This window comes from Bos taurus, chromosome 4 (assembly GCF_002263795.3).
Source record: "Bos taurus isolate L1 Dominette 01449 registration number 42190680 breed Hereford chromosome 4, ARS-UCD2.0, whole genome shotgun sequence".
Taxonomy (NCBI): domain Eukaryota; kingdom Metazoa; phylum Chordata; class Mammalia; order Artiodactyla; family Bovidae; genus Bos; species Bos taurus.
In genome coordinates, this window is record NC_037331.1 from 66,534,448 (window position 1) to 67,026,451 (window position 492,004).

Consider the following 492,004-nt stretch of genomic DNA (forward strand, 5'->3'; position numbering starts at 1 on the left):
CTGAGGGCACAGAAACGAGAAGCAGGGGAAGCAGGGGACATGGTTTCCCAGTTTCAGAGAGTCAGATCAGGTTGGGAAGAGAGCAGAGGTGTCTTTGTAACTTGCCCCAGTACAGAAGCAGCTGATTTCATCCCTGTGTAAGCCGCTCTCCCGTTTACCATGGGCACTAATAATAACCAGCCCTTGCATCTGTTCTACACATCACCCCACCCTCTCCAGCTCACTGTCCCAGGCACAGTTTCCCTTCTTCCTCCTCCTTCCTGGCCGTGGGCACGGGCTCGGGTGGGATGTACCCTGAACAGGTGGCCTGCAGGATAAACAGGAAAGTCCATGACCCAACTCCACGGCTCAAAGCAAGTCCTGGCTCTGGATGAAGATGAAGACTCTGCCAATGTCAAGATGACCTTATCTTTACTCCTTTGACATAGGGGTACCTAAAAGTTATGGGCTTCCGTGGTGGCTCAGATGGTAAATAATCTGCCTGCCATGCAGAAGACCCAGGTTCGATCCCTGGGTTTGGAAGATCCCTTGGAGAAGGGAATGGCTACCCACTCCAGTATTCTTGCCTGGAGAATCCCATGGACAGAGGAGCCTGGCGGGCTACAGTCCATTGGGGTTGCAAAGAGTCAGACACGACTGACACTAACACTTTCAACAAAGGTTACAGCAATATTTTTCAGAAATGTATGTCCCATTTTAAAATGGAATATAGAAATAAGAGGCCTCAAAAGGCAGCGGTATTATTATTTTTTTTTACACTATGACAGTGAATACAGAGACAGAGATACTCTGCTTCTGCCTTCTGAGGTTGAGTTCAAGCTTGAGGGAGTCCCTGTATACAGATTTAGTCCTGTTCAGACTGAAGGAAGAATAGGTCTAAACCCCATCTCTCAATAGCTTTAGAAAGATCTCAAGGCTTAAGTCATGGTAAATGAACCCCTCTGTCAGGATTCGGGGCAAATATGACTTTTAGTTGAATACCCTACATCACCATTTATGTGTGTGTGACCTATTGGATCTGACTATACTTGAGATTTCTTTGTCAAACTCCTTAATTGGAATGTACATTCTTAAATATCAGCCCCACGAAGGGGCACTGACTCTAGATGAGCATCCACATTTTAAGCTTTGCTGGAACCCCTGCAATTCTTTTTATTCCTGGGAGCTCCCTGCACTTCCTGAATGGTGCTATTGAAGTAGAATTAATTACCAGGAAGGTATAAAGGAATCCTTCTCTTCATCTAAGTGCAAATGCAGACAAAGATTAAATGTCCACAACCTACCAGTTTAATAGTCCAGTCTGGATGGTCAAAAAGTCTGGGGTGGTGGTGGTGGGATTGGATTGGATTCTTGACAGTGGGTCACAAAGACTAAATAAAGATGTGGTCACAACAGTTGTTGAACTGATGGGAGCTGCTGTCTTCTCCTGGTGTGTGGCTCTAGAAAACACCATTACCTCTTCAAGTTTCTCTAGGAAGCAGACCAAGCACAGTTTCTTTTGCTGAACAGGACACATAGTATATCTTTATCACTCTGTTGTAAGGCTATCTGGGCTCCCTAGAAATAGGATCTATATTCTTAGTATGATATGAATAGCTCACTGGGATTCAAGTGGTCTGTTAAATTTATATCATGGTCATAGTTCCACCAAGAAAGTTGCTTTCACTGTGCTGCATGCTGACCAGACAAAGGCGCCCACGAACTGCTGGGCTCTGAATCGGAAGAGAATCCAAGACTCCCCCTCCTGGGTGTCTCTCTTGAGGCATACTTGGGCAGCAGCTGGAAGAGAGATTCCACAACTGTCAGGGATGCATTGCTAACCTCACAGCTGTAAGATGCAAAAATAGAGACTTAACACCTGGCTTGCCTTTTTGTACACAGCACATCACACACAGACAGGGAGGCAGATGGAAGTGTGCTCTCTGCCTCATGAAGCCCTGGAAGCTATATAGGTGGCAGTGAAACAGTCTCTGCACTTAAGCCCTTTATCCCCTTCAGACCCAAGAAGTTCATGTGTCTGTGACGGATCTCACAGATAACAGGAATGTTTGGCAATAAGATTCTGGGAGCATTTTATGGTCTTTAAACACTTGCACATTGAGCCTTCCCACTGCTGAAAGCTTCACCCCTGTTTCTGAGCTTTGGTAGGGACAGAGGGTCTCACTAAAGGAAAAAAAATACAATTTCCTGACCTGACATCCCACCTCATTCTCTCCAAGCCAAACACCCATGAGGCGGTAAAATGCCAAGGAAATTCTATTATGATATAGATAGTGAGAGCGTTAGCCACTCAGTTGTATCCAACTCTTTGTGACCCCATGGACTGTAGCCTGCCAGACTCTTTTGTCCACAGAATTCTCCAGTGAGAATACTGGAGTGGGTAGCCACTTCCTTCTCTACTGAATCTTCCCGACCCAGGAATCAAACTCAGGTCTCCTATGTTGCAGGCAGATTCTTTAGCATCTGAGCTACAGGGAAGCCCCTATGATATAGATATCGTCTATCCGTTGAAGGTCAAATCTGGTTCTCAAGTTCTCGTCCAAATTTATGAGCAAGTGGTTTTTCATCCAATAGGTATTTTGAAAGTCCCACCTGTGGCTTGACTTCCTGGTTTAGTAAGTCTCAAATGCAAGATTCATCTCCTGACAAGAAAGTCTTTCTCACCAATAGTATAACTTGCCTCCAAGGTGGACAAGTTCCATGGAGTACATTATGCGGTCACGTTGTTAGTCACTCAGTTGTGTCCGACTCTTTGTGACCCCATGGACTGTAGCCCGCCAGGCTCCTCTGTCTATGGAATTCTCCAGGCAAGAATACTGGAGTGGGTTGCCATTCCCTTCTCCAGAGGATCTTCCCAACCCAGGGATTGAACCCAGGTCTCATGCATTGCATTGGAGTAGTGCATTGGCTAATTTAGAAAACGGGTAGAATTCCAAGTGGTGCCCCTAACCATAGAATTCTCTGTCTTGAGATTGACTGAAATCAACTTCCACATGGGCTCATGAATTTTTCTTAGATGACTTGCTATATAATCAACCCGTTAGGTCATTCAGGACTGAAATATTAAGGGGTCCGAACATAAGGGATGTCTCTGATAACAAGTTCAACAACTCAGCTCTGAGCTTCATCTGTGTACATGTCCTTAAGAAGAGACCACATCCTAAATAAAATACTTGGATAAAAAATTTACCAAACCCAAGTGCTTCTCATATACATGGTGGCCTGTTAAATCCATGCTCAAACCCTAAATGTCACAAAACTACTGTGAAGAATGGTATTAGTATTAATGAAAGTCACTCAGTCATGTCTGACTCTTTGCGACGCCATGGACTGTAGCCTGCCAGGCTCTTCTGTCCATGGAATTCTCCAGACAAGAATACTGGAGTGGGTTGCCATTCTCCTCTCCAGGGGATCTTTCTGACCCAGGGATCAAAGCCAGGTCTCCTGCATTGCAGGGTGATACTTTACCATCTGAGCTTGGTATATGCTGAAAAATTTACTTGACACATGGAAAAACCATGATGTTCCCAGGGCCTCAAATCCAGCTATATGAGTGACATTTTCTAGTATGTGACACAAGTAGTGGTTAAGGCCTTAATGGACAATATGCTTTTAACCTGGGAGAGGAGACCAGGAAGCTCCTATTATGAGAATATGTCCCTGGTGGTCAGGATTCAATATAAACTCCAACATAGGAGATTGAGATGAATGTGGCATAATAGATTGCACATCTGGATCAGCCCACAAGTGGTGGATAAACTTCATAGGACCTGGGTATAGGGAGCCATGCAGGGGTGAAGAAGCTACTGGACATGTTTGAACCCTGGAGTCTCTATGGACTGTAGCCCACCAGGCTCCTCTGTCCATGGAGTTCTCCAGGCAGGAATACTGGAGTGGGTAGCCATTCCCTTCTCCAAGGGATATTCCCAACCCAGAGATTGAACCCAGGTCCCCTGCATTTCAGGCAGATTCTTTACTGTCTGAGCCACCAGCGAAGCCCAGAATCTCTATACCTAATCACTTTCCTCCCTCTTCATGCCTGCCTGGACCCCTGTAGGGGACTGGGCAGGTGGGGTTATATAGTTTGGAAAGTGCTTCATGGATGTAAATTTTACGCTCCTGTGAGATCATCTCCGTACTATTGCCACAGGGCAGGCCAGTCTCACACTTTTTTTGTTGCTGAGTTTGTTGTGCTTCTATCACTTTCTTCCTCTGGGATGTGGACGTACCTCTGACGTAAAGCCTGAGTAGCAAGTGCTCTCTTCTCTGTGGTGACCCTCCCTGATCCAAGAAGGTAGCCTGGTTGCAGAATGACCTTTCCATGCAATTCTTATTGGGGGGAAGGTTTAGATGGTCTGGATCAACCCAGAATAGGGTTACAAATGAACATGTCTGAGCAGGAAGATGGTGGAACCAGAGGTGTGAATTGTTTTACTCCCATCCCATAGGTAAAGAATGGAGAGAAGCCTTCTGTGGGCGTCACGGACAATGGCCTTTGTGTATGCCATCCTTGGCTTGAACTGGACATGAGAGATTTTATCAATATTCTACTGTCTCAAATGTTGGCATAGGAGCAGATTCCATGTAGCAGTAATACAGCTGCTTATCTGGGCCCTACGCAGCTGTGCTCTTGCCCCCTGGGCAGATGATGTCAGTGCTAAACTGATCAAGAGGGTCACCTGAACCAGACTCAGGTTAGCACTGCGTGACCCCAAGACTGGTTTCACTTTCTCTCTGAGGTGGGCAGGCCCTTGGGAGTTACATATGACCCTTCACAATGACGCAAGCCTTGATGGCAGCAGCCACATCCTCAGCCTCTGGTTCCAATGTCAAGAATTCCCTGGGAAGAACATGGACAAAGTGTTAACCATTTTACCCAGATTTTCTTCCCAAGTGCATGAGGAAGCATCTTATAGTAACCATAGGGAGATACTGCCAATAAGACAGCCATTCTTTGTTCTGGATTATCTGTTTTAGAAGCCTGTCAGGTAAATATATAGTCCTAAATTCAGGGAAGAAAATTTATAGCAAATCTTAGAGCTAGAAGAGATTCAATTCTTTACCCCAGTCTTCTGATAAATTTTTACTATAACCAGCCAAACAATAAAAACATTCCCTAGATTATACACACTACTATATGTAAGACAGATAATGAACAAGAACCTACTGAATATCACAGGGTCCTATATTCAATATTCTGTGAAAACCTATATGAGAAAAGAATTTGAGAAAGAATGAATGTATGTATATGTATGACTGAATCATTCACTGTACACCTGAAACTAACACAACGTTGTAAATAAACTTTCACATCAGATCAGATCAGTCGCTCAGTCGTGTCCGACTCTTTTCGACCCCGTGAATCGCAGCACGCCAGGCCTCCCTGTCCAACACCAACTCCCAGAGTTCACTCAGACTCATGTCCATCGAGTCAGTGATGCCATCCAGCCATCTCATCCTCTGTCGTCCGCTTCTCCTCTTGCCCCCAATCCCTCCCAGCATCAGAGTCTTTCCCAATGAGTCAACTCTTCGCATGAGGTGGCCAAAGTACTGGAGTTTCAGCTTTAGCATCATTCCTTCCAAAGAACAACCAGGGCTGATCTCCTTCAGAATGGACTGGTTGGATCTCCTTGCAGTCCAAGGGACTCTCAAGAGTCTTCTCCAACATCACAGTTCAAAAGCATCAATTCTTCAGCACTCAGTCTTCTTCACAGTCCAACTCTCACATCCATACATGACCACAGGAAAAACCATAGCCTTGACTAGATGGACCTTTGTTGGCAAAGTAATGTCTCTGCTTTTCAATATGCTATCTAGGTTGGTCATAAATTTCCTTCCAAGGAGTAAGCATCTTTTAATTTCATGGCTGCAATCACCATCTGCAGTGATTTTGGAGCCCCCCAAAATAAAGTCTGCCACTGTTTCCACTGTTTCCCCATCTATTTCCCATGAAATGATGGGACCGGATGCCATGATCTTCGTTTTCTGAATGTTGAGCTTTAAGCCAACTTTTCCCACTCTCCACTTTCACTTTCATCAAGAGGCTTTTGAGTTCCTCTTCACTTTCTGCTATAAGGGTGGTGTCATCTGCATATCTGAGGTTTTTGATATTTCTCCCGGCAATCTTGATTCCAGCTTGTGTTTCTTCCAGTCCAGCATTTCTCATGATGTACTCTGCATATAAGTTAAATAAACAGGGTGATAACATACAGCCTTGACGTACTCCTTTTCCTATTTGGAACCAGTCTGTTGTCCCATGTCCAGTTCTAACTGTTGCTTCCTGACCTGCATACAAATTTCTCAAGAGGCAGATCAGGTGGTCTGGTATCCCCATCTCTTTCAGAATTTTCCACAGTTGATTGTGATCTACACAATCAAAGGCTTTGGCATAGTCAATAAAGCAGAAATAGATGTTTTTCTGGAACTCTCTTGCTTTTTCAATGATACTACAGACGTTGGCAATTCGATCTCTGGTTCCTCTGCCTTTTCTAAAACCAGCTTGAACATCAGGAAGTTCACGGTTCACATATTGCTGAAGCCTGGCTTGGAGAATTTTGAGCACTACTTTACTAGCATGTGAGATGAGTGCAACTGTGCGGTAGTTTGAGCATTCTTTGGCATTGCTTTTCTTTGGGATTGGAATGAAAACTGACCTTTTCCAGTCCTGTGGCCACTGCTGAGTTTTCCAAATTTGCTGGCATATTGAGTGCAGCACTTTCACAGCGTCATCTTTTAGGATTTGAAAGAGCTCAGCTGGAATTCCATCACCTCCACTAGCTTTGTTCGTAGTGATGCTTTCTAAGGCCCACTTGACTTCACATTCCAGGATGTCTGGCTCTAGGTCAGTGATCACACCATCGTGATTATCTGGGTCATGAAGATCTTTTTTGTACAGTTCTTCTGTGTATTCTTGCCACCTCTTCTTAATATCTTCTGCTTCTGTTAGGTCCATACCATTTCTGTCCTTTATCGAGCCCATCTTTGCATGAAATGTTCCTTTGGTATCTCTGATTTTCTTGAAGAGATCTCTAGTCTTTCCCATTCTGTTGTTTTCCTCTATTTCTTTGCATTGATCGCTGAAGAAGGCTTTCTTATCGCTTCTTGCTATTCTTTGGAACTCTGCATTCAGATGCTTATATCTTTCCTTTTCTCCTTTGCTTTTCACTTCTCTTCTTTTCACAGCTATTTGTAAGGCCTCCCCAGACAGCCATTTTGCTTTTTTGCATTTCTTTTCCATGAGGATGGTCTTGATCCCTGTCTCCTGTACAATGTCACGAACCTCCATCCATAGTTCATCAGGCGCTCTATCTATCAGATCTAGTCCCTTAAATCTATTTCTCACTTCCACTGTATAATCATAAGGGATTTGCTTTAGGTCATACCTGAATGGTCTAGTGGTTTTCCCTACTTTCTTCAGTTTCAGTCTGAATTTGGCAATAAGGAGTTCATGATCTGAGCCACAGTCAGCTCCTGGTCTTGTTTTTGCTGACTGTATAGAGCTTCTCCATCTTTGGCTGCAAAGAATATAATCAATCTGATTTCGGTGTTGACCATCTGGTGATGTCCATGTGTAGAGTCTTCTGTTGTGTTGTTGGAAGAGCGTGTTTGTTATGACCAGTGCATTTTCTTGGCAAAACTCTATTAGTCTTTGCCCTGCTTCATTCCGTATTCCAAGCCAAATTTGCCTGTTACTCCAAGTGTTTCTTGACTTCCTACTTTTGCATTCCAGTCCCCTATAATGAAAAGGACATCTTTTTTGGGTGTTAGTTCTAAAAGGTCTTGTAGGTCTTTATAGAACCATTCACCTTCAGCTTCTTCAGTGTTACTGGTTGGGGCATAGACTTGGATTACTGTGATATTGAATGGTTTGCCTTGGAAACGAACAGAGATCATTCTGTCATTTTTGAGATTGCATCCAAGTACTGCATTTCGGACTCTTTTGTTGACCATGATGGCTACTCCATTTCTTCTGAGGGATTCTTGCCTGCAGTAGTAGATATAACGGTCATCTGAGTTAAATTCACCCATCCAGTCCATTTTAGTCCGCTGATTCCTAGAATGTCGATGTTCACTCTTGCCATCTCCTGTTTGACCACTTCCAATTTGCCTTGATTCATGGACCTAACATTCCAGGTTCCTATGCAATATTGCTCTTTACAGCATCGGACCTTGCTTCTATCACCAGTCACATCCACAACTGGGTATTGTTTTTGCTTTGGCTCCATCCCTTCATTCTTTCTGGAGTTATTTCTCTACTGATCTCCAGTAGCATATTGGGCACCCACTGACCTGGGGAGTTTCTCTTTCAGTATCCTATCATTTTGTCTTTTCGTACTGTTCATGGGGTTCTCAAGGCAAGAATACTGAAGTGGTTTGCCATTCCCTTCTCCAGTGGACCACATTCTGTCAGATCTCTGTGACCCGTGCGCTAAGCACAGGCAGCTGCAACCCGTGCGCTAAGCGTGTCTGAGAGGAGCTACCCCACATCCGAGGTCAGGGGCAGAAGCCGGGAGGACCCCATGCCCGAAGGGCAGCGGCCAAGAGGAGTTACCCCACGTCCGAGGTCAGGGGCAGCAGCGGAGAGTGCCCGACTGCGACGGCGCAGGAACCTCCGAGAGAAGCTACCCTGCGTCCGAGGTCATGGGGGGCGGCCGAGAAGAGATACCCAGCGTCTGAGGTCAGGGGCAGCGAGGAGAGGAGTTACCCCGTGTCCGAGGTCAGGGGCAGTGGCGGGAGGAGATACCCCATGCCCCTAAGCCCGAGGCCAGGGGCGGCGGGTGGGAGAAGCTACCCAATGCCCAAGGCCAGGGGCGGTGGCAGGGAGGACCAACCCCACGTCCAAGGAACTGTGGCTGCACGGGTGCAGGAGGGCCTAGAGGAGCTATCCCACATTGAAGGTCCGGAAGGGCGGTGGTGAGGAGATACCCCTCGTCCAAGGTAAGGAGCAATGGCTGCGCTTTGCTGGAGCAGCTGTGAAGAGATACCCCACGCCCAAGGTAAGAGAAACCCAAGTAAGACGGTAGGTGTTGCAAGAGGGCATCAGAGGGCAGACACACAGAAACCATACTTACAGAAAATTAGTCAATCTAATCACACTAGGACCACAGCCTTGTCTAACTCAATGAAACTAAGCCATGCCCGTGGGGCAACCCAAGATGGGCGGGTCATGGTGGAGAAATAACTCTGGTAAAATTTTTTAAACTGATACATTTCTTACAAAACCCCTAGAGGAATCTGATTTTTTTCCTAGTTTTTCTATATAAATTTTAATTTTAACATTGCATTATTATAATTTGCATAACTATGCCCTGCTCCCCAAGACCCTGAAAATATTCACATCATTGATTTCTCTAACTATGCAACTCCACAATTTGAAAGATTCTTGTTCTAAAAACTTCCATGGACCAACTATTCCAGGGTGAAAGAATTTTATGACAGGCCCATTTAGTTCACTGTGACTCAATTGAACATCATGTAGGATTATGTTCTGTTTTTTTATACTTTTTTGAGAACTAGCTTAACTTCTGTCCCTTAATCAGGAGTAGCTCTATATGAAGCTCTTTTCAATGTTGGTTGTTCTTGAGCTGTCAGAAAAATAGACATTTTGTGGTCTAAAAATAAATATAATAAGTTCCCTTATTTTAAAATGGCAGAACAGATTTTATACAACTGTTCCACCAAATTTACTGCATGACACTGGGTTTGGAAAGTTTCAATACCCAGAATAATACCATGGAAACTTTTGGGCTTGAAAACAAGAGCTGGAATGGAAAGTACTTTTTCCTTCCCTGTGTGAAGAGAGATAACATTAGCTCTGTGTGTTGGCAAAAAGGCATGCAAACGTACAGTTTCTGGATTCCATAGAGGACCCCAAACAAACAAACAAGCAAACAAAATTCCTTAAGAACACAAAAACAATTAGTTTACCAAGTTTTTCTGGCCATTCTCTAAGTGTATTAAGAAGGGTTCTGTCTACTAAGCAGGCAGACTCTCTCAATTACCATCACTATTCAAATCATTAGACACTCTTTCTTTTTTACAATATTTATTTATTATTTTTATTTTTGGCTGTGCTGAGTCACTGTTGCTGTGTATATACTTCCTGTTGTTGCGAGAGCAGGGACTACTCTCCGGTTGCAGCGCTTCTCACTGTGGTGGCTTCTCTTGTGGAACACAGGCTCTCGGGCACTTGGGCTTCAGCAGTTGTAGTGCATGGGCTTAGTTGCATCATGACATGTGGGATCTTCCCAGACCAGGGACTGAACCTGTGTCCCCTGCATTGGCAGGTGGTCTCAACCACTGGACCGCCAGAGAAGTCCTAGACCACTTTTTCTTGAAGAGTGCCCCAGGACTTACTAGTTGTAAAGGGCAAGTATTATTATTATTATTTAACATTTACTTACTTATTTATTTGGCTGCTCTGGGTCTTAGTGGAGGCATGTGGGCTCTTCGATCTTTGTTGCGGCATGTGAGATCATTAGCTGTGGCATGCAAGATCGAGCTCCCTCATCAGGGATCGAACCCCAGCTCCCTGCATTGGGAGCTCAAAGTGTTAATCATTGGACCACCAGAGAAGTCCCAGATAGGTATTATTTGAAATAAGGGTTTCATCATCAAGAAACACTGATTCAAACACTGATTCTTCATGGGTATATTTATTTCATGAGCTCAGAATGTGCTGATTGATACGCGGTGTGGATTAAGAGTGAATAGAGAATGAAGTTTGGGAATGCATTTTTCCAGTAACATGGTGAGCCAGACACCCTAAAGAATCTTTTCTTCATAAAACACATGGAAGTTCTAGATAAAATGTGTAATTTAAAATGCACAGCTAGGCATTATTAGGGAAATCCCTATGGGCAAAAAGAAAAAGGAGGAAACCAGACCACTAAGCAAATGCTGAAGCCACATCTGAACTGGGAACATTTTCCAAAACCGGAACCCAACAATGGGAGGCTTAATAGTTGCACGAGTTGGGACGGAGACACCTGCAGCGAGCTTGGATTTGCAAATGTCTACACTTCTAGATAAGAGGGGAAACTAGAAAAAACCCATTAAAGAAAAGGGAGATGACAGGAGTATTTCTGTCTTAAGTCATGTTCTTTATGTGAAGAGCCACATTGTATTTCATACTAGCCTGCTACCTTCATCATCTGAGAAACCACCAAGTAAGAAGCGAACTTCCTGTGGTCTCAGACTATGATGCTCTAATGTGCCTGGAACCAGAAATCAAAATCCTTTCTGCAGGAACTCATTTTCCACTCAAGCCTTTGAACACAAGTTTAAAATTTAAAATTCAAAACAACTGCCATTGCTGAGTGACGTTGTATAATGTTGTGCCTCAGTTTCTTCAGTAAAAGCAAAATGGGTATTAATAGCACTTCTTTCAGGTTGATGTGAAGATTCAGTGAGGTCATATATGCAAATATCCTAGAACAATGATTAGCTTGCAATTAGCATTCAGTAGTTTTTTAAGCTATGTTCATACCATGTTTTTGGCCCTAAGGCTACAATGATGAAGAACACAGTGCCTGAAACTACCAGAAGTTCATAGTCTAGTATGGAGATGGACAAATTAATCATTAATTAACTGGACATGGAACAACAGACTGGTTCCAAATAGGAAAAGGAGTATGTTAAGGCTATATATTGTCACCCTGCTTATTTAACTTCTATGCAGAGTACATCATGAGAAACGCTGGGCTGGAGGAAGCACAAGCTGGAATCAAGATTGCTGGGAGAAATATCAATAACCTCAGATATGCAGAGGACACCACCCTTATGGCAGAAAGTGAAGAGGAACTAAAGAGCCTCTTGATGAAAGTGAAAGAAGAGAGTGAAAAAGTTGGCTTAAAGCTCAACATTCAGAAAACGAAGATCTTGGCATCCGGTCCCACCACTTCATGGGAAATAGATGGGGAAACAGTGTCAGACTTTATTTTTCTGGGCTCCAAAATCACTGCAGATGGTGACTGCAGCCATGAAATTAAAAGACGCTTACTCCTTGGAAGGAAAGCTGTGTCCAACCTAGACAGCATATTAAAAAGCAGAGATATTACTTTGCCAACAAAGGTCTGTCTAGTAAAGGCTATGGTTTTTCCAGTGGTCATGTATGGATGTGAGAGTTGGACTATAAAGAAAGCTGAGCGCCAAAGAATTGATGCTTGTGAACTATGGTGTTGGAGAAGACTCTTGAGAGTGCCTTGGACTGCAAGGAGATCCAACCAGTCCATCCTAAAGGAGATCAGTCCTGGGTGTTCATTGGAGGGACTGATGTTGAAGCTGAAACTCCAATACTTTGGCCACCTCATGCAGAGAGCTGACTCATTTGAAAAAACCCTGATGCTGGGAAAGATTGAGGGCAGGAGGACAAGGGGACGACAGAAGATGAGATGGCTGGATGGCATCACCGACACAATGGACATGGGTTTTGGTGGACTCCAGGAGTTGGTGATGGACAGGGAGGCCTGGCGTGCTGCAGTTCATGGGGTCGCAGAGAGTCGGACACGACTGAGCGACTGAACTGAACTAATGTGCATAGTGGGCAAGAGTGTGACAGGGTGGAATGGGAGCCTGCAGCAGATGCATCTAACCCGTCCTAGGTGTGCGTGTGGTGGCTTCAATCAGCAGAGGTTTCCTAGAGACATTTCTGTCTGGGCTAAGTCTTTGTTGTTCAATCACTCAGTCATTTCTGACTCTTTGCGACCCCATGGACTAAAGCATGCCAGGCCTCCCTGCCCTTCACTATCTCCTGGAGTTTGCTCATACTCATGTCCATTGAGTTGATGATTCCATCCTCTATTGCCCTCTTCTCCTCCTGCCCTCAATCTTTCCCAGAATCAGGGTCTTTTCCAGTGAGTCAGCTCTTTGCATCAGGTAGCCAAAATATTGGAGCTTCAGCTTCAGCATCCATCCTGCCAATGAATATTCAGTGTTGATTTCTTTTAAGGTTGACTGGTTTGATCTCCTTCATGTTCAAGGGACTCTCAAGAGTCTTCTCCAACACCACAATTTGAAAACATCAGTTCTTAGGTGCTCAGCCTTTCTTTATGGTCCAACTCTCACATGACTACTGGAAAAACTATAGCTTTGGCTATGTGAACCGTTGTTGGCCAAGTGATGTCTCTGCTTTTTAAATATGTTGTCTAGGTTTGTCATAACTTTTATTCCAAGGAGCAAATGTCTTGATTTCATGGCTGCAGTCACTGTTGCAGTGATTTTGGAGCCCATGAAAATAAAGTCTGTCACTGTTTCCATCGTTTCCCCATCTATATACCATGAAGTGATGGGACTGAATGCCATCATCTTAGTTTTTTGAATGTTGAGTTTTAAAGCAGTTTTTTCACTTTCCTTTTTCACCTTCATCAAGAAGTTCTTTAGTTCCTCTTCACTTTCTGCTATTAGGGTGGTGTCAGCTAAGTCTTGGCACCCCACTCTAGTACTCTTGCCTGGAGAATCCCATGGACGGAGAGCCTGGTGGGGTGCAGTCCATGGGGTCGCTGGGAGTCGGACACGACTGAGCAACTTTCACTTTTCACTTTCATGCATTGGAGAAGGCAATGGCAACCCACTCCAGTGTTCTTGCCTGGAGAATCCCAGGGACGGAGAGCCTGGTGGGCTGCCGTCTACAGGGTCGCACAGAGTTGGACACGACTGAAGTGACTTAGCAGCAGCTAAGTCTTACAGAAGAGTAAGTCAGCAAGGGAATATACAGTGATCCAGGCAGGAAGGGGCTAGGAACAGGAACTGAGAGAGGTCATTTCACATCTGTAGAGTTGACAGATTCAGCAACCAAGAATACAGAATGCCCCATTTAATTTGAATTTCAGATAAACAAAAAAGAACTTTTTGGAATAGATATATACCATGTAGTATTTTTAGTATCAGTAGGTCCCAAATATTGTGCAACAGTAACAATCATTCATTGTTTATATAAATTTCATATTTAACTGGGCATTGCATATTTTTTCTGTCAATTTTATCTATCCACATTTAGGGAAATAAAAGGTTTTTCAGTGTCACTGGAGATATGGGGAAGGAAAGAGGATGAGCTGAGTGAAGCCAGGAGGCATGTAGGAGTCAGATCATGAAAGACCTCCTGCCAGGTCACGGCATCTGATTATATCCTGAAATTAATGTTGAGCCATTGGAGAACTTTAACCACAAGGATATGGAACCACACACAGCCTGGTTAAATATGTCATCAGGCATAGTTTCTGCATAAAAAATTACCCCAAACCTCATGTCTTAAAACAATAAACTGTAGTATCTCACAGTTCCTGTGGTTCAGGAATTCAGAAGTGACTTAGTTGGGTGGTTCTGGCTCAGGGTTTCTTTTGAGGCTGTAGTCAAGAGGATCACCAGGGTTGCAGTCATCTACACTTGATCTTAGCCAAAAGGCCGAGAAGGGATAAGGTCGCAGTCATCTGAAGGCTGTATTGGAGCTGGAGGACTTGCTTCCCAAGTGGCTCCCTCTCATGGTTGAAAAGGCACTGCTGGCTGTTGGCAGGCCAGCTCTGTTCTTTGAAACATGGACCCTCCCTAGGACTGCTTGAGCCTTGTCACAACGTGGCAGCTGGCTCAGTGATCCAAGACAGATCATGGTTAGAAGCCACGTGTCTTTTATGACCTTAACTTTGCAAGTCACAAGATGCCATTCCCACAGTATTCTAACTGTTACACAGACCAGCCCTGCCTGATGCAAGGGTATATATACAAGTAGGCAGGGATCACTGCTGGGAAGCTTAGTTAGTGATGACTTTGGGAGGGGGAGGAGAATGACAGAAAGGCGTGGAGAAGTAAAGACACCGGAGAGGAGGAGAGACAGAGAAAAGAGAAGGGGAAGGAGTGTTGGAGGAGTCTGCAGCCTGACCACAGCAGAGAGTGTGACCAAAGCCTGTACAAGAGGAGGTATATCTTCTACCTCCTCTTCTGGACATACTCCAAAAATGACTTGGGGGCCTGTCTGGAGGACAGGAGAAAACACATAAACTGGAGAATAGAAGGCAATACCCAGAGCCTTCTTTGAGCTTTTTGAGCTCAAGACTGCAAGTTTCTGTGACGACACAGGAAGTTGACATGCTTAAGGAGAAAAAAGTGTGATTATTCACAGGAACGTGATCACATGAGGTTTCAGGTTTCAGTGTTAATGGATAGGAGAGAAACCATAAAAGTAATAAATGTATATATATTTGTGTATATTTACAAGTTTATGTAAATATATATAATTTGAACATATAAATTGATATATGTACATATATATTTATATGAATTAAATATATAACATGGCTGTATATAAATTTAAATATATAAAATATATTTATACATACTATTTATATTTATTTATACACACTGCTGCTGCTGCTGCTGCTGCTGCTAAGTCATGTCAGTCGTGTCCGACTCTGTGCGACCCCATAGACGGCAGCCCACGAGGCTCCTCCGTCCCTGGGATTCTCCAGGCAAGAACACTGGAGTGGGTTGCCATTTCCTTCTCCAATGCACGAAAGTGAAAGTGAAAGTCGTGTCCGACTCTTAGCGACCCCATGGCCTGCAGCCTAGCAGGCTCCTCTGTCCATGGGATTCTCCCGGCATAAGTACTGGAGTGGGTTGCCATTGCCTTCTCCGTTATGCACACTAGTATAAATAAATATATAAAATAGATGTATATATTTAGGAGAAGTCATAAGCTTGTTAACATACCCAACAGTATTTTAACAACTGTTTTCCTTTGAGAAGTTCTGGTAGAAACGAATCTGTGAGAAGAGCGCCCTCTGCTGTCACTTTCGCAAAATACATTTTCTGTTTATTAATAGCCTTGAGGCTGAGCTGGTAAGAATCCGCCTGCAATGTGTAAGACCTGGGTTCGACCCCTGGGTTGGGAAGATCCTCTGGAGAAGAGAAAGACTACCCACTCCAGTATTCTGGCCTGGAGAATTCCATGGACTATCAGTCCATGGGGTCGCAAAGAGTCAAACATGACTGAGTGACTTTCACTTTCTTTCATGGGAAAACACTTTCTTTCATGGGAAAAAAAAAACCATGTTAAAAGGCTCTTAGGCTTATCTGGCTGCCATCTATAACAAAAAATAAAATTATATTAAAAATAGCTTTACGTTTAAATAAGTGACGCCTCTGCCTCTTCAAATACGCTGAAGGTTTTTTTCTGTAGAAAGCCATGTTGGTACATCTTTCAATCTGATTTTATTCTTTCAGCGGTAACTGTGATGCAGATGAAACTGAGGAAACAGGAACATTGTATAACTGCACGGTATATAATTAGGAGCATTTCTTCCAAACTCTTAACGAAATAAAGTAAATCCTTCTCCTGGTGCACAAATCCATAGGGAAGAGGTCACAGTTTCCCCATCAGGAATAGCTCATCGTGTGGGCAGGAGGAGATGGCTGCATTCATTCCCCAGCTCGTAGGAAAGGTAAAGGCTCTGACTTTACCCCCAGCTCTGCTTATTCCTAGAGATGGTAGTAAGGGGTGGGGGAGGGCAGACCAATGAATGCTCTTTAACAGTTCCACGGTAGCAATGACCCAAGGAAATACAGAGTGTGTTTGTTTGGCATTCTGTACTAAACCATGTACTGAAATGGACTGGTCTCAGATCCTGACTGCCCAACCAAACTTGCCCCATCTGGGCAAACTAAATAAAGACGTGGGTGGTACCACTGTCCCAGATGTTAGCCTAGAAACGTCCATCTTTTCCATGAATTCATTTTTGCTTTCATTTCCATAGCCTGCAGGTTCTCTGGCTCTTTGTTATGGCTTCTGGACTTACCTTTGGGTTCTCACGATTCTCTATCACTGTTGGCTCACTGTACAACTCAGGACTTTGTAGGTTTGTGGCCCTTTGTTACAGCAGCCCTGAGAAAGGAGTACACCTTGGTTCAGACATTCCCAGCTTTGGAAGTACTCCCTTTCTGGGGCATGCGATGTGTTTGCTCTCCTGAGCTGCCTGCTCCAACTGAGGTTCTCAGCAGTCCAACTAACATAGACTCCTGCAACTGGGACCCTCACCCCGTATGTGGACAGGACTCAAAGAGTCTCTTTCCTACATGGCTGTCCTGGCACCAAGATGCCCTCATCCATCCTTTACTCCCTCCTGTTGACAGAGGGGGGTTTCTCAAGGCCTTAGCACTCTTCAGCTCCCACAGAGCACTTAATCAGCCATAGTCCACCCATTAGATCTTCTTAGTGGAACTCAAACCCCACCCATTCAGTCCCCCATCCTCAACATTAGAAACCACGCACTAGGCTTTCCACTGGAACCCCTTTCCTTGGCCCTGAGTAGAAAGTAACAAGGATTCTCCCCTCCCATGGAAATCTCACCCAAAGAAATCTTATGAATTATCTTCTCATCACTCTGACCTCTTTTTATATCCTTCACCTGCCTGAAGGGATCAAAAGCCTAGGAATTGGTGCTGACCATTTCCTTTGTACATTTCCATATGAGATTTCTTCACAATCACTCTAGTTGCTGAATTATCTACCCATACAATTTTGTTAATTGTTTTATGCTTGCTCTCCTTTCTGTCTGCAAATAGCATCATACCACATACACAAAAACTAATAATTTTTTTTTTAACCCTACAGTGTGTCCTGGAGATCCTTAAACAACAGGGCATACCAGTTTATCTTGTACTTCTGTAACTGCCATTGAATTGGTGATGCTATCTAATCATCTCATCCTCTGCCTCCCCCTTCTCCTTTTGCCTTTAATCTTTCCCAGCATCTGTCTTTTCCAGTGAGTCAGCTCTTCACATCAGGTGGCCAAAGTACTGGAGCTTCAACTTCAGCATCAGTCCTTCCAGTGAATATTCAGGGTTGATTTCCTTTAGGTTTGATCTCCTTGCTGTCCAAGGGACTCTCAAGAGTCTTCTCCAGTTCCACATTTAAAGAACATCAATTCTTTGACATTCAGCCTTCTTTATGGTCCAACTGCCATATCCGTACATGACACTGACTGCTTCAAAATTGGGAAAGTAGAACGACAAAGCTATATCTGCTTATTTAACTTATATGCAGAGCACAGGCATGCTCAGTCACTCAGTCCTGTGCGACTCTTTGTGATCCCATGGATTGTAGCCCACCATGCTCCTCTGTCCATGAGACTCTCCAGGCAAGACTACTGGAGCTGGTTGACATTTCCTCCTTGCTTTGATTATACGGACCTTTGTGGGCAAAGTGATGTCTCTGCTTTTTAATATATTGTCTAGGTTTGTCATAGCTTTCCTTCCAAGGAGCAAGTGTCTTTTAAGTTTATGGCTGCACTCACTGTCCACAGTGATTTTGGAGCCCAAGAAAATAAAATCTGTTACTGCTTCCACTTTTTCCTCATTTATTTGCCATGAAGTGATGGGACTGGATGCCCTGATCTTAGTTTTTTGAATGTTGAGTTTTAAGCCAGTTTTTTCACTCTCCTCTTTCACCCTCATCAAGAGGCTCTTTAGTTCCTCTTCACTTTTCTTTCATTAGAGTGGTATCATCTGCATATTTGAGGTTGTTGATATTTCTCCTGGCAATCTTGATTCCAGCTTGTGATTCATCCAGCTCAGCCTTTCACATGATGTACTCTGCCTACAGGGCTTCCCAGATGGCTCAGTGGGAAAGAATCTGCCTGCAATGCAGGAGACATAGGAGACTCTGGTTCGATCCCTGGGTCAGGAGTATTCCCTGGAGGAGGAAATGTCAACCAGCTCCAGTAGTCTTGCCTGGAGGGTCCCATGGACAGAGGAGCATGGTGGGCTACAACCCATGGGATCACAAAGAGTCGCACAGGACTGAGTGACTGAGCATACCTGCATTCTGCATATAAGTTAAATAAGCAGATGTAGCTTTGTCGTTCTACTTTCCCAATTTTGAAGCAGTCAGTGCTCCATGTTCTATCCTATAATTTTCACACAAGATGAGTAGGAATCATAACACAAAGAAATCACATCATAACAGAGACAGAAATATATGGTGAGTAAAAAGAGCCCCCATGCTTCAAATCTAACCTGCACCCTGGTCTTGGCTCTGCACCTTATCAGCTCAGTGACTTTAATTAAATCCCTTACCTTTTCTGGAATCAAGTTTCTTAGACTTTAAAATAAAAGGTGCCAGATGGCTTTCAAGGCCATTTTAACTCAAAGAGTTTTTAGTCCTGTGAAATCATTACCTGAAGCTAAGCATGAAATGGTTAACTGTTAAACATCATAGCTCACTAAGCATTAAAAACCTTGCAAATGACATGTTTACTTCCCCTCCTCCTTGTTCTGCTTGTCAGTCTTGTGTGTTAAGGTTTCTCTGTTCTGTCTGGTTTCTTTTGCTTTGTCTTCCATTAATAGTAAATTGACATAAAATTGCAGTTCCAGAGAATTAGAGGTGTTGCTATGGAAACAGCCTTGATTCATTGATGTAAACATTAAGCTGTTGATGCTATTCTTTGAGGTGCAAGGAGAAAGGAAAACACAAAATAAATGTTAAAGTAAGAATGACATTTTGTGTTCAGGGAAAGTGGCCCACACTCTCAAGGCTGGATCTGAAGATACACACAACATATTATTGCAGAGATTTGACCCTAGGTCTAGTGATGCTTCTGACTCAGCAGCTGACATGATACAAAGTGACCGAAAGGTGAGTATTAGTCCTGTCTGCCTGCCCCGGTAACAGAGGACTCTCAGAACTCACTGAGATTAACATAAAATAAGAAACACTCCGCATTAGGCTTATTAGTTATAGCCCAAAGTGTTCCCCTCTTGGGATCCAGTGAAATCCTTCTTCCCTTTTAAACCACTACAATACAGTTCACTCACTTTAAGTGTGTATTTGATGACCCTGTATGACTGTTTATAGTCATGTAATTTCCACTGAAATCAGATAGAACAATTCCATCATTCCAAAGTGTTCCCTCTTGTCTATTTTCAGTAGACTCCCTTCACTCTGGTCCCCAGACAACCATGAATCTGCTTTCCGTCAGTATAGGTTTACCTTTAGTAGAACTTCACATAAATGGAATCATAAAGTATGTGTCCTTTTGTGTCTGACTTCTTTCATCTAAAATAATGTTTTTGAAACTCATCCATGTGGTTGTGTATCTTACTTCATTCCTTTTTTCTTGCTGTATAATAGTCTGTAGTATGAATATATCACAATTTGTTTATTCACTTACTGGCTGAAATTTGGGTTGTCTCCAATTTCTGGCTGTTGTAAATAATGCTGCTATATACTAGTCTTTGTGTGGACATAGTTGGTATTTCTCTTTAGCAACTACCTCAGAGTAGGACTGCTGGGTGTTATGGTAAGGGTACAAAGTGTCTCAACTTTATAAGAAAACGTTGAACTGTATCTAATGTGTCCAGACCATTTTGCACTCTGAGCAGCAGCGTCTGAGAGTCTCAGATGTCCTTGCCAGCAGTGGACATCGCCCACAATTTCTGAACATGTCTTGTCATGGAGAAGCCTCAATTTGTGGACCATCCTTTGAGCAGGACTGCTCCAAGCCTTTCATAGGAAAATGTCCATGATTTAAAATAGAATCTGAAAAATTGTCACTAACCAGAACAACAGGATTTAATTCAAAACTTCCCTTGGATCAAAAAAATGAAAACTATGCAAGTCTACTTCTACAGCATTTTGTGGATTTTACTTTTAATGCCAACATTGGAGTCTGCTTTATGTTTCAGAAGCACTTTGAATTTCCTTTCTTTCCTAAATAATGGAAAATAAACATAGTATCTACTTTTAAAAGAGAACTCCTAATTGGGCTCCAATGTGCCCAATGGTCTCGAAATCACATGTCTGTTAGCTTCATCTCTGGCCTCTCAAGCAGTGCTTGGATTGACCTTGGTTGAACTAAGCAATAATGTGTGGATGAACAACCAGACTCAGAAATAGAAGTGATACTTATGCAGCTGGGGTGATTGGAGCCACAGCGATGCACTTCAAGCCAAAGTAGGAAAAAAAATCAATTGAACCCTAATTAGGAGCCATGGAGGATAGAACATCCTGCCAGAGGGAGCAGTGGAAGTGGTTTTCCTGACTTAGCTAAGTTTCTTAACATTTGGTGGAAGGAAGAAGGAAATGTAGCATTGATCTGAGATGTCAGGACAGCCTGTTAGCTGTTTTCTTTTCTGCCCCTTGCTAAGGCAGATTTGGGTCATAGCACAGTCAGGTACAGACTTCCCTGGTGGCTCAGACAGTAAAGAATCCACCTGCAATGTGGGAGACCTGGGTTCGACCTCTGGGTCAGGAAGATCCCTTATTCTTGCCTGGAGAATCCTATGGACAGAGGAACCTGGCAGGCTACAATCCATGGGGTCGCAAAGAGTCAGACATGACTGAGCGACTAATACTTTCACAGTCAGGTAAATTGAGGCTCCACTATTACGCGTGCAAACCCAGACTCAGCAGTGCAAAGGGCATGCCGCTTCAGAGGCTTGTTTGTGGCTAAAGAGCATACTAGAGTAGACTTTCCAGAAATGCCTTAAAACATGTTTTTCTCTATTTATAGAGGGTGGGGTAGAGCTTAGTGGGACTAGTTTGCTAAGTAGTGCAGAAGAAATTCCGTTAAGAGATTAATTCACTAAGGAATCCAAATGGCCACAATTTACAGGAGATCCTGGGGAGAGGATGCTAAAGCCTGCTGCCAATGGGTTATTTTTGGCTACATATTATAGAATGTACAGTTATTAAAGACATACAACAAATTAGATCTGCATTAAAACAGAGCTCACATTTTTTTCCACAGAAAGTAAAGTGTTAGGAAAGTTTATGGTGAAGAATTTTGGGGGGATGATAAGAGAGGGCCATGAGAAATAAAGCATATTATTTTGATTTGAAAACATTCTCTTTTTTCCCCTTTGCTATAATTAGCCTTAAGTTACCATGGTTGGAAGAATTAAAATGTACTTATCTTTTCAGCAAAAATACCAGGGTTAAAAAAAAAAAAAAAAGCAAACCCAAGCTTATGAATTGTGAAGCAAAACACTGTAAGATGCTTTATATATATTACATACATTACAAATTCTTTAGCATAATCAATGTGTCAGCAAGTATGAAGTCCCTCTCTAAAGGGTTGATTCAAATGAGATAAATGATAAGTATGAAAATAAGTACTGAGTTTTGAGTTAAGAAGGCTGCTGGGCAGCAAGATACCCCTGTCTTCAACATAACAATACTTAAAAAAAATTATTTATTTATTCCTTTGCTGCGTGTTGGCTACTCTCTAGCTGTGGTGTGTGGGCTTTTCTTTGCAGCGGCTTCCCTTACTGTGGAGCACAGACTCTAGGTATGTGGGCTCAGTAGTTGTGGCACAGGGGCTGAGTTGCCCCTCGGCATGTGGGATCTTCCCAGACCAGGGATTCAATCCGTGTCCCTTGCACTGCAAGAAAGATTCTTAACCAGCGGACCACCAGAGAAATCCCCCAAGATATCAAAACTTTAATTGTATCATGTTTACTTGACAGGTCTCCTTAGTTCCCGTCAATCTATGAAAATCTCTGTCTTTGTTTTCCAGGATCTTCACACTGTTCAGGTATTTGGTACAACGTCTCGCTGGTTGTCTGATGTTTTCTCATGATTGAACTGGTGTTATGGGTTTTCCCGGGGCGGGGAGGCAGGGGGTAGAAAGCCATGGAGGCTGAGTGCCCTTCTGTTGCTTTATATCTAGGGACATGTGATAACGACAGGACTTATTTCCAGTGATGTTAACCTTGATCTGTTGGTCAGGGGGTGTCTGCTAGGTTTCTCTACTGGAAAGCTACTGTTTATCTTGATTCACAGTGTTAAACTGAAACAGCCTGCCAGATATTTGTCCAGCAAACATGGGATTATTCAGAATCATCTGAGCATCACAATTTTGGGTCTGCACCATGTGAAAGTTCATGCCTGGCAAAGGAAGAAGAATGCTTTTATAGGGAGCAAAAGGAAATTGGGACAGTAAAACAGAGTCCGTGGCTTTTCACTGGCCCAGGCCTTGCCAGGAAAGAGTGTTTTTTCTTCCTGTTGGGCTCTGCAATCCTTGCAGGGTGTGAGAGCTCCCCCTACTGGTCTCCCTGCTCTATTTGACTGAGTTTCTGCTCTTTTTCTTTTACAGTTCAGTTCAGTTCAGTTCAGTCGCTCAGTCGTGTCCGACTCTTTGCCATCCCATGAATCGCAGCACGCCAGGCCTCCCTGTCCATTACCAACTCCCGGAGTTTACCCAAACTCATGTCCATCGAGTCGGTGACGCCATCCAGCCATCTCATCCTCTGTCGTCCCCTTTTCCTCCTGCCCCCAATCCCTCCCAGCATCAGGGTCTTTTCCAATGAGTCAACTCTTCACATGAGGTGGCCAAAGTATTGGAGTTTCAGCTTCAGCATCAGTCCTTGCAATGAACTGGTTGGATCTCCTTGCAGTCCAAGGCATTAGTAAGTCACTAAGTTCAGTCCACACTCAAAAGGAAGAGCATTAACTTCACCTTTTAGAGGGAGAAGCATGTTTTTAAAAAATGTGGACATAGATGAAATAAATATTTTGAAGGATATACTTCGGAGTTATGCAAGTATCTTATTTTTCCTTAAATTTTTGCCTGCTGATTTTGACATTTATCTGTGGATGTTGCTTACAGCAGTTATTACTGGTGGTGTTCTACAGGTGCTTTTCTATTTCTTGTATTTCTTCTACATCTTTTTTTGGAAAATTTTTTGTAAGGAAGATTCTACCCCGCCCCTCATTTATTTATTTAGTTGTTTAATTGTTATTTATCAGTGTGAACTCATGGATAATTATGTTACGTTTTGCTTTATAGTCCAGTAACTACCCTTGTTTATTTTGTTGCTCAAATTTTTCCAATTTTGGCCCTGGTAGTTGTTTCAGGCTAGCCCCTATGTCCTTGTGACGAGCTCCCCTAAGCCCCACACCCATCTTTCTTTTAAACAACTCTTCCTTATTTTCTGACAGTACAAAGATGTTCCAAGGTCGTCTTATATTTTCCCTGCTTCAGGCCTGAGAAAATGTCCTTTCAGCAGGGAGCCCTGTTTCCTTTTATTGGAGACTGGCGTCTAGAAACTAAGACCCGGAGTTAAGTGTGTTCATTATTACGAGGGTATCTTTGTCTCTAAGCCCTCTCAGTGGACAGAACTAGGAAATATTTTCATACCAACCGAAGAATACATACATATTTATATTCAATTATTTGTTTATCTGTATATATACTAAAGTAAACATAAATTCATACTAATATCTTCAGCACTAATCCAGCACCACATTTTAACCTTTCCTGGGGAACATTTTTTAAATGTCCTTGTCTGGGACTCAATTCAGGCCAATTAAATCAGAAACTTGGGACATCTAGCTTCTATTGTTTTGTTTTGTTTTTCCCCCAGACTCCCCAGAAGGTTTTAATGGTTTAACTAGGATCGAGAACTACAGTCTGGGGTGACTTTTTCCATTTATCATTTTGAATGAGGGCCATTCAATGACCTGACCACCCTAGTCAGTCTTCCAGAGGCCCCCAGACCATTATCTCCTTCTCCCTTAAACTCCCATCATTGCTTTGTTCCAGATGTGGTATAGCCCTTAGCACATGGACTGCACTTATCTCTTTAGATGTTAGTCTCAGTCAACAGACAATAAGCCTTCTGAGGACAGCTGATTGTACCATTATCTGCTCCCCTTTATAGTTATCAGAACAGAACACATATGGGTGCCACCAGCCCTAGAAAGGAAATCTTCACTAGTGAGACACCCGTGGACAGGGTGACCTCCCCCTGGACCCTTCTCAGAGAAAAGATGGGTTTACGGAGAAGAGCTGGAGTACTGGTGATTCTGCTGGGGACAGGGTGGAGAGAATCTCCAATCAGAGACATGGTTGCTGCTATTGTAAGAGTAGGTCACACCCTCTCAATTGTCCACCTGGACCTGTGCGCCCTGGGACACTCAGGTTACAGAAGTAAAATCTAGTACAAAACTCAGGATCAGAAAGACCATAGAGAAGCATGGGGTTGTAATACAAAGGAGAAAGCCAGATATTTTTTCAACTCTTATAGTTGTTGAGGTTATAGAACTCTTTTGATGAGAAATACTCTTTTCTATTTGTTGGTAAAAGTTTCGACCTCTCCTCCCAAGGTGATGAATATGTCATAAAACCTCCAGAAGTGGGATCAACACATTTTATTTCACCTCCAGGAGTCCAAGAAAGAGAAAAAAGACTAATTTTTAACTGAGTGGTTGATATATTAAAGTTACTACCGCAAAAGGGATCACACTGGAGGACTGCAACCCAGAGAGGTTAACTGGCTTGTTTGAAACTTGTTGGAAAATCAGTGCTAGCACTAGGAGCTGGGTGCATACTTTCCTACTCCTAGTTGTTCACTTGGGAAATGATTAGCCTGATTTGCCTTTCTGGCAGGCTCGGGTCATGTCCATGAATGACTTTTCCATTAGTCATAGTACCTAGGTGTTGTGACACTTAAAGCCCCACAAGAAACTTTTTAAAAAGTTATGTCAACACAGTCATAAAATATCATCTTCAAGATTGTTTTTAAATGGAGAAAGGGGCTCACAAAATCTTAATGTTGCCATGAGCACAGCTACCTCCTGTGCTGTATGCTAAGTCACTTCAGTTGTGTCCAACTCTGGGCAACCCTCTGGACTGTAGCCCGCCAGGCTCCTCTGTCCATGAGATTCTCCAGACAAGAATACTAGAGTGGGTTGCTATTTCCTTCTCCAGGGTATCTTCCTGACCCAGGGATGGAACCAGCATCTCTTTTATCTACCTGCATTGGCAGATGGGTTCTTTACCACTAGCGCCACCTGGGAAGCCCTCCTATATCTACTTCCTACCACATAAGTAAGGAAACAGACTGGTGTATCCCTCTCCAGGGCAACTGACACCACCATAAGTGTTAGACAGGAGCCAGTTTTTAAAAATAACTCCTTTCAACCATAGTTTCTCCCCTCCCTCAAGTGCCCCCTTTTAAAAATATTTTTTCTTTCTTTTCCTAAGCAGCTTGTGGGATTTTTAGTTCCCCAACTAGGAATTGAACCTGGGCTCTCTGCAGAGAAAGTGCAGAGACCAAACTGCTAGACCACCAGGGAATTCTCCCAAATGCCCCATTTTTAAATTCAAGCTTATTGAGATCTACTTTACATACAGTAAAACTCACTCTTTTTATTCTTCAGCTTTATGAGTTTTGACAAATAAATTGTTGACGTAAAACAGATAGACTGCCAGTTATTTCTGCAGCAAAAATGGGTTTATTTGGAATTCACAAAGAATTGCAATTTGGGGTCTGCCACCCTGACTAGCCATGAGCAAGTTCACGGCAAAAAATAGGAGACCTCTATTAAAGAGGGGGAAAGGAGGTTGGGAGAGGGTAGAGTAATCAAAGCCCATGCCTTTTCTTTGACTGAGCTATGCAGTCCCTCATTGGTTGAGCTCTTTCCAGGCAAGAAGAGGGAAGTCTTTCTCTTTCCCCTTGGTTCGGCTTTCTTTGTAGGGCATGAGAACTCCCCCTTCTGGTCTCTTGATTCTACTTAATTTAGATTTCTGTTCATGAATTTTTTTTTTAAACCACATATACTTGTAAACCTATTGCCACTCTCAAGATATAGAATAAATGATGACTCAGTGGTAAAGGACACCCTATCAAACAGTAAATTGGTAAAAAAAAAAAAAAAAAAAAAAAAAAAAAAAAAAAAAAAAAAAAAAAAAAAAAAAAAAGAATACTAGTTACATTCAAATTCACTAAAAGCAAACAATCGCATGCAATTTGTAATGAATTGGTTTATTAATTCTTAGGAGTTCTCTGGTGATCCAGTGGTTAAGACTGTGCTTCTAGTGTATGGAGCACAGGTTCGATCCCTGGTCAGGAAGTGCCAAAAAAAAAAAAAAAGAAGAAGAATTCATTCTTTCATTCAACAAGCCTATATTGATCACAGAAATTACAAACAGGCATTACAACACTGATAAAAGTGATGACATCAAGAGAAAATGTTTAGTACTTATGTAACAAATATAATGCCCTGTCCTGGATAAATGTCAATTTAAAGAAGTAATGCCCAAGTAGGAATTCCAATGGCCTCATTTTACAGATAAGGAAACTGAGGCCAGAAATGTTGGCAGCTTCCCCAAGGTCAGATGATGGAGAAAGTGGTGCTAGTCTCTTCTCCTCCACAGAGGAGTCTACAAACCCCAGGATGCTGCCTCTTTCCTTTTTGTGCCTCTGTTGGCACTGGATACAGTGCTGTGTAAAATAATACGCTTCTATTACAAAAGTGCAGGCAGATTCCCATGATGTTCTGCTATTCAGTAAAAGAGCTGGTGTTGAAAGGCCCATCCCCTCCCTTCTTCCCTTTGCCTGTATCAAAATGCAGAAAGTGGTCTCTTTAGGAGTTCAAGCCCATTGTCACTGCCACACTGAACCTTTCAGCTGTGGATTGGTGCAACTCAAGGAGTGTCCCATTGAACTGTGGGCATGATGGAAAAGCTGCCCAGCCTGGGACAAGGGATTCAATTCACTGGCTTCATTCTCTTTTATATCCTGAAACTGAAAGATTCAAAGAGATGATCTCTGAGATCTCTTCTAGTTTAGAAATATTAAGATTCTGATGTAAGAGCTGCTTGGGATTTAGTGCACAAAGGAGACACAGGTGGAATAAAATGTGCCCCCTTATTCTTGTTTTATTTTCTATGTGGCTAAAGCCAGTACTGAAATGTAAATAGTAAATAATCCATGTCTTCTGACCCTTGGAGAAAACTCTCTCTCTCTATTTAACTTCTTCTCTTGTCTTTTGTTTTCTCTGACTCACAGTCAACTTTGGGTTTCTATGACCCTTTACAAAGCTTGAAGCCACCCTTTCTTGTCAATTGTTGGGGGCGTGGGAAGAAAAAGAAAATTTCTCATTTCCAGGTGCACCACTTCGGGGCAGCATCTGTCCTCGATTTGGACAAAGCGAATGAAAGGGGAAAGGAATTCTTATTGATGGGAAGAAAACAGATGGCAAAGCACAGAAGCTTCTCTTCGGCCAGCTTCAGGATTGTGTTCTCCCCTCTTCGCTGTCCTTCAAGGGCTATACTCCACACTCCCACCAGGTTCTCAGGGCATTGACAGTTTAGCTGGAAACCCAAGTCCTACTCCTGGGAGAATTTCTCGCGGCCTTGCCATGGGCCGTCCATCCCGCAGCCTGGGAGGAGTGTCAGCACACAGAGAGAACAAAGCAAGGCCAGGACAGCAGGCGCCAGATTACATGCCTGCCCCCCATGGTCCCCAGAGGCCAGGCTTGGCCAGTCAGCCTATAAAACCAGAGACAGCCTAGTCCCCATTGAGACTCTTGGCCAGCCCGACTCTTTACTGTGTAACTAGGGTGCTGGGGCCCTTCTGGGGGCTGCTGCAAACATGCTTGCTCATGGGAACTGTCTTCCTCAAGTGGCTCTGGAAAGATGCATGCTGTGGGCTTTTGTTCTCCTCTTGCTTCTCCTTTTCCTCTCTTTCTGCCTTTTCTGAATGTGGAGGGTTTACCCAGAGTGGTGCAAGGGCTCCCCTCCAACTGCTGCTGCACCAGGTATCCAGGTAGACACACCTGTCTCAATGATGCCTCAAGACAAACACTCAGCGCACATTGCCTAGGCGATTGGAGGAGGTGTGAGACATTTTCTTTATTCTCATTCCCGCAAAGACTTCCACGTGGACTTCATGAGTCAGTTGCATTATTGTGTTTGCTTTCTCTCTCTTGCTTTCTGTCTGATACCCTACTGCGGTATTGCAGGGCTTTGTTTCAAATCTCATACTTAGTCTGAAGTGAGGCATTGTGGGATTATTACTAAATCAGGACTAAATTTCACACAGATTTAGGAAAAAAAAAAAAAAAACACTAAACTACTCAATAACCTCCATTGAATGACATGCCAAAGTTCTCTCCAAGACCCTTCTCCTCACTCAGGTAGAGAGTCCCAAAAAACTTAGAGCTCCAAAGAAGTTCATCTACGAGGATTTTTTCACATAAAAAACAGAAAATCTGTCTTCTAAGTGAAGCAGTGAGCTCTAATGCTGCACTCTCTGGATGCAAGGACAATGAGGAAGACTCCTCTTCCCTCTCAGTGGTAGAAGGTATAGTGGTGAATATGTCTTGGGGCCCAGCAGGGCTTGCCTCAGTGTCGGGGGAAGAAACAACAACTTCTGCTGTCTCCCCAGGGCCAGGCCTGTAAGCAGCACTCTTTTGGGCAGCTGCACAGAACTCAGCTTCTCCAGGCAGCTATGGAGAGACAGACCCTGGGAGGCAAAGGCCATGGAGAGACCACGACAGCAACTAGAAAGTGTCTTATGGTCAGACTGGTCCCCAGGAGCAGTGTATCTCGGTTCAGTTTAGTGACCGCTGTGATCCTGGACTCCATTGGCTCATGGGGTGAGTGGTCTTCTGAGCTGGCCTCTAGTTTTGTTTGTGTGGATTTACATGAGAGAGACTTTTTGCTGTTTCAATATGATAAGCTTAATGAGATTTCTTCAAAAACCTCCAATCTTTTTTTCTGTAGCAGAGAAAATTGGTTATTTTGTGGTAAAAGTTGGCATTTAATTGAACATGATGGTGGAGATAGTACATTCTTTCACCGTTGATGAAAAAAGAAAGAACTTAACACAATTCTGAGAACAGAAATGTAAACACTCCTCTGTCTTGAAAACTAAAGAATTAGGTGATGTATGCTTTATTATCAGTGAAGGCAATGGCACCCCACTCCAGTACTCTTGCCTGGAAAATCCCATGGACAAAGGAGCTGGTAGGCTGTAGTCCATGGGGTCGCTAGGAGTCAGACACGACTGAGCGACTTGACTTTCACTTTTCCCTTCCATGCATTGGAAAAGGAAATGGCAACCCACTCCAGTGTTCTTGCCTGGAGAATCCCAGGGACGGGGGAGCCTGGTGGGCTGCCGCCTCTGGGGTCGCACAGAGTCCGACACGGCTGAAGTGACTTAGCAGCAGCAGCAGCAGCGTGCCTTTATTATAAACAGAAATGGATCTTATAAACTCTACAAGTTCTGTGGAAATGGAAAGCCACATATCTAAAATGTGCCTGCTGTTCATCCTTAAATTCATGAAATCTTCCTCTTCCAAATTAAAAATCTACTAAATCTGAAAATCTAAATGGAAAAAAATCTTTAAGCTAAAAAGTCTACTTAAAATCATGAAACAGCCATATTGCCCCTACTAAATTCTGGTGTGTAAATCTTATAATTGCCTTGGTGTGTTACAGAAAAGGCGTTGGCTTTGGTGTCTGGGTCCCAGCCCCATGTGGTACTTGACTGCTTGGTGCCTCACTCAGAGAGATTGTAACACCTACGGCACAAGGTGGTTGTGAGGATTAAACAAGAGAATGACAAATAGCATCTTGCTTGGCAGAGTACCTGCGGCATAGTGAGTGAAGACGACTTTGACTTTCCCTTCCAGGGTTGGCGTTTGACACAGGCAAGACCTCTGGGTTGCAGATCTTACTCCAACCGACCACTAGATGGCACTATTTGGAGACGTCTTCATTCACCACCTAGTAATAAAAGCATCAGAAATGACCACCACCCCATCTCCTCTCCTGGGCTTCCTTCTGCAGTGCAGGAGACACGGGTTCAGTTCCTGGGTCGGGAAGATCCCCTGGAGAAGGAACTGGTTACCCACTCCAGTTTTGGGCTTCCCCAGTGGCTCAGATGGTAAAGAATCGGCCTGCAGTGCAGGAGACTTGGGTTCAGTCCCTGGATTGGGAATATCCCCTGGAGAAGGGAAAGGCAACCCACTCCAGTATTCTTGCCTGGAGAATTCCATGGACAGAGGAGCCTGGTGAGCTACAGTCCGGGGTGGGGGTCGCAAAGAGTCAGACACGACTGAGCAACTAACACTTCTTTACATTTCCCCAATGTTTACTTAATTGTTGGTGATCCTGTCACCAGGTTCTGCTCTTCCTGATCTAAACCCAGTCATTGAAGGATTAAATTATTGGGACTGATATTACTCTATTAACCAGGCACAAACTAAACCTAGACCTGTAGTATGGAATCTAGTCCATAGAAAGAGAGAGGTAGAAAGAAGAGGAAAGAGAGACAAGGAGAGTGAAAGAAAAGCATAAAAGGAAAGGTTGAGAGAGATGGAGAGAGAGAGGCAAAGGACAGAACAAGAGCCTGGGAGAAGGAAAGAGGAAGTGAATTCACATTTGACTAAAAAAGGGAGGGCTTATTTTAATTTCTCATGCTGTGAAGCCAAAAGAGATGCCTCCTTTCCTTTGAAAACCAAGAGGCTTTGAAGGCTGTGTCCAGGGAGCAGGCTAAGGTACTTGTTCAACTCTGAACACTGAACTGTACACTCCTGGCTCAAGACTGACTCCACGCCCAGTTACTTTTCAACTCAGAGATATCTTCTCCTCCCTGAGTTGCAGAGGTGGGATAAGTGAGAACACAGATTAGGGTTACTAGGAGGTTTGGAGTGTGAGGGCAGATACCCATCTATTGTTGTTTTTACTCTGCTAATTCTGAAGGAGAAGCTGTTCATAGAGCAAGAGATGTTTTGGGCTTAAGGTTAATTCTTTAAGACAATGAACTGTCACTGGGAGGAGGTAGGCTGGGGTTAAATGATCCCTTATAGGATGCTGGGGGTGGGGGAATCGTGCCCTGAGCAAGAGGGCCTCTCAGATGACTCTTAGAGTCCTGTTTCTCAAAAACATGACAAACAGGACTACAGTGGTGGGACACCGCCTGGTCTTTGCCCATATCCCATCCTTCGGGTCTCAATCGGGGGCTGCAGCTGGGTATGGAAGAAAGAGACAGCAACCATTCAAGCCAAGATAAAGATATAAGCCACCGAGACCACTTTTGCCCATTTCACCTCCTCTGTGCTGGAGGAGGGAGTATGGGGAGGAGGGGTTGAGCGTGTGCTGTGTGGTCCCCTAGATGGGAAAAACAAAAAAGGAGCCAAGCTGTGAACTTGCCACTTTGAGAGTGTGATGCCATAGCAGCCATCTCATTAATATAACTGACCCTGTCTAAGAGCATGAAGCACATATTCTCCTGAGACTGGGGGGGAACATGCCCCCCTGTGCCAGTGATTAATCAATGTGCTTTGTTCCTTCGCCTTTATCCTCCCTTCAATGCTGTGGTTTTAGCGCATGTTTATTGTTGCTAAAACCTGCTTAGTTGTCAATAAAGCATTTTCTAAAATGTTTGTTAAGGAACTGGAAGGCAGTTTGGGTTGAATTTGGTCCAGTGGCCTTGGATAATTGACTTGATCTCTACAGACGTCAATTTCTTCATCTAAGTGTAGCCAAGTTATCTTCATGCCTCATAAAGCAGGTGTAGAGGAGATGAGATAATGTAAAAGACAGCCACTCCAGTGCCTGACACAGACCTATGACTGTTACAATAATTATAACATAAGACAACTACTTTGCATTTCTGCAATATTACAAAAGGAGCCTTGATGAATATACCAGCCCATGAACATGTGAATTCATTTGCATGCTTTCTTGTAGAGTTCAGTTTACCATTGATTTTGAAAGGCAATTTGCAAGGCAGACACAAGAAATTATACACTGTGATAAAAACTGACTCAAGAACTACAAAAACACTGAGTTAGTGGAAGCTGGCACACACACCAGAAGAGCAGGAAGAACTGCTGCCTCGTGGCAAGAGTACCGAGCGAAGCCCCAGACAGAAGCAGATTTGCTTCTCAACCGCTGCGTGCTAAGTAGCCGTGCTTCCCATGAAAAATACACGTTTAGCTGGCACGTGGATACCACAATGCCTGAGTCAGTTGGAGCCATCTCTTTTCCGTTTAAGTGAAATAGTAACTTTCCATGTATGAATCCAGCTTGAGTTCGAGTTTCTCTCACTTGCCACCAAGAAATCAATGCTTATCACACAGGATGGTTGTGTAGATTAATGAGATAATCCAGGAGGAAGCACTCAGCACAGTGCCTGGCATAGGGGAGCTCAATGCAAATCATCCATCTTCACCAGCCACTGCAGCCCCAGGAGTCACTAACTAGGATGTACTAGGATGCTCAAGGAAAGCCCCTCCTCATAAAGATTTAGGAAGGGCAGGGAAACCAGGAGGGGAAGAGATGAGAATTTTATGCAAAGGGAGTGAAAGTAGGAATGGATAATGCACACATGGGGGCCCACTGAGATAGCTGAACAATCGAATAAGAATTCCTGGAGAGGAAAACAGATCAGCCAGCCAGGCTGAGGTCTGGAAGATTGCAGGGCTTAGGTGCTGGCTAAAGAGCTTGGACTTTGCCCTGTAAGACATAGGGAGATACTGACCACCGACAAATTCCTGCCTGCAGTTGATAAAGTGGTGAGGTGGCCATTTCTGAGGCTGCTGCAGTGATGAAGTGGAGGAAGGGTAGCCGTTCTCCGCACTGGGCTCTGAGCCCTTCTGTTCCTGACCTCTTCCTTACATAGGATGAAATACCAGCCTCCAAGCACCAGATGCCTATTAGCCTTTGTCCCTGAGCAAGAAGAATGGAGATTGTATGGCGTTCATTTTGGCTGGCTGGCTGGCTGATTATCAGTTTTCTGTTTCTGCTTTCTCGCCGCGCCCTCTGACTCACCCTGAGTGCTGCTCTAGGCCCGCGTTCCTTTTCAGAGCTTTGTACCAAATTTCTTTTTCTTCTACCCATATCTCACTTTAAATAGTTCATGCAATTTATATTGCTTTCCACAGACTTTTCCTGAGGTTGGAAGACAGTCCTAGTAGAATCTGTCTCACTAAAGCAAAGAGGAAGTAAGTTATTAGTTGTTAGTTTGACACAAAGATTTTATGAAAATGTCAAAGGTAGAACAAAGCAAAAGTTTCCTTTTTATAACCGTGAATGTGGTGCTGTGGGATAAGCCCTGATGAGGGTCAGGAGGCCTGACTTCTTGTCTTAGCTCTTTGGCTAACCGTCTTGTGGCCTTGAACAAGCTCCCTAATGTTTCTGTCCCCGAGTATTCTCATCTATAAAAAGAAATGGCTCTGAGACACTGTGAATTTGCTCCCAGTTCCGTAATTCTAAACATCTGTCTTGTGAGTCAGCGGTTGGATGCAGTTCGTGAAGGCCGTTGCTCTGTGTCTGCCTGAGCCCCTCAGGTGTGGTCTTCACTGGGAGTTAGCCTTTTCAGTTCTGTCAGTCCAGTGAAAAATAGTCTGAGAGGGACGAGCTTTACTGTTCGGAAGCACTACATTTTTATTCAACTGTTACTGGGCCGAGATGTAAAATGGAGTCCCCATTACAGATTTTTTCCCCCATAATTAAGTAGGATATGCTCAGTCGCTCAGCCGTTTCTGACTCTTTGTGACCCTATGGTTTAACAACATAGGGCTGTCTGTCCCTGTGGCAGACAACAAAGCCCCAGGGGAATGTGACTTGTAGACAAAGATGCTTATGCAGGTGCCTTTTTTTCTCTTCCCCCGGTTCATCATGTTTCCTTTACATATTATCTTAGCATACTTCATATCATTGGCTATTTCAACTATTGTGAAAATTTTCTTTCTTACTTAATAAGTTTTTTCCTCCCCACAAAGAAATACAGTTTTAAAAACTCATTTCAGCAGTGCTGCCACATATACATTAGCAAGTAGCAGACAACAAAGCCCCAGGCGGATGTGAGTGCTGGGGAGTGACCCAGTTGTTCAGTAGCTGTGTTCCTTACTGCCCCACACCAGGCTGGCAGCCAGCAATTCAAATCTGTGCCCCGGGTAAATGACACATTTCTGTGTGTCAGGTAGTATTGAGATAATTGAAGACAAGCTGAGGAAAACTAATATTTAATCTATGACTGTCAACTCCATGGATGGCAAGGCATTCTTAAAGTGCTGGAAGGGTCCAGGACAGATATAATAAAATCAGATAACAGTCCTGTCTCAAAACAAAGGAAAAGAGATATTGATTTAAAAATGCCTGAAAGTTTATGATGCACTCTGGCTCCACTACCCATTAAAACCTAGGAAACAACTCAAAGTAAGCCTCCTAATCTCAGCATTGCAGAATAGCTAAAATATGGACTAACTACAAGGCTTTGGAGCTGTGTTATCTGAGGCGGCAAACCAGCTGTGAAAAATGAAGCAGGAAAGCACTTCAAGTCAGATCCCTACTCTTTGCCCTTCAACTCAGAAAACCACTCTTTACCAGGGGGGAGACTCAGGCAGCCATCTCTCAGTCATACAGGTTTTAATTACCTTGTAAGATGAACGATAAGAGTCAGGACAATGCGAGGTAGCCAGAGATCCTGAAGTGTTATGCAAGATAAATATATATAATACAGAGTGTGAGAAACTGGGCAGGAGCTGTGGCTGTCATCCTGTATCCCCAGTGACACAGAGCAAGGCCATTGTTAATCTCCACACTGACCACTGGTAAAGAATAGACTTGAATAGATCTCTTATGGCTCAAAGATAAACGAGTGTGAAAAATGGGGCCTATGGAAACACGTTGCAGCAAAAAGAAAGGGGGCAAGTTTTTGGTGAATCTTTGAATCAGACTTGCTTTGAAAATAATAAACAAGAAACAGGAGAAAATTCCAGAAAACGACTTGACAGGGTCCCTGTGAAAAAGATGTGGGAAGGCATGGAACAAGATAAAAGGACAGTGAGGCATGGAAGAAATAAAGGCTCAATTGGTTAGGATTAAAAAAAGATTATGTTTAAACAAAAATTTTTTTAAAAAATTAAAAATCTCTTTAAGGCAGCAAAGAGCAGAATTCAAAGATAGAAAATCAAACCAGTAACTGAAAGAGAAAGCTTTAAACAGTAAGAATGAAGAGAAAAAGTAAAGTTGATATGAAAGCTTTGAGGTGAGAATGATAAATACAAAGGTTAGTGTGAAGAGATCTAATTAAGGAGTTATGGGTGTTCCTAAGTGAGAAAGAAAGATCAGTGAGAATGAAAGCAATAACTCATAATTGGGAAAACAGTCTTCTGATGTGAAAAATTCTCCTTATATGCAGAGAAAGGGCTTATTTTTGAAAAGAAGTCCAAATCCATAATGGCAGTGTTTTGAATTATAGAGACTTTGATGGTTAGTTTTATGTGTCAATTTAGCTAGGCCATGACATCCATATATTGGTTAAATTTCATAGATGTTTCTGTGGAGGGTTTTTTTTTGGATGGAATTATCATTTAAATCCATACACTTTGAGTAAAGCAGATTGCTCCTCATAATATAAATGGGCCTCATCCAATCAGTTGAAGGCCTACAGATAAAGACTCCCTCTCCCCATTTCTGGTGCTAATAGTAAAGAACCCACCTGCCAATGAAGGAGACCTAAGAGACGTGGGTTTGATCCCTGGGTCACGAAGATCCCCTGGAGGAGGGCATGGCAACCCACTTCAGTATTCCTGTCTGGAGAACCCCACGGACAGAGGAGCCTGGTGGGCTATAGTCCATAGGGTTGAAAAGAGCCAGACACAACTGAAGTGGCTTAGCATGCACACCCAATCTCTTTCACCAGTGAGCTCTCACAACACCCTTACTTTCCTTCAAACCTCTATCACAGCTTATAGATCCATTTGATTAACACCTTTTGATACTGTGATTTATAATAAGAAATATCTATCTATAGTCTTCATTGTGATTCCTGGCACAGAGTTTTAAAGCCCCCAACATTTCCAAAGTGAGGAGAGTGAGCAAGATGTCTTGGTTATGTTAAGGAGGCCACTTTTGGAAAGCCCTTAGGTGGCTTAAGCACTAAGGCTGGTTATCAAAGGGATCAGTCACGGGATTAGAGTGTTGGAGCTTTCAGCCCCTGTCCCCCACCCCCTACCTCCAACCTCCAGAAAAGGGAAAGGGACTGGAGAGTGAACCCACTAACTAATGGCCAATGATTTCAACAATCACGCCTATGTAGTGAAGCTTCCATAAGAACCCAAAAGGACAGATTTGGAGAGCTTCTGGGTTGGTGGACGGGGGAAGATCTGGAGAGAGTAGCACTCCTGGAGAAAGCATGTTCTCCAGGCCCTGTCCCCATACCTTGCCCTGTTTATCTCTTCCATCTGGTTGTTCCTGAGTTCCTTTTATAGTAAACCAGTAATCTAGTAAGTAAAATTCTTCTCTGAGTTCTGTAAGCCACTCTAACTAATTAATCAAACCCAAAGATGGGGCCTTGGAACCTCTGATATTGCCGGTTGGTCAGAAGCAGATAAACTGGACCTGTAATTGGCATCTGAAGAGGGGAGGGGCCGTCTTGTAGGACTGAACCTTTCACCTGTGGGATCTGATGCTGCCTCCAGGAAGGGAGTATTGAATGGTAGGACACTCAGCTGGTGTGAGAAAATTGCTTGGTGGTATGGAAAATTCCCACATTTTAAATACCTATCTACCTGTGTGGAGACCAAACCTGGATTTTAACTGTGATACCCTTTTGCTGCAGGGAGAATAGAATGCACAGTGTTGTTGTTTAGCTGCTAAGTTGTGTCCAATTCTTTTGCTACCCCATGGACTATAGCCCTCCAGGCTCCTCTGTCCATGGGATTTCACAGGCAAGAATACTGGAGTGGGTTGCCATTTCTTTCTCCAGGGGATCTTCCCCACCCAGAGATCGAACCCAAGTTTCTTGCATTGCAGGCAGATTCTTCACCACTGAGCCACCTGGGGAGCCCAAAACCTCAAGATACTTTCATGAGAACAGTCAAGGAAACAGGGGATAAAGATTAATGGGCAATTCGTGATTGTAGGAACTTTTGACATGAAGATAGATCATCATAAACAACTTAGACTGGAAGAATGGACCTATGATTATATTCACTATACCTGGAATCATTTCAAGGTATGTGAGGAGCAGGAAAAGCAGTTGCCAGGGTAGAACATAAGAGTCGGAGCTCCGTTAAAGGCAGGGCTGTAAGGACATGCATAACCAGCTGAACTCAGCTACTTCTCAGAAACTGATTAGTCTCCTACACTAAATAGAGTCTATATAGAGAGTACAAAGTATTTTACATTATCCTTTTAATTTTTAACTTTATAATATATCAATATATTCTGGATATCTCTCTGTGTCACCATGTATATAATCTATCTCATTTTTTTCTAAATACTGCATAGATTTTTTTTATTGCTGCACTATAATTTTCCTAATTCAGTTCAGTTCAGTCACTCAGTCGTGTCCGACTCTTTGCGACCCCATGAATTGCAGCACGCCGGGCCTCCCTGTCTATCACCACCTCTTGGAGTCTACTCAAAACTCATGTCCATCGAGTTGGTGATGCCATCCAGCCATCTCATCCTCTGTCGTCCCCTTCTCCTTCTGCCCCCAATCCCTCCCAGCATCAGGGTCTTTTCCAATGAGTCAGCTCTTTGCATGAGGTGGCCAAAGTATTGGAGTTTCAGCTTCAGCATCAGTCCTTCCAATGAACACCCAGGACTGATTTCCTTTAGTACTCTATTAATGGACATCTGGGTTGTTTTAAATTTTCTATATTATAAACCATACTGCAGTTGCCATAATGCCCTTAGAAGATACTACACTAATTTACACTTCTATCTTGTTTTTGAGAATGTTTCTTTCTCTATGACCTCACTAACATGAGGAATTATCAAGTGTTTTAAATGTTTTACAATTTATAGGTGAAAATAATATCTTATTATTGTTTAATTTGCAAAGTCTTTATCAAGTTTGCAAAACAATAATATGGAATGTTAAAACTACTTAGCAATTGGTGACTCTAGCTGTTAGAGTGGAGACAAATCCTAGAGTCCCCTTCCTGGGGCAGATATTAACTCTTTTTTTTAAAATATAACTTTATTTATTTTAATTGGAGGCGAATTACTTTACAATATTGTATTGGTTTTGCCATACACTGACATGAATCTGCCACGGGTGTACATGTGCTCCCCATAGATGTTAACTCTTTAGTGCTGGATCCTGAAGAGATTCAGGGCTCCTGGGGGAAGGTAGCACGTGGTAAGGTGCACGTTGGCTGTTTATCAACAAGTATGGAAATATTTCAATATTTTTAATAGCAAATAGGGTCTTATTAGCTTACTAGGTGGGATGCAGTGAGCTACAGGTGCTGCTGGAGCTTGGCAGGCTAGTCTATGGGGTCGCAAAGAGTTAGACACAACTGAGCAACTCAGCACTCACACACCTGCTAAGTGTCAGTACTGAAAGTAAAGATACAGAATTATAGAAACTGGCAGTCCCTAATGAAATCCCTAATTCTAATCCTGTCATCTAAGTGATGCCTCCAGACAATGAGTTCCTCAAAAGCAAAGACCGCATGCTTCCCACAGTGACTGCCACACCACAGATGCTGCATGATGATGACAGAGTCAATGAGACAGGGAGCCAACACTCACCGCCAGGCACTTGACAAGTCGGCCCTGGTCTTTTCTGATTATCTCAAGTGATAGGAAACTCATCACTGTGCAAGGCTGCTGGAACCTTTGTGGAAAACCCCCATGCTTTTTGCATAGGAAAATATTTATTTCAAATAATTTTACCCTTCTTTTGTTTTCTGATAACTGTTTAGAGCAAATGTTTGGATTTCTCTTTGTCTTTTATGCATATATTAAATATGAAATATCTATTAACATATGTCTAGTATATAGATTTCTCTTCTGATTTTTTCCTCTTCTCAGGCAGCCTTCTTTTCCTATCATACTCCTTAGTCTCAGAATTCTCTGTTCTTTATGCTTTAGTGATAGCAGATGGAGTAGCTGAGAGGGGAGGTTAGGGTGCAGGTAGTACAGCAAAACCAAAAGAGTGAAGGACAGACAGAGGGGCAGAGAAGAAACTCGCCAGCACTGAACGTCCCTTTCCTTGGCCTTAAGCTCAGGTCAGCTGTCTTTGGTGGAATCATTTACATGGACCTTGACCACTAGAGCTCTTCAGAGGGTGGTGTGACAATTAATGCTCTTGAAAGAACTCATGGCTTTGATAGCCCAGAATGATTGGCACGCAAGTGTGTTGGAGAGAGTAGTCCTGCCATAGGCTCAAGCTTATCATAAGAAGGTTTATAGGGACATACAATAACCATACAGTGACTGAGGGAGATGTTTATTTTGTTAAATTGCCTTTGAATCCCGTTTGCGATGTTCTCCATGTTTAGTATGGGTATGATTTTTATTGCTCTTGTTAGTGATAATGAGAACAAAATGCAAAGTACTAAACATACATCATGTCTATTTTTTACAACACCAGCAGGACGTGGGCATTATTATTCTCATTTCACAGATGAATACCACACAGGAAATAAACAGAGCCAGGAAATAAACAGATCTAGCCTGTAGACCCTTCCCTCTTTACATGGATTTATGCCAAGTAAAATAAAAGGCCCTGGTAACTCTTGACCAGGGAAAAGCTGTAGGCTTGTACTCTTCCCAACTCCAGAAGATAGAGCAGATTTTAAGTTTCAGATTTCTTTCTACTTTCAAAGAATAGGAACTCTGGTATTATCTTCTTTCAAGCTTAGCAAAGAGAAAAAGGCTCAAGTAAAGATCACTACGAACAAAGCTACTGGAGGTGATAGAATTCCAGTTGAGCTATTTCACATCCTGAAAGATGATGCTGTGAAAGTGCTGCACTCGATAAGCCAGCAGATTTGGAAAACTCAGCAGTGGCCACAGGAGTGTAAAAGGTCAGTTTTCATTCCAATCCCAAAGAAAGGAAATGCGAAAGAATGCTCAAACTATCGCACAATTGCACACATCTCACACGCTAGTAAAGTAATGCTGAAAATTCTCCAAGCCAGGCTTTAGCAATATGTGAACCATGAACTTCCTGACGTTCAAACTGGTTTTAGAAAAGGCAGAGGAACCAGAGATCAAATTGCCAACATCCGCTGGATCATTGAAAAAGCAAGAGAATTCCAGAAAAAACATCTATTTCTGCTTTATTAAAAAGCAAGAGAATTCCAGAAAAACATCTATTTCTACTTTATTGACTATGCCAAAGCCTTTGACTGTGTGGATCATAATAAACTGTGGAAAATTCTGAAAGAGATGGGAATACCAGACCACCTGACCTGCCTCTTGAGAAACCTATATGCAGGTCAGGAAGCAACAGTTAGAACTGGACATGGAACAACAGAGTGGTTCCAAATAGGAAAAGGAGTACATCAAGGCTGAATATTGTCACCCTGCTTATTTAACTTATATGCAGAGTACATCATGAGAAACCCTGGGCTGGAAGAAGCACGAGCTGGAATCAAAATTGCTGGGAGAAATATCAATAACCTCAGATATGCAGATGACACCACCCTTATGGCAGAAAGTTAAGAGGAACTAAAAAGCCTCTTGATGAAAGTGAAAGAAGAGAGTGAAAAAATTGGCTTAAAGCTCAACATTCAGAAAACGAAGATCGTGGCATCCAGTCCCATCATTTCATGGGAAACAGATGAGGAAACAGTCGATACAGTGGCAGACTTTATTTTTGGGGCTCCAAAATCACTGCAGATGGTGTCTGCAGCCATGAAATTAAAAGACGCTTACTCCTTGGAAGGAAAGTTATGACCAACCTAGATAGCATATTCAAAAGCAGAGACATTACTTTGCCAACAAAGGTCCATCTAGTCAAGGCTATGGTTTTTCCAGTGGTCACGTATGGATGTGACAGTTGGACTGTGAAGAAAGCTGAGTGCCGAAGAATTGATGCTTTTGAACTGTGGTGTTGGAGAAGACTCTTGAGAGTCCCTTGGACTGCAAGGAGATCCAACCAGTCCATCCTAAAGGAGATCACTCCAGGGTGTTCATTGGAAGAACTGATACTGAAGCTGAAACTCCAATACTTTGGCCTCCTCATGCAAAGAGTTGACTCATTGGAAAAGACTCTGATGCTGGGAGGGATTGGGGGCAGGAGGAAAAGGGGACGACAGAGGATGAGATGGCTGGATGGTGTCACCGACTCGATGGACATGAATTTGAGTGAACTCCAGGAGTTGGTGATGGACAGGGAGGCCTGGCGTCCTGCGATTCATGGGGTCGCAAAGAGTTGGACACGACTGAGAGACTGAACTGAACTGAACTGAAAGGTACAGTTCTAAGGAGTAAGAGGCACAGGAATAAGAGTGGAAACATTGTCACTATCTAAACACCCCCAAAACACAGGGGGACCTACACAGTCAACCTGCTGTGAAGGAATCACATGCTCATGTTACATTTTAGAAATGACACTGTGACTGCAAATAGTCACAGTTGCCAACAACACTGGCCCAGACTTATCTGGTCACCAGAGAAACGCCCATGTGAACACACAGACACAGGCATGTACGCACACAGGATATGTACTTAGTCAGTCCTCATTACTCACAGAATCCATACTTGTGAATTTTCCCACTTGATAAAGTTTATTTGTAACCCTCCAAATTTATACTCAGGGCACCTTGGTGTCACTTGCAGATAGGCACGGAGCGGTGGAAAACTTGAGTTGCCTGATGTGCTCTTTCTCAGCTGAGGTCAAAGTGACTCTTTACCTTCCTCTTTCAGCTCTCATACTACAAGCAAATGTCCTTTACATAGTCTATATCATGTTATTCAAATACGTGTGCTGTTTATTGGTGATTTCGCTGGTTCAAACGGCCTCCAAATGTATTCTTAAGCATAGAAGGCTATGATGTGCGTTTTGGAGAAAATACTTGTTAGATGTGTATTAAGTCATTCAGGCATGACGTATACTGTTGTTGGCCATGAGTTCATCTATACTGAATTATATATACTGAAAAATAAAATTTACCAAAACAACTGTATATATTAAATAAGGGGTCTTTAAGCACAAACACATAGAATAAGATTATGTATTAATCAGTTGACTTAAGCACTGTAACAAGAGACTTACAGGATCTAACTCTATAGTTCCCTTAGAATCAATATTTGCCAGTTCAGTGTTTGTGGCAACTTTATAGGGCATAAGCACCATGACTAACTCTACGAATCAACTGTATGTTTATAGATATGGTGTGTACTGGCATATATGCATGTGTGTATTTGTGTAGTATCCTAATTCACTGAGGCCCTGCAATTATAATTGTTACTCAGTGATAAATGATACTTAGAAAAAACTATTACCATTCAAACAGTATGTTTTTAAGGAGCTTCCCTGGTGGCTCAGAAGTAAAGAATCTGCCTGCCAGTGCAGGAGACATGGGTTCAATCCCTAGTCTGGGAAGATCCCACATGCCTCGGAGCAACAAGCCTGTGATCCACAAGAGACGTCACCGCAGTGAGAAGCCCCAGCAATGAGAAGCCCAGGCACCACAACTAGGGAGCAGGCCCCACTCACCACGACTAGAGAAAGCCCATGCAGCCACAAAGACCAGTGCAGTCAAAGACAGACAAATGAAATCTTTAAAAAGTACGTTTTTAAAATTAGGGCTTAAAGATCCTGCAATTCATCTTTTGTTTAGCAATATTTTTGACCAGCGATCATTTAATTGCACGAGTGTAATAATGTTGCTTAACTACTGCTTGGAAGAGTGGGTGTATGTGGGTGCCATAATAGTTTGTGAATGTTATTGCAGAAACACTTACTTGGAATATGACTGCATTCCAAGCAACATTTTCACTCCAGAAATCTATCCAAGAGTTTGTTATCAAGTTGATAAATGAACTTTTGGACATAATATTCTGTTCCGGTCTCTTTGGCCATGTCAACATAGCCAATAACGTCAAACAACCACTCAAACTGAGTCAGATCCTGCTAGAGCTGGGTGCTACCCTTTTTCGAAAGTCAGACCTGAATCCTCCTGAGTCCACTCCTTTCCCAGCTACCACAGAGAGTGGAGCAAGACAGTTCTGGTACATTTACCTCTCTGCACCACTGCCTTCCAGGGACTTCCCAGCATCTTCCTGCTCTCCATGTTTGACTAGGTCGTTTCAACATATCTTGATTTGGGAAAGAAATCAACTAAAAAAAAAATGGTTAAAAACGTAAGGCAAAAATTTTGTTCCTTATTTGATCATTTCCATAATTGATTTAGAAAAAGCAACCTGGGCTTCCCTGGTGGTTCAGTGGTAAAGAATCTGCCTGCCAGTGCAGGAGACACAGGTTTGACTTCCAGTCCAGGAAGATCCCACATGATGCAGAGCAACTGAGTCAGCGTGCCACAACTACCCAGCTTGGGCTCTAGAGCCTAGGAGCTTCTACCGCTGAGCCCACATGCTGCAACTTCGGAAGCCTATGCACCGTAGAGCCGGTGCTTGTCAAGAGAAGCCACCGCAGTGAGAAACCTGCACGCCACAACTAGAGAATAGCCCCTGGCTCACCACCACTAGAAAAAAGCCTGCGCGCAACAGAGATCCAGGACAGCCAAAAATAAATAAACAGAGAAAAATTATTATTTTTTTTTAAAAAGAGAAGCAACCTGTATAGTGGAAAGAGTCTTAGACTGGGAATCAGGGTATTATTTTCATCCATAATGTTAATTACCTATGTCATCTAGGCAAGTGACTCAACTAGGCCTGAATTTCCTTATCTGAAAAGGTTGAAGTTGAACAAAATAGCCTTTGGAGTCTCTTGTAGGTGAAAAGTTCCTGGACCCTATGCTTCTACCTGGACTATTCAAGATAGTCTTGAGGTTTTCCAGATCACATTGTCATTAGAATGACTTTTATTGTGCTTTAGAGCCTGAAAATGGAAATTAATGAGTATAACACATCATATTAAATCTGACAACAGTCCCATCCAGTCCTAATTGGCTGAAGAATGTGTTAGTTTTTTTCCACATCATTCTCAGAGATAGAAAGTACTATTAAGTTGTTAATTTACACATTCAATACATATTATTGGGCTCCTATTATCTTGTAGTAGCATGTTGAAAGCAAGATATGGTCCCCATCCTTAAGCCAAACCAAGATGTGTACAAGCCCAGAGTTTGATAAAAATTTGGTGCTCAGAGTAGGTTAATAATTTGATATCTTATTCTTTTAAAATATGCTTAACATTTTAAGTAATGAGAAAAGGAAATGCCAGCACCAAAGGGAAGTGGTTTTCTATTTAACTCAAAGGTATAAATCTAATTTATATTTTGCCACTCTAATGTCAGAAAGTGGAGAGGAATTAAAGAGTCTCTTGATGAGGGTGAAAGACAAGAGTGAAAAAATCTAGCTTAAAACTCAACGTTCAGAAAACTAAGATCATGGCATTCAGCCCCATCATTTCATGGCATATAGATGGGGAAAAAGTGGAAATAATGATTTTATTTTCTCGGGCTCCCAAATCACTGCAGATGGTGACTACAGCCATGAAATTAGAAGATGCTTGATCCTTGGAAGGAAAACTATGACAAACCTAGAAAGCATATTAAAAAGCAGAGATATCACTTTGCCAACAAAGGTCCATATAGTCAAAGCTGTGGTTTTTCTAGTAGTCATGTTTGAATTGGAGAAGGAAAGGGCCACCCACTCCAGTATTCTTGCCTGGAGAATTCCATGGACAGAGGAACCTGGCAGGCTATAGTCCATAGTGTCTCAAAGAGTCAGACATGACTGAATGACTATCACTCACTCGCTCACTCATGATGACTGAGTGACTATCACTCACTCACTCACTCATGTACAGATGTGAGAGTTGGTCCATAAGGCTAACCCCCAGAGATTTGATGTTTTCAAACTGTGGTGCTAGAGAAGACTCTTGAGAGTCCCTCGGACTGCAAGGAGATCAAACCAGTCAATCATAAAGGAAATCAACCCTGAATATTCATTGAAAGAACTGATGCTGAAGCTGAAGCTTCAATACTTTGGCCACCTGATGCGAAGAGCCTGGTCTTTTCATTGGAAAAGACCCTAATGCTGGGAAAGGTTGAAGGCAAAAGGAGAAGAGGGCAGTAGAGGATGAGATGGTTAGCATTACTGACTCAATAGACATGAGTTTCAGCAAACTCCGGGAGATACTGAAGAATAGGGAAGCCTGGATACAGCAGTCCATGGGGTCGCAAAGAGTGGTACGGGACTTAGCGACTGAAAAATAACAGGTTCTATTTTACCATAAGAAAATTGTGTGTGGCAAGCTGAGTTCCAGAGATATTTTAGGAACCAGACTGGACTTCCCTCATGGTCCATTTGTTAAGACTTCATGTTCCTAATGCAGGGGTTGTGGGTTCAATCCCTGGTCGGGGAACTAAGATCAGGCCTCCTCCATGGTGCAGCCAAAAAAAAAAAACCTGCTACCTCTCATTCAAAGCAGCTACCCCATGACCCACTGGCCACTCTTGCATCTCTCCCACTGAAGATTACAGATTACAACCTTTTTTTTTTTAATAATTATCAAATAAAATCAGAAAATGTTTATTAAGTAATTACTATAAGACTATGATTTCTTTTGCTCTGGGTGTCTAGATATTTTATTGTTTGTGTTATTTTTATAAGCTATTCAACACTCTGTAAAACAAGATAAGGTAGAAATAAACTATTAGCTTAATCAACTTCGTGACATTTCTATGTATCAGTTTAGCTAGCATTTAGTATCTGTTTATATTTAAAAAGCCTCTTGATGAAAGTGAAAGAGGAAAGTGAAAAAGTTGGCTTAAAGCTCAACATTCAGAAACGAGGATCATGGCATCTGGTCCCATCACTTCATGGGAAATAGATGGGGAAACAGTGGGAACAGTGTCAGACTTTATTTTTTTGGGCTCCAGAATCACTGCAGATGGTGACTGCAGCCATGAAATTGGAAGACGCTTACTCCTTGGAAGGAAAGTTATGACCAACCTAGATAGCATATTGAAAAACAGAGACATTACATTGCCTACAAAGATCCGTCTAGTCAGGGCTATGGTTTTTCCAGTGGTCATGTATGGATGTGAGAGTTGGACTGTGAAGAAAGCTGAGCACCAAAGAATTGATGCTTTTGAACTGTGGTGTTGGAGAAGACTCTTGAGAGTCCCTTGGACTGCAAGGAGATCCAACTAGTCCATTCTGAAGGAGATCAGTCCTGGGTGTTTTTTGGAAGGAATGATGCTAAAGCTGAAACTCCAGTACTTTGGCCACCTCATGCGAAGAGTTGACTCATTGGAAAAGACTCTGATGCTGGGAGGGATTGGAGGCAGGAGGAAAAGGGGACAACAGAGGATGAGATGGCTGGATGGCATCACCAACTCGATGGACATGAGTTTGTGTGAACTTGGGAGTTGGTGATGGACATGGAGGCCTGGTGTGCTGCAGTTCATGGGGTCGCAAAGAGTCGGACACGACTGAGCGACTGAACTGAACTGATATTTAACCATGACTAAATGTTTTTTTGTTTGTTTATTTTTAAGGTGCAAAATCTTCTAAATAAACAATCTTCTATGTAAAGCATTGAGTTTCCTTTTATTAGATTTTATACTATCTCCTATACAAATCAAAAATTGAAAAAGCAAATCAGATTATCCTATTAGCATACATTATAAAGTCAAGTTATTTTTGTTTGTTTGTAAATTAATCTTCAATTTGGAGCTTCATTATTGCCATTTTGGGAACTCCTCCCTTTCATCTTCTCTACATCTATAAACACCATGGTAGTTCTGAATTCAATAATATTTTTGGCAAATCTTTTAGTAGAGAATTTTGGTAATAAAAAATAACTTCTGTCCCTAAGTCATCTGTTCTGTTCTTTTCAAACTTTTCTTAACTTACAGTTTATATTATAAATCCCAATATTTATATTGGGATATACCTAGAAATATAAGTTTTTGATAAATAATGTTTTCCTGTAAATCTTGAAATACAGAGGTTGAGATTTCACTGTAGAAATATTTTAATTACTTAGAATGCCAGGTATGGAAGATCAAGACCACATGCCACGTAACTTTACTTCATGGAATTGAACTAATAAAAAACAAAATTTTTGTTAATATTCAATGTGCAATGTTTGTTGTGAAATAAACTAAGTTTTATATAGAAGTAGAGTTTTATGACTTTTTTTTTTTTTTTTTTAGTTGCACTGTACGGCTTATGGGTTTTATTTCTCAGTCTACAGATCAAAACCAGGCCCTTGACAGTGAGAGCACAGTGCTCTAACCACTGGACTACCAGGGAATTCCCTTATCTTTTAATTTTGCTAATTAGGAAAAAAAAAAACCCAAAACTGTGGCACTCACTGTGAATCTAAATCTACAATTCCTCCCAGAATCTACCCAGAGGGAAAATTAATATTTCTTTCATGTTTTAATTCCCACTGAAAGAAAATTATTTGTCTTAAGTATATTTCTAGAATTAGTCCAAAGAAAATGAAATTTTGCTAAATGATTAAGCTAATCTTTTTCTGCTTCAGCTAGTCAGTATTTTAAGTTGAGTCCCTTAGTGATCTTGTATAATCTTAAAACTTAATCATAATTAACTTGCCTCTCCCAACTTTATAGAAGAGGGAACAATTCTTATTATAAGACCTTTGCCATTCAATACTGTGTTCAAAGTTAGAGAATTAGGAAAGATAAGAATGCCTATTACAAGCTGTTTATCAACTAAGAATGTTTTTCTTCTTGGTACCATCAAGGAGTAGTTAAAGTTTAAATGATTTGTTTACAGTAAGAATTTTTTAAATGCATAGAGTAATATTTGACCTTTATTATATGAATCAAAAGAGTGCGAGAACTTCCAGTCGTGTTTTTGCTCATCCTCAAGAACATCACTGAATTTGATGGGAAATCCATGTATACATGTACATCCATGTATACATGTATACTTAGTATTTATATTTTTATTACATGTTATCTTACAATAAAATGCCAAAGAGATGGAATTGTGTTTTGCTTTGAGTTTTATTATATGTGCTCAGAAATATTAAATTTTGGTGAAGAAAATAAGAATATTAAATAATTAGAATTACTATGTGTTGCTATCAAGCAGACATTATACTTAGCATTTTATGTAAATCACAACTTTATTTAGTCATGATGATGATGATAATGACAAAGATATCATTTGTTAAGTAGCCCTTATGTGCCACTACCTGTGAAGCACCTAAGATATAATAGTGTACATGGGAGACACAATCCCTGACCTTCAGAGTTTAAGATTAGTGACGAGGTGTAAACAGATCAACAGTTATGATAATGTGGTGAGGGCTGTGTGGGAGAAGTATGTGTGTATAGAAGCACACTGGAGGGATGTCTAACCCAGATTTTATTGAGGCATAAAGAGAAGGTATGTGTCACACAAGACTCTCTGAATGAATTGACATCAAAACAGATATAAAGAGATGAACTGACCACACACATACACACACGAAAAATTCAACAGTATTCCCAGAAGGAAAATGAGCTGAAGAAATATCCAGAGGGTGGAATATGCATGGTGTTTTCCAAAAGGACTGAAAAATTTTCAGTACTGCAGGAGCAGAGAGTACGAACATGGACAAAATAAAGCACAAGCTTGGGAGGAAAGTTTGAGCTGCCATGAAAGCCACACTGAGGAACTGAAATATGTAGATGAATGACGGGAGCAGGCAAGATCATTGGCAATAAAATGAGTTAGAAAGCTTGCAGTCATTTGGCAAAAACAAGAGAAACCAAAAAATGATTAACACTAGCAGAGAGATAATGTGAATAAATAAAATGTGATTTGAATTGGGAAACATTTAGGATGTAGATTTGATAGGTCTCAAAGGAGGGAGATTAAGGAGGAAGATTTTGGGGAAATGCAGTTGACATTTAATGAAATTAGGAACAAAGCAGTGGGAGCAGGTTTTGGAGTAGGGGAAAAGAGAGTACTTACTTTTGATGGGCTGAGTTTTAGGTGGCTATTGAATATTCAAGTAAATCCAGAAATTACAAATGAGGAAGTGAAACGGAATGAAGTTAATAACTTGTTCAAGATCACACAGCAGAATTTGAGCCCATGACAGTGTAAGCTCCAAATTCTGTTAAGCATGCCTTTGTACTACACTCTTCAAATCTTTGTGCAAAACTCTTCTCTAGAGATATGGATTTTGACAGTTTGGACTTAGTGCTTCTTATTTAAACCTATATGACAGTGTCAGGATACTGGTTTCTAATTCAGCTGTTCCACTCACTTCTTGACTCTGGGAAAATTATTAATCTTCCAGAGTTACTGTCTTTAAAAGGAAGGAGGTGGACCAGATTGGTATTTTTCAAAGAGGCTTTGGAAGTAGGAGTGGAAGGAGCTTAGAAAAGGAGAGAATGAACAAACATGTATCCTGAGAAAAGCTATCACCTGGAAGGGTTCCTCAAACCACAGACTCTACATAGGTCCTTCTCCTCCCTCTTATTATGACATTCCTGCCAGCAAAGGCATCCCTTCCAGTTGAGATCTATAACTTTGGCTTTTTCCATCTCCTTCAGATATACTCAGAGAAAAAAAAGATTGATAACCCCCAGATTAGATGATCTCAAAATCCTTTATGTACTCTTGGATATTTCAAAAGTCTATTATTGCAAATTAACTTCTTTAAAATATACAAGAGAATGTTTTTTTTGCTACATCTTTCATCCGCCATCTATTTACCGCATACTTACTATGAGTCAGATCAGGCACAAAGACACTCAGGATAAAAAGCCTGTTGATGAAAGTCAAAGAGCAGAGTGAAAAAGTTGGCTTAAAGCTCAACATTCAGAAAACTAAGATCATGGCATCTGGTCCCGTCACTTCATGGGAAATAGATGGGGAAACAGTGGAAACAGTGTCAGACTTTATTTTTTTGGGCTCCAAAATCACTGCAGATGGTGATTGCAGCCATGAAATTAAAAGACACTTACTCCTTGGAAGGAAAGTTATGACCAACCTAGATAGTACATTCAAAAGCAGAGACATTACTTTGCCAACAAAGGTCTGTCTAGTCAAGGCTATGGTTTTTCCAGTGGTCATGTATGGATGTGAGAGTTGGATTGTGAAGAAAGCTGAGTGCCGAAAAATTGATGCTTTTGAACTGTGGTGTTGGAGAAGACTCTTGAGAGTCCCTTGGACTGCAAGGAGGTCCAACCAGTCCATCCTAAAGGAGATCAGTCCTGGGATTTCTTTGGAAGGACTGATGCTAAAGCTGAAACTCCAGTTGAAACTCCAGTACTTTGGCCACCTCATGCGAAGAGTTGACTCATTGGAAAAGACCCTGATGCTGGGAGGGATTGGGGGCAGGAGGAGAAGGGGATGACAGAGGATAAGATGGCTGGATGGCATTACCAACTCGATGGACATGAGTTTGTGTGAACTCGGGAGTTGGTGATGGACAGGGAGGCCTGGTGTGCTGCGATTCATGGGGTCGAAAAGAGTTGGACACGACTGAGTGACTGAACTGAACTGAACTGAAGACAAAGTCCTGTACTTAGGACACTTGCATCCTGGTAGGGAGGGACAGATAATGAACTTTGAACAACACAGGTTTGAACTGTGTTGGTATCACCAACTCAATGGACATGAGTTTGGGGAAGCTAAAATACAGTACCTGTATTTTCATTTTAAAGATCTTTAAATTAACTAAGTGTGGGGGAAAGTTTGAATTCAGTAAGAGATCACAATATGTGGAATCAAAAAAACTAGGGTTTGAGTCCTGATTCTGTCTGAACTGTTTGGGCTTCCTGCCGTTGGGTGAGTCATTTATCAATTCTTTTGTTTTTTGAGGCAGAGATAGCAGTACTCAGATTTTTACTCAGTGGGGTGTCAGTGACTCTAACCCCCATGTTGTTCAAGAGTAACTATACACAGAAAAATCATAAAAATGATAGAAGTCATAAATAACACTCTCAAACAACTTGATTGAACTGAAATATTTTCATTTTCAGACTCTACCTTTCTACCTAACAACAGGAGAACACACATTCTTTTTAAGTGTACACAGAACATTTGCCAAAAAGAGACAATACTCTGCGCCATAAAGCAAACCTTTATTATTATTTAGTAGCTAAGTCATGTCCGACTATTTTGTGACCCATGGACTAACCTGCCAGGCTCCCCCGTCCCTGGGATTCTCCAGGCAAGAACACTGGAGTGGGTTGCCATTTCCTTCTCCAATGCATGAAAGTGAAAAGTGAAAGTGAAGTCGCTCAGTCATGTCTGACCCTCAGCAACCCCATGGACTGCAGCCTTCCAGGCTCCTCCACCCATGGGATTTTCCAGGCGAGAGGGTAAGGAGTTTACAAACCATGAGATCCTTTAGAGGAACACAACTGCTGGTGACCACTAGAGGCAGTACAGAGATGTCCATAAAGTACTGTGTGTGCATTCTCAGTCTTGTCCAACTCTTTGCAACCCCATGGACTGTAGCCCACAAGGCTCCTCTGTCTATGGGGTTTCCTAGGCAAGAATACTGGAGTGGGTTGTCATTTCCTCCTCTAGGGGATCTTCCCAACCCAGGGATTGAACCCACATCTCCTGTGTCTCCTGCATTAGCAGGAGGATTCTTTACCATTAAGCCACCAGGGAAGCCCAAAGCACTATAGTTAAACCCAGAAGATAAATGGCATGTTAATCACAACCTTCTTCCCACCTTTGGAATTTTTCAGAGGGCCCACTTGGCCATTCTGGGTTACTTCCTTTGTTTCCCTCACTTGTGTTGTGGGCGACAGAAAGAGTGGGCTGCTGTGACCTCAGAAGCATTCCAAGTGGGTGCTTGTAGATTTGGAATGTCGTGCCTGGAGACCCGGGATGCCCCAGACCCCAGATGCTGGAATGGCTAAGGGCGACTGATGGGATGGATGGTGGAGGGGAGCTTTCTGGGTGAACATGTCTCTGCTCAGGCTTCTAGCCTGCCCACTGGTGCCTGCAGATTGAAAACCAGAAACATGGGACGGGACAAAAAATGTAAAGAGTATAAAAAGGAACTTGCTCAGTGAGGCCGAATGCCTGAGGGGCTGGGAGAGGCTGAGGGAGAGTAGAAGGGACACGCGGTGGAGAAAGATGAGGACCCAGAAAAAGGTCAAATGTATGAGCAGATGCCAACCCACCCTTACCTCTTTTTCTTCTTCTTTTTTTTCTTGTTTCATTTTTTTCTTTCTCTTTTCCTCCTTTTCCTCTCTCTTCTCTTTTCATCCTCCACCCTGACACCCAACCCCGTATATTCCCTCCTCTCTTGTGCTTCTGTATCTCCTTCATTACTCCCTTTCTTCTCACAGTCAGTCAGCTGAATAGCATGTATTTAGGGAACTTGGCAGAGACAAGACAAAAGGTGTGAAGGGCTGTTAGTTTCTGGTGGCTGCCATAACAAACTACCATCTACTTGGTGGCTTAAAACAACACAGACTTATTCCGGAGGCTGAAAGTCTGAAATCAAGGTGTTGGCAGGGCTTCAACCCTCTAATGGCTGTAGGGTAGGGTAACTACATTCAGTAAGCCAAGTAGTTACTGATGATGAATTATTACTTGGACTCATACTGGAATAGAACAAGTAAGAAGTAAATGCAATTCATGAGTCCTGTACTTAGAGAATCAACAGTGTGGTAGGAAATGTACAATGTCTCCCCTTCCTAAACCCTACATATAAAATATAACACAAGAAAGTCAAAGAACACAATAGTTCAATAATGTCATGTAAAATGTAATTGAGAACAATCTGGTTAGTCAAGACTAGCATATATCTCATGATTAAAGAACAAACTAATAACAGAATAGAAAAGTGGATAAAGGATGTGAACAGAGAGTTCATATAAAAGACATAGAAATTAAATGTTCCAAAAGATGCTTAAGCTTATTTATAAGAAAAGAAATGCAAACTAAAACTACTTTCAATATATACTTTTTCTTATCTATTTTATAGTTAAAATCCAAAAGTTTGGTAATATTCTCTTGGTGAAACTATGGAGAGAGTCATTCTTACACATTGCTGAGTTAGTGAAGTTGCTCAGTCATGTCTGACTCTTTGTGACCACATGGACTGTAGCCTAACCAGATTCCTCCATCCATGGGATTTTCCAGGTAAGAATACTGGAGTGGGTTGCCATTTCCTTCTCCCGGAGATCTTCCCAACCCAGGGATTGAACCCAGGTCTCCCGTATTGTAGGTAGACGCTTTACTGTCTGACCCAGCAGGGAAGACACATTGCTGGTGAAATATAAATTGACACAACCCTGACAGTGGCAATTTGACAATATCTCTAAAATTTACCTGTAAGAATGTGAAGGATATATTGTTTGATCCAGAATGCCTACTTCAAAGATTTGACTTTACAAAAAAATTTACTCAGGTGCAAAATGGTCTATATACAAAATATCTATATAGCATTATCTTAAAGAGCAAAATACTGGAAATAAGCCTGAGATTTTGCAATAGCAGACTGAGAGATATGACTGTTAAAACAGGTACCTGGGAAGTCCTTATGAGGGGGGTGGGTGGTATCTCATGACTCAAGTCTCTCTTTTTGGCCCTTTCTTTCATTCTTCTCAAATAGCAATCATCTTCCATTTCAGTGAGGGTTTCTCTGCAGCTTTGCCTTATTTCTGACCTCTATTCAGCATTTTAAGAAAGGGTTTCAGAAATATTCTCTTTGAGGTCCACAGCAGGAGCATATTGAAACTCATTCTCATTTTTACCCAGAGGTTAGTCCAGTCACGCTGACATAAGTACGTAGGGCCTGGATCCATCACAGCCAGTGAAACTATTCATTTGGAATAAAATACCTGATAAATCCTGGGTCTGTACCCTTCAGAGGAAATGCAGGTACATGTACACACAGGCACACATACTCATACACACTCATCTACTCTAAAGTCCAGCCAGGAAAAGGATCATAAATTGGCCTACATCAATGTGTTTATATCTATGGACTCCAAGTCCATCTTTTCTGGTGTAAAATCATAGGACAATGGAGAAAGCTAAGATTTGAATTCAGAAGATGCAGTGTTTTAGTACTCACTAACCATAGATAGCATATTGAAAAGCAGAGACATTACTTTGCCAACAAAGGTCCATCTAGTCAAGGCTATGGTTTTTCCTGTGGTCATGTATGGATGTGAGAGTTGAACTGTGAAGAAAGCTGAGTGCTGAAGAATTGATGCTTTTGAACTATGGTGTTGGAGAAGACTCTTGAGAGTCCCTTGGACTGCAAGGAGATCCAACCAGTCCATTCTGAAGGAGATCAGCCCTGGGATTTCTTTGGAAGGAATAATGCTAAAGATGAAATTCCAGTACTTTGGCCACCTCATGCGAAGAGTTGACTCGTTGGAAAAGACTCTGATGCTGGGAGGGATTGGGGGCAGGAGGAGAAGGGGATGACAGAGGATGAGATGGCTGGATGGCATCACTGACTCGATGGCATCACTGACTCGATGGACGTGAGTCTGAGTGAATTCCGAGAGTTGGTGATGGACAGGGAGGCCTGGCGTGCTGCGATTCATGGGGTCGCAAAGAGTCGGACATGACTGAGCGACTGAACTGAACTGAACTGAACCATAGAACCTTGAGCGATCACTTGATTTGAGATTCCATTTCTCATCAACAAAATGGGAATCAGAGTAATATCTATGACATTACTTAGCTTTTGCTGCCCAACACACCATCCAAAATGTAGTGGCTTAAAGCAATTAATTTTGCCCACAGTTCTGCAGGTCACCATTTGATCTGGCTTAGCTAGGTGGTTCTGTCTCATGTAGGCCATCTCCTGCTTCTGCAGTTGGTCTCTGGTAGTCTCAGAGAGACAGCTTATCCCTGCTCCTTGAAGTCTCTTCTCTCCAGTTGACTAGCCTGGGCTTGTCTTAAGTTGTAGACAATTTCTGAGAGACAATCAAAGCTTACAAGGCCCCCTGGGACCTAGTCTTGGAGCTGTGGATTGTGTACCCCCTCAAATTCATATTTTGAAGCCCCAGTTACCAATGTGACTATATTTGGGGATAGGGCCTATAAGGAAGTAATAAAGAATAAAGTCATAAAGTCTTAAGGGTAGAGCCTTAATCTACTAGGACTAGTGTCCTTGTAAGATATCAGAGATCTCTCTCTCTATTCACAAGCACAGAGGAAAGGCTGTGTGAGGATAAGATGAGAAGGTCTGCAAGCCAGGAAGAGAGGTCTCACCACACACCAAACTGGACAGCACCTTGATCTTGAACTTCTAGCCTCCAGAACTGTGAGCAAATAAATTCCTGTTGCTGAAGCCACCCAGTGTGTGGTGCTTTGTTATGACAGCCTGAGTGGACTAATATGCTTGGAGTTGGCATAATACCACCTCTTACGTGTGCTCCATTGCTAAGTCAAGATTGGGGTGACCCCATGGCTGGAGCCCACCAGGATCCTCTCTGTCCATGGGATTCTTCAGGCAAGAACACTGGAGTGGGTTGCCATTTCCTCTTCCAGGGGAGCTTCTTGACCCTAGGGATCAAACCTGCATCTCCTGAGTCTCCTGAAATGGCAGGTGGGTTCTTTACCCCTGAGCCTCCTGGGAAGCCCAATATCCCTTCTATCACATTCTGTTGGCCAAAGCAAGACACTAGAAATGAGCCCAAAGACAAAGGGTTAGGAAATAGATTTAACATTAAAAAATATATATTTATTTGGCTGCACCGGGTCTTAGTTTCGGCATGTGAGATCCAGCTTCATGACCAGGGATTGAACCTTGGCTTCTTGCATTGGGAGCATGGAGTCTTAGCCACTGGATCACCAGGGAAGTGCCTAGACTCCACATCTTGATGGGAGGAGCTGCAAAGTCCCCTACTGAAGGAGCATGGCCATAGAAATAATAATCTAAAGCATCTGCTACACACAGTTTTTGTATGGATCACATGAAATTATGGATATGACAGTACTTCCTCAGTTATAAAGCCCTATAATGCTACAGTCCATGGTGTTGCAGAGTCAAACACAACTTAGCGGCTAAACAACAATCGCAACAACAAAGCAGTGTTAACTGTGATATGCCGCCTGCTGCATTTTGTAGTGGTTGTGGGTATTTCTTAAGTACCAGGTGATATGGTTGTACAGATGTGTCTGGATCATACATCGTTCTCAGGGAGTCAGTAAAATTTGTTGAGTAATGAATGAAGTTCTATACCTATTTCTTAGAAAATTTATTTTTGTCCTTTTTGAAGTCCTATAATTCTTGTAATTAACCAGAGAGGATGGTTTAGGAAAGCAAAACTGCATTCTCATAGCTAGAAAAGTCTGAAAATAAATATTTGAATGAGTATCCCACTCAAAATGTTCAGGAACAGGAAGTTTGAGGTTAGATGAATAGTAGAAAAGAAGGATGCAAATCAGGTTGGATTTAGTGAATGTAGTCACCCATGCTCACCTTTTCCCTGAGAGACTGAGGGAAAGACAAGGAGGGTCTTGCTGAGTCAAGGAGGCAGCCCCCCAGGAAGGAACATGTGTGGCTATTGCACTGGACTCTTTTCTCATTGAAAAACCTGTCCATGAGTCCTAAAGACTGTGTGCAGGTTCACAAACCTTTCTCCACATAAGTATCTGTAGGTCTGTTTCTGTTTTGTATGCTCATTTGTATATATTATTACATCAGATTCCATGTATGAAAAAATAAATAAAAGTGCTTTAATCACCCTGCTGGTGGTGCTCCACCGTCTGCCCACTTCTCCAGCTCTCTCTCTCTCCCTGCTGTCCCTTCAAACACTCTCCATTCCAAAAAAGCAGGCTCATTTCAATGCATTGACCACCATCCTCTCTTCTCCCTCCAGGTCTTACCATACGTTCTCCCCTCTGCCTTGGAGATCAGGTTTTCCAAGGTCTCAAGAGCTTGATGAGCCTCTTTAGATGGACACTTTCTTTGCAGATCATCTCCTGTCCTCGCGCAGAACTACAAGCAGAAATCCTACAGACAGTTGTGATAAAGAGAGGCGATTCTGTCGAAATGAAGTCCGGCCAGTTGGTGATTTTGCTCCAGCTGTGAACAGGTTAAATTATGCAGCATAGCACATTTCATCCATCTTTCATCAGAAAGAACAGACTTGGTGCTCTGATGCTGTGATGGAGGCATAGTGGTTCTGGGGAAGTGGATCTATGTACTTGAAAAGTCAAAGGGTTGAGAGGATAAAGGAACGGTTTTTCTCTTGCTGAAGAGAAGTGAGTTTGGCATGACTCTTGGACCTCCAGGGGTATCCCTGCTCCTAGCAAAGGCAGCTTCAGGCTCTGGTAGTCTGCGAACACGAGGAATTTAGAGGCAGAACCTCATACTCTGCTGGTGGTTTCTCCTGTCTTCACTCGAGTAGGCAGGTATGCCGCTCCAGAAACAAAGGGCGTGATTTGTCGGGTTGGGAGCATGTTTAACACCTTCAGGTTACTCACAATGTAATTAATTCATCAAAACGTCTTGAATGGTTCCTGAATGATCCAATATTAGTCTCTAAACTGTCATTGTTGTGTTACACCATATTGCAGTAAGATTATAAGTAGATATAGGTTAAGATCGTACTTTCTCCTACATCTGCAGTTCAGTTCATTGCCTGGTACCTAATTGGCACACTGAATAAATAAAAGAATGGATGAACTCAACAAAACTTGGTTCAATAAATTGATAAATCAATAAAAAAATGAAGGATACAGTCAAGGTTTAAATTTATGAAATATGTGAAGAACTAAAATATCTATATCTACTTTATTTTTTGCCCCAAAGCCTTTGTACTATGTACTCAATAAGTGTTGATTTGTGCTGAAGTTATCTAGCCCCCAAATTAAATATTACATTACAGATATAAGACAGCTAAGTGCCCCCACAATTAAAAATTGCAATGGGAAAAATTCTACCTTTCATTCCTCAAAACCATAGCTCTATGCCCCTGTAGACTGGAAAGAGTGATCTTCTTCACTCCAAAAAATTCCTAGTGCCTGTAGCCTTGGCTATGTCAGAGTCAGGGGCATCTACAAGTCCCCACATACTCATTACAATCAACAGGGGGGTGACAGGGAGCTTTCTTTTAAAACTCAAGTCTATTGGAACCCTCACTAGGTTACATTTCCAACTCCTGAGAATTGGCTTCAGTATAAAAGAATATGTCCAAGGATGAAGACCTGAATAACCACCTTCAATCAAAACACGTGCTTCAGCAAACTCAGACTGAGAGATTTCTTTCTAAAAGTAGTTTGTCAAGGCTCATAGGTGTTGACATATTCCATGGAACTGACAATGAGTTACCTAAGGTTGCCTTGATTTTCTACCATCATCACCTCTGCAAAAGTTTTCTCATGTAAAGTCCCCATGTGCAATAATACAGCAGTGGACAAGTTGAGGAAAGCATGTGAATCATCAGGATGAAGCTGCTTCCTAGTCTTCCACCATATCTAGGATCAGAAATGCAGGGAGGATGGTCCCTCCCAGGGCTTTAGAGGTTTTATTGTTGACAGTGTGGTATCTCCATAAATACCCTAAGCCATTCCGTAGGCATTCCTGAAACTTCCCATTGCATTTCCCCACTAAGCTAACTGCCCTCTTCACTTCCTGATTTTATCTTCCTTTTGGGGGATCTGGCAACACTTTAAATGCATGCATTATCTAACCCCAGGTCCAAGGTATGTTCTTAAACATAAAGATGACAACACAGAATCCAATTGTTTTTATTTGTCATCCCCGGACCTGTGGTTCTCTCCTTTTCTCCATCTCCAAGATGTCTCCCATCATTGAATTTTTGAAATAAGAACATAATCTAGTTTTCCAAAATGCACACCTCTTGGCTTTCTCCTAGGAAATGGAGCCTCCACATTCCAGAGAGTGTTTAAAGGAAACTGCTGAAATATTTCCTTCAGGCCAGTCTCAACCCATCACTCAGGAGTATGAATAAAGACAGCTGATATTACCTAAGGCTTCCCTGGGCTATGCAGTTTATCTCTAAGAGATATGCTTTTATATGTGGTTCGGTTCAGTTCAGTTCAGTTGCTCAGTCGTGTCCGACTCTTTGCGACCCCATGAACCGCAGCACGCCAGGCCTTCCTGTCCATCACCAACTCCTGGTTAGTTCAAGCAAAACACCATGACATGATATTCGCTACCTGCATTTATTCACAAGGAAATCTGAGGTAGAGAAGGTAGTCTTCCACTCCAGTTCCATTCCATGTGGCTGTTCAAGCAGCAGAAATATCCTCAAAAGCACCAAAAGTCTGCCAAGAAAGAGTCTAACTAAAGAGGCTCATCAAGCTCTTGAGACCTTGGAAAACCTGATCTTCAAGGCAGAGGGGAGACCATATGGTAAGACCTGGAGGAAGAAGAGAGGATGGTGGTCAATGCATTGAAATGAGCCTGCTTTCTTGGAATGGAGAGTGTTTGAAGGGATGGCAGGGAGAGAGAGAGCTGGGGAAGTGGGCAGAGGATGGACCAAGCAAAGTGATTTTGCTGTCTAGTTGCTCAGTCATGTCTGACTCTTTGCAACACCATGGACTGCAGCACACCAGGCTTCCCTGTCCTTCACAATCTCTTGCAGTTTGCTCAGACTCATGTCCATTGAATGGGTGATGCCATCCAAGCATCTCATCCTGTGTCATTCCCTTCTCCTGTCTTCAATCTTTGCCAGCATCTGGGTCTTTTCCAATGAGGCAGTTCTTCACATCAGGTGGCCAAAGTATCGGAGTTTCAGCTTCAACATCAGTCCTTCCAATGAATATTCAGGGTTTATTTCCTTTATGATTGACTGGTTTAATCTCCTTGCTGTTCAAGGGATTCTGTAGAGTCTTCTCCAGCACCACATTTCGAAGGTATTGATTCTTGGACACTCAGCCTTTTTTATTGTCTAGCTCTCACATCCATAATGATTACTGGAAAAGCCATAGCTTTGACTATACAGATCTTTCTTGGCAAAGTAATGTCTCTGCTTTTTAATACGCTGTCTAGGTTTGTCATAGTTTTTCTTGCAAGGAGCAAGCATCTTTTCATTTCAGGGCTGCAGTCATGATCAACAGTGATTTTGGAGCCCAAGAAAATAAAATCTGTTTCTGTTGCTATTGTTTCCTCATCTGTTTACCATGAAGTGATGGGACTGGATGCCATGATCTTAGTTTTTTGAATGTTGAGTTTTAAGCCAGCTTTTTCCACTCTCCTCTTTTACCTTCATCAAGAGGCTCTTTAGTTCCTCTTCACTTTCTGCCATTAGGGTGGTGTCATCTGCATATCTGAGGTTGTTGATATTTCTCCTGGCAATCTTGATTCCAGCTTGTGCTTTATCCAGCCTGCCATTTTGCTTGATGTACTCTGCATATAAGTTAAATAAGCAGGGTGACAATATACAGCCTTCACGAACTCCCTTCCCACTTTGGAACCAGTCTGTTGTTTCCTGTCCTGTTCTAACTGTTGCTTCTTGACCCACATACAGGTTTCTCAGGAGACAGGTAAGGTGGTCTGGTATTCCCATCTCTTTAAGAATATTCCACTGTTTGTTGTGATCCACACAGTCAAAAGCTTTAGCATTGTTGATGAAGTAGAAGTAGATGTTTTTCTGGAATTCTCTCGCTTTTTCTATGATCCAGCTGATGTTGACAATTTGATCTCTGGTTCATCTGCCTTTTCTAAATCCAGCTTGTACATCTGAAAGTTCTTGGTTCACATCCTATTGAAGCCTAGCTTGAAGGATTTTAAGCATTACCTTGCTAGCATGTGAAATGAGTGCAATTATGAGGTAGTTTGAGCATTCTTTGGCATTGCCTTTCTTTGGGATTGGAATGTTAACTGACCTTTTCCAGTCCTGTGGCCACTGCTGAGTTTTTCCAAATTTGCTGGCATATTGAGTGCAGCACTTTAATAGCATCATCTTTTAGGATTTGAAATAGCTCAGTGGAATTCCATCACCTCCACTAGCTTTGTTCGTAGTGAGGCCCACTTGACTTTGCCCTCAAGGATGTCTAGCTCTAGGTGAGTGATCACACCATCGTGGTTATCTGAGTCATTAATACTTTTTAAATATAGTTCTTCTGTGTATTCTTGCCATCTCTTAATATCTTTTGCTTCTGTTAGGTCCATAAATGTCTGTCCTTTATTGTGCCCATCTTTGCTTGAAATGTTCCCTTGGTATCTCTGATATTCTTGAAGAGATCTCTAGTCGTTCCCATTTTATTGTTTCCCTCTATTTCTTTGCATTGATTACTTAGAAAGTCTTTCTTATCTTTCCTTGCTATTCTTTGGAACTTTGCATTCAGATGGGCACATCTTTCCTTTTCTCCTTTGCTTTTTGCTTCTCTTCTTTTCTCAGCTATTTGTAAGGCCTCCTTAGACAACCATTATGCCTTTTTGCATTTCTTTTTCTTGGGGAAAAAGGCTTTGGTCTTCCCTGGTGGCTCAAATGGTAAAGAATCCACCTGCAATGTGGGAGACCTGGGTTCAATCCCTGGGTTGGAAAGATTTCCTGGAGAAAGGAATGGCTATGTACTCCAGTATTTTGGCCTGGAGAATTCCATGGAGTGTGTAGTCCATGGGATCACAAAGAGTTGGACATGACTGAGAGACTTTCACTTCACTTTCTGTACAATGTTATGAACCTCCATCCATAGTTCCCCAGGCACTCTATCAAATCTAATCCCTTGAATCTATTTGTCACTTCCACTGTATAATAGTAAGGAATTTGATTTAGGTCATACCTGAATGGCCTACTGGCTTTCACTTTTCCCTACTTTCTTCAATTTAAGTCTGCATTTTGAAATAAGATGTTCATGATCTGAACCACAGTCAGCTCCCAGTCTTGTTTTTGCTGACTGTAAAGAGCTTCTTTATCTTTGGCTGAAAAGAATATAATCAATCTGGATTCAGTATTGACCATATGGTGATTTACGTGTTGAGTCATCTCTTATGTTGTTGGAAGAGAACGTTTGCTATGACCAGTGCATTCTTTTGACAAAACTCTGTTAGCCTTTGCCCTGGTTCATATTGTACTCCAAGGCCAAACTTGCCTGTTAATCCAGGTTATCCCAACTTCTTACTTTTGCATTCCAGTTGCCTATGATGAAAAGGACATCTTTTTTTTGGTGTTAGTTCTAGAAGGTTTTGTATGTATTTGTAAAACCATTCAACTTCAACTTCTTCAGCATTAGTGGTTGGGGCACAGACTGGGATTACTGTGCTATTGAATGGTTTGCCTTGGAAACAAACCAAGACCATTGTGTCATTTTTGAGATTGCACCCCAGTACTGCATTTTGGACTGTTTTGTTGGCTATAAGGGCTACTACATTTCTTCTAAGGGATTCTTGCCCACCAGTAGTAGGTATAATGGTCATCTGAATTAAATTCGCCCATACCGGTCCATTTTAATTTACTGATTCCTAAAATATCAATGTTCAGTCTTGCCATCTCCTGTTTGACTACTTCCAATTTACCTTGATTCATAGTTCCTATGCAATATTGTACTTTACAGCATTAGACTTTACTTTAACCACAAGACACATCCACAACTGGGTGTCGTTTCTACTTTGGCTCATCCTCTTCATTTCTGGAGCAGGATGATTAAAACACTTTTATTTATTTATTTTTTCATATGTGGAATCTACTTTAACAACAGATATAAATGAACTTATTTACAAAACAGAAACAGACTTATAGATACTGGAAACAAATTTATGGATACCAAGGGAGAAATGTGGGGGAGGGATAAATCAGGAGCTTTGGATTAACATACACACACTATTAGATTTAAGATAGATTGCCAGCAAGGCCCTTGTATATAGCATAGGGAACTCTCTTCAATATTCTGTGATAACGTATATAAGAAAAGAATCTGAAAAAAAATGAGTATTTATATATGTATTACTGAACCACTTTGCTATACCCTGGAAACTAACACAACATTTTAAATCAACTATAATCCAAAAAAAAAAAAAAGCCATGTACCTATGGTCAATAAATCTATGATAAAGGAGGGAAGAATATCAATAGAGAAAAGACAGTTTTTTCATTAAATGGTGCTGGGAAAACTACATGTAAAAGAACGAAAATAGAATACACCCTGCCTGCCGCTGCGGCCAAGTCACTTCAGTCGTGTCTGACTCTGTGTGACCCCACAGATGGCAGCCCATCAGGCTCCCCCGTCCCTGGGATTCTCCAGGCAAGAACACTGGAGTGGGTTGCCATTTCCTTCTCCAATTCATGAAAGTGAAAAGTGAAAGTGAAGTCGCTCAGTCATGTCTGACCCTCAGCGACCCCATGGACTGCAGCCTACCAGGCTCCTCCGTCCATGGGATTTTCCAGGCAAGAGTACTGGAGTGGAGTGCCATTGCCCTGTCCGAGAATACACCCTAATACCATACATAAAAAATAAACTCAAAATGGATCAAAGACCTAAATATAAGGCCAGATACTATAAAACTCTTAGAGAAAAACAGAACAGTTTTTGATGTACATTGCAGCGGTATTTTTTTTGATCCACTTCCTAGAGTGAGAAAGATAGAAACAAATAGGACCTAATAAACTTAAAATCTTAAAGCACTTTCAATGGTTTAGGATTCTATCTGGAAAGTATTGCTTCATCATACATTAGAGAAAGTTAACCAGGGGAAGGAGATACTGGATTAGCTTTCTAGCTTAAAAAGTTTTGAAATCTTACTTTTTAGAGTTCAGTTCAGTAGTGGGTTGGGGAACAAATTACAGTAGGGAGCAGGAGAGGATACAGAGAGATGACAAGAGAGCAGGCTGCTGGGCTGGGCCAGGGGAGAAAAATTGGTGCCTTAGATTCTGTTTGTGGTGAGGGAAATGGAGAGAGGTGGACAGATTTGAAAGAGTTTACTAAAAATACAGAACAGACCGATCGGTTCGATGAAGAGAGCCAGTGAGTTAGGAAGAAAGAAGAACCAAGGATGAGTTCTAGTTTTCTGGCCTGAGTGATTTAAGAATACTGAAGGAAGAACAGCAAGGGCGTGAGAAGATATTCAGGAGCAGGTTGAGTCATAGCCACTGATAGAAACATTGCAGGTAGGACGTTGGTCAACGGGGTTGAGCAACGCAGAGAGGATTCTTAGGGGCTGATCTCAAAAGGAACATAACTCTTATGACAAAATCATTTTAGATCAGTGGTAACCCCTGGTTCTCCACCATTCTTCACCTATTCTGTACTATTCAGACTTATTAATATGGGTCAGTGATAGTAAGTGGCTGCAAATGGGGAAAAATTTAAAATAAAACTTTGTCTCAGGATTTTTAAACACACACACAAACTCACAACTATAAGACATGCACTAAAACTTATTGGAAGAAAATACACCCAGAAATGCTTACTCTGGGTGTATAAGCACTTCTTAGAAGAAGTGCTTATAAAAAAGTTTTATTAAGTATTTTCTAAAGGATTTATGATCAATCTCTATTAACAACATGAAAAGGAAAATATCAGCAAAAATAAAATCATAACTTGGAAGAGTATACAATGACAGTAGTTGAAGAGTGGGAACAACTGTTCTTTCCAGACAAGGAAGGGACCTTACATCTGTGAGTCTTCTATGTAAATCATTCTAAAACTGACTGCTATTTCAGATTATGATCAGCTGACAGAGTGAGTTGGTATGAGCACTTTTGGATTTATAAAATTATAGGAAAGGCTTTGAACTTTTAAACTTCTCCAGTTGTCTTCTTTAAAGTTATGAAGAACCTGGGACAAGACGCATTTTACCTTCCAACTTCCCTCCATAAATGTTACATGAGTCGAATTGAATACTGGTGATAATAATTAGTAGGCTAATGTTTATTAAGAGTTTCCCATATAAGGAGGTCAGTTCTGTATACTTCCCATGCAACTTTCAAAACGAATCAGTGAATTGGGTTCAATCATTCTTGAAGGTAAAGAATGTAAACTAAAATAAATCACACAGAAAGGCAAATACTATAATCTCACTTATCATTGTTGTCGTTTAGTCACTAAGTCATGTCTGACTCACAAACCCATGGACTGTAGCCTGACAGGCTCCTCTGTCCATGGGAGTTATCAGGCAAAAATACTGGAGTGGGTTGTCATTCTCTTCTCTAGAAGAAATCTAAAACAAACTGAATAGATTGGTAGAATAGATAGATAGAATAGATTGGTAGTTGCTGCAGAGGAGGAAAATGGATGAAGGTAGTCAAAAAGATAAGATGAGTAAGTCCTGGGGCTGAATGTACAGAATGGTGACTGTAGGTAACAACACCACACTGTATATTTAGAAATTACTAAGAGAGCAGATCTTAAAAGTTCTCATCACAGGAAAATATTGTAACTATGTGAGATGGTAAATGTTAACTAAAGTTATTGTGGTGACCATTTAACAATATATAAATCTATTGAATCATTGTATTGTCCACTTTAAACTAATACAATGTTATATACAAATTATAACTCAATATTGGGATTAAAAAGCACAAAACAAAACAAATAACAACAGCAAAAATTAAAGCATGGCAGGTTGTATAACTCACATAGGTGCACGAACAGTAAATAGAAAAGCTAGAATTTAAATTTAACTCATCTGACTTCAGAATCCACTGTCTTAACTACTATATTATTTCACTTCTCCGGCAAGAAGCTTGATTTAAGTCCTCATTGGCTTAACAAATATTTAATGAGTACTATGTGCTAAGCACTGTGCTGGCCGCAGCAGAGCCAGCATAAATTAGAGTCCCTCCCTTTTAAGAGTTTCCCATCTGGTGGTGGAGATGGTGAACATACTGTCCTTGGGATGGGACTGTGGCCAGAGACTGTGTGTCCTCAGCAGGGACACAGATGAGAGGATCTAACTCTATCTTTGGGGCTCTTATTGAAGCAACCAATGTCACTGTTAAAACTTGAAGGAACAGTAGGAATTATATGTCTGTTTATGACATATATGCAGAGGAGGCAGGCTTCCCAAGTGGCATTAGTGGTAAAGAACCCACCTGACAATTCAGGAGACACAGGTGTCTCCGGTTTGACCCCTAGGTAGGGAAGATCCCCTGGAGGAGGCCATGGAAACCCACTCTAGTATTCTTGCCTAGAGAATCCCCATGGACAGAGGAGCCTGGTAGGCTATAGTCCGTGGGGTTGCAAAGAGTGGGACACAACTGAAGCGACTGAGCAGGCATGCACACATGCAAAGGAGGAATTTCAGTTAGCTGGAAGATCTGGTATTGATAGATCTGATCACAGGCCAGAAAAACATCATGTCAATGGTAAGGGACACAATGTTGATTGCAATCCTACTTTAAAATTTGTTGCATGTAATCGGAGATCTGGTCTGTTTTGAATATAAAAGTAAACACTACTTCTCTTACACAGACACTATAAGAACAGAAGTTTTGAACTTGAAGTATCTGAACTTCTTATTTTACAGGTAAGAAAATTACAGCCCGGAGCAATTAAGTGATTTGCCTGAGACCACACAGTTACTGGTTTGAAAAGTGGGTCTAGAACCCGGGTTTGCCTTCAGTCAGGCAGGCCTGTCCTTTACCCAAGCCCATCACCTTCAGAGCATAGTTCCATCTGTTCATGGATTCACAGCTGCTGTATAAGCCTGTGTAGGTTGTTTACTGGACCAGGGTAGCTGCCACGGAGTGTGATTGGGCCAAAGTCCACCCAGAGGAAGTAGCAATTTTTTCTCACTCTCACAGGCACTTTGCCTGCATGTGTGTGTGCTAAGTCACTTCAGTTGTGTCCGACTCTTTGCGACCCTGTGAACTGGTAGCCCTCTAGGGTCTTCTATCTATGGGGATTCTCCAGGCAAAAATACTGGAGTGTGTTGCCATGCCCTCCTCCAGGGGATCTTCCCGACCCAGGGATCAAACCTGAGTCTCTTCTTTCTCCTGCATTGGCAGGCGGGTTCTTTACTACTAGGGCCACCTGGGAAGCCTTTCACGGGCACTTTATAGGCAAGGAATTGTCCTCTTGAAATAAATGTAGCCCAGCCTACAGAAACACCAATATTGTCATATTCTGTGTTGACACAGTGATATCACTTATATTTTTACCTATGCTATTCAAAGAATTTAGTGATTACTGCTTTAGGGCCAGTTGGCTCATAGAAACCAGTTCTAGTAGGTGGATTTCCAGCAAATTTCATTGGTGTGACTTCTCTGCCTACTAGTGGGTCCCAGCCATGTCCCTTCCAACAAGATATAGGGGTTTGGAGGGAAGAGGGGTTCATCCTTGAGCACTTCATCTCAGCTCTGGAGTAGTGGCTTTCCACTTAGAGTATTCCAGTGTTCTTTTGAGTTCCTGTTACTACTTTCTTTTTGTGGGGGGAGTGGGTGAAGGGGAAGCTGTGCCACACAGTATGTGGGATCTTCCATGACCAGAGATTGAACCCAGGCCCAGTGCCCTGGGAGCATGGAATCTTAACCGCTGGACCACCAGGGAAGTCTAGGTCCCTGTTACTTCTTACCAGTCAGTCCCTTCTTATGCTAGTCCCTATCATGGATAATAGTTCTGTATAGTAAACACTCCCTGTTCACATACACTGTGTAATTTCTCTCTCCTGAAAAGACTCTTACTGATTCATAACCCCCCAAATTTCACCAGCAGCCAAACACAGCCTGCTTTCCTAGAGGGAAAAAGATTATGGCACTACCAAGAACTACATGCTAGCTGCACATGCTACCTGGAGGGCCCGGGTCCTTGTAGATTAGCTGGGAGTTAATGAAAGGACGTAAAGAATGGACATTGCCCTTTAATTTCCCTGAGTTCCTTGACTTGAAGGGCAATGAGACACATGTATATAATATGGTCAGTGGGGGTGGGAACACAGACTTAAATGTACTACTCATAGGTGTTTTCCAACAGAGTGAAGGAGAAGCATAACAGTTACATGGGAAGGAACTCTTGGATCTTAAAGGTTGACTGAGGCTTTGCCAGGCAGGTAGTGGGAAAAGAATATGCCATGCAGAAACAACAGGACAGACAGAAGCCTGGTATGACAAGGAATAGCCACTCTCAGAAACTGTCAATAACACAGAATGGCTGGGTAGGGGTGACAGCTCTAGTGAAGGAGTTTGACCTTATCCAATGCAAATGGAAAAAGATGAGTTTAAACAAGAGTACAGAATCAGGTAGATGGGCAGGATTGGGGGACACTGAGGGCTAGTTATGAGGAACAGATGAGATAGTAGCTGTGAAAACACCCATTTTGGATAATGTCTATAACGAGATAGCCTTGCTGCAATTTGGTTCTAAGCATGAAGGATGATTAGAGGCTTCGCTGATGGCTCAGATGGTAAAGAATCTGCCTGCAATGCAGGAGACCCGGGTTCAGTATCTGGGTTGGGAAGATTCCCTAGAGAAGGGAATGGCTACCCACTCCAGTATTCTTGTCTAGAGAATTCCACGAACAGAGAAGCCTGGTGGATTATAGTTCATGGGGTCACAAAGAGTCAGACATGACTGAAGGACTTTCACTTTCAGCTGTTTGTTTCTTTTCCCAATGAATGATGAGGCTTCATGCTCCTACACAGTAGAATTATTCTGATCGTTGGGCCAGATGACAGTGTGGTGACAGCATCATATGATAATGTGGTAGCTTTATTGCAATTTATACTTCTCTACCTCCCTCCCAGCTCCCCACCTGACCATCAGTGCCAGAAAGCTGGTGCCTTTGTGTTTTATAGTAAACAAAGACCACTGTATAAGTTTGCTTTTACAGCCTGTTGCTCAAAATAGCAGGCTCCTAAAAGAGAGTTTGGAGAAGGCAATGGCACCCCACTCCAGTACTCTTGCCTGGAAAATCCCATGGATGGAGGAGCCTAGTAGGCTGCAGTCCATAGGGTTGCTAAGGGTCGGACACGACTGACCGACTTCACTTTCACTTTTCACTTGCATGCATTGGAGAAGGAAATGGCAACTCACTCCAGTGTTCTTGCCTGGAGAATCCCAGGGACGGGGGAGCCTGGTGGGCTGCCGTCTGTGGGGTCACACAGAGTCGGACACGACTGACGTGACTCAGCACCAGCAAAAGAGAGTTTTAAAGTGAGAATATAGACTCCATCTCATCATTTTACAGAAAAGCAAACTGACACCAACTCATCAAAGACTCGTCTAAAAGCAAGTGAGAGAGGGAATTACAATCAGGTGTTTGGAAGATTTTGCAGGCGCTCTTTGCTGCCGACTTTGTGCACTGTGTTTAGTCACTCAGTCATGTCCGACTCTTTTCAACCCCATGGACTGTAGCCCTCCAGGCTCCTCTGCCCATGGGGATTCTCCAGGCAAGAATACTGGAGTGGGTTGTCATGCCCTCCTCCAGGGGATCTTCCCAACCTGGGGATCAAACCCAGGTCTCCCGCACTGCAGGTGGATTCTTTACCATCTGAGCCACATGCTTGTTGACTGCCACTAGAAAAACAAAAGAATAATCTAGGGTACTTGTAACTCAAGGGATATCCTTTCAAAAACCACAAGGAGGTCCCAGATGGGCCCATATTCCTTACTCAACCAGCAGGTCAATCAGCAGTTCCTTTCAGGGATAGGTAGGAATCTTCATCTTCTTCAACATGAATCTTTCTAGTTTAAGGGCCAGAAACTTTTGTCTTGTGGGTAAGCAGTCTTATTACACATGTCAGCAATAAAGACACTCCATTTTTTTTTTTTTAATTGCATGAGGTTATGTCAGCAATCACTTTGTCATCTGCAGCACAATTTGGTTTGGAAGAATGGCTGAATTCCTTGTTTTGAATACCTGGAAGTATCACTGATATCCTTTGTCTTTGTTATTTATCATGGTTTATAGCTACTACTGGGCTTCCTGGATGGCTCTAGTGGTAAAGAACTTGCCTGCAAATGCAGGAGACATAAGAGACATGGGTTCCATCCCTGGGTCTGGAAGATCCCCTGGAGGATGGCATGGCAACCTACTCCAGTATTCTTGTCTAGGGAATCCATGGACAGATGAGCCTGGCTGGCTATAGTCCATAGGGTCACAGAGAGTCAGACATGACTGAAGCGATTTAGCATGCATGCATGTTACTACCACGTCTGTACAGTGGTCATCTGTCCTCTGCTAGGGCAAGACCTGTGAAGTTTTCTTAGAACCTTGTCACCTAAATGATAATCTTCTCTCACCATAAATGCTTTTCATCCCATGTGTAGGGCCATCCTTCAACAAACTGGTTGTTGACATGCCATGCCTGCAGGAGGCTGGGGGAGGGCCCTGCGCCTCCCAGCAATCCATCTTCCACATCTATGAGCCTGATAGGAATGTACTTGCCGTGGCTCCGAGGCAAGGTGAATGGGGCTAGAGAAACAGAAAACAAGTGAGAAGAACAAAGCTGTGATGGGACAGCCAGCTTATCGATGACAAAGTTTGCTCTGGGCTGCAGACTTATTTCTACTCTAAGACACTTATTACACTGATACCCAAGGGTATAAAATATCTCTAGTCTCATTCTCCACTTACCGTGGAGATAATAACTCATGCTTATCTCAAGAATCTCTTCCATTTCTGTGTAATTATCATAAAATGCTCCACAGATAAAATAGAGTTTTTAAAGATTACTTGCCCTTACATTATTAAGCCAGCTTTTTGTGTTTGTTTCTGGTCTGGTGACTCTGCTCAGCTAAGGAAAAGTAATATTCTCTATCTCTTTTCCTCATAAAAGGTGCCTTGTGATCACTGGATATTAACTGCCCCACTTTGCCATCTTATTCCTTTCTGGGTGCTGGGTCTTAGTTGTGGCATGTGGAATCTTTTAGTCATGGCATTCGAACTCTTAGCTGTGGCCTGTGGGATCTTATTCCCTGACCCAGGATTGAACCTAGGCATTGGGAGGAGGGAGTCTTAGCCACTGGACCACCAAAAAGTCCCTCCAGTTAGCCTTTTATTTGAAATTATTTCTGCCCATTTTTATTATTTATTTATTTTAAACCACCCAAAATTTCTTTGGTGTATCTCAGGAGAATTATTTCTGACAAAGCTTCAGCCTTCAAACTTACTGTTCATTAAGTTTTTAGTTCCCTTCTAAGGACTCAGCAATATCAGCATTCTGGGTTTGCATTACATTTCAAAGCAGAAAAAATTATTTCTAAGTGTTAGATAAACCAGAATGTCCTAAGTTTATACAAAACAGAGTCTCTGCTTTTGAAATGCAAGTCACAATGGGATGAACAACAGAAGCACGGACATAAAAAGACATTCAGTGACCTGTAATATGAGTTACAGCTTGGCCACTGACTGCAAGGGCAGTCAGTGGGGCCAAAAGTACCTTGTGTATATGTTAATAATTATTGTGGTTATGAAAATATTTAGCAAACACACTGCTAGAGTATTGTCCCTTTTTCCCACATAATTTGAAAGCATGGCATGAGAATTTCTTTTTTTCCAAATTTGTGAAATTTCATTTGTAAAGGGCTTTAAGAGAACAAGTCTGTAACCTAATTAACTCCAAACTTAACATTTTCCCTTTATTTAATATAAAATATCTTGAAGTTTATACATTTTCAAAATCTGTATATATGTTATGGGAATGTAATTAATCATCTGCAGAGCACATGAATTCTAGCAAAGACACTTTGTCAAATTATCTCATCTTACTCATGATCTTTGTATCTCACCAATTTTGCTTGGTTTCTGATTTCTCTGAGTTGGGATTAAATCAGTGAATTCCTTCCACTGCATAATTAGGACTGCTTTAAAACTATGTAATTACAAACCTCAACTGCCGATTGTACATTGCACTCATTGTCATAACTGCCATTAGCATGGTTTTAAATTCTTTCAGATCTGTGGGGAAAGATGTTCTGTTAATAAGTTCCACTGCTATGTCTGATATTGATTATCTGTGGCAATTATAGACTTGGGTGGGATCCAAAACTAGACACAGAACCTGGGAAAATGCCAATGTTTTGTGAATTAAAGGAATTTTTAAGAAAAAAAAGTTCTTTAAAACATTAAAACTGTGGATGAAAGAGTTAATATAAGATTTTAAAAGTATGCAATGGCCAGCTTAATTTTATAAATGGGTACAGATCTAACCTATTGGTCTTCTTAGGAGGGGAAAAGCATTTTGGGTAGTTATCTGCTCTAATTTTGATTACTTACAGAAATTAAAATATTTTATGAAGGTGTTTTGAAGCCTGATTTGACAGCTTCTGCTCTGTGCACTCCCAATGCTGGTCAGCCCCCAATCTCCTCCCTTACAATGAACTTCTATGAGTCCAAGATCCTGACTCCCTCATATTCATTAAAGTCTAGAGGCTGTAGATGTGTGTCCGACTCTTTGCAATGCCATGGGGTATAGCCCGCCAGGCTCGTCCATCCATAGGATTTTCCAGGCAAGAATACTGGAGTGTGTAGCCATTTTTTTCCCCCAGGGGACTCTTCCTGACCGAGGGATCGAACCCAGGTCTCCTGCATTGTGGGCACTTTTTACCATCTGAGCCACTAGGTAAGCCCACTTAAAATTGTTGTAACATCCTCCTCATTCAGAAAGCTCACCCTGATGAGACTTTGGTCACGTACCAAATATAAAACCAAAAACACTTCATGATTAAAAAAAAAGAAAACCACCTCACAAACTCTCTTTTAAGAAGGTAAGGCGTTCATAATCCCCATGAAAACAGTTTCTTTTGGAGTAAGTTTTTTAGTTATGTGCTCATGTATCAAATGGTACACTCTTTGACTTTACTGATATCCAAGCCTGATTCACTAATTTAAATCCATTTAAGCCATTTTCATCAAGTTTCTTTGTTAAATCTCTTTAGACAATCAACATGCTTTGTTATTTTATAAGTTACGAATTTGAGAGAACAAAAAACTATATATAGTAAATTCAGAAGATCCAATCAAGCTCTTGTCTCTCATTATCCACATTATGTATATAGTTATATATACACTTTGATCATTATAATTTCCCTGCTATGCATTTCTCGGGGGTGTGTGCCTGCTCAGTTGTGTCCGACTCTTTACAACCCCATGGACTATAGCCCCCCACGCTTCTATGTCCATGGGATTTTCCAGCAAGAAAACTGGAGTGGGTTGCCATTCTCTCCTTCAGGAGATCTTCCCAACCCAGGGATCAAATCCTGTCTGCAGTGCCTCGTGCACTGGTAGGCAGATTCTTTACCACTGAGTCACCTGGGAAGCCCCCATGCATTTCTAGATGATATAAATGAGCTGAATTGTGGTGGGAAAATGTCCCAGGGGATCTTAACTACAATAAGGCTCTTATAATTTGCTGGAAGCAAGTGGTATTCATTTACTCTTTTACTTAAAGTTTGTAACAAAAGCAAACAGGTAGATTTTTGTTAAAAATCTTCAAGTTGGTAGATCTTTAAGGCTTTGCAACTAGATAAATGCATACTTTAGAATGAAGAAATTAGCTTTTAAAGCAAAGTGAGTGGGGAAAAAAGCTGGCTCTGCAAAAACTTAGAGTTCAGTCCACCTGTTTGAATAAGTATTTTTAGATAATTGTGAGTCAGGTTAGTAACATACTTAAAAGAGCTGTTATTAGCATGGTGACTTATTCTACCTTATGAAGATACACTGAAGTAAAAAAGAAAATTTAGGAATAATGAGTTGACACCTCTCCCTCTTTTCCTCCAATCTGGTTGATAAATAGGAATCTTCAGCTAACTGATTCCAAGTTGGGTGTTGGTAGTTTCTAGACATGTTCTCTTCTCTTTAGTTTTTTGAGAGGAGCTGTCAGGTTATGTGGCAAATGATTAACTCTGTCACTTTGGGCTTTGCATGCCTGCTTTTAAGTATGATGGGTTTCAGTCTTGCAATGGAAAAAAATACAAAAGTCACCTTAAGTCTTACAGTGCAACAGTTTTAATAGTCCTCGCTAAAATAGGCAGTACAGTTTAGCAAGTCAACATTAAAAGCAATCTTGCCTTGTTTAAAACGTTTCTACTTAAGAATGATTCCTGCTCTCTGCCATCCCTTCACTTAAGGTATAAGCCTGAAGAAATACTCCCAAAGTGCATTTCTTTTATTTCTCATTAAAGATAGCACTGGGATTTGCTTCCCAATAGCAAGTCCAGAATTAGAGCATGCCAACCTTGTTGGAAGGCTGCATAGTTTCAGTTGAGTTAAGGTCTCTTAGAGAAGTACCCTTCTCATTTCCATGGGGGATGCAAAAGCCACGGAAGTTTTTCGGAAAAAAAAAAAAAATTATACCAGGTTCCTCTGTGGTATCTTCTCTTACCACGAATAAATATTTAAAGCATCCTTGAGTCGTGAACTACCGGAACACTCAATTGTCACTTCAGTTTCCAGAACAATAAAATCTGGAGGCCTGGTGCGAATATTCTGAATTTGGTGGGATGAGACTCCACGTACAGGGAGGGTCAGAATTCTCGGGGTTAGAACTGGGGGCTGAGGAGGTGTAATGGGAAGAGAGTCCTGGAGCTCTCGGGCTATTGCTTGTCGTCGTGGGGGTCACCAGGGAAGATCGCTTCCTCCGAGGACCTGACTCCCTCGGGGAGCAGAGTGGCGCGCACTTTTCTCTTCTCCTTAAAACGGCCTGAGCGCGAGATCTTCAAATTTCGGCGGCTGTTGCCCGATTTTTCCCCGCCCAACTTGTCTAGCTTGTGGGGCTCGCCGGCGCCCCCGAGGAGACTGGGGTGCTGATTCTCCCGGGAACTGCTCGTCCAGTCCTGGACGGGCGGCGCGGGTTCCCCGGGGGCAGGCTGGGCTGGCGGCTGCGCACCCCCGGTGGCCTCCTTGTTTTTCTTCCTGCTGTTCGTTAGCGAATTCCACCAGGAGCCCGAGCTGCCGGTGCCGCTGCCGTCGGCCATGGCAGGCCGGCCGAGGGGGGCTGGGCGCGGGGCGCGGGGAAGGGCCTCGGCGGCAGCAGCTGCTCTCGGGTCCACCCGACCCTGCCCCAGCCTCTCGCGAGCGGGCTGCGGGCTGGGGGCAGAGGCCAGCGGCTTGTGCTGGGGAAGAAAACAAAACTTGGTTACTGAGTTTGTCGAAGTCACGTGTGCCCCAATCCCACTTCCTCTCCAGTGCTCCAGCAGGCACAGGATCGGCTGGGGTCCGATGGTCCGCAGCCACGGGCTTTCAGAGCGCCTCGCCGCGCCCCCCAGAGCGCAGGCGGACGAACCGCCTCCCGGGCGCCGCCTTCTGGTCTGGAGACAGTCTTGGCGCTCCCCGGCTTCCAGGATAGGGCAGTGGTCCGCGCTCGAGGGCCACCCAGGGGTGGGTGCCAGGGCTTCTGGATTAACAAGGCCGCAGAGGGAAAAGGGCCCGTCCTGTCAGTCTACCCCATTGTAAACGACGCCCAAAGTTGACCCACCCGGTCCAAAATGACACGTGGGAGGAGGGCGCCCGGACGCAAGCGCGTCCCCGCTGTACGTGGGCACGAACAGTAGACCGCAGACAGTTCCGAAATTTCCCTCAAAGGTTTTTGCTCCCTAGACTTTCGTCCCGGGATCCTTTTTCGATGTCATTTTTCGGGGGCGGGGGCTGGGGATTTACAGACCAGCAAGAGTGAGAGACAAGCGTGTGGTGTTTTGTTTCTTTTAAATTCTGCTTTTGACAAAACGTCTGCCTTGTGACTTTCAGAGAAGCATGTCTAGACTTCCCTTGAAAACCGCCGCCCTACTCTTCCTTTTATTCTCCAAAGACCAATCTTGCGTCTCTTTGATGCCACCCCCGGTCGGCAGTTGAGATGAGCCCAAGTACCTCTTTCCTTAGTTCTGTATTAAAATATGCACCGAGTCTGTGTGTACTAGGCAACTCAACTCGGGATTTTTAGTTCAAATTAAAGGCTTCTGTTTTTTTCCTTGCGCAATTCCCTCCTCCAAAGGAGAGGGCGCACAACGGAACTCCAATCTGCCCTCCTCCCAGCTTTTACAACAGCACTCAGCGAAACGAAAAGGCAAAAAGTGTTACTAGCACTTAAGGTGCGAATATCAGAAGAGAGACTTCTCTGACCACTTTCTGTGTTGGGTCTACACCGAACTAACTCCACGAATGAGTAGGATTCGCTGGCGCCGCGGCTCATTTCCAGGTTTCCACTGGGCTCCTTCCCATCCCACGCGCGCGACGCTCCTGGGATTCGCCGGCGCTGGAGAGCGAAACTTCGGCGGTGTTTGTGGTTAGAAACTCTCCTCCCCAAACCGCTGGGAGAGAGAGAACCCGAACGCCTACGCCAGAGGCCGCCGAGGCCTCGGCTGAGCGGGGAGACCTTGGCACCGGCTCCTCCCCAAGACTCCCCGAGGGCACACTCGGGCAGCGACTTGAAAACAATAGAAGAAAAAAATAGCCAAAAGTTCTTTCCCTGCTGAAGGCACCCACACCCTCTGGCACAGTTTGCAATGGGTTTGCAAACATCCATTCTCCCTCCACTTTATAGATCGGAAAAGCACCCCCAAGTTGCTCACTGATGGTGGTGATGGTGATAGTAGTGGCTGTTCTGATGCTGCTTTCTGTCTTCTATCCTACGCTGTCTTCTCCACAATCAACTTTGTATGCACAGAAAGGCTATGCACGTATTGCTCAAGGAAGAGATTGCAAATTACGCAGAGCGCCTGCTTCTAACAACTTCTCCTCGGGAGCTGGGGAAGCTCCCCAGGGTGACACCCCGTAATAAGCTCTGTCTTGGAGGACGGAGAATCACCCTATCGCTCACCTGCTCACCTGGACCCCGTGGCTCCGCACCTCTCTTTCCGGGCAAAGTCGGGAGCGCGTGCGCTTGGGTTAATCTGGAAGTCGGGGCGCGGCTTTCCTCTGTGCGGTCTTGGAGAGGTCGGGCTTCTTTCTGAAAGGTGTGCCAGCCGAAATCGCTGCAGTCCAGCTAAGCCGATTGCTGCGGCTGGTCTCCCCTGGCGCCTCCGATTTCCTGGCGCAGCGGCGACAGTAGCCCGGAGCTCCAAGTGTGGTTGGATCCGGCTGGAGGGCCCCGCGGTGAGTGGGTGCCAGGCTCACTGCCCCAGGTGAATGGTCAGGCAAGCTCTCCCGCCTAGTAGTCTTTCATTCTCGGACTCGTCCCTTTTCCCTGGTAGCACCGCCCGGGAGCAGCCGGAAGATGGAACCTTAACTGCTCACTATGATGCACTGAACCGACCTACCGCGTCGATCCAGCGGGGGAGAAGACATCTGCCCACCTGCTGGTTATTCGCCAAGTGATTCTGGAAACCAGAACTCCGGGGCAGCGGGAAGGAAAAAAAAAAAAAGAACTCAGGAGGCGGCCACTGCAGCCACAGGTGCAGGTAGAAAGTTCGCGTTCCCGCCCTCCAGGGACGAGATTGGACCAGGTCGCATACGTGGCGCCAGCCTTGGGATGTCTGATTGGAGAAAGGCTCCGTGTGCGCCGCTCCGGAGCCGGACTCCTGGAAGAAGAAACGGAGGCCGGCCGATCAAGGCTGCAGGTGGGCGCCTGTGGACAAAAGTCGTCGCAGTTCTCCCTCTGCCCCTTCCCCAATTTCTTTTTTCCTTTACTCTCCGGTTCCCCGGCTGTGGCCACTCAGCTCCTGGAATCTCAAGTTCTGTAATTCTCAGGAGCCGTTCCATAACCAAGCAAAATATTGCAGAGCTGCAGGCGCCCTGGGTTGAAAGGCTGTAACATTAACAAGTTCGTTATGTGCTAGCCAGGCGCTGTTCCAAGCGCTTTCTGTGGATTAACTCATTTACTCCTCCTCCCAGCAACCCTAGGAGGTAAGAACTATGATTATCCTCAGTTGACAGGCGAGGAGAACTTAGCTGTGAAAGGTAAACGGTTGCCCAAGGTTACACGGCTGGTACCAGGTAGAGCTGTATTTGTACCCCGGAGATCTGACTCCGGCTCCCGGGGGTTTTATCGGCACCTTATACCAGAGCTTGGCCCTCAGTGTCGGGCTCTTAGCACGACTTAGTGAGCATGGGAATTACCTTTTCTCGGGTCTGGAAGTCCGTGGACCGCCACTGCACTCGGGGAGTAAAAATCCAGCCCAGAGCTGGAATTGAAGTAAGTGAACCTGCCCGTTGCCGGTCGAGTTTCAGGAGGCTTTTGTTCCTAGGAACAAATGGGTGGTTTTTGTTACCTGGACAGAAAGGCTTTGACATAGGGAATTTTCACTAATAAAGGCAGAGGTGCAACCGGCTTCATCTTCCAGGATGCATTTCTTTTTCAAAGAACTGTTTTGCTGCTCCCTAAGCTCAGGGTGTAACTTCTCTGAAGGACTGGAGCAACCGACATCCCAGCATGTTGGTTCTGAGGACTTGCCGAAGGGGTGAAAGTAGTGGAAGACACGATACCTAGGTATTCCAGAACTTAAAATTTGGAATTAATAGAAATTCTTATAGATGGTTTCAATTTATGAAATATGGTAAAAATACAAATACTTTATATTTTTAACTTCTTAGTTTAGCGTTCTTGGATTTTTAAAATGATAACCACAGCAGCATGTATTTGAAAGTGATGCATTTTCATATATTTATTGGAATTAATTTTAGAGAGAAAACTTACAATCACATCACCAGAATGGAACAAAGATAAGCCCAACTGTGAGAGGAGGACAGGACAAGTTGTCATAGTCCCATTCTGTTACAGAGAAGACACTGCACCAAGGAGGAAGGCCCAGTCTGAGGAACACTAGCTGCTGGAAAGTGGTAGAGCTGGGTTGCTACGTTGTTTGTTGATCAAAAGGGTGAAGGGGAAAAAAAAAACAAAAACAAAACATTTAGGAAAAGAAAATGAGTCCTGCCAAATGGCTCCTCATCTAGCACGACTGAACAGAGGGCCAGCATTTTCTTAATAGATCAACATCCAGCTGCTGAAATTTAAAAATTTCAGTCTCTTCTCACATCACTCCCATTTGTGTTTAACAAGTTTTGGAATATTTCTATGTTTCATTGGTTTGATAACACCTTGCACATAACCCTTGAGTGCAGTAAAAACGTTAAAATGGAGACCTGAGAACTAAGAAGAAATGAGGTAGAAGGGACTAGGGAGATGGAGAATGGGTGATCACTCCAGGCAGAGGGAAGAGCACACACAAAAACCGTGAGCTGTGAAGGAGCTTAGGATTTTTAAGGAGTGAAGAGGCCAGTGTGACCTGAGTGCAAAGTGAGCGAAACACTGCAAGAGACAAAGCTAGAAAGGTGGGTGTGAGCAGACCATTCAGGACCTTGTCACTTGTAGGATTTTTGAACGTAATTCATCAAAGGGAAAGTAACATGGTAAGATCTGCATTTAAAATATCACTGAAGCTGTACAGAGTAGATGGAAGAGGGGACAAGATGGGGCTATGGGAAAACCAGGTAGGAACTGTTGGAGTACTTCAGGTGGGATATTTTGATGGCTGGTGGGAGAGTGCTGGAAGTGTGGATGGTGAGGAGACTGTGTGCATGCTCAATCACTCTATTTAGTCATGTCCCACTCTTTATAACCCCATGGACTGTAGCCCACCAGGCTCCTCTGTCCATTGAATTCTCCAGGTAAGAATACTGGAGTGGGTTGCCATTTCCTCCTCCAGGGGATCATCCCAACCCAGGGAACGAACTCCTATCTCCTGTGTCTCCTGCACTGGCAGGCAGATTCTTTTACCACTGAGAAAAATGAAATTTATGCCAAAGAGATTTAGGAGGTAAAATCAACAGGACATTCTTTCATTCAGTTCATACAAAAAAGGAGCCTGAGTTTAATTAGAGGCTTAAAGAAGAGATACTTTTATAGACTTCCTTGTAACTAGGAGCACACGCATGATCCAGTCTGACTTCAGGGGCTATAAGGAAGACTTCTGGAAATGCTCCTTCCTGAATAATGGACAGAGCCTTCTGACAGAAAAACATCTTTTGGAGTATCCTTGATTCTTATGTTGCAGCACAGTGTGAGAGAGTGCAGCTGCCGTCATGCAACAGTGAGGCAACAGACATGGGAATAAAGCCCAGCACACTAAGGGATGACATGGGAGTGGGACAAATAGAACAGGTATTTTCTGTGATACGGGTGAGCCCCTGACGAGCGCTGGAATGATCCATCTCCTGACTACTAATTCAGTGCGATAATATGGATTCCTATGATTTAACCACAGCTTTACAACCACAGTTTTCTGTTACTTGCAGCCCAAAACATTCCTCCTTGATATAATCTAGTAGATTATAGAAAAAAAAGATATTTTTCAAAAGGCAAACAGGTAGTGTTGTCACATTTTTTCCCGATCAATCTGAACAGTTCTTCCTGGAAGAATGATTTAGTGAAATGTTTAAGTAATGGGGAGGTTTTTAGAGGCGGGGGATGCATCTGCAAAAGAAGGCACTTTCATTGAAAAGGCTTGGACTTAAGGAAATGAGAAGATAAAGGTATGTGTACAAATCTGGGTAAATCCAAAAGATGAGGTGAATCAGACTATCTGAGATATCATGGTAGTTTGACTTTAAAGACAGAGTTTTAAATCAAAACCATTAAAACTTATTTTCCTCCATTTTTGAATCTAGAATTGTTTAAATTTATAAAAATTTTCGTAACCAAAATCCCATGCAAAAAAAAAAAAAAAACAAGAAAAGAGAGTTAATGTTAAACAAATATGGTTTTATTATGTAAGTATTGATCTAGGAATCCTGCTGTTTGTTTCGATAAGGAGAACATGGGGGGCGGGTCCTAAACCTCTACATTGGTAAGTCATGAATACAGTGTAGATACATTTAAAAGTTGATTTATCTACCCAGTGAGTAGTCGTGACTTTCAATTGAAATATGCTTAGATTGGGCAGTACTTATATTTCTTCATAATATTTTTTTCTTGTCATTTTTAATTTTTCAGAAATATGTTGATGGTTTGAGAAAAGACAGTTTCTTTTTTTTAAAAAAAATTATATTTTTTATTTCTCAGGTGACCTTTAAGTGCAATAAATGATTACACTAAAAGACAACAGAAAATGAATTTCTAGAGAGCAAGGTTTGCTTACTAGAAATTAAAGGAGAAACTTTAGAATTTAAACCTGGCATTTGCAATTTTAGTAAATCTGGCATTGCATCAGAGGCTGAGCAATTGCTCTCTTTAAAGCATTTATGGTGGCAACTAGGGCAAGGAAAACATGTGATGAGAAAATATAAGACACACAGCTAATCAAAATGAAGAAAATACAGATCATTTATATTCTCTTCACCCAGGAATGACCATGGTTGATGTTTGGGTGTTAGTCCTTTTACTCTTTTTTGCCCCCTATTTTCACGTTTTCTCCATTTACCTTCTCTCTTCCCTTCCCTTCCTTACCCTGCCTTCCCTCTTCCATCATCCCTTTCTTTTATGGACTCTTCCATTCTTTGAAAATTGGATTGGCTGCTCCCATGGCCTTTTCCTTTATAGTTATCCATGTACTGGTAATTTAATATTTCTTTTCTTGTTTTTGTGTATTCACATCAGTCTTGTTGGATTTAGTGTGTAAACTTTTAAAGAGAGGACATTGTACCCATGCCTGATGGTGGAATCCACTGCTCATAGCATCTCATCCTGTGCCGTCAGGTTAACATGAATGCATATCTAGAAGCATAAAAATTATAGTCCCAAAATATTACTAATCATGTCAGTTTCACACTTGACCTAAGTAAGGCTAGTTTGTACAATTCACCCTCTCTCTGAAATGCAGCCATCACCAGCTGACTCTTCCCAACTCTCCAAGCCTCCTCTTTTCTGAATCTGGTTCCTTAGTATTCTTGGATATTATTGTATGCTCCTCATTTTCCTTAAAAAATTATTTGTAGGAAAATTTAAGACCTAATCAAAAGTCACTTTTTCTAGAAATTCTTTTCAAGATCTTAGGGGCCACTGTATACTAAAGTTCATGGCTTAGTATAAGTCATGTTTTGGGATAACCAGAAAAAGAGACTGTTAGCCTATAGTCACATCTGGGACAAGCCTCCCTACCCTCCCCAGATCTTTTCTGCTCCAAATTAGCTTAACTTTCCATAAAGATCTGTTGGTGGGGGGATGAGCATAGTTTACTTCTGGATTGCCCAAACCCTTTGCGGGCCAATGCTTATCAAGGGAAGGATGTTCTATTAATTGCTCTTTTTTGGATGAGCCCTACACTCACTTAAAATTCTGTTCCTTTTCCTTCAGGAGGAAACCAAAACCATTGGTTTGGTGCCCAATTGTTTCCAACAGGAGAATTAAGCCAAATAACCTGGCATGCCACTCACAGGACTGGGTGTGTTTTCATTTTATCGTAAATTGTTTGCTTGGTGTTTGTCCCCATGACTCGACTGTAATTTTCATATTTATTTATTGTCTGACTCCCTCACTAGAAAATGAGTTCCAGTGTATTTACTGATCATTTACAGAACACTTTCTAGGTGCTAGGTATATTTCTAATTGCTTTATAAATACTAAGTTATTTAATCTTCCTAAAAGCCCTTATGAAACAGGCACTATTATTATTATAGATGAGGTAACTGAGAGACTAAGAACTTAAGTTGCTTGCCCAAGGTCACGCAGCTAGTAAGTACTAGAGTCAGCATCTGACCCCAGGAAAACTGGCTTCAGTGTCCACAGACTGACTTAGCACTGTGCTATGCCTCTCCATGAGCACTTGGCATGCGTGTGTGCTAAATTGCTTCATTTGTGTCCTTGTGACCCCATGGACTGTAGCCCATTGGGCTCCCTTGTCCAAGGGATTCTCCAGGCAAGGATTACTGGAGTGGATTGCTGTGTCCTCCTCCAGGGGATCTTTCCAACCCAGGGATCGGACTCATGTCTCTTACATCTCCCATATTAGCAGGTGGGTTCTTTGCTACTAGCGCCACCTGGGGAGTACTAGAACAGGTTACTATGAGTCTTTAGGACTTGCCATCTGCCTGACAATAATAATTTTTAATATTGTTAAATGTGTGACCATCCAATGCATAAATAGGAATGCTTTCTTGGTTATAATATGACTGACTTGTAAAAAGAAGTGTTTTAAAAGTGGCAGTGAAATAAAGTTTTAATTGGTTATTATTTAAGAATAGCCTGATTTGAGGACTTCCCACCAGGGACAGTAGTAAAGAATCCATCTTGCAATGCAGGGACATGGGTTCTCTCCCTGGTTAGGGAACTAAGATCCTACATGCCGTGAAGCAAGTGAGCCAGTATGCCACAGCTAGAGTCTGTGCCGCAGTGAAATGTCCTGCCTGATGCACCAAAGCCTGTGTCTGCCGCAACTAAGACCCGATGAAACCAAATTAATTAATTTTAAAAAGTTATATAAAAAAGGGAAAAGCCTGATTTTCTTTAATTCTGAGGAGTGAAAACAGTAGGTATGCCAAATTACCTGATACATTTTTGTGTTTCCCGTAAAATTGGAAGAGTACTATCATGTTGCAGTACACATTGAAGGAGATGAGGTTAGGGGGTGAGGTGAGGATTGGGCAGAACAGTATAATACTGGAGGATGGCAGCTGATATTTTATTAAATATTGTACTTGGGGAATAAATGAATGATTTAGAGGACATGACATTTCAGAACACGGTTCCACAGCACATCCTGACTCTCTCAGGAAACAAAGATAATGCCACTTTAGTGTTTATCAGAAAATCACGGATGTAAATAAAAGTCGTGTGAATGTTCTCTGGCTGGTCACCTGGATCCAGGTCAGGGCCAGGGTAAACTAGATCCTGTAAAATGTGATTTGCTAACTCCGGTTGTTCGTTTACCTTTTCAAAGAGTCGATTTGGTTATGCTACATTTTATTTTATTTAGATTTTATTTTCTCTTTTGTGCTTTGTTGAGGTGTCAGCTCATTAGGTCACACGTGTACAGGCATGAGGTGGATATCTGATGGGAGGGTAACATGATGCAGGGAGGGAATCTTTTGGTTTCCTCACCTGCTTCAAAGCCAGTGTCAAACTTGAAAGTGAAAGTAGTAGTTGCTCAGTCGTGTCTGATTCTTTGTGATCCCCTAGACTGCAGCCCACCAGGTTCTTCTGTCCATAGGATTCTCCAGGCAAGAATACTGGAGTCGGTAGCCATTCCTGTCTCCAGGGGAGCTTCCTGACCCAGGGATCAAACCCAGGTCTCCTACACTGTAAGCAAATTGTTTACTGTCTGAGTCAGAAGTCCATAAGAAATCGCTGCTTTTCTATCACAGGCTATTAGAAAAGGTGCATCAAAGTTTTGGGACTCAGCTTTCTGCTCAGTGCCAACACAGCTAAATCTCACACTGTTCACTCTTCAGAACATTCAGGTTCACCTATTTGATGTAATTTAAGTTACATAGTGGGGGAAACCGCTTCAGATTTTAAATGCTTACTCTGGGCTTTCACTTTGCTATGTGTTTATCCAAAAGTGGTTACTGTTCTTCCCACTTTTTTTTTTTTTTTTAATGGCAGAGCAACCCTGAGAGAGAGATTATAAGTTCTACAGTTTTATCTTAGAAAGTTGAAGCAGTTTGCTCAAGGTCACAAGAGCATAAGAGGTACAATTATTTTGACTCAGTTTCAATTACTCTTTCCTTAATACAGTGTTCTTCTTATATTTCTATTTGAATCTCATATTGCCATTTAGTTAATCATTCCATCAATAAGTGTTTGTTGGTATCAAGGCTATTATATCAAAAGAGGTAGTCATACTGAAAACATTCAAATTAGGTCATCATCTTCTAAGTTTCCCACTTAGAACAATGCTAAATCATATGTGGTTGCTTGCATATTAAAGCCCTATGGAGTCACAGAGCACTCAAAGCTCAAACTAACACTGGGAATTGTAATTATATACATTTCTTGTGTAAAGACTTGATGGTTGGTTTGAATTACGAGCTGTGTGGCTTTGGGGGGATTACTTAATATCTTTAGGCTCTGGTTTCCTTAAATGTAAAGTGGGGATAATAGTACTTACTTCTCTGGATGGTTGCCAAGATTGAAGAAGACAATGTATTAAAATTTTTTTTAATTGATTCTTAATTGGAGGATGATTGCTTTACAAAGTTGTATTGCTTTCTGCCGTACAGCAACACGAGTCAGCCATAAGTATGTACATATCTCTTCCCTCGTGAGCTTCCCTGCCCCATCCCACTGCTCTAGGTCGTCACAGAATGTCACAGGGCTCCCTGGGTTGTATTGCAGCTTCCCACTAGTGATCTTTTTTACACATGGTAGTTATATATGTCAATGGTACTCTCTCAATTCATCCCATCTTCTCCTTTGCCTGAGACAATACATTTATTAAGTCCCCAGCACATGTAATAGGCACTCAGGAAATGTTAGTTTCTCCTTGACTAACTTCTTTAATTGGCTGTATAGGAAAGCACTGTGAACAGACTCTAGAAGTCAATCACTTCCAAGTGCTTTTGGAAAATAATGAGTAGAGAGTCTTAAAATTCACTGTCATTATTGTTGGTTGGGGCCCGTTGTTTCCACCCCACTCCCCCGAAGAATATCATGTTAAAACTTCCTGGAGAGTATTTAATAGGCAACAATTTGCTCTGAAACTTTTTTTTCAGAAAGATACCTAATGATTAAATCAAACCAAGCAGAAGTTTTCTGTATGTGATTCAAGAATGCTGTTCATCCTTTCAGCACTGCAAGTGCGTTACCTGTTGTGAAAGGAGGAAGTGTGCTCCGTTAAGCTTGAAAGCAATGTTACCAGAAAAGGATTAGCAAATCACAAGGCAGAATCCTTAGCAGTAAGGCCCCTACTGAACTGTGACTGAGGCACAAGCCAAGGAATATGTTTAATGTGTGCTGCCCCATTAGCTCCTGGAATCTTAGTATACAACCCACACCACTGAATCAGACCCAGAGGAGGGAAACAACAGGAGCATCATGGCTCTGCTATGCAGACATAGCACTATCGTTTCCAGAAATTAGTTTTTATTTTATTAAAGTAATATTGGAGAAGACTCTTGAGAGTCCCTTGGACTGCAAGGAAATCCAACCAGTCCATCCTAAAGAAGATCAGTCCTGGGTGTTCTTTGGAAGGACTGATGTTGAGGCTGAAACTCCAATACTTTGGCCACCTGATGTGAAGAGCTGACTCATTGGAAAAGACCCTGGTGCTGGGAAAGATTGAGGGCAGGAGGAGAAGGGGACGACGGAGGATGAGATGGTTGGATGGCATCACTGACTCGATGGACATGGGTTTGGGTGGACTCCGGGAGTTGGTCATGGACAGGGAGGCCTGGTGTGCTGTGGTACATGGGGTCGCAAAGAGTCAGACACGACTGAGTGACTGAACTGAACTGAACTGAATATATTGCACACCAAGTTCAAAAGTCTAATGTTATTAAAGTGATTATAGTAACTAACAGGGGTTTCTTTTTCTTTTCTTTTTGATGTGGACCATTTTTCAAAGTCTTTATTGAATTCGTTACAATATTGCTTCTGTTTTATGTTTTTTTTTTGGCTGTGAGGCATGTGGGATCTTAGTTCCTTGACCAGGGATCAGACCTGCACCCCATGCCTTAGAAAACAAAGTCTTAACCGCTGGACCACCGGGGAAGTCCCCACATGGACTTCTTACCTTATTTCTTCTCTTAGTTCTCTTCCCCAACCACTTTCAACAATTTTGGCTTTTTATTCGTGGCACATGCACATCTCTGTATTTCCAAATAAGATGTGTATTATTCTCTCTTTTGCTTAATCCATATTTGACCTCTATTAATTTCCTATTATGATATTTGAGGATTTTGTTCTCTTAGAGCATCATGCCTTCTGCTTCTCTTCTCACAGATCCCAGTAGGGTCATATTACAGCTTTTGTTTAATTGACTATTCCATTTTGATATTATTGTGCCTTTGTAGATATTGTTCAGGCTAAGCATTATAATACACAGATCATTACATTTGCTTTCCAACTTTTTGTCTTTTTCTAAAGTTAATAATGACCTCTCCTTGTCCACTCTCCGTCCACCTCAGTCCTTTCAATCTGCTTGTTTTGGGTCCTATTTCTAATATTTTCTGCACCTTCCAATGGTTTCTTGGTACACTTTTCTACAAGTGCTGTCATATCAATACATATATATGTTCCATTTTGTTTTTCCTAAAAACATCCCTCCTGGACACCTCCTCCTGCTTCTGTAGGGACTGACCTGTCTCTGGGCTGTTGGGGGTGAGGTGGTGTCACAGCAGCCCAGAGAGAGGGGGTTTGAGAAGAATGGAGTGGTCAACTGTGCCTGCAAATGAGAAACCAAGCAAGCAGAGACCCGAAGTCTCAGTGCGGCTGGTGGGGCTCCAGGGAGAGCACCTGTGGGGAGCACAAGCGCTGAGGCTGGGCCTCTAGGCGTGACGCTGTGTCAGAGCACCTCCACACCTGTTCCCATGCCATCTGGCCTCAGGGATAACCCATGAGGTTGCTGGGTCAGAGAGACAAACAGACACTAATTTTTAAGTTTCAAAGGGGAGAAAACTGAGGCTCAGAAATGTTGGAAGCCTTGATCTGCGACTGAGCCGGGTCTTGTGGCTCTAAATCCAGTGGTCCATGAAAAGATGCTCAACATCACTCATTATCAGAGAAATGCAAATCAAAACCACAATGAGGTACCATCTCACGCCAGTCAGAATGGCTGCGATCCAAGAGTCTACAAACAATAAATGCTGGAGAGGGTGTGGACAAAAGGGAACCCTCTTACACTGTTGGTGGGAATGCAAACTAGTACAGCCACTATGGGGAACAGTGTGGAGATTCCTTAAAAAACTGGAAATAGAACTGCCTCATGATCCAGCAATCCCACTGCTGGGCATACATACCGAGGAAACCAGAATTGAAAGAGACACGTGTACCCCAATGTTCATCGCAGCACGGTTTACAATAGCCAGGATGTGGAAGAAACCTAGATGTCCATCGGCAGACGAATGGATAAGAAAGCTGTGGTACAGATACACAATGGAATGTTACTCAGCCATTAAAAAGAATGCATTTGAATCAGTTCTAATGAGGTGGATGAAACTGGAGCCTATTATACAGAGTGAAGTAAGTCAGAAAGAAAAACACCAATACAGTATATTAACGCGTATATATGGAATTTAGAAAGATGGTAATGATGACCCTATTTGTGAGACAGCAAAAGAGAAATAGATGTAAAGAACAGACTTTTGGACTCTGTGGGAGAAGGCAAAGGTGGGATGATTTGAGAGAATAGCATTGAAACATGTATATTATCATATGTGAAATAGATCGCCAGTCCAGGTTTGATGCACGAGACAGGGTGCTCAGGGCTGGTGCCCTGGGATGACCCTGAGGGATGGGATGGGGCGGGAGGTGAGAGGGGGGTTCAGGATGGGGAACACATGTACACCCATGGCTGATTCATGCCAATGTATGGCAAAAACCACTACAAAACTGTAAAGTAACTAGCCTCCAATTAAAATAAATTAATGAAAAAAAATAAATGCAGTGCTATTGTAGGGCTCCCATGAAACCTTTCCACCATATCACAGCACAGGCAGGTGTGGCTTGGTTTTAAAAACTCATTGGGCAGTAAATTGCTAAAATTTCTGTAACTCTCTAATTTTCTAGGCAACAGTGAGTGATGATGTCTCACAGCTGTGAAGGATACTAATGGTGTAAGCCTTCTCATAAAAGTCTCCTCCAGCTGTTGAGTTTTTAGACAAACATTTGTCCTACTCTGTGCCCCCAATACTATACTGAGGGCTGTATGCAGATTATCTTAAGCCTCACAGTTACTCCATGGAATCAGTAACAATACAAGTTCATGATAATGACAAGGAAACTGAGGTTTAAGAAGTAGAGTAACTTCCCCTCAATTACACTATCAGAAAGTGTTAAGGGCCAGGATTGAAACAAGGGGGTTGTAACCTGTAATTGACTTGTGTAACAGGCAACTGGGGGCTTCCCAGGTGGCTCAGTGGTAAAGAATTCACCTGCCAATTCAGGAGGTGTGAAAGACACAGGTTCGATCCCTGGGTTGGGGAGGTCCCCTCGAGGAGGGCATGGCAATCTACTCCAGTATTCTTGCCTGGAGAATCTTCATGGATAGAGGAGCCTGGTGGGCTATAGTCTACGGGGTCACAAAGGGTTGGAGAGGACTGAGGATTGAACACACAAAAATACAAAAGGCAATTGAACTAGAGACTTAGATCTTCAGACTCTCCAAACTGAATTATTTTGAGACTTAATCTTTCCTTCTGGATAGAAGGAGAAAGAATACAGTGAAGATTAGCTGAGAAATGGATAACTAGTTCCCAGAAAGCTTCAATAACTTAAGGGTTCAGACATTGGATAGAACTCTAAATGATGGACAAGAGTCAGTGTGCATTTTCAGATTCTTCTGCTTCTGCAATCATCCCCTCCTCCACGAAACTGAAATATTACTGGGCATTTGAGTATTTGTAGAAGGATTATGGTATTAATTTAGAAAATGTTCGAGTGCCTACTGTATGCTCGGCCTAGACCAGATTCCTGCTTTCATGGAGCTTACAGGCCAGACAGTGTCATTTTAGGGATTAAGTTGGTTCTGTGGTTATGGAGGAGAGAAACCTAAGGGGACCTTAGACTATGGCTGTGCAGGGTCTTATTCAGCCTCTGAAAGTCTGAACAACCTTCCCAATGCGACAAAGCTATTTTCCCTTCTTTGTTACTAATTCCCAAGTTTCTTCAGGTATCCAAACACCTTGGAGAGAATGGACTGATTCTCAGTTCAGGTGAAACCCTGATTGCGCTAAACCAGTTCTGCTATAATGCGGACACTAGAATCACCTGGAGGGCTTGTTGAACACGTAGTGAGGCGTCCTCACATGAGCGACCGTGGTCATGAGAGCACGCTGGCTTCCTCCCGGAGTTGCAGGTCACTTCTACATCTCCCACCGACCTAGGGAGCAGGAGGAAGAGGAGGAAACGAGGGCGCCACTGCCAGGCGGCCCCACTACCCCTGCTCCCCCCCGGGTGCTGCCGGCCCTCGGCGTCCCCATTGGCCTGGCGCCCTGGCTCTCGGTGCTGTTTCTGATGCATGTTTTCAGCAGCATTTTTGGCTGTGATGATCCTGCTGCCCTTCAGACTCAGGTTAAATGGAATATGCGGGTGAGCACCACAAAGTTCATGCTACTGTATGCCTGGTATTACTGACCCAACGTAGCTTTGTGTTTCTTTCGTGACTTTTTGATCCACTGAGTATTTGGAATATGATAGGGAGCCATTATTTTTAGTCGCTTTATTTGCATTGAGCAGGTTATTTTGCTCTGGGTGGACTATTTAATGCTTTTTGGCTGATGGAGTTTGGAAAGTTTGCGTTTGGGACTGGTGAGGAGTCCTTAGCACTTGCTCAGAATACATATGCTGTGAATTGGTTTAAAGGCAGAGAATTAAACTCAGTGTTTGGGCTCCAACTTAGCATGGCTAGAAATGGAAGTACAGTAACCATAAGCCTCATGGGATGGCCGTATTCTAAGGTTGAAGCTTTGTTGGGTTCTGTTGGTCACACAACACTTGAAGTCACACTTATGACTGGGGGTATAACATGTATTTTTTCATTAGTTTGTGCCTTGGACTTTGCTTACCTGTATCAGAGAGCAGAAAGAATTCTTCATGAAGAACAAGGGAAAACAGGTGAGGTTATTCAGTGGCCTGATTTTCCTCACCTCTGTGGTGATGCATGTTTATCCACTGTGTTTGCTACTGTGTTGCCGTGTTCCCTTTCGTTGAACTTGAGAAAGTTTTTTTTACAGAGAAATTTGAATTTTCCTCCCCAAGTAGTGAGTGCTATTAATAATATTGTATATGTATTAGTAATATCAGCTCCCACGTCACCAGTATTTAAGCTCCTGGTGGGTAAAAAAGGCGAAAAAAGTCCTGGGTTCTGTGTGCAATGGTGGCCACTCTTTTCTTTTCCATTCTTGTTTTTTTAACTGAAATATAGTTGATTTGTAATGTGTTAATGTGTGCTGCACAGCAAAGCAATTCAGTTACATACACATATATGTATATACATGTATATACTTGTGTGTACATATGTATTCTTTTTTAATGTTCTTTTCATTATGGTTTATCATGGATAGTGAAGATAGTTCTCTGTGTTATATAGGACCTTGTTGTTTATTGATTTGATATATAGAAGTTTACATCCATTATACCCAGCCTCCTGGTCCATTGCTCTCCCAACCCCCTCCACCTTGGCAACCGCCAGCCTGTTCTCTATGTCTGTGCTTCGGTTTTGGTTTCATAGATAGGTTCATTTAGGTCATATTTTCGATTCCACATACAAGTGATATCACATATGGTTTTTGTCTTTCTCTTTCTAACTTCATGTAGTATGATAACTCTAGGTTCATTCATGTTGCTACAAATGGTGCTATTTCCTTCTTTTTATGGCTGAGTAGTATTCCATTGTGTACATGTAGCACATCTTCTTTATCCCCTTCTCTGTCAATGGACATTTAAGCTGCTTCCATGTTTTGGCTGTTGCGAACAGTGCTGCAGTGAACACTGGGATGCTTATATCTTCTTGAATTATGGTGTTCTCTCAGTACATGCCCAGAAGTGGGATTACTGGATCATATGGTAGTTCTATATTTAGTTTTTTAAGGAACCTCCATATTGTTTTCCATAATGCTTGTACAAATTTACATTGCTACCAACAATGTAGGAGGGTTCCTTTTTCTCCATACCCTCTCCAGCATTTGTTATTTGTAGACTTTGGATGTCCATTCTGACTGGCGAGAAGGTACCTTATTATAATTTTGATTTGCATTTTTCTAATAATTAGCGATGTTGACCATCATTACATGTGTCTATTGCCCACCTATATTTCTTTTTTGGGGAAATGTCTTATTTAGGGCTTCTGCCCTTTTGATTGGGTTGTTTTTGTTGTTGTTGTTGAGTTGTTTGAGCTGTTTGTATATTTTGGAAATTAAGCCCTTGCTGGTTGCATCATTTGCAAATAGTTTCCCCCATTCTGTAGGTTGTGTTTTCATTTTGTTTATGGTTTCCTGTGCTGTGTAGAAGCTTGTAAGTTTGATTAGGTTCCATTTGTTTCTGTTTTTATTTCTATTGCCTTAGGAGACTGACCTAGCCTTCCTAAGGTCAGTCAGTTTATATCATTGGTACAATTTATGTCAGAGAATGTTTTGCCTATGTTCTCTTCTAGGAATTTTATGGTGTCATGTTTTATGTTTAAGTCTTTAAGCTATTTTGAGTTTATTTTTGTATATGATGAGAGGATGTGTTCTAACTTAATTGGTTTACATGTGACTGTCCAACTTTCCCAACACCACTTGCTGAAGAGATTTTTTTTTCCCATTGTGTCTTCTTGCCCTCTCTGTTGAAGAGTAATTGACTGTAGGTGTGTGGGTTTGTTTCTGGTCTCTCTGTTCTGTTCCATTGATCCATATGTCTGTTTTTAATGCCAATACCACACTGTTTTGATTACAGTAGCTTTGTACTATTGCTGGAAGTCTGGGAGGTTATGCCTTCTGCTTTGTTCTTTTCCTTAAGGATTGTTTTGGCAATCCTGGGTCTTTTATGGTTCCATATGAATGTTCTAGTTATGTGAAAAATGTCATGGGTAATTTGATAGGGATCACATTGCCTGTAGATTGCTTTGGTTAATATGGCCATTTTAACAGTATTAATTCTTGCAATCCCAAAGCATGGGATAGCTTTCCATTTCTTTGAATCATCTTCAGTTTCCTTTGTTAATGTTTTATAGTTCTCAATCTATAAGTCTTTCACCTCCTTGGTGAGGTTTATTTCCTAAATGTTTTATTTGGGGAGTGCAATTTTAAAAGGTATTTTCTTTATACTCCCTGATAGTTCATTGTTGGTGTAAGAAATACAATTGTTTTCTGTATGTTAATCTTGTGAATATGCCTATTTTAAAGTATAATTCTGAGGACTGTTTTAGCCTGTGTCTTTTGTATTGCTGAATTCTGCTTTGGAATAGGCTCATCAGTGGTGAGGTTTGGAAAATTGTACCTGGTACATGCAGGTAATTGTGAGTAAGGACAATTATGGATGTCTTTGGATTTTGTACTGAGATAATTTTCACAAAGTGTCATATCCTAGGGATATGTCCTTTTCTCTATCTTAAAGCAAAAATCTTTTGAGGGGGTAGAAGGGATGTTTTATATAGAATAAACAATGGCATTTTAACAGGCATTCTCTTTTGCAATAGTGAACATTTGAAAGATATTTTTATTAAGTCTCATTTTCACAAATAGCAGATTATGCTCTGCTGTTTTTAGTTATAAGAGGTTCCTGAACATGAACCCTTTTGAGCTTCCTTATCTCTCTGTTACTGAGGACCCTAATTCCTTAGGGACAGAATTTTATGGTATAAACTGCATAGTTTTTCTTATAGTCCAATTAATTACAAAAAGTCCTGTAAATTATGATAATTGCATATCTCCAAGGATAAATAAAAACACTGCAAAAGGAATACTTGATGTCTTTAACTTCTGAGTTTTCAAAAATATTAAAACACTGACTTTAACTCTTATTTATGTGGGAAATTATCTCTGTAAGAAAATCTAAGCTGGAATAAAGAAAATTTGCTTAATCAGTTATTGAAAGATTATGGGGGTAGTTTTTTCTCCAGAGTAGGACCTTAAATAACATTTATGTTTTTTGCATTTAAGAAGATGTGGATATGAAATTTCTCTGACGAACTTAAACACTTTTTTAGTTGTACCACCTTTTTACCCTGCACTACCACCATCCTCACTGAAAAGCTCCCATTAAGTTATGGGATCCTTAGTTGCCATATCCAAAGGGGATTCATCACCTTATCATCTTGTAGCAGCATCTGACCCCCATGGCCTCTCCAAACCTGACGTTCTTTCTTTCTCTGCTTTCTTCTTACATTCCTGACTGCCTTTTCTTCTGCCCATGCCTGGCCTTCCTTGCAAAGTTGTCTAACTTTGCCTGCTCCTTAGATTTCATTCTTATCCAGGGACCTATTATATGTGCTATGTCACTTCAATTGTGTCCAACTCTTATGACCCCATGGAATGTAGCCTGCCCAGCTCCTCTGTCCTTGGGATTCTCCAGGCAAGAATACTGGTGTGGTTTTGTTGCCATTTCCTCCTTCAGAGGATCTTCCCAACCCAGGGATCACCCTCATATCTCTTATGTCTCCTGCATTGGCAATGGGTTCTTTACTGCTAGTGCCACCTGGGGACCTATTACTGGTCTTTTTTAATTTCAGCTGGTGATACAGTCTGATCAGGTCTTAATCTACCAGCTCATCCCTCTCTCTTGAGCTCCAAAACCATAGGTTCAACCATTTTCTAGACATTTTTACATGGGTGAACCATTGGTACTACAATGCATTCTGCAAACTGAACCCATGATTTCCCCCTGCTAATAATCCTGCTTTCCTTCCCATATTCTCTTTTCTTCCTAAATATTAACTTAATTATAAAGACCAGAAACAGGGATGGCACTTGTGACTATTTCCTTTTTAATCCTGGCATCAAATCAGTAAGTCCTGACCTCATCCTAAATCTCTTTCTTATCCTGACTCTTCTCCACATCCCTTCCGCTGGGAGCCAAGTTTGGTTTGTCATTGCCTATAACATCTTCCTGATGTTACAGCTTCTGAGTCTCTAATCTTACATCCTCTGTACTGTCCTCGACATGTCACTGGACTGTACTTGACTCACAAGGTTCCTTATTCCCTGGCACAGACCTGCTTGTTTCATCTCATTCCCCCTCCTCTCCCCTCACATTTCATGTTCTGGTTAAACCCAGTTCTAAGTTCTCTGAACTTTCTGTGCTCTCATGTATTACTGTTTATGGCTGGCACCCATGTACTCTGCCTGGGGAAGCCAGGGAAAATCTCAGCAGAGAGTAAACATTGAGTTGAGACTTGCAGGATGGCCAGGAGTGTGCCCGACCGGCGTGTGGTTGGTATTCACCGTTCTTGATCCCACAGAGTTTGTACTTCAGTGTGGGACAGATGGATACACAATTGAAGTACTTTGTGATAACCGCTGGTTTAGAAGTGTGTACAAACAGCAGTAGAAGGCAGGGAAGGAGGTCCTAGAGTATGATAATATCATTTCAACTCAGGAAAAAAATGACCCCAGCTTATCTGCATTTATGAAGCATCTATTGAAGTAAGGGCTTCCCAGGTGGCACTAGTGGTAAAGAATCCATCTGCCAATACAGGGGATGTGGGTTTCATCCCTAAGTCAGGAAGATCCCCTGGAGGAGGGCACAGCAACCCACTCCAGTGTTCTTGCCTACAGAATCCCATGGATAGAGGAGCCTGGTGGGCTACAGTCTATAGGGTCTAAAAGAATCAGGCATAACTGAAGCGACTTAGCACACACATACATAATGAGGTAAACCTCTCCAAGCACGAGGTCTAACATGGTGCTTGTGGAGGCAAAATACATCGAAGTGGAACAACAAAATGCACTAGGACCTTGCGAAATGAACCTGAAGACAAAGCGTCTTTCTGAACCATACTCGTGAGACCTTCTTATTTTATTACATCAAAATGAACTTCATTTGCACTCTCCTCCTCCTCATCCCCTCGGGTGAATGCTGGCACTCTAGAGCAGGGATCCCCAACCTCTGAGATCTAATACTTGATGTTCTGAGATGGAGCTGATATAAAAACAGAAACAGAGTACACAATAAATGTAATCTGCTTGACTCATTCTGAAACCATCCCACCCTCCCCCACCCATGTTGGTGGAAAAATTGTCTCCCACGAAACCAGTACCTGGTGCCAAAAAGGTTGGGGACTGCTGCTCTAGAGAACTTTGATGCGGGCCTCTGCTGCATTTCTCTGTTCTGTGTCCCTGGGCACTCTTATTCAATCCCACAGTTCCAATTATTATCTCTGGTGTCTTGCCCAAGTCCCCATCTCCAGCTTGGGTCTGTGCATGCAATTGCTCATGAAATATCTGCCTGGAAATTTCATAGGTATCTCTCGGGAGCTCACCATCTTCCTTACTTTTTGCACCCCTCCTCAAGAAACCCCCGGCTCTCCTTGTGTTCATTTCAAGAAATACTATCCAGTTGTCAAATTAAGCAATGCGGGAGTCATCCTTGATCCTTTCATTTTTTATGTATATAATTTTTATTTATTTCTGGGTGGGCGAGGTCGTCGTTGCTCCGCGGGCTTTTCTGTGGTAGGACAGGGGCCACTCTCTAGTTGTGGTGGGTGGGCTTCTCACTGCCCGGCTCCTCGTGTTGCAGAGCACAGGCTCTAGGGCACGTGGGCTCAGTAGCTGCGCTCCTGGGCTCTAGAGCACAGGCTTAGTTGCTGTGCAGCACGTGGGATCTTCCCAGATCAGGGATCAGACCCGTCTCCTGCACTGGCAGACTGATTCTTTACCTCTGAGCCACCAAGGGAGCCCCATTCTTGGTTCTTTAATCCAATCTATAACCAAACTTTTACAACTCTGACTCCTAAATTAACTCAGTTCTATTTATCTCTGCTTTGCTACCACTTCATCCAGGCTATATCACCTTAGTCCTCTAAATGACAACATCTGAGTGACTCCCTGTGTCTAGCCTCTCTACATTCATCTGCCCACATATTCTCTGATGGATCCAAAGTCAAGTAAGTGATCTTTTAAAAATGTAAGCCCAATTGTGTCATTTGTTTCTTAAAACCCATTAACACTAAATGCAATGTGGTGACCTAGATTACATCCTGGAACAGAAAAAGGACATTAGTGGAAAACTCATAAAACCTGAATAAAGCCTGGAGTTCAGTTAATAGTAATGTACTAATGTTGGTTTCTTAGTTTACTGTGGTTATGTAAGATGTTAACATTAGAGGAGTGGGTGAAGAGGGCACAGGGACCCTCTGCAGTAGCCTTGCAACTCTTCTGTAAATATAAGACTACTCCAAAACTAAAAAACAAAAACAAAAACAAAAAACAGTAGCACCAGACTTGTTTATGTTAGAGTCTAAAATCCTTTACAGGACCAGTTTTCTCTGCCCAGCCAAACTAAACCTATTATTTAATTCTTCCAAGTGACATAAAGGCTTCCTGGGTAGTTCAGCTGGTAAAGAATCCGCTTGCAACGCAAGAGACCCTGGTTTGATTCCTGGGTCGGAAGTTCCCCTGGAAAGGGATAGGCTACCCACTCCAGTGTTCTTGGGCTTCCCAGGTGGCTCAGTGGTAAAGAATCTGCCTGTAATGCGGGAGACCTGCGTTTGATCCCCAGGGAGGGGAAATCCCCTGGAGGAGAGCATAGCAACCTACTCCAGTATTCTTGCCTGGAGAATCCTCATGGACAGAGGAGCCTGGTGGGCTACAGTTCACGTGGTCACAAAGAGTCAGACACGACAGCGACTAAGCACAGCAAGTGACGTAAACCTTTTCATTGCCAGTATTCAGTGTCTGGCCTGTTAATAAGTGCTTGATAAGTATTTGTTGAAAATTAATGAATATCACGTTTTTTAAATCAAAAGATTGACTATGGATTTGGGGATTGGTAGATCTTGGGAACTTGTAAGCTACCTGAGTTGGGTTTTCAGTTGCAGGCAGGACGGCCCAGGTAGCACTCCTGTGTACAATGTTACTTTCCTCAACTCCTCAAATCTCTTTTCTCTCGTTCCTTCCAGGCTGCTGTTCTCGAAATCCTGCACCAGTTCCCTTCCAAGCTTGGAGACCAGGTGCCCATTTTTGTTAATGGGAGAAAGGAAAAGGTCTTCCTCTACCCACCCTGTCCCTGCCCCACCTCTTACAACCCACCTGTGGACAGTTTAACAGTGGGTTCTGGAAACAACACTGCCTCCTTTCAGGTCTAAGTACTAGAGTTATTCCAAGGGCAGGAATTTCAAGCCAGGTAAGAGGAGCCACGTCAGGCTGCCAGATGGTGGGGATGATAGGCATGAGTGAGCAGGCTTCAGACCAAAGCAAGGTAGAAGGGATCAAGTGTTGTAATCACATTCGAGCAAAGGAGTCAAGTGACCCTCATTACACATTAGAGCCCTGTTATAATAATACCCCTTATGATTACTTGGACTTGGATTTAACCTGGGACAAATCCTTTTCTCTCATGTGTCTTCTTTTCCACCTCATGTTATATCCTTTCCTCGCCTAAGTCATCATTCTTAAAACCCAATCAGAATATTTTCCCCAGTTTTTTAGAGGAGCAAACTCATTCCCAAGGTCATATGCAGCCAATAACAGACAGGTCCTTGGCGGCTCAGATGGTAAAGAACCTGCCTGCAATGTGGAAGACCCAGGTTTGATCCCTGGGTCGGGAAGATCCCCTGGAGAAGGGAATGGCAACCCACTCGTTTTCTTGCCTGGAGAATCCCATGGACAGAGGAGCCTGGTGGACTACAGTCCATGGGGTTGCAGAGAGTTGAACACAACTGAGCGATTAATACTTTGCTTTCTGCTACTCAAACATGAGTCCTTCTGACTCCATTTGTTCTGCCCTCCTGCAGGCAGCATAGGGTGATCTGCTCTAAAGACCACGTAACTCAACGAAGGACATAAACACAGTGGGTCTTACAGAAAGGGAAGCTAGAGTATTGGAACCCTAATCGCAGGCAGGCTCCCCAGGAGGAAACTGGAGGGGGAGGTGGGACCAGAGGTGGAGACTCCGTGGGATCTTTCTTTTCTTATTGTGCTTTGGCGATGATAGAAACTTTATTGCCTAAAACCCATGTGGGAGCAGTGTTGTGAATATTCTTTCCCTCTAGCCCTCAACACCAATTTCTTTCATATCTTCCCAAATGATAGACAGAGATTTAATACATTTAATGCTTTTCTTTCCATTTACACTATCATAAATTACAAAGTATTGTTCACTTCACAAAATAAAACCATTTCCAGATAATTTTTTGACAGTATCAAGAAGTACATAAGCTACAACAAACAAACCTGTACAGCTGGGAGGAACGATGCTAACAGGGACCAAGCAGAACCATCCTGACCCCCGAGTGCCATAACTGCACTGATCTCTCCCCTTTCAGCTCACTTAACACACAGTAATTCTCTTCTGGTCACTCCAAAACAAGACTGGTGAGTAACAACATGAATCGTCTCAGATAATCAGAGGGAAAGACATTGTAGTTAGGTTTAAGAAAAACAAATTTAGGTTTACAGTTTTTTGACATTTTAAATATTTTACCTATGTTACAAAATATAGAAATCTTGGTGTTGAAAGCTCATGATAAGATAAATAGAACCAATAAGATAGAACTATAGTCATCAAATCATATTAAATTATCCATTAGAGCTACTTTGATCAAGGAGGTACACATATTCATAAAAACCAAACTTATTCATTCTTTAAAAAATAGGCTTGTTTATAAAACAAAAATGAAAAAAATCAACAATGACTCTGCAGGTTTCACTTTTCAGAAATACAGACATATGGTGAAAATGCAACTTGCCATTAACAGATGGATTCAGAGTGCTTGCCTGAAATGAAGAGGAAAAGTGCTTTTTACGTGGCCTAGATATAACCAGTGTTTCCAGATCATTTTATGTAAAATGACCACGTTCTGCGTGTTCTGTGATGTATACACATGATATGGAAGAAGTATGACCAATTCTGAAACATACTTTGGGATTTCACAAAATTTCTATGGAAAGAAAATTGTAGATGTGACAGACCATCCTACAATTGCAATAAACATATACTGCACGATAGCAAAATGCCAGTGCTTAACAGCAAGAACTATTAAAAGCAGGGACAGAGGTGGGAGGTGAAATTTCACTGCAAAGCACTGATAAGGACAGAGGTATGTCAAGATAATACTGCATTCATGGGAAACTTTTTCAGGGATCACAGCGAGAAGGCAGGACAAGGTATACAGGGTAATAATCAATGCACTGCATTGAGTTCTATTTGCTAAAATAAAGTAACATTCTTGCAGCTAAAATAAAAATACATCTTACAATATAAGTTTCATTTAACATTTAACATATAGAATTGTCTTCTTTTTGTAAGTGGAAAATGTGTAACTGTATCAAGTACCTCTATGAATTAAGTTCCCTTTTATTACTGATAAGACAGAAGTTTAAAGGTCTACACTGTTTTTTTTAATAAGTTAAAGAAAGATTTATTAATCACTCTTCCAACAAAACAGACAGACATACGAGGCACGGCAAAGACCCGAGGTGAGGACTTTTTCTCGCCCTCATCCTTGCTGTTCTCCCGTGGAGGGGCCAGTGTCTATGAGACACAGTAGCCAACCTGGCAATCCACTGTGGTCCAGGAAATTCCATCACTTGTTTGGAAAACAAATCAAGTGCAAGAGATGTTTTTATTTCTTTAGCCTTATCAACTTAGATGGGGCTGGGGCCACTCAACTCATTTTCCAGGTGAATTAAAACAAAACATCTTCATTTTCTATTAAGATCTGCACAATCAGCTTTTGGTACCGCATGTCATGGAGGGTGGTGAGGGTGCTGTCCTCAGGAGGTCTCATCAGGGTGGGCCCAAACACGATCCCCAGATTTTCAGCATTCATGAAATTGTCCTTTTCATTCATAGTCACCCTGCAAGACAAACATACACAGAGAGACGTTATAGAGAGTCAAGGGTGGATTTGTGTACTGATTATGAACATAGGCCCCTGAGAGCTTCTCTGGTTTCGGAATTTGCAAAAGAAAATTGAGGACGAATTATAGAGAAGTATTTTTTAAAAGGTAATTTTTGGATTTTCTTGAAGAGATCTCTAGTCTTTCCCATTCTATTGTTTCCCTCTATTTCTTTGCATTGATCACTGAGGAAGGCTTTCTTATCTCTCCTTAGCTATTCTTTGGAACTCTGCATTCAGATTCTTATATCTTTCCTTTTCTCCTTTGCCTTTAGCTTCTCTTCTTTTCTCAGCTATTTGTAAGGCCTCCTCATACAACCATTTTGCCTTTTTGCATTTCTTTTTCTTGGGGATGGTCTTGATCACTGCCTCCTGTACAATATCACGAACCTCTGTTCATGGTTCTTCAGATACTCTATCATATCTAATCCCTTGAATCTAACAGAAGCAGAAAATATTAAGAAGAGGTGGCAAGCATACACAGAAGAACATACAAAAAAGATCTTCATGACCCAGATAACCACAATGGTGTGATCATTGGACTAGAGCCAGACATCCTGGAATGTGAAGTCAAGTGGCCTTAGGAAGCATCAATAGGAACAAAGCTAGTGGAGGTGATGAATTCCAGTGGAGCTATTTCAAATCCTAAAAGATGATGCTGTGAAAGTGCTGCACTCAATATGCCAGCAAATTTGGAAGACTCAGCAGTGGCCACAGGAATGGAAAAGGTCAGTTTTCATTCCAGTTCCAAAGAAAGGCAATGCTGAAGAATGCTCAAACTACCACACAACTGCACTCATCTCACACGCTAGTAAAGTAATGCTCAAAATTCTCCAAGCCAGGCTTCAACAGTATGTGAACCATGAATTTTCAGATGTTCAAGCTGGATTTAGAAAAGGCAGAGGAACCAGAGATCAAATTGCCTACATCTGTTGAATCATAGAAAAAGCAAGAGAATTCCAGAAAAACATCTACTTCTGCTTTATCAACTATGCCAAAGCCTTTGACTGTGACTGGATCACAACAAACTGTGGAAAATTCTGAGAGAGATGGGAATACCAGACCACCTTACCTGCCTCCTGAGAAATCTGTATCCAGTTCAAGAAGCAACAGTTAGAACTGGACATGGAACAATAGACTTGTTCCAAATCAGGAAAGGAGTATGTCAAGGCTATATATTGTCACCCTGTTTATTTAACTTATATGCAGAGTACATCATGTGAAATGCCAGGCTGGATGAAGTACAAGCTGGAATCAAGATTGCCAGGAGAAATACCAATAACCTCAGATATACAGGTGACACCACCGTTATGGCAGAAACTGAAGAAGAACTAAAAAGCCTCTTGATGAAAGTGAGAGAGGAGAGTGAAAAAGCTGGCTTAAAACTCAACATTCAGAAAATGAAGATCATGGCATCTGGTCCCATCACTTCAGGCAAATAGATGGCCAAACAATGGAAACAGTGACAGACTTTATTTTTGGGGGCTCCAAAATCACTGCAGATGGTGACTGCAGTCATGAAATTAAAAGATGGTTACTCCTTGGAAGAAAAGCTATGACAAGCATAGTCAGCATATTAAAAAGCAGAGACATTACTTTGCCAACAAAGGTCTGTCTAGTCAAAGCTATGGTTTTTCCAGTAGTTGGGTATGGATATGAGAGTTGGACTATAAAGAAAGCTGAGCACTGAAGAACTGATGCTTTTGAACTGTGGTGTTGACTTTTGAAAGTCCTTGGGACTGCAAAGAGATTGAACCAGTCAATCCTAAAGGCAATCAGTCCTGAACAGTCATTGGAAGGACTGATGCTGAAGCTGAAACTTTCAATACTTTGGTCACCTGATGCTAGGAACTGACTCATTAGAAAAGACCCTGATGCTGGGCACGATTGAAGGCAGGAGGAGAAGGGGACAACAGAGGATGAGATGATTGGATGGCATCACTGATTCAATGGATATGAATTTGAGCAAGCTCTGGGAGTTGGTGATGGACAGGGAAGCCTGGCATGCTGCAGTCCATGGGGTCACAAAGAGTCAGACATGACTGAGCGACTGAACTGAACTAAATTTTCAGATTAATTTTTTAGGTTATTGACATTGTCTTCAGCCCACAGAAGTGAACTACTAAGTGAATCTGGTATAGACACACTTTTGAACACTATAAAATCAGTCCTCTTTCTAAATAAACATGGAACTCTCATTGAAGGAATATTGACTTGAAGGGGCAGTAAAGATTATTAGGTGGCCCATGATGCATACAGATTTAGTCTAGACTTGTATGACTGTCTTCATTTCCCTCTTCTTGCTGTCCACTGGTCTACATGCTGGAGGCTTGTATAACTATCTTTATCTCCCTCTTCTTGCTGTCCACTGTCTGTATGCTTGTATGACTCTCTCTATCTCCTCCTCCTCGCTTTCTACTGGTCTATATGCTGGAGGCTTGTATGCTTGTCTTCATTTCCCTCATCTTGCTGTCCCCACAGCTCTGTATGCTGGAGGCTTGTATGATTGTCTTCATTTCCCTCTTCTTGCTGTCCACTGGTCTGTATGCTGGCAAACCAGGAAGCTGAGGGCAGATTCCCTGACTGTTGGCAGGGCTACTGCCCAAGGAGAAAGGTCAAGGCATTGTCACGGGACAAGAGAATGGCTGGAATGTGGCCAAGTGGGAACACAGTTAGACATTATTTTTAGTTCCCACAGGATGAGGTCTAGAGCAGTAATTGTTATTAGAATTGAAAATACTCATCACTAATCATTAGAGAAATGCAAATCAAAAGTATAGTGAGGTATCATCTCACACCAGTCAGATGGCTATGATCAAAAAATCTAGAAACAAAAGGTGCTGGAGAGGGTGTGGAGAAAAGGGAATCCTCCTACACTATTGATGGAATTGTAAATTGGTACAACCATTGTGGAGAACAGTATGGAGGTTCCTTAAAAAACAAATATAGAACTACCATATGACCTGGGAGTCCCACTCTTGGGCATATAGCTGAAGAAAACTCTAATTTGAAAAGATAAATGCACGCCAGTGTTCACTGTAGCACTATTTACAACCGCCAAGACATGGAAGCAACCTAAATACCCATCAACAGAGGATAAAGGAGATGTGGTACATATACACAATGGAATATGTGTATATGTTGCCATTCCCTTCTCCAGGGCATCTTCCCAACCCAGGGACTGAACCTGGGTCTTCCGCATTGCAGGCAGATTCTTTACTGTCTGAGCCACCAGGGATCCTAATGGAATATTATTCATCTGTAAAAAGGAATGAAATAACGCCGCTTGCAGAAGCAAGGATGGACCTAGAGACTGTCATACTGAGTCAGTCAGAGAAAGACAAATACCATATGATATCATTTATGTATGGAATCTTAAAAAAAAAAGCACAAATGAACTTATTTACAAAACAGGGTCCCAGATGTAGAAAACAAAATTTACAGTTACCTGGGGGAAATGGGGGTAGGGAGGGATAAACTGGGAGACTGGGCTTGACATACACATAGGACTATATATAAAATAGACAAATAATAAGGATCTACTGTATAGCAGAGGGAAATCTATTCAGCACTCTGTAATGGCCTATATGGGAAAAGAATCTATGGAAGAGTGGGTATCAGCTTATGTATAACTGATTCACTTTGCCGTACAGCAGCAAGTAGCAAAACAGAAATCAACTATACTCCAATCAAATTATTTTAAAAACACCCAGGTAAGAACTGCAAAGCCTTTAAACATGAAGTTCAAATTCCAAAGTTGGCTTAACACCTTCCTAAGTAGAATAAAATTATGATCTCTCAGATTCTTGCTTGAAGGAATTAAGGTTTTAGGATGTTCATAATAGATCTAAAAGGGAGTACATTCTTCAAGAAGAGCAAAATAGGATTGACATATGTTTAAGTTTTTTACAGAGAGCTATCTCTTTGTGTTTATTCTCTTAAAGCTAATTAAGCCTAGCTGTGCGTGTGTGCATGCCAAGTTGCTTCAGTCGTGTCCCACTCTTTGCAACCCCATGGACTATAGCTGTCCAGGCTCCTCTGTCCATGAGATTCTCCAGGCAAGAATACTGGAGTAGGCTGCCATCTTAACTTTGCACTGTGAAGGTAATGAAGCTGAATTGACCTTCCTAAGACTAGCCATCTAGTATTATTTTAGAAAGGTCAACTCAGCTTGCATTACCTTCACATTGCAAAGTTAAGAGGGAGGTAAGAAAGAGGATTTTCTTCATTTTCAAACTACTCATAGTTGTCCATCAAGTCAGTCACCACACCTGACCAGACAAGATAGATAGCAACCCCTCCATAGTAAAAAATACTAAATAATTGGCATTTAAGACTCAACTGGGATGTGTCAGCATTTTTTTACTTTGCCTTTCAAAGTATCATAATTGGACACTAAAAGAAATAACTTATAGCTAATTAAAAGGAAGACTGACATTCAAGCCTATTTTTTATCCAAAATTTACTTGTACTCTTCAATAAATTAATCAAAATGAGACTCTAAGATAACTGTTACATTTCTGATCACCTTGAATATGAGCAAGAGTATTTATATGTTTTAAAGGTAGAAAAATTAAAACCTCAATGCATTAAGCGTTTCTATAGTTTTATCAACTTGTTTCCTTTCATTTACTGAACCGATCTGTAAATTGGTCAGTATAGATATTTTTTGGTTTATTTTATCTAAAAATGGGCTGCTACCATATATCCCCCCAAAACACAGAGGAAGGCACACAGAAGTACCCTGATCCTGTCAACATCTCAAAGACCAATATATTGACCTCACAAGTACAGTGAAGGAAAGAGATCTGTGGTTTAGGTAAAAGAGTCTAGAACCAGAGACTCCAGTGTACTGTAAACAGCCATCTCTGTCTGTCTCACATGCCCTCACACAAATAACCCAGTGTGTAGCCCCTGTGGCAGGCAGCCTCTGAGAAGGCCCCCAGTGAGCTCTGTCTTCTGGAATCCATACCCTTCTGTAACTCCTTCCCCGAGAGCAGGGGTCCCTGACCTCCAGGATCTAATAATGCTTGATGATCTGAGGTGGAGCTGATGTAATAATAATAGAAATAAGTGAAAGTTGCCCAGTCGTGTCTGACTTTTTGCGACCCCATGGACTATACAGTCCCTGGAATTCTCCAGGCCAGAATACTGAAGTGGGTAGCCTTTCCCTTCTCCAGGGGATCTTCCCAACCCAGGGATTGAACCCAAGTCTCCAGCATTGTAGGTGGATTTTTTACCAGCTGAGCCACAAGGGAAGTCCAAGAATACTGGAGTTGGTGGCCTATATCCCTTCTCCAGTGGATCTTCCTGACCCAGGAATCAAACCGGGCTCTCCTGCATTGCAGGCAGATTCTTTAACAATTGAGCTATCAGAGAAGACCAATAGAAATAAAGTACACAATAAATGTAATCTGCTTGACTCATCCCCAAACCATCCCCCAAACCCTGGTCCATGGAAATACTGTCTTCAGCGAAACTGGTCCCTGGTGCCAAACAGGCTGGTGACTGTTGCCCTAGAGCATAGGCTAGACCTAGTGACTTGCTTCCAACACATAGAGTAATAGCAAGAGCAGTGGGGTATGGCTTCTGAGATTAGGTTACAGAAAGGCTGTCTTCCGTCGTGGGTGTCTTGCTTGCTTGCTGTAAGAGAAGCCAGCTGCCATGTGGGGAGCTGCCTATGGGAAGATCCATATGACAGAAAACAGGGCTCCTGTTCTGAGAACAGTCGGCAAGTGACACCTGCAGGCTAATCGCCTCTGAGGAACTGAATCCTGCCAAAGACCATGTGAGTGAGCTTGGAAGTGGACGCTTCCCTACTCGAGCCTTGCAGCCTGGCTGTCAGTTTGACTGCAGCCTCATTATTAACCTTGAACCAAAGGCACCCAGCAAAAGCCACCTGGATTCCTGTCCACAGAGACTATGCAATAATAAACACTTACAGTTTCAAGCAATCTGTCAGTCAGTGGGAGGAAATGACAACCCATTCCAGTATTCTTGCCTGGAGAATCCTATGGACAGAGGAGCCTGGTGGGCTGTCCATGGGGTTGCAGAGATTTGGACATGACTGAGCACACACACACGACAGATAATTAATACATCAGATGAAACAAGAAGTCAGGGTGGAAATCTGCTTGCCCAGAAAGAAGGCAGCTCAGGAGTTTGGGTTTAGGGTGAGCAAAAGGAGAGACAGAACACAGAGTTCAAGGCTTTGTGGGAGGAGGGTGCAGACTCAGGGGCAGCCTAGACACATGGTTAAAACAGATTAGGGGCTATGGGTCAAACTGGGTTTCCATCCTGGCTTTACCTCACCTCTCTGCATCAGTTGTGTAATGTCCCTAAGCTTCAGAAGTATTACCTGTAACGTGAGGCTCCTAACAGTACCAGCCTCAGAGACAGGACACATCTAAAGTGCGGGAAGCAGCTTCTGCTATCTCCTAGACACAGAGTGAGTGTCTAGGGTTATCAATGGGCTGACCTGGAGAAGGTAACCTAATTCACTTAAAAGGAGGATCTGTTCACTCAGTGGGTTGGGGAGGTTGTGCACTTTTCCTAATGCATCAACTGTGCAGGGCAGACAGAGTGTGCAGAGGCGGCGCCAAGGAGGTGTCAGCTTACTTCTTGAGGTGGATCATCAGGTATCGGAGGGTCTCATAGTGGGCAGGAGGAAGCAGCATCAGCACTTCATGGACCGCTTCCAGCCTCTCATCCGCATTGGAGATTTCTGTGAAGATCACACATAATGAATATCAGTGCAGTGCTGAAACATTAAAGTTTTCAGAGAAACTCCAAGAAGTTTGGTTTGTTCAGGCTACAGGTGAAGGGGATGTCTAATAATATTTCACTTAAAGTGATCCATTTGTTCATGTCTTGTCTTACTCCTGAAAGGGTTTGAGTCTGGGAGCCACATGCATATTGAATGTCCACTGGCTGCATGGCAGGAGGCTGCCCTCCAGGAATCTGCAGCCTTGTAGATACTTACTGGTGGCACATGCACAGACTGTGCTTTGCCCATCTTCTGAACACTGGATTTGCTAGAAACTATGACCAGCTTTAATTTAAACTGGACCACACTTGGGAGCTTTCTCTTGAAATTGTCTACCAAATCTTTTCTTGGCAGGCATAACTGAATCCACTTTATAATGCAAGGGCACTGGCAGGTGAGCCAGCCAATTCAGGGTGCACTGTTGGCACTTTTTGTCAAAATGTTGGCATGGTGAACCGCAGGGTGCTGTCCAGGTTAGGAAGTAGATAGTAGGCACGTTAACAATGGGAGGAAGCATGCATGCTTCTGTTTTCAGGACTCTGATGGGTATTGGCAGCCATTCAAAGAAAGCTCTCCTGGTCATTCCTCCTGGGGAAGAGGGTACCTGCTGTCAGAACCTTCCCCACAAGACCACTGGGATCCAGGAAAGAATGCTCTGACCAGGGAGTATAGCCACAGCTCATCTGGAAAGTACACCCTGAGCGACTGCAGTCTGCCCATGTTTCTCCCCATCAGGTATCTTGTTACTACATTTAGCAACATATATCTTTAAAGATTATAGTTTTTAATAAAAACTTCCTCAAAGTGTGCTTGACTTCTGTGTCATGCATTCTAGCACCTGAATCTCCCCTTCCTCACTACAGTCCTGGACAAAGTGTAATGCAACTCCCCCCGCCCCCAACACACACACACACAGACACACACAGGTCCTCTCACCTGACAGCACTGACCCAAGTGCCACACCCTGAAGGAGCAGCTCTAGGCTGACGGAAGACTAGTGCTAATGTTCCATTTCTGGACCCGTGAGCTCAGCTCTCTAAGCTTAGTTTACCTCCTCTGTAAAATGGGATTACAATATGTGCCTCATCAGCTAGATGAAAAGGTTAAAAAAGGAGATATTGGTGAGAGTTCCTAGGATAGTATTTGATACAGTATCTTCTCGGCCTGTTACTAATTTTGAACAGCATCAAGGTGCCCTAACTTGGGATATGACTTTAATCAATTAGCAAGGGGATTCTGCTTAATAGATGAAAGTAGTTAATCTATACAGCCCTCACTGAAGACTATCTGATTGCTTACTAGAAAAGCATTTCACTTTCAACATATAACAGAGTAAGTCTGTGTTGGTTTCCAGCATAGAAGAAACAGTGGGGAGAGACAGAACTGCCTGGTCCCCAGCATCAGTCGAATAGAACTGGCTTAGCACTGGTTCCACTCAGCTAGTGTACTGTGTCTGGGTTTCTACTAATTGTACTGTTGTGCCCTCACTTGGCAAAGCAAGTCCTCATGCCATAATTTAATCAGGTTCTGAGTTTTCATTTTCTTGAAGTCAAAAGCATCACACTTAAAAATTTGGTGCCATTAAACAATTAGTACTCAATACTTACTTGCTGCTTCTATAAATTTGGAATAGGTATCATAGGTGATGACAGGAATGGGTAAGTCTCTGAAATACAGTTTAAGGGCTCCAGTGATGATGTTTATGTCTGGATAGATGTTGGCAGATATATCTGCCTTTTCACCATCTGAAAAACAATCAGTGATCCAGTTCCTAATTAGGATCTTATTTCACCAAGTTAAACCGTGCCCAGAAAGAAAAAAAAGATGCGACAATGAATGCTCCCTTACAAGTCTCAGCTGACTCTCTTGGCATCTAATAACATGGAGATGCAGGAAGTAACAAAGAGAAGTTTGGTAAGAGGGATTTTGGGCCTGAGGGTAAGTAGAGCCAAAAATGTAGTGAAATAGACTTAAAATAGTTCTTTGGGTGCCAGCCCCTGGTAATTTGCTAAATAGAAGTCTAGCACAGTAATTTATATTCTAGACACAAAGCTTATAATAGGATAACAATCTAATTTGAAATTATAAAATCAAGAATCTCATATAGTATTCTTTGGATTTGGATTTGAAGATCACATACATAAAATAAGTTGAATATATTCAGATTTTAGTGTTTCTTTCAGGCTTACCAAAGTTTCTTTTCACTTGATTATTCCTTCCTTAATCCCTAAGACTTTAATCTGGGAAACTTAAACTTTCCCTCATGGGTAGGTAATGTTATATTTCTTACTATTTTTTGCAATCTTTCTGAAGACATATTTTGACTTTTTGTTTTTACCATTAGTAGATATCAGTCCAATTTAACTGTCACAATCTATAAAATTTTTTCAATCATAGAGGGACTATTAGCATTATCTTTTTTATAGAGAATTGAAAGAAAGAACAAATGTCTCAGCGAATTTGGTTCTGAGGATTAAAAAGCTCTTAATGTACAGAAAACAGTAAGAGTGTAGCAGATAGGCCATCTGATCGCATTATTTATGTATTTAACAAACAATTACTGAGAACCTACCATGGGCCAGGCACTGTTAAGCCCTAGGGAATTAAAGAAGAAAAGACATAAATTTGTCCCTCAGTATCCATGGGAGATTGGTTCTAGGACTCTCCACTGCATGAGTACCAAAATCCGTGGATGCTCAAGTTCCTTATATAAAATGGCTTACTATGTGCATATAACCTATGTATACTCTCCTGTATACTTTAAATCATCTCTGCTGCTGCTGCTGCTTAGTCACTTCAGTCATGTCCGACTCTGTGCGACCCCATAGACGGCAGCCCACCAGGCTCCCCCATCCCTGGGACTCTCCAGGCAAGAACACTGGAGTGGGTTGCCATTTCCTTCTCCAATACAGGAAAGTGAAAAGTGAAAGTGAAGACGCTCAGTCGTATCCGACTCTTAGCGACCCCATGGACTGCAGCCCACCAGGCTCCTCCATCCATGGGATTTTCCAGGCAAGAGTACTGGAGTGGGGTGCCATTGCCTTCTCCAATTATGTATAATACCTAATACAATGTAAATGCTATGTAAATAATATTAATGCAATGTTAATGCTACATAAATAGTTGCCAGCTTGTGGCAAATTCAAGTGTTGCTTTTTGGAACTTTCTGGAATTAAAAAACATATTTTTGATCCACAATTGGTTGAGTCTACCAACATGGAACCTGCAGATACAGAAGGCCAATGGTACTTTTGCTCAAATAACTCTGGTTAGATTGGAAGTCGGGCATGAAGCTCAACAACTGCAAGGAAATGGGAAGACAGCTCTGCTGGAGAAATGTGGAAATGTAGAGGGGGACAGAGGAAAAGGAAATGGAATTCTTAGGTCAGTGTGGGGTGGTCAGGGAACAGTCATGAAAAGGGAAGACTTAAGCTGACATTGATAAAACAATTAGGTGTTTGCCAGGCAGAATTGTGAACACATTCTAGATGGAGAGAGCAAGGTGACCCCAGATGCTTGTTCATGAAGAGAGGTGGGGAATACTTCAGTATTGCTAGGGTACAAAGTCTATAGAGAGGAGGTTGTGGCTATGAGCATGCAGATAGATCATCAAAGACCTCATCTACTATTCTACAGAGCAGAGGACCTATCTAGTGGGCCAGAGGTTCCATCTCTGATTGGCTGTATCAGAATTATTTGGATCATTCAAAGGAAATACAGATTCTTAGGCTCAGCTTCCTGAATGAGTTCCCAGGGTGGCCCCTGCTGATCTGTATTTTTAATGAGTTCCCTAGTTAGCTCATGATATCTGGCCTAAGCGAGAATATGGCCTGGAGGACAGTATGGCACAGTCATCAAGAAGAAAAGGAGTCACCTCCTAAACTTCCCCTAGTTTAGTGCCAGGTGTACCCCCATCACTATGCTCTCCTCTTTGGATCTCTGGGAGAAGGAGAAGAATAAATGGGATCTGAGGTAGAGGATGCAGAAGGTACCATGTGCCATGGTGCCATGTGACAGATCTTAAATGTTGGGCAACAAAGTCAAGAAGCTTAATGGGACCAAAGGCTGTCTGATTATTCAAGTAGTATTTTAAACTCACTTCTCCATGTGGTGAACTGTCCATGACTTTTTAAAAAACACTTCCCCCAGGGAATCAGAGAACTATGAGAAAACTATGGATTACAAAACATTACTTCCTGGCTTCCTAAAGAACAGCTCTTAGTAGCTCTAAAACCCCATTTCCATTATGAATAAAACTGGTTCCAAAAGAGAAGATGCTAAGGATAAGTCATTTAGCACTCAATAACATGCAAGTCTGGGGCCTCCTTGGTGGCTCAGATGGTAAAGAATCTGCCTGCAATGCAGGAGACCCACGTTAGGTGCCTGGGTTGGGAAGATCTCCTGGAGAAGGGAACGGCTACCCATTCCAGTATTCTTGCCTAGGAAATCCCATGGACAGAGGAGCCTGGTGGGCTACAGTCCATGGGGTCTGTCCATGAACAGTCAGACACAGTTGAGCAACTAACACACATACATGCAAAGGGCAAGCCTACCTCTGTCAAATGCCATTTTGACATCTTCAATGTGTTCTGTGAACCCGGAGACTCTATAAAGGCCTTCTGACTTTAATCCTGTAAAAAAAAGGAGATAGATTTTAACTGTAGCTTCCTAAAGCACCTAAAAATAAATATAATTTCCTATCTACACTGCATGCTATCAGGAAATGAGCAAATGTAGTCAGTGCTCTTATTAGGGGCTTCCCCGGTGACTCAGTGGTAAGGAATCTGCCTGCCAATGCAGGAGACACAGGTTTGATCCCTGGGTCAGGAAGATCCCATGAAGAGGGAAATGGCAACCTACTCCAGTGTTCTTGCCTGGGAAATTCCATGGACAGAGGAGCCTGGCAGGCAATCGTCCATGGGGTTACAAAGAGTCGGATACAACTGAGTGACTGAGAAACAAATGCACACAAGCATGCTCTTATATATTACGCATTATCACATCAGAACTTGAAATGTCCATCTCAGTTTCTGTGCATCTGTCTTCACTGCTTGTGTGGCAGTGGAGACCTCGGGGTCTGGTCTTCCTCCTGCCTGGCTTTGCAGAGTGAACCCAAGGTTAAGATTCTCATCAGTCATGATGTCCTGCTTCCTTTGTTCATCTGACAGTGGATGAGACTTCACTTCAACAAACTATTTTCTCCCCAGCATCATCTCAATCCATATGCCATACTGTATGTAGCACGGTGCTCGGTACACAAGTATGCATATGTGTGGTACATCTTATCCTGATTTTACGAGAACTATCCAAATTTTATAGCCTATGTGTTTATCATAATAATGACAGTATGTTAAATGTTTAACTACATATGATTGATTTAAATGGTATACCTTCAAATAAATGATTATACAAATAGATGCAGGAAAGTAAAATTCTAATGAATGAGTATGGAAACTTGATCACTGTATATTTAGGGTAAGAAAAAGATGTGGGTGCAATTCCTAGACCTTATTGATTTGTTAGGATATTTCAAAGTATCAGAAAGGATAGAGGATAAGATTTCAGACCTTGTATATCAAAAACAAGCTGTTATCAAACTATAGCTACAGTCATAATAAGCAAATAAAAAGTTTCTACTGCTGCTGCAGTACAGTCTGTCAAGCAATGTAACTAAAGTACATTTCTGTTTATCATGTATACTATCCGCCATATATAAAAGTTGGCACTGGATCTGCTAAAGCTCCAATACTTTGGCCACCTGATGCAAAGAGCTGACTCTTTGGAAAAAGACCCCAATGCTGGGAAAGATTGAATGCAAAAGCAGAAGGTGGCAGAGGATGAAATGTTTAGATAGCATCACTGACTCAATGGACATGAATTTGAGCAAACTCTGGGAGATAGTGAGGACAGAGGAGCCTGGCCTGTTGAAGTCCATGGGATCCTAGGAACTGAACAAAAGCAATATTAGGTCTGCATCAGAGACAGCAAATGCATGACACAGATACTGCCCCTCCTTTCTCCTCTGGCCATCAGAGACACTCTTCACTGACCTCAGCTCTCTCTCCTACTGAGCCCCACTCAGATTTAGAATTTGTCTCAGGACAGTTGTCTGGGGTGCCACTAGTGATCAACTGAACTGGCCCATAGATGAGACTTGGTTCTACTTGGTGGTGCATTAAGCATGCCTTGGTCCAGTTGTAACCCACCCTACAACAGAGGTGAGTACACAGTGGCACGTGGGAGCACAGTGCAGCGGGCAGTAACCCTGCCTTCTGACTGAAGAAGCTACAGGGAAGGTCTTACTGAGGAACTGCCTTTAAGGAAGTCATGGGACTTCCCTGGCGGTCCAGGGGTTAAGACTCCGCCTTCCAGTGCAGGGGGTGTGGGTTCCATCTCTGGTCAGGGAGCTGAGATCCCACATGTCTCGTGGCCAAAAAACCAGAACATAAAGCAGAAGCAATATTGTAACAAAGTCAATAAAGACGATAGAAATGGTCCACAGTAACAATAAATAAATAAATAAATGGAGGAAGTCATGAGGGATGGGCTGGACTTTACCAGAGTTAGCAGAGGCTGCCGCCTCCCTTCCAATATTAATTCTCCCTTCCTCTAATGTGAAGAAACCTTTGGATTTTTAGAACAACACTCATTGAAGAGGCCCTTAAATCCTGGCCAATGTGAAGAGAGCGGAAGTGATGTGTACAGTGCTGCCTGTGGACTTGAAGGGCATGCCCTTTTGCTCTTGGCCGGAGCGCAGCTGAGATGGTGATAACCATCTGGGACCATAGAGAGGAGGGCAGCACTCAGAGATGATGGGGTAATGAGCTGGGGGCCTGAATTCCTGCCTCTGGGCAGCTGCCCCACCATCCCTGGACTGCTGCTGGAGAGAGAGAGGTTTCCATGTTGATGTCACTATTAGTTGGGGTCTCTGTGATAGCATGAAAGCATCTGGGTTAAGTACATTGGTCAGACACACAGATTTGGAGGTGGAGTTAAAGGATTGGGTCATACCAGGTAAAAAAGAAATAACACTTGAGTCTTATATGTTGGGCTCTGTACTGGGCTGGTTATCTGGATCAACACCTTATGAGGTACAAGTGATTCTGTTCACTTTGAAGATGAAAGAAAAGAAAGTGAAAGTGTTAGTCACTCAGTTGTGTCTGATTCCTTGAAACATCATGGACAGTAAGTAGTCTGCCAGGCTCCTCTGTCTGTGGAATTCTCTAGGCAAGAATACAGGAGTGAATTGCCATTCCCTTCTCCAAGGAAGCTTCCCAACCCAGGGATCAAACCTAGGTCTCCCACATTGCAGGCAGACTCTTTACCATCTGAGCCATCATGGAAGCATGAATCAATCACCTTATGAGCTACAACTGATTCTGTTCACTTTGAAGATGAGGAGACAGATATTCAAATGGAGTAAGTAACTTGCCCAAGGTCATACTGTAGCTGATATGAGAAATGGTTGGGAATCTAACTTCAAGTTCATGATCTTTTCACTCTGCCACATTATGCAGAAACAAATGGCCATAAAGGCAACTGGAGAACAATAAGAAATTGACTATGGATTGAAGATGGGATAAGATGTTTCAGTGGTGAAACTGGAAATGGAAGCGTCACCTGAATTTCTTCCAGCCCATTCTCTGGTTTCTGCTCACATGCATGGGACCCTAATGCCTGTAGCTCCAGTCCTTTTGCTGTGACTCCTAGCACAGATTCCTAACTTGTGCTGTTCTAGCTCTTATACTAGACATGCTTAGTGCTGTGCTTTCTGTGGACACATTAGCCATCAGATGTGGTAGTCACTTGCCTCCAGCTGTTGGCAGTCTCTGATGAGGATCACCATGGGATGATCCCAGCTTCTTCAGAGAAGCGCAGGTCCTGGTGGTAAGCTCTGGAGAGGCTGATTATCTGACCCTCTGGGGTAGCAGAACCCTCAAAACAGCAGTACCCAGGGCTGCTCTTCCAAGCCACTCATCCAGAGCCAGGGCATCTCCTCAACTTGTACCCACCTCAGCCCTGCATCAAGAACTCACCAGATCCCAAAGCCCCTACTCAACTCTAACAGACCCAGCAGGCAAAAGGCAGGAGGCATTTCTTACAATCTGAGATCAAATGAGCGAGTCTTAAGGGAACAGATTAGCTATAGTTTTCATCCTGCATGGAAGAGGGAATCATTTCCTATCCCTAAAAGGTTTGGGAAAACAAGTTATAATATCATCTTTTGTTTTGGAAAGAATGGGATAGTTGGCAAATGCATAAATACCTGTAGCAGATAGTAAGCCAATTTGGATACAACAAGGGTACCAGCTATAGTAGGGTACATCCATGGCAACACTTGTAAAAGCCTCTCCAATTACCCAGATTACATCCAACAATCCAAATTCTCTCCAGCTACACTATAACCACCATATCACTGAACATTTTGATACTGAAAAATGGCCAAACAAAGCTCAAATAAAGGAAAGATGACTCAGGCATAATATAAAGAATCTTTTCTTTGAAATGTTCCCATCTTCCTTGTATTGTCAGTTTTTGGTGGACAAATCTTTCAATCTTTAGCTTTCCTCTTTGAAATAAACAGAATCAATACTAGGAATAAATTTCTATGTGGTAGAAAATACATGTGTTGACCAATAACTTTTTAACTTTTTTTAAAAGAAGCATTTTAAAAGACTTGATTTAGACCTCACCTCTGCCATAAACCCTTTCTGAACTCTCCTCAGATAAGATTAAAATGTCCTTCTTTGTGACTCCATGGTATTTTGAATACACGTACTCACAGCATTTACTTAGCACACATGCATGTATGCACTTATAGATTTATGTATTTGCACCCCTGATTCTGTATACTATCCTATGAATTTCTTAAAGGCATGAACTATAACTTTTATGTCCCCAGTGTGTAGTACATAATGAATGCTTGGCAAGCATGTATTAAATGCATGCCTGCATGGTTTTTATATGAAACAGAAATTGATGTCATTGGTTGGATTTAGTTTGTGTGTGTGTGTATGTGTGTGTGTGTTTGTGCATGCAAACCATTTCCCTGAGATCAATAGTGGAGAGTCAATTTAACAATTATAAGAATAAAGTCTCCTTGACAACACTAAAAAGAAAGTCACTATAATAAGGAGTTTTTTTCCAAACCTCTTGCTTCAATTTCCCGAATGCAGATGTCTACCACCATGGGTCTCTGTGTGTTGTGAGCCTTCACAAGTGTCGTGAGGTCACAGCAGTACACCTTCTTGATCCTCTTGAGATCAGGCTGGCAGTCATTGGGAACGTGCTTGGAACACTGCTTGTGTACGTTCAATCCACAGTCTGTAAAAAGAGAAGCCACATTAGTCTTGCCTGGCTGTTTTGTAAAAGTTCAACACAAATTATATGTTACCAAAAATAAAAAAAGGAAAACACCCCCAGGGCTTGTTGTATCTCTCTGGAACATCCATGCCACTTAGAGGTGGTGCTGTCCACAGATGAGTATGAAATCTATCTGTACTCATGAAACTTAAATAATTCCATTTTTCTCAATAAGCCTCTCTTATTGAGAAGAAAAGAGACATCTCACAGAGACAGTTTTGGTAATTAGGTTGTTTGCATGTTTTTTTCCCTTCTGGGACTGGAAACTTTGGGTCTGTTTGAGGGCTTTTGGGTTTAGATTCCTAGAGCAAATCCTCTCCCACAAAGGGCACCGAGGGCTTCTGCTAGGGTGTTTCCCTTGATTTTGTGACACTCCTTTTGCGGAAGACATGATTACACTGACTGTAGGAATCTGTCATCTTTGGTCTGAGACCCCCATGACCATTGGCATACTCTTCTGCCTTCTTGGAGAATGGCCCATACTTTCCACTCCTGTCTTCTTTGCTGGGCAGTTTGAGTAGGCCATTGTCCTTTCTACTTGCCTTATTTCGACACCTGTGAGTGGAAATACTGTCTAACTGGACACTGGTGGGAGGACTCAAGAGTTTGCAATTTAGAACAATGCCACGTAATGTGATGATGAGAGCAATTATTTATAAAGCTCATATCAAGATCCAAAGCGGAAAAGGTGCTTTTAAGTTCAATGCACATATTAAAAGCCTTATTAGCAGTTGGTATCCACTGATGGAATTTCTCTAACAATAACAAGGCACAGTCTACATTCTGGAAAATAAAAATTTAATGCTGAAGATGTTCAAAGTTGACTTGGTGTCTATTCAAAATACCTTCTAATGTTGTTTTCATAGGTGTAAAGCATAATAATAAAATCATTTTTATATTTTATAGACATATTATAAACACATGATAATATTATAATGTCGCTGTTTTTAAAAAAGCACTTTACCACACCGAGGATTCGAGCGGATATAAACTTTTGTGAAATCATCAGTAAACGATTTTTGTCATTATATGCTTTTCATGTCATGTTTTACTGGGTGAGTTCTCTCTGTCTATCCCTTTCTAAAAACAAAACCACTTCTAATTACCTTAGCTTTATCAACATGAGAAGTTTAACAAAGCTCAAGTAAATGTCAACAACATTTGATCTACTGAATATAAATATTAGTAAACTGAACTAAATAGAATTGGCTGGTTTTCTTGTTTGCATAATGATAGCATCTACTCCTAGGGTTATCATGAGGATCAAATAAGTTAATATATGTAAAGTCTGAAGTGTGGGGAGTGCTACGTGAGAGTCAAATAGAAGAAACAGCAAATATGGTGATAGAAAATACAAGGACGCCCACCTAGCCACTTTTAAGTGATTTCATTAGTCGTTTTTACTAACTGTGAATTCTTACAAATTTCATTTAAAACATTTTTTAAAAATTACGGTAAAATATACATAAAGGTCACCATTTTAACCATTTAAGTATACAGTTCAGTGGCATTAAGTACCTTCACCCTATGTACAAACATCACTATCTCCAAACCTTTTTTATCTTTCAAAACAGAAACTCTGTACCCACGAAACAATAACTCCTGGGGCCTTCTTCCTCGTGACTCTGTCAACCATATTCTTCCTTCTGCATCCATCAGTCTGACTCCTTTAGATACCTCATATAAGTGGAATCATACAGCATTTGTCCTTTTGTGACTGCCTCATTTCACTTAGTACAATGTCCTGAAGGTTCATTCATATCGTAGTTCATGACACAATTTCCTAAAGAACACTGCATTTAAGGCTGAATACTATTCCACTGTACATATGTACCACATTGTGTCTATTTGCTCATCCAGTGATGGGTGCTTGGGTTGTTTCAACCTTTTGGCTATCGTAAACAATGTTGTTATCAATATGGGTGTACAAATATTTGTTCAATCCTTTCAGTTCTTTTGGGTATATACCCAGAAGTGGAACTGCTGGATTATATGATAATTCTAGTTTTAATTTCTTTACAAACTTCATTTTAAGGTCTGAAATGACAGTGTTTTTATGTAGAGTTAAATACTTATATTTTATTAAAATAAAGATGTTTTATAACAAATGTAGAAATACTCAATTTTTGCAAATGAATACAATTCTATATGCTATAAAGTCTAGTTAATTTTTAAAAAATTTGAAATATGTAAAATATTGAGAGGCAATGATGGATCTACCAAACATTTAATGGTCAGTTTTCAGTTTTCCTGCTGCTCAGAGGAAGTATGAGGTTAAGCCGTGGTCATTGGAGAATAGTAACATAGCCTTAGAATATGTTTTATTAAAAAAAATAATCCAAACCCTCTTATCCCAGAGAAAGTTGCTGTTCACAGCTAATCTGAATTCCAGAGTTTTGTTCTCATAATATTGACTTTGGACCAATTTCCTGCTGAAATTTGATAATACAAGCAATTAGGGATATTTTTGGTGGGTATAATCTAAAAAGGTTGAATTAATGAACACTGAGTAAAGCAGATAATTTGAACACTTTGCTCAGTGGTTGAGCTGTAGGATACTCTGTAACTCTTGATGACTAAGCTTTTCATGGTAATCCGGGTCTCTGGAACACTTCTGGAGAGTCTGTCTCCAAACTTGTGTTTCCTGCTTGCCTCGTAGACCTGGGGTGGGGGTGGGTAGAGTAGCCGACCTATATGAGTGTTCCTGGACCCATCCAGGTACCACCACCAGTGACTGCTGCATCTCTATAGAAGCCGAAATAGCCCTTTTCAGGCAGAGGAAGGATTTAAAGTCCCATGATCTTGTGAACCAAAATGGGCAGCATGGGGAAATACATCATCTTTTTTAATTTTAATTTTTAAAATTTTTATTGAAGTATAGCTGATTTATAATGTGTTAGTTTCAGGTATATAGCAAAGTGATTCAGATATTTTTTCCAGAATATATATATATATATCTTTATCTTTTCCAGATTCTTTTCTCATAGAGGTTATTACAGAATACTGAGTGGAGTTCCCTGTGCTATACAGTAGGCCCTTGTTGTTTATTTTATATATAGAAATGTGTAATGTTACTCCCAAATTCCTACTTTATCCCTCTGCTCCCGCCTCTCCCCTCTGGTAACCATAAGTTTGTTTTCTATGTCTGTGAGTCTGTTTCTGTTTTGTAAGTAAGTTCAAGTGTGGGAAATAGATCATATTAATGTAATGTCATTCAGTTCAGTTCAGTTGCTCAGTCGCATCTGACTCTTTGCGACCCCATGAATTGCAGCACGCCAGGCCTCCCTGTCCATTACCAACTCCCAGAGTTCACCCAAACTCATGTCCATCGAGTTGGTGACGCCATCCAGGCATTTCATCCTCTGTCGTCCCCTTCGCCTCCTGCCCCCAAACCCTCCCAGCGTCAGAGTCTTTTCTAATAAGTCAACTCTTCGCATGAGGTGGCCAAAGTATTGGAGTTTCAGCTTTAGCATCATCCCTTCCAAAGAAATCCCAGGGCTGATCTCCTTTAGAATGGACTGGTTGGATCTCCTTGCAGTCCAAGAGACTCTCAAGAGTCTTCTCCAACACCACAGTTGAAAAGCATCAATTCTTCGGTGCTCAGCTTTCTTCACAGTTCAACTCTCACATCCATACATGACCACTGGAAAAACCATAGCCTTGACTAGATGGACCTTTGTTGGCAAAGTAATGTCTCTGCTTTTGAATATGCTATCTAGGTTGGTCATAACTTACCTTCCAAGGAGTAAGTGTCTTTTAATTTCATGGCTGCAATCACCATCTGCAGTGATTTTGGAGCCCACTTATTTTATTTTAAATGCTTCACACAAATTGTTTCTTTAAAATCATACTCTAGCAAGAAACAAATCAGTTAAGCTATCAGTGGAAACCCAATCAATATATCACAGGAGGCTGTTCTTGCTCCTAGCCAGAAGTGTTTGCCAGAAAAAGCCTGGCATGATGAATTAGGAAGCCCAGTTAAACATTAATTTGGCAATTCTTTTCTGTGTTGTTAGGTATATCTTAACAAGATGTGTTGTGCACGCTTAGCAATGGGTGTATGCATCCAGTTCTAAGTGGAAAAACACCTAGGGTTTCAAAGTACTTTGAAAATATGTGACATGCAATCAACGTGTGTATTTTCACTGCTAATTTGACGGCAGAAAAATACTGGACCTGGGCTCTGGAGTCAAATCAAAGTTCTACCACTTACTGTGTGGCCAAGGGCAATGAACAGTTATCAATAAAGCTCAGTTTCTTCATCTATTTAATGGGGAGAATAATTGCATCTCCCCCAAAGTTTGGGGCTGAAGTCCATGGGGTTTGTTGCAAAGAGCTGGACACGACTGAACGACTGATCACACAAGGTGTGTTGGTAAGGCTAAATGATATGATGAATAGAAAGTGTTAGCTCAGGGCTTGGTATGGAGTAATTGTTCACTTATTATTTTTATGCCCCGCTTTTTGTAGTAAAGCAGGGATGGGAAAGGACTGTGACTTTTCTACCTATGCAACTCCACTGGAATCAAGTTTCTTTTTCTTTTAAGGACAACTACCTATTTTGGGTGGCAGGTAGATGCCTAAGAAAATAGACTTGCTTGGATTCTTTTTTTCTTTTCTTGCATAAATGTGAGATATTCCTTCTCATTCTAGCAAACACCTAAAACAGTTTCTCCATTAAGCACAGAGATGACTTGAGTCTTCCAGAAAGCTAGACTTTTGAGCTAATCTGAGCCTATTTCCAAGCTCTGAAAAGAAGACCCCCATGAAACCATGATGACACTTTCTGTAAATGGAAAAGGAGAAAGGAAGTTCCATGCCTACCTGAGCACCGGACCCCTTGGGCAATGAGCCCCCACATGAAGTTGGCACAGTACTCACACCAGTGCGGGCCTCGGAATGTGTGGACCTGTAAGCCAAAACGCAGAAGTGTCAGAAAATGCAGTCACTTGGAGGCAGGTGGCCTTGGACATGAATGACACCAAGAAACAAATGCCTGTGTGGGAGTAAGCATCCCTCGCTGGGCTTTTTCTTTCCAGTGATGTTGAGTTGCAACAGAGCTGGAGAAAACAGATGCACTTTGATTTCTGAAAATTCTCCACTGAGCCTCATGCCCCAAGCTAGAGCCAAAAAGGAATGTGGAGAAATGGTAAAATTACAGGGCCATGCCATCAGCAAAGGAACGAGACACTCACTACCCCTAAAAAAGAACTACATGGATAAACGGAAGATAGCCTGAGCCAGTCGCTATAACCTGCATTTAGTTCAGCAAATTCTGGAAGGCAGGACTCAGTTACTGTGGCCTTTTGACCAAAGTTGTCCTATCCAGTGAAGTAGGAAATGGCAACCTACTCCAGTATTCTTGCCTGGAAAATTCCACGGACAGAGGAGCCTGGCAGGCTACAGTCCAGTCCAGAGGGTTGCAAAGAGTCAGAAGCGATTTAGCACGCATGCATGCATAGGATAATTACAAGCTTCAAAGGCTTTAATTCACTTCCAGAAGATGGTTGGATGGCATCACTGACTCAATGGACATGAGTTTGAGCAAACTCCAGGAGTTAGTGAAGGACAGGGAAGCCTAGTGTGCTGCAGTTCATGAGGTCACAGAGTCAGACACCACATAGCAATTGAACAACAACAACAAGAAAAGTCTTTAAAAAAAAAAGGTAGAGGAGACTTCCCTGGTGGTTCAGTGGTTATGACTCTGTGTTTGCAATGCAAGGGGCATAGGTTCGATCCCTGGTCAGGGAACTAAGATCTCGCATGCCACATGGCGTGGTTAGAGCAAAACAAAACAAAGGAGGGAGTTGACTCTGAAAATGAAGGCCACCCCGTGTAGCTTCTGAGTGTGTAAGTTGAAAGTTCCTTCTGATTGGCCAGAGTGCCAGTCTCACTGGTTGATGCCCAACTCAGTTGTTAAATATTTTGAAAAAATCATGATGTAAAGATGGTCTTATTTCTAATTATTTATGTACAACCTCCTGTGACAGGACTATGTATTAGGTCATGATTTAAAACAAAATCAGAACAAAACAAAAATATATGTTCTCTGGCACAAGTAAGCATCAAGAAACAGAGTCAGGGGATGCCTTGAAAGCAAATGCAGCTGTGGTTGAGCCAGAAACCATCACAGGCAGTCTATCTGGGGGCACATATATCAATGTGAAGAGGTTTGGAATTTTTTACAAAATTAAAATATCATGAGACTGTATGGTTTCTATAAGGATTTTCAAAGTTTTAAACCTCTATTAACAAATAAAAGACATGCAGACAATATTATTATTATTTTTTTTTAGAGACTGGGAGGCCTGAACGGGCCTATATAGTCAAGATGACCACTACAGTCACAATTTGCAAAGATGCTCATCAGAGCTCTACTTCAGAAAAAAATAGCATCACTTGGAGATCTTCATTTATTTACATATGCTAGTAATTGGTTGTATATAAACTGACAAAACAGACTTGGTTCCCTCCTAATGGCACTTACAGATTTGTCAGGGCAGAGAAAGTGATCAATTAGCCAATCAAAAAGAGAAACTTCTGACCATGGTTTTATGCAATAAAACTATGTTATAATAGTTTTTTGGTATTGCAGTTTATCACATGCAAACTCTCCCCATTATACTATTTCTGCTTTGAAACATGATAGGGGAAAAGAAAAACCTCTCAGAATTGTTTTGACTAAAATGGAGGATAGTGCTGCAAGGAAATGACACCAAGATATGACAAAGCACCCCTTGTTGGAATGCAGAGACTCTATCTGAGGGAGCGCTTGCATTCTCTCGGAGCCAAAACACACGATTCATCGAGAGGCCCACTCACATGAAACGTGGTTCTAAAAGAATTCCTCAGGAAAGTGTCCTACTGAAAGCGGAACAGTTTACAAATTAAGCAATCAAAGGCTTCTTAATATTTTAGTAGAGATGCTCTAAAGCACCAGTCCTTTTTGGCCCAGGACCAGTTTCGTGGAAGACAATGTTTCCACAGACTCACAGGGGATGGTTCCAGGATGATTTAAGTGTGTAACACTTATTGTGCACTTTATTTCTATTATTATTATGTCAGCTTCACCTCAGATCATCAGGCATTAGATCCTGGAGGTGAGGGACTCCTGCTGGTTAATTAAGGCAACAAAGTTGATTGCTCATATACTGTTGAAATTGCAAGGTTGATAAAATAATATGTAAAATAATATATCTCAAAAAGAAAGAAAAGAAAAAAAAGGTGTGGAAAAGATTATACAAGAAAAAATGAGGCTGCTACTAGAGAGATTTAGGAAAGGCCTCTGTGTTATCCAAGACAGTCAGGAAGTCCTCTTTTGAAAGGGTGACCTCAAATTGCTGGAAGGAAGAGAAGCCAGTCTGCTGGGGGCTTTGAAGGGAGCATTTCTGGCAGAAGGAATCTATGGAGACCCTACAGGAGCAAAAAAGCTTGGTGTTACTGAAGAGTTAGAAGGTAAGGGTGGCCAGAACACCAGAGTGCAGGGGACAGGGCCTGGGATGAGGCTGTGAGTAGGAACCTTGAAGGCTTGATTAATGAGTGTGGGTTTGGTTGTGATCAAGTACAACAGCAGTTCCTGGAGGACTTCAAGTAGGACGATGACTTTTTTAAAAAAGATGTTCTGACCACTGTGTTGAAAATGGAAGGGAGAGTATTAATAGTAGAAACGATTCAGCAACTAGATGGTAGTGTTCAGATGAGAAACGATAGAGGCTGTGACCAGGATGTTGGAGGTAGAGATGGGAAGTGAATGGATTTGAGATCTGTTTTGAAGTTAGAATTTAAAGGACTTGATTGTAGAATAGATGTGGGTCTTTGAAGGAGAGGGTAATCAAGAGTGACTCCTAGATTCTCATTTTAGAAAGCAGGCAGATAGTGATGCCACTTGCTGAGATATGGAAGACATTCTTTTGGGAGAAATTAAAAACTTCAGTTTTGACCAGTGAAAGGTTAAATGCTGCTGAGATTCCAAATGATAGAATTAAGCAGGAATTTACACCGAATGCAATAGCTCACACGAGGAGGAACTGGAGGTCTACATTTGGCCATCCTTGACAAATATATGGTATGTAGAATTGTGTGAATGGGGAAAATAAAACCTCTTAGAGATAGTAGAAAATGAAGAAAATAGAGCCCAATCCCAAGCCCTTGGTGCATCAGCATTTGGAGAGAACCAAGAGAGTAAAGTGGTTTAGAAGTCAAGAGGTGAACCGTGTTTTAGGGAAGGAGTGGCCAATTCCAGGCTGAATGCAGGAAAGAGGTCCAGTAATTGGGGGTTCAACTGTGACTCAGACACATGGAAGTCACTGGCAACCTTGACAAAAGAAGTCTCTGGATCACTGAGGGCAGAAGTCATTCTTGAGGGAACTGGGAGGATAACTGGGAAGCATGGGAGGATAACTGGAAGGCATGGAAGGAGAGAAGTGTAGAGGCAAATTCATCAAGAAGTTTGGCTGTGATGTCCAGCAGAGCAGCAAGAGAGCTCCAGGGAGGTAAGGAATGGGCCCTGGGAGGACTTTTTAAAAATAAAAGACTGGAGACATTCATTTCAGTTCAGTTCAGTCACTCAGTCATGTCCAACTCTTTGCAATCCCATGGACTGCAGCACAACAGGCTTCCCTGTCCATCACCAATTCCCTGAGCTTACTCAAACTCATGTCCATTCAGTCACTGATGCCATCCAACCATCTCATCCTTTGTTGTCTCTTTCACCTTCTGCCTTCAATCTTTCCCAGCATCAGGGTCTTTTCAAAAGAGTCAGTTCTTCACCTCAGGTCGCCAAAGTATTTGAGTTTCAGCTTCAGCATCAGTCGTTCCAATGAATATTCAGGACTGATTTTCTTTAGGATATACTGGTTAGACCTCCTTGCTGTCCAAGGGACTCTCAAGAGTCTTCTCCAACACCACAATTCAAAAGCATCTGTTCTTTGGTGCTCAGCTTTCTTTATAGTCCAACTCTCACATCCATACATGACTACAGGAAAAACCATAGCTTTGACTACAGAGACCTTTGTTGGAAAAGTAATGTCTCTGCTTTTTAATATGCTGTCTAGGTTGGTCATAACTTTTCTTCCAAGGAGCAAGTGTCTTTTAATTTAATGGCTGAAGTCACCATCTGCAGTGATTTTGGAGCACCCCAAAATAAAGCTTCTCACTGTTTCCATTGTTCCCCATCTATTTGCCATGAAGTGATGGGACCAGATGCCATGATCTTAGTTTTCTGACTGTTGAGTTTTAAGCCAACATTTTCACTCTCCTCTTTCACTTTCATCAAGAGGCTGTTTAGTTCTTCTTCACTTTCTGCCATAAGTGTGGTGTCATCTGCATATCTGAGGTTATTGATATTTTCCCCAGCAATCTTGATTCCAGCTTGTGCTTCATCCAGTCCAGCATTTCTCATGATGTACTCTGCATATAAGTTAAATAAGCAGGGTAACAAATATACAGCCATGACATACTCCTTTCCCAATTTGGAACCAGTCTGTTGTTCCATGTCCAGTTCTAACTGTTGCTTCTTGACTTGCATACAGATTTCTCAGGAGGCAGGTGAGGTGGTCTGGTATTCCCAACTCTTTAAGAATTTGCCACAGTTTATTGTGATCCACACAGTCAAAGGCTTTGGCATAGTCAATAAAGCAGAAGTAAATGTTTTTCTGGAACTCTCTTGCTTTTTCTATGATCCAACAGATGTAGGCAATTTGATCTCTGGTTCCTCTGCCTTTTCTAAATCCAGCTTGAACATCTGGAAGTTCACAGTTCATGTACTGTTGAAGCCTGGCTTGGAGAATTTTGAGCATTACTTCACTAGTGTGTGAGATGCGTGCAATCGTGTGGTAGTTTGAGCATTCTTTGGCATTGCCTTTGTTTGGGATTGGAATGAAAACTGACCTTTTCCAGTCCTGTTGGCCACTGCTGAGTTTTCCAAATTTGCTAACATATTGAGTGCAGCACTTTCACAGCATCATCTTTTAGGATTTGAAATAGCTCAACTGGTATCCCATCATCTCCATTAGCTTTGTTCATAGTGATGCTTCCTAAGGCCCACTTGACTTTGGGAGACATTTGGATATATTAATTTGTCAGTGAGATTGATATGATAGGTAGAAGAGATTGGAGATGCAGAAAGGAAAGAAGCAAAAGAGTGATGATCCTGAAAAGCTGAGAGATGATGGAATTAAGGGCATTTATATCAGCAACATTCAAAAAGAGAAACAGTTGAGATCATTCCAGAATTCCTAAGAGACACAAAATCTTCAGGTTAAAAAACCTGAGTCTCAAAGCTGATGAATAAAAAATAATTTAGACCTATACAGATGAGAGTGGAAGTGCAGAACACTAAACAGATAAGCAAAATCCTCAAAAACAGGTTACCTGTGAAAGGACAGTAATTGGGATGAAAACAGAATTCTCCTCAGTAAAAAGAGAAAAGTAAATTACAGAGTCATTTCATCAAAGTCCTCAGAGAAAAGTATTGTCAACCTAACTTCTATACACAGCCAATTACCATTCAAAAGCAAGGGTGAAATAAAGATATTTTCAGACAAATGCCAAGAGTTTTCACTCACAGATCCTCACTCAAAGATATACCCAGGGATTATATTATTCTGTAAGAAGCACATTGAACCTAGTGGGAAAGGACAGGATTCAAGAAGCCACAGTAAGCAAGAAAACTGGGAAACATGGGCCAATATAATCAAGCCTCTCCATAAAAACAATAACAAGATGACTAATTTCAGAGGACTTAAAAGCAGGTTGAAAAAAATGGCATGGAAGATTCAAACAGTAAAACAAAGAAACAAAACAGGTTACAGTAGAATATAATGAAATAGAACGAAAAATTTTCAAAAGGATTAAAAAAACTAAAAGGCGATTTTTTAAAAGTTTTACAAAATAGCCAAACCTTAGGGAGTTGATCAAGATAAAAGGCACAAACAATAAAGGGGAGGACATAATTGCCGATGCTGTAATGATGTAAAACAAAACCTTGAGAACTTTCTACCCACAAAATTAAAAGTTATGTGAAATGGATAATTTATTAGAGAATATAAATTATCAAAAATGACTCAAAATAATATAAAAAACCTAAATTCACTTATACCTATTAAATAATTAAATCTAAGCCATTGATTCCAAATAATCTTGTTAGATTTAACCAACTTTAAAAAAAACAATTTCTAGCCAATATAGACTATTACAGAGGAAAAGAAAAAAAGTTCCACAGTTCACTTAATGAAGCTAATCTTGATTCAAAAACCATACAAGAATGACACATAAAAGTAAAATTGTACAGCTATTCAATTATGAACATAAATGTAAAAATCCTTTAAAAATCCTACTGAATGTAGCATTATGTTTAAATGTCATGACCAAGGGAAGGCTTATTTCAGAGATTTAAGGTAGTTGACGTATTATTAGAATTCAGAAGAATAACAAGAGAGAGAAAACAAAAAATCATTTTAAAAATTAGAATATCAACAGTTAACAAAATTCAATACCTGTTCATAGTAATAGCACTTGGCATACTAGGAAAAGAGGGAACTTCTAAAAATGGTTGATTAAAGATGTCTATGATATGCACATGACAAACATCATATTGAAAGATAAAACATCAGAATAATTTCCTTAAGAGTCAGCAGAAAGATAAGGCTGTATGCTGTAAAAGCTCATCTTGGGCATTATCCTGCTGAATTTTAGCCAGCGTACTAAAACAAGACAAAGAAATACACCATATGTAATTGGAAGAAAGAACAAAGCTATCAAGTTCACTTAATATAAGAGCAATAACAAGAAATCAGTACATATCAGCAGTTACTCATTTTGTTAAATCATAAAAATTAAAGGACTCCATTCACAGCATCAGGAATAATCTAAAATAATTATAATTAAATTAATAACATAAGTAAGGAGATATTCTATATTCATGTATGACAATGCTCAATACTATAAATATATCAATTATTTTCCAAATGAAGCTTTAAATCCAATTAAGTTTCAACAAAGTCTTCATAATGCTTTCCCCCAAATTGACAAGATGACCCTACAACCCACATGGAAGAATAGAACAGAGAGAAATAGCCATCATAATTTTGTATAAGTAAAAGAATGTAAGAAAATATATTCAACTATATTTTGAGACTTCTATAGTTAAAAAAAGTAAAGGACCATGCAGCATCATGCAGTATAAACAAACCAGTGGAACAGAGAGGAAATGACAGAAACCAAATTACACATATATGGAGACTTGGTATTTCTCAGAAATGGCATTATACATTAGTAGGGGAAGGATGTCAGAGAGAGGAACTATTTCCCAGTTCATCCACCTATTCACCCACTCATTATTCACTCATTTATTTGATACTTAACTGCTGATTGCCTACTTTGAACCTGGTACTGTACTAGTTCTCAGAAATACAAAGTAAAAATAGATCAGAGGAACAGAGACCTTCCTGCACCCAAGGATTTCACCTACAAGAATAATCAGGCAACATAAATAAGTATCTTGTGGTAGTACACTGTGCGAGAGTAATAAATTCTTCCTGAAAAGGCTGGGGAAAATGATATTTGAATTGGATTTTGGAGAATGGAATGGATTCATGAGACTGGGCTGATGGGACACTGATGATGTTGACTGGGGAGGCAGATGTTCTTCTTGGGGAGAACATTCCAAGAAGAGGGAACAGCACAACTAAAGGCCGATGAAGGTGAGTTTGACTTTTTAAAGGCATTCTTTTCTTGTAGGTCATGCAAGAAAAAAAAAGGGAGTGAAAAATTCCTATCTGGAACACCTCCCGCAGTTGAAGAAATCACATAGGAAATAACTACACACCTTAGGGTAAAAATAAAAATGCAATATTTAGGAATTGGGAGAGTAGCTATTATATAGTGTTTACAGTCCATTGACAAGATGGAAACTAGTTGATTGAATGCTTCAGGAAGTCCAGGACACGCTAATCATAGATTTTCTAAAATTTTTGCCATGTTTAAAAAATAATTATTCAACAACATCCTTTCCCATCAATGATGTATCCCCACTGCCTTCTGTCCCATTTCTTCAGCCAAACAAATGCAGGCAGGGACTTCTGAATGGCAAATAGCTCTATTTATTGTCCCCACAAATACACATTCCCCAGAAATCGGCAAAATGGCGACAGAAGGGAATGTAAAGTTAGTTAAACATTATTTTAGGCCCACTGCCTAATTTCCTCTTTGTGATGGGCTGTTTATTTTCATGGCGGATAGATTGTTCAGTTTTCTTTTGGGTTCACAAGAACAATCTCTAGACAGTAGGCTATACGTAAATGCTGAGAGTACACGCTCTGGACTCCTCTAATTTGGGATTGAATTATGATTTTTATTCTCCCATTGAAATGTCCCATATCTTGAAAAGTCAGTGATCATATTTTTCCATTCTCTGAATGATATTGATTTTCAAGAATATCTTTTCAGAAAAAAAAGAATATTTTGCAAACTTTAGAGCAGTAACTAAAATACCCTAGACAGGAAGAAAATACCCCAGACAGGAAGAATGTCTGTCCAAGACTATTATACTAGGCCTGGTCTGCCTGGAATTCAAAAACCACACCAAACAGAAAAAGATGATATTATAGGAGATAAGGTCTGTTTGACAAATAGCCCAGGAATAACCACCCAGTAAAAACAAGAGCAAGGAGAGTCGTCAAGAAAAATCTCAGGCGTTTAGTGAGTATCCCCCAACTTGGCTCTTTCTCAATGAGCAGGATGTTATTTGCCTCATATCTGCTGAATCTGGAAAACAGGATTCCCTGGTGATTTTATAACAAGTCTGTTTTGATGGGTCAGTGTAGACACCGCCCAAGTGTATAACCAGCTCAGCCCAGATCTAGACCGTAAGAAACAGAAAGGGCTATGCATGATGTGCTACGGTTGAGAAATTTTGCTTTTCCTTATCAGTACACATCAGGGTCTCTCAACCTTGGCTCTACTGACATTTGGAGCTGGTAAGTCTTCATGTACTGTCGGGTGGTCAACAGCATCCCTGGCCTTTACCTAACAGATGCCAGTAGCAACCCCTCAGTGGGACCAACCACAGATGTCTCCAGATAGTGCCACATATGCTCTTGGGGACAAAAGAACCCTAATAGAGAGTTGTGGGTACAGACTAAAACCATGTCACCTCAGTTTGTCATTTTTCTTACTTATAACTTTATTCTTATACTTTTATTTGAAAAGGACTCATGGATCAAAGGCAGTTTTTTCTTAACTGCATTATATGCACAGAAGAGGGGGCTGGGAGACTAAAGTCACTTCCGGCTACAAGTCTGTGGACCTGGGGCTCTTCTAGTTGAGCTTTTGCCCCAGAGTCCCTGGGGCTGGAGGACAGGCAGCTTGTCCATGGTCACCCAGATGGTCAGCAGTACTTGCCTCCCACTCTCAGCCGAGGGTTTTTCCTATAATCGACTGCATTTCCCATCATCATGTGACACTGAACTTGTATGAAAAATTAGGTGAAACTTTGGACTTTTCCCTCTTGCACTATCAGATGAAATACTGGCCTTGAAGTGAACCTTTTCAGATGCAGGAAAATAGCCAAGGGGAATCACTGGGGCTGTGACCGAAGACTCTGGGTTTTCCTGCAAGGCTAGCTGAGCAGAGGCAGGGGGACAGCTGGGTTTCTCCACCACTGAGCCCCCAGATGCACCCATTCAGCAGCTGTTCTAATACATTTAAAACAGGATTTTCAATTCTAAAACATTGATTGTTGCCACAAAGCTTTTGGGGAGTCTCCCCATTGATATGGTGAGATATCCTTGTGCCTGCTGACTTCCTCTCGGGTTGATGAAGACATCTGCACCCACATCCTTTGACACTTTTCTGCTCAAAGCCTACCAGGTCCCCCATTGTCGATTGCAAGTTTTTTTCAGTCTTGGCACTGCTGACATTGGGGCCAATAACCCTTTGTGGTGGGGACTGTCCTGGCCCTTGTAGGATGTTTAGCAGCATCTCTGGCTTCTGCTAGACTCCAGTCATAAGAATGAGAAATGTCTCCAGACACTGCCAGATGTCCCCTGGGAGCACCACTGCCTTGTTTGAGAACCACCTAGCAAAGAAAGAGCTCACATTCTTACATCACCACCATCTTTCTGATACCTGGCAGTGCCTGGCACATACTTGGCCTTCAGTCTATATTTGCTGAATTAAAAAAAAAGTGTCTAAATAGTCACCTCTTCTTAGAACATTTAGTCATTTAGAATAGTCTCTTTGAATGATACATTCTTGGCATAAAACAAACTCAATGTAAAATTAATAACAACCAAGCATTTTATATGGGCCAGACTTGTTAATAAATAATTTAAAATAGTAGAACATCTTGGCCAAGCCACTTCCCTGGTGTGGGGCCTAAGCAAGGAGTCTCTGTTGGGTTTGCTGTCAAAGACTATTTTCTTTGCAGCAGGCTCTGCTGGTTTATAAAGGATTTACAATGATAGTATCCCAATATTTACATAAAATCATGTCAAGGAGGGATAAGATAAGGTTTAAGTGAGACTCTGCCAGTCAGAGAGAGCACTCACCTATGTGAGAACCTTGTCCAAAAACTTTTTCCTCAACTTGGTCAAAATCCCATGAATGAAATTGCATTGGGAAAAGGCATTATGCTGCTGGTCTCAACAGGACTATTTAAAACATGACTACTGGCAGTTTCCTGGTGGTCCAGTGGTTAGGACTTCACCTTCCAATGCAAGGGGTGCAGGTTCAATACCACATGCCTCATAGCCAAAAATCAAAAACATAAATCAGAAGTAATATTGTAACAAAAATTCAATAAAGACTTCAAAATAAAATATATACTTAAAAAAAAAAAAAATAAAAACAGATTACTAGATTAAATAAGCTGTCATTTTCAAGAACAAGCCCTTTTAAAACCAAGCATCTACTACCTGTAAAGTAACAGTAAATCTTGGTGACTCACAGAAGAAAGGGTTTCCATGCAACCTACCAGGTTGGTTTGACAGGTGCTATTGCAAATGAATCATAATGTGTAGCCTATTTGTAGAATGCAAAGCCTGGCGATGAACTGGGGAAGCAGAAGCTAAGATCTAGAAACTAAGGCTGGTAGGTCTTAACAGGGTGGTTCCATGAAGTGACTCGGCAGACAGGAACAACAGGAGGCAGGCAAGAACTCATCCAGGGGTAAAGGGTGGAGAGTTTGCCAGACACAAACCTCATTTACTTTGCAGGTTCGCTGAAGGCTAGTCCTATTATTAGCTCCAAAATGGCACAACAGCAATGGGTATACTTCACAAAAGATGGAACCAAAAATATAGGTGACAAGGCTAACGTGCTGCAGAGCACCTAGGCTGTCAGATAATAATATTAAATAACAACATCGAGGCTCAGGACAGCTTCGTGACTTCCTTCAAGCAGAACCCAATGGAAAGAGTTGGACTTTGTTACGAAACTTGAAGTGGAATTCTTCAAAACAAGGAGGAAAGGATTACGGCTGACGTCTCCAGGCCTCTACCTGGAAGGGTTCCTTTCTTTCACATATAACCTGGATACCACCCATCCTCCAGACATCCTATAGCCCCATTCATGTATTTACATGGGGGTGGGGGGTTTGACCTCCATGGCCAAAGTTACCTGAGCAAAGCAGACACTTGGTCCAAGTCAGGCGAGTCTGATTCTTTCTCCATGGAAATTTAGAATTGGGATTTTGTGGTTGGTCTTTGTAATACATAAACCAGAGAGTTATCATCAGCCATACTGTGCAGACCATATAGACTAAGATGTTTTTGTGCAGGGAGAGAATAATGAAGCTGATATCCAGAGTAGAAAGCAATGAAGGGATGGGAAGGGAGAAGGAGAGAAAGGAAGGAAGAGAGGGAAGGAGGGGGCAGAGACACTGAGCCCAGGTATACCCCTAGTTCCTGCTTCCTCCTTGCCTAGTTCTAAACAGTCCCTGGGGGCTCTGTGAGACTTGCCTATTTCACTTAAGATGGTATCCAGGGGTTCTAAAAATTATAACGGCCAGACAGTTGTAGGAAATAGATTGAAAGTAAAAGTTGCTCAGTCATGTCGACTCTTTGTGACCCCATGGACTACACAGTCCATGGAATTCTCCAGGCCAGAATACTGGAGCAGGTAGCCTTTCCCTTCTCCAGGGGATCTTCCCAACCCAGGAATTGAACCGAGGGTCTCCTGCATTGCAGGCGAATTCTTTACCAACTGAGCTATCAGGGAAGCCCTAGGAAGTAGATTAAAATGATGTAGCTTCATAGCTCTCTTGGAGAAGCCATATTTTCTTCATAAAGTCTAGTATTTCCAAGCCTATTTATTAAGTCTCATGTTGAGTTCCTTGTTTTACATTCAAGGTGATGAAGCTTGCCTTCCCTTTGAATTGTTCCTTCCAGACTTGTTTCTGCCAAAACAGCCTTTTCTGATTATAAAACAAAAGAAACAAAACTCACAACTGTTTCTGAAGCCACTGTCTGCCTGTGACAAAGTGCAGGTGCAAAATCCAACAGAAGCGGGACCAGGACTGTCGATGGGCCGCCGCACACCCAAGAGAACACAGTGCAGGCAAAATACTGGGGCGAGAGGGCTGGCACATTTTATGGAGTCAGCAAGGATGAGGAAAAGTGGGGCTTGCATACGGAAAGCAGAAGTGACTAGTTCCAAAGCAAATGATCACTCCACTGATGAAAATGTGGAAACTGAGGACAGAGAGAGAAACCATCAAGGAGCCACAAAACCCAAACAGGGAGGCGGTGATGCTGCCACATACTAGACGGGTGTCCCAGCCGTGGCACCAGGACACACTCTCAGCCTCCTGACCTCGTCCTGGCGCCCAGGGTCTTAGGAGTGGGAGGTGTGTTTAGAAGGTGTGTGCTGCTTGAGCACGCATATACGCACAGTGTACCATGGGCATAGGATGCTGCTGGTGCAGCCTGCAGCCTCGTCTGTGGGGACAGAAAAGGGTAAGGCGGGCAACTGTTTAACTTAAATCCAGACAAGGCCACTTTTGAGAGGCACCACACAGGAAGCTGGGACAGCAAGAATAAACCTGGGCACGTGTGCAAGATCCTGGGTAGGTGGCACGGCCAGGTCCTCTGACCACATGAGGAGCTGGCCTGACATGCCTGGATCCGGCCTCTGGCTCCCCGGCACAGGTGGTGACCCTGGCATCGACTGCTGCCCACCACCTGAAAGGACTGGAACACAACTAACATGAGCCCTAAGTGAAAGCAAACTCTGGGGCAGGAAGTGAGGAAGGAAAGTGCACGCTTAGGCGAACAGGGTGGGGAGATGCCTGCTACACATGCTCTCCACATATTCACTGACAGCCCACTCTGGGCCAGGCCCTGATCAAGACACTGGGGTTTCTACAGAAAGTAAAACAGACAAAATCTGTCTCCACCCCTTTGCCCCCACCCAGGAAGGGGTTTCTCTCTGATAAGGGGAAAACACATCAATACATGTGTACTATGTCAGCTGGTGTTCAGTGATAGGGATGAAAGTAAAGTTGGCAGAGGGCTAGGAAAGGGATGGACAGGGGACAGAAGGGAATGAAGGGCAGATGGACGGGCAGGACTGGGGGAGGGGTGGGCAACCAGGTGAGGTTGGGGTGGGGTGGTCTGCTCTCCAATGTTTAGAACTTTTTGGACTTCTGCTCTCCCTCCATATTCCATATAGGGAGAAAACATGTCCCTCAAGTGGCCTAGGTAGAGAGAGCTTTCAGAAGGAGTGAGTGATGTGCACACACATGCAGCCTTGGGAGGCTGAGAGCACGAGCCAGCTGAGTGGAAAAAGGGACCATGGATTGGCAGTCTGTGATCATCCAACCCACCCCAGCTGACTCTCCAGATGTGCAGCAAGCACTTCTGTCTCCTGAATCCTCTCTTTCCTGCACCCTGTTCACCCCTGGCTCATTTCTGACTCCGAAGTTCTGATTCATGTCTTTGCACTGCTCTTTCAGTTTTTAATTACATCTTGTTGACCAGGGAAGAAGAAAGAGATGGTAAAAAAAAAAAAGTAAGAGGGACAAGAAGAAGTGAAGGTAGAAAATAAGAAATACAGAGCCAACTACACACCGAAAATGCAAGGAAGATGAGAGACACAAAAAGATGAACAATAAAATAATAATAGAAGGCAAGCTTACTGGGTACCAATGACCTTCAGTGATTTACAAGTATTCTTATTTATTTATTTATTTTAATTGGAGGCTAATTACTTTACAATATTGTGATGGTTTTAGCCATACATTGACATGAATCAGCCATAGGTGTACATGTGTCCCCATCCTGAACACCCTTCCCAGTTCCCTTCCCATCCCATCCCTCAGGGTTGTCCCAGGGCACCAGCTTTGAGTGCCCTGTTTCAGGCATCTTAAACCTTACGGCACTCCCATTTTACAAATGAGGAAACTGAAGCTCAGAGAATTAAGCTACTTGCCAAAGAACATGTTGTGGCCAGTGGCACCAAGCTGGCCACAGCTACCTCATCATTGCATTAGGTGGGGAAAGAAAGAGTTATCCAGGCTGACAGGGTTGAGGGGTTCTTGAAGGTTTCAGAGCTCAGCCACAAGGTGTTCTTAGGGCAGACCCTCTAAAACAGAGCTATTCTACCTACTAGAGAGTGCCTCTTTCAGTCCAGTAGATAAACAGGGATGCAGACATAAAACATGTTAAATAACAGAATGCTTTCTCTGTTTATCAGACAGCTTTCATTGTAGAGAGAAGCCTATTAATTTCATCATTCCTCCAACAAATACTCTTAGTTTCTAATATGTATAAGTAATCCCGAGAATTTGACATTTAAACCAGCAACAAGCGTATTTGTATACATGTTGTAAAGTATATAATTATTGCATGAAATGAGGAGCAACTTAATTAGCTTCCAAAAGCTTTTGTTTCCAGAGCAGATTTTCAGTTTTTCCCAGACACGCTTTGTTTGGAAATCAAGGGCAGTAGATATGCCCTCAGGAGCACTGATGGGAGCCTTCTCAAAGAAGGGAGTGGGAGGGGTTCCGACCTCAACCAAGTCAGGAGTTTCTAGCCATTGCTGTTTTTAAAAATTGTTATTATTGAGACTTCCCTGGTGGTACAGTGGTGAAGACTCCATGCTGCCAATGCAGGGGGGATGGGTTAAATCCCTGATGGGGGAACTAAGATGCTACATAGCAAGGCCAAAATACAAAAAAATTGCAATTATTGCATTGTTTTTTAAAATTTGAAGTACAGTTGATTTACAAAGATGTCTTAGTTTCAGGTGTATGGCAAAGTGATTTTTTTCATTATAGGTTATCTATTCATTGCTTGTGATGAAGCTCCTGGGGAGAGTGAGGAAAGGGCTTTTCATTCAGGGAATAGTCCTGATGGGGGCAAAAAAAATCTTGCTCTGAAGTGAGGCATCAAGATCTGCTGGCAGATTCAAGTCTTTGGTAGGAGGCCTCTCGATGAGAGTGCAGACAGGGCCTAGCAAAGCTTATTTGTTGATAAGGATGAGAATGTGATTACTTGTTCTTTTTAAACATTTACTTTATGCCAGACACATAATATCCTCAAATAATAACCCAACTTACAAATCAAGACAGTTTCAGAACAAAGCCTACTAGAAATGAATATAAATAAAAACTCACTGCAAAATTAAGATATAGAACAGATTCCAGGCAGATGTCAGGGGCCTTTGATAAGCACTTTCTTCTTTGGTTAGGTCATGTTACTAAAACCTTACTGCTCTATTTATAGCAGGGACCTGCTTTTAGAATGTTCTTCTAAAGACCATGCAGAGTTCCCACTTAAAGTTGGTTGTGGGTAGGGGTGGGGGGTGAGGAGAGGGCTGAATGAGGATAAAAGGGGCCAGGAGTGACAGAGGGAGCCACCCCCTCCTGCCCCAGCCTCTCATTCTTAAGGACAGTGGCACGAGCAGTACCATTGAAAGCCACAATCAACTGACACAGCACTCAAGGGTCTGCTATGTCTCAAAGATGTCTATTTAAAACACGGAAGAGAAACGGTCCTGTCTGGCTTGCATTCCCCTCTGACAACTCATCTGTTCTCTGCTTTCTTTTCTCTCAATAGCAGTAAGTTAGAAAACATACTGTCAATAGATACAGACTTTTTAAACAAACATTTAAAAAGCTGTTAGTGTTTTTCAGTAATAATTAACATAGATCATGTTAGCAACAGAACTACTTGAGAAGATAAGGTTCAACTATCCTTTTGGTTTAAATGTTTTTATGTCCCATGCAGAGATCTAAGATGAAAAAAAGACTGAAATTAATTATGAAGTACCAATCAACTAAATACACTTGTGTGTTCTTCACACAAACTCAGACACAGTATCTATAGAGGAAAGCTATTCCAGGCAAACATACATTGCAATAGGGCAAAAGTCCAGCTGGATCTTAGAGCCAAAAGAATCAGAATTTTCAAGAGGGAGGAAAAAAAAAAAGGCAAGTCCAAGATCCATCCTCCCATTCATGGTAGTACAAATACAGGAGGCAAAGGATCAGGAATTTCTGCCAGAAGTCAGAAAAATACTTTCTTAAAATTAAAAAAGAATTAATTAGGGTAAAGATAGGAAAGCGGAAAAAGAAAAAAACATAAATTAGACCTGTTACTATTCAGTGATGCCCCAAATTATAATTGTCACTACTCAATGGTGGGAGAAATAACAAGAGCCTTGTCATGGATAAGGACCTATCTAATGCAATTCTTCACTCTCATGCTAAATACGGAGGGCTGGATAACTCCATGCCTCAGTTCAATTATAGCATGCAAATGTCTGAGCTCCTTGCTTTCTAAAAACAGAAGCAGAGCAAACAGACCAAACGAACACAAATGTATATTTAATAGACACACATCTGTCTGTACGAAGGATAGGAAAGCAACAGAATGAACTAGGTTTTCCTGGTCACTTCTGACAAATGGTTCCCCAGTTCCAAAAGTTTCTTGGGCTACTGACCCTAAAGGAAAAAGAATTTTAAAAAAAGAATACAATTTACATTTAGCTGCTCCTGTGTCTTCTTCCTAGATCCTTCATCTCCATTCTCTCCAAATTCCACACGGTCAGCCCCTGTGCTGGTGTAAAACCTCTAACTCTGTCCTGTCTCTCCTGCACTCAGGGGCATCTCAAACCAGGCAATTTGGCATCAGAACCTCCTCCCAGCCCTTCTTGGAAAACACATCAGGGCAAAGGAAACAGGCCATAATTTTCTGACGGCAGGCCGTTTCTCCAAGTGCTAGTCTGAAATGAAGATAGTGGTATTTCCAGTTTATAAATACACATGGGAAAATCCACTTAACCCCCCGCCAGGTCTTCCTATCTTTTTGTTTGGTCTGGTGAGCAAGACCAAGGCTGGGACCAGAAGGAGCTTGGCAAGGCTGCCAGGGCGCCCCCTGCACCTCGAGCACAAACAAAAGCTACTGGATGGTATCTCCCGTCATCATTTGCTTTCACAGCTGTCTACACATAAACCCAAAGAGTTAGCATCCCTGAAAACAAAAGACAAAACACAAAATGTGAAACGGGCAACTGTTTCCACTTGCTCACAGATAACAATATTCTTTACTGCTACTCCGAGTGGAAAAGTACCGCTTGATATTCACCAGATGACCTCTAAATGCCAAAGATTGGGCATGCTCTGTTTTTCTTTCACTGGACATGGGAATGTGGAGAGGAAATGGGCCGAATTCATTAGAACTCAGTTAACATACATAGAGGTGCTTCTGAGCATTAGCATCAAGCAAACTGCTTTCTGAAACCTCCCGTTTGATTTGATTCAGAGCAAGTAACTCAATGTGGAAAGCAGAAAATCTGCCGTCTCGTGACTTTACCAAAGCCCAGACAGAAACCATGGCCTGGAGCTCTCCACCTGCCCTTTTATAACAGAAGAAAGGATGCAGAGGTTCGCTTACCTTAAAGTTGTGTGTCTTCTCATAGTTGAAGTGGTTGTCGTTGTGTGTGAGGGCGGCCCTTCGGACCAGGGAGGAGATCTGTGGACAGGCAAAGAGTTTGAGAGGGGGCCAGAGAAAAGCGCCTTTGATTCCCACCTTCACCCCCAAGGCCACGGCCAGCAGCTCCTGGCGTTTTCTGCCTGGCTTAGGCTTCCGAACCACAGCACACTTCTTCTCATTCTCCAGCCACAGTTCCTCGGAGAACATAGTGACTGGACCCCAGATCTTTCTGGTTTCCTCTGCGGAGCCTGGGCAGTGCAGCGCCATCAGATTTTTTGAACTGCGGCTAATGTTAGGCAGCAGATTCGAGGCAGCTGCGTTCTGTCTGCAGAGGCCTGGGGCATGTGACCTGGAAGGGCCTGTTTGAGTGATGGAGAGGGCTCTGCATCTGAATAAGGACAGGCCTGTTTTGTTCTGCGTTATTTCTTAAGGCCAACGTGTGCCTGGAACAATAGCACACATTCATGAGCGCAGCACCCCCCAGAAGCTGTATCCAGTCAGCCCCTGAGGAATCAATGGAGGAGGCAGGGGCTGGCAGCTTTATTCCTCCTGCCACAGCGCATTGCAAAGGAGAGACCTCAAATACTTGCTAGCATATTTCACACACACACACACACACTCACACACCCAACCAACCAACTCTGATCTTCAAAGCCTGAGGCTGTATCCAATTATTCTGGGGCTCTGAACCCCATTCTGGGCTGAATTCCAGCAGATTAAACCTTTAAACCCTAATGACTGTTTAATCATATAGGGGATAAAGCCTGCGTCTCTTAAAAAAAAAAAAAAATCTGTCCCAGCACTTGAAAGCTTTATTTTTATTCTTATGCTTACATTAAATTAGAACAGTCTGACCACTGAATGGGGCATACAAGAACTGTATATAGCGTTTCAGCTCTGGGATCTACAGTTACAAGTTTAAAATAAGAGAGAGGATGTCTTGCCTCAGAATACCCCCATGGACTCCCCCACCCACCACAAACAACCCCTCCCATACAAAGAAGGCAGTATTCCTTAACTAAAACATCATACTTTTTTTTCTTTTAAATAAAACATTTTCAATGTTAATTCTTTTAGTATCCAAGCTAATGCCCTCCTGGCTCGTAAAAGCATCATCTGTTTGATGGTCTCTCTCGGGACCCTGGTTTTCTAGTTCCAGGTCTCTGCATTAATAGAAGTGAGGAAATCATTATCTCTTAATGAGTACTCCTAATCTGTTGGCAAAGTTTAATGCAGCTAATGCCAGACAATAAAATCAATGCTTTTGGGACTGGAAAGCAAGAACATGGATGGCTGGACCATGATGCAGATGGGACTGTCCGTGAATTTCATCCCATCCTCTACGTGGCCCCACGTTCCAGCCCTTCCAAGGAGCCGCGGGGAGAGTAACAAAACACCAATCTTTTCCTTGTGTAATTCTTTATTCCTGGCAATTAAATTCCAACTTGGTTCAGATGTCCTGCCTCTCATTTCACCTCCTTTTAACTTCTGATAATAATAACAATCAATTTTTATATTGGGCTTTTGGACACATTAACTTGTTAAGCCAGACAAGATTCACAATGTGTTAAGTGCACTGACTCAGTTAATCTGCAGCTCATGTATATGCAAAATATACATTTTGTGGATGAGGAGATTAAGAGATATTTCAAGGACATGTAACTAGTTTAGGCAGCAGAGCCAGGACTAGAAACCCAAAACATCTGCACCCAGCACCTGTTCTGGGTGTTCTGTGTTCTGCAGCCCATACCCTAGCACCTAAGTAGGCAGTGCAGTGCTGCGTCATCCACTGAGTCTTGCCAAATGCTTTATCTGAAATATTGGTCGTCTGCGCCCTCCTTACCATTCTTGTCCCACAATAACTCAGAGCCTAGATCTCTCTCCAGTCTACCTTACACACAGCTACCCAACAGTCTTCTTAGTCCACTCCACCTTTGCTCAGAAATGTCAGTGATTCCCCCTGGCTTGACTGAATCCTTATATTGTGGGTTTTACATGAGCTCATCTCAACCTATCCATCTTATCTATTTTCCTATACTCAGAAATGTCAGTGATTCCCCCTGGCTTGACTGAATCCTTATATTGTGGGTTTTACATGAGCTCATCTCAACCTATCCATCTTATCTATTTTCCTATACTCCCCACCACAAATCCTACAAAATTTCTTCTCTGACATACTCAACTTGCCACCTTGGTAGCTTGCTCTGTCTTTTAGCATTTTCTAGCACCATTTCCATGTCTACGTATCCACCAACCTTCACATTCTACCTCAAATTCCTCCCTCTCCAAAAAGACTTCTCCAAACTCCCCATTGGAGGCAAACACTGCTTTAGAATCCATAGTATTTTTCTCACATTTTTCTTATTGCACTTAATCACTTTCTCTCTTAGAGTGACTTATAACAGGTCTTATAGTCTTCCATATTGAGAATCCACTGTGATACATTTTATGTCTGGTTCACTTTTTTTCCTCCTACAAGAGTGTCTAATAAGATTCCTTTCAGTTCAGTTTGGTTGAGTCACTCAGTCGTGTCTGACTCTTTGCGACCCCATGAATCACAGCACGCCAGGCCTCCCTGTCCATCACCAACTCCCGGAGTTCACTCAGACTCACGTCCATTGAGTCGGTGATGCCATCCAGCCATCTCATCCTCTGTCATCCCCTTTTCCTCCTGCCCCCAATCCCTCCCAGCATCAGAGTCTTTTCCAATGAGTCAACTCTTTGCATGAAGTGGCCAAAGTATTGGAGTTTCAGCTTTAGCATCATTCCTTCCAAAGAAATCCCAGAGCTGATCTCCTTCAGAATGGACTGGTTGGATCTCCTTGCAGTCCAAGGGACTCTCAAGAGACTCTTTTAGCAGGCATTAAATAAGTTGTCAGAAAGCACCTATACATGTAGGAAACCAGAATAATGGAGGAAGGTGTGCAAAAGTGGCTGCATGGAGTGGGTCTCTTGCCCCATCCATCACCATGCTTTAGCTTCCAAGGGTGTAAACCCCCAGGGGTCTGCCCTCCTGATGGTCTCCACCAGATTCCTTAGCCCTCCTTCCTGTTGCCCAATCCTAGAGGACATCTGGCACACACAGAGATTGAGTGAAGGTCTGGCATGCCTTTAACAGTCTTCTAGTCCTTAGCCTAAAGGCAAAAAGCCAGAGAGGAAGAATAAGGGTCCCTTCTCTAAACTTCCCAGCTAGCAAATCAAGACAGAGCTTTTGACAGCAAGTCATTCTGTGTGAGCACATATTCTGTGATCCGAATTAAATTAATCATATGGCGACATGGCTTTAGAATCTGAATAAAATAACTCTTTAAATGGAAAGTGGGCAAAAGGGGTCTCCTTTACCCTTTGGTGTGTGAATGGTTGAATACAAGCTTTAACATTTTTCTCATGTCTGTGCTTTTACTCTTATCAAGTACTTTTTATTTCTATTTGTGACCGGGATTTCTTTTTCAGATATTTGTTCAATAGAATTTACCCAAACACAAGATACCTTCAGGCATGTAAACAGACACTGTCCACTTAAGATGCATCTTTATAGGGAACCGTTAAGGTTGGCATTTGAGCAAACATTATTCTGAGAAGTGTGGATGACCCCAGGTCACCCTCATATTAAAGGAAAATGCTTACAAAAGTCACTTGGTAAAAACTTGCCTCTTAAACAGCCCCGCTGCACAGAGTTCTTATCCAAGCTCCTCCAGGACCACGGCTGGGTCTCTTCTATATCCCTACAAAGTCTAACACATGTTCTCTAATACACAGAGACAGGCTGGCCGTCTTTTTCTGACAGAAATTTCTATCTGACCTATTTTCATTTATATATACATAAAAGAAAGTGCATGTGCCTACAATCTCTGTTTAAATCAGGGATTGTTCGGCTTCCCTGGCGGTCAAGACGCTGCACTTCCAATGCAGGGGACAGGGGTTCAGTCCCTATTGTCAACCTGGGAATCACTGAAATTTGGGGTTGGATAATTCTTTGTTGTCGGGGCTGTCCTGTGCATTGTACAATGCTTAGCAGCATCCCTGGCGCTACCCACTAGATGCCAGTCGCACCCCACAACTGTGATATCACAAATGTCTCCAGACTGCCACATTCCTCCTCTGAGAAAAAACTGCCCCCAGTTGAGAATACAGGGGTTAGATTAATAACAAACATTTACAGCATACTTTCTCTGTGTCAGGTATTTAATATGCTAAGCACTTTGCATGCGTGCATGCTCAGTTGCTCAGTCATGTCCGACTCTTCGTAATCCCATGGACTGTAGCCTTCCAGGCTTCTCTGTCCATGGGATTCTCCAGAAAAGAAAGGATTGCATTTTGTTTCTCCAGGGGATCTTCCTGACTCAGGGGTTGAAGCCACATCTCCTGCATTGGCAGGCAGATTCTTTACCACTGAGCCCCTTGAGCCCTTCTAAGCACTTTGTATAAATTGGCTTAAGTTTTATAACCCTCTGAGGTAGGTACTGTTATAATTACCTCCACTTTACAGATGAGAAAATGGGAACTGAGCATTTAAGTGATTTGCTCAAGGTCACACAGTTGATAAGTGGTAAAGCTGAGATTAGAACCCAGGCACAATGCCTAGGTCTATTTTTTGGTTGTTTTTGTTCCCCAAAATCAGTTTATTTTTTATTGAGATAAAATCAGCATAACAGCAAATCATTTTAACAATTTAAAAGTATAGTTCAGCAATCCAGTGGCATTACATACATTCACAATGTCCTGCAAGCATTACCGCTCTCTAGTTCCAGAACATTTCCATCATTCAAAATGAAACCTTTTACCCAATTAAGCAGTCACTCACCATTCCCTTCTCCCTCCAGCCTCTGGCAACCACTAATCTGCTTTCTCTATGGATCTGCCTATTCTGAATACTTTATATAAATGAAATATGCAATCTCTGGCCTTTTGTGTCTGACTTCTTACTTTTTATTGCTCAATAGTAATCCATTGTATGGATTACTATGGATGGTCCACATATTATTTATCCATTCTCCAGGGGATGTGCATGTGGGCTGTTTTCACCTTTTGGCTACTGTGACTACTGCTGCTAAGGATATTCTTGAACAGGTTTTTTGTTTGAATACCTGTGCCAGTTCTTCTGGGTGTAACACTAAATGTATGCTTTTAACCACCCTCTAAAACTGCCTCTCATCCAAATATTGTTCACATTTTGAAATATTCAGAGGCTAAAATGCAAGAATTACTCTTCCCCATAGTTAACTTGTTAACAACTCCCAGGACTGGTGTGGCCTGGTTTGGTTTCACTGCGGAGACTTTTGTTCTCACTGGGGCCTCTGCCGAAGCAGACACGACTTAAGATACTTCTGTTAGTAGGTGGGGCTATAAATAAACGGTGAAATAAGCTCACCACTTCCCTTTTCCTTTTTTATAAATAAGGGCTGGGATTCTATTTTCTGTGTATGGCCTCTCACTGCTCTTTGTCTCCGTGATGAGGATCTTGCACCCAAGGAGGCGTCAGGTAGCCAGAAGGCAGTGGAAGTCTGTCAGATGAAGACAAGGAAGAAGAACGGGGCACTGGGCAGGAAGACAAGGGGAACGAGGCGCACTGGGGTGCGTGTGCACGGAACACGCTCAGGGACGGTGGGAGAAACAGGAAGCCTTTCCCTCTGCTCGGGCTTTAGTAATCGAGCATCTTAAAAACGTGGGGATCCCAGAAGCTCATGTAATCAAAGGTCCCTTCTCCACCTGGCTTCAGGCAGACCTGCATCTTGGCCTCTGGGGACCACAACATTCTGCCTTTTTAGTACCAATTTCTAGAAAAGTTGATTTACATCAATCTGTAGTTCTTCCATAGGCACTGAGTAAATTTCTATGGTACATTTTAAGGAGGGCTTTTTGAAAATGTGATCATCAGTCCCAAGACAGTCTCTCCCCACCTATTCCAATCCCAGTCCTACTCCTCCTGGGGCCCCACTCACTTCCATCTCGGGTCTGAGTCCCCCGAAGGGGCTGAAAGCCTGAGCTACACCCCTGTTACAGACACTACCCTGTAGATGCGGGCATCTGCTGCCTCATGGCAATATATGAAATGAAGATCAGTATTACTGATGCTGGCGAGGATATCATGGGGACAGCTCACTAACAGAATGCTTCTGTTTGTAATAAGTGGCCCATTGCTGGGGAAAACACTGTCAGTGTATCAAATGCCTCATGTACATTGATCCAATGATTCTATTTCTAGGATTCTCTTAAGGAGGTCTTCAAACAAAGAATTAATAGATAGACACGTATCATAATAATAACAAGAAATGAGAGAAGGCTTAAACATTGAAGATGGGGTAAGGTTAAATACATTATGGTATAAACATGCAATAGAATATTAGGTAGATATTAACAAAGATGATTAAAATAACTTTCAGTGAAGAAGGGATATTCTCCCCTAATATAATGTTAGATGAGAAGTAGGCTCATAAACCTAATATAGTATGACTTCAATCATGCAGAAAATACCAAAAAACACACCAAAATATCTTCAATATACCAACTATTGGTGATAAGGCAACAGTTCTCTCTAAGTAGAGAAATTTTAATTGACATTTATTTTCATCTTTATTCTTTCCTGTATATTTTGAGCTTCCCACAGTGATTGTGTTCTGGTTCCATTATATAAAAATACAAATTTTAAAAAGTACATTATAAAGACCTCAAATGTATTAGCTTTAGTGTGCACAAAAGATACATTCTTAACATCACAAGTAACCTTGGAGCTCATCTAATCCCACCTGCTCTTCTTGCAGCTGGAGAGACTGAGGGTCAGGGAAGCTTAATGATTTGTGCCCCCTCCCCAATAAGAGAGCTATTCCACAACTAGATCTAGAACCAGATCCAAACTCCAGTTTCTCTTGCCTGGAACCTTTGACAATGAGCACTTCTTACACTTCTGGGATCTCAGGACCCACGGAGGTCTGGTTCAAATACAGACTGCTGGGCCCCAGGCTTTCTGGCTCAGTCAATGTGAGATCAGGCCGAAGAATCTGCATCCCTGACAGGCTCCCAGGTGACGCTGATATTGCTGGTCCAGGGACCACACTTTGAGGATCCCTGTTTCATGCTTTTCTCTGTACCTGTGGGTCTCAACCTTACCTGATCGTTAGAATCACCTGGGGAACACAAATGAACAAACAAGCCATGTTCAAGCTTCACTCAGACCAATGATATCCAAATTTCTGGGGATGGGCCTGGACCTTTAAAAACTACCCCCTGGGAATTCTAATGTACCCTACCATTGGAAACCACTGCACTAATCTGAAGCACTTCACTTCAGGGGGATTATTAGAGAAGATGGAAGTATGAATGGATTACGTGCTATTGAAAACCACCCCTGCCATAGGAATCAATATCTTTTCAAACACAGAATGTGAAAATGTTTCTATTCATGCCCACCCCACCCCAACCTCCTATCATGCCACTTAGAACTCCAGACTCTCAAAGGCAAAAATCCATACCATGGCCTTTATGAGCCTGTGTGGTGCCACCCTTCCAGCCTCTCCTCCCACCCTTTCTTCTGGCCACCTTAACCATGAATGAGCAGTATGATTTTTAAATTATTACCTATGACCATTCCCACCCCCCGCCCCCACCAAGACTTCTAGCTTTATGAGATCAGATACTGTGTGTGCTTGGGTCACAAGCAGTGACCCCAGTGTCATACCTCAAACCTGGCACAAAGTAGGTGCTTGATAAATTTTGCTAAATGAATGTTCACAACTATAAAATATCTTGAAGTCAAAGTACCACTGTAGAGGTTTATCATCATCAAAACCCAGTCGTCCAGTCAATTCACTCTTGTGAGTCTCTAACATAACACCCAGGGGCCATGCCCTTTGGGGTTTCCTTCTGACCAAGCTATCAGATTTCTGGTATCACAAGAAGGGGTACTAGAAACAGGGGACTCTGCCCCAGGGCCAGGTCCTAAGGGTCACAACCAAATTCAGGACCAGAATATTAAAAGTAACATTGTATATTTGTGGTCTACATTATATTATATGGTATCTCTGTAATCAAGCAGACCCCTAGGGGCCTGAGACAGACACCCTGCCATCCATGTCCTCTGCCTGCCTCTTGGTTGTAGAAAAACTCTAGTCTTCAAGGCGTCCCCTGAGCCACAAAACCCTGGCTGAGGAATTAATGATGTGAACATGTAAAAACAAAAATAGCAGTTGGGCCAGGAGCACTAGTAACAATTTAAACGATAAATCAGCCATATGGCAGTCATAGAATCTTCAGTTCCTCCTACAAGTACATCAGTAGTAGTATCTAACACACATTCCTGAGTCATTTTGCAGCTACTGAAGCCCCCGAATGAAAGCGGTTCACTACATGATGCCATAAGCATGTAGTCCCCACACTGGCTAGAGGGTAAGAACTGATCTTACTAACCCATATGACACTGCCCTGTTACCTCACCGTCAACAAATCAGAGGACTGTGCATAAGCTGATCACATACCCTGTGACTCCCCTCCCTCCCCTTGCCTTTAAAAATGCCTCCCTGGAACCCTTTCGAGAATTAGCTGCACTGGAATCTGTCTGGTGCCTTACAACACATGCTGCACTTTCCTTCATCACAACCTGGGGTCAGTAGATGGGCTTTACTGCTTGAGGGTGAATGGAAGTTTGGTTCAGTAACGTCTCTATTACATGAGGAAGGCAGAGCAGGCATTATTATTCTCATTTTACAGATGCAAAAACCAAGATCCTAATGGAAGTGGGGAATACGATCAGGTCTCCTGACTTTCTTCCCGTGGAAATCCCTGACCATTGCAGCCCATCAGTAATGGAAACTGCTCACGACTGACTTGGGGCTCCTTTCCTCCTCTCTGTTCCTAGAGGATTTATTACCAGCTTTTAAAATGGGGCCCTCCCCTGAGTTGTGCCACCCAGTATACCTCCAGTGACTAGCATGAGGCCAACACTAGTTCTCATGAAAGTTTCGTTTCACAAAATAAACCCATTTTTTTTTGCAGTCTTTCTATTTTTCTTGCCTTCCATCCAAATGACTTCTAATTTTAAAAAGTTGCTCTTATTTTTTTGCTTTGGCCATCAGTGTACTTCCCACGCATATGTCTGAGGTTCCGGGGTTGAGTAATGAGTCTGGACTGCACGTTATTTCCCTAAAGTTACAAAATATTAAAGTCAGCCTAGATACAAAGACACCCAGCAAAATGCTGCAGTCATTCATTCAGCCCCGAAGGTTGGTAAGAAATCTGTTTTTTCCTTTGTTTTCACTCTCTCTGGGTCACATACATATTTTTAATGGCTGGATACTGGTTTCAATGTATGCTTACTACTTATTATTTCAGTATTTAAAATACACACCCGTGTGTGTGTGTGTGTGTGTGAGAGAGAGAGAGAATGCTTAAGAGAGGACAGATGATCAAGGGGCTAAGAGCTTCTCAGTGTGGTCTTTCTCTGGCGTCCTACATCTGGTTCGCATTTCTAATTGCAAGTGAAAACACTACAAATACTGAGTTAAAAAGCCCAAATTGCTGAATGATAAAACCAGATCAAACCAGTCAATCCTAAAGGAACTCAACCCTAAATATTCACTGAACGGACTGACACTGAAGCTGAAGCTTCAGTTCTTTGGCCACCTGACACCAAGAGTTGACTCACTGGAAAAGATCTGATGCTGGGAGAGATACAGGGCAAGAGAAAGGGACAACAGAGGATGAGATGGTTGGGTGGCATCACTGACTCAACAGGCATGAGTTTGAGCAAACTCTGGGAGGTAGTGAAGGACAGGGAAGCCTGGCGTGCTACGGTTTGTAGGGTCCCAAAGAGTCAGACATGACTTAGCAACTCAGCAACCACAACCCAAGGGGTAGCTTGTTTTATCAACACTCCTAAGCCCAGCCTGCTAGATCCTATGAACTCTGAACATATCCCCACACAGACCAATCTCTGTTGCTTTACCTAAGAACTGCCTGTCAGTGTTTGTTATATTCTTTGCTTGTTTTCAGTCCTGAAAGAGGAGAAAGACAACAAAAAGATATGACTAAACTGCAAACTCATTCCCATGACAGCAAAAGAAATGAGAGAGACCAGGGTGGGACCCTGCCATCTTTCCAGCCAACATGCTCATTTTAAAGTGGAATAATCCTGGCTTTATTGAAATCTATCAAAGCATCAGGTATCAAGGGCTGACCTGGCTGACTCCTGAAACTCCTGGTGACCTCCAAACCTGCTGTGTCCTGGGCCTTTGATGGCACAACACGCCCAGCTGCTGCTCCAATTGTTCTCCAGGAACAGATGGCCACTCAATTCGAGAGACCCAAAAAGGCCAGAGGACTGCTGCCTGTCCTACAATTCATCTCCTTCATCCACAACAGTGTTCATCCCAAACTGAAGGACTGTGGGGTCTCCAAAATGGACCAAAACCACCTTGTTTGGAAGCACATAAATAATCTGATGCTCCTGGGGGTTCACTGATTGTGCAACGTTAACACCACGGTCCTTCCCACTTTGTTTCCCCACCTGTTTTATTGCGGTTGATGTCAACAATCTTGGCTCACCAATGCTATTTCTCACAGTCTGCTTAGATGTAGATGCAAAAGACTCTCCCTGTTACAGAGAAAGACCTTCCAGTTTGTGTTGAGCATTTCCTACATTTCCATGTGTAGCTGTTGGTGTTTTGTTTTTGTGCACAGTTTTTGAAAGAGGAAAAAACAAAGAGGTTTATGTCAGAGAGTAGTAACCCATTTTCTTATGCTAGAACTTTAAAACTGGGAGTCACAGTTCTCAAACGCTGAGTTTCAGAGAAGACAGCAGGGTTATTTTTGAGAGACCAGAGCATTTGTGGGATCACATTGCTAAAATTGCCTTGCAACACTTTAGGTGACCTTTTATAAAACTCAGACCCAAAACAGGGCATGAAAGTTTTAAGGGAGAGGCGACTATTACATCTCCAGCTATTTTCCTTTTGGCCCTATGTGACCCTTTTCTCTTATACAGTATTTAATGCCCTTTTCTGTGTTGTTTCCTTCCTTTGCACCCTCCCACCTCCCGCCAAGGAGGTAGGTATCCGAAATGACTGACTTAGGGATTTTATTACACAAGTCAGAGATGTTCAGTTTCTGGCTATGGCACTCAACAGTAGAGTAGAACCCAAATGTATTTCTGTCTTTCCCCCTCCCTGGCACTGTTGCTCACTCAGTTGAGCCTGAGAAATCTCAGCCAGAGGCTGGCTGTTTGCAGAATTGCACTTTCTTGCCATACTGCTGTCTATAGGGTCGCACAGCGTCGGACATGACTGAAGCAACTTAACAAGGCTCATGGCCCTACTGCAGGATGGCAGTTTGCAGGGCAGAATGGGCCAGACAGAGCCTCAGGCTGCTTTTCTACCAGGTCCTCTGATCAGCATTTGGATGAGGGTGCATCTTTACCGAAAGGGAAAAACCAAATTAACCAGCTGTTTTCTGCATGCAAACTGTCCCATATTATAAATGACAGAGACGCCTATTAAACATTTTTTCAAAATTTCACACACACACAAAATCTCACATCCCCTACTGTGCTTTTCACGGTGAGCAATCACCCACACACAAGAGTCCCCAGGGCCCTTCCAGCTGTGCAGTGGATCCTGCGCAATACAGTTCCTGGGGATATTTACCAACTCAGAAGTTCTGAAATACGGATGCTTGCACATTCCAGATGTGAATCTAAACTGAGTTCTGGCCTCCTGTGCGAGAGGTGAGTGGGGTTTCGAATTCTGCAGCTGAACCTCCTATCTGTGTGTTGGGAAGACCAGCCTTATGCCAAGAATATAGCCCTGGAGCCCCTTCCCGGGTGGAATGTCAGGGTTTGTGTGATGGTGCAGACACTTCTCCCAGCCACTGGCCAGCTCTGAAAGAGACTGTGTCATCCTAATGTGTACATGTGCATATTGTAGAGGGGTAGTTCAGTGTGAAATGACCACATCCAGTTTGATCTTATCTGTGTTTTAAACAATAAATGTATTCTATCATGTGTTTCAAATATAGTTTTTTCCTTCTTTTCTCCCCCACTCCCTTCATTCCCTCCTTTTCTCCCTCATTCTTTCTTCCTCCCTCCCTTTCTTCCTTCAGCAAATATTTACGAAGTATCAATCATATATCAGGCACTGTTTTAGGTCAGTGGAAAACAGCAGTGAACAATTGACAAAAATCCCTGCACTTAGAGACCAGACAATAAACAAAACTCACAAATATATTAAATATTATTCAAGAAAGTGATAAGTGTCACAAAGAAACAAGGATACAGGATAGAGAGTGAGGATGCCATTTAAAACAGGATGGCCAGGGGAGGCTTTGCTGAGAAGGTGGCACTTGGGCAAAGCCCAAAAGATGACTGGAGGAGCACTGCAGGCGGAGAGGACAGCAAACGTAAAGGCCCCGAGACAGGAGCAAGGGTGGGTTTAGGAAACAGCAAACATCAAGAGTGGCTAGAGCAGCATGCATGAGAAGTGAGGGCCTGGCGGGAGAGAGGAAAGACTTCTGCTTTGACTCTGAGTGGCGTGAGCAGTCACTGCAGGGCTCTGAACAGACGTGTGGTATGACCTGAATTACTTTTAAAAAGCATCGCTCTGATTGTTGTGTGGAGGACTTAGGAGGGCAAGGGTGGCAGGAAGGCCGGTTTGAAGCTATTATGGAAATCCAGGTAAAGAGAAGACAGTGGTTCGGCCCAGGCTGGGAGCAGGGGTGGTGGTGGAGTGGGGGCAGGTTTCTGGATATGGTTTCAAGGTGGAGCCCTCAGGACCAGCTGACAGGTTGGATGCGAGGTGAGAGAGAAGAAAGAGGAAGTGAGACAGTGGGACCCTCGGCTGCAGTGCTTGCACCTGGACAAATGTCTCCTTGAGCAAGAAAATACAGAGAAACTGTAAGGGGCTAAAATAACTGCATGCGTGTGCACTGGGGGCAAATTATGGACAACGAGATACAACAAAGGCCAAAAGCCCAACTGCCACTTCTGAAGAGCCAGGAGCAAAAGCAGGGCACTGTGCATGCCGCCCACACACGGCGCCACCAAAGGCATGGGCAAGCCGCCTAAGCCACCCCTCTGGACACACTCCTACCCTCACCCCATACAAGGGACCAGCTTGCTCTCTTACCCCAGGGAGCAACCCAGCAAGGCAACCTGCTAAAGCTTCTCACTCCCCTCTGCCACAGCAGGGCCCCCAATAAACCCTTGCCTGAATTTCCTGTCTGCCCTCTGATCAGTTTCTGTTGATGAAGGAGGCCAAGAACCCTGGTCAGTAACAGAAGGGCTCCAGGACAATGGCACAGTTGAGGCCCTGAACAACTAGAGATGAAGCTTTCATTACGAGAGACGAAGACTATGAAAGAGGTAGAGTGCAGGGGAAGGACAGAACTCGGTGTGGGGGTAGGAACTCTGAGTAGGCAGCTGGACATATAGACCTGGGTTCCAGGGAGAGGTGGGTGCTGGAGACACCCTGAGAGTTATTGTAATCAGATGGATTTACACTGAGAGTTATTGTAATCAGATGGATTTGCAGCAAGAGTGCAAGTGGAGACAGAGGACAGCAGAGGCCCCAGGACTGAGCCCTGGGCTACCTGAATAATTATGAGGTCAGGAAATTGAGACAGAACTAGGCAAAGAGAAAGAGGAGGCAAATTTGATATTCTGAAAGCCCAGGAAAAGATGACCAGCTGGGGCCAGTGCCCCTGACAGGTCAGTTGTGATGGGGACCGAGAAAGGACCAAGGATTCAGTAGCTTTTAGGCAAGCAAGTGATCCCCTTGACAACAGCTGTTTCTGGAGAGTGGTGGGGGAGACCTGACTGCAGATATTTTGGACAGAAAAGGAAGAGGAGAGTATTGGGACCAGAGATTGTTGTTGAGCCAGGACTGGAGAACTGGGGAGCAAGGGGGAGCTGACCAAAGGGGCCAGGAGAGGCGGGGTCCAGAGGGAATGCTTTTTCTTTTAAGAAGGGAAGAAAGCCACCGAGATTCCCTTTTCCATCATAAAACCACAGCCTGTGCAATGAAGATTCTGACTCCAATCTGGGGATTTGACTGTCAGTCAGAAGGCCTCGAGCCACCTCCCTTGGTGCCAGTGAGGATTCAAAACCACAGGAGCCTCCGTGGGTGGGGCTACCTCCTCCAGCCCCACCCCAAGCACCATAAACCCCTAAGTCTCCCAGCTCTCTCAGGCCATTTTCAGACTTGCTCTCCCCAGAAAGCCTTACTTCGTATGAGTAAAAAACTTCATATCCTCTTGGATGGGCATGTGGTACCATTGGTCTCTGCTACTACTGCTGCTGCTGCTAAGTCGCTTCAGTCGTGTCTGACTCTGCGCGACCCCATAGACAGCAGCCCACAGGCTCCTCTGTCCCTCAGATTCCCCAGGCAAGAATACTGGAGTGGGTTGCCATTTCCTTCTCCAACCATCGGTCTCTACATCAAGCCAAATTTTGGGTGGGGAAGGGTCGTCCACCTCTGTATAGTGAATGTAACAGCTGTTGAGAAAAGAAAAGCACCTTTGATGTGACCCATAACCCTGACCTTCCACCTGCCACTTCCCACTCTTCCATATCTGTTCAGGGCCCAGAACCCAGGACCATTCTTTGAACTCATAATGTTCTTTTGTGAAGCCATGCTTCTGTGCGCATGCTCACTGCTGCTTAAAACTTAACAGATATATTCACATCAGCAACTAAATAGGAAAATATAACCCCAACAATTATTGGACACACATTGCACCAGGCACATTAACTCGTTTAATCTGCATGACAGCTGTGTGACACACACTATTACCCGCATTTTATAGATGAGGAAACTGAACCTAAGAGGGCTTTCACTGCTCAAGTTTGCAGAACTAACATGTGGGATTTAAACACAGGATCAGTTCCTTCTATCGGTCATACTGTTGTTATTTTTCAGTTGCTAACTTGTGTACAGCTCTTCGTGACCCCACAGACTGCAGCACGCCAGGCTTCCCTGTCCCTCACTATCTCCCTGAATTTGCTCAGACTCATGTCCATCGAGTCAGTGATGCCATCCAACCATCTCATCCTCTCCTCCTGCCTTCAATTTTCCCCACCATCAGGGTCTTTTCCAATGAGTCGGCTCTTCGCATCAGGTGGCCAAAGTATTGGAGCTTCAGCTTCAGCATCAATCCTTCCAATGAATATTCAAGAATGATTTCATTGACTGGATTTATCTTCCTGCAGTCCAAGTGACTCTCAAGAGTCTTCTCTTTAATATGTTTTACAATTCTGCAATTCAATTTCTAAGAATCTATCTTAAGAAAATGATCCTGAATACAAAAGACATTCATGAAAGCATTATTTCTCATATTAAATTGGAATGTATTGTGTATGTCCTAACCTTAGGAAATAACTAAATATGAGGCTCATGCAACAATCAAAAATGATGTTTGTAAGGAGTGCACAGCAACATGATTGTAAGGTACTACATGAATAAAGCAGCACACAAAATTACAAATGTACTATGCTTACAAATATATTTTAAAATTCCAATGCATAGGAAATCACTGTAAGCAAACAGCCCCATGACTATATTTTCTTTATCTTTCAGAATTTCTTGAATTAATTACCTTTATAATTGGAATAAATTAAAAGAAAAAAAAGAGGAAATGCTTTCCACAGAGAAACAAAAACCTTTTCTTCCCTCAGTCTGCATCAGTTTTGTTTTGTACTAGGAGGCCTTTACCTTAAAGGGAAAATTAGGTAAGTTTTAAACATAACTAGAAATCAAATCTAAAATATTAGAGTTTTCTGTGGTCTGGACCTCACAACTATAATATATTTAAAGAAACTCAGATGTGCAAAACAAGTGGTTAAGTAACGTTATTAGAAAAGAAAACTCTTATTCTAGCAGGCATTAAGAAAGGATGTGCCTTCTGTGGGGCTTAATACCTTCCATTTTATGGCATGGAAATTTTCCTTTGGAAAATTTATTTATTTTTAATTGGAGGATAACTGCTTTACAATATTGCATTGGTTTCTGCCATATATCAACATGAATCAGCTGTAGGAATACACGTTTCCCCTCCCTCTTGACCCTCCCTCCCACCTCCCACCCCATCCCACCCCTCTAGGTTATCACAGAACCCCAGGTTTGAGCTCCCTGTGTCATACAGCAGGCATCTCTTGATATAAATTAAAATCTTTCCAAGATGCAAGACAGAATACTATTTCTGTAAAAACATGATTTAGGTTAAACCTCTGAAGAGCCAAGAGAAATCTCTCTTGAGCCAAAAGAAATAAATTTTTCAAATAAAAATAGTTTATATCATAAATATTATTGTTTGTAAAAGTCAGGAGTTAAAAGAAGGAATAGATGACAAGCTTGTATGACACAGATTTTTCTCTAAATAAACTTACTCAAACCCAGAAAATTACATCCTAACATGTATAATATACCTATGAGACTTTAGTTTTTATAATATTTCAGTAACGATTTGGGAACAAGGAGCTTCTATTTTAAGTAATTAAAATGTTTTCTAGTTTAATTTTTTTCACTTCAGTCTTCTAATTACAAAAATGAAACATGGTACTGTCTTTAATTTCTATCAACAACAAAGGTTTCTAGTCATCTCCTAAAACGTTGTGTAAGAAACTAACACAGTAACTGGCCTTGTGCTATTTCAGTTGAAAATGCTTTGTGCTTACAAACCCCTTGGTCATAGAAATGGCAATCAAACTCTAGAAATGGAGGTTTTTTGTCTGCCAAGAATTCCTTATTCAGAATAAGTCTCTGGAGCTAAGTTGTTTGTGTTCAAATTCTGCTTCAACACCTCCCAGCTGGGCAACCTCATGCCAAGTTACTTAACCACTGCGCCTCTTTCCGTCAAATGTGAAGTGTGGATATAATAACAGTAGCTCTTTGCAGATGATTAAATGTACAATTTAAGTTGTGAGTTGTAAATTGCTCAGATCCATGCCTGCCGTCATTTTATATGCATGTATGCATACATAATTTAATGACAAAATTAACTTTAACGGTTATGCAGGTGATGCTTTCAAAGTAAGGCCTAATCTTAGGAAGGTGTTGACAGTTGAGTTTAACTAAGACTGCCTTTACTTGACGTGATATGGAGAAGAAAAATCTTTTCTGACCTGCCACAATTGGAAACCACATGGTCATTTAAATTCAAGCAGATTCAATAGAGAGCTAAGCAAAAAGTTTAAGTATATTGGCCACAGATGGTAGTTGAGGCATATGGTGGAACACACAGGGGGTTTATATTTACACACTGAGTGAGTGGGTGAAAGTCACTCAGTTGTGTCTGACTCTTTGTGACCCCATGGACTATACAATCCATAAAATTCTCCAGGCCAGACCAGAGTGAGTAGCCTTCCCCTTCTCCAGGGGATCTTCCCAACCCAGAGATCAAACCCAAGTCTCCCACATTGCAGGTGGATCAGCTGAGCCACAAGGGAAGCCCACATTTACACATTGAAGATGTGTAAATGCTGCAAAAGTAGGTTTGCCTCCTGAAATATCTTGATGATATCAGGAGGAACAAAGGTAAGAGGGGTGTGTTTTAGGATATGAATTTATAAAGAAACAAACAGAATGAAGGAAGAAATTGGAGCTTCTATTGACCTTGGCAAAGGAGAAGCCCCAGCAAGATGGTACGAGGGGCAAAATAGCATTTAGAATCAAACCCCATACCCACCACAGAAACTTTGTGTGCACCAGGACCCAGAGACCCCACAAAGCCTGAGACAGAACTGTGTTTGGATATCTCCTGAGGAGGTATGGCTCAGCAGTGGACTGCCACAGGAACAGGGGCTCTGGGTGCAGTAGACCTGGGTATGGCATCAGCCCTCTTGGAGGAGATCACCACTAACCCACCATAGAGCCACCAGAACTTATACAGGACTGGAGAAACAGACTCTTGGAGGGCACAAACAGAACCTTGTGTGCACCAGGACCTGGGAGAAAGGAGCAGTGACCCCACACGAGACTGACCCAGACTTGCCCGTGAGTGTCCAGGAGTCTCTGGCAGAGGCGTGGGTTGGCGGTGGCCCGCTGCAGGGTTGGAGGCACTGAGTGTAGCAGTGCTTGCATGGGACCTTTTAAAGGAGGTCTCAATTATCTTCACTACTTCCACTAGTTTGGCCTCAGGTCAAATAACAGGGAGGGAACAGCCCCACCCTTCAACAGAAAATTGGATTAAAGATTTACTGACCATGGCCCTGCCCATCCAACCAGTTTCCCCCTCAGTCAGTCTCTTCCATCAGGAAGCTTCCATAAGCCTCTTATCTTCTCTATCAAAGGGCAGACAGACTGAAAACCACAATCACAGAAAACTAACCAATCTGATCACATAGACCACAGCCTTGTCTAACTCAATGAAACTAAGAGCCATGCCATGTAGAGCCATTATATTTACTACTGTGGGCAAGAATCCCTTAGAAGAAATGGAATAGCCATCATAGTCAACAAAAGAGTCTGAAATACAGTACTTGGATGCAATCTAAAAAATGAAAGAATGATCTCTGTTCATTTCCAAGGCAAACCATTCAATATCACAGTAATCCAAGTCTATGCCCCAACCAATAATGCTGAAGAAGCTGAAGTTGATTGGTTCTATGAAGATCTACAAGACCTCCTAGAACTAACACCCAAAATAAATGTCCTTTTCATTATAGGGGACTGGAATGCAAAAGTAGGTAGTGAAGAAATATCTGGAGTAACAGGCAAATCTGGCCTTGGAGTACAGAATGAAGCAGGGCAAAGACTAATAGAGTTTTGCCAGGAGAATGCACTGGTCATAGGACCCTCTTCCAATGACACAAGAGAAGACTCTACACATGGACATCACCAGATGGTCAACACCAAAATCAGATTGATTATATTCTTTGCAGCCAAAGATGGAGAAGCTCTATACAGTCAGCAAAAATAAGACCAGGAGCTGACTGTGGCTCAGATCATGAACTCCTTATTGCCAAATTCAGACTTAAATTGAAGAAGGTAGGGAAAACCATTACACCATTCAGGTATGACCTAAGTCAAATCCCTTATGATTATACAGTGGAAATGAGAAATAGAAACAAGGGATTAGATCTGATAGAGTGCCTGATGAACTATGGACAGACGTTTGTGACATTGTACAGGAGACAGGGATCAAGACTGTCTCCCAAAAAAAGAAATACAAAAAGGCAAAATGGTTGCTTGAGGAGGCCTTACAAACAGCTATGAAAAGAAGAGAAGTGAAAGGCAAAGGAGAAAAGGAAAGATATACCCATTTGAATGCAGAGTTCCAAAGAATAGCAAGGAGAGATAAGAAAGCCTTCCCCAGTGATCAGTGCAAAGAAATAGAGGAAAACAATAGAATGGGAAAGACTAGCGATCTCTTCAAGAAAATTAGAGATACCAAGGGAACTTTTCATGCAAAGATGGGCACAATAAAGGACAGATATGTTATGGACCTAACAGAAGCAGTAGATATTAAGAAGAGGTGGCAAGAATACACAGAAGAGCTATACAAAAAAAAAATCTTCACGACCCAGATAATCATGATGGTTTGATCACTCACCTAGAGCCAGACATCCTGGAATGCAAAATCAAGTGGGCCTTAAGAGCAACACTATGAATAAAGCTAGTGGAGATGATAGAATTCCAGGTGAGCTATTTCAAATTCTAAAACATGATGCTGTGAAAGTGCTGCACTCAATATGCCAGCAAATTTGGAAAACAGCAGTGGCCACAGGAATGGAAAAGGTCAGTTTTCATTCCAATCCCAAAGAAAGGCAATGCCAAAGAATGCTCAAACTACCACACAATTGCACTCATCTTTCATGCTAGTAAAGTAATACTCAAAATTCCCCAAGCCAGGCTTCAACAGTATGTGAACTGTGAACTTCCAGATGTTCAAGCTCGATTAAGAAATGGTAGGGGAACCAGAGATCAAATTGCCAACATCCGCTGGATCATCAAAAAAGCAAGAGAGTTCCCGAAAAACATCTATTTCTGCTTTATTGACTATGCCAAAGCCTTTGACTGTGTGGATCACAGAAGACTGTGGAGAATTCATCAAGAGATGGGAATACCAGACCACCTCACCTGCCTCCTGAGAAATCTGTATGCAGGTCAAGAAGCAACAGTTAGAACTAGACATGGAACAACAGACGGATTCCAAATCGGGAAAGGAGTACATCAAGGCTGTATATTGTTACCCTGCTTATTTAACTTATATGCAGAGTACATCATAAGAAATGCCAGGCTGGATGAAGCACAAGCTAGAATCAAGATTGCTGGGAGAAATATCAATAACCTCAGATATGCAGATGATACCACACTTATGGGAGAAAGCAAAGAACTAAAGAGCCTCTTGAAAGTGAAAGAGGAAAGTGAATACTCAACATTCAGAAAACTAAGATCATGGCATCTGGTTCCATCACTTCATGGCAAATAGATGGGGAAACAATGGAAACAGTGAGAGACTTTAGAGGTTTTGGGCTCCAAAATCAGTGCAGATGATGGCTGCAGCTATGAAATTAAAAGACGCTTACTCCTTGGAGGAAAAGCTATGAGCAACCTAGACAGCATATTAAAAAGCAGAGACATTACTTTGCCAACAAAGGTCCATCTAGTTAAAGCTATGGTTTTTCCAGTAGTCATGTGGATATGAGAGTTGGACTATAAAGAAAGCTGAGCACCAAAGAATTGATGCTTTTGACCTGTGGTGATGGAGAAGTCTCTTGAGAGTCCCTTGGACAGCAAGGATATCCAACCAGTTCATCCTAATGGAAATCAGTCCTGGATACTCATTGAAAGAACTGATGCTGAAGCTCCAAATCTTTGGTCACCTGATGCGAAGAACTGACTCATTTGAAAAGATCCTAATGTTGGGAAAGATTGAAGGTGGGAGGAGAAGGGGACAACAGAGGATGAGATGGTTGGATGGCATCACCGACTCAATGGACACGAGTTTGAGTATGCTCTTGGAGTTGGTGATGGACGGGAGGCCTGGCGTGCTGCAGTCCATTGGGTTGCAAAAAGTCGGACATGACTGAGCAACTGAACTGAACTGAACTGAACTTATTGACCTTGGGGATTAAAATATGGCTGGTCACTTTGGTCCTGGGCGCTCAGAAAGAGGCTTTCAGGCTCTTGGGGAATGAGGTGAGCGCTGCAGGGAGTGGAGGTGGTTATTTCCCTTCCAAGTGGAGAGTCATTCAGTGCAATATGAGGCAAAGCAAGCCCAGGATGACTGGCCATAGCTGATGGCTTAAAGTGTACTGCAGGGTGTCGGTTCCTGGTGGGTAGGGCAGGAAGCACCACTTCTAGGGGCTCACTCCAAGGTCTGTACACCAGCAAAAATGGGACACAATGTCACTATGGGTTCCTATGGGTCCCTTAAAGCTGCCATGATGACCTACTGGACAGAGCTCAGGGTGTCATCTGAACCCCAGCATTCCACATCTTGACCTCTCAGCTCACTGGTGCCAGTTAGTCTGAAGTCCCAGGATCTCTGGGCTCTGACGCAAGGTCTGGGCATCCACTGACCTTATTTTCAGCGCTCCTTGATGGATAAGAAACAGCATCTTAGCCCCAGACAACGTGTCCTAAATGATCTGAATCCACAGGAATCTGCCCACTTATCTGCTGCCCTGAATTCTTCCAGAAAATCATGGTACTTTGGAAAAACAAAATAACTGGCTGGCAAGGTCAGAAGGAGAAGGAGTGCATGTGCAGAGAAGGCGGAAGCTTGGGGGCTGTCACTGTGCTGGGCACCCTTGCCGGGTTACCAACCAGCACTCTGGGCTCAACTGCTTGGCTTTGGCATTTTAACGCGGGTTCTGCTGCTGAAATACGAAGGTCTCCTGCCATTGGTCCAACAGAAAGCTGGTGCCAAGGGTTCTTCTCTCAAAATTGACATCATCCAAGGTGAGCACTGAATTTAGGAAAGGAGGGAGGGTTTTTTGGTCACCATGTTGCCAGCACATTCCAGGTAGGAAGGGAGGTTAGAGATCTAATTCTTCCTTCACAAAAAAACGAATAATACATGTCAATAAAAATGAGGCACAAAGGGTGATGAAATGGGTTGGTAAGATTTCCTTCTGTTGGGTTCTACCTAGGGTTCAGTTCCTAAGAATTGGGGGTGTAGTATTTTAACAATGGCTGTAAAACTCCTATGAAAAACAAAACATTCTTCCTATTGAGATATGGGCTGGATGTCCCCTTCCAGCAAAGCTGGATGGACTTGTGTCTACTTCAACTGGTAGAATATATGATGGTAACACGGTACGATTCCCAAAGCTGGGTCATAAAAGGCAATGTGGCTTCTGCCTTGTCCATGGAAACCCATACACTGGAGCTGTGAGCAGTCTTAGAAGAAGTTCAGCTACACTGAGGCTGCCAAGTTTGAGGGAAACATATTTTGTGGAGAGGACTCATGCAGACACTGATTTACAGTCCTGCTAAGTCCAGTGTTCAAGTCATTTCAACCCAGGGGCCACACATGTGAAGAGAGGAGTTTCCTGACAATTCCAGTCCCCAGTTATCACACTTTCCCTGGTCTTTGACTCTTCCCCAACGTGAAGCCAGATGGCATGGAGTACAGGACCCCCCTATACCCTGTTCTAGTCCTGATCCACTGAACCTGTAAATATAACACAACAGATAATTTACACAATTAAGTTTTAAAATGGTTTGTTTCCCAGCAATAGTATCCAAAACAAGGTTTTGGTAACATGGCCTGTGAAAGTCCCTTCCACTCCCAAAGTGAATAAGCCAATGTCCCAGGGGGCCAAGCACATCTGTTTATTCATGTTTATGCCCAATCAGCAAGTCTTCTTTAAAGGATTAATGCTCAGCAGTATTACAAATGGTGGTAGCTTTTATTCAGAATGCATTTGTATTTTAGTTTCTCTGCACAAAAAAATCATAAAAACACTATTCCAAGGACAGGTATCAAAACAGGTTAAATGAGTAGGAATTTATAGACACAACTGTTTTAGTGTTTATGTGACAGGACAATATAAATATATAATTAAAATTTATTATGTCAGACACTGCTCTAGACACGTTATATCCCCTCTCTCCTATCCACCCCAGAGAAAGCAGTGGCAACCCACTCCAGTACTCTTGCCTGGGAAATCCCATGGATGGAGGAGCCTGGTAGGCTACAGTCCATGGGGTCGTGAAGAGTTGGACACAGCTGAGCGACTTCACTTTAACTTTTCACTTTCAAGCAGTGGAGAAGGAAATGGCAACCCATTCCAGTATTCTTTCCTGGAGAATCCCAGAGGTGGGAGCCTGGTGGGCTGCCATCTATGGGGTCGCACGGGGTCAGACACGACTGATGTGACTTAGCAGCAGCAGCCTATCCACCCATCCACCCATCCATACATTCATCCATCTATCCGTCCAACCAACCAACCAATGAACCAACAAACCAAACAACTAACATCATCAAGCTGGGTTGTTAGATAATACATATGAAGGCACAAGTGCAAGGCATGGCATATAATGGGTACACAATAAATATTGGCTGGATCTGAATTTGCCCTCAAATTTCTATTGTTACAAAGGGGTGAAGTGTAGCTTGGAGGAAGTAGAGCCTATCACCAAGATCTATTCTGAGGATGTGTGGGGCATGGGCTCCAGGAACTGTCTGGCTAATAATGCAGTGGTTCCTAAACTTTGTTACACATTACAATTGCCTGGGGAACTTCAAAAATCCAGACGTCTATTTGCCACCCCAGATCAATTAAATCAGAATGGAGGCAGAAGCCAGGTATCAATATTTTTTTCAAGATACCCAGGTGATTCCAATATGCATGCGCTAGAGACATTTTGCTTCAAAAGAACACTAAGGATGGTGGTGAGGTTGTGGCTGCTGGTTTAGAAGAAGGACATCCGTGCTTTGCCTTAGTGACACAGAGGAGGAGGTAGAGGACAGATGGTGATGCTTCGATGCAGATGGATCGGTTGATTGTATTTCATGTGTTGATGGCCCCTCTCCCTCCTCCTCTATGTTCCTCTTCTCTTGGCCTCTTCCTCTTGCTGCTGCCTGGTTTCTACTGATAGCAGTAAAATCTAAGGACTTTCGAATGCATGGTGCACACAAGCTTCTAGAGGCTTCTCCTACACCACTTGTGAGTTTGCTGGCGGTTTGTTCTTGCTTTTCTTGATTCCTGGGAGTCTGGCAGGCAGGCAGGGGAGGAGGGAGGGATGGAGCCCTCCTAGGCTGCAGGCTGATGTCACACCTGGCCAGTGAGTGTGCACAGCTATCCTAGCAGAGGTTCCCACCTGCTGCTGTGGGTTGCTCTGTGAGGCTGGGTCAGCTCCTGCAATTGGCTGCCTGACCTCAGAAAGGAATTCTTTGTTTCTTTTCCCACTGCATACTTCGATTTTTTTTTCTGTCCCAAGGCAACTAGGGCCTCTCTGGCCAGTCCATGGAGATCTCACCTGATGAACAACTCGGAAGAGAGATGAGCTGGACAAGTTTGATCTGTGTGGGGAGGAGGATTAGTCAGGATGACCTCACCCTGACTTCTCTAGGGCTACCTTCCTCTTTCAGTGGAAAAAGAAAAATTCCAGATTACACGGGAAACCAGATAAGGTGAAGTAGAGTGAGAGAGAGAGAATTTGTGCCACATGAAAAAGAAGTGAGGATTAAAAACATAGGAGGAAAGCAATATGACAATTCTTCCCCTAACCCTGCAAGTATTTGAAAATATAGCTGAGAATAAATTTTTTAAAATAATCAAAATGTGTGAATGTGAGCCCGTCACAGCCTTCAGAAGGGGAGATTTGTAACTCCCGATCTTCCATGTTCCTGGCAAGGAGCACAGCTACAGGAGAGACGGAGGATTTCTGAGAAAACTTGAGACTACATGAAAGAGAACAAGACACTGGTCTCTCCTAGTATTAGTGTAACTTTATTCAAAACCAGGGGAGACTGTTTGTGAAAGAATCACTGTCAAATTCAAGGCAACAGAGTTCTTAACCGGTTGAATTTCACCAATGTGTCTTCCGGGCATTACATCTGTCGGTTCCTGAATTCTGATACTTCATCACACCCTTGGATCATTCCACAAAGAACTCTGCTACTGAGATAGGCAAACGGCAAGGCCAAAGCAAATGTCTTATCTTCTTGGGTGTTTTTGCCACACTGAAAGCACATCCTTTCTAATATTCAACTGATTGAGGGAAACTAAGAATTTTGATCAGAGACATATGATAAATATTTTGGTTTGATTAAAAATTCTCTTGCTCATTACACATGCACTTGTATTTTGCATGTTTCATTTTTTTTGTTGCAATTGCTGTCATCTTGGCTAAATCATTGGATGTAGTTGGACCTTGGTTTTCTCTCTGCCCAAGCGAGGTCTCAGTCAGGACCACTTTCCACCTTCACATGTTCAATAAACCTTAACTCCTGGCCGTAGGTATACAGATGCTCTTGTGAAGTTAGAAGCTGGGGATGGTGGTCAGCCAACTAACCAGGGTAATTATATAATATTGGAGTCACGGGAAAACAGAGATGGGACAGCTAACAGAATTCTAGGTCTATTTGTAATAAGTGTATATGTGTGTGTGTGTGTGTGTGTGTGTGTGTGTATTACACAGCTCCTGTGGTATTCTTTTAGTAAACCAATTATTTGTGTAACTTGGCTCACAGTTTAGAAACTCAAATAAAACTAATACACCCCACTACTTCTCAAATTTTCACCATCTGAAAATAAAGGGAGATTTAGGCTTCAATTATGGGCTTCCCTGGTGGCTCAGATAGTAAAGAATCTGTCTGCAATGCAGGAGACACGGATTCGATCTCTGGGTTGGGAAGATCCCCTGGAGAAGGCAAGGGCTATGCACTCCAGTATTCTTGCCTGGAGAAGCCCATGGACAGATGAACCTGGCAGGCTACAGTCCATGGGGTCACAAAGAGTCAGACACGACTGAGCAACTAACACTTTCTTTCACATTTATGCTTCAATTATATAACAAATACCCCTGAATCACAAATTACTGTATCTGCATTCCATTAGAAAAGTCTGAAATTAAGCACTACTGCTTTTGTGACATATAATAATGGGCACCTGGTCTCTGAAAGATTAACAAGGGATCTATGAATATAAGACACTCAAATTGTTACAAAAAAGAGTAGGCAATTGAAATTGTGGCACTACTACTATTTGTAAACTTTAGGTAGAGCAATGTGTAAGATTTTTTAAAATACATGCTAATTCGTAAACAGAGGCTATGAGTCATAGACAAGCAGTGCATGAGAATGACGCCGGCACTGAGGGAAAGGCTGGGTCCCAGCACAGTTGCACAATTCATCAACGTCAGGGTGTCATGCTCCCCGGGCCACCCAGGGCCACCCAGCTGACTTCCCAGCACCAAACTGGAACCATGTACCCGTGTGTCAGGATGTCAAAGTACTTCAAAAGCTGGCCCTTTCCACACTTGGTTTCTCCTTATAATTACTTCTTACGTGTCCCTCTGGATACTCATTTAAATGCTAAATAAAGGAAGAGAGTTCTCCAAGGCGAGAGACTTTCCTTGTAACCTGATGCTACCTCAGAGTGAAAATTAAAATCAATTACACCCCAAGTAAGTATAATTATAGTCACTTAATGAGAGGGAATATGAAATGATCGTCTTCTGGGAAACAACTGTACCCTGTGAGGTGAATGAGTGTGACATGCAGCACTTGGCAGCTGCCAGATTAGCTCTAGGGCTCAGTTCTGAGGTGGGCTAGGGTGGGGTCTGGAGGGGTGCGAGATGCCTGGAGAAGGGCTCAGAGGCTGAGGATGCCAGGAACTGGCCCTTTCCAAGGAGGTGACAGCCCTGTTGCAGCTCAGCCTCAAAGACAGAGGCTGTTGTTGGCATGGTGTGCATGGCAACTCCGGGTGTGTGTGTGTGTGTGTGTGTGTGTGTGTGTGTGTGTGTGTGTGTGTGTGTGTGCGCGCGCGCGCACATGCACAGGACCTGACTAGAGGACACTGCTTGGACTGAGACTGGGGCAGGACAACCTGAAGGAGGCCCAAGCCAGCCTGGGAAGTGCTCTGACAGTGACACCGGCTGCAGCTGTAGCTTTGCTGGAGGTCTTGGAGCCCAGGGTCACAACTCATGTTCTTGAGTCAGACCATGGCTAGTACCAGGATTCTATGTGGCTATTCCACAGCCCAGGATAATCAAATAACGGACCAGAATTGGAAACATTCAGATGTGTCCATAATATGCCAAAACTCTGCTGCATATTCTGGAACAAGAGGTACAAGAGGTCTACCAGTGTCTCTCTGTGTGACCGTGGCCTCAGCCAGTCAGGGAGGGTTCTGGGTGGGCTCCCCTAGAACCTTCCAGTTCCCTGAGATTCTGCAGAATCGGTGCAGGTGATGGAGTGCCCTCTATAGCCAGCTGGATACACTGGACTTGAGTCTGCACTCCCCCACTGGCTCTTGTCTGCATTCCTGAAACAGTCTGACCAGTGCTTCTCAGAAGTGTCCTGCAGACTGCTTGAGTAGTGTGTTTCCAGGAATGCTTGTAAATACATAGATCTCTTCCCTGCTGCCCTTAAAAATGGGAATAAGAGTATAGGCAGGGAGGCAGGAATCTCCCTTTTAAACAAGTATGCCTTGGTGACTCTCCTGAACAGTATGGCAGAGACCTGTTGCCCTGAGGCATACAGTTATCTGGTAACTCAGGGCATTAAAAGATTTCACTTTTCTCTGAGCTTGCTTTCAGTCCAGAATGGTCCAGAATGCTCCTCCCTCTTTCCCTCTATTCCTCTTGCCTCAGTCTTTCTCTTTGGTATCAACCATGGGTTAGGCCAGGCACTATAGTGGGTTCAGAAAACTAAAAGTAAGACATGGGTCTTGACTTCAAGGGGCAAATATTCAGTCTGGCTGAGGAGACAAGACAGCTGAACAAATAATCACAAAACACTGTGATATGAGCCATAGTAAAGTAGACACAAAATGTTCCAGGAACAGAGTAGAAGAAGCAATATAAATCTATTGCTAGGCAGGTTGGGGAAGTATTCAAGGTCAGATTAAGGTCAGAAAAGTCTTTAAACAAGAAACAACATTGAAATGAGCCCTGAAGGAAAAGCAATAATTTGTTAGATTGAGAAATAAGAAAAAGACATTCGAAGTATATGACCCAAGAGAATCACGCAAGCTTGAGATATGTTTGGGAACAAGTCTGGCCTGGTCCCCAATCAGTCACGATTATGCAGAGTTATTATTATGATCGGTTTTGACTCTACCTTGAGACTTGTAGAATGGACTCATTCTCCCCAAAGACTCTTCTCAGCTACCTCAAAGTTTGGTTGAGATGGGAAAATGCTTGGTGGTCTGGTTCTAAATATATAGCTGCCATTGATGTCTTTAAGGTGGGGTGAGCTGGGAAGTGGGCAGCACAAGGATAGGGAGCCCATGCAGACTGGTTCCAGCTGGGACTGGGGATGAACCACAGCCTTCAGATAAGGTGCCAGGTTATTCTCTGCTCTCCCAGGGTAAAATGCATTGTTTGGATCAAATAGCTATCAAGTAACACCTGACACCTCTCCCCACCCCCTGGTTCCTGCCACTTGTTCACCACAGGCATGGTTGAACTGAAAGCCTCAACCTTTTAAGAACAATACTTGTAAGATGGATGTGGACTAGGAACAATGGTACACATTCAAAAACTGGAATCCCACGGTTCCTGCACTGGTGGGGAAAACCACACATAGACATTAAATAGGAAGTCAGGAAAGCTGGGCTTTGGTTCCGGTTCTGCCACCAGTTGGCTGGGTGACTTCGGGCACAGCTTTTACATTTCTGAGCGTCTTCAACTGTCAAGTGACTAGATAATCTCTAAGACGCCATCTAGCTTTACATGTATGATACTGCCATATTATTTTTTCATAACTGCAGTATCTAGTTGGCATTATTATTACTATTACTAATTTTCCATTACTAGCAAATTGGGAATTCGTACAAGACAATCCTGGGACATTAGGAAGACAGTCATTATCTTGCTGCTTATTGTACTGTGAAATTATAGCATATTTTAATATTTTTAGTGGTATGCTGGGATTGGCTTAACATGTGTGTGTCTCTTCCTAGCTCAATTCAGTGATGTCATATTGGTAGCTTGAAATCAGCTATTGTAGGGATATTTATACCATGGAAATAGGCAAATACCAGGATTCCCTCCCTCTCCCAGAGAGAAAACATTTCTGGTTGCTAGACATTTATCAGCATACCACAAGTTATGATTTTTAAAAAGGATCCATAAAATTACTCTTTAGGGATCAAATAATATTTTAAGTGGCTGTCTGAATCATGATTTCCATAGCTTTTAACAGCTGGCTGTTTAAAAAAATGCACTGAAGTGTCTTTTTAAATCAGAATTGTTGGGATATAATTTACATATGGTAAAATCCCCTCCTTTTAAGCATAGAGTTCTATGAGTATTAATAAATATACATAGTTAGGTATCCATCACCATGTGGTAGGACTGTATTGCCCTGGTCCCTCTGAAGTTAGGCATGGCCTTGTGGCTGCTTTGGCCAATGAAATGGAAATAGTGATAGGTATCACTTTTGGGCAGAAGCTTGAAGCAGCAGGTCAGAGAAAAGCACAGCACTGGGCAAATACTGTGATGGGCATGTAATGTGGGTAAGAAATAAATGTTTGATGCCTTAAGTCACTGACATTTGGGGGTTGTTTGTTAATACAACCAGTTCATGGGGTTGTGAAGAGTTGGATACAACTGGGAGACTGAACAATAATAACCCAGACCGTCCCCACTGACACACCTAAAATTATCAATGAATGACAAAGCAAATAGATTAGTTTGCTAAAATGTGCTACAAATAAAAATATCTCCCTTTGCATACTGTTCAAGGAGCTACACAAAAAAAGATTTCAAATTACCTCTCCAGTTTCATTTCCAAAACTTTCCTTTCTGTACTTGAGCCACACTGGGTATCTGAATTCTATTGAACATGTAACTGCAACTGCTAGTCCTGTTACTATTTAATGAGTACCTTCATGACCCAGATAATCACGATGGTGTGATCACTGACCTAGAGCCAGACATCCTGGAATGTGAAGTCAAGTGGGCCTTAGAAAGCATCATTACGAACAAAGCTAGTGAAGGTGATGGAATTCCAGTTGAGCTATTTCAAATCCTGAAAGATGATGCTGTGAAAGTGCTGCACTCAATATGCCAGCAAATTTGGAAAACTCAGCAGTGGCCACAGGACTGGAAAAGGTCAGTTTTCATTCCAATCCCAAAGAAAGGCAATGCCAAAGAATGCTCAAACTACCGCACAATTGCACTCATCTCATACGCTAGTAAAGAAATGCTCAAAATTCTCCAAGCCAGGCTTCAGCAATATGTGAACCATGAACTTCCTGATGTGCAAGCTGGTTTTAGAAAAGGCAGAGGAACCAGAGATCAAATTGCCAACATCCGCTGGATCATAGAAAAAGCAAGAGAGTTCCAGAAAAACATCTATTTCTGCTTTATTGACTATGCCAAAGCCTTTGACTGTGTGGATCACAATAAACTGTGGCAAATTCTGAAAGAGATGGGAATACCAGACCACTTGATCTGCCTCTTGAGAAATTTGTATGCAGGTCAGGAAACAACAGTTAGAACTGGACATGGAACAACAGACTGGTTCCAAATAGGAAAAGGAGTACGTCAAGGCTGTATATTGTCACCCTGCTTATTTAACTTATATGCAGAGTACATCATGAGAAACGCTGGACTGGAAGAAACACAAACTGGAATCAAGATTGCAGGGAGAAATATCAATAACCTCAGATATGCAGATGACACCACCCTTATGGCAGAAAGTGAAGAGGAACTCAAAAGCCTCTTGATGAAAGTGAAAGTGGAGAGTGAAAAAGTTGGCTTAAAGCTCAACATTCAGAAAACAAAGATCATGGCATCTGGTCCCACCACTTCATGGGAAATAGATGGGGAAACAGTGGAAACAGTGTCAGACTTTATTTTTTGGGCTCCAAAATCACTACAGGTGGTGACTGCAGCCATGAAATTAAAAGACGCTTACTCCTTGGAAGAAAAGTTATGACCAACCTAGATAGCATATTCAAAAGCAGAGACATTACTTTGCCAACAAAGGTCCGTCTAGTCAAGGCTATGGTTTTTCCTTTGGTCATGTATGGATGTGAGAGTTGGACCGTAAAGAAGGCTGAGCGCCGAAGAATTGATGCTTTTGAACTGTGGTGTTGGAGAAGACTCTTGAGAGTCCTTTGGACTGCAAGGAGATCCAACCAGTCCATTCTGAAGGAGATTAGCCCTAGGATTTCTTTGGAAGGAATGATGCTAAAGCTGAAACTCCAGTACTTTGGCCACCTCATGCGAAGAGTTGACTCATTGGAAAAGACTCTGATGCTGGGAGGGATTGGGGGCAGGAGGAAAAGGGGACGACAGAGGATGAGATGGCTGGATGGCATCACTGTCTCGATGGACGTGAGTCTCAGTGAACTCCGGGAGTTGGTGATGGACAGGGAGGCCTGGCGTGCTGCGATTCATGGGGTCCCAAAGAGTCAGACACGACTGAGCGACTGATCTGATCTGATCCTATGGGTTTCCCTGGAGGCTCAGAGGGTAAAGAATCTGCCTGCAATGCGGGAGACCTGGCTTGGGAAGACCCCCTGGAGGAGGGCATGGCAACCCACTCCAGTATTCTTGCCTGGAGAATCCCCATGGAGAGAGGAGCCTGGTGGGTTACAGTCCATGGGGTTGCAAAGAGTCGGACACAACTGAGCGACTAAGCACAAATACTATGTACCACATACTGTTCTAAACACTTCACAGTTGTCAGGCCATCTGAAGTACAACACCTTTTCTCTCTGTTTTCTCTACTTTCCATTCCTTTCTCTTCTTTCTTTGTTGTACAATATCCTTTGCGAACCTATGCACTGTAGCCAACCAGGCTCTTCTGTCCCTGGAATTCTCCAGACAAGAATCCTGGAGCAGGTTGCCATGCCATCTTCCAGGGGATCTTCCTGACCCATGGATTGAAACTGTGTCTCTAACTTCTCCTGCACTGGCAGGTGGGTTGTTTACCACTAGCACCACCTAGAAAGCCCGCTTAGCCTTTATGATGCAGTTCAAATATTATCTCTTTTTTGAAGTGTCCATGACACTCTAAGCTTTCCTGAGCATGTGGTGCAAAACTGATACTGTGTTTTGATTATTTGTCTACTGCGGTTCCCCCCACACTGTCCCCATTACTGGGTTCTGTACTTGCTGTGGTATTTATAGAAGGGGGATTTCAGGCCGGGGAGGAAAGGATGAGCCAGGGGAGCATTTGGGTGGGTAAGCTCTCAACATCAATCACACAGAAGCAAGAACAAGGCTGGTTAAAGGAATCAACTATAACTGCATTTTAGACTTATAAAGTCCAAATGAATCTTTTAAAATTGTAAAGAATCTTCAGTAACGGATGCATCTGGAGTTAGGATGGGCGAACCTCAATCTATCAATTCTTAAGCAACCATCAAAACACACTGACGTGACCTAGTTTAACACTGGGGTTTTATCATGATGTCCTTGATGTCCTTGCTCCTGAGACGGACAGAGCAGGGATGTCTGGAAATGCTGGGAGGTGCTCAACCTAGGTGATCTGATTAAGGAGCCATGGGGGTGGGATCCTAACTTCCCCTCTCAGCTGCAGAGGCTGTGCCCAAGCTTCCTTTCTCCTAGGACAAGCTGTGTCCTCCCTCCAGGGTAATGTTACTTGGGTTCCAAGGTCCCCAGTGCTGAGAGCTTGATAATTCCTGCAAACAGCTGACACTCAAATCCAGACTGTCTGGTGCCAGAGTAGCTTCATTATCTCCCCACCAACAAAACTGCTTTCACACTTGCCCCATGAAAAGGGAGATAAATGGGGGTGGGGGGGCTTCTTCCTTGGAACATAAATTCACGTAGAAGAGCGTATAGCCCCAGCAGGACTTTTCCGTCTTATCTGGCTGACTCTGGCTTTGGAAGTTTCTTTTTTCCTTCAAGAAAGCAACTCCAAGGCCTAGCTCATACTGTTTGATGTTGTGAAATTCACCCTTAACTTTGGGGGGTGGCAGATGGCAACTCAGAATGGACCCATCCTGAAAACCACTGCCCTCCAAAAGCTGAGTAATAGTGTCAACAACCAGCTAGCATTTTCTAATCTGCAAGGCATGTTCAGACGTATCAATTTATCATCCCATCATAATATTCATGGGAGACAGATACTTTATTATCCCTATTTTATAGGTGAGAAAACAGAGGCTAAGAGGGCACAAAGCCTTGCCCCGGGTCATGCGGCAAGGAAGTAAGGGTCTCAGGACGGACGAAAACCAAGGTTATCTGTCTTCCCATCATGCCTCTCTCACTCTCCGGTGATACAGGAACGTGACCACTAGTGACAGTGACTCTTTCACCCTTCCTATAAAATGTTTCATGGTATTGACAATTCAGCTTTATATCAAATTACATTTACACAATGGAGCATTCACCTGCCAGCATGGCCAGTCTTGCAGAGAAAGAGGAAATATATTTCTCCCTCAACAAACGCTGAAGACATAAAGAAGATTTTCAGAAAAAAAAAATCTAAGAAAAAGTCAATAGTGTAGGTTTCTGCATGCCACCTGATCTGGCTGATGAAACTTCAGTGACTGTAGAGGCACTCACTCTACAGATAAAGGAAGCAGGAGGGTCCAGTGTATGGTAGATGCGGGGCAGTGTACAGGTATGCTGCAGGCGTGGTGCAGAGTGGGGCTTGGGTGAGACGAGTGAGGTGCAAGGTATAAGGGGCACTCACTCGCAGGTGCTGACCCTGTGTCTGCACAACCCTAAGAGTAAGCGCTTCCTCACATTCTGTGCCCACATCTCTAACTTGGTATACCAAGTCTCCTCATCCCAGATCGAATGGTCTGCCAAATCCTGAGGCACAGTAATGAATGCTGTATCCCCAGAAGGCAATTAGAAACAAGCCAGGAATAAAATACAGTTAGATCCAAGTTGTCCTGCCTGGACAGGACTGGCCACATCATTCGCAGGGCCCAGCACAAAATGAAAATGTGTGCTTCTTTTTCAAAAATTATTAAGAATCTCAAATGAAGGAAGAATGTTAGATCAAGCAAGGGCTTTCTAAGCACCAGGCTCTGTGAGGCTTTATGCCCATGAAGCTGCTTGCACCCAGGTGTGTCCTAATGGTCCTGTGTCCTCCGTCAGAGATGTGGCCCTCATGGCCTCTTCCTTTAGCTAGGTTTATAAGCACTTTGTCACCCTGTTTATTTAACTTATATGCAGAGTACATCATGAGAAATGCTGGACTGGAAGAAACACAAACTGGAATCGAGATTGCTGGGAGAAATATCTATAACCTCAGATATGCACATGACACCACCCTTATGGCAGAAAGTGAAGAGGAACTCAAAAGTCTCTTGATGAAAGTGAAAGTGGAGAGTGAAAAAGTTGGCTTAAAGCTCAACATTCAGAAAACGAAGATCATGGCATCTGGTCCCACCACTTCATGGGAAATAGGTGGAGAAACAGTGGAAACAGTGTCAGACTTTATTTTTCTGGGCTCCAAAATCACTGCAGACGGTGGTTGCAGCCATGAAATTAAAAGACGCTTACTCCTTGGAAGGTAAGTTATGACCAACCTAGATAGCATATTCAAAAACAGAGACATTACTTTGCCAACAAAGGTCGTCTAGTCAAGGCTATGGTTTTTCCTGTGGTTATGTATGGATGTGAGAGTTGGACTGTGAAGAAGGCTGAGTGCCGAAGAATTGATGCTTTTGAACTGTGGTGTTGGAGAAGACTCTTGAGAGTCCCTTGGACTGCAAGGAGATCCAACCAGTCCATTCTGAAGGACTTCAGCCCTGGGATTTCTTTGGAAGGAATGATGCTAAAGCTGAAACTCCAGTACTTTGGCCACCTCATGCGAAGAGTTGACTCATTGGAAAAGACTCTGATGCTGGGAGGGATTGGGCGCAGGAGGAGAAGGGGACGACAGAGGATGAGATGGCTGGATGGCATCATTGACTCGATGGACGTGAGTCTCAGTGAACTCCGGGAGTTGGTGATGGACAGGGAGGCCTGGCGTGCTGCGATTCATGGAGTCGCAAAGAGTCAGACACGACTGAGCGACTGATCTGATCTGAGAGGTTACCTAGGAGAGAACCTTTAGGAAGTGCATGGAGATGTCTCATCAGTGGCCACTGAAATAGCACTGGGATGGGATTCAGAAGTCAGAATCCTGGATTTGGGTCTGTCTCGGGTGCTGATTAGGTCATTACCACAGAATGGCTTCACACTCTGGTTTCCTTATTTGGGTTGGTTTATAACTTTGAACCTTTAGGCTATGGAGTCCTACTGGTTCATGTTTACTCTATGTGGTTGGAGAATTATCCTAATTTGGAAAAAAAATAGCACTCCCTCCCCCCACCCCAGTTATCTGTCTCTTATATCTATGACCATATTAAAATGAGGGAAATGTTGGTGCAGTCAGTATGGTAAACAGTATGGAGTTTCTTTAAAAAAACATAAACAGAGTTACCATATGATCCAGCAATTCCACTCTTGGACCTATATCCAGAAAACATGAAAGCTCTAACTCAAAAAGATACATGAACCTCAATGTTCATAGTAGCACTATTTACAACAGACAGGACATGGAAGCAACCTAAGTGCCCATCCACAGATGAACGGATAAAGCAGTTGTGTTATATATATACAATGGAATATGATGAACCATGAAAAAGAATGAAATAATGCCATTTGCATCAACATGGATGGAACTACAGATTATCAAACTAAGTGAAGTAAGTCAGAGAAGGATAAATATCATATGATATCACTTATATGTGGAATCTTAAAAAAGAGTACAAAGGAACTTATTTACAATATAGAAACAGACTCATAGACATAGTAAATTCAAACTTATAGTTACCAAAGGGGAAGGAGGGAAGGATCAATTGGGAGTATGGAATTAACAGATGTATACTACCACATATAAAATAGATAAACGACAAGGATTTATCTATTTTAAATCCTGGCCTCCCTGGTGGCTCAGTGGTAAAGAATCTGCCTGTCAAGCAGGAAACTCAGGTTTGATCCCTGGTTCTGGAAGATCCCCTGGAGAAGAAAATGGCAACCCTCTTCAGTATTTTTGCTTGGGAAATCCCATGGACAGAGGAGTCTAGAGGGCTACAGCTCATGGGGTTACAAAGAGTCGGACACAATTTAGTGACTAAACAACAACAACAACAAAAATAACAGGGAACTATATTCAATATCTTGTATAATAATAAACTATAATGAAGAATTAAAAAATATATTTCTGAAACTAACACAATAATTTAAATCAACTATGCTTAGAAAAATAAAAGTAAGTAAATATGTTGTGATTAATAAAAATACAAATTCATTGAAAAACATCATCAAATTTACAGAAGTTTTTTATCATCTATATTATTTTCTCCATCAGTGATATTTTTATTTATTTTTTAATTTAAATTTATTTATTTTAATTGGGGGCTAATTACTTTACAATATTGTATTAGTTTTGCCATACACGAACATGAATCCGCCACGGGTATACACGTGTTCCCCATCCTGAACCATCAGTGATATTTTTAAAAATCACTAAGAAGTACTTCTGGAGCCTTCTGTATTACTGTACTTATCTCACCTTGGACTGATAGCAAATGATCCTCAAAAAGACATCTGTCTACATATCACACTTTAATCGGGGCATTAATTTGGGTCCCAGTACAATTTTGAGCTTACAGTTAATCCTGAATCTTACCTGCCTTGATTTCATTCATGTGTTGAGTAACTGTTTACCGAGGATCTATTTTGTTCCAGTTTCTGCTCTCAGCACCGGAGACACAGGGAACATAATATATAACGGTCTCTGACTTTATGTCAGAAATGATGTCCTCATGTAAGGAGAGATTGACATGAAACAAATAAGCAAATATATTTAATAGATGGTATGTGCTATGGAGAAAAATAAAGCGGACCGAGGATATGGATGAGCTGTGTATCTTTTCCCAGTTATCTAAAGCTTCAGTGAGTTTTCCTTTCCAAGTCTCCTAACTCTCCTTTCAACCTCCATGGTCCCCAGTTCAGTAATGGGTACTATATAATATCTGTCCCTACTTGTAAGGATAGAGAAAAAGTGGAGGGGCCTTTTGCTTCTCTGTCTCTTTCTAGTTTATCATTGTACACAAAGTAATAAAGCAATGCACACAGTATTCATCAAATCAGTTTTCTATGGCTCTGTAACAAATGACTGCAAACTTGGGGGCTTAAAACAATGCACATTTATTCTCTCACAGTTCTGGAGGCCAGAAGTCAGGAATCAGTTTCTCTGGGCCAAAATCAAGGGCTATGCTCCTTCTGGAGGCTCCAGGAGAGAATCTCTTCCTTGCCTTTCCCAGTTTCTGGTGTCTACTGATGTTCTGTGGCTTCTGGCTACATCACTTCATCATCTTCAAATCTCTTGGTGCTCCATCTTGACACTGAGTTTTGCTCTGTGCCTGTCTGTGAAATCTCCTTCTGCCTCTTTCTTATAAAGACATTTGTGGCTTTATAAGAAGACTCATTTGAATAATCCAGGATAAGATCTTCATTGAAAGCCTTAATTTAGGCACACCTTCAAAGATCCCTTTTGAAATAAAGTTTGCAGTCTCCAGGGATCAACCTGCTATCTTTGGTGTCATTACCCACCTACCACAACATTCTAAGGACCCACTCACTCCTCGCCTCCTGCAGCATTCTCTCTTGGGTTACTTGGAGCTTCGTGAGGAGAATGATGATGTGTGTGCCCTGCAAATAGATGAAACGAACCTGCCTATTTGCCTTAAAGATATCCATCCGGTGAAAGTAAAATACACACCCTGGACTTGTGAAACCTCTACCACGTCCATTGGGGAAGATCCGAGAAGCCACTTCATGAAACTCGGAATGAAATATTGACTAACCACAGACTGAGTTTGGCTCTCCATCCTTTTTTTTCTGGAGGTAGAGAAAAGGAAGTGATACAAATATTCCCCAAGAGTGGTTTTCTTTAGAGCAGCGTAAACACCGGGTTACCACCCACCTGCAGTCTTCTTTTTTTCTTTGTTTGCTGTTGCCCAAGCTGTCCCACAGGCCATGAGCATCTGTGCTCCCGCCTGGTGCAGAGGGGCCGCAGCCTTGTCTGTAGCCCAGGGTTTGTTCCTCAGTGCCCAGCCACCACACTCCCAATCACAGTCAACATGTATTTGGGTTAACTATGTGCCAGGCATGAACTCAATGCAAAAGTAGAGCTCCATCGATGACTTGGAATGACTGTAAGCAGCATCACTCATTCCCAGGCAGAGGGCCAGCCACTGCTAGGTGTCAAGAGTAAATGTTTTAGGATTTGCAAGCCAAATGCCTCTGTCCTGTTGGGACTACTCAACTCTGCCACTGGAGGACAGTAGCTTTAGTCAACACTGGAATAAAAGTCTATTCCTCAACAAATGGGAATGGCTGTGTTCCTATAAAGCTTTATTTACAAAATAAAGTTTATTTATTCCTGTTCCAGGGACAAAGGACAGATTCTAAGTTATTCCCCACCATAAGAAGTTTAACTATTTCTGATGATTTAAGTACAACTTCAAATTTGCTTTCTGTTATCTCCTCTCCAGATGGAGCTTCCTGACACATAGACTATTTTTCCGACACTCATTGGGTTTATATAATCCTAATAAAACTTAATTTTTTTAGAGACTTCCATTTTTCCTATGATTCTCTAGTTGTCTGCTTCTCTCTGTGTGTGAAAAAATGGGAAATCATTTCATTTATCCCCTCTGGGTTTATTCTGCTCAGCTTGAGTGGACAGAAAAACTTAACTTTGCAAAGTTATCAAGTCTCTCTTATAGTAGGAAGCTCCTATGGCTGAGTTTCAGTGGTAACTTCCTAGACCTAAACTGGTGATTCGCAAATCACAAATGAACTGTAAGTAAATGGTGCCACCCTGCCCTTTATCAATCCTCACATTTCTAATTTACAGCTCACCAGTCTAGGCCCTGTGATGGAAGCTAGGACTGGCTCCTGTCCTCAAGGCATTTACAGTCAAGTTAGTGATAATACAAGTTAACAAGCAATTTTAATATAATTATGTATATAATTGTATATTCACATAATATATTTATATGCTATACTATATAAATATATTATAAATTATATATTAATTATATAATAAAATATAACTGTATGCTGCATGGTTATACTTAATATGTATTATATATAATTTTATAATTAATTGCTAAGATAGGGAGGTAATGTGCTCTAGGAGCACAGAGCCTTCTCTGAAGGCTGAGAAGATAGCCACGTAGTAGAATGAGTCCAGGAGAGTATTACAGGCAAAGGGAATGGAATTTTCAAGGAGTTGAAAGTGAGTTAGAGGGTGATTCATCAGAGAAGCGTGGCTCGAAATAAGAAGGTAAGGAAGTGAGGCAGGCAGGCTTAGCTCATGTAGAATTTCACAGCATACATTAGGGAGACTGGACTATATCTAAAAGCCTGGGGTAGACTGTCTGGGAAGTGACATGCTGCTGCTAAGTCGCTTCAGTCGTGTCCGACTCTGTGCGACCCCATAGACGGCAGCCCACCAGGCTCCCCCATCCCTGGGATTCTCCAGACAAGAACACTGGAGTGGGTTGCCATTTCCTTCTCCAATGCAGGAAAGTGAAAAGTGAAAGTGAAGTCACTCAGTCATGTCCAACTCTTAGCGACCCCATGGACTGCAGCCTACCAGGCTTCTCCATCCATGGGATTTTCCAGGCAAGAGTACTGGAGTGGGGTGCCATTGCCTTCTCCAGGGAAGTGACATAGTAGGACACATAAATGCTAAGGGAGAAACTAATAAAAGAATGAGGGTAAAGCTGCCATGTGCCTCTTCAAGGAGAGTTTAGAAGTTCTCTAAACTCTAAACCATCTCTGAACTGCAACACCAACAATGTACTTCTAAGAAGTCACTTCTTGGAGCTAAAAACCAAAGGACCCAATTTGAGCATGATTATCACAAAGTCCTGGGAATATCAGAAGCTGTGAATGTTCTAAGAGGGGGAAAAAAATCTAGAAAGTTTAAAAAATAAGGAAAAAGGTATCAAAAATCCATCCTTTTATAAAAGTTTTCCTTATTGTATGCCTATAAGGAAAAAAAGCAGACACAGGAAACCCAGAACTCAGATGTTAACATTGTATGTCAAGTGGCCACATCCCTGAAATATAAAGCTACTTATTCAGAATAAAGGTCATTAGCCTCTAGATCAGGTTAATGGGGGAAGTTTCTGAAATTTCCTGCTGGCAATGATTCTCAAAAAAGCTTGCCAATAAGAACTGTCTGCCAGATTTTAAAAAATATGGATCTTGGGTCCCATCCCAGGCTAAGTGAACCAGAACCTCTAAGGACACTGCTTTGTATTTTTACAAAGTTCCCCATCATTCTCATTTGAAGCCATAGTTGAATTATTATTTGTTTGCTTTTTAAAACTGACCAGCTTTTTTTTGTAGTATAACTGACATATAACAGATCGCACAAATTCAAAGCATACAACTTGAAATATTTTCACTTATCACTGACATCACATATCAAACATAATTGCACAGCCGGAGAACTACCACCACATTTAAGAAAATGAATGTATTTGTATCCATCACCCCAGAAAGTTTATTCATGTTGCTTGACAGACCCTCCCTCTTGTCACTGATTTTGATCCATTCGATTATGCTATATCTTGGCGTAGATTTTGGTGCTTGCTTGGCGTTTGTTGAGATTCTTGGATCCCTGAGTTTACAGTTTTCATCAAATTTGGAAAACTTCTGGCCATTATTTCTTCAAAGATTTTTCTGTTCCTTCTTTCTTTTTAGCTCTTTGGGAACTCCAACTATATCATACCAGCTGAAATTGTCCCATAGCTCACTGAAACTTTTTTCATTAAAAAAATTCTTCTTTGGATAGCTTGTATTTCTGTCTTCAATTTCTCTGTTTTTCCTTCTGTCATTTCTGGTCTGCTGATAATCCCATTATATATAGTGTATTTTTCATTTCAAGCATGGTAGTATTCATGTCTAAAAGTTTGATTTGGATCTTTTATATACATATCATGAACTCTTTGAATATATGGAATACAGTCTGAATACAGTTATAGTGCCCATTTCAATGACACTGTCTGCTCATTTAACATCTCTGTTAGTTCTGAATTGATATGTCTCCTCATTATAGGTTGTACTTGTCTGTCTCCCCATATCTGTGATTTTTCACTGGATGAAAGATATTCTGATTTTTCCCTTGTTGGGTGCTGGGTCTTTTAGTATTCCTATAAATGTTCTTCAGCTTTGTTCTTGCACACTGTTAAGTTGCCTGAAACCAGCTTAATCCTCTTGTGCCTTGCTTTTAGGATTTGCTAGACAGATCTGGCATGGGACTCAGTCTAGAGCTAATTTTGCCCCACTCCTGAGGCAGCAATGCTCTGAGGACTCAACTCAATGCCTCATGACTTATGAGATTTTCAAGCCTGGCTGGTGGAAAGAGCCACTGTTCTTGGCCCAGGATGGGCATCTGCAATGTTTCTTTTAACCCTTTGCCTGGCTCCTCCCTGGCTGTGGCTAGTTTCCTCACACCCAGGCCCTGCTACTGCTGACTGCTGCACTGAGATCTGCTGACGATGTCAGGAGACCCACATCAGGAACCCAGATCTCCGGTGCCTTTTTTTGTGCAGTTCTCCCACCTCCTCACTCGGTCCTGTGAACTCCAGCTGCTTTGGTCCCCCTGGACTCTCAGCTCCATCGCTTCACCTCACAGTCCTCTGGGTTCTGCCTGGACTTCTCTCCTGACACAGTGCCTGGGCACTTGCTAAGGTAGCAAGCTGGGGCAGTCACACTGCTGCCCTCATTTGTTTCCAGACACTGTCCTTTGTTGTCTGATGTCCAGTGTGCTACTCCAATGGCCATTACATATGTGTAGATATTCATGGAATTCCCTGGTGCTCAGACAGGAAAGAATCTGCCTGCAACGAAGGGTTTGATCCCTTGGTATTCATGGTGACAATCTCACTATACAACACTTCCTTGTTATTCAGTTTCTGCACAACCAAGAAAGTCTCTTTCTTCATACACTGAAATCCAATACAGGCAAACCCCCAGATATGCTTAGTAACACGTTCTTCAGAAATATTAGTTCTTTTCATGCCCAATAATAGATGAATGAGGCAAATGCCACATTCATTAGTTCTCTGCTTTCAGGAAAATAGGTGTCTCTGGTAACAAGGCCAGTCAGGGGATTAACAGAACTGCAATTATAGTAAAACTCTATCCAGTAAAACTCTATCTGTTCCTTTCCAAGAGGTGAGGGCAACAAATCAATAGATTTTTCTTTTTCGGCCATGCCATGTGGCATGTGGGGTCTTAGTTCCTCAACCAGGGACAGAACCCACACCCCATGCGTTAGATTCAGGGAGTCTTAACCATTGGACTGTAAGTCCCTCAATAGACTTTTTGAATAGTTGTGAACAATTTCTACAATGCCAGTTTCTATTATTACTCCCCATAAAGGTTGTTCAATTAACCAGTAACGGTCATCTAAAACAGAAAGTTTTAGATGCAAAACTTAGATCCCAAAGCAAGATGCAAAGTGTAAAGATATTTCCTCAAAGCAAAACAAAACAAAAACATGATCTTGATGGGATAATAATTGAGGAAAGAGGTTTACAAAACACTGTTCAGGGGCTTTCCTGGTGGCTCAGTGGTAAAGAATCTGCCTGCCAATGCAGGAGACACGGGTTCAATCTCTGATCAGGGAGGATTCCCACACACTGCAGAGCACTGGGGCCCAGACACTACAACTACTGAGCCTGTACTCTGGAGCCTGGGAGCCGCAGCTGCTGAGTCCGCGTGCCACAACTACTGAAGACCAAGCCCTCTGAAGCCCGTGCTTGGCAACAAGAGAAGCCACCACAGTGAGAAGCCCATGCACTGCTGCTGGAGAGGAGCGCCCGCTTTCTGCAACTGGAGGAAAGCTCAGGCAGCAATGAAGACCCAGCACAGTCAAAAATAAATGTCATTAAAAACAAAAACAAAGTGCAAGGAAAGTAAACTTATATAGGCCATACATTTTTATCTGTGTGCAAAAATGTAAAGTAGGTACCTGAAATTTAACTTCAAGAAATAGTTAAACCCATTTGCACAGATTTAGCTACAAGAATTTTCATTGCAGAGTTGTTTCTAAAATGGAAGAAAAAAAGAACTGAAACATCTAACCAGAGTGGGTGGTTAAATTAATCACAGTGCATCCATTCAATGGATTGCTATGCAGTTGTTAGAAATGATTTTATTAAGGATTACTTGGTAATCTAGAAAAATGTTCATAATAAATAGTTATGAGAGAAAAAGCAGACTTGAGTTCTCAGGTAATGATTGTTAGGGTTACTTGACTGTTAGCATTGAAGTAAAGCGGAGTGAATCTCTTGAATCTGAATCGTATTTATTGCAACCGGCAGGAGATTCAGTGGCCCTTCGAATATTTCTGGGCAGCAGGGAAGAGGGGGTGTTGTGGGGTGTGTCTCTCTATCACTCAGGATCTGAGTCTCTGTTTTTGCTAAAATTACAGTTTGTTTTATATCTGCACTGATTATCCCTTTTCTGCCCACTGTTGTCCTATATTATCCATCACCACATTTCCTTTATTCCCCCATGTTCCACTCTGAAACTATGTGTGTAGCAGATTTTATTAAAGATCCAGGGTAAGGGATGGGGAAGAACAGTGTTTTTAAAGGAACACCTAGCAAACCACTCAAAATTGTTTATCAAAAGTCTGTGTTCTTTGAAGTTCCAGAACCATTCTCATTGGCCTCACAAAGCTCTAGCTTCTTGCTCTGACCTCACCTCCTCAACAATCCAGGAGCTTGTGCTCTCTCTCGCGCGCACGCGCTCTCTCTCTCTCTCTCTATATATATATAAAATGATCCAAAACAATTTTATGTATACTATTACTATAAATTTTATATACATATAAATCTGAAACTTTTAAAGAAAAAGGTAGCTTTCCATTTTTCCTTTTTCTTTTCCAACCCCTTCCTGAGAGCTTTCCATTTCATAAATGACCTGTCAAGATATTTTCCTAAACAAAGGTTTATCTACCCAGAGAGATTATGCTAAACTCCTTAGCAGGAAGAAGCCATTGGGGTCTATTATGGTTTTAAATGGCTTAAGTGTTGGGTAGATAAAAACAATACATGTCTCTGCAAGGCTAGGTTAAGGATATACAACAAATGATTTTTAAATGTATGTTTTCTAATTTTATACAATGAAAATGTAATATTTAAATTATATGGTAAGAAAATAAAAACCAAAAATTATTTTAAAATTTAAATTAATTAAAAAAAAATAGGACAAGTATATATTTCTTTATATGCAAATGTTAGGAAGAAATAGGGCAGGGGACAGGAGTTCAGTTGGTAGAGCATCAGACTTTTAATCTGAAGGTCTAGGGTTCAAGTCCCTGTTCAGGCATGCTATCTCTTTTTCATCTTTAGGGTTTCCCTTGTGGCTCAGACGGTAAAGAACTCTCTACTTTAAAAAGTTGCAATTGGGATATAAAAATTTGAAACCCTACAACATGGGGAATATAGCCAATATTTTATGATAACTATAAATGGAGTATAACCTTTAAAGATTGTGAATCACTATGTTGTATGCCTGTAACTATAATATTATATAGCAACTATACTTTAAAAAGTGTTTGAAACCCTGGGAATTCACTTTAAACGTATTGGGAGCCCCATACATAGGGACTTCCCTGTACCTCAGATGGTAAAGAATCTGCCTGCAATGCAGTAGACCCGGGTTCAATCCCTGGGCCAGGAAGATCCCCTGGAGAAGGAAATGGCAATCCACTCCAGTATTCTTGCTGGAGAATCCCACGGACAGAGGAGCCTGGTGGGCTACAGTCCATGGGGTCACAAAGAGTTGGACACGACTAAGTGACTAACACACATACATGGGAACCGATTTCACTGCATATCCACTTGAAATAAAGTTGTTTACTCAAATACTCTCCCCCTGTGCATTAAAGAAAGAATCAGAAGTCTTAGGAACTTGGGTTGTACAGATATAGTTGACTAAACAACTCTGGGGACAAATGTTGTTCCTCATAATTTATGGAGAATTTGGATACTTCCTCCTGTTGTTTCACATGGTGAGTCAGCAGGCACAACACTTCTGTGTGCATGAGACCAAATACCACTAAATGTCAGAAGGTAAGGCTGCCTTAATTCACCCCAGCATCAGGCTGCTCTTCAGAGAGCCAAGTAGGGGACACTGGGGCCTCTCTCATTTGGCATATAGCTACAATGGAACTCTGGGGTAAAACTCTACCTTCACAAATGCTCATGGATGGTTTAAAAAATGATAGCTTTTTTTCATCAATGTTTAAACGTGTTCAATGTTAAACATAATGTCCAAATATTTAGTTTTCAAACAGAGTTTTCAAATATAAGTATAGTGGTATAAAAGCTAATTAACCCATTTTAAAAGTGTGGATAAATAGTGAGGTCCTTAACATGCTGTCTAGCCATACTGTTTAAAGACAGAGTCAGGGAAGGGGCATCCCAGGACCCAGCAGTTTTAGCATCTCTGCTTGCTGGTTAGAGATGTAGAATCTTCCACTGAATCCAAATATTTCCCTTCGGGAAATTCCCAGAACTGGTGGGAATATGAAGGCTAGAGGGTCACGGCTCCAGTATTCAGCGTTCTCCAGCCCAAGGCTTGGCACGCACACTGCCTTTGACCTCGCAGTACAGATGTCACAACTTTAGGGTGAGCAGAACCTAGTGAGAGGACCATTTCATCCTGCACCTTAGTGAATAGGCTGGGCTGATTAACTCTATTCTAGAACTAACCAATCCAGTTTTCACCCCTCACTATGATGCAAAGCATGAAAAAAAAAGTGTGGCAGGCTCTTCCAGTAGGTTAGGATATGGAGAAATGTGCATGTGTTTTGTCTCAGCTTAATGATTTCCTTCAGTTCAGTTCAGTTGCTCAGTTGTGTCTGACTCTTTGCGACCCCATGAACTGTAGCATGCCAGGCCTCCCTGTCCATCATCAACTCCCAGAGTTTACCCAAACTCATGTTCATTGAGTCGGTGATGCCATCCAACCATCTTATCCTCTGTCATCCCCTTCTCCTCCTGCCCTCAATCTTTCTCAGCATCAGGGTCTTTTCAAATGAGTCAGCTCTTCGCATCAGGTGGCCAAAGTATTAGAGTTTCAGCATCAGCATCAGTCCTTCCAATGAGCACCCAGGACTGATTGATCTCCTTTAGGATGGGATGGTTGGATCTGCTTTCAGTCCAAGGGACTCTCAAGAGTCTTCTCCAACACCACAGTTCAAAAGCATCAATTCTTTGGTGCTCAGCTTTCTTTATAGTCCAACTCTCACATCCTTACATGATCACTGGAAAAACCATAGCCTTGAGATGCTGCACAAAGTCTGATCCGTTCCAGCTTTGAGGAAGGTGACATTTCTGAGTTTCTGGATGAGTGGTTCTTATCCTCTGCCTGCAGGACAGTCTCCTGGCTTCAGATACTGACTGCTAGGCCTAACCCAGAGTAACTAATTCCATCGGTCTGGGCTGGGACCAGACCATCTGCATTTCTAACCTGTTTCCACGCAATGAGGATGCTGTTAGTCCCTGGACCACACACTGGATGTCACTCTCTTTCCCTCGAGCTCTGATTTTTGCTTTCTCTCATTTGGCCCTTTAAAAAAACTGACTGGATAGGATATACTGACCAATTACTCTTGTTTTTCTCTCATGGATGGTCTGTTTGTATCTTTTCTGAATATCGTAAATGGCAAGTTTCCCGAGGGCAAGTATTGTGTCTTTAGGTCTGTTGTGGATTGAACTGTGTCCCCCACCAAAAAAAGATACATTCACCCCTTTAACCTGTGTTAGTGCCCTTTTTTGGAAATAGGATCTTTGCAAATGTAATCAAGTTAAGAGAAGGTCACACTGGATTAGGGTGGGCCCTTAACCCAATGACTGGTGTCCTTAGCAGCAGAAGAGGGAAATTTGAACAAAGAGATACACTGGGAGAGAGCTGTGTGTGAAGATGGTGGCACAGATTAGAGTGATGTGTCTTATAAGCCTTAACGTTCCACTAAGAGTTGCTGGCAACCAGCAGAAGCTAGGAAGAAGCAAGGAAAGAACCTTCCCTATAGCTAGCCTTCAGAGAGAGCACAGCCTCACACATACTTTGATTTTACATTTTTTGGTCTTCTGATCTTCACTTTAAAAATGTTAGTTAAATGTCAGGCTGTTTAATTGACAGGTACAGTTCAATCTATTCTATTTCCATATGTATTTACTAATATTGTTGGTTCCTTCCAGTACAGACACATACCCACACTCCCATACCCAAGTCACACAGATAGCCTTCTCTCTTCCTCTGGTTGGCTCCCCAATACAAGAGCAGAATGAATTCATCAATGCATGTGTGTATACACAGGGACTTCAGGGAAATTCTTGCTGTCCCAGTTGCACTTTGGGTGAGGCCTCAAGTTGTACCTATGCCTCAATTCACTGGTGGCTAGAGTTCCAAGAGTTTCATGTGCCCAGAGCACAAAGGAAAAACAAGAGGTGGCAGTTCTGAGCAGTGAGATCACCTATACCTCTGGTGTAGTGGGTGAGTAACATGTAGATTTCTGAGTTGGGATCTTTCAATTGGCTAACCTTGAAAAGCTTCATTTCTTTCTGGTTTTCTTTGGCCAGCAAACTAGAGACAATGGATTTACAGGGAGAGAGATGTGGTGGTTAGAGTTCACAGCTGACAAGGGGAAGAGAAGCAAGCAGAAGTTGACTAGAATACCAGTTAGCCTGGGGCCATTCGCTGAGGGAGTTTGCAGTGCTACAGAACTCCAGTGGCCTTTAGGAACATCGCACGTTACAGAAAAACACATCATTCATGCTTCTGGGTCAAGAGGTTATTGCTGAATGTTTGTCCTTAGCAGTAAATACAGAATTAAGACAGAGAGTCAAAGGAACCAGTGAAAACCAGTTCTCAACTCTAAGACGCCCTTCCTTCCCAACACAGAGCAGGATAAGAAAATGGGAGGTTCTTCAACACTGGGAAAGGATTCAAGAGGAGACTGTTTGGGCTGACTCAGCTATAAGTCCCAAACCCCTGACTCTTGCAGCAATGGAGGTATATCTGACTGATGCTGAGGCAACCAGAACAATCTCAAGATGGATCCTAGGGGCTGTGGGCCTGCAGGGTGAGACTGATGGGCTGCATCTTGGAAGAAATAGCATTTCTATCCAATTCCGGGCAACTGTAAGTAAATGCTACCTGAGGACCAGAAATGGGTCACAGAGCAGAGAGGGAATCTTTCCAATTCAGGCCATTAGGATAATCTGGAATGTTAAAGGAACTTGAAAGGAGAGTTCTTGGTGAAACGGGAAGCTGGGAAAGCAGGGGCTGTGGGGCAGGAGGCCACTGCAGGCACAAGTGCGTTGCCAAGGTGGACCTTTGGCTACTCTCCCTGATGGCTCCAGACAGTCGATGGTTCCAGTTCATGACAGTTGGTCTGGTTAAATGAATACTCCTCCATCCTCACCCCCTACACTCTCACTTTTACTGTCTAGTTTGGAGGATCAGTTATACGGTCACCTATGTAATACCCACCTCATAAGAACTGCATTCAGAAGGGTCTAGTGGGGCAACTTCCATAACCCACAAATGTGCTTACCAGGCCCATTGATTGTGAAGCTTTCCTATGATAATACCAGTCAAGTAAGAGCTCTCCCCCATCTCTGCATCCTGCGCTATGGGCAGTGAGCTGGGGAACAAGTGTGGGGGAAGAAACAAGCTGATCACAGTCCTTCCAACGCAGCAGGCATCCTCTCTGTCAGCCAGGGCTGGGGGAGAGACACTTGGACTTTCTAGTATGCTTCAAGACTAGGAATTCTAATTATTAAAACCAGATTGTAAACTTAAACAAATGGATTAGAAAAGGTCTTGAAATGAATTGATTGGGATATTTCAAAATAGAAACTTGATTAACTAACACACAAATTCAAGTAAATGCTTCCAATCAATAAACAAAAATACATAAGTATGATTAAAAAAAAAAAAAAGAAAGAAAACCAGATTGTCAGGACTTCCCTGGAGGTCCAGTGGCTAAGACTGCAAGGTCCCAATGCAGGGGGCCTGAGTTGGATCCCTGGTCAGAGAACTAGATCCCACAGGCCGCTGCAAGTGAAAATTAAAGAATCTGCACGCTGCAACTGAGATCTGGTGCAGCCAAGTAAATAAATAAATGTGTGCATGCTTAGTTGCTTAATCGTGTCTGACTTGTTGCGACCTGATGGACTGGAGCCCACCAGGCTCTTCTGTCCATAGGATTTCCCAGGCAAGAATACTGGAGTGGGTAGGCATTTCCTCCTCCAGGGGATCTTCCTGACCCAGCGAATGAACTCGTGTCTCCAGTGTCTCCTGAATTGGCAGGCGGATTCTTTACCACTGAGCCATGAGGGAAGCCCAAATAAATAAATAAACATTAAAAAAAATAAAAGACAAACAAAAAACCAGATTGTGCTTTGAGATCGAAAGTGATGGTAGAATTTTCTACTAGCTGCAAGTGACTAGACGGGTCAGGGGCATGACAGAATTTTTATTCCAGTAGCAGGAGAAAACTTCCCCAACTGCAGGCATTTTATTTATTTATTTATTTAGGTCATGCAGCATGGCATACGGGATCTTAGCCTGACCAGGGACTGAACCCATGCCCCCTACATTGGGAGCTCAGAGTCTTAACCACTGGACCACCAGGAAGTCGCCCTGTAGGCATTTTAACTGGGCGGCTGTACTCTGCTCATCCTCTCTGAGTTGTGTTTGTTCCACACACAAGGAGCACTTATACTGGTTATCCTCTGGGGCAAATCGTCTTGATTCTTTGCTCATAGCTACTCTTCCTTTATTTTCATTTGCCAACCCGACCCTGATTTGGTTTGGGCAACAGTATACCCAGATCCAGAGAGAACTGGTCAAGGCTGGTCCAAGCCAGTTACAGCTCCCTATTCCCTTTTGTCATTGACCAGCCTAGGAAAAGGCCTGGGTCCCGTGCTGGTCAGTGTGAGATGATGAAAAGTCTGCTGGGGAGAATTTTCTCCTGTGAAGGGAGGAATGGAGCAGTCCTGGTGTTCTACCACCTCCCTTGCTGCCTTGTGTCATGTGATACCTGTGATGCAACAATGATCTTGCTGTGTCCTGGCTGACCAAACTGAGAGGGAAGGCCATACGTGGGGTGGTGGGGTGGGGGTTGGCAGAGGGGGAATAAAAGAGCCTGGGTACATGATGAAACCACCTGCCCTAAACTGTCCTCAAACCACCTACATTGGCCTCTGTTAAGGAAACAAAAAAATGCCCTGAAGATTAAAATCTGTTAGCCAGACTGTTATTTACAAAGAATTGTGACCTTTAAACACTAAGAAAATACTAAATTTTATATCCTCGGCAAAGCTTGCTTCTCTTTTAAACACAATAGAAGTGATTTCACAAAGGGAAGACTCTTAAGTAGATTGACTTTTTCCTAGGAACGGTGTGCTGATGTTCCTTAGCAAGGTCTTATACCTCCAATAAGCTAGAGCATAAAGAACATATGAAAGCAAAGATACAGCTACGAATTATTATACAACTTGCAAGTTGTACAAGAGTCTCTACCATATGATAAAACCCACATATAGCACAAAAGCATACTGTTACATACAAATTTTCACACAAATAGATAACATGAACATCTAAATTTACTCTAGTCACAGCAAATTTAAAAATCAAATTTCCACCTTACAGTTTTGTGTAAGCCTATACTAGCACCCGGGGCTTCCCAGGTGGCTCAGTGGTAAACAATCCACCTGCCAAGCAGGAGAGGCGGGTTCCATCCCTGGGTCAGGAAGATCCCTTGGAGAAGGAAATGGCAACCCACTCCAGTATTTTTGCCTGGGGAATCCCATGGACAGAGGAGCCTGGTGGGCTACAGTCCATGGGGTCACAAAGAGTTGGACACAACTTAGTAACTAAACAACAATAAATACTCGTACCCACTCAACTATTGCTCTCAAAGTTTTAGTGCTCTAGAACTTAATCACAAACTCCAGGCAACTGAACCCTGAGCTAGGGGTCTCCCTCTCTCTCTCTGTAACTCAGGCTTTGTTCCCCAAAGTGTCAGAAGTCTAACTCATGTTGTAGGTAGCCAGAGGTTATCAATTTCTCAATTTACAAAGCAGATTTTGTGAGTGGTATAAGATATCAAAGCAAAAACCAAATCAAACCCACAACAAAACAAAGAACCTCTCAGTCTAGCTCCAGTTATCCCTCACTGTTGGTTTTAAAAGGGATCAGAAATGTTTATAGAACATTTCACTGTTACCATTTAATCACCTGGTTGGGTTTGGTTCTAAAAAAGACTGGTATCTTTTCTTTTACTTCTTTGGCTAAATGCTTTGCTATTTCAGATAAGTCTTTGCCAACTTCTAAACTACTAGGGCAAAAAGTAGGCTCATGTTACAATCCTAAAATCTTTTTGAAGTTGTCTGAGTATGTTTAGCCAAATATTATTGCCCTTGGAAAATACTAAACAAGATATGTGTGATACATATGTAGGGTAAAACAAACAAACAAACAAACCAAAAACCAAACCAAACCAAACCAAACAACCCTTGACAATGGTCAAATACAGTATAGACTGTGATGGTGACTAAACCCTTTTCTACAGTCTCTTGAACAAAAGCTTGCAACGTTCTCTAGGCTCCCTCTGGTTTGGTGCAGCCATGTGCCTGAGTTTCAGCTAGCAAAGTGAAACAGAAGTCATGTGCCGCTTCCAGGACATAAAAACCTCCTGACACCATCCTCTGGGTTTGCTCAGCCAGAGGACTGGATGAGTCTCCCAGCATCTGTATCACTGGATCCTCAACTTTTGGTTTTCAGAACCCCTTGACACTCCTAACATTTTTTCGGACCCCAAAATGTTTTTGTTTCTATGGGTTACATCAATTAGGAGTTATCAAGAATATTTTAGAATCCTATTTGTTAAAAAAATAAAAATATAAATATTATAAACACCATAATCCCTAATTATGAATAAAATAATGTTTTTATAAAAATCAACCCTATTGGCCCAAACAAAAAATATCTAGTGGCAAAAGTGGCATTACTTGACATTTTTTGAAACTCTAATGTTTAACTTAGAAGACAGTTGGATTCTTACATGTGCTGATTATTATTATTTTTTGGCTATGGTGGGCTTCTGTTGCTTCACATGGGCTTTCTCCAATTGTGGTGAGTGGGCTACTCTCTAGTTGCAGTCTCCGGGCGTCTCATTTGTGGTGGCTCTTCTTGTTGCAGAGCACAGGCTCCAGGTGTGTGGGCTTCAGTATTTGTAATACACAGGTTCAGTCGTTGTGGCTCATGGGCTCTATTTAGTTGCTCCAAGGCATGTGGGATCTTCTCGAACCAGTGTCCCTTGCATTGCAAGGCATATTATTAACCACTGGACCACCAGGGAAGCCTTCACATATGCTTTTTTATTCTACCTGTTATGTTGTGTTGGTTGAAGAATATGAAAAAAAAAAATCCAAACCTTTCCAGATGAAAAGCCAGAAAAGGGGGCCTTGTGGAATTAACCTAAAAGGGTCTCAGGAACTTTAGGGTCCTTGGATTATACTCTGAGATCCAGTGATTTAGAGGAAGATGGAACAACAGGATATAGGGAGTCTTGGTTCCTGAACGACCTCATGGAAGGCTATCCACCAAAAACACCCCCATTAAACTGATGCAAATGACAAATGACCTTTGATTGCATTAAGCCACTAAGATTTGGGGATTTCTGTGTTTTAGCGGCTGCCATTATTCTAATTAAAACATTAACTTATGTAGTGGCAACTCTATACCAGGCACTGTTTAAGTACTTTATACATACTAACTCATTCAATCTTTTCAACAATCCTATGAAGTAGTTGCTTTTATAGTCTCCATTTTAGAGATGAAGAAACTGAGGCACACGGAGGTGAAATGAAATAGTCAAAGTTGTGCAGTGAATAAACAAGTCTAGTTCTGGAGTTCTTGTTCCCAGTCACTTCATTGTACTGCCTACTCACCTTTCCTACATATTATCCATATTATCCAGCACCACCTTATACCTTATACTCCAGACAAGCAAAGCACACATAAATAAGAAATATGTACTTGCACTAATGACTTGCTTGCTTGAAACAGATATATGGGTAACAACTAGCTTTGGATTCTCCAGAAAAGATAAGGGTTGGTGGAAATAAATAGGTGGAAAGGAGTTCCTGAGGGTTCTGGGAGATTAGTGGTACAATGTTGGGGTTTGGGGGGCTGGTAGGCAGAATTCTAGGTGGCCCCATGACCTTACCACTTGGTGTTACTTACCTGATTCTTTACATGGCAGCGAGTCGCAAAATTATGTTATGTGGTAAAGGGGATTTTGCAGCTGTAATTATGGCTACTAATCAATTGATCTTAAGATGGGAAAATTATCTGGGTGGATGATCCTGAGCCTTTTAAAAGTAGAAATTTTCTTTGGCTTGCAGCAGATGGAGAAGTCTGGAAGATCTGAAGTATGAGAAGGACTGGGTGTTGAACTGCTGGATGTGAAGATGAAGGGACCATGTGAGAAGTAATGATAGCCTTGAGGAGCCAAGACCAGAGTACCTGACAGCCAGCAAGGACATGAGAATCTCAGACCTACAGGCTCAGGGATCTGAATTCAGCCAACGACTTGAATGCTTAGAAGTGAATTTCTCCCCAGGGCCTTGACCTGTCCACACAGTTTTGGGCCTTGCAACACTATGAGCAGGGACTTGACTGAATCCACCTGGATGTCTGATTTACGGAATTGTAAGTTGATGAGTGTTCTTTTAAGCTGCTAAATGTATGGCAATTTGTTACATAGCAGTACAAAACTAACAGAGAGGATAACTCAAGAGACGCTGTGTCTGTCCCAGGGTACTTGCTTAAGCAAGACCCTCTCTGCTAAGGATCAGTAAGTTTTGCTACACACTAAACAAAAATAAATAAAAAAAACCCAAACCACATATTTCCTCATAAATATTTTCAATCTACTACTGGGAACTTTAAAACTAGTAATTCATAATCGTTTGCTATTATAAGTTACAGAAACACTAAGAAATTTTTTAAGGTGACATGTTTCATGTACTCTACTAACCTCTCTCACAATCTACTTTTATATCTTAGAAAGTCCTGGAATTAAACACCACACTCACCACAGAACCTGTAAAATGTGTGTAGCAAATTCTCAGGTTTTATATTTTTTAAGGGATTAAAAATTGTTTTTTCCCAACAGACACATACATATATTTGAAAGTAACCTCAGCAACCCACTCCAGTACTCTTGCCTGGAAAATCCCATGGACAGAGGATCCTGGTAGGCTACCGTCCATGGGGTTGCAAAGAGTCGGACACAACTGAGCGACTTCACTTTTCTTTCTTTCACTTTCTTTCTTTTCTATGGATATAATTATTTGTTTATTTTTATATCTTGCTCTTTCTTTTTAAAAAAAAAGCCTCTTTAAAATAAGATATTTAAAAAATACTGAGTTAGGGGAAAATTTAGAATATCCACCAAATATCACAAGGTGCTATACTTCAGTAAGAGATGATTTTGAGACTCCTAGATGCTAAAGAAGATTCTTACAGTCCTTAAGATAAGGGAAACTAGTTTCTGAGAAGAAGATTATTTCTAGTTCTCTAAGAGAAATCTCTTTTATGGACTGTATCACTCAATATAAGCTAGGGTCTGTTGCAGTAATTAAAAAAAAATTCCTCAAATCTGAGTTACTTGGGTGAACAAAGATCTATTTCTCACTCATGCTACACAGTCTCTGTTGTTTGGCTGGGGACTCTGCTCCATGCCTCCTCTTTCTGGGACACAGGCTGACAGCAGATATCATCTTGGGTGCATCCTGGTTGTCACGGCTGGAGGAAAATGTCTGGAGGATCTTGCACTGGCAGATCATGCCAGGGCCTGGAAATAAAGTATTTGCATCACAGATTAAATCCTATGCATTATTTCCTATCCACCCAACCACATGGGGACCAAGTTGTGCATTCTAGTATTACCCAGAAAAGACATGAACAACCAGTATCTCACGAAGAACACCAATGACTGCCACGGATGTTGTTATAAAGTATATGATGTGGTGTACCACATCACAAGTAATACTGAGTGTCCTATGACTGTTTTTTATACAATTGCTTAATAAAGGTGAAAAAAGTGAATGTGTTAGTTGCTCAGTTGACTCTTTGAGACCCCATGGACTACAGCCCACCTGGTTCCACTGTCCATGGAATCCTCTAGGCAAGAATACTGGAGTGGGTTGCCATTCCCTTCTCCAGGGGATATTCCCAACCCAGAGATTGAACCAGGCAGGGTCTCCTACACTGCAGGCAGATTCTTTACCATTTGAGTCACCATGGGGTACAAAACGTTATGCCCAAGCACAGTCAGGTAAATACTATACTATGTGGGGACAATACAATAAGGCCCAGGACACAGCATTGTTAGTCTTGGTTAATGTAAAGATAAAGTCCTGCAGGAATAGGCCTCCAGAGGCCAGGGAGGGAAAGTAGAGGAGAGAAGTTGGCTGGATGACCTAACTGTAATAAACGCAAAGCATCTGCCCCATGGGAGTGGGGGTGGCTTCTAACTTTCTAGGTTTATTGCTACATGAGGGGTTTCCCAGGTGGCTCAAGTAGTAAAGAATTCACCTGCCAATGCAGGAGATGCAGGTTTGATCCCTGGGTAGGAAGGATCCTTTGGAAGAGGAAACGGCAACCTATTCAAGTATTCTTGCCTGGAGAATCCCATGGACAGAGAAGCCTGGTGAGGCTGTAAACCTCAAACTACTAGATATTATGAATTTTTAAAAAAGAAAACAGAAATGTGAGTTTGTTTATAAAATCTCCAAAGTTAGAACTTTTTAAAAACAATGTGGAAACCAGTCAAAACACGTCTGTCAGCCAGATGTGGCCTGTGTACTACCAGTTCACGGAGATATTCTGTGTAAGCCGCTGACTCCTTACAGAGACATCAGTTGTGACAATCAAGTGAGCAGAGGGAGCATTGATGTCCCCTTGGGAGGGGGCCATGGAGTGTGAGATCCCACAAAACCATGACACTGGAAACAGGGACAAACGCCATCTTACTGGTCACCCTCAATGTTGAAATCACTTCTAAAGAAGTCTTGGCTTAGTGGGGACCAAATGCCTGCCAAGAAAGCCCAGGGAGGCAGATTCTAAACCCTCTGAAACCATAGGCCTTTCCTGTGTTTGTTTACTACTGTGTCCTCAGAGTCTCAAAGAACATCCAGCAAATGGAAGATGCTCAATAGATACATGTTAACAGAACATGGGCGACTGCATGGAGCTAATTTAAAATCTATTCCTGCAGAAGGAGAACATATGTGATGGCCTTTTTACAGCCAAGGACACCAAAAAATAATTGCTTCTTCAGGACATTCTGCACAACTCTAAATGGTTTACTTTGAACAGAACCTTTAGTGCTAAGCAATGGAACGTTAACCACATGGCACTTTTTCTTTTTGAAGTAAGGAAATTATGTCTGTAACAGAAGATTCAGCAGTTTCATGGTATCTCAAAGTAGCTGAGCATGGGTGAGAGGTGAGAGAATGGCCTCTCCCACGCAGCAGACACAAGGACCCGCACTGAGAAGGGACCAGAGGGAGAGACCTGGGGGTTGAGCCAAGAAGCAGGTAGCTGCAAATGGGGTATGGACCAGAAAGCAGGGAGCGGATAGAACACAGTGTCTCATGGATGCTGGCACAGAGAGGTGGTAACTCCTGAAGTCCCATGGGAAGGGTGTAACTCAGAAGAAGAGGGAAGGGGAATCCCTGAACTGACAAAGACTAAGATACCACTATTAGGCAGCATGGAAGCTTGAGACAGAAGTTAAAAAGAAGATAGAGTGGTTACTATCCACCTCTAGTCTGTAGCCGGAGATTTCATACTCCCTGTGAGATTATCATGGGTCAAGTTCCCTGAGAAGCAGACTCCAAGGTGAGCACAAGGTGCAGGAAGTTTATTAGGGGGCACTCTCAGAATCAATGCCTACGGAGAAGGAAAGGAAGCAGGACTGGGCAGGGGAGATGTGGCTGCTATGATGCAATCTTGACAAAGGCCTCAGCCAACCCAGGGAGTTCTGAAGCACGGCTGGTCCTGACAGTTGTCCTGAACTGGGGCAATGAGCTGAGATTTTATGCCTCTGTGTTACCTGGTCATTGGATGTGGACTGCTTCTAATAAGGAAGATGTGGCTTTGGGCAAAAGCCCCTTTCTTCAGCAGAAGGCTTCTGCCAGTAGCCCACTCAGGGCTGGGGAAGTGGGCGGTACATTATAAGCTAAGCTAAGTAACATGGTCAGTCATGTCTGACTCTTTGCAACCCTTTGGACTGTAGCCCACCAGGCTCCTCTGTCCATCGGATTCTCCAGACAAGAATACTGGAGAGAGTTGTCATGCCCTCCTCCAGGGGATCTTCTCAACCCAAGGACTGAACCCACATCTCCTGTATCTCCTGCACTGCAGGCAGAATCTTTACCCACTGAGCCATCAAGCACCAGTCAATTATCAAGTGAGATAACTCTTACAGTGGGGCCATCCCTGAAGTGATATCTAATAAGCATGAAATCAACGCCAGTGTCACTGCCCTCTTCTCTCCACTGTGAGTCCTGTGAAGTCCTGTGATTCAGAGAACATAGGCGTTCCCTTGGAGCTCCTAGTTCAGTCCCAAGGTCTTTTCCATTATGTTTATGCTAGGGCCTCATATGGACAGGCACAGTCAGGAACATGGCCTGGAGCGGACTGAAGGAGGAAGTGGAATTAACAAGGCAAATATATAAAATATATAAAAATCATATAAGTATAAAAATATACAAAAAGAACCATAACAGTGCAAGTTACAAAGCAGATCCTTGAACGAGGAAACCTTCCCTCTATTTTCCATTTCCTTTGGTCCCACTTTTTCCACGTGTGTTCTCAGAACATCAATCTGAAGGGATGCTCAGCACTGAAAGGGTTCGATGGACAAATACAGTGGGAACCACTCATCCCTAATTCCTCATGGAGATTCTTATATGACCCCACTGAGAAGTACTGCACAAAAGAAACCTGTTTATCTTTGTAAAATACAAACATGACTTGACCACAGGTAATGATAGCCTTAACATCTCATAGAAACATATATGATTCCCAGGGGTTTATGTTTATAAAGCAAGCAATTTGCTATGTGTTTGGTTTTTCTAAATAAATATTCCTTTTTGAAAACATCAGAGGACTTCTCTAGTAGTCCAGGGGCTAAGACACTATGCTCTCAATGCAGGGGGCCCGGGTTTGATTCCTGATCAGGGAACTAGATCCCACATGCTGCAACTAGAGATTCCCCATGCCACAATGAAGACTGAAGGTTCCTCAAGCTTTAACTAAGAACTGGCACAGCCAAATAAATAAATACATGTAAAAAAGAAAGAAAACATCAGTAACTTTATGTCCCTCTTGGTATTTTTTTTTTTTTTAATTATTGGAGGAAAATCAGCTGAGGCTATTCCTCTAGAAATGAAGAGACAGTCCTATTATAGCAACAGCCAGAGAGATGGGCTATTAGACATGGAAATGACTTTAAAATTTGATCTGAACCACATAGGAAATATTACTCACTAAAGGACTCCAGTTTGATCCCTGGGTTGGAAAGATCCCCTGGAGAAGGGAAAGGCTACCCACTCCAGTATTCTGGCCTGGAGAATTCCATGGACTGTATAGTCCATGGGGTCACAAAGAGACATGACTGAGCAACTTTTACTTCAAAGTAAAACTCCATATTTTACTAAGGTTCTGGAACTGCTTTCTAAACCAGCAGTATACCAGTGGCTGGAATTCATAGCTCACCTGGCAGGTGGCAGTTGCTGTCCCACAATATACTTCACCGACACTGGGTTACTTAAGAAGACCCTCAGGCTGAAAGATGATAAATGATGTGCCCCAGGCCACAGAGCTGACCAGAGGGCAGTGTGGTTCCCCAGCCCCTGCTCTCAACTGCACCTCCATCATTCTTTTAAAAATGGATCAATAACAGCAAGGGTTAAAATCATGCTTAAAATAAAACAAAACATATCCCTCAAAGAGAAAAACACTTAAAAATCCCTCACTTGGGAAACTACTACAGATAGTATATGAACTTTGACCTTTAATACTTGCTGACTTAAAATTTAACTGCTGCTGCTGCTGCTAAGTCGCTTCAGTCGTGTCCGACTCTGTGTGACCCCATAGACGGCAGCCCACCAGGCTCCCCCGTCCCTGGGATTCTCCAGGCAAGAACACCGGAGTGGGTTGCCATTGTCTTCTCCAATGCATGAAAGTGAAAAGTGAAAGTGAAGTCGCTCAGTTGTGTCCAACCCTCAGCGACCCCATGGATTGCAGCCTTCTAGGCTCCTCCCTCCATGGGATTTTCCAGGCAAGAGTACTGGAGTGGGGTGCCATTGCCTTGTGTAAAAGAGATAGCTAGTGGGAAGCTGCTAAATAACACAGAGCCCAGCCTGGAGCTCTGTGATGACCTAGAGGCCTGGGATGGGGGTGCAGTGGAGAGGGAGGCTCAAGAGGGAGGGGATATATATATATATATATATATATATGTGTATGTGTGTGTGTGTGTGTGTGTGTGTGTTTATTTATTTAGATTCTTTACCATCTGAGATTCTTTACTGGCTGATTCATGTTATTGTATGTTAGAAACCAATACAACATTGTAAAGAAATTATCCTCCAATTAAAATTTTTTAAAATTGAGTATAGATATTTCAAAGGAGAACTCTACACATTTTTCTGTCACAGTGAGGAATTTTATGTCCACATGTGGAGTTAATATTCATCCCTGTTCAGTAGTCACCATGTTAACAGTCACCAAACATTTGACTGCAAGTTCTGTGTTCTGCCTCTCTGACAGCGTTTTAATTGTAAAAGCTGTTGACTTTCCCAAAGTCCTTTAGGTCATCCCCCCGAAAGAAAAGATCAGAATGCTGGCTGATTTTCAAGGATCTGTATTCTTTTTGACGCGGCCATGGTAAGGACCAGGACTGCTCTCATACAAACCAGGGGCCGGGAATCAGACCCCCTTGGTGACCTTCTCCAGCACCTTCCAAGTGTTTCATTTGCACAGGCAAGTACCTGCCTTCGTAGGTGCTTGCATACATGCTAACCATACACCTCTCTGAGCTTTTTCCACAGTTATTTCTGATTTTTCGGTTCATCTTCTGAGCGAAAATGTCTCTGCCAAAGTAAGTCACTGGACCACCCTCCACTTTGGAGGAAATAAAGCTGCAGAAGGCATGGTCATTAGGAGCTTCTGGTGTCCCCAAAGTCACTGCTCTTCTGTGTGGTTAGGGTGACAGAAGCATGACGACACGAAGCTCAGTTATTTGAAACCGACAGCCTCAACTTCCTCTGTGCACAAAACCTATTACCAGCTCTACTTTGATTTTCACGTCCTTCCAGAGCCTTCTTCTCGCTGGTGACCTGTCTCAGAGGCAGTAAAATAGCCTCAAAGCAGGAAGGCAAGGGGTCTGCCCTTGAACGGACAGAGGATCTCCTGAACAGCCCAGCAGTACAGACTTGGCTGTGGCAGAATGATTCCTGTGCAAGAGAAAGGAACCCAGCTGACCTTTGCTGAAAGTACAAGAAAGATACAGGATCCATCTGCTCTCCTATATTGAGTGTTAATCTGGTGGTAGGTTCAGAACACGGGGCTGGCTAGAGAACAGGGGTGCTTATTTCAAACTAGCTAGCTAACAAGTAACCAGCAAACCCTCAAAGTGTCTGCCCCTGAATATCGTTTTTACATTCACAAACACACACATACACACACACACACAAGTGGAGTAATAGTTATCACTTAGAAAATTAAAAAAACCTGCCACCTAGTGCCAAACCTGTATTATTACTCCGATATTATCCTGTGCGGCTCTTCAGAATTCAGGTCTTCAGTTCACCAGCATCTTACTGTCTTATATTTACCATGGTTCAAAAGCACTCTTATTAAATAGATAGTAGTTTGAGCCACATGAAACTGCCCTTCTTGTGGCTAAAACTCAAATATCAACAGTTTCATATGGTTTAACCTAAACAATTCCTAGGTTTTCTACCTAGTGGATCTTCCCTAGTTTTGAAAGTTACAGTAAGGATGTTTCACAGACAAATGGCCAACTTGGAAAATTCCTTCCTTCTATCCTTCCTTGCTTGCTTCCTTTCACCTCTCAGCAAACATTGATCATCTTTTAAGAACAAGTCCCTTGGCTGTCAGTCCTGTGAGAGCACAAAATGGAGTAAGACATTGACCTGGACCATGAGTGGCTCCTAACTAGCAGGGGAGACCAGCCTGAAACAAGGCGCAGCAGCACACAGCCGGGCTCTAAAAAGGTGCAGGTGAGACATACGGGGTGGGGACAAGGCAGAAAAGGAGGGCTCGGGAGAGCCCCGAGGAGAGTTCGACAGTCCTTGCCTCTGTTGAGAATCAGCTTTGTGGGAAATAAGGCACTGACTATTCAGAGAACACCTGAGATGCAGTTTGATTATATTCTAGGAAAGTAGGTATAAAAATGCTGGGAATTTTACACACACACACACACACACACACACATAATTATACACGTGTGTGTTCAGCTGTTCAGCTGTGTCCAATCTTTTGGACCCCATGGACTGTAACATGCCAGGCTCCTTTGTCCGTGGAATGTTCCAGGCAAGAATACTGGGGTGGGTTGCCATTTCCTCCTCCAGGGGACCTTCCTGACCCAGGGATCCAACCTGCACCTCCTGCATCTCCTGCATTGGCAGGCAGACTCTTTACCACTGCGCCACCTGGGAAGCCCAGTTATACTCACAGTACATATTATAATATGCAATAATTACATTATATCTACTATATAAAGATATTAACACATAATACACAATTTATATTATACATAATATATATTGTATATACTAGCATTTATAACAGAATAATGTAATATACATGATAGTTATATAAGGCAACTCTGGAACTAGGGGAAAATATTAATAGTTTATTAATAATAGATATAATTATATGTGTGTAATATATAATACATAAATATATATGTGATACATAATATAGAAATGTACTCTTCATATATTGTAGTCTATATTGTTAATATATTCTTCATATAATATTTGTGTATTATATATAAATAACAATATATACACTGATGTATAGAACAGTCTTTTGGACTCTGTGGGAGAGGGAGAGGGTGGGATGATTTGGGAGAATGGCATTGAAATATATATAATATCATATATGAAATGAGTCGCCAGTCCAGGTTCGATGCACAATACTGGATGCTTGGGGCTGGTGCGCTGGGAGGACCCAGAGGGATGGTATGGGGAGGGAGGAGGGAGGAGGGTTCAGGATGGGGAACACATGTATACCTGGGGCAGATTCATTTTGATATATGGCAAAACCAATGCAATATTGTAAAGTTAAATAAAATAAAATAAAAATTAAAATTAAAAAAAAGAAAAAAATAACAATATATAATAATATATTGTTATATATTAATATATTATTAATTATATTATTATATTAATGTACTATATATAGCAACATATAATACTTGTATATATGATTAATTCTGAAACTATGGAAAATAATAGTTGATAAATAATAGATACAATCAAGAATATCTGTTCTATATGTAATATATAATGATTATATATATTACTTACCAAACTGAAGTGACTTAGCAGCAGCAGCAGCAGAGTAAGCTTATACAATTAATAACAGTCCTACTCCACTGCCTGGGCTTCCCAGGTGGTGCTAGTGGTGAAGAACCCACCTGCCAATGCAGGAGATGAAAGAGACATGGTTCAATCCCTAGGTCGGGAAGATCCCCTGGAGGAGGGCATGACAACCCTTTCCAGTATTCTTGCCTGGAGAATCCCATGGACAGAGGAGCCTGGTGGGCTACAGTCCATAGGGTCGCAGAGTCAGACACGACTGAAACCATTTAGCACTCACACACACACTCTACTGACTAGATCTGTGGTTCCAAAGTGTGGTCCCTGGATCAGCAGTTTCTGCATTTTCTGGGAAGCCAGACCTCAGCCCATACCTACCGCATCATCAGTGATGGAGGGGGTCTTAAAATCTGTGTAAACAAACATTCCAGACTATTCTCATGTATGCTAAAATTTGAGAAACACTGGACTAGAGAAAATGTGATTAGCAGCCAAAACATTGCTGCCCTCTTACTATCCCATTCTGAGCTGTTACACACTCATCAAATTGGAAGAAAACCTTTGCTCTCTTAAATAATAAGCATTTACATTTTAATATCCTCTAAACTATTTAATTAGTAGGTAAATTTTTTTGTAGATGTTAGAGGTTAGGATTTGTGAAGTCCAAGTTAATGAGTATTTTTATTTTCTCACCAAATTCAACATTGATTATTTTTCAAGGCCACAGCTTTTTTAAGAAAGGCAGGCATTTGATTGCTTTCTTTATTGGTGTGGGAGGGGATGAGGGAAGAATACAAACACGTTAATTTAACAGGCACTTATTCTGAGTGTCTCTTTAAAGGACCTTGAGAGAGGGCTTTGGGGAAGAGAAGGTCATGTCCTGCACAGATTAGCCCTCTGGGCTGATGCAGCTCAGTCGGATCCAGTTCCTGCACAGAAGGGCAGCACTGGGCTTCTAGTCTTCCCCTTGCATCCCAACATTGAATACCTTGTGAAAAATCACTCACCAAACTTGCACTTTCTGTAACTGGGAAGAGTAGGATGATAACTAGCTTTAGTAATAGTGTCATCACTTAAAAAATGGAAAAGGTGAACTTTAAAAAGTTTGCCAACAGCTATTGGCTTCTGGGAGGGCTTTCCCGGTGGCTCAGCCATAAAGGATCCAATGGCAATGCAGGAGATGCAGGAGATGCGGGTTCGATCCGTGGGTCAGGAAGATCCCCTGGAGATGGAAATGGCAACCCGCTCCAGTATTCTTACCTGGGAAATCCCATGGACAGAGGAGCCTGGCGGGCTACAGTTCAGTGAGGTTGCAAACATGGACATGACATAGCGACTAAACAAAAACATGGCTTCTGAAACTGAAAACGTAGACGCAAATGTTACCGCGTCTGCCTCCTACACTGCCCTCGTCTCCCTCCATCCAGTCCACCTTCTGTGCTGGCATCAACTCACCTTTCTAAAGCTTGTATCTCTGGAAGCCCCATGGCCCTTCTCCAGCTCACCCGTTTCAGCAGCCTCCCCTCCCCTCCCTGACCCTCTTGTCTCCTGGGAGCCTGCTGTTTGCAACCCTGTTACCAGGTTCTGCCCACACATCTCCCTTTTCTGGAAGATCCTTTTCTACCAGGCATGGGCCTCTTGCCTTGTGATTCCATTAAAACTCTTTTGACTGTATAAAACAGAAATTCTACCCAAACCAGCACTAGAACAAAAAGAAAGGGAAGTGTATCAGCTCATAAACCAAGGCTGGAGCTGCTCAAGAGATCCACTTAAGAGAGTAAGAGTCTTGGGATTTCTCTGATGGTCCAGTAGTTAAGACTCCATGCTTCCAATGCAGAGAGAGCAAGGGTTTGAGCTCTGGTTGAGGAACTAAGATCCCATATGCTGCACAGCATGCCCTTGCACCCGCCCCCCCAGGTCAGTTCAGTCATTCAGTAATGTCCGACTCTTTGCGACTCCAAGGACTGCAGCACACCAGGCCTCCCTGTCCATCACCCCATGATCACTCAAACTCACGTCCATTCAGTCGGTGATGCCATCCAGCCATCTCATCCTCTGTCATCCCCTTCTCTTCCCACCTTCAATCTTTCCCAGCATCAGGGTTTTTTCAAATGAGTCAGCTCTTTGCATCAGCTGGCCAAAGTACTGGAGTTTCAGCTTCAACTACAGTCCTTCCAATGAATATTCAGGACTGATTTCCTTTAGGATGGACTGGTTGGATCTCCTTGCAGTCCAAGGTACTCTCAAGAGTCTTCTCCAACATCACAGTTCAAAAGCATCAATTCTTTGGCACTCAGCTTTCTTTATAGTCCAGCTCTCACATCCATACATGACTACTGGAAAAACCATAGCTTTGACTAGATGGACCTTTGTTGGCAAAGTAATGTCTCTGCATTTAATATGCTGTCTAGGTTGTTCATAACTTTTCTTCCAAGGAGTAAGCGTCTTTTAATTTCATGGCTGCAGTCACCATCTGCAGTGATTTTGGAGCCCAAAAAAATAGTCTGACACTGTTCCCACTGTTTCCCCATCTATTTGCCATGAAGTGATGGGACCGAATGCCATGATCTTCGTTTTCTGAATATTTCACTTTTTCACTCTCCTCTTTCACTTTCATCAAGAGGCTCTTTAGTTCTTTGCTTTCTCCCATAAGTGTGGTGTCATCTGCATATCTGAGGTTATTGATATTTCTCCCAGAAATCTCAATTTCAGCTTGTGCTTCATCCAGTCCAGCGTTTCTCATGATGTACTCTGCATATAAGTTAAATAAGCAGGGTGACAATATACAGCCTTGACATACTCCTTTCCCAATTTGGAACCAATCTGTTGTTTCAAGTCCGGTTCTAACTGTTGCTTCCTGATCTGCATACAAATTTCTTAAGAGGCAGGTCAGGTGGTATGGTATTCGCATCTCTTTAAGAATTTCCACAGTCTGCTGTGATCCACACAGTCAAAGGCTTTGGCATAGTTGATAAAACAGAAGTAGACGTTTTTCTGGAACTCTCTTGCTTTTTTGATAATCCAACAGATGTTGGCAATTTGATCTCTGGTTCGTCTGCCTTTTCTAAAACCAGCTTGAACATCTGGAAGTTCACGGTTCACGTACTGTTGAAGCCTGGCTTAGAGAATTTTGAGCATTACTTTACTAGCATGAAAGATGAGTCCAATTGTGTGGTAGTTTGAGCATTCTTTGGCAATGCCTTTTTTGGGGATTGGAATGAAAACTGACCTTTTCCAGTCCTGTGGCCACTGCTGAGTTTTCCAAATCTGCTGGCATATTGAGTGCAGCATTTTCACAGCATCATCTTTCAGAATTTGAAATAGCTCAACTGGAATTCCATCACCTCCACTAGCTTTGTTCATAGTGATGCTTCCTAAGGTCCACTTGACTTTACATTCCAGGATGTCTGGCTCTAGGTGAGTGATTACACCATCATGATTATCTGGGTCGTGAAGATCTTTTTTGTACAGTTCTTCTGTGTATTCTTGCCACCTCTTCTTAACATCTTCTGCTTCTGTTAGATCCATACCATTTCTGTCCTTTATTGTGCCCATCTTTGCATGAAATGTTCCCTTGGTATCTCTAATTTTCTTGAAGAGATCTCTAGTCTTTCCCATTCTGTTTTTTTCCTCTATTTCTTTGCACTGATCACTGGGGAAGGCTTTCTTATCTCTCCTTGCTATTCTTTGGAACTCTGCATTCGAATGGGTATATCTTTCCTTTTCTCCTTTGCCTTTCACTCCTCTTCTTTTCAGAGCTATTTGTAAGGCTTCCGCAGACAGCCATTTTGCTTTTTTGCATTTCTTTTTCTGGGGATGGTCTTGATCCCTGTCGCCTGTACAATGTCATGAACCTCCGTCCATAGTTCATCAGGCACTCTATCAGATCTAATCCCTTAAATCTATTTGTCACTTCTACTGTATAATCATAAGGGATTTGATTTAGGTCATACCTGAATGGTCTAGTGGTTTTCCCTACATTCTTCAATTTAAGTCTGAATTTGGCAATAAGGAGTTCATGATCTGAACAACAGTCAGCTCCTGGTCTTATTTTTGCTGACTGTATAGAACTTCTCCATATTTGGCTGCAAAGAATATAATCAATCTGATTTCAGTATTGACCATCTGGTGATGTCCATGTGTACAGTCTTCTCTTGTGTTGTTGGAAGAGGGTGTTTGCTATGACCAGTGCATTTCTCTTGGCAAAACTCTATTAGTCCTTGCCTTGCTTCATTCTGTACTCCAAGGTCAGATTTGCCTGTTACTCCAGGTGTTTCTTGACTTCCTACTTTTACATTCCAGTCCCCTATAATGAAAAGGACATTTTCTTTGGGTGATAGTTCTAGAAGGTCTTGTAGGTCTTCATAGAACTGTTCAACTTCAGCTTCTTCAGAATTACTGGTCGGAGCATAGACTTGGATTACTGTGATATTGAATGGTTTGCCTTGGAAACAAACAGAGATCATTCTGTCGTTTTTGAGATTGTATCCAAGTACTGCATTTCAGACTCTTTGGTTGACTATGATTGCTATTCCATTTCTTCTAAGGGATTCTTGCCCACAGTAGTAGATACAATGGTCATCTGAGTTAAATTCACCCATTCTCCAGTCCATTTTAGTTCACTGATTCCTAAAATGTCGATGTTCACTCTTGCCATCTCCTGTTTGACCACTTCCAATTTGCCTTGATTCATGGACCTAACATTCCAGGTTCCTATGCAATATTGCTCTTCACAGCATCGGACCTTCCTTCTATCACCAGTCACATCCAAAACTGGGTGTTGTTTTTGCTTTGGCTCCATCTTTTCATTCTTTCTGGAGTTATTTCTCCACTAATCTCCAGTAGCATATTGGGCACCTACTGACCTGGGGAGTTCATCTTTCAGTGTCCTATGTTTTTGCCTTTTCATACTGTTCATGGGGTTCTCAAGGCAAGAATACTGAAGTGGTTTGCCATTCGCCTCTCCAGTGGACCACATTCTGTCAGAACTCTCCACCATGACCCGTCTGTCTTGACCCACCCCGCCCCCACCACACACACACACACACACAAAACAACTCCAGAGAAGCAAGAGCCTCTCCCTTAGTTTTTTTTTTAAGCAAAGACCCAGGGGCTCACTTACTGCGCTCATGTCATTTGTGATCCTGAGCTAGGCATTGTAATTGTGATTTGTCAGCCTTGAGAAGAACAGTGTTTGACAGATTAGGTGGTCAGTGAATATTTATTTGTTATTGATTATAGATAATTAAGGATGAATAAACAAGCAAACTCTTCAGTGCAGCACACTAAGTGCATTCAGAGTCATATCTAAGTGATAGTGAGGTGGCCAAAGGAAAGCATGTCCTAGAAGGCTTGGGTGAGGTCTGGGAAGAGACTTTGTAGGTAGGAAAATGCCTGAGCTTGATCCACAAAGATAGGTGGAGTTCCCTGGGTCAGGGTCGGGGGCTGGCTGAGTAAGGTGGCACTGTAGAAAGTTGGAGGAAACTCAGTAAAGGCTGAGGGGCATGACGTCAGCTGGTGTGCTCAGGACATGTTAATGGTTCACATGTGCTCACCTCATGGACCAGGCTGGGAAGATGAAGTAGATGAGGGCAGACATGTGTGCAGGCTGACTGGCTAAGGGGACAAAATCATCACAGGTGCTGTGTACCACCCCTGAGTTCACTTTCAGGTAGCAGGGAGCTCTTGAAGGGGCTTCCACATCAAGACAGCCAAGGGTTGGGTTCTGGCTCACACACCAGCTGAGTAGTCATGAATACATGCGTGTGTGCATGTCAAGTCACTTCAGCTGTGACTGACTCTTTGTGACCCTATGGACTGTAGCCCACCAGGCCCCTCTGTCCATGGGATTCTCCAGGCAGAAGTACTGGAGTGGGCTGCCATGCCCTCCTCCAGGAGATCTGCTCAACCCAGAGATCGAACCAGGGTCTCTTACATCTCCTGCATTGGCAGGTGGGTTTTTTACCACTAGCGCCACCTAGGAAGCCTGTGGTCATGAATAAGTTACTTCAATCGCCCCAGTTCTTCCTGCCCGGAGCCATTATGAGGGCAGAAACCCAAAACACCCTCTCCAGCACCTTGTACATGATAGAAGCTCAATAAATGCTAGTGTTTCTTCCTTTTCTTGTTACCTGGTTGATTTTTACACTTAATTTACTAGAGGAAGAAAGAATCCAGTAAATTAAAAACTCTATGTATCTCATTTTACAACCCCACAGTTCAGGCAGTGCTTCAAAGCTGGGGGGACAGGGTCAGGCAGTACTTCCTCACATACATGAGGGTAACTCTGCCTTCAGTTCCTCTCATTCCAATTTATTCCATCACAGCTGGAAGGTGTGAGATGCTGGCTTGCTACTGAAGCATGCATTTCATACTTGTCACTATGGGATTTAGGGGAGGTCCACATATTGAGCTTGACAACATTGCCGAATCATTTTAAAATTTATAGAGCTTCAGGCTAAAGAGACACAGAGGGATTTTCATTCAGAAATCACAGAGGTAGGCATATTTGTCTGTAATGAACACTTGTCTTCTTAAGGAACTCTCTTAGCCAGACATATTTCTTTCTAAGAACAAATTAGTCCAGAGCAGCTGATGATTAGAATCACACCACAGAGAGACAGGAGGACTGGTATCTAAAGAGGGAAACAATTCCCAATATAGTGCTTTGTTTAGCAGTTTTCAAATTAGACACAAAGCAAGATAATTTACCTTGTCAGTGTGTAGACTAGACAGGACAGCAGCCTTGAAGTCAGCCAACCCAGGTTCTAATTAATAGTTACTAGTGCTATGACCTAGAGGCTATCCCTGGGCCTCCCCAACTAGGGGTTTATATATATATATATTTTTTTTTTTCTTTTTTATTGATAAAGCATAGGAACTCAAAACTTAAAGACTGTTATGAAGCTGAATGAAATCATATAGCTCTATAATGGATTAAAATTTATGCTATGCTTGATAAATTCAAAGTTCTTTTCTGGTAAGTATAAATTTCCTACAATCATTCAAGATTACAAGTATTAGAATTATTTTATATCATGAATTGTTTTACATGGGATTTATATAAACGGTGACAAATTATAACTAGCCCTATTCTGTTAAAGGATGTTGGGGATCTTTCTGTATCTTATTTCTGACTTTCAATTTGAGTATTAAGGAAGAATCCGTTACATAAGACAGGCATTTGACTCCTTAATAATTGTTTTAAGTCACTGAATCACATGAGAGCCATAAAAGCTGTATTTGTAAACTTCATTCTTCTGATGGTTAGACACCATTAGCTTCATAAATGGGGACTAGGTACAAAGTGAATTATTAACTTTGTGGAAACTTCAAAGTGATTATGTGTAAAGAGAGACAAAACCAATGAGGGCATTTATAAACTGTTGTCATAAAACCCAGCCAGACATTTCATTGTTGAGGAATGAGGAATGCCAGTTCTGCAGCCTGTTTCAGAGGTAACAGACACAAATCACCTAAGAGGTAGCTCTGACAATCTCACTTCCATTAATGTCAGTAGAAATTATCCAGGAAAAAATCCTTCTTTTTCTCCATGGTTGGTCTAGAAATAATCCTATGCATTCTTGTACGCTAAGCTTTTAATTCATAAAGACTCCAGGCTGGAATTTCAACCTTTCTTTCTTCAGGGTCTGCAGGTTTCCAATTCATATCCTCTGTATTACTGATAACCTGGGAGGTCTCCTATTCAATACAGGCTCCCTTTGGCCAGATCCTATGCTACAGATGGGGCCACATTTCTTCCCATTCTGTTAAAAAAAGGTTTCCTGGTAAAGCCATGAGCAGATAACAATTTGGTTCATCAGAGTTCACTAGGACTCTTTAACAGATTGCCATAATCTTATTTAAGTGCATGTCTTTATTAAGAAATCTACAGATCCACTTCTTCAGAGCCAGGGGCCAAGAGAAGGAGAGGTGAACCCCAGAGGTGGTTTGGGGGTTATTTCTCTTGTCCACCTGGTAACCCAGGTGCTACATTCCTACCCATTTCAGTAAACACAAGATGCCCCTTTTTCTGATTTAATGTCATCGTGGGAAAGAATGGTGAGTATGATTCTATTAAAGTGGACCCTGAGTGTGACTGTCTGAGCTTTCTCAATAACACTAACAAGCAGCGAGTGCAGAATGAGCGTGTGGAAGGAGGGGGTAGGGGCAGTGTGAGTTAGAGTGCTTCTGGTTACAAATACAGCAGACACCTAAACTCCGCGGAAACATTCCCTTGGTTGGGACTCAGTTTCTTACGCCTCACTTCCCGGCTCCACTTTCTCTGGCTCTAAGTGATGGTTAGAAGGCTTCAGCCACCCAGACTCTACTTCCTGTTGACTCCAGCTCAGAAGAAAGAAGGTAGAAGCGCCTTCTTCAGGAACTCACAGTGCAAGTTTATTGGTTTTATGGGATGTGAGTTGTTGCATGCCCACTCTTGACCCAACCACAGAAGCCATGGAAATATGACCCCTTGGATCAGCCTTAAACCACCCACCTAAACTGAGACTTGCAGGCGTGGGGCGAGTTGGCCTGGGGCGTGGTTTTCCAAAAGACAGTGCACAGTGCTAGGTGGCAAAAATGACGGCTCCTCACTGTGGAGAACAGTGTGGAGATTCCTTAAAAAACTGGAAATAGAACTGCCTTATGATCCAGCAATCCCACTGCTGGGCATACACACTGAGGAAACCAGAAGGGAAAGAGACACGTGTACCCCAATGTTCATCGCAGCACTGTTTATAATAGCCAGGACATGGAAGCAACCTAGATGTCCATCAGCAGATGAATGGATAAGAAAGCTGTGGTGCATATACACAATGGAGTATTACTCAGCCATTAAAAAGAATACATTTGAATCAGTTCTAATGAGGTGGATGAACCTGGAGCCTATTATACAGAGTGAAGTAAGCCAGAACGAAAAACACCAATACAGTATACTAACGCATATATATGGAATTTAGACAGATGGTAACAATAACCCTGTATACGAGACAGCAAAAGAGACACTGATGTACAGAACAGTCTTTTGGACTCTGTGGGAGAGGGAGAGGGTGGGATTATTTGGGAGAATGGCATTGAAATATGTATAATATCATATATGAAACGAGTTGCCAGTCCAGGTTCGATGCACGATACTGGATGCTTGGGGCTGGTGCACTGGGATGACCCAGAGGGATGGTATGGGGAGGGAGGAGGGAGGAGGGTTCAGGATGGGGAACACATGTACACCTGTGGCAGATTCATTTTGATATATGGCAAAACCAATACAATATTGTAAAGTTAAATAAAATTTAAAAAAAATGACGGTTCCTCACTGTGGGAGTAGAGGTGGGGAGACCGGTAAGTCCTGACCAGATGGATGCACAGCTGGTAGAAGGAGAGGGGCCAGAGGAGTAAGAAAGAGGGTGACACCCCGCACCAGGCCAAGGAAGGAGAATAATGGGATTCCCCAAGGTGGCGTCTCGTCCCACCAGTGCTCAAAGTCACCATGTAACCTTGAGACGTGGGCCTCAGTTTCTCATCTGTACAGAGAAAGGAGTAAGAGCAGGTGGCTGGTTCTTTGTTGGAATATGCATCAGAATTACCTGGAAAGCTGTTTCCAAGTGACAGAGGCCCCCGCATCAGTTCTGTTGCCCACCCCCAGGGAAGGCCCCTAGGAAGAACTCAGAGGTTGTAAACAGGGCAAACTCAGCAGTCTCCCTGCCGGGGTGGACAACAGTCCCGGGTGACAGAAGCTTTCACCCCCATAGTCAAAGGGGATACAAGTGGAACAGTCATTCCTCCCAAATGCCTCTCTGGAGGTGTACAAATAGAAACTTCTTTAAAAGGCGTGTTTTTGTCCATCCAGTGGTTACCCAGAGCAGCAGTTCTCCAAGTGTGGTCCACTGATGTTTGGGTGATCCTCTCACAGTGCCCAAAACTATTTTTATTAATTGCCTGTTCCAACTGACTGACATTGCAAGTAACCTTTGAGAAACTACACTTGTTTTGTTCTATTGTAAAAAAAAAAAAAAAGAGGTAAAAAAACCCAAATGTACACACTGCTATATTTAAAATGGATAACCAACAAGGACCTATTGTATAGCACATGGAACTCTTGCTCAATGTTATGTGGCAGCCTGGAAAGGAGGGGAATTTGGGGGAGAATGCATACATGTATATGACAACATTGTTAATTGGCTATATACCAATACAAAATAAAAAGTTAAAAAAATCCTTCCTTTTGCCAATGACATATACGTCTGAGGCCAGAGCTTCTTCCTATAGTTCAGACAAAGCAATATAAATCACAAGTTGAACACAGAAGCAGATGTGAGAATCAAGATGTTGTCTGTTAGGCCAGACATTTAAGAGATTTACAAATTGTGAAACAAGGACAATATTCTCATTTTCTCTTTTTGGGAATGGGGTTATTCGTCACAAAAATACATTATTTACGCAAAAACAGAATGACTTTACTATCGTGATGTTGAAAAGAATTTTTTTCTCAGTTTTACTTTTGAAAGCAGGAAGTACCAGCAGATATAACTCACATAAACAAAAACTCTTGGGGTCCCCGGTAATTTAAAAAGTACAAAAGGACCCTGAGGTCAAAAAATTTGAGCATCTTAGACTTCCCTGGTGGCACAATGGATAGGAATCTGCTTGCCAATGCAGGGGACACAGGTTTGATCCTTGGTCCATGCTGTGGAGCAACTAAGCCCATGGACCACAGCTACTGAGCCCGTGCCCTAGGGCCCCGGAGCTGCAACTACGGAAGCCTGTGCACCTCGAACCCGTGCTCCGCAGCAAGAGAAGTCACTGCAATGAGAAGCCGGCACACTGCAACTAGAGAGCAGCTCCTAACGGCCGCAACTAGAGAAAGTCTGCACAAAGCAATGAACACCCACTGCAGCCAAAAATAAACAAATTAAAAAATTTTTTCTAGCATCTCTAGACCAGAATCTCAGTGAATAAGATCACTGGGGCTTTTTGTACATCTAAGTGTCCCAGGCTGGCAGAACTGTCTATCTGCTTACACAAAGAATGAGCATGAACCACAAAACAGATACCCGCTAGCCATTGCATAGCCCGATTTATACCACAAAACCTGAGGAAATGGGGTCAATTCAGTGGATTCACTGCAAAAAATTTGTTCTTGCTCATCACTCCCACATCTGTTTAAGTGTGGTCTTTTGAGATGGCAGCCAGCATGTTACTCTTTTCTGAGCCACTAGATGGCACTATTTGCATAGACAATATTCCAACAAGGATTGCATTGAGCTCTTTTCTAGAGAGATTTTGGATGGGGATGAATGAGGAGGGTTGGAACCATCTTCTTCTAACACACACTGAATGTATTAGGATAACTTTTCTTTTTGTTACTGTAAAGCTCTTATCTTGAGACCACTGATAGCGAGGGGATGGTAAAAAGAAAAAAAAAAAAAAGAGTAACTCTCTGATAAAAGATAGTGAACCAAACAACGTAACTCAATTTTAGTTATTCCTCTACAGCAGAGATTCTCAGCTTTAGCTGTGTATCAGAATCGCCCAGAGAATCTAAACTCCAGATGCTCAGCTCTTATCCTAAGTAGTTAAATCTGTTTTCTGGGGGTGTGTCCCAGGCATTGGTATCTTTGAAAACTCCCCAGTGGGCAGAAAAGAATCCTTGTCCTATAAACTTTGTCTTAAGAAAACCACCTCCTAGCCCCAGAGAGGACTTCCCCGATGGCTCAGTGGGTAAAGAATCTGTCTGCAATGCAGAAGACACAGGAGACTTGGGTTCAATCCCTGGGTTGGTAAGATCCCCTGAAGGGAGAAATGGCAACCCATTCCAGTATTCTCATCTGAAAAATTCAATGGACAGAGGAGCCTGGTGGGCTACAGTCCACGGGGTCACAAAGAGTCAGACGCAACCAAGTACACAGACAAAGCACCTAAAGAAGAGACACTGGCTTTTCCTTGTTTCTTCATTAAATTCTCTTAATCATTCTACATTTAATTTTCCCCATCATTCAAATTTTAGCCAATAACCCAGGGAAAGGACTCAGGGAAAAAGGAACAATGCACAAACCTTTGAACCAAACTGAGTAATCAGAATCGCAAGAGTCTACTCTTAAGAATTTTTACATGGAGGACTTTTTATGCAGAGGTAGAGGTGAGAAAGAATGCCAGTGCCTAAATTAGAACAAAAAAGAGTCTCAGAAAAAGAAGAGGCATTAAAGAGAGTGGGACAGGTGTCCTTAAAAGAAAATGCTTCCCCAAGTATCTGATAACCTTTACTTCCCCATCTGACCTTTCATCTAACCAGGGGTTGAGAACTGTAGAATCATCTGGAGAACCTTAAAAATAGGCTTGAGCTTCACCAGTAGAGGCTTTAATTCAGTTAAGTCAGGAGGGGTTAACATGGGTCTTTTCTAAAAAAGCTCCCAGGGTGATTCTAATTTGAAGCTGGTTTGAGAACCACTGACCTAGCCAAATCAGCTCTTTTTCAGACTGCACGATAAGTTTCACACTGTCAGGAGATTCTGATTTAAAATAACACTCTGGTAAAACCTGGTTTCATGAACAAATGTAATCCAAGTTCAAATCCATTCATCCTTACAGCATTATATTGCATTCCATTTTATGATGCCGTGTGTGCGAGGAGGAAGATGGGTGATCAGAGTCATTACTGCACCTGTCGCTTTTACTAGCTAAGTTATGCTCATCTTCATTTATCCTTTCTCCCGAGAAAAGACTGGTTATGCCACTTACATATTTCCAAGGGACCACCTGCAGAGCAGTTCTACAGGTTTTCCAGAGCCTGTCATATGAACGTCTTTTCCAGCCCCAGGATGCCTTATACGTGAACAATGCAGGCTCTTTCTTTGGCATATGGATGCAGCATCTCAGCTTGGGGAGGGCAATGGGTGACACCATGCTTGAATCAACTGTCCTCGATAAAGTCACAAAGCCTCTCCACCCTCCAGGACCAAGACCTCTCCCATAAGGGCGCAGTGGTGGAGCCCATCCACATAAAGGGATACCTCACAAACTTGCAGTAATGTCAGTCATGGTTTCTGAACCTGGTGAACCAACATTCTAATAGAATTCGAACAAGGTTAACACACTGCTTGCACAGATTTTATTCTATTCATCACTTGCAGTTGTATTGGTTACTCTCTGCCACATCCCTTGCGTCAAATTCAATCCTATCCTGCTTTCGCTTGTGGTGGGGAAACTGATTAACTGTATCCCTGGCTCCTTTGTCCTCTAGCTTCCAGTGGGGCTTGTCCAGTGAGAGATACAGGCAGGAGATCGCAGGGCGGGAGGAGAGAGAAGATGAGGTATTTCTTCCACTGCCCCCTGCCTCTTGAGTGGCGCAGCACCCAAGGCTCACACCCTGGCTTGATTGTAGGGGTCTCTCTCTATTGCCCTCCTGTGGGAGCTCTGTTTTTATAGGAGCGCCCGCTACAGGAGCCCCTCTCACACCCCACCTTCTGTGGCAGCCCCCTCTGGTGGGAGTCTCCTCTCCAGCTCTCATCAGGCTCCAGGAACCCCAGTGCCTTCCTCCAGTCCCTTCAGCAGCTCCCGCCATTGCCAGTCCTTGAGAAAGATCTCTTGTTAATCAGCTTCTCTTCAAAACCCCAGTGAATCTGTCTTCTATTTCCTGTTGGGCCCTGACACATTTAAGACTGCCTTATGAATTCATTTTTCACTTTTCATTCATTCACTTGGGAGTCCTGTACATATGACTTGTGCTCCTCAAAGATCTTAACTTTAAGAGAACATCTAAGGGGCAGGTTATTTTAAAGCATTCTTTTTTCTCTATCCAAGCCTCTGTGACCTCTAGATGTCTCTGAAATACACCAGACCAAGGAGCTGGGTGCCTCAGTGTCCTCTTGTATAAAACAAAGGGGATGCACGAGGCGGTCTCCAGTATCCTCCTCCTCCAGGCTCTAGTTTCTCACAATGCCCCAGCGGGTCAGGGCGCAGCTCAGGGGCGGCAGGAGCCACGCAGAGAGAACACGGAGGGAGATACACCATCTTGGTGGCCTGAGATGTGCCACTCCTCACGGTGAGGGCTCAGAGTCCTTCACTCCTGACAAGGCCACTCTCCTAGTTTCACAGCAAGACAAGCAGAAACCAGAGAGCCTTCCTTGCTGCCTAGGAAAGTGGGAGGAATCTGGGAGCTGGCCTGGGGCAGCTTGAGGAGGGTGGGGTGGGGTGAAAAGGCATGTAAAATGGGGGGGGGTGCTGGGAAGAGCCCCAGGGGAGCACCGCTGAGGGTTCTGTAGTGGGCAGGGGGCAAGGTCGGGAGGAAGCAATAGTCAGCCCATTTCCAGGCATAGTCACGCCACACTCTGGTTCGTGATTTAGGTCCTACGCTATAATTACCATCTTCAGCCTTCAGTGAAAGGCTGCTAACTACAGCCTCTTTACTAACAATCCAAAAGAGAAATGAAAGAAAAAAAAAAGAAACAGCTAACAGGATGGGGAAGGGGACCGGTAAGAAGGGATGGGAAAACAGTCTGGGTCCAGGGGCAGGGGGTGGGGGTGGGGTAACACGATGAGTATGGAGGATGTTTAACTCAGGCTTTGCTTTAATGTATGTGAATTTAGGACATAATGCATTATTTTCTTAATTAATTTTCTGAATAGGATTTATCATGGTTCAAAATTCAAAGAGTACAAAATAGTAGCAGGAGTCTCCTTCCCACCCTTATATCTTAGACGCCCCCTTCCCACTCCCCACTGGCAGTCCTCATACTAGCTCATCATCCTTCGGGGGGTATTTTATAATTTTCCTAGAAAAAAAATATGTAAAATCTTTTTTCCTGGTTTACGTAAATAAAACCATACTATGCATACTATATCTGTTTTTGCATTTGATAACCCTGAGTAATTAACTTTCAAATTAATCCATATGAGAACATCCTCTTTCTTTTCTGTGGTTGCATGATATTCCTGTATATGCTGCTGCTGCTGCTAAGTCATTTCAGTCGTGTCCGACTCTTTGCGACCCCGTGGACTGCAGCCTACCAGGCTCCTCCGTCCATGGGATTTTCCAGACAAGAGTACTGGAGTGGGGTGCCATTGCCCTCTCCGTCCTGTATATGGGTGTACCATAATTCATTCTAAGTAATCCCCAACTGATGAGCATTTAGATCATTTTCTGACATTTGCTATTATAAAAATTAGGGAAATGATTAACTGGTAAACTATATTCTATAGTGTGCTTGTATTACACCAAGAGTACAAATGATTTTTCTCCAGTAAAGCATAAATACAATTTAACTCAGCAAATAACTTTACTTAATAAACATGTGTTACTGAAAATATTGGGGTTTCCCTGGTGGCTCAGATGGTAAAGAATCTGCCTGTACTGAGGGAGACTCGGGTTGGATCCCTGGGTCAGGAAGATGCCCTGGAGAAGGGAATGGCTACCTATTCCAGTATTCTTGCCTAGAGAATTACATGGACAGTGGAGCCTGGTGGGTTACAGTCCATGGGGTCAGACATGACTGAGTGACTAACAATTTTACTCTCACTTTTCATTGAAAATATGGTTATCACATATATTTGATTCAGTCAGGTATCCTTTACAAGGCTTCCCTTGTAGCTCAGCTGGTAAAGAATCTGCCTGCAATGTGGGAGACCTGGATTGGGAAGATCCCTTGGAGAAGGGAAAGGCTACCCACTCCAGAATTCTGGCCTGGAGAATTCCATGGACTATATAGTCCATGGGGTTGCAAAGAGTCAGACATGACTGAGCAACTTTCACTAATAATAAAATTCTTTACAAGACAATTTACTTATTAGAGCTAGTAATAGCAGTGTATTTTCAAAAACACATGTAAATATTAAGAGATTCTTACCATCAATTGACTCAGGATGGTCAAAAGCAAAGGTCTTTGCTTAAGGCAATAAGAACAGAATGAGGTCCAGCTGCTCCATAGATTTAAGAAGCTTTGAACTTGGAGTTAGGAAGTCTGGGTTTGATTCCTTGTCCTGCCATTGTGGCTTTTTCAATAAAATGGGGATAATCATTCCTGCCCTATGTACCTGGCAAAGCTGCTCTGAAAATAAAGTGGAAAATTATTTCACATGCGTGAAATCTGTTTACCAACTGCAAAAGTCTAAACTGATGTTGAATCCTGTTGCTACTCTTACATTGTTTATAGCACAGGTTCCGGAGATCAGTAAACAAGCAATCTATGGAATAATTTCTGAAATTAATTTCATAAAAGAAATGATGCCGGGCATGACCGTTTTAATTAAATGCACCAAATGGTGGCACTTACATATAGTAATGTTTTAAAAATCAATTAAAGAATCAGAAGGGAAACAGATCCCTGTCGGCTAACCACCACAGTGTTTTTTTGTTTTTTCACTTGCACCCTCTCCTCTCCCTGCCTCGTCTCCAGTTATTAAAATCAAGTTCACTGCTAACCACCTTGACAGGAGGTAAATCTGGAAACCACTCAAATCTGATAGGGTAGGTAATATCTTTTTGCCAATTAACATTGTTAATATTCTAGGATTTACACGTATCTCTGGATTCATTAGGAAATGATCAATAAAATATGTGGGCAGATGAAGTTTAAGTACTCTGGAAAATGAAATGCTGGGCTGTCTGAATTTAAGAAATATTAGGAAGCCTACTCATTTCACTCATTAAAACCCTCAAGACATGCCATTACTGAAGCAGACAGGTGCCCCGGGCATTTCTCAGTCAATCCATTCAAGTTTCTGCCACCTCTTTTTGAGTCACTGCCGCCATGGCAACAGTCCACTGACCTGCCCTTAAGGGAAATAGGATTTCTGGCAAGACTGAGACTTTTAATAATTCCACTTGTCAATAAGGTCAGAAAGAAACAGATGGAGTTGTACGAAGTTACTTCACAATCCACTAACAAAATGAGTGACCCCCAGCAAATGACCAGACCCAGTGCTGGGAGCGTCCTCCAGGAAAGTCAACCACTGCACCATTAATGTCCAAGAACTCGGCGCCACTGTTGCCCATCCGTCAAACCTTTCACTGAGTCTGGACTTCCTCCTTCAATGCTTTCTTTATCTACCTTTTCCTGAAAAAGGTAAACGTGTACTGGGCGGCTCACTCAAAGTAATTGTTAATCTGATGATTTTCTCTAAAATTTAATTTTAATAAATAAATACAAAATGCCCTACAAGAAAGGATATATTTTTTCATGTAAGCTTCCTTATGGGACTATCATCTAGAAATATCAGTTCCTAGTGACCCAACTTTCCTCTTGGGGGACGACAAAAATCTACGAATATCAATTCCAATACCCATGATCTAAACTCTCATCCCAAATACACCAGAGTCACTTCCTATTCACTTCTTCTCCTAGAAATGTTCTAATGCATTGTCTGCAGTTGTAACAGATTGCCTTTTGGGTGGCATTTCTCTCCAATTCAGAAATATAAACACCACTTCAGAGATTTATTTTACAATTCATCTTCTGATTTGTCATGGCCGGGAAAGTCGGCTTCTGGATTTTCTATTCTAAATTACTTTCTGAACAGATTTTTGCAAACAGACTAAGGAACGGCTTTTGCTTAGACAGGAACAAACTCCCAGAAAGCTGGGACACAAGTCCTCTCTCTTCTGTTGAAAGGTAAACAATCAGGAACCCTATCATTTCCCAAATCAATTATTCGCCAAAAAATAAACAGGTGCTTTGGAGACTCTGGAGTTATAAAATGAAAATGGCAAATGATTTTTTCATGGGCCAGCTGCTCAACTGACGTGATTCTGAGGCAGGTTCTCCTAGGCTCTAAAGCTCAATTAGCAAATCAATTAGGATCACGCCCTGTCTGCCAGCAGGCCCGCCTGCCATCCTCTGCTCTCCTCCTGCCCTGGGTGCTTTCTGTGCATCCCCGTTGCCAAAGCTGAAGCCCGGTCAGTCAACCTGAGGTTCCTCTGCTTTTTGCTCACACTGGACAACAAGAGGATGAGGGGGGCTGTTCCGGTTTAATTAAGGATTAGCAAACACCAGAAGGAGCCGTGCTCAACTCTGCTCATTTCTATCTGCCCCAGTCCAGGCTCGCCTGAGAAGCTAGGCACAGGCTCAGGGGGGCTGACTGGCATGGCTGGCTGTCACTTTGTTTCAGTGGAAAACAGATAGGACCAGTCAAAGCAGATGGTTCCTGAAGGGACACATCCAAAAAATCTGCTAGCAAACTGCGGCGTCGTCTTTCACATAAACAGCAACTTACTGGAGAGGAAAATCAGACCCTCCTCGCCACATCCTGCCACGGTGCCACCAGCTTGAGCATCACCCATTTGGGAGGGTCTCATCCTCGACGAGGCCCAACAACTCCTCCTCTGGGGCAATGGACAAGCCTCCCAGAGACAGAGCCAGAGACGGGGGCATCAGCCGTGATGATGACTGTATCTTTCCAAGTCTCCTAGAGATATAGCCATCATCACGGCTAATGCGCCCATATCTGTCAATAAAATCTGTTATCTAGGTAAGACCACCTTCAAGAGGGATCACTGACCTGTGCATCACACATGGGCATCAAGTCCTAAGAGAAGCAAATACAAATACTATGTATTTGGCCCGCTGGGTAGAACTGGAGATGGAGCCAGTGACACTGCAAATGGCAATTAAAAATACAAGTAACCATTTTCATCATAAAACACTAATTTTTTTAAAGGATTTTTTTTTCTTTCAAACTTCAAATAAACTCACAATTATTAGTGGAAGTCCTGGCTCTGACTTAGGAGTTCTGGCAAATCATCGGACATTTTTGACCTCACTGTCCTCATCTGGAAAATGAGGGAGTTGAACTGAAATCAGATTTCCAAGGTCTCTTTTAGCACAAAATTTCTAAGGTTTTTTGGATGGGAGTGTGTTGGTCTCCTGCAACAGTCTGGCAAATCACGTATTGAATTAAGCATCCGGGTTTTCAGCATAGATTAGAAACAGAGAGACTGTTTTTGTCCCACGCGTGGCTTACCTTTTCGACGGGTGTGTGCTCTTCATTTGTGACGCTGGCTTTTCTTGATTCGTTTTTAGACCTGCTTAGCCTTCTGGATACTTTTTCTCTGAGTAGAGTGGCATATCCAATGTGTTCATAGATGGGGTTTGTTGTCATTTTGGAAATGTATTCTGAAGCTTTTGTTTCTATGTACAGTGTTATCAAGCCATCTGTGACCAAATCATGAATTGATTCAAACCTCTTCTCGCCCACAAAGTGTTTTCCATCATAGAAGAGCCTGTAGTTTAAGGTCTGATTTCCAAACCTGCCCATGAGGAAGGAGAGATGACAAGAGTTTTAGAAACCAGGTCAGTGGGTGACAGTGTCAGCTAACACTTCTGGGATCTGTACTGAATGCCAGACACTGGGCTAAGGGCCTGACCTGATTTCCCCCCATTAGGTTATCATGGAGACCCTTCAAGACACGTGCAATTATTATTCTTGTTTGACAGCTGAGGGAATTGAGACTTGAAGAGATGGGGTACTGCCTGATTCACAAATATGTTAAAAATTTCTTAATGGAAGCCAGCCATGCCCCTCCACTTCCTCCCCTCTACCAGGCAATTATCTCTGCAGGGGAAGTTATAAGCACTGGCCTTGGGTCCTTTTATTATTATATCTTTGACCATCATCAGTAGAGCACCCATGCCTTCCACCCTAGTTGGTCCAGCAGAAGGGGAACAGGGGAGCTGTGCAGCACAACTTGCTTGAGGATCAGTGACAGCATCACAGAGACTTGATCATTAGGATTCTCTCCTTTTGGTGCTGATTGTCCCCTCTTGGTCTTGGTCCTACAGCTCACAGCCCCTTCCGGGTTCCCCACTGGGACTGTCAGCTCCTGCTGCAGGGGATGCTGGCAAGCTGAGAAAAAACTTTGCATCCCTAGAGCACTTGCTATTCTTGAAGTGCTTCCTCATGATGACATCACTGAAGATATGACATCTCCAAGTGCAGCTGGGAAAGCATCGTTCTACAATCACAACACCGAGATGGTGGGTTGAACACATCTTTGTGGGTTGACCTGGGAAGTGTTTCATTGACACCATTTTTTCCCACAGAGACAGTGCTTCCTAATTCCAAAGAGTTCACAGATGAACTTTTGGAAGATTATCCGATTTTGAAATTGAAAACTTTCCTCAAACCTTGCAGGATTTGTCTTGAGGATCGAAGGACATAAAATATTTGATGCAGGTTAGGAAAGTGCAGTAAAGGCAATGCCTTTGGGGTGCTATGATTTTTAATACTGTGATTTCATGGTAAAGTGCTTATGAGAGCTCTGTTCTGATGGCTTGCTAGCATGAAGTGTCATGATCGCTAGTGGGAGGTCTATGGGTCAATATGATTCCAGAGAGAACCCAGTGGACCAAATGCATGTTTGTTCAGGCACACACCCACAATGTGAGGTGAAGACTTTTGATAAGGGCTGCACAAGCTGGAATCAAGATTGCTGGGAGAAATATCAATAACCTCAGATATGCAGATGACACCATCCTTATGGCAGAAAGTGAAGAGGAACTAAAAAGCCTCTTGATCAAAGTGGAGAGTGAAAAAGTTGGCTTAAAGCTCAACATTCAGAAAATGAAGATCATGGCATCTGGTCTCATCACTTCATGGGAAATAGATGGGGAAACAGTGGAAACAGTGTCAGACTTTTTTTGGGGGGCTCCAAAATCACTGCAGATGGTGACTGCAGCCATGAAATTAAAAGACACTTACTCCTTGGAAGAAAAGTTATGACCAACCTAGATAGCATATTGAAAAGCAGAGACATTACTTTGCCAACAAAGGTCTGTCTAGTCAAGGGTATGGTTTTTCCATAGTCATGTATGGATGTGAGAGTTGGACTAGAAAGAAAGCTGAGCGCTGAAGAATTGATGCTTTTGAACTGTGGTGTTGGAGAAGACTCTTGAGAGTCCTTGGACTGCAAGGAGGTCCAACCAGTCCATCCTAAAGGAAATCAGTCCTGAATATTCACTGGAAGGACTGATGCTAAAGCTGAAACTCCAATACTTTGGCCACCTCATGCAAAGAGTTGACTCATTGAAAAAGACCCTGATGCTGGGAGGAATTGGGGGCAGGAGAAGAAGGGGACGACAGAAGGTGAGATGGCTGGATGGCACCACCGACTCGATGGACGTGAGTTTGAGTGAACTCCGGGAGTTGGTGATGGACAGGGAGGCCTGGTGTGCTGTGATTCATGGGGTTGCAAAGAGTCAGACATGACTGAGTGACTGAACTGAACTGAATCACTTCATGGGAAATAGATGGGGAAACAGTGGAAACAGTGTCAGACTTTATTTTGGGGGGCTCCAAAATCACTGCAGATGGTGATTGCAGCCATGAAATTAAAAGACGCTTACTCCTTGGAAGGAAAGTTATGACCTAGATAGCATATTGAAAAGCAGAGACATTACTTTGCCAACAAAGGTCCGTCTAGTCAAGGCTCTGGTTTTTCCAGTGGTCATGTATGGATGTGAGAATTGGACTGTGAAGAAAGCTGAGTGCTGAATAATTGATGCTTTTGAATGGTGATGTTGGAGAAGACTCTTGAGAGTCCCTTGGACTGCAAGGAGATCCAACCAGTCCATCCTAAAGGAGATCCATCCTGGGTGTTCATTGGAAGGACCGATGCTAAAGCTGAAACTCCAATATTTTAGCCACCTCATGCGAAGAGCTGACTCATTGGAAAAGACCCTGATGCTGGGAGGAACTGGGGGCAGGAGGAAAAGGGGACGACAGAGGATGAGATGGCTGGATGGCATCACCGACTCGATGGACGTGAGTTTGAGTGAACTTCGGGAGTTGGTGATGGACAGGGAGGCCTGGCGTGCTGTGATTCATGGGGTCGCAAAGAGTTAGACACGACTGAGCAACTGAACTGAATTGAATTGAAGGGAGGCAAGCTTTCTATATGGCTCAGTGGGTAAGGAAGCCTGCTAATGCAGAAAGACGCAGGTTCGATCCCTGAGTCAGGAAGATATCCCCTGGAGGAGGAGATAACAACCCTTTCCAGTATTCTTGTTTGGAAAATCCCATGGACAGAGGAGCCTGGCGGGCTACAGTCCATGGGGTTGCAAAGAATCAGACACAACTGAGCACACAATTTGTGCAGAAAAAGGAGGCAGAGGTATGTCTTAATTCACTGGCTTGATGTTTCAGGCAGAAGCAGCTCTAGAAGCACTAAATTTGCAGATAATTCTCCCAAGAATATTGTGCATGCATAAACAGAGCCTTGGAGTCCATCAGCCAATAACATCTGTGACCCAGGACACATGTAAGCCTGTAATATGCTGCTGGGCACTTTGTAAATGACATGAAAATAAAAAAAAAATAATTAGGGGGAAATGGGGAACAACTGATTAATGGAGTTTTTATTTGGGATGAAGAAAAAGTTCTGGGAGATGATAGTGGAGATGGCTGCACAACATTGAGAATATACTTAATGCCACGAATTGCACACTTATAGATAATTAAAATGATACATTGCATGTTATGTATGTGCTTGTGCTTAGTCATTCAGTCATGTCCAATTCTTTGCAACTCCATGGACCATACCCTGCCAGGCTCCTCTGGTCCACTGGGATTCTCCAGGCAAGAATACTGGAGAGGGTTGTCATGCCCTCCTCCTGGGGATCTTCCCAACTCAGGGATGGAACCCAGGTCTCCCGCATTGTGGGTGGATTCTTTACCATCTGAGCCACCAGGGAAGTCCAAGAATACTGGAGTGGGTAGCCTATCCCTTTTCCAGGGGATCTTCCCAACACAGGAATCGAACCAGGGTCTCCTGCATTGCAGGAGGATTCTTTATCAGCTGAGCCACCATGAAAGCCCTGGATGTTATGTATATTTTACCACAATAAAAAAAAAGGGAAAAATAAGTAAATCCTTGCAAAGCAGTTGCAACTGGATAATCGCGTTTACCTTAGTGCTAACGTGTAGCATCCTGGCTGGCGCTGGCTTTCTCGAAGAATGTAGGCACCCTCTACGCCTCCAAGAAGCTCATCTGCCTTCTCTCGGGATATGATACCGTGGAACCTGAGAAGAGACAAGAGCATCTTTGTTCTGAACAGACCATACACCAAGTACGGACCACAAAGAGCTGGTTAAAAAACATGGTGGGACCACTGGAATTTACGGCTCCTCACCTTAATGAAGAAGGAACTATACTAATGTATAGTTCCAGATGGGCTTGGACCCACCTCCCAGCATGCACCCAAACAGATAACACGCAAAACAAAAGGAAGAAGGCCAAGTCCACCTGGCTTTCTGCTATTGTCTTTGCTCACAAGCTGAAAATTAAAGTCAGAACCAAAAGCCAGGTTACAACTCCTCTTTTAACCGCGGGGAATAACAAAAGAGCATTTACCAATTTAGCTCCCCGCTCACTATGTATTATCCTGATTGCAGATGAACACATACTGATTATCACCCTGCTTACTTCAGGTGTGGGGTGCTGTTCATTTAAGAGGCTCATTCACTGGAAAGAATAGCCAGCAGTCATGAACAGTCTTCCACTTCTTTAAATTTTGAGAGCGATCGCTTAGGGATGTGTGTGGAGAATGTACCTATTTTTCTGTTTTAAAAGATAATGTTTATTTTTTCCCTTGCTATTTCCCTTGCTATTCTACACATGCATGTAGAAAATGCAGTAGGATTTCAGGCTTAGCCAGAGACTGCCTCGCTCTGGAAGGGATGTCTGAGCCCTAGAGAGCGTATGGTGATGCCAGGGGAGAAGAGAACAGGACCTCAGTTAGGGACAGTCAACCAGCCGGCTCTCTGTCACCCTCAAACAATAACAGCTGCTCAACGCTGTTTTCAGAGATTTGATCATTCTGTGTTACAGAGGAAGGTGGGAGCTGGGTTGCAGGGTTAGGTCGGTACCAAGGGGCCCTGGGCTCTTGGGAAAGGGACCAACACTCTCTTTCTAGGATTCCCCAATCTTAGAGAATTTGGAAGAATAAATTAGAGAAAAAAATTTCTGGACAAATAATCCTCTTTTACCTTCCTGGAAGGGAGAGGGAAGGGAGGGAAATGGCTACACAAGTTTTTCCCCAGGAATGCAAAGATTATTTACAGGACACATGTACCAGGATAATTTTTTGGAAAAAAAATATACCTATCACAATGGGTGCATGCTAAGTTGCTTCAGTCGTGTCTAACTCTTTGTGACCCTATGGATTTTAGCCTGCCAGGCTCCTCTGTCCATGGGATTCTCCAGGCAAGAATACTGGAATGGGTTGCCATGCCCTCTTCCAGGAGATCTTCCCAACTCAGGGATCAAACCCGAGTCTCCTGTGCTTCCTGCATTGCAGGCAGATTCTTTACCACTGAGCCACCAGGGAAGTTCATGTATCACAATTTTTATGTCCTAATTCCCTTCTATTCTGTACAGCTAGATCTTACAAGCTGAAGCTTTAGTCTTAGGGGAGCGAGGTCCCAATGTTCTGGCTTTGAGTTCTCAGATCAACTCTCAAAAGTCTAGGACAGTGATAGCTTGGGAAAAAGAGGGGCTGTGGCTTCTCAAATTTTGGTTTTAAATCTTGAAAGCCCACACATGGAGGTCTTGGAGCAGTGCATTTCTGGGGTGAGGATAAACGTACTGTGTGACATAAGAGTAATCTTCCTGCCCAAAACTGCCCAAAAGGAGACCAGTGTCCCCAGTTATTTGGGAGGGAAATTGGGAGAAATCTGGCCAGAGCCCAGGCTCAGTGGGTCTGATTTGGGAGGTGGAGAAGCCTCCTTTGACGACGAGCTTGGGCGCATTTAGAGTGGTATGCCCATAGACTGGAGACCTAGTTTGTAGCAAGAGCTGGGGCTGGAGAAGACTGGACAGATGGTCTGAGCAGGGACCTGAGGGCAGCCTGCAGTTACCAGGCCAGTGAGAGAGAGACAGAGAGACAGAAAGAGAGACAGACAGACAGACTTGGGGAGGGTAGAAGAGTAGAGGGCACTGGAAAGTTTCCCACATCAGAGTCAGAAAGGGCAGAAGCTGGTGCAGAAGACGTTTAGGCTGGGATGTCCAGGATACAACCGGACGGGCAGGGGGGTTGTGGGGATGACCATGGCAGGAAGAGACACACACAGAGGAGGGCAGAGAAATCGGACACCCCAGGCCCAGACCACTCTCTGGGTGGAGAAGGGCGAAAACCACGAGAGGAGGAGCATCCTCAACAGGCGGCTAACCGGGAAGCAGCTTTGTTTAAACTCTCTTTTTTTAAACTTTCAGGGATGGCCAGCAGCAGATGCCAAGTGTCAAAAACTAAGATACATTCAATTGTTTGAAAGAAGTAACAATTTTGTGCACCTGAAGACTCAGCGTGCAGCTCAGCATCCCCTTTAGGGATAGATTTAAAAGTGTCCTATATATATATAGGACATAATATATATATATATATTATGATCCCAACTTTTCAAAAAGAAAGCCTGCACAAAGACTGGAAAGAAAGAGGTGAAGGGAAAAAAGTTAACAATACTTCTCTCTAATGGCAGGTTATGGTATTTTCCACATTGTCAATTCCTATATGGGCTTCCCTGATAGTGCAGTTGGTAAAGAGTCCGCCTGCTATGCAGGAGATCCTAGGTCAATTCCTGGGTCAGGAAGATCCACTGAAGAAGGGATAGGCTACTCACTCCAGTATTCTTGGGCTTCCCTTGTAGCTCAGCTGGTAAAGAATCTGCCTGCAATGTGGGAGACTTGGGTTCGATCCCTGTGCTTTAATTTTCCCCAGTTAATTAGGTATCGTTTAACTTTTTAAAAACCGAAGTAATACCTATCCACAGTGGGAAAATTAAAAGGCACAAAAGAAATAAAAATATAAACAGTAGAAAAATACAAATTCCCTTTTCACTAATGACACCCATTGTCCACACTTTATTGTGATTCTTTCTAAGAAAAAAATATGTACAAATGTTTCCTGAAGAGAGCATATCTTATATTTTGAATGGAATTTAAAAAACCTTTTATTTTTTAAAAAGAAAGGGAAACACAGAATCTGAAGTTTTTAAGCTAACTTCCCTCTAATAGCAAACGTTCCTTTTTTGTGGTTTCTTTGGTCTCCTCTCACTACACAGTTTATGTGGATGGGGGTTTGAGGATGAGAACTAGGAGGTTATTCAATAAAAGTTTTATGCGAAAAAGGAAAAGACAATGAATAGAGTTCCTTTTGGAATTCATGTACAAAAGTGTTCTATTTTAGAAGTATATATTAGATTTTCATTTTCTTTTTTAATTCTTTATTTTTGGTGTTGTTCTGGAGTAAAATCCAAAACAGTATACTGAAGAAAAAAATGTCATCTTATATCGATGTTGACTGTTAGGGATGTGGGGTGGAAGAGAGGAGGCCAATGGTCCAGGCAGGTACTCCAGAACCCCTAGCTGCATTTTCAAGGCCCAGTAGGAAGGTTCAGAAATGCAGCCATGGCAATTAGGAAGTAGCTGCTGAACTGGGACAAATAATAGCATCATTAATCACAAGAGTGAAGCTCTGATGGGTAAGGGAATAGAGGAAGGAGGTTTGAGTTTGGTCGGTGGACTTGAAAGAGATTTTGCCTCTGAATGCCTCCAGGTTGGACGTGGGAAGAAGAGTGAACTATGTATCTACCCTGACTCTGTGCTGGGCAGTTCTGTCTGCTGTGAGCTGTGCACCAGGCCACAGCCCCAGCCTGCTGGTTGTTTTTATGGTAATGCATATTTGCTTTGCAGTAGGTTTCTCAGAAAGTAAAACAAGAGATGAAATTAAGAGGAAAATGGGGGAAATCATAATTATGGTATTAAGGTAATTTGGCTAATAGATCCACATCAAGAGAAATCATCATTTCGGTTTTATGAGACTGCAAGGAAATGGGATGACTTTCCTGAGTGTTGCACTTACTGAGGTGCGTGAAAGCCAGGAATTCGGCCTGAGTTTACAGTCTTTGACTCGAGCTGTTTATATGGTATTGAGGTAGAAAGTGAGACGAAAGACTAAGAGAGCCACAACTATGGAAAATGCTGCCTTATGTTTCAAATACTTCCAGGCACTCAGTGGCTGCTTTTGTGAAAAGAACTGAATGTAGCAGGAGATAGTGATCCTCCCACATTTGTGAAAGCCAAACACCTGAATATTATAAGAAAAATTCAATACAAAAGGATCTGATTGCATTTATCCTTATTATTAAACTCTTGCACAATGGATATTTGATGAAGACTATATATTGGAAAATTTTTAATATTTAATATTTAAATGACATATGAAAATTACTACTTATTATGTTATTAAAACAATGAATAGCAGAATACATACTCTCTTCCATAATATTTTGGTCTGTTTTCCACCTATATTAAAAAAGAAGAAAAGTATTAATAATGCATTTGAATTCAAATCAGATAGATAAAACTACTATTCAAATAAACAGAGCTAGAGTCCTGGAAATAATTTTATTACAGTTTTTATTCCCCAAATCAGAGACCTAAGACATTCTGGAGTTAACCAACACACTCAACTTTCTTGAGTAAAAATGATCTAGAATTGCCATATTTCTCTAATCATTAGGCTCATTCCCACCCAAACTCAAACATCCAATAAAAAAATTTTCAAAGGAAATAAAATGAGGCTTATTTTAATATTAAGGAATTGATAACAGTATTACAAGGCTTCATCCTGAAGGAGAGAATAAGTACTTCTAGCATGAATAAAACATAAATATTTATTTCAATCTTCCTCTAATTGTTTCAATATTTGGTTGTAATAAAAATGGGGTGTACACCAGGATTAAAAAAATAAGCTTAATTTGGTCTCTTTACAGATAAAACCTACATCCTAACATTTTTTCAACAAATGGCTAATGGGCTAAAATTCATTTGACATCAGAGGTATAAACTTTGGAGAATAAGATTTATGAGTTGACTGAAAAGCATAAAATTCCAGAAAAGATTTTTCAATCATATCTTGAGCCTTGGGGTAATCACACTGGATTTCTACCACATATATGTGATAATCTACTTTTGTATGAACTTTGTTTTCTTAGGTTAAAGGTGTTGGAGTTGGTGAGAAATTAACATGAATTCCCATGTTCCGCTTTTATTCTTCCTAGTCTGATTCCAGGGACACTGAGGATATGTAGAGCTACAAGAAGTTATAGATTTTCATTGATGCTTATAAACAGCAAGTTCATGTTTATTTGCTAAAGTAGAATATGAGCTGGGCGGCTATTTCATTTACAGTCATTTCTGTATATAGTCAAATGGGCAGTTTTCTCAGCAGGACAGAGTGGTGGTATCTGAAGGCAGTTTCCTAGCTTACCTCTACCCTTCAAATGATGCAGGGGACCTGATGTGAAGAGCTGGCTCATTTGAAAAGACCTTGATGCTGGGAAAGATTGAAGGTGGGAGGAGAAGGGAACAACAGAGGATGAGATGATTGGATGGCATCACGGACTCAATGGACATGAGTTTGGGTAAACTCTGGGAGTTGGTGATGGACAGGGGGGCCTGGCATGCTGCAGTCCAGGAGGTCACAAAGAGTTGGAAATGACTGAGTGACTGAACTAAACTGAAATGGGCAGTAGGGAGCTATGCACTAGAGGAAGTTTCAAAAGGGAGAGCCAAGGGGACCATCTTGACAAGCCTGCCTTGGGCAAGCCTAGCTGGCATAAAACTAATCATCTAGACATGTCTAAATATGTGTTCACTCTTCTGTGCATTTTACACTTGAAACGCACTGAACCAAGAGAGGGCATTCATCACTCTTAATCTTAAGGCTTGAAGCCTGCTAGGTGTCACTTACAAAGGATGATCTAAATAATAGCATTAATCGAAGCACAAAGTATGTAAAAAGGCACCTTGTTATCTGATGTGTACCATGACTCTACATACTAGGAAGCTTTTGAATGTGAGTTGCACATTTTGTCATTTACATCATTCTATTAGCTTTCTCTGGAGAAGGCAATGGCACCCCACTCCAGTATTCTTGCCTGGAAAATCCCATGGACGGAGGAGCCTGGTGGGCTGCAGTCCACGGGGTCGCTAAGAGTCAGGCATGACTGAGCGACTTCCATTTCACTTTTCACTTTCATGCATTGGAGAAGGAAATGGCAACCCACTCCAGTGTTCTTGCCTGGAGAATCCCAGGGACGGTGGAGCCTGGTGGGCTGCGGTCTATGGGGTCGCACAGAGTTGGACATGACTGAAGCGACTTAGCAACAACATTAGCTTTCTCAGTTCTTTCCTACTCTTAGGACATACGTTTACAAAACTAGGTATAGCTCCCAACCTCATTCCCTTCCTCCATCCTCTTATCTTTCCAAAAGGGAAGAGTAATTAACCTAACTTCCCAGATGGATAGCATGGCAGATAGAGCTTACTACTAACTCCTGGCATGCAGGTAAGTTAATTTAATTGCCTCTTCAGACAACAAATAGCTTTCAGTTCGTCTATCACTCATAAAAATACACAGCACACTTATGCTCAGAGCTCTGTGCTCAGCCTGGTCATTGTTCATGAAGTGATGACCTCAGAGATATGAGAGGAAATATATAAAGAGCTCAGGGGTGTTCTGTACTTGCAGTAGAAGGTAACTTTTGAAAAATCTAACATAGTCCCCCAAATAGGGAAGTCAATATCTAGGGTGCCTTGAGAAACACCAGATAAGATCCTGCCTGAAGGACCCTTTGACCCAATTGAAGAACAAATCTGCACATGAAAACTGCAAGAAAATAAAACAAGAGCACTGAATCGTGTGGGAGAGACTCCACGTGGAATACCGTCATGGAATAGGCACCCAATATCACACAAAATGTGTACTAAAATACTATTCTTCATTTGTCTGAAATTCAAATTTATCTAGACATCCTGTTTTCATTTATTTTTTTTTTTCTCCTTCTAAATCTGGCAAAGCCACACATGGGGGAGAGGAAAGGTGGAAGTAAGAGAGAGTGAAGACAGAGGATGTGGACAGACATCCAATCACGGCTCCCACTGTCCTAGCTGTTTTGATAGTGATCTGATTCAATCTCTCTTCCTGGTGTTGTCTCTGTAGCTCGTAAAGAAAATATAGCTGTCCTTGTTAGTGTTAAAGAGAGAAATAATGACTGGGATAAAAAGCTATAACAATCACCTCTTCCTTTTCCTAAACTTTTTCTCACAGGAATCTAAACATTCTGTCTCTCCACCTCTCACTGAGCTTTTGAGCTGTCAAGAGCTAAATTTAAGTTACATGATGCCAGAAAAATCATAGAATATCCACATTTTTTTAAGATGGATCATTTTGGATACTCAGACCCTGACAAAGCACAGTCAGCTGACATCAGGGCTCTGAGGGGCAAGGGATCTGACTACAGTAACGTCCTCCTTGTGACCGAGTACTGCCTTAAAGGAGCCTTACTCTGCCCCAGGCACTGCTTCATATTAAATATTGATGGGATCATTAGGTACCTGTGAAACACAGATTTGTTTTATTAAAGAATTTCAATTTCCAGGTGTATGAGATTCTCTTCAGTGAATGAGACAAAGGACAATTGATAAATAATAAGTAAAACAGCTCTGAAATTCCTCCGTTTTCATTGAGAATTACGTCGTTAAAATTAGGCAACTTGAGAAAAATGGAGGGCTAATTTAGGTAGTCACATGGACTCAGGAAGGGACAAAAACACAACATATCCCAACATGAAGGGAAGTCGCCCGCCAGGACAATGGCTAAAGCTGGACAGCCCATCACACTGGTGAAGCTGGTCACTGTGAGCGTGACTGGCTCTTGGGGTTTAGTGATCCAGTTTCAGAAGTGAAAGAAGTCCAACCTTTTTAGGAAAAAAGTAATAATTTGTGGGTATTTTGCTCCATCTTCCAATGCTGGATCCTTTCATGATCCACCTGGTTCTGAAAGGAGCACCACTCTTTGCAAAAGGAGGATACTAAGCCAACCATTGAGCAAACACACACCCGAAATGGGTACTCCCCAAGACACAAGTGACTTCGGTTATGTGGGGTGACTGTGCAAAATGGTGGCTGATTTTTTTTAAAATAAGTATAACTGAACATCATTCTCTAAATAAGAACCATCTACAGGAGATTCCCCTTCATGGATCACAGCTTTATCCTGGCGAAAGTGCTTGTGTAACTCAAGAAACTATGAGCTATGCTGTATAGGGCCACACAAGACAGATAGGTCATGATGAAGAGTTCTGACAAAACATGGTCCACTGGAGGAAGAAATGGCAAAACCCTCCAGTATTCTTTCCAGGAGAACCTCATGAATAGTATGAAAGCAAAAAGATATGACACTGGAAGATGAGCCCCCCAGGTTGGAAGGTGTCCAATATGCTACTGGGGAATAGCAGAGGATAATTACAAATAGCTCCAGAAAGAATGAAGAGGCTGGACCAATGCAGAAAGTTGTGAATATGTCTGGTGGTGAAAGTAAAGTCTGATGCTGTAAAGAACAATATTGCATAGAAACCTGGCATGTTAGGTCCATGGATTAAGGTAAATTGGACATAGACAAGCAGGAGACGGCAAAATTGAATATCGACACCTTAGGAATCAGTGAACTAAGATCAATGTGAAGTGAAAGTCGCTCAGTTGTGTCCGACTCTTTGCAACCCCATGGACTATACCATCAGTGGAATTCTCCAGGCCAGAATACTGGAGTGGGTAGCCTTTCCCTTTTCCAGGGGATCTTCCCAACCCAGGGATCAAACCCAGGTCTCCTACATTGCAGGTGGATTCTTCACCAACTGAGCTATTAGGGAAGCCCAAAATCCATGTGAATGAGCAAATTTAATTCAGATGACCATTATATCTACTACTGTGGGCAAGAATCCCTTAGAAGAAATGGAGTAGCCATCATAGTCAACAACAGAGTCTGAAATGCAGTACTTGAGTGCAATCTGTAAAATGACAGAATGATCTCGGCTCATTTCCAAGGTAAATCATTCAACATCACAATAATCCAAGTCTATGCCCCAACCACTGATGCTGAAGAAGCTGAAGTTGACTGGTTCTATGAAGACCTACATCCTCTTCTAGAACTCACACCAAAAAAGATATCATTTTTATCATAGGGGACTGGAACGCAAAAGTAGGCAGTTAAGAGATACTTGGAGTAATAGGCAAGTTTGGCCTTGGAGTACAAAATGAAGCAAGGCAAAGGCTAACAGAGTTTTGTCAAGAGAATGCACTGGTCATAGCAAACACCCTGTTCCAACAACACAAGAGACGACTTTACACATGGACATCACCAGATAGTCAATACTGAAATCAGATTGATTATGTTTTTTGTAGCCAAAGATGGAGAAGCTCTATACAATCAGTAAAAAAAGACCTGGAGCTGACTATGGCTCAGATCATAAGCTCCTTATTGCAAAATTCAGACTTAAATTAAATAAAGTATGGAGAACCACTAAATCATTCAGGTATGACCTAAATCAAATCCCTTCTGATTATACAGTGGAAATGACAAACAGATTCAAGGGATTATATCTGGTAGACAGAGTTCCTGAAGAACTGTGGATGGAGTCTGTAACACTGTGCAGGAAGCAGTGACCAAAACCATCCCGAAGGAAAAAATAATGCAAGAAGTCAAAGTGGTTATCTGAGGAGGCTTTACAAATATCTGTGAAAGAAGAGAAGCAAAAGGCAAGGGAGAAAGGGAATGATATACCCAACTGAAGGCAGAGTTTCAGAGAGATGAGTTTCAGAGAGATAAGAAGGCCTTCTTTTTTAAAATTTATTTATTTTAATTGGGAGATAATTATTTTACAATATTGTGATGGTTTTGCCATACATCAACATGAATTGGCCATAGGCATACATTTGTCCCCTCCATCGTGTACCCCGCTTCCACCTCCCTCCCTTTCTTAAATGAACAATGCAAAGACATAGAGGAAAACAACAGAATGGGAAAGACCAGATATCTCTTCAAGAAAACTAGAGATATCAAGGGAACATTTCTGGCAAGGATGAGTTAGAAAAAGGACAGAATGGCAAGGACCTAACAGAAGCAGAAGATATTAAGATGAGGTGGCAAGAATGCACAGAAGAACTATACAAAAAAGGTCTTAATGACCTGGATAACCATGATGGTGTGGTCACTCACCTAGAGCCAGATATCCTGGAGTGTGAAGTCAACTGGGGCTTAGGAAGCATTACTATGAACAAAGCTAATGGAGGTTACAGAATTCCAGCTGAGCTTTTTCAATCCTAAATTATTTCATAATTTCATGATGCTGTTAAAGTGCTGTGCTCAATATGTTGGCAAATTTGGAAAACTTAGCATGGTTACAAGACTGGAAAGGGTCAGTTTTTATTCCAATCTCAGAGGGAAATGCCAAAGAATGTTCAAACTACTGTACAATTGTGTTCAGTTCACATGCTAGCAAGGTTATGCTCAAAATCCTTCAAGCTAACCTTCAGTAGCATATGAACTGAGAAATTCCAGATGTACAAGCTGGGTTCAGAAAAGGCAGAGCAACCTGAAATCAAATTGCCAACATTTGTTAGATCATGGAGAAAGTAAAGGAGTTCCAAAAAAACATATACTTTTACTTAATTGCCTAGATTAAAGCCTTTGACTCTGTCAGTTCAGTTTAGTTCAGTCGCTCAGTCGTGTCCGACTCTTTGCGACCCCACGAATCGCAGCACGCCAGGCCTCCCTGTCCATCACCAACTCCCGGAGTTCACTGAGACTCATGTTCATTGAGTCAGTGATGCCATCCAGCCATCTCATCCTCTGTTGTCCCCTCCTCCTCCTGCCCCCAAACCCTCCCAGCATCAGAGTCTTTTCCAATGAGTCAACTCTTCGCATGAGCTGGCCAGAGTACTGGAGTTTCAGCTTTAGCATCATTCCTTCCAAAGAAATCCCAGGGCTGATCTCCTTCAGAATGGACTGGTTGGATCTCCTTGCAGTCCAAGGGGACTCTTAGAGTCTTCTCCAACACCACAGTTCAAAAGCATCAGTTCTTCAGCACTCAGCTTTCTTCACAGTCCAACTCTCACATCCATACATGACCACTGGAAAAACCATAGCCTTGACTAGATGGACCTTTGTTGGCAAAGTAATGTCTCTGCTTTTGAATATGCTATCTAGGTTGGTCATAACTTTCCTTCCAAGGAGTAAGCGTCTTTTAATTTCATGGCTGCAGTCACCATCTGCAGTGATTTTGGAGCCCCCAAAAATAAAGTCTGACACTGTTTCCACTGTTTTCCCATCTATTTCCCATGAAGTGATGGGACCAGATGCCATGATCTTCGTTTTCTGAATGTTGTGTTTTAAGCCAACTTTTTCACTCTGTGAAAAAGTCAACTTTTTTGACTCTGTAGATCACAGCAAACTTAAAATTCTTAAAGAGATGGGAGAACCAGACCACCTTCCCTGTCTCTTGAGAAACCTGTATAATGCAGATCAAGAAGCAACAGTTAGAACTGGGCATGGACCAATGGACTGGTTCACAGCTGGAAAAGGACTATGACAAGGCTATATATTGTCACCCTGCTTATTTAACTTCTATGCAGAGTACATTATGTGAAATACCACTCTGGGTGAATCATAAGCTGGAATCAAGATTGCTGGGAGAAATATCAACAACTTCAGATATGTATGATACCACTTTAATGGCAGAAAGTGAAGAGGAGCTAAAGAGCGTCTTGATGAGGGTGAAAGAGGAGATGTAAAAGCTAGCTTAAAACTCAACATTCAAAAAACTAAGATCATGGCATCTGGTCCCATCTTCACGGCAAATAGAAGGGGGGAAAGTAGAAGAAGTGACAGATTTCATTTTCTTGGGCTCCAAAATCACTGCAGATGGTGACTGCAGCCATGAAATTAAAAGACACTTGCTCCTTGGAAGGAAAGCTATGACAAACCTAGACAGTGTATTAAAAAGCAGAGACATCTCCTTGCTGACAAAAATCTGTCTAGTCAAAGCTATGGTTTTTCCAGTAGTCATCTACGGATGTGAGAGTAGGACCATAACGATGGCTGAATGCCAAAGAATTGATGCTGGAGAAGACTCTTGAGAGTCCCTTGGACAGCAAGAAGATTAAACCAGTCAATTCTAAAGGAAATAAACCCTGAATATTCATTGGAAGGACTGATGCTGAAGCTGAAGCTCCAATACTTTGGCCACCTGATGTAAAGAGCCAACTCATTGGAAAAGGTCTGATGCTGGGAAGATTGAGGGCAGAAGGAGAAGGGGATTCAGAAGATGAATGGTTGCATAGCATCACCCACTCAATGGACATGAATTTGAGCAAATTCCAGGGGACAGTGGAGGAGAGAGGAGTCTTGTGTGCTGAAGTCCACGGTTGTAAAGAGCTGGATGTGACTTACCGACTAAACAACAACAGCTGGGTAATAGTCCCCCTAGGAGGGCAGTATTTGCCACTGACATCACTGTTGATCAGAACACATTTGGAATTCCTTTTCTGGAACTGGCCTTAATAATTGTTACCCTTTCTCTTGAATATCCTAACAGCTTCATTTTTCCAAGTGTGGTCTGGTCATTCAAAACAGAAATTTTAGGATGCATGTTAAAGGTTGCAGATTCCCGATCCCTTTTTAAGAAGAACTGATTCAGAAATACTGAAGGTGGGGCTTTGATGTGCTATTTAATGAAGTCCCCCTCGATGATATTTAAGCATATACTGAAGTTTCAGAATCACTGGTAAATAGAAACATACATTTGTTTTTTGAGAATGGATTTGAGAGTAGATGTTATTATAACAAACAGGCAAAAGTTATTCAGAGCTAAATTTAGTAAATAGGGTGAGTGACCCAACGAGGAAATCCATTTGAGACAAAAATGAAGCATGGTTTTCTAGTAATAAGATGTGCACTATGACTTGTTCTAAAGATACTTTAGAAAAGCATTCCCAGGACACTATGAGCAATGCGAAGCTGGAGGAATAAAAGCACAGCTTCCCAAGATGACTGATTGGAAAGCAACAACACTCATGTAATATATGGAAAACTATTTCATAACTGTGTATCATAGCTCATACATAATTAGTGCCAGCGCTGTGACTATTGAAGACGGTTTTAGTTCTGTCCAGCCCAGTCCACAGGATCCATGCATATGCTCCTCTACATGTGAAGCCAGCGCAATTGTCATAGCTTCCCACCTCATGGCCTCATCAGCCCATGACCATCACAGGCTCCAATCAAAGCAAATCGTTTACAGTTCTATAAATGCACCCCTAACACATCCATCATTTTTTGGTATGTTCTTCCTTTAAGATCCTGAACTTCATTTTAATAAAATAAAGGTGGATCACAAGATGCTTGGAAGGGCAGGCTCTAGACTCAGACTGCCTGGCTTTAAGGCCATATCAGTGTGTCCATAAGCAGGTTACTAACTTCTCTGTACCTCAGTTTCCTCATCTTTAAAATGGAGATGGTAACAAAAGTATCTGCTTCATTAAGTTGTTTTAATAATTAAATGAGTAAATACATACATCATGCTTGCAACAGTGCCTGGAGTACCTAGATATACAATGGGTATTAGCTATCATTGGTATCCAGAAAGAGCCTCCTGTGTACCAAAGAAAGAGGCAGGCCCGTTATTTTCCATGCTCTTAAAGCTCCTTCTACCTATCTCTGCTGAAAAACTTGACATCCTACCATATTTTAAATCTTAACTTGCTTGTTTCTTCTCTAACTATTCTGTGAGTTTTTTTAAGCAGCTATTTTTGTCTTCGTCACCATTGTATTCCTAGAATTTCACCCGATGTCTGGCACAGAGTGAATGCAGGCACTTCTTGTTATCTGAACCTAATCCATTTCTAAAAATGTGTTGGTCACTAGAGTTTCAAATAACAAAAGTCTATATCCTACTGTTTTAAATGGAAAAAATAATAATTCATTTGTAAAACATCCAAAAATATCCATGTCCCAGACATTACTAAAATGCTTTAAATATATAACAATTTAAGAATTTCTGCATAATATGAAATATCTAAATACTAACTATAAAATTGTTTAACACTTCATAAAATAATGACTAGGTATGTTTGTGTGCAGTCCATGGTTGAATGGAACAGGAATTTTACTATCCTTCTACACTGAACATGTTCTATCGTAAACAATGAGATACTACTGCAGATTTGAAAGATACTATCTAAATTAGACCTGAGTTGGTAGTGCCCCAGGGTACCTGGCCTAAACAAGTACTGAGGAACTAAACCTTCAGGGGAGAAGTGGGGAGAGTTATGAATATAATGTTCAGTATGTTTAAACAAGGGGGCTTCCCCTGTGGCTCAGCGGTAAAGAATCTGCCTACAGATGCTGCAGGAGACATGGGTTCAATCCTTGGGTAGGGAAGATTCCCTGGAGGAACACATGGCAACCAATTCCAGGATTCTTATCTGGAGAACCCCCATGGACAGAGAAGCCTGGCAGGCTACAGTCCATAGGGTTGCCAGGGGTTGGACACAACTGAAGCGACTTAGTATGCATGTTTAAACAGAAGGCCAATCAGGAGGGCTCTGAGGTCTGAAGGAGCCCCTCTTCCATCATCTAGCTTCCCTGCTGCTCAAAGTATGACCTGCGGAGCAGCAGCATTGACATCACCTTGGAGCCCGTGAGAAATGCAGAATGTGCATTTTGAAGGGGAGTCATGTACATGTGGAAGTTTAAGCTGTCCCACATAGGAGAACTTGTGATAGCAGCTTTTTAACTGGGAGACTGATTTTGGCCAAAAGCTTTTGTGAGTCATTATAGCAAATATTCGGAGAGTGATTGTTCTGAGAGCAAAGGGTGCCTGTACTCATTAAATGTTTGCAGAATGAGACAGAGATTATGAACACAGAGCCCTGCTGTCAATTCAATTGCTGTGTGACCCTGAGTGGGTTATTAAACTTCTTTGCATCTCATTTCTCTCGATTTTCAATAAAACTAGAGTTACAAAAATATACTATTTTAATAAGGCTGTTCCAAAGATTAGATGAAATAATACATATGAAAAACAATGGGACTTGGAACATTGTGGTAACAGGCTAACCCTCATTGAACGGCTACTCTTTGCCAGGATTGTTTGGAGTTCAGACACGACTGAATGAATGAACAACAACTCTTTGCCAGGAGCTGTCCTTAGGGTTTCATGTATTTTCTCATTTAAGCCTCCAAACAACCCTGTGAGGGAAGTGAGCACACTTATTTTTCAGAGAGTCCCTAAACAACTAGCTTGAGGTCACAGATCTAGTAAGTGGCTTAGGACTCAGCACACACACCTTTAATCACTGTACTTCCCATCTTCTCCAGAGCAGATGACAATCAATGTGGACGCCTTCATTGACTAGCAAAGTTCTACAGTCTAGCTTCAGACTCAATTACCTGAGTTGTCCTTGATTTTTCTTTTGCCAGAACTGAGCACCTAAATTCCTTTGGAATGAACTGAATTCTGTCAATGAGTTAACAAATGAGAACTTGGAATGAATTTGCCCAGATATAGTGACATTTTGGGTCTCTCAAAGATTTCCGTGGGATTTAGAATTAGATGTATTCCAAACTACTTGTTTTGTTTTCCAATTCATTCTTCTAATTTTAAGCAAGAATCTTCAGCATTTTGCAAAGCTTGAAAGAACAGTAGGGTGACAGCTGCATAGTGAGAGACAGGAAGCATAATCCTTAAATGAGTTGGCTTTATAGTCAGATTATCATTGCCTAGATAAACACAAGTTCTTTTATATTTAACACAAAGGCATTTAAAGAATACTGTGAGCCCTCTGTAAACAAGGTTTCCAATTATTGAAAAAAAAAAAAAAAACCACAGCTTTTATAATCCGCCAGCAGCTGGTATGTGTTAAGTTTTTGCTTAATAGAAATAATTTAAAAACCCAATTTAGCAACCTCCTACACAGGGCCGCTAGACTGCTAGATTCTCTGAGGTACAGATCAAGTGTGGGAGAAAGGTTTTTGATGGGGGGATTTGTACTGGTGATACTGGGGCAACTTCATTCAGGAAAAAATAGATTTGGGTAATTTCCTTCTAATTAGAAATCAAAGATCTCCATGAAAGGGAGAGAAATAACATGCAGGTACTGAAATTTTATATTCTTTGTGAGAAGACGCTCAACATCACTAATTATTAGAGAAATGCAAATCAAAACTGCAATGAGGTATCACCTCATACCAGTCAGAATGGCTGTCATCAAAAAAATCTACAAACAATAAATGCTGGAGAGGGTGTGGAGGAAAGGGAACTCCTTTACAAAGGTGGTAGGAATGTTAACTTATACAGGCACTATGGAAAACAGTATGGAGGTTCCTTAAAAAAGTAAAAACAGAACTACCATATGACCCAGCAATCCTACTCCCAGGCATATACCCACAGAAAACCATAATTACAAAAGATACTTGTACTCCAGTGTTCACTGCAGCACTATTTACAATAGCCAGGACATGGAAACAACCTAAACGTCCATCAACAGATGAATGGATAAAGAAGATGTGGTACATATACACAATGGAACATTATTCAGCCATAAAAAGGAATAAAACTGTGCCATTTGCAGAGACGTGGACGGACCTAGAGACTGTCATACAAAGTGAAGTAAGTCAGAAAGAGAAAATAAATATCGCACATTAACGCATGTATGTAGAAGCTAGAAAAATGGTACAAATGAACGTGTTTGCAAAGCAGAAATAGAGACACAGATGGAGAGAACAAATGTATGGACACCAAAGGGGAAAAGAGGGAATGAAATGAATTGGGAGATTGGGACTGACATATATAAATATATATATATATTTATGACTATGTATAAAATAATAACTAATGAGAACCTACTGTATAACACAGGGAACTCAATGCTCTGTGGGGACAAAGAGGGAATATAGTTTTTTGCTACACAGCAGAAACTAACACATTGTAAAGCAACTAAACTTCAATAACAACTAATTAAAAAAAGAAATTTACATTCTGTGGTCAGATCACATAGTATAGAATAAGATTGAGTAAACTTGAAATCTCCCTTTCTTTTCTTTAGTTATCCTAATGGAATTACTTTAAACTCTCCAGGATTTTTATGGGGCACTAATGAGGTGCTTTACTTCCTGTCTTGACTAGAGTGTATTATTAAAAAATCTACCAGCCAGTCTTTCTGTAATAAACCTCCTTAAAAGGTTACCAATGGTTTTGCTAAGTTATGTAAGTAACCACAAGTCAGGCTCCTTAGAAACTTGCTATAAACCTTCTGCTAACTTGTAGATGCACACAATACCAGGTTGGATGCTCAGGATCAAAGTAGTTCCCATTCATTTGGCTTGTTTTCTGTCTTCTTTCCTTTTTACCCTATGTTTTCCCAGGGATTATGATTTTAAAATATGTGTGCGTGTGTTCAGTTGCTCAATTGTGTTCGACTCTTTGAGACTCTATGGACTGTAGCCTGCCAGGCTCCTCTGTCCATGGGATTTCCCAGGTAAGAATACTGGAGTGAATTGCCATTCCCTTATCCAGGGGATCTTCCTGACTCAGGGACTGAACCCACGTCTCCTGCATTGATAGATTCTCTACCACTGAGCTACCTTTTAAAATAAGTGGTAATATTAGAATAAATAAAAAGTAAAAGATTTTTCTTAGACCAGTGGTTCTCAACTTGGGGGGGGCGGGGAGGGTAGGTGTTTTTATGCCCCGAGGGATATTTGGCCATATCTAGAGACAATTTTGATTGTCAGGACTAGCAGGAGGATGCTACTGGCGTCCAGTGGGTGGAGAGCCCAGGCATCGTGGGAAGCATCCTACAAGACACAGGCGCACCCAACACGTCTATAATGCTACCTTAAACTAAAGGAACTCTGGACTCGAGTATTCCCAAGGAAGTTATTAAAACAGTTTTTTAAACTAAAATGCAAATAAGCAACAAATACTTGAAAGACACAAAATGGAGTAAAAAAACGAAGGTAAGAGGGAATACTTGTTTTTGATAATACTGATAAAAGTAGCTTTTAAGAAAAGACAGAAATACCTCTAGCTACTCAGGGAAATAGCTCAGATAAATGCAAAACTAAACAGACTAACAACTCAATAAGATTAATAAGGGAACCCACCTCCCTCCACCCTTGGAAAAGTTATAAAAAATATGAAAAACACTAAAGAAAAAAATTTCAGACATACTTAAGAATATCCTGCCTCCTGAGAAACCTGTATGCAGATCATGAAGCAACAGTTAGAACCAGACACAGAACAATGAACTGATTCAAAATTGGGAAAGGAGTATGTCAAGGCTGTATATTGTCACCCTGATTATTTAACTTACGTGAAGACTACATCATGTGATGAAGCACAGGCTGGAATCAAGATTGCCAGGAGAAATATCAGTAAACTCAGATATGCAGATGACACCACCCTAATGGCAAAAAGTGAAGAAGACCAAAGAGTCCCTTGATGAAGGTGAAAGTACAAAGTGAAAAGGCTGGCTTAAAACTCAACATTCAGAAAATGAAGATCATGGCATCCGGTCCTATCACTTCACAGCAAATAGATGGGGAAAAAATGGAAACAGTGGCAGACTTTATTTTCTTGGGCTCCAAAATCACTGTGGATGGTGACTGTAGCCATAAAATTAAAAGACACTTGCTCCTTGGAAGAAAAATTGTGACAAACCTAGACAGTGTATTAAAAAGCAGAGACATCACTTGGCCGACAAAGGTCCATCCAGTCAAAGCTATGGTTTTTCCAGTAGTCACATACGGATGTTAAGAGTTGGACCATACAGAAGGCTGAGTGGTGAAGAATTGATGCTTTTGAACTGTGGCGCTGGAGAAGATTCTTGAGAGTCCCTTGGACTGCAAGGAAATCAAACCAGGCAATCCTAAAGGAAATCAACCCTGAATATTCATTGGAAGGACTGATGCTGAAGCTGAAACTCCAATACTTTGGCCACCTGATGAGAAGAGTCAACTCACTGGAAAAGACCCTGATGCTGGGAAAGATTAAGGACAAGAGGAGAAGGGGGTGACAGAGGATGAGATGGTTGGATGGCATCATGACTCAATGGACACAAGTTTGAGCAAGCTCCAGGAGATTGTGAAGAACAGGAAACCTGGCAGGCTGCTGTTCATGTGGTCACAGAGTCAGGCACAACAGAACAACAATAACAAGAATATCCATCATGATATACATAAACGTGAACTAATATTTAAATCCTTTACTCTGTGGGTCTCCACCCCTCACAGCATGTTGCTCTGAAACTTTGCCCTGACTCCTGGGTTGGAAACAAAACTTCCCCTCCTTCCTCCTTCCCAACCCCAAAGTCATTAAGTCCTGTTCATTGGATGTGGTTCTTTAACTGCTCTCGAAATGCTCCTGCTTTCTCCCCATGTTTGCTGTACTATCTATCCACCTGAACTGCTGAAATTTTTACATGTCTTCTTGCCCATACTTTAATCATCCTCCAATTTATCTTTCATAGTGAGGAAGAAGATGTAAATCTCATCATGTTACTGCAAAGCCTTCACTGGCTCTCCACTGCCATGTGGTCAAAACAACTTAGTTGGGTTTCCCAGACTATTCTACTTAAAAGTGGAAACTCCTCTCCTTGGCATAACCCATATCTCTGCTCTGGTTCATTTTTTTCCACTACATTTATCATCACCCGAGATACTATATATTTTACTTGTGTGCTTTTTGCCAATCTCTTCCATTCAAATAGAAACTATACAAGGGCAGAGATTTTTGTGCTTCGCTAGTTACTGCTGTTCTAGAGTCTATAAAAGAGCTGGTATACAGTAGTTGCTCAATAAATATTTATTGAATGATTAAATGAATAGTATGCAGAATCTTCGTAACATGGTCTTGCTTGTGTATCTAGAATATGTCCCTGTGAACAAAGAATGTCACCTGCCACATCAGTAAACAAAGGATGTTACTCTGGGCTGGAGGAAGCACAAGCTGGAATCAAGATTGCCAGGAGAAATATCAATTACCTCAGATATGCAGATGACACCACCCTTATGGCAGAAAGTGAAGAGGAACTGAAGAGCCTCTTGATGAAAGTAAAAGAAGAGAGTGAAAAAGTTGGCTTAAAGCTCAACAGTCAGAAAATTAAGATCATGGCATCTGGTCCCATCACTTCATGGCAAATAGATGGGGAAACAGTGGAAACAGTGGCTGATTTTATTTTTCTGGGCTCCAAAATCACTGCAGATGGTGATTGCAGCCATGAAATTAAAAGACGCTTACTCCTTGGAAGAAAAGTTATGACCAACCTAGACAGCATATTAAAAAGCAGAGACATTACTTTGTCAACAAAGGTCCATCTAGTCAAGGTTATGATTTTTCCAGTGGTCATATATGGATGTGAGAGTTGGACTGTGAAGAAAGCTGAGTGCCAAAGAATTGATGCTTTTGAACTGTGGTGTTGGAGAAGACTCTTGAGAGCCCCTTGGACTGAAAGGAGATCCAACCAGTCCATCCTAAAGGAGATCAGTCCTGGGTGTTCATTGGAAGGACTGATGCTAAAGCTGAAACTCCAGTACTTTGGCCACCTCATGCGAAGAGTTGACTCATTGGAAAGGACTCTGATGCTGGGAGGGATTGGGGGCAGGAGGAGAAGGGGATGACAGAGGATGAGATGGCTGGATGGCATCACTGACTCAATGGACATGGGTGTTGGTGATGGGCAGGGAGGCCTGGTGTGCTGCAGTTTATGGGATCACAAAGAGTCGGACACGACTGAGCTACTGAACTGAACTGATGGCCATCAACCACTGTAGCCACCCCCACTGTGGTAAAATCTGAAGAGATTCAGGATGGAAAAAACAGGATACTGGCCCTAGGTAGTTAAGGTGCGTCTCTAAGGAAATACTGCATTGAGCCCAGACTCTTGCATCTTCCCATACATAGAAAAGTGCTAGCTTCATTAACTTGAGATGTCTAATTTTTCTTTAAACTTTTGATGTTCCAACTCTCGGCATTTTTTTCCCCCCAAACTCCTATATATCCTATATATCCTGGCTCCTCCCTTACTTCTTTACAACAGTCCCTAGAGCTATCTGAGAGGCTGTCTCCTGGACTTAAGTCCTCAGTGTGTCTGCTGAGTAAAACATAATTCTCAACTTTTAGGTTGTGGATTTTTTTTTCACTCAACAGTTCTTTGCACACACACTCTTGCTCCACCACATCCTCATCCCCCAATTCTTTAAGTTCCTAATATAGAATGCCTTGTAGTTTCACACCTTGGTTGTTCATAGACTTTGGCCTTTTTGGTTGGGTTGTTTCCTCTGCCTGGAATTCTGATACTTGTTTGTTAACCTGTCTATGCCTTAACCTGGCACTGATCTTAATAATAAGAGGTAAGATGCTGCCATCTTGGGAAAATCTTTCCTGGCTAACTCACACCAGTTTAGGTATGGTTTCCTAGCCTCTCTATAAACTTTATAAAGGCCTGAGTTAGGGCCATGATCTTGTTAGGACTGATATTGTTGGTTGGCCTTTGCAATCTCTAGATGTGAGCTCCTTGGGGAAAGAGCTCCTGTCTTCTTACCTCTGTTGTCCTAGCAACAAACAGCCTATCTTATATACAGCTCAGCTTCCATCGAAGTAATACAGTTTTTGAAAGACAGCTCTGCTAATGGCCTACATTCCCTTTCTGGACTTACTGAAATTTCAAAAGGGGGTCTTCATGGCAACATAGGCAGTGTTGATGGCTCACACCTTGGTCCTTTATGCTTCAACACCATGGGACAAAACATGCTGTCCTTCCAGTTTTCTGAATCTCCAAAGAGTAAAGAATGAAACCCAAGGAACAACCATGACTTGTTGTCAGTGATTCTGCTAATCAAGTTCCTGTACATTCTCAGGCCAAGGGGTGAATGTGTGAACCAACATAAGCTACTCAGATGCTCTGAGCCTGGACCTTGCAAGCTGAGGAGAAAACTGTTAAGAGAAATGGTTAGAGTTGATTCACATGAATGGCAGAGCCTAAGAGCTACAACAAAAATATTTGCTAATAGGCATTAAGAACTCACTATGTGCCAAGAATTGTTCTAAGCACTTTCTTCATGTATATTAACCCATTCAATGCTCATGACTACCCCATAGGTAAAATCCATCACACCCATTTCCAAAAGGCAAACTGAAATACAGAGAAGCAGGATATAAAAGCAGGCTATCATATCCTGGAGCTTGGACCCCAACTACACACTTCACTGCTCAGAGGTGCATTCGTCCTATTTCCTGGGTCCCTGAAGATAACTGATTCACAGATCCTTCCCAAAGCCCCTTGTTTAGCTCTTTTTTTTCCATTCAGGGAATTTCTCCATATCTTTCCAATCATTTCCTTCACCACCCCTCCTACTTTTTCCCTCTAAATTTAGCCAGTTTTGATTCTGTTGCTCACAACAGAATCCTAAGTGATATTTCCATCAAATCCCAGTCTCAAGGGCTGGAGCCAAGGTGGCTGTGAGGTTAACAAAGCTCCACAGGAAATTCTGATACACACCTAAGATGGGAAACAATGACTTTCCCAATGATGTTCCCAAACATGGAAGGGATTAACACCTTCCTAGGACTTCTACATGGATTTTGATCCACTCTGACAGTAGCCTTCGAAGAGCCCCCAAAGCCTAGCCATGGCCATTTCTCTCCTCTAACTAGCCCAGATCACCCTCCCAGGAGCTCACTTTGGCCCACTCTTCCTTGCTGCTGCTTCTCTGACACTGATTCCCTGGCTCTACGTGTGGGCTCCCAACACCCACTTTCAGCCCTGCTTGTATGGACAAAGCAATTGGGTGTATTGCTCTAACTCTGCTCTCTTACCTGGGGCTTGGTACTCATACTCTGCCATCCTGAAGCCACAGCTCCAGGAATAATAACTTTCCTCCCATCAAACCGAATGCCATGGAGGCCACACAGGCCAGGTTGGCTGGCCAGCCTCTGACCAGGGCAAGAAAATAAAACGTAAAGGGCTTACTTGTTTCTTCTCCTGATAACTTCCTACAGACAGGCACTTCATTTTTAAAAATACCATAAAGGTTTGTCAGAGTCTAGGATTCCATCATGGACAGATATTTTATCTTGATATCTAATCTCATGCCCCTCTTGCTTCAAATACACTCTTCCCCTTCCTTTGGTCTTCAGGGCAGATAAGAACCTGAGAATATTCTCCCAAGGAGCAGGTTTCCACTATTAGAAGCCACCTGATTGCCTGTTCTTCCTCACACTAAATAATCCTTGTTCTTTGAATCTTTCCCAACAGATCCTATTTTCCGATCCTTAATTCATCTTCATTACTCTCCTTGGAACTCTCTTTAAATTCTCCACATACCTCTTAGGCTCAAAGAGCTTGAAGTATGCAATTGAACTGAATTAAATCAAGGGAAAACTAACGCTGCTGATAAATTTCTAGGAGGCAAAAAAGATTGGGTGAGTACGCTCATTTAATTCCTCATTCCTGTTAGCAAATTCCTTCCTTCAAAGCCTAATGGTATTTGGGTTAAGTGGTACTATATGTACTTTGGAAAAGGCAAAGAATGTCCATCAGTTTTATTCTTCTTCCCAGAAGTATTTTTTTTTAACTCTCTCCTAGAAAGAAAAAATTCAAATGTAAGTATTCAATCCAAGTATTCAATTGAATGTGCTCAAACTGATGGATAAAATTAACCTACCTGCAGAAAAAGGGAACATAATTTAGGAGATGGTAGAAATTAAAGATTATTTGGCAAAACATTCTCAATATTGTTTGTATTATAACCTTCCTTTGAAGCCTTTTTACACATATTTTTCTTTCCTAATCATTCCTTCCCAGCAAAATTTCAGTACTACAAATAGACTGTATATCTGCTTCTGTTTTATATGTTTATCTGTGCTTCAAAGATTGAAATAGTAAAGATTTTTATGTGCTCCCTCAAGAACCACCCCCCACCTTGGGCCTGATACTGGCTCCATTGAGAACTCATTGTCTGGTGACATCCTCATGGCTTTCAGAATGCTTCTACATTTATTCTTCTACCAGGAAGGTGGGCTATGTATTAATATCTTTGCTCCTTTTTATGGATGAGAAAGCTGTGGTTTGGAGTGATAAGTTAATCTGCTCCCAGGGCTACCCAGGGCTAGCAGCAGATTCGAGGTTGAAACCCAGCTGCTGCTTTCAGGTCCAGTATTCATTTTGCTCTATGGTGATGATGCCATAAAATCTAAAAGCCTTTTCTCAATTATTTAAAAAAATTATTTAATTCAGCACTTCTAAAAAACAGCACTTCTGAAATTTCCCCCAAACAATTCCCAATATGGTAATAAATAAGAGTGAAAGTGCCTTATTCATGTTTGTCCTTGCTTTCACATTCTTTTTCTGACAAATTATTCCATGTTAAAAATCCTTGAGCTTACAGTGCTTCCAGCAGCTCTGACATTGAGCCACACTCCTGCCTTTCAGGACTGCGTACCCCAGAGATTGTTTTTGTTCCCTGGGTCAGAGCTTGGCCAGACATTGCTCTTCTTGCACAAATAAACTTAGTCTTTATTTCTGACATTTAATTATGAAATTTTTCATATAGACAGAAATGCTGAAAAAAGTTAACAGCCAACACCCATATATGCACTATTTAAATTCTATAATATGTGCTATATATATGTGCTTTATGATATATCTGTTTATTCATCCCTATATCCATCCACTAATCCAAATTTGGTGGGGGGGTGTATTTCATAGTAAGTTGCAGACACAGCACTCTTTCCCCCAAATGGTTTGGGCCTGAAATTAAAGAAGGTGAGCTTAGTTTACATGTTCAGATGGTGTTCCCAAATAAAGAGATTGTACACACCTTTTAAATTTCCTGCTTATGGAGCGCTGGGCCACCTTTTTAAACAGGCTACCATTTCTTAACAGGGAAGAAGTGGCCGTGAGGAAGCAGGTGAAAGAACAACTTCTTATTGGAAATGCCTGGGCTTCTTTCACCAATAGACAAGTGTTAAACATGAAGGTCAAAATGTTTCTCATAATGACTTGGGGTCAAATCCATCCTAAACTACAGAACTAAAGTTCTTCTTCTGGCTAACATTTATACAAGTGCTTGGGAAATGGTAGAAATTAAAGACCAATACTTCCCACAGATAAATGTCACTGTTCTGAGTGCTTTGCCTGTATTAACTCTTCAAAGTTGTTTCTAATACAAGACTAGGGGTCACGAAACTTTTTCTGGCAAGAATAAGATAGTAACTATGTTAGGCTTTGAGGACCATACAATCTGTCTCCAGGACTCAACATGGAAGCATAAAAGCAGTCACAGATAATACATAAAGGAATGAGCATTGCTGTGTTCTAATAAAACTTTATTTACAAAAATAGCTGGTAGACAATTGTTTGCCAATGGCTATTCTAGACTAACACACATTGGAGTCCATTCTCAAAAATCATTTTCAGGACATCTTATAGTTAGCTCAAAACTCAGGGCATTTGCCAATGCCTCAAACGGCCTTTTTATTTAATGGTGGTCAAATCATCTATTTGTGTTCACGTCCTGCTCTCTCTTACTGTACAGGGAGGAAAGAATCATTAAGTTTTAATCTATGGTCTACTGATGCCAACTTGAAAAATCAAAGTGAAGGAAGACAGCAAACGGTTGAATTATACTGTTAAACAATCAAAGAATACTGAAACCCTAAGGGACCTGATCTGCATCCTTGAATTGAAAGGTGCTGCTGCACCATCATTAAACATGGTCTTTGAGAGTCATGGAACTTGGAGGATCACAGCAGAGCAGAGGGACAACCAGAAAAGTGTAATTATAGACGCAGTAGAAATACCCAGGGAGATACAAGAACAATTCGTCAAACAACTGATGTGTAATTACCTAGGAGGACACAAGGTCTGGATGGTAACCAGCATGCCTTTGTGGGGCTGTGCCAAGGATATTTAATTTCCTCCCACAGTAGATGGGGAGATGACACTGGCCCTGTAAACAGGAAGAAGAAAGAGATACTATCACGAAAGCAAAGCTGGCTATTCTTGCCAACCAGACAGGGAGATATGGCATACTGAGAGCTAATTCCAAGACTGTGGCTTGTCAGAGGACACAGCCAAAGATGATTGATTATCAATGGTGCCAATCAAGCTGGGAACAACAAAAGGAGTGGTAGACTGAGGCAAAGAGGCACGGCCCAGACAGCATCAGCACTGGACTGGCTTTCACTGGTAAATGAGTTGCCTACAATTCTGAATTGAGAGCTACTCAATGAGCACACAGATGATTCACTGAGTGAAGTGACTAGCACTTGGAAAACAGAAATATATTTCAAAGTACTCCTGACATAATGATAATGGATTTATTACTTTTATTAATTCAAAGGTTCATTGAAAGGAAGAGTAAATTTAGCTTGGATTTGTACACATATACTAGGTAAGCCTTTGACTATGTGGATCACAACAAACTGTGGAAAATTCTTAAAGAGATGGGAATATCAGACCACCTGACCTCCCTCCTGAGAAATCTGTATGAAGGTCAAGAAACAACAGTTAGAACTGGACATGGAACAACAGACTGGTTCCAAATAGGGAAAGGAGTACATCAAGGCTGTATATTGTCACCCTGCTTATTTAACTTATATGCAGAATACATCATGAGAAACGCTGGGCTGGATGAAACACAGCTGGAATCAAGACTGCTGGGAGAAATATCAATAACCTCAGATATGCAGATGACACCACCCTTATGGCAGAAAGTGAAGAGGAACTCAAAAGCCTCTTGATGAAGGTGAAAGTGGAGAGTGAAAAAGTTGGCTTAAAGCTTAACATTCAGAAAATGAAGATCATGGCATCTGGTCCCATCACTTCATGGCAAATAGATGGGGAAACAATGGAAACAGTGAGAGACTTTATTTTTTGGGGCTCCAAAATCACTGCAGATGGTGATTGCAGCCATGAAATTAAAGACGCTTGCTCCTTGGAAGAAAAGCTATGACAGCCTATTAAAAAGCAGAGACATTACTTTGTCAACAAAGGTTCGTCTAGTCAAAGCTATGGTTCTTCCAGTAGTCATGGAGTTGCAAAGAGTCAGACACAACTGAGCGACTGAACTGAGCTGAGCAAGGTAAGGAAAACATCAAAGAAGAACTGGAGTTCATAAGAATGTATATTGAATATGGATGAACATAAGTACAAATCACCTGACTAGAACTGAATTTGAACATTTTTGTTAATTAGTCATACAAACATAAGACTGAGGAGAATAGCTTTTTGGGAAAGGAGTGGTGGATGTAGAAAACCAGGTTAAATTAAGCACTGACCATTCCCCTAACAAAGATTCATACTTGGCCCCTGCAACAGATGAGGGCATGGGAAAGCTAGACATAGCAAAGAAGAGAGGCAAAGGCAAAATATTTTTAACGAATGGAAAATAACATCAAGGAGGAAGTACATCCAGAAAAGAAAAGGCATCCAGGGGATGACTTGGCACTGACTTTGAAGTTCATGAAAAGTCTAGTCCAGTGCTGGGCAAACAGTAAACGTCACCAGGAGAGAAAGCATCTTGATTCTTCTATCTGCTCCAGGGTACAGGGAAAGCAGCATGAAACAGAAAGTAGAGAGAGTGACTCACTTGAAAAATTGCACACACCCCAATATTTCTGGCAGCACTATTTACAGTAGCCAACCCATGGGAACAACCTAAATGTCTATTGACAGATGAACGGATAAAGAAGATCTGGTACATACATAAATGGAAGGTACTTAGCCATAAAAAGAATGAAATGATGCCATTGCAGCAACATGGAGGGATCTAGAGATTATCATATTAAATACAAAGTGAAGTAAGTCAAAAAGATAAAGACAAATACCGTATATTACTTATATATGGAATCTAAAATAATGATAAAAATGAACTTATTTACAAAACAGAAACTGACTCACAGATATAGAAATAAAACTATGGTTACCTAAGGGGAAAGCAAGGGAGGAATAAATTAGAAGCTTGGGATTAACAGAGGCATACTACTATATATAAAACAGATAAACAACAAGGATTTACTGTATAGCACAAGAACTATATTCAATATCTTTTAATGACCTATAATGGAAAAGACTCTGAAAAAGAATATATATATTACATATTTGTAAAATGGAATAACTTTGCTATACTCCAGAAACTAGCACAACATTATAAATCAACTATGCTTCAATTAAAAACAAAAAAGAAAGTAGAGGAAGTGAGAACAATGGCTCCAGCAGCGGTCCTCACACTTGAGCAAACATCAGGATGACCAGCAGGGTTTGTTAAGACCCAGACCGTTGGTCTGGGGTGGGCCAGAAGAATCCGCATTTCTGACAGGTTCCCTGGTGATGCTGCTGCTGCTGCTGCTGGTCTTGGGACCACACTTTCAAAATCACTGGGTTAGAAGCCAAGTCCTGGATTTGGACCATCTGAGACTGACTGGCTCTGCCCTTCCTGCGCTCTTTGTCTCATTTCCTCTTGTAAAATGAGACAGATAACAATCGCATGGCACTATTATGAGAAATTACGTATGTGAAACTTTTCAACCCAGCGCTCGGTGTGCAGTAAGTCACTCATATGTGTTAGCACTCATTACTATGGAAAGATGGACAGCAGTAAATAATTAGGCAATATCCCGTATAGTCGCCACAGTCAAATCTGCACAGTCTGAGACAGTGCCATCCGTGTGTTTTTCTTTTTTTTCCCCAAACATCTCACTGCTTAATGAGTCAAATGTGAAGCATGTCTTTAAAATCTCACTTGTGCATCCAGCGCTATGTACCTATCCCAGACGGTCCTGGCCACACCTGAAATTTTGATGGGCCTGACCTCTGAGTCACACAGCAGACATGCCATCTAGACAGCTATTGGTATGGGGGCATTACCTCATAACCACCATGCCCTCAGTCTGGACCACCCCTCTCCTGCCCCCATCTGTGAGTGATGGTATCTTGGGTTATAGCTATCACAGACTAAGTGAAGATGACAGAATCCATGATGCTGTCAGTTATTCCTTTATAAAAAACAAAACAAAGCACTAACTACACAATGTGGGCTTCCTAGGTGGTGCTGGTGGTAAAAGAATCTGCCTGCCAATGAAGGAGATATAAGAAATGTGCATTTAATCCCTGGGTTGGGAAAATTTCCTGGAGGAGGACATGGCAACCCACTCCAGAATCCTTGCCTGGAGAATCCTATGGGCAGAGGAGCCTGGTGAGCTACAGTTCATGGGGTCGTAGAGTCAGATACAAATGAAGTGACTTAGCATGCATGCACACAATGTAGTAACTCATCTCTACTAGTAGCTTCTCAGGGTTACCCTGATGGCTCAGCAGTGAAGAATCTGCCTGCAATGCAGATGCAGGTTTGATCCCTCGGTTGGGAAGATCCCCTGGAGAAGGAAACAGCAATCCACTCTGGTATTCTGGCCTGGGAAATCCCATGGACAGAGAAGCCTGGCCAACACAGTCCACGGGTTTGCAAAAGAGCTGGACATGACTCAAGGACTAAAACAAGTAACTCCTTAAGAAATGTTACAAATTATCAATCACTGTTAACTCTCCTTCATTTTCCTTATTCTGTTTTAAGGGAAAAAACCTTCCACTTTTGCCTCAGTTCATACCCACCTTACATGGATGTTCCTTGGCAGCCCTCTCCAAGTTTAGTCATCTGTCCCCTCGACTCAGAGCTCCTGAGCCTCTAAATTCTATAGCAGCTTGTCCTCAAGAGCCCTTATCCTCTGCTCACGCCATCACCTTGGAAATGAATAAATATTTTCTAGGTGCAAATGTGCAAAGTCTATGCCCTATTAGAAGAAATTCAAAATATTCCAAAGAGTAAATTTGGAAGGAAGGTCATGTATTTTGGTAGACAGCATCACTTGCTAATAAAAAAGAAGCTTTTTATTTAAAGAAGTGCAAAACTCTTAGTTCTAACTTTAGAAAACAATAAAACTCATATTTCTAAAAAATTTTTAAACATTAGTTTTATGAGAAGGTTTTCCCCCTTTACAACAGTGGGTCTACAAGCCAAGCAGGATAAAATCACATCAAGCAAAAAGCTTTACTGTGTTAGGGAGTGAGATGAAAGTCTGAAAGGAATAATGATGGCAAGCGCCCTTTATTCTAGGTTGTGTCAATATTAAGGAGGGAAAAAGAGACTGGTGGAGAAAGTCTAGGATGAAAAAAAGAGAAATATTTCTGATCAGGGAAGGAATAGCCTTCTGATTACTACACATAAAGCCAATTAAAAGGTAATGGGATTGGTTTTTGTTTGTGGCTTATAGAATCAATCTCATTACATTAAAGACATAGCTTATCTTGATGTCTTGAAGCAGTAGACTTTTCTTGTTTGCTCTGATGTACATTTGCTCAAAAACACTTATTTTCAATGAATAGAAGAAGAAAGTGGGGAGGATGGTAGAATATTAGAAAACCTCTCTGAGTTTATTTTAAACCTGTGATTTGAAATGTACTGAGTTAGTTGAGTGGAGCAGGCAATGGCACCCCACTCCAGTACTCTTGCCTGGAAAAATCCCATGGACAAGAGGAGCCTGGTGGGCTGCAGTCCATGGGGTCGCTGAGGGTCGGACACGACTGAGCGACTTCACTTTCATTTTTCACTTGCATGCATTGGAGAAGGAAATGGCAACCCACTCCAGTGTTCTTGCCTGGAGAATCCCAGGGACGGGGGAGCCTGGTGGGCTGCCGGCTATGGGGTCGCACAGAGTTAGACACGACTGCAGCGATGCAGCAGCAGCAGCAGCAGAGTTAGCTGAGAATGATACAGCCAATCAACATGGCTGGTTAAGATCTTCCAGACATGCCCAGGACAAGACAAATACCTAAAGCGACAAGATTGTGAGACTGTGAAATCTAGGCATGGTGAACCAAATTTTAAAAAGTTTAATGATGAAATGCTTTTGCAGGCTTAAAACAACAGTTTTCACAAATAAAGTAGAAGAGATTAAATGGGTAGCTGTTTACAAACACCAAAAACTAGAGAAAATGCACAGAAAAGGAGAAGGGGCACAAAAGGTAATATTTAAAAAGTGAGTACTAATCACTAGGAGGTAAAATAAGGGATTACTGCTAAAAATTTAAGATAGATCACTATCCTCTGTATTTGGCTTAACTTCTGATAATCAAGAAAAAAAAAAAAACTGGTTCTGATCATAAATGCTAAAAACCTCAGTTCTAGAATTCACTGTTGCATTAAAATATTTTTTCCAAAATAAATTATTCTATGGTAAGGGAGAGGGGGAGTAAAGCTGCATAAAATGGAGAACAATTTAAAATGATAGTATGTAATTTATTTCCCTTTTTTGAAATTGCCTTTTAGAATCCCATATTCACTACAGCAATTTCAAAAAAGAATGACATGACACCAAATCATTTACAGTCACAAAAGAATTTCTGCATATTTTGTATTCTTTATTTAATTCTGAGGAACTTGACTTTAGTCATACAAGTAAATCTTAACATTTTGGCCTTTTGGAAAAGTCAAAAAGAAATTTAGAATGTTGCAGGAAAAAATATTAGTCTGTACTTACGTAAGAACGTTAACAACAGCCAAAAGTCCAACTGACTCCCCTAATAACAGCATGGAGTAAATCTGATATGCTATTAGTAACAGTTTGAGAGTTCAAAATTCCTTAAGATAGCAGTCTCTTTTTTTCATCATTTTACCATATATTTACTGACTGCCCACTGCTGCTTGGCTCTGGGCTCAATACTAGGGAAGTACCCATGATTAAGACTAGTGATGTCTCTGGTTTTTGTATTCTTCTGAGAAAGATGTACAGACAACAAGGAAACAATTAAATATGATCAAAAGTGTATTAGAGATTGTATTAACTATATAAACAAAACAAACAGGGTGATATGAGAGAGATCTGTAGGTACTAATTTTTAGGGGGCTCAAGAAGGGCTTCAGTTATTAGATAAAGTTTGATCTGAAATCTGGACATGTAGAAAACTCAAGGACAAGAATTTCAGGCAAAGGGCAAATGCAAAGGCCCTGTGGCAGGGGCACTGTGGTCTGTTTGATGGATGGGAGCAAGAACTAATGGGGCTGCAAGGCAGTGCGCTCAGAGAATCGTGGTACAGACAGGACTGTGAGGAAGGCAGCAGCCACACCAGGGCGCATAGGCAGGGTGAGGTCTTCCTTTTAAGAGTGAAGGGAAGCTATTGGATTTATACCTAACAGTGATGGTTTGGGCTTCTGTTTGAAGAATGGTGTGTGTGTGTGTGTTTGTGTGTGTGTCTGTGTATCAGCAAGAGTGCCAACAGTGGAAGCAGGGATATGAAACTGGAGGCTGCTGAGTGGCAATAATCCAGGTAAGAGGGATTTCTCTGGTGGTCCTGTGGCTTAGACCCTGTGCTCCCAATGCAGTGGGCTGGGGTTTGACCCCTGTTCACTTTCTCTTTTCACTTTGATGCATTGGAGAAGGAAATGGCAACCCACTCCAGTGTTCTTGCCTGGAGAATCCCAGGGACGGGGGAGCCTGGTGGGCTGCCGTCTATAGGGTCGTACAGAGTCAGACACGACTGAAGCGACTTAGCAGCAGCAGCAGCAGGGAACTAGATCCCACATGCCACAACTAAGAGTCTGCATACTGCAGCCTAGACCCAGTGCAGCCAAATGAATAGATTTAAAAAATAATCCAGGTAAGAAACGATGATGAGCCAAACCACAGGGTAGTCCTGGCGACAGAGAACAGTGACAAATGCCAAATATATTTGGAGGCAAAATCGAAACTTGCTATGAGAAAAGGGTGAATGTGGGAAAAATAGGCATTCAGGTCTCTGAAGTTAGGTGTCGTTTAACGGAGTGGGGTCCAAGGACAAAGTTGTTCTTGTTCAAAGTTATTCTTTGTCCTTGTTCCAAGTTCTCCTTTGAACACTAGACTAGAGATGACCTGTAGGACATTTACTTGAAAAGATCATGTAGGCAGATGGAGCGAGGTGTTTGGAGCCCACAGGAGAGGTCTCAGCTAGAGACACACATTTGAGAGTCAATATTCTGCACAATTTCTGGCAGACCACCCAGGTACCCGTTTGGTAATTAAAAAATGCTTAGGAGATGACTGGTTGACAATTGACAGAAAGGGGAAGTGAAATTTTGCATCCTGGAAGATGTTTTGCATCTCTTGGCATGGAACACTCAGAAAATGCTGGTAGAGAAGGCCAGGTGCTGGGCTGCTCAATAAATATTAATTTACTGCAATAAATCTCAAGAAAGCAATGGACTGTTATTTCAGTAACTAACCTTACCCGACTCAATCAGTGCCACAGCTGTCGTTCAGCTTGTACTCTGTCCCTTATCCTCAGTATCTTTTTACCTTGAGGCTCAATCCCTGACCCAGGCACCTTGCTTTGTTCTTGAGCACTGCCTTTCTTGCTTTCACATCCAGCAAATACTGTCCTTGCTCTGACTCTGTCCCTAATGACTCTCTCAGAACTTGCTCTTCACAGATTTCTGAATCTGCCATGAGTCAACACTGAGTATCCACAGTGTGCAGGCACCATTCTAGATGCTTGACGCATAGATCCCACTTATAACACCCTGCAAAGTAGCTGTTTGCCCTGGGGGTAGACCTGATCCCTTGGAGAAGAGTAGGTGCTTGGCTCTAACTCAAGTAGCTAGAAAGTGGTAGAACAAGGATTGCAGACAAGTTCAAGTGACTGTGCAGCCAGGCTCCCCTTCCTGCGTTTGCAAAGCTTACTGGATTTCGCCTGTTCAATCAGTCTGTACCCTTGATCTGCTACTTCTCCAACAAAGTCCACTAGGTGGTCAGTATTCATCGAGAGCCACCAAGCATGCAAGTCAGGTTGGCCTGTGTCTGTAACCCTTGAACAACAGTGTTCCATGACTTGGTAACTGCAGACTCGCTTGGTGCTCTAATGTGGAATTTATCACATTCAGTGGGAGGACCCAGACCTGAGAGAGGCCCACAGCCTGGGAGGTTATTAGTCATCAGAGAAACAAAAGAGATGGAGTGTGTTGGAGCAACATGGCCGGTGTGGCATGCCAGGGACAAGGTGGCTGACAGGAGAAGGGTTTTCAAAGGAAACAGCTTTTATGGCTTCATGTAAATATGTTAATAAAAATTCAGTCTCTCTGGCCACACACTCAAGCTGAAAGGCTTTCTGTCTTCATTAGGCACGCCCCCTGAGCACACAGGTGTACAACAAGGCACAGAGCTGTCTGCTCAAACATCCTCTGCAGCAGAAGCAATGGCTTCCCCAGCATCCAAGAGGGGCCTTCACTAGGAGGAGGCCAAGTCCTGGGAGACTGAGCAATGTGTGCAGGAATTATTTGCACGGAAGGACAAAGGGCCCTGAAGCTACACTGGCTCTCATTTCAGCAGCACCTGTCGCTCCAGCACTTTCGGCCCTTTATTGCCCGACACCTGCCTGACTGGATGGGCCCCGCGCCACCTGCTGAGGAAATAGAGCCCATGAACGTCCATTTCATGTTAGGTTTCTTGGCAGAAATGAGATACGGAATTCCTAGGGGCAAAGTTACCTAGGAATCCAGCATCCACCAGACATAACTTATTAATGAATCAGATTGATAAATGTCAAAAGGTGAAAAGCTTGGTTTAGAAGACAAGAGAGAAGGAAGAAAACGGCTGCATGTGAGCCATATCCTTCAGTCATAGCAGATGGTGGTGGCTCGTGGCACACAGTTCTGCTCTGCTAAGGCCTCTGGGGCACTCCCTTCTGATGCAAGTGTGACATTAAAGAAACAGGCAGTGGCCCCTCGGCCCACTGGATATCTGAAGAGTTTAAGCAGAACTCTGTGAAGAGCCTTCATGAAGCTAATCTGAATCCACTCATCTCCACTGCTAACCTTCTACCTGGCTTATAGGATGATGGACATGATTCCAAGATTTTGAGAAACAAAGAAGTGCTTGGACTCTTTCTTTCTTTCTATTCTCTCTTTCTTTCTCTCTTTTATACCCCAAAACACAGATAATATCTTAAATATACCTTTAACTACATGCAATTAATAAAATCTCAAGATACCAATAGCCAAGTTCTTTGCTGTATTCCCAACACTTAGATGAAAGTCAGAACAGAGTAGGCTCCCTCTATATTATATATAATACACACATATAAAATAAATGAACAAATGAACATTTACTATCTCCTTGGGTTACGAGTTCTGGTGCCAGACTTTGCAAGTAGACTTTTTATTAATAACTCTAGGAAGAGACTGTGCACTTCCCCAATGGCTCAGTGGGTAAAGAATCTGCCTACAATGCAGGAGACACAGAAGACTAGCGTTCAATCCCTGGGTCAGGAAGATCTCCTGGAGGAGGGCATAGCAACCAATTCCAGTATTCTTGCCTGGAGAATTCCATGGACAGAGAAACCTGGTGGGCTACAGTCCTGAAGGTCACAAAGAGCCGGTGCAACTGAGAGAGTGAGGAAGAGACTTCCGTTGAATTCTAATTTCACAAACATTCTTTTCATAGAGACATTGAAAGTTCTCTAACTCCCTATACATGGTTATATTTTTTTCTGATGGCAAAATACTAAGTATAAAGTATAAACTTTATATGAAGTATAAAGTATACTATAAAGTAGTAGTATAAAGTATAAGGTAGGACTGAAGGAATTTTTAATAACTTGTTTCTTAATGCCCACCCAAAATACCCTAATTAAAACTTCTCATTAAAAATTTTGTTATTTATCGCAATCTTCTCTTATTTGGATATTATTGAAAAACCAAGGGACATCAGTCAGCAGGGTAAGTGACAGACAAGACCATACCACCAAATAAAGATCTGACCTCATTCTGAATTTTTCCTTTCAGATCAAATATTTTCTCCTCCCAAGTGATACTCCTGGGATGAGAATATTCACTCTATTAAAATTCAGACTACTCGATGAACTTCAGTGCCTTTCCACAGAAGTAAGACTTCCCGTAGAAGCATTTATGAAACAGTAGTAAGTTGGCTCTGGTTGTGGGTACATATGTACCTAAGTCTTTGAGACAGATTAAAAAAACAGATCTAGTCAGTCTGCCATAAAGTCCTGATGTCAAGGATGACTCTCAAGGTTATTGGAATTAAGAGTCTTCCCCCCTGATCAGGCAGATGTGAAGCTTTAAAAGAAATTTGCTACTCTGTATTTAAGCAAAATCATACTAAGAAAACCAAGCAAGGACCCATAGACCTTTGTTTGAAGGATTTTAGTCTGGCTATTAAAGCAACTGGTCAACATAAAACCAGAAAACAGAGCCTTCATCTTGCCTTTCCAATCTTGCTGGCATCCAGATGATAAGAGAACTGACAAGTAAAAGCGGGCCAGGGAAAGTTCTATGGCTAGGAAGCATTTTTATGAGTCAATATATTTTTAAGCTTATCTCCAAGAATAAAAACCCAGTCACTCTTCTCATAGGGATTTTTTTTTAATATGACAAAGCATAGGGGTTTGCTAAATATGGGTGTTGAGAGTGTCCAGATATTTATCATTCTCTGCATTTTCTCTGCTGGAAGCATTTCAAAATAAAAAAAGCAATAAAAGTATCAAATTGCAGGAGCAAAGAAAAAACAGAATACACATTTTGGGGAGTTTACAAAAAGATGCTTAATTTACCTCTGCAGTGGTGAAAAATGTAAGACTTCTTATTACAAGTTAGTATTTTTCAAATAACACGATTTCAAAATATAGATTATTTAGATGTTAAATCTGATGACATTTAAACATTAATAGAAATCAACTCTCAGTAACTTTGAAGGCTCTCCAATATGAACATAGTGCTGACCATTCATCATATTTAATGAGGTGTATTGGAAATAGCTGAGTACTGACCTCCCCAGGACAAATGATCCTCTTGGGACGAGGGGCCTCTTGCTGTAACTGATACACTGCCAAACAGAAAAAGAGAGAATTATAATTAAAAAAAAAAAACCAGCACATACCAACATGGCTTCAAATAGCTCAACCTAACTACCTTTCAAGAACTGCAAATTTCTCAGCCAAAAAACAAATTATTTTTAGACAGAATAAAGTCAGATCATTTATATGGAAATGAGTCACAATGAATATAAACTGGCAAAATTGATTTTTTAAAATTCTCATAAGGACAATTTAGTTGCATAATTGTTACTGGCATTGTTCATGTTATAGCTTTCTTGGAAGACTAGATAAGACTAAAATTCTTTTGACAATTTTAAAGATGAAATTCTACTTGTGAGTACCTAAGTAGTAAGATCACATAATGGGATCCCTCCGTCTCAATGCTGATGAGAATACCAGGGAAAGAATGGCCTTAGAAGACAAGTGGCATTCTCTGAAATGTTAGTTATAGACAAAGATACAATTGATTCTGTGAGTGAATGAGGCCCCAAGTCATTTCTTTTTTCATGAGTTCCATTTTTGCCCTGCCCATCACCATGGATTCTTAGCTCCTTGACTATTTTCCAACCATTGTCATTCCTTTTTCTTGGGCCCTTCAGTATCTTAAATATAACAACTCTCTTATATCCTGTATAAAAGACAGACTTTCAGGCTGAGGCATGGAGGAAAGCAGGTAATTGTATACAGAAATATAATTTATCAGACTATTATTTGTGATTTATTAAACTATGATGAGTGGCTTTCTGCCGCTTAGCTAGTTTGGTTACTTTTCTTAAGAGGAAAAGCTGTGCATGTACCTTAAAGTTTTACTTTCACGGAAATGGGAGCTGAAAATAAACCTACTTGATGTTATCTTCAGAGTCGTGAAGAGGGAATAATTAATGTTGAGTAAATCTATGAATCATATCATAAATACATCTACAAAAGGTTAAAAATTCAATTGTATAAAGTCTTTCTAGAAAATGTAATAAGAGAAGTGAAAATGTCTGGCTTACTCTTAGGTCTAAAAATAAAAAAAGAAATTTTAATTGAAAGACAGATAGTCATGTGGAAACAGAGGTAGAAATGATGGAACTTATTTTGTATCGATGGCTCCCCAAAGCATTCAGCTCAAAATGGTTATTTTCTTACCTAATTAAGGGTAGACCACTCAGCTTTCTCATTGAGAAAAAATCATCTAACTCTCATAAAGATGGTTTTAATTCATCCCATTTCTAAGCTTAGGTTGCCCATACTAATGATGGTGCCTGTGACACTTAATAGTAACTATAGCCATGTGTAAGGGACAGGGCAGAGAAGGCTTCTCGTACAGGAGGAAACATGAGGAAGAATTGGCTAAAGATAGAGAAACAGTTTTGGACACTCTATTGACAATCCCAGTAAAGTCCACACTCTCCTTAAATCATGAGAGAGCCTTCATGGAATCCTTTATTCCTCTCAGATCAACCCCAACACCAACTAGCTGGTTTTCAGCAGGGTTTTGCTGTTAATGAGTGTAAAGGGAACCAAACGGGGCATCTCTTAGAATCACAGAGCTCACGAGCAATTATAGAACCCATGTCCAGAGAATCTTATCTCCTCTTATCTGCCTATCACCAGCGCCCTTTGAAGCCAGCAGTTATATGTGGGGGGCATGGCTGGGACGGTTTTGTGAACACCATTTTTAATGCCTCCCTTGAAGGTAGAGAAGGAAGTACAGCTGTTATAAGAGAGAAGCATTTTTAGCTATGTGTACCTTTGTAATTCATATCAGCAAACATTTGAACACCAGCTATAAAACAGATACCACAGTCAGCATTACCTGGAAGCTTTAGCGATGAATGGAGGGGAAGGGAGAAGAGAAGGGAACCAGCATATCAAGTGCCTGTTACATGCCAGGAACAATGTTTTATTGAATCCTCTCAAGAGCTCAGAAGAAAGAACATATCATTATCATTCTCAATTTTATATGAAGAAATAAGTGCCTAGAAGGGAAATATCTGCCCCAGGGCATCAAGCTAAAATGGATCCTTTTGACTCCAAAGCCCTGGTTTGTTTTTCTGTGCCTCAGGGCCTTTGCACTTGCTACTCCATCCACCTGGACTGCCTTTTCCCAAGACGTTTAGATGGCTCCCTCCCCGCTCCTTCATTCAGGTCTTCCCTGACGTGCTCAGCTTGGATAAAATTCCACATCATCATCCCACTCTGCTCCCTTTTACACCATTTCATGTTTCTTCACGGTACTCATCACCATCAACACAGTGTATTTGTCTACTTTGAGTGCTGTCTCCCTTAACTAAAGTATAAGCTCTTTGGGGGCAGGGACTGTCCACAGTGGGATTCTCAGTGCTTTGAACCGGGTTTGGCACATGTAAAGTGAAAGTGAGAGTGTTAGTTGCTCAGTCATGTCTGACTCTTTGTGACCCCATGGACTGTAGCCCACCAGGCTCTCCAGGCTAGGATAATGGAGTGGGTTGCCATTTCCTACTCCAGGGGATCTTCCCGACCCAGTGATCAAACCCACGTCTCTTGCATCTCTTGCAATGGCAGGTGGATGCTTTACCCCAGTGCCATGTGGGAAGCCCAGGGAAACAAAAGAGTATTTTCATTGTATGTAAAGGAGATCTTGAAAGTGTAAGTCAGGACAACACTGGTGGAAATGCAGATGAGAAGGGAGTTGATTGCCAAGGAGGATTGGCAGGGTTTGATTGCAAATGGAATGGAGGAAAGGGCCTGGAAAGATGGAAAGATTGAGATGCTATTAACAGTTATAGAGGTTACAGCAGAGGAAATGTAAGGGACAGTTCCTCTCCTGTGTCAACAAACTACAGCCTATAGCTGTATACTCTAGGGATTCTCTGAGTAAAGAGAAGTGTGGTTGTTCACCAGTCTTACAAATGGAAACAGCCGTTTGTCCTACTCCAGCCAGGAGTAACTTTGAGGGGGGTCCCTGAAAACTCCTCAAGCCAGAGATGCCACCTCTCCTTGCTGGTCCCTGGGCTGCACACATCAGAAATCAATCACCATTTCTCAGTGAGCTACAAGATCTACTGGGTGCTGTTCTAAGCAACAGAAACTGACAAAGCCTGTTAGCCATCTGGATTCTATGTCTCTATAAAGATAATTAGATGACAACCAATTGCAATGGCAGCCATAGGGAAAAAAAATAGGGCCTTAGACTCTATCTTAGCTTCAGTCCCTGTCCCTTCTTCTCAAGACTGGCTGTAACAAAACAAATATCCGTGAGGCACATTTAATGTAACTGAAACATGTCACGTAATCTTGAAAATGTAGTTTCTTGAATTTTTTGTTGTTGTTGAACAAACACACGTCACAAGCAGAATGCAGTAATAAATGTCACTTCTTGGGTGATTTTGTGTACTAAGGGGCAAGAAGATGGAATCTGCTTCTACAGCAATGTTTCAGATCAGTCCCAGGCTCTTCCCCGCCATGGGCCCTTACACACAGAAGAGAACCCTGAGCACTGGAATAGGCTATTTGACTGGGGTGAGGGGATGGTCACTAGGAAACTTGGGGATAGAGAAGAGGAATCCCTGCTCCCCAAGAAATCTGAAGCAGTTTGAGAAATCAAGAGTTCACTGAGAGAACCTTTTTTCTTCAGTAAGAAAACTGAAGAAAAAAGGACTCCCTTGGTAGTCCTGTGGTTAAGAATCTGCCTGGCCAATGCAAGGGACACAGGTTTGATCCTCAGTCCAGGAAAATTCCACATGCCGTGGGGCAACTAAGCCCATGTGCCACAACTCTAGAGGTTGTGATCTGTAGCAAGAGAAGCCACCTCCATGACAAGCCCACACACTGCAGCTAGAGAGTAGCCCCCACTTGCCACAACTAGAGAAAACTGCGTGAAGCAATGAAGACCCAGTGCAGCCAAAAATTATAATTAAAAAAAAAAAAAAACTTGGCTCATCCTCTGGTAACACAATCTTCCCATGGATGCCAAGTGAAAACCATGGCCTGGGTGATGTGAAGCCCAGTCCAGACCCATCAGCTCTTAACAGACCCTGCAGCAATGTCCTCTAACAGCCTCAAGTCCCTTAAGAAGGCATGTGGACCCAGGAGCCAAACCTGGACACTTGGCTGTGACACTGAGCCAGTGCCACCCTGTTCGCCGATGACTTCCCAGTATTCGTAGGAAAGAACTCATGGATATGAGTAACCAATGGTGGGGGCTTCGATGGCCTCTTGGTTCAACCCCACCTCCAGACTGCTGTGTGCAGGCTTTGTCTTGCTAACGAATGTCCAGTCTTGCTTGGGATGAAGTTTTTCTCCTCTTGTCCATGGCACACTGAAAAATCTGAGGATGAAGCTGTGGAGACTTGAATCAGGGGGTCTCAGGCCTAAGTGCATGAGAAGCACCTGTGGAGTGTGATAAATTGCAGATTCTCCACTCTTCTGATTCAGAAATCTGGGGTCAGGCTGAGGAATAGTTATTATAACTACTTTCCTCAGGTAATTCTCATGCAGGGGGTCTGTGGACCAGAATTTGGAGGTTCTACACTTCTCTTTAGAAAAACAGGCACAAGCTGTGACTGCCTTACTTGCTGCCCAGGGGAGTCTCTGGGGAGAGCTGCTGGCCATGGCATCTGCTGCCTAATTGGCACTTGGCCTCTTAAACAATAAAATCTTTCAGAATATACCCATGGTGGTGGGCTTTTAAACTCGTCTGCTTAGGGCATGCACTTCATACAGTTCTGGCTGAAAATTTAGAATGTGGCTTTATTTTATTTTTAAATTAAACTTGAAAATAGTCTTTTTTTTTTTTTTTAATTGAAACCAAATATTTCTCAGTAACTTTGCCAATGTTTTGGGGTATGGTATTGAGTATGAAGGACTACATGTAGATAGACGATACTTTGAGGCAAGATTATTCTTATGGAAGTAAGAGCATTAGCTTCTAAGAAAAATGGGGGAGCAGAAAAGGCAAGAACTTAAGCATGTAGCATCATTGTTCTTTGAGTCAAGATGGAGTTTTCATCCTTGTGGCCCCATAGATCAAAGCACACAGTCTTGTCTAAGGCAAAGACTTAATATGCATTTGTTGAACGAATGAGCAATCTACTTTATATAAAATATCGAGAGAGCTGATTTTAAATCAGACATGCATTGGTTGCCTTCTAGGCATCCACTTCCATCTTTCCCACTCCAACCATATTCCAAAGTTTCCAGTCATGGAGATTACATAGGAGTGAACCCTCTTGAGTTCCAGCCATGTGCCCTGATTGGTTTAGGGCAGTTAGTGTACCCCAACTCTCTGACCATAGTCATGTAGCCAGGGTTGGGGACTCACATCAAATAGGGCTGAGACACAATTTTTTTGGTAATATTTGTTACTTTATGATTTATAGAAAGCACTGCTCTCCTGGGCACATTGACAATGGTGAGTGAGTCAATGAGTGAAGTCGCTCAGTTGTGTCTGACTCTTTGTGACCCCATGGACTGTAGCCTACCAGGCTTCTCCATCCATGGGATTTTCCAGGCAAGAATACTGGAGTGGGTTGCTATTTCCTTCTCCAGGGGATCTTCCCAACCCAGGAATCGAACCTGGGTTTCCTGCATTGCAGGCAGATGCTTTACCCTCTGAGCCACCAGGGAAGCCCCAAATACCCAGGAAAGCAATTACCAAACAAAATTTAATTGCCTCTAACACCAAAGCTGAATTTGGGTGTCAATAGTCTCTCTTTTTTAAAAAACTGAATTTTGTATTGGATTACAGATGATTAACAATGTTGTGATAGTTTCAGGCGGAAAGCAAAGGGACTCAGACTGAAACAAATTCTAATACTTTTGTTTGAAGTAGACTATCTCTTTGCTAGTTGCTTTTGGATGAGAATGTGGTAGCTCTCTGGGGGTTAAAAGAGAAAAGCCTACAAAGCGTGGAGCTAAACCTAGGAAAGCAGAACCAAGAAAGGAAGATATACGCACTGGGCTCCAATAATGTCTTTGAGTTGCTGGACCAAGTCTCGCCTAAAGCCAGTGCCTCTCAACTTTTTGCTTATGTCAATCAATGTGTTTAAGTGGAATATTCTGTTATTTGTATGAAAGAGCATTGCAATTAGCATTAAAACTTAAAAACAGCTTCTTAATGTGGATCATTATGAAGTAGATTCATTTTCTTTTAGGAATAATGTTATAATTGGGACAAAAGCTTCATAATAAGAATCTAGTATCAAATAAGTCAATATTAAAACCAACAATAGGTGATGAATGAAAGAAAAGACACACCTATATACTTCTATAATCACTGTAAACAACCAATTTTTAAATCAAGTCCTATAATGAGGCAAAAATGAACAGCATCCAGCAAATGTATGAGAAATTTCAAAGTACCAAATAATCACTGGAGTTGAAAAATTAATTGTGTGATGGAAAATTATAGACTCCATAAATGATACGTTAATGAGTTTGAATCAACACCTAAAATTAATCTCTCAAAGGATGGTTTGTGAGTATTCCAAAGAGAAACACTTGGTGTTTACCAATAAGTTATTTAAAACCAAACAAATTTCATATTCTGATAGGTTAATTGGATTTTCAGATATGGAAAATGCTATTGTTTTAGCATATTTGTATATTAACATGGACCTCATGAAGTTTTGAAGGCCCTCAATTTCTTCTTATTTATCTTTTAAGACCTTACATGCAGATTTATCCTCTTCTAAAAAGACTTCTGTAATCCCAGGAGGGAGAGGAGTAGTATATTGTTGCTTCAGTCTATTTGCATATTAATTGGTTTACATCTGTCTTTCTTTCTAGGCTGTAAATTTGAGGAAAGCATGGACCACATTTTTAGCTACTGTTGATTCCTAGTGCTTCTCCTAATGCTTATAATGTACGTTTGCTAAAAGACCAAATGAGTAGATGATAAACTTGACAATAAGAAGGAGTAGCATGAGTTGGCAATGAGTATTAGATGAGCTTATAAGTAGTCCAACATCGAAACTCAAAGAATTAGTGGATTCAGGACAACCAAAGAGAATTCTCAGTAGTACCTGTGTTTTTGATGTTGTGGATGGCCCTGCTGATGGCATCCTCCCCTCAGAACTGCAGGGTGCAGTTCTGAATCACTGCTGCTGCTGCTGCTGCTAAGTCACTTCAGTCGTGTCCGACTCTGTGCGACCCCATAGATGGCAGCCCACCAGGCTCCCCCGTCCCTGGGATTCTCCAGGCAAGAACACTGGAGTGGGTTGCCATTGCCTTCTCCAATGCATGAAAGTGAAAAGTGAAAGGGAAGTTGCTCAGTCGTGTCTGACTCCTAGTGACACCATGGACTGCAGCCTACCAGGCTCCTCCGTCCATGGGATTTTCCAGGCAAGAGTACTGGAGTGGGTTGCCATTGCCTTCTCCTCTGAATCACTGGAGACTCTCAAATAGAGCCTGGATGACTATTAGCTGAGTATAATAAAGAGGAAATTCATATATGTCATTAGGTTTGTATTAAATGGCCTCAACTGTCCCTTCTGTGTATCTAAATTTTTATGATTCTAGTGCAAAGTATACACACACACACACACACAACTTGGTTAGATCCAAAAAATCAAAACCAATACACTCTGGTAAATTTAATAGTATGAACACGTAATAAATAGCACCTTTTCTGGGCTTCCTTAAAACATAAAAGTGCTTTTAAGAGGTGCACTGGGTGTCCCAAGGTCTCTTGGAAAAGCGAAATGACTCTGAGCCAGTGCTATCTTCTCGCTTCAGTAAAGCTCTCTGTGGTGGCATTCACTCAACAAATATTTATTGGGTAGTTAACGTATGCAAGGCTGTGTGCAAGAAGGTGAGCAAGGAACAGTAAGTCATGCGACCCTCCCAATGCCTCTCACTACAGATATTTGGTTGATTTACTGTCAGAGCACTTCACACTCCATTAGGAAACAAACAAACAAAAACATCCAATTACTTAGTCATTAGCACTGCCTTTTAAAATAGAAGATGAGAATGCAGAACATTAGATTGGAAGGGCCCTTAGAGACCCAGCACAACCCCTTTATTTCACAGATGGAAGAACAGACTCGTGTAATAAAGAACGAGGAGCCTCTCTATATGCTGACATGGGAAGATCAAATTGTGAAGTGAAACAAGCAAGTTGAAGGACACCGGGTACAGCATAAACCCATTTTTCACAGAAGGGACCAACCACAAAAATGCCTTAATATCAGGCATGTGTATTTTAAACACTTGGAAGGATATGCTTTCCAAAATGGACAGTGGTCAGCGATTGGAAGGGAGGAGTGGAATATGGGGTGGGGATGGTATGCGGTTTATGGGAGATTTTTACTCTCAGCTTTATGTATTTCTCTAATGTTTGTCTTTTATGTAGCTTTGTTTTGCTTTTGTTACAGATACATACACACACGGGTATATGCTGTGTGCGTCTGTGTGTATGTATATACTTTATGTCCTTATGTATCAATTTTAAATAGAAAGAAAAAAATCCTGAAAACTTGCAGGCTGTGAGTCAGGTTTGTTTCTGGGTTCCACTCTGAATGCCCCAGTAATGCTTCCTGTAAAACCTTTGCCAAATTACTGAACCTCCTTGATCTGTGGTTCCTTTGTGTGTGAAATGGGGATAAGAATGGGATTTGGGAATTCAGGCACAGAGCTAGCATGGTAGCTGGTACATGGCAGGTCTCAACGGACAGAAGACACAAGGGCAACATCAGTAACGACAGAAATAATTCTCCTTATCACTATTGTCTAGAAGCAAAGCTTGAACAAGAGCCTATTCTCCTGGGGTCTCCCCACACCATACCCCTCCCCTTTCTCACTGGAGAATTACTTAGGCGGGTGATACTAAGGAAAGAGAAAATGAGCTTGAGATGATGACAAGTGCCTGCCTTCATGAGGGGAGTCAGATTGATGACTGATGATCAGATAATGAACCCTGTTTCTAAGGAGTCACCATTAGTGACCAAACATTATTCTTCCCTATCTGTTAATTTTTTGTGGTAAATGTCATACGATATTAAGATATAGGATAAACAGTCAAGAGCATAATTCATGGAAGTCAACATACTTACCCTTGATGACCAGCTGTGGAAAAAAAGGAAGAAAGGAAAGAAGGATGGAAGGAAAGAGGAAAGGAAGGGAGACAAGGAGTGCCCTGAAGAAAGTCAGAGTCAGAATATCCATCTTTTTTTTTTTTCCCTAAGCATTCCTAAGTGAGTCATGGCAGCTGGCTCTCCTAGGTCCTCTCCAGGGGAGAGGGCTCTTTCTATTTTCTCTGACCAATATATCTCCTTAGTAGAAAAAGAAATTTGGATTTGCCGGGCTGTGATGAGGGAGTCTGTGTGTGCACTAAATCAACAGCAAAAATTGTTCAAAAGGCAGGCCTGCTAAAGACTTCTGAGGAGATTTTCATTTTAGATACTCACAGTATGATTTCCATATTGGAGGCTGGTATTCTTCAGCATCTAGAACAAAAAGAAAGAAATCAATCCGTCAGCTTGAATGTCAAACTGCCAACATGTGTCTTCTCTGGGGGAACAATACTGTCAGCAGTCCTCGCCTTCCAGTCCCAAGGGTCCTCTCAGCTCATTTACGGGACAGTTCCAGGCAAGAGGGAGGAATTGGGAAAGGCGACCCTTGTGGACCCAACACCACTTTGTCCAGGTCACTTACCATGACCGAATCAACTGCTTAACCATTTTCATAGAGCCCAGTAAATCAAAAAAGATTTTTAAAGCAATTAACTTGATTGTACCCTCCAGTAATCCTTTCAAACAGTATTTACTTAACTTGGCATAATAAACATATAGTTTATCTCACAGATTCCAATCAGACCTTTAGCCCATTTATTTAGACTTGAGGGCAAGATGCACAGTGGCAAGTATGTAATATTAAATCTGGGAAGTTGTACCACTCAGCCAACTGAACTCCTAAAACACTAGGTCTGACAGCAGAGACACTGATGATTCAATTGGAATCTCATCATGTCCTTGAATTTACTCCAGTGTGTGACTTAGGAAATTTCCAGAAAACCTTTCAGCAATCAGAAGTGTCAGAGGAAAAGAGTTGCAACAAAATGGAGAGGACGAAACTGTTATTCATCAAACTAGAAGGCAGACAATGGGAGAAAATCTGCTTGTTCAGTCAGCTCAACAATCCCAAGGCTGACAGCTGATTTTATAATTCTGATGGAGTTATTAGAGTCCTCCTGAGCTCATAGCTAAGGTCTTGGTAAAACATACTCCAGCTTAAACAGCCAGAGGGAAAAATCCATTCCCCGACTCACAGAATATTGAGCTGGGGAACTCTGAAGAGTTCTTTTAGTTCAGCACTTTTCAATGAGGGAACAGTTTTTGTCACCTTGCACGTGTACGGCATCACTCACCCAGCCTAATGTGCCCTTGTCCTTCTGTTGCTGTCACATACTAAAATTTTATGAAAAGGAATAGAAACTTTCTAATCTCATGCAATAAGACAGTTTGAGAAATTTTCCCCTCCTAAAAAACAAATATGCTTGCTGCTGCTGCTGCTAAGTCGCTTCAGTTGTGTGCGACTCTGTGCGACCCCATAGACGGCAGCCCACCAGGCTCCCCCGTCCCTGGGATTCTCCAGGCAAGAACACTGGAGTGGGTTGCCATGGCCTTCTCCAATGCATGAAAGTGAAAAGTGAAAGTGAAGTCGCTCAGTCGTGTCCGACTCTTAACAACCCCATGGACTGCAGCCTACCAGGCTCCTCCATCCATGGGAGTTTCCAGGCAAGAGTACTGGAATGGGTTGCCATTGCCTTCTCCAATATGCTTACTATACATAAAAAGAAACTGCAGTGGTGAAATTCCCCCAAATCTTACTCAATCACAGTTGTGTAGCTTAAATGAAATTCTTTCACAATTACTTACTCTCTGGGGCCCATCCTATCACAGAGGCAACTAAACACCTCCTAAGACAGTTTCATACAAAAACATCTGGATAGTTAGGCTTACCTAGTCAGGAACCTCTCTATGGATAATCAGCCACATAGACACACACACAAAACAACGTATTAATAATGGTTTATGTTGTTATGCAAACTTTGTTTGCTAAAAAAAGTGAAACTCCTAATACTTTAGTCAAAGTGGACAACGTAATAGTGAGCTTTTAACCTAAACAAGCAATTAATTTCATCCTATATGTTGTTGTTGCTTAGTCGCTAAGTCGTATCTGACTCTTTCAAGACCCATGGACTGTAGCCCTCCTGGCTCCTCTGTTCATGGGATTTTTCAGGCAAGAACACTGGAGTGGGTTGTCATTTTCTTCTCCAGGGAATCTTGTAGACCCAGGGATTGAATCCGTGTCTTCTGCATTGCAGGAGGATTCTTTACCATTGAGCCACCTGGGAAGCCCATCCTATATGTAACACAGACCAAGTTTAATGGATTAATATGGTGTTTGTTTATAAAGAACTCTCAAGTAAAATAAATCATATTGCTGAGTTTACAACAAAATTCTAGAACCATCCATACAATACTACCTCACCAGAAAAGCCAGGTCCTATATGTTAAAACACTGATGACACCTTCAAAAGTCTTTTTCAAAGATATAGAGCCAATACACACATACACATACACCAGACTGCATAGTAGCAGGAATTCCTGAGATGTCGTCTACCCAAAGACGTCTTTATTATTTTAGATGAGATTTACTCTATAAGCTAAGTAGAACCCCCAGACCAAGAAGTGGTCAAGAATATTCAGAACTGAAAAGTGTATCTTTCTACATGCTGAGGGAAGTTCTCCTCTAAATAAGTAGTCTCCTTAATTCAGGTTTCAGATACTCAACTTGGATCTCCTAAAGGGCTTCTTATCTGAAGTTAGAAATCTGGATTAAATGGCCTCTCACTGCTCATTTCAGTCTTGCTCTGTGAAAAACCTAGAATTTTCACCTGAAATATCAGCTTCTATCCTTTAATTGCCAAATTCAGACTTAAATTGAAGAAAGTAGGGAAAACCAGTAGACCATTCAGGTATGACCTAAATCAAATCCCTTATGATTATACAGTGGAAGTGAGAAGTAGATTTAAGGGACTAGATCTGATAGATAGAGTACCTGATGAACTATGGACCGAGGTTCGTAACATTGTACAGGAGACAGGGATCAAGACCACACCCAAGGAAAATGCAAAAAAGCAAAATGGCTGTCTGGGGAGGCCTTACCAATAGCTGTGAAAAGCAGAGAAGTGAAAAGCAAAGGAGAAAAGGAAAGATATAAGCATCTGAATGAAGAGTTCCAAAGAATAGCAAAAAGAGATAAGAAAGCCTTCCTCAGTGATCAATGCAAAGAAATAGAAGAAAACAACAGAATGGGAAAGACTAGAGATCTCTTCAAGAAAATTAGAGATACCAAGGGAATATTTCATGCAAAGATGGGCTCGATAAAGGACAGAAATGGTATGGACCCAACAGAAGCAGAAGATATTAAGAAGAGGTGGTGAGAATACACAGAAGAACTCTACAAAAAAGATCTTCATGACCCAGATAATCACGATGGTGTGATCACTCACCTAGAGCCAGACATCCTGGATTGTGAAGTCAAGTGGGCCTTAGAAAGCATCACTATGAACAAAGCTAGTGGAGGTGATGGAATTCCAGTTGAGCTATTCCAAATCCTGAAAGATGATGCTGTGAAAGTGCTGCACTCAATATGCCAGCAAATTTGGAAAACTCAGCAGTGGCCACAGGACTGGAAAAGGTCAGTTTTCATTCCAATCCCAAAGAAAGGCAATGCCAAAGAATGCTCAAACTACCACACAATTCCACTCATCTCACACGCTAGTAAAGTAATGCTCAAAATTCTCCAAGCCAGGCTTCAGTGATACATGAACTGTGAACTTCCAGATGTTCAACCTGGTTTTAGAAAAGGCAGAGGAACCAGAGATTAAATTGCCAAAATCCGCTGGATCATGGAAAAAGCAAGCGAGTTCCAGAAAAACATCTATTTCTGCTTTACTGACTATGCCAAAGCCTTTCACTGTGTGGATCACAATAAACTGTGGAAAATTCTGAAAGAGATGGGAATACCAGACCACCTGACCTGCCTCTTGAGAAACCTATACGCAGGTCAGGAAGCACCAGTTAGAACTGGACATAGAACAACAGACTGGTTCCAAATAGGAAAAGGAGTACGTCAAGGCTGTATATTGTCACCCTGCTTATTTAACTTATATGCAGAATACATCATGAGAAACGCTGGACTGGAAGAAGTACAAGCTGGAATCAAGATTATCGGGAGAAATATCAATAACCTCAGATATGCAGATGACACCACCCTTAAGGCAGTAAGTGAAGAGGAACTCAAAAGCCTCTTGATGAAAGTGAAAGTGGAGAGTGAAAAAGTTGGCTTAAAGCTCAACATTCAGAAAACGAAGATCATGGCATCTGGTTCCATCACTTCATGGCAAATAGATGGGGAAACAGTGGAAACAACGTCAGACTTTATTTTTCTGGGCTCCAAGATCACTGTAGATGGTGATTGCAGCCATGAAATTAAAAGACGCTTACTCCTTGGAAGGAAAGTTATGACCAACCTAGATAGCATATTCAAAAGCAGAGACGTTACTTTGCCAAAAAAGGTGCGTCTAGTCAAGGCTATGGTTTTTCCAGTAGTCATGTATGGATGTGAAAGTTGGACTGTGAAGAAAGCTGAGTGCCAAAGAATTGATGCTTTTAAACTGTGATGTTGGAGAAGACTCTTGAGAGTCCCTTTTACTGCAAAGAGATCCAACCAGTCCATTCTAAAGGAGATCAGTCCTGGGTGTTCTTTGGAAGGAATGATGCTAAAGCTGAAACTCCAGTACTTTGGCCACTTCAAGTGAAGAGTTGACTCATTGGAAGAGACTCTGATTATGGGAGGAATTGGGGGCAGGAGGAAAAGGGGACGACAGAGGATGAGATGGCTGGATGGCATCACTGACTTGATGGACGTGAGTTTGAGTGAACTCCGGGAGTTGGGGATGGACAGGGAGGCCTGGTGTGCTGCAATTCATGGGGTGGCAAAGAGTCGGACACGACTGAGTTGTACTGATCCTTTAAACTTGCATTTAGCCTTCCCTACACATAAACACTTACTCCCTTTTGGATTGCTCCTTGCTGGCAATGTCACATAAAGGTGAAGAAAGCTGTCCATAGAGACTGGATAATCATAATGCTGCCTTGTTTAAAAATCCTCCATTGTCTCTCATCTACATTTGGAATAAAATACAAACATTATGGGTTTCCGTGATGGCTCAGCTGTTGAGAATCCGCATGCAATGCAAGAGATACAGGAGATGTGGGTTCGATCCCTGGGTCAGGAAAATCCCCTGGAGGAGGGCATGGCAACCTACTCCAGTATTCTTGCCTGGAGAATTCCACAAAGGAGCCTGGCATGCTATTCAGTCCATAGACTCTCAAAGAGTCTGTCATGACTGAGTGACTGAGCACATATACATACAAACATTATACTGTGGGCTCCAGTCCTGCCCTCCTCTCCACTCCACCGCAGGCATTTCCCTGCTTTTCACGTATTATCCAACCATACTGGTCTTCTCTCTTTTCCCAGAACAAGCCAGGCCAAGGCAAGGCCCCTGGCCTTTGCTCCTGTGGGCCCTCCAAGTAAAAATTCTCCTCTAACAGACTTTTGCATGGCTGACTTGCTCTATCTTGTGGGGTTCAACTGAAATTTCACCTCCCAGGGGTCATCTTTGCCAATCTTACATAAAACAGCCTTCTCCCACCTCCCACTCTCCTGCATAGCACTTATTACCATCAGAAATTATTTATTGATTTGTTGGCTTGTTATTACTGGCCTCATCCCAGTATTAGCTAAACTCTACACAAGCAGGAATTTTGCCTCATTCACTTAGGCCTCACTGACCCTTAAGAAGGTTGCATGGCATATAATGGACATTCAAAAAGCATGTGCTAAATAAATGAAGGAATTCTCGGGGCTCAGACTGTACCTCTGACAACTACTGGCTGAATGACATGAAGCAGGTTACTCGACTTCTTTTCAGTTCAGTCTGTCGCTCAGTTGTTTCCAACTCTTTGTGACCCATGGACTGCAGCACGCCAGGCCTTCCTGTCCACAACTAACTCCCAGAGTTTACTCAAACTCATGTCCATTGAGTCAGTGATGCCATCCAACCATCTCATCCTCTGTCATCCCCTTCTCCTCCTGCCTTCAATCTTTCCCAGCATCAGGGTCTTTTCAAATGAGTCAGTTCTTTGCATTAGGTGGCCAAAGTATTTGAGTTTCAGCATCAGTCCTTCCAATGAATGTTCAGGACTGATTTCCTTTAGGATGGACTGGTTAGATCTCCTTGCAGTCCAAGTGACTCTCAAGAGTCTTCTCCAACACCACAATTCAAAAGCATCAATTCTTTGGCGCTCAGCTTTCTCTATACTCCAACTCTCACATCCATACATGACTACTGGAAAAATCATAGCTTGGACTAGATGGGCCTTTGTTGGTCTCTGCTTTTGAATATGCTATCTAGGTTGGTCATAACTTTTCTTCCAAGGAGCAAGCATCTTTTAATTTCATGGCTGCAGTCACCATCTGCAGTGATTTTGGAGCCCAAAACAATAAAGTCTGTCACTGTTTCTACTGTTTCCCCATCTACTTTCCATGAAGTGATGGGACCAGATGCCATGATCTTAGTTTGCTGAATGTTGAGTTTTATGCCAACTTCTTTTAAGAGCCTCCAATACTCATCTTTATTAAACCAAAAAATAAATATACCTACCGTAAAACTGATTGCTTGTGTTTATTGTGACAATTAAATGATTTAATATATATAAAGTTCTTGGGACAGAGCCTGGTAAATAGCAAGTTCTCCATGAAGCCCCACTAATGCTGTTGTGTTGTTATGGTTACATCACCCTGTCCTGATTCTTCCCAGGTAAACTCAGGCTCATGTCTCCTCTCCCTTGGCTACAGTCAGTAACTATCTGTATTCTTGCCCCCAGATCTGGAGGCTGTAATTAAGCTCCAGTGCTGTTGTCATGGAAGGTTTTTCTTTCTCATAAAAGGATCCAAAGTGAGAGGCCATTTGTCATGCTTCGGTGGAGCGACTATAATTACCTTGGTCTTAGAGATTCATTTCACAAGCCACTAAAGTGCAGTTAGGAGGTTTTCGTCAAGCAACAAGGCACAAAATATTTTTAATTTGTTGAAACAAATCTTTAGCTGCCTTCAACACTGTCCCACCAGCATCACATTTGCCCCAATTTCACACAGTATTTTTTAAAAATCTGCCATATTCTTAAATAGCCTGATACCATATATTTTTTAAAACTGGAATAGGTTTTCTAGGTCATTGAGTTCACCTTCCTCATTTGGCAAATGAGGAAAATGAAATGAGAATGATGAAGTGGCTTTCTCAAGGTCATAAAATAAGTCAGAGGAAGAGGTGGGATTAGAGCAGGGAGCTCTGCCCTCCAGCCTCTGACACATTGTCATCCTTGCCAGGAAATCCACCCTAATTTACATAAACTGACAGCAAGAAAAAAAAAAATTATATAACAGGCTTGATCCTGCAATTCTTGTGAATCTCGGAAGAAAAAATAAAATAGAAAGAAAAGCAGTCATATGAGTCAGACAGAAAAAGACAAATATCATATGATATCACTTACATGTGGAATCTATTAAAATGATACAAATGCACTTATTTACAAAACAGAAACAGACTCACAGACTTACTTAGAAAACAAACTTACGGTTACAGAGGGGAAAGGTGAGGGAGGAGGGATAAATTTTAGGATACTGGAATTAACATACATAGTATGAATTAATATACATACTACTGTACATAAAATAGATAACTGGCAAGAACCGACAGTATAGGACAGAGAACTCTACCCAGTACTCTGTAGTAACCAATTGGGAAAAGAACCTGGAAAAGAATGGATATAAGTATATTATATTACAGATTTGATCCTACAATTCTTGTGAAGCTTATATATATGTATCTGTATAACTAAATCACTTTGCTGTACATGTGAAACTAACACAACATTGTAAGTCAACTACATGCCAATATAAAATAAAACTAAAAAACAATAAAAAGAAAATTGATACCAAGTCAACTGTGGACATTATTCCATCAATACACATACCCCATCTAATAGGGCTTCCCTTGTGGCTCAGTCAGTAAGAAATCCACCTGCAATGCAGGAGACCCAGGTTCGATCCCTGGCTTGGGAAGATCCCCTGGAGATGGAAATGGATGGCAACCCACTCCAGTATTCTTGCCTGGAGAATCCCATGGACAGAGGAGCCTGGAAGGCTACAGTCCATTGAGTTGCCAAGAGTCAGACATCACTGAAGCAACTGAGCACACAGCTAATAGTTAAATCCAGGAGATGCAAGATACAGGAAGTACTGAAAACAAAAGCCATCATGTTTTGAGTAAGGGTATCATTTTATTGAACATTTTAGAGAAATAGATATAATGCAGAAGGGAGGAAGTAGAAACAAAAATATTCCTTGTTCTAAGAAAAAAAACTCTCATTGAACCCAGATGGACAGTTAAATTTTTCAAAAGGTCAGAGAGGCTTAAAAAACAAATTGCTTACAAACTCTGACAAATAGGTATCCAACTTTAAAAACTGTATAGCCTTTTGTACACAGCAATTCTATTCATGTGAATTAGCCTAAGGTAGAAACTGAACATGTGTACAAACAAGAATATATGAACAAAGTGCTCCCTGCTGCTCTGGGTACAGCAGTGAATCTAATAACCCAGAAAGGAGTAGTAAAATAAATTACCACATGCCACAGCGATGAAATGATGGTGCTGGTCAGAGGTCTGTGGTCCACAGCATGGTCTCTAGAGCTAGTCAAGGTTCAAAACCCTAACTCTGTTACTTACTAGCTGTGTGACCTTAAACAAGTTATCTCATCTCTCTGTCCTTTAGTTTTTCAGACTATAGAATGACAGTAATAATACTATCCAACATACAGCATGTTGTAAAGATAGGATGGTTTGTCTGGAATGAGTAAACTCTATCTTTGCTCACATTATTATCCTTCCTTAATGACACAGAAAAATATTCATGCTATGTTATGTACTAAACAAATGAGGTCACAGAATAATAAATATCCCACTTTAAGAAAAATATAAGTAATTATAGACATCAGTTCAGTTCAGTCACTCAGTCATGTCCGACTCTTTGCGACCCCATGGACTGTAGCACGCCAGGCTTCCCTGTCCGTCACCAACTCCTGGAGCTTACTCAAACTCATGTCCATTGCGTTGGTGACGCTGTCCAACCATCTCATCTTCTGTTGTTCCCTTCTCCTCCCACCTTCAATCTTTCCCAGCATCAGGGTCTTTTCCAATGAGTTGGTTCTTCGTATCAGGTGGCCAAATCAATTATATACATAGAAATGTTTTATTTATAAGACTATAAACCTAACTGTTAACAGTTGCTACACCTGGTAGTGAAAACACAGGGGATTTCTAATTTTCTCTTCTTTTGTCCACCTGTATTTCCTAATTTTATGTTCATATTGCTTGTACAAAAATTAACACATATGAGAAATAATTGCTAGGTGGTTTTTCTTTTTGAACATGCTCTCTAAATAAATTAAGCACAAGTGAAAAGGCCTAACAAAAAATAATTCCTATAATAACACATGCAGCATGAACAGTATTTGTCCAGGAGGAGCTAAGGATGAAGACAAAAGAAAAGAGATCAGGGCTTCTCAAAGGCTAAGCCCCATTCCCTTGGCTCTCTTAAAAATTCTGTGAAATAAATGTTAATGAGGAATTCTAAGCAAGTCGACAATATGCTCATTAAAAAGGGATGGGAAAGAGAGAAAAGATATAGATGCTTAGAAAACTATCAAAACCTTACAAAAATAGGTAAGACCACTACACAAATGAAATAATCTATAAAGACTAGAACATATGAAACAAAAAGGAAGGAAAAGTTGGTTTAAAGGGCCTGGAGATACAGGTTAATAGAAACAGTCTTAAGAAAACCTTATGTGCCGAAGTAACTAAACCCTGAAAAGACAGAACTGCCATTGTGAACTGTGGGGCAAGATGGGGAATTCTGGAACCAACACATGCCAGGGGCAATAAAGAGTGCCATTAAAAAGTCATCTTTCTAGATCAAGAGCATGACAAAAAATAATTTCATATGTCTCTTGAAATACACAGCATGTTGAAAAGCAGAAAAACTCCAACAATTTTTAAAAATGTTTTAGAAAGTTCCTAACCTCTGAAAAAAAGCACCATAAATAGACTTCTGTGAATCCTTCCGGATTTTGTCCTGTAAATGGCTAGAACAGAGTTTATAGAAATGGTCTCATATCATATATGGGCTTACCAGGTAGCTCAGAGGGTAAAGAATCCACCTGCAATGCAGGAGACATAGAGACACGAGTTTGATCCCTGGGTTGGGATGATCCCCTCGAGGAGAGCAGAGCAACCCACTCCAGTATTCTTGCCTGGGGAATCCCATGGACAGAGGAGCCCGGTGGGCTACAGTCCATAGGGTCACAAAGAGCCGGACATGTCTGAAGCAGCTGGCATGCAGCATATCATATATAGTATCCTGCAATCAGTTTTTGCATTTACTGATCTTTCTTAAGCATTTTTTTTTCCATGTCAGTATATATAGATTGTGGTTTCCTTTTTAAAAGCTGTAGCTTGGTCTTCCACTATATCTGTGTACCAGAATACCAAAATGCATTTAATTCACTTCTGTAAACATTTCCAACTGATGGATATTTGAATTATTTTCAATGTTTTGAAACAGTGCTACAATGATAGGTTATAGGGATAGTTTAGATTCTGGAAAGTTGAATTTCTGGCTGGAGGGTGTATTTTTGATTTTCAAAGATATTGTGAAAATGGCTTTCAAAAAGGTGTGTCAATTAGAATTCTCGGTCATATGTGACAAAATGCCTACTGCTCCACACCCTCACCAAACACTGCTGTTATCAATATATAATTTAATTTTTGATGCCTTTAGACTCAGCTAGGGGGACTTCCCTGGTGGTTCAGTGGTTAAGACTTCGTCTTCCAATACTGGGGTGCCGGTTTGCTCCCTGGTGGGGGAGCTAAGATCCCATATGTGTCGAGGCCAAAAAACCAAAACCTAACACAGAAGTAATGGTGTAACAAATTCAATAAAGACCAAATATGATCCACATAAAAACCATATATCCATATATCTCATATTGAGATATCTCATTTTGAGATCCATATATCTCAAAAAAAGAGACTCAATTAGAAAAATATACAAATGAAATTAACTGTGTTTGCAGAGAAGCAAACACCTGCACAGAATGCTCCTGGGAATGAGCCTGTGAAAACATATGGCCGAGGAGTAAGACAAAAACACGCTAATCCCCCATGTTTTTGCTACCCCCCACCACACACACATTTTGGTGACTGCAGCTGGAAGGTTATATTCTTCTAAGCATTTTCAGCTCCAGAAATACGTTGGTTTGAGGAGCAAGTGTAAAGGAATTTGGGGACTGATTAATGAAGAAAAATTAGAGAATGCCATGTGCTACACTTGGGTAAGTGACAACTAAAGAGGAAATACCTGTAAACATCCAGGAGAGCCAGATTCTTTTGCTTGGCTCAGTGGAGGATGACTAGACTCAGAAACACACAAGCAGGGGCTTTGGAAAACAAGAGGAGTGAAAGGTTCACCGACTTCAAGAATGATCTACCAAGGAGGTTGGAGATGACCCACCCTTCAGAATATGTCAGACAAAGCTGCCTATATTGCATCAGGGGAATCATTTGGGAAGTAGAGGGTGGAAGAACTGGGTCCCTCCCTCTGCCATCCCCTTGCCCAGAAGAGCCAGGTCTCTGCTGTCACTTTTGATTTATGGATGCCCACATTTGCAAATGGGCTGCAGTTCATGGGCTTTTTCCAAGGGAGTTGGGTGGGAACAGGTTTTTCAATCAGCCATGGGATAGCTACACACTGAGATGACAGTTCAGAATTTGTGGGGTGATTAGTTTAATGGGCCCAGAATGGGTTGGGATCCAAATGAAAGCAAACAAGCACAGCCCGAGGAGTATGCTATATTTCTGCACACGCTGCAACATGTCCTTCACACACAGACACACACAGTGCCCAAGCTTGGGTCTTGGGAAGTGTGTGAAGGGCCAAAGCATGCAGCCTGCATGGTCTTGTCAAGCCATTCCAGCCAATGGTGTCACGGCTGAGCGGTGGGATGACCTGAAGAACATCCTAACTGCCACCAAACATTGAGATGTCAAGCCTGCTACGGAGCTTCCTTGCTGTCACACTGGCTGAGGAATATACAGAAATGTGTTCTAACACTTGTCACCTGCACAGGCCCCTTGCATTCCCCAGAGAAATCAGACATCCATGTATTTGCTTTGAAAAATGCTGCCTGTGGTAAGGAATGAGGGCCTGGTGTGCATGTGTTCCTCTCGTTTCAGGGATTTTTGTAACTGATTTAGCCCTACTTGCAGAGAATGGTTAATAAGATATATCCTGGAAATTATTGATGGGCCCACAGGCTGGGCCCCAAGGCCAAGGCTAAGCTGAGATTTTCTGAAGATGATGAAGCCATCCACTGAGGGCCCTGGGCTGGAGTTTGTGGTCACTAGAGGGCACCGGGGCCACACGGAGCTTCAGGGCCCCTTCGTATGCAGAGGCAGGAGGAGACACTCCTTTTCAACAGGTATTTATTGAATATACACAGTGAGACAAGCCCTGGGCATGCCTCTGTGAACAAGGCAGGTAGGGCTTCATGCTCTGCATGATCTGGACCCTGGCCCTTGCCCTGGTCATCTCATCTGTCTCCTCTCTTGCCCACTACTCCAGCCTTTCTTTTGTTTTTCATTTCTATCAAAGTATAGTTGATTTACCATGCTGTGTTAGTTACTGCTGCACAGCAAAGTGATTTAGTTATACATAGGCTTCCCTGGTGCCTCAGATGGTAAAGAATCTGCCTACAGTGCAGGAGACCCAGGCTTGATCTCTGGGACCAGAAGACTCCCTGGAGAAGAGAATGGCTACCCACTCCAGTATTCGTGCCTGCAGAATTCCATGGACAGAGAAACCTGGTGGGCTACAGTTCATAGGGTTCCAAAGAGTCAGACACAGTTGTGACTAATGCTTTCATATATATATACTTTTAAAAGTATACTTTTCATATATATATATATATATATATATATACTTTTTAAAAAAATATTCATTTTCAATAAGGTTTACCATAGGATATTGAAAACAGTTCCCTGTACTATACAGAAGGACCTTATTGGTTCAGCCTCTCTTTTGATCCTTGAATATCCATCCAGATCATTCCAGTCTTAGCGATGTTATACATTCTCTTTCCTCTGATTTTCACATGGCCGGCTTCATTATTATTTGGATCTCAGTTTAGATGTTCTGGCTCCTCAGGGACATCTTCTATACCATTCAACCCAAAGTTGTCTCTTGGATGCCTTTTTTTAACTCTTGGCAGAGCCTCTTTATTATCAGATTTTTAAAAATTACGTGCTTATGTATTTGTTTGTTTGTATTTGGAGACAAAAGTATAGGCCAGGCTAGACAGACCTACTTATGAGAGCAAGAACCTCATGTATCTTGTTCTCTGATGCCTGGGTTACCCTCACCTTTGATGAATTTTTAAAAGGCACCCATTTTAGGCAGGCACATGACTTGGCCACTGGACAACATCTGTGTGTGAAGAAAAGGCTTCCTCCAGGAGACAGAACCCTGAGTCAGAGCACAGGCCTGGCAAGGGAAGTCCAGGTTGCATTCTGCCTTCACTCATCCCTTTGACTGGGCACCAACAACATGACTGGAATGGCCTGACCAGAATGGCCCTGACTGTGGTATCTCAGGATATAGCAGGTGCTCAATAAAGCACTGGTTAAGTGAAAGGCAGATTTGTTTCATGACTCACAACAGGAATACAAAGAAATAAGGAGGCAACCCAACAGCAAGAGAGTATATAAGAGGAGTATCTAGCAGAACTTCCAAAACTTCGGAAGCCTGAATGGGGCCTGGGACAGTTACATCTGGCTTTGAGCAGCTCTGTCCAGGACTCCTAGAGAAGTGGAGTCAAACAGCAAGACCTAGCAAGACTGAGAGAATCATAAGTAACTTCTAGTACATTAAGCCTAGTCAAAGAGGTATGCGATCACCTAGATATCTACCAACAGCACCCATGGCAAGCAGTGCCTTGTGAACAAATGGGCTCATAGATCACGACTGTTAGCCAAGGTGTGGCCTGTCAAGACCAGAAGCAAGACAGAACATGGCCCTGAGAGCTAGAAGTGGTTCAGACTCCTGGCTGAAACAGAGAGAATGTGTGTGTGTGTGTGTGTGTGTGTGTGTGTGTGTGTGTGTATGTGTTTCAGAGAGGCTGGGGATAAAATTAAAGAGGCAAGCAGGGACCAGATAATTAAGGGCTTTTAAAATCATGCTAAGGGCTTGCCCTTGTTCTAGAAGGAAGGGGAAATATAAGCAAGCAGGAGGCAGCTACCAGTTTGTATTTTAGAAAGATCACTCCAACTGCAGTGTGAAGTCAAATTGGAGGAAGAGAAGATGAGAGGGAGAGAGGTAAGCAGGGTGGAGACCAATCAGGGAGCTGGGTCACAACCTAAGCAGGCTGGACACTAATGCTTGGAATTCTAATGATGGCAGTGGAGATAGAGAAAATGGAATGGGTTTGGAAGATGCTGAGGAGACAGAATCTACAGGACTTTGTGATAAAGTGGATGTAAACAGAGAAGGAGAGGAGGAAAAGTGACTTCTGATGGAAGAAGATGAATGGTTTTTGGCACAGGGAGCTGGATGGATAGTGATGCCATTCGCAGAAATAGGGCAGACCAGAGGAGAAGCAGGTTTGGCAGATGGCGATGCACACGGCTTTTCCCTGTTGGAAAGAGACATGTATGGGACAGCCAAGTGAGCCTATCTAAGGGGCCTGGAGTTCAGAAGAGAGATCTGGCCAAGAGATCTGGAAACGGAAGCCCCAACATACAGATGGCGACTGCAGTCACCAAAGTAGTTGACACAACAAGGCCTTTGACAGAAATCTCCAGGAACATCAACATTTAAGGGTTGAGAAGAAAAAGAGAGTAAGTAGAGACCCAAGAGATAAGAGAGAAAGCATGAGATGAGGTAACAAAAAAGATTTTTAAAAGGAGAAGTGGTCGAATGTACCAGAAGCTGTTCACATAAGATAAACCTGAGGAGGACTCACTGCTTCAGCAGCAAGTAGTTTATATGACCTTGCAGAGGACTGTGGGCAGAAGCCACAGTTAAGTAAGATGAGGGGTGAATGCAAGTTGAGAAAACTGAACTTGTGAGTATGAACAACTCTTTTTGCGAGGTGTGGCAGTGACATGGGAGCGAAAATATCTTTACAATAAAGGGGGACCGTGATCAAGAGAGATAAAGAAACATTCACCATCTCTCCTGAGACCTGACATATGTTGGACTTATGTTGGGATTTGGCACACAGCATATTCAATGATGGTTACTCACCTCACACAAGACAGGGAGAAGAAACCTTTGGACACAAAGCAGATGACACCTCTTTCTGTTTTGTAGTGTGTCCTGGTGTTACTTTCTGTGTATGTGGTCAGACAGAATTGTTTATGTTGACTTTATTGGGCATGTCTCTTTTGGTGAAGTAGGAGAAAGGGACTTAAAGCCATAAGAAGAAAATTGTGATGTATGTGTCTAGTATGTACAGTTCAGTTCAGTTCAGTTGCTCAGTCGTGTCCGACTCTTTGCGACCCCATGGACTGCAGCACGCCAGGCTCCCCTGCCCATCACCAGCTCCTGGAGCTACTCAAACTCACGTCCATTGATGCCATGTGATGACATCGATGCCAGTGATGATGCCAACCAACCGTCTCATCCTCATCTCCTCTCCTCCTGCCTTCAATCTTTCCGAATGAGTTGGTTCTTCACATCAGGTGGCCAAAGTACTGGAGTTTCAGCTTCAGCATCAGTCCTTCTGATGAATATTCAGGACTGATTTCCTTTAAGATTGACTGGTCAAATCTCCTTGCATTCCAGGGACTCTCAAGAATCTTCTCCAACACCACAGTTCAAAAGCATCAATTCTCAGTGCTCAGCTTTCTTTATAGTACGTACTATTTTGTTTTCGTTTTGCAAGAAGAGTTGAACTATTTTTTATAACAGGAGTACATGGTGGAACATTTAAAAAAGAAGAAATGAGAGACACAAGACAAAGGAGCTGTAATTTGGATGTCACTGTCATTACCGCTTGTCCATGTCCCTGGTCTCTCCTCCAGGGCCTTCTCCCTACTTCCTGAGTTTCTACAACATTTAAGTTCCTCCCAGCATGATGGAGCTGCTTTCCTGGTGGACTATTTCCTCCTTTAACATTCACACTTTCCTCCTCTGCTATTTCTTCAGAGACAACTCCACACCCACAACTTCCATTCAGCCTGGAAGCCTCTCTTCTCTCCCCACCCACCATCCTCACCCCCCACATCCTCCCTTCCAGCATTCTCCTGCCTCCTTACAAATTTTTTTCATCAGAGGAATGTCTTCCTGGCTTTCCTCCAGAAGCCCTTTTGGGCATTCATTTACTCGTCCAACAAATATTTACCTAAAGCTTACAGACTACTTGGCACAAAATATTGCACTACGCACTGATAGAGCTATAAAGGCAGGATACAGAATCTAATCACAAGAAATCAATTAGGAGATGAAATAAAGACATCAGCTCATTCACTCATTCAACAAGCACTGCCTGCTGGGCTTCTGACTCCTGGTCACATATGCATGCAACCAAAGCATAAGGTAGAAACTGGTATGTTATACAGAAAGGTTAGACTGAAAAGTGCTGTTAAAATGGAGAGGAAAGAGAGGCTATTTTATTTAATTACTTCTCTTTTTTTTAGTAGAAAATGGCTTTTAAAAATCTTTTCTTTGGGATTCCCTGGTGGTCCTGTGGTTAGGACTTAGCATTTTCACTATGATATAATTGATGTACAATATTATATAAGTTACAGGTATACAACATAAAATTGTACATTTTTAAAGATTATAATGCATCTATAGTTCTTATAGCTATAGCTATATACTGGCTATATTCCCTGTGTTGTACAACATATCCTTATAGCTTATTTTTATACATAATAGTTTGCACCTCTTAATCCCCTACCCCTGTCTTGCCCTTCCCCCATTCCCTCTCCCACTACTCAGTTACTTCTCGACCTGAAGGAGATGTCTTCTCCTTAGAGAAGACAACTTAGGGATACCTTCAGCCAGCTCTCTACTCTTGCCATTCAGAAAAGCCATTTTCTTCTCCTATTATAATAATATCTTCCTTGTATGTCTTGGGGCTTCCCTAATAGCTCAGTTTGTAAAGAATCTGCCTGCAATGCAAGAGACCCCAGTTCAATTCCTGGGTCGGGAAGATCCCCTGGAGAAGGGATCGGCTACCCACTCCAGTATTCTTGGGCTTCCCTTGTGGCTCAGCTGGTAAAGAATCTGCCTGCAATGTGGGAGACCTGGGTTTGATCCTGGGGTTTGGAAGATCCCTGGAGATGGGAAAGGCTACCCACTCCATTATTCTGGCCTGGAGAATTCCATGGACTGTAAAGTCCATGGGGTTGCAAAGAGTTGGACAAGACTGAGTGACTTTCACTTTTCCCTTTGTGTGTCTTGAGCGTACTGTGGGTATTTGTGTCTCTTCAGATACCAGTGGTAGTGGCAGTGACAGACTAAATTCTCCTGAGAACAGCTCATAAATCACAGCCCTGGAAATGTTGCTACTGGCAAGGAAAGAAAGATTTTTGCCCAGATTATATTCAGAGTCAAAAAGAGGAACTTTAGAGGAAGTGGGGTCTTTTACCGAGAGTGGAAAGGAATTTTAAGTACCTGTAGATTCTAGATTTGGGAGTAGGTAGCTCAAATACATCAAATCTAATGTTCACGATTTTCTTGAGTCATCTGTCCACATTCAACCATCTATCCACTCATCCCCTCTATCCACTTATCCATCAGTCAATTAACCCATCCTTCCAGCAAATACTTATGTGCCAGGCACTGCACTGCTTGATAAAGATACCCATGAGCAAGGGAAACTCGGTGCCTGATTCCAAAGTGCCTTCAGTCCAGCAATGAAAGCAAACAAACATTTTGTAAAAAATAATTTCAATAAACTAGGAAAAGTGTTGTGATAGACAAAGTGCAGGGTGCTAATTAAGGAAGCATATAGAGGGGTCTTGCAAGGTAAGTATTTTTATCTCCTAGTGACGAGGAAACTGAGACTCAAAAAATTAAGTAATTTTCCCCAAAGTCACTCAGTTCGTGGAAAAGAATTCAAATCCTGGTCTGTTTTGCTTCAGAGCCAATTGACTTTTCTCCCCATCACCCTAGTCCCATAGAGGAATCAGCAGTGCAGAAGCTAAAGTGAAAATTTCAGTTCTTTCTTATTTCTCTTCTGCTTCAGTGATGTAACATGGTTTGAACATTGTAGAAAGCAGCATTAGAGAAGTAAGAATACTTAGGACATTATTCCATTTTCTGCCATTTTAAAAAGACATAAAAGAGTGAAATCTCACTAACTGGAATCTCTTCTCTTTCTCCTTTCTCCTCTCGTCCCCTCCCTTCCTCTCTCCCTTCTTCCTGTCTATTCCTCCCACCATCCACCCCTGCTCTTCTACCTCAAGAGTGCTGTATGGATCAGGTTCTACGGGTGATTCTTCCTCAGTTTCACTATCAATGGAAATATTAAGCCCATGCCTAGACCCAGCTTATTAGTCTGGCAACAAATGGGCCCTCTGGTTTAACACCGCCACTCTTCACAACTGGTTCAGTTCACACCAATTGGCACGGTTAATATAATTGTAGTAAGTGATGTCAGGAATGGATATGTCAGCAGCCGCCAGCTCTGGCCATGTCTGCCAGGTCATTGTTGGTTTTACAAGCTGAAACAGAATCGACTGCAGTGAAATCTGCCTTTCAGAGGCCCAGTGGCTAGGCAGTCACCTGTGAAGGAGAGAACCAGTCTGGAACATGGAGAATTTAGAGATTTCTCATGATGGGCATCTCAAGGAAGGGCAGAAAACTGTGCTCTTATTAATGATGGGAGCTTCTCACCCCAGCTCCGCTCTCAGCTCACTGGGTGATTTTCCCCTGCTTGTCCAACCCAACCCAGATGGACAGGGAATGAATGGGCTGGATGCCCAATCTCCTGGTGGGAGGCTCCAGAATTCCTGAAATTATCCGAGTCCTGGAGCAGCTGCAGTCTCCCCACTGCTGAGTATTCTCTGCACAGAGATGGTCCACGGTGGCCTGGAGGTGAAAAGGCAGCATGCTGATGCCAGTAGCCCTGGTGCAGCCATCCTTCACCCCATGATGGAACAAGTGAACCCTTCACCCACCATGGAATAACTGAATAGCCTCACATGTGTGGGGAGAATTAGAGTGAGTGTATGCTGTATGCCCAAATACACAGTTTTAGTGGGGAAGGCTTCCCCACTCCTGTACTGTGAAACGCGCTCAGTAAGCGAACTCCTCCTGGGCTCTATCAGGGCCTGTGTTGTGTCCTGGGGGAGATGGATGCCATTTGTCTCTGGGATTTGTGCCAGCTCCTGGGAGCACTTCACCTGGAGGTGAAGGGCTGCCTTCTACAGTACCTGGGGGACAGGTAAGCCTACGTAATTCTAGGGTTCAATGATGTGCAAGTCCACCTAGCCAGCCACCCTCCAGCCTGCCCTTGGTAATATAGCTGATACTTCAGCCTCTGCCTGCGTTACTTTGCTTGGCTTCAGTTTGTTTAGAACTGCTAAATATTGGGGGTTCCCCTAGCAGAAGGCAGCCTCCATTTTCTTAATGAGCAGATCCTCTACAAAAAGTTTTTGAATATATAAACTTTTAGACATATCAATGAATTTATCAGATATCTACTGTGTGCTGTGCTTAGTCACTCAGTCGTGTCCAACTCTTTCCGACTCCATGGACTTATTCTTTACTAACTGAGCTATGAGGGAAGCCCTCATGGACTTATTAGCCCACCAGATTCCTCTGTCTATGGGGATTCTACTGCTGCTGCTGCTGCTTTGGAGAAGGCAATGGCACCCCACTCCAGTACTCTTGCATGGAAAATCCCATGGACGGGGGAGCCTGGTGGGCTGCAGTCCATGGGGTTGCGAAGAGTCGGGCACGGCTGAGCGACTTCACTTTCACTTTTCACTTTCATGCATTGGAGAAGGAAATGGAGATTCTACTACTACTATTTAATTCATTAATTCAGTTATACATATGTACTTAAAACCAAGTATAAAGTAATACACAGATTAAGAGAGAGTGCTTTCATCTACTCATATTTCATTGGATAACTTTATTTAATCTCTCTATGCATTACTTTGTCACTCAGTCATGTCCAACTCTTTGTGACCCCATGGACTATACAGTCTATGGAATTCTCCAGGCCAGAATACTGGAGAGAGTAGTCTTTCACTTCTCTAGGGGATCTTCCTAAAACAGGGATTGAACCCAGGTCTCCTGCATTGTAAGCAGATTCTTTACCAGCTGAGCCACAAGGGAAGCCCAACAATATTCGAGTGGGTAACCTATCCCTTCTCCAGCAGATCTTCCTGACCCAGGAATAGAACTGGGGTCTCCTGCACTGCAGGTGGATTCTTTACCAACTGAGTTATCAGGGAAGCCCACTCTCTATGTATAGCTTTGGCACTTTTGATTCATCTAAGACATTTTTTTCCTAAAGTGCATCATATTCACTTCTTCCTTACTCTTTGAGGAGAAAAAAAAGCAAAGATCCATGTAATACAATGTGGCCGCTGGATATCTTCTCCAGCCCCCACCACAAAATCACAACACATGAGAGCAGCTGGCTGCTCATTCATCCTGTAAGTGGTCTCTACAACATAATGACTGGCTATATTATTTTTTCAAGCGATTTTAAGAAAGCCTGTTTATGAAAACTATGAAGGTGCTAAAAGAATAAGGTGGCTGATGTGAAAGGCTCTCTAAGATGTTAAGTTTTAAAAGGGAGGCACAGCCATCCCAGTGTTTGCAGAGCACCGAATAGCTCTGAAAGATTCTGCCAGGGTTAAAATTGTGTCTGAGGAGGAGGAGAGCTGGGGACTGCAGGTCAGAAGACATGGGAGACTTGGCCATTAAGTAACCTCTATAAGAAGGCAAAACTATCATCAATTAAGGTAATTTCAGGTTGACTGTGTCTCTTCTGTTGCTTTGTGGTGTGGTGGGTGCAAAAAAAGAAAAGAAAGTAGTTGAGGGTGCAAAATTAAGCAACTGAAAGAAGACCAACTACATGAGAGATTTTGTATAAATAAAAATTAAAGCAACACTCCCTTTCTGAAAGATCATTCGGGGCATATATCATAATATAGACACTAACACTTTGACTTTTTTTGAGAGGCTTTCATTACATGATGTTGTTAGGTGTTTCAGGTGCAGTCTTATTTAATACTCGTAACAAGTTTATAAAATAGGAATTATCAGTCCCATTGTACAGGTGAGTAAACTGAGGAATAGTGAGGTTGCCCAGAGTCACAGAGTTAATAGGTAACAGGACTAAATATTCAAATTGAGGTCTGTCCAACTCTGAAAATCTGCCTCTCCCATTGAGCCCTGGTACATCATGGGACGTCAAACATATATAATCACACAGGATCTTCAAACAGTGTTGTGAGGTGGGTAGTACTATCCCATTTTACAGATAATGGAAGCTGAGGATCCAAGGGGATCACACTCTACCCAAAGTTGGCCATCTTCTTTGTACCCCATAAAAACTATACTCTGTACACCCAGTGGTCATCTTGGGAGGACTGACCTATTATTTTATCACAAGCATTAAACACATTTGCTTCACAAGGTTAAATCTGTTTATTCCGAACTAAGGTTGCATTAATCATGTCTTCATCTACAATCAACCTAAACTTCACCTATTACTGTAAACAATAAAGACAGATGAGGCCCAGCCCGGCTGTCTGGTGGGGCTGCCGTTGGCTCAGATCCTTGCAGCCTCCTGAAAACCAGAGCCTCCAGTGCTGCTCTCCTCCTGGGTTTCAGTGCTCTGCGGTTTCTTATCACTTGCTTTAAAAATAACTTCTTAACAAAAGCATTTTCTAAAGATCACAAGCATGCACACCAGCAACACTTCAGACATCTCATCCACCAACACCACAAAGCAACAGAAACAGCACAGGAAGCGCCACCGAGAGTACAGGAAGGAGAAACAAGAGTCGGAGCAGCCCTTCACAGTCTGCAAGATGCTCATTTAAAGCCCAGGGTTCAACTCAGCATTCGCGTGTCTTCATCCCTTGGATGCCGCACACTCGAACAAATGTACGCAGGAAGGAAAGCCTTCCTGTTACCGTGGCAGGGTGGATGACAGCATTGGCAGGTCTATAATTAAAGGGTTAAGAATAAGACAAACAACAGGCGGGCCCAATGATTGCTGGAAGAGAAAGTATTTACATTACATAACGGAGCAAGAAGAATAGACACCTCCCCCCACACACCCCCAGCCCCCGCCGTTATTTAGTGTCGCCTGTCTTCACCACACTTGGGACAGCTGTCCGCGTGCCGGCAGCACAGTCATATCCTCTTGCTGTTTGCACAGTGGCACATTTGTCTTCCTAATCGCAGTATGTGAAAGTTCCTGCCTCCATGACCAGAATCAGAAACCAAATGTTAAAACAAATCTTTCCTTAACATTATCCTGTCTGAAGATGTTTGTACTTGTGACTTCTGTTTATCTATGTTTAATGGCACTGGCATAAGGAGAAATAGTGTATTTACACACCTGTGCTGTTATAAAAGATCATTTGTCCAGATAAATATTTACCCATCATTCTGTTCTTGAGCTCATGTTGGTGCTGCGCACACAGAGGAAGAACATTCTTTCCTTCAGGCAGTTCCCACTTCCAGAAGGAATATATTTGAATGGTGTCTGTGGCGGGTGTGTGTGTGCAAGTGTCACGCCCCTGGCAGGGGTGAGTGGGAAAGAAGAGGAAACCAACACAGAGGACACTGCTTTGGAGCTGGGCACTAAAGGATAAGTAGGAGTTCGCAGGGCTCTGCATTATAGAGAAGAGAAGGAAGCTGGGGGTGAAAGGGAGGATGGGGACACTGGTTTCCCTTGCAGAGTTCTGAGAAGGAAGGAGACTTCCTGTTCATTCGTTGAGTGTTTCTGATAAAGGAGTGTTTTCTCACAAAAGGTGGCTCATCATTTCCACGGAGTCTGTGCCCTAACAAAGCCATCTTTCCCTGCCTATAATGAAGGCATAGGCAGATACAAGATGGACCAGCAGACTATAAATGGAAGGACTGCTTGCATCCTGTCAAGGGGTAAGGAGAGGGTCACAGGGAAATTCCTTCAGGGTGACCTGCTGTCTCACCTTCTCTTCTAAGCATGTGGCCTATTAACCCTTGCTGCTCAGGGCAGAGCTCCCTCTATGATTACTCCCAGCGGGTGCCCTGTGGCTTCTGGTGAAATGCAAGTGCAGTGTGAATCCAGTGGAAAGCCACCCTAGTGTCCCCCCAGACCCCAGTGCTCCCCTGCAGCTTTATTCTCTTCAGCACCTCCCAAAGAAGAGCTCTGTTATACACCAGGTGCTCAATAAATGCTTGTTTGTGTAGTTGATCAACTGAATGACCACTATCAAAGGAGAGGAAGAAAAACCCAGATCCTTCTTTACAATGTCTATTGCAGCCATTAGTACTGCCTTTTCAGGACCAGGTTCAAGTGAGACAAGTCCTCTTCACTGCCTATAGTGTCCACATGGCCAGTCACAAGCTGGCTGATGGGATTAAAAAGAAGAGTGGAGCATACAGGAAGTATCCTTAAGCTAGGATGTACAGTGTGCCCTACCTGACATGCAAACTCTGATACATACCAATCAATAACTAGTGTGGCCAGGATCTGACTGTCAGAACTCAAAAATGAGAAAAGGAAAAAGCAAAGAAAGCAGCCAGAAATGATTAGATCTGGCGCGTCTAAATAAGATTGAAAGGTCCTTGGTCTCAATGTCGGAGTCCAAGCACTGGGTGGGAGCTTCCCTTGTTTAGGGTTTCCTACCCTCTGGTAGGAAGTGGGTGTTCCTCTGGGCGCTAAGAGAACACATACCAAACCAGTAACAATTTGCTGGATCGAGAGGCTGAGCCTTCAGCAGCAGCTGTTTGTAGGTTTTTCATATGCAACCTTTAGCTGCTTAGGGCTTGGTTCTGTTTTCCGAGTTCATTTGTTACACTGTAAAAGGCTTTCCTCGAGTCCCTCTCTGAGTGACAGAGGATGCCGGAAGGACTCCACTGTTTCACTTCCATGAGCACTGATGCACTAGATAGAAGGTTCTGGAAAGAAGGCGTACTTGATCTTGACCACCACTGAGACTGTCTGTGGAATTCTAGATGGCTTTCTAAATGCATTTTATATCACCAGTATTTTCCAAGCTATTACACTAAAAATATTCTAAATGTATCCACTGATTTGATAAATTATCTCTTACACATAGTCAATGACTCAAGGTATCAATAATAAGGGTTCACAGTTGTCTTCCCCAAGACATGAGCTTCCTGTATACACCCAGAGGGGGTTTTTCCACATTTGACGTTTTTCCCCCAGTCTAGTCCTTTGACCCGAATTCTTACAGCTAAGGTACACAGACATGACAAGCATGGAATCTGAAGGTCATTTTCTAAACAGAATTTCTTTTAAAATAGAATTATAGGAAGAATGTTTCTAGTCCCTCACCATTATAGCTTTGTGATGTAAAATTGCCACAATTCTATCAGCTGAATTTTTCTACACTCATCTTGTGTGGTGAATTAGTAATTACGAGATTGAATTTATTTATCATCTGACTTTTTAAATATATTTTAGTCTTTTTCGATGGCAGGATGGTCAGATCTATGGGTTGTCAAAGGCCAGGTAATCTTCAAAATGTCAAGGGCTGCCAACCTCATAACACAGTGTATTTTTTATTATCTGGTCTTTTCTCACCAGCTCACACACTCATCTCATCCCTGACTCTTATCCATTCCTGCTGAAAATCCAGAGATTACTGGTACAAAAGATGCTGCCTCTGTAACCACGGGCTTATTCACAGGCTGGGAGACTGGGGTGGAGGGTGTGGGATGAGGTGCATAAATTGGAAAACCAGAAAGAAGTCCAGGGGTGAAGAAATCAGCCAGAAAAATACTAGTGGAAGAAACAGAGCCGGGTCGAATATGAAACCATGCCATAATTTCTTAGAACAGAATTTTGCCCCGAATTCCCAAGGCTGCCGGTATTTTCATGTTCATCCAACTTGCTTCCAGTTTTTATTTTTAAAACTACACAAATGTAAGGGAAAGCCAGCTAGCTTAAAGGGCCAACTACATCTTTAGATTCTTTTGGGGATCCTCTTTTCCTCAAGAGACCCCAGTGTCTTCTTGATATGCTATTCTCTGTGTGTATGTCTCTCACTCACTCTGTCATCTCTTCTCCCAAGAGTGGTCATTTTCTCTGAGCAGGGACTGTGAATGCTTTTAACAGAAACTCCAACATGAAGTGACGGAGGCTGTGGGCTCAGAAGAGAGTGGGCCAGCACCCAAGGTGTGGGAGGCTGGTGAAGAATGTGTTTATGCAGCTCAGGTAGGCCTCCCCCGTTTTGCTGTTGCTTTACATACCCCACCCAGCCCTGATCTGGTGGGAACCTAACACCCATCCTTTCGTCATTTACTCTGAATCCTACTTCTAAGTCCCATAGACTACCAACATCTGAGAGATAAACAAAGCTTTCAACTCAGTGCTGAAGAGGGAGGAAAGAGTGGGTGTTTCTCAGCCAACTGCCGCTCACACTCCCCTCTTAATAAACATAAAGACCTCATGCCTCATCCTTACCCACATCTGATTCCTGCTGTAGAAGGAAGGACATCTTCCGGGACAGGACCACTGCCAAGACTGAGCCTTCCTCTCTGTGATTCAGGTTAGCAGCTAGCAGTTGTATTTCCTGCTGACTATGTCCCGAGCCAAGAATTTTATAATTATCTTTTCACTTCAGCCTACCCATGGATAGGCATGATCATTATTCTTACTTTTAAAATGGGAAAAAAAAAAAGACTTCCCTGGTGGTCCAGTAGTTAAGAATCCACCTTCCAACACAGGAGATATGGATTTGATCCCCGGTCAGGGAACTAAGATTCCACATGCCAGGGGGTCAACAAAGCCCACATACCACAACTCGAGAGCCTGCACAATGCAACTAGAGAAGCTCATACACTACAACGAAGACCCAGAGCTGCCAAAGACTTAAAAAAATAAATAAATAAAAATAAAAGGTACAAAAAGAGCCTCAGAGAGAAACTAGCCCCAGACAGCCCAACGGGTAAGAGGCCAAGCTGGGGTCACATGTGAACAGTTTCACTCCAGGGCAGGTGCTCAGAACCACCTCTCCATGGGGCTGTTTATTTTCTTCTTTTTATGGATATATGTCATATTGTACTATTAATGTGTTTTTTTTTTTTTCCAGATCATAGAAGCCAGGTCTCCACCTGAATTCTGATTTCATCCATCCTTTGCATCTCCATCCCACAGCCAATCCAGTGAAAAATGACTGTGTTGGTAATCCTGAGTGTGAAGGGAACAACTGACTCTCTGACAGGAGTAGTATCTGCTTCTCCCAGGGGTCTCCTCAGTGAGTGTGTGGGTCTGTGTGTGTATGTGTGTCTATGTGTGGTACGGAGATTAATATCGCAGAACTATAGTCCTAAGGCTCCCTTGCCTCAGGCTTCCAATCAGGTCCAGCCAATGGGAGCCTTGGGCAGGAAAGGGAAGGAGGGAGCAGAGAGTTGCTGGGGTATTTCTTCCTGTTCTCTCTTTGTTCTGGTGTTTCAGTGGATGACCCTCATGACCACCACGGTCCAGGCTCCTCTCCTGTGGCTCTAGCCCTCCCCAGGCTCCAGTAGTAACACAGTTTCTTCCTGTTTCCCTTTCAGACCTGGGAGTGTTCATGGCTACCCACCACTGGCAAGCCCTGGGTACTTCAGAATCTCTGGTTCCCTTTGCCCACTGATGCTTCTGTAAAAAAAAAAGTAGCAAAAAGAGATAAGAAAGCCTTCTTCAGCAATCAATGCAAAGAAATAGAGGAAAACAACAGAATGGGAAAGCCTAGAGATCTCTTCAAGAAAATCAGAGATACCAAAGGAAAATTTCAGGCAAAGATGGGCTCGATAAAGGACAGAAATGGTAGGGACCTAACAGAAGCAGAAGATATTAAGAAGAGGTGACAAGAATACACAGAAGAACTGTACAAAAAAGATCTTCATGACCCAGATAATCACGATGGTGTGATCACTGACCTAGAGACAGACATCCTGGAATGTGAAGTCAAGTGGGCCTTAGAAAGCATCACTATGAACAAAGCTAGTGGAGGTGATGGAATTCCAGTTGAGCTATTCCAAATCCTGAAAGATGACGCTGTGAAAGTGCTGCACTCAATATGCCAGCAAATTTGGAAAACTCAGCAGTGGCCACAGGACTGGAAAAGGTCAGTTTTCATTCCAATCCCAAAGAAAGGCAATGCCAAAGAATGCTCAAACTACCGCACAATTGCACTCATCTCACACGCTAGTAAAGTAATGCTCAAAATTCTCCAAGCCAGGCTTCAGCAATATGTGAACCATGAACTTCCTGATGTTCAACCTGGTTTTAGAAAAGGCAGAGGAACCAGAGATCAAATTGCCAACATCCACTGGATCATGGAAAAAGCAAGAAAGTTCCAGAAAAACATCTATTTCTGCTTTATTGACCATGCCAAAGCCTTTGACTGTGTGGATCACAATAAATTGTGGAAAATTCTTCAAGAGATGGGAAGACCAGACCACCTGATCTGCCTCTTGAGAAATGTGTATGCAGGTCAAGAAGCAAGTTAGAACTGGACATGGAACAACAGACTGGTTCCAAATAGGAAAAGGAGTATGTCAAGGCTGTATATTGTCACCCTGCTTATTTAACTTATATGCAGAGTACATCATGAGAAACGCTGGACTGGAAGAAACACAAGCTGGAATCAAGATTGCCGGGAGAAATATCAATAACCTCAGATATGCAGATGACACCACCCTTATGGCAGAAAGTGAAGAGGAACTCAAAAGCCTCTTGATGAAAGTGAAAGTGGAGAGTGAAAAAGTTGGCTTAAAGCTCAACATTCAGAAAACGAAGATCATGGCATCCGGTCCCATCACTTCGTGGGAAATAGATGGGGAAACAGTGGAAACAGTGTCAGACTTTATTTTCCTGGGCTCCAAAATCACTGCAGATGGTGATTGCAGCCATGAAATTAAAAGACGCTTACTCCTTGGAAGGAAAGTTATGACCTAGATAGCATATTGAAAAGCAGAGACATTACTTTGCCAACAAAGGTCCGTCTAGTCAAGGCTATGGTTTTTCCTGTGGTCATGTATGGATGTGAGAGTTGGACTGTGAAGAAGGCTGAGTGCCGAAGAATCGATGCTTTTGAACTGTGGTGTTGGAGAAGACTCTTGAGAGTCCCTTGGACTGCAAGGAGATCCAACCAGTCCATTCTGAAGGAGATTAGCCCTGGGATTTCTTTGGAATGAATGATGCTAAAGCTGAAACTCCAGTGTTTTGGCCACCTCATGTGAAGAGTTGACTCATTGGAAAAGACTCTGATGCTGGGAGGGATTGGGGGCAGGAGAAGAAGGGGACGACAGAGGATGAGATGGCTGGATGGCAGCACTGACTTGATGGACGTGAGTCTCAGTGAACTCTGGGAGCTGGTGTTGGACAGGGAGGCCTGGCGTGCTGCGATTCATGGGGTCGCAAAGAGTCGGACACGACTGAGTGACTGATCTTATCTGATCATTAACTTCTGTTCAACACCCAACTGAGGGTGCCTTCTTCCCCTGCCAGGACCCAACAGAGACCCTTTAACACCCCCCAGACCAAAGGAAATGCAAAAAGAGCCCTAAACAAGACCTGACGAGGAAGAAGGTCATTTAATTTTATAGGGAATTTGGACTCACTTTTTATAAACTGGAATCAAATAAGTTGTCCAAAGGTGAGAAGGGGGCCTGGATATACTTCGAGTTTCCCCAGCTGTGCCTTTGTTACAATCTAGGGAGACTTTCAATCCCATAAGCTGAAACAGGAAACCTCACTGCAGCATTTAAATGTTGGTGGGTTAAATTTGGAATATGAATAAACATTTACCCTTGCTACGTACTGCATAATTTCACATCTGTAATGAACTTCCTATGCTATACTACACACCACTTCTAAACTCACTCCTTGCAAAGAAGCTCTCATCTGCCCTCTGGGCTTTTCTAAAAATAAAAATGATAACAACATTACCCACATGTCCCTATTTACTCTTGGTGATGTAGTCTGAGCCTAAGCAAGGCCTCCAAGTTTAGTGAGCTATTTTTCTTGTCTTCATATGATACGCGTGCCACAAAACCTGCAATTATGGGGTTTCTAAGAATTTAAATGATATGTTCTAGATACTAACTCAATTCCTTTGTTTTTCATACACACAGAAATGCACACACACATAAACAACATCCAAGAACATGAATTTGTCTCCTGAATGTCAATCAGTGACCAAAATCAAATTTTGTAAACAGGTTTCAGAAAAGCCAACTTCATTAACCCTTTATGAATTACGATAAATAAATGAATATCCATCTAAGAAAGGCATTCTCTCTGACATTCTCCAGTCATGGAAGATTCTTAGAGTCAGTACAATTCTCAATTACACCCACACAGAAATTAATCAGTCTGACTCTATGCACTGTGATTAAGTTCATTCAATGGAGTGACACTGTTTCAAATCATACTTACTAGGTGTGACACCCAAACAATCTTATACCTCCAGAGCTCAGGATTGTAGACCACTGTGCTGAGGAAGGCCAGGGTCATTTTAGAAGACAGACTGTCAAACACACTACATTTCAAGATGACCTTGTGATATTAAAACAGAATAAGGTACACTTCACTATTTTAATTTAAAAAATGGGTCAGATCATAAAATGCGATATGTCAGGGGAGTCTGTAATTTCCTCGGTTCTGTCTCGCTGCAACAAAAATTTGAAGTGACAGACACACCAGTGTTACAGCTCCGTGTTACAGCTCAGTTTTATTTGGCAAGTAAAGGAAAATACATCCTCAAGGCATGAGAGTGGGCCGGCCCAAAGACATGGTGAGAAGAGAAGCACCCCCTAACCCAGCTCAATTTTGGCTCCTTATTTTAAAAAAATTAATTTATTTATTTTATTTGGAGGCTAATTACTTTACAGTTTTGTAGTGGTTTTTGCCATACATTGACATGAATCAGCCATGGATGTACATGTGTCCCCCATCCTGAAACCCCCTCTCACTTCCCTCCCCATCCCACCCCTCAGGGTCATCCAGTGCACCAGCCCTGAGCACCCTGTCTCATGCATCGAACCTGGACTGGCGATCTATTTCACATATGGTAATATACATGTTTCAATGCTATTCTCTCAAATCATCCCACCTTCACCTTCTCCCACAGAGTCCAAAAGTCTGTTCTTTATCTCTGTGTCTCTTTTGCTATCTCGCATATAGGGTCATCCTTACCATCTTTCTAAATTCCATATATATGCGTTAATATACTGTATTGGTGTTTTTCTTTCTGACCTCTTCACTCTGTATAATAGGCTCCAGTTTCATCCACCTCATTAGAACTGATTCAAATGCATTCTTTTTAATAGCTGAGTAATATTCCATTGTGTATATGTACCACAGCTTTCTTATCCATTCATCTGCTGATGGACATCTAGGTTGCTTCCACGTCCTGGCTATTATAAACAGTGCTGCGATGAACATTGGGGTACACGTGTCTCTTTCCCTTCTGGTTTCCTCAGTGTGTATGCCCAGCAGTGGGATTGCTGGGTCATATGGCAGTTCTATTTCCAGTTTTTTAAGGAATCTCCACACCGTTCCCCATAGTAGCTGTACTAGTTTGCATTCCCATCAACAGTGTAAGAGGGTTCCCTTTTCTCTGCATCCTCTCCAGTATTTATTGTTTGTAGACCTTTTGATAGCAGCCATTCTGACCAGTGTGAGACAGAGCAACCTGGAGCCTGAGCAGTGGCTCCTCACTGTATATGTTTTTTCTCCTTCCCCTGGGCCTGCCCTATGTAAATTGAGCTAGCGAGGAGGGCTGTTTATTTTACCTGAGGGCCTCACTTCCATCCTCTGACCTTCCTTTGATCTATTTTCGCGGGCTTTTCCCTTCTTTGTCTTTTAGCCACCACCACTCTGGACTACTTTTTCCTATTCTGCTGCTGCTAAGTCGCTTCAGTCGTGTCTGACTCTGTGCGACCCCAAAGACGGCAGCCCACCAGTCTCCCCCATTCCTGGGATTCTCCAGGCAAGAATACTGGAGTGAGTTGCCATTTCCTTCTCCAATGCATGAAAATGAAAAGTGAAAGTGAAGTCGCTCAGTCATGCCCGACTCTTAGTGACCCCATGGATTGTAGCCTACCAGGCTTCTCCATCCATGGGATTTTCCAGGCAAGAGTACTGGAGTGGGTTGCCATTGCCTTCTCCTTTCCTATTCTAACTACCTAACATTCCCCCCTCAAGAGATGGGAGGCCCAATTCTTTGGGAATAGGGGCTTCGAGGTCTCTCTGGCTACTTCCTGCTGAACTGGGATGGTGAGGGGCATTGGGCCTCCCCCTCTTGCTAGTCTCAAGCCTGAACCTTATAGTGGTGTCCATCTAAGGGTGAGTGATATTTTCCATGGTTGGCTGTAGTTTTACATATCCTTGTTGAACTGGCACAGCATGTTGTAGCTTGTTGACCTGGGCAGAGACAAAATGGGTTAGACAATGGGAAGTCAAGTAGGTCTTAGGAAGCATCACTATGAACAAAGCTAGTGGAGGTGATGGAATTCCAGTTGAGCTATTTCAAATCCTAAAAGATGATGCTGTGAAAGTGCTGCATTCAATATGCCAGCAAATTTGGAAAACTCAGCAGTGGCCACAGGACTAGAAAAGGTCAGTTTTCATTCCAATCCCAAAGAAAGGTAAAGCCAAAGAATGCTCAAACTGCTGCACAATGCACTCATCCCACATGCTGGCAAAGTAATGCGCAAAATTCTCCGCCAGGCTTCAACAGTATGTGAACTTCCATGAACTTCCATGAACTTCCGGATGTTCAAGCTGGATTTAGAAAAGGCAGAGGAAACAGAGATCAAATTGCCAACATCAGTTGGATCATGGAAAAAGCAAGAGAGTTCCAGAAAAACATCTACTTCTGCTTTATTGACTAAGCCAAAGCCTTTGACTGTGTGGAACACAACAAACTATGGAAAATTCTTACAGACATGGGAATACCAGACCATCTGACCTGCCTCCTGAGAAATGTGTATGCAGGTCAAGAAGCAACAGTTAGAACTAGACATGGAACAACAGACTGGTTGCAAATCGGGAAAAGAGTACATTAAGGCTGTATATTGTCAACCTGCTTATTTAACTTATATGCAGAGTACATCATGAGAAATGCTGGGCTGGATAAAGCACAAGCTGGAATCAAGATTGCCGGGAGAAATATCAATAACCTCAGATATGCAGATGACACCACCCTTATGGCAGAAAGCGGAGAAGAACTAAAGAGCCTCTTGATGAAAGTGAGAGAGGAGAGTGAAAAATTGGCTTCAAACTCAACATTCAGAAAACTAAGATCATGGCATCTTGTCCCATCACTTCATGGCAAATAGATGGGGAAACGATGTAAACAGTGAGAGACTTTTATTTTTTGGGGCTCCAAAATCACTGCAGATGGTGACTGTAGCCATGAAATTAAAAGACACTTGCTCCTTGGAAGAAAAGCTATGACAGCATATTTAAAAGCAGAGATATTATGTTGCCAACAAAAGTCCGTCTAGTCAGAGCTATGGTTTTTCCAGTGGTCATGTATGGATGTGAGAGTTGGACTGTGAAGAAAGCTGAGCACCGAAGAATTGATGCTTTTGAACTGTGGTGTTGGAGAAGACTCTTCAGAGTCCCTTGGACTGCAAGGAGATCCAACCAGTCAATCCTAAAGGAAATCAGTCCTGAATATTCATTGGAAGGACTGATGGTGAAACTGAAACTCCAATACTGTGGCCACCTGATGCGAAGAACTAACTCATTGAAAAAGACACTGATGCTGGGGAAGACTGAAGGCAGGAGGAGAAGGGGACAACAGAGGATGAGATGGTTGGATGGCATCACCAACTCGATGGACATGAGTTTGAGTAAGCTGTGGGAGTTGGTGATGGACAGGGAAGCCTGGCGTGCTACAGTCTACAGGGTCACAAAGAGTTGGACATGACTGAGCGACTGAACTGAACTGAAATACAGAAAATCTTGTTACAGCTGCCTGACAACCTAGTGATTTAGGCACTTTCAGAAATAAAGAAAGATAAAAGATAATCCTTGCCTTCAAGGAGTTTATAATCTGGCTGGGTTAGGACATAAAAAGAGAATTAACAGTACATGAAAGTAGACACTGAAAGATGAGAAAGGAGTAGTTTAGATACTGAAAGTTCTGAGAGGCCAGAAAAGAGAGGAATCAATCTAGATTCCTCAAGAAAAACATTCTTTTTTTCTCGCAAAAGAATCAGTTTTCATTTTAAAAATCGTAAGAGGAAGCTTTACATTACCTAATTCAATCAAACAACATGTTTTGTTTATGACAGAGGTTTGCCGACTAAACACTGTAATATTAAAATGCTTTGAGATCATCCAAACGATGATTACAAGCACTTATTTCTTGATAAGTTTCTGCAGATTAAACACACACACTTTACATTAATTATTACCGAGCTGGGCAGGAAGTACACACATTGCAAGAACCCCCGGCTTTCAGAGAAGTGAAGGCAGTGAAATTATATTCTCTTTCCTCACCACATTTCTATTGATCTTCTTAGAGCAATCTCAGAAATGTTGCAAACAAATAATTTACACCCGATAAGAAAAGACAGGCCCTGAGAAGATAGGTGATCAGAAAAATGAGAAAATATCTCTGGCCGGGCCATTTTCTATTATGAGGGGCAGGCAGTCCCAACAGTGAACCATTTTTCTTGCCTTATCTGAAGGCTTAATGCCAGCGTTGGAAGATGAGGAGGAGTTAAACTCTTCCTTTCTGCTTGCTGTCAAGCCTCATCATTTGCCAGACATGCTACTATTTCATTTCACTGAAGAGCTCAGCAGAGAGTTCTGAAGCGCGTGGGAAGCAGGAGCCACTCCTGGGTTCAGCTAGTGCTTTTCAAGGAAAGGGAGGGCACCGTCTCTCTCCCTCCCTGTTTTCCCTTACAGGGAATCCGCTGTCCAATTTACTTGGACTTATTTGGACTTGAAAGGAAACACTCTAGTCTGCAATGAATAACCCCAGACAGTTGTAAAGTTAGACCAACTTCTAAAAGGATTCCACTCGGCTTTTCTAAGTGCAAACACGATTTCCCAGGTAATTCATAATTAGTTAATGGTGCCCCAAATGATTTTTAGCTGTCATAAGCACCATTACTGTCTTCTGAAAAATTTAGAGATGTTTCTTCAGAAATGACAGCAGCTGTTAGCTTTATTGCAAAACTTTTCTTTCCATTAGCAGATGGCTGAATTTCTTTCTTATTTCCAATTATGAAAACATGTCTCAACTTGTTATTTTAGGCTATTGTGAGCATTTGACCTCCAGCATAAGGCATGAGGAGACACAAGCCTGTTTACTTGAGACTTGTTTTATAAAATAGTGAGTTGATTTAGGGTCCTGGTGATCCCTATTCTGATGTTCTTTTTTTAAAAATTTAGGAATAGCAAGTATATAATTTAAAATGTCAGGATACGATAATAAAAGGGTGAAGGTATTTTCTCTGCCCAGTAATTATGCTCAAATATTAAAGTTATAACATCCAAAATAAAAACTACAGTTATCTGGCAGTTAAAAACATTTTCTCCATACCACATTGTTGGTATAAAAGCCTCTTTTATATGCGTTATCTTTGCTCATCTATTCACATTTGTATCCTCCATGTAAATTCTGCCCTGGTCAACCTCTCAAAAGAAATGATTTTGTTGCGTCTCCATCTGAGTCTTTTTTTGGTTATTCATTTGCTTAAGATGAAGGCAAGGGGAAAAAATCTTTATTCTAGAGTAAAACAAACTAGGCTGTACCCTTATAAATCTAATCTAAAATGAGTGTATACATAAGACAAGCAGACTTGCCTAAAAAAGGAAGGGTTTGCCTCAGTTGAATGAAGAATGACCATGTAGAAAATATTATTCAGACTTTTGGGATTCTGAATAGGAAAAGGAGGGTTACTGTTAGAAAGAGGAGCAGACATGACAAGGTTCATAAAAATCAAAAGATAAACTGTTATTAAATAGTCACAGCTTGGAATCTCAAAGAACCAGGATTCCCCCAGCACCAACTATTAGTATCTCTGCCCCTGCAGTTTCTCACCTTTCTGCCCAAATCATTGAAGAATCTGTATGCCAATCAATCCAGCATCATGTTTTGAGAGGTTATTTTTCAGAAGGTCCTGATTTTTTAAATGTTTTCTTTTTTATGCATTTTCTCTGGAAGCACACACACACACACACACACACACACACACACACACATGATTTGGGGCTAAAGAATGAATAAAAAAATAAGTGCAGATACTAAACTATTAAATTAACTTTCAGCTTTACAATTCAGAGAAGAAATGTTAAATGCATCAAGTTGCAGGCAGCATTTAAGGCCATAAACTGGTTATTATCTGACAGTATTTATAGGTGCCTCTAGGCTCCAGGTGCCTCGCAACTGCTAATTACACATTTCTCTGGCTACCCCAATAGGGAATAGGCTTCATTAACCGCATTTTACAGGCAAAGAATCGAGAGCTAAGTAATGGGCCTCAGGTTACAGACCAGACAGAAGGTAGGGAAGGAACATGATACTTAGTCTCTCAGTCCAAGCAGACATCTTGTGGAGCATCATCTTAAAAAAAAACAAAGAGATAAGCACTGGTGTTGATTTACAACTTTTATTCCAACAGTGAGAAAACCAGAAGCTTCACCACCTTCAGAAGTTGGTCCACAACAGTGATTCTCAGCATGCATCAGAAACTTCTGGAGGGCTTATTAGCAAGCAGATTTTGAGCTCCATCTCCAGCTTTTTGGATTTAGAAGGTCTGGGATGGGCCCGAGAATCTGTATTTCTGTGAAGTTCTTGGGTGATGCTGACACTGGTGGTCTAGGAACTCACTTCTGTGGAAATGATATTCCACCTCACATCTCAGTCCTTTCTCATACACCTTGAACCATTCCACCCTCACCCTCTCTGCAGCTCTTCTTTGCAGATGAAGTGAAGTGAAGTCGCTCAGTCGTGTCCGACTCTTTGCGACCCCATGCACTGTAGCCTATCAGGCTTCTCAGTCCATGGGATTTTCCAGGCAAGAGTACTGGAGTGGGTTGCCATTTCCTTCTCCAGGGGATCTTCCCGACCTAGGGATCGAACCCAGGTCTCCTGCATTGCAGGCAGACACTTTACCCTCTGAGCCACCAGGGACACTCCCAATTCCCACTCAGTTAAGTCACTCAGTCATGTCCGACTGTTTGTGACAGCGTGGACTGCAGCATGCCAGGCTTCCCTGTCCATCACCAATTCCCAGAGCTTGCTCAAACTCATGTCCATTGAGTCAGTGATGTCATCTAACTACCTCATCCTCTGTCATCCCCTTCTCCTCCTGCCCTCAATCTTTCCCAGCATCAGGATCTTTTCCAATGAGTCAGTTCTTCACATCAGGTGGCCAAAATATTGGGGTTTCAGCTTCATCATCAGTCCTTCCAATGAACACCCAGGACTGATCTCCTTTAGGATTGACTGGTTGGATCTCCTTGCAGTCCAAGGGACTCTCAAGAGTCTTCTCCAGCACCACAGTTCAAAAGCATCAATTCTTCGGTGCTCTGCTTTCCCCATCCTACTGGCCTTGAGCTTCAGCTTCCTCATCCATCTTACTCAGTAGATCCCATAGACAGAAACGAGGCTATGTAACAAGGTGATTAAGAGCCTTGGTTCTGATATATACGTATCAAATTGTCTTACTCCACTCAAGTCTTAATGCCTCCATTGCTACATTTATAAAATGGGGGAAATAACAACTACCTGTTAAGTTTATTTTAAGGGTTCATTGAGGTAACCCACTGAAAAGGATGTAATCCACTGAAGCACTGAATGCTTGACGTGGAATTAGCGTTCATTTAATGATGATGATTATTATCATTGCATATTATCCAACAGTACAGAAATGGAGCAGCTCTCCCAAAATGAACCAGGCTTGGGATGTTTTCCATTCAGTGGCACTAGGTAAAGTGACTGAGGAAGGTCTGATGTTTTAGCCCAGCCATAAGTGAGGAGTTAAGGATGCCTTCCTTTAAAACCCACCCTTACCCCGCCCCTGAAACTGCACAGGATGTTAACTTTATAACCCTTCAAAGAGACATTCTAAGAGATACTTGCATCTTAATAAGAGTCACTTAAAGACTAAAAGTAGCATTTTAAAGAATTTGGTGAGGCTCAGAACCAAGGAGATCAAAGAAGGCCTGAGGCAACTGCCTGGCATCCAAGGTGTGATGCTGATGCATGTCAAAAAGAGGCACAATCCCTCTCCCAGTTGCCACTGGCTTCCTTGCCAGGGAGACCTTGGACTGCAAATGCTATGGAAGCCCTGATAACAGAGACCTTGGAAGAAGACCTATGAGAATGGGAGCAGAGCAAAGAATTAGGCAAATGCCTTGATTATTTTAAAGAGAGAGAAGGAAAATTCTCTAAGATATAGGTGGTGGAGCTGGAAATGGATCCCAGAAATTAAAAATGGGATGGATTGGAAAAGAAGTTGGTAACAGTGGTGCCATAAAAGCCAATCCAGTCTCACTAAGAACAAGTCAAGTCACAGTGATGCCAATCATTTCTTTTCAGAAAGATTGGCATATCAGAGCAAATGAAGCAGACAAGAAGGTTGTTTGCAAAGCGTTTTGGACAAGGTTACAAAACACAGGACAGGGACCAGTACAACTAGGCAGATTAATAATTTGATGATTGAAATGTAGAAAGGGAACAAATTAGTTGATATAAGAATATTTCTTGGCCTTACCCTAGGCAATATTTTCATGAATATTTTAACCAAAAATGAGAGCAGTTTTAATCAAAATTATCTATGTAGGAGATCTAATTAAAGGTCGCTATATTTGAAAAAAAGCATAAAGTATGTTCTCTACCCTTTCTGGAATAAAGACTCAGAAGCTTGGATTGCTACCTGTAAGGGATAGATAACATGTCAGATGGTAAAATGGGGATTTTTAAAAAATCTGAATAGGCTGGCACCAGATTCACTAAAATTTCATTTAAGAGGGATAAATGTAACTTTTGGCCAAGAATTTTAAAAAATCATTGCTAATATTGGGGAGACACAGCCTAGCAGGGGTATGTACAATGTATAGATGTAAAGATTGTAATTGGTGTAACATCAGTAGCTATTGTAGAGTAACTAAGCAAACTCTGATCTCAGACTGTGCTAAACAGGATGACAAAGTAGCCGTCTGCTTCGGTCAGACTCTCTGGAGTGTCACATGGTTCTGGGGGCCACACTATGTTAGGGACGGACTAAAACATATCTGAAAGAGAAAGAGCAAAATGAGATGATTCAAAACCTCATCAGGCAAAACATGGCTGAAGGAGGCTGGGCTAGCAGTGTCTCTGGGTGAGCCTGATGTATGTGTTCAAACAGCTAAAGGGCCAGACGTGGACGTGTTCTGCATAGTCCAGGAATGCAGAGAAACAGAATAAACACCAATCCAAGGAAGTGCTTTCTAATGGTCTCCAGTGGTGACTTCAGGAGATAGGGAGTTCCCCATTGCAGGAAACAGTCAAGCTGTTTGGCCAAATGGCCAAAGAGCTTCCCAAATAGAAGTCTCTCCATTCTCTAACTCTAGGCTGTCTGTAACCTGGATAATGCTAACCTGACTGTATTTGCCATAAACACTCTCTTTCTGGAATAAAACCTTGGGGACTCCCTACTACTGGCTGAAAGACTGACTTCTATGAGCCAAAGAACTGTATCCAAATCCCAATAAAGCCAGTCTAATAATATACTGGGATTATATAGAGCTTTTCATCTATGGAGCTCAGGGCATTTTCATACCAATTACTGTCTTTTATCTTCACAATAGTCCCACCAGGTAAGGACCAAGAGGAAGCAAGTTTGATTTTGCCCATTTTGTAGCCAGAGAAGTGTGAGGAGACTTGAGGAAGGTTATTCTGTCTTGATGGGAACCTGGTATTTGGGATCTTGTTTTTTAGCAATACCTTTTTAAAGGCAGAGCTGCATTCTATTTTTCTGAAGGACACTGTCTCTGTTACAATGCATTTAGAAGCAACAGTAATCAGGGAACAACATTTGGTTGCAGGAAAAGCAGGAACCCACTGGGGGAGAGAGGCAGAGCTGTTAGGAATCAGTGTGAGAAAAGCCATTTGACCCTGATTAGTGGTGAATGACAAGGAAAAATGGCTTGGATAGGACCCTTCTTCTCATTTTACTTCATTTTCCTCAATTATCTGAGGGGCTGACAATTCTCTGGGATGGAAGGCAGTTCCCAAAATAGCTTTTTACACCACATGAAAATATCCAGGACTTAAGAGCACCCTAGTCTGTGTTTCTGTGTGGTATTTAACACAGTATGTCTTAAATTAGATTGGCAAATGTTTTCAATGAATCCATAAGATCTGTAAAGGGAATGTTAGGAGAAGAGGGCAGCAGAGGATGAGACAGTTGGATGGCATCACTGACTTGACAGACATGAATATGAGCAAACTCCAGGAGAAAATGAAGGAAAGCCTGGCATGCTGTAGTCCACGGGGTTGCAGAGTCTGACGCAACTTAGCAACTGAACAACGACAAAGTCTTCCTTCTCCCTGTGTCAAGAAGTATAGAAGAGAGGATATGAGCACAGTTTCTGAAACCAGACTGCCTAGGTTCAAACCCCATCTCTACCATTCAAGAGAGGTGTGACTTTGGGCAAATCAGTTCACTGCTCTGTACTCCGCCTCCGTATCCATAAAACTGGGACTTTTTAGCATACCTCCTCCCTCACAGGAGGTCTATGAGGAATAGATCAGTGAATCCATGAGTGTCAGGCCCCTGGCATGTGCTTCCCAGGTCAACCTTCATTAGCCCTGCACTATTTGCACCATAGAGCACAGCAAATCTTCACCTCGGTGATCAGAACCACTCTATTCTCTCATCACCTGCCTTAAAATCTCAGGCTGTCAACATCAGAGGGCAATATTAGAAAAGCAGGCATAAGGAAAAGGCACAGATAATCCAGAAATCTCCTCTCTCTAAAAAACGTCCATTATTTTCACCAAGGAAGCTTTGTACCAGAATTGCTGAAGATCTGTGAAGAAGAGATCAGTTCAGTTCAATTGTTCAGTCATGTCCAACTCTTTGTGACTCCCATGGACTGCAGAATACCAGGCCTCCCTGTCCATCACCAACTCCTGGAGTTTATTCAAACTCATGAACATTGAGTTGGTGATGCCATCCAACCATCCCATCCTCTGTCATCCCCTTCTCCTCTCACCTTCAATCTTTCCCAGCATCAGTCTTTTCAAACGAGTCAGTTCTTCACATCAGGTGGCCAAAGTATTGGAGTTCAAGCTTTTGCATCAGTCCTTCCAGTGAATATTCAGGACTGATTTCCCTTAGGATTGACTAGCTGGATCTCCTTGCAGTCCAAGCGACTCTCAAGAGTCTTCTCCAACATCACAGTTTAAAAGCATCAATTCTTTGGTGCTCAGCTTTCTATATAGGCCAACTCTTACATCCATACATGACTACTGGAAAAACCATAGTTCTGACTAGATGGACCTTTGTTGGCAAAGTAATGTCTCTGCTTTTTAATAAGCTATCTAGGTTGGTCACAACTTTTCTTCCAAGGAGCAAGCATCTTTTAATTTCATGGCTGCAATCACCATCTGCAGTGATTTTGGAGCCCAAAAAATAAAGTCAGCCACTTTTTCCACTGTTTCCCCATCTATTTGCCATGAAGTGATGGGACCGGATGCCATGATCTTAGTTTTCTGAATGTTGAGCTTTAAGCAAACTTTTTCACTCTCCTCTTTCACCTTCATCAAGAGGCTCTTTGGTTCTTCTTCACTTTCTGCCATAAGTGTGGCAACATCTGCATATCTGAGCTTATTGATATTTCTCCCAGCAATCTTGATTCCAGCTTGTGCTTCATCCAGCCCAGTGTTTCTCATGATGTACTCTGCATATAAGTTCAATAAGCAGGGTGACAATATACAGCCTTGATGTACTCTCCTGATTTGCAACCAGTCTGTTGTTCCATGTCTAGTTCTATTGTTTCTTGACCTGCATACATATTTCTCAGGAGGCAGGTCAGGTAGTCTGTTATTCCCGTCTCTTTCAGAATTTTCCACAATTTGTTGTGTTCCACACAGTCAAAGGCTTTGGCATAGTCAATAAAGCTAAAGAAGATGTTTTTCTGGAACTCTCTTGTTTTTTTGATGATCCAATGGATGTTGGCAATTTGATCTCTGGTTCCTCTGCCTTTTCTAAATCCAGCTTGAACATCTGAAAGTTCACGGTTCACATACTGTTGAAGCCTGGCTTGGTGAATTTTGTGCATTACTTTGCAAGCGAGTGAGATGAGTACAGTTGTGCGGTAGTTTGAGCATTCTTTGGCAGGCATTGCCTTTCTTCATACTTTCTTTCACCATTATCTCTTCATACTGTTGAGAACCCCATGAACGTTATGAAGAAGAGATAATGGTGTTATAAAGAAACATCATTTTAAAATAAGTTTTAAAAGCAGTCACTTTCTCCCATGAGGGAGAAATTTACCTAACTGCTCCCAGCATTGGGTCTAATTTTAAGTAATTTACATTCTGGTGTTGGAGAACAAGTAAAGATGGGACCAGTGTGGTCTCTCTGGTTGCAGCAGACACGCCCCTGCAAACAGGGTGTGAAGCAAAAGAAAAGAGGGACACATAGGAGGCTGGAGGGAGAGGGCCAGATGCTGACTGTGGGACAGAACAAGCTCTTCCAAGGCCCAGAAGGAACTCTGAGAGACTAGAGGAAAGAGAAAGAGACCCTTCAGGAAGGAAAGACCCCCAAGGAAATGCATATCTAGGTGTGGCAGGACAGTCTGGGTGACAGGTTTACACCTGGGAACCATCATGACCATTGCTGTCCCAAGTGGAGTCTGGAGTCCCGCTGGTTGTTAGATGGTAGCGAGGAAAGTTGCCACATCCTAGAAATTGTTCTGTTGGTTTTGATGTTTCTTTAATATTTATTTGACTTTACTTCTTTCAATAAAGAGAATTTTTTATAATAAAGTTGTAGAAAGGGTACAGTCACAGATCTATGGGTTGCCAGCCCAAAGCCTCACTGGTAAGCCTTTGAGAGGATGCCCTTGCTATGCACAATGGCAGGGTTCTGTCACCCTGATTAGCAGTGTATCTAGACCACAGGGAAGGGGAATGACAAATAACTATCTTTCCAGAGGCAAAAAGTACAAAATTCAGAAGCCGCAGTTTGGTGGCTCTGGGACTCCAGTCTCTAGTGTATAAGGTTTGGTGATGGGTGTGGTGGTGAAGAGCCCACTGACACAGGAGGTGTGGTTCTTATGCAGTTCTAGCACTTTCTGGCTGTAACTTTAGGGAAATGACTTAATGTCTCTAAATCTCCATTACTTCCTCTTTAATAGGACCTACCCCCGGGGGCCAGGGAGGGTTCATGAGCCCAGGTCCTCACTAAATACCGATGCCTGTCATTCCACTCATCAATCCTCGACTTTATCCTCTAGTGGAGAGTCACAAAAATACAGAAATAACTGAAAGACTGGGGTTGGGGAGAGCCAAGGAGGGGCAGCAGAGGGAGGAGGGGCAGCAGAGGGAGGAGAGGCTGCACAAAGGAACTGGACATTTCAACACTGGCTCATTCACCCTGAGAAAGCGAGATGTGATGAAGAGTTTGGTACCACTCGGTTCCAGAGTAAACAAATGCCCAGACAAACTGTGGCCTTGTAAGAAACCCCCAACACTCAATATTGTGAACAGACAGCTTTGGGCCCTCATAAGGACTGGAGAGAAAGGCTGGAAATAAAGTCGTTCTGTGGAAATGGAGATGGAATCAGTACCTCTAATGGAGAACTGCAATCTGCAACTGTAGATTTATCCAAAGACTGCTGGGGCTTCTCAGAAGTGAGCACCTTACGCCTCAAAGCGAAATCAACAATTTTGGCAGCTTCATTATACCTGAATTGTGTTCACGGGGATGTTAAACTAGAGGCTGCCTGTGAAGGCACTATACACCATGTCTGGCACTGGGGAGTACAAGGACTACCTTCGTTCTGGCGTGAAAAAAAGGTAATCAGAGGATTTCTGCACCGATGCAAGGATGCTAGGCTGACTGCCACCTGTGCCCTTTCTCTCCTCCTCGCCTCAACTCAGCCTCTGCTCGGGGTCCAGGATTTACCAATCTGTGTGGTTTATCTAATAAAGGTGGGCTAAGAACTGAGGCCTGAGTCCTTGACTGTTTGTGGTGATTCCATGGAAAATGTTTCATGCACAGCTCCTGAGCAGTACATAAGAGTTCATGGCATTGAATGGCTTTTATATTGGCAGACTTCACACACACGGTTCCCTTTTTATGCCCTGAACTACTTCCTGGCTCCAGCAGCATCCTGCTTGCCCTCATAGCTCCCCTCTGATACACTTCTGTGTATCCGGTGGGGAATAATAGCCTGGTGAAGCTCAGACAACATGGCAGCTTGTGGCCACGTGGTTTGGGGACCAGATTAAGAGAACAGGGGCCTTGCAGGAGCTGTGAGCACCTCTGCACAGCCCTGCCAACCACAGGAGTCAGGCAAGACAGAGTTTTAAGGAAACGAAAATTTTCCTTTCTATTTCATGAGATGATGAGATTCTTCTCTGTTATTAGGCCCAAGCTATTACGTGCCTTACAGCTTTCATAGCTTCTCTGGTGGCTCAGACGGTAAAGCATCTGCCTGCAATGTGGGAGACCTGGGTTCGATCCCTGGGTCGGGAAGATCCCCTGGAGAAGGAAATGGCAACCCACTCCAGTATTCTTGCCTGGAAAATTCCATGGATGGATGAGCCTTGTAGGCTACAGTCCTTGAGATCACAAAGAGTCGGGCACAACTGAACACTTCACTGGTTCACAGCTTTCATAGAAAGGTAAGCATTATTTGTTGCCTTATAGAATCTGCTGAATTATTAGGGTCATAAATTACCTACAGGACAGGTCACTGAACTAATGCAAGTTACTTTGCTTAATACATTTGCAAGTGCCGAGGCACCCACCACACACACACATATACATACTCACACAAATAAAACTGCTAAAAAAAAAAGTTATCAAAAAAGAGAAAAAATTTGAAAGGCAGGGGAGCTACCCTGAGTACAAAAAGCACCCGAAGCAGTGTCTGTCTCAGAGCTCTGATCCTGCCCCCTTTTTTCTCACTGACAACTCCTAGGGTGCTCTTTATCTATGCTCTTGGCTGCTGTGAACTCCACATAGCTGTCTCTAACGCAGACCTCTCCACTGTGCTCCAGAACAGGACTCAGCAAACTTTTACTGTAAAAGGCTTGAGACCAAATATTTTAGACTTTGGTGCCACTTGGCGTCTGCTCTCTGAGGCACCTACTCAACTCTGCCCTCATAGGGTGGTGAAAGCAGCCATAAACAATGTTTAAACCAATGTGCCTGGCTGTAGGTCAATGAAACTTTATTTGCAAAAACAAAGAGGAGGCAGGGTTTGGTCTATGCAGTTACAGTTTGCTGACCCCTGCTCTCAACTCCAACTGCCAGTTAATTAGACATTTCCACCTGCAGATTCCACAGGTGCCTCAAAACTCAATGTTTCAAGGCTTGACACATTCTCTTTTATCTTCTGGTGCTGCTAAGTCGCTTCAGTCGTGTCCGACTCTGTTTCGACCCCATAGACGGCAGCCCACCAGACTCCCCTGTTCCTGGGATTCTCCAGGCAAGAACACTGGAGTGGGTTGCCATTGCCTTCTGCAATGCATGAAAGTGAAAAGTGAAAGTGAAGTCACTCAGTCGTGTCCAACTCTCAGCGACCCCATGGACTGCAGCCCACCAGGCTCCTCCGTCCATGGGACTCTCCAGGCAAGAGTACTGGAGTGGAGTGCCATTGCCTTCTCCAGGGGATCTTCCTGACCCAGGGGTCAAACCCAGGTCTCCAGCATTGTAGGTAGATGCTTTACCCTCCGAGCCACCAGGGAAGCCCTGTCAAGCCCAGAGCCAAGTACAAAGCCTAAGTTTTAATTTAATTTATCTCATTTGTCTCACTCCAATTATGTGTTCCTTGAGTGCAGGGACCATGCATTCCTATTGTCTACTCTGGTTTCTAGCACATGGAAGGGGCTCCCCCAAAATGTTTACTGAATGAATGAACTGTTAAAACAACTCTAGGGCAGTGCTTCTTAAACTTCAGTGTGCATATATATCACCTGGAACTTTATTCTGCAGATTCTGATTCCGTAGGTCTAGAATTCTCAGTCTAGAATTGGCCTGAGGTTCTGCATTTCTGTCACTCTCCCAGGATGCAAAATACTGCTGGTCCACGGATCACACTTTGAGTAGCAAGAATCTGGGAAATATCCCTTGGTCCCATTGTGGTATATGCTAAGAGAGTTCTTCCCCATATTAGTGCATGTGTTGATTTCTTTCCATGGTCATTTCATTAACTCATTAGCTGCACCTATTCAAAACTCCAGAGGAATTAATAACATAGCTTATGGCACCCAAATGACTTTATTTATTTATTTTTTTTAATTTTATTTTATTTTTAAACTTTACAATATTGTATTAGTTTTGCCAAATATCGAAATGAATCCGCCACAGGTATACCCGCGTTCCCCATCCTGAACCCTCCTCCCTCCTCCCTCCCAAATGACTTTAAAATTTGCAGAGTTTACACACATTTCCATGTCTATGCCTCAGACTATTTGCTGTTTCAATTACTTCCTCCTTCCCTGTTTATTCCTATCCCTTGGTGCCCACTTAATTTAATTTAAACATAACTATTCTCATTATCTGTGTTGTGATTTTTCTACAGATGCTCTGCCAATGCAAGGCTTTCTTATCAAGTTGTCCTACTTATCATGAACAGTGCAAATGTCTGAAACAAATTATTATTGTTTAGAAATTCAAAAGAACACTCTCTTTTCCCAGAACTCCAGTACAATGACCAAATCAAAACCTATTTTGGGGCTACCTACACCCCTTTTTATAGCAACAAAACACTTTTTATCAACAGGGGAAATAATTGCTTACAGAGTTCCAGGGACCATGTGATTCTCCACTTTTCCTAACTTTCCCTAACCCATCAAACTCCTACACACACCAAAAAAAAAAAAGAGAGAGAGAGAGAGACAGAAGAAGAATATACCAAGTTTATCTAGAGGAATATTATACTCCATGAAAGCTGAGCTCTTTGTTTTGGCAAGTTAAAAGTGTAATCTTAACATTGTGGCAAAAATCACATTTCTTCGTATGAGTTTGGTAAAGTTAGATACCACACTGAGGGCAGCAGCTCTAGTCATGCAGCTTTGACTAGAAACCAGCTTTTAGCATAAAGATGCCACAGACCTGTAACAAGTAGGCTGTAGGCTAGTTTATACCAGGTAATCTCAGCATTTCGGATAACTCCATCGCCTCTGACAATTTCTAAGGATATTGAATTGTGTCATAAAATTGGTGTCATAGTGAATATGTGATTGTAACTGGGTTTTTTCACTACTAAATTGTAGTAAAATGCACTATAATCACCTCATTCTACATAAATGGCTTTCTCTCTATATTTATTTCAATGGAAGGAGTCAAATCGCCTTACCTGAAATTATAGGAAAAAAAGATTACAAAAATATAACAGTTTTATAACTGGTGGACATCTTATAATACCTGTGTCTTAGGCTATTCTGGCAGCTATAACAAAATACCCATGGGATAGCTTATAAAGAACAGAAATTTGTTTCTCACCATTCTGGAGGCTGGAAGTCCCAGATCAGGGTGCCAGCCTGGCTGGGTGAGGGCTGTAGACATTTCATTACATCCTCACATGGCAGAAAGGGCTAGGGACCTCTGAGGGCATTAGGCCCATTCAGAAGGGCTCTACCCTCATACCTTAATTACTTTCCAAAGACCCCACCTTCTAATGCCATCACACTGGTGTGAGGATTCCCATATGTGAATTTGGGCAGAACATAAACATTCAGACCACAGCAACCTGATTTCATTATGAAAAGTCCTTGATGCTGGGAAAGATTGAGGGCAGAAGGAGAAGAGGGCATCAGAGGATGAGATGACTGGATGGGAGATGGTGAGGGGCAGAGAGGCCTGGCATGCTGCAGTCCATGGGGTTGCAAAGAGTCGGACACAACTGGGCAACTGAACAACCACAACTATATATGGCAAGTATTCCTATTTATCCAAAGTCCAAATGACCAGAAAGCACCAATAAAACGTGTTTGATAGTAATTGATTTTCATATTGACAATTCCAGGGAACTGAAAGATCCTGAAGGGTCTTCTACATTATTAAAGAAACATTAATACTTATAGAATTTTAGAGCTGAAAGAGATTTGGAGTGAAAATGTCCAAAATGTACATCTGACAGCTGTGTACTGAGTCCAGAGGAGTGAATAACTTACTCATGAATGAAAGCAAGGCCTGGAGCCCAGTTTCCTCCTATCCCCACACATGGTCTTTGCATTATACTGATTCAGTTTAGTTCAGTTCAGTCGCTCAGTCGTGTCCGACTCTTCGCGACCCCATGAATCGCAGCACACCAGGCCTCCCTGTCCATCACCAACTCCTGGAGTTCACTCAGACTCAACGTCCATCGAGTCAGTGATGCCATACTGATTAAATGGTGTTAAATATAGTAATCTTTTATGTGTTCAAATTTTTAGAAATTTCATAATTCATGTATGGTCCACCCTATCTAATATTTTAACACCCACCACTATGTTTCAGAAATCCCTGCCTGCTTTATCTCTTTTCTTTGACATTCTCATAATTAAAATTAAAAAAAAAAATCATCTGTCTCCTCAATTTGAAGGTAAGACTCTTAAGGACAAAGATCTTTTATCTTTTCTTCACAGCTATACCACCTAGAATAGTGTCCAGCACAAAGTAAGAAGTAAATTTGTTAAATTAAGAAAAATGAATCATATATGATAACCCTCAAAAATATTACTGCGCTATCAAAATACTGCCTTTTCATGTCATCTATTTGACATTTTTTTCCAGAACCTCTGATGTGCCAGGCATTTTACAAGGCTGAGGTGAAGTTCAGAGTAATAGGTTTATTTTATTCATTCAGGGAGCTTAATTTAAGGTGATCCTATTATTGTAACCTCCTAATGCAATGTCATCCCTTATCAGCTTAATTCTGCAGACTGGACCTAGACATTACTCCCTGAAGGAATTACTTTCACCTTCAGCCTGAAGTTAGGACTCCTAGGATTCAGCAATCGGCTTCCTAGGATTATACGGGAAGGAAACTGCCATCTTTATGTGGGCCTGCCAGTGCTGAGAAAGATAGATCAGATCAAAATCAGCATGCCTGGCCAGCAGTTTTGACATATTCCCTCTTTCAGGTTTCCCATCACAAAGGAAAGCACTTTGTCCATGGGAAGATCCTTAAATTAGAAGCATGCATAGTTTTTGAGGTAGTCAAAAAAGGCAAAATAAATCTATGGTTTTGTTCTCTAAGAATAGGATAAAAATAATTTCATAAGAATTGAGGAAATCATACAATATTTTCACAATTGAGTGCTAAATTACAGGAAGGTTGGCTCTTTTACTTCGAGAAGGCTGGTGTTTAAAACCTCTGAGGGGTTTGATACTTAGAGCTGTCTTGTCCATATAACGCACAATGTTGGTTTAATCAAGTGACAATTTACAGAGGGGAGGCCTGTAATTATTCCATCTCAGAACACTTTATAAGAACTCAGAAAAATAAAGAGCCATAGAGACTTAATAATTCATTCTTTAATACAAGTGCAGGAAATTTTTTAAAAAACTGTTTCTATTTGGCTTTAGACTCCCACCTCTTCTTTCAGTTCACCTTTGGTGACGACCTCAAATGTTCTATGCTATGCTATGCTATGCTATGCTAAGTCACTTCAGTCGTGTCCGACTCTGTGTGACCCCATAGACGGCAGCCTACCCTGCACCTAATGTAAACTTGAATCTTGGAACATTCATTCAGTTAATATTCTGGGGGCTTCCCTCGTGGTCCAGTAGCTAAGACTCCAAGCCCCCAATGTAGGGGGCTTAGGTTCAATCCCTGGTCAGGAAACTAGGTCCCATGTGCCTCAGTGAAGACCGAAGATACAGCGTGTCACAAAACCTGGTGTAGCCAAATTAAAAAAATACTCTGTGCATGTCTCATCTCCTGGACCATACCAGAATCTCCTTGGGGTTAAGAACCATGCTGTATTCATGTTAATATCCTTCTTGGCTCTCAGCTCAGGTATACCGTATAGAGTAACTACTAAGAAATATCAGTTGACAGTGAATTGTATGAATTTTTGTTATTATCGTCAGTGGTGGTGGTGTAACTTTCCAATTCATCTTCCTAGGTTTGATGCTGTTTAGTCACTAAGATGCATCTGATTCTCTGAAATGAATGTGTCTGATTCTTTGAAATGAGCTCAACCAGCAAATCATCTGCTCCACTTGCTTTGTGAACATTTTCTCACTAGTCCACAGGCCCTCTATTTCCTGGGGATTCTTCCAGTTTGGGTTCACATTCTCAAATAAGAGGCTAGGGTCTTGGGTATTTCTCCTATAGCCTGCCAGGCTCCTCTGTCCATGGGATTTCGCAGGCAAGAATACTGGAGTGGGTTGTCATTTTCTTCTCCAGGGGATCTTCCCAACCCAGGGACTGAACTCATGTTTCCTCCATCTCAGGCAGATTCTTTGCTGCTGAGCCACTGGACTTTTAAAATTGTATTTTTAATTGTGTCAAAATACCATAAAATTTGCCATCTCAACCACTCATAAGCATACATTTCAATAATATTAAGTGCATGCACTGTTGTGTAACCCATCTCCAAAATCCTTTTTATCTTTCAAAACTAAAACTCTATACCCATTAAACAACAATTCCTCCTTTCCCTCTTTCCCCAGCCTCCAGCAATCTCCATTCTATTTTGTGTATTTGAGAATTAGACTATTTAGGCATCTCATATAAGTGGAGTCATACAATATTTTTGTTTTGGTGACTGGCTTATTTCACTTAGCATAATATCCTCAAGGTTTATCCATGTTGTAGCATGTGTCAGAAGTTCATTCATTTTTGAGTCTCAATAACATTCCATTGTATGTATATACCACATTTTGTTTATCCATTGATGCATTGATGGGCACTTGGGCTGTCTTTTCTTTTTGGCTATTGTGAATAATGCTTCTCTGAACATGGGTATACAGATAACTCTTTGAGATCCTCCTTTTAATTCTTTTGGATATATGACCAGAAGTGGAATTGTCCCAGGCTAATGTTAACATTAGTTTATACACTGGCAAGTTCAAGTTTATATATTGAACAGGAGACAAAAAAGAAGGATTCCAAGAAGACACTGGGCAGAAAGACTCTATAATCAAATAGGAAGTGGCACCTCCTCAGACAGAATGTTGAGATTCTGTGATCTTGAGGACCTCTTACATTGAATACAATTTCTAAAAATGATAAACATCCACAGTGAGTTATGTTCCATGGACTACCTTAAGACCCCCTCTGCCCTAGAAGAACTAAGAGTATGGTCATGAAGAGCCAGAAGGGAGAGGAGGGAGAGATGAAAAATCAAGTTACCAATAAGAGTTCCCGGGAGAAATTTTCCTAAGTGGAGCACTGTGGGAATCAATGAGTGTTTAGGAAGCTTAATCTTTGCTTTTTGACTTGGCCAAGTATCATGGTCCTCAGGACAGCACTTCTCTAAATCCACTGCTTTCCCAGAGTGTGTTGGTCACTTAAATGAGGTGCTGTCCCACATTAGCAGTCAGTAGGGTGCTACAGGAGCCTCCGGTGGGGGCCAGGGGTGCAATGGCATTACCCTGAGACTGAGCTGACATCTCCGGGAGCTCAACCAGCAAATCATCCACCCCCCGCCCCCCGATTTGTGAACATTTTCTCATTAGTCCATAGGCCCTTTGTTTCCTGGGGATCCTTCCAGTTTGGGTTCACATCCACAAATAAGAGGCTAGGGTCTTGGGTATTTCTCCTCCAATCCTTCCTAAACTGTAAAGATTTGTTCCTGGGAGAAGAGAGGAACACGAAAGCAAGCATTAACCCAACAACTGCGTATATCTCGGGAAGGCTGAAAAGCACTAGGACTGAGCAAAACGCTGACCTTGGTGGTGAGTAGGTCTTTGGTGACCTGTGAGCCGATGGCGTGGGTGCTCAAGTCCAACTGCAAGTGGACTAACAGAGATATAGGAATACTGACCATATTTTTAGAACAGAGCTTGACAAAGGATTTGTGAAAGATAAAGATATCTGTGAAAGATAAAGATAACTTTCTGGAAATCTGGGCTGTGTGATTGCTCAAGATACAGGGAAAACCATTGATAAGTGCAGAGGCTTTTCTATGGTCACGCTATGAACATCTGAATTTAATGTATACTCTAAAGAATGAGTAATTTCCAATCCTGGAGGCTGGAGTATAGAGAGGGAAATGAAGAAACAGTATATTCTGGTGGTACATTTTTAACTTAGTACTTTGCAAGTATAATAGGTTATTTCTATTCCTGTAAAGCTCCATTTGTTTTAAAATAATGCCATTATTTGGGAATAGTCTGAGTTTCTTAATATCTCAATTTCATTTTTAATACATGAGACCCCAGAAAAATACATCCCCTAGGCAGCAAAAACACATTTTTTATCAGAACTCCCCTCTGTATAAGGTGGTAAACAACACAGTATAGCAGAACTTACCATGATCTTTGTTACTTGGTGACTTTAGACAAGAATCCGCCTGCCAATTCAGGGGATGCAGGAGATGTGGGTTTGATCCTTGAATTGGGAAGATCCCCCTGGAGTAGGAAATGGCAACCCACTCTAGTATTCTTGCCTGGAAAATTCCATGGACAGAGGAGCCAGGTGGGCTATAGTCCATGGGGTCGCAAAGAGTCAGACACTAGTGAGCAACTGAGCCTATGAACACATGACTTTAGACAATCCTTTTGAATCTCTGCTTTTTTATTTTAATTTTTTGGCTGCACCACTCGGCATTCAAGATCTTAGTTCCCTGACCAGGGATGGATCCCGTGCCTCCTGCATTGGAAGCGCTGAGTCTTAACCACTTTAACCACTGGACAGTCAGGGAAGTCCCTCTGCTTTGTTATTAATAAAACAGAAATAAAGTCTACCTCATGAGATTATTGTGACCTCTAGAGCTAGCCTTTCTTCTTTCTTCTGCACCCAAATGAATCTATAGTTGCTGATGACACAAATTTTGATCAGATCAATGCCTTGCCATTTTTGCCTAACCTCTTGAAAGAGAAAATCATATTTTCTTCATAATTTTTGATCAACTGTTCAAAGATGTACATTTGGGAAGTTAGAAGGAGAAGTAAAGTAAGAAGGGGCTGGAAGAGGGTGCAGGAGGAAGCAACAAGAGGCTATGAGATGGTTTTGAGGGGAGAAAAACAGAAAAAAGTAAAAAATGTGAGCAGGAAAGAAGAACATAAAGAAATGAGAAAAAGATGAGATTTTCAGATATGTACTGAACTTTCAAAAAAAAAAAAAGTTTCAAAGCAGCAAGATGTACCAGGCAGACACCATGTGACCATCGACAGATCTCTATCACTTGATCAGTTACAGAGCTCTCATGTGACAAAGGAAGGATTTATATTGATTTCCAGCACTGTCATTGCCTCAAATTATACCCTCAATTTAAAATGTAATGTAGTGAAGCATGGATACAGAAGAAGTAAAAATGTCATGTAAATAACACCTGAATCATTCACCCAACTTGCCCTTGACATTTTTACTAGAATCTAAGTCAGTGCTCTGCTTCCCACTGAGGGCAGAAATCTTGATGTGCTTTGTTATTTATGTATTTCAGGTGTTTAAAACAATACCTGGCATATGGCAAAGGCTCAATAAACACGTTGTATAAAGAGTCAATATTTATGATGAGATTGCTTTATACCATCCCAGGCTTGGCATCAAACAAAATAAAGATGCATTTAAAACATGATTCCTCCCCTACAATATGGTGGAAGAAGACAGACATGTGAAAGGTCTCATAAATATGAGAAACAGCAGGACATAAATCTGTTGAGTGTAGAGATGCTGGAGCTGTACTACCTCAGGATGACTCCAGGCTTGTCAGTTTCTACTGTGGTGCCTTGGACAAGTTACTTAACCTCTCTATGCCTCTGTTTTCTCATTTGTAAAGTGGGGCTATAACCCTCCTGTACTTGTTGCAAGGATCACACAAATTACCATAGGGGAAGTGTAAAATACCTGATCCAAAGTGTCAAGAAGGGCAATAGAAAGTAATAATGATGATAAGGTGATGGGCGGAGACTTTGGGGGGATGATGGATATGACACTGGCCTTGGTGGTAATGGTTTCAGGGATTGTATGCTGCTGCTGCTGCTAAGTTGCTTCAGTCGTGTCCGACTCTGTGCGACCCCAGAGACGGCAGCCCACCAGGCTCCTCCATCCATGGGATTCTCCAGGCAAGAACACTGGAGTGGGTTGCCATTTCCTTCTCCAGTGCATGAAAGTGGAAAGTGAAAGTGAAGTCGCTCAGTTGTGTCTGACTCCTAGCGACCCCATGGTCTGCAGCCTACCAGGCTCCTCCATCCATGGGATTTTCCAGGCAAGAGTACTGGAGTGGGGTGCCATTACCTTATCCCCAAACTCATAAAATTGTATACATCCAACATGCACAGTTTTTCCATGTTAATCATGCCTCAATAAAGTGTTCATTTTTTTTTTTTTTAAGAAAGAAATGCAGCAGAGATTGAAAGCTTCCATAAGAGAGTTCAGAACAAAGAGCGAGGCATAAAGGAGGGTTAAGTCTGGGAACAGAAGTGGAGATGGTCAGGAAGCGTCAGAGAATGTGTGGCCTTTGAGTCTCCTAAGATGGGTCCGCCTTGGCCAGGCTGTCAGGATAGGGTGGCATTACATATAACAGTGTGAACCAAGGCCTGGAGGCAAGTCCCATCAGAAGATGACAAAGGGCTACACTAAGGCCACAGTGCTGGGAATGGGATGGAGGGCGTGGTGATCAGAGATGGAGCCTCTCCAGATGCCAAGCAGGCCTCAGCATTTAGTGTGCATGGGTGGGCGGGAAAGTGAGAGGCAGGGGCCAGGATGAGGCTGGGGAACAGCAGGAAAGCAGGGTTATTGGGCTTTTTCATTGCACTTCAATGACTTGTTCTTTAAGTCTTCTGTCAATAGCCATTTTTTAGAAACAAGTGTTCATTTGGGAACTTAGCCATCTAATTTGTAAAATCACATTTTAGATGTTTATGTCCCTTTACAAAAGAAATGTGTATTTATTACAGAAAATTTTAAAAATACCATTGGGTACTAAGATAAAAGAAAATTTTACCTATCATCACATTTACACAACAGCCACTCCATTTCAATATTCCTTCTTTTTGTTATTTATATATTAAACAATAAAAAAAATTTAACTGGAAAAAATGGGATCACATGGTGGCCCTTATTTTATAGCCTGATTTTTAAAAATTAAATGTGAACATGACTGCATGTCATTTAATACTCTCCTAAAGGATCAATTTTAATGACTTTCTAGTATCTCATTATATGGATATACCATAATTCTTTTTTATCTACTCTCTTATGTGAACATTTAAGTTGTTTTCCATTTTTTTCCTTTTCCTGATCATCTCTGTTGCTACATCTTTGGACACATCCTTGACTTTTGTGTTTATTTTAATGTACTTCATTCGTACAAAATCTTCAAAGTGAGGGGAGGAAAGTGAAGTAAATACACATTGTACTCTTCACAGGAATGACTCCAACCACAAGTCCCTGGTCCTCCACCCTGGAAATGCCATACACCTGCCCCATGGACGGGAGGAGATGAAAGGAGAGATGAAAGGAGATGAAAGGAGAAACCCATCCACAGTAGGGAGCATCCTGCCTAGCCAGTGATTTCAGGAATCAGCACTCTGGCCCCATCACTCTGCTACCTTCCATAAAGCCTGGGCAATCAGGAGCCATGTCAGAGCCAGAGCAGCACAAATGCGTAAGATAGGGTGGACTTCCTGTGTCCCCATCCAAGAGACAGGCAACAGCTCAGGCTTCCTAGCAAAGCAGCCAACACACCATAGCATCCTTCCTTAGAGCCTATAGCATCACACTGGAAGAGGGAAGCCCTAGGTTGGGCATTCTGTCTCTTGGACTGTCATATTCTCCTGGTACATGCTAAGTCAGGAAAGGACAATAGGAAGGAAAAAGAGAAGAAAGATTTTAAAAAGGAAAACCTCAGTCATCTGAAATGGCATGCTTCCATCCCCTAGGCCACTATGAGGATACTGGCAGAGGAGAGGAGGGGAGGAGTAAGTGATTTGGCTTCTGCAACTAGAGATGGGTGGGGATGGAGTGAATTAGGAGGGTGTCTGAAGGGTCTGAAGCTCACTCAGAAATATAGCGATAGTATTAACCAAAATAAAGACAGAGCACTTGTCTGCTCCTCTGCAGAACTGAACTTCACCAAAAGAGCAGTGTCATTCCAAACATTTTTCTGAACTCTAGTACAAGGTCTGTGCTGTGCTGTGCTTAGTCACTCAGTCATGTCCAACTCTTCACAATCCCATGGACTGAAGCCCACCAAGCTCCTCTTACCATGGGGATTCTCCAGGCAAGAATACTGCAGTGGGTTGCCATGTCCTCCTCAATACAAGGTCTACTATTTTTAATTCAAATATTTTGGTGGCTTCTTAAAATTGATTATTATAAAAGAACATAAATTGTTCTGTCTTTGCTGCAATAGTGGATATCTTCTAGATAAAGGCTCTGTTTTCTCTTCATCCATTCATTGGGTCATTGGCTCATCCATTCATCACACATTGATTAACCATTATTGATTGGTAAGCTATTCTGCAAGATACAGTGTTGCCAAGTGCTGTGCATATGGTCGTGACAAAACAAACGATCTCTATTTTCACACACCTCTGGGCTTGTGGAAAGAACACAATTAACAAAGAGGCAAATGAATTATTAAGGATAAAGTATGGTGGAGAAAATAAGGAATCATCACGAGACTAACAAGGCAGACCTGCTTAGGATGTTATAGGAAGCATCTCTGAGAAGGGGCAGAGCCAGGCAATTAGTCACTCAGGCGGTGAGTTTTCCATCTGGGCACATAGGAAGACTGCCCACTCCCTTTGCATCTAGGTTGGGTCAAGTGACACTTCTCACTTCCAGGCCTGGCCTGAATAATCCTCCACGGGTCTTTGATTTCTCACCATGTGAAAGTGGTGAAAGGTGATCCTGCAGAGGATTCCAAGGATACCTCTCCAAGGTGTCAGAGAGGCATGCGTGATAGGCTCAGTGGCCATGTGGAACTCAAAGGAGTCCCTGTTCTTTATTTTTATTTTATTTTATTTTTTTCTGGCTGCCCGTGTGGCATGCAGGATCCTAGTTCCCCAACCAGGGATCAAATCTGTGCCTCCTACAATGGAAGTGCAGAGTCTTAACCACTGGACTGCCAGGGAAGTCCCATGGGAGTTCCCATTCTTATCACTGATTCCCACACACATCAACTACCCTTGGCTGTGACTCCAGGAACAAATAAATGTTATTGTCTTAAGCCACTGAGATCTGGAGTTGTACAAGATAGAGTGTTCTGATAACACAGGAAAGGTTACACTAAGGCCTGAAGGATGAAAAGAAACCAGCTGTAGAGGGATTTGGAAAAAGGCATTCAAGGCAGAGGAAGCAACAAGAACCAAGAACCAAGCACCAGGGCAGGAAGTCTAATGAGCTGACCAAAAGCTGGAGGTGCTGGAGTCAGAACTGCAGAGAAGGAACAGAAGGTAAGGCTGGAGTGCAGGAGGGGCAGATGATGCAGACGTTGAGACAACGGTAAGGAGTCTGGATTTATCCTACTTCCTCTATACTTGTACAACTTCCCTGCACAGTTATCTGTATGCCATGGTACTCAGAAGATACTGTTAACTGGTTTATTTAAATGATCAAAATAGCACTGAAACATATACATAATCACAGGTGAAATAGATAGCTTGCGGAAACAAGCTATATAACACCAGGAGCTCAACCCGGTACTTTGTGATGACCTAGAGAGATGGGACAGAGGAGGTGATGGCACCCTAATCCAGTACTCTTACCTGGAAAATCCCATGGACAGAGGAGCCTGGTGGGCTGCAGTCCATGGGGTCGCACAGAGTCGGACACGACTGAAGTGACTTAGCAGCAGCAGCAGCAGAGAGATGGGATGGGGCAGGAGGTGGGAGGGAAGTTCAAGAGAGAGGGGACATAAGTATTCTTATGGCTGATTCAGTGAAGCTTGCTGTGCTGTGGTTCATGGGGTTGGAAAGAGTTGGACACAACTTAGCAACTGAACAACAAATGACTGATCCACGTTATTATACGGCAAAAACCAACACAACATTGTAAAGCAATTATCCTCTATTAAAAATAAATTTTAAAAAGTACATGAACAAAATCCAGAAAAATACTACACCAAACGCATTAGTTTCTCATTGCTTCTATAACAAATTGCCACAAACTTGATGGCTTAAAACAACACAAATTTATTACTTTACAGTTGTGGAGGCCAGAAATTCAAAATATAGGTCTCACTGGGCCAAAATAAAGGTTTTAGCTGGGCTTGGCCTCTTCTGGAGGCTCTAGAGAAGAATCCTTTTCTTTCCTTTTCCAGCTTCAAGAAACTGTCTGCATTCTTTGGCTCTGGCCCCTTCCTCTATCTTCATAACAGCACAGCATCCTCAAATCTCTCTCTGACTCCACCCTCCAACTTCCTGCTTTCACTTAAAAGGACTCCTGTGATTATATTGGGCCACCCTGATAATTCAGGATAATCTTCCTTCTCAAGGTCAGTTGGTCAGCAGCCCTAATTCCATCTTCAATCTTACTTCCCCCTTGCCATGAAACAACACAGTCAGAGGTTCTAGGGGTTAGAATAAAGACATTTTGGGGAGGGCTGTTATTCTATCCACCACATTAGCAACAACACTAGTTGTAAACCGAGGCTGACTAAACCATAGTTAACAACCTTGTAAATCAAAGGTTGGCATTATTTCATTATTGTTTTTCAGTCTGAATGTTTCAAAAGATTTTATTTCCAAAGCAAATCACATTTATTATATAATTATGTACAGATAACAATTTCCATTTAGATTTTTAAATTAGACTTTTCAAAATGTATATAGCAGGTTGTAGAACTCTAAAAAATATTAAAAATGATTCTGAGTGGGGGGCCATTAGAATGATAGAAAACTAGGCTTTTAAAATATCAACTTCCTAGGTCTGTTCAAAGGATTCAGGTGAAGGGGAAACAATGAACATTGATAGGATGGATCTGTTTACATCCCTCTCCTATCGTTGGCCAAATGGGGACTTGGGGCAGCTCCCTTGAAAATGGCATCGTAATAAATTATATTCTTAACACTAAAATGGCTTGGACATAACAAATCACATCTAAAATGAAGAGGCATAATTATTACACACACTTCATACCTCTGGAGGATATGCTTGTTATTGTGCTAGAGGACAGAAAGTTCTGGGAAGTCTGAAGAATGCAAATCACCCAAAACAATGCCCCTTGAGCTCACCTGATTATATTCTCATGTCATCCCTCAAAGATGCTAACAAAGCTACTGAGATAGGAGGGAGTCTGCAGCAATTCTAACCCATTGGTTATCCTGAATTAAGTGGTCTGCTCAACATTTGAATAATAAACAAAGCGTTTGAAAAATCACCTTGGACACTAGATGTTATGGACCTCTGTTTGCTTTCGAAGGGTGAATTTGTCACTGGTCAAAGATCCAGCAGTTCGTGAAACATCTGCTGGACCATTTTGTCCTTTCTTGTAGCTCTCTGTATCTCCTTTTCCTGCTATGTGCCTGCACTGATGCAAACCTCCTTGGCAATCAGCACTCTCATTAGTGATACATCATAGAGGGACTTTGTCTTCCCATCACTATTCCTCCTTCTACACTTTTTGCTTTGTGGATCCACCTCCTTGTTTATTAAACAAGCTACTTAATCTGAACATTCTCCTTTCTTTTACATGATGCCAGTCCTTCTATTTTCAGGAGATGCTAATAATTAACTTCTCAGGAAATGTTTACATTGACTACAACTTTTAAGCTTGAAACACCCTCCCAGGAAACTGACAGAGCAATACGATGCTTTCAGATCTGCTTAATATGCTGCTAGTTTAGGGACTAAAGATTTCTTGGCTCACACTGTGTGCTACTTAATCAATGAACATATCAGCTTCCAGACAAAAATCCTACCTCACAAGGGGATTAAAAGCAAATCACAATACTGGGAACATTCTGAGATATTTGCTTGACAGTCATTCTGCATTTCCTCCTCCAGATGTGAGCATTCTAGACATGAAACACAGAAATCTAACACGTAGATAAGATTCAAATAAGTATGTGACTAATAAGCTGTGGCGAGGGTGGAGGGGAGGGGGTTCAAAGAAAAGGGAAAAAAGAGAAAGGGAGACAGAGAGAGAGATTGAGAGGGAGAGTGAGAAAGAGAGGGAGAGGGGAAGAAGAAGGGGGAGAGTGAGGGAGGGAGAGAGAGAGGGAGAGGGAGAGAGGGAGGGATCAAGGGAGAGAGAGGGATCAAGAGAGAGAGGGAAAGGGAATTAGAAGAGGAGGAGGAGTGGGAGGAAGAAGAAGAGGGAGAGAAGGCAAAGAGATCCACACCACGTGGGTGTGCTTTTGTATTCAGAAGAATAAAACGTGGGTGTGCAGTTACTTTCTGGGCAGCCCATGTGGTTTTTTTCTACACAAGTAAACTTTATCAGACTTTGCATTCTGTGCAATGAAAACCAAATAGCTAAGTCTACAATTGCTTTGAGTACTTCATCTCTAAAAATTATCCTGCTATTGACTCAATTTTTCATTTTATCATGTCTCTAAGCTTTAACAGATGCAAATTTTTCTTACAAATCACAAGCTTCGTAATAAATCAGAGTAAGTGTCAAAACTAAAAAAAAAGTTATCTCTGTTAGGGAAGAAACTAACCCCATAGAAATGCTGGGTGCTGAATAATTATTTTATGATTTTTAGCATGTAGAACATGAACAGCAGATAAAGGAATGGGAATGTGCTTTCTATGTAATTTCTAGCCCAGCATCTAACAGGGGTGCCTGACACACTAAGAACTTAAAGATATTTGTTGGCTATGGACGTTGTATACCTCTTTGAAACCTTAATATATGTAAGTACTATTTTGAACACGCAAAATTCATGGGCTATAACAACATTATTTTTGTCTCCCATGGTCCAAACTTTAAATTTATCCTGGTAAACTTAACTCTTCCCTGTCCTGAAAGATATTTAGGGAAAATCCCATGTCTTTCAGATGCCTTTTGGATAATTCAGAATGGGAGAAAATAATAGCAAATGAAGCAACTGACAAACAACTAATCTCAAAAATATACAAGCAACTCCTACAGCTCAACTCCAGAAAAATAAATGACCCAATCAAAAAATGGGCCAAAGAACTAAATAGACATTTCTCCAAAGAAGACATACAGATGGCTAACAAACACATGAAAAGATGCTCAATATCACTCATTATCAGAGAAATGCAAATCAAAACCACTATGAGGTACCATTTCATGCCAGTCAGAATGGCTGCGATCCAAAAGTCTACAAGCAATAAATGCTGGAGAGGGTGTGGAGAAAAGGGAACCCTCTTACACTGCTGTTGGGAATGCAAACTAGTACAGCCACTATGGAGAACAGTGTGGAGATTCCTTAAAAAACTGGAAATAGAACTGCCTTATGATCCAGCAATCCCACTGCTGGGCATACACACTGAGGAAACCAGAAGGGAAAGAGACACGTGTACCCCAATGTTCATCGCAGCACTGTTTATAATAGCCAGGACATGGAAGCAACCTAGATGTCCATCAGCAGATGAATGGATAAGAAAGCTGTGGTACATATACACAATGGAGTATTCCTCAGCCATTAAAAAGAATACATTTGAATCAGTTCTAATGAGGTGGATGAAACTGGAGCCTATTATACAGAGTGAAGTAAGCCAGAAAGAAAAACACCAATACAGTATACTAACGCATATATATGGAATTTAGACAGATGGTAACAATAACCCTGTGGACGAGACAGCAAAAGAGACACTGATGTATAGAACAGTCTTATGGACTCTGTGGGAGAGGGAGAGGGTGGGAAGATTTGGGAGAATGGCATTGAAGCATGTATAATATCATGTATGAAACGAGTCGCCAGTCCAGGTTCGATGCACGATACTGGATGCTTGGGGCTGGTGCACTGGGATGACCCAGAGGGATGGTATGGGGAGGGAGGAGGGAGGAGGGTTTAGGATGGGGAACACATGTATACCTGTGGTGGATTCATTTCTATATTTGGCAAAACTAACACAATATTGTAAAGTTTAAAAATAAAATAAAATTTAAAAAAAAATGTAAAAAAAAAAAAAAGAAGTTTGTCAGCAACTCAACTTTCACAACACAAAGTGGAATTATTAATGTGTTTAGTCCAGTGTCGAAGAAGAAAATAGCAACTCACTCCAGTATTCCTGCCTAAAGAATTTCATGGACAGAGGAGTCTGGTGGGCTACAGTCCTTGAGACTGCAAAAAGTCAGACATGACTGAACGACTAACACTTACTTTCTTACTTACTCAGTCCAGTGTAATAAAATAAAACAAAATTAAGAATATTCTTCTTCTGGAATGACTTCATGGCTTCCCCCGCCATCAAGGAGGATTTCACACCTGAGGTATCCTGCAGGCAGACAAGTGCCTCTGGGCTCCTTCCTCAGCTGCCGAAATCCATCCAGAGGCTCCCCTCCCTTGGGTGTGGATCAGGCCTCTTGTTCACTGTGTCCCCCCACATGTAGAGGGCACTTATTAAACCCTGCAAGAGGTCCAGTGGAAGCTGCTGTTTCTGTGCCTGAAGAAAGAGGCAAGCATACTTCATGCCTTTTTTGGAGGTGGTGATATTTGGAGCATTGCACATGGTTTGCTCCGAAATGCTAACTCTCCATCTTGTGACACTGTCAGTGGAGAAGGGGTCAGGATCACAAAACCAGAGTGTGTGTGTCCTTCCCAAATTTTGAAATGGCACATTTATTCTATTGGGTACCCAGCCAACACTGAAATCAAAATAGTTCCATTTTCACATAACACTATATAAGAATATTCCATTTTATCCTAAAATATGAACATCTAGATTTCCAAAGCAGTTTAAGCAAGACAGTTATTGTTCACTTGATCACAGTTTACAATTTTTAATGCAGTTTGGTTATGAGGTATCATCTCTCTCTACAATTACAGCTTGGCCAAGACTCTCTGAATGTGTTTATTCATTTGCTCCCTCAGTCACTTTTGGTTTCTTAACTCTCAGCTACACTTCACATCCTATAAATCTCTTGGGGATACCAAAGGATCAGGTTTAGTCATCTGCAAATTTGGTTTGGTTCACTAATTTATGTCCTCTGCTCTCCCTGAACTTCTATTAAACCGTGGAGTTGAAACATTAGAGTCAGGAGAATATTTTGAAGCATGCACCCAGTGGCTCTGTGTGTGTCTGTTTTGTGTTCTGCCTTGGTACTCAGTGACCCTTGTCCATTCAATCAGCTACAACCACTGCTTTCATTACTTTAGAGAGAAGGGATGACATGGCACAATGGCAGAAGACAAAGCAATCGATAACCTTTTCTGTTTCTAAACCCTGGGTCCCGGCATGGGCTAAAGATTTGGAAAGATGGTGTCAAGTAAGCAAAGGCTCTGATAAAGTCTCATAGACTCCGGAAGCTAGCAGACCAGTAGAGGTTGGTAGAAAGGTATTAGAGGCTGGGGTCGGGGGGTGCCCTGAGAAGCAACCCTAATCCCCAAACACCTTCAGGCAAAGCCCTGAGAGGAGTGGCTAAAAGAACCCTCAAGTAGGGTTGGGGAATATGAGGGCAGGGAGCACTACCCCACCTGTCCCGGTAGATTGAAGGAGGTGAAGGAGGAGGGAGAAGAGCCACATGGAGATGTCCGCATGGTGGGCCTGGGCAAATGACTGAGGCAGCCCCAGATCGGTCCTGAAGTCCCTACACATCACGGGTGAATGATTCCTTGGGGCCCCAGAGGGATAATGTACATGGAGGCTAGCCTGGCACAGACTCCCAAGAATGAGAAAAATGAAAAGAATGATCTCTATGAATGAAGTGTGTCATGAAAGTAACTGACAGAGAGGCAGACCTGAAGCCACCTTGTTGTGGAGAATACAGGTGCACACATCAATAGCTCTAAGGAAAGGTTGCCTGGAAACAGAGGTCAATGTCAACCAGGAAACAGAGGTCGACATCAACATATGACGGCAAGGAGATGCACTTCCTCTTGGGGAGCAGGGGCAAAGCCAGAGGACCCCCGAGGAAGGGCCAACCGTCAAGGCTGGAAGACCACAGCCCTAAGGATACCCAGCTGGTTCCAGATTGGCCACTGCTGCTGTCCATCCCAGGGACGGGGGAACCTGGTGGGCTGCCGTCTATGGGGTCGCACAAAGTCGGACACAACTGAAGCTACTTAGCAGCAGCAGCAGCAGCTGTCCATTTCTAAGACAGTTTCTATAGAACTACAGTTTAGCAGAGAGTTCTTGTGGATTTTTAGGGGGATTAAATATACATAACAAATTCACCATCTTTACCAAAAAAGTGAAAAAGTGTATGGTTCAGTGATAACAAGTAAATTCATATTGCCATGCAAGCATCCATCTCCAGAACTTTTTCATCTTCCCAAACTAAAACTCTGCCCATTAAACACTAACTCCCCTTTTCCACTTCCTCTGGCCACTGGCAATCATCTTTCTACTTTCCGTCTCTATGAATCTGACTGCTCTAGGTACTTATATGAGTGGAATCATGCAGTATTTGTCTTTTTTGTGTCTGGGTTATTTCACTTAGCATAACGTCTTCAAGATTCATCCCTGTTGTAGTAGGTGTCAGAATTCCACCCTTTGTAAAGGTGCATAATGTTCCATTTTGTTTATTCATTCACTCACTGATACTGGGCTGCTTCTGCCTTTTGGATATTGTGAATGATGCTGCTATAAACACTGGCGTACAAATGACATTTCAAATCCTTCCTTTCGGATAACAGAGAGTAATTTTAAAAAATATTCTTTAGAAGAAAACTAGGAACTTCTAGAAAAGCCTAAAACAGTTAAATTTATTAAGGATTTAAAAGGAAGCTATTGTTAGGGTTTTACAGAGCTGGCATTATAAAAGCTTTTCTTATTATAAGCCTTTTAAGAAAAAAAAATCACAGATAACTTTAGACTCTATTTATTAGGAGACTACAAATGACAGTAATCAAAATAATTAGCAAATTTTACTCTCACTATTTATATGTTTAATAAAAAGTTACAGCTTTAATTTTCCAAAGCTAACAGAAAACGAAAATATACTCATTAAGTTTCTTAGAGTATTTATGTGATGGCTACTTCATACATATATAAATAAGCATTTTTTAAAATATTGCACAGGCTAAAATGTAGCTCTAGGGGATATCATGCTTTATGTGATAAGCTTGTTCCTGTGTTTTATCAAATACCTACAAATAAATGACATTTTAAATGAGTGAAGACAAGGTCCTAGTATACTATTTAAAGAATCCTTGAAGGAAAGCTTTTGGAAAAGATTCCTTTTGTTATTCAAATAATCACCTGCTCATTTATCTGCTTGAGAGTTTCTTGTTTTGGTGTTTTTGAAAAGAAGAAATTCTTCAAGCCTGAAAAGTGAATCACTGCTTTCTTATTAACTCTACCAGTTTGACTCATCGTATTATTTTGTTGGCTCAAAGTACAATGCTGTATCTTTGGCTATTTTTAAGCATACTTAAAAGTAGAAAATAGCATCACACAGAATTGAGAAAGAATGTAAAAGGGCAATATTTTCTCAAGGTTGTCTACTCAGAAACCAGTGCCTAAGGACCAGGAAGACACCACATGTTCCAATGGACCTCCTGACCCCTCCCCCCACCTCCTCTCACCAGATCACCTTTGTTTCTTATATTTCGTTCATGGTCCATTCCTGTCTCTTCTCCACGCAGGGTACTTCTTGCCTCACCCTCCTCTCTTTTCTCTCTGAAATGTCCTCCTTCGACACATCATCAAGTTTCGTTTGATGTATTTCTTCTAGTCTCTCTCATCACTGCTCACCACTGCCTCTATCCTGAAGTCCATACTCCTCCGTCTAACGTGTAAGACCTTCTGTAATCTGAGCCCTATCCTTTTTCCCAATCTAACTTGTGCTCTTGTCCCTCTGGTGCCCAGAGTTCTAATGAGATCTCCCACTGGGTCCCTCTGTATTCTTGCCTCCGAGTTGTCAATTTATGCTATTTTTTTCTCTTTCCTGTTTCTCCTTCTTAGACACTGATGCTCTCATGAAGAGTTATTAATTTGTCTCTTAAAATGCTTGTCACTTTCTGTCCCAGGTATCAGTTATTTGTGTTTATAGCTCAGTCCTCTCTGCCTCTTACCTAAAAAGACCAATGAAAACACAGGAATTATCATGGGATACAAGGCAGTATCAATAACCCTGCTTCATAACTGCATTACTCTTATAAAAAGTTAGCGTTTTGAGTTATACACAATATAATAAAATTGTACACGAAATATATTTTGTGGTTTCCAGGTCCATTATCTTTTATTTCAAGACTTCTGGAAGAGGTAACGTCTCCATCTTTATCTGACATACGAGCAAAATGAAGCAAAGGGCCAGCAAGAGGAAAAACCTGTATTGGGTGGACAGGAATTTGTGCTTTAAGAAAAACATAAAGCACTTGGAAAAATGAAGTTCAACCTGTGGACGGTGGGCCCTTTGATATGGTCTCCAGATAGCACTACCTATGAGCTCAGGAATGTCCTGACTTACATGGATCAACACAAACACACATGATCTACAAGATGACAGATGAAATGTCACACTCTCTCATGACAACAGAAATCACCACGGATCACTAGAGTAAGCAATGTTCTTTAGGACACACTCCCCTTCTTAATCCAGAGGGCTCAGTAATTGGCCATTTCCAGGATTTACCTTGCTCCCAAGCACAAATTTTGCCTCCAGCCAGGATCCTGTTACCATTAGGTAACTTGGGGCACAAAATCAGGCTGGTGGCAAAGTGTTGCCAGGAGTGTTTACCTGTTACAAGTTACTCTGCACCCCTACAAGGAAATTCATAAAACATTCATTACATATCTGATTTCCACTATGCCTCTTGGATTGCTAAACTGATTTGGACCACTTCATCTCTTTTGTCCCTCACTTTTTTAATGGAGTGTATGTAAGTCATTAGATAAGTACTACTTTTAAATAAGTATACAATGGAGAGGGACCCAGCCCTGTAGCATGCAAATACTGGCAGGCCAGAGCTAGCAGAGTCTGTTAGGCAAATGCTCTCTTGGAAGTACCTTTCATCCCAGCTGGAGTGCCCAGCAGCTGGCTGTCGATTTCTTTACTCCACAGCACTCGGCAAAATTGAAGTTATTTACTCAGCAGCAATGGACTCCTTACAAATAGAGCATTTTAGCTTATGCTTAATAAAATACACTTGATATAACTAGATTTGTTTAAGGTGATGAAATAGGAATACTCTTTCCTATTTTTTGGAGTGATCCTAGTTGTGGGTTTCTCAGTGCTGGCATATGTTTTTTCAACATGGACGATTTCCAGCACATGGTGCCCACGGACAGCCCAGCCAAGATCAAGCTGATCTTCCCTCCTCTGGGACCCAATGCCCAATGTCTCAGACATCAGTGAGGCTCCTACAGGACCCTGCTGGCTTGCAGCCCTTGTCTAATTTGCCTAATTCTTTCTGCTGGCACAGGCAGTAGTGCCACGGAGGAGGCCAGGTCTGCATGACTCAATGATCTGCTTTTCGGGTGCTCCCTTCTTCCAGGCTTACTCACAAAACATCAGGAAAGGAGGTGGGAAAGTAGGCTCAATGACCTTGGAATTCACTTGTGTCACCAGGTGAAGGTATTGCTAGAAAAGGTGTCGTGTGTGTTAGTTGCTTAGTCATGTCCAACTCTTTGCAACCCCATGACTGTAGCCTACAGGTTCCTCTGTCCACGGAATTCTTCAGGCAAGAAAACTGGAATGGGTCGCCATTCCCTCCTCCAGGGGATCTTCCCAACTCAGGGATCAAATCCGAGTCTCCTGCATTGTAGGCAGATTCCTTACCATCTGAGCCACCAGGGAAGCCCAAGAAAAGCCTCAATAACCCTTAATAACCATGACTGGTTTTACCTTCCTTGAATTCTGAGATTGGCACTTGTATCGATTCTGATTGAAGAACTGGCCTGGTGTCCGTGTAGTATCATGCTTAGACCACCAGACTAGCATTTCTGAGAAGCAGTGAGGTGGAAATTTAGCTCTGCCTTGCAGGACATTCTTCTGTAAGTTGTTTAACCTGTTTCCTCCTTTGCCAACAAAACAGCCTCTATCTGTGGATACATTCAAGGGCCCGGGGTCACGCCCATGGTGCTGGGCGAGGCACACAGTTAAGCCCTGGCCTAAGCAGGAGGCCTTCATGGGGTGAAAGGGGCTTTTCTTTAGAATGTCTAAATAGACACAAAACAAGAGGGAAAGGAAAATAACCAGTAAGGGGGATTTTATAAGAATGACCTTTCATTTACTGAAAAAGGATTTGTGTCCATTTTATCACATTTCTGATTATATTGAATATTTTCATTGTCCAGGGCATTTTGTGTGTGTTGGAAACTCCAGAAAAGTAAAATATAATCCCTGCCCTCAGTGTGCTTATATTTGGTGTGTATTTCTGTGTGTGTGCTATACCTATGTACGTGCATGTATATCTATGCCTGAGGGTGTGTGTGTCTGTGTGTCTGTCTGTGTGTGTCTGTGTATCTGTTCAGAGCATAACTGAAGCACACTGTGGCTTGCTGCTCTAAGGAACACAGTCCACAGGGGGAGTCTGTGCTAACAGGAAAGGATCTGGAAAAGCTACACAGACAAGCCTGCGTTTGTTCTGGGCCTTGACAGGAAAGGAGCTTCAGTAAGCAGAAATAGAGGAGAAGGGATTTTTGAAGAAAGAAAGAAATACTTGAGAAAAGGCAGAGGGAGGGGATTGTTCAAGGCATGTGCCATGTGCTCATGTGAGTGGGGAAGAGGAACTAAATGGGAAGGCCCGACCTAGGTAGGAGACATCAAAGACAGGCAGGCAGCTGTATTTTCGGCAGTCTCTTAACCTGCACTTAGACCATGCTTCTGAAGCAAAACGAGGCTCATTAAGGCCAGTTCTCAGCCGCTTCTCTCTGATCCTGCCCCTGTCATTCCGTTTGGCCCCCAAATGGCACCTTCTTGTGTTTACAAGACAGACTTTAAAAATATACTTGGAATGTAACATTCTGAGGAAGTGTTTCTATGTATACAGAAAGGTTGGCAAAATAAGAAAGGCATTCCATCTCCCAAAACACCCTTGTTTTTCCCAAGCCATATAACTCAAAGAAAACTAGGAATCTGAAACTCCTATTAATGTAAGCTATGAGATCCAAGTGGTTCTACTGAAGTATTTCTCCAAGTACATTACTAACTTACAAGAACAGTTTTTATCATTCATTCGACAAACATTTCTCAGGCACCTATCAGGCAGGTGACTTCCCAGGCATTGGGAATGTGGTGGAGAACACAACAGCCAGCCAGTGCCCCACAGAGCTTACAGTCCAGTGGGTGGAGAGAGACAATCAACGAAGCAAGTACATAAAATAGTGCACTAGATGATACGGGCTGCGGAGCCGGCGGGCAAAGGACCCGGGGACACTGGGGACATTCGAGCCAATGCCCGAAGGAGGATAAAAGTGGAGACTCACGCAGGTATGGCAGAGCACCTGTGGCAGAAGGGATAGCAAGTGTAAAGGCCCTGAAACACACCTGACGCGGCTGAGGGATCATAAACAGGCCAGTGCGCCTGGAGCTGAGTGACAGTAGTAACGTGAGCACCGAGAAGTAAGAGCCGTCAGTAGTCCAGGGCAGGGAGCTGATTAGTAGAGTGAGGACTGTGGGAGCCAGGAGAAGAAACGTGTTTCACGGGAGAGGAAGTGAGCGATCAATATTAACAAGTGTGGCTGAGCAGTTGGGTCAAGTGAGGACAGAGAGTGGACTCTTGAAGTTAATGCTGTGGAGGCTGTTGGTGACCCCAACTAGAAGGTAATAGGTGGAGGGATGGGGGCAAAAGCCTGACTTCAGGGAATTCAAGGGTGAGTGGGAGGAAAAGACTGGACAACAGAGCAGTTACTGAGAAGGGAGTACAGAAATGGAGTGATCATTGGAGGAGGAAAGGAAAGAAAGGTTGTCTTTTATTTAAATAAGGAACGCATGCAGCACAATAGCAAAAAGGCAAATAATTTGATTTAAATATGGGAGCAAAGAACCTGAGAAGACGTTTTTCCAAACAAGAGATGCAAATGGCTAGCAGGTAAATGAAACAGTCCTCCAGATCACTGATCACCAGGGAAACACAAGTCAGAGCCACAGTGAAATATCACCTCACACCTGTCAGAGTGGCTATTATCAAAAAGACAAAAGAACAGGTGTTGGGGAGGATGTGGATAAAAAGGACTCATTGTGCACTGTTGGTGGGAATGTGAACTGGTATAGCCATGATGGAAAACAGTATGGATGTTCCTCAAAAAGTTAAAAATTAAATCACCAGAGGATTCAGCAATCCTACTTCTGGGTATATATCTGAAGGATATGAAATCAGTATCTTGAAGAGATATCTGCACTCCCATGTTCACTGCATTATTCAAAAAATAGTCATGAGAGAGAAATAATGGAAGAGTCCCTCAGGGATGAACGAATAAAGAAAATGTGATATATATATATATATATATATATATATATATGATACAATATTGTTCAGTCACATAAAAGGAAATCCTGCCACTCTTGACAATGTGAATGAAACATTAAAGAGATATGTTAAGTGAAATAAGTCAGACAGAGAAATAAAAATACTACATGATGCTATTTCTATGTGGAATCTAAAAGAGCCAAATTCCATGTACAGCATGGTGACTACAGTTATAACACTGTATTGCATACCTGAAATTTGCTAAGGGAGTAGATCTTAAATGTTCTCACCACACACCAAAAAAGGTAACTATTTGAGGGTGAGAGATGCGTCAGCTAGCATTTTTGTGGTTATCATTTCATGATATATATGCATATCTAACCATCACATGGTATGCCGAAAAGTTACACAATATTCTTTGTCAATTATGGCTAAATAAAGTTGGTGGGGAAGGGCAGAAAGAAAAGAAAGAGAGAGGGATGGAGGGAGAGAGAAAGAAAAGAGAAAGGTTGTTTTTGTTTGATTGATCATTGTTTTGGTCCTATTTTTTAAACGAGCGCAATAACAGGCTGTTAACAGGCTGTTAGGAATGAATCCATAAAGAGAAACACAGGTGATGCTGAAGAGAGAAGGGAGACTTGTCAGAAGGAGCAGGGGGAATGGGTGGGAGAGGACAGGGCCTAGTGAATAAGAGCATGACAGCCAGCAACAGGCACAACCTCTGGTCTGGAAAAGAAGAGAATGCAGAGGACCCGGCACCAAGGTTTGGGTGCAGATGAGCACCGGGGGCTTATGCAGATCCTCTCCAGCCAGCTGCATCATTTTCTCAGTGGAATAGCTGGGGGGCAGATGGGGGGTATGGTCAGAGAGGAAGACTAGGGAGAGCCATGCAGGGGCTGAGGTGCTGACTCAGAGAGAGGAGCTGCAATATGATCTGCCTCACATTTTAGGAGCTCCTCTGCTTCTGGGAGCAGAACAAAGGGAGGCAGAGGTGGCAGTGGAGTAGGCAGTTGGGTGATTATGAAAATAATTCAGGATAGAGATGAGATATTTATGGGTGTTTTAAAAGTAGACCAGGGACTCCCCCCAGCAGTCCAGTGGTTAACACTGCCTTCCAAAGCAGAAGGTGCCGGTTCAACCCCTGGTCCTGAGTCAGAGAACTAAGATCCCACACGCCTTGGGGTGAGGCCTAAACTTAAAAATAGAACAGAGTTGTACAACGGAAACAGTGTCAGACTTTATTTTTTGGGGCTCCAAAATCACTGCAGAGGGTGACTGCAGCCATGAAATTAAAAGATGCTTACTCCTTGGAAGAAAAGTTATGACCAACCTAGATAGCATATTCAAAAGCAGAGACATTACTTTGCCAACAAAGGTCTGTCTAGTCAAGGCTATGGTTTTTCCTGTGGTCATGTATGGATGCGAGAGTTGGACTGTGAAGAAAGCGGAGCACTGAAGAATTGATGCTTTTAAACTGTGGTGTTGGAGAAGACTCTGAGAGTCCCTTGGACTGCAAGGAGATCCAACCAGTCCATTCTGAAGGAGATCAGCCCTGGGTGTTCTTTGGAAGGAATGATGCTAAAGCTGAAACTCCAATACTTTGGCCACCTCATGAGAAGAGTTGACTCATTGGAAAAGACTCTGATGCTGGGAGGGATTGGGGGCAGGAGGGGAGAGGACTACAGAGGATGAGATGGCTGGATGGCATCACTGATTCGATGGACGTGAGTCTGAGTGAACTCTGGGAGATGGTGATGGACAGGGAGGCCTGGCGTGCTGCGATTCATGGGGTTGCAAAGAGTCGGACATGACTGAGTGACTGAACTGAACTGAACTGAACTGTACAATTGAAGTGAGAACATGATAAGATTCTGAATGTATTTGAATTTAGGTAGATATGGATGAGTTAATGAACTCCAGGGTGTTTTCCTCTTTTCCTCCCAAACCTCGTAGCTCAGATGATGAAGAATCTGCCTGCAGTGCAGGAGATCCAAGTTCGATCCCTGGGTCAGGAAGATCCCCTAGAGAAAGAAATGGCAACCCACTCCAGGGTCCTTGCCTGGAAAATCCCATGGACAGAAGAGCCTGGTGGGCTGCAGTCCATGGGGTTGCAAAGAGTTGGGCACAACTGCGCAACTAACACTAATTAACTCCCAAACCAATACAACAAAACCAAGAGAAGGTATTACAGCATTTAAACCAAAAATCAGTAACATGTCAGCTGCAGTATTACTGACAACAATCCAGTTTTTAACTCACAAAGACTATTCCAGAACATTATCAATAAGTGACTCCAGTAAATACATAAAAATCCATTGGCATTGTAAAGCATTATAGAAATTGAAGCTGTAGTTAAAAGCAAGGCATCTGTGTCTGTTCCAATAAGCCAATTGTCAAGAGTGAATCAATAAATCACAGAATTAGTGTGGAAAAATATTTCAGGCTTTTCAAGATCAAAGAATGGATAGTAAAATATTAACTTGATGTTCTTTTAACTTTCTTTTCTCAATATTTATTAGTGTTTGACCTCCCTTGAAACGAGAGTTCCATTATAAGCTCTTTTGATAAATGGATTGTGAAGTTACTCAAAGCTCTCCATTCTCACTAAGTATTTTCTATTCTCCACTGAAACACTATTAGTCTGCATTTTACAGTAATTCTCCACAACTACCCTCTCTTTTCTTCTTCTGCCACTTCTAGCTACAGATAATCTCACAGATAAAGTTGGAATGTACAAATGTGCATTGCAAGGTGAAAGTGTCATTATAAAAACATCCACTCCTGGTCATTCAAGAGGCCTATTTTAAATATATTTCCTCTAATATAGGGCTTGGAACAATGAAAATATATGAGGAACCCAGTCCCCTTTCCTTCAAATTTGTAACAGGAAATAATACACATAAAACTTTCCAGAGAGTAAAGAGCAGAAAACCCTTTTCACTTCTTTCCTTGACTCAGCTTTTGTTTGAGAAATATTAACTACTAACTTTTGTTGTCACTCAGATGTTCTGTGCTATCCTAACGTTACTGATTCAATGGACATGAGTTTGAGCAAACTCCAGGAGATAGTGAAGGACAGGGAAGCCTGGCATGCTGCAGTCCACGGGGTTGCAAAGAATCAGACAAGATTTAGTGACTGAGCAACATCAACAAAGGGCATATAAGATAGATTCCTGTAAGACTCACAGTGGTTTCTGAAACAAAATCACAGGTGTAGAAAACAAATTTATGGTTATCAGGGGGGAAATGGGGGGGTGGATAATAAATTGGGAGATTGGGATTGACATATACATACTCCTATATTTAAAACAGATAATAATAAGGACCTACTCTGTAACACAGGGAACTGTTCTCAGTACTCTAATGACCTATATGGGGAAAGAATCTAAAAACCAGTGAATACATGTATATGTGTAACTGATTCACTTTGTTGTACAGCAGAAACTAACACATTATAAATCAACTATACTGCAATAAAAATTTTAAAAGAAGAATTGCGGTGGGTTTTTACCACTAACCTTCTAGAATTTAATACTAAATAAACAATTAAAGATGCAATAACATTTAGCTGCAAGGATGTTCATCAGGGCATGATTTATTAGAAAGAAAAACTGTTACTAAATGTGTAACAATAGGTGACTGATTAAAAAACAAAAAGTCCCATCCATGCAACTGAACTCTTAGAGTCACTAAAAATGATTTCAAGTACTTAAAGATGTGGAAATATGTTCATGGTGGATTTTGAAATAAAATTAATATGGATGGTCTGATCATATTTTTGTTAAAAGAAAATACATTTTTACATGTATATATGCATATGGAAGGAGATTAGAAGCATAAACATCAGAAGAGTTATGTGATTATTTCTAAATGAAGGATTTTCAGGGAGATTTTTTTTTTTGCTCATCTGTGCTTTGTTCTAATTTTCCCGTAAGTATCCTTCTGTTACTTGTGTAATTGGAAACCTGTCAGTAGAAGTGACTAAACATTATCCATGGTGGCACTCCAGACTTACAAGAAGGCTGCCTGGCCAAAGGCCCCCCTGTGGCTCCTGACCTCACTTGGTTTCTAGACATGTGGTTGAGGCAGTGCTTAAGCCCTAATGTGGCCTGGTAATGGCCTTCTTCCATGGATCTGTGACAATCTGCTCAGCAATCAAGCCGACTGGATTCTTTAGGCACCAACTGCCAGAAAATGAGGAGTGCAGCAGAGATGCAAAGACCCACAGAACCACAGAGAAGGAGGCTTTAACCATAAGCTTCAAGTGGGATGCGTCATAGTGTCCGTCGCCTTTGCAACAAAGCAACAAAATACAGCCAGAGCATGGGGGAGGGAGGGTAGGAGGCAAGCAAAGCCCCAGGAAGAAAATAAGAATCCAGCATACATTTGGTCAAACAGACCTCATGCTGTAAAATAGCACAAGCACAGTTAGGGAAATTCTGGCTAATTTCAGGAACAAGATTCAGTACACGGCCCAAGCAGTTTCCAAAGATTCCTTTAAATTAAGAATGAAGTCTCCAAAGACCTAAATCCTGATATCTTGAACTTCAAACAAACTGCTATAAAAGCAACACTAAAAACATCAAACAGAAAGTGGATTAAGTGCATGCTCCATCTGTAAGAGCTTGCTTAAGACAAACTCAATTACTTGTTCCAAAATGAGATACAGGTTTGTTTGGATTTACTGATAGGCTTGTCCTGATAAATGAGAATGACAGATCTAAGGGGAGAAAGCTTCAGTTCTCTTTCTCAGTCACACTCCAAACCAAACCTCCAGGTAAATATACCAAGCGGTAGCTATGCTTTGCAAAGCAAAATAGGACCACATCTAAAGAAAGCCAAGCCCAGAAGTGACTTTTATCTTCTGTGCCGTCTATTTGAACATAGAAAGCATGGGGGCATACCTGCCTCCGGAAATAGTGAGCTTTTCCCCTCGGGATACTGTTTATTCCAAATAAGCATCTTCTTTCTGCCATCCGCCCCCACTGCTCAGTTCTAGAATTTGCTCTTATGTGAGTTTGGCCTGTTTTTTGGTTCTGAGCAGAGGGCAGAGGCATGTGTGCCTTGTTCTACTGTTAGTGCGCTCATGCCTACCCTCAGTCATGCTGGCCTTTGTGAGGTTGCCAGCATCCCCCTCTCGGAGACATCTGTTGCCGTGCTGAAACCAAGAAGCCTCAGAAGCACGTGATGGGGCCGCGTGGCATCAGAGAGTGCCACCTCCAACAAGAGGCGTCTGTCCACCTCGCCTCTCCCCTGCCACTTCCTCCTCTAGCCCGGGCCTCAACAAGTGGTCGAGCCTCACACAAGCTGTCAGGGACAGATGCTATGTGAAAAGAGGAAATTGGACTCAAAGATGCTACAGCTTTTTTAATTAAGTCCAACCTAAAAGCCAAATAGTGAGGCATGAAATGAATACTTGCAAATAAGCGCCACATTTCAAGAACAAACGCATTGGTGTGAGCTAGTTTGCAACTTAGGGGCTTGCTCAAATGTCTCATTGTTTCTCATTCAACGCCTCTTATGGTATTTTCCCTTCTGCGGTGAAAAACGCATTTTGCATTGGTACGGTGGAAAACGCATTTTGCATTGGTACGTCGGTATCCTGAGCCTTCTTTTGTTGTTTCCTTCCTCTGCTGTCCCTGGGCTAGCTGAGTTGGCAGGAGCCAGTGTGTCCACATGCAGCCAAATGCTTGCATCTATTCATCACTCGCCTCCCCACTCCACAAACATCCACCGAGTGCCCGTGACACGTCAGGCCTGGCTTTACAGTCTAAGAAAAAGGAAGGCTAACACAGTTCTTGCTTCCCTCTTCCCAGCTCCCTCCACTAATTCTCCTCATCTGCTTTGTCTGCATGTCTTGGTCTCCATTTTCTCTAGTTTACTATTTGTTTGCTATTCCGGGCACCTTATTGTTCCTCTCTGTGTGCCGCCTGCTCATTAAAGCGGACCAGAGGCCCAGGGCCTCGGCTCCAATTCTCAGCCTAAATGGCCAAGATCCTGCTTGATTACCACGGATGCGCAGGGCTCAGGGAAATGACCACATGGATTTTTAGACAGAAGAAATTAGGGAAAAAAACAAGACAAGACGAAACAAAACCCCTCAGATCCAGATAAATAAACCTTAAACTACATACTACCAATTCTAAGGTAGCCATCACAAAATACAGAGTGGGTCTCATTAAGATTTACTATTTTTCTCATTTCCTTTTCATCATTTCAATGACAATTAAATATATTATTTAAGATGCTTAAGAAAGTTTTCATACATTTCAAAATCAATAAGGAAGGAATCTCAGGCATTGCCTTGCCTATTTTACAGGCCAGGAAGCTGAGGAGAATAATGTGTCCAAGACCACGGAGCCAGGTAGGTGCTGAAAACAAGGTAAATCCCCAGGTTTTCTGATTTGCTATCCATTCCTTCCCACCCATGGCCCCAGCCAACCACCTTCTTACACATTCAGAGTGTTCTTTTATATCAACATTTAAAAATATTTCATGAATTGGGGATAAAGAAGGTAGAGCATACTCTTGCTGTGAAAAATCTGATGACAATATTTTGAGTTTTCTTAGATAACCATGACACACAGTATTTTTTAAAGGAAATTCTGAAAAGTGAATTTCAAACAAATGCAATTGAGAACATGGGAAGGCGAAGGAATTAGGCTCTTCTGAGGTCCAGGGAGGCCTGGCATGCTGCAATTCATGGGGTCGCAAAGAGTCGGACACGACTGAGCGACTGAACTGAACTGAGGTCATACTCACCACTGGGTAACAATCTGGAAAGGAATATCTGACTTTGCTTTATTTTTATCTTAGTCCCATCAAGGAGGACAAAACTTGAAGTTGAATAAAAATTTGATTTCATTGAATCTACTAGTTATGGGTTAAGTGACCAAAACCAAAATCCAAATGGGTAGTTATAAAAAGTGACTATATTGTTCTTAGAGCTGAAAAATCGAGAGGAGGGTCTGATTTCAGGTGGCTGAACACAGAGCTCAAATAGTGACAAACACCTGTATGGTCCATACCAAATGCAGGGTACTTTCTCAGTATCTCACTTGACTCACCCAATTTTCACGACAACTCTGTAAGTGTTCCCATTTTACAGATAAGGAAAATAGGCACTGAGTCATGAGGGACCCTGCTAGTAAATGGAGTGCCTGCTAAGTCACTTCAGTCCTGCCCAACTCTTTGCCACTCTATGGACTATTGCCCACCAGGTTCCTCTGTCCATGGGATTCTCCAGGCAAGAACACTGGAGTGGGTTGCCATGCCCTCCTTCAGGGGATCTTCCCAACCCAGGGATCGATCCTGCAATCCTGCATCTCCTGCAGCTTCTGCATTGCAGGAGGATTCTTTACTGCTGAGCCACCAGGGAATTCAAATGTAAACATTTTGACTTCAGGGTCTAGATTTTAATCAGTGTCTCCTCACATAATGAGCACTTCCTCACATCACCATAGTCTCTATCTTTCAACTCAACCTCCTCTGTGGTTCCATTCTCTTGGAGATTCTCTGTTCCTAGAAGCAGACTGCCAAAATAGCTTGAGTCTCAAAACCTGACAATTCCAAGTCCAGCAAAAAAGTCTCTTTGGAAACTTTTCCTGGGACTTCTTTTCCAAAAGTCCCAGGTAAAGTCTCCCTGCATCTCACTGACTTGAGCCAAACATCAGTTCAATTCAATTCAGTCACTCAGTCATGTCCGACTCTTTGAGACTCCATGGACTTCAGCATGCCAGGCCTTGCTGTCCATCACCAACTCACAGAGTTTACTCTAACTCAGGTCCATTGAGTTGGTGATGCCATCCAACCATCTCATCCTCTGCCATCCCCTTCTCCTCCTGCCTTCAATCTTTCCCAGCATCAGTGTCTTTTAAAATGAGTTGGTTCTTTGCATCAGGTGGCCAAAGTATTGGAGTTTCAGCTTCAACATCAGTACTTCCAATGAATATTCAGGACTGGTTGGATCTCCTTGCAGTCCAAGGGACTCTCAAGAATCTTCTCCAAAACCACAGTTCAAAAGCATCAACTCTTCGGCACTCAGCTTTCTTTATAGTCCAACATCCGTACACGACTACTGGAAAAACCATAGCTTTGACTAGATGGACCTTTGTTGGCAAAGTAACGTCTCTGCTTTTTAATATGCTGTCTAGATTGGTCATAACTTTTCTTCCAAGGAGCAAGGATCTTTTAATTTCATGTTGGAGTCACCACCTGCAGAAGAATGCTGTTTTGATTGGCCAGATGAACCCAGTCACACAGCCCCATGGAGCAGAATGTGGAGTCCACCCCAGCAGAAACATCTAGACAGAAGGTAGAGGAGGGGAGTAGATCTCCTCCCCAGAGACACTGCAACAATTGTCAGAGATGGTGACTGAAATACTGGGTAGTAAAAACAACAGTGAACGTTACATGGTAAAATTTCACCACAATAATTAAAATACTTCTTTTACAATGATCTCTTGGTCTTTGGGTATCACAGTTGTCCTATGAGAAATGTGGCAACTTTCATTTTTATAAAGGAGAGAGGTATATGGACAAAATGAACCAAGACAGGACAATAATAGTTAATTTTATAATCATGGACTACCTCCACCAAGCCCATCCGTATCAGTTTTATGATTCCTCAATGAATTTTAAAATCAGTGAATCTTCACTTTAAGGTGGAGATCAGCACTCATCATTCTCTCTAAGATCCTACATGGATCAGAGGCTGTGCCCAGTGGTTCCAAGGCCCATGTCCTCCCCTAAATTTAGCAGGCTGGTCTGCTTCTCACCTTGCCCTGTGATCGTGTACAGTATGGTTGATAGACAAAGGGCAAAAGGACAGGCCAAAAAAAAAGAAAAAGGTTGATGCTGCAGACGCTTGCACTTCTGCTCTGTGGAAACCGCAGCACCACACTCATTTTACCCACCGCCGCATCTCTCTCATCACCCTATCCCCACATGCAGACCTTGCCTCTAACTGCACACATCTCGGCTTGCCCTGATCTTCCTACCAAAGCTACTACCCTACTTATGGAAACTTAGGATCAGCTCCTACTCTGAAATAAAGATGAACCTTGCCTCAATTTTTAGGCATCTCAAGATCCACTGTTATCTTTTCGAGTCCATATCTTTCCTCATGCAAGTCTGAGTGGAAACAAGTAAGATGGGAGAGAACAGAGTTGTGGGACGAAACGTTGTTTATCTCAGAAGGACCAAACTACAGATGGAAGTTTGGTGGTCAGGCACACCACCTGGAAAAGATGCTATACAGGGCTTGTGAGTGCTCACTAGAAGCTCTTGTGACCTCCTGGTTTGGGAGGTCAGAGAACTAGACTCAATACCCTGTACCTGCACTTCAAGAAATGTTTCATTACATTTCTGAGGGTACGTTTATGAGCTGGAGGACTGCCAGTAGGTGATACAATGAGTTGGATTGGTAACTGTTGAAAATTCCCAAACACTGGGAGCAGGCCCTCAGTATGATGCTGTAGGACTATGACCTCAGCTCTGTTCAGTTCCAAAATTCTGTCAATAACCCCAATGAGGATATTTATGGCATACTGATCAAATTGAGAGTTGAGGTGATGCTGGGAAGAAGAGTAATATTGTTGGATGACCTAATCAGGATCAAGCAAGATATATTCCAGATCCCTGATGAAACAGAAGAGTGATGCGCATTAAGCCTGTGTTTGGTTTAAAACATACACACACAAGTCAATTATTACACCTTAGTAGCCACATGTGTGAAAAAGGAGCTTTTATGAAAAAGGTTGACAGTACACATGGTATGAGTCAACTCTGCACTGTGGTTGCCAAGAAGCTACTGTGTGGTCTGATGCTTCATTGACGAAAATAGAACATTTTACTGTGACTGGTGTGAGGTGAGCTGTAGCTCATGTGAAGCAGACCACACCAAGAGTTCGGTGCTTGGTTCCTGACCTTACTCTAAGAGAGACATAAGCACACTGAAGTTCAGGAGAGAAGCGACCATTATGATGAAGGAACTGGAAGTGCCTAGGAGGACACGGAGATGTTTTGCCTGGAAAACAGGAGGCTTATGTGAAACAGCAGGGCTGTCTTTAATGATATGATCATCCGTCTTGAGAAAGAAGGGGTCCATTTGTCCCATGCATCACCTGTGGCTGCACCTAAATTAATGATGGGAATTTTAGAAGAACAAGTTTTAATGCAACAGAAAGACAGCTTTCCAAAGGAATGGTCCCCAGATGGAAAGAAAATTTTAGGGAGGCATTCAAACAGAAAGAAGTCAGCAGATGATAAGGGTGAGGATGTGGTCGAGGGAAGTATAAAGACCAGATGTACTGTTGGTTCAGACCAGTGGTTCTTAAACTGTGTTCCTCAGAATTGCCTCAAGAGCAGGCAGAAGCAGTTGAGGTAGTGGGGCTCCACTGTGGTACAAGTTTCCTGCCCCTGTACCCCATTATAGGCACAGAAGTTCACCTGACCTGTTCACACAACAGGCTTCTGCTGTGAAGGAAAGGCTGCTTTAGGCCACAGGACTGGATGATGTCAAATGTCCCTGTTTAACTTGGAAGTTTGAGCAATCAGTGATTTCTGAGATATGACTTTTCCTAAGAGGCAGACCGAGAAGTCAGGAAACAGGTGAGCCTGCAGCTAGAATCACAGGGTTCAAATTCCAGTGCATTCATTCTCCACTGCTGTTTAACAAATGAATACAAACTTGGTGCTTCAAACAACATGCCCTTACCAGCTCACCCTCTCTGCAGAACAGGAGTGTAAGCAGGGCTTAACTGGGTCCTCTGACCAGGGTCTCACAAGACTGAGACTGAGGTATCAGCTGGACTGTGCTCCTTTGTGAGCTCAGGGTCTTCTTCCAAACTGGTGGAACTCATGTCCCTGAAGCTGATGGCTGAGCTCCTCACTTCATGGCTAGTTGCTGGCCAGGGACCACTCTTGGCTTCTAAGGCCACTCACTGGTTCTTGCCACGGATTCCCACCACAGGCTTTCACAACCTGGTTGTGTGCTTCTTTGAGATCATCAGAAGATGCTTTTGCTTTACTTCTCTCTCTCTCTAGGAAAAGGTTGGACCCTCTTACAAAGGCTTTGCCTGATTAGGTCAGGCCCATCCAGCAAAATCTTCCACTTGATTAATTCAAAATCTATTCAGGAGAAACCTTACTTTTATCTTCAAAAATCCCTTCTGTCCTGCTATTCAATGGAACTCATTCAAGAGAGTGAAATCCCATCATGTTTACAAATCCTGTCTACACTGAAGGAGAGAGGACTCCCAGGGACTATGCACTAACAGAAGGGAATCTTGGGGGCCATCACAGAATTCTACCAATCACACGTAGCTTTTCCACTCATGGCTTGTGATCTTGGGAAAGCTGCTCAACCTCTCTCTGCGACCCAGTTACTTCATCTATAAAGTGGGGACAATGATTCCCTATGGGGTTGCTAGGAAGGTTAAATGAGTTCATATATAAACCACTTAGAATAGCAACTTGGCATCAGGTTCACCCAAGGAAACTTATAAGGTATTGTTGTGCGGAATACTCGGTATCCTTAGGAAGGACTGGACCCAATGGCAGTCAGATAGCCTATGGCCAATGTGCTCTCAGGCAGGAGCTGCTAAAGTGGGTCAGACCTGCAGCTTCATGGAGAGGTGGCTTCTGTCTCCTCTCCAATGGGCCAGCTCTCCTCTTTTGCTGTCACTCTGACTATTTGGGTTTAATTTCCTCTGCCCTTTTGGGTGTCTACCACCTGCTATTCTTCTTCCTCTTCTCCCTGTGTGAGGGTTTTTTTTCTTCAAACTTTTTCTTCTTTCTCTGTTGCTTCTCTCCATATTCTCATTTTTTTTTTACACCAACAAGATCTGCTATTATTAGCCCAGCAAATAAGACTATGTCTTTGCTTCAGATCAGCTAGCATTCTGTCTTGCGATCCTTTTTGTTATTATTCACTACTCATCAGATCTTCAAAATATTTTTTTGTGTTTGCTATTGTTTTAGATTCCTGAAGTTATTAAATTTTTACTTATTTCCCCTTTAGGTTAAATTTTCTCCTTTACCAAACAGATAAATCAGCAAATAATGTTTCACCTTTCAAAATCATTCAGCATCAGAATTTAGAATTTCCTTTTTTTAAGAGAAAATCCCCCAGTACAGTTAAAACATTATTCACTTTATAACAATTCATTTTCAAAAATAAGTTTCAGGAACCCTCCTAATTACACTAAGGGAATCAGCTCTGGTTTACAACCAGTTTGCCAATGAAAATTATAATGAGAGGCTAGCAAAGGGAAAAGGCAAAGCAATTTCAGTCTGCCAAAGTCAACGCAAATAGCCAACACAACCGGAGCTGTCAGCAGTATTTAAAAATACAATACATTGCATCTCTGTGCTCTGCACATAGTAGGTACTCAGTAGACATTTTCTGAGTTGAACTGACGAGCTGCCTGGTGTCTCAGATGGTAAAGAGTCTGCCCACAATGTGGGAGATCCGGGTTCACCCCTGGGTCAGGAAGATCCTCTGAAGAAGCAAATGGCTACCCACTCCAGTATTCTTGCCTTGAGAATTCCATGGACAGAGGAGCCTAGCAGGCTACAGTCCATGGATTCGCAAAGAGTTGGACATGACTAAGTGATTAATACCAACAGTCAGTAAGAGACTACCATGGATTCACTTAATTAGTGTCCTTTCTTTTTCCTGATACCTAACTCCAACATGAAATAGAGTTTTCAAAACAAACAGAAGAACCAGTAGTAATGAACACAGTTCCACACAGACGGCTTGTATGGACAAATGAGCTGACATGCATTATCAGTTACATCTTCAGCGCTAACCGAAACCGGCTGAGGTCATCGCTCCCATTCTGACCTGTTCTATCACGCCGCTGGGAGTCAACATGCTGTCTCTGGACTGCTTATGTAGGAAGGCAGGAGTGAGTCTGGAGCATCCCTAACAACCCAGCCACCCCAGGCCAGCCACAGAAGCTGTCAGTTGGTGTCCTGATATTCACACACTCGCCCAGAGCATGGGATGTGTCCCAGGAGCTTATACCCAGGGAGCAGGATTGGCTCCAAGATCATCTGCACTTCAAGGATGATTCGGATGCAGGGATTATCTCCCACATCAAGACACCCCACTGATAAATATCTCCTAGAGGCCACCAATGGACAGAACTGTAAGGAATTGCCCCCTTATGTATAACTGTCACTTTTCACAATGTTGATAGAAGGCCAAAGAGCTACTGTGTAGGGAAGGAGGGGGATGAGAACCCTGTAAAAATACAGACCCCCTCCTCAGCTCACAAAGGTGTTTAAATATATTATTTTATAATCCTCATAACCAAGGGAGAGCTTGCTGATAAGAGCATAACTTGGTAGAACCGTGATGGAAAGAAATTTGTTCTTCATCATCAAAATTATAAATATGCATTCTCTTTGACGTAGCAATCCTGTTCCTAGGGATTTATGCTATAGATATACTTGCACATGTGGAACTGAGGTAGCACTGTCTATAATAGCAGAGTATTGGAAACGACCTAGATGTCCAAAACTAGGGGGTTACTTAAGTAACGATTTTGCTATAGAATGGATATACTTTGTTATGTGAAAAAAGCAAGAGAGAGAATAGTGAATAGCATGCTACCAGTTTTGAAAGAAAAAAAAAAGGAAAGAAGATAACTGCATGCATACAGACAGACAGACAGACACACACACACACACACACACAATGATAAGTTGCAAATGCAGAGGACACTTCTGTAAGGGCACACAAGGAAACACTTAACACCAGTGTCCTCTGAGAAGAGATATTGAAAACTGGGGACAGGATGAAAGGGAGACTCACTATTTACCCTTTCATGAATTTTGTACCATCTGAATACATAGCTTATTCAACATATATAATTTTTTAAAGCATCAAGGTTTTCAGTTTATTAGACAAAATGTGTAAGGGTGCTATAAACATAAGCCCTATATATGCCTTAGGTATTGTTCTAGTTCTTAACACCCACTTTTTAAAAAAAATTGTAAATTAATTTACAATGTTGTGTTAGTTTTAGGTGTACAGCAAAGTGATTCAATTTTACATATACATATATATATATATTTATTCCTTTTCATATTTTTTCCATTATAGGTTATTACAAGATATTGAGTACAGTTCTTTTTATGGCTAAGTAATATTCCACTGTGTATATGTATGTACCCCATCTTTATCTATTAGTATTTAGGTTGCTTCCATGTCTTGGCTATTCTAAATAGTGCTGTTGCGAACACTGGAGTAGTGTACTTTTTGAATTAGTTTTCTGTGGGTATACACCCAGGAGTGGGACTGCTGGATTATTTGGTAACTCTGAAAAAAAGGCAAAAGTGAGAGTGTTAGTTGCTCAGTCGTGTCCAATTCTTTGTGACCCCACAGACTGTAGCCCGCCAGGCTCCTCTGTCCATGGAATTCTCCAGGCAAGAATATTGGAGTGGTAACTCTAGTTTTAGTTTTTTAAGGAACTTCCATACTGTCCTCCATAGTGGCTGTACCAATTTGCATTCCCACCAACAGTGTAGGAGCGTTCCTTTTTCTACACATCCTCATCCACTTTTTCTGAATGAAGACCTTGAGACTGAGGAAGGTAAGTGACTTGCTCACAATCACACAACTAAAAATGACAGGTCGTTTTCATGAAAACGTCTGTTTCCAAGTTTATTCTGAACGTCTGTCTTCTCTGCTAAGCTATAAGCAACAGATCATAGGAACCACATCTATAGCCAGTGCCCAGTACTATACCCTGTATCTATACCCTATACCCAGTGTCGTGTACCCAACAGACTATTTGTTCAATTAGTAAATGAAGGAGCAGGTGAATGGAGTTTTACATCCTTAATGGTAGGAGTAATGGCAAATTCCAAGGTATTTAAGACATCCTGAAGCTCATCCAGTGGTCCCTGTTGGTTCAGTCTCAGGTGTCAATAGGCCCCCCTGCTCAATTCAGCACTGCCAAATTCATAACAGGTCTGCTTTGCTGGCATATCCTTCAATCAGTTCCTTACATACTGGCGTTCCCTGAGATTCTGCTGCAGACCTGTCCTATTCTCTTCCCATCCCTTCTCTTCCCTTTCCTTCTCTTCTCTCTCACACACTCTGTTTAATTCATTCACTGCCACGGATTTAATTACAGCCATGCATTATTTTTGCCTCCAATCTTCCTCCCTGAGTTTCAGCCCACATGACCTACAGACTAATGGAAACTCAACAAGTCTCAAACTCAACTCCTTAATCTCCCCACCCCTCTGAAGCACCACTCTTTCTTCTATATTTTTAACCATAAAGAACTTCTCACTCATCTTAATTATCCAATCACATCTCTTGAGCACAATCATACCTTCTCCTGCTCCTTCCTATCCCAGCTTCACGTTCTTAGTCGAGAATCTCTTCATTTCTATACCAGCTCTTAATAGGAAACCCCTCCTTCATTCCTTTCCCCTCATCCCAATTCAGGATCCCCACTGCTTACCAGAAGCTCTTCCTAAAACAGAAACTGGCCAGCATTATCTATCTAAAAGTACTGTATTGGCCCATATTGCCCATTAAAGTTGGAACTGCCAAAAATGGTTTATACATCCCCTGTCCCTTTCCAGTCTCAGCTCCCACCATTCCCCCAGGAACCACACTACAGGCACATAACCGCATCCCACTCCTGCCTTGACACACTGGGGCCTCTCCCAGGAATGCCTTTCCTCCTGTTCCTGGTGGGGAACTTTATTTAAACAATTGCCTCTCACCCTCTGGGAGAAGCTTTCCCTGTAACCTCAGGCACTGAGTCCAGCCTTTCCTCTCACAGAGCTCTGTACACATCTCCCTTATGGCACATCTGATATGGTTATAGAGTTATTTATGTGATGGGCTCTCTCGTGGGGACAGGAGACTTATCCTGTACCACCCTGACACATGGAACAAATTAGGGTCTCCATAAATGTTTGCGGAACAAATGCATTTCGATGTCTAAACAACTAACTTACAAAGAGACTTTGTGTATATGAACTGTTACTATCTTAGGTGTCACCTATATTAAGAGTTTCCATTCAGTCTGGCATTTTTGTGGTGTCTCTACACCCCATTACCAAGGACAAGCTGACATATGAGGGAAGATAAGGAAAGCAGGCTATTTTTAGGGGGTTGGGGCATAACTCCAATTGCCACAAGCGACTCAGCAGCTTCATTTTCCAGTTGCCCTTTTGACTTTGTAAATAATCACAATTCACAATTTCAGGAATACTCTATTAATATTCCATGAAAGAAAATTAATTGATAGACTGAATTCCTCAGGCGAAAATGATGCTATTACTCAAACTACAAGCACAGGGCAGACGTGGAAGGTCGATTGGAAAGGGAAGGAAGCGGGGGTCTGAGTGAGGAGGGGTTGGAGAGCCAGACCTCCCTAGGAGATGGCTCTGTAACGGGAAACGGGTTGGGGGCACAGAATGTTGGGGCAGAAAGCAAAACATGCTCACAGGGGCAGTCCTCCTGTCAGACAGGTGGCAGCTCTGCAGAACCAGCGAATCCTAATTACAGCAGACCTGGCTGCCAGCCAAGACAAAGGGGGACAATTTTAACTCCTCATGGGGAAGGGCTAGCAAGACAGAAAGGAGCCCCACCAAATGGGGATGGTTCCTGTCAGGATTTCAGACCTGGAGGGAAGTCGGGTCCTTGACAAAAAGAGACAAATCATAGAAACGGGGCCGATACCACCAACCCCACAAGGAAGCAGTGGATTGAAGGGTACGGGGGTTCCTGGGGTGGGGAGGGGGAAGACACCACACCACAGATAGATACCTGACCCACAGAAGAAAAATAAATTCTAATCTCACTGGTGATGGGTAGAATCTACTAAGGAACTGCCTGACTTGATTAAGCCCTGGCAAGCTGTGGGGCATGGGCCAATTCTGGCCAGCCACCTGTTTTTGTAAATAAAGTTTTACTGGAACACAGCCATGTTCATTTGCTCATGTATTGTCCATGGCTGTTCTTCCTCTATGAAGGCAGAATTGAGTAGTTGTGACATGGACCATATGGCCCTGCCAGGCCTAAAATATGTGCAAGCTGGTTCTCTGAAGAAAAAGTTTGCCAACTTTTGGTCCAGAAAATGCCCAGGATATCCCTCAGACCAACCGAAATCAGAATCTCTGGTGGCAAGAGCCAGGCATCAGTACTTTTTAAAGCTTCCCAGGTGACTTCAGTGTGCAACCAAGGTTGCAAATCACTGGTCCCGCCTAATGAAGCAACTCTGAGAAGAAGCTGAACATAGGCTAGGATTCCACCTCAGTTGGATAAGTCACAGGGAAGGATGGTTCAGAGCTTGAGCTTTAGGGAAGAGAGGACTAATCTGCATCCTCACTCTGCCACTTATCAGCTATCTAACCTAGACAGCTCAACCAACCCTTCAACGTGTCAGTTTCTCCATCTGTAAAATGGGCATAATAACAATACCTACCTCACAGAGTGACTGAGATTAAAGGGGAGAATACCTATAGAGCTTTCAGCATTGAGCCTGGCAGATGACGTGATAAAAGGAAGCTAAAATGGGAACGGGCGAGAGCTGGACTGAGAGACTGATTCCAACTGGAGTCAGTCTGGAGAAATTCTCAAGGCTGTCACACGTGGTGGCACAAGAGAGAGGTTCATGTTGGAAGCTGAGCAACATCTTGAAGATGCTACTGGGAAAGCCATGGGCATGTGTGATGACCCGGCCTGCACCGAGGGGCCTGGTCCAGGAGAGCCTGAGAGACACCATGGCTAAATTCTGCCCATTTTGGGTCCTGGCTCACATTTTGGATGCTAGCAGACTCTCCTGCAAGACTGGTAGCTGCTGGTGACAGCTTTTTTAGAGACCTCAAATACCAAAACCTGAAACCTGTTGCTGGGACCGCACATTGGGCTGTGGTGGGCACCTGACACTTGCCGTGCCAACTCCTGCTTCCCGCCCACCTTTGCCCTGCCTCCATGCCAGTCTGGTTTGAAAACAGTCTGCCGCACTCTGCCAAACTCATACACAGGGAACACGAGGAGGACTCAGGCCTGCTATGCACAGAGGCTTCTCTTTTGGGCAGACTATCTGGTTCCTAAAGATATTCCAACAATATGTGTCCTTGACCATTAAATTCATAAGGGAAAGGTATGCACGCTGCGAAATTCCTGGGGCTGCTTGCTCAGCTAATGACCTACGATGAGCAGGGAGAGTGGTCCCTACATTTCACAGACAGGTCTGGGTCTTGTTCAGAGTTAGTAACTCTGGTAGAGAACACAGAGAGACAAGACCCATGAGCCTCTGCTATAGTGACACTAGCAACTCCACATTTCTCATCTGCAACCCATGAGTAATAACAGCACCTCTTTCAAGGGGCCATGGTGAGAAGTGAGACAATATATTATATGCACTCAGCTCAATGCTGGCACAAGATAAATACAACTGTTATTACCAGTTGTGATTATATTGCTGTTTCTCTTCTGGTTGTTACTATATATTCACTTCATCAAAATTAACTGCCCTACTCTTTCAAAACAGTGCTGAAAACCACATGTCACTCCTCCAGGACTGGAGTCTTACTCATGGAAAAACACCCAGGTTCAACAATTGTTCTATTAACTTGGCCCCCAAGTAGAGTGCATTACTTTTAATGGCACTTGACAGCTTTGCCAAGACTTGATCATATATTCTGTAAGCTAATCCCCACACCAATCCAATTTTGCAGATGAGAAAACTGAGTTTCAGAGATCTCAAATAATAATAATAGTAATAAGATGATGATGCCCCAATGGCTCAGGGGTAAAGGATACGCCTGCAATGCAGGAGACTCAGTAGACTTGGGTTTGATCCCTGGGTTGGGAAGATCCCCTGGAGGAGGAAATGGCAACCCACTCCAGTATTCTTGCCTGGAGAATCCCATAGGCAGAGGAGCCTGGGGGGGCTACGGTTTATAGGGTCGCAAACAGTCAGAGATGACTGAACAACTGAACACACACACACAATGATGACGACTAACATTTATTCTGTGCTTCCTATGTATTATACACTGTTTTAAGAAGCATCTATGTATGCAATCTTTCCATTTTCAAAATCACATTATGAAATAGATGTATTGCTATACTCATTTTACAGATGGGGAAACTGAGACACCGAGATTAAGTAATCCCCTAATGTGACACAGATCTCAGAGATCATGGGAACTGAGTAAGTTCAATTCCCTAGTGGTGCCTGAGTTCACAGCAAGGTTTGGTAGAGAACACAGAGAGACAAGACTCATGAGCCTCTGCTACAGTGACACTGTCCCTACCCTGCACCTCCCTCCCTTGCGTACACACTGCACACACTCATACACACACACACACGCTTCTGCCCTTCCCACTGCATGATCTCTAACTCTCCTTCTTACTACATAATTCTGTGATTGCAACCAAGTCTACAGAGACCATCCTGCTGCCAGTTTTGGAGAGGCCAGAGCACTGATGCATGTAGTTTTCCCAAAGGAGAGAGAATGAAGCTGAATATTTTCCTAGCCACATTAGAAATGATGTTCCTGCTTTAGAAGAACATAAAAACGTGTCTTGTTTTGTCTTTTAACAGCCTTTCTTTGATCTGCAGGTTAGTTGCAGACTGGCTGGGTCCACTGCCCTTCCGTGGTGGGCCACGTCTGGGTCTGAGCAAAGCAAGATCAGAGTCCTTATAAATCATCACTTTCCATCCATGCTCATGTTGCTGGTGTCACAGCTCTGTCACTGTCTTGATTAGTGCAGGAAAAAGGGAGTCACAATTAAGTGAGATAAATCTGTGCTGCCCAGGAAACACCAGATGAGTCGGTAAACTGCCCGGTTATTGGTCACTTGGAAAGCAGATTTCAGTTGCCCCAGGGCCCTGAAACACAAAGCTCAGAGAGGCTGTGGAGCAGCTGCTTCTCTTATAAAGCTTGCAGTAACTGTAAAGAGGAAAAATGTGTGTTTCCCAGACTAAGGGGGGCTCATGCATTTGAGGTTCTCATTTTGAAAAGTGTGGAAGAGAGACTGTCTCATACTCTGGATTATCTTTTTTGCCAGTCAATGAGCAACTGAGCCAGACTGCCCAGTGGGACATTCACCGTCAATCTTATCCTAGCTTGTCTCTGGGATGCTTTGTGGAATGTTCACAGACACTGTTCAAATGACAAAAGCTTGAAAGCGAATTTCCGCTTGGCTCACCATTACCCACTTTCTGCTAATGCAGAAATGTCATCATGCAAGATGGCCACATGCTAAACAGAGGGAGGTGTGTTTCTGGGAGCTGGTGCCTAGGGAAGTGGTTCTCAAGGGATGGGCTGGGGAACCCCTGGATATCCTTAAGACCTGGGATCTGAGAGGTCAAAACTACTTTCATAAAAGCACTAAGACATTATTTGCCTTGTTCACTCTCATGCTTTCTCAAGTGTACAGTGGGTTTTCCAGAAGATACTTGACATGGAGTATGGCATTGGATTGGATGTATGAGCAGATAAGAGAATCCAACAACATCCCACTAGACCAGACACTACAGAGATTCGCAGCAAAGTAAAACAGTGATATCATTCTCATTAATTATTTTCAGAAAAAATGTATATTTAAGGATAAAAAATAATTTATGTTAACATACATCTGGCACATTGTTTGAAATAAATTGACAAATTATTTTGTACATTTCTTAGTTTTCATTTTGAGTATGGTGAATATTGATTGCTATAGTCCACAGAAAAGTGTTTGGGCCCCTCAGTTTTTGAAAGAATGACAAGATTCTGAGCCCCAAAAGCTGGAGAACCACTGCTTAGGATCACTGATTTGATAACTTTTATCCCCTTGGGGGAAGCAGTCTTTCCCTCTCTGCTCAGCAGTCAAGCATCTGCCTCTGGCTCAGACTCCCCACTTTCTGGGGTCTTGGGTGCAGGTTGTCTCCCTCATAGCCTCATTACCTGCCTTGCCCCCAAATCCTTACCGTTGACTTGTCTTTCTTCTGTCTATGACACGGGTCTGGGGAGGTCCCAGTTGTTCATCCTCCCTGGCAAGCCTCTGAGCTCTCAATCAGGTGGTGTCCACAAGCATATGAGGACTGTCACTTCTGCCTGGGCTGTCAACCCACAAAAGCCAAAAGGCGGCAGGGGAGACAGATGCACCTCTGTGGTTGACAGTGGGAGGGAGCTGCATCAAGACCGGGGGGTCGGGGTTTGAGCCCAGCCTGCAGTGACTGGGAGGGAGCCCCAGGCCTGTGGTGAGGGGCAGGCAGCACCGTACAGATCAAGGGCCCCCTCTATATGTAAAGAACCATATGACTGATGCTAAAGCCACAGGCAGGGCCATGTTCTCTGCAGGTTCCAGGGACGTCAAAAGCCTTATCTCTCTCTCTCTCCTGCAAATCACAGTAAAATACTCACTTCAGTCATATCCACCTAAAAACAATCCCTGACATGGTATAAAGTACTGGCGGGAGAAGTGCAAAGATTCTTAAGAAATGCTCCATCCCTGCCCTACAGGAGCAGGACAAACCTGTGGTGGAGATTCAGATCAGCAGCAAAAGGATCAGACTTGAGTTTTTAACTCATGTCTCATATCTTGCCTGTTTACTAGACACTGCACATGGAGAAAAAGCAAACTCACTAGAGAAAACGGAGCAATAGAAGCCCTAAATAATTCACAAGACTGGATAATCAACATCTGAAATACAAGAATTGATTCTGCAGAAGAAACCACTCTCTCTCTCCTTTTTCTACATGTTATTTCCTAACTTTAAATTCAATTGTTGGCCTGGACAGAAAGACACTGACTTCTGACCAAACCGAAAAGTCCCTGTCTGACCTGGTTATCCTTAGGTCCCCAGGCAGGATTCACCCATGAAGCTCTTCGGAGGCATGCAGCTAGAGAGCCTCCCAGCCAGGTGGGCATCTTAGAAATGGAAGGGGACTTGGAACATTCTAAAATTGCAAAATGCTTCATCTTTAAAGCTGGCTCTAGAATCACGAAGTTCTGTGTTACAGTGGGCAACCTAATCATTACCTGCTTACTTAACATGGCCAAAAGCAAACAGCCAGAGGGCTTTCACTAATGCAGACAACAGCCAGCTCCTCAAACTTGTCTGCCTGCCGTCAGCATCAGGCAGTGACCTGCCACAGCCAAAGGTAAAATGCACTGGATTCCCGAAGAACAAGATGATGGAAAGGAGTGTTGTTCGCAAAAGGATTTTATCAAGCCATTTTTCATCATAATCGCCCTTTTTATTCCACCTCCTCTTGTCTCTTCCTCCTCCCTCCCCACAACTGTAATCATTTCTCATTCACCAAAGTTTTGAAATCCTGGGTACTGTCTTACTTTAAGCATCTTCTAATCTTTTGTGAAGATTATCAAGATCTTATACTTTCAAATCTCCTGCTCTATGAACATCAAAAGCCCATTAACTAATTAATTATATGCTTTCACAGATTATCTGCATGTAAACTATTAGAAAATCACTATTCCTATTACACACACAAAATTACATCTTTTTGTCTCCATCATACATTCTCTCTCTCCCTCCCTCCTCTACTTCTACTCTCTGCTTTCTTCTCTCTCTGTCACTGTCTCTTTCTTCTTCTCCCTCCCTCTTCCTCTCTCCCTCTCTCTCTGCTTAGTAACCACAGTTACACACCATGCTTTCTGTCCTTATGATGTATTCAAACATTCAAAAAGTGATTCAACTATTGATAAAAGTTTTTAATCATCTTAAAAATGTCAAGATTGAAAACAAAGAACGTAACTTCTTCACTTATTAAACAGATTAACAGGAAGTCCATGGGCTTGTATAGAGGAGGAGGATGGATCCAGAACCCAGTCTTATGTGAACTGAAGGAATGAGTACTAATTGGCAAGGTTATCATGAGGATTAAATAAAACAAGGCCTGTAAAGCACCTAGCTCAATGCCTGGCATGAAAAATTGCTTAGCAAATGATAGCTGGTATTATTATTATCAGGAAGCCTTTACAATGGAGGCCGTCATTCAGAAGAGGAAGAAAATTAGAAAGACAGAGATCACGCCTATCAGATTCTGCTTATTGATCCATCTGTGCATTCTATTTCACTTGGTCTGACAGGGGACAGAGCATTGACATTAACTCCTCTGATCCCCAGAATGAGCCTGTGAAGCTAATGTAGGCCAGGTGGGATTATCCTGTTTGGTAAGCCAGGACCTGATGGCCACCCACTCCAGGATTCTTGCCTGGGAATCCCATGGACAGAGGAGCCTGGCGGGCTACAGTCCACGGGGTCGCAGAAGAGTCAGACACAACTGAGTGGCTAAACAGCAACAACTCATCTTAAGAACTGGTCTCTGAATAATTTAAAACGCTGAAGTCAATGCAATAACAAGCTAACCTCAGCCGAGTGAATCGACATGTTTTCTCCTATCTACCAGGCAAAAGTTACAGGCTGTCTTCCCTTCCAGGAGCACTGCATCCTGCTTTGGGGGGTGGGGTCCCTGCAGATGGCTGGGAGTGGGGAAGGGGGAGCCACGCCACGTGCAGGGACTTGAATCCCAGAAGCCCAGCTGCTGTGTTGCCTTCTGTGGCCCCACTGCCAATTTAGCACAAAAGATTACAGGCTGGCAGCTGTCAATTATCCAAGCCAGATCAACTCCCCATTGGCATTCCACATCTGGAAAAGCCTTCTTTGGGATTGGTACAGAAGCATCCATGCATTCTCATGTCTATTATTAGCTTCAAAGCTACCTAGAGAGTAGGTAGCATTTTCTAAATGCAAAGATTGAGAAGTAGAAAATGCATGGCATTGTTAGTAATTTTTATTTGGAAAAACATACCCTGTAGCTAACGTTGGTACACAGGGAAAAACTATTTTTTAAATGGTATGAAATACAAACAACATGAAAAATAGCACCAAAAATGGTTAACACACTATGAAATAATATTTCCTATGTTATCTAAGATAGGTGACACTTTTGAGCTGATTGCATACACTAAATATGGTAATTGGTTTTCCAAACCTTAATTCCAGAGTTTTAATGAACTAAATAAAATAAAGAAGATGGTCAAAAGGATTTCTGTCTCATAAAATGCATAGGAGAAAAATGCTGGGTATACAGAAAACAAAGGTTTCCGTACACAATATTCAGCCTTCAATGGAAAAGAATCTTTCAGGGCACAAATCAATGACTTGGGCTGCTTTTCTGTTTGCCCTACCTACCTGGGGTCCTTGCTATAAAATCTGATTACTATTATCAGCAGGAAGCTGATTTGACTGTCCTGCTTCAAAGAGAGTCATCCAAATTACAGATAAGCCAAAATACAAGCAGGGTGATCCTGGCACACATCGATAGAATGCTCTGAAGCTCCTTCCTGCCCTGTGGTATGGCGAGGATTCTGTGATCTGACTCAGCTTAAACTGCTTTGGGCTTCCCAGGTGGCGCTAGTGGTAAGAACTCACCTGCCAATGCAGAAGACGTAAGAGACATGGGTTTGATCCCTGGGTCGGGAAGATCCCCTGGAGGAGGGCATGGCCATCCACTGCAGTATTCTTGTCTGGAGAATCCCATGGACAGAGGAGCCTGACGGACTATGGTCCATAGGGTAGCAAAGAGTTTGACACGGCTGAAGTGACTTAGCACGTGCACAGACTGCTTATGCAGGTGACGAATACCAGGTTCCCAGAACAGGGACACACTGACATCCCCAAGTCATGGAGAACTAGAGGAAATTCAAAGGGGAACCAGGGTTTTTTTCTGGGTGTTAGAATCCACATCTCTGGGGAAAGGTTGTTTGCTTTTCGTATCCTTTTATAAACCATTGAGAGACATGCATTTACTGCCTAATATACCAAAGATTTTGGGATACAGGGAAGTGTATCCTGATGACAGCCCTGGAGAACTGCAAGTGAGGGCAGAAGGCACTTGGTGAGAAATGCTAAGTGAGCACAAAAGTTTCAGGCTCCCCTGGAGCTGAGGGGTGAGTGGGGCGCGAGACAAACAGGAAAGCATCAAAGGGAAAGGAAGGACTTGACCCATATTGAGTCCTTCCATTAAGAGATGGGCAGGACTTAAAACAGAAAATGACTTTAGCTTCTCATTTTAGAACGACAGAAGGTACAGTCAGCTTGCTGTTTTTCTAACTCTGATCATTGAGGTCTAGGCTGGATTTGAAGAATGTCACGGTTGGAAGAAATGGGGGCTTATGGAAGGGGATCTGGTTATTGGTGGTGGTGTGGTCAGCAGTTTGGATAGGAAGGGATGAGAGGAAGAGGAAGGAAGCACAGCGCTCAAAACCGACTTGTCAGAAGATGTGCCCAAATGGAAAGAATTGGGCTTAAAATCCTGCTCCACTCTTCCTGACTTGGTAACTCTGGGTAAGTTACAGTCCTCCCCAAACCTTACTTCTCTCAACTGTGAAATGGGGTAAATGCCTGCCATGAAGGCGCTCGTTAGCACTAAAGAATGCCTTTAAAGCCTGGAGCACGATTATCTTGTACACAAATAGGCAATAAATACTAGATCCCACCTGACTCAACTCATATCGTCTTGCCCCACAATGGAATAACAGATGACTGGGATCACTGGTCATGGATTTTTCCAGAAAATGCGTAGTTTCAGAACTCTTGCCTTGTTGGTCCCTCTGATAGACAATAAGGTCAATCTGTGATTTAGCAAATATATTCTTTCGATGTGAAAGTTAATAATATTGCCTGTTTAGTATCTTATTGGATCACCTATTCTTTAGATATTTTTAATGTGGGGGAGGGCTTAAAGGATAGAGAGGAGAGGAGAGAGAAGTTAGGGAAAAGGGAAATATTTAATGAGTCCCCCTTCTAGTGAGTGCTCAGTGAGTGCCTATCAGTGGCCCAGTTTCCTAGGAAACTCTGCTTGGAGATCTCAGGCTGTAAGTGTGTCAGCAGTTTACTTTGTAGAAGACAAACACATATCCACTGTCTTTTGGGCAATATGTCACACAGCCAGTGGTATGTGTAACATCTAAATCAGGCCTTTTTGAGATGATACTTCATTCATGTGGCAGTCACAGTTTTACTATTTGAAACAGACTTCATGAGTTGACTCAAAACTTAAGCCTTTTTGAACCCTCCTACACTGTTGGTGGGAATGTAAATTGGTTCCGCCACCACGGAAAACAGGTCTGGAGGTTCCTTAAAAAGCTAAAAATAAAGTTACCATATGATCCAGTAATCCCTCTCCTAGGAATTTATCTAGAAAAGACAAAAAAAATCTAATTCAAAAAGATACATGTACCCCAATGTTCACAGCACTACTACTTAACAATAGCCAAGACAGGGAAGCAACCTCAATGTCCATCAACAGATGAATGGATAAAGAAGATGAAGTGCATGTATGCAATGAAATGTGACTTAGCCATAAAAAATGAAATATTACTATTTGCAGCAACATGGATGGACCTAGAGATTATCATACTAAGTGAAATCAGTCAGACCCAGAAAGACAACTATATGATGTCACTTTTATGTGGCATCTACAAAAAATAATACATATTAACTTCTTTGCAAAACAGAAACAACATAGAAAATGAATTATGATTACCAAAGGGGAAAGAGGAGGAGGAGGGACAAATTTCAAGTATGGAATTAATACATATACAACTACTCTATAGAAATAGATGGGCAACAAGATTTACTATATAGCACATATTTGTTGTTGTTTTTGTGTTGAGTTTAGTCATATTCAACCCTTTGTGACCCCATGGACTGCAGCCCACCAGGCTCCTCTGTCCATTGGATTTCCCAGGGAAGAATACTGGAGTGGGTTGCCATTTCTTTCTCCAGGGGATCTTCCCAACCCAAGGATTGAGCTCTCCCACGTGGGAGAATAAGAGTGCCCAGATAAGCAGGGAGACTCCACGGTTGGAGCCCTCAAGAAACCTGAAGCTCAGTAAATACATGAATGTTCTGTAGAGTTAGGAGAAGTTGAAGACATAGGGGCTGCATCATGGACTATGCAGGTAAAATATATAGTTGCGACACCTATTAGGAGAAGGGTCGGGGTACAAAGAGCTGGGATTAGGGGAGGGTCTTTGAGGTTCTTAAAGGAAAGTCTGTTTCAAGGTATTTTTTGTGACTCTCTCCAGTGATGTATAGTCAACACACAGGAAATGTTTGCTGAATGGGAAACTCCTAAAACTCAATGTGATGAAAGTGAAAGTAAAAGTGAAGTTGCTCAGTCGTGTCCGACTCTTTGCTGCCCCGTGGACTGTAGCCCACCAGGCTCCTCCATCCATGGGATTCTCCAGGCAAGAGTACTGGAGTGGGTTGCCATTTCCTTCTCCAGGGGATCTTCCTGACCCAGGGATCAAACCCAGGTCTCCGGCATTGCAGGCAGATTCTTTACTATCTGAGCCGCCAGGGAAGCCCTAGAATATTGGAGTGGGTAGCCTAACCCTTCTCCAGTGGATCTTTCCGTCCCAGGAGTTGAAATTCTATGAGGTTGGGGCAAATATGACAGGTGGAGAAACAGGCATAATCAGTTAAATTAACTTCACACTCATAACTGATAGTGGGGTTTGGATTAAGACTTCCTGGTGGTCCAGTGGTTAAGAATCCACTGGACGATGCACGGGACATGGTTTGGTCCCTGGACTAGGAAGATTCCATATGTCTTGGTGCAACTCAACCTGCATGACACAGCTGCTGAGCCTGTGCTCTAGAGCCCGGGAACCACAACTCGCGAAGCTCAAGCGTCCCTAGAGCCCATACTCCACAACAAGAGAAGCCACTGTGATGAGATGCCCTTGTGGCAACGAAGACCCAGTACAGCCAAAAATAAATACATATTTTTAAGTTATTTTTAAGAAAACCTAGATATTCTGGCTCCAGATTCTGTGAATTCAACTACTACACCACACAAAGCATAGGGAGTAAAGTCCCTCTAGGTAATTTCTTGATCATTTTTTAATAATATATCAACCTCAGCTGAAAGTATATCTTCAGGAACCATGCTGGTCCTTACATTGTAAGTGTTTTTTTATCAAATATGTAATTTTAATTTTGTGTCTAGGTGATAAACACTGAAGGAGGAAAAACAAAGTTATGGTCTGTTTTGTGCTTAGTCACTGAGTCGTGTCCAACTCTTTGTAACCATGGACTGTATCCTGCCAGGCTCCTCTGTCCATGGGGATTCCCCAGGCAAGAATAATGGAGTGGGTTGCCGTGCTCTCCTCCAGGGGATCTTCCTAACCCAGGGATCGAACCCAGGTCTCCTGCATTGCAGGCAGATTCTTTACCATCTGAGCCACCAGGGAAGCCCAAAAGTTATGGTCTAATTACCATTAACTGAATCAGACAGAAACAGGCATTTTTCTGACTTTTACCTCTGTGGAATTCTCCATAATAGCTACTTTCTACTCTCATGATTTCACTGTGATTTGAGAGAAATAATTTTGACGTCATCTCTCAAGTATAAATACAATCATTTCTCAATGGACTGAATTTATATTAAGAAACAACAAATCTCTTTTTAAAAGGCCAATGATTCTATTTCACCCAAATCTAGTTGCACTTTTTTGGTTAACACTCTTTTTAAAATCTTTTATTATTTTAAAAAATTGTGGTAAAATACATATACCATAAGGTGTACCATTTTAACCATTTTAAATGTATAAAAATGGAGTTTAGCATACTTGTTTTTATGTAACCATCCTCACCATCCATCACAAAACTCTTCATTTTGCAAAACTGAAAACTGCATCCATTAAAATCTACTTAGCATAGTAAAGAGAAAATAGTTTTAAGTATTAACCATGGGGGTTATTTTCATGACTGGCACAAAGCAGGGTTAACACTTTATTTTAAATGTATTAAACTTTGGACCCTAGTCTCAGGATTCAACTGGTCTGAGGTTGAGCCCTGATCATGAGTATTTTTTAAACTTCCTCAAAGAGACTCACTAGATAGCACATTCAAAAGCAGAGACATTACTTTGCCAACAAAGGTCCATCTAGTCAAGGCTATGGTTTTTCCAGTGGTCATGTATGGATGTGAGAGTTGGATTGTGAAGAAAGCTGACTGCCGAAGAATTGATGCTTTTGAACTGTGGTATTGCAGAAGACTCTTGAGAGTCCTTTGGACTGCAAAGAGATCCAACCAGTCCATCCTAAAGGAGATCAGTCCTGGGTGTTCTTTGGAAGGACTGATGCTAAAGCTGAAACTCCAATACTTTGGCCACCTCATAGGAAGAGTTGACTCATTGGAAAAGACTCTGATGCTGGGAGGGATGGGGGGCAGGAGGAGAAGGGGACGACAGAGGATGAGATGGCTGGATGGCATCACTGACTCGATGAACGTGAGTCTGAGTGAACTCTGGGAGTTGGTGATGGACAGGGAGACCTGGTGTGCTGTGATTCATGGGGTTGCAAAGAGTCGGACACGACTGAGCGACTGAACTAACTGACTGAAAGAGACTCACACATAGACTCACACAAGGGATCCTAGAGTTAAGGAAGATAAAGCCATGGACCGTATATACAGAAAGAAGTGGATCTCAGCCTTTTGTTTTTCCTTATATCAGAGACAACTTTGAGAATTTGATGTATCTATGGATCACCTCCTAGAAATATGTGTGCTTACTCACACATGCTCACAAAATTTACAACCCAACTTAGGGGTTCATGATCCACTAGAAACTCACTTTGCAATCTTGAGTGCGGAACAATAGACAAGGAGGAAACTCGGGAACAACAACAAATAATGAGCTGCCTGAGATAAAGGAGCTAGACCAGGGGGCTGAGATGGTACAGCCAGAGAGGTGGGAGGAGAACCAACTAAAGCCAAGAAATTGGAGAGTTTCAAGAGAAGACAGTGGTGCAGAGTCAAAGGCTGTGAATGGGTCAAATGATGGAGCGGTAGATGGTTTAAGAGTAGAGCAGCATGCTCTGCTAGAAGACAAGCCTGGGGGGAGATGGCACAGGAGGGCAGAAAGCCCAATGGAAGCAGCAATTAGAATTAACCACAAAGAGGTATCTATGTTGGCGTATCAAGGCAGTGTTGATTCAGAAGCCAGAATGCAGGGTAGGGAGGGTGGACTGAGGTTACAAGAGTTCAGGCACTTTCAGTGCTACTGAGAAGCTGCTGGACCTTCTTCCCACATATACTTATCTGTCTCTGTTTCCTTTTTTTTTTCACTGAGGCACACCCTTCTCCTGACATCCAGACTCCAAAGCATCCAGTCAACTCTCTCCCTAACTCTGTGGCTTCATTCAGTTGCCTAGAAAGTAGAAAGTATTAGTCACTCAGTCATGCCTGACTCTGCAATCCCATGCACTGTAGCCCGCCAGGCTCCTCTGTCCATGGAATTCTCCAGGCAAGAATACTGGAGTGGGTTGCCATGCCCTTCTCCAGGGGATCTTCCCAACCCAGGAATTGAACCCAGGTCTACTGCATTGCAGGCAGATTCTTTACCATCTGAGCTACCAGGGAAGAATTCAGTTGCCTAGTTCTTATTAATTCCATATCTGGTTTCCATAACTACTTTTTCATATGTTCAGATTCTACCCTTTCTCCCTTGCCCAAGCCTCATCATCCATAAATAACCTTTCTTTAACGTCATAGAACTTATACTATGTTTTTTGTCTCCATTTACTGTTATATATAGGCCTGGCAAAGTTCTTAAGTCAAGTTGTGCTTTGTCAAAAGTTGGCACAACAACACTTCCCATCCTACACAATCTCCTACAGTGTGATATTGACACTCATCCCACAAGAGGTGGGGTCTAGAGTCTGTCCCCTGAATTCAGTCAGAATTCTGACTTGCTTATAGCCAAGACTGTGGCTGGATTAACAAATGGGCAGTCATCATCAGAAAAACCAGATCAGAAAAAGGCAATGCATGTTCTACTTTGTCCAGTGCAGTTTTTGTGCTTGGAGCTCCGAGCTGTCATGTAAGAAATCTGACTAATATAAGGCCACCATACTGTGAGGAAGCCCAGTGCCAGTGAGTAAAGACAGCCCAAATGATTCCAGCTGAGCCTTCAAGTCTTCCCTGCTAAGACCCCAAACGTCATGGAACAGAACAAAGTTTTCCCCTCTGTGCTTTTCTGGAATTTCTAATCCGCAGATTCTGTGAACCTAATAAAATGGTTGCTGTTTCATACCACTAAATTTGAGAGGTTCTGTGTCAGTAGCTATTATTACACTTCTCTTCTCTTCTGGGTTATAGGTGTCCTGAGGGCAGGGTCTATATCTGATTTTCTATGATCTCAGTATAGTACTGAGACATGACCATAAGGAGACCCTGGAAATGAAGCAACTGTTTTTACAGTGAGAAAATATGGGGGAAAGGGTTTTGGTTAGTTTAAATATGTAACTTTTCAAGGCTAAAGATGAACTAGAAAGTGAAGTCACTCAGTCGTGCCCGACTCTTTGCGACCCGGTGGACTGTAGCCTACCAGGCTCTTCTGTCCATGGGATTCTCCAGGCAAGAATACTGGAGTGGGTTGCCATTTCCTTCTCCAGGGGATCTTCCTGACCCAGGGATCGAACCCAGATCTCCCGCATTGCAGGCAGATGCTTTGACCTCTGAGTACTTATTTATTTACATTTACATATTCACAGTCACAGATAGCATAAGATGCTATATTTAGAAATGTTGCTCTTTTTCATTCCCATATTTTTGAAACAATTTTAATACCTCGACACACATCTTTGTCAGCAGCATCTTAATTATCATTAGAGTCACTTTTTGCATTGTCTAACATATTTCTGGAGTGCACTATCTTCACATCCATTTACACAGTTTGAGACAAAGCACTTTGGAATCTGTGTACGATGTTGTCACTGGAAATTTTATCCCAGCCACAAAGCCACATTTATGTAACACAAAACTGGTTTTTATTTGATTGTCTGTGGATGTGAATTCATGAGCACCACAAAATTAGTGAAAATCACTTTACTGCTTTTTAAAGCAACCTGAAAAGGCCTGTGTACAATGATATCTATGTGCACTTATGTGAGGGCAGAGCCTACAAAAAATCACTGAAGCCGTATAAATCTGCTTCCTTTTAAAAGTCATTCCATTAGCTGACCGCTATGAGCACCCAGTACTGGTATTCATTTTAGGTAATTTCAAGCTCATGTGTCTGCTCCAACAATGTTTATGTTTCCAAGTAAATAATTGAATTTTCATTTTAGTGAAAATGGAAGACTTTTAAGGACTCAAATTAAAAACAAAATCATAGGTTTTGAGGAATGATATTTTGAAGAAAAAAAAAATCACCATATATTTGGGGAGGTGTACTGAGTGGAGGAAGGATACTCGTGGCCCTTCAGGGAGACAGAGCTCCAGACGGTAAGTAGGATCTCCAGGTTATAAGAGAAAAAGCCTGGAGACTGAGCCCTGTGGGAGGAAGCCACAGTACTCCAGGTGAGAGGTAATGAGGGTGATCATAACTGCTCTCAGTGGGTTTGGAAATGATGTGAAAGACACCAGCAAAGGCAGACATGACAGGGCTTGGCCAAGTTAGGGAGGCAGTAAACACAGAGCAAACACCAGCTTCACAGCCTGAGGATCTGAGTTCAACCTCAGGCCTGTCGTTACATGGGCTGTGTGACCTTGAGCAAACTATTAAACCTCTCTGAGCCTCAGTTTCCTTCCCCATAAGAAAATAATATGAGATGACACATAGAACAGAAGAAAAGTTAAAACCCAACTGTATAGAGCGTTCCTGAAGACATTTCATCAAGAACATCTATTATTATGATTGATAACTGCTTGGATATGGGGGTTGGGAGAGAGGAATCATTATTGCCTACAGAGTTTCTATTAGAATGGGTCATTTCAGATGTCTGCGTTAAAAAGTCATATTCTAACTTCCCCCCGCCCATAAGATTCAAAGTGTGTTAGAAAGAAAAGAAAATATCATTGCAAAGTGGTTTATTAATTGGGTGTTATTTCTAAATGACATTCTTAAAGAGCTGTAAATTACACTGTCAGAATGAAACGTGATGAGTGGAACAAAGGATCTGTTTCCTCCCTCCCTCTGCTATTGAGAGAAACCACCACATACATCAGCAAATAAAACAAGTCTGGTGCTCAAAATTACCAGGCTGCAAACTCATGCCTCTGAATAAATGTTCACCTGAAAAAAACCCTCAAAACTCTTTAATTAAGGCCAAGGGCAATAAGATTGAAATGCTGAGCTTCCCAGGTGGCTCAGTGGTTGCCTGCCAATGCAGGAAAGGCAAAGGTTGCAGGTTTGATACCTGGGGCAGGAAGATCCCCTGGAGGAGGGCACAGCAACCCACTCCAGTATTCTTGCCTGGAGAATCCCATGGACAGAGGAGCCTGGCGGGCTACAGTCCAGGGGGTCGCAAAGAGTTGGGCATGACTTAGCAACTAAGCATGCACACATGCTGAGATAAAGAGCCAGCAAATGGCTGAGCTTCTTATAAAGAAACCCAGGTGACAGAGCAACATTCAAGGCTGGAGGTTGGGAGTTCTGGGCATCACGATCACACCTGGAGGTCACCCTTTTTCCAGGTTTCCCCTCTTGTACCAATGTGTCTTAACTTGTGGCAGAAAGAGCTTTCTAAAGCATAACTCTGATGTCCCTCCCTGGACAGTTAGAATTCCACAAATCCAAACATGAAAAATACTACCAATGAGGGAAAGCAAAATTAATCACACTGAACACTATTTTATAAAAGAATTTCATGTAATAAATTACTTATATGTTAAAAGTATTTAAGGCACTTAAAGGGTAATATAATAATACATAATATAATATAATAGCACATAATATTCACTCTTCTGTACCTTATACTTTCTGTGTCCTAGGCATCTTTCCATATTCATGCACAGACATCTTCCATCTTTTTTCCCCACAGCTCTTCTACTGCATGCTATTGCTATATCATAGTCTGTTCAGCTAGTTCCCTACTGCTGGGTACTGAGTTGCTTCCAACCTTTTGGGATTACAGTAGTGCCCCAAGCAATAACCTTATGCATATGTTATTCTACACTTGTGCAGGAAGAAGTGGGAGTGTATTTAAACTTTGGTTACATAAGGCCACATTCTCCATCGTAGAGGTTGTACAGTTTTCCATATTCATCAATAAAGTTCTTACATCCATTTTGAAACTTCTGTCCACTTTTGTTATTTTTTTGGGTCTCTCTCTTTTAAGGCAGACACATTTATACTGAGGCTGATCAGAGACTACATCCTCACTACAGTGGAAAAAGTCAAAACACCTCATTTCATCACTTGCAAGTGTTAGATTAGAAGTACAGACAGTAAGTGTATGATTTAAGAGGAGCTAGACATCCTCAGGAGATGTGACTAACTTAGAAGAGTTTATGGAAGAAAAGGGACCCAACTAGGCCCTTAAAGAACACAAAGAAGCTTAGTAAGCAGAGAAAAGTGTTATGGTTCCAAAGCAGAAATATACATGAAGTATGCCAAGAAGGATGAGCACATTGGTTGGGGCAAAGTGCTGTGAGAGTTATTAAGGACAAAGCATAAAAATATAACTGGGGGGACTTCCCTGGCAGTTCATTGGTTAAGACTCTGAGCTTCCAATGCAGGGGGCTCAGGTTCAATCCCTGGTCTGGAAACTAAGGTCCCACACGCCATGTGGTCAAATAAATAAATAATTTTTTTCTTTAAGAAATGCAATGGGGACCTGAATATGGAAAACCCTAAGTTCCAGAGGGAAAATTCTGATCTTCATGATTTATGCTACATGAAATATGACCATATGTCTTGGTTTATGTTTGTCTTAGCATTTCTTTCACTCTCAAGTGTCCCAGTTTGAATGATAATTTTTATAGTCCTAGCAACAGGGACCACCAGAATTTTGTGGACGAGAGAGAGAGATGATGAAAGAAATATTTCAGGAAAATAAATGTGAATGCTGAGTGCACAGAATGGATGCAGGGAAAGAGGCTGGTGGTAGGGGGACTGGGACATCAGCAGGCGGGGTAGCAAGAATAGGGGCCAGGAGGAAGGATGCTAAGGCTTGACTCTCCTAGTTTGAAACAAAGTAACGTGTGTAACCTCTCTGGACCTGCCATTTCTTCATTTGTGAACTGAAGATATTGGTTTAGTTGCAAAAGTGCCCTTTCAGATCTAATACTTTTGGGTCTAGGAGATTTTTGCTACAATTTAGCAATTGTAGCATGGATATATGGAAGACTGGAAAGGAAAAAAAAAAAAAGATGAAGCAATGGTGAAGCACAGGGAACAGTCGAAATAGTGGAGCAGAGGTGACAAGGACAGCAGAGTTGTTGCCACTGACATATAGAAGGTGTGTGGACCACTGAGCTGAATTGTGAGACAGCACATGAGGTTAGCTTCATGCATACTCTATTTGAAATGACAGGAGGCCACTGAAGTCGTATTTAAAGATACATATAAAAGAGGGCACAGTGATGTAACCAAGCCAAATGGAAACCAGGGCTAGACTGGACCACACTTAAGAGACTTCTAGCAAATGGGCTCAGGGCAGGTTGTTGGTCATCACTCGTGATACTCAGGTATGGTCAAAGACGATGAGGTCAAAGACAAGTGAGTAGACAAAGGTTGAGAGTCTGAGTTTCAGGTTAGACTGTCTGGGAAAGCAAGTAGGTTTTAGGCAAGGTGAGTTGACAGTTGCAGTCTTTACTTCCAAAGGGTCTGAAGGAAATCTATTGCTTTTACTCAAGATGTATTTAAGGAAAACCCACACCTATAACTGGATGGCTCTGACTCCAAGAAAGTACCACAACTAACTTCTTTGAATTTCCCCAGTGAAAAAAGGGATTCGCTGCCAGAACTCCTTATTATTAGAGTATCTTTGGTTAATGGAAGGTCTTACAGGTAGATTTGGCTCAAGGGGATGTCAACTCCTCCTCAATGTTACAGGATTGGCTCCAGGACTATCCAAGTCCCTAACCCAGAGCTCATGTGTCCAGGTCTCACAAGATCATCGAAGAGCAGCAAGCAGCCTTGCCAGACCAGTCTGATGCAGCTTTAACTTATGTGAAATAGAAAATGAGTTTTAAAATAATTTCTTGAATAAATGATCCATGAGCACCAGCTTTCTAGCAGAAGATATTAGGGAATGAAAAGTTCCCCACCCCCAAGGCTTCCACCACTTCTCTGTGATGAGATCAGAAGCAGATAATTAAATCACCTCAAGGCATACATTCAAAACTGCAAAGTGAGAGTTAAAATATTGCAATTGTGTTCAAGTTGAGAGAATAGGAAATGGCTTTTCCCCTCCTCTTGAATGTTCATGTGCAAACTTTTTCTTCTTCAAAAAGAATATCCTCAATTGAAAAAGAAACACTAAAATCACATGGGAAAGAGTCATTAAACTCCAGGTTTATTAGAGATAAAGTGTTCTCACGCAATCACATGACTGTGATTCTAAAATAGAGTGAGAAGTTGCCTGGGGCATGATAACAGGGCTATGTCTCATTCATGTACCCACAAATATCTGACACACCCGGGACACTGAAATCAAGGGATCATATAGGATACGGCAGCATCTTTGTGTCTAGAATCGACCATAATCCAGTGGCGAATGCTCACTCTAACATCATACCAAGATGCTATCAGGAAACAAATGAAGAAGAAGCAAGTAAGAAAAGGCACCTATTTACAAGCCAAACTGCTGTGTCTGAGAAATATCCACACTGGCTGTCAGGAACTTAAATACCAAAGGAAAGGTAAATTGGATTAGGTTACATTTGGAAGTGAGTTCCAGTAAGATGCTTGGTAACTTCTGATTGCATTTAATGGCATTAAACTGAATCAGTTTCTAGAGACTGGTTTTTACATACTGCAAGTTGCATAGATTGCATCCTTACAGAATGTATACCTGAGTGGAGGACTGATGTGGATGTGGCCTGCAAAGGAAGAAAAGATGTCAGTAAATCAGCCAAACCCTTCACAAGGCCTACAAAAATAAATAAAGGGAGAGAGGATAAATCATGGCTGTTTTGGGGGTTTTTTCTCTGTGAAAGATTCTTTCTGAACTTGAATTATCAGATTGCCACATTGATTCTCTACAAGATCAATTCCAGCTAATTACTCAGCGGTCCCACCATCTCTGTTACACAGTCTATAAAACACGACACAAATTGAAAAGACAAAAGGAAAGAAGAAAGAAGAGAAAGGCTGGAAAAATCACATCTTCAATCAGTTTTTTGGTTTTTTTAAGAGATCACTCTGCTCCCTCCTTCCAATCTCATGCCTGAAAAGTCCTAATAAAATGTTCTTCAGTGTGGAGGGTGCTCCTGCTCCTTCTTGCCTTCTGATCTATTCCTTTCCACTGTCCGTGTCTTAGGACTGGCTAGAGGGTCATAAAGTTTGGGTCAGGGAACCACATTACACAGCTACCCTTCCTTTGTCATCCCTGCTTGGGGATGAATGGGGTGGCTGGGCAGTGAGGTGAGCTTGCCAGCATGAGCCTACAGGCACAGGTCTCCCTCTGCATACGTTCCACCCACAGATTCCCAGGGACAACTGCTCCCACTGTTCCTTCTCTCCTGATTCTCTGTGTACCCCCTATCAGCATCCTATCATGCATTCTTAGCTGACTTTTGCAGGCTTCTGGGCTACGTGGGCCTGAACTCTTCAATAAGTTCCTCTGGTCTCCCAAAGCCTCCTCCAATGGCCATACCCTCCCGTGACCTGTAGGCAGTCTTAGTGGGACACTGCATGCAGCTGCACAGAGAGACTTTGGTGCTAGACACTGAGCATTGGCTAGCTAAGCACCCTTTACAATCCCCTTTTAGAAACCCTGTTCGGACTACAGAAGTGACAGCTAAAAACTACAATTCTAGTCTCCTTTGCAGTTACAGGTCTGCCTGTGACCTAGACTCTAACCAGCAGACAGATTCACAAGAGATTTGGAAGGAGTAGATATAGAGCAGCAGCTGTACTGGGAGATCAGCCCTTCTTACAAGTCTGATGTGTGTGATCTGTCTGGGGCAGCTTTGGCAGAGATTCTCAATTCACTACCTGACAACACCAAAGTTGAGTATGAGCAGTGATGGTAAGGGAGTTATTGCTAGAACAGTTCTGGTTCTTTAAGGTTCTTAATATCCTAGGATAAGTCATTATCTGCTTTAATTTGTTAGAGTGGCTTCTATTGTCTGCAACTAACAATACTCATCAAAACAACTTCTTATGCTTAAACTTTCATTTTTTTCCCTTAATGTAGAGCATTACTACCTTACACCAAATGTAGAGTGTTCTATATATACCAAAACCTCACTTGAGAAAGGACAAATCTCAGTTATTTTGAGTAGTCTTTACACAGCTGACCCTTGACTGACACAGAGGTTAGGGGATGTTGACCTTCTGCAAGGTAAAACATCCAAGCATAACTTACAGTCTGCCCTCTGTGTAAACGGTTCTATTAAATACATCAGTGGATTCAACCAACCACAGGTTATACAGTACTGTAGTATTTACTACTGAAAAACATCCACATATAAATGGACTAGCACAATTCAAAATCATGTTGTTCAAGGGTCAGCTGTATTGGTGGCTCAGTGGCAAAGAATCCGCCTGCAATGCAGGAGACACAGGTTTGATCCTTGGGTAGGGAAGAACCCCTAAAGAAAGAAATGGCAACCCACTCCAGTGTTCTTGCCTGAGTCATCCCATAGACAGGGAGCTGGTTGGGCTACATTCCATGGGGTCACAAAGAGTCAGATACAACTGAAGCAACTTAGCACATATTAGCATTAGGACTGGTGCTCTCATCCATTCACTTAACAAAGACCTGTTAAAGAGTGACTACATTCTAGGTACTTAGTTACCAGGTGATTATGTCAGATATCATTCCTGTCTTCAGGGAGCTCATTCTCTAGTGGAAAAATAAAAGCTACATTTATTTAGCAAATTAACACTAAATATTTAATTCATATTATCCTCAAAATAACAGTATAAAGTAGATATTATCATTCCTATTTTACAGATGAAGGAATTAAGGCTTAGGGATGATAAATAACTTTCCCACATTCAGGATCATTATATCTAGTCAGGGCTAGAACTCCACATAGCTGACTCCAGAATCTGCCTCCAGTATAAACTGCAAATGCCTTGAGGGTAGGAAATGATCGCTTAACTGCATCTTTGAAATTCACACTTGGAAGAATCATCTAGTCTAACCTCTTACCTCTTCCAGAATCACTTTTATGGCTGACTCTGCTAATTAGCTATCCCCAATCCACGTGTGCATGCTCAGTCACATCAGTCGTGTCCAACTCTTTGCAACCCTATGGACTGTTGCCCACCAGGCTCCTCTGTCTGTGGGATTTTCTAGGCAAGAATACTGGAGTGGGTTGCCATGCCCTCCTCCAGGGGGTCTTCCCAACCTAGGGATCAAACGTGTGTCTCCTGCACCGTTGGTGGATTCTTTACTGCTGAGCCACCAGGGAAGACCCCCATGATCCCATGCCTCCTTACAAATAGAATGTTTATTTTGTTCAAAGCAGCACTAAGCCCAGCTAAATGCTAAATTTTCCATACACCCTCACATTTAGGGGAGTTCATGAGACCCAGTTCTAGCCAATGAGAATTAAAGTGTATTGAGGATTTCTGGAAGTTCTGCTTTCTTAACATGGGCTGTCCCTTCCTTCTTGACACAGTCTTCTTCCTGTTGGAATGACTGTGTGAGCTGGAAGCAGGGCAATCGACTTCAGGTAGCAAGGATGAAGAACGTGTAAGGAAGGATGGCAGAGCAGAAAAAGAGACGGATCTTGGGTCCTTGATGGCACCCCGGAGCTTCTGTCCTAATCCAGAGGCATAATCTTGGACATCATATTATATGAGAGCCTTGTTGGCTAATCCCTATTTGATTGGGTTTCTGTTACTTGAACTGAAGTGCAGTTTATAACTTATATACTATACTCCACACTCTGGATCTTAAATCTTTCCCTTAAAGGGAAATTGACTGCCCAGAAGATGTCACTTACATTTTTGTGTGATCCTATAGAAAATAGTTCTCCCTCTCCCTAAACTGTAATCTCACCCTCTACAAGGGGTAGCTGTTTGCTGCATAAGAACCGAATTTAAGACAAAAAGCATGTGTCAAATACTTGTACATACACTATCATGTGTAATCTTCATGTGGTCTTGTGTGGTGGGTTTTACTAGGCCCACCTTAAGGACAGAAAATAGCACTTCAGGGCACTTAGCTGCACCTCTGTTTTTTCCTTGGCCTGCCGTAACAGCACCACAAACTGGCTGGCTTAGAGCAGGAGAACTTTTTCTTTCACAGTTCTGAAAGACAGAAGTTTGAAATTAAGGTGTCTATGGTCTATGCTCCCTCTGAGAGCTCTAGGTTAAAATCTTTCTTTGCTTCTTCCAGCTCCTGGAGGTTGAGGGCAATCCCTGGCATAACTTGGCTGTGGCAGCATCACTCCTATGTCTGTCTCCATCATCACAAGGCTTTCTTTCTGTTGGCTGTCTGCATCTTCCACTCTTCTTATAAGAATATGAGTCACTTTGGACTTAAGAACCATGCTCATCCAGCATGACCTCATCTTACTACTACTTACATCTGCAAAGAACATATTTCCAAATAAGTTCACATTCTGAGGTTCCAGATGGACATGAATTGGGGCAGGGTGCAACCATTTGACCTACAACAGTGGCAGGGCCTTGATTCAGGACTTTTCTGAGGCTCTTTAGAGGTTAAAGATAATGCATTTATGTCTAAACCCATAAGTACAGTACATAAGATTCTTGCTGCTGCTGCTGCTAAGTCACTTCAGTCATGTCTGACTCTGTGCAACCCCATAGATGGCAGCCCACCAGGTTCCCCCATCCCTGGGATTCTCCAGGCAAGAACATTGGAGTGGGTTGCTATTTCCTTCTCCAATGCATGAAAGTGAAAAGTGAAAGTGAAGTCACTCAGTCGTGTCTGACTCTTCGCGACCCCATGGACTGCAGCCTACCAGGCTCCTCCGTCTATGGGATTTTCCAGGCAAGAGTACTGGAGTGGGTTACCATTGCCTTCTTTGTAAGATTCTTGAGAGAGTTGTAAAATTTAAAGCACCTTCAAAAAGCTAATCAATCAAACCACTGTCACCTGATTTTAATTGCTTGAATTTTTAAGTGTCACACACCAAATCTTATATTGTCTTGAATTGTACATAATTAGCTCTGTTTCTATGATGAAAATCTTCCTAATTCCAAGTTTGGCTTCATGTTCATAGCTGAAAACAAACATTCATAGTCGACACATACTGGCACATTTCTCCCCATATGAAGCTTAAAACACTGTGTAGAGAAAGAGTGAAATCTCTGTTTATTCAAACATTACTAATGTGTCTGGACGGCTTTAACTCTTTCTCTCTGAAGTTCCGCACACGTTACACAGCTTTCTAAAAAACACTACCTGGCACTTATTCAGCACTCACCATGCCAGGTGCTTTACTACTTCTCAGCTCTACAACAGCCCTAAAAAGTGGTCTTATCAGTGGCAAGTACTTTAAGTCCCAGTCCTTTACAAGGTATCCTGCAGAGTAAATACATAACAACATTGGTTTGTTAATTTTAGTATTTTCTTTCAATCTTGCCCTCTTTGCCTATAATTAACATGCATTAGAAATATTACTAAATTGTAAATAAATTCCAGCCGTGCAAAAAAAGGGAAGAATCTTTATAGCAGGAAGCATCTTAAGATTTAACAGGAAATCAGAGTCCCTAGCCTAAAATATTTAATTACTTGCAAAGTACTTTTATATCCTTTAATGAGCCGTGCTATAATTCATGCAAGTCTCATATCTTTCGTACATTTCTGAATCAGAAATCTCTGTTGGTATTGCCTGGTTTCTTGGGACATGCACTCCTTATACAAGCGAAGCATAACTAGGTTAATCTCCTATCTGTAACATTCGAAAATAAAAAAAGGAAATTTAACTCTTATAGAATTATCAAAGAAGAGCCTCTTGGTCTTTTAAGGATTAGGAAGAAAGCATTTCTAATCCAATATATCTCCCATCTAATTTTGGTAATGGATATATAATTTCATTTTTGCAATGCAGATAAAAGGATATGAAAAATATGCACACATATCAATAAAGGTGTTGCTGTAACAGCTATAAACAACTGACTCCTGATGTACTCTTTTCATCTCAGAGAATTCCATAAAACTATGCCTGTTAACAGAACTAATTGGTGTTTGTGCTGGTGAACAAAAGCAAATGTAACAGGGAAAATGGTTGCAGACAAACCAGCAAATCATATACATTATGTTATATGTCAGCAAAGTCTTGGCAATACAGATAGTCTCAGAAGCTTTACCCTCTCTTACTAGGCAAGACAGTGAAGAAAACAATTCTTATACAAAGCTTAACAACTAAAAATGCTACTTGCTTAAATTCACATTTCCAAAAGTTTTTTTAAAAGGAGTCAATTACAGGTATTCATGCCAGTATCATTCTCTTTTGGTAGGTGTAGAAGAGCAGGTAAGTAAATGTAATAACCTTACATTTTTACATGGTTATTCAATTGCATACTATCTTTCACATCTGAGCAGCTATTAAATTTAAGTTAGTTTCCTGGAAGCTGGATACACATGGATGAATAAAATGCCCTTCCCATACCCAAGGAACTTATAATCAAGTAGGTGAAAGACAAACAGCTTAGAATACAAAGGCTACAGGCCCAGCCCACAGGGTAGAAGATGAAATCATTTTTGACTGCTGGTCTCAGAGAGTGCTTCAAGGAGGAAGTAACGTCTGATCTGGACACTGAAAAACAGACAAAATTCTGGTGATGGGAGAGAACACACCAGCACACAGGAATGGTGTGGCCAAGGAGCTGGCTGTCCAAGCTGGCCCATCCACAGAGCCACAGGGCCAGAGCTCTAAACATGAAGCATTGATTCCAGCCCCCAATTTACTGCTGTGTGTCCCTCAAGGTGGGGCCTACAAAAACTATATGTTTAACCGTTAATAAAGTCTCCCGTTAATTCCCTGGGCAAAGTGATGAGAGTGAGGAGCTACAGGAAATGTTCAGGGTATGAGCAGTGGTCATATTCCCTACAGAGAATGAGACAGGAAGTAGCAGGAGGGGCAAGGCTGACTGAGGCCTCGAAACAGCAGCTTTACTCGATGGGAACCCCCTGAAGATCTGCAGGGAGAGGAGTAACATGACCAGAGCCATGTTTCAGGTAAAGACAACTGGTGGTGGTGGTCCAAAAGGCAGACCTGATGGGGAGAGACTCCAGGCTGGGAATGAATTCATCACTGGGTCAATAATGGTAACCTAGAGGAGATATAAGGCCTATATGAAAGTCATGGCCACAAAAGCAGAAAGGAAGAAATGGATGCTAGAGACAATTGGAGAAGCTTTGGCTAATGACCTGGAGGCAGAATAGACCTAAAAACTGGCAGGTGAGTAGTCTGAAGGCAGGTTTGACGGTGAGGCCCAGTGTCCTAGGTGGTCAATTCAGAGCTCAGGTCTGGGGTCAGATATCAGGTGTTACTTCTTCCTGATATCACTATTGCCTGCTCTGGCATTGCCTCTCCAGACCCTCCAGACCTCACCTCACCTCCAGACCTCTCCTCCAGCCAGACGTCCTGCCATCACCTGTAATAAAGTCAGTCCCAACGGCTGTGCTTGGCTGCAATAGACAGGGTCTGTGTTCCAAGCCCCAGGCACCCAGGTACCCTTCAGCCCCAAGTCAAACAGCCCCACTAGCTGCCTGGTCTCAGCTCTGCTCTCCCAGGCTGGTGCATCAATTCCTCAGGCACAGAACTTGAACAAGGCAGAACAAACCCAAGGCTCCCCATGCAGTAAGGCTTTTTCTATAAAAAAACAATGCCTCCACTAAAAAAAAAAAAAAGCAAAACACCAAGAACAAAACCAAAATTCAAAACAGCGTAAAGCTGACCACCTGAGGATTAGGAGTTGGGAAGGATTGGGGGCTTGCTAGAGTTTCATTTTGCTTTGTTTTGTTTTTCATTGGAGAGCAAAGCCCTGAAAAGGGAAGGCTGGCCAAGGAAACAATAGAAATCTGTCAGCACTCCTGTCTCAGTGGATCAGCCTGTGATATGATGAAGGTTAAGGCTGGCTGGTAAAAGGTCAGGACTTGTGATGCACGGTCAGGGGCAGTACAGCTTTTGTTTGTTTTGTTTTGTTTTCTGTAACCCAGGGGCTGGCAATCTCTGTAAGGGGGCGGGACCACCAAGTTCTGGCCCCTTCTAGGCCACTGTACAATGCTGAGCCACCAGGGTGGTCTCTGCACGGCACCCCCCGCAGTGGCACAGCGGAGCAGCCTGCGTCCTTCTGGCAAGCTGAGCTCAGGAAGTGAGGCAGGCTGGTCGTGGGTTGAAGGCCGGGGAAGCATGCGGTCACAGGACAAATGGGCACTTGTTCTCTGGAGGGTGTTGGGCAGCCACTTTCATAAATGATGAAAGGGGGAGGAGGCACCGACAGCAGGCCTAGGTGCTCGATGCAGCAGGGAGAACAGGCATCTTTGGGTGGCTGTGCTATTTGCATAAATATCAGCTATATCTGATGGGCTTCCCAGGTGGCACTAATGGTAAAGAACCTGCCTGCCAGTGCAGGAGACAAAAGAGACATGGGTTAGACCCCTGGGTTGGGAAGATCCCCTGGAGGAGGGCACAGCCATCCACTCCAGTATTCTTGCCTGGAGAATCCCATGGACAGAGGAGCCTGGTGGGCTACCGTACACTGGGTCGCAAAGAGGCGGGCATGACTGAAGCAACTTAGCATGTACACATGCAGCAATATCTGATACAAAAGATCCAGAATTTGTGGCTCTCGTTGGACCTCAGTCCTGCACTCCCCACACTCCAGCTATGCCAACCTGCTCTCTTCACACTTGCTGGTCCCCCTTCCTGAAGTGTCCCTCCCTTACCTCTTGTGAGACTGGTCAAATCCCATCCATCTTTCAAGTTCTGGCAAAGGTATCACCACTTTCATGGACTCTTCTCTTACACTCTCTAGGCATGACAGATTGCTCCTTCCTCCGGTCTCTAAAGGTATTAGGGGCACACCCATCATGACCCACACATGATGCGTGAGACTGAAGTTATGTGAGCTGCTTCCCAGCTGCAGTTATGCCTTATTAACCTTTGAATCCATAGCACTGTGAGCAGTGGCTCAAAAAACTGAGCCTCTATGGAAGACAGAGAGACTAATCTCACCACTTACTCGCAGGAAGATCAATGAATACAAACTTTGCCAATAGCAGCCTTACATTGACCCTTCACTCCTGGATGGAGGGAAGAAGCTCTGACATGCTTCCAGAAACCTATTCTGTTGTGCAACTCTCAGCAAATCAGTTCCTTCTGAGACTGTCCACTCCAACCCAGTGCCCATCTCCCTCCCCATCCCCAGCCCTCTGGGCTGTGTGGATCAGGACCAGAAAGAGGACAAGAGAAGTCTGGGAACCTCTTTGCTTCTGCCCGAGGCAAGAAGTAATTCTCTCCATGCAACATAAATCCCAGACGATGATCTCATCATGGGTGTCACCCTAACCTCTTCTCCTGTAAAGCAGAGAACAGTTGTTTTAATGCTGGGAGTCTTCCTCTGTATGTTATCAAAGTCCTGCCAAGTGCTCAGTAGATGTTTGTTGAAGGGAAAAGAATTCTCTCCTCACTTTGCATGAGATGTTCTTAGAAACTTAATAATGAAAAACGAGATGAAGTTGGCATGAATGCATTCATTCATTTTACATGTTTACAGATTTACACGTTATCAGGGCCCCAGCTGGAAAAGGGAAGCAGGCAACACTTTAAGAGGGAGATATCTGAGATACATTTGAAGCATGGAAAAACTTTCCACAAGCTGAGAGTTATGGAAAAGGAGGGTGTTCCAAGTGGCCTGATGACTGTGAGCAAAGGCCTGAAGATGAGAAAGCAGAGTATTCCCAGGACTGCCCCTCCTTATCATACGCTCCCCACTAGAGAGGATATATTATAATGAGCAGAAGTGCTGAAGCCAGTCATACCCTTACCAACTATGTGGCCTTGGGCAAGTCCCTTAAACTCTCTGGGTCTTGGCTTCCTCATCAGTAAACTAGAGATGATAACACCTCGCAAGTTTGTTTTAAGAATTTAGGATAAAGGTAAAGGATGTGGTAAAGTATATGCATTAAATAAATAGAAGCTATGGTGGTGATGGTGATGATAATTGATTCACAAGTTCCTTGAAAATAGACTATTTCTTACCCTCTCTTGTCCCCACTGAAGTACCTGCCATCCTGTTTTGCTCAAATTCAACAAGTACTAACTTAAATGAATCTGCTTGCCACATTACCTCTATCCTTGTTCCTTAGTTTTTGTTTCCCTCTCTAAAAAAATGTTTACTACAATTTGTTAGCCTGATTTGGCAGTAAAGTGAATGAATGAAACACAAATCCTGCCCTCTGTGAATTTCAGGCAGGATATGTAGGCAAGCCAGTTGGAATAAGTTGTTGAATATTAAAGGTCCCATGAGAAAAAAATGTTCTATGAGGCTCGGGGTCTTAGAAAATGAGCAGGGTTTTGATAATCAAAGAAGAGGGGGAAGGCAGAGGCATGACATTTAGCAACATTACTGAAGCAAAGAGATCAAAACAGTAAAGTATGGAGCATGTTGAAGAAAACATGGATAACTGGCCTGGAACATAAGTATAGAAAACTGAAGACACCGCCTGAAAAGTAGTACAAGGTCAGACTGGAAAAGAGACCTGGAGGCCAAGATGAAAATTCATGAACAATGGACAGCACACGTGACCTGGCCTGGGTTCACAGACTCTAAGACCTGGAAGGTTCGTATAGTCTACTCCCCTCAGAAAGGCCTGGAAAGCGAGTCCAAGGGAAGTTAACTTGCCCAAAGTTACACTGCTCATTAGAGACAGAATTGGGATGAACATGCTGTTTTCCTAATTATTAATCAGAGCTAGAACACCCACTGCAGGGAGATGACAACATATGTCATATGCAAGACACCTCCTTATCCCTTACCCAAAGCAGACATTTCTAATCGACCAGGGCACTTTTTCCTACTGAGTCTAGACCCAGCCTCACCACCTTCAACACAGCCTTCCAGTCTGCCAGGAGGCTGCTCTGCTCCTGGACACAAAACCCAGGGGCTCAACCCTGCTGCCTTAATACTATCATGCCTGCTTTGAAATCCTTACAGGGAATAATGGAAATGACTGGGGAGGATTCATTCACTTTACAGGAGTCCCTTGGTTGGGGCATCCCTTCATTTGGGAGGTTAGCTGTGTCCTTCATAACTTCAGACGTTTTGCCCCCAGCCAATGAGGATGGTTAACCACGGCTACCCCTGCTCTCTTTGCCACCTTCTCTCCCCAGCAGTTTCTCTTCTACATTAAAATCACAACCAAGAAGGAGAAGGGGAAATCCCAGCCTCAGAATTTAGAGCACCAGAGCATAAATAAGTAAACACACCACTTACGAAATGGCAGGGAAAGGGGAAAGTGGGTGTGGGAGAAGCAAATAATATATAACCCATAGACTTGAAATTAAGCACCATTCAATATTTCCTTTTTAGTTTAGAAACCACTAAATAAAAATGCAAAAAAATCAGGAAGTTCCCTCCTTAGCATTAACAATAGAACAATCCAGTGTGCTATTACTCAGGGCAACTTCTTTCTAAAAAAGAGGCACTGAATGTTCAGATCCTGCTGAGATTCTGCCTGGTAGTCCAGTCCAACGTGGGTGCATTTTTGGTGTCTAAAAACAGATGTGTGATAGCAGTGGACTGCAATTAACTTCAGACTTATTTAAATTATGTAATTTTAGATGGAAAAGATATAATGGCAGGCACACTGACAACAAACGTGGGAACTAGGATTTTCTTCCCTCGACAGTCTTGAGACTTGGCAAAATTTTTCTTGGCTCCCTGTTGTCATTTGTTCCAACCCAACAAGTGGTAACACCTATCTGCCCAAATTTCACAAGCCAGTTTCTGGAGTATTTTAAGATCCACAAATTCAGAATCTATGTAACATACACAAAGTAAAACAATGTCACTTATGTATACAAGCATGCCTGCTTTATGGTAAACTGGTATATTGAAATCTGAATTTTAAAAATGGGGATATTGAGATACTTTCATCTGAAGTGTTTTATTCATTTCCCAAAAGGACTCCCTATAGAACCCCTTTCAAGTGAGGAGCTCTTTCTAGCTGAGTGGGTACTGAATGGTTCAACTTAGGAAACTCTGATCTGTATATAACTCAGGATTATGCCTGTGACCCAAAGTGAAATGCACCTACATTAGGTGAACTACAATGATCTCAAATTGGTGGAAAATGCAAGAAATGGGATTTTTTTTCTGTGAAAAATGAGACATAAGAACAGAAGTAGCAATTTTTTAAAAGGCTGCTTTTTTGGTTGCTTTTTGTGTGTTTCTTCATGGCACTGAAAAAAAGGTATGCTTTCTGAAAGGTAATTTCCTACCACTGCCATATTTTTAAAATGTAGTTGTTAACTGACTAGATTACAATGGAATTCTAAGAAAATGAAGCCATCTCAAAGAAGACACAAAATATGTCTGTTTTTACAAATCTCTCTCAGTGATATTAATTTCCATGCTTGTTTTTTTGATTATGTAAATAATGAAGGCATTAATGAAATAGATTCGTTTCCCTCCACCTGGGAATACTTTTAACATGTATAGAAGGTTTGAAATTTATTTCCAAAAAAAGTTGAAATGCTATAAAAAGAATAGCATTCACCCTGAGAACCACAATTACTGCTTTCCTCATAGAAATATACCATCTGATTCTTTGCCCTTTTTTTTTTTTTTTTTTAAGAAGGAAAGTCACTGCAACAGATTTCTCCAAACAACTATCTAAGACTCTCATTTCAGGATTTCAGCACTTAAACTTCTACCTTTCTTTATCCAAGACAGCTCTTAACTAACACACGACATGCATCAAAGAGAAACTGCAGTTCTTTCTGAACATAATGGGTACTTACTCTATTTAAAGAGTCTACCCACCTGAATTCAGCCCTCCAGAGGTCTTGCCTGGAGAAGGGAATGGCAACCCACTCCAGTATTCTTGCCTGGAGAAGTCCACGGACAGAGAAGCCTGGTGGGCTGCAGTCCATGGGGTCACAAAGAATCAGACATGACTGAGTGACTAACACTTTCACTTTCAGAGTTCTTGCAGAAAATTATCTAAAATACTGAGAAACCTGTTCTGTTTCCAACAGATTGCTGACTGCCTTAGAAGATGCTGCCATGGGCTGCTCAATTTCTTATAAACGTGATGACATCCAAGTCCACAGTTTGCAGCAGGCAGCCACAAGTAAATGTGCAGCTCCCACTGCCTTTGAATGAAGGCAGGGTCTCTGACCTTTCACATTTATAATTGTTACTTCCAACAATGCCAAAGGGATGGTTTTATACGGCTATGGTTTTTCTTGTGGTCATGTATGGATGTGAGAGTTGGACTGTGAAGAAGGCTGAGCGCCGAAGAATTGATGCTTTTGAACTGTGGTGATGGAGAAGACTCTTGAGAGTCCCTTGGACTGCAAGGAGATCCAACCAGTCCATTCTGAAGGAGATCAGCCCTGGGATTTCTTTGGAAGGAATGATGCTAAAGCTGAAACTCCAGTACTTTGGCCACCTCATGCGAAGAGTTGACTCATTGGAAAAGACTCTGATGCTGGGAGGGATTGGGGGCAGGAGGAGAAGGGGACGACAGAGGATGAGATGGCTGGATGGCATCACTGACTCAATGAACGTGAGTCTGAGTGAACTCCAGGAGTTGGTGATGGACAGGGAGGCCTGGCGTGCTGCGATTCATGGAGTCGAAAAGAGTCGGACACGACTGAGCGACTGATCTGATCTGATCTGAACAGCCCCATTTCTGGTTGCTGGACATTTGCCACCTGCCTTCCAAAGCCTCTGACGAGAAAGACCACGAGGTTACAGACAGAAACATTATAAAAGAACAGTCAAGAGCAAGGTCTGCAGAGGTAGACTGCCTGGGTTCCACTCCTGCTTTGTCACTTACAGGCCATAGGACCTTGGACAAGTCACTTAACTACACAGGGACCTACTACACCATAGGGTGGTTTTGAGAATTCAGTGAGTTACAGGAATGCATTACACATAAAGCCCTTGAGACAATGTCTTACAGAGTAAACACCATGTGAGTGTTTGATATTATTATGTTCTATGTCTTATATGAATGGCAGTTCTCGAGGGAATTAATGAAGGTTACATCAAACTTTCTAAGTGGCTTCAGATTGGTTGTGGCGCTCCTCTTGGCATACATTTTGGAGGAAGAAAGGGAATTTTCATTTGCTTGCCTCTCAACCAAGATTATGCTTGCCACAGCAGCCCTCTAGTGAAGATGGGAACACACTGAAATCCTCTTTCTTCCTCTTTTTAAAATAATTTTAATTAATTTATTTTTGGCTGCACTGAGTCTTCTTTGCTACTTGAGAGCTTTCTCATTTTGGGGAACAGGGACTATGCTTCTCATTGCAATTGCTTCTCTGGTTGTGAAGCACGGACTCATGTGGGCTCGGGCTCAGTAGTTGTGGCTCCTGGGCTTAGCTGCCCCGTGGCATGTGGAATCCTCCCTGACCAGGGATCAAACCCTCATCTCCTGCATCGGCAGGTGGATTCTTAACTACAGGACCACCAGGGAAGTCTTCCTTCTTCCTCTTTGACAAAGCCTTTCAGGTCTTGGTCTCCAGCACTCTCGCCCACCCTGCTGTTTCATGCTGGGCTTTGCCCTTTCCTTCACACTTTAAGCTGTTGCAAAGACTACAGTTCTTTAACTTCATGTTATACCATACCTCTGAAACCTTGTACGTGCTAGTCATTTTTCTAGAATGCCTTTCCCCAGTAGTCTACCTGGTAGACTTCTCATTTTTCAAAATTTGACCCAGCCCTCACTACCTCCAAAAAGCCTTTTTGACCCTCCCTCTATCCCTGGTCTTTGCTCTGTGGCATTCCTGCCCGGCTACTCTCCTCACTCTGCTACAGTTTTTTTTTTTCCTTTCATATTTATCTCCTCTACTAGGCTGTGACTTTCTTAGGAGCAGACTGCATTTTATTTTTTTGGTACACACAGCACATAGTGAAAAAAAAAAAAAAAAACAAAACCTGGCACCTAGCAAGTATTCAACATATAATTGTTGAAAAAATATATAGTTTTCTCTACCTGCCCTCAGACTAACTTTCTCTCTCAGATTGTCATTCAGCTACTATTTGGCAATCTTTTTTTTTTTTTTACCATCAAGTATTTCAGACAGAGGAACTGATTCAATACTCTCTACCTGTCTCACCTATGAGATCGGATCAATACTCATTCTGGTTTTGAAATGAGCTACAACATCAGGAGGGACAGGATGAAGGGAAACCAGACCATAAAATGTTCTCCAGAGACGTGCTGGGGAAAGTATCTTGTCCTTTCCAGAAAAGCAGGCCCTTAAGGAGCCAGGCCCAGGGAACAGCGTTCCTTGGGAACCTCCCAAGGGTGCATAGTTCATGCCCTCTGCCTGCACTGCGGGAAACCAAGCTGGACAATCCAAGTGGTTTTGTCCAGGAGCCAAACCCAACCAGGCAGCCTGTCCAACAGGCTCCTCACTGATGGGCAGGTGGCCTGTAGACTAGATTTGGTCCCCAGATATATTCTGCTTGGCCCACAGAGTCTTGAACAAAATGTGTAAGTTAGCTGCCAATGTTTAAAAACATTTTTAAAATCACAGATTTCTGTCTTGATTTTTAGAGCTGGCTACAATGGGTTCCCCTCCCTGGTAGAAGTGCCTTGTGGGAGCTGAATCGTGCTGCTGTCCATAGTTAGGTGTATCACACTCCCCGCCTCACTCAGTTGTGTTAACCTCCTGGGCACTGAGTTTGGAGTGTATGTCTCTGGAGTGTAACTAAGCTTGCAACCTCAGGGGCTAGGCTCAGCAAGAGAATACAAGCTCTGATGGAAGGAGATGGGAACTGGAAGAATCAGATCAGAATGTGGGAAGAAGTCCAGAACCGAGGCCAAGAGCTTTCTATAACATTTTCATTACTTAGGCAAAGGTACTGTAGTGAAGAGCAGTGACAAGTGTAGGCTAGAATGAATGGTTTTTAGGAAGTGTGATGGTGGGGACTGAGTTGATGGCTTTATGGTATATGTGTATATATAAATATAAATTCATATCTCCAGCTAGAATCTCTTTTCTGAGTTCCAGACCCATAAATCCCAACTGCCTATTTGACATGCCTAATGAGTATATCAAATTGAATATCCAAATTGAACCAGTGATGGTCTCCCCCAAGCCTCTTCTTCCTGCCATCTTTTCCATTCATTCTTCCAGTTGTTCAGGGCAGAAACTTTGCTGTCCCCCTGACTCCACATTCTTTCATTCCCACATCTAGTCCATCAGCAAATTCTGTCTAGCTCTATCTTCAAAACATCCCAGGAATTCAACCCTGTGTCACCAGCCCCACTGCCATCAGTCTAGTCCAAGCCATTGTCTCTCTCCTAGATTACTGAAATAGCCCCATTAATGTTACCGTTAATTCCGCCCATGCACCCTGCCATTCGTTCTCAACACAGAGGTCAGAACAATCTTGTGAAAATAAAAGTCAAGTTGCATGATTGATCTGCCCAGCACCTGCCAATGAGATGAACAGAGCTCCTACTAGAAGCTTCAAGATCTGTGAACCACCCTCTACTCAGACAGACCACCTTCATCTCTTACAACCCTCCTTGCCTTGCTCACTCTATTCCAGCCACAATGGCCATTCTGCTGTTCTTTGAAGCTCCAGGCATATGCCCACCTCAGAGTCTTTGTACTCACTGTTTCCCTGTCTGGTTCGTTCTTTTCCTCTGATATCTACTGGCCACCACCCTCAATTCCTTCTGACTTTACAGAAACGCCTCCATCTCAGGAAAGCCCTCTCTGATCACCTGATCTCAGATGCAACTCTCTTCAACTTTACATCCCTGTCCATGTCTATTTCTCCTTCACTAACTTGAACCTATTTTTGTTTGTAGTCTGTCACTCCCAGGTAGAACATAAGCATCTCAAAGACAGGATTTTGATGTGGTTTGTTAAATACTGTATCATCAGTGCCTAGAAGAATCCTTGGCACATAATTCAACCAAGATTGGATGATCAATAAATAACTGTTAAATAAAATGTGTGTGTGTGTGTGTGTGTGTATATATATTCTATATTCTTAAGATCATACTTACATATGATCATTCCCAGTGGAAAAAGCTATTTACTAGTTTGCCTGACAACATTAAATTTGAGGATAATACACATATTAGGACTTTAATATTAGCTTTAGTTTTAAAAAGGGGAGATGTCAAAGTGCAAGTGACAAAGATTCAAATGATGGAGTAACAGCAACTTAAAACACCATATAAACAGAGACACTGATGTATAGAACAATCTTTGGACTCTGTGGGAGAGGGAGAGGGTGGGATGATTTGGGAGAATGGCACTGAAACATGTATAATATCATATATGAAACGAGTCGCCAGTCCAGGTTCGATGCAGGATACTGGATGCTTGGGGCTGGTGCACTGGGATGACCCAGAGGGATGGTACAGGGAGGGAGGAGGGTTCAGGATGGGGAACACGTGTATACCTGTGGCAGATTCATGTTGATATATGGCAAAACCAATACAATATTGTAAAGTTAAAAAAAAAAAATATGCTGTGCAATACAAAGCCCAGGCCTGCTCCTTTTAGATCTTGCTCTGGCCCCCTGGAATCATATAGAAAAGATACCATAGAGAGAATGTTTCCTGCACAAGACTGTCCACTCTGCACCACCCTTTACTCAGCCTCTCCTTTGTCCTCCTATTTGCAGCTTTTGCTTGTCTAGCTTTGGGGCCTCTGTCAGGTCCTGAGGCTGCTGGTCCATTACCTAATCTCCTGGCTCTAAGCTGATCTCTGGCCTCTAGGCCTGGCCTTGAGACCTGCTTTTCTCACTGCTTTAGCCTGGAGGGTAGATGTTAGACAGAAAGGAACCCAGGGAGGTTTTGGGCAATGGCCTTTATTCTAGTCAAATGCTCATTCCCCGCCTCCCACCCTTCTCTTTTCTACCAGACTTTTGGAGTTATCCGGGGGAAAAAAAAGCAAAGCTCCGTGATGACACCTAACTATGAGAACAGAGAGTTGAAATCTTCATAACAGCTTTAGAAAAACATGTGCTGAAAAGGTCTGTCATACCTGTCCAAAAAAACAGTGTGAAGTTCACTCTAAAAGGCAACGGGATGAGGACTTACTGAAACAGTCTGGAATCTGATGAGGAATTTACAGACCTGCAAAGGCAAGGCAAATAGCCTGGAAATCTGCCGTTTTCCATCAACTTTCCCCACTGAGCCAAACGTGAGATAAGACATTGCTAATTCTATTCACATTAAAACATTTCATATCACGTTCATTATAATGGGAAATGGAAAATGGGGTTATAAAGGCTTGTCTGGCTCCAAAATTGGATGGGGTTGAGGTTTTGGTTTCAAGGCTTTAAGCAAAACATTTTGGCTGTTGGGTGCCAACATCCTCAACACTGTGTGGTAGGCAAAATAATGCCCCAAGATGCCCACCTTCTAATCCCTGGAACCTGTGAAAATGTTACCTTCCACGCCCAAAGGGACTTTGCAGAGGCGATTAAGTTAAGGATTCTGAGATGAGACGATTATCCTAGATTATCAGGGTAGGTTCAACATAATCACAGGAGTCCTTGTAAGAAGGGGTCAGGAGGGTGACAGAGAGAAAGAGACATGAGAACTGGAGCAGACACCACAGTGATGTGGAACCAGGAATCAAGGAGTAGGGGAAACCTCTAGAGACTGAAAAAGGCAAGAAAATAGATTTCCCTCTGGAACCTTCAAAATGCACCTCTGCTAACCCATGTGAGAATGATAACCCTCGAGAACTAACTATAAGAAACCAAATGTGTGTTGTTTTAAGCCACTGGATTTGTGGTAATTTGTTACAGCAGCAACAGGAAATGAATACATGTCTCTTCTCTCACTCCCTCATCCAGTCCTTCAGGAAATCATGGTTGAGAATGTTCTACGTGCTCTGGTTCTAGCAACCAAGCTAAAGCAGAGAGAGTGAAGTTGTTCGTGAAATCACAGCTCCTTTTGTGGTAGCTCTCAATCATCTTAAAGGCTCAATCTTACAAACAGCCATGACAAGGTCCAGGAGAGCCTGTGGGAAATGCCAGACTTGCTAATGCAACCTGTGTCTTCAATGAGTCACAAAGATGGGCTTCCAGCCAGGTCTGAGTGGGTCACATCAGCTACCTGTGTCCATTCCACACCCTCTCTGTCACTTACACAGTCTTTACCAGAACTTTTAAAGAACAGTTTGGATCCACTGGAAGAGAAATCCAATATTAGTGAAAGAATTGATGCTTTCAAACTGTGGTGTTGGAGAAGACTCTTGAGAGTTTCTTGGACAGGAAGATCAAACCAGTCAATTCTAAAGAAAATCAGCTCTGAATACTCACTGGAAGGACTGATGGTGAAAATGAAACTCCAATAATTTTGGCCACCTGATGTGAAGAGCTGACTCACTGGAAAAACCCCTGATGCTGGGAAAGACTGAAGGCAGAAGGAGAAGAGGGTGGCAGAGGATGAAACGTTTGGATGACATCACCAATTCAATGGACATGAGTTTGAGCAAACTCTGGGAGATGGTGAAGGACAGGGAGGCCTGGCATGCTGCAGTCCATGGGGTTACAAAGAGTTGGACACAACTTGGTGACTGAACAACAACAACGATTATTCACTGACTCCATGACGCTCTTGTCATTCTTTCTTATCTCCTTACAGAAATCTTACTTTTCCCCCTTTGACTCTTATTGCACTTCTAACCTCTTCTCCTCCTCCAGTGAAAACTTATTTTTTAGACAAGATCTGGTAAACTCAACTCACTATAAAGTGCACAATGGCTGTGACATTTAAACCATACCTCCAAGGAGCATTTTACTTTTTAATGAAGCTCACAAGAAGACTGTAAACTCAAGAACAGAGTCTATGTAGTTTCTTTATCATTGGCATCCCTCATTCCCAGTACCATGCCTGGAATTTAGTTGGTCTTGAATCAAAACTTCTTGAATGAATGAATGAAACCATACCAGCACACAGAACACCTATACAATCTCCTATAAATTCCAGCGCTTCCTATAATACAAAGACAAAATATGTTTTCATGACTGCTCCAAAACAAACAAAACCTTGGAATAAGGTATACTAAAAGTATGCTTTATTTTCACCTCCTCCTCACTGAGGAGGGCTTGGCAACCCACTCCAGTATTCTTGTCTGGAGAATCCCCATGGACAGAGGAGCCTGGTGGGCTACAGTCCGTGGAGTTGCAGAGTCAGACATGACTGAGTGACCAAGCACAAGCACAGCCAAAGGTAACCACCACACAAATGTTACTGTAGCATCCAAATCACCTTTTAAAACAGCAGTTTAATTACTTAAGCTATGATGAATCTTTTCTATAAATGGAGAATATGAGTACAGAAGGATCATGTGACTTGGGGATAACATTACTACAGTAAAGTGAGAAACAGAGAATAAGGTTCTAAACTTTCAACTTTACCGAAAAGATGGTCCAAACGTCTAAATTACCTTGTAGCTTTAATTAGCATTTATAGAGTCTTCAGCGACTCAGAAGAACCGCAAAGTACCAGGCAACTCTGACAGTCCAATAGCAAATGCTCCTAGGTCATCATTAAAAACTTGTCATTGGCTGAGTCTTACCAAATTCTGAACAAATCTAGGATTATAACCTGGGGTCAATGGAGGGTTTGCATGTGGTCTGTGGGCCTTACCAAATTTTATGCAAAACTTTATGTTTACCTGCATGTGAGCTGTTTTTTAAAGGAATGATTCTGAATGTGTAAAATCCACTGCTTTAAAAAATGTTTCTAGCCATTATGTCTTCTTACAGGACAAATTCTTACATTGGTATCTTTTTTTGGTATCATTGTCTCAAAAAATTCATCTTTTTATTCAGTCAGTGGTCAGTGTATTAATTTTCTATTAGTTCTTTAAAAAACTACCATGTACTTGATTGTTTAACATAACTGTATTATACATTTTATACATTTATATTTATTATATGACTGTTCTCAGGCCTAAAATCGGTCTCGGTGGGGTAAAATCAAGGCATTGTCCGAGATGTGTTCCTCCTGGAGGCTCAAGGGAAAAGAGAATCCACTGTCTTGCCCTTTCCAGCTTCTGGAGGTTGCCTAGCAGTCCCTCGCTGGTGATCCCTTCCATCTTCAAGGCTAGCAATAGCTCACTGAGTTTTTCTTACTTCATATTCCTTTGCCACTGAGTCCTTTGTCTACCTCTTCCATATTTAAAGGATCCTTGTGATACACTGGGCCCAGTGGGAAGATCCAGGTAATCTCCCCATCCCAGTCAGCTGACAGCAACCTGAATTCCATCTTCAAAACCTCAAGTTTCCTTGTCATGTAATGTAAACACATTCACAGGTTACAAAGAGTAGGATGTAGACATTTTGAGGGACCCTTATTCTGCCTGCCACACTTAACAGGGTCCTTGAGTATCCATTTTTATTATGAGATTTTGCAAGGGATTTTGAAGAAAAACAATGTTTCAAATAGTTCTTACTCTTTGGGAGAGAACAATGAATATGATAATAGCTGCCAGTGTTGAGCATTTACCGTACATCAGGCTTCTTTTGAAACACGTAATATGACTTAACTCATTTAATCTCTCAACCACCCCAGGAGTTAGGTAGTATTATTAACACCATTTTAGAGAAAGTGAAATTAAGGCACAAAGAGACAATATATCTTGCCCAGGTCACACAACTACTTTGATGGCAGGATGAGTTTTAAAAACAGGCACACAGACTCTGGAACCCAAGCTCTGAACCTCTGTGACCAGTTTGTTCTTTAATATAACATTGAGAAAAATTAAAGAAAAGGACACTAGTTGGGCAAATAAAAACAATATAAATTGTAGAAATAAGATAAACCTCCCAGCAAAAAAAACACAGGACAATGGAAATGAAGTCATATAAGAAATGTTACAAAGACTGCTACATGTTATAGATGCGTGAGGACCACTGAATGAAAACCATCAATGAATAGCCACTGTCACCATTGTCCCTCTAAAATAATGCTTGTCATAAAAATAACTGAAGTTTTCACGGGGAGTATAAATAACAGTTAGAAGCCTGCAAAATTTAACGGCATCTTGCATTCAACAGACATTCGATAACTCTAAAATATGTGAGTGCACACAAAAGGACACATGGTCAGCTCAGATGGAAAGTGATGGCCTCAGCCAAACCCCAGCACTACAAAAAAAATAATAACGCACCTCTGTTCTTGAATGGAAAAATGTATCAGGTCACTCGTTTTGTTTGCAGGTTTGAAGCTACCAGAATGAAATTAAGTCTGCAGAATTCAAGGGTGACTGCTTCTTAGACATGGAAATTGTATCTGTTGAATGTAACTCTACAGGGGAAAAAAAAGAAGAGCTAGAGTATATTGTTTCTCAAAGGGAGAAAGCAGCTGTGATGCTGAGAGAGTGATTTAGGAAGGCTTCCTGGCTGTGCACATAAAAGGATGAGAAGAAATTCTGGTGAGATGAGAATAAGAGCTGGCCACTAAACCAGAGAGAAGGTTAGGAAAATACAAAGGAAATTTTTTTTTAAGTAGCTTTTAAAGGAAGACTGGAAGAAAGGGTAAGAAAAGAGAAATTCCTATTTTAAAGTCCGATCTCACTCTAATTCTGACTATAAAGATAACAGCAAGTCCTGAATCTATTTTTTCCCCAAAATGTCCTCATAAATGCCCTAGTTTTACAAATCTGTTTACAAATCCTAGGATGAATGTCCTCACTGGCATCTCTCAGTTCCAGCCTGGGGTCTCATAACCCAAGTGGGCCCTTTCTGCTCCTAACACAATCACCAGGAACTGTATGATTCAGAAACAAATACACTGAAGGGAAAAGTTGCTGCTGTTTGTGTACAGAAAAGTGGTTTAGCCTTCAAATGATTGACTAATATTATTGGTAATAAAAATAACTACTTAAACTGCAATAACCTGAAGCCACACAATGAGAAACTTAATTAGTAAGATGATCTGTGTGTATAGGAATCACGATCGTTTGCCAGGATAAAAGGTGAACAACAGGCAACATACAACCAAAATAGGAAACACTGTTAAATTTAACTACAAATGCAGAATGCTCAAGAAGCAGCCTACATGTCTCCCTGATACGCTGCAACCGATCATCTAAAGTGCTGATGATAGAACCAGAGCTACAGTTTGGTCCCCAAAGAAACATCTAAAAGGCAAAAGTAAATAAGCTAGAAAATAACCACGCCCAAAGTACAGTAACGATTGTTTTTTCATATTTCCACAGCAGTGTCCCTACACGATCTTTGTGCTTGGTTGAGAACGATATGTAACTATTAAGGAGATACCACTTTGTTTCTGTTGCTTAATATTCTCATTAATGACTCAAAGAAGAGTTTCATGTTAACATCAAATGATGATGAGAAAAGAGGACAGCAGAGAATATCTTCAAAGATAGATTCCAAAATCAAAGTAATTTGGGCAAACTGGACTACTAAATTTAGCACATCAGAACAAACAGTACAGACAAAACAGGGAAGGAGGTGGGCTGGCTCTAGTAATACAGAAAAGATAAGTAGATAATATTCCCCTTTGGACAGAAAGATGACACCATTGAACATCTTCCTCCCTGAGAAACACACACATTTTCTCCTGCCGGTGATGGATTTTTGCTAATTTAACCACATTCTCCTCTACTGCTTGCTGTGGCCGCATAACACAGTGACAATATTTAAATAGTGGACTGTCCCTTACCTGAAGAATGGGCATAGTAAAAACCCTAGCTGACCTCCCAAGATATTTTGAGATGCAAATTGATTATGAACCTGAATTCACTTTGTAACAGGTAAATATTATCAAAATAAAATGTCCAATTCTCAGTATAATAAAGAAAAGTCATCAAGGAGAATGGAAAAGGTTTTGTAAACAAACCACAAAAAAAAAATTCTTTTGAAACGTTAAAAGCGATAGATTTTATCCTGTGGGTTTTGGGAGGAGAGGGGGAGACAAAAATTAGGCAGTTTCTTTTAATATATGAACAGTTTTCATTGAGCAGCTAAAAGAAAAACAAACAGACAAAAGAAGAGGAATTGGGTCTACCTTGTGTCATGAAGGTTTTAGTTAAGCTATCTTTGCAAAGAATTTTTGGTTAGGAAGAGTTGGTATAGCAATGAGACAACACAATCTTCATCCCTAGGAATCATTACTAACTGGGCAAACACTTTTCTGATACAACAAAAACACAATCAGAAAGTAGGCTAATGAATTTAAATTACCTTCTAAAGCAAAGTCAGCAAATTTTCTCTGTAAAACACCAGAAAGCAAATACGTTAGGCTTTATCAACCTTATAGTCACTGCCCCAGGCACTCACCTCTGCCAGGGTATGCAAAAGAGCCACAGACAACACTTAAGTAGATGGGCATGGGTGGGTTCCAATAAAACTCGACAACAGGGAAGCTGGATTTGGTCAGGGGGCTACAGTTTTCCAATCCCTCATCTACGGGTTCCTTCCAGTCCTAGGATTCTATCCCAGAAAACACAGCTGTGGCAAACAGTGACCATCAAACCAATGAGGAACACCATCATCACTACTGCCGCTGTGTCCTATGTCACTGAAGTGGGTGACATTCTCTCTATCTTGCTGCTGTTCAGTTGCTAAGGCGTGTCCACTCTTTGGGCCAGGCTTCCCTGTCCTTCACTACATCCCGGAGCTTGCTCAAATTCATGTCCTTTGAACAGGTGATACCATCCAATCACCTCATCCTCTGTCATTCCCTTCTCCTCCTGCCCTCAACCTTTCCCAGCATCAGGGTATTTTCCATCTCTTTGCATCAAGTTGCCAAAGTATTAGAGCTTCAGCATCAGTCCTTCCAATGAATGAATATTCAGGGCTGATTTCCTTTAGGACTGACTGGTTTGATCTCCTTGCTATCCAAGGGATTCTCTGCCTAGAACCTGGGAATATCATTAATTGATTTTGTTAATCAACTCATTAGGATAAATATATCATTGGTGATTTTTTTCCTTTTAAGCAAAACATAAAAATGTTTATATATGTTTATGGCTGTAATATCCAGACTTTGTAATCCAAGTGCATAATATTACAAGCTGGTGCACTAAGAAGCATGTGCCATATGTTCAGCTTCATCTTTTCTGCCAGCAGGGAGTATTTTTAGACAAGGTAAAGACATATATGGGAATATACTACCTTTGCCCTTTTTCTTTCTGCTACTCTTTCATCTCAACTTTCTTCCTCTCCCCATCTTCCTCTTGCTAAGAAGGCTGAAACAGCACCCCCAGCCCAGGGAGGAGGTCAAGAGTTCCAGGAGCTGGTCAGACCAAGCGAGTAGGGTTAAGGGTTAAAGAGAGCTTTAAGGGTTAAAGTTGGATAGTGACTCCATCCTTGAGTCCATGGGCCAGAAAGGAAAGCATGTCCCTAGGCCTGGAAACCAGGCCAAACTGGAACAGAGTGGGAGCGAAAGGAAGAGTAGGCGTGAACCGAGAGTTCAGGAAGGAGAACGGGGCTCCAGTGCCAGAGGCTCATTTATCTGGCACCCTGCCCTGAGCTATGTGGGTGGATTGGCCTCCTTGAAACCTGGGGTCATGAGGGACAAACAACCCCCCTTTGCTACTGTGCCTGCAGCCAAACCATCTTGGACTTTGATCACAACAAACTCTCTACCTTGGTGTATTTATTTCCTGATATTGCCCAATGGGGAGCTTATTTTTTTCTTTAACAAGTTTAATTAAATAGTTGACCTGGACATTATGAAGGTGTAACACACATATCTATACTTGTGTTTGTGTATGTGTAAATATACACATATATACATTTTTGAAGTCAGCTTCTGTGAGAATTAGAAGCAATGACTTATAAGTTTTCTGTATATATATGGAATTTGGAAAGATGGTAACAATAACCCTGTGTACGAGACAGCAAAAGAGACACTGATGATCAGTCTTATGGACTCTTTGGGAGAGGGAGAGGGTGGGATTATTTGGGAGAATGGCATTGAAACATGTATCATATCACGTATGAAACAAGTCGCCAGTCCAGGTTTGATGCACGATACTGGATGCTTGCGGCTGGTACACTGGGACGACCCAGAGGGAGGGTATGGAGAGGGAGGAGGGAGGAGGGTTCAGGATGGGGAACACAGGTATACCTGTGGCGGATTCATTTCGATATTTGGCAAAACTAATACAATATTGTAAAGTTTAAAAATAAAATAAAATTTTAAAAAAACCTCAAAAACAAAAAAAAATAAATAAAGTACCCTTTTATCTTGGGACAAAACAAAAGGGTAAAATTCTCTTGAACTTGGACCACGGGTACCAGGTTTGGATTACTCAAGGCTATTTCTGTTGAGAGTGGCAGATGATAGAAGCCCCAGTTCCAACTGGTTTGAGATAAAGAAAAAAAAGCTGTGGGAACCAGAAGGCCAACCTGGACTCAGGTTCAGACACTGATGCCAGGCCCACCTCTCCATCTCTCAGCTCTGCCCCAAGGTGGCTGCTGTCTCTCAGGTCCCTTGTGGATGATCGCAAGGCAAAAGCCAGAGCAAATGGTGGATGGCTCCTGGGTCCTTTCCTACCCAATCCTTGATGCTCTTTTCTATGAAGCTGGAGTTAAAAGCCACCCTCAGACACTCTGAACTTTTATGGAAGGAGAGAGTTAGGAAAAACGGGTCACCCATAAGGAAACTGGGAGCTTTGCTTCAAGAAGGAAGAGTACTGCTGGACAGTGGACAGTCCTTATTGAAGAACTTAACACTTCTGTCTCTAGGGAACAGATAACTTAAGGGAGTGCAGGTGGCTAATGGCAGAAAGGAGATCACTGAGTTAGGAAAATCATTCCAAGTCAGAAAAGTATGAAAACGGAAAAGCTGATGGCCTGATGTGGGCTATGGTACCCAGCAAGGCATGAAGACATCGCCTTCAAGAAGCTCCCTGCTGCCAGTGGAATGCTGTTATAGTGGGAGCCAGGGGGAAACAAGTCTGATTAACTCTGCCAAAGCAGTTGTGGCCCATTGTAACGCTAAACCAAACAGTGAAGTAGTATAGCCCTAAAATATTCTAACAAATGGTAACACCACATTACGTCTCCCCACAGATCTAATGACTTGAGATCAGGGAACTGCTATTACTCCTTTCGTAAGCACAGAATGCCAGGAACTGTGTATAATTATACATTCCAACTTGCTTCCGAAAACATGATGCCCTTACATATATCACAGCTTCAGGAAACCTTGTATATTCTCCACTTTGTAGATGGGAAAAGTAAAGACAAGCTTAAGAAATTCATTTTAGGAGGAACAAAGAAAAAACCGGGTCATCAAAATCTATTTTCTGTGCTTATGATAAAAGTTTATTCTATGTGTTAATTATTTGGGGGTATACATTAAGAAAGTTATAAGCCAATTTATGATTCCCAGGATAATTAAGTGAAAACTTGAAAATTCATATCAGAGATAAACAGTATGGTTGATTTTTTTTACCTTAATAGTAGAGATTGCTCAACTCTCTACTTTGGTTTGCTTAAGAACATATGACATTTTAGCCAAGATCTCAAAATACAGACCCAAGCTGATACACATGGTCACTGCTGCATTGTAAATAAACAGGATAAAGTTCTTTGAAGTTTCCAAGGAGAAACAAATATAGTAGTTGTCTTCACATCAGGAAATATTGTCTATTTTTCTTTTTTAAAACATCACACCAAATGTGTTGCTTTTCTAGCTGACTATAAAAATCAGTGACTCATGTTTGCATTTTATGCCACCATGCTTTGTGGGCTGAACTATTTCAGATTTACCTAAGCTTACATCATGGAAATTTCCCAAAAGTCTAAACACTTTAGGACTTTAGTTCATTTTTCCCCACTCATAATAATAGTAGATTTCTGAAAGATCATTTTAAGATGTTAAATTACCCTTCATTTTTCAAAGCATTTGGAACACTAGGCAATCAATTGAGAAAAGACAGCTCATTGTTCTATGTTTTTTCCCCACAGAGAATTTATGTCTCAAAAGATATTTTTTAAAAAAGGAAAGTTATTTAATATGTCTCCCTGGTCAACCCAGGATCTGCTATAAATTCAAAATTCATTCTTGTACAATGTTCTTAATTATAAGATAAGTAATCTTTCTGTTAGTTTAATTCTGTCCTATTTATCTTCTCAAGTGGAATGACACATTGCAAATACCATTTGGGGAGTTTTATTAATAAAGGCCTAATCCCATGGCTTGTAGGACATGTCTCAGAATAATGTTTTAACTACACAAAAGTTCAATGACTGTAACACCCACTCAGTAATTATAACTGTTCCCCATGTTAGGTAAGTCGCCTTTCCCAGTGTGATTAATGGTGATTTCTCAAAACGGGTCTCAAAGAGCTCACAGCAAGTGATCAGTTTCAGTCTCCTGCCTTATTAGGTAGTAAGGATTACCATCTTTGCTGGACTCCTTGACTAGATTTTCCATGATATGGATAGGATACCAAGAGAGATGCTACACTATAGCACTAATGTCCTCTAGAATTTAACTCAGTATCACAAAGAGATTCAATGGAGATTTTGTTCTAAACAGATATGTCCATATCTCCATACAGATAAACAGTCAGAAGTCATGTGCGCGCATGCGCGCCCCACGCCCCCCTGCCCCCACCACACACACACACACACACACACACACACACACACACACACACACACAGAGGTTTGGATCAATTGATATGGGAATTTAACTGACCTTAACTAACCACTGTCTGTAATATTGTCTTTCTTAGATCTCATATATATATAAAAGCACAACAAATACTTTACATTAAGTTTGCCTAATTTGAGAGCTACCATATCTTTCTGGGTTAAATTTGCCATGCCCAGATATAACAAATCAATGTTATAATTGGGTCCTATTTCTCTCTCTTAATTTAGATAATTTGTAGATTAATTTAAATAATTTGTGAAGTATGTGATGACAATCATGAAAGAAGATCCTATTTTTATTCCAATGTGCTTTAAATCTATAAGGAATTTGAAAAGGGCTCAGATTCAGGGTTTCGGAGCTCTGGCTTTAGCAATTCCCTGCAACTAAAAGCAATCTGGCTGTGACTGAAAACAGAGGTGTCAACTCAAGCAGGCTACAAATTGCCAACAGAGGGAATAGCCATTTTAAATTACTGCCAAAGCCCAAATAAATTCTCCTGAATGGAAATCTGCCTTTATCCTTATTTTCTATCTCCAGGAGATGATCTGTGTTTTACTCATTATGAATCATCTTCTCCATTCCTTTCTTTCTACGAAGGCAAAGGAGAATGAGCAAATGCACTGCTAGACTACTCTGTACTGGGCTCTGCTTACAACCTAAGATGTACAACAAATAACATTTTCATAGGAAAAAATGTGATTTATCGTATGAAAAAACCATACCTTTCATTGGAATAGCATTTTACCCACCATAAGGTTATTTTAAATATAGAAATGAGAATATGTGGAAAATGCTTTGTTGACTTTAAATCCTCATATGGATTAGCTGTTATAGGCATTTCAATTGCTTCTCACAATAATCCTTTGGTAAATAGAGAAGGTATAATGTTCCATAGTTTTTGCAGACACTTGAAACTGAGACAAAAGATATTAAGTGACTAGGATCACCAAGTTAGGAACAGCAGAAATGGCTTCTGATTTTCTCTCCTGTGATTTCTCCTTAAGAAAAGCAGGGTTTTAGAAAATACACCCAGCTTGTGCCTTCAACAAACAGGAAAAAAAATGTTTGTACTGTGAGATTTCTTCTCATCATTAACAGTAACATTACTTACTTACACATGTAACTTAATTAAAACTGTGGCATCTGACTAAGCCTAAAACTATCTTTTTCAGCACTATTTACTGTTTTCACAGGAGGGTCACTTAATCAAGAATCATAACTTTTCATCATTGGGACATTTCTGGGGGACAATAAGAATTAAGTTAATGATTAAGTGGTAGTGGCTTCTGAAATGGTACAGCAATTTCACCTAATGGTTTCTCTTTCAGTAAGTGGGCTTTAGGATGATCTGATTTGGGAATATCAGTTAGTACTGTCTCTTCCATCACGTTTGTTTGCTGCTTCCGCTACTGCACTGGTTTTAACAGTCTAGTCAAATTGATTATCTCCAAAAGAAATTTAAGTCAAGAAGAAATGGGATATGAAAGTGGACTAGATACGGAATTTTCACACACTGCTGGATGGAAATAGAAACTAGTAAAACCATTTTAGAAAATTATTTTGCAGTGTCTTGTAAAAATACATACATACATACCTCACAGCCTAATAATTCTACATGTAGGTATATACATAATAGATAACATACATAGGTGCACATACAATAATATTCATAGCAGCGTATTTTGATAGTAATCTCAAATTAGAAAAAAACAAAGAATTCATCAATAGCAGAATACATAAGTACATAGAGATAAACATATAGGAATTGGAATATTCTACAAAAGTGAAAAAGAATGTACCATGGGTAGGCATAATATATGGATGAATCTCAAGATGTAATGTTGAGAATAAAATAGTATATAAGTACATATTGTATGATTTTATACAAATAAATTTAAAAAACAAACAAAATTAATCTATGGTAAGAAATCAGAATAGTGGTTAACTTGGGGAATGGCAATAATAACAAATCAGTGTTTCACTGGAAGGCCTGAGTAGATTGACTATATCTACCTTGGTGATATGAGAAGGCTCTAAGCAAAAGGCAAGACTAAACTGATGGAAAATATTTGCAAACAAAGAAACCAACAAGGGACTAATCTCCAAAATATACAAAAAGCTCACATAGCTCTATGTCAAAAAACAGACAACCCAATCAAAAAATGGGCAGAAAATCTAAATAGAAATTTTTTCAAAGTCTGGCAGATGGCCAAAAAGCATATGAAAAGATGCTAAACATTGCTACTTATTCAGTTCAATTCAGTGACTCAGTCGTGTCTGACCCTTTTCAACCCCATAAACTGTAGCACACCAGGCCTCGCTGTCCATTACCAACTCCCATCCATTGAGTCGGTGATGCCATCCAACCATCTCATCCTCTGTCATCCCCTTCTGCCTCCTGCCTTCAATCTTTCCCAGCATCAGGGTCTTTTCAAATGAGTCAGTTCTTCACATCGGGTGGCCAAAGTATTGGAGTTTCAGCTCCAACTTGAGTCCTTCCAATGAATATTCAGGATTGATCTCCTTTAGGATGAACTGGTTGGATCTCCTTGCTGTCCAAGGACTCTCAAGAGTCTTCTCCAACACCACAGTTCAAAAGCATCAATTCTTCGGTACTCAGCTTTCTTTATAGTCCAACTCTCACATCCATACATGACTACTGGAAAAACCATAGCTTTGACTAGATGAACCTTTGTTGGCAAAGTAATGTCTCTGCTTTTTAATATGCTGTCTAGGTTGGTCATAACTTTTCTTCCAAGGAGCAAGCGTCTATTAATTTCATGGCTGCAGTCACCATCTGCAGTGATTTTGGAGCCCCCAAAAATAAAGTCTGCTGCTGTTTCCATTGTTTCCCCATCTATTTGCCATGAAGTGATGGGACCAGATGCCATGATCTTAGTTTTCTGAATGTTGAGTTTTAAGCCAACCTTTTTACTTTCCTCTTTGATGTTCATCAAGAGGCTCTTTAGTTCTTCTTCACTTTATGCCATAAGTGTGGCAACATCTGCATATCTGAGGTTATTTATATTTCTCCCGGCAATCTTGATTCCAGCTTGTGCTTCATCCAGCCCAGAGTCTCTCATGATGTACTCTACATAGAAGTTAAATAAGCAGGGTGACAAAATATAACCTTGACATACTCCTTTTCCTATTTGGAACCAGTCTGTTGTTCTATGTCCAGTTCTAACTGTTGCTTCTTTACCTGCATACAGATTTCTCAGGAGGCATGTCAGGTGGTCTGGTATTTCCATCTTTTTCAGAATTTTCCACAGTTTGTTGTGCTCCCCACAGTCAAAGGCTTTGGCATAGTCAATAAAGCAGAAAGTAGACATTTTTTTGGAACTCTCTTGCTTTTTCAATGATTCAATGGATGTTGGCAATTTGATCTCTGGTTCCTCTGCCTTTTCTAAATCCAGCTTGAACATCTGGAAGTTCACAGTTCACACACTGTTGAAGGCTGGCTTGGAGAATTTTGAGCATTACTTTGCTAGCATGTGAGATGAATGCAATTGTGCGGTAGTTTGAGCATTCTTTGGCATTGCCTTTCCTAGGGATTGGAATGAAAACTGACCTTTTCCAGTCCTGTGGCCACTTCTGAGTTTTCCAAATTTGCTGGCATATAAGAGAAATGCAAATCAAAACTACAATAAGGTGTCACCTCACACCAGTCAGAATGGCCATCATCAAAAAAAATCTATAAACAATAAATGCTGGGGAGGGTATGGAGAAAAGAAAACCTTCCTACTGTTGGTGGAAATGTAAATTGGTACAATAACTATGAAGAACAGTGTGGAGGTTCCTTAAAAAACTAAAAATAGAACTACCATACGATCCAGCAATCCCACTACTGGGCATATATCTGGAGAAAATTCTAATTCAAAAAGATAAATGCACCCCCAGTGTTTAATGCAGCACTGTTCACTACAACTAAGACATGGAAGCAACCTAAACGACCATCAGCAGAAGGGTGAATAAAGACGATGTGATAAACATATACAATGCAATATTACTCAGCCATAAAAAGAACAAATAATGCCATTTGCAGCAATATAGATGGACCTAGAGATTATCAGTCGGAGACAACTGAGCGACTTCACTTTCACTTTTCACTTTCCTGCATTGGAGAAGGAAATGGCAACCCACTCCAGTGTTCTTGCCTGGAGAATCCCAGGAACAGGGGAGCCTGGTGGGCTGCCGTCTATGGGGTCACACAGAGTCGGACACAACTGAAGCGACTTAGCAGCAGTAGCAGCAGCAGAGATTATCAGACTAGGTGAAGTCAAAGACAAATATCATATCACTTACATGAAGAACCTAAAAAAATAATACAAATGAACTTATTTACAAACCAGAAACAGACTCACAGACTTAGAAAACAAATTTACGGTTATCAAAGGGGAAAGGGGGCAGACGACAGGGATAAATGAAGAAACTGGAATTAATATATATGCAGTAGTATATAAAAAATAATCAGCAAGAACCTACTATAAAGCACAGACACTAGAGGGTTAAAACTAGAGGCTAAGCCTAGTTTTATTAAAAGCTGAACTCTACCAGTCACTTTCATGTTTTAAATGAAAGTTCAACATCTCCTAATTGCAACTCTAGCTAATCAAGATGATAACCCATTCAAGGTACCCTGATTAAACTGCTTTAATGCCAATTCCTTCAAATCCAGGAAGAGACACACACCGTCTTGTGTTCATTCACATTCAGGTTAAGTTATTGCATTCCAGCCTGCTGCCCAAGAGATAAAGCTGAGATGGCAAATTATCAGAAATGTATCTTTTATTCAGATATCCTTAGAAGCATGTATACAATCTAAAGGAAATCATTTTTCTGTGCTCCAAGCAACTAAAGGAAGAACCAGAATTAAAAACAGTAAACCCAAAGGACCTTAGGGCCTTAAAGACATCCTGTAACCTATATCCCAACTAAATATTTATATTCAAACAAAAGGCATTGTTAGGACCCTTTGATCTTAAAGATTAATTTTCTATTTTAATTAAAAATAGCTAAGACATCACAACTTTCTAGGCGTTTTAACTAATAAAAGTGCCAAATGCTTTTATTTTCCTAATGGCCATCCGAGTCTATAAAAGTTACCGCGGATCCCAATTTAAGGTATCTTTTTCATTCAAACTGAGAGATTACAGAGCACTTAAGCCGCCTTGGGATAGAGAGGGCTGCTGAAGTTGAGGAATGTCCCTCATGCATATAGTTAGTGAAAAACCTGCTGAGTCTTACATAATTACTGTGTTGAAAAAAAGACAAGGTTAGAGCAATAGGTCAGATAACTACTATGGTCTGTTCTTTGCAAGACACAGCCCGAGATAATATAAAAATAATTATACATACAAACCAGAGTTTCCAAACTGCTTATTTAGTTTTCTAGGTCAGTATAGTTGGTCAAATCCCTCTGAAAGTTACGTTTTTCAGCTGACCACAAATGGTTACTTCAAGTAACATTATTTCTGTGAAGTGCTGCATGTACTTAAAAGTTTAAGGGACTCTGATGTTTATTCCTCATTCTCTAGAGAGTTTTTCCTTTTAATAAGAACTGTTAGTAGACTGAAAAAAAGGAACAGATCAAAAGCTATGCTACCATGAAAATATAACACCATATTCATTACCATGTAATTAAAATTTTAGGTATTAATACATACAAATAAATTCCAAACAACTTAAAACTGAATCCACTTGAACTTAGCAGTTGTATGCTAAAGTAAGATAAGTATAGCTAGCTCTATGAGAAAACGCTCATTTTCTCTTTGTTCCAATTTATCATGTCCTCAATAATGTGCGCCCCAAAATTGCAATGGTGTTATTTTACCTTTTAGAGGAAAAAGTTGACGCATCAGTTGGTTTTGTGATTTCCAGGCCACAGCAGTGGTCTCAGACATGTAAAACATCTACTATCTTAAACCAACACAGATTTGAAGTAACTCACTGAGATGTTGATTGTTAGGGAGAGGGGAGCCCCAAGAATACAGTGAACACGACGAAGCACAGGGGACCAACATTTCAGCCAAATGATGGACTAGCTAAAAGGTGACATAGAAAGCACTCTAATTTGATACAGATTTTATTTGAAGTTTTCCCTAAAGAGACAGTAGACTGTTTTAGAAAACATGGTTTGTGGGATTCCAAATGGGCACATTTGTCCCATTAAGAAGAGTCAACGCTACATAGTTTTTGGCAGGCATCCAACCTTGTCAATTATCTCAGTCCTAGCGCAATCTTCAATCCTGGTGGGATTTCCACCTACCCAAGTGTCCTCTACCAATTTCCCCAATCCTAATTGTCTTTTCCTTTCTCTCGGATATACTGCAGCGTCTCCATGTCTCTGGAAATTAATCACTATTTGAGGGATTAATTGGAATTTTAAGACTGTTAATTGTAATTTCCTCTTCCTCTTGCTTTTTTAATTTTGAGGGGAATCTACAAGGACTCTCTCAGCAACTAAAATATCTATTTTTTTAAAAAAAGGATCCAGTCCCCCAAAATAGCGGCTTCTCTGACATTTGCCTCTATGTCTTGTCATTCATTATACCTGGAGAATTATTTAGGCTGAGTTACAAGCTCCACCTGGGGATTAAAAATAATTGGTTTGCACAATAAGATTAATTATATATAACCATGAAAATGTTAAATGATATCTTTTTTTCCATTCTCTAAAAGAAGTTTTTCATATTCTGAATCAGTCACTTCAAGAGGAGGAACAAATAATTTAAAACCACAAAAAAAGACAATAGCTGAAAACTTATCCCATGGGTTGTGGTCCTCTGAAAGTTTTCTTTCCCCTGGGTGCTGATTCTGCCTTATGATGCAAAGACATACATGTACATCCCACATCCCACAAAGACATACACTGACATACAAATATAAACCCAGACAGACAAAGACACACACATGTGCACACGTACAGCAACTCACAGACACACCCTGGTACACTCATAAATGGAGACATTTTCTCTCTCTCTCTCTCTCTCTCTCTCACACACACACACACACACACACACACACGACATTACTTTCCACCGGAGTAAATCCTTGCCCTGGAAAAACAGCAACAAGTATTTTTAATTCCTCTTTAACCAGTAGTAAATGTCTCCTGGAAGAGCATAAACATAAAATTGTAACTCAGAAGAAAAAAACAGATTTGTGTGCTAGTTTTAAAAAATGCTTTCCTTGTGGTAAGGAGTTATAACTACCGGCCTGCCTTCAGGCTAAACGAGACCCATAATCAGGACATCCGGGAGGCCTCCCAAGACTATGAGATTTGCAGACCCAGGGAAGAAAAGTCTCATCCAGCTAGAACTTCCTAGAGCTACATGGGCAGCAGAGGCAGACAGTGGAAAAAGTGGGGCCCTCCCCCTGTTTTTTCTTGCTTGTCGTTCCAGAGGCCACACCCATGCCACCACGTGTAAGAATCACCATGTCAAACTTCTGGCATCTTTAAGAGGGTACTAACAACTCAGAAAACTGTGGCCAGGAGGGGTAGCAATTTAAGGGAAGAGTTTCACTGCAACTGCAAATATAACTGATCATGGCCTTGTAAGTTCTACCAAGATGCACCAAGTTCACATTCCTGACCAAATCTTGGGCTGTAAACTCCTCTGTGATGAGGTGCATATTTCCAGTCATTCAGCCATTCATGCAAAACTGTTCTTAAGAAGCCACTAGAGGATGGCCCTCTGCTAGTAGCTGGTGACCTGAGGGCCGCTGCCTTTATGGAGTGACAATCCACTGGGGACACACTCTGAACAAGATGTTACGAAGAGGCTGCTTTCCATCTCTTCGTGTTGCCAAAGCCACACACGGGGCTTGGCACAAGTATGCACTCAGTTTTTATGGAAAAGAGAAGCAGAAAAGTTGGAGAAAGCAAGGATGAAAAGAGTAAGGCTTGGAGGACGGCCACTTTCCTTGCCAATTTTATAGATATAAAATTTGGGTAATTAATTAGGTAAATAAGGGATACTCAGCACTGGATTAGTACACACCATATACTCAAACATACAAATATTTACTTACCCGTCTCTGAAATTACTATTATATACATTCAGAAATGACCAAGTTTCCAGTAATGTAACCCATATCAAATTAATCAACGAATTAGTGGAGATTAGGGGAGCTACCAGAGGAAAATAAACATCACACCCTACTGAGGATAAGGAGATCAAGGAACAGAAGGGACAAAAAGGGCTCTGTAAGAATAGAGATCAACTTGAAGGCTCCTGTCAGGGTCAATACTGATACAGAAAGCTTCCCATCCTGGTAGAAGTGAGGCTTCTTAGACAAGTCGGATTTTTTTTTAATTTATTTGTAATAGGAGGATAATTGCTTTACAGTATTTTGGTGGTCTCTGTCATACATCAACATGAGTCAGCCATAGGTGAACACGTTTCCCTCCCCTTTCTTGAGCCTCCGTCCCACCTCCCACCCTGTCCCACCCCTCTAGGATGTCACAGAGCACGAGTTTGAGCTCCCTGCATCATACAGCGAATCTCCCACTGGCTGTCTAGTTTACATATGGTAATGTACATGTTTCCAGGCCACTCTCTCGACTCTTCCCACCCTCTCCTCCCCCCACCGCGTCCACAAGTCTGTTCTCTATGTCTGCATCTCCACTGCTGCCCCGTAAAGAGGTTCATCAGTGCCATCGCATTAATATACAACATTTTCTCTTTCTGACTTATTTCACTCTCTATCACAGGCTCCAGGTTCATCCACTGCATCAGGACTGATTCAAATGTGTTCTTTATATGGCTTTAGTTCAGTTCAGTTCGGTCACTCTGAACTGAATATTATATGGCTTAGTAATATTCCATTGTTTACATATATTAATAGCCAACTTCTTTATCCATTCCTTTGTTGATGGACATCTATCTAGGTATGCTGCTTCCATGTCCTAGCTTTTGTAAATAGTGTGCAACGAACACTGGGGTACATGTGTCTCTTTCAATTATGGTTTTCTCAGGGTATATGCCCTGTATTGAGATTACTGCTGCTACCCATATGATTGGGTCATGTGGCAGTTTTATTCCTAGTTTTTTAAGGAATCTCCATACTGCTCTCCATAGTGGCTGTATCAATTTACATTTCCACCAGCAGTGCAAGAGGGTTCCCTTTTCTCCATATCCTCTCCAGCATTTATTATTTGTAAATTTTTTTTGGATGATGGTCATGCTGACTGGTATGAGGTGATACCTGACTCTAGTTTTGGTTTGTATTTCTCTAATAATGAGTGATGTTGAGCATCTTTCCATGTGTTTATTAGCCATCTGTATAGACAAGTCAGATTTTTATGATGTTGAAACATTTGGCCAACAGAGCGATGGGTCAAAGGGCCAAGAGAGGCTTCCCCCAATTCTGAATTTAGAACAGGAAGTAAAAACATTAACAGAAGTGTGACGGCTGCTATGTGTGGGAAACCATGTCAAGTCACTGCGTGGTACGAGGGTCATAAGACCCAGGATCGCCTCTCTAGGCTCTTACCATTGATTAGTCAAAAGTCACAGAAAAGGAGGCCCCACTCAAGAAGAAATGAAAGTATAAAAGGGGAACAGGATTGAAGTGATTCATTTTTGACAGTAAGGATTTCTTCAACAGGGGCTTGGCAGTGTCCAGAAACACCACCTTCAGTGTCAAGAAAGTATGACTACAGCTTCATTTCGTGAAAGTTGCATTTCCCTCCTGAGATGGATGAAGAGACACTGCTGATCAGACTACACAGGGCGAATTATTGCTGGTGTGTGTGTGCACACGCATACACTTGCATGTGAATACTAATGCAGCATAGTTTTGCAATGAGTTTTTATCTTTTAAGATAACGACTAAAATATTTACAGATGAAATAATACCAGGCCTGAGACTTGCTTCAAAGTAATTCAAACTATGGAAGTTGAGTTTAGATGACATTGGCCATGAGTTTATAATTATTGAAGTTGATTCACTATACCTTCTCTTTAAGTATATTTAAAATAATCTATAGAAAAAGTCATTTTCAAAGGACAGAGGGAGTGGGGGAGGGACAAATTAGGAGCATGAGATTAACAGATACATACCACTATACAAAAAATAGATAAGCAACAAGGATTTACCATATAGCACAGGAAACTATATTCGATAGCTTGTAATGATCTGTAATAGAATATAATCAGAAAAAAACTGAATCACTATGCTGTACATCTGAAACTAACACAATATCGTAAATCAACTATACTTCAACAACAAAAATGTTATTTAAAATCTAAATTGGTAATAAAAGCCTGCTAAATATGTAGGAAAAATCAAACTCTTAAATCAGCATTTAATAAAACAGTGTTATTCAGTTCAGATTCCCAGGTGGTGCCAGTGGTAAAGAACCCGCCTGCCAATGCAGGAGATGTAAGAGACGCTGGTTCAATCCTTGGATAGGGAAGATCCTCAGAGGAAGGCATGGCAACCCACTCCAGGATTCTTAACTGAAGAATCCCATGGGCAGAGGGGCCTGGAGGGCTATAATCCATATGGTCACAAAGAACTGATCAAGCAACTTAGCATGCATAAATTCGATGTAAGTTAAAAAATGAACAAAAGTTCCTTGAAAGCTATTATTGAGTGTGAATACAAGATTCCACAGGGTGCCATGTATAGCACAACCGTGCCTTGAGCGAGGAAGCTCAGTTCTTTGGGGTTTTAACCCAATTTGCAATCTGTTTTTCGAACTACCCATTGACACCTTATAGTAAAATCAATTTCTGGGCACTGATCAGTTTTTAGACGAATTAAAATGCAACATAAAAGAAAACAGAGCATGTCACACATGAAGGGGTAAGCACAGCTTACACCTACACGAAGACTTCATGTTTAGTCTACTCTCAATATAACGCCAGGATGGTTCCTGGTTAAAACCCAAGTCAGATCATGTCACTCTTGTGTGGGTGTGTGTTCAGTTGTATCCAACTCTTTGCAATCCCATGGACTGACTGTAGCCTGCCAGGGTCCTCTGTTACTCTTCTGGAACCCTATAGATTATCAAGGGATGATTAATCTCAGTGTAAAAGCCAAAAGTCCCTACAATGGTCTACACAGCCCACCATGATCTTCCCACCCCCACCCCTTCTGCTCAGTCCTATTTACCCCTTATTACCCCAGATCCATGACATTACTCCTGTTCCTGGAACATACCAGGCACATGCTCACAGGTGGGTGTCTGTAACTCTGGTCCCTCTGTCTGGAATGCTCTTCCTCCAGATATCTACATGCTGGCTTCCTCACCATCAATGTCATCTTCTCAGTAAGGCCTTCCTTGACCATACAATTTAATAATCAGAACCCCCCTCAACTCCCAATATTTCCTATCTCCCTTTCTGCTTTATTTTTCTGCATAGAACTTATCACCTTCTAATATATTATGTAAATTATAAATTATATGTAATAATGATGCATATATTTTGTTTTTTTTTAATTTAATTTTATTTTTAAACTTTACATAACTGTATTAGTTTTTCCAGATGGATTCATTTTGATATTTGGCAAAACTAATACAATGATGCATATATTTTGTAAATATACAGAGTACATATAATTTCTTTGGTTTACTATTTCTCTATATTCAGAAACTACATAAGCACCAGAATTTTTGTCCCTTTTGTTCACTACTGTAATATTTCTAACACCAAGAACATAGTAAATGCTTGATAAGGATACACTGAATTATGTATACTTAGCATGGTGTCTGTATGTGCTGAGTTATGATGCAAAGTGTATTTCTAGATGTAAGAAATTCCCAAAGGTTTGTATAGTACTTCCCTATAGCACATTTGCGATGTCTCTGGGCTTACTTGGAGTGAGGACTGAAAATTGAGTGCAGGACAGGCACCCAGTAGTTCTTCATATCTTACAGACTGGGTGCCAGGAGCAAATGAGGCCAATGATAACTGCTATGTGAAGTATGTGTGGGAGGAAGGAGGGCTGTTTGGGCATACCACCAAAGTACTGAAAATTGGCAAGAGGAAATCAGCAGAGTCACAAAATCATAAAATTTTCAAGACCTTCAGAGATGATCTGGTCTGACCTAATAATTCAACAGATGAGCATCAAAAAGTTACAAAATGATAATGTAATTGTCCCCAGGCCATATGCAAAGTAAAAGCCAAGGCAGAACTAGCATAGAAGGGAGTCACATGACTCCTTGTCCAATAATTTTTGCATACTCTGGCCTGACATAAAAATGAAATATAAGAATCTGCTCTCCAAAAGCCCCTGCCTGTTTTTCATTTCTTTGGAAATAACCTGAGATTCTTTCTCCAATTAGGCGCCAGTCATTTATTCCACTCAAGCCTTTACCATTTGCAGGGCTCTCTGTTTTAAAGACAAAGAGCTACTAATGATCACTATTTCTCACAAATCAAAGCTTTAAAAATTCCTCACCATAGCAACCAGGAGTGGTTGACTCATCTACTATTATTCCCTGAATTTCCAATATAACAATTCCAACTTACACCAGACTCAGGTGTTAAAGTCGGTCGAGATTCAAAACCTTCCACCCTCACTGTCCTACTTTTCATTAGAGCTGAAGAATCTATACATTTTTGAATGAATGGCTCAGAACCATAAAGTAAGATGTTTCAAATCAGAAAACACTAACAAGTGAAACAATGCATCCGTACAAGCTGTCAGCCACCTTAACTTGGAAGGGAAGCAGATATATGTTTTTTCAGGGGAGAAATATTATTACAAAATGGATAGATTCACTAATGGATTCTCAACTAGATTATAATTAAGTCCTTTGCCTGGGAAAGGCCAGGTTTCTTAGGACTCTCAGTATTTCTGGGTGGCTTTGGAGATTTCAAGGGCTGAGGACATTCATGACATACCTATGGCAGATACCCTGGGTTCCTCCAGCCTCCTTCACAAAAACCTGTTCCATCCAGCTGTCCTCACTTTTCCAGGAGAGGCTGTTCCAGGAAGTGGGGGTCATGACTGGACTGAGTGCACCATGAAATCCTATTCTTGCAAGTGATTGGCTCATATGAGAGCATATGACACAACAATGACCAATGAGACACGGGAAAGTCTGCTGTTGGGAGGGATGCTTCTGAGACAGGTGTTTTTACTTTCCATCAAACCAGTAGGAAGATGTTACCCTTTTTCTCTTTCTAAATGTGAAGCCAGGGACTGCTGCTGTCATCCTGACATGGAAAGGAGAGTGAGGCTGAGGACAAAGCCCATCCACCAAGAGGGAGAGCCCACAGAACTGCAGAGAAGCAGACTCAGTCAGATGTTACAGTGTATACCATGCTGACCTCCCACTTCTTTGGGGATTTTCTGCTGAAGCATCCTGCTGCTGCTGCTGCTAAGTCGCTTCAGTTGTGTCCAACTCTGTGCGACCCCAGAGACGGAAGCCCACCAGGCTCCCCGGTCCTTGGGATTCTCCAGGCAAGAACATTGGAGTGGGTTGCCATCTCCTTCTCCAATGCATGAAAGTGAAAAGTAAAAGGCAAGTCGCTCAGTCATGTCTGACTCTTAGCGACCCCATGGACTGCAGCCTACCAGGCTCCTCCATCCATGGGATTTTCCAGGCAAGAGTGCTGGAGTGGGGTGCCATTGCCTTCTCCGGCAGAAGCATCCTAGTCCATGCAATACTCGTACCCTGGAATGGTCTAGTCAGGAAGTGAGGAGGTGTGAATGCATTAGGCATGTTGGTGTCAGCATGAGAAGAGTCACATGCATGGCATGTCCCAGGGACAGTGTGTCTTTTGTTAGAGAAAGCTTGGCCGGTGATATTAGCAAGCTGGAGGACCAAGGTATAAATGCACACCTGGGGTGAGACATGAGGGCAGCTGCAGAGGCTAGCACAAGGCACATACGTTGCCCACGTTGTTGCAGGGTACCCAGGGCAGCCAAATTTCCCTGAGGGGAGGACACAGAATAACAAATCCACTATAGCCCACACCCACTTCCTCCTCTGGGTGCCAAGAAAATACTGCAGATCGGACCTTAAAAGAAAGAACTAGGGAAGGCTTAGTTTCAGGATTTGCTTTGCCTCTGTACTCTCATGAATGGCTATTTATTTGAATTTTGTGTGGGGACCCATCTGAGCTGTCCCTTGGGGAGAAGAAAGAGGACAGGCCACAAAGGAGAACCGGTTGTCCTATACACTCATACATGCCTTGGGAGAGCGAAGCCTGCCCATGAAAGTGGCCACCCAGGGACTCCGCTCCCCAAAGACACCAGTCTCTAGCCCCACAAGCTCCCCACCAGATCTTCCTCTAACTGACGGGAAGTCTGTCTTGCTCTGGGAGTCTCTAAACTTGGGTGAAAAGGAGGATTTCTACAACAACCTGGCACTTAAACCCAGCAGGACTTTTTAAAATGCTCACTGATTGGATTCGCTGTATTGAACTATATGTGGTTCTAGAAAACTTCGTATTTGTAATATTCATATTTTAGAGTGAATCGGATCAAACGCATTTTTTCCTTTACTTGCTCAGTGTGAAAGTAAGCACTGTGAGATGATCTGAGACAGCTGTACCTGTGTAATATTTTAGTCTTCCTAACAGTATTTACAGTACAATACTGTGATCTGACATGATCAAAGGGTGTCAGCTCTTTGATTAGAAACAACAAAAGAGCCAACAGACGATACCCCTGGAAACACTGGCACAGGCATCCATCTAATAGGGCGTGGGAGAGAGGAACAGCAGCGTCACTGCGCTGGTAACACTCAGCAGCACCACGTACACAGAGGCAATGTGGGAAACTTGGTTCCCCAATGACCCGCGTTTCAGTTGGAGGGCATAAGAGTTGTGCCCTGGGCTTGAAAAGCTGCATAAAAATCCAATTAACTAGTCATGAGAAATGCATTAATTGCTTTGTCCAGCATCAGCAGAGACCTGCTGCTGTTCCTCATTTTTCAGCCAGAGGAGAAAGGACACCATGGTCTCCAGGGGGCACAGAGGAAGAAGGCGTCTGCTGGAGCAGGCAGAGCTGACCCTGTGAACCAGCCACAGAGAACACAATTTTGTGGAACTTTTTCAGATCGAAGACTGGAAGCACAAAAAGATGAGTGTGTAAATGAAAACGGGAAGAGGGCTATCTCCGTGTGTTGTTGAAGATACCAGTAAATAGAGAGTGAACGTTTCCTATCCAATTACAAGCATCCTATCTGGGAATGACTCGATAATTAAGTTTTTTTTATGGTCTTTTCACCCTATCTTGCCTATTCTATTCATTTTCTGGCCTTTTCAAAATGATGGGTTTATTGAGATATAATTCATTTACCCTACAATCCACCTCTTTAAAAGTGTACAATTCAGTGACTTTTCGTGTAATCACACACAGGTGCAACCATTATCACAATCAATTTTAGAACAACTTCATCACCCTGCAAAGAACATACCCATTAGCAGTCGCTCTGGTTCTTCTCCAATCCCCATGCCCAGCCAAAGGAAATAACGAATCGACTTTCCGTCTCTATGATTTGCCTATTCTGGAGATTTCATATAAGTGGAATCATACAATACATATGATTAAAACAAGTTTTTATTTACTTAATTTTGGCTGTGCTGGGTCTTCATTGCTGGTGCTGGCTTTTCTCTAGTTGCAGCAAGCGGGGGCTACTCTCTAGGTGCAGTGTGCCGGCTTCTCATTGTGTGTTGGTGTTATGGAGCACAGACTCTCACGTGCAGGCTTCGGTAGTTACGGCATGTGGGCTCAGTAATTTGCAGCTCCCAGGCTCTGGAGCACAGACTCAATAGTTGTGGCACAGGGGCTTAGCTTAGCTGCTCCTCAGCATGTGGGATCTTCCCAGATCAGGGATCTAACCTATGTCTCCTATATTGGCAGGCAGATTCTTTACTGCTGAACTGCCAGGCAAGCCAATATGTGGTCTTTTGTAGCTCAATTCTTTCACTTCATATAATCTTATCAAAGTTCATTTTTGTGGTAGCATGTATATTTTATTCTTTAAAAAAATTTCTTTGTAGGTCTCCCTGCTGAACTCAAGCTTCACTACTTATGTTTCTTGAGTGCTCACTATTCAGCCCTGAAAAGTGCTTGTGAAATACAAATCAAGTTTAAAAAGAAGTCCTGGCTCATAAAAGTCCATGTAATTTTGCTGGGCATCTCCTATTGCAACTAAATGCAAATAATCTATATGAACACTTTAAAAAATACTAATTTTCTAAAAATCATTAAAGGCATGCAGCTAATATGAAACTATGATGAAATTTACATCACTTACAGAGCTGATTTACATACAAGAGATAAAGGAGGGACTATAGCAGCATCCCTTTGATAGACTTGGGACACTGACATATTCATTTACTCAATAACTACTTATGGAGTGCCTAAGCATGTGCACGTGTACTCAGTCACTCAGCCTACTGCATGCCAGACACTGTTCTAGACACTGGGGACAGATGGAACAGAACAGACAAAAAATATCTGCCATCACGGAGCATGTATTTTAGTGATATGGAGTAAGACAATTTAAAGGAAGAAAACCAAGGGAATAAAAAGCAGGAAATTCAAAGTAGTGGTTAGTTTGGAGGGAGGGAACGAAAGAAGACAGAGGAGGGAAGGGAGAAGAGCACCAGGAGGATGCAAGGGAATAAAATGTTCCTAGAGTCAAGTGGTAGTTTTTTGTTTTTTAATGAGAGTTACCATTGTTGCGCTTTGTAACTTGCATGTCTGTTACAGATATTCATTTGCATATACTGATCATTACATCAAATTTGATCTGAGCCACTCCTCTGGACTGGAAAGTATAAACAGTGGCATGCCTTTGGATAAGGGATTTGTCCGGGCTAATTCACAATGTCTATGGGTATATGGGAGGCACAGTGGAGTCTGACACTGAGTGGAGAAATTCTAAACTTGTGGGATTACGCTGCAAGGTTTTGAAAGGCTTTTGAAGAGAGCAAGATAATATATTTAGAAGAGATTTTTCCAGTTATATTAGATGATCGTGAATTCTGGGTGATCACTTAGCACACAGGAAAGCAATCAATGGAGCATCTATTAGAATGGAAACTTCAACAGACCAGAGATTTTTCTGTTTTGTTCACAAATTTTTAGTTTTCAAGTTTCTTTCACAGGTATGTTCCCATTTGATTCTACAACAAGTAATATTAGCCCATTTTTTGGATGAGAAAATGGAAATTCAAGTTAGCACTAATTGGTGCTATTGTTTGGCCACTGGTGCTAGTGTTTGGGCTGAATCTTCAACTTCACGGCACATGATACAAGACACAGCACCCCTGAAGTTCAGGATTTACGTGAACCCACATTTATTCACGAAGTCAAGAACAGACATTAGAAATAAGCCTCAGAGAGTTACACTTAAAGCAACAGAAAGAAATACAAGTCCACTCTGGGAACAGAAAATGGATGGAACTCATTACTAGAAGAAAAGGCACAAGCTAAAACTACATATGCTCTCAGGAACATGTTTACATGAATTCCTAAATGACAGATTTACACTCAGCTATTTATGAAAAATAAGATATCTGCAGGGCATCTCTTCCCTGAAAGACTGCTGTGCATTTTTACAAAATACCCCTTACTGTTATTCCTGGGGTTAGAATATAGAACCAAATAAGTACTATGGCAATTATCATGTTCTTATGACAAATTACATTGTCTAGTTCCAAATCATGTCTTCCGCTCATAATTCCCAAGGATTTGTTGTGGTTATGCTCCTAATCTGAATCTGATATTATTTCAAAAGAGTTGACAAAGCCCCTGTCAAATGTTTTTCCCCCCAAAGAAGAACTCACACTTGATCTTTTTTTTAAAAAAAAAAAAAAGCATGTGGGTTAGTTTGCTTAAAACAAACATAGGGCTCTCGCATGGACAAAGTTCAACCCTCAGGCATATGAACATCACATGTAAACAAAACCCTCTGTGCCCAGGTCACTGACAGTACCTTCAACCCTAGGTATTGATCACGAGGGAGATAAGCAGAGGACACTTGGCTTGAATTAACCAGGCCCCCAACCAGAACCTTACGAGCTCACGGACCTTTCTGAAGGAGTCATCATAAGGTTCTCTTTGCATCAGAAAGTCAGCAAAAGAGTATTATTTACCCAATAAACATGGTTTTACGATCTCACTCTCTGCAGGGACAAACACTGTAAAACAAAATGGCTCACTTTTCTGTAATAAAATGAATTTGAATGAACAACTTAAATCAATATTAGGCAGCCAAATTATATGTATTAATATTTGCACATCATTAGCCAAATCCCAAGTGAATTGTTTCATTACTAAAGGTAATGCTAGGTTTGACTTTTCATTTCCATGGGTATTAACTTATATATTTGGTTGAAAATAACTTTTGTTTGAAACCCAATCTACTTCTGCTTCTGTGTGTACACACACACACACACACACACAGACATACATCATTATGTACGTGTGTGTATATATACACACATGCGTACTCATGGCAAGAAGCTTCAGGTCAAGACAAAATGTGTTCCTTGTTCTCTCAGTTTCTCTTTTCAACTTCACAGCTTTATCACACTGATGGCTTTCTTTGGAAAGAGGGGTATACATAAAACTCACAAATAAATATGTAAAGTCTAGAATCATAGTGAAGCAAAAACCAAAAATAAAAAATAAAGCACAAAACCTATATAAACAAGAAGTGGATAAAAATCTCAATCTGTCCCTCTCAATAGCATTTCATTTCAAAATCACTGTACAGACCCAGCAAAATGAAGGACACCTTTCAATGTCTGAGACTAAACCAAAATAGGACGTTGAGAATCAGGGTTGAACTAGACGTCAGGGGAGGCAGGGTATGTTTCTGGCCTGGAAAGTGGACCGGATGGCAACTGTGAGAGCCTCTGATCAGTCAATCAGCAGGTTTTGTATGGTAGATTCTGTGACAAAGGCTAGAACATTCCCACTGAAGTTGTCCAGACCAGTAGTACTATCTGGCTCAAATATAATATTAGCCACATATGTAGTTTTAAATATCCTGGCAGCTACATTAAACATTTTCAATAAACAGGTAGAATTAATTTTTTAAAATAAATTTTCTTTAACCTAATATCCAAAAATGTTATCATTTCAACATATAATCAATATAACAAAGTTATTCATAAGACATTTTACCTTCTCTTTGTTTTGTAAACTGTTCAATTCTTATGTGTACTTTACTTTGCAGAGCATCTCAGACTAGCCACATTTCAAGGGCTAAATAGCCCAGGAGGCTGCCATATTGGGTCCTGCAGGTCTAGGTGGAGAATCAGTCCCTTAGAGGTAGCGTTGCAGCCCTCACCCTCTAGTAGATGCCTCAGATTTACCCTCAAAACCATGCTCCCTGCTTCCTGCTTATTTGCTGTCCCCTAATTGATCTCACTCAGGTTTATTCTTGAGAAGCAAAATTATTTAAGAAAAAGCACTTTACATCATTAGAGTGGCATTATGTGAAATAACTAGAAAGGGCTAGGTTTGCTTTTCTTGAAGAAGACCGTGCTCAGCCAGGACTGAGGGTAGAGAGGGCAGTGATGGGACATGATGAAGTCTAGGTACTGGGCTTCTGATGAGAAAAGAACTACATAAGGTTATTACCCAAGTGATTCTGTGATTCATACCGCCCAAAATTTGTGATCTGAGTTATATCATTAAAGAATAAGCCATGCATGCTACCTGCCTCTGGCTAGTACGGTTTCTGAATCTAGTGGCCGAATCTCAATATCCACCTCTTTCTTGACAGTTGTTTGACATTTTAAAGGTAACCCTCCACCTTTCCATTTTTTGGTTGAACTTGAAGATGGTAACAGAAGTTCAAGAAGGGGAGCAGTTTCCTTTCCGTAGGAGCTATCATGTTCCTGAATCTTATTTGCATACATTTCCCCCCAGTTAAAATAAATTCCAAAAGCTAACTTTATTTTCTAAAAATCAGTCTGTTTTCTTTGCCCTGTATGGGCCTTTTGCAGAAGCAAAATACTTCTAGGCAAATGGTTTACTGTGGGTCAGGTTGGTAGAAAATCTCCTTTAAATAGCATATCTTAAATATGCCACTTAGCAACCTCAATCCACACATTCACAGTTTTCCCATTTTCTTTATGATTTGGGGGAAGAAACACAATTATAAGATCCAAACTTCTTCTGGATAAAGGCATTTTTTCCTCTTTGAGGATGAAATTACAACTCACTGTGGGTTTATTTCAAAAAGGAGTTGCCATTAAGGAAACAACAGACAATTTTTAAAAAAAGCTTAAATCAAACTTCAGGACTAGTGAGGTTTACAAACATTTTAATTACTTTCCCCAGCATCATATTCCATCTGTCATTCCACAGCTTGCCTCAAAGTTATGAAAAAATTACTTTAAAAAATTTGCAAAATTAGTAAAATATAACCAAAGCAGCACAAGAAGCAAACACAAGAATGGGAGAACACTTTATCAAATTTTCTATCCCTAGGTAACTAATTTTACGTTAGTAAGGTCCCTATCTTAGACCTACTGACACTACTGCCCAACAGAATCGTCTATATAACAGTGAAAATGTTCCATTTCTGCACGGTCTAATATGGTAGCCACTAGCCATATGTACTACTGAGCACTTGAAATGTCCCTAGGACAACTGAGGAACTGAATTTTAAAAAAAATTTAAACAGTTATATGTGGTTAGTGGTTACCATATTGGACAGCATAACTATACATATTTAAAGCAGACAAAAGACCACTTAAGTCTCTGCCTCTATGGACACAACAGCCTTGAGTTCTAAGGCCCATAAAGAGACTCTGATGTATAGATCAGTCTTATGGACTCTGTGGGAGAGAGAGAGGGTGGGGAGATTTGGGAGAATGGCATTGAAACATGTATAATATCATGTATGAAACGAGTCGCCAGTCCAGGTTTGATGCACGATACTGGATGCTTGGGGCTGGTGCACTGGGACGACCCAGAGGGAGGGTATGGGGAGGGAGGAGGGTTCAGGATGGGGAGCACGGGTGTACCTGTGGCAGATTCATTTCAATGTTGGGCAAAACTAATACAATATTGTAAAGTTTAAAAATAAAATAAAATTTAAAAAAATAAAACACAAAGCACTTGATGATTTCCTTTTTGGAAAAAATAATTACATAGAATGGCCTTACAAAGTCAGATAAAAAAATATCTGCGAGAAATTCTCTAAGGATGATACTACTCTTTAGGACGAGCTAGTAAGAAGGATGGAGAATGAATGTTCTAGAAATATGGGTCCATACTACAGTTCAGCTCTACCACCAACTAGCCAAGTGGCACTGGGCAGCCAGTTCCTGGAGTTACTTCGACCCTGATTCTTCCTTATACAAATGCCAGAATCTTCTAAACAACCAAGGTCTGTCTTTGGTCCAAACTTACAATGAAATGTTAAGTCAATCCAGTTCAGGGGGTTAAAAAAAAAAAACAAAAACAATTCTCAGGCAGAAATTGTGTATGGTCTATCTGAGCACCTTCTGTAATTTCAGCTCCTTTATATGTTCACTTAAGATATAAACTAAGGAATAGATATTCTGCTGCCTGACGATTCAGAATCTGGGATGATAACAGAACCTGTTATCATCATGAGATAACAGGACTTATGTCCTCACACAAAAACAATGCTTCTGTAATGCCCGTGAAGAAAACCAACTGAATGCTAAGTAGCACTTTTCCTTTATTTGCCCCCCTTTTTTTTATTGAGAAAATTTTCAAACCTTTAGAAAAGTTATAAAAATAGTACAATGAACACCTAATATACCCTTCACCTTGCAAGACTATTCTCAAGTACAGATAAAAGCTCAGTTTCCTAGGTGTTCACTCTACAGAGTACTAACTTGGTAACATCTCCCAGTTCATATTACTCATGAGAATGAGCTTTGGTCAAACTGAGGTGACGGTCTGGATAAGTACTGAGGGCAAGTAAATGAAGCATAAGAATATAACTGTATTTGCTCTGTCAACCATGACATTAAACTCTAATGTCAGCAACTTTTGTGAACAGAGACAGAAACAAACCAGTTCCTCATGTTTCAAAAGGGAAGAGCACACTCTTTAGATCAAGACTTTGCTTCAATCCTATTACCTCAAATCCAATCCCTGTGCCCTCGCAGAACCTATTTCTGTTTACAAAATGGGATATAACGTCTACCTCAGAGAAATATGTGAGATGATGTACACAGAACGACGCATAGCAGCCACTCAGTCATGTCAGTTGCTTTTACAGTTTACTAAGCGTTTTCCCAAACAGTATCAGCAAAGACAACCCTGTGGGATAAATTCGTCAGATATCGCTATTTCTGATTTACAGCCAAGAGAACTGGGGTTCAGAGATGTTAAGGGAAGGAGAGAGGAAAGAGAGATACTTGGCCTCTAATAAGCAGGCGTGCCGACCAGGTCTGCGGAGGAGATGCTCTATCACCTCTGGGGATGCTCACCTCAACTCCAGGCAACAGGCTGTCACAACTGCAGTTTGCAGCGAGACATGTAAGGCTCAGAGGAGCTAACTTCACCAAAGACCACATAGCTAGCTGGTTGGTTTGGTTAAATATCTGGTCAAAGTGCCTATGTAAAGGGTTTTGGAGCTTTGTAAAGGGTTCAAGGGCCTTGATTAATGGTTTAAGAGTCCTGGTAAAGGGCTTAACAGTTCTGACAGGATTTAAAAGCCTTGGTTAAGAGGATAGGTGCCCCAGCTAAAGGCTTAAATGTCCAGAATCTTCTGATTCCATGTTTAGGGCTCTTCCTACAACATCTAATGAAGGCACATTTCAGAAGGTAGCATCTCTCTCCAGCTCAAGAGAGCAGATTGTTTCTCCAGACCTAGCAGTTCTGCCAGCCCAGTGGCATCCAGCCTCTTTCCTCAACAAAGCATTCTCCTCCACAGGCCACCAGGGCAAGGGGTGACTGGCGGCCTGCACAGTATGTGAGTAATACATATCTCAATTCCAGGAATATAACAATGTCCCCTCTGATCCGTGGTGATGATGACATTTTAAACAAGGTTAGTAATTGAGCACCTTTCTAGAGAATGTCTGTTGGAACTCAGACATTGGGTGATTGAAGATAACACTTTAAAACTGCTAAGGTGATTCTGTGAATGGGCTGAAGCTGGGTGCCATGTGTCACTGTTGAAGCAAGGCCATGCTGTCCAGGCCACACTGTCAAGGCCACACTGTAAAGACTATATATGAAGACCGGTCCCCACAAAGGTGTTCAACTTCTAGTAACTGAAGGAAGAGGCAGGTTATTTGCACAATCATCTGGTGAATGGCTCTTCCCCGGTACACACATTCCATCTTCAGACTCAGACCCCAAGTGCCCTGGCAGAGCAGATTGTGTGTGGGTCCAGCATATTCCTACCTGGGTTTCCTCTAACCATGGAGACTTTCAACAAACCTCTGCTTTTCTTAGTAACTTTGAGACACATGAGGAGTGAGCTCTGTCACAGCCCTGAAGCTGCACCACAGATGGACACGTCCATCTTGACCCTGTGACCAGAGTCCATGTGCGAAACAGCACAGCAGCTCCTTTCCCCACTGAGCAAGTGGGAAGAGAAGCAGCAAGGTGCCCCGAGGATTCGGGAACCATTAACAGGAAAGTAGACCAAAGACAGGGTTTCTGAAACATCTCTAAACAGCAATCTGACCAACATAAAAACAGAAGAGAAAAGAAACAGGAGAAAGAGAGAACAAAGAAGGGAGGAAGGGAGGGAAGGAGCCATTCATTTTGAAAATTCAATGACATATTTCAGGAGCCATGAAATGTGAATATATTCATAAAAGATAAATCATGGATGAGTGACAGCTGCGTGCCATTAATCTTAGGTCTATCACTAGGTTCCTTTTGCCTTCTCTATATCTAACTATCTTGGCAGGAATCTTGATCTTCTGGCCAAAAACTCTTCCCCAAACCATACCAAGATGACACTGCTCATGTACAGGTTTTCCAACCCCAAAGTCCAGTTATCTTCACCACTGTATGAACGCAGGCACCCTGCGGGGCAGCAGACGGCCCTCGGCAGGACAGACACTTGGCCAAGCCGCAGGTGGCAGTGCAAAGGACACTGCCCAGTGAAGCCCTGCATAGACTGGCCTGGAAAACACTGGGGGTTTGCATCCCCCCAAAGCTGACCCCCAAAGAGAAGGTCATTCAGAACTCTTCATGGGATTAGTGGGAGCAGGGGAGGCATCTGGCATTTTAGCAAAAGTATACAGATCAGTGGGCCCTTGTCAAACACTGCAAAAAAAGCTGTTATGCCTAGGAAGAGCTGCCTTTCCTCTCAGATTCTATATCACTGGGTTCATCTCAGGTTGATTTCCCTGGTGGCTCAGATGGTCAAGTGTCTGCCTACAATGTGGGAGACCCAGGTTCGATCCCTGGGTTGGGAAGATCCTCTAGGGAAGGAAATGGCAACCCACCCCAGTACTCTAGCCTGGAAAATCCCACAGTCAGAGAAGTGTGGTAGGCTACAGTCCACGGGGTCACAAAGAGTCGGACACAACTGAGCGGCTTCACTTTCACTTTCATCTCAGGTACCACAGAGGACAGTAAGAATCTAGTAAATTAAAATGAGGTGTGGAAAGGTCACCAGAAAAACAGCAGAAAAACAATAGCTTTCATCAGTAAATGATTTCTCTCAGGGGATTAATTCTCAGCTTTGCAATTTTGTCAAATTTGCAATGTTTTTGAAATTGCAACTTTTTATGCACAATTTAAAATAAAAGTGACCAAATCCTCCTGCCATTCTAGGTAATTGAGATTAAATTACCAGCAATTAACACTAAAACAAAGGTAAAGATATTTGGCTTACACATAATTGAATATTTCTGAAGTTTAAAGGTGTAGAAGACTTCTCAATGTGAACTTCTCTGTTTCAACAAAGATATCCTGTTTTGCGGTATCAGATCCGTGGAGTTTCTAATTACACGTATATAAGTCTTGGCAGCATGATTACAGTTCAGTTTTGCCTTCTGAATCTAGGAATGTGAAAGATTTGTATATGCCACTGGTTGTGAGTCGTCAATAACAAGTAATGAAAATTCCTATTTATCATTTCTAGGATCAACACCAGTTTGACAGGAGAAAATGGCATTATTCCCTTGGCCTGAATTACTGTTGTAAAGAATCTGGAAAAACAAATCCCTCAGTCCATTCAGGAATGTTGTTTTCCCAATTAAAGTTTCAAAGACTGCACATAACATTGAGTTTTACTTTTCTCTATTAATATTTGCATTTTAATTTCAAAAGTCCCTGTCAATTTCATTTCTATAATCCAGTCCATTTATATTCTCAAAATCTTAACTTCTTATCCCAAGAATCCTTTTGATATTTAATTTTTTACCTTGTTCAGTTACTGAAAAACATCTCAAAGTTTCTTTATCTTTTTTTTTTTCAAAGTTTCTTTATCTAATACTTTACTTGAGTTCATTTTTCTTCTTCTTTTTTTTAAATTTATTTATTTTTTAGTTAAAGGATAATTACTTTATAGAATTTTGTTGGTTCCTTCCAAACATCAACATGAATCAGCCATAGGTATACATACAGGGTCTCTGTAACAATCTAGAGGGGTGGGGTGGGGATGCAGATGAGAGGGAGGTTCAAGAGGGAGGGGACATATGTATACCTATGGTTGATTTTTTTTTTTCTTTTGTCTGTGAAATTATCCATTTGGTGATCACATAAGTAATACGCAAAAAGTTCTTATTTCAATTATAAAAGTAAATCTGACTCAAGATCATTAAGAAAAGTATTTTTTAAATCAACAATTGTTTATTTCAGAATATAATCAAGTACCACAGGCTAGATTAAAAGCTTAAGGATAGGGATTCCGCCCCACCCCCCAATTTAAAATAATAAAGGTTATCAACCCCTCCTGCCAATCTAGGTGATTGTGAAATGTAATTACCAGCAGTTATCATTAAAACAAAGGCAAAGCAATTTCTTTTATACATAATTGAATATTCCAGAAGCAAGTTTCTAAAGAGTTCTCAGAAAATGTATTTAAAAATTAATTTTAACCTGATTATTTCATCTGTTGTGTCCCAGCTGGTAATGTAGAATAAATGAGATGCGTAGGCGATGTGGTCCACCAATAGCAAGTAGGAACACATTTACAGGAAAATCAGATAACCTTAGGCTTAATAATGAATAAACTGTTACGTTTTTACTCTTCACACAAACCCATCCAAACGTAAACCTCCCACAGCTATTCCTCTAAGAGAAGTTTACCCATGGTATTCTATTCGAGTTTACCTCTCCATGTGCTGGAGACTACAAAATCAACTGTTCCCTTCTTAGTGCTCAATTGCTCAAATGTATCCTGAGGTGTGGAGAGCTGTACCATCAAACCCACTGCTACCTGAACAGAAAGAAATCCTCCCACAGCAGCAGCCTTGAGTGCTCTGGCAGCTCCATGATTGAGGCTGTTGATGGGCCTATAAGCATAACTGTCCAGAGAAGAGGAACCACCAAAAAAAACCAGATGAATAGCCCTAAGAAGGGAGCTGAAAATTAGGCTATGAACTTCCCTATCTCCAGGCCTTTGCCTAAGATTGTCCCGCTCCCTAAAATGCCTTTCCTGCTCTCTGTTTTCTGAAAACATCCCACTCATCCTTCAAGGCCCAAGTCATAAGTCACCCCTACTGACCCCTCACAGCTGAGGTCATCCGTCTCCTCCCTGTACTCTCCTCCCCATAACTCATTTTCTCAAAATAGAATACAGATGGTCGTTTGTCCATCTCTGCTGCTGGATGGGGAGGGAAAGGGTCTTGATTCATCTTTCTATTCCAAACACTTGTGATTATGCCTGAAGCCTAAAGAAACTTAATAAATGCTTGTTTAATGGAGCTCAAACCTCAAGACCAAATCTAACATGCAGTGCAAGAGGCAGATTTGATATGTGTTGGACTTACTTCTGTACCTAAAGTCTGAGCCAGAGAAAGCTTTTATTTTTTCCTTCCTCCAAGGAACAAACTTTATTCACACTGAGCAAACATTAAATGCCACACCCTATGCTAAATGTTCTATACACATTACCTCATTTAATCTCCGTGACATTCTTATGAAATAGTTCCTATTATTAGCATTAGATGAGGAAACTGAGGCTTGGAAAACTTAAATAACACACCCCAACTTATCCACTCGCGGAGCCAAACTCAAGGACAATATCACAAAACTTCAGAGCTAGAGGGGTATGTGTGTTCGTCATTTAGTAGGGTCCGAATCTTTGTGACTCCATGCACCATAATCTGCCTGGCTCCTCTGTCCATGGAATTCTCCAGGCAAGGATACTGGAGTGGGTTTCCATTTCCTTCTCCAGGAGATCTTCCTGACGAAGGACTGAACCTGGGTCTCCTCCATGGAAGGCAGATTCTCTACCATCTGAGCCACCAGGGAAGCTCTAAAGAATCCTTAAATTATTTTCCTCACTTAACCTCCTTGAAGCGGAGACTGAGGCCAACCTGAGGCCTGGCACATAGTAGGTCCACCTACTATGCAAAAAACGGTGATTAATAGACTGATGAAGTGCCCTCTTTCTCAGACTCTGACCTTTGCCTGAGAACCCAGCTGCCATCACAAACAAGCTCTAATCTTTCCTGCCCAACACTTTTCACAGGTGTGAATTGCTTGTGTTTTCTGAATTATTCATGATCCACATGATGGTAAGTGTGCTTAAAAAGAGAATTCTGGTTCTCATATTTTTCAAGACAAAGTGCCTGATTAAGTGGTGAATTAGCCAATATAACCTCATGGGCTAGGTTGATTCATATTAAATGACATATCCCTGCCCACTTTTTGAATCTCAGCTTTCCTGTTATCTCTCTGTTTTCATTAGGATTTAAAACAGTGGTAAATAAAGCAAAAAATATAATAGAACCTTCACATGCATCTCTATCCTATCTACAAAGCAATCAACGTCATCTAAAGCTTATACAGTGCTGCTTCAAACCCATGTATTCTTCCTAAGGCTGAGTTAGGTTTTTCAATAAGGGTCCTTAAGCTTAAGGAGATTTTTCATCAAGATCTGAAAATTCGGATGCCACAGCACCTGTAATTTATACACCAGTAAATCATATGATAATACTGCCTTATTGTCCTTTCTCTTGTCTTCTTTCCCTTCATTACCACTCTCCCACCAGTTCATCTTGTGGGCCATTTTCAAAGAGGGGTAACCATATGCTAACCATAAGCCAACATCACTGTATTTTAAATTCAATGTTAGTCAACCAAAATGAATTGAAAAGCAGCATCAGTGGTTTGAGGATACTAAAAATAAGCTGTAGCATTTGCTGAGTTCTCAGAATTAAAACCACAGGCGGTCAACTTGTTGCTGCTCTTAATAAGATATGACTGTTCTGCCCCATTGGCTGCTACTACCAGAAACTTCGACTACCTCATACACATAACAACACTGTGCTTTTCATCAGTTGGTAATGATCAAGAAAGGAAGTGCTATTTCACTGGAACTAAAACCTGCCAAAAAAGATAATAGATGACTTTCAAGTAATCACCTTGTTCCATGTCGCAACTGCACCTTAGTCAAATCACCTTGCATTTATGATTTAATTAGTCACACATCTAGAGATAGGGTTCCTTAATGCCTGGCTTGCTGTCCAATGCCTCCAATAGAACGTTTCTTTCTCTGAGTTTAATTTTTGGAGTAATAATTTAAAGCGGACACACAATAGAAATTAATACAATATTGATATATTGAGCATTTCCATTAGGACTTCAAGACCTTCTTGACCCCTGAATACTGTAAACTACAGTAAATGTCTTGTCAGCTATCCCTTTAGGGTTTGTCATTAAAGTTTTCAATGACCAGAGCGGTAGAAGCATTCTACCTAATGCATCATCCTGATTAGAAACCTGTCATACTCAGAATCCAGAGGGTCTGCTTCTATTGATTCCTACTCCTTCAGATTCATTAGCGATTTTTTCTCTTCAATTAGACCCGCTGATCAGCCATAGAAAAGCTGAAAGAAGCCCTTCCTTCGCTCAGCCACACTTCAAAGAAAAAAAAAAAAATGTATGCCTGGAAAGTAAAATTACCAAACGTATTCTAAGAGGCCACAGAGGACAATCACACACACACACACACACACACACACGCACACACCCCTGAAACTGGGCAAATGGTCAGAGGCTGGGCTTGACCGCCGGTCCCTAACTTCAATCAGAACCAGAATGACAGAATCCCTGTATTATCCCTATCTCAAGTCCATACACCAAGCGTGCGTCTCCACGGAGCTAATTTCTGAAACAAACAAAGAAAATGAAGTATGCGAAGAGCGAGGGTTTGCTCCCCCTTGCCTTGAATCTGGGCATCCAGTGGAATGGGCACCGCACACAGCCAGAGGGTCGGGGCGCCCAGCGGCACCCTCACCTTCCCCGACCCGCCAGCCCTGGTTCAGCGGCGCTAGAAAGTGCGAGCCCGCCCTGCTCGCCTCGCTTCTTGCCTACTGCTCCACAAATCCCCAAACACCCCACTTCTGCACACCAAGGGCGCCCCCGCTCTCCCACCTCTGTGCTGTCAGACTCCAGGCGCGAAGGTGCTGTGGGCGCCCAAGGGTGCCGGCCAGCCAAACAAGTGTCACAGCGGCCGCCTGCCCTCACTCCGGGAGAGCGAGCAGAACGGCCACAGGTAGGCTCTCTCCATCCCAGAGTGCCGGGCGCGGGCAGGGGGCGAGAGACCTAGCGGGGCAGCCGCTCCCGATGGGCTGAAACTCACCAGAGGACACCGAGGAGCCGGACAGGCTGGAGTTGCTGGACGCTGCCATCTCCGTGCGCCCCGCGCGACGCTTCTCGCTCAGCCCCGGAGCGGACGCCGCCGCCGCTGCCCTGGCCCGGACGCTCGCAGCCTCCGCGGCCCCCAGCCCATGGCAAAGTCCGGGGGACGCGCAGAAAGCACCAGCCTCCGGACTCTGCCTGCACTTCCTGCTCCGCCAGATGACGCGCTGCTGCCGCCGCTATTTATTTGTGGTTTCCGTCCCTCTCGGCGCCTTCGCACGCTGTTCTCCGGGTGCCGGGGGTAGGTGGGAGCGGAGGGAGGCCGAGGGGCGGCCAGAGCGGACGAATCGTGCCTCCAGCCCAGCCTCAGCTGCGGTCCGCGCTCCGCAGCGCGCGGCTGGGACCCGGGCTCCCGGGCGGCCCAGAGTCCCTCCACCAGCTCCCCGCACCCTCCCCGTGGGCTCCCGCCTCTCCGGCGGCACTTCAAGCTGCCCGGGCAAAGGCAGAGGGAGACAGACAGACAGAGCGACCTCCCCCTTCTCCCTCCGCCCCAACTCCTCTCGCGCGCACACAAAGGAAGGAGAAGGAGACGCGGGAGCTCCGGGGCTGGTTCAGCCGCTACGAGCTTGACAGCTCCTGCGACGGGGGCTGGAGGAGGCGGCTATGGACTGCTGGGCGGGGGGAACACTGGCCCGGGGAGCCGGACCCAGAGGTGCCAGAGAGGCCGCGGGCGGGGCGCGGGGCGAGCGTGGAGGAGGTGCGCAGGGCTGCTCCAAGGGTTTGAGGGCGCCCCGAGTGAGGCGTGGGGGGAAGGTGGTGGGTCGCGGCGCCCCCGGCCAGACTAAGGAGCAGCGAGACAGCCCGGGTGGGATGCAGAGCATGAACGCGGGGTCACTAAGGACAGGGTGCTAGGCAGAAGGGGGCCTGGGATGCCAGAGAGGCTGTGGAGCGCTCCTTCCACTCCCCTCCAAATTGTCCTTTGTTGCTCTGGAGCCGAGGATCCCTGCCCTGCAAGAGGGTGCGTTTCCTAAAAGACCCTCAAAACACTCCGCAAGCCAGTCGGGCTGCACTTAAGTACCCCAACCACCGGACTGCTCGACGGGACCACTGGGCTTTTGAGATGGGCCTTCAAAGAAAGAGACGTTCCAGATATGTCATCAGGCCCACACAAAGCCAGCAGTCAAACAGAAAGGTTCTCAGCCTGTGTCTTGCAAAGGATCCTCACAAAAGACCTAAGACTTGGCAGCAGGTCCAACTGTGCGCTAAGCAACTGCTTAGGTGTGTGAGAGAAAGAGACTCCAGCACAGGGTGTGTGCCTTACCCCTATATTTAAACCTAAATTAATTTCACTGGGAGGAAATATCATGCCGATTTTTTAAAGTCTATTTCACGCTCCCAGCAGGGTAATCAGTTCTTTCATTCCTGAAGCCACAGAAAACTGTGAAATTTGAACAGAAATTGTTAGATCAAAGGAAAAAGCAAACATTAAAGGAATGAAAGTACTCTCATTATGTAGCAAAGTGGAAAGTGTTCATATTGGAGTAGTTCAATTTTTAAAAACACGGTTAAAAGGACATAGTCAATTTAAAAATTATCAGGAGTGACACAGGAACAGCAGCCAATCCTAGGGGGTCCACCTCAACCAAGCACCTAACACACGGTGAATAAATGTTGAATAATCACAATATGCACCCATGTAACATTTTCAAGTTGATTTAAACTATTTTTTTAATGCCCTCCAGGATACCATCCCAGTGTATGTTCCCAATAGGGCTCAATTTTTTTCTTATGGACTTCCCTCATGGCTCAGACAGTAAAGAATCTGCCCACAATGTGGGAGACCCATATCTTCCCCTGGGTAGGGAAGATACCCTGGAGAAGGAAATGACAACCCACTCCAGTATTCTTGCCTGGAGAATCCCATGGACAAAGGATCCTGGTAGGTTACAGTCCATGGGGTCGCAAAGGGTCAGACACGACTGAGCAATTAACACTAACAGAATACCATCCCAGTGACATTCCCATTAAGGCAGCTTGCTGAATAGTTGACAGCTCTTGAGCACTCTCTAGTCACACAGGACTAAGTCTTCCTGACCCTCATCTATATGGTACTTGAAACATCCCTCTCTGGTATAAGGAGACCCAAGCACCCCCTCTCCCTCCCCTCTTCCATTTTTCTTCTTTTTTGTGTGATGCAACCTTGATGCAGTTTACTGTGGAGCCTTTCAAGGACATATGGTCCATCAAAACCTTGACCACTCTATCAGAATATAACTTCCAGTTATTTTTTCCAGAGTTCTTCTGATCAAAGGCATCATCTTCCTCTCTGACTAGTGATCTGTGTATCCCTCCAGATCTTTAGCTGGTGGACTGTCTAACTTGGCTATGTCACCTAAGTAGGGTTGTCTCTCTCTGGGCGTGGAAGGAGACAACACCTGGACTCAAACTCTGGTTCTGCCACTTATTAGCTCTGTGACCTCAAGCGAATGACTCACATTCACTGAGCTTCAGTTTCTCCACCTGCAACCATACTCCTGATAACGTAGGGTATTGTGAAGATTAAATGAGATATGTAAAGCCACAGTACCTGGCCAACAGTCTGTGCTCTGTAAGTGATAGTAAATTGTTTACTTGAAAGATGGAATGTATGATTTGAACAACTTGCGCTTTCTCCATTGCATCTGGAGATAACTGAGGGAACTAATCAGTAGTGGCTTATTCTCCCAGGGGAAATGCTCATCTTTGGCCCAAGGTTTGCATCTTTCTTGTCCCACACTGAGCAACATGCAACAGGTTTCGTGACTCAGAAGTCTCACAAAGGGATGTCAGATTCTATTTCTGCAGTTTGGAGGATAGTATTTACACTCAAAGAGCTTTACGGTCCTTAGTTAGAGAAAGTCAACCATGATTCTGTGAAGTAGGTCGTTTTTATTACTCCCAGTTGACGGGAGAAGGGAGAGCAGGATACCCGTTGTGAAGGCATCACCCCAGGGCTCCACCCTGTGCTGCACAAACGTAGTCTAAGATGGAGAAGAGCTTTGTCCACTGGGTCCAGAGGTCAGACGAATACAAAACCAACACACATGCTTGCTGGGTAGAAATGGGGTGACTGGGGAGGCTTAGCTTGATGGTAGGAGATGGATGGAAATTCTGAAGTATGCTATTTTGAAGAATAAAAGGAAAGCTCTAAATATAGAACTAAAATCTGGAAGATGATCAATAACTTGGATTGTTAAAGTCAGAGCCAACGGAGAAAACTCGGCAGGCATGATTACTATTGTTTTTCTTAGATTCAGAGGCTAATGGCTGGCTGCTACTTGTAAAAATATTTAATATCAATAAATTAGCAGCAGGTTGCTGAAACAACTTGCCAACCCCCTCCTCAATAGGCCCAGGAACCTGTTTGTGAACCTTCCAAAGCATTTCTCTAAGTGAAACAATAATTCGTGTGTATTTTATTCAGTCATATATGGCATTATTTCTAGGTAATGCCTGTTTGCTGGTAAAGGGGGGATATTGGTGCTGCAAAGATCTTAAGTCTGTTTGACAAGCAGGAGTTTTTCAAGACATGTCTACCTTCTTCAAATTGTAAGATACGTATGGGATGAAAGGAGTCTTGTCGATAACGTGGTCTATTACCATTTTGTTTTAACTTCGCTTACGTGCTTAGTTTAGCATGTAAAGCCTTCCCACTTTCCCTTTCCAAACACATTTCCTGTTGCCCCCTTCACAAACGTAACCCCACCACATCACACCCTGTACCACTTGGGGCTGCCAGCACTGGCCTTTTCCCATCCCTCCCTGCTGGACGTCCTACATACCCTGAAGGTTCAAGAAGAATGTTTCTTCTTGGGGAATCATCCCTGATTCTCATGCCAGAAACCAGCTCTCCTTCTGTTGAATTCCTATAGTCTTTTCTCTCTACCTCTCAAATGGCAGATGCTCTGTCTTGCCTTGGTCACAATTGTGTAATATATTTGATCTCCCTACTTTATTAAAAGGCTTCCTAGGGGGTAGGTTTCTTTTCTGGCTGGCCTTTGCATTCTTTACCATATTTTACACACAATAGGTGTTCAGTGGATATTTGTTGAATATGGGAGTAAACCAAGGAACAAGTGGTTCTCCTGGACACCAATTAATTTTCACATCAGCAGCTGTGACCACTGAGTAACAAGGTGATGAGTGATGCATCTGGAGCGCACACACACACACACACACACACAAACCTGATGAACGTGTAAGGACACACTTTTGCTATGAACAAGAGAAACTAAAATGGTGAAAACAAGAACAAATTTTGATGGATCAAATGTTTGCCATCCCTACCCCCACTCCCATCACAGCTGTTACAACTCATGTAATTTATTGTTTACAGAGTAGCTCTTATGTTACTGTAATTTGTTTATTTTTGCTTTACTGTTCGTTCCTTTGAAGTTGAAAAGCAGACATGAAAACACCACAGGGTGAATGTGGCTGCCTTGGCTGGGGCTGGGCTCCCATATTTCAGGCACTCAGGGGTGTTTGTGAAGGTCATTCCTTTTCTCTGTGATAAGCCCAGAATGAAATATTCCTGACTTTCAAGATTAATCCAGTGGCCAGCATTCACTGGAGAACAGTGGAGCTGTTTGTCAACTAGCTTTAAATATTTTATGGCAAATACATAAATGGGTCCCTACATGGGAAATGGGTCCTTTTGCCATCAATTTCTCAACATAGAGATACTCTTTGTTGTAGTGAGAAATATTTTCCTTTGTAGTTTAAACTGTATTTCTAATACAAAGATGAGAGCGTAGTCCTGTTAAAGAGAAAACATTGGCTCCTCGGGGGTAATGTCAAGTGTAACTAGAGACAGACGCTGAGAAATAGTGCATTTCTTCCAAAGAAGTGCGCCGGCAGCCCAAGGTGGGGTGACAGAGCAGCCAGCTCAGACGCCGCAGGTAGCAGCCGAGCCTCTGAACAAAAGGAGTCCACACCTGGGGTGCAGACAAAGGAGGCCGCCTCGGCTACCCAATTCCCAGTTCACACTGCCTGCTGCGGGAGACCCCTAGTGGCCACACGCCGCAAGCACAGGTGTTCCTGAATCTGAAATGCGGGGGCAAGCACAGGTAGGTGTTCCTGAATCTCCTCAGAGATGCGGAGGGACTCAGGGGCATCACTCTAAGCTTCCCTGTTGGCTGCATAATTTGGGAGTACCAAGCACACTTATGACACGGCTGTCAGCTACAACCTCTTTGACTTGAGAGAGAGACAAAGGGAGGAAAAGAGAAAGAGAGAGAGAGAGGTACTGAGAGAGAAATGACTTTTCTTACTATCTAAAGAAAAAAAAAATCAAGAGTTCAGAAACTCAGTGATAGAGTTCCAAAATTTGTTGAATATGCTTTCCTCTGCAGATCACTTCTCTGGTTTTGTTCCCTGACGTTTAAGATAACAAATTCTTTTCTACCCTCAATGTCCGAAGAGAAATCTGCTGCTGCTACTGCTAAGTCACTTCAGTCGTGTCCGACTCTGTGCGACCCCATAGACGGAAGCCCACCAGGCTCCCCCGTCCCTGGGATTCTCCAGGCAAAAACACTGGAGTAGGTTGCCATTTCCTTCTCCAATGCATGAAAGTGAAAAGTGAAAAGGAAGTTGCTCAGTCGTGTCCGACTCTTAGCGACCCCATGGACTACAGCCTACCAGGCTCCCCCATCCATGGGATTTTCCAGGCAAGAGTACTGGAGTGGGGTGCCATTGCCTTCTCCAGAAGAGAACTAAACTGGAAAGAATTGTAAGCCTGCTCTGGGTAAACGTGTGTAGGGAGTTTGTTGTTCTTCTGGGCAAAGTTTGGCTTGATGCTCTTTCACTGTCAAAATTTGCTTTCACGAAAGTATCCTATGGATTTGTTCTCTGCTAACTGTTGATTCATTTGTGCATTCATTATTTTACTCAATGATGTTTACTAAGCACTCACTATGTGTCTGGGAGTATGTTAGGCCCTGGGAAGAAAGATAAGAGGAAAACTACATTCTTGCCCTGGGGTGTGCTACAGTATGATGCCTCCACTCCTCCCTGGAGCATTAACATTTTAGTGGGGGCAAGGTTTTTTTGTTGTGGTTTGTTTTTAAATACTGTACTCTAAATGTTCTGTGCCCTCACCTTCCAGAAAAGTTCTGAATCAATATTTTCATTTCATTCCCTGTGGCAGCTACAGATGGAACAATCTTTTTTTTTTTCAAAGGAGGGAGGGTAAGTCAGCATTGGAAGAAAGCTAGTAGATACAATATCTGGCAATTTTCTGATATAAAAAAAACATATTTAGCCTTTTGCAAATATTCCAGGTTTTTTGTAAAATGAGGTACTCAGTGATTCTGGAAAAGTTTAATGTGTATCTGTGGAGTCAGACTAACCTGAATTTCAGTCCTAATTGTCATTTATTAACTGTGAGACCTTCAGCAAGTTATTTCTTAATCTCCTAATTTTTAAAAATGGGGTGAACAATTTTGTGAAGCCCAAACAAAACAACAGAAATAACGCAGCGTCTACCACACAGAAGTCCAATTAGGAGTTCTGGGTGTCTGCTCCTTAGAGCAAAATACAGTGTAATGACTCTCCAGAGCAGTCTGGAAGAATAGTGTCTGAGGCAAAAGTCATTTTCAGCTCTGCCTATGTTCAGTCACCTGTGTGAGATTATAGTAAGACAGGTGAAAGAGGCCTGGACTTTGGAGATTAATCCAGGTTCAAATCCTGGTTCTGCTGTGTATCATGTGGTAGCGCTGGACAAGGGGCTTAATTCTTCTTATTCTCATTTTTATGTAAAAGGCACTGATGTTAGTGTATGCAGCATTATTTTAGTGCTCAATAACATTAATGTCCAGAAGGGTTTTACCTGCAGTCGTTTCTGGAGACAGAGTGATTTTGCTGGAAGGAGAGTGTTTCAGAATCTTCAGAGAGTGGCATGTGTAATATTAAACTGTTTACTCAAGTTGGTTTTTTTTTTTTTTTTTCTGTTTCTCTCTCTCATGTACACACACACACACACACACACACATATACACACATACCCTATACAAGATAGCAATGCCTCACATTGAGAAATTTTCCCACAGCCTCTCTGGATAAGAATCCTGGTAGAATTTGAAAGTAGGGTTCAGTGTAAGAATGTAGGCAGATTACTTAACTTTCCTAACAAAACCTGGCCCCTATAAGAAAAAGGAGAGAAAACTAACATTGCTACTGCTTGTCCTGCTCCTTTTATTACCACTCAGAGCATTCCCTGCCACTGGTGATGCAGAAAATCACCTTCCACTGAATAATCCTTTATGCGCGCCAAGACCGTGCTGTACACTTTGTTCTATATTCACAACAATCCTGAAGCGAAAATCCCGAGCTCCCTTTTCCATCTGGGGAAACTGAGGCCAAAAAGCGATCACATCTTAATCAAGACGAATGACGACCCTAGTAGTAGGTAGTATCATCTCCTCTTTATCTGGTTAAGAAAACCTAAAGTTAGAGAGGGTACATCATTTATCATGCATATAGGCATCAATTTGAACCCAGCTTTGGCTGATTCTTTTCACAATACATGAAAATTCCTTTCAAACACATAGTTTTTGTTTGAAGAGTCTTTCTGCTTTTTTTTTTTTGTAAACATTTTCCAGTTCAAGCCTTTGCGTAGGTAAGAAAGGAAGTCTTTAAAATACATTTTCTTTGCTTTATGCACTCGTGTATCCCTATTTGAACCTTGATAGTCCCATTGTCCTGGCCTTTGCAAAGGCCGGGATCTGGACAGCTCACAGGGTGACCTTGTGATCTGACTCCAAGGGCCTGGGTAGGGACAGGCATAGTGGCAGGGATACGAAAGCATTCACCCACATGGGGGGATTTCAGGGAACTGTAAGTGCTCCTGATCAGAAACTCCATCACATCCCAGCTTTCAGATGCTGCAAGTCTCATGATTACAAGTTTTACTAATTTTTTTTTCAATAAGAAAATGTTAACTCAAATATAGTTAATCTACAATTGTGTGTTAGCTTCAGGTAAGGACTTTCACAATCTGACTTAATCAAACAGTGCTGTGAATACCTATTAAAATTCAATCACCTTTGGGGGACCTAAGACATTAAAGCAGAACCGTTTTCACTTGAGTGAGTTTTCCCTACCCACCCACCCCCCGCCACCGCCGCCCAAGCTGATTTTAATACCCAGGGATTTTATACCAATTTTAATTGATTTTAATACCAATACATAGGATGGGGCTGTGCAACACTGAAGATGTCTACAGCTTACCTGGGAGTTTTATTAAAATGCAGATTCAGATTCAGCAGGTATGGGGTGGGCTCTGATTCTGTATGTCTAACAAGCTCCCAGGTGATGCAGTTTGTAGATCAGCACACCTTGAGTAACAGGACCCTAAGGTGATGGCTTGCAACTCCAGCTGAGTGTCAGAGTCACCTAGAAGGCTTTCAGAAATCCCCAACTTGCACCCCAGGACAATCAAATCGTAAATCTCTGTGGGTGGGAACCAAACATCAGTACTCTTTTTTATAACTCTTTAGTGATTCCAATGTACTACTAAGCCAGTTATGGGAAAGATGAGATTTTTAGAAATGATATCATATTGTCAAAGGAGTCAGCTGGGAGTGGCAAGGGCAAATATTGCTTTAATGATTCTTTGAGGACTGTCTCTGGTCCCAAAGGAAGAAGAGAGAATCAAGTTTTTGTCAAGACCTTTTATAAGACCACGTGACCCCAGCAATTGTGATAAAAGAAAACAGAATATGATCTAACATTAGGATAAAATTTCCTCAATCAACATGGGGGCAATTCTTCAAATTTTAGTTCATGTTGTGATTTTTAAAATAGACTTCTCAATGAATAAACATCGACAATATGCTCTTACCTTAGAGCCACTCCCACAAGGGCCACCAGCTGTCAGGGAGGCAGATGTTTGCCAGCAAATCCACTCTATCATTTCTCAATCAGAAAGAAGATTAGAGATGGGATTTTCAGCTCAGATGGGGTTGAAGGGTGATGTTTATGCCAGAGAAATACTTCATGCCACAGCTAGAAAAATTGCTTTGGGTAAAAATATAACCGCTCAACTTCTTATGTGCTATGAATATATGAAAACAAAATCCTCCACTTGGACAGAAAGAGGTAGTATCATAGGTGAATGAACCTGACTTCCACTTCTTATGTGGCAACAGCAGAGAGGCAGAAAGCATTTTAGCTAACTCTTACACCCAAAGAATTTATCCTCACTGAGGTACACTCCCATTTCTCAGGGTTGAAACTGAAAAGGTGACAAGGTAAACCAAAATGTTTACAACAGTTAATTGAGGTATGATGGTTAATTTCATATGTCAACTTGACTCATGCAATGCCCAGACATTTGGTCAAAAATTATTCTGGGTGTTTCTGTGAGGCTGTTTTTAGATGAAATTAACATTCAAAACAGTAGACTGAGTAAAGCAGATTGTCCTCCCTAGTGTGGATGGGCCTCATCTAATCAGTTGAAGGCCTGAATAGAACAAAAGGTTGATTCTTCTCTAAGTAACAGAGAATTTGTCCCCAGAGCCTCAGCTCTTTCTGGGTCTTAAGCCTGACAGTCTTTGGACTAGAAATAAATCATCAGCTCTCCTGGGTCTCCAGTGTGCTCACTGAAAATCTGGAACTACCAAGCTCCATATATAAAGGAATTGGCTTGGCATAAATATATATTTATATTTACCTATGTTTTCTATGAATTCTGTTTATCTGGAGAACTTTGACTAATAATTCACAAGGGCAATTTTTCCACCTTTTGTATTTCTCCAGATTTTCAAATGTTTCTATAATGAGATTGTATAATCATTGATTTTTAAATTGTGGGCTATTAAATGGACAACTGGAAGGATTATAGCCTCTTACATCACAAGGGTCTATGCTGCTGCTATTGCTGCTAAGTCACTTCAGTCGTGTCCGACTCTGTGCGACCCAATAGATGGCAGACCACCAGGCTCCCCTGTCCCTGGGATTCTCCAGGCAAGAACACTGAAGTGGGTTGCCATTTCCTTCTCCAGTTGCATAAAAGTGAAAAGTGAAATTGAAGTCGCTCAGTTGTATCTGACTTTGAGTGACCCCATGGACTGCAGCCTACCAAGCTCCTCCGTCCATGGGATTTTCCAGGCAAGAGTACTGGAGTGGGGTGCCATTGCCTTCTCCAACAAGGGTCTATACTTCAGAGCAATGCTGCCTCTCAGACTTTAGAGTCTATGAACATTACCTGCAGAGCTGTTAAAACTGGGTCCCACCTCAGAAATTCTGATTCAGGAGGTCTGGGCAGGGAGGAGGGGCTGAGTGTCTGCATCTCTCACAAACTCCTGGGAGATGCTATTCTATGGAGCCTGGTCTGAGTGACGAGGACTACGATCACTGTAATAATGATCACATCGGGTTTCCGGAAAACTGTCCTTTAATCTCCACTTCCTGTGTTTATAACACTTTCAGCCCTTAAAAAAATTCCACCATGATTTGCAGTTTTCTTTCTACCTGGCATGCTCATGTGATGGGAAGATTCTGGAGGGCAGCAATGATGTTTTGCCATTTTTCATCTCTCTTCCCCACTCCAAGAACCTTTCTTATAACAGAATTTGAAAAATGTTTATAAAATCCAACTGACTTTGGAAATTTGAAAAATGTTTGTAAAATCCAACTGACTTGATTTGAAAATCTTTGTTCTGGTTTCCCAAGCCATTTAAAGGAGGCAGGCTGTTCTGATTTTCCACACAAAAGGGCAGGAGCAAAATGAACATTATTGGATGCTGTCTGATATACTCTTCTGCCCTGTCCAAAGAACTTAATCTTCTATAAGCCTAGCTCTAATTCTTTTTGGGACCGTTATACCAAGAACCTTAAGGTTTCATAACCTCCTTTGGCATTAAAGTCTTTTCTATTGAATGCTAATGATGTTGGGGGATACAGAATTTACTCAGTCTGTATTTCTAGACATGTGAGTGTATGGAGTTGTATAAACAAAATGAGTAAAGGTTGTACTGACTTTTTCCATTTTGATCCAAATGTGTAATACTGAGTAAAAATATCCTAGGATTATACATGAGTAGATACGCAGATGACACCACCCTTATGGTGGAAAGCGAAGAAGAAATAAAGAGCCTCTTGATGAAAGTGAAAGAGGAGAGTGAAAAAGTTGGCTTAAAATTCAACATTTAGAAAACTAAGATCATGGCATCCGGTCCCACCACTTCATGACAAATAGATGGGGAAACAATGGAAACAGTGACAGACTTTATTTTTGGGGGCTCCAAAATCACTGCAGATGGTGACCACAGCCATGAAATTAAAAGACACTTGCTCCTTAGAAGAAGAGCTATGACCAAACAGCATATTAAAAAGCAGAGACATTACTTTGCCAACAAAGGTTCATCTAGTCAAAGCTATGGTTTTTCTAGTAGTCATAAATGGATGTGAGAGTTGGACTATAAAGAAAGCTGAGTGATGAAGAATTGATACTTTTAACTGTGGTGTTGGAGAAGACTCTTGAGAGTCCCTTGGACTGCGAGGAGATCCAACCAGTCAATCTAAAGGAAATCAGTCCTAAATATTCATTGGAAGGACTGATGCTGAAGCTGAAACTCCAATATTTTGGCCTCCTGATGCGAAGAACTGACTCCTTGGAAAAGACCTTGATGCTAGAAAAGATTGAAGGAAGGAGGAAGGGGGACGACAGAGGATGAGATGGTTGGATGGCATCATGACTAGATGAACATGAGTTTGAGCAAGCTCCAGGAGTTGGCGATGGACAGGGAAGCCTTGGTGAGCTGCAGTCCATGGGTTCGTAAAAAGTCGGACATGACTGAATGACTAAACTGACTGATACATGAGTAATATTGACTGAACTTGTCAAGTAGCTGAATATGATGATCTGGCAAGACTCAGGGAGAAATCTGAAAAAAACTGCAACTTTATACATCTTCATTTTGATCTGAGTCTTCATTTCCCCATTTGGCTATACTCTGTGTGTCATACCACAATGACTAGCTTTTTGTCTCTTAATGCAGTTTGTGATCTCGTTTTATTATTGCTAGACAGAATACTATAGGCTCATACAATTCTTTTAAGGCATTCAGAATAGAAATCTTCCACCACCTCTAACCTTCCTCTGCCCTCCTATTTTTCAAGCTCTATCATTACCTTCTCTTCTGCAGAGCATCCTGTCATAGCCCCATAATAGAAGTTCAGCTTGTTTGCATATGCATTTGCATGTCTTCATTAAGAGGAAGACGGCAAAGTGATTAATGAGCGTTATTTCTCATTTTGTAAAAGAAGTATGTCTATGTTTTTTACATTCTGCATTCAAAGCACCAAAAGAAATAGTTATAAGTTAGCTAAACATCAAGTCATTTACAGCATTTTTTATTTAAAATGTTTTTCTTATAAAGCAATCATGCTAACTGTAGATGTGTTAGAAGTAAAAAAAAAGAGATCAAAGAAAAGACAAATTGTCCATATTCCCAACAGCATGAATAAGTATGTTAATACTTTTGTTGTATTTTTCTTCCTGTGGGGATTAGCAGTTTAGCAGTCTGCTCTCTGCAGTTTATGTAGGAATATGAATATACATGTATAAAATGCTTTTTAGGACATTTATCAAAAATGGCTCTCTCTTTGTATGTTGAAATTATTATGACTATTTTAATTTTCTATATCGTGTCATTCAAAATGATTGTATTTTACTTTGATATCAGAAACAAAAAGAAAGCTCCTTTTGTTTTGGAATAAAGGTGTACGAATATTCTTCATGTCATTACATAGTCAATGTGATTTTTAATGGCTATCTAAAATTCCATTGAATGAGTCTATTATAACCTAATTCATCATTCCTCTATTGATTAAAATTTAGATTATTTCTCAAGTTTTGCTTTTTGTGAATTATAGTAGCATAAAAATCCTTGCACATAAATCTCTTGGTAACTTTCTTGTTTATTTTCTTAAGTCTGGTTGCTGTAAGTTGAGCATGTTAATGGTGGGGCGCCAGAGGCATGACTCTAGAGGGCACCAGACACAGTGTGTTCTATATAAATAGTGCAAATTTAGACCACAATGTGAGATGAGTCTGTTGGAATAGAGCAATGGCTGAGCATCATCGAAGGTGATAGGAATGTTTAAAGATATTAATAAAAACTGCCAAATTTCCTTCTGGAAAGATTGTCTCAATTTATATTCATTCCAGGACTCATCACATACATATCAAAACTAAAAATGAGAACATATTTTACCGTTTCAAACTTGCTAGGAAAAAAATGATGTATCATTGCTGTTTAAATTTTTATCTCTTGATTACTAGTGAGATTAAAATTTTTGCTTGTTTACTAGTCACTTGTATTTCTTCTTTTGCAAGTTGCTTATTCATGCCAGTATCACAATAACTACTGAGTTCCAGTAATCACACTAAGAGTTGAGCATGTATTATCTCGCATGAGTGCTACATTGATCCAGGGATGTCCCACTCTTTGTGACACTATGGCCTGTAGCCCACCAGACTTCTCTGTCTGTGGGATTCTCCAGGCAAAAATATTGGAGTGGGTTGTTATGCCCCACTCCAGGGGATCTTCCCGACTCAGGGATTGAATCTGGGTCTCTTACATCTCCTGCATTGGCTGAGGGCTTTACCACCATCACCACCTGGCAAGCCCCATTTACTCTTCTCAATTACATTGAAGCAATCACTTTTAGTAATTCTGTATCCCACATTAGAATGGTAAGAGGTGCATGAAAGTTAAGGATCTTGCCCAGGGTTCCTCAGCAAGTGATAGGACTTGAATTTGAACCTAGTTCTAACTCCAGAGTCTGGACTCTAACATTGGATTATATGGGAAATAGATGGGGAAACAGTGGAAACAGTGTCAAACTTTATTTTTTTGGGCTCCAAAATCACTGCAGATGGTGATTGCAGCCATGAAATTAAAAGACACTTACTCCTTGGAAGGAAGGTTATGACCAACCTAGATAGCATATTCAAAAGCAGAGACATTACTTTGCCAACAAAGATCCGTCTAGTCAAGGCTATGGTTTTTCCAGTAGTCATGTATGGATGTGAGAGTTGGACTGTGAAGAAAGCTGAGTGCCAAAGAATTGATGCTTTTGAACTGTGGTGTTGGAGAAGATTCTTGAGAGTCCCTTGGACTGCAAGGAGATCCAACTAGTCCATCCTAGAGGAGATCAGTCCTGGGTGTTCTTTGGAAGGACTGATGCTAAAGCTAAAGCTCCAATACTTTGGCCACCTCATGCGAAGAGTTGACTCACTGGAAAAGACTCTGATGCTGGGAGGGATTGGGGGCAGGAGGAGAAGGGGACGACAGAGGATGAGATAGCTGGATGGCATCACTGACTCGATGGACGTGAGTCTGAGTGAACTCCGGGAGTTGGTGATGGACAGGGAGGCCTGGCGTGCTGCAGTCCATGGGGTCGCAAAGAGTTGGACACAACTGAGCAACTGAACTGAAATGATAGTGCTCCTTTGTTGCTATGTCAGTGTTCTTATTAGTTTGTAACAACTCTTTATATAGAAATTGTAATAAAATTTGGTCACATTTGTGCAAATACATTTTTATTGGCTCACTATTTGCCTTAACTTGATATACTACAGATTTCAGTCTTTCTTTGTGTTAACCTATGGGACTTCTTTCTATAACAATGGTATTAGCCCTCTGTCACATGTTTTAAATACTTAAAATTTGTTTCAGGTACTAAAATGCTTGGTGGGAAATGATATTTTCCTTTCTAAGTAAAAAATAAGCTACTGTAGGAAGAACCAATTTTCGAATACTAAGAATGTAACACGTCACCACAATATGTGAAAATTTGCAAATCAAATAATATACATCATTGGTGAAGGGTCATCTTAATTCTCAGTGGTGTTTCTACCATCTCCAGGGGGAAATAATAAATCCAAAGTATAAGACAAATAACAGATCAATCAAATGCTTAACAATGTAAATTATTCAAATATTTTAAAAATAAGATGGTGATTAGATTAGGTTTGTAATACCTAAGCTAATTTGCTGGAAATAATAAATATATCCTCATGTGCACTAGGCCCTTAAATCTATTTCTCACTTCCACTGTATGTGCACTAATTCACTGAAGGTCTAGTATAAGAAAAAAATAAAAATAGTTAACACTGCTGCTGCTACTGCTAAGTCACTTCAGTCGTGTCCAACTCTGTGCGGCAGACGGAGCTGCCCACTAGGTTCCCCCGTCCCTGGGATTCTCCAGGCAAGAACACTGGAGTGGCTTGCCATTTCCTTCTCCAATGCATGAAAGTGAAAAGTGAAAGTGAAGTCGCTCAGTTGTGTCTGACTCTTCGTGACCCCATGGACTGCAGCCTACCAGGCTCCTCCGTCCATGGGATTTTCCAGGCAAGAGTACTGGAGTGGGGTGCCATTGCCTTCTCTGATAAATAGTCCCAGTAAATGTCCTGTTATCAACTGTACTTTGCATTCTTAGGATACAGAACAGACAATAAATATTTTGTATTTTGTCATTTGAGAAGTGAATACATAGTAATTATTTCTGGTCCCTCTACTTAGAAGAGGAGAATTTTTATTGACATATATCATAATAATTTTATTTGACAAAAAACACATATAAAGTATTGACATATTAATGTCTGCCTTATTCTTGTTGCTGAAGGAAATGGGATCAGGGTGAGAATTCTCCCTTCCCACTACAGGAAGCCTTTGTGTTGAGCCTGGGTTCCTGGGTCCCCCAGAGTCCAAAGGTGGTCATATAACTCTTAGACGGTATTAATAAAACTTAAGCCTGAGATTTCTGAGCAGAACCTTCAGGAATCCTTTCTCCAGTCAGGCTGATTGAGAAGCTGGAGCTGGGGGTGGGAGAGAGGGGAAGGCACAGATGGGATCTTTCTAGGGAGTGAAGAGAGCAAACTTCCTCATGACCTGGAGTGGGGCTGGTGATTCTCAAGGATGGCAGCCCACATCCCCGTCACACAATGTTCTGTGAGGGGACAGAGACAGCATGACCTAACACAAAGAAGCCTCATGCCCAGACTTGGCAAAAAGAAAAGGAAAGCACTGCTTTCAAAGGGACCACGAGGGCTGAAGTGCGTCAGCACAGATTAGAGAATGGTCTCAACTTTTTGATACCCCTGGGGCCTCTGTAACCCTAAGGAGTCAAGAGACCACTTAACAATGACCAAGAGGGTAGAAGTTCTTGTTAGCTCTGGCAGATGGGGGTCCCGACCAGATTATCTGATTCTTAAACATGAAATGAGGTAACCATTTTTTGCCTTAAGTTGTAGAACTGATTAATGTCAAAGAGTCATTCAACAAATAATAACTGAGCTCCTGCTATCTGCCAAGGCATAGTTATTGACCATGAGAGGGGCATCAGTGCATGGCTACGGCAACCTCCTACCCAAAAACTTTCTCAAAAGCACCCAGCGGAGACCATGGAGAGGAGCTTGGGAGTAGGTACAAATCCCCACGTGTCTGGGATCCCCATTTATTTTAAACTGATATAGTAGTGCCTACCCTGCCTTTAGGAATTTTTTTTCAATGTTTAAATTTCTTCCCCACGCTATGGCAGGCACCTCTTCCTCCCACACACTGTCAGAGGTAAAAAAAAAAAAAAAAGATCCGCGTGTCCTGCCTCTCCTTAGTTAGTTAGTTAGTTCAGTTGCTCAGTCGTGTCCGACTCTTTGCGACCCCATGAATTCCAGCACGCCAGGCCTCCCTGTCCATCACCAACTCCCGGAGTTCACCCAGACTCACGTCCATCGAGTCAGTGATGCCATCCAGACATCTCATCCTCTGTCGTCCCCTTTTCCTCCTGCCCCCAATCCCTCCCAGCATCAGAGTCTTTTCCAATGAGTCAACTCTTCGCATGAGGTAGCCAAAGTACTGGAGTTTCAGCTTTAGCATCATTCCTTCCAAAGAAATCCCAGGGCTGATCTCCTTCAGAATGGACTGGTTGGATCTCCTTGCAGTCCAAGGGACTCTCAAGAGTCTTCTCCAACACCACAGTTCAAAAGCATCAATTCTTTGGTGCTCAGCTTTCTTCACAGTCCAACTCTCACATCCATGCATGACTACTGGAAAAACCATAGCCTTGACTAGATGGACCTTTGTTGGCAAACTAATGTCTCTGCTTTTCAATATGCTATCCAGGTTGGTCATAACTTTCCTTCCAAGGAATAAGCATCTTTTAATTTCATGGCTGCAGTCACCATCTACAGTGATTTTGGAGCCCCCAAAAATAAAGTCTGACACTGTTTCCACTGTTTCCCCATCTATTTCCTATGAAGTGATGGGACCAGATGCCATGATCTTCATTTTCTGAATGTTGAGCTTTAAGCCAACTTTTTCACTCTCTTTCACTTTCATCAAGAGGCTTTTTAGTTCCTCTTCACTTTCTGCCATAAGGGTGGTGTCATCTGCATATCTGAGGTTATTGATATTTCTCCCGGCAATCTTGATTCCAGCTTGTGCTTCTTCCAGCCCAGCGTTTCTCATGACGTACTCTAAATAGAAGTTAAATAAGCAGGGTGACAATATACAGCCTTGACGTACTCCTTTTCGTATTTGGAACCAGTCTGTTGTTCTATGTCCAGTTCTAACTGTTGCTTCCTGACCTGCATACAGATTTCTCAAGAGGCAGATCAGGTGGTCTGGTATTCCCATCTCTTTCAGAATTTTCCACAGTTTGTTGTGATCCACACAAAGGCTTTGACATAGTCAATAAAGCAGAAATAGATGTTTTTCTGGAATTCTCTTGCTTTTTTGATGATCCAGTGGATGCTGGCAATTTGATCTCTGGTTCCTCTTCCTTTTCTAAAACCAGCTTGAACATCTGGAAGTTCATGGTTTATGTACTGCTGAAGCCTGGCTTGGAGAAGCCTAGCATGTGAGATGAGTGCAATTGTGCAGTAGTTTGAGCATTCTTTAGCATTGCCTTTCTTTGGGATTGGAATGAAAACTGATCTTTTCCAGTCCTGTGGCCACTGCTGAGTTTTCCAAATTTGCTGGCATATTGAGTGCAGCACTTTCACAGCATCATCTTTTAGGATTTGAAAGAGCTCAACTGGAATTCCATCACCTCCACTAGCTTTGTTCGTAGTGATGCTTTCTAAGGCCCACTTGACTTCACATTCCAGGATGTCTGGCTCTGGGTGAGTGATCACACCATCGTGATTATCTGGGTCATGAAGATCTTTTTTGTACAGTTCTTCTGTGTATTCTTGCCACCTCTTCTTAATATCTTCTGCTTCTCTTAGGTCCATACCACTTCTGTCCTTTATCGAGCCCATCTTTGCATGAAATGTTCCCTTCGTATCTCTAATTTTCTTGAAGAGTCTCTAGTCTTTCCCATTCTGTTGTTTTCCTCTATTTCTTTGCATTGCCTCTCCTAGAGGGGGACTTTTCATTCTTTGAGATTCAGTTTCCTGATTGCTGGTGACCTCAGCCCTCTGATGGGTTCAGGAAAGCTAAGATGGATTTTGTATGCCGTTCAGCATTTTCCTGTTGTTACTCTCACAGCTTTCCAGACCCCCAACAGAAGCAGAATTCCCATTCTACCCCTAACAGCACTACCTTTCACTTCCCAAGTACTCTGCTTTGGAGGATGAATCACTACATGGCCGCTGACGGTCAGGACAAGCTCAAAGCCAGGAGCACCCGGCAGAGGCCTTCATGGCAATGTCAGTTGCAGGGCTCACTGCCTCTCTGGGTTCCTGCTGTCTTATTTTGCAGGCCTGAGAGGATTTCCCTTATTTTCCTATAAGCTCAGACATGCATTTAAAAAGATGTCTTTTAAAAAAATTACCTTATCCAGCATTTTTAGTGACACATAACATAATCTCCTCCAGACAATAAGTCCTATAGATAGAAACAGAAGTTGGAAAAGAGTGTTTCATAATGTTAAAATGTTAATAATTCATTTTTTTTCCTTATTAAGATGAATGGTTCTCCAAATTGTTGATTAGAAGGCTGCACAAGTCAAAAAGCAATGGTTGAATGTGCAATTAATATTTTAAAAATGGAATCCATTAATGTAAAAGATTGACTTTACTAAGCTTTTCTTACATACTCTAAAAATTCAATTTATCTAGAAGATGTTAACATGAATAATTTAAAATTCATTTTCCAACTACAGGAGAAAGAAAATTGATTTTGAGGATTTTCCTGAATCCAAAAGTTTATTTATATATATATTTTAAATTTGACAAATGATGAATGGATGGTTACATGAAGTCAGAGGATTCTTGGGTCAGAAAGTTGATCAACTAGATACAACAAATAAGATAACAGAAATCAGCTTAGATGCCTACAGCACCTATGCTAACAAGAGGGTTGTAGGACTGGATCCTGGAGAGAAGATAAAGCTGAGTTTTGATGACCTACTACAGTAAGACATTTTATTCAGGGACTGAATCACTGCATGATTCCCCAAATAGGAAAGCTAGATGCTTTTTCTTCGGAGAAGGTAATGACACCCCACTCCAGTACTCTTGTCTGGAAAATCCCATGGATGGAGGAGCCTGGTAGGCTGCAGTCCATGGGGTCGCTAAGAGTCGGACACAACTGAGCAACTTCACTTTTACTTTTCACTCTCATGCATTGGAGAAGGAGGTGGCAACCCACTCCAGTGTTCTTGCCTGGAGAATCCCAGGGACGGGGGAGCCTGGTGGGCTTCCGTCTATGGGGTCGCACAGAGTCGGACACGACTGAAGGGACTTAGCAGCAGCAGCAGATGCTTCCTGGGTTCCATTCAGGAGGTAATGGTATCCCAGTATGTTAACATGATCCATCAGACCCTACAATCTGATTTGGCTGATCTGGCTGGCTGGATGGTTGTCTTCTTCCTCCTTGGTTATTCAATGAGTTTTCCCCTGTGCACACTGAGTGCTAAATTGAGGACAACCTCTTCAGATAGAACTGATTGCTCTATACTGTCAAGAATATAGAAGTTGAGGGCTTCCCTCCAAACAAGCTCTTAAGTTTCATTTGTAGGAACTATATGTGAGAGCGACTTCCCTGGTGGCTCAGACCGTAAAGCGTCTGCCTACAATGCCGGAGACCCGGGTTCGAACCCTGGATCGGGAAGATCTCCTGGAGAAGGAAATGGCAACCCACTCCAGTATTCTTGCCTGCAGAATCCCATGGACAGAGGAGCCTGCTGGGCTATAGTCCATGCGGTTGCAAAGAGTCGGACACGACTGAGCGACTTCACTATCTATCTATATGTGAGGGCGTACTTGAAAGCTTCATTACCATACTTCATTTCTTTAAAAGGGTGGGTTTGATAGTTTTCGTCATTTCCCTACTCCTTTTGGGCAGGCCAAATGATGGCCCCACAAAGATGTCTTCACTCTAATCCCTAGAACATATGAATAAGTTACTTTACATGGCCAAAGGAACTTTGTGGATGTGAGATAATATTAAAATTAACCTAGATTTTGTATGTGCATGCTCAGTCATTTCAGTTGTGTCCAACTCTTGCAACCCTATGGACTGTAGCCTTCCAGGCTCCTCTGTCCAACGGATTCTCCAGGCAAGAATACTGGAGTGGGTTTCCACGCCCTCCTCCAGGGGATCTTCCTGACCTAGGGATCGAACCTGCGTCTCTGTGTCTCCTGCATTGGCAGGCAGGTTCTTTACCACTAGTGTCACCTGGAAAGCCCAACCTAGATTCCAAGTGGGTCCAGTTTAATCAGATTGGACAGTAGTTCCTCCCTGCTCCACAGGGATACATTCTAAGACTCCTCAGTGGATGCCTGAAACTGGAGATAGCACTGAACCTTATACATGCATGTTTTGTCCTATACATGCATACTTATGATAACATTTAATTTATACAATAGGCACAGCAAGAGATTAACAACAATAACCAATAATAAAATAAACCAATTATGACTGTGGCCGTAACTTTGCAGTTTGAGGTTCAACAGCAAAATTAGCAGAAATTTCTTTTTTCTTCTTTATAATTTCATGGATGAAGATTCGTTCTTACCACAGATCTCAGCAACCTCAGCATACAATTTTTCCTTTCCTTATTAATTTGAGAGATTTTACCTTTTCACTTAAAGGAAGCACTGTATAGCTTCTCCTTGGCACATGTGAATTACCAGCATCATTACTCTTGCACTTTGGGGCAATTACTAAGTAAAATAAAAGTGACTTGAACACAAGCTCTGAGATACCGTGACAGTCAATCTGATAACTGCAACAGTAGATCTGATAACTGAGGCAGTTACTAAGTGACTTTCAGGATACACAGACAAAGGGATGATTCAGATCCTGGGAAGGACAGAGCTGAACAACTCAAGATTGTATCATGCTACTCAGAATGGTGTGCAACTTAAAACTTATGAATTGTTTATTTCTGGAATTCTCCATTTAATATTTTTCACTGTTATTTGATCTTGGGTAACAACCATGGTAAGTGGAACTGCAAATAAAGGGAGGACTATTGTACTGGCTCAGATGGTAGAGTCCATGCTGGAGACCCAGGTTAGGTGGGGAAGACCCCCTGGAGAAGGGAATGGCTACCCACTCCAGTATTTTTGCCTAGAGAATTCCATGGACAGGGGAGCCTGGCGGGCTACAACCCATGGGGTTGTATAGGGTCGGACATGACTGAGTGACTAACACACTGTGCTTAAAGACTGTTTGCCAGCCATGGTCAGAGAAATCCAAGGGAAGAAGAGCAACGAGAAACTGAAAGCAAGACAGGGACTTGATCCACTGTTGCTGACTCTGAAGATGAGAAAGAGGCCATGAGACAGCAAACCCAGGCAGCCTCTAGACACTCAGAATGAACAGGACCAAGAGCCAGCAAGGCAATGAGGACCTCAGGCCTATGAATACAACTTGTGAATTCTGCCAACGTCTGTATGAACAAGGAAACAGACTCTTCCCAGAAGCCTTGAGAAAGAATGCATCCCTATAGAAATCTTGATTTTAGCCTGGTGAGACTTAGGATCCACAGAATTATGAAATAATATACTTGTGTTCCTTAAAGCCACTAGATTTATGGTAATTTGTTACAGCAGCACTAGGAAAATAACACAGCCTCCTGTTTTCACGTCTCTCATCACCCACTGCATCCTTTACTCTGTTCTGACTCTACTCATGTATTCCAGAGCCTTCATGGCTGTTTTAATGGTCCAGGGAGCCCCACTGCAGAGGTGAACACAGGGCTAAGCACAGCCAATCAAGTCTCTTCTAGTCCCATTTGAGATTGATAGGGTTGCTGGGAGAGGTAGTATGCTTCTCCTCTTGAGATGACAAACCAAATAGAGGCCATGTAAACATGGAGATCTCACAAGGATCTCAAAGAAAACACAGCTACAAGATTCTGAAAGCATAGCTCAAGCACCCAGATCTATTTATACCTGAAAGAAAATAACCTCTAGAATTATAAGTTCAGTTCAGTTCAGTCATTCAGTCATGTCCAACTGTTTGCAGTCCCACAGACTGCTGCATACCAGGCTTCCCTGTCTTTCACCATCTCCCAGAGCTCGTTCAAACTCTTGTCCATTGAGTTGGTAATGCCATCCAACTGTCTCATCCTCTGTCATCCCCTTTTCCTCCTGCCTTCAATCTTTCCCAGCATCAGGGTCTTTTCCAATGAGCTGGCCTTCTCATCAAGTGGCCAAATGAGCTTGGTATTAGTCCTTGGACTAATTGGAGCTTTGGTATTAGTCCTTCCAATGAATATTCAGCGTTGATGTCCTTTAGGATTGACTGGTTTGATCTCCTTGCTGTCCAAGGGACTCTCAACAGCCTTCTCTAACACCACAGTTCGAAAGCATGAATTCTTTGGAGCTCATCCTTCTTTATGGTCCAACTCTCACATCCATACATGACTACAGGAAAAACCATAGCTTTTACTAGATGGACCTTTGTCAGCAAAGTGTCTCTGCTTTTTAATATGCTATCTAGGTTTGTCATAGCTTTTCTTCCAAGGTGCAAGCATCTTTTAATCTCATGACTGCAGCCACCATCCATAGAGATTTTGGAGCCCAAGAAAATAAAGTCTGTCACTGTTTCTATTGCTTCCCCATCTATTTGCCATGAAGTGATGGGAACAATGCCATTATCTTAGATTTTGAATGTTGGGTTTTAAGCCAGCTTTTTCACTGTCCTCTTTCACCTTCATCAAGAAGCTCTATAGTTCCTCTTTGCTTTCTGTCACAAGGGTGGTGTCATTTGTATATCTGAGGTTATTGATATTTCTCCTGACAGTTTTGATTCCAACTTGTGTTTCATACAGCCCAGCATTTCCCTCCACCTCCATAGTTCTTCAGGTACTCTTTCTATCAGATAAAATCTCTTGAATCTATTCACCACCTCTACTGTATATTCATAAGGTATTTGATTTAGGTTATATCTGAATGATCTAGTGGTTTTCCCTACTTTTTTCAATTTAAGTCTGAATCTTGCGGTAAGGAGTTCATGATCTGAGCCACAGTCAGCTCCCAGTCTTATTTTTGCTGACTGTATAGAGCTTCTCCATCTTCAGGTGCAAAGAATATAATCAGTCTGATTTCAGTGTTGACCATCTCATGATGTCTATGCATAGAGTGGTCTCTTGTGTTGTTGGAAGAGGGTGTTTGCTATGACCAGTGTGTTCTCTTGGCAAAAATCTGTTAACCTTTGCCCTGCCTCATTTTGTACTGCAAGGCCAAACTTGCTTGTTACTCCAGGTATCTCTTGACTTCCTTCTTTTGCATTCTAGTCCCCAGTGATGAAAAAGATGTCTTTTTTTTTTTTTTTGGTGTTAGTTCTAGAAGGTCTTGTAGGTCTTCATTTCAGTTATCTAACTTAAAAAAAAAAAAAAAAAGAGCCCTTTAAGTTTGAGCGTGTTCCCCTTCCATCACAAGAGGCTTGGCAAATGAAAGTACAAAAGTCTGGGTGTCCCTGTATTGCTGGGTGTACTCAATCATGTTGGCCTCAAGCACAATTCCTGGAACACAGTAGGCCTCAAAACATTAGTTTTCTTTATTTTTCAGTCCTTCCCAAGGAAAACCTCATGTTTCAGATGTGTCCTCCCAGTTTCCATCTTCAATCTCAAACTCTTAGGACACTGAAAGAAGACATGGAAACCATGGAAAATCTTGCACATGATAATAATGTTGATGACTCTTGTCATGAATTAACCTTTCTCACTGAAACTGAAACTGAAGCCTGTGGGGCTTCTGGATGCAGAAACCTTTCCATGTCCCCCATTTTTTGTTTGTAGGGAATAGACTCCAGTCTCCATGACCTTCCTTGAGTTTCAAAGGGCAGACTGCAACAGCTGCTAGTCAGGGAAGAAGGGAAAAGCAGTCAAGAAACAAAAGTGAAGCCTTGGTGCACAGCTCTGGTTCTGCCTCAAGATAAACACAGAACACTATCTTTGAGCTCTTCTATCACTGCAGATGGTAATTGCAGCCATGAAATTAAAAGACACTTGCTCCTTGGAAGAAAAGCTATGACAAACATAGACAGCATATAAAAAAGCAGAGACATTACTTTGCCTACAAAGGTCCATCTAGTCAAAGCTATAGTTTCTCCAGTAGTTATGTATGGATGTGAGAACTGGACTATAAAGAAAGCTGAGAGCCAAAGAATTAATATGTTTGAACTGTGGCCAAATCAGTCCTGAATATTCACTGGAAGGACTGATATGAAGCTCAGGCTCCAATACTTTGGCCAACTGATGCAAAGAACTGACTCACTGGAAGAGATCCTGATGCTGAAAAGATTGAAGGCAGGAGGAGACCGGGATGACAGAGGATGAGATGGTTGGATGGCATCACGACTCGAGGGACATGAGTTTGAGGAAGCTCCAGGAGTTGGTGATAGACAGGGAAGCCTGGCGTGCTGCAGTCCATGGGGTCACAAAGAATCGGACTGGATTGAGTGACTGAACTGAACTGATAGAAATAAAATCCCCAAGGAATTGAAGAAAAACTACCTGATGAAGGATTCCTCATTCCAGAGAGAAGGTTATGGTTTGATACCCTTAAGAACTAGATAAGCTCATTAGGAGACCACCTGAAGCCAGATTAAAGGACTATAGGCCCTGAACACACCCTGATCCTTATTTGCAACCCCTCCCTTGAACCATTGTTAGAAAACTCTTCACTAAATCCTCCTGGGTTGGGACACAGAATTTTGAGGGACAGGACTCCACTGTGTTCTCCTTTGCTTGGAAAAGCAATAAAACTATCCTTCACTACTTCATGGAAAACTCTTGTCTCTCAGATTTGGTTTGGTACCAGTGCACAGAGGCTGAGTTTTCAGCATCAAAACCATTAGAGACTACAATTTGGGAGGTACTCTAGCTCCCAAGAGTGCATAGTATATTTCAGGCACTGTGATACAGATATGGAGAAAGCATTTTGGACTGGCCCTCCTTTCATTGGTACTCCTTAAATTATATGTGAAAAGATTATCACTCCATTATGTCTGTATCTGAAAAACTAAAATTTAAAAAAACCCTTAACTAACACTGGAAACGATTCTAGCTAGGTTTTTTACTTTGCACTGTTTGTAGAACCTCCTTGTTTTCCTATTTGTCACACTACATACCCTAGAGACAAAGGCCATGTAAGAGAAGGAACCATGTTTATATTTTCCAAATCAAGGAATGAAGTAAAGTGAAGTGAAGTGAATTGAAGTCACTCAGTCATGTCCGACTCTTTACGACCCCATGAACTGTAGCCTACCAGGCTTCTCCATCCATGGGATTTTCCAGGCAGCGGTACTGGAGTGGGTTGCCATTTCTGTCTCCAGGGGATCTTCCTAACCCAGGAATCAAACCCTGGTCTCCTGCCTTGCAGGCAGACGCTTTACCCTCTGAGCCACCAGGAATGGCTACTTTTAAACACCAACATTAGCATTTTAAGTTGGTAACGGCTTGAGATTAGGCCCATTCCTTTTTGGCATATGCTTATATGGAAAAACAAATCTGCATTGTTTGGAGACACACTGGTAGTTTTCTTAATTATGTCACATGCCTGGATTTGGCTGCATCAAGTTCTATGTTCTGAATTGTTTGTCTCTTGGCAGATACTTAGTTTGTGGAATCTGATTAAATAGATCTTAGAGCTTATCTTCCCTGCTCACAGATAAAAGAAATATTAAAAGTCTCTGACCTTATACTCTGTATACAGAAGACTTCTGATAAAAAACTCAGGATCGAATTGAAGAGAATTCTGGGTAAATTCATTTCAGGGCGTGGTGCTCTTTCTGGCAAGCTCAGCCTGAGGACTCTGAACTGGCTAATGCTGTAAGTTATTCCATTACCTACATATTATGTTGGATGATATTCCCACAGAATAACCAAGCCCAATTAACAGGTTGTTTTTCTTACAGTGAATCCCCTGGGTGCTCCTAAGGGCTTTTTCATTTCTGGGAGTGTGGCAGAGAGAATGTGATGGGAAGCTTATGAGGTGCTGTCAGTGCCGTTATTTCCTGTTAAAGAGCAGTGGATACGTAAGTAGCATCAGGGCTTTGCAATCAAGTCAGAACTGGGAACCGAACTGGCAGTTCATTAGGTTCAGCACCTTTCATCTTAATTGACACACCTGCTAAACAGTCACTTTTAATAAGAGAAATGTGAGTTTGTATCCATCAGAGAAATGGATCTGCTGAGTTACAGAGCACTGTAAGTTGTTTTTGCCTGAGGTTAGGTTAGAAAGTCAGAAGGATTCCATGGAGCTTGGGAACAAATATACTAGAAGACATTCATTTGTCATGTAATGATCAGTCATTCTTAAAAATATTCGCTAAAGGGGGCAGTCCTAAGATGGCGGAGGAATAAGACGGGGAGACCACTTTCTCCCCCACAAGTTCATCAAAAGAACATATAAACGCTGAGTAAATTCCACAAAACCACTTCTGAATGCCAGCAAGGACATCAGGCACCCAGAAAAGCAGCCCATTGTCTTCGAAAGGAAGTAGGAAAAAATATAAAAGACAAAAAAAGAGACAAAAGAGGTAGGGACAGAGCTCCGTCCTGAGAAGGGAGTCTTAAAAAGAGAGAAGTTTCCAAACACCAGGAAACACTCTCAGTGCCGAGTCTGTGGTGAGCCTTGGAACCACAGAGGGCAACATAACTGGGAGGAAAAATAAATAAATAATTAAAACCCACAGATTAGGTGCCCAACGGTAACTCGCCCAGCAGAGAAGCAGCGCAGACACCTGCACCCGCCACTAGCAAGCGAGGGCTGGGCAGGGAGGCGCGGGCTGCATTGCTTAGAGTAAGGACCAGGCCTGAATGACCTGAGGGAATCTGAGGGAACTAACTTGGGCTAGCAAACCAGACTGTGGGATAGCTACCACGTGAAAAGTCCTAACCTAAGACACCACCTGGCCCGCTCACAGAACAAAGGACTGTACAGAGCTAGTCGGCTGCAGACCATCCCCCCCTCCAGTGACAGGCAGCCAGAGCTGGAAGGGGGCAATAGCAGCCCCAGAGAGACATTATCTACCAAACTTCAAGCTGGCTTCTTTGCTAACTAAGACTTCTTGGGGTTCTGGACAGTCAACATCCACCTGAGAAGGTGCGCTGGTTGTACACCCAGAAAACCGAGCAGCAGGAATGGGGAAGGTGATAAGTCACAGCGACCGCACTTGCCAAACACCTCATCACCTGAGGTGCTCGGATCTGGGAAGGGCACAAAACGCAGGCCCAACTGAGTCTGCGCCTTTGAGGACTTCCTGAGTGCCTGAACCTGAGCGGCTTAGAACTGGGAGGTGCATGCAGCCCAGGGCCAGCCTCGGACAGTTTCCGGCAGAGCAACATAGATCCTGAGCAGTGTGGGCAGGGAGGGCATAAGCGCCGTGAGTGGGGGCAGGCCCAGTGTGGCTGAGACACTGCAAGCACATGCCAGTGTTATTTGTTTGCAGGGTCCCTCCCTCCCCACAGCGTGACTGAACAAGTGAGCCTAAAAAAGTGTCCACTACCGCCCCGCTTGTGTCAGGGCGGAAATCAGACACTGAAGAGACCAGCAAACAGTAGAAGCTAAAACAGAGGGAACCGCCTTGGAAGTGACAGGTGCAATAGATTAAAACCCTGTAGTTAGTACTGACTACATAGGAAAGGGCCTATAAATCTTGAGAAATATAAGCCGGACCAAAAAACTATCTGAAAATGAACTGACCCCACACTGCCCACAACACTACCAGAGAAAGTCCTAGATATATTTTTTCTATTTTTATGATCATTCTTTTTTTTTTAATTTTTAAAATTTTTAAGTCCTCTATTACTCCTTTAATTTTCATTTTTATAACCTACTATTACTTTGCAAAAAAAGACCCTATTTTTTAAAGCAAACTTCATATATATATATATATTTTAATAATTTTTGTGACTTTTTTTTTGTTTAATATTGTATTTTTGAAAATCCAGCCTCTACTCTAGATTTTTAATCTTTGCTTTTTGGTATTTTTTATCAATTTTGTACCTTTAAGAACCCAATCTTCAGTACCCATTTTTACTTGGGAGTGAGATTACTGGCTTGACTGTTCTCTCCCCCTTTGGACTCTCCTTTTTCTCCACTAGGTTGCCTCTATCTCCTCCCTCCCCCTTCTCTTCTCTACCCAACTCTGTGAATCTCTTTGTGTGTTCCAGACAGTGGAGAACACTTAGGGAACTGATTACTGGCTGGATCTGTCTCGCTCCTTTTGATTCCCCCCTTTATCCTCCTGTCCACCTCTGTCTCCTTCCTCCCTCTTCTCTTCTCTGTTTAACTCCATGAACATCTCTGAGCAGTCCAGACTGTGGAGCGCACATAAGGAAGTGATTGCTGGCTAGCTTGCTCTCTCCTCTTTTGATTCCACCTCATCTCACTCGGGTCACCTCTAACTCCCTCCTCCCTCTTCTCTTCTCCATGTAACTCTGAGAACCTCTCTGGGTGTCCCTCACAGTGGAGAAACTTTTCATCTTTAACCTAGATGTTTTATCAACAGTACTGTATAGATGGAGAAGTCTTGAGACTACTGTAAAAATAAGACTGAAAACCAGAAGCAGGAGGCTTAAGTCCAAATCCTGAGAATACCAGAGAACTTCTGACTCCAGGGAACATTAATCTACAGGAGCTCATCAAACGCCTCCATACCTACACTGAAACCAAGCACCACACAAGGGCCAACAAGTTCCAGAGCAAGACATACCACAAAAATTCTCCAGCAACACAGGAACACAGCCCTGAGCTTCAATATACAGGCTGCCCAAAATTACTCCAAACCCATTGACATCTCATAACTCATTACTGGACACTTCATTGCACTCCAGAGAGAAGAAATCCAGCTCCACCCACCAGAACACCGACACAAGCTTCCCTAACCAGGAAACCTTGACAAGCCACCTGTACTACCCCACCCACAGTGAGGAAACTCCACAATAAAGAGAACTCCACAAACTGCCAGAATACAGAAAAGCCACCCCAAACTCAGCAATATAAACAAGATGAAGAGACAGAGGAATACCCAGCAGGTAAAGGAACAGGATAAACGCCCACCAAACCAAACAAAAGAGGAAGAGATAGGGAATCTACCTGATAAAGAATTCCAAATAATGATAGTGAAAATGATCCAACATCTTGAAATCAAAATGGAATCACAGATAAATAGCCTGGAGACAAGGATTGAGAAGATGCAAGAAAGGTTTAACAAGGACCTAAAAGAAATAAAAAAGAGTCAATATATAATGAATAATGCAATAAATGGGATCAAAAATACTCTGGAGGGAATATATAGTAGAATAATGAAGGCAGAAGATAGGATTAGTGAAGTAGAAGATAGAATGGTAGAAATAAATGAATCAGAGAGGAAGAAAGAAAAATGAATTAAAAGAAATGAGGACAACCTCAGAGACCTCCAGGACAATATTAAGTGCCCCAACATTCGAATCATAGGAGTCCCAGAAGAAGAAGACAAAAAGAAAGACCACGAGACAATACTTGAGGAGATAATAGTTGAAAACGTCCCTAAAATGGAGAAGGAAATAATCACCCACATCCAAGAAACCCAGAGAGTCCCAAACAGGATAAACCCAAGGTGAAACACCCCAAGACACATATTAATCAAATTAACAAAGATCAAACACAAAGAACAAATATTAAAAGCAACAAGGGAAAAACAACAAATAACACACAAGGGGATTCCCATAAGGGTAACAGCTGATCTTTCCATAGAAACTCTTCAGGCCAGGAGGGAATGGCAAGACATACTTAAAGTGATGAAAGAAAATAACCTACAGCCCAGATTGCTCTACCCAGCAAGGATCTCATTCAAATATGAAGGAGAAATCAAAAGCTTTACAGACAAGCAAAAGCTGAGATAATTCAGCACCACCAAATCAGCTCTCCAACAAATGCTAAAGGATATTCTCTAGACAGGAAACACAAAAAAGGTATATGAACTCGAACCCAAAACAATAAAGTAAATGGCAATGGGATCATACTTATCAATAATTACCTTAAATGTAAATGGGTTGAATGCCCCAACCAAAAGACAAAGACTGGCTGAATGGATACAAAAACAAGACCCCTATATATGTTGTCTACAAGAGACCCACCTCAAAACAGGGGACACATACAGACTGAAAGTGAAGGGCTGGAAAAAGATATTTCACGCAAATAGAGACCAAAAGAAAGCAGGAGTAGCAATACTCATATTAGATAAAATAGACTTTAAAACATAGGCTGTAAAAAAATAAAATAAAAAATAAAACAAAGGCTGTGTAAAAAGACCAACAAATCACAGAAGAAATCATAAAAGAAATCAAAATATGCATAGAAACCAACGAAAATGAAAACACAACAACCCAAAACCTGTGGGACACTGTAAAAGCAGTCCTAAGGGGAAAGTTCATAGCAATACAGGAATACCTCAAGAAACAAGAAAAAAGTCAAATAAATAACCTAACTCTACACCTAAAGCAACTAAAAAAGGAAGAAATGAAGAACCCCAGGGTTAGTAGAAGGAAAGAAATCTTAAAAATTGGGGCCGAAATAAATGCAAAAGAAACAAAAGAGACCATAGCAAAAATCAACAAAGCCAAAAGCTGGTTCTTTGAAAGGATAAATAAAATTGACAAATCATTAGCCAGACTCATCAAGAATCAAAAGGAGAAAAATCAAATCAATAAAATTAGAAATGAAAACGGAGAGATCACAACAGACAACACAGAAATACAAAGGATCATAAGAGACTACTATCAACAATTATATGCCAATAAAATGGACAACGAGGAAGAAATGGACAAATTCTTAGAAAAGTACAACTTTCCAAAACTGAACCAGGAAGAAATAGAAAATCTTAACAGACCCATCACAAGCACGGAAATTGAAACTGTAATCAGAAATCTTCCAGCAAACAAAAGCCCAGGTCCAGACGGCTTCACAGCTGAATTCTACCAAAAATTTAGAAAAGAGTTAACACCTATCCTATTCAAACTCTTCCAGAAAATTTCAGAGGAAGGTAAACTTCCAAACTCATTCTATGAGGCCACCATCACCCTAATACCAAAACCTGACAAAGATCCCACAAAAAAAGAAAATTACAGGTCAATATCACTGATGAACATAGATGGGAAAATCCTTAACAAAATTCTAGCAATCAGAATCCAACAACACATTAAAAAGATCATACACCATGACCAAGTGGGCTTTATCCCAGGGATGCAAGGATTCTTCAATATCTGCAAATTAATCAATGTAATACACCACATTAACAAATTGAAAAATAAAAGCCATATGATTATCTCAATAAATGCAGAGAAAGCCTTTGACAAAATTCAACATCCATTTATGATAAAAACTCTCCAGAAAGCAGGAATAGAAGGAACATACCTCAACATAATAAAAGCTATATATGACAAACCCACAGCAAACATTATCCTCAGTGGTGAAAAACTGAAAGCACTTCCCCTAAAATCAGGAACAAGACAAGGGTGCCCACTTTCACTACTACTATTCAACATAGTTTTGGAAGTTTTGGCCACAGCAATCAGAGCAGAAAAAGAAATAAAAGGAATCCAAATTGGAAAAAGAAAAAAAAAAAAAAAAAACAACAACTCTCACTGTTTGCAGATGACATGATCCTCTACATAGAAAACCCTAAAGACTCCACCAGAAAATTACTAGAGCTAATCAATGAATATAGTAAAGTTGCAGGATATAAAATCAACACACAGAAATCCCTTGCATTCCTGTACACTAATAATGAGAAAATAGAGAGAGAAATTAAGAAAACAATTCCATTCACCATTGCAACGAAACGAATAAAATACCTAGGAATATATCTACCTAAAGGCCTATATATAGAAAACTATAAAACACTGGTGAAAGAAATCAAAGAGGACACTAATAGATGGAGAAATATACCATGTTCATGGATCAGAAGAATCAATATAGTGAAAATGAGTATTCTACCCAAAGCAATCTATAGATTCAATGCAATCCCTATCAAGCTACCAACAGTATTTTTCACAGAGCTAGAACAAATAATTTCACAATTTGTATGGAAATACAAAAAACCTCGAATAGCCAAAGCAATCTTGAGAAAGAAGAATGGAACTGGAGGAATCAACCTGCCTGACTTCAGGCTCTACTACAAAGCCACAGTCATCAAGACAGTATGGTACTGGCACAAAGACAGAAATATAGATCAATGGAACAAAATAGAAAGCCCAGAGATAAATCCACGCACCTATGGACACGTTATCTTTGATAAAGGAGGCAAGAATATACAATGGAGAAAAGACTATCTCTTTAACAAGTGGTGCTGGGAAAACTGGTCAACCACTTGTAAAAGAATGAAACTAGAACACTTTCTAACACCATACACAAAAATAAACTCAAAATGGATTAAAGATCTAAATGTAAGACCAGAAACTATAAAACTCCTAGAGGAGAACATAGGCAAAACACTCTCCAACATAAATCACAGCAGGATACTCTATGACCCACCTCCCAGAATATTGGAAATAAAAGCAAAAATAAACAAATGGGACCTAATTAAACTTAAAAGCTCCTGCACAACAAAGGAAACTATAAGCAAGGTGAAAAGACAGCCTTCAGAATGGGAGAAAATAATAGCAAATGAAGCAACTAACAACTAATCTCAAAAATATACAAGCAACTCCTGCAGCTCAATTCCAGAAAAATAAACAACCCAATCAAAAAATGGGCCAAAGAACTAGACATTTCTCCAAAGAAGACATACAGATGGCTAACAAACACATGAAAAGATGCTCAACATCACTCATTATCAGAGAAATGCAAATCAAAACCACAGTGAGGTACCATTTCATGCCAGTGAGAATGGCTACTATCCAAAAGTCTACAAGCAATAAATGCTGGAGAGGGTGTGGAGAAAAAGGAACCCTCTTACACTGTTGGTGGGAATGCAAACTAGTATAGCCACTATGGAGAACAGTGTGGAGATTCCTTAAAAAACTGGAAATAGAACTGCCTTATGACCCAGCAGTCCCACTGCTGGGCATACACACCAAGGAAACCGGAATTGAAAGAGACACATGTACCCCAATGTTTATCGCAGCAGTGTTTATAATAGCCAGGACATGGAAGCAACCTAGATGTCCATCAGCAGATGAATGGATAAGAAAGCTGTGGTACATATACACAATGGAGTATTCCTCAGCCATTAAAAAGAATACATTTGAATCAGTTCTAATGAGATGGATGAAACTGGAGCCTATTATACAGAGTAAAGTAAGCCAGAAAGAAAAACACCAATACAGTATACTAATGCATATATATGGAATTTAGAAAGATGGTAACGATAACCCTGTATGCGAGACAGCAAAAGAGACATAGATGTATAGAACAGTCTTATGGACTCTGTGGGAGAGGGAGAGGGTGGGATGATTGGGGACAATGGCATTGAAATATGTATAATATCATATAAGAAATGAGTCGCCAGTCCAGGTTCGATGCAGGATACAGGATGCTTGGGGCTGGTGCATGGGGATGACCTAGAGTGATGGTACGGGGAGGGAGGTGGGAGGGGGTTCAGGATGGGGAACATGTGTACACCTGTGGTGGATTCATGTTGATGTATGGCAAAACCAACACAATATTGTAAAGTAATTAGCCTCCAATTAAAATAAATAAATTTAAATTAAAAAAAAGAAAAAAATGATATCTAAAACTTTTTCATCTTAAATAGTTACAAAGGATGTGGTTTCTGACATATTGTATGTTGACATTTTAAAATAAAACTGTTACATTGCTCTAATGAAAAAATAAAATAAAAATATTCACTAAATATGCAAAAGCCTTTATAAAGTAGGGACAGGTACAAGTTACTTAAATGAGCCATCAGATGAACCATTGGAGAAAATATGAACAATGTGGGGGATGGGGGGACTAACACAGGATCCAAGTTAATTTAAAGGAAGGGCAAACCTCTGGGATCAAATAGAACAAATGTTCTATGATGCAGATAAAAGAAACATTGGCATGAAGCAAGGTGTGATGATTAATTTTATGCATCAATTTGAGTGGGCCATTGGATGCCTAGATTACATTGTTTCTGGCTCTGTCTGTGAGGTGTTTCCAAATGAGATTAGCATTTGAATTGGTGAACTCAGGAAAGTAGCTTGCCCTACCAAATGTAATTAGGCATCATTCAATGGGTTGAGGGTCTGAATAGAACAAAAGGTGGAGGAAGAAGGAATTTGCCCCTTTTTTTCCTGCCTCACTGTTTGATCAAGAGCACCTCATCTCACCTCCTGCCTTTGGATTGGGATTTACAGTTGGCTTCACTGGTTCCCAGGCCTTTGGACTTAACTTAAATTACACCACCAGCTTTCCGGGATCTCCAACTTGCTGAGGGCAGCCTGTGGGGCTTCTCAGCCTGCATAATGGTATGATCCAATTCTCATAATAAATCTCTCTCCTCCCTGTGTGTCTGTATTTTTCTGGGCTCCAAAATCACTACAGATGGTGACTGCAGCCATGAAATTAAAAGACGCTTACTCCTTGGAAGGAAAGTTATGACCAACCTAGATAGCATATTCAAAAGCAGAGACATTACTTTGCCAACAAAGATCCATCTAGTTAAGGCTATGGTTTTTCCTGTGGTCATATATGGATGTGAGAGTTGGACTAGAAAGAAAGCTGAGCGCCGAAGAATTGATGCTTTTGAACTGTGGTGTTGGAGAAGACTCTTGAGAGTTCCTTGGACTGCAAGGACATCCAACCAGTCCATTCTGAAGGAGATCAGCCCTGGGATTTCTTTGGAAGGAATGATGCTAAAGCTGAAACTCCAGTACTTTGGCTACCTCATGCGAAGAGTTGACTCATTGGAAAAGACTCTGATGCTGGGAGGGATTGGGGGCAGGAGGAGAAGGGGACGACAGAGGATGAGATGTCTGGATGGCATCACTGACTCGATGGACGTGAGTCTGGGTGAACTCCGGGAGTTGGTGATGGACAGGGAGGCCTGGTGTGCTGCGATTCATGGGGTCTCAAAGAGTTGGACACAGCTGAGCGACTGATCTGATCTGATCTGATATATATATATATATATAGAGAGAGAGAGAGAGAGAGAGAGATGTTTCTCAGTCACTCAGTCTTATCCTACTCTGTGAGACCCCATGGACTACAGCATACCAGCCTTCCCTGACCTTCACCATCTCTTAGAGTTTGATCAAACTCATATTCATTGAGTCGGTTTGCCATCCAAGCCTCTCATTCTCTGTCATCCTCTTCTCCTGCTTTCAGGGTCGATTTTCTTTAGGATTGACTAGTTTGATCTCCTTGCAGTCCAAGGGACTCTCAAGAATCTTCTCTAGCACCACAGTTCAAAAGTATCAATTCTTCGGCACTCAGCCTTCTTTATGGTCCAACTCTCACATCCATAAATGGATACTGGAAAAATCATAGCTCTGACTATAGGGACCTTTGTCAGCAAGGTGATGTCTCTGCTTTTTAATACGCTGTCTAGGTATGTCATAGCTTTTCTCCCAAAGAACAACACACGCGCACACACACACACACACACATATACACACACATACACACACACACATCCTTTTGGTTCTGTTTCTTGGAATAACTCTGACTATACAGAAGGCATATTAAAATCTTGCATTTAAAGATTCGTTGTTTCCTAGATTTGCTCTAATAATGAAGATTGGAAAGAAATTTGTCAGATATTAAAACAAAGGAGAAGTTTCATTAGTATCATTAGCCATCAATTGCTAAACATAAAATGGCCAGGAAAGCACATCAGAACCCGAGCTCAAGGAAGTCCCTCTTCTCTGTGAGACTCCTTAGAGCACAATTCCAGACCATGGGCTTCAGCTGGAAGTCTGGGAGCACTAGGTTAATCAAGAAGGTCAAATACAAGGATCAAAGGGATGCACAATTCTTAACCCTGTCAGATGACCATGGAATAAAGGCAAGGAGAGCCATAGGCATGCCAACTGTACAAGCTGCAGTCAGAGGGAAAGGAGGGGCATTTTTGCATCAAAGGTATCAAGCAAGCCCCGAGGAAAAGAGACAGCATTGCACTGATGGCCCTACAAAGGACACAAATTGGCAGAAACCAAAGGAGAAAAAGCAGGAAAAGTCAGTGATCCTGTGCTGGTCTTTTCAGTTACTCTTTGATATACTGTTAGCTACTTAATCTGCTCTTCCTCCTTTTTACACTGAAAGATAATATAACAGCAATAAAACAGTTGTATTTATTTTTTCATTAATAGAAAATCATTGTATTTGGACATTTATTAAAAAATATAGACAGAAATCACTAATGAAGTGATTTCTAAAATAACTATTAAATCATTATTTTTGAGAGGTATGCAAATGGAATTGTTAAACTCTGGAGACAAAGTACACTGTGTATGAATAACTGAAAAGAAACAACTTGATTAGACGATATATTGGAAGAGTTCGAATGATAGAATGCTCTCTCTAGATTCTTATTGAATGGTAATATCAGTATAGTGCCTTTATCCATAGTAGGACCACATATTTTCAGTTAAGTACAGCGGGTTAAGAATCTGCCTGCAAGGCAGGAGCCACAGGAAGATCCCCTGGAGGAGTTAGTGGGGGAAATCCCATGGACAGAGGAGCTTGGCAGGCTACAGTCCTGGTCGCAAAGAGTCAGACACTATTGAGTATGCAAACACACACACACACACACACACACCTCTTTAAAAAAGCAACAGTGCTGAAGATACAATGCATAGACTACCTAGAATAGGTGTGGAAAAGAGAAAACTGAAATGAGTAGAATGGAAAAATCCCACATGTTGTTCCATGTGAAATAAATTTCTTCCTATACCTATTAGAATAATCAATGAAAATGAAGCTATTACTTGAGTTCATTTTCCTCATGATATCCTAACAATTACTAGGATATCTACTTTTACCAAATATAATTTATTCTGTATTTAATTCTGAATCACATTGGACTGGGCATTATTTTAAACAAGGCAAATAGGAACAGTTCAGGCATTCTAGAAGCTGATAGGTTAAACCAGTGGTAAACACATACATATGTGAAAAACATACAAGCATAAAACACACCTACTAGTAAATATTCAAGCAACATGCTGCTGTTGCTGCTGCTAAGTCGCTTCAGTTGTGTCCAACTCTGTGTGACTCGATGGACTGCAGCCTACCAGGCTCCCCTGTCCATGGGATTTTCCAGGCAAGAGTACTGGAGTGGGGTGCCATTGCCTTCTCCGCAAGCAACATGAGTATATACTAAACTAAATTAGTTCTAGTGCCTTTAGCACAATATAATGGAAAGGATGATGAAAGCCACCTGGTTGGCTGAAACACAAATGCTCCTCAGAAGCCCACCACTTCGGTCTGAGGGGAAGGAGGAAATGCCTTAAGCCTCTGCAGGTTGGGAGATGGGAACAGTGTTCACACAAAGCTGAGTCTACAAATAGAAAAGAGATCTTTCTCCTCAGAGATACACAGATGAAATTATATGATGTCTGGAATTTTCTTCAGAATAATCCACCAGTGAAGGGAATGAGTAGCAATTACTGATGAAGCAAGATTGGCCTTGAGTCAATAACAAACCTGAATTATGGCTTCATGGGGGTTTATTACACTAATTTCTCCACTTTTGTATATGTTGGAAATTTTCTAACATAAAATACTCTTTTTTTTTTTTTTTTTAAAGAACCATAGGATTAAAAGAAAACCCATAAATTGTGGTAATAAATTTGAACGAAAACCAACAAAAAGACGAGAATCCAAAATGTTTTAAGAACTCCTATCAATAAAAGAAAGACAAAGAAATCAATTGAAAAATAGAAAAGCCATTAATAGGCATTTATGAGGCCAAAAAATGGCCAACAAAATACCAGAAGATGTTTAGCCTCATCATGTAAGCAGGACAATGCAAATTAAAATTACAATGATATATTTGCTACATCACGATAGGCTGGGTTAGATTGTTACTGCCAACACTCAAGAATCTTATACTAACAAAATTTTATATCTCACACACACTAGCTATCCATTGTAGGTCAACTGGGAGACATATCCATCATCGTCGCTCATGTTCCCAAGGTCACACAGCAGTCACTTCCTGAATGCTGCAGGTCTCTTTTCCAGAAGGAGAATCAGGGAGGTATCTGCATTAGCAATTAATTGCTCCAGCCTGGAAGAGGCACACATCTTTTCACTATTTGTTGCTCAGTAAAAGTTACTGAACTCACCCAACCACGAGGGGTCAGGAAGCATAATTCTTCCTTCTACGTGCTTAGAAAGGGAGATATCAAAACGTGGTTACAGCAGCATTGTTGATAAACAAACAAATAAAAATCCAACTGGAACTAGCTCTCACATCCACAAACTGTAAAACAGATCATTTGGGGAATATTTTTTTATGAGATACCATTTAGTATAGAAAATGAATGAACAAAAAAAAAAAAAAAGGAAATGAATGAACAAAGGGTACACATTTTTATTTGGTTGAATCGCAAAAACATCCTAGGGAGTGAAAAATAAAGGTCAAGAATTGTGGTGTTTTGGGAAAGGCTTAAAATAATCAAAAATAATACACTGTTTTAGGAATATAAATAAGGATATATCAATCAATAAATAAATACACCTTAAGGACTGATATTGAAGCTGAAACTCCAATACTTTGGCCACCTGATGCAAAGGGCTGACTCATTTGAAAAGACCCTGATGCTGGGAAAGATTGAGGGCAGGAGGAGAAGGGGACAACAGAGGATGAGATGGTAGGATGGCATCACTAACTCAATGGACATGGGTTTGGGTGGACTCCGGGAGTTGGTGATGGACAGGGAGGACTGGCGTGCTGCGGTTCATGGGGTTGCAAAGAGTTGGACACGACTGAGCGACTGAACTGAACTGAACTGAATGTAACACAAAATCAAGATAGATATAACCTCCGAGTGGATTAAGGAAGGGGTGTGATCAGGGAGGGACTGATCAGGTGTTGGTAACATTTGTTTTAGAATAATGAGCTTATTATTATTTTAATAATGGAACTTTAAACATTTACTAACCAGGATTGGGTTGGATGGCCACTTATAGAACAGTTACTGGCAAAGAGGATATGTATTGCCATGACTCAGTAAGGTCAAACGTGACTCAAGTCCTAACACATTGTGGCCCTGCCCTAACTAAATTGAGATAGCAAACAGGAAGGAGAATGAACGATGGATAAGCAAGTAACCTCGTCTGCCCAGAAAAATGCAAAAGAATTGACCAGAGGAATATCAGGGAATTCAGTTCAGTTCAGTTTAGTTGCTCAGTTGTGTCTAGTCGTGTTCAGTTCAGTTCTCAGTCTTTGCAGACTGAAGCACACCAGGCCTCCCTGTCCATCACCAACTCCCAGAGTTTACTCAAACTCACGTCCATCGAGTCAGTGATGCCATCCAGCCATCTCATCCTCTGTCGTCCCCTTCTCCTCTCGCCTTCGATCCTTCCTAGCATCAGGGTCTTTTCAAATGAGTCAGTTCTTTGCATCAGGTAGCCAACGTAGAGAAGCATTAAGGGAGTCTAATAAATTCCAGAATGTACTACTCATGTCTGCTCTTAGCATTGAAAGTCTGGCACCAAGTGCACACATCATGGGTGCTCAGGACATTTTAGGTTAACTGAATCTAGAAGGTGGCAAATTGAGTAGAATTTAAACATGTAGAAATATTTATGAGGGCTGAAAAATCACACTGATATTAAAAAAGTGAGCTATCATTATCAGAAAGCCAAAAAAGCCACAATGTTTATCTTTCAAGAGGGCAAGATAATAATGAAGCCTGGCTCTTCACCATGACTGGCTGCTGATGGACAGGGCATATCCAGGGAGAAGACTGTGACTGCCAATGAGAAGAAGAAAAAGGTGGGCACTGGAATCCCCTGGTGGTCCAGTGGTTAAGAATCCATCTGTTGATGCAGGAGACACGGGTTTGATCCCTGGTCTGGGAAGATTCCACATGCTGTGGGGCAATTTATGCCATGCACTACAACTACGGAGCCTGTGCTCTAGAGCCTGAAAGTCACGACTACTGAAGGCTGTGTGCCTAGAGCCCAAGCTCTGAAACAAGAGAAGCCACAAGAACAAGAAGCCCACATACTGCAGCAAAGAGTAGCGCCAGCCCTCGCCACAACTAGAGAAAGCCCACGCACAGCAACAAAGACCCAGCACAGCCAAAAATAAATAAATAGATAAAATTTTTAAAAGGTGGGAACCTTTCAAAGAATGCCATTCTAGGACAGCACATTAATTCCTTCCAGAATATTTACTGAGACTATATTATACATCAGGTGCTGTTCTGGGTACTTGCAATACATTATTGAACAAAAACAACAAAACATGTCCTACTCCCTTGAACTTATATTCTAGCATAATAAAGTGTGAATTACAATTAGCAAAGGGAATTAAGATAGCAGGAGATAAGTGCTATGGAAAATAAACAGAACAGGGTCAAAGGGGTCAGTAATCCTGGGGTGGGCACTATGAGACGGGTTCAACAGGGTGGTCAAGGACATCTCACTGAGAAGGTGAGAACTGAGCAAATTCTCCAAGGAGGTGAAAGAGGGCCGAGAGAACTTGTGGGAAGACTGTGTTTAATGGACTTCCCTGGTGGCTCAGATGGTAAAGCGTCTGTCTACGATGTGAGAGACCTGGGTTCAACCCCAGGGTTGGGAAGATTCCCTGGAGAAGGAAATGGCAACCCACTCCAGTACTCTTGCCTTGAAAATCCCATGGACAGAGGAGCTTGGTGCAGGCTACTATCCATGGGGTTGCAAAGAGTCGGGCACAACTGAGCGACTTCACTTTCACTTTTCACTTTCACTCCATTTCTCCACTCTGCTGAGAGACTTTGTTATTGGCACCTTCCCTGCCTCCAGCCTTCTAGAACTACGGGGTTCCCAAACCTTCCCTGAGAGATCTCAACTTGCCAGGGAAGTGAGCCACTGCTTCTCCTTGAAACAAAGTTGAGAAACTCTGTGTGTCCATCTCAATTTTGTGCACTGATGTGGATTTCATATCTTTTGCCATTTCACATTTAACACCAAAATACAGTGCTTGTGTTTAAGTAAAGATGAATTGCATTAATTTTATTGTTGCTTGTTATTATCACATTAATATGTCATTTCCAGTTAATGCTTGCTTGTAAGAACTGTAATCTGGACAACATCATGGGAGTGATTAGTCCTTGAAAAGCAAGCTGAATCAAATGTACTATATTTAAGATTTGGATAAATTATAAATTCTACCAAAATTTAGAAAACATTTGTGAAGCTATCATGATTCTACCCTGATATTCTCTAAGTGAGATTTTCCAGTTCAGTAGGAAAAAAGAACAGTCTTGTTTTGGAGTGAGTCTTACACTTTCCAGTTGTGTCACTATTTTTTAGGTAAACTCAATGGGCCTCAGGGTCCTTTTCTGTAAAACAAAGAGCTGAATTGGTTGATCTGTGTGATCCCTTCCAGCTCCCAAATCCTTTGACTCTAAATAATCGTTTCATCAAGCTATGCACAGATTCCACCTTCTGCTTCTTTTAAGGGGCTTCCCTGGTGGCTCAATGGTAAAGAATCCATATGCAATGCAGGAGACACAGAAGATGTGGGTTCCATACCTGGATCAGGAAAATCCCCTGACAAAGGAAATGACAACCCCCTCCAGTATTCTTGCCTAGAAAATTCCATGGACAGAGGAGCCTAGTGGGCCAGTCCATACAGTCTCAAAGAATAGGACCTGACTGAGCCTATATGCTTGCTTCTTTGAAGGAGACATTTATTTTGGTCAAAACTGCATTTTCAAAAGATTTGAATTTATAATTTCCAATTATCTTGCTTGCTTTCCAGACTGTTAGTCTTAAGGTAGCGATCATTAGCAGTTTGTTTATACATAATACAGATTAATTGCATATCACAACACCATGGGATTCAGGAGCAATTCAATGATAGTACATGATATGTTACAAAATAAAACCCATTTTAAATGCTCTACTTTTACGGTAAAGCATCTGTCTACAATGTGGGAGACCTGGGTTCGACCCCTGGGTCGGGAAGATCCCCTGGAGAAGGAAATGGCAATCCACTCCAGTATTATTGCCTGGAAAATCCCATGGACAGAGGAGCCTGGTAGGCTACAGTCCATGGAGTCGCCAAGAGTCGGACACGACTGAGCGATTAGGACTTAGGACTAGGATCTTTTAAAAGAATAGGTTTTTTTTTTTAATTCCTTCTGATGCAGCCATCAACTCAGAGAGTCTTCAAACTCCACCATCCAAAGTGCATGCATCTAGAGAAATTCACCCTACATTCAGGACTAGTGGGCTCTGTGATTTCAGGGTGCTATAGAGATTTGGGAGCCAAATCCCAGTCTTACTCAAACAGCTGTGGATCCTGGAAAAATCATTTAACCTCTTCTCTGTTCGGTTTCCTCTTCCACAAGTTGAGGGAGCTGAAGGGGATAATACTTAAATCCGTCTCAGGTCTAAATTCTGTGATTGCTGAATAAATCACACTCCTGCTTACAGGAATCTGCAGCAGGTTCTTCTCACCTGCTCTGGAAGATGTCCTTACTCTCTGCAGCTCGGAAGAACAACACTCACAAATACTAAAGAGCCATCTAATGACTGTGTGTCTGTGTGTGTGTGTGCATGCGTGTTCAGTCGTGCCTGACTCTTTGAGACCCCATGGACTATATATAGCCTATCAGGCTTCTCTGTCTAAGGGATTTTCCAGGCAAGAATACTGGAGTGGGTTGCCATTTCCTTCACTAGGGGATCTTCCCTACCCAGGGATCAAACCCATGTCTCCTGCATTGGAAGGCAGATTCTTTCACTACTGCACCACCAGGGAAGCCCACTTAATTTCGGCAGCAAGATTTTGATTTCCTTTTATAGAACATTCCCTGGGGTAAAGTGTACTATCCTGTGGAGTAACAGCATAGGATATTTTGACTGCTGGAGGATATTTCATCTGGAAATCAGGCTTCAGTTACCTTCCTTTGATAGTTTTCACTTTCAGAACAAAGTGAAAACCCCCAAAGGGATGTTTATACTTAGAGTTTAAATCTATTGGAATACGAAAAGTATCTAAGAGTTAAGCATCTGTAAACATTTAAAACAAGGTGAAATCACAAACATTACTTCTAATAATCTCTTTTAAGTTTGAGTAGAAGCCAAAAGGAATGAACAAAACCCTGGGGAACACTTTGATGTTAAACTGTTAACTCAAATCATTTCTAATAACTCAAATTGTAACAGAGAGTTGGAGGAAATGCATAAATTGTCCGTACAAATACACAATTAACACTACATATAAGAAAGTGGATCATGTAGAAAGATCAGACTTTCTGCCTGAATTTTCATGATTTAGCTATCCCACCAGGCCTCTCTGATGGTTGAAACAGTAAAGAAACTGCCTGCAATGCAGGAGGCCCAGGTTTGATCCCTGGGTCAAGAAGATCCCCCAGAGAAGGGAATGGCTAAGCACTCCAGTATTCTTGCCTGGAGAATTCCACAAACAGAGGAGCCTGACAGGCTATAGTCATATCATAGTATATATTTAATCTTCTCAATAGCCCATAAAAGTAATAATTGTTTGCCCTATTACAAGATGGTGGAAACTAAGGTTCCCAACAGGTTATATGTATGCTGTAAACTGCTTTTCCTTCAAATTCCAAAGAACATTAAGATAGTCCTTGATCATAGTCATTCATTCATTCATTCAAATAGAAACTCCTATTTCTAACATATCCTGCTCTAAGGTAAGCATCCTCTAAACCCGCCCACTTCCCTTTTCTTACTCAGTTTTCACTGAATATGGGAACTCAGGGAAATGATTAGCTCTGTTGTGTATTTGCCTCCATTATCTGATTACCCCTCTATCTTGCCTTTTCCCAGGATAAATTATAAAATTTCCTTTCTGCTTCTCTTTGGAACCATTTTCCAAAAGACATCTTCTCTTTCAGAAGCAGAATTGCAAACGAGAAAGAGTAGTTTAGGAGGGAAACGTAAAACAAAAAGATTACCACAGCGTTTTTCCTTAGCACCATGACATTTCTAATAATCTACACAGAAGGATTTTTTTTTTCAGCATCCTCCTAAGTGCCTCTTGAAAACCTCTGTGACATACACGATAGCTACTGACTAATTTGTTCTGGCAGAAAAATGAGTTCAGTATTCCTGAAAATATGTTTCCTATCACTAGATCTTATTCAGGTCATTGAGTGGCTTTTCACTGGTAGAAGGGAGGAGAATTTACCTTTAATGAAATATTATTGAGAAGAGAGGGAAAAAATAACATTTTGACCTACTCCAACATTAGCAAAATGCAAATCATAGGCAATTTTCTGGGAGGTGGTATTTCAATAGTTTACATTTATGTGGTTCTGCATCACAGAACCACAAAATCTGAGTATTTTTTTTAAAGCAAGGTGAATGAAGGGTGGAAACAGACTGTGAATAAACAACTGTGAAAAACTAACTTTAAGCAGCTTTCAGCTTAGTGACTGAGATAATGCCATTTCTCTAGAGAAGTTCTAAATATAGACGAATAATGGAGAGCAGTTTACCACAAGCTGTGTAGCTCCCTAAACCAGCAGGGGCTGTGCATTAACTAGGGGAGGATTGTATAGTCCCCACAGCAATTTCAGATTGATTAAGGATGTACTAGAGACAGGTTTCAATGGGTGTGGTGGGGTGGGGGGAGGGGTGTCACGTCTCATTATTCCATTTTTTTTTTCTCTTCCTGTGCAGAGGTGTGGGTAGCCGCCATGTAAATTGTAGGTGTGGGTGATTAGGATGTTAAGTGGAAGAAAAGAGAGCTCTTCATTATTCTTCTTTTGGAAATAAAAAGGGATACAATTCAGCAATTATTTGCTTACAATTTGTCAGCACGGCTAGGATAGGCTAGGATACCGGCTTTCTTTCCGTACGTGAGATTACTTCCTGCTGACACCAAGAGGGAGCAGGATGGACAAATGCGTGAAAAAGAAAATTAACCTCAAAGGGTAGCTTTTTTTTTGATGGTGGCGAGACGTTTTTTCTTGCGTTAAAATTAGATGTATTGGTGACTGGCAGCGACAGGATTTTAACACTGAGAATTCAGGGTACACAGATCCTCAGGTGCACAAAACAAGCGTTAGTTTTGAGAGACAGCTCAAACTACTTGGATATTGTCTTTAGCTATGCAGAACCGAAAAATCTGAACATTTAGCAGAATGCCTTGGGTAAAGTATGCCACGAAGTAATAGTCACTTCTATACTAATAAAAAGCTCCATGGTCAAAATCATATCAATAAATGCATGTTTAAGTAGAGTTTATAGACAGAGAAAAAATTCAAAGATTCTTTCCTAGATGACATTTTTAAGAAATGTCTTATTCTAAATGCCTCAGGGCAAAATTTCAACCCAAATGAAATAAAATGAGAAGTGGCCAGTTATTTAGCAAGATCATTGTCATTACACAGAATTGAACTTTTTTTTCAGTTAGAGCTTTATACATATTTTGGAGGTGGCTGATACACCTCCACTGATACTGATACACTACACTGCACTGATACTGATACAGTGGCTTACATTTATAATTTTCTAATTAAAATATATCCTTCATATCAATTTTAGAGAAGTAACAAGCTTAATCCATGGCATTTAATCGTTTGGGTTTGTTTTGACATTTTTAGAACATGAAACCTAATACAGAGATGTGATTACTTTGCAAAAGATTTGCGAGGAAGGTGACATGCCACATGAGATTTTACAGAGGGAAATGGACTAGTGTGGTAGGGTAAGGGAAAGAAAAGATCTCAATGTCAATTCTAAGCACATGCATGATTTTCAAAGCGCCTCTCTCTGAAGTCTAGGAATAACCTTTTATGTAAACTTTCCTCCATTTTATCACACTTCACTGTTCTACCCTGTCCCTTCTTAGATTTAAGAGGAAAAAACAAGGTTAAATGTACAAGTAACTTTGCTAACCAACAACCAAAGGCTGAATGCTTGATCCACTCAGTAGGAGCGCGTGTGGGCTCCTCTGGACCCATCACCTCATGGCTTCTTGCCTGACGCTCAGACCCTGACAGGATGCCCTAATGCTGTCTCAACACAAACAGAGGGTATTTAAGAAGTGTCCTCTCCAGCCGCTCTGTACCTTATAAGAAATTTACCACAAAGAAGAGACTAATACATCTAATTTTAACACAAGAAAAAAACATTACACAAATATCAAGAAAAAAAAGAAGTCAACTGGTCCCCTCCAGCCAGACTAACTTTCTGGTCCCAGATAAGGGATGGCTGTGCGCTGGTGACTTTGCCAAAGGGACAGGATTTAGAAGTAGGGAAGTAGAGCAGGTGAAGTAAATAATCCAATTATTTATTTAAGCTTCAGAATGGAGGCTACTAGACATAGATGTGAAAAGACAGTATCAGATAGGCCTCAATTTGAATCTTGATTCTGACACTTGACCTTGGAAGAATTATTGAATATCTCTATTCTGCAGTTAATTCTGTTATAGAATCAAGAATATGATACCTAACTTTTAAGGTTAGTGTGAGGTCTAAATGAGATAATGTGGGTGATATATTAAGCATGGTTTTTGACTGATAGTAAGGGCTCAATATCATTTGTTTTTTTTTTAGGGTTCAACACCTTTTTTTGTTTTTGTTTTATTTTGCAATACCTTTTAATATTCAAGGACCAGAGGGTCTTTGTCTTCCCTTCTAGCTTTGAAAAGAGATTTTTTTTTTTTTTTTTGATAATTGCTTTTTTTATTTAGGCTGTTAAAATGTTTTCTCCGAAATGGTATAAACCAAGTTTAAACGATAATAATAGTGCTTTATATGTTGGTCAGATGTGCACTGATTGGTCACACCTGGAGTATAAGAAATGCCCTATGTCTTTATATTGTTGGAAAAGAAGCCAGTTTGAGCTCACCCTTGCTGAATTTGAAGAGATGTCCAAAAATGACTGGTTTATAGGGACGGGGAAAAGGGATGGGGAATCTCTCTTTACCCTCCTCCCACTTAGATCCTAGAACATGCTAGCGGCTATTCCTTGTATATAGAAGGGAAAGGATTGGAATATATAGAATATAGAATCCGCCGGATTCAGTCTCTCTGGCCCCTGTTCTGTCGGTTACTCAGTAAAGCTGACTGGTGCCCCTTCTTCATGTGTCAACATCCTGCCTCAGACAGATTACAGAGATGCCCCAGGGCAGCCCTCACCACGGAACACAGTCACATTCTCAGAGGCTCCCAGCACTCCTTGTTGGGTTTAGCCTGCACTGGCATCCATGCTGCCATTCTTTCACCTGATCAGTTACACCTACAGAGGTTCTGCAACTGAGAAACCCACTACGCTGATGTAATAGCCAGATAAACCAGGCTATGATGGCCCCAAATATTAGTAACTTGAGTCAACAAAGGTTTATTTCTTTCTAAGCCCAAAGTACGGATGGAGGTCCAAGTATCATATGTCTAAGTATTTAAAACTTGTCAACCAAAGTAACAAATGAAATACGTTCTATCCTCTGGTATGGCTGTTAGCATAACCAACACCATCTTGGGCTTGTTCAGTTCCTCCTGTCCTTCTACTAACCATACCTAGGCCTATACTGCAGAGAAGGCAATGGCACCCCACTCCAGTACTCTTGCCTGGAGAATCCCATGGATGGAGGAGCCTGGTAGGCTGCAGTCCATGGGGTCATGAAGAGTTGGACACGACTGCAGCGACTTAGCAGCAGCAGCAGCAGCAGGCCTATACTGTGTAGTAAATCTCTTCTCTATTGTCAAGGGTTTTGCCCTTAAAAGATAGTTTTTAGTGTTAATTAGTTGTAGGTGGCCTCTATGCTCTGTTAGTCCCCAAACAATGATACTGACACATTTCTGGCACCCACAAAACTAGTCACCTGTCATAGGTCAGATACAGTTGTGACACAGGAATACACTCCTTGTCTCTGAGCACGTACCCTCATACCCTAGTTTCAGTTCAGTTCAGTCGCTCAGTCATGTCTGATTCTTTGCAACTCCATGGACTGCAGCACGCCAGGCCTCCCTGTCCATCACCAACTCCTGAAGTCTACTCAAACTCATATCCATTGAGTTGGTGGTACCATCCAACTCATCCTCTGTCGTCTCCTTCTCCTCCTGCCCTCAATCTTTCCCAGCATCAGGGTCTTTTCAAATGAGTCAGCTCTTGGCTTCAGGTGGCCAAAGTATTGGAGTTTCAGCTTCAACATCAATCCTTTCAATGAACACTCAGGACTGATCTCCTTTAGGATGGACTGGTTGGATCTCCTTGCAGTCCAAGTGACTCTCAAGAGTCTTCTCCAACACCACAGTTTAAACGCATTAATTCTTCGGCACTCAGCTTTATTTATAGTTCAACTCTCACATCCATACATGACTACTGGAAAGACCATAGCCTTGACTAGATGGACCTTTGTTGGCAAAGTAATGTCTCTGCTTTTTAATATGCTGTCTAAGTTGGTCATAACTTTTCTTCCAAGGAGTAAGCATCTTTTTATTTCATGGCTGCAGTCACCATCTGCAGTGATTTTGGAGCCTCCAAAATAGTCTGCCACTGTTACCACTGTTTTTCCATCTATTTGCCATGAAGTGATGGGACCAGATGCCATGGTCTTTGTTTTCTGAATGTTGAGCTTTAAGCCAACTTTTTCACTCTCCTCTTTCACTTTCATCAACAGGCTCTTCAGTTTTTCACTTTCTGCCATAAGGGTGGTGTCATCTGCATATCTGAGGTTATTGATGTTTCTCCCAGCAATCTTGATTCCGGCTTGTGCTTCTTCCAGCCCAGGGTTTCTCATGATGTACTCTGCATATAAGTTAAATAAGCAGGGTGACAATATACGGCCTTGACATTCTCCTTTTCCTACTTGGAACCAGTCTGTTGTCCCACGTCCAGTTCTAACTGTTGCGTCCTGACCTACATACAGGTTTCTCAAGAGGCAGGTCAGGTGGTCTGGTATTCCTATTTCTTTCAGAATTTTCCACAGTTTATTGTTATCCACACAGTCAGAGGCTTTGGCAGAGTCAATAAAGCAGAAATAGATGTTTTTCTGGAACTCTTTTGCTTTTTCCATGATCCAGCAGATGTTGGCAACTTGACTGCTCATTCCTCTTCCTTTTCTAAAACCAGCTTGAACATCTGGAAGTTCACAGTTCACGTATTGCTGAAGCCTGGCTTGAAGAATTTTGAGCATTACTTTACTAGCATGTGAGATGAGTGAAATTGTGTGGTAGTTTGAGCATTCATTGGTATTGCCTTTCTTTAGGACTGGAATGAAAACTGACCTTTTCCAATCCTGTGGCCACTGCTGAGTTTTCCAAATTTGCTGGCATATTGAGTGCAGCACTTTAACAGCATCGTCTTTTAGGATTTGAAATATCTCAACTGGAATTCCATCACCTCCACTAGCTTTGTTCATAGTGACGCTTCCTAAGGCCCACTTGACTTCACATTCCAGGATGTCTGGTTCTAGGTGAGTGATCACACCACCTTGATTATCTGGGTCGCGAAAATCTTTTTTGTATAGTTCTTCTGTGTATTTTTGCCACCTCTTCTTAATATCTACTGCTTCTGTTAGGTCCATACCATTTCTGTCCTTTATCGAGCCCAACTTTGCATGAAATGTTCCCTTGGTATCTCTAACTTTCTTGAAGAGATCTCTAGTCTTTCCTGTTCTATTGTTTTCCTCTATTTCTTTGCATTGATCGCTGAGGAAGGCTTTCTTATCTCTCCTTGCTATTCTTTGGAACTCTGCATTCAGATGTTTATATCTTTCCTTTTCTCCTTTGCTTTGCACTTCTCTTCTTTTCACAGCTATTTGTAAGGCCTCCTCAGACAACCATTTGGCTTTTTTGCATTTCTTTTTCTTGGGGATGGTCTTGCTCCCTGTCTCCTATACAGTGTTACAAACCTCCCACCATAGTTCATCAGGCACTCTGACTATCAGATCTAATCCCTCGAATCTATTTGTCACTTCCACTGTATAATCGTAAGGGATTTGAGTTAGGTTATACCTGAATGGTCTAGTGGTTTTCCCTACTTTCTTCAAGTCTGAATTTGGCAATAAGAAGTTCATGATCTGAGCCACAGTCAGCTCCCGGTCTTGTTTTTGCTGACTGTATAGAGCTTCTTCAGCTTTGGCTGCAAAGAATATAATCAATCTGTTTTCGGTGTTGACCATCTGGTGATGTCCATGTGTAGAGTCTTCTCTTGTGTTGTTGGAAGAGGGTGTTTGCTATGACCAGTGCGTTCTCTTGGCACAACTCTATTAACCTTTGTCCTGCTTCATTCTGTACTCCAAGGCCAAATATCCTAGTTTAAGTATAGAAATGTCCCAAAGGCCCCTTAGCTGCACGGAGAATTACAGTACAATCCGGGATACTGCTGTCTGTCTAGTTCCACTCTGTATGTAATTCATGCTATAATAAATTGATCCATTGACTATGTGCAACTGCCTACCTTGTTTTTCCGTCTCAAGATACTTTCTTAGTTCAGTGATGGGTACTTTTTGTTCCCTCTGATTTCAGATATTTTTTATCTTGAGAAATATAACTTTACCTGTAAAACGAGACTTTAATTTAGAGTTCTGAGATGCCTTTCTTACAGTTCTGTGTTAGAACTTGGTAGTAAACAGCATGATAGCCTTTTAGCCTGTCCAGCTCCTTGACACCTTATCTTATACTTGTACGATCTGTAAGTGCTCTTTGACACTTCCCAAAGGGAGCATAAAACCAGAAAAGATTAGCATGCAGACTTTGGAATCAGACTTGTAGACTTTGGGCAAGGAATTCTGAGAGCCCTGTTCTCTAAACCACGGAGATGAATTTGCAAACATGGAATCCATAAAGAATGAAGAGTGACTATATTTTGATGTGTTTATTTGTGTCCAGAATTTCCTGAGAGAAATGAACAACTGGGTACACAGAAAGAGGCAAGGTGGGGTATTAACTCTTCTGACCATTCTGGTGCAGAGAAGCCCAGATTTTAATAATATAGTGTTGAGTTCTTTCGAGAAGGAGAAGGAATCACTTTTTTTCATTTTTGCTGACAGATCTCTCTGTGGGTGGAGGATGACCAGTTAAGCCCAGGCAGTTTACATCACACGGGTGATCACCGTGCCATCCGTGACATGCACTGCACAGTTAATTAGCCCAGTGCATTCTTACTCCTTAGTTCACCCAGTCATCCATTACCCCCCTCTGGGGTAAGCACAGTAGTGAGGGCAGAAGGTGTCCATGAGCTGTTACAATAGCCGCTTTCAGATGAGGAAACCAGGGTTGAGAGAAAGGCTATAATATCACTTAATTCCTGAAATTCCTGGAAGTCTTCAAGAGGTTATAGAACCAGAAAGGTAGAGAGTCACTTTGCTAGGTCATCTCTGCATTGAATCATGCAATTAATCATAGGCACAATCTTTTGTTAGTAAGGAGAGGCTGAACAAATCACTATTGATAATAAAGGAAAATAAAAGAAAACCTGAATAAAAGAAAAAGAGGCGACACCACATGCCATTTCACTGACTTGATTTCTTTGATCTCTGATTATCATTTGTAAAATTTGCCTTCAGCAATGAATGACTTGCTTGCTATGGGTCAGGCATTGCACATACTAGCTCTATGTGCAAGTTAGTAAATCCTCAAATCAGCCCTGTAGGGCTCTCCTCTTTCTATATATGAGAAAGTGAGGGCTTAGGGAGGTTAATTAACACAGCAAAGGTCACACTGCTAATAAGCAGCTGAGCTGGGATTCAAATCCCCATCCATCTTCTCTATAAGCCAGGCTGTGCCCTTAATCAGATATTTTAGTGATCATACTGGCAGGTTCATCATAATATCAATATATACCTTGCAGGGCTGGCGTGCAAATTAAAGAGATGATATATATGAAAAGTGTTCAGCAAACCATGAGTCCTTGCAAAGCTTCGCTGTGATTATTTCTCAAGTTTTACACAGAGCCAGCTCTGCTGTCCTTAGTGGCCAAATCTATATTAATCCCATAATTCATCCTTAATCCACCAAAGTCTTGTTTGGCTGGCTTTCTCTATAACCGAAGGGATGTTGAAAATATGCCTTTTGTAAGGAAGATTTAACACCTGCTGCCAAAAGGAGCTGGATCATCAGAGGAGAATAGGTTCACTTACAAAAGATATAGATTAATTTGGATATTATTTCCCCACATAACCCAGGCACAAGGAGGCAGGCAATCCAGGGAGGGATAATTGTGCTGAGAGTGGAAGCGCTTATTATAAATAATTACCATGTAATTATCCTCAGGTTCCCTGAGTCTGTAGTATGTTGCTGTTTTTAGGAGGTGGCCCTTCCTTACTAACTGTAAGGAGACTGTTTCCATCAATTTATCAGGGCATGCATTTGTGCCTTACAGCTGGGTCATCACCACTTGGGCCTACTTCTCAAAGCTGATGGCAGAACAGGTACTGTATCCATTCTGCTCTCCTCTCCTCATAGCACAATGACTTTTTTTTTTTTTTTGCAAGTGTGTGAATGTGACACATCTGACTTCTTTTCTGAAGCAACATGTTTATAGAGCAAGTTAATATCAAACCAGTCAATCCTAAAGGAAATCAACCCTGAATATTCATTGGAAGGGCGGATGTTGAAGCTGAAGCTCCAATACTTTGGCCACCTGATGCAAAGAGCCAACTCACTGATGTTGGGAAAGATTCAGGGCAAGAGGACAAGAGGGCAACAGAGGATGAAATGGTTGGATGGCATCATCGACTCAAAGCACATGAGTTTGAGCAAACTCTGGGAGATAGTGAAGGACAGGGAAGCCTGATGTGCTGCAGTTCATGGGGTCGCAAAGAGTTGGACACAACTGAGCAACTGAACAACAACAGCAATACAATGGGTAGACTGTGATGTTCCTGTTTCTGATGCTGCCTCCGAGCTGTGTTCTCAAGCCATGAGGCTCCATAGAAGATACATAACAATACTTAAAAGGAGCAATGGCAGAAGTCATGACAAGTGAAGGGAAAGACACAGCCACTTCCAACAGGGACATGGCTCTGTACAAGGCAAATTCCTCTGATTTTCCTTCTAGGTCTGCATTATCTTGGTAGCAGCAGCTACAAATGTGAAAGCCAAGATGACTGGAATTGTATTTATCTGCTTCAGTTGAGGAAATGAACTATTCTGTGTCTTCTTAGTTGGAAAGTAAGACTGCAAAGCTCTGGTCACAGATCAGTGAGGGACATGCTTTTCTATGTGTCCAGATACAGTGGGAGACACTGGGCGAGAAGACACAACTCAGTGTCTAGGGTGAGTCAAAGCATGACAGTCACAAGCCTGGAATCTCACAGACTGAATCTCACAGAGTGTCATCATCACTACTGCTATAGCTACGGTTTCTTGGGCCCATTCTATATGACAAGTACCTTATGGACACTCTCTCATTTCACCCTCTTAACAACACTGTGAGATAGCTAATATTATTATTTACCATGAAGGAAAGAAAAAGCTGAGATTAAATAACTTGGTTGAGGTCACCAGATGGCAGGTTCTAGATCTGAACCAGGGTCCAACTCATGCTCTCAACCACCAGGGTTAACAAACCAGAACCTCCCCTAGGATGTGCAGGTACAGAGAACACAGGGCACAGGGGAACCCTGAAGTCATCTGGACCAATCAACTGGCCAATTTAAAGCTGCTCTCAGAAAAGCCAATCAGAGAGACTTCCCTCTGGATTGTGCTAAAAGGTACTGAATTGTGTCTTCTCCCCCAGTGTCTTCCATTGAATCTGGATGCATAGAAAAGCATTTCCCTCATGGTGGTACAGTAGCTAAAACTCCATGCTCCCAATGCACGGGGTCCAGGTTCAATCCCTGATCAGGGAACTATATCTCACATGCTGAAACTAAGAGTTTGCATGCTGCAGCTAAGACTAAACATCCCAAGTGCTGCAACCAAGACCTGGCAGAGCCAAATAAATATATATTACAAAAAAAAAAAAAAGAAAAGAAAAGTAAATCAGAGAAGAAGCCTTAACCAATCTTTCTACAAAGCCACTCTTTTGCCCATCTTTGAGAACTCTTGATACAAGGAATGGGTTAAAAATATTATTTCTAGCAGTTTGATCTTCCTCTGCATGTCATATATTTTGATTTTTTCAGCTGTTAAGTTGATTACATGAATGGTCATTTGGAAAGAAATGTAAAGAAATACTCTTTAAAGTACTAGAAATATTTGACCAACTATGCCAAAATAAGCCAGTCAGTGAATAGTATAGAAAAGGAATACATTTGTCCTTAAAGAAAGAAATGCACCAATTCTCTCCCATTTAATTGCTGATTTTGCCCGTGCAGTATGGATGCAAGCACAGCCTAAAGACGATCTCCTCCATTGAAATGTGGTTTCCAAACAGAATTTGCTCATGGGTTCACTAAATGGGTCATTTCGGAAGGCACAGATCACTGGAGAATTATTATTTCATGAAAATGTATAGATTCATCCTTTTTGCCCATCCCATGGTGAGCCATCCCCAAATCCTCTCAATGTACCCAAGTATCTTTCCAAGTTGTATCCTCCTTTCCACAGGGACTGTAGTGGGTTGACTAATGCCCCCCACCTTAAAATTCATATCCACCCAGAATCTCAGAATGTGACCTTATTTGGAAATAGGGTCTCTGTAGATGGAACGGGCTTCCCTCGTGGCTGAGTAAAGAATCCACCTGCCAATGCAGGAGACTCAGGTTCAATCCCTGGGCTGGGAAAATCCCCTGGAGGAGGAAATGGCAACCCACTGCAGTATTCTTGCCCGGAAAATCCCATGGGCAGAGGAGCCTGGTGGGCTACAGTCCATGGGGTCACAAAAGAGTTGGACACGCCTTAGCAATTAAGTAGACCGAACAAGTTAAGACGATGTCATATTGGATTACAATGGGTCCTAAATCCCATGACTTGTATCTGCATAGAAAGAAGAGAAGATATGAGACACACAGAGAAAAAACCACGCAAACGTGGAGCAGAGATTGGAGTGATGCAGTTACAGGGAAGAAATTCGAGGGACTTCTGGGAGCTGGAGAAGGAAAGGAAGGATCCTCCCCTAGAGTTTCAGGAGAAAGCTGACCTCCCAACATCTTGATTTTAGACCTCTCCAGAAATGTGAAAGAATAAATTTCTGTTGTTTTAAAACACCCAGTTTGTGGTCATTTATTACAGAAGTTCCCCTCATCTTTTGCAGGGGATTATTTTTAGTGAATTAATAGCAAGGAAGAATTGGAAGC

At 42.1% G+C, this 492,004-nt stretch overlaps 2 protein-coding genes, 2 long non-coding RNA genes and 1 pseudogene across 9 annotated transcripts; 3 read left to right on the forward strand and 2 right to left on the reverse strand.

Annotated features, from left to right (window-relative positions):
* Nucleotides 1-74,410: 74,410 nt before the first annotated feature.
* PRR15 (proline rich 15) lies at nucleotides 74,411-81,061 on the reverse strand. Of its 3 annotated transcripts, none has more exons than XM_005205503.5 (2): nucleotides 77,248-81,061; nucleotides 74,411-75,539 (listed from the first exon to the last, which is right to left on the reverse strand). In XM_005205503.5, exon 2 carries the CDS (start codon nucleotides 75,399-75,401, stop codon nucleotides 75,021-75,023), a length of 381 nt encoding a protein of 126 aa, XP_005205560.1. In that variant the 5' UTR covers nucleotides 75,402-75,539; nucleotides 77,248-81,061; the 3' UTR covers nucleotides 74,411-75,020. The 3 variants fall into 3 exon arrangements, with proteins under 3 accessions (XP_005205560.1, XP_005205559.1, NP_001192450.1); XM_005205502.5 differs by having other exon boundaries at nucleotides 77,240-81,061; NM_001205521.1 differs by lacking the exon at nucleotides 77,248-81,061 and adding an exon at nucleotides 75,902-75,991.
* Nucleotides 78,469-96,919, forward strand: LOC132345107 (major facilitator superfamily domain-containing protein 1-like; annotated as a pseudogene).
* A 2,252-nt stretch (nucleotides 96,920-99,171) lies between these two features.
* Nucleotides 99,172-436,469, reverse strand: CHN2 (chimerin 2). Of its 4 annotated transcripts, XM_005205489.3 has the most exons (13): nucleotides 436,254-436,469; nucleotides 272,011-272,049; nucleotides 262,589-262,644; nucleotides 230,151-230,182; nucleotides 225,790-225,903; nucleotides 221,848-222,133; nucleotides 140,010-140,087; nucleotides 121,939-122,023; nucleotides 116,902-117,075; nucleotides 112,305-112,382; nucleotides 109,359-109,496; nucleotides 107,604-107,709; nucleotides 99,172-100,944 (listed from the first exon to the last, which is right to left on the reverse strand). In XM_005205489.3, exons 1-13 carry the CDS (start codon nucleotides 436,300-436,302, stop codon nucleotides 100,773-100,775), a joined length of 1,407 nt encoding a protein of 468 aa, XP_005205546.1. In that variant the 5' UTR covers nucleotides 436,303-436,469; the 3' UTR covers nucleotides 99,172-100,772.
* Nucleotides 100,943-103,183, forward strand: LOC132345108 (uncharacterized). The gene is made up of 2 exons (XR_009494238.1): nucleotides 100,943-101,094; nucleotides 101,431-103,183. It is a non-coding gene; the product is annotated as an uncharacterized lncRNA (long non-coding RNA).
* Nucleotides 188,042-194,155, forward strand: LOC132345109 (uncharacterized). The gene is made up of 2 exons (XR_009494239.1): nucleotides 188,042-188,380; nucleotides 193,657-194,155. It is a non-coding gene; the product is annotated as an uncharacterized lncRNA (long non-coding RNA).
* Nucleotides 436,470-492,004: the final 55,535 nt, after the last annotated feature.

Coding starts and splice junctions, on each gene's coding strand:
- PRR15 (XM_005205503.5), bottom strand. CDS start 75,401: ATGGCCGACGGCAGCGGCACCGGCAGCTCGGGCTCCTGGTGGAATTCG.
- CHN2 (XM_005205489.3), bottom strand. CDS start 436,302: ATGGCAGCGTCCAGCAACTCCAGCCTGTCCGGCTCCTCGGTGTCCTCT. Junction 230,183..262,588: donor GGATCATTTGTCCTGGGGAG/GTCAGTACTCAG, acceptor TTTTTAATATAG/GTGGAAAACAGACCAAAATA. Junction 140,088..221,847: donor AGCACACACCCGTCGAAAAG/GTAAGCCACGCG, acceptor GCCTGTCCACAG/ATCTCCTCCCTGGTCCGAAG.